Genomic DNA, 528,468 nt, shown 5'->3' on the forward strand with positions numbered 1-528,468 from the left:
ATGCAACAACTATAAAGCTAATATTCATGTCGGACACCACTTTTCGATAAGTGTAATAACTAAAATGAAAATGAAAAAGACAGAAAAGATTTGATTTCACGTTCAAAGCGTCTATGTATCTGTTGATACGTATTTCGACTTAACAAGTCTCATCAGAACAGTTATTCATAGCCGTTTTTAACGTGAAAAATAATCTTCTCTGTCTTATTAGGAAGCAACAATAAAATGGCTTCGTTATGGACGCAATAGCGACATCTGATAGAAAAATCGGTAAAGCAGAAATCTGAATTTGTTTCGAAACTATCTTACCGATTTTTCTATATGATGTCGCTATTGCGTCCATAACGAAGCCATTTTATTGTTGCTTCCTAATAAGACAGAGAAGATTATTTTTCACGTTAAGAACGGCTATGAATAACTGTTCTGATGAGACTTATTAAGTCGAAATACGTATCAACAGATACATAGACGCTTTGAACGTGAAATCAAATCTTTTCTGTCTTTTTCATTTTATTCGGATCTACTCTGTATGAGTACAAGAAACAAATTCGTTAAGGATTTCTGCTTAGTTGAGGAGACATGTCGTGGAATGCAAATTTTAGATTCCCCATGTCTCTATTAACATCTTTATCAACGTCTGGCTATGCCTTGCAATTTTTAGAAGGCTCCAGATTAAAGCAGAAATCTGAATTTGTTTCGAAACTATCTTACCGATTTTTGTAATAACTAACTTTATTTTCGGGATATTTTTGAAGGTAATCAGCATGCATACTTCGAATTGTGATATCGCTAGCTAGATATAAACGGTTAGGAGCATATTCTTTTCGGTAGTGACTTATACATGGATGAAATGATGAAATATGATGTACCAAAATTTGACGATTACATTTGTTAGACGGTAATGCTGATCCTCGTCTATCTTTATTTGGGGGTATTGATTCCGGTGTGGAATTGCGTAAAATCGTTGTGATCAACGATTATAGTTTTTTTCATCATAACCAAGAGTTCTTAAAAATAATTTTTTTACATATGCTCTGTGTATGTGGGTTTTCATCCTGTAACGTGTAGATTAAAGTTCTACTTCCCTTTCTTACTTCCACCTCAGTTGTTCCACGTTCTTTATCTTTTTGGGTAATACAACCATCTTCTTGCATTGTAATCTATTTTATAGAATTCGTTCCAGATGGCTACTCTTCTTTCCTCTTTTTTTTTCTATACATCTCTTCTTGCATACACATAGACTCTTTAACTGATGACTTCTCTTATCTCTTTCTCTCCTTTCTGAATTCTTTCTTACTCTTTTCCTTTTTCGGGAGCGAATAACTTCATCACCTATGTTTTCAGATACATGATCTTCAGTAATATTATTATTCTCTTCTGAACTATCAGTCTCAGGGAGATAATTTGTATCGTCAATTGAATTGTCGGAATATCCACTAGTTTCATCTTTTATTTTTCTACTGTTGAAAGCTCGAAACCGAAGTGGAAGATCAAGTGAATAGAGCAAACAGAGCCACAGGCTGCCTAAATGAAATAATATGGAGAAATAAAAATATCGGGAAAGAAACGAAAGGCAGAATTTACAAAACAATCATCAGACCAATAATGACATACGCGGCAGAAACAAGACCTGACATAGAGAGGACAAAAAGGATGTTAGAAACAGCAGAGATGAAAACACTTAGAAAAATTTATGGTAAGACACTATGGGACAGAGCTAGAAGTACAGATATACGACGTAGATGCAAGGTGGAGAACATCAAGAACTAGGTAAGAAATAGAAGAGTAGAATAGAACGATCATATAAGCCGAATGACAACAAATAGAGTAGTAAAGATGGCAAGAGACGCTTCCCCAATAGAAAGACGATCAGTAGGAAGACCACGAAAACGATGGAACGACTTACTGGAGGGACATTGAAAAGCAGACAGAGTCATGTCTATATAAAAAGAAGAAGAAGAAGATTTTTCTATATTTGCTTATAGAAAATTAGTGAATTAGTAACATAAAATATGTATAAAATAATATCCCCCATTAACAGTGAAAAGTGGAACAAATCATCATTAGCTATATTTTAGATTTTGATCGCCAAAGTCAAATGTGCCGAATGATCCCCACTTTCCCTCACGTGGGGGGAAGCCGGGGGGTAAAAGTGGTAAACTTTTTTGCATCTTTTGTAGAGTCCTAAAATTGACATGTTCGGCAAAATTCAGCTTGTTGGTATGAGTGGCATTTTCGTCTCTGACGACTGGAGTATAATATAAAATATAATATTTCACAAATTTCTCTCGTAAATAACTTCAAATTCTCCTCAACTGGAATGAACTGGAACCGAAATTCAACCAGTACTGGAATGTAGAATAATTAAACCATTTGCCGAAACTGTAGTCTCTATGTTATATCGACAGAGTTTGGACAAAACATCGTAACATTTTCAGGAGACGACTTTTTCTTCTACCAATTTTTTGACTAATACAATGAAACTTTTTAAACTACTTTATGATAAATTAGTACATAAAAGACATTATAAATTTAGGAAAAAAACTATAATTTAACATTTTTTTATTAAGTTATGTAATACCAGAACTTGGCCATTCTAACGTGGCGATTCTAACGCATCGGGATTCTAGAACGTAAGATGTTACACTAAAATGCTTTTGTTTTGTAACAAATGTTTTGGTAGTCGCCTTGTTTGTTTTTTCTATCTTAATCTATTTGTTATATTCTCACCTTTCATTTGCCATGTCGCATGTTAGGATTCGATCAGTTTTTTTTCTGTACTCAGGCAGAGCCTTCTTCAGGTCAATAAAGCAAATTAACCTTATAGTGTGTCTATTATCATCCATACTGTCATGTGGTATCTCGTATGTCACTATACGTTCATTAATAACGAAGATAAGGTGTAGTGCCCTTTTGGTAGTCGCGTTGTTTGTTTTTTGTTGCGCCTATCTTAATAGAATCCTTATCCCTCCCCTTTTATTGAACACATTACATGCTCTAATCGGACCAATAACAACGGATATAGGATGCAATATCGGCGCTAATTTTTTCGTTACGGACAGACAGACATAATAAGCAAATTATATGTAGGTATTAATACTGTCATGTGATATCTCGTTTGTCGCTATACGTTCAGTAATAACGAAGATAAGGTATACGCACTTTTGGTAGTCTCCTTGTTCGTTTTTTCTATCTTAATATAATCTTTATCCCCTCCCCTTTCATTTAAGGTATTACACGCTCCAATCGAACTAATAACAACGGAGATATAATTTTATACCGGCACTGGGGTTTTCATTATGCACAGACAGACAGAATAAGCAAATTACATATCTCGCCGAAGAACCAAAACCGCCAAGTGACATGACGTGACAAAAGAACCATTCAAAGACTCCAGCTTTCTTCAAATGGACCTTATTTCTTCTATCATGTCCATGGCTTGCTTAGTAGTGTCCTTTATGCATGCAACTTCGCTCTTCAAAACATCTACTCGTGCTGAGAGCCCAATCAAATTCTTAATTTTGGGAGTACAATCCTTGCAAACATATGGTATTATTCCACTTGGCATCACTATTGCTCTGATTTCTGTGGCACTTACATTGGAACAATTTCTACACAATACCAACTTGCAATAATCACAAGGAAAACCAAAGACGTCGATGGAAGACTTTGGTTCCTTAAAAATGCATGATTTATTGCATCTATCACATGTGCCTGACATTATAGGTTAGAATTTTAAAACTGCAAAAAAACAAGAAATAATATTGTAATCACATAATTTGACTTCAATTGTATGGATAGGAAACACGACAAGGAACCAATTAAGGCTGTGAATTGCTTTTTCAAAGTCCACAAATATTTCAGTTGGCTCTAATGATAATTGAAATGTTTCAAAAATCTTAGACCTTAATAAAGAAAATAAATTTTTGTATGTCATTGACAATTTGTCCTTTAACAAACAGTATGCTAAAGGAACATAATGTCCATTTTCCAAGCCATGTATAGTAAATAATTGTAGAAAATATTTGGTACTATATGAAAATGTACCATCCATATACAAAGTTTTTAATTTACACAACAAACGAATATTTGTCTCGCATGAAAATACAATTACATTTAATTCAGGATGATTTAAAAACAAAAAACTTTCATTGCGACAGGTTTTAGGAGAATAATTACTAACCGCGTTATGGACTTCTGATATGCTTCTTGGTAACGGACCTGGTAACAGTTTACGACGACAGTTGTAAATATTCTTTCTTATGCTAGCTATGTCAGGAACCGTCAGCAAATTGGCATCACACTCAGCAACAGCAGTTCTTGTAATTTTGGCAGGCTTTTCCGATATGTCCTCTTGGGCTTTTCTTTTACATGCATTGGTTACCATCTTTACTTCAAGCTTTTTTGGATCGGCTTCATGATTATGTACCAAATCACTTCTTGTGATGGTGAGGTCCTCACAGCCTATTGTAAACACTTTTGCGGAACACTTAGTGTTTCTTTGGATGCAGCACCAAAATATCTCGCCGCTTTTTAACACTTTCTGTTTCGAGAACGAATGATGCTCCACCACTAATAAATCTCGACCACGGGAACTTTTTATCAAAATCATTTTTTAAATATCCATATACGTACACAAGTCAACGTCAAACAAGAAATAAATTACAACTGAAATAATTTAGTCACAAGTACACAAGTGCCACGCCCCCCGCCGTGACAATAAATATTGGGAAAACCCGCTTGTCCTGCTTGGGTGCAAATGTCCATCGCCGCTAATTACCTACCTACCTGCTTTACGCCGCGGTGTCGAAATTTCCTATAATAAAATTTGACCCTTCGATTACCCCAGGTACAAAGACAATTTGGTGTCGAAAGTTCGCCCGCCGGTTTCTACTTACTTTCATTTCCCTTTTTGTTTTAGAATTATTCTGGTTTTATCCGACAGTTTACTATGTTCATTTTGTTGTTGAAGTATTCCGATTTCTTTGGCACTATCAAGGATGAATTGTCCTTTGGTAGTGATATGAGTTTTCTTTTAGATTGTTAATATTTATACTCTTGATTTTGTGATTAATTTTATTCTTTTTAGTTTCATTACTCTGATTAGTCTATGGTCGCTGCCTGTTTGAAATTTATTTATTACACTGACATCTTTTATTGTAGCAATCTTGTTAGTTAGAAGTAGAATGACTAAAATTGAGTTTTAATTTTTTTAAATTTCAGTAAAGCTAGAAACTTTTGAATCTATTTTTGTAATAATTAAGCAACAAATTAACAAAAATATCTTTACAAACTTCCGTGTGGAGTTGTCTGTCTCCCATCGGACGCGTCCCCAGGTGGTGGATAGGGGAACGCCCTAACCGGTTCTAGGACCGGCGGGTAGGTGGGAAATAAATTACCACCCGTGAACCAAAACAGACTAAGTTATGGTAACCCCAACAGAAGAGTCCCTGGCCCTCCAGGTTGGAGGTTGGGCGTAGGGCTAACAACTCTATCCCGTAAAAAAAAATATCGTTACGAGATCTACAGCTAAAGAAACCGGACGGAACTTACGACGACGACCAATGCAACGAAACAAGGACAAAGATTTAAAAATTTACACGTGGAATGTGCGGACACTTTATGAACCTGGAAATCTTAAAAAATTAATAGACATACTAACTCAATATAAAGCACACATTACTGCTGTGCAAGAAGTAAGATGGACTGGCCAAGGAATTATCCAAAAGAGACAATGCGATATATATTACAGCTGTCACAAGAATAATCACGAATTCGGGACCGCATTCATTGTTAACAAAAAAGTAAAACATCTTATTATGGACTTCAAACCAATAAGTCCAAGAATATGTTACCTAAGAGTAACCTAAGTATGTTACCTAAGTTTTTTAACATCAGTCTCATAAATGTACATGCCCCAACCGAAGACAAAGAAGAGGATGTCAAAGATCAATTCTATGAGGAAGTAGAGACCATCTACGATAGAAGTCCCAGAAACGACATCAAGATCATAATTGGAGATCTTAATGCAAAAATAGGGAAAGAAAATATATATAGTCCATACATCGGAAAATGCAGTGCTCATGACGTCACCAACGACAATGGAAATAGAATAATAGGATTTGCAGCATCCAAGGGCATGGTCGTTGGAAGTACCTACTTCCCCCATAAGAATATCCATAAAGTAACATGGACGTCGCCTGATGGTACAACCAAAAATCAAATAGATCACATCCTAATAGAAACCAGGCACTTCTCTAATCTAATGGATGTACGTACTTATCGTGGAGCTAATATAGATTCAGACCACTTCTTAGTAGGCGCAAAAATAAGAGCAAGAATCTCAAATGCAAAAAAAGAAAAGGGCAAGAAAAGTACTCGCTACAATTTAAAACTCTTGAAAGAGCCCCGTGCACTAGAAAGGTATCAAAATTACCTTGAACATGAAAGCACAACAGATGAGAATTTAACAGCTAGCGAGCAATGGGATATATGTAGAAGAACAATTAAGGAAGTGGCAAACAACGTCCTAGGACCAGAAGAATCCAATCCACGCAACAGTTGGTTCGACGATGAATGTGAAGATATCACTAAAAGAAAAAATTATGCATATAAACTTATGCAACAAAGAAGAACACGGGATAAGGAGCAAATGTACAAAGATCTTAGGAAGGAGGAAAAACGCATACATCGAAGGAAAAAGCGGACCTGCGAAAACCAGATTATGCAAGAGCTTCAATCATTAAAGGGGGAAAATGAAACTAGAAAGTTCTATAATATCCTAAATAAGACAAGAAAAGAATTTAAACCACGGCTGACGATGTGTAGAGACAAAAATGGACATATAGTCAGTACCGCTGACGCAGTACAAAGCAGATAGGTTGAGCACTTCAAAGAACTACTTGGTACCGAAGTGGAAAATGATGCGTCACCCCAAAAACCAAGAAATAACACTCACGTAGAACCTCCTTCAATATTTGAAGTGAAAGACGCAATCACACGACTCAAAAATAGCAAGTCCCCAGGAGTGGATTGTATCCCCGCAGAGCTCATCAAACATGGAGGTAACAGCATTATGCACCAAATTCACAACATAATAGTCAAAGTCTGGGAAGAAGAACAAATGCCAGAGGAATGGTGCACTGGAATCATATATCCACTGCACAAAAAGGGAGATTTGTTGGAATGTAAAAATTATAGGGGTATAACTCTTCTGAATACAATGTACAAAATATTCTCCAACACCCTGTACAGCCGTTTAAGTACGTACGTGGAAGAAATCCTTGGTGAGTATCAAAGCGGTTTTAGGCCAGGTAGGTCAACAATTGACCAGATTTTTGTGCTACGTCAAATCTTAGAAAAAACCAATGAATTTAATATTGACACGTTCCATCTCTTTGTGGACTTTAAGTCAGCGTATGATAGCGTCCTAAGAGGTAAATTATACGAAGCCATGAATGAACTTAACATTCCCCATAAATTAATAAGGCTCGTAAAAACAACTATGAGTAAAGTGATCTGCAGAGTGCAAATACAAGGCGATATGTCACAAGCGTTTGAAACATATGCAGGGTTAAGGCAGGGAGATGCGCTGGCGTGCCTTCTCTTTAATATAGCGTTAGAAAAGACTATAAGAGATGCCGAGTTACACAATAGGGGAACAATCTTTAATAAATCAACGCAGATTATGGCTTACGCTGACGATCTGGATTTGATCGCACGTACTACACGAGGACTTAAAGAGATGACTTCCACCTTCTTGACAGCCGCACAAAATATGGGCCTTAAAATAAACGAGGAAAAAACCAAAATGTTAACATCTATTCCAAATAACAGAGATAGAGCTAGAAACGCCGAAGAAAACTTCAGTATAGACCAATATAATTTTGAGGTAGTAAATAAGTTTACATATTTGGGTTCTCTCATAACAAACGATAATGACACATCTGAAGAAGTAAAACGGAGGGTACTGCTAGCAAACAAATGTTATTTTGGACTAAGCAAGCAGCTAAAAAACAGAAATTTAAGCCAGAAAACCAAACTAATAATATATAGAACACTCATCCTACCAGTGCTGACATATGGGTCAGAAACATGGACCATCTCCAAGACAGACGCAAATCTTCTGCTCGTCTTCGAAAGGAAGATACTAAGAAGAATAATGGGCGCATTCTGTGAGAATGGTATTTGGAGAAGGCGATATAATTTCGAATTGTACGAGAAGTATAAAAAAATAGTAAATGGTAGAGATGTAATACCCTTCATAAAAATAGGTAGGCTTAGATGGGCTGTGTCAAGAGCAAATGAAAATTACCCACCCAGACGAACTCTATTATCGGTCCCAGTGGGAAATAGGAATAGAGGCAGACCACGACTGAGATGGAGGGACGGTGTGGACGAGGACGCAAGGAAAATCGGCGAGGCAAATTGGCAACGGTTGGCGATGAACAGAAACGACTGGCGAAATAGACTGGGGAAGGTCAAGGCTCAACTAGAGCTGTAGCACCACTGATGATGATGATCTTTACAAACTCTCATTTTAAAGAAGTGTCTACGCTTTTTTAGTAAAATTGTCTTAGTTTTCCATATTTCCATATAATTTACCGGTCTTCACCCTCAGTGTTTAAAATCAAATAGCGATATTACAATGTTTATGTATTGTTTATAAGTAAAAATGACGTTTAGTCTTTTGTATATTTTATTTATTACATATTGTTATCTTCATATTTATCACAAGTAGTTATTAGATACCTGCACCAACAGTGTCATGTAAAAATCGTTAGTTCCCTGGTCTATGTAGTTTTATTATTATTCTTTTCCGCCACTAGCATTATTAAACTTTTACTGTTTCACTCCAAAATACCCTAATCAAACATCGATATATTTATTTCTTATTTTCTTTTTAACGCACTAAATCTCTCGACTGACAATCATCTCCAAAACATTCTCTCTATAATACTCCAGTTAAGTGGAAGGAGATCTCCTAGCATCCAGACCGCATCTTGTGCAACGGAAACACCAGTTTCTCTGAAACTACATCGCTAGAAGACGCTGTGACCGCGGAGTGCGTAATCCATGAATTAATTCATGATCGGCGAGTATTAACTTTGAGTAGGCATGAAGTTCCAAGCGAATATTTTGCAAATATTTTTGCTTGTGCTTGGATTTCAAATTTTTGGTAAGTTTTTATTAAATTGTTTTGTTTTTTTATATCATTTATTTTGTGTTTTTACAGTTTATGCAATTTTAAAATGACAAATTGCTGAAGACATACAGCTGATTTCGCTTTGTTTTTTTTAAACAATCATAGAAAGTGAAGAAATAAATTTTTGTCTATAAAACGTTTCTTATACTTTTTAGAGAAAAATGATTCAAATAAAAATTGTAGATCTTAAAAAGTTCTTTACTTTTGCGAGTTAATAAATTAACATACATACACAATTTACTGAAACTAATGAAAGGACCCTAATTTTGCAGTAATTTATAAATGTTAATAACTTTGTTCCTTGCATAATAACATGTAATATTACTACTTTAAATTATGACAATTAGTGAGTTATTGAAGTGTGCTAAATCTCAGCTAGATCGACTAAATAGTTTGTAAATTATTCAATTTGTTTATGCCGGAGATCGATTATTTAAACAACTGCATTTGTCGAAACAGTAACGAGATATTTAGCAGATCGCAGTCGATTCTTTGAAGTTTTAGTTTTAAGATATATTAAGAAAATTCAACATTTTAGCCCAAATTTTTATTAAAAAAACCGTTTGAGAAAGGGCTGACTTTTTAGCTTATAAACACTTATAATAACTTTAATATTTTTTATGTCACGCACTTCTAAGTAGACTCACTGAAAAGATGGTAAAAACTAACCTTCTAGCTTAAGAGCTAAAAATTAAACAGATTATAAACGAAAATCTAAATTTTTTGATTCGTTTTATATATGGCATATACAGAGAAGGAGTAAAAGGATATAACCCGTTAAAATGATGATACTCGTAAAATACCGCCTGACCGAGCTCCGTTTTTTTAGAATCGAACTTCAAATTTTGGAGCTTCTTCTTCTTTAAGTGCTGTCTCCCGATCGGAGGTTGGATATCATCATCACTATCTTTACTCTATCTACTGCTGCTCTGAAGAGTTCTATAGAACTGCATTTAAACCAGTCCCTTAAATTCATCAACCATGACACTCTCGTTCTTCCTATACTCCTTCCTCCTCTTATCTTTCCCTGTATTATCAGCTTTAGCAGTTCATATCGCTGTCCCCTCATTACGTGTCCCAGATATTGTAACTTTCTTATTTTTATTGTGTTTGTTATTTCGCATTCTTTGCCCATTTCTCGCAATACTTCCGTGTTAATTTTCTTCTGTGACCATGCTATTCTAAGCATCCTCCTGTAATACCACATTTCAAAGGACTGTAACTTATTTATGTGTTCTTGCTTTTTAAATTTTGGAGCACGCAAATGCAAAAGCTTGATTTTTTTTTAAATTTCTGTAGCTGGATAAAATAATAAGAAGTGTGTTATTTTCACCTCATGGAAAAATCCGAAAATTCTGGAAAAATCAATCAGTTCAATTTTTCCATAAAAAAGTTTGATTTTACTATTATTTCGTAAGAAATATTTAACTTTTATTAACTAATGTATATTATTTATATAAATATATAATAATATTTATTAATTCTTCTTGTAAAGTACAAAAATATTTGTTTTAAAATTTATTTTAACACCATTTATTCGGGAGAATATAAAAACTTTTTAAAAAACTAAATCGTTTCATATTTTAATTTAAATAAATACAGTTGGAGTATTAATTTTACAATTATTATTAAACATGTATATACATAACATACACTAATGATTAAAATTAAAATATTTATTACGAAATAATAGTAAAATTCAATAACTGTTTTATGAAAAAAATTAATTTATTTATTGTCCTGGAAATTTCCAATTTTTCCAAAAGGTGAAAGTAGCCCAGTTCTTATCATTTTCTTAAATTATCCGAGTTTTTAAAAAACGGAGGGAGCTCGGGAAGTTCTCCCAGAATTAAATAACTTATTTGGTCGATCTTGCTGAAATCTAGCACTCTTCAACAACAATTGACACAATTGCAAGTATATTACATGTCATTATACAAAAAACCAAAGTTGTTAACATTTATAAATTTCTGCAAAAATAAGGGTTTTTAAAATTATCTTGGTCAATTGTTTATGTAATTTAATTTAGATACTCGCAAATTAAACAACTTTTTAAAGATCTTCATTGTGCCATACAGAGTTATCCGATGTTAGCGATCACACTTGCGAAGGTTCCTCGATATTCTGCCACATGGAATAATTGTCCTAAATTTGATATCTCTTATCTCGTGATTAGTTTGACATTTCGTAAGGAAAATACGTTCTTATGGATTTTTTTCAGTAAGATAATTTTTCGAAAAAACTAACAAAATATATGCATCTTCTAAAAAAAATTATAGGTGTTGTAATGTTCTGAACATCCTAAATTTTTGTAAATGTTACAATTAAATTGTTATACTATCAATTACATTATTCTTAACTTTGTGCACCTTATTCTTTTTTGAAAATCTGGTTTTTATCGACATTCCTCTCATTTTTATTTTGCTTCAAAAACTCTCGAGTACCAAAAAGTAGTTATGAATGAATTTTCATATTATTATTAGGTCCAAAAAATATCTATTCCTTACAATTAGTTTAGTGTTTTTATACACATTTATATTTTTTCTTCTTCTTAAGCTTTCACCTTCTTTTGAAGATTGGTGATAGAAATTGTTGCATTCACAGAGTATTTTATACAGTGATGAGTGTCTTACCACCCGGCTTTTTAACGTAAGAGATAGAAAACACAGTTACCTTGTGAAATAAAAAGAGATGAAACTCGTAGAGGTGAGAAATAATCGGAAAAACCTATAATTTATATTACATTACATTACCACTATCGATAGTCTCACACCTTTAGACTTTAGATACGAGCTAAATCACCTCGGTCATAATTATTATGAGTAACGTAGAATGTGTGACGTATTTCCATTTTTTAATTTGGCATAAAGTAAAAACTGATTAACCACAATAAAGCAAAAATGTGAATAAAATAATTTAATTAATAGTGATTATTTAATCTAAAGTTTTAAATTATTAACCAAGAATAATTTCTACTATGATTTGAGGAGTTTCATACACTCTTGTCACGGAATAATTATAAATCCTTCGTGGATTAGTGGAAAGAATTCGACATTGCGATACAGACATCGCAGACGATTAGAGTTCAAAACCCACATGTGGTTTTTTTTTGTTTTTTTTTTAATAATTTGAAATTATGCAAAGATCGTTTTGCTTTGAATCACTAAACAAAACTAAACAAAAACTGAAGTTAAAACAAAAAATCTTATTGACAAAACAGTATCATCGTACTTTCGAAAATAAAGTAAAAACTTTTAAAGAATGTTTAAATAAGTAAAAATTCTACAAAAATAAAAAAATATCCGTGGCCACTAATCAATCGATTAGGAAAAGTCGCACTAAGATATTCACTGACGATGCGAGAATTATGTACAGGACAACCATCGTGTTGAAACTATATGGAATGGAAAGGTATTGGTAAATTACAAAGGGCTGGGACAATTTCATTTTGCAGAAGTTCCAAGTATTTCCGCCCAGTCAACATACCGTCTATAAAAAATGGACCAATGACATGATTCCCTATTATGCCTCCCCAAACATTTACTTTTCGAAGACGCTGATTACGAGCGACATAAATCTGACGAGGATTTCCTCGAGATCAATACCTAGCATTGATTGAATTGTGACGGCCATGCAATGAAAACGTACATTCATCGGTGAACAAAACGTTCTCTAAAAAATGTTCATCTTGATGTGACATTTCCATTGCAGTTTGACAAAATTCTAAACGTCTATATTAATCCCCAGGGAATTGTTCGTTGGATTTATGAAGTTTATAGGGACGGTATCGATGTCTTTACAACATTTCACCTACTCTAAATCTTGGAATTCCACATTGTTCTCCGAGACGAGGTGTTGATTGGGTACGATTTTGCTCAATACTTGCACAAATCAAAGTGTCCCTTAGTTCCAAATCTGGATTTACCTCCCTTCGTCTGCGAACTCCTCTTGGATCGAACACGGATCCATAAGTAAAAAAAATTACGTATAATAGACTGAATTATTGATCGTGCTGGAGCCGGCCTATTTGTAAACATATTTACAAATTGTTGTCTAATCATGTTGTCTGATAATCCATTCATATGCCAGACAACAATTTGCACTTTTTCCTCAACCGTTAAAATCCTTTTCACGAATTGTTTTTTCAATAAAAAGTTTCTGTTTACCGTAAAAAACACTTCTCATGTGTTATTATTTGATAACTTGAAGGCTTGATGATTTGGTTAGCTATAAAGCAGGTAGCTGTTAGCGCGCATCCATTCCAATGTCGTCAATTGTTTTGAAAATCATTACCTGTACAGAGGAATTGATATTAACACTGAGAATTTAGTGATGGATTTGACATTAAACAGTCTTCAATGGATTATTTTCCATTCACAACTGAAGACTGTAAAACTGGAATTGAATTTTAAATATTTTGTATTTCTATTTTATAACATTGGAATAAGAATAAATTGTAAATAATGAGTTTTTCGAAAACTTGTTACCTAATATGTATCATATTTTCTATTATTTGTGATTGAGTAAAACAAAAATTTTACCCTTGGTGTGAATTGAACTCTAGGCTTCTTACCAATAGACAACGTCTCTAACTATTACGCCAACTCTACATACAATAATTGTTTTCAGATAGAACATACCTACCTTTAGTTTATTCAAATATTTCAGTTGAGTTATTTTTATTATTAAATAAACTTAAAGATTTATAATTTAAAATCGATACTAATTAATGTTTTTTACTATAATATATCTTAATATATTTAATCATTTATTCTAACATCAGAAATTATTAAAATAAAATATTTTCGAGGCCATCCGTATAATTATGACTAAAGTCAAATAGACACGTCTAATAACTAGCCTTTTCTCGTACTATCTTACAACTTAATCTGCCTTCTATCCTTTCCGCTATTTTGCCGGGTGGTAAGACACTCATCACTGTATAAGTTTTTTGATCTCTCATGTGTGTTGTTAGGTTTGGTTTTGGATTAAATAGATCTCAGTGTATTGGTTGTTTTGAATGTTGTTGTCATGTTGTACGGATTCCTTATCCTTTTTAATCTTTCCGATAAGCCCTTTACATATGATATTGTTGTCATGCTGAAATCCCTTCTTGTGAACTTTTCCAGATTGTTTGTGGTGTTTTGTTGTATTCTTTCTTCAATTTTTTAATTGACCAAGGTAAATGAATACTTGTCAAAATTTGATTTAAAAACATTTGGTAAAAACACTACCCTTAGATTTATTGTTATCTAAAAGAAGGCTATTGCCTACAATATCGAGGCCAAGTAAGCCAACCATCAATTTTAAAAAACATAACCTACTAACAACTTGTTAGCTATACAGCTTCCCGTAATTTTTTAACATAATCTTTTTTCCGGAGTGGCAATCGAGACTTGAAACGTTATTTAAAATATAATTTTTATTACAATCAATTGTGGCCATATAAACATAATATTTAACTTAGACATGTCACAAGAAAACAGTTTCAAAATCTTATTACATAAATATAAATGTTTCATAAATGATTTTTGACATTATCAAAGTTATATTAAAAAAAGTATTACAAAAAAAATTATTTTATATTTTTGTTACAAGCGTCAGACTTAAAGAAAATGGTAAATGCATTTCATCAGACAATTAAAACATTAGATTCTATTTATTATTTTAAAACTATGGTAAAAAAATCATCTGGTTATTAATAAATATGCACCAAATATATTCTTATCAACGCAAGGTACCATTTTCGAATACGACCCTATATCTCTATCAGAGAATCATTAAATCATATTCTAGATTTCATTTAAAAACAAAAAAATGTTCGGAAAAATCGGTTATTATAGTTATTTATACGGTTACCATAAACACACTTGTTATATCCTAGGGTATAATAAGCAGGCATTATGATCTAGAACGCTCTGTTGTATAAGAAAATAAAAAGCAAATGTTATAGAACGAAGAACGATAGAACGTTTTTTTTATTTTAAACAATTGAAATGATATTTATTTAACTGTTGCCTTTATTCAATTTATAATGTCTTTATTTAAAGGTTCTTATTTTAATTTATTAAAAAGCACGATAACTTATATTAATTTATTTATCAGTAAAAATACATAATTTATTTAAAGGCGAACGTAACAATTAAATCGCGACCGCGAATCTTCAAAACTAACTAACTGTTCCCTTCCATGAAAGCTCCTGTTTTATATGCCAGTACCGTTAAGCTAGAATCATCGACAGCCCTCTCCACTAGCGGTAAACTGGTATCGGCTCGTCCAGAAGGTAAATCCGGGTCATCGTCTCGACCGCTTCAGGTAGATAGAAGCCTCTCGTAAAATCTAAAACATAAACATGTGAATAAAAACATGTTTACAGGTTTTTTAAATATGACTCATATTTTTACGTAACACAATTTTCAAAGGAATAAATATTATAAAACTAACATTTTTTAACCTTAAAAATGGGAAATATCAGCTTTTTCATCCCTGAAACCTCATTTTTTGAATATACACTGCCCTTTATACATCCTTCAACAACCGACGTACTCTTCCATCCACCATGCCGCTTCAACGTTGTCATACTGGCTTAAGCGTCTGCTAGAAGAGTTCAACGCAGACAGTAACCTGTTTACTTGTCAGTATCGCTCAAACCCAGATATTTTGCGATGATGAAAGAGACTTTTTCAAATGTATTTTTTGTTAACTAGTTATCCAGTACCTTGTCTGCAGGTCAGAAAAAATCTTTTTTCTGAACAACCACATATCGGTTTTTGTCTCTGGTACGTTTACCACAAAAACTGATGTTTAATCTTCTACGTGATAGTAATTAGCATATTCACCAATTCTTGTCGTCGATATCCACCAAATACACCAAGTGTTAATGCAACTTTGTTCATTAAAATCGTCTCATTCGGCGCTTCATGGATAAATTTTAAAACATCTTCTCTAATCAGAACTTTAGACTTTTTCGGCTGGTGTTCTTTTGACCCTTGCTCCAAATATTCGCTTAAGTTATGGTAATTAGCGATGTTAATATCTTATTTCTTCTTTATCATTAAAAGTCTTCTTTATCATTTATAATTTGGACCATAAGGAACTCGGGGAAAGCATTCAACGAGATCGCCGAAGTATCCAAGCAGCACAGTTTCACTAAGTAATATGTTCTACATAGTTTTCTGCCATCCAGTTTGGTAACTTGTCGTATATCTCTCGATTTCAACAGCAGCAAGTTTTGTATTGCTTCTTCCGCTTTTTTGCGATTTCGCCGGGAATTTCAAAACTTTCCTGCATTCACCCTAACGACGGTATTATATACTATACTATGATAAAGTTTCTGAATTTTTAAAAATATTTACATAGATTTTGAATATTACCATGACAATAAAATATGCAACTAGTATGACATAAAGGTTTGTATACACCGTGGGCGTTAATTGATGTGTATACCCTATACTTACAAACACTCCGGCCAGAGGCCCTCTTGTTTGGCCCTCAGGCATAAGCATCTAGGTATTTAATGCCCTCGGTATAAAAATAACTATTTTGATAGTCATAAAATCGGCCACTTTCACCGGTCAGACAGAAAAATCGGAAAACAAGTTCCGTCAGATAATATGAAAAGTTGTTTTTGCTGCTATTAATGAGAGTATCCTGAAAAAATTAGCTGGTTATCTATGAGTTTCGTTACTGTCGTTTTTTCGACATGTTGAATGGCCTATTATCATCAGATAATTTTATTTTTATGTTTTTCTTATAATTTTTATGGTATTTAACTAAAATCTATAAATTTTCGGTGTCGCAGAGAGAAACCGTAGACTCGGCTTAATAAAATTAAAAAAAAATAGTGTAAAAGAGAGCGCGAAAGAAATCCAAGGTTTATAAATGGCAAACAAAGAAAACAAAATGACTCGAGAGCTGAGAGTGCTCCAAACTAATGTGGGAACGGCAAGACTAGCACATGATCTTGCTGAGACTGCCGCAGTAGAAAAGAACATCGATGTGCTGGTGACGGCGGAACCAAATCCAACAGCGGTGAAAAGAAGAGGATGGTTTGTAGATACGACCGGGAGAGCTGCTGTACGAATCTACAATAGGAAACTGCGAGTGTATGAAATTAAGCCGAAAGAAGGATATGTGATTGTTCGGATGGAGGGGGTGCGACTGGTCTGCTGTTATATTTCTCCAAACGTGACGGTGGGCGAGTACGAGATGAAGATAGACGAGATCATGCAGGAAGTGGGAAACACAGGAGGAGAATACGTAGTGCTGGGAGATTTTAACGCAAAAGCAGCGGACTGGGGATCTCCCATCACCGATGCTCGCGGCAGGATACTAACTGACTGGGTGGGTGCTCTAGACCTAGTGGTTCTGAACACAGGTCTGGAACCTACGTTTGTTAGGAGAGGTACAGGTACGTACATCGACGTGACCATGGCGACACAAGAAATAGCGGCGAAAGCAGTAGGATGGAAGGTTTTGCCAGACTACACTGGAACTGAACATCAATACATTGAGTTCTCGATAACTGGAAAGGGGACCACTAACACGGTCCGTGCATCCGGGACGTCGATGGGCAGATGCGGCGATGGGAATGACTGGAAAGTATACGAGGAACTAATTAAATGGAGAGTGAGCATAATGCAGGGTCAATCACCGACAGTGGAAAGCCTGGAGAGAGTCATTAAAGAAGCGATGGAGGGAAGCAAGATTAGTCGCCAAGATGTCAACAGGATGCCATATTGGTGGAATGCGGACATCGAGGCACTAAGAAATGTGTGTATAGCGATGAGAAGAAGGTTAACAAGAGCAAGAGGTAGAGCAGGAATCAACCCTGAGATCATCGAGGAGATCGAGGAAGAGTACCGCGCAAGGAAGAGGGAACTGTACAGGAAAATCCGTACAGAAAAAAGAAGGCACTGGAAAGAGTTGTGTGAACAGCTGGATGAGGACATCTGGGGTCAGGGGTACAAGATCGTCATGAAGAAGTTCCATGCGTATTCTTCTTACAAAATGCCTATGGATAAGAAGCTTGAGGTAACAAGAGAGCTCTTTCCGGACGGCAAATGTCATGGTGTATGGAGGGATGAAGGAGCTGAGCGAGCTGTACCCTTTACCATGGATGAACTTATCGAGGCATTGGGTTCACTGAAGACTCGTAGGTCCCCAGGACTAGATCAGATACCACCTGAGGCGGTGAAGGGTCTAGGACGGGTGGAACCTGCGTGGCTTCTGGAACATATGAATGCACTGCTGGAAGCACAAACTTTTCCTGAGCCTTGGAGGACATCGAGGTTAATACTGCTTCCCAAAGCTAGGGAAAAGTATCGCCCCATCTGTCTGCTTCCATGCATCAGTAAGCTGTATGAAAGGATGCTGCGAGTACGCATAGACGACATGATTGAGAGGTCAGGTGGTTTATCAAGGAGGCAATTTGGTTTTTGTAAAGGGAAAAGCACGATTGATGCAATCATGAGTGTACTCGAAGCATTGCGCAACAGAGGGGATGAACATCGCTGGGCGGCTCTGCTGTTGTTTGATGTTAAGAATGCATTCAATACGTTGCAGTGGAACGAGGTAATGAAGGCAATGGAGGAGAGAGAATGTCCTGGTTACCTGATGAATGTGGTGGCGGAGTATCTGTCGGAGAGAAGGATTATGGTGGAAAAGGGCACGATCGTGGACGTGACGGCCGGGGTACCCCAGGGATCTGTCTTGGGCCCGACGCTATGGAATCTGGCATATGACGGGGTTATGCACTGTGAATACGGAGAGGGTACAACCCCCTTCGCATTCGCGGATGACCTCGCTGTACTGGTAGTGGCTCGGGATGAGCCAGATCTCAAATACCGGGTTAGAACCGCAGGCGGCGTCGTAAAGAAATGGATGACGCAGCACGGATTGAAACTTGCGACAGAGAAAACCGAAGCCATCATTCTGAAGGGGACAAGGAATAGGCAAAATATTGAATTAAAATGTGCGGGAGCATGTCTAACACCTAAGAAACATGTAAAGTATCTAGGAGTGACATTGCACCAGAATGGAAAATGGTGAGAGCACGTGCGGGAGGTGGTCCGGAAGGCTGCGAATAGTACGGCTGCGTTGGGGAGGGTGATGCCGAACATTGGAGGACCCAAATCCGAAAGGAGGAGGGTCTTACACGGTGTTGTACAATCGATCGTCCTCTACGCGGCACCAGTCTGGAGCGAGGCCGTAGAGATAACTGCCTGTAGGAGTCTCATGACACGAGTAGACAGAACAAGTCTGTTGCGAGTGGCATGCGCCTACAGGACTGTGTCTGCGGCAGCCTTATGGACCATCACTGGATGTGTTCCGTTGCATGTTTTGGCGGTGGAAAGAAAAGAGCTTTATGAGAGAAGAGGTCCAAACCTTACTGTGGCCGAGAAAAGACAGGAAAGGGAAAGGTCAGTTGAAAGATGGCAAGAAGAATGGAACAACATGGAAGATGTGGCACAGTGGACGAAAATGCTGATCCCAAACATAAGAGATTGGGTGGACTGTGGCCACAGGCGACTGGATTATTTCCTAACGCAGGTGCTCACAGGACACGGGTGTTTTAGGGCCTACCTCTATAGGATCGGAAAGGCTGATACAGATGAATGCCTATACTGTGGATACTCGGACACTGTGACACATACGATGTTAGATTGCAGCAGATGGATAGTGGAAAGGAACAGAATGGAGAGAGAGACAGGTGTGAATTTTGTTACAGTAAGAGAAATGATTGAGAGAATGATTGAAAATAAATTAGTTTGGACTAATATACACAACTATATCCGTGCAGTAATCAAGAAAAAGGAAGAGGAAGAAAGACTGCTAAACCAACGCTAAAGGTAAGAGTGAATGATGCTGAAAGGTGAAGCTAGAAAAGTGGGTCACACTGTGTGAGTTGGAATGCGTGAGTCAGACTGTGGGGAAGGAGGAAATGCCCATCTGGAAATAATGCCGAACTAGGAGCGATGAGTGTCTTCTACGCGCTACCTGGAACGAGACAGGGAACCTCCTTGCTGATGAATAGAGTGTGGATGTGTATGAATGGAGAATGAATGAATAAAGGTAGTGATTCGGAAGTGATTCCGGCCTTACAGCGGCCATTCCGTTTCCGGATCGCTGGATGACAGAGGAGGGTCTGGTTTAGCAGGTAGGCGTTCGGCGTAGACTCGGCGACGAGAGGGCATTTTAAAGTACCTCGGGAACTATCGCCGGGAGTACGAAGAACGAATCCTGCACTAAAGTTAGTCAGGCGGCGCCCTGGACTGAGATGTCTTTTGAAGATTCCAGACCCCCCCTCTATAAAGATGAAAAAAAAAAAAAAAAAAGACTCGGCTTAATGATGCGATACTTGTTTGGAGAGAGTATCTATCATAAACTTTTTTGCCGAAGGGAACTTTAACTATGGTTCCTTTTGTAATTTTTCGCTAGTTCTTTTATTTTTTAAACCTTCAGTATTTTATCCAACGTGTTTTGAAGGCCTAGAGATCATTTTAGCTTTGAACCTAAAGTTATTAATTCGTGGATTATGGTTAGAGCCAATACCTGCTTCCGGGTAAGCAGCTACTGTTTTAATGCTATTTTATATACTATAAATATGCTTATTACTATATACTATGCTATACATGATCTATTTAGTTAATAATTTCGTGTTTTTCAATGTTTTTGGAGATTTTCATGTATATAGCCATCTGGGGGACATCATACTTTATATGACCATATATTTTTAATCAAGTTCTTTTACCTTACAGAATTGTACTAAAACACCTCCTCGTTTATTCCTTTCTCCCAAGCCAACAAGGCCCATATCTACTGCTCCTTTTCCTACATTGGCGTTAAAGTCACCAATAATTTTTATTAGGTTTTTTGATTTTATGGCATTCCGTAGTTGTTCATAGAACTGTTTAGCTTCTGTGAGCGTATACTTAAAGCATATTTACATTTACGGGTTTGCATTTCAGCGTTATAAATATGATTATTTCGAATATAGGCACCACCTTCTTTGAGGTATTTTGGTAAAGAATTCTTTAAGAGGATACCTTCTCCATCATGTCTATGTTGAGAATCTTTTGTATGTGTCATTTCTGTAGTCTAGTAAACAAAAAAATGGAATTAGTAATCCAAAATCACGCTCCGTAACTGGTCGAAAATAGTCGAAATCACGTGTTAATCATTAATTCTAGGAAATTTTGAATTCACTCATTGGCACCGCGTAAGAAAATTTGTTTTCTTGCTGACCATTGTACATTGTAACAATATGGTATTATATTTCTGCTTCTAATAATAACAATAATATACTAGATCTAGTTTATAAAATAAGTTTTTATGAATCATATTGTTACAAATACAATTTTCCCCGCAATTGATCCTAAGTATTCGGCAGTAAACAGAACGAAAGGCAATTATCAAGACACGAAGTTTATTTCTGAGAAAAATTTAATTATCATGAGTGAGAAAATATCCGAGTTAGCTTATTTAATAGCGGAATTAATCATTGTCCTGACATTATATCGAAATGTGTTTACACAGCAAACTAAAGATGAATCAACAGCTGAATTAGCCGCTAAATAAACGATTGCTGCAACTACAAAGCACAACCTTTGATTCTACAAGCGTCAATAAAAAAACTGAAAATTCTGCCAGAGGAAGAACTGGAATACAAAGTAAACGTTTAGCTTGCATAATATGGAACGGTAATGATAACATATCTAAACAAATTTCAAATATCCCACCAGGAAAGGAAAAAATGCAGATTCTGATTCAAACAAGAACGATAAATTATAGAAGAACTTATAGATACAAACAAAAATAAAGAATATGAACAACATATAAACTAGAAAACAGACTAAAACATGAAAACATAAATGAAGAGTGGAAAAGATGCAGAAACATCATGAAAGAAGCAGCTGAAGAATTACTAGACATGAAAGGCAAACAAAGAAGAACAAGAACGAATGACTGGTTTGAAAAACAGAAAGAAAAAGTAGAGCATATTTACTGATGAAAAAGGGGCACAGAACCCGACAAGCAGAGGAGGAATATAGATAACTACGTAAAGAAGAAAAAAAGAGAGAAAATATGAATAAAGAACTTCAAGAACTACAAGTTATCTAAAACTAGCACAAAGTTAATCATGCCTAATACATCGTTTTGCGCTAATTGTTCAAAACTAACTTCTACCTCCGATAGAAAGCTCCAGTGTGATGGCTGTAAGAAACCAATACGCATTGCTTGTACGGATCTGTCGGTCGATGATCGAGTTTCGAGGCAAAAAGTACGTGGGATATGTATACATACTTTGCAATACATGTAGTTCAAACATTGGGAATATTACTGAAATAAGGAGTCTATTGGTCGAGTTTAAAGCGCACATTAAGAGAAAAATTGAAGACTTTGATATTAAACTATCTGAATTCAGCAGTAAATTAAATCAACTTGATTCTATTACAACAACAGAATTTACCGACAGCATTGTCAATGAAGCCGCTGACCGCATATCTCGATTCAAAAATTTTTTGGTTAGAGACGTCCCTGAACCTAGAGGAGACGCACAAAATAAAAAAGATCATGATAAGAATAAAATAAATTTAGCCCTAGAAGTCATTGGATGTCACGAAAGTCCTGTTAAATTTTATAGAGTCGGTAAACCAAATCAAAATAAACGTTATCTCCGCATGATAAAAGTTATAATGAATTCTGAATACCACACTCAAAAACTTCTTTGTAACAAAAATAAACTTTTGGAAAACAAATCTACTGAAACTTATTCTGTTATTGATGACAAGACACCTATGCAGCAACTTCGTTTAAAGGAACTTCGTACTGAGCTTATAACTCTTAAAAATTATGAAGAAAATGACCTTACGATTAAATATGTAAATGGCTGTCCAAAGATAATGAAATTTCGTTCATAATTCTTCTGCACCAAAATTTACGGATTGGCTTCTTATGGATACGAATCCAAACTATCTTATGTCCAAATTTAATGAATTTATAAGTACTGTTCAACTTTTAAAACCTCACATTATTCTCCTAACAGAAACGTGGCTTAATTCTTCTATTCTCGATGCTATTGTAAACATTGATAATTTTACTATATTTCGTAGAGATAGAGGTACTCGTTGAGGGAGATAAGTATGCATCTATTTAGCAAATGAAATCAGTAATAAAACATATCAATAATAAATATAATAAAGCAATAGACGTACCCGGTATAGAAATTATCCACTTACTTATTACTAATAACTCTTTCATATTTAATATAGTTTGCATATACTTACCTCCGGATACAGTACCTACTAGCTCAGGACAATATGCTTATTAACAAACTTGAGGAATTATCATCCCTTGAAAATCTCATTGTTGTTGGAGATTTCAATTTTCCAGAGATAAGTTGGCCCATTATTTCCAAAACTGATACTATTAATTCCCAAAATTTGTTTAAAAACTTTATCAGGAAGGATTGAAAATCCTTCAATTTTAGACTTATTTTTCACAAATGACGATCAATTGATTTTTACACTTGAAGTGTCCTCTCCTGTGGGTCTTTCTCACCACTCGCTTATTACTGCTTACATTAAATTTAGTTTAACACCGCCTTGCAAAAATAATTTCGTAACGTATGTCACTACTGCTTTATTTAATGTAAATTCAGTTTTATCACAGTTAAACTGGCAATCTATTTTTTTTAATCACTCGGATCTAGTGTTGCCCAAGTGCAAGAACAAGACGAGACTTAGACAGTGTTGGTCTTGGTCTTGCGCCAATACACCTGGTCTTGGTCTTGGTATTGCATTCCCAGTCTTGGTCTTGGTCTTGGTCTTGCAGCAAGAGTCTTGCAAGTCTTGCAGTTACCCATTAGCCTATTGCTATTTATTAAACGTTACTAGGAGAGTTTGAAGCCACGATCTAAGCGATCCTTGCCTATGCTCTAACTAACCCAGCTATCTACCATGCCCCACGAAAGTGAATCAAACATGGTTAAAACACAAAAAAAAAACAAATTAATGACATAAACTTAACTGTATTTTAAAGAACATTTTCTGTCTAGAAAGGTATTGATGGACCTTCACCATATATGAAATGGAAATCTTAAAAAAGATTGGTACGTGGCAAAAATCCACATACAGGTATCAAGGGCACATATTCTTTAGGTGATAAGATAACAAACTATAATCCACTTATTAAAGCAACATAAATGTTATTACAATTTTATCTCTACTTTTATATAAAAAACTAACTTGAAAAAATAAAGAATAGGTAAGAAAGCAATGATAATCAAAAGAAGTTATTTTAAATTAAGGAGATATCTACTTAATAAATACATTAATTTACCAAAATAAAGTAGTAGGAACATTTTTTTAGGAACCAGAATTTTGGTTTTTCAGGAAGAAATATTTGTAATTCTTTTTTGTGAAAAGATATTAGATGCTTCTTTAAACCTGAAGTGTTTCTGTTTTTCATTTTCATTTTAACCTTTCTATGTAGGCACAATTTAAACAAAGCAATTTGGGATGCATGAATTATTTCGAAAAACTCATCAAATTTGCTTTTAGATCTATAATTCCAACGCTCACTATTCCGACTAAAACTATTTTGAATCTTTGTCCCCCATGTCAAATTGTAAACTTGTCAAATGAAGTTTAGTAATGTCGAAAAAGTAACTACTACTATAAATGTCCGTTACTATTCAATACCCTAGGTATCTAATAACAAACCGAGAATTATATATCGTTACTTCGTTATTCTAAATATTTCGGTATTTTGTTTACACGGTAACCGACATTATCTGTTATTCATTTGTCTCGTTACTTTTGAATATTAGTCACGCTCTTTCAGCAAATTTGGTTTAACCGAATGATTTCATCGCACACTCAGCAGAAACAATGTTTAGTCTTAGGCCGATAAGATTTGTTTATTTAGATTCCTTCTAACTAAATTATAATGGTAAAAAAAAATGAATTATTAAGTGGGTGTCCGTAATAATAAGTGTTATATTTTTTATTAGCTAAGGTGAAATATTTTTAAAAAATTTCTATTTAGAGCAGCTATTCTCAAGATCTGGACAATTAATTTCAGAGCGAAGAAGTCGTATGCTGGAAAAGATATCTAGATGTACAAAATATTTTATTTTTACATTGTAATTATGACCTCTGAGCACGTGTCAAATGTGTTGTTTTTAATGAATATTTTGATTGATGATTTTGATGTATGTTTATGGTATTGTTCGTAATGCGCATAAGTCCAGTTTTTCAAATTTTTATTACATATTTTTTTGCGTCTCATAGAGTCTTTAAGCATATACCCGAACTACAATACTCGCTAAAACGACACTCCTAACTGCAAGACGCAAGAGTCTCGCAGGCTTAGTCTTGTTCTTGCGTAAATCTTGCAGGGTCAGTCTTGATCTTGGTCTTGCTAAAATTAGGCGGTCTTGATCTTGGTCTTGGTCTTGCGAAAACGCAAGAACAAGACCAAGACTGCAAGACCAAGACCGATTTTGGGCAACACTACTCGGATCCGTCGTCAATGTGGGACTCTATTTTTCATACTGCTATTACAACAATTTCTAATCATACAACCGAACGGAAGCTATGCAGAAATCGACTAAAACCTTGGATTAACCTCTCAGCTACCCATTTAATTCGACATAAGCGAAAGCTTTGGCGAAGATATAAACTTACTGGTTCTCTTGATGATTTCGTCGCCCACCGTAGTTTTTCTAACCGAGTCAAACAATCTTTGTTAAAGTTAAGAACGAATTTGAAGAATTTATCATTACAAGTATTAATATCTAAAAAGTTTATCGCTACATTTGTACATCTTTATCTTTAAAGTCTCCATACCATTACTTCAAAAAGCTGATGGGTCTTTATATTCTTCGAATAACGAATCTTCGGAATGTTTATCGTTATTCTTTTCTCAGATTTTTACAGATGTACCTATCGATGAACCATTCCTCAAAAATAAAGTGCCCATGTTTGACTAAAACTCTTGACAATATATCTTTCACATCGTATGAAATTAAACATCATTTAAGGAAACTACGAAATAATTCATCACCTGGATTGGACGGACTCACCTCCTTTTTCCTCAAACAATGTGCAGAATCTGTAGCCATCCCTATATCTCTCACAATTAATGCTTCTTTTAATCAAGGTTCTCTCCCTTCGTCCTGGAAATTGGCTTTGGTTACTCCTATATTCAAGAAAGGAAATAAACTTGATTGCAATAATTATTATCCAATCAGCCTGGTTCCTATTGTCGGCAAGGTCATGGAATCGATTATTTCCGAAGCTATGTCTGAGTTTCTTCTTCAAGAAAATGTCATCCCTAACCAACAGCATGGTTTTATCAAAGATTGTTCAACGATCACAAACTTACTTCATTGTGTAAATGATTGGTCATTATCTTTAAACAATAGGAATCCTGTCGATGTAGTCTACTTAGACTTTTCCAAAGCTTTCGACCATGTTCCAAAACGTCGATTACTAGCTAAATTGGATCACTATGGTATCCGCGGAAAGTTAAAACATTCGGATTCAAGATTTTCTATCCGACAGATACTTCAGGGTTCGTGTTGGGGAAGACCACTCAATAGATAAGCCAGTCAAGAGTGGAGTCCCACAAGAATCAGTACTTGGACCGCTACTTTTTTGTGTCTACACTAGTGATCCTCCGCTCATTGTATCCAGTAAGGTTTCCATTTACGATTTACTTCCGCTTAGCATTGAAAAATGCGTTGTTTTACATATTGGCAAAAATAACCCATCACTGCCGTACTTTATTAATGGACATTCCTTAAACTCGGTAACCTCCCACAACGATCTCGGAGTGATAATTAATAGTGAATTAAATTGGTCTGATCACATAGTGTCGGTGTGTAAACGTGCAAACTCGAAACTGTTTTTGATCCGTAAATGTTTTACACGAATATCTCTAATTTCTGTTAGTAACCGTTACTCAATATACGTTAGACCTATTCTTGAGTTTGCCGGACCAGTGTGGAATCCAGATCTCACTGCGTTAGCAAGCTTTCCTACAGCAAATAGCGTTCTTACATTCCATGTCGCTATATTTATTAATTTCACTGTGTCGAGCCGAAAGTTTCTTAGCCCCCTCTGGTGATTTGATACCTGCCCGGAAGCCAAATTATAGTGGACAGCATAATTGTCCTGGGGAACTAAACCTTTACTGGTTACTTTACCTTTAAAACTTTATTGTTATCGTTGTAGGTTCTTGTCACTTTCTACTATTTGTGGAATTCATTTCCGTAATCCCACAATTTTATAGCTGTACCGCTGATGGTCATCAGAGCCTCGTTTGCTATCTAAGAGAGAGTACCAGATAACAAGTTACCACTCGTGAAGGTGAGATTAACATTTGAGTAGGAGAAGTGATTTAAGACGCATCCTACCCCAATGACTCCCCCTTTTTTAAGTCTTTAGAAGTATTATTTTATTTTGATTTGGGTTCAAAATGTAAATTTTGTTTAGCATATGAGTAAAAGACGTTTTATTGGCTCTCACTGTTTCTAATAGAGCTTTTTCGTGTTAAGGATAATGAATTACTATTTTGGGTAATGCCGGAATGGTTTATCGTTATGAAACATTAATTTTAATAAATCCAGTGAACTTATTCTAAGTTCCGCACGCCGCTGACTTAATTAGTGTACAGTAATGTATTCCTCAGAAAAGCAGTTAAACTTGATACAATTAACATAATCCAAGATCAAATAAATGGAACGAATGAGCGTTTCCTCTCCTTTAATAATATTGATCAAAGCTACTTATTAAAATAACAATATTATTCTGAACCACAAGATATTTATAAAACACGTGGGCAACATTTAATACAAATGTTAAAACCAAATGAGCTTACCGCATATGGCAACTTGCTATTATTTTTATTACTTTTACATCTTTACAATTCGCGAATATGCTTTACTCATATCTTTGTCACTTTCAAAATATTTGCCATAGTCGTAAATTTGGAGTATGATGTATACGCCCACTACTCATCCTATCAGAAATCATTCATTCCATTTTTTATGGGATGGATCTAAATTTTATGCAAAAATGTGAGTATAGCTGATGTATTTTGACGTTTGAATCATTCATACCCAGTTGTTTTTTCGTTGGTAAATGTTTATGGGATGAAACAAATAAGGAGTTTCTTAATTTTATTAACAAATGTTTAGAAAACATGCTTCCAGTTTGGAAATAAGATATTATTTTGCAATTTTCTTTAAGGAATACAATCTAATTAATTTCTTTATGTCCTTCACCATGAATGAAAAATAGATATTATTTACTTACGCACATTTCACTCTATTTTTCAAATTACAAATGACCAAAATATTTACTAACTTATGCCGTCGTAGCAAGAGTGGACCTATGAAATTATCCACTCTGCTTAGGGGTTTCGTGAATTCGATGTGCGAAACACCCTAGGCACTTATCCCTTATTCTAGTTGGGACGTTGAATTGTTTCTTTTTGAAAGATGAAATAAAACTCAATCGTAAGAGACGAAGACAAAGCCTCAGAGTCTGAGGTAGGTGGAGCAGAGCCCCGCTAGTAGGCTCCCTAGAGTTTAGGGCTCTAAGAGAGACCGAGGTAGACCGTCCCTTTGGTTTGGAAATTAACATTTTACAATTAATTAATATTTTACAAGATTCCAAACCAAAAGACCAATGAAAAAATGGGAAAAGAAAGGGAGGTGGGGCGATGCGCGCCAAGAGTGCTCATTGGTCACTCTGACCGAGCACTTGGCGACATGTTACTGCATCTCCCTCTGCGGCATGCTCCATCCACGGTCGGTGTACCATTCCTCCCAGCAGGTTCGTCTTCTTCTCTGCTATCAGGATTCCATCCACTTATCCTGGGGTCTCGTAGGCTAGTTTGCCCGGGGCTCCGTGGTGACGCGGACCACATATCTGGAGGGCAGGCAGGGACTGTGGCTACTCCAGGATTTTCGTAACTTCCGGGGCTTCAAACGTCGAAGAAGGCTGGCTCGCTAAGACACCTGGCACACTAAAGGCATCAGGACTGCTGCAAAGATCGATGGCGGAGTGTTAGAGTATAGCTTTCTAACACTCCGTGGCTCTCCCCACTGTTCACTTGACTTCAACCCATGTTGAAGTCAATGGAGTGTTGCCTTCTGTGGATCAGGAACTGGGTCGCAGGTTCGGATTTTAATCCATTTGTTGGGAGCCATGTCGTCGTAGCACGAGTGGACCTATGAAATTATCCACTCTGCTGTACGCTCTGCTTAGGGGTTTCGTGAATTCGATGTGCGAAATACCCTAGGCACTTATTCCTTATTCTAGTTGGGACGTTGAATTGTTTCTTTTTGAAGGATGAAATAAAACTCAATCGTAAGAGACGAAGACAAAGCCTCAGAGTCTGAGGTAGGTGGAGCACCCTAGAGTTTAGGGCTCTAGGAGAGACCGAGGTAGACTGTCCTTTGGTTTGGAAATCAAATAATATTTATACATAATATTTTACAAGATTCCAAACCAAAAAACCAATGAAAAAATGGGAAAAGGAAGGAAGGCGGGGCGATGCGCGTCAAGAGTGCTCATTGGTCACTCTGACCGAGCACTTGGCGACACTTACATAGAACACGTACAAAATTTACTTACTGAACATTTTTTTCTTCATATAACGCATCCACCACGCAGGGATATTAGTGTTTATGGATTATGTTACAAAATTATAACAACTGAGAGCAATAGATAATTAGAAGTAGATATACTTCTATACAAATTAAAATACTAGATTTTTGATAAAAGCTTGCAGTCTCTGAGGAAGATGACTGATTGTGTCACTGCGTTTTCCAAGAGCATTATTTAGTGTTGGTGCTATGTTCTTTTTTAAAACTGGGGTACAACGTTAAAATAATAACATTTATCGTATTTTTATTGCAAAATTATCCAAATCCAAGCAGCTAATAACTAGGGGATGTACAAACGTTTTTTAAGTCGCTTTTTATTGTTATTTTTTTTTATTTATTTATTTAAAATATAGAAGAAATATAGAAGTTCTAGAAAACATGAAACTCAAGTTAAAAAAGTTAAAAACAACTGCCAAAACACCAAGAATCAATCTGAGAAAACTAAAAGAAACTGATATATACCAACAAATCAAAGAACAAGTGCACAAAGAAGTTCAGGAAGTAGAAGGGCAAAAGCAATTGACAACAACAGATAAATGGAGGAAAGTAGAGGAGATTTTGAGAAATATCACAAAACAAAAACTTCAAGAACACCGATGACAGACACATCATCTAAAAATAAACAATGGATCACACGAGAGATAAAAGAACTGATGACGGAAAGAAGGGCATACAAGAATAAAAACGAACAACAGTACAAAAAAATTAATATAATAATCAAACAGAAAATCAAAGAAGCTAAGGAACTGTGGCTATCAGAAAAATGTGAAGAAATAGAAAGGTTAGATAAACAACATGAAAGTTTTAACACACACCGGAAAATCAAAGAGACAGCTGGCATATACAAGGAGAAGGGTATCGAAAATATCATGGATAAAAATAACAAGATAATAACGGAATGTACAGATAAAATAAACAGATGGGAAGAATACATAAAAGAGCTATTCGAAGATGACGAGAAAATTGAGGTCATTGAACTAGAGGAAGAAATGGGCCACCAATCACCAAAGACGAAATTGAAAAAGCGCTAAAACGTATAAAAAATGAGAAGGCCATGGACCAGATGAAATACCTACAGAAATCTTAAGAATACTAACAAAAAATCATATGGACACACTAATAGAATTATTTAATGACATTTATTATACGGTAGAGATTCCGAAAGGATGGTTAATATCAATATTTATTCCATTATCCAAAAAATTAAACGCAATGAAGTGTGAAGAGCACAGGACAATTAGCTTGATGAACCATATTCTAAAAGTGTTCTTACGAGTGATACACGAACGTATCTATAAAAAGCTAGATGATAGAATAGCTGAAAACCAATTGGGATTAAAAAAAGGCTTTGGCACTAGAGAAGCATTATTTACTGTACAAACACTAATCGAACGATGTCGAGATGTCAATTGCGACGTATTCATATATCTAGTCGATTTCGAAAAAGCTTTCGACAAAGTATAACACCGACAAATGGCAAAAAAACTGCAGAACACAGAAGATGACGAAGACGTGAGAATCATTGCCGATCTATACCGATATCAGAAAGCCATAATACGAATAGACCAACAAAAATCGAAAGAAATACCTATAAATCGTGGAGTAAGACCAGGACATCAAGAAGGACTTGATGGACAGATCTTAGTTGGTCGCATTACCCAATACTTCGAAAGATATGGAATGGCGCTGAATACAAATAAAACAAAAATCATGGTGGTAAGCAAGAACAAGATTGAGGAAGACAGTGTTTATGCTAAGGGAAAATTTTTAGGCAGGGTGTACAGATATCAGTACTTAGGTTGTTAACTAAATGAAGAATGGGATAGAAGTACGGAAATAAACCGGCGTATTGAGATAGCTAGAAGTGCTTTTAATAAGATGAAAGCAATATTATGCAATGGAAAACTCAACATCGAAATTAGAACTAGAGTATTGACATGCTACGTGTTCTCTGTCCTGTTGTATGGATTTGAGACCTGGACAATTACAGAGGCGACAGAGAAAAAACTCATTAACTTTGAAATGTGATGTTATTGAAGAATGTGGAAAATATCTTGGACAAAACACATAACAAATGCAGAAACGCTACGAAGAATGAAAAAAGAAGAAGAAATACTTAACATTATAAAGAAAAGAAAAATGGTCAGTCACATACTAACTTTGGTCACATACTAAGAAACGAGAAATACGAATTGATGCGGCTGGTCGTACAAGGAAAGGTGGAAGGCAAAAGAGGACAGGGGGAGAAGACGCACGTCCTGGCTGAAGAATCTGAGACAATGGAGTGGGAAAACGTCAATAGAACTTTTCAGAAGGGCTGCAGATAGAATCAAATGGGCATGATGATCGCCAATGTCCTTAGGGATGGGCCACGTTAAGAAGAAAAGGATAGAAGAAATTATAACTTCTTAAATATCTTATATGTGGTTCCGACACCGTATGTATATATAGCGGTCGCGGAACTCTCATCGTCACCATCAACCTGTATGAATCAACTGCTGGACATAGGTCTCCCTCAACTGATCAGAAAGATCAATAAGCAGTTCTGTTCCGTCCTAAATTATTACTTAAATCAAACTTAGACAAATAAATACGGAATTCTATGTAGACTTAAGAAAATAATTTCCCAATAATAATAATCGTGAACTTTATGCACCAAAGCACTAATATATCATTGGATTAGTTTGCGTACAATAATTATTATATTTCCATTTTTGGCGTGTCCATGACATAACCTGCTCGGCGTTGAGATATAACGTTTATCATTTACTACTTGTATAACCTTAATAATTTAATTGGAATTAAGTTGTCATTTGTCAAAATAATTGGTATACTATAGTGTAAATTGAATATGTTGTCGTAAATTACAAGTAACAAGATTTTAAATGAGACCTCCTCCTGCATAATACAAAAATCATGTAGTATTAAAGCGGATTAGTAAGGTTTGTTCGCATAGAGGTACGTTCGTGTATATGTCATATTTATTTTCTCGCTGCAGAACCCACAACCATGAAATTAAATCGCTTTTACATCCACAATAGAACACATCAAACAAAGATAGTCATTTGATAGAGGAGGATGAATTATACTTCAGTTATTCTACCTGTTCTTTGGTAGAACCAATGTTTTATTGTCATAATCAGAATAGAACACAAGCATTTTTGGCTTTATATTCCTTACAGTGCACATTTGATTTGAATAAAGATGGAAATATAAAGGAAAATATCTACAAAAGTATAAAGACATACAATTCAGAGACAAATCAGTTGATGAAACAATGTAAAGAGATAGAAGAATACATAAAACACAAGAAATGAGTACTACTAATATATTTACCCAACAAATTAAGAAGATGGGAGAAGTAAGTTACAGAATTTTTCCAAGATGAAAGAGGTGAATTTATACTTGACGACGAGATACTCAATATGATGGAACAACGGAGACAATTTAAAAACAAAGACATCAATAAATACAGAGAGATAGACCACGAGATCAGGAAAATGATAAAGCAGGCAAAAGAAAAATACTTTGAATGAAGAGAAATGTAAAGAGATCGAACACCTTCAAAATAAAAATGATCTGTTTAACCTACACAAGAAGGTTAAATAACTGGCAGGACTAAGAAAACAAAATCCCACTGGTGCACTTCTGGATAGACACGAGACTACTATAATACAGACTGACGAGAAAGTACAAAGATGGGCAGAATATATCGACGAACTGTTCGATGATGAAAGAGGAGATCTGGAGCACATAGAATTTACGTCAGAAAAAATAGGTCCATATATTACAAAAAAAAGAAATATTACACGCATTAAAAACAATGAAGAGTGGTAAAAGAATAGACCTGACATGCTTCCTATAGGAATCCTAAAAATTGAGATGGGAATCCTAGATGAGAAGCACATTGATGTTTTAGTGACACTCTTGAACCAAATTTATAGTTCAGGCGTATTACCTAAAGAGTGGTTAACGTCGATTTTTGTTTGTTTGTGCTAAAGATACTACTAAAAGTCATCCATAACCGAGTATATCAAAAACTGCACATAGACGTTAATGATACACAATTTTGTTTTCGCAAAGGCCTAGGAACGCGTGAAGCTCATTTTTCACTTAATTTACTGATACAAAGATGCCAGGACGTCAATCAAGATATATACGCATGTTTTATTGACTATAATAAAGCATTCGATAAAGTACGACATGAACAATTAATGAATGTCCTGAAATCAAAAAAGATTGACTACAACGACCTCAGGATCATATCAAATTTATACTATAAACAGCGAACAAAAGTACGTGTTAACGAACAGCTATCAGAAGAAATTGAAATTAGACGCGAAGTGAGATAGGGATGCGTATTGTCGCCAATTCTTTTTAATGCCTACTCCGAAGAGATCCTGAAGAAAGCTCTTGAAGGTGAAACAGCTGGAATAAAGGTAAATGGAGTTCCCATTAACAACATTAGATATACGGACGACACTGTGATCTTAGCGGAAAATATTGAAGATCTTCAGAGACTGATGACCAGAATAGCGAACTATGGAAAAGAGTACGGTCTAACAATGAACGTCAAGAAGACGAAATTCATGAGAATATCGAAAACTCAAAGAAATGACGAGAATCTTCTGATTAACGAAACAAACGTCGAACAAGTGGACAAATATGCATATCTGGGAACAAAGATTAACTCCATAAATGATTACATTCAGGAGATAAAAATCAGAATAGAAAAAGCTAGAGCAAATTTCAACAAAATGAGAAGAGTGCTATGTACAAGGAATTTAAAATTGGAATTAAGAGTTAGGTTGGCGAGGTGGTATGTTTTTTCGACTTTGTTTTATGAAATGGAATCTTGGACCTTAAATGCGACATCAATGAAAGAACTGAAATTGTGGGTGTATAGAAGAATTCTGAAAATATCGTGGATAGAACACGTCACAAACAAAGAGGTTGTGAGAAGGATGAATAAAGAAATAGAAAAATTAAATACAATTAAAACAAGAAAATTGGAATATCTCGGACATATTACACGTTGAGAGAAATACATCTTGCTCCAACTGATTATGCAGGGAAAGATCCAAGGAAAGACAAGCATAGGGAGACGTAGAATGTCATGGCTGCGCAACCTGAGAGAGTGGTACGGATGTACATCAAATGAACTTTTCAGAGCAGCCGTCTCGAAAGTCCGAATAGCTATGATGATTGCCGACCTCCACCGCGGAGATGGCACTCGAAGAAAAAGATTTATACGTTATTCTACCTTCAGACTCAGCTCTCATACAACTTATGATACTTTTCTGTCATAAGCTAGTCATATACAATGACAATAACATCAGGTATAATCTTAAATACGCAATTTTTCACCCACCGATGTTTAAGCATTATTCTCTCTACAAAAGCAGCTATTATGTAAGTTATCGAATACCTGTAGTCACGTCTGTAGCTCGTCCACTTAAAAATATTAATCCACTTAAAAATAATCATTTTCACAGTAATAAACTGGATTCTGTATTACTTACTGAGGTTGTTAAACGGTTAAGAAAATAAATAATTTACAATTTGTGTATCCTTTTACGACTAGATCCTTAGAGTATAAACTGAATCTTAATAGAACAAGAAAACTGAGTTATTTCAATTGCTTCTGGAATGTAAAGTTATTCCATATAGACACTGTTTATATGGGCTGTTAAACGCCTCCCTTTTGCATGAAGCCGAGTGCGTCCATCATACTGTTTTTAAGATTCTAACAAAAAAATGTTTTCTATGGGTCCATAAATATGCAACGAAAATATATTATTTAAAGTGAATGATAGAGTCAAGTTTAATTGTAATGCATATGAATTTTGCTTCGACCCACGTTGGCATTCGTTTCGAATGAAATATTTAAACGATCATTGAACGAACACAAGCGTTTATGCAGATTGAATATCCTTCACGATTTCATATATTGTAAATGTGGTCGTAGGTTAGGATTGTGCAATATATTATAGTGCTTCTAAAAAGTATATTGTATTTTTATACTTGTTATTTTTTTACTTGAAGTAAAAATGTGTAAATTGAGATTTTAAATCAGAAATGAAGGAGTTCTTTTAGCGAGCTCCTATTATGCCCAAAAAAACAAAGAAAAATATCCTTATAAAACTAATACCAATAATAAAGTTTCAATTAAGTATATCATACAAAAATTGTTAAACAATAAATAAATAATGCGGTCCTAAAATAACACAATATTATAAAAAAAAAAAAATAAGAATCTATCAAGTTTATTTTCAGTAGTAATATCCCCAGGACATTGATAACAGACGAGATAATTTCATGACAATCGAAACCTCGTTCCTTGGTAACAGCACGAAGCCGAAGGCTGAGTGCTGTTACCAAGCAACGAGCTTGAGAAATTTGTCATGAAATTATGAGGCATTCATCAATGTCCGAGGGATATTCGGCGGATAATTTTTCGAAAAAAAAAATCATAACTCAACATAACGAAACATTTATTTATTAAAAGTACAGTTAGTGAAAGTACAATTATTAAAATTTAAGTTAACATTAGATTCGTTGCTGTTCTCAACAATCTTTTAGTATCAACGCCAATTCTTCTAAGCTTCTATGTTCATTCAACTCATATTCTCGTCCGCAGCAAAATTCCATGAATATTTCCCATATATTTGTGACTGTAGGTTGTATTTTTGGGAATTTTTTCTATGATTAGCGCATTTATACTTTGAACATTCTCATTGCCGAAACGTGACATTTTGAAATTTATTTGGATGAAGTTGTCAAACTCGATCGTGTTGTCATAGGGATTGAAAATTGCACTGAATGCAATTATCAGTCTAATGTTGACATGATTGGGTGAAATTGTTCCACATGACACAAAATGACGAAATTTGAATGGTTGTTAGAACAGTCGAAAAATTATCAAAGATATAACACTAGTTGCCGATATCGTGTCTTGATCCTAATTGTTCCAGATATTAAATATTCTATTTGACGAGAAGTTCAACCTGGACCTTGCAGTAGTTTTTTCCCTCTTAATCTTTCGTCTTGATTTAAAATGAATATGGTGTTTGAGTTCCCAAAATTATGTTTTAATATACTGAAGAACATAATTAGGTCACCTTGAAGACGTCGATGATCGAATGTCGGGATGATCCATGGATAGTCTATCTTCATAATTAGGTCTTTTACGGCCGTATGCCAGTCTTGTGGCTTTACGTCAAACATTTTCAAGTAGGATTTTATCGCAACTGAGATCTGGATTCCACACTGGCCCGGCAAACTCAAGAATAGGTCTAACGTATATTGAGTAAAGGTTACTAACAGAGATTAGAGATATTCGTGTAAAACATTTACGTATCAAAAACAGTTTTGAGTTTGCACGTTTACACACCGACACCATGTGATCAGACCAATTTAAGTCACTATTAATTATCACTCCGAGATCGTTGTGGGAGGTTACTGAGTTTAAGGGATGTCCATTAATAAAGTACGGTAGTGATGAGTTATTTTTGACGATATGAACAACGATTTTTTAATGTTTAGCAGAAGTAATTATTCTATGGACCATTTGAATATTTCATCAAGATCGTGTTGAAGAACATGTTGGTTAATAGTTGGATTCACATATAATTTCGTATCATTAGCGTAAATGGAAACCTTACTGGATACAATGAGCGGAAGATCACTAGTGTAGATATAAAAAAGCAGCGGTCCAAGTACTCTTGACTGGCTTATCTAGTGAGTGGTCTTCCCCAACACGAACCATGAATAAAATACACGGATATCATAGTGATCCAATTTAGCTAGTAATCGACGTTTTGGAACACGGTCGAAAGCTTTGGAGAAGTCTAAGTAAACTACATCGACAGGATGCCGATTGTTAAAAAGATGATGACCAATCATTTTCACAATGAAGTAAGTTTGTGATCGTTGAACGACCTTTGATAAAGCCATGCTCTTGGCGAGGGATGAGATTTTCTTGAAGGAGAAACTCAGACATAGCTTTCGAAATAACCGATTCTATGACCTTGCTGACAATAGGAACCAGGCTGATTAGACGATAATTATTGCAATCAAGTTTATTTCCTTTCTTAAATATAGAAGTAACTGAAGCCAATTTCCAGGACGAGGGAAGAGAACCTTGATTAAAAGAAGTATTCGTTATGAGAGAAATAGGAATGGCTACAGATTCTGCACATTGTTTGGGATAATCGCATTGTTGGGAATTTTGATGTAAGGTGCAGCATGATCAGAGAAAAAATCAGAAAATTTTTTGACGTTATCTTTGAGTTTAGATATAAACCTTTTAGAAGGGTCAACTGGTGAAAAAGTAAAGTGGTTATCTTCTAGGAAAGAAGTAACTTTGTCGTTGTAAGAGTCTCTTTTTAAAATGACCAAACAGTTACCTTTATCTGCTTTAGTAAAGATTAAGTTATGATTAGAATTTTTTTTGACAGTAGTTAGAGTTGGAGTACAGAAACTTTGTTTAACCTTATGTCCAATTTTCCTCAGAAATTTGGTTATAAATCTAAACTCATTGACCAGTGTTTTGATAAAGCAGTCTTCAGGCGAAAATAAAAGAAGTTGCGCCTCAAGTAGTTTTTATGCACTGCTTAGCGCATCGCTCGAATTTGGTGCTTCAACAAAGCTGCAACTGCATTTTTAAGTGCCGATTTTTTTTGCAATAGTTAGTGCATTGACAATTCGGCTAAGCGAACTCATGTTTCTGACTTAATTTTTGGGAGGAGAATACCTGCTTTCGCCGGTATTCTATATGTATAGGTTCGGCCAGAAAGGATTTGATTCACCTCTTTCGAGACCTCTGTCGTTTGCGTTATTGTATTTATTCTTTCTCCCATTCTGTATTTGTACTTATTTTGTTTCCTACTTTGGCATTGGCATCGCCTATAGTTTGGCCGCTGAAAAGATGGAATGATAACGTGAATGGCACGCACTCTTAAACGTTCCTCTCGCTATGTTATCACTTTTCCCACGTTTACACCGCTTAACAAAAACGAACTAACTCTCGCTATAATACATTTATACAGTTATTGATTTATATTAAATTTAAACATTTTATTGGCTTTTGCGTATAGATTTAAATTCTAAATTTCAATTTTTATAGAGTGGTAATATGTCAAAAGTAGTAAAAAAATTAAGAGATACATTCGGTTTATAAATTTGATGGAATGCGATTCGTTTGAATAGAATAGAATATCTTTATTCGCAAAAATCGGTTGACAAAGAAATATATGATTTAAATTATTGAAAAACACGTTTTTGTTTTGATATACATTATAGTAAAATTTAAATTTAGTAAACAAATTAATAATTGTAAAAGTAAATGTTAAGAATTTTACCATAATTAGAATTAATACATAATAATATAATATACATATAATATAATAATATATGTATATATATATATATATATAAATATATAATATAAAGGATGTTAAGTAAGTTTTTTTTGCCAATAATTTACTTTATATTCTTTTTCTTGAGTTGAAAGTGTTTACATCTCTTACTGTATTTAATAAACATTCTACAAACCCGGCTGTTATTAAAAATAACCTCAATTCAATCATAAACAAACATGGAGAAAATTGTTGCAGGATATTTACAGATGCATCCAAATGCAACACAGTAGTTGGTGCTGCATATGTAACGTCTAAGAATCAATTTCAATTCAGACTGCCTAAATATTTTAGCATCTTCTCTGCTGAACTTTATGCAATACTCAAAGCTCTTACATATCAACAATAATAAAATACCAAAATGCTAGATTCTAAGTGATTCCCTTGGTGTTTTACAAACCTTAAATCATATGTATCCTAAAAGCCCCCTAGAAAAAATGGTAAAATCTGAACTAAAGCAAGCTGAAGAAAATTCCAGACGCATTACCTTCATATGGATCCCATCTCATATTGGTATTAATGGAAACGAAGCTGCAGACAAGTGCGCAAGTAAAGTGTCGGAAAGTGTCGAAACAGATGTAACGGAGTGTCGAAATCCCGCGGGTGATATAAAAACTTCTATAAAAAATTTAATTACGCGTAAGTGGAATCAAGAATGGAATTACTCACAGACAACACTACGGAAAATTAAAGACAATGTTTATCCATGGCTACCTAGAACTCGAAACCGAAAACTGCAAACCATCATTACTCGTCTACGTTTAGGCCATACAAGATATACGCATTCGTACCTTTTTACCAGAGATACCTAATTATAAAGAGATAATACCAGATTACCTAAATATGACATTTGTGACGAAACAAACAGTGTTAAACATTTTTTAATTGACTGTCCACTTTTTGTAAATGAACGCAACAGGTTCAATATTCCAAACAATATCAATAAACTCTTAGGTACAGACTTAAATTATGATGATTTGGGAAAACATTTAAAATGTATAGGATTATATTATAAAATTTAAACTATTAGAATTGCTACACTGTATTCCCGCTAATCACCTTATGGTGGATGCGGTAAACTTTTTCAATAAAAAAAAGTGTTTACATCCATATTTAATAAACCTAACACACAATTGTTAATAAACCTAACCCACACGATAATTACTACAAATTAATATACGTACTCGTAAAATCTACAAACAATTTTTAGCACTGCCTGACTGCCTAACAAAATTCACCAGCCAGCGGAAGTTAAACACAAATAATGACGACGGTGTAAACAATTTATTAGAAGGTATAGTTTTGTACGACCTGTCGATGCTTGCATTGAGTGATCATGCAACCTTGGATTCCATCTTTTAAACGGTATATATAGTATCAGTATTAATCTTGACTTCTTTTCTTCTAGGATTTCAAATTTTTTTCTATATATCATTATCGTTGTTTTTACAAGGCAATATTGAGGGAAAGAGAGGTTCTGGACGCAGACATATATCCTGGCTGGCCAATTTTAGGAAATGGACTGGTCTAACGTCAACCGATCTATTTCGAGCTGCTGTGAATAGAATCAATGTGGTCGCCAATATTACTAGAAGATAGGCACCTTTCGATGAAGATTTTTATCGATATAGATCGAGAACAACTCAATAAATATAAAAGTAGAAGACGAACTGACCCAATTTAAGGTGGCAATGGAATAAGATCGTGAAGTTTCCTGAGCCCTTTATTGTTCAACCTGATCATGTATGAAATAATAAAAAAAGTGAGAAAGAAAAGGATACCAGATGGGACAAAAACAACTTAAAATAATCTGCTATGCAGACGACGTAATACTAATCTTTTATTGTATAGTCCTTTTCCATCATATTGATAGCACATTATGTATGCAAATCCTCAACAGGTCAAAAAACCATAGGCGTCACCCTATACTTGTTTTGAAATAAATAAAAAAAATAATATTTTAGGATGCCGTCAACAATTCATTATCTTTTAAAAAATCTTCTGTAAAATAAGTGTCCACTAATCTCACTATACCTTTTTTGTGCGTAAAAAACGACGGTATATATGCCCCACGATTATTGTTAATTATACACGGGTGATTAACGAGAGAATTCAATGTTTCACGAAATAAATTAATGTAAACAGTAATTTAAAGGTGATTATTGTTTTATATACAAGTTATCGCCTGACACAAAAAGAATACCTTCTTTGAACGATTACCTGGAATTACTGATAACCCTTCACTAATGATAGTTTAAGTAGTTTTTATGCCAAATTACAGCTTATGCCAATAATATAAATTAGAAATTGTTTGCATCTTCCATTTAGTTTGTAGATGTACATTGTTCATGTCTTACCTACCTACGTTTTTGGTGTCGATATTTTGTTATTTGCATTTAAAAATAACGTCGACAACAGGTTTTATCCCGGTTAAGTGTAGTTTTAAAGGTGCCTTTAGTCTAAGAGAGAAAAATATAATATTAAATGTACACGATGCACTTGTATATCAACGCCCTTTAAGTAATGTTCGTGAAATCGTTAACATGTGTTCAAATATGACAGGGCTTGGAGAAGCAACAATTTATAGATTCCTAAAAGAAAGAAAAGGAGGAACTGTTTCATCTCCCAAGAAGAGTGGAGGGAGTACACCCTTGGAAATTGAAGAAATACATAAAAACATGATAAGACGCAGCGTCCACTCATTTTTTTTTAACAAAGAATTTCTAACATTGGACAAAATCCAAACATTAATTAGAGAAAACGAAGAGTTACCAATCATAAGCAACAAGAAATTATGGGGACTATTGAGAGAGATGGGATTTCGTTGGCAAAAGAATGGAAGAAAATCCGTTTTAATTGAAAAAGATTACATTGTATGTTGGAGACGAGATTATCTAAGAACTATTAAAAAGTACCGAGAAGAAGGGAAAACAATTTTTTATTTGGACGAGACTTGGCCAAATGAAGGTCATACTGTACCATATCTATGGGTTGATACAAATGTGAAAAGTTCCCGTCAGGCATTCATCGAAGGTGTATCTACTGGAATAAACAATATTCCCGTTGGAAAAGGACGCAGACTCATAATAACCCATATTGGAAACGAATACGGTTTTGTCAATGGTGGATTTTTGCCTCAAAATCAACCAAAGATTACCACGAGAAAATGACTGCTGACGTTTTTGAAGAATATTTTGAGCAAATGTTGGATTTAATTCCAAAAAATTCTGTCATAGTCATGGATAATGCTAGTTACCATTCAAGACTAGCAGAAAAATTGCCAACAACGGCATGGAAAAAAGGAGAGATAATCGAATGGTTGGATAAACACGCAATTGAGTACAAGGAGAATTCGACTAAAAAGGAATTATTACCTATTGTAAGGCAACATAAAGCAGCTTATAAAAAATATATAATTGATGAAATGGCATTAAACCGTGATGTAATTATTTTACGTTTACCCCCATACCACTGTGATCTGAATCCGATAGAAAATATATGGTCTCAAGTAAAGGGTGACGTCGGACGCAACAACAAAACTTTTAAATTAGAAGACTTACAACAATTATTAGAACATTCCTTATCAAAAGTAATTCCAGAAAATTGGAAAAATGCTGTTAGTCATGCTCACAAGAAAGAAAATAAAATGTGGAATTTGGATAATATGACTGATGCAATGCTGGAACCGGTAATAATTAACATTGGAGTTAAAGATTCGTTAGATTCTGAAGAAAGCAGTGAATCTGAAATGGAATTTGATTAAAATAATATTCATTTTTTTACAAATCGGCCCCTGTTACGGCCACAAATTATTTTATATATAACCAATAAAATAAACATCTTACATTTCTTGCAAATTCATTAGTACCTGTTAATCTCCATCACTCCGACACTGGCAACTTTATTTAGGGATTAGTAACCCTCAAAACTATTGTATTCTATTATGCTTCAACCTTTATACCTGGTGGTCATACTCAATTTAAAATTGTTTTCCTATATACTTCTGTAAACTTGTTGACAAATATCTATTTTTCATTGAGTCACCCGTATCAACAGTTTAGGGATTTGCATACATAATGTGCTATCAATATGATGGAAATGGACTATAAAGATGATTTACAACGTATGCTGCACCAATTTGGTATAACCGCCAGAAAATTTAACTTCTTCATATCTAGGTACGAAAAGATCGAAACAAGTGTAAGATTAAGTGAATAGGGCAAACAGAACCACAGGTTGCCTGAATAACACAATATGAAGAAATAAAAGTATCGGGAGAGAAATAAAAGACTGAATTTACACAATACCAATAATGGCATACGTTGCAGAACCACGACCTGACACAGGAGAACAAAAATTATGAAGACCCTAAAAAATCGATGGTAAGACCCTATGGAACAGAGCTAGAAGTTTGGATATGTGGAAGATGCAAAGTGAAGAACGTCAAGGGGAGAGTAACAAATAGAAGAGTAGAATGGAACGATCATACAAGCCGTATGCTAACAATGCCTTCTTCTTCTTAAAGTTCCATCTCCTATCGGAGGTTGGATATCATAACGGCTATGGTCACTTTGTTGGCTGCTGCTCTGAAAAGTTCAGCCAGGAGATGCGTCTTCTTCCTATGCTTCTTCTTCCTTGGATCCTTCCTTGCATAATAATTCTCAGCAGCTCATATTTTTCTCCTCTGGTTATGTGACCCAAATATTCTAGTTTTTTTCTTTTTATGCTGTTCATAATTTCTAACTCCTTATTTAGACGTCGTAGTACCTCAGCATTGGTAATCCTTTGAACCCACTGAATTTTTAATATTCTTCTGTAACACCACATTTCGAACGCTTCTATTTTCCTTATGTGTTGTTTCTTCAATGTCCAAGCTTCCATTCCGTATAGTAAGATAGAAAATATGTAACATCTCAGAGCCCTCAATCTGAGATGCAACTGAAGGTCTCTGTTGGTAAGCATTGCCTTCATTTTCACAAATGCTTGCCTTGCAGTTTCAATTCGGACTTTGATTTCTCTGCTTTGGTCATTTTTGTTATCAACCCAGGTTCCCAGATATTTATATGTCTCTACTTTTTCTATTTGGGTTTGCTCTATCATTAATCTTTCATTTCCATGTTGCGTTTTTGAGACAATCAGAAATTTAGTTTTTCTCTTATTTATTTTTAGTCCGTATCTAATGCAATAATCGTTAATTCTATTTACCAATTCTTGTAGCGATTCCAGGGTGTCTGCCATTATAACGGTGTCATCAGCGAATCTTATGTTATTTACTATTCTTCCGTTTACAGAGATTCCATCACCCAGATCCGCTATCGCTTCCTGGAATATGGCTTCACTGTACACGTTAAACAGTAATGGTGACAGAACACAGCCCTGTCTTACTCCTCTCTTTATATCTATATTTTCGGACTTTTGTTCTTCTATCTTTATATTGGCCTTTTGATTCCAATACAGATTGATAATGATTCGTAAGTCTCGTCTGTCTATATCTTTGTTTCTCAGTATTTCTATTAGTTTTTCATGTCGGACCCTGTCGAATGCCTTCTCGAAGTCGATGAAACAGGAATAAATATCTAGGTTCATATCTAAGCATCTTTGAGAGAGGACATTAAAAGCAAACAATGCCGTATGTTGCTAATCTGAGACACATTGAAAAACAGACTCATGTATACACAAGAAGAAAAAGAAGATCGTTATCATTATGCGTTTATACTTGTATGATTTTTAATGATGCTCTTTTCCCCGTTTCGTTTAAGATAGTACTCGATGCGTTCCGGAGTACAACGAAGTGTTTTTATTGGAACTCCGGCGTAGCTGGATCCTATAAATTTTGTAATTGTCAATTTTCTAATCAAAAATTTCTAGATTAAAATTTTACTTTGTTTCTTAAAAAGTTGTAACGGTTACATACATGCTTCATACATTTCTTGTGTTTTTACTCTGATTACTTTTATTAGAAGTATTTTCATTTTGTATATTTTATAATAATTTAAAATAAAAGTTCGACGCAGCGCTTTTCAAATACCTAAAAAAACTCATTTGTGTCTTTTAACCATATCAAACAGGCCACAATCCAAAAAACAACATTATGTTTGCTACGGATATTTTCTGTTCTGAATTCTATTCAACAACAGGTGCAGTTAAGATGTTATATTGCCTGTTAGAAAATCAAAAACTCAATTTATTTCTTCATTTAAACGCTATAAAACAGAATGGGTGCTTAAAATTAGAAAAATACGTTCCTAAATATAAGTGTGGCTAAGAACTTTAAAATATAGAACAGCTGCTTTGCGGATGTTATAAGAATTACAAAAATATTGTCATCCAATAATATGTTATTCGAATTTCTTTTCGTATCTAATAATAATGTGAAAAATATCATTAAACAAGCATTATCTACAAGAGACATTTTCTAATAATGTGACAAGTGATATTTCTGTGTAATTCGAATTTGATGATATTCGGAATAATTTGCGTCCCTGAAGTAACTAAAAAGCTAAAAAGCACTCGATAAATTGGCGGAATATAATAGTGTCACACTGGTGTAGATGCCAGACAATGAGGGAGCTGACGAACTTGCCAGAGCATTAACTACAAAATACTTCGGTCCACAGCCGGCCGTGCGAGTGCAAAAAAAGCACCGTCGTCGGGGATAGGAAAATCAGCACTCAGACTGGGTTAGTCTACTCCTTTGACTTTAACGTACTCAAAAGTTTGGGGGGATTTAGGGCTGCACACCTCCCTTAAAATTTTTCTGTGCGCTTAGATTTTGTTGTTTCTTTTATATGAAAATGGCTTTCAGAACATGAAAGTAACGTGTCCATTTTTATTACAAAATGTCAACTAGTTTAGAAGATAATGCAAAAAAACCATTTTTTATTTTGTCACTTCAAAGGGCTGTAACTTTAAATTAGATTAAAAATAAATTAAATCAATTTATTTTTGTCCCTGGAATGCGGGATTTAATTTATGACATACCTTTTTGAAACACCCTGTATATTAACACGTATATATCAAACATGTAAGAGAAAATTTGCGACAAAGTAGGCCTTTATGATAAGATAACAAACCCACAATGATGATATGGTACTTATTATTTGTAAAATATTGTACTACCCCGTAGTTTTTCTGTGTATTTCTTAAACAAACCTCATATATTGCAAAAATTACCAGTAATCAATGTGCAATCTTTTCGCATACGCCACCCAGGTGGTGACCCGCTGTCCTATATTCGATTTTCTGAGTAATTGGCCTTAATTTATTGACCATCTTGAAGTATAAGTGGTAATAAAATCAAAGGCGATGTCACAAATGCATGATTGTTTTAAATATGAATCTGATAAGAAAATATTAATGTAACGTTCTTATGAAATGTAGGAAGTTGTTTATGATCTTGGTAGTCAATAAAATTTGATGTTTGTAGAATTTTCTGTCTATTGTGTTAGGTGAAAACGGATAAAGACCTACGCGAATTATCCAAATTTTTAGAACTCTGTCGTAATATAAAATTATTGTGAAAATATTCAAAAATCAGCATAATTTACAAATGTTAATTGTTTTATTTGTGAGTTATATATTGTTCTTTGAAAATTATTCATATTTTTGTATGATTTTTTATGTTAGCTAGAGAATTGAGCAGTATGTAATATGTTCGGAAGTAATTCCTGGTTATAGATCAAAATATATAAGATCAAACTTATAATAATGTTATTGTAGAAAAAATTTAAAACTCCCTTTCTGCCCGGGTTGACTTGTTTCCTCGATGAAGTCATCTTCATGATAAGCAGTCAATTAATTTATATTCTTTATAATTTACTATTTTGTCTTTTACAAATGGATTTTTCTTATTAGTTGGACATTTTCCATAGATATGTGCCAGTCGCAAACCTAAGTTAAAAGTCCGCAAAATTAAGTTTTGACGTGACAACGTCTTAAATTAGGTTGTGGCTCGGAGTCATTCATGAAAAAGTGTAACGCCCGCTCACGTCTGTTACAGTGAGTCACCGAACGAGAGAGAGGCCCGCCGGACCGGCGAATGCCTTGCGTCTCTCTCCCACTCAAACATGATCGGTCCGCTGCGCGCGCAGTACTAGAGAATTAGGCGCGTTGAATCGGTGCGTGCTTCCGTGCTTGTGTCTCTGTCTTTCTCGAGCGTTCTTGGCGTTCAAGACACATTACAGCAGAAACACTTCCTTTCATTTCATATTTCTCCTATCATCGTCCTATCCTCAACAAAATCACTCAAATAGAAATTAGTTAAGTTTAAGTTTACATGTACAATGTTTTAGTAAACAAAATATATTTCTATAGTTACAATTTGTGCAATTCTTATTTTCATTCAATTCCTTGTTCCTATTGTGCAATTTAATAATATTCATATCAATAAATATTCTACCGAGAAAAAGACGTTGTCACGTAAAATCTTCGCCCGTAAAACCGACTTTACAGGCAACCGATTTTTTGGAGAGTCTTTGATACATGTCTTCTACACAATTTTTCGATAATTTAAAAATCTTAATTTTCTAATGACATACATATGTCAATTGTCATCTTTGAAGAATCAGTTCACCCTTTCAGACCTGACTTTATCTTTGCAGAAAAAAAAATATTTTTTCTATTGAATCTTCTTGATAGAACATTGTAATAGGCTAATTAATATTTTTGACATTTTTGTTTAACAGATAGTCGTTTGTTGACAGAATGTCCATTGCAATAGATATTGGGACTATAATACGAATTTAGGAAAATAATCATGTATGATATTTTATTAAATTATATAGTATATTTCTATCAAGCAAATGTCGACTTAATTTAAATGAAAATATTTGAAACAATTTTTGATCTTTACAAAACATAAATGTACATTACATTTTTCACAAAAAACATGCGTTTTCCCTTTACACCCAACATTTTTGAATCTGGATGCTTCGTTTTTGTTGTCATACTCAGGTTAATGATCTATTTTATCCCTCCTTATTTCCTTGAATAGTCTAATTTCCGATCTGGGTCTTTTTCCTGGGTGTGGGGAGAAATCTCATTTGGGACGACCAATGCTTCTTTTTATCGGTTTTCCCACTTTAATTAGCGTCTCAGCAATTTGTATTTTAAAATCTAACAAAACTATTTGATCTTTGGTAGGTAAACTAAGCTGCTCCCTTTTATATTCTAGCCAACTATTCAAGGCACAAGCAAAATCAAAGGCATGGAAGATTAAACGCAATGTCCATTTTTTTGACTTGATAAAAATTCTATATGACAATAATTTATCTAGTAAATCCACACCTAGCATCGATTTATTATATAATTTAATCGCTTGCGGTCTCTGAATCGTTATTTTTTACTTTTGCTTCTTATCCCATCTTTCTACTAAGTCTTCTTTTCCTTTTCCAACAAAATTCAAACCTACAAGCACAGACTTATTATCTTGCCACTTGCATAAAACCACAGTTCCTTCATCAATTACCACTTCTTCGCTATATTCCCGTTCTTTTTTTTGTAATTATTTATCTGTTGTGAATGGAGGTTTCTGGAATCTGTTAATTCTTATAGTTCCAACAGAGTATATATTTTTCTTATAGAAATCATGAATGTGTTGCTTGTGCGAGTCCATTTCAAATAGGTAAAAGAAATAAAATAAGACTTACTCACAATCAATTTAATTTTACTACCAAAACGACCGGTTTCGCTTTCTACACTTTGCAAAGCATCTTCAGGTCAAACGGTACAAAGTAAATTAAATGCTGAAATTATAAAAAGCCCATAGAGTGCTGTCTTATTTAAAATTGATTTAGCAGACAAAGTGAAAACCCACAAATTGGTAAGAGATAATCTATTGAATTGTAATAAATTAGTAACAAACGAAATACTACTTACATTCCGGTATAAGAATTTTTAGTTATTGATTCGTGATACATAGTTCAAACTATCCTGTATTGCTGATGTTGGGTGATCTTCGGTTAATGTTGTAATTGTCTGACAATTAACGAGGAAGTTTCTTGAGGGGAGAGATGTTAACAAATGAAATAGGATTCTATTTCATCCTATCCTATTCCAGATAGATATGTGTAACATCTCCTCTACATAGACATTGAATAGTAAAGGATAGAAGATAAAATATAGCTCTGGCGAACGTTATCATCATCATTCTGGCTTTACAACCCTACGTAGGTCCTAGCCTCCCCAAGAACTGCTCTCCAGTCGTCCCTATCCATCGCCTTTCTCCGCCAAGCACGTATTCCCATATTTCTCATGTCTTTATCGATGTTATCAAGGAAATCTTCCTCTTCTTCTCTGACCAATGGAACTATCAGGGAGCGTTTTTCTAGCTGAGTTATTTTGTTCCATCCGCATTACATACCCTATCCACCACAGACGTCCTATCTTTACATGTTTTACAATATCTGATTCCTGGTATATTCTATAAAATTCGAAGTTGTATCGACTTCTCGACACTCCATTGTCATTCACAGCTTCATAGATTTGCTTTAGTACTTTTCTTTCGAAACATCCTAACATGTTTTCATTACTTTTTGTTAGAGTCCAGGTCTCTGACCCATATATTAGGACTGGGCGTATTATTGTTTTGTACAGTTTTTACAGGGAGATTGAGCCCAAAATAGCATCTGTTGGCCGTGCAAATTCTTCGGTTTATCTCTGCGGTAGTATTATTTTCAGTGTTAAGGAGCACTCCCAGGTATACAAATTCGTTCACTGCTTCGATGACGTCGTTTTCTATAACATGTGGTTATATGATTTGTGGTTGCGTGCTTATTTTCATATACTTTGTTTTGTTGGTGTTCATTATTAAACCCATTTTTCCCGTTCTCTCAACAATATTGCATCATCAGCATATGCAAGGATTTGCACTGATTTATTATGAAACAATGGTTATGATTTGTGACATACGTATTACTTTTTCCAGAGCCAGATTAAACAGTATACAGAAGAGAGGGTCTCACTGGCGCAGCCCGTTATTTTTTTTAAAGGTTCAGACAGCTCTGCTTTCCGTACTCTACATTCAATTTTTCAAGAGTTAGTTTTGTTAAATTTACCAACTAATTTGGTATTCCTAGCTCTTTCATTGTTTTAAACATTTCCCTTCTATTCACAGAGTCGTAGGCTGCTTTATGGTCTATAAATATGTGATGAGTATCTATGCCATATTTCAGTGTTTCCGGCGTACGGTTCTTGTTATTTGAATTTCTTGAGATGACAGTGAGTTGTTGATCCAAACCTATGCAGATTGATTCCAATATAGATTTTAAATATGTGGCTGCACGCATATTTTTATAAGATTTACTAATGATAAAATAGAATGTTTTTATGCATTATTAATGATGCGTTGTGGATATTTTTACATAAATATACCTTCTGAAAAAAGAAACATTTATACATAAACACAACGAAACTCAGGAATAACAGTATCTAGTTATTTTGTACCATTACTAAATACTAGAGATAAATCGCAGTCACGATTTTGTGAACAATGCAGAACGACAGCAAAACAAAGAATAGTCTGTTTTGGTTTTTTTTTTAACTCGTGTTTTCGTTAGTCGCCAATATATAAAGAATATATTTAAAATTATTGCAAACTGGTTATAGTAGTTGCAAATATTTTATCTTTTTTATTTATGGAGTCATTAAAAAATAGAGAGGAAGGAACATAATAATACAATATTTATTAATGGATATACTAGGAAATTCATTTTGTTTTAATTGGAGCAGAAATTTTTAACTACGAAACTAAAAAGTATCCTCCTCCGATATTTCTGTATCTCCCTTCATCTCTGGCCTTTATTCTGGAAGTAAATATACTTAGCTGAAAATGTGAAAGTTCCAAGTGATTGGCTATACACCGTAATAGTTAAAAAAACTGTACAATGAAGTAAAAACTTATAATCTAATTGGTATATTTGGTATAAAAAAAATTTTTACTTCAATGTTTACACGAAATTTTTACTTTATTATTAAGATTTTTTTTTATTTACAAAACAACAGTCGCTTTAACTTAACGCTAAATTTATGAGAGCACCGACGAAAGACAAGATCAGCACCTGCCCAAAATCACCAACTAGGGATTAGAATGAATGCCAGATGTTACTCCATACGAAATCAAAACGGCACTATTAGAAATGAAAAATAACAAATTCCCTGGCGATAACGGCGTAGTGATCGAAGCGATCAAACTAGGTGGAAATAAAATTATCCAGGCTTTGGTCAAGCTTTTCACCGAATGCATCTATCAAGGAAAAACTTCTTCTCAATGGAACAATGCAGTCATTACTTTATTACACAAGCAAGGAGACATAACAGATTTAAAAAACTACCATCCTATCAGTTTGCTTTCACACATATATAAACTTTTCACAAAAATTATTAAAAAAAGACTGGACGCTAAATTAGACTACTATCAGCCTAGAGAACAAGCTGGATTTAGATCGGGATACAGCACTAACGACCACTTACTAGTGATAAACAATCTAATAGAGAAGTCTGCAGAATACAACATATCATTGGCACCGATATTTGTCAACTACGAGAAAGCATTCGATACCACAAGCCATCAGGAAATGTTAAAAATATTGACAGAATGTCGAGTAGACCATCGTGACACTAACATAATCAAATATATCTACCAAAATGCCACAGCTAGCAGACTACAGAATATCTGAACAGAAACAAATCATTTCTGTATACACCGAGGAGTACGGCAAGGAGACACCGTCTCTACAAAGCTATTCATGACGTTTTTAGAACATACTTGTAAGAAGGCACATCTGAACGATCATGGTATCAACATAAATGTAGAGAAGCTCAGTCGTTTGAGATTTGCAGATGACATCGCCCTTATAGCCGATCGTATGGATGATGCAATAATAATGTATGAAAAATTATATCTCGTTTCCTTGGAGGTCGGACTAAAGATTAATATGAACAAGACGCAAATAATGAGTAATCTGGTGCTAAATCGAAATATTGCTGTTGATGGAAGGTATATTGTGCAGACTACATCGTACAAGTACTAAGGACATGAAATTCGGTTGGGCAGAGATAACCAGACATGTAAGCTTCCACGTCGCATAGGATTAGCCTGGGCAGTGTTTGGTAAATTAGACCATGTATTTAAATCGGAAGACAAGGAGGAAGTCTCAGCCCAGTGCTATTCATAAATGTTATAGATGAGATAGTGAAAAAATGTAAGAAAACATTCAAGAAATACTGCATCGATTGGAACAGAATGCAAATAATAAACGCTGAGATGTGTATATTTACAGACGACATAGTATTAATTGCGGAAACAGCAGAAAAACTGAAATACAACTGAGAGAAATGGAACCTAGAAGCAAGCAAATACAACTTAAACTTAAACAAAGAGAAGACTCGGATAATGAAAATATCAAGGAAACAAGGGACGGAAGATCAAATAGAAGTAATGATAGACAAATACTTAAGAACAGTAAACAGCTTGGAAAACTATTCCAAGCACTAAATAGAGGATTTCTTAATAACAAAGAAATATCAACAAAGACCAAGATGACAATATACAAAACAATATATAGACCTACAGTGACATATGGAGCAGAAAATTATATATTAAACAAAAGACATTAGAGCAGAATTCAGGCAGCAGAGATGAAATACCTCAGAAGAACGATCGAAGTAAAAAGAACTGATATAATCAGAAATGAAGAAATAAGAGAAAGACTCAAAATCAAACCGATACTCGACTCAATCAAGGAGAAAAAATTGGCATGGTCCGGACATCTAACCCGGATGGACAATAATAGACAAGTAAAAAGAGTGTGGGACGCCAAACCAATAGGGAAGAACAGAAGAGGAAGTCCCATTAAAGAATGGAATAGTGACATCTCGCAGATACTGCAGAGTAAGGGTAAGACTTGGCAGGAACCAACACAGATGACATCCAATAGGAAGGAATGGAGAAAGTTCGTTAAGAGCAAGGACACATCAGAAGATTGTAAAATATTGTAATTTAATGAATTATATTATAAACGGCCCAACACCGAAAGGTACAAATGGGTCTACTGATTAGGTAAAAAATTTAAATCGGATCTACCCATATGCCTCAAAAGGAAAATCTTTGACCAATGTGTGTTATCTGTACTCACTTATGGAGCGGAAACATAATACTCACAAAAAAGGTTCTTCAAAAATCTTTTTGATTCGCGTGACTCGGAGGGCTATGGAGCGCCAGATGTTGGGTGTCTCTCTAAGAGACCGAATCTCAAACGAAGAAATACGTCGAATTGAACAGGACACGTCGCCAGATTATCAGACAACCGATGGACAAAACGTATTTTAGAGTGGAGATCAATACAAGGAGCAAACAAGACAGAGACAGATGGAAAGAGCTGAGGGAGACCTATGTTCAGCAGTGGACGCATACAGGTTGATAATGATGATGAGTCGCTTTAACTACCTGGCTCATTAGCGATATTAGTTATTACACTATACTAAAGTATATAAAGATTTATCGTTTAGAACTTTGATTAAGTTTTCTGTAGAATGGTGACTCGAACCCACTTTTGTTATAAGATTCCAGGTAACGTTCCGTGAATGTATTTCGAAAGACTGGGTGGAATTTGTTATTGGCGACTGAAGATGCGTACGAGAGGCATACATACTTCCTTCGTAGGGTAAGAGGTACTTCTTCTGTAATGCATTGGAGATTCTTAACTGGTATGATTCTAAATGCACCTGTGGCAATGCGAAGTATGTTGTTTCCATGTTAGTTTAAGGTGAAATACCATTACGAGAAAATTAATTTTGTCTATTTATTAATATATAATAACTGAGATTGTGACCGGCTCGACATACAGTTTTAAAAGTGTTTTTTGTTGCTGGTGCCTTCTTGAGAAAAGCATGGATCTTCTTTTTAGTAGGGAGCAGTGAATGTCTACTAACGTAAACCATATCTCTAGTTTTTTAAATGGATTATTGTAAGTGTTTTTAAATTATTCTTATATTCTTGCCCTTTGCAAATAAAACCAGATCGTCAGCATGTACTCTTCCCTTAGCTAGCGGGGAGCAGTGATCTAGTATATCGTTAATATCCAAGAGAAAAAGAGTTGGGAAAAAATAATCACAGAAGGAAACTACAACTGAAATCTTCAAAGTGTTATGTTGTTCACTCAAATACCTACAAACATGTTTGAAATGACCTAGTCAATATGTTACTGATTAGTACAATAGACGAATTAGCTATTTAACAGCGCACAGAGAGTCAACGTAATAACTTTTTAGGTTATGGTTAACTATTTTAAGTTATGGTTAAGTCTCAAGATTGTGGGACTTAACACACTGAGTCTTCCTATTTTTTAAATACTGTTTATTATAAAGAATGATATGTCCAAATTCAGGAATTAACACGCTTTACACAATAAGTATTGATTGTTTTTCAGTCATTGCAAAAATAAATATCTCAGTTTATGAATTGAATTGGACTTGACATATAATACACACATATAGATATCAAATTCCAACATGCAGTTACTGCACTGGCGAATTCGCCTATTTTTGGACTTAACTCGCTTTATGCACAGATATTATACAGTGCTTTGCAGATAAATCTATCCACCTTAAATAACTTTTAAATTTGTAATTTTTAGGAAAAGCGCAAAAACACGACAATTAATATTTGACGGGGGAGACATTATGTCATATTTAAACTTGCTGGGAAGGGCACCCTCTTACCCCTATCATCACTTAATTATTTTTAAATTACTTCTACCTTTTTTATTTGATATTTCGATTCTTCTTTTTATACTGATTTCAGAAATGTATAACACATGATGCTTAAAGTGATTAGTTTATGAGAAAAATAAATACAAATGCAAGAAAACTGGATTGGAAAAAAAAATTAGTTTTTTAACAATTTTATTACAAACATTTAGAGTGAACATTTCACTACCAAAAATTTTTACAATAATTGTTCAAAATGACTGCCATTTACTTCCCTACAATAGTATAATCCATTTTTAAATTCTTCTCTGGCATTGCTTAACACGTCTGAATTCAATTGTCGACATTCATCCTCTATTCTTTGTCGTAAATCATCTAGAGATTCTGGTTCAGTAGTATAAAATTTTGTTTTTAAATACCCCCCTAAGAAGAACTCTAGTGGTGTTAAATCCGGTAACCTAGGTGGCCAGTCCATCATCTATCCTCTTCTATCTATCCAACGAGCGGGAAAAGTTTCGTTTAAAAATTGTCGCACAGCTATATCAAAGTGTGGAGGAGCTCCATCATGTTGAAATACAACCAAATCTTCGGAAAGATTGTCAACATTTTCTACTATTGTTCTAATATGATTAACCACTTGCCTAACTAACTCAAAATACGATGCACCATTTAAGTTTCCAGTGATAAAGAAGGGTCCGATAATGTGATCACTTAGGATATACCACATCATAGGTTTAACCTTTGAGGATGCTGTGTGTAAAATTCACGCACAATATGTGGATAATTCTCAGCCCAGTATCAACAATTATGTCTGTTCACCAAACCTTCTTCTTCTTCTTCTTCTTCTACTTCTTGGAGATCTTTCGATCTGTTTAATTCTGAAGCTGCCTCTGGTTAATTTCCTGAGAGGTAGATTGCCAACTATCCCTCTATCTTTTAGGTCGTCTTCCGGGAGGTCTTGAACCGGGCGGGTTGTTTTCTAGGGCAATTTTTGGGAGTCTATTCTCATCCATTCGTCTTACATGACTGTACCACATCCTTTTACGCTGCCTTCCCCATCTTGCAATATCTTGAATTTTGCACTGCTCTATAACGTTTGTATTTCTCACCCTGTCTCTTCTTGTTTTGCCCACTATTGTTCTTAGGGTTTTCATCTCGGCAACCCTTAGCATCTGTTTCGTTTTGTTGGTATCTTCGCGCACTTCTATGCCATATGTCATGATCGGTCGCATGCAACTCTTGTAGATTCTAATTTTACTATCTGTGCGCATATACGGATTTGACCAGACTATCTCCCGCAGACATCCCGACAATGCGGATGCTTTGTTGATCTGACTCCTTAGGTCCTTTACTGGGTCGTGTCTGCTTGATATATGTATGCCCAGATATCTGAATTACATCACCTGTTCTATGGGGTTGTTCTCAACCACTAACTTACATCTGAGCGGATCTTTTGCTATTGTCATACATTTAGTTTTGTTGGTAGAAATGGTCATATTTAGTTGGCGGCTTATTTGAAAGAACTGAAAGAGCTGTCTCTAAAGATCATCTTCTGATTCGGCAATCATTGCTGCATCATCTGCGTAACACACCATAGCAATTCTTTTGTTGCCCATTCTGTATCCGAGATTGAGAGATGTTACTTTGTTTATAATTTTGCCCATGAGTAGGTTAAACAAGAAGGGGCTTAAACTGTCGCCTTGTCTAATTCCTCCCGGTGTTGGAATATTTTCAGTGAATTGGTCTCCTGCTCTAACTTTGGTTACATTGTTGTTATTTAGGTTATGGACTATCTTTGTTATGTTGGTCGGCGTTTTATTTTCTATTAATATATTTAGAATGTCTCCCAGACGAACCCTATCAAACGCCTTCGACAGATCAATGAAGCAAATATATGCTGGCATGCCGAACTCTATAGCTTTTTCTTTTATTTGATTTATTATGAATACTGCATCTGTTATAGACCGCCCTCTTGTAAAACCTTGTTGTTCTTCAGCATTAGTGATTTGCCTTTCCAATTTGTCCTTAAGAATACTTGTGAAAGTTTCATCGTTGTATTTAAGAGGGTTATTCCTCTGTAGTTTTGTGGGCAAGTTTTTTTCCTTTTTTAAATATGGAGATTGTGATGCTCTTATGCCATTCTTTTGGTGTTTCTGTATCGTTTAAGATTTTGTTAAATAGTTGTGACAGTTTACTTGCAAGTTCAGGGCCTCCATATTTTAAGAGTTCATTGGGTATACCATCTGTTCCAGGTGATTTTTTGTTTTTTAGCTTCCCGATCTTTGCTTCTACCTCTTCGTCATTGATTGTAGCACTTATATCTGCTTCGTATTCGTTTATATTCAGCGTTTCTTCAGCATCATATAGCTCCTTAAAATGATGTTGCCATGTCTCTATAGGTACTCGCTTGGTCTGCACGAACTCGTTAACTGTTTTTTTTTGTTCCGAGGCATTTTCCATACTTTCTTTTGGGCACCATATAGGTCGTAGTACATGTCGCTGGTGAATTTAGCCCAATGTTCTCTTTTGATTGATTTTATTCTTGCGTTTACTTCTTTCCTAATTGGACCTATTCTGCGAGATCTTCTTCCGATTGTGTGCTTTTATATCTCAGGTAGCATTTGCTTTTTAATTCAGAGAGTTCTTTTACCTCTTGACAAAACCACGGTTGGGTGTGGTTTATCGCCGTCGTGTTAATTTTCCGCTTTTCAATTGCTTCTTCTGCTGCTTGGTCGATGCATTTCCTGATTTTTTGCCAAATATCTTCTACTCCCCATTCGGGTTGTAACTCGATCTCTTTTAGTTTGCTGGTAATCCTGTTCTCATAAAGGAGTTTTGTACTCTCTGTTGCTAGCGACTTTATATTGTGTTTTTCGATGAGCATTGGGGGTTTTCTGTTTCGTTGCGGACGTTCTAGTAGCATCTTGCATAAGACAAGGTTGTGATCAGTCCCCAGGTTAGCAGATGTTAGGGCTCTGACATCAAGTACTTGTAACGGTGTTATCACTCGATTGAGTCTATAGTACATATAATGTATATAGCGTGCCATCAATATATATATATATATATATATATATATATATATATATATATATAGGGTATAGTAAAAAAACATGATATCAGGTCAGAAGTCAGCTCTAGATCATACTTTATATATTTTTTTGGATTATATGCAAAAAGTTTATTATTTTAAAAATTTAATGACTGACTGTAGATGCCTCACAGACGACGAGGAGATAAGCCGTCAATGGAGAAAGTATTTTGAGCAACTCTTAAGTACAGAAAAACCCACAACGACAGTACGAGTTAGCCGAACCTGAAATACCAGGGCCCACACTAGCTGAAGTAAAATCCGCAATTTCGTCCCTAAAAAACCATAAAGGCATAAAGCCCCAGGCCCAGACGGCATACAGGCAGAACTACTAAAAAAAGGGGGAGAAAAGCTCCACCTTGAGATATATCATCTTATAAGAGAACTCTGGGAAAGAGAAGAAATACCGAAACACTGGCATGAAAGCCATATAGTACCTATCCACAAGAAGGGAGACAAACACATATGTCGGAACTATAGAGGAATATCGTTAATCAATACAACGTACAAAATTATATCCATAATACTGTCTAGAAGGCTAACTCCATACGCAGAGGAAATAATAGGCGACTACCAAAGTGGATTCAGACCGGGAAGGTCGACCATAGACCAGATATTCGTCCTACGCCAGGTGTTAGAAAAAAACTGGGAATACAACCGCGATGTACACCAAATCTTCGTGGACTTTAAACAAGTTTAAGATTCTGTTAGCAGAGAAGCATTGTGGGAGACCATGGTAGAAATGGGAGTACCTGGAAAGTTGGTACGATTAGCACAGGTGAGCACAGAGAACGCTTCCACACGGATCAGAATTGGCAGCACCACGTTTGAGGAATTCCTCATTGACACCGGGCTTAGACAAGGAGATCCCTCGCCCCCCTGCTATTTAATTTTGCACTGGAACATGCGGTAAGGAAAGCTCAACCACAACTGACAAACGGATTTGCCGCCCAAGGATCAAAAATACTATTGGCGTTTGCGGATGACGTGGACACAATTGCACAATCCACCAGAGATGCAAAAGAAGTTTTCATCCTATTCGAAAACGGAGCCAAGGAAGTTGGTCTGAAAGTCAACGAGGACAAGACCAAGTACATGGTGGTTACGAAGAACCCAAGACCAATGGTTAGACAAAACGTAACAATCAATGAATACAACTTTGAAGACGTCAAAGAATTCAAGTACCTGGGAGCGATCATAACATCTGAAAATAAATATGAAAAGGACGTGGCAGCCAGCTTCACGTCCTCAAAAATACTCTCAAGACCAGCAAAAATAAGACTGTACAAGACAATAATCCGTCCCACAATAACGTATGGAAGCGAGACATGGACTCTGAACCAGCGGGAAACGACAAAATTACTGGTACTGGAAAGAAAGATACTGTGGACTATCTATGGGCCTTGCAGAGAAGAGACAACAGGAGAATGGATAAGAAGGCACAATGATGAACTCCAGACAGTATATGGAGATGAAAACATACTACGCTACATTAAAGCAATCTGAATAAGGCGGGCCACGTACTAAGATCGAGTGACGAAAGACTCCTGAACGCCACATTCTGGGAAAGGCCCGATGGCAGAAGGTCAGTTGGTCGCACAAGAAAGAGATGGAAGGACGCAGTAGCCAGTGATCTACGCAAAATGGGAATACAGCAATGGGAAATAGCTGCTCAGGACCGACAACAATGGAGGGAAATAGTAAACGCGGCCAAGACTCAGATAGAGTTGTAGAGTCAAATGATGATGATGACTGTAGATGACAGTTGATGACAGTTGATTGGATCCCCCCGACCGCATGCGACGGGCAAAGTTACTAATAATATATATTACAAATAATAACAAAATAAATAATATAATAATAGTAAGACATACTAGTAACTAGTTACAAATAATATAATATAATAATAGTAAGACATAAGTGAATTATCCCCTTAGAGGGAGTGTGAGCCGTATGGCTAAATCTGGTAAGAAATAATAATAAAAAACAATATCTACAAAACAACAAAGTGTCATATTCTGCATAAATGATGTCTTTATCATCTATATTATTTAGGTAGTTAGTGTAGATTCTATTAAATCCTGAATATTATTTATTGCATTTCTTTTCGTAATCCTCAAAATTTATACGCGTCTTAGCGCCATCCAAAAATAACACTTCCTGCTGATCAAAAATATAATAAATTCAAATAATACCTGCCTTCGGGTTACGCCATCAAGAGCGTACATAATTTATTTTGTTCATCCCGATGATCTGTCAGCAAGAATTAGAGTGTAAACAAATTCAAAAGTCGTGATGAAACTGTTGGAGAATGTACAAGGTACGAGGGTCCTTTGATAAGAAACAAAATAAATATATAAACATGGACATATGTTTTAGGATTATGGTAAGCCGAAATAAAAAATATTAATAAATTTTTTTAAATATTTTCAAAGTTTTATTCAAAGTAAAATTAATATAAATAAAATGGACTCTTATGGCACTGACAAAAGTTGAACCTTGAAACAAATACTGAGGTCCTAAGTTAAAAAGAAAAAGGAAGTGATGGGAGGAAATAAGTTTGTATTGTTCAAAGACATCATACAGAGTAAAATAGATGGAAAACGCAGTATTGTAAGAAAGAGCATCTACTGATTAGATAAACTGAGAAAATGTTATACCTATAAATTTGTTGACCTGTTCAGAGATGCAGTCTTGAAAATAACCGTGATGATTACCAACCTCCTTAAAGGAGATGGTCGCTAAAGAAAAAAAATGGGGTAAACACTAACATCAAGAAAACAAAAAAGGCGATTAGACTAAGGTGTAGAAAAATAACAGGACAATAGACTTGTTTAAACGTACAAAAAAATAGCAGCTAATGGAAATATATTCGCCAGAATAGTGTCAAATTTCGATGAAAGACGGCACTGCAAGAAGAAGGAGAAGAAAAAAACATTATTATAACAAAAGATCTTTTGCAGATATTCCAAATGTTCAATGCTATTTAAAATATATCTTGAAAACTCATCAAAAGCATAGAAAAAAATGCTAAGGAATTCTAAAGGAACGGGATTTCGAAGATAGGAAGGAAAGATAAAAAGGAATAGGAACGAACGGATAGGTTACATGATGAGAAATCTATAAGAATATACTAAAGCAGGCCTAGCGATTAACTGCACGAAAACACAATAATAGAAGAGAAGATATAAGTATGGTTTACATTAGCGTTTACATAACTCATACAGACGTAGACAACACAGTGGAGATACAAGAAATAAATGAAGAACAAAAAGTAGAACCCATAACAACAGAAGAACTAGGAAAGGCAATTGAAAGAGTTAAATTAGGCAAAGCACCAGGCAAGGATCATATCATCCCGGAAATGATAAAATTCATGGGAATACAGGGAGTGGACAGCATGAAAGAACTAATGAATGATATTATAAAGAGAGCAGAAATACCACAGGACTGGAAGAAAGACATTATACTACCAATACACAAAAAGGGCGACAAGAGAAACTGTAATAATTACCGAGGTATTACTATATCAAGTATTCCTGGGAAGGTATTCGCAAGAATAATAGAAACAAGAATAAAAACCCAAATAGAACCAACTATGGAAGATACACAATGTGGATTCAGGAAGGACAGAAGCACGCAAGACCACATATTCACAATAAGACAAGTAAGTGAGAAAGTAATCAATAAAAATAGAGAAATACATATATGCTTTATTGATCTGGAAAAGGCGTTTGACAGAATACAAAGAAATGACGTATGGAGGACAATAAAGGAAAGAGGAGTTGACAGGATAACAATTGATGTAATAAAGGATATGTACAATAATAATACAAATACGGTGAGAACCAACAACGAGCAATCCGAAGAATTTACTACAAGTCAAGTCGTCAAACAGGGATGCGTGTCGAGCCCACTGCTGTTCTCAGTGGTACTGGATGAAGCAATAAAGAAAGCCAAGAGAAGAATGAGAAAAGTAACATTAGGATACTGGCAAATGAAACAGACTTAACTATCAGAGCTTCTATTTGCAGACGACATGGTTTTGATAGCAGAAAAGAGAGAAGACCTACAGAACAACCTTGAAATCCTCGAAGAAGAACTGTTAAACATAAATATGAAAATAAATACAGAGAAAACAAAAACAATGATAATTTCAAATAAGAGAAAGACACACGCAATACAATTAAACGGAAAACAACAACAAGTGGAACATTTTAAATACCTAGGAGTAATAATTGAATCAAACGGTAAACCAGACATGGAAATAAATGAGAGAATGGGACGAACAAGAAGCTTATTTAACACTATGAAAATAACATTTTTGGGGAAAAAAGAAATACCGGAGAAGGTAAAAACGGTAGTCGTTAAATCAGTAGTTAGACCTACAATCATGTATAATAGCGAGTAATGGACATTGACTGGGAGACAAAAATCTCAAGTCAATGCTATGGAAATGACGTTCCTGAGGAAAATACCAACAATCCGACAAAACCTAAAACTAGAACCAATAAACGAAAAAATAGTAGAGGGGCAACTAAGATTGGTTCGGGCACGTGTGTAGAATGTCGAATGAAAGATTAACAAAACGAGTGTTTGAAACGAGAGTGCAAGGGAAAAACAAACGAGGAAGACCAAGAGTTAGGTGGGTAGATGAAATCAGAAAAGAAGTTGAGAAAAAAGGATTGACGTGGGAAAGTGCACGAAATCTAACACAAGACCGAAAAGAATGGAGACAACAGTGCAAAACTTAACTTCACCAGCCTTACACCTAACGGTAGAAAGGCTTAGGACTAAGTAAGTAAGTAGTAAGTACATTAGCGAAAAAATTGACTTAAGAAAATATGTATATTCAGACTAATAAGAAAAATACAAAAAACATTGGAACATGAAACGTGAGGACGCTGCTGTAAACAGGAAAGAGGAAGAACTAGCGACACAGTTAAAACAACATTGCAGGAATTCAGGTAACCAGATGAGGGGGATATGGAAAAATCAAAAAGGAAAATTATACAGTATGGTATGCAGGCGAAGAAAAACAGGGATATGGAGGAACGGTATTTATGGTGATAGGGAAAATGAGACATAAAGTTATGGAATTTACACCCATACATGAAAGAATATAATACATAAAAGTACCCAGCAAACCAAACAAGTTGTCCATAATATATGTCTATGCACACTCAGAAAACAGTGATGACTTGATAAAACAATAGTTCTATGAAACACCAGAAGAAAACGCCGAGAAAATCCCGGAAGAAGATATACTAATCATTATAGGAGATTTCAACGCTCAAATAGGAAAACAAATTGCTTCAGAGAGGTTGCAGGTGGAAAATCAATGCATAACACAACAAACAATAACGAAGAAAGATTATGTAATTTAGCAGCGGCATTAAACATGAACATAAGTAGCACGAGACATAAACGCAAAACATACACTAAATAACATGAATGAGACCAGGACGTCTGGAAGGAAATCTAATAGACTATGTACTGAGTATAAAGATATACTGACAATCGTTAAATGACGTTAGATCTTACAGAGGGACATCGATTCGGACCATATACTAGTGATTACAAAATGTAAAATATAAACAACGAAGAATGAAAGACGAAAAACACAGAGAAGATGAGACGTAGATAAATTGAAAGAGACAGAAGTAAAAAAGAAGATTTGTAAAAAAAGTAAATGCAGAGATGCAGTTCAAAGATTAAGAAATGGTGAAACAGTTGAGAAAAAGTCAAACAAGGAATAAACAAAGCAGTAGAGAATGTGGTTGGTAAAATGCAAAATGAAGGAGGAAATAATTGATTTAACGATGAATTCAAATTAACAGTTGAAGAAAATAATAAAACAAGAATAAAATGGTTAAGCACAAGCAAAGAAGAGGAACGAGAAAAATATTAAATAGAAAGATTAAAGGCAAAAGTCAAAGAAATTGAATAAATCGAAAAAAAAATCAAAAAGTAGAAGAAATTTTTAATGAGACTAAATTGGAAAATAAAACACACAACTCAAAACCATTCTTCCAATACTTAAAACTAGGTAACCGAAAAAGCGACAGAACAAAATAAAGAAGAAGAAGAATTGACTTATACAGGAAAGATAAAATATGCAAACTAAAAAAGGGGGAAAATAGCGGGAGAAGACGGAATATGTACAGAACTTATAAAATACGCTGCGGAGGCAGTATACAGAAAGTTTTATGAACTGATACAGAATATAAGGAGTAAAGAAATAATGCCCGAAAATGAAAGAAGGGAATTATAGTGACAATCTCAAAACAACAAGACCATAGAATATATGTGAAAACTACCGAACAATTAATTTACTGAATGTAACATATATAAAGAAATGACTGGTTTACTTAGAGACAAAACTAACAATATACAGAGAACAAAGCATTACTAGTACGGTTTCAGAAAAGGAAGATCCACAATAGATGCAATACATACGCTAAAACAAGTGATAGAGAAAACATACGAGTACGACGGAGAAACACATATACTTTTCCTAGACTTTAAACAGGTGTTTGACAAACTAAACAGAAGAACAATGATCCAAGACTTACCAAGAGAGTAGAATACCAAATAAAATTATAAGAATAATAGAAATGACAATGCGAGATTCACAAGCAACAATAGACACCGGAAGAGGAAGAACAGAAATAATAAAAATAAAATATGGAGTAAGACAAGAAGATGCGCTCTCAACGGTACTTCTTATTCTGTCACTAGACAAGATCATCAAAAAGATGTCAAACGCAGGAACTATAAACAAGAATGCAGTACAAATAATAGGATATGCAGACGATATAACCATAGTAGCAACAGACAAAATAGGCAGTAAAGAAAACGTTTCAAAAAAACTGAGAGGACTGAAAATAAAAAAAAAATAAAACAAAATACATGAACTTACGCAAGAAAAAGATATGAGTTTTCATAACATCTAAAAAACCCTACACATTGTTTTTTGAACTGATGATGCTTTTAAAAATAAAAGCGAAACGTATTCGAATAGATCAATAAAGTAGTTGACGACTTTCATTTGCCAATTATTGACCGATTAAACTTCTGCTATTCAACCATTGAATATATTTTAAATATATATATATATATATATATATATATATATATATATATATATATATATATATATAAATATATATATATATATATATATATATGTATATATATATATTTATATATATATATATATTTATATATATATATTTATATATATATATATATATATATATTTATATATATATATATATATTTATATATATATATATATATATATATATATATATATATATATATATATATATATATATATATATATATATATATATGAAAATTACTGAGTTCTCGGGAACAACCGCGTTGAGAATTTAAAACTCGACGTTTCGGCACCCATTTTGGAGCCATTATCAAGAGTGATACGGTTCGGTTCGAGTTCGGGGTCTCAATCTGTCTACTCCCCTCACTCGAGACGTACCAGTATCGTGTTCTATATTGCAAGAACTGTCTCTCGGCACTGAGGTCTCAATCTGCCTACTCCTCAGTGTCGAGTGACAACCGGTCTTACCCTGTGTCTTCTTAACATGCCATACACCAAACTGCGTAGACGACTATCTCATTACTAGAATTCTGTTCTTGGCGGCGTGACACAGCTCGCCTGTATTGTGTATTCCTGTCCATTCTTTAATATTCCTTAACCAGGATAATTGTTTGCGGCCGGCTCCTCTCCTACCTTCGATCTTCCCTTGTAGGATCTTACGTGTGTCTTATGTGTTTTCAAGCTGTTAGGCCGTTTTTCGATTTCGATAGCTTTACGAATGATTCTCGCTTTTAAGGAGCGGATGGGAGCGATGGTTTTTGCTTTTTCGAAATCTATTTTGTGGTCTGTCTGAATATGATGTTGGGCTAGGGCTGAAGTGGTATCGGAATGTTTGACTGATAGAGAATGTTCGTAAATACGGTTATGGATTCGTCGGTTTGTCTGTCCTACGTATGTACGTGGGCAACTGGAACAAGGTATCTCGTAGACACCATGGTCTTCATTGGGGATTTGGTCTTTTACGGATCTGACGAGATTGGACAATTTGGAGTGAGTGGTGAAGATGGTTTTGATATTAAGAGGGATAAGAGTTCTACTTGATCTTTACCATGGGGCCAAATGACAAAGGTGTCATCAATGCCCAGTCACATCATCACTCCGCCCAACTTAATTCAGTCATCAACACTCTTATTTCCCGTTCCATAAGACTTAGCGACAACAATCACAGGTCATCCGAAATCAATTCAATAAGACAAACACTCCTACAAAACGGCTACCACAAAACCCAAATCAATAGAAGCATTCAAAAACTTCTAAACCCCATTCCATCCAAAAAAGAAACCTTGCCGCCGGATCAACCCAAAATCTTTTTACCTTTCATTAAAGGTGTCACTGACAAGATCAGTAGAACTCTTATCCCTCTTAATATCAAAACCATCTTCACCACTCACTCCATATTGTCTAATCTCGTCAGATCCGTAAAAGACCAAATCCCCAATGAAGACCATGGTGTCTACGAGATACCTTGTTCCAGTTGCCCACGCACATACGTAGGACAGACAAACCGACGAATCCATAACCGTATTAACGAACATTCTCTATCAGTCAAATATTCCGATACCACTTCAGCCCTAGCCCAACATAATATTCAGACAGGCCACAAAATAGATTTCGAAAAAGCAAAAACCATCGCTCCCATCCGCTCCTTAAAAGCGAGAATCATTCGTGAAGCTATCGAAATCGAAAAACGGCCTAACAGCTTGAAAACACGCGCGATGACGCGAAACGATTGCCGGCAACATGGCGACCCCTGCTTCAGCGACCTCCCGCCCACACCGCTCAGGCCACGTCAGTTCAGACCACGTCAGCGCATACCGTTCCCGCGCATACAGCGAGTATAAAAGCAGCCACACAGGGTAAGATCCTACAAGGGAAGATCGAATGTAGGGGAGGAGCCGGCCGCAAACAATTATCCTGGTTAAGGAATATTAAAGAATGGACAGGAATACACAATACAGGCGAGCTGTGTCACGCCGCCAAGAACAGAATTCTAGTAATGAGATAGTCGTCTACGCAGTTTGGTGTATGGCATGTTAAGAAGACACAGGGTAAGACCGGTTGTCACTCGACACTGAGGAGTAGGCAGATTGAGACCTCAGTGCCGAGAGACAGTTCTTGCAATATAGAACACGATACTGGTACGTCTCGAGTGAGGGGAGTAGACAGATTGAGACCCCGAACTCGAACCGAACCGTATCACTCTTGATAATGGCTCCAAAATGGGTGCCGAAACGTCGAGTTTTTAATTCTCAACGCGGTTCTTCCCGAGAACTCAGTAATTTTCATTTATCTGACCTCGGAAACTTATCCGAACATATATATATATATATATATATATATATATATATATATATATATATATATATATATATATATATATATATATATATATATAGGAGAGAGTATAAATGAAAAAAGTTAAGTGTGAAAAGGCAATAAAAACTGTAATATCCTTGAACTATACATACCATACAATCCTTGTATATTCCGGCCTAATAATTTTCGTAGAAAAGTATCCACTAATTGTAGTTCACATATACATTTATATAACTGATGTCAGGTAATATCGACTCACGACGTTGATGAACATCTGTTATAATTTTAAATACCTCCGTACATGGTAGTTTGAACTTTTTAAGCGCCATAAAAAATGCCCACCTTACACCTCAAGGCAGTAAAAACATCATAATATGCATTGTAGAAAATGTAAAAATTCTAATCTTATATTACTCCATCTGTCCAGCAATATCTGATCGATATTGATTTTTTTCCTACTAAGAAATAATAATTGTAATGGAAATTGTATTTAAACATAAAAATTTTTATGTATAAGTAATTCTCAAAATTAATCTAGTACAAAAACATAAAATAAAAGTGTTTTTATTAAAAATTAATTACAAATATACTTTCTTCGGACGTATTTAACAATTTTGAATTGAATTAATTATATTTTGGACATATTGAAATATTGCTGCAAAGATCCTACTACCGAATGATTCGGTTACCGAACTGTTTATCTTGACATTCGCCTATACGAATCAACAGCACACTTTGCTTTAATTGTAAGGAATGATCTACACGAATCTTTACGAATAAATACATTGTATAATGAGGTACGACCCAGATCATGAGAATGATTCCATTAAGATATATCAAGAATAAAATGTACGTAATAATGCCAAGTGACATTTACATTGATGGCTTCAGAGATAATATACGTACATTATACAAAATATTCACCTCCAGTTTTCGATAAAGTTATTAGAGGCGAGTTATTTAAGATTATGTTTGTGCCAGTATATTATGGAGAACATTTGCTAGGCTAACTCCAACGACACGGAACACTGGAGAATAGGACTATCCTTTTTTTTAAGTGTTTGTATTTCACTACCAATTTTATCAATACTTACTTTCCATGTTCGGCACACCAACAACTTAAATCCTATATTTTCAATGGTTAGCCACATATATATGACCCTATCAATCTCTGAGCTGCCACAGCTGTATCAACAGCGTAAATAAATTGGTTGGTTTGTTGATTTATGGGTTGATTGTTGGTGTATATGTTGTATAGAATCGGCGGGAGGACACTTCCCTGTGGGAGACCATTTTTTTTTTAAAAAATTTTTTTCAATAAAATCCTTTATAAAAAGGTATATAATATTTTTTTATATACCTTTTTATAAAGGATTTTATTGAAATTTTTTTTTTAATATATGGTATACAGCCAACTACAGGAACTTAGTTTCCTTGTGGATTTTAATTTGACGGTATGGTCAACTTGGCTCCTCAGTACATGCGCTTAGCCACTAAAAGATGCACTTTGAAGCTGGATATTTGGTTCATCTCCCAATGTATAAATAACCAGGTCTTCCCTACTTTTTGTAAGATAAAAACTCCAGGAAATGTTCCAGTCAACCTAAAGAACACCTTCCAACGGAAAATTCTGAAAAAGGAGATTTTTTTTATATCCCTTTTTATAAAGGATTTTATTAAAAAAATTTTTTTTAATATATGGTATACAGCCAACTACAGGAACTTAGTTTCCTTGTGGATTTTTTTTGGTCTTACCAACTGTCCCTACACTGGATTATTAAGTAGAAGCGTCTGATTTTATCATTCTTATGAGTCGGAAAACAGTTTTGTATGTAGAGTTTTGCTAGCAGCCGTTAATGTTTAACTGTGTCGTTGGCTCCAGTTAGGTCTATGAACGCTACATTTGTTATTTCTTTCCGTTCACAATATTCTTCAATGTGTTGGGTAAGGTTAAGTGTTTGGATGCAGCAGGACTTTCCAGGTCTAAACCCTTCATATCGTTCTTTTCGGAATCCGGACACCGGATCCTTCTCTGATTTTAAGAGGGCTATCACTTTGACTTTCCTCCAGATTTTGGAAATTTGTAATGTACAGATGCACCAATTCATCATTTTTACAAGCCACTCCATAATTATTCGTCCATATCTCTTAATTTTTTCTGTTCTTATTTCGTCCAAACCAGTCGTTTTATTATCTTTCATTTGGTGGATTTTTATCTTCTACAGACAAAAAGTCATTTACCTATGACATCCCTTCTTTCGTCGATATTTCGTTGGACTCTCAACTTGTTCTTCCTTGATGTAGACCTACCGTTTGTCAGGAGACGGCAGGCTATCTGATCAGGTGTGACTTTTGTCAGGTTGTGTGGGTGCCATGGCGAAGGAATCGTTGCCAAGATTCCGAATCAATCTTCAAGTGCGTCTACTATTTTGTTTATGTCCAGACTTGTCATCCGTTTGCACCAAATCATGTCCCTTCTGTTAACGTATATCACATGTAGCACGTATTACCTATCCTGTTTTGGTGCTTTCAAAAAACGACCATCCTCATACAGCTTCTCATATCTTTTAAGAAGAGGTTTAGATTCTTCATGTATGTATTCGTTTCGGCAACATCTAGAAATACGCTTTCGTGATATTTGTTTTACGATTTGTACAAAGATTGTATGGCCCAGAACACGGTTTCAGGTGGGAAACTTCTTGATTCATGTCTTCAGAGATATTTCCCATTTGCTTTTTTGAAGTTGAACTGTCTCTTGAAAGGAACAATTTCGTATCTGATTGCAACGTTAGAAAGGCAAGTTATTAGTCTGTATTGTGTTTTTGGCAGGGGACTCCCAACGATCTTTGTCACCTGATATCTATGCCTATTACTAGAGTTGCTAAAACATAATGTCTTGGTTGTAACCTATGCGTCATCTTGCGCTATTGAAAGACGCAGGATGTTTTGGGTCATAAATAAGTTTTAAGTTCATGCTTTTCGCCCATTTTTCTAGTTCTTCGCCATTGGAATCCGTCTTGTTATAATGCCACGCGACACTGTGTAGTTAAGGTCATGAATGCATTGAAGTCATGATTTGAATTTTATAGGCTATAAATGAAAGTTCTTCGAAAGAAAAGTCAGCGTTTTGCGGTTTGTAGATGGAAGTTACCGTGCAGGAGTTTAACTCCACAGTCAGGATCTCAATGTCATCAAGGTTTGTTAAAGATGTGGAGGCTACGTCGATATTTGATCTGAAGAAGACTGCGCTACCACACCGATGATATGGTCTCTTTAATATCAGCTTCATACTCCCAATCTTTGTAGTATCTCGATGGGTTTCTTGAACTAGCACGACATCAACACCGTGGTCTCAGTACAAATTAGATCTAATAGGCTTTCAATATTAATTCAAGTAGTAATTAAGTATGGCCTTAATAAATACCGTTTTAATTTCGTTTGAATCTGTGTTAGTGCACCGGTGTTGAAAGAATGAGCCGACATTATTCGTTTCCAGGGGACGTCCGATTGTTTCCACTAGTGATCATAATCTTCGTGGAGGCACCTTTCATTATTCTATATATATATATATATATATATATATATATATATATATATATATATATATATATATATATATATATGTATATTGATTTATAGTATCAGCAATCGGTCAGGAAATAAAACTCTATTTGTTCAGTCTCAATATTTCAATATATATCATATATATATATATATATATATATATATATATATATATATATGTATATATATATATATACGATATATATCATATATATATATATATGTTTTGTCACTATTTTTCCGGGTTTGACTCCGCGTTGTAAAATGCTGGTTTTCTTGAAAACCATTGTTTTGGCGACGTTTCGGCAAGGTCTCACTTGCCATTCTCAAGCCTGGTGGATCTACTTCTCGTCGTTACTCGGTTAGTACTGGTCGAGTAACGACGAGAAGTAGATCCACCAGGCTTGAGAATGGCAAGTGAGACCTTGCCGAAACGTCGCCAAAACAATGGTTTTCAAGAAAACCAGCATTTTACAACGCGGAGTCAAACCCGGAAAAATAGTGACAACACATATAGCTCCCGCGGAAACCTCAAAACAAACATTTAGTAACTTCATTAATAGTGTTAAAGTTCCGAATAACTATATAAGTACTAATTAGTTTAGATGTTGTGTCACTATTTACCACTAGATGCTATTCATCAACAGCATCAAAAATAACTGGAACAGCATCTCTCTGCATACCAAAATCAGTTTAGATGATTTCTTAAGAATTTTAACATTCATTTTTGACTCTAACATTTTTTTGTTTAATGGTAATTTTTTTAAACAAATTTTTGGCACTCCAACGGGCAGCAAAATATCCCCCATACTATGTAACTTTGTATTGGATGAACTTATAAGAACATGTAAGGAAAAGATACCTTTTCACATACCTTTTATCAAACGATATGTAGATGATTTGATCTTATCGGTCCCTGAAAACAAAGTAACTGATGTTCTAAACACTTTTAACGCCCAGTGTGAACACTTAAAGTTTACGGTTGAGAGAGAAGCTGATAATATGATCCCGTTTTTAGACATGCTTATACATCGTGGCAGTGATGGCATGCTAAGGACGGAGTGGTATCGTAAACCTTGTTTTAGCAACCGTTTCATAAACTTTTATTCTCAACATCCATCTAAGATGAAAACAAATTTGGTTTTGGCCCTTAAAACTAGGGTTATCAACTTATCACACATCGAGTTCAGGGACAAGGGACTAAAAAAGTTGAGATCTATACTACAAGAGAACTCCTATCCTACAGGGCTTTTGAATAAACTCATTTTTGGTTCTCCTTTTCCTTTGCAATTTTCTGACAACCAAAATTTTCATAATAATGAGGTGAATGAGGTCCGACAACTGACACAGACATTGACACAGAACACATCAGAGCTACCACAATCTAAAATAACGTATGGTTGCCTACCCTATATTCCAGTTCTCACACCTAAGCTATTGAACATTTTCAAAAATGTTAGTGGCTTAAAAATTGCAACTAAGAATGTGAAAACGGTATCTAAGTTGTACACAAAGACAAAGGATCCTTTCACAATACAGGAGTCATCGAATGTTGTTTATTCTATACCGTGTGCCAACTGTAAAAACGTGTATATCGGAGAATCATCTCGTAATTTTCACAATAGAGTAATATCACATCGCAGCGACATAAAAACCAAAAAGATAAACGCATGTGCGCTCAGAGAACATGCATTAACTTTAAAACATGAATTTAATTTCGAAGATTCCTGTAATCTGGCAAAAATAAAATAAAGATTTACTTTTACATATACACACCGTAATACACCTGCATACAAAACATGTTGCATACTATCAAGACAGGTTTAATATACTACTTCCATTAATATAATAGCAAGAACTCCTAATTACTTTTTAATCACACTATTTTTGTTTTTTTTTATCTGTTCTCTATGGATTAGTCAAAACACACCATGAAAAGATGTCACTAACAAAATTTTAACTTTTCAACTAAATTTTAAAATGTATATTGTCCATTATTTTAAATGTTATATTTTATATGTGTATTATATTTTATATAAAACTAAACTTCAAACGCTGAATTCAGAAATAAAACTCCGAGACTTAATATCAACGCAGAATGTGAGTATCTACTGCTCCGATAAAAATGGAGTGTCTATTTTAAAAATAAATTCGAAATATTTTTAAGAAATGAAATTGAATTTGACGACAAATTTAGTATGTTACATTAATTGTAACAGTGGTTTTTTGTTGAATTGTTGTTTTATATTGCTAACTTGTAAATTGGGGTTGAGCCCTTTTGTGTCGTAGTCGCTTAGAATATTTACTTCAGACAAGTACGTTTAGTTATTTTTTTAAGTTACGTTGAATTTACCAGTATTGACCTACCAACAAATCATTTACTCCTCAACATTTGATTTCGAATTATATCACATTGATCGAGAAGTCCGGAGATAGGGCATCCCAACTATATAATGGTAGAGTAACGAAGAAGAGTTAATAATACATTAATATTCCACAAAATACCATTTATTATTATTTTTAAAATTGTGTTTAAAACATTATACATTGTTATGTACAATGGCAATATAATTAAATTAAGTTCCTTCAACTTCTTTTTCTGGAAAATCCCAATATTGTCTCTCTGCTTTAGCTGTTAGACAATAAACTGCGGAAAGGACCACTGACGTGGCCAATATAATCCACATACATAATCTCCATTCTTCCAATGTCTCATTTTTTGCTATAGCTCCAACCATAAAAGGTCCAATAATACCGGTGAACGATCCTAGACCGTTAACAATTGCCATTATGGTACCTACGGTAAAAAACAAGATAACTATAAATGATTAATCAATTAATTCCATTATTTAGTAGTCGCATGGGATAAGATTAAAAGAAATTTTAAAACCATTGAAAAATGTTTTTCAACTACCTATTATCTATTCATAATGTGAAAAATTTGATTAAGAATATTGCCTTATCTGCGTCTATCTTCGAATATATCTTAGCTATAGTATGTTGGTTTTTTCCTTATCAACAAAAAGATTGAATTCAGAATTCAGCGTATTGGTAGATTATCATCATTATCATCAATCAGCCATCGCGTCCACTGCTGGACATAGGCCTCCCTCAGTTCTTTCCAGTGTTCTCTACACTGGGCGGTTGTAGCCATTTTCCCGTTACACGTTTTATATAATCGGTTCATCTAGTCGGTGGTCGTCCTCGACTTCTTTTATAGTTTCTGGGCCTCCATTCCATAATACGTCTTGTCCACCGTCCATCTTGTGTTCTGGCTAAGTGCCCTGCCCAGTTCCACTTAAGCGTCGTGGTTCTTTCGATGACGTCTTGAACTCCTGATCTTTGCCTGATTAGTTGGTTTGTTATGTGGTTATGTGATCTTGAAGGCTCACGTTCAGCATTGCACGTTTCATGATTCATTGTGTAACTCTGAGTTTATTCGCAGATTTTTGCGTGAGTGTTAAAGTCTCTGCTCCATAAGTTTGTACAGGCAAAACACATTGGTTATAAACCTTTCGCTTGAGACACATGAGAATTGAACTTTTTAGAATACGGCTTGATTTGCCAAATGCTGCCCATGTCAGGCCTATTCGCCTCTGTATTTCATGTGTTTGATTGTCTCTGCTGACTTTTAAGCGAATGTATCATAGAAACTGTACCCTGTAAGTTATCTGCGATTAATATAACATCATCTGCAAACTTTAGATGATTTAATCTTTCTCCATCTATATTGATGCCCATATCTTGCCATTGAGTGTTCTTAAATATTGACCCTAGAGCTGCCGTGAACAATTTTGGTGAAATATTGTCGCCTTGTCTAACTCTTCGACCTAAGCTGAATTTTTCTGTGTCTTCGTGTAGTCGTATACTTGATGTAGCGTTCTCGTAGATGTTTTTGATTAGTGTCGTATACCTGTAATCTATTCGGCTTTGATTTAGGGCTTCCAGTACTGTTTCAAACTCTAGAGAATCAAAAGCCTTCTCGTAATCGACAAATGCAAGAACCAGTAGTATGTTGTACTCGATGCACTTTTCTATTAAGATCTTTATGGTATGCAAATGGTCAAGCCCAAGAAACTGCCTGTTTCCTTGGCTAATAGAAATCAAGTTTAGGTGTTAGTCTCTTTGTTAAGATTTTGATAAAGAGTTTGTACATATGTATCAAGAGGCTGATGGGTCTATAATTTTCTAATATAGTAATATCGCCTTTTTTGTGTAACTAGACTATCACTGCATTGTTCCAGTCTTTTGGAATCGTATCCGCATGTAAGCATTTATTAAACAGTTCGCTTACTGATTTTAATAGAATTTCTCCTCCTGCTTTTATTGCCTCAATAACGAGTCCATCATCATCAGGCGATCGATGGTTCTTCATTTCCTTTAAAGCTGCTCTTACTTCTGACACAGTAATGGGTAAAAGTATTTCCGATCCCTGATTTATGAGAGTCTTGATTCGTGTCGGGAAATTGTCTTGTGGTCTTTGGCTGGTATAGAGGTCTTTATAAAACTCTCTGGTTATTTTCAGAATGTTTTGTTTATCTGTTGTTGCCTTTCCTTCTTTCACTCTCAGCTTGTATATTTCTTTTTTACTTTGTGTGGGTTTTCTTCTCATTATCTTTAAACCTTTGTTCTCTTCTACTATTTGAGTAATTACATTAGTATTATATCTTCTTACATATTCTATAATTTCCGCTGAAATTCTTTTATTTGGTTTTCTATATTCTTCTTTGTTTCCCTTTTCGTTCTCGCTTAGGTTTCGTCGTATTTCCATGAGAGCTTTTGTATCTTTGCTAATCTTTTCACTTTTGGTGTTATTTTTCTTGCAAAATTTGAGTTGTGCTTTTCTAACCGAGTCTTGTGATTGTGATCGTCGATACTAAGGAGGTTTGGGATTATTACTCTGTAAAGTTTCGGCTATATTTTTTATGTATGTTTCTGGCTGATTTGGTGAATTCCAAACTATGCGTTTGCAACTGTTTAACATCTTTTTGTAGGTTTATCATTACTCTAGCTCTTACTGGTCTGTGGTCGCTTCGTACTTATAGTTTATTGAGTACAGTGGCATCTTGAATAATTTGCTTTTTGTCTGTTATTATATAGTCATATTCGCTCTTAGTTCTTCCGCCTGGACTAGCCCACGTCCATTTTCTATTCTGTTTCTTCTTAAAAAAGGTGTTCAGTGCATACAGTTTGTGTTGGAGTAGAAAGTTGGTAAGCATTTTGCCTCTTTCGTTTCTTACTCCGATTCCAAAATCTCCGATTGCCACTTCTTGTTCTTCCTTTTTTCTTCTGAGTTTCCCGTTAAAATCTCCCATTATCAGATTGTAATTAGCCGGTTCCTGCTTTTTTGCTCTTTCAATTTCCTCATAGAAGGCTTCAGAAATTTCATCTTCGTAATAGCTGGTGGGAGCGTATACCTGGATTATTTTCAGATTGTATCTCTTATTTAGTCTTAGATTTATATACATAACTCTTAGGGAGATGCAGTCAATGCTCTGTATATTTTTCTGTAATTTTTTGTGTACTAATAAACCTATTCCTCCAGTTGTCGATTCTGCTTCCCTTTTATAGTGGAATATATTGCCTGATTTTAGTTTGACCTGATCTTCACCTCTTCTTTTGACTTCGCTAATTCCTATAATCCCATTTCAAATGTTCAAGTTCTTCCTTAAGTTCTTTTCATCCTTAGAAAAGGTTCTTACATGATACGTAATTATGTGCAGCGTTCGTCGTTCTTGGTAGCCTCCTACAACCCGGGGATTCTTCGCACCCTCTGCCCGCTGTCCCTGAGCCCTACCGCTACCTTGATTGGAAACTAGCGAGCTGCCGGGGACTGAGGGCCGTTTTCTTGAATGCCTGTTCATGCTGAGGGGGTTTTGGCATTTTAAACATCACGCTTGCCAGGCGGTTTGGTGAGTTGGTTTGGGAAATTGGTAGGATAGTAGGTATTGGGTAGGAATGGGGTTAGGACATGATTTCTCCACAGGAGTTGAGAGATAATCAAGACTCGCGTAGGGCAGGGTCGCATCCCTGAAGTAAGTCTATTCTCCACTGGGATTGTGGAAGAGTACCTACCCGCTACCGCTAGTATCGCTATCTATCCACCGCTCTCTATCTACCGCTCTCTATCTACCGCTATCTATCTACCTTACTGGTAGATAGATAGATTTAATGAGGTGGCCTTTGGCGTATTCCACTGCAACCTTTTCAGATCTATTGTGGTCCTATAATTCTAGATTACAGATTCTGATTGTAGAAAATTAATTGTGTTTTCTACAATAAATGTTAAATAAATAAACGATAATAATTATTATTTTCACTAATATATCTTACTAAATTATAGACTATACGATCAGCACGACATTCCTTCTTCGTGCCGTTTCGGATCTTCTGCGCCTGTCAGTTTTTTACAATTCCACTGTTAAAACCAACTACCCTTAACGCACTTCGTTTATGTCTTTTCAAATAGAAGTCAAACTTCGCAAGTCAAACTTCCTTTTCAGCTTCTCAACTAGAGGCAAGTAATATTTCATCTCACGCTTCTTAAATAGAAGTAGTTTTTAAGTATAACTTATTTTATTAAATAGTTAACTATATTAAATTCAGTGTCTGTGCATCTAATATGTAAGTACCTGAAATTATTCTTTCATACAGAAGAAAATCGACAGTTTTTGTGTCATCACTTTATTAATGCCGGTCCTACAAATTACAGAGTTGCCGGATATACAACAAACTATAAATTTGTTTGCTCTATAAGTTGCATTTAATTAGTTTTAAGAACAATTAAGCGGAACCGTTGTGAATTTTATGAACATTTATGTTTTTATTGTCATTAAAAAGGGCAATTTTTATTTTCAATTTGACTATTCACTACATTATTACTAATCCGCAATTTTGCGACCTATTGTTCGCTGGCCCTTCAAGGTTAATATTTATTTTTTATCTACCAAATGTAGGAAAGTGAGACTATAATTTTTTAAATATTGACTTTTTAAATCATCGAAACAGCTACCTCATTCTTTCCCCTACACTGATCCTTTTTAAAAGGTCTCAGAATGTATAAAATGTGCTCTGCTATATACTATGGCTTTGACTGTGTTCCTGTCTTTGCTTAGTTTAGTTTTGCTTTACATTTTGGTGAAAGTTCAATAATGAACTGTTTCGCCTGTCTTTGTCCTGGTTAAATCGTCCACCGTTCCAGAGATTTGTGTGCCACCAACTTTCTTGTAGCTGTTCTTGTTACTGCCTTTGCAACGCCGCAAAAGTGTTTCGGTCCAATGAATTATATTAATGAGCTTTGTTTGGCCATTTCATCTGCTTTTTCATTGCCCTTATGACACTCGTGTCCAGGTACCCAGGCTACCGTAACCTTGCTGTGGTCTCTTAGTTAATTTAGGGCACCCACACAATCCCATACTAGCTTAGAATTGACCTTTGCAGAATTTAGTGTCTTTGGCGCTGCCTGGCAATTTGTAAAGATGGCAATTGAACGGTGCGTTTTCTTGTGAACAAAGCAAGCAATTACCGGGTAATTGCTTGCTTTGTTCCTAATATACCGGCTTCTATACTCTCAGACGTTTTTGAGCCACTCAGTGTACCAGGCAGTTTCTGTTTGCATGGATTCACTTTCCTTCCAGTCTTCCCTGCCTGGTATATTAATTTTGAATTTAGCATTCAATTCAATTTAAAGCACAGACATGCTAGCCTTTGTGTGTTACTTAGCAGCCTTATTGCTCCTACTTGCTGCCTCTTTGTCCACCACGTCACAGACTCTTAGGTTATCATTGGTCTAATATCCCTTGTGTATAACCAAAGGCTCATTTTGGGGTTAAGTCCCCAATTTTTTACCACACAATGGAATCGCTGTTCCTCCCAGCACTGGTGGTTTGAGGCCTTGTAATGCTCTCTTTTTTGCGAAGTTGATGATTTACGTTTTTTGAGCATTGACTGCCAGTCTCTCTTGTTTACACCAAATATCAACTATATTTAGCGCTACTTGCATTCCCAGACTTATTCATACTCATACTTATTCAGATACAACCTGGGCAAATCTTCCCCTGAAGACGATTGCAATATTGTCAGCATATCCTAGACAGTAAAAGTCATTTGTGGACCGATTTTTGAGAATATCATCTACCAAGGTAGAAGTAATAGAACTCCTCCTTGTGGTCAGCGTTTACATGCTCTTGCTTTGCTGGTTCCTTGATCCAGAGTGGATATTACTATCCTATTCTCCAGGGTTGCTCTTATTCATCTGCCTAATACGCAGGTGTACCGTATTGGTAACACAACTAATATTTTACATAGAATATATTATGGCCAATTGATATTTTCTTTCTTTCAGCCCTGAAAAAGTGAATAAATATTCACGAAAATGTTATGCCGAACAATTGATACACATTGAGATTTTTATTGCAGATTCATCCAATATTTAAAAGTCTACTTTATAACTAACTGTAAAGATTAACCTTTTCTTCTTAATATATTATGTATATGTATATATGTTCGTAAGGAAAGCTTACCTCCGTAATGAATAGTAATATCATTGACATTGACCTTCATGCCAGAAAAAAAGGGTCCAACCAGGAAGAACGATATTGAAACTAACACCTGGGCTGCCCATCGGTTACATCCAACGTATACCATAAGAACTAGCAATAAAGACGGTACTATACAAGCAAACGCAGTGTATAACTTTCTAGCAGTTAATAAACTCAGCCAATTTCTATTAGTCACAAAATCCGCTACGTAGGCGAAGAATATGTTCGCCACCCACAGGGCTAGGAAAGGTAAAGCGGTGGTGTTGGCGTTGGATTTAACGTTCATCTTCAAAATTTCTTTTAGATATTTCGGTAAATCGGTTAGAAGTGTAAAGAAGATGAAGTTATGACTAAGCTGGCCAGCTAGTAGTCCCCAAACCTACAAAAATATTAAAAAATGAACACTTTTCCAAAAAACTTCTTGTTAAAAACAACGAAAATGTGATAAATTCTTTTATAAAGGTAAAAAGTTTAAAATGTAAATTTACGTAATATTTATTATTTATTTTTAAACGAGCCTTATATATATATATATATATATATATATATATATATATATATATATATATATATATATATATATATATATATATATATCCATATTAGAATTAGAATAAAATGAAGTGAAGTAGAATAAATTAGAGTAAAATAAAATTACAATAAAATAAAATAGATTACAATAAAGTAAAATAATACATAATAAAATTAATTACAATAAAACAGAATAGAGTATTTTATTCTAATGTCTGTCTTTAATTTTATTTTTTTATTTTAGTTTATTATCCATAGTTTTTTATGTAGCTTAATATATCTTTGAAAGAAAATTTATGACGCACCATTAATATTTTACAGGAGGTTTAAGGAACAATTTTTTAGTTGAAGAGACAAGCTTGTTGACATTTTCGTAAGTTCTTTATATTTTCGGCCACGCGCTCATTATGGACAAAGCATGTGAGATGGATGCGGTTGGGATAGAATAACTGATATATCTGATCTAAAGTTTCACACTACAAAGAAGCAACTTTCCATAACTTTGACTGTATCTCTTTATTTACGTCAAAAAACTGAACCATAAAAGAAACGAGTTTTACAGCCTTGTGATTTCTTGCATAAGTTGAAATATCAAATAAATGGGATCTATCCATCTCTTCAATACTAGCTAATAAGCTGAATAGAGCTAATTGACGTTTCAATTTCCACTTCGGAAATCGTTCTCAAGATACAATAGAGCTAAATCAACAGGTTTCAGAGCTGACTGCTTTGTTCTGGCAAAGCTAAACTTATATGCAATTTCAAAGTCACTAAACATAATGCTGTTTAACTAACTAATAAAGTCATTTGACCGGAACCTGTGGTGGTGCTTGATCTTATGGAAGGCCTGAGTTAGCTCAGCAGATCTAACTTTTTTTATTGATTTGATATTTGACATTTTGGCTTACTGGTTCTGGGGGCACTCATTCTGTCCGTATTTTTCACTGATGTGATGTGTTGTCTTATATCTGACCGTCCATCACCATGAGGAATACTTAAAACAGTATTACAAACGGTGCACTTTGCTTCATTGTCATAGTGTCCCTTTTTAATGTTCTTCCATTCTTTGGAGTACTCCTCCTAATGGGTCCTATTCACATGCGGATCTGTCCGGCAGATATGTCCGACGGACAGATTCTCCGGACAGATCCGCATGTGTGTATCCATGTGTACGTCGTATATGTCTCGCAACCTGTCTGTGGTTCAAGACGACGAACACAAAGAGCGAGCCAGACATATATGCTTCTTCTTCTTCTTTTTATGTAGACATGACTCTGTCTGTTTTTCAATGTGCCTCCAGTAAGTTGTCGTTCCATCGTTTTCGGGGTCTTTCTACTGACCGTCTTCCTATTGGGGAACCGTCTCTTGTCGTCTTTACTACTTTATTTGTTGTCATTCGGCTTTATGATCGTTCCATTCTACTCTTCTATTTCTTACCCAGTTCTTGATGTTCTCCACCTTGCATTTACGTCGTATATCTGTACTTCTGTCTCTGTCCCTTAGTGTCTTACCATAAACTTTTCTAAGTGTTTTCATCCCTGCTGTTTCTAACATCCTTTTGGTCCTCTCTGTGTCAGGTAGAGTTTCTGCCGCGTATGTCATTATTGGTCTGATGACTGTTTTTCTAAAGTCTGCCTTTCATTTCTTTCCCGATATTTTTATTTCTCCATATTGTTTCATTCAGGCAGCCTGAGGTTCTGTTTGCTCTATTCACTTGATCTTCCACTTCAGTTTCGAGCTTTCCGTAGCTAGATAATGTGATGCCTAGATATTTAAACTTTGTTCTAATATCTGACTTTCTGCTCCAATTTACATCTTAATAAATTTGCTGTTGTAACCATGCATTTTGTCTTTTTTGGGTAAAGCATGTTAAATTTTCTGGCGGCTATATTAAATTGGTGCAGCATACGTTGTAAATCGTCTTCACTTTGAGAGAGTACTGCGTCGTCTGCATAGCAGATTATTTTTAAGCTGTTTTTTAGAAAAACATATATGCATGTGTGAATATTTTCGAAGATTTGTTTGCCGAACGAAGAGTATGTATAAATTTGTATTCTAACCACGGTAGTAAATGCATGTAGAATATAAAAAGTAAAGAATATTGTAACCATGCCGTAAAACATGTAAAAATGCTAAGAAATTTGCCCAGATGCAGATCTTCTATCATATATAACTATCGTCAAATAAAATGTGAAGAGGGATATGAGATGTGTACCAAACAAACACTTGTAACAAAACAAACACAGGCAGCCACACTGACAGGTCTGAGCCCGGTTGGATAGCCGCCTGCAGAATGAGCGAGTTCAACTGCCGACGAGAGAAGAATGTGGCAATGGGAAAATTTAACTGTCGTGAAGAGGGGTGACAAAAGTGTATCATCAACCCAACGTAAATACGGGACATTTAGGTGGCCCGAGAGACTTTTTCGGGACTCCAGGTACCATCGTAATAAAATGGGAAAATCCAGTTTTTACAGGACGTTTTGGTCACCCTACTTTAATCGCCACTTAAGTCTATGCACGTGCGGAGATGAATATCTATGCCTATCCACATGAGAGACAATTAAGGAACTTTGAATATTGTTTTAAGTACAGCTGGTTCCTAAAAAAACTGATACGACTCTTAGCAAGATTTGATCATTTTGAGCAGTGTATTTGATTGGTCTGACATTATATTATATTTATTATGACATACAAATAATAAAATAAACAAACAAAATTAAACAATTGATTACATATATGTTAATTCATAAATTGTAATAATTATTGAGGTCTAAATTTTGATATTATTTTGAATTCCTGCATTTTATAAATAGTACACTCGCAATCATAAAATCCGGGTCATCTTAAAAATTTCAAGTTTCTTGAATATTTTTGCCTCTGGTGCAGTAATAACCTTTTTTTGGCTAATGTATTGTTTACTTATCATCAATGTTTGTTTTGAAAGAAAAAAAAATGGTTTTTTATTGTTTTTATTGAAAAAAAACAGAAAACAAATCAAATTGTTCAATTACCAATATCGTGTATTGCCTCCCCTTGCTCTAATAACCTCTTGCAGACGACGGGACATACTCTCAATTTTTCTCCGGATTACATGTTGTGGTATGATATTCCACTCTCTCACTAACAGATCCTTAAGCTTCTGTGCGTTGTTAGGAGGAGGTGTATGGGTTTGAATACGTTTTTTCAAATCGTCCCAGAGATGTTCGATGGGATTCAGGTCCGGAGACCTAGCTGGCCAGGGTACCCTCGTAATTCCAACTTCGTCCAAGTATTACATACTTATCCTGGCAACGTGCGGTAGCACGTTGTCCTGCATAAAAACGGCGTTTTCTCCAAGCCCTGCCATGTTGGGCATAACATGTTCTTCCGGAATCTCCGTAATGTACCTTCGTGCAGTTAGGGACCCATTTTCGATGAAGGGTAATTCTGTGTAGAAGTCGGAAGATATACCTCCCCAAGCCATGACCGAGCCTCCACCAAATGGCATTCTTGGAGCAATGCAAGCTTGTGAAAATCGTTCACCGGTTCTCCTCCAAACTCTTACACGTCCATCGGATCCAGTTAGGCAGAAACGAAATTCATCTGTGAATAACACTTTGCTACAATCGTTAATTCCCCAATGCGCGTATTGTCGAGCAAAAGCTAGTCGTGCAACTCGCGGCACCCGGCGAAGTGGCGGTCCTCTAGTCATTACCCGAGAAGATAGTCAAGAAAAAGTTCCTCTAGACGATTTTGATGCATAACCGCAGTTGAGGTCCGGTTTCGTAAAGCCTGAAACACAAGGAAACGGTCATCTAGTGCCTTGGTCGTTCTTCTTCGTCCAGAGCCAGGTCGCCTGGTTAGCAAACTTGCCTCCTGAAAGCGTTGAAGCACTAGTTGAACCGTAGAAAGGCTTACGCCAACATTTCTTGCGACTTGCCGTTGGATGTGACCGTCTTCCACAAGTGCAACAATTTGTACCGTTTCAACAACAGTCAAAGGCATTTTTGTCAAAAAATAAATAATGGCACTAATAAACACTAATGGTGGCAATAATAAACGTTTGTCCGTTGCATTTGAACAGAAAGTCGAAGTACAAACGAGACATTTAAAACAAGCGGAGTTACAGGTAGCGTTCATTTTGGGAAGTGTGCACTTTACCGCGAAATCGGCACTATTGGAATTCTTTGTTACAAAGGAAACCGCAACAATTCTCAGAAACATGCATTAGTTTGTATTTGTGTTATTATTATTTACGAAAAAAGCTCGTTAAAAATGAAATATCGGTGATTTTCAAGGTGACCCGGATTTTATGATCGCGAGTGTATATACCTAAATGATAGTTTTTACATAAAATAGGGTTGTTATTATTATTTTTATTATTAATAAAGAATAAAACAAACGACTTAACTCAACAATATATTAAAGCAAAAATTGTAACCAAATTAAAAGATAACTGGGCAGTATCAGAAGCAGCAAAACATTTTAACATAAGCAGAACCACAGTTTTTCTATTAATAAAAAATGGAGGGAACAAGAAACTCTCGAAAGAAAGCGAGGGTCAGGAAGACCAAAACTATACTAAATTTATGTATGTAAAAATAAAATTAATATTTTGTAATATCTCCATCAGCATTGATAACAGTTTGTAGTCTTGGGTTCATCTACGTGAAAGTAAATTGTCTTCTTCAGAGAGCTCTTTCTAAACCTGTTGTACGCCGTGCCACAGCTTTTCAGCATTTTGAGGTATAAAATTACGCCGATACAACCGTTTTCTAATTACCCCCCACACATTCTCGAGGTATAGCACCTTCTCGACACCATAGCTGGACCATGGCAAGGGTTCGATGTTGTTATTCTGGAGCACTGGTTTATTATATTTGCAGTGTGAACGGGATAATTATCTTGCTGGAGGATACAATTATTTTCTGGATACAACTGTTCTAAATTGGAAAACATGATGTTTTCTAGAATATTCAGATAAATCTGCCCAACAAACCTGCCATAAATACGCCATACCATTCCCATCCCTCTAGATGAAATCCATCCCCATACATTGGCGCTAAAATGACCAGCTGCTCGATATCTATCAACATATAGAGGATTAAATCTACTATTATCTGGTCTATACACGCCAATTTTGCTCTTTTTAGAAGATTGAAAAATTTTCTCATCTGTAAATATTACCCTGTCCCAAAAATCTTAATTTTGTAGCTGATGGTTCGGTACCTTAGACGCGATGTTTTAATTCTGCGTCAAGTTGTTGTCTTTCTTGCCGGAAACTGTGATATAATTCTTGCAGTTTTCGCATCTTCAAAAGGATTCTATTCTAATCTCTCCAAAAGCGTACGAACTTCATGAGCGGTAGATATTTTTATTATTATTAAATATTGTTGTTCTGCTTACGTTAAAATTGTTCGCTACGGCAGATAATAACCAACCATCTTCTAATTGCGTTACAATTATTGCTTTTAGTTCTTTGCTAGCATGTGGAGCAATTTTTTGAGGTTGAACAGAATAAGTTATCTGACAAATTTTAAGATTTGGCAGTGACAATGACAGTATGTAAAGAATAAGTAATTATCCTTCGAAATACACTGCTCAATTTTCTACAAAATTCGCTTTAAGAGTCGTATCAGTTCTTTTAGGCACGAGCTGTACAATTAGGGCAAAGCTTGCTAGCTGTTTTTGCAAATATAATTACTAATATGTGCCAAAAATAAGCATTATATTCGGTTCTGTCGATGACCGTAAAAACATGTAAATGAATATGCACGTATACATTTGTATAATATTCTAAAATCTATTGATCGTCATATTTTGGACATATAGAGTTTAGGAATGTACTATCTTAAGAAAGACCCACATTTATTATTATAATTTCAAAGCAAAGAGTTCTAGATACAGTTTTGAAATTTTGATCACTTGATTTACTATATAAGCCCTTTTTTATCCAAATTATATGAAGATGTATAAAAATTTAGTTCGATAGAATCGTATCATTTATATACGTTAGAAGATGTCCAATAATTCCTATCCTTGTGGCCGTATTGATAAAATGGATGTAAATATTAGGGCTGTAAGATTTCCATAGACTTTATACTTACAGGCAAGGAGGTACAAATAGACTTCCAAGGTACCTTAAACTTCGTTTTTTGCTCCACTTCGGTAACCAGATAATTCTTCTCTTCTTCGGTGATAAAAGGATGTGTAGTAGGCCTTGAAAATACATATACGTAATAAAAGAAGCACCATACTAAGGCACATATTCCCCAAACATAAAATGGAACTACCCAACTTTTGGCTCCTGTTATCATCATCCCTAAAAATAAAATCAAGGTAAGACACACTTTTAAACTAGATTATGAAATTCAAAAGATATATTATCAGTTTATTTTGTTAAATTAGCAATAAATTACTTTTGTAGCTGTTAAATGATTTTTTAATTTGACGATACTTATAAGTACAACTATATAATGTAAGTAATTATACCTGTCAGGATACTGCCAGTGACAGTTCCCATGTTTGAACCTCCAAAGGCAATTCCTCCCAAAAAGCCCCTTTGATGTTTTGGTATCCAACACTGTATAAAAGTAGAAATAGTTGGTAACATTGGACCTTGAGCAAATCCTAATATAATTCTCAATATGATTGCTCCATAGGAGCTGCCATATTGGATGGCCAGAGGAGTCAAGATGGACACTACTGAAGACACTATCATGCAGGTACCCATTACATGTCTGGCTCCAAATTTATCTGCCAACCATCCTCCTGGGATGTGACTTATAAAGTAACTAGAAAAACAAAAATGTTATATAGTATTATTTACAAATTATTCCGTAAAGGAAGGCGATAAGCAACGTGAATCAGTTCTTTTTAGTGTGTTGTAAGTGTATCGTGGTTCAGGCAGGAATTGATTAACACAGTGTTGCCATATATGACAAATAAACAGAAATACGAAATATTGAATAACTTTCCTGAAATAAAATCCATTTTATGTATGTTTGTATGCGAAAGTACTGTTTATATAAACTCGTATAAAACAATATTTAGTTTAGTTTAGTTTACAAAGTTTACAAACTAAATATTGTCCGACAAGCAAAAAAGATGAAAAACTGAGTCAACCCACGAAAACCCTTATAGAACTAAGGCGACAAATGAAAGGTGATAACACTACAATCAAAGAAGCGATAAATCAAATAAATAAGACGATCACAAAGGCAATAAGAAAAGACATAAGAAACTACAATGTAGAAAAAACAAAACAGGCAATAGAGCAAAATAAGAACATGAAAGTTTTGAAGAGGAGCGTACAAAAGGGGAAAATAGAAATTAACCAACTGAGAAACAGCACCGGAGAAGAAACAACGAACAGAGATAAAATATTAAGAATAGTCGAAGAGTTCTACACAGAGTTATATAGATCAAGAAAAAAAGATAACAATACGGAACCTCCAATTACACTAAAAACTGGGGTATTAAACCAAGGATCAGATTTAATGCCCGATATAACAAAATCAGAAATCAAAGAAGCCCTGAAGAAAATGAAAAATAATCGAACCCCGGGTGAAGATGGAATAGTATCAGAAGCACTAAAAATTGGAGGGGATGTATTACTTGAAAAAATTAAACAACTTTTCAATATCTGCCTTCACAGCGCCAATATTCCAACAGACTGGAACAACGCTACTATGATTCTATTACATAAAGCAGGAGATAAAGCAAATTTAGAGAATTACAGACCGATTATCCTCCTCAGCCATATATATATATATATAAGTTGTTTACGCGAATACTAGTTAAGAGAATGGAAAGAAAATTAGAGACTTATCAACCAAGGGAACAGGCAGGATTCCGAAAAAGTTACGGAACAAATGACCATCTACAAAGTATAAAAACCCTAATAGAGAAAGCAGTGGAATACAATAAACCTCTAGTTCTAATATTTATCGATTTTCACAAAGCCTTTGACACAGTTGAGCTAAGCAAAATATTACAGGCGCTTAAAGAATGCAGGCTAGATTATAGATATACTAAATTATTATACAAAATATACCTGCAGGCAACAACCACTGTCAGATTACATACTAACAGTAATCGCATAAAAATAGAACGGGGGGTTAGACAAGGAGACCCAATGTCACCTAAACTTTTTAATACGGTGCTAGAACATGCTTTTAAGAATTTGGATTGGATGACAAAGGGAATAAAAATAGATGGAGAATATCTAAACAACTTACGTTTCGCCGATGATATACTTATAATAGCTGAAGATCTAGGTATGGCAAGAGAGATGGTACAGGAACTCGTTGTGGCTACAGAAAGTGTAGGTTTAAATATAAATATCTCGAAAACAAAAATCATGACCAATTTGGTACCCAACCAGAACATCAGTATTGGTGGAAAAGAAATAGAACTCGTAGATAGATATAAATACCTGGGACATGAAATTATGATTGGCAGGGATAACCAGACTCATGAACTGAAGAGAAGAATCGGCCTTGGGTGGGCAGCATTTGGAAAACTGAGAGAAACTTTTAAAAGTGAGCTGCCCACATGCCTAAAGAGAAAGGTATTTGATCAGTGCGTCCTCCCAGTCTTGACATACGGAGCAGAAACACTTACCTTAACAAAAGCAGCAGCTACCAAACTGAAAGTCACGCAGAGAAGAATGGAGCCGTCCATGTTAGGAATAACTCTGCGAGACAGAATAACCAACGAAGACATCAGGAGAAGAACCGGAGTGACTGACATCATCGATAAGATAGCCAGACTAAAATGGAGATGGGCAGGACACATAGCCAGAATGACAGATGGGCGATGGACAAAGAGGTTATTGGAATGGAGGCCAAGGGAAGACAAGAGAAGCGTCGGTCGACCACCTACAAGATGGACTGACGATTTAAGAAGACTCAATAAAAACTGGATGAGAGCGGCGCAAGATAGACGGGGTTGGAAACACGAAGAAGAGGCCTATGTTCAGCAGTGGACTCTTGAGGCTGGATGATGATGATGATAAAACAATAACTTATTAAAACACAGGTGTGCGTGTAATTATTTAGACGTGGACTGTAATACAATTAATTATAACAATAAATGTATCAATTTTAAACAGAACGAAGAACGCATTGTAGTTATATTCTTTGTAGATGATACAGATGCTGTAAACTGCAAATTTAATATATATATATATATATATATATATATATATATATATATATATATATATATATATATAATATATATATATATATATGTATATATATATATATATATATATATATATATATATATATATATATATATATATATATATGAATACAAAGATGAATTAAACACATTTAAAGAGACTAGTGAGGGTCCAGATAATATCCCAATGGTCTTTCTTAAACATTCACTTGAGAATGCACACAATCATCCACTGAATATATTTAATATTATTTGGACAGAAATTTCCAACGGCGTGGAGAGAATCTACTTTAAAACAAATGGACAATAATCAAATGTGATAATACAAACAGAGAAATTAACATGAACGAAGAATATCTGCCAGTACTGGTACCTTCCTTATTAAATTTAACTTAAATTAATATTTAAATTTTTTTTTATATTCCAATTTACTTATGAAAATCTTTTTGGTAAGTCCAAGGGTTTGTATCTCTTAAGTCTTCTCACTTCCTTGCTGTTGTTCAGTAGGTTTGCCGCACTAGAATTTGGGTGAATTTCTAACTGCTTTAAATGGCTTGTTTATTTCTTAGCGCACAACACTCACTGAGAGATCACGATGTATGACTTTATTAGGGACGCTATGGGACGAAGAATTGGTAATAAACTAATGGGTCTGTATGAAGTTACGGATTCTAAACTCTTGCCTATTTTATAGATTAGAGAGGATGGCATTTTGTGGTAATTGACATAAGACGAATCCAGTAACCAACTAATAACCAGAAGCTTTCTTTTTATTAGTATTAAGTACTGCGTCAATGATTTCGTTTTTTTTCTAAAAGATTTAATAGACAGACTGTCCATACCAGATAGACTTTTGTTATGGACAGTCCAAATATCTATGAATATTTTTCTCTTTCTTTGGTTGTAACTCACTGGGAAATGGAGTAAAGGTAGTTTTTAAGTGTTCGAGAAATATATTTGCTTTTTCGTTATCAGTGCGTTCCCAATGTTCATTACTCGCTTTGATAGGTTATGGTCGTAAAAATTTTCTGGTAGCCTTCCAAAGGGTGTAATCTGTGGCTTCTAATGGCGATAAATCTCTCAGATATTATGCAGTTGATGTATTTTTAGACCATTTAGCATTTTATACCTTGGAAGGTCCTCAGGGACTCCTTGTTAGGCTTATTATTGGTTGGTGAGGTGGATTCCCAGCAAGCTTTCTGAATACATGTGATGAGATGATCCACAGCGGTGTCTAGATCACCTTCTGTCTTTGGATATTAGTTTATGTTTAAGTTATTAGTAATGGTTTCTTTAAACAAAGTCCAATAGGTTTTTGATGAATAAAGCGTAGGAGGTCTAGGTAAATAAATTATTTCAGAAGTCAGGGTGAGAACTATTAGCGAGTGATATGTAGTTCACCTGTAGAATAACTCTTGAGGTTATTAATATTAATTGCCTGAAGTAGTTGTTTGCTACGTGGGTTCATCAATCTAGAGGCCTAAAAGGATGTTTCGCATTGTGATCACCACCGGCTAGAAACCTTGAGCCAAGTGATTAAAAATTCAGAAAATTGATTTGTTTTTATTTTATGATGGGAGGGCAGTATAATGATGATATAGTGATTCACCCACTCCAGCCTTTAATTACTATGTTTGTGGCTGTGTCTAATGTTTGAAATGTTTCTAATTTTATGACTATGTCCTTCGATTTCTGATGTTAGCGTAGGTATATCAATCGAATAGTGCACATTTTTCAGGACTACTTTATAACTATGCTCTTGCTTGGGTTAATAAGTGTGGAATTTAACTTTTGTCTTTGTTAATATTTTTATTAAAGTTAAAACTTTAATTTAATTATTTACAATTAGTTTACAACTATAGCCATCTTTAGCAACAGAGTTTATTACGGTTGCACATTGATTCACATCTAATACATTGGGAACAAATTGGTGGGGGTTTATAGTCTGCGTCATTACTTTTTTGCTGGTCTGTTCGGTTTCCAAGTTCTCTTCGTTAAGTGCTTGGAATCGGTTATGAAGATTTGTTTTCAGAACGAAATCAGATAATGTTTTTTGACGTAAGTTTTTTATTGAATGTTCTGGACTTCGTTTTCTTCCGGGTTTGGGCTGTGTGCCATTGCGTTTCATCATCGGTTGTTTCCCCTCTTTCTTCATTGTTGCAATCACTGTATCTGAGAATTTTGCGATGATCTATGTGATAAGAATAATAAGATGTACTGCATGCAAACTATTAGAAAAAAATGGTCAACCGTCGTCTCCTTTGAACACTTAAAGATCGAAATACTATAATTACAAAACAAAGTGGTTTTCGACAAAATAGATCAACTCTAGACAATATTATAGACCTAGAAAACAATGCACATAAAGGCCCCTTCCTTTATCAAAAATATATTGCAATATTCTAGTGAAAGAGACTAAGATAATGCCTGGCGCCACCGTATCGTCAAATTACTGTATGATTATGAAATTGAAGGACACTGCCTTGCTATTATAAAAAACTTACATAAAGGTATATACAAGGCCGAGTTAATGATAACTTGTCGTCAAAAGTGTAATTAGAAAATGGGATTCCTCAGGTATCTGTTATAAGTCCTATGCTATTTATAATTGCCATAAATGATATTATACGAAATCTAAAACTCCCACTTAAAAGCCAATTATATGCTGACTATCTCGTTATATTCTATCAAAACAAAAACTTAACCAAACTCTCACAACTTGTACAGAATTTCTTGTTAAATATTGAAAAATGGTCACAGGAAACTGGATTCATCTTTTTAATAACTAAAACTAAATATATAGTATTCTCTAAAACAAAGTCAGTACACCAATTTCATTACATCTATACAAACAAACATTACAACAACAAGATTCACTGAAATTGCTGGGAGTCACTTTTGACAAAAAGTTGAATTGGAAAGAAAATATTAATAAGCTAACTTGTAAATGTTATAAAAGATTAAATTTACTAAAAATTTTAGCACACAAAAATTGGGGTTCAGGCAGGAATACATTGTTAATGAGATACAGAACTATTATAAGATCCCAGTTAGACTACGCGGCTATAGCTTATACTTCAGCATAATATGTTTGGGAACCTTTTGTACAACACAAATTGAAAGTTTACTTTAACGAAGCTAATGAATTCTCGTTAAATGATAAAAGAGCTTCTCTTAGTCTAAAGTATGCAACAAAAATTAAGCATAATCCAAGAAATCCTGTCCATAGAAATACTTTTACTGATATTTTCCCATGCCTCACAGCAAATCCCCGTTCTGCTAAATCTTTCTATAAAAGAATAAAAGACCATTTGCATCGATTTGACATTGTCATATCTCAATGTCTTGCTTACGCATGATCATAATCCACCTTGAAATAACCGTATACCATCATATAACTTTAAACTTACGTCATTTGCCAAAAGCGCCACTAATCATGATTTAATTATTTCACATTTAGAAAAATCCTTAGTCGCTATAAAAATCATGCCAGATATACACTGATGGTTCAAAACCAATTGAAAGTGTGGAAGCATCTGTAGTAACTCTAGAGAAGGTCCTTAAATTTAAACTACCTAATGTTCGTACTATCTATACTCTATACAGTCGAACTGTATGCTCTCTATCGTGCGATAGAACTAACCAATCTGACAAAAAACTGCAAATATATTATCTTAACACTCAGTACCATACAAAGCATCTGGCAACTCTTTACACAAAACCCGCTTTAAAAAAAATTACTTTTTAAATTATTTTACTAAAAACTGTCCTTTATCAGGCTCATATGAATCATAATGAGATACATTTCATCTGGATTCCATCCCATATAGAAATAAAAGGCAACGAAATTGCAGACTATAGTGCTAAAGACGAGATAGTGAGTGATGTTTCAGAATTTGTAAACACATCGGTATCAACGGATGTGTAAAATTCAAAGTTAAACCAAGTAAAACTCCACATAGCGGCGTAGAGACATGGAATGTGTTACCTACCTCGAGGAGCAAAGAAATAATAATAACGCATCTTATACTCATACTAGGTTAACGCATGATTACTTAATTAAAAAGTGCAAATCCAAGCGGTGTGACATTTGGAATACCACACTAACAATAAAACACATACTATATGAATGTCACCTATATAATTAAAAATCAACGAAGTAACAAGATACCAGCACCACCTTTAGAAGCTCTAGGTACAGACTGTAATTTCAACAATATTCTAAATTTCTTGAAAGACATTAATCCATCAAATTTAATAAACTTATATGTAATCTATTAATTTGCCACTATTGGCCATTTGGTCGATACGATTATCTAAATAAAAAAAAGTTCTATTTGGTCAGTGTTATTACATAGCACCGCGACATGATCTCTGAAGGTTTATACAATTAATCATCTCGAGGCGTTTGAGATGTGATTGCATTGAAGAATGCTCCGAATACCCTCAACAGCTATGCAGACCAACGCAGCTGTGTTAAATATAGCAAATGCCGTTTTATTATTTGTCTTGTGTGTAGTTTGGGTTTATTTTTTAAGTCTTTTGGTTGGTGTCTCATTGGAAGTTCCCCATCTCCCAAGGCAAATGTCTATCTCCGCCACTGTGTTGAACAAATATTTCGATTAGCTAAAGACCTAGAACAACTAACCAATGTAATTCCCAACGTTAGAAGGATGTAATACGGCTCCGAAAAATATTAAAAAAACAATTTAATTTAAATAGAATTATCTATAAAAAAAAGTAAATAGCACAATTATTAAAAAAAAAAGATAAGTTAAAAGACATCACAAAGAAAGTGACAAATAGGCAAGGCAATGAAGCATTAAGTCTACCAATTTTACGCAGCTAGATTTATTTATTTATCGTATACTTGACACATTTACATTTAAATTTACATATATTTTGTATAAAACATAATACATATGTTTACAGACGAACATCTAACTTATTCAAATCTATCGACCAGAGTCCAGAGTCTATCGACTCTGAAGTCGACATTAGGAAATCCTCTGGCCTGCCAGAATAGGATCTTGTGGGACACTGTTCTATAATGTGACAGGTGGTTTGTGGTTGTCCGCAGTCACAGAGTGGCGATGGTCGTTTGCCCCATTTGTGCATCATGTAACCGCATCTGCCGTGTTGGGTTCTCATTCAGTTCAGCATAGTCCATATGTAAGTCAAAACCTGGTGGTTTTTGTGTGATGCAGGGTAAGCTGCTATTTTGTTGTTCCATCTATTCTCGAGTCCAAGTGGTTGTTAAGTTGAACTCATTTTCCACAGCAGTTTGTGCTGTCGTCTATTGGCGGCGTATAGATGGTTACCGTTAGCAGCATCTATATCTTGATGGATTGGCAGGATCTCGTTACTAAGTATCTTTCTGTACTCACAGTGAGATAGTGTATGCGCCCTAGTTTGGGTGGTGGAGTGTGGCTCAGTACTGGGAGCCATTGCGTAGAGGTGGATTTGATAACGCCAGCAATATTTCTCATTGTATTGTTCAATTGGGTAACTACTTTGTGTATATGTGGGCTGTTAAGCCAGGCTGAAGAGCAGTATTCCGCGGTTAGGAAGACAAGGCCCAGGGCAGATGATCGCAAGGTGGAAACCGATGCTCCTGGATTTAAGTTTTTCCGCTGTTTTTGACAGATGTTCCTTGAAAGATAGGGTTCTGTCAATAGTCACCCCAAGGTACTTTGGTATTTCATTGTAGGCGAGTGTCGTGTTTTCGAATTGGATGTTGAGTGTTCTTCCTGCAAGCTTGTTATTTAGGTGGAAAATGGAAACCTCTGTTTTGGTAGCGTTTGGTTGGACCACCATTTACGGAAATACTTTCCCACTGTGTGTAAGTCCGCAGTGAGGATTTCTTCTGTTTCTTCAAATGACTTACACCTTGTTGCAAGGACCCAGTCATCGACGTAACCAAACTTCCTTGATGTGTTTTCTGGTATATCAGCAATGTACAGGCTAAAGAGGAGAGGAGCTAGGACAGATCCCTGAGACAGTCTATTCTTCAGATTTCTTGGGGTGCTGATGTCGGTTCCCATGACTACTTGAATGGTTCTGTCGACTAGCATGCTGTTGATTATTCGAGTGGATTTACAGGAGATTGTACGGAAGAGCTTGTATAGCATGCCTTCTCTCCAGACTGTATCGTAGGCCGCTGTTAGATCTATGAATGCGGAAAAGTTTTAAGTTTTCTCTTCTCTGGAACCCTGCCTCAATAAATATGGAAAGTGAAAGAACCTGATCTGTGCAGCTTCTTTTCGGTCGGAAACCTGCCTGATCAACCGGTATTGATTCAAGTAGCTTTAGACTAATTCTGTAGCTAGTAGCCAGATGAGTCGCTATGAAACTTTTTGCATTCGATTCGGGAAAGTTTCACGAAAGTTTTTAAACAAAATTCATGGTGGTAAAAAGAAAATTGTATTTTGTGCATAAGAAAAATGCAAATCAAACGAAAGTCATTATTCGGCGGTTTTTTCCAAGGTATCTGGTGCCCAGGGTGGACATCCTCTCGTGAAGTGTTATGGTAATTTGTTATTTAAGATTTTTATGAAAGTTTGGAATCAAATAAGAGATAAAATATGATTTCTTTAAAATAAATACAATTTTTTTTTAAATTAAGTAAATAAAGATGATTACCAAATGTGTCATTTAAATTTAATTCTTCTGTATCTTCTTCTATATCCGATGATTGATTTTTTTACATAGGTATCCATATTTGTGTCATTGGACGAATTGCGTATTATAGACAATCCCATATTCAGGAAGTAGTGAAGCGACATCTTATTCCATACCTAAACACCGATCAAAAATCGATTTTTCAACAGGACAATGCCAGACCGCATGTTACCTGAAAATCGTTAGCCTTCATGGATCAACATCACATCAACCATTTACCTTGGCCACCATGATCGCCTGATCTGTATCCAATTGAATATGTCTGGCGGGAGCTGCTACAAGGAAGATTATAATATGTATCATCTGGCACTTTATCAGTGCTACCAACTGCTTAAAAGCGCCAAATTAAAAAAGTAATTTTTTAGGTAATTTTTGAAGTTATATGTTACATGATGTATTCTGACGTCATTTATCAACGAAATATTCGTGATTATGAACCTCGAAAACACCCGAGTACTCACTGTCGACTGATTTATAATGAAATTAACATAAAACTCCAGAAGACGTGGTCCACCCTGGGCACCAGGTAGCTCGAGAACCATCGACATTATCGTAGTCGTGTTCAGCGACCTCGAAAACCTCTGAAAATAAAATTGAACGCATTCCTGTCGATATTTTCCAAGTTGCAAATCTTTCGTTTTCTATGTACTTTAGAAATGCATTTTCCTTAGGAACAAAATGCAATTTTCATTTTACCGCCATGAATTTTGTTCACAAACTTTAATGACACATTTTCGAATCAAATACAAAATGTTGCATAGCGATTCATCTTGCTGCCGAAAATTGGTAGCTTTAGGGCTTTTTAGTGCTTTATTGCCTCGCCTAAAAACGTCATTAGGCTTGTCATTTTGTAAGAAAAAATATTGCGGTTCGACAGAAACGATTACAGAATGTAGGCCAAGGCTTAAAAGAAAAACCACCAGATGGACTGATGATTTAAACAACATAACAGGAAATTAGATTACATCTGTAATAGACAGAGAAGCTTGGTTACTGGCTGAGGTCACAAATAGCTAGATGATGATATACATCTACATACTCGTAATCTTCTAGAATGGGAGTTTTGTCTAATATATCATCTTACCTTGTAAAAAATGCATAGAGTATTCCAGCCTCCATATCGTGATCCCACTTAAAAGTTCCACCCTCTATATCCTCAATTGGTTCATAGACATAATTCGGGCAAGCCTGACTCGTTACATTATTTCGATCTTGTATCATTTCTGTTATAGCAATGTTTAGAACAACTCTCAAATGATATGCATTTAATAATGCCAACTGCATCATAATTACAAGTACATATCTTTGGCCAAATACAAACTTTCCACAAAGACATTTTAAAGGATGCCATGGCATTTCGTAGTTATTTCATGAATTAAAAATGATTAAACTGTTTTAAAAAAATTTCCCAAACTTATACAAAATATCATTTTAAAACGTCAAAGATGACAACAATCTTAGAAGGTTTAGCTCACAATAAAATATACAGTAAGTCCGCTGGATCTTAGCACATTGTCATCATTCATATTATACGAAATAAACCAAAACATCTGAGTGAAACTAACGTCGGTGATAATAATTAGAAAATGGCTAACATTACGATGAACGTTTTTAAACTTCTTTTTTTTTATTTATTGGATTTTGAAAACTAGGTATATATTTATTGTGATTTTTACGTGATTTTAAACGTGATTTTTCAACTTTCGGAAACTTACAGATTGTTCAATAACATCTACATTAAATAAATATTTAAATCGTAGTAACCAGAAATAAAAGTGTCTTCATTGCATATAAGTAGACTTCGGCAAATATGCATATTGCATATTTTGCATATTGTGCATATTTTATGCAAATATTTCATATTTTGGCATATTTGTATAAAAGTTTGCATAAAGTGCATAAAAGTTCAGATTTTTATACTGTATTTGAAAATTTTTAAACATACCAATTTATTTCAATTCTTGTATAAAATTTTGTAGTCATTTTAATCAAGAAATGATCTAAGTACGTAATCTCTACAGGTACAAAACATTTACAATTTCAAAGAAGATCAATTTAAGTAGCCCTCAACATTCTTAGAAAGTCTCGGTCACTGAGGCATTCAGTTATTGGATAATCGCTAAGGGTTCGCTCATTTGCATTTTATGATCTAATCCCCAAATCTATCTACAATTTATTGTATCTTAACAGCAGGTAAACGGCTAATAGTTTTGTTCCTAATTTAGGGATTTTCCAAAATCTCCCAGTTTATTGAATTAGGTACCTAAACATTTCTAATTTGATGCTCAGATTTGTAAATCATTTTTGTTTTGATATTCAAAGCGTAAACACTCGTTGTGCGTAACAAAAAGGAAGATTGTGATTTTATAATGCCTAAAACAACCAGTGCTTCAACTTGGGTTAAACCTTATAAAGAGCTGTCTATGGATATGGGAAAAATCTACTGTTCAGTCTGTGGCAAAATTGTAAGTATCTAATATTTTCTATTAAATATCTAATATTTCATACATACAGGGTGTTTCCAAATGACACTTACAACGTTTGACTGTAGATACTTCTCGAAAAATTGAACAAAACGATATAGTTAATGAGGGGTCAAACTTATTTACTTTTCGAGATACAGGGTGTTAAAATTAAAAAAAATTAAATTGTTTTAGTTAATAACAACAATAACTTTAAAACCAATAAACGTATTTACTTGAAATTTAGTACTCGTAGGTTGTTTTTAAATGAAAAATAGCTTCCTTTAGTGAGAAAAAATTGTCCATGGTACAATACAATGGTGTGTATTTAGAAAAATTTTTCACCTTTACTTTTTTTTATGAAGTCAGCTATTCTAAAACACAATTATTTTTATTGTAATTGAATTAACAAAAAAAAAAACTTTTGTTGAATTTTAAAATAAGTTATATGATGTACTAATGGTTAGTAACAAAAACTAATTTGTGGATTAATACTGCATTTAAAACACTTAGTGAGTGTTTTTTTTTCCAAACCAGTTATTTGATTAACCAAAAACACCTTGTGTATTTTTATATTTTAAAGGTTGGGTTAAAATAAAGGTTTTTATTTTTATTTATAGATAGCATGTGAGAAGAAATTTCAGATAGACCAACATGTGAGAACTGCTTCACACATTGCAAAAAAAGGAAAAATAGGAGGAAAACATCAAACTTCAATGGCTAAATGTTTCCAATCTACTTCAAAAAAATTAGATGAGCAAGAAACTTTTAATGAAGACTTGTGTCGCGCATTAGTGTCTGCAAACATACCGCTTTCAAAATTAGCAAATGTAAATTTTAGTTCGTTTCTAAAAAAATATTGCAAACTTAATGTTCCAAGTGATCGGTCTCTAAGAAGAAATAATGTGAACGGGCTATACTCGTCGGTGTTAATTAATATTAAGGAAGAAATTGCAGATAATTATTTTTACATATCTGTAGACGAAACCACTGATTCCTCAGGAAAGTATATTGCTCATTTATTGATTGGTGTTCTTAAAGAAGATACCTTACCAAAATCTCATCTTATTTCATGCCAGCAACTTGAGAAAACAAATGCTTTAACAATTTCGCGTTTTATACAAGAAACATTAGCAACTTTTTTTCTTCCGACAACTATTCCTTCTAATAAATTACTGCTTATTTTATCGGATGCTGCTCCTTATATGGTGAAAGCAGGACAAAATTTAAAAATATTTTTCCCAGATTTAATACATGTTACTTGTGTAGCGCATGGATTAAACAGAGTTGCAGAGGAAATACGAAAAAAGTTTCCTCTTGTAAATACCATGATATCCAGTGTCAAAAAAGTATTTCTTAAATCTCCTATAAGAATTCAACTTTATAAAGAAATGCTACCTAACATTCCTCTTCCACCACAACCTATTTTAACGCGATGGGGAACATGGTTAGAAGCAGCTAATTTTTATGCAGATCATTTTGTTAAACTAAAAAACATAATTGATACGTTAACAGATGAAAGTTCCCAATCTCTTTTGGATTCTAAACAAACTTTTCAGAGTAACTTGATTCAACAAGAACTTTCATTTATAAAATCAAATGTTAGTTTTGTTCAAAAAACAATTACTCAGTTAGAATCACCAAAACTGTCATTGTTCGAAAGTACAGCATTAATAAAAGAATTTGCGTCATGTTGTCGGAACGTTAGAGGTAATATTGGAAAAGATATTTTAAAAAAATTTGAAGCTACTATGGAAAAAAATTAAGGTTACCATATTCTTTCTGAAGTAGTCAGTGTTCTAGCTGGAAATATTTCGGAAACAATTAATTTAGAACCAAATGTTTTGGTTAGTTTGAAAAATGCTCCCGTTACATCAGTTGATGTTGAACGAAGTTTTTCCATATATAAATATATGTACTCAGACAGAAGCCACAAGTTTTTGTTAGAAAATTTTGAACACCACTTGGTCATTTATTGTTACCATAATTCTAAATAAGTTTATTCATACTTAAAAATGATGTAGTTACTTAAAATAAATGTAAATCTTAATGAATAGTAGGAAATATTTAGTTATGTACACTTTTTTTTAAATAAAATTGTTACTATTTTACGATTTTTTTATTTATTTGTATGCATATTTTGTAAAATATTTGCATATTTTCGGGTAAACACGTGCATATTTATGCGCATATTTTCTACATTTTTATTTGCATATTTGCCGAAGTCTACATATAAGCAAATAGATGATTTTTGATCTAAAAGCTGAATAAAAATCTACCTCAGGGCTTCATAATCTTGATCATTCTGTTGCATCATCTTGATCATTCTGTTTATTCAGTGTTAATTATAGTTTTCAGAATTAATTAATTACTGAGAATATAAACTGGAAATCGAAATCAAGATTCAACCTAAATCTGTGTTTTATAAACGTTGCATGCCAAGCAAACGACAAATGATTTGGCATGAGGATTTATAATTGTATCCTCTCTCTCTCCGATCTCCTCCACTGGTGGCTGTAGATGTGATACATGGGTTCTTTAGTCACGATCGAGTACTTTTGTCTTCAACAGTCGTCGCATCTCTTCACACATTCTTCAACATGTCTCCGTAGTCCGTTCCAGAAATGAATCGGTTTTTTTTGAAAGGGCGTACGTAACATTTTTTGACATATCGACTTTTTGTGTGATTTCGGTTTTTGGACGATAGTTGCATCAATTTCTTTTAAAAAGGCGTCAGTAACAACATTCTATCTATGATAAAAACCAGGACGAATATTTTGAGTTCATTTAAAAGGGCGTAAGTGACAGCACCAACGCCCTTTTAAAAAAATTCGTGTGAACGCGCTCTCTTCTTTTTCAAGTCATCAGCTGTTTGTGTTACGCAAAATGTATCATATACAAACGTATCATTTGTAAAGATATTTTGAAATTTTTTGTTTGTATTTAGTCTTATTAGGTATTTTAGTTTGTTTGTTTTCTAGTTTGCAGTTGTTAGTTACAGTTTATTACTATATTTATCTTCTTCTTCTTCTTTTTACATAGACATGACTCTGTCTGTTTTTCAATGTGCCTCCAGTAAGTTGTCATTCCATCGTTTGCGTGGTCTTCCTACTGATCGTCTTCCTATTGGGGAACCGTCTCTTGCCATCTTTACTACTCTATTTGTTGTCATTCGGCTTATATGATCGTTCCATTCTACTCTTCTATTTCTTACCCAGTTTTTGATGTTCTCGACCTTGCATCTATGTCGTATATCTCTACTTCTATATTTATGCTATATTTATGTGATATTTATTAAATTTCACAATGGAAGACGGCACGATTCCTAGTCCTCAAAAGAGGAAAGGACCTAACCCCACAACTTACAAAGGTTTTAAAATTAAGCAAGCCAGATAAACAGGTCAAGCTTACGTTAACTACAGTGGAAAGGAAATCGTTCCTAAACATCCTCAGTTTTCATGCAGGTAAGTTTTGTCTTTGTTAAAGCTAAAACTTAAGTTTCGTTTAGAAAGAAAAATTTACATTGACAGACATAGCTTCTGTCAGGACAGAATTCTTCAAAGAAAAGTTTGAAAAAACGAAGATCAACTATATGATGGAATTATACTGGATCAAACGGATACCAGAGAAACAACCCTCCCTTCAGTGGCTGAAATGCAAGAAGCAGTAACCAGACTGAAAAACAACAAGTCACCTGGATTAGACAATATTAGTGCAGAATTAAAACTAAAGTAATCTTATTACACAAGAAAGGTGATAGTCGAAATTTGGAAAACTACAGACCCATCAGCCTACTGTCACACCTGTTTAAAATACTCACCAAAGTCATAACTACTCGACTAACAAGGAAATTAGACGAATACCAACCATATGAACAGGCAGGTTTTAGAAAAGGCTATTCAACTTCCGATCACCTGTTAACCACAAAAATATTAATAGCAAAATGTAACGAATACAAGTTTCCAGTTTTCCTAGCATTTGTAGACTACGAAAAAGCTTTCGATACCATAGAACACACGGCCGTAATAAACGCAATGCAAAATTGTAGAATAGACAGCAGATATATTAACTTAATAAAAGAAACTATGAACCAAGCTACAGCTACATACTACCTAAATGAAAATGAACACACGAACCCTGTACCATTAAACAGGGGAGTCAAACAGGGAGATACTTTATCACCCAAACTGTTCACCTTAGGAGGACGTTTTTAAAAACCTAAATTGGAAATATAAGGGAATAAACATCAATGGCCGCTACCTCAGTAATCTACGATTTGCAGATGACATAATCCTGATAGCTACTGACCTACAAGAAATGCAAACCATGCTTTTAGAACTACATACCGAATCTTCTAAAATAGGACTGAAAATGAATTTAAACAAAACAAAAGTCATGCACTCCGAAGACACCGTGACAATAATAAACGATAAAGTTATAGAAAAAGTTGAAGAATATATATACTTAGGACAAAAAATAATACTAAATAGGGAAATTCAAACTGAAGAAATAAAAAGAAGAAGAAAGTTAGCTTGGGCAGCATTCGGTAAACTGAACTATATACTCAGAAATCAACAAATTCAATTACATCTTAGATTTAAAGTTTTTGATGCATGCATTATTCCGATATTAACTTAAGCGGCACAAACATGGACAATCACAAAAAAGAATATGAATATACTTAGAGTCACTCAACACGCGATGGAAAGAGCAATGCTAGGTATATCACTTAAGGACAAGAAAACAAACACATGGATAAGACAGAAAACCAAAGTCACCGATGTGGTGCAAAAATCATTAAAGTTGAAATGGGAATACGCTGGACATGTAGCTAGGAGCGGTCTAAACAAATGGCACAGATCAATTTTAACCTGGAGACCATACCAACACAAAAGACCCAGAGGCAGACCTCCTATGAGATGGACAGATGATCTGAAAAGGACTGCCGGGAAAAATTGGCTACAAGTAGCGTACAATAAAAAACAATGGAAAGGAAGACTTGAAGAGGCTTATGTTCAGATGTGGATGTGAATGCCTAGATGAAGAAGAAGAAGAAGAAGTGCAGAATTAATAAAGGAAGGTGGAGACTCCCTATGGAATGCGATACACGAACTAATAGTGAACATATGGAATACTGGAACAACTGCCACAAGACTGGAATACCGGAGTAATTATTCCACTACATAAAAAGGGAGATCAGCTTCAATGTAAAAACTACCGGGCAATAACGCTACTGACTGTGGCATATAAAATACTGTCAAATATGCGGAACAAATAGTTGGAGGATATCAATGTGGTTTCCGCAGGCAGAAGTCCACAATAGATCAGATATTCGTCTTGAGACAAATCTTGGAAAAGACTAGTGAATTTAATATAGACACACATCATCTTTTCATTGACTTTGAGAGTGCCTATGATAGCATCCATCGAGAATTTCTGATCCATGCACTGAGAGAGTTTAATATTCCAACTCAACTCATTGATATTATAAAATAAACACTTAAAGTACAAAGCAAAATTCGAATTCAAAACGAACTAACAGATACAATTCATGTGAGAACGGGCCTACGACAGGGAGATGCCCTATCCTGTATTCTATTCAACATCACATTAGAGAAAATAATTAGGGAGTCAAAAGTCAACACCAGAGGAACAATAATAACAAAAAGTGTACAAATATTGGCATTTGCAAATGATGTTGATATCATAGCTAGAAGCGAAAGAGAGATGATAGAAGCATTTAATGCGATAGAAAGAGCGGCACAAAACAGTGGCCTAAACATTAATGAAATAAAAACCAAATACATGAAGGCCAGTAAATCGACAGGCCAAAGAAACCTACAGAATCTGACAATAGGAGACTATATCATCGAAAGCGTGAAAAATTTTACATAAATAGGTTCACTAGTTACCGCAGATAACAATGTCAGTGAAGAAGTTAAGAGAAGAATACATATCGCTAATAAAACATATAATGGACTAATTAAACATCTAAGATCTAACAACATCACAAGAAAAACCAAATGCAAAATATACAAGACCCTGATAAAACCGGTCCTTGTATATGGATCAGACACATGGACACTGGAAAAGCGATGAAAACCTATTAGGCACATTTGAACGAAAAATCCTTAGACACATATATAAGGGGGTAAAGGAAAATGACATATGGCGCAGAAGATATAACTTTGAACTATACACAGCATACAATGAACCCGAGATCATAACATCCATAAAGATCGGACGTCTGCGCTGGATGGGCCATGTTGAACGAATGTTGGAGACTGAAACACCAAAACATATTATGAGGCAAACACCAGTAGGAAGAAGGTCAAAGGGAAGACCCAAACTTAAATACATGGAACAAGTGGAACAAGATCTGAAAACACTTAAGATTACCAACTGGAAAAACAAAGCAAGGAACAGAACAGAATGGCGGAAAATCCTAGAACAAGCCAGGACCCAGAAAGGGTTGTCGAGCTACTGATGATGATGATGAGACATAGCTTCTTCTTTTTGTTTTTGCAATAAAAAACGTGTTCTGTGTAATCTAACTTTTTTAGCCCACTTAACTTAACCTAGTTTAGCTTTTGGGACGTGCTGCTTTTTTATTGTCACATATTATTTAGCTAATTCAAATGCTTTTATTTCAATTGCCAGAGCCGATGTCTAGAGAAACTTGGAGAAGACAACTGTGTAGACATATTTACTAAGTTTTACAATATAAATAGCAAGAATGAACCATACATTTACCTACAAAGCCTCATAGATGAAAACAACATTAAACGAAGACACCCTAATCAAAAAGGTAATAACAGACCAAGAGTTTCACATACTTTCACCTATTATGTTATATCAGGTATAGAAAGAACACAAGTATGTTTAAAAGCACTAATGTCAGTTCCCAAAGTCAGTGAAAAAAGGGTTCGTAGAGTAAAAGCGTTGAAAATAGTAGGACATACGCCAGAAAATAAAAGAGGAAAAAGTATAAGTAGGTCCCTTCCTCAAAACGTCCATGATATTTTGAGTAACCACATAAGGTCCTTTCCACCTAAGGAGTCACACTACTCGAGTAAAAAGATGTACTACCTAAGTGCAGATTTGAACTTAAAAAATGTGGACTTTGTTCTGTGATCAGTACTCTGATGTTAAAGTAAGCCAAACAGTATATTAGAGACACTTTAAACACAATTTCAACTATCGTTTTGGGCGTCCTCAGGTAGACACCTGTTGTAAATGCGAGGAACTAAATTTGAAAATTAAATCACCCCATCTTAATGAGGTTGCAAAAGCCGAGTCGCAGTAGCCGAGTTACTTGTTCATAAGAAACGGAGCCAAAAGTTTTACAAGGCTCTTAAGTACGAGCAATTTGAAGAAGGAAAATAGGAAGAAAACGTGTTATCAATAGCATTTGATGACATGAAAACTATTAGCCTTCCTAAAACACCAGTACAGCAACTGTATTACTTAAGCCAGGTTTCTGTTCATGCCTTTTGTATCTACAATTTGATGACTGGTAAAAGTAACATTTACCTGTATCACGAAGGCTTGGGCCAACAGCTTCTTAACAAACATTCCCACGCTTCGTTTATTTGCAAACAATAATTGTGGAGGGCAAATCAGGCCCTTTCTAGATTTTGCCTGTATTTGACATATAGTGGCAGATTCAAGTTGAACATTTTTTCCCTATAAGGAGCCACAGCTTTCTTCCCTGTGACAGGAACTTTGGCACGATTGCCAAAGTTTTGCGTCAGCATGACCGCATTTTTACATTACAACAAGTTACTGAGCTTATAATCCAAAGTTCAACAACTAATAAATTTACTGTAATGGAAGTCAACCCATCAGATATACTAGATTTTAAAAGTTGGCACTCAGAGTACTACAAAAATCGTGTATTTCCTCTGAAACTAAAGGAAAGCATATCCCAAAAGAGAGAAAAGTACATTTCAGCATAAGTAGTTTGTTCCATTTTGTTTATGACAAAGAGAAAAAAGGCTATATTAAAGCTCACAACACAATACAAGGCTTAGTCAGCCACACTTTTTTTATGGCAAAACACTCAAACTGTTTAACTCTCACCAACCAACTAGCATACCAGACTGATAAGATCCCAATAAAGAAGGTCAAGATCCAAGACCTCAAGAAACTGAGAGAATTTATTCCACATGAATACTTTGAATACTATGAAGCTTTATTTAACTGGCCAACAACCAGGGAAGCCTTTAATGAAAGTGATTTCAGTGAAGAGGAAGACAATGAAGGATAAGTTTTAAGGACATGCTCCTGAAGAGAAAAATTTGTTGAGAAGTTTAAAAAAAAATTTTAGTATTTTTCATTGTTGTAATTATCTTTTATAAAGTGACAATTTGTATAAAACAATAAAACCATATCTTTTAAACTTTTTTTTTTTGTTACTTATTAACATTAAAATTTCAATTTTTTTTTAAAAGGGCGTAAAAGTTTTTTAATTATTAACTAATAAACAAAAATGACTATTGATTGTTTTAAAAGTGTAATCGAATCGTGTAAATTATATATTTGAGAAAATACAGTTAAAATTTCAATAAAAAAATTTATTTCAGTCTAAAAGTAGTTTTTTTTTTAGTTTCCCAAAAGTTTGGATTTTGTCACTTACGCCCTTTAAAAAAAAACCGATTCAAATAGTATTTCCTTATATTTTTATACTACATTCTATTTATTCCTACATTCCTACAGGTAACATGTATAAACTGTGAATTATAACTCCTCTTAATTTCCAATCTGGAATGTTCTGTTTGTCTTGTACTATACAAATTGTTTACCTTCTTTAAATATTTTATGATCCTTTTGAATTTCAGTAAAAATTGGAGCCTTTGTGAAACATGTGTTATAGCGAGAATCTTAAAAAACATACTAAAGCAATATAGGTGAAACCAATACTGGATACACAATATTGGAAAAACAATAAGAAGGCTATATCGATGCCAAAATCGATAAAAGTTTTACGGTATTTTAAAGGTGTCCTACTGTAATTTTTTATGGAATTTTAAATCTTTTAAATGAGATTTATATTCATTAGACTCGAATGAATATAAATCTTATTAGATGATTGTAATGATTATAGCAACAATATGTATAATGTAAAAGATAATTATAAATATTGCAACATCGTTGTAGGTGCATAATATTCTTGTTAAACATATTATGACTGATGTGTGAGCGTTGAGTCATTGAACAATTCCCACATTTCAGTAAATATCGGTAGAGAAGTTAGTGTTTTGCAAAACTAAAACTAAAATCGGATATTTACTTTTTAAATCTTTAAGTTAGATTTTAAATAAAACTCATCATTTTTGAGAAACGACAAAAACTAAGAGAATACTAATTTGAGTTGACGTGCAAGAAAGTTGACTTTAAATTGTTCTATTTTTATTTAACAATATCCTTTTGATGCTCAAACTTTGAAAATTTTTATTTATGGTCTTTGGTAAAATTCATATTACCATTGCATTTTCTTAAGTCTTTTACATCCGAACAAACCAATTGTCGAAGCATGATCGCCAGTTCGAAATAGGTATCTCAAAAATTAAATATTTTTGTATGCTTCGACCGTCTCATCTACGTCTTAAAACGTTTACCGCGAACTTCTTTTTGATTCTAGGAAACGCAAAGAAATCACATGGTGCCAAGTCAGGACTGCATACATAATGGCCCAACAAACCAATGTTTTTCGCCCGCAAATACCCGGAGTTATGTGAGTCCTGGCATTGCTCCCGTTGTTTTTGCGAAGTTTTTCAATCACTTCTGGCAAGTGAATAGTTGTATACTATTAACATTACGGTTCTACCATTATTGAACGAAATATTGGTAATATGTCCCTGTTTTTAAAAAAACTCGCGACCATTTCCTTGTCAACAATGTCACCACGGACTACTTTTGTTGGCATTGGTTAATGTTGAAACAATTATACCGTTAATTGGACTTTCATTTTGAGCTCATACCAATATATCAAAAAGCGTATGACAGTGTCCCATTAGCCAAGCTATGGCAGGTGCTAGAAGACAAGAATATTCCACCGATTTACATTAATACTGTAAGGGAGTTGTACGATGATATGACGAGTGTAATAAAGATTGGACAAAAAGTGACAAAAAAGATAAAAGTGACCAAAGGACTTCGCCAAGGCTGCTGCATTGCACCTACACTCTTTAAGATTTATTTGGAGGGGGTTTTGGATATTTGGAAAAGAAAATGTGAACCAATGGGTGTTAAAATTGGAGACCATACACTGTACAGCTTGCATTTTGCTGATGACCAAGTAATACTTGCAGAAGTGGGAGGTGAAGGAAAGCACTTAGAACTAGGAAGCAAACAAATTCAAAATAATGATAGCTATAAATATCTCGGTGTAAACATTACAAACAATGGTCGGAATACAAAAGAAATAGCTACTAGAATTGGTCAAGGAAATTCAGCAATACGTCAACTGAATAGTATACTTTGGAACAACCACATCACCCGAAACACAAAAATTAGGATATACAAAAGTATCATAGAAAGCATTGCTACATATGGTTCAGAGCTTTGGGTAATAAATAAAAATGACGCATCCAAAATAAAAGCAATGGAAATGAATTATTGGAGAAGATGTTGCCAACTCACTAGAAGAGATAGAGTAAGGAATATTGAAATCAGAGAGCGTATGGGCATAGACATTAACGTCCTGGAAACTATAGAATGCAAAAGGCTGAAATGGTATGGCCATGTAGAAAGGATGAATGATCAACGATGGCCAAAGAGAATGTTACAGTGGATCCCCACCAACCGCAGGAAAAAGGGAAGACCAAGAAGATCGTGGAGACAAGAAGTAAAAGGTGCAATGGAAGATAGGGGTCTACAAGTAGATGACTGGAACGATCGCAAGCGTTGGAAGCTAGGTTACGAGAAACGGCGGCAGCTGTAATAAACTCGTTATATATATACCAATATATCAATGTTTCATCATAAGTCACGATGTTCCATATTAAATCGGAGCTGTCCAATTGCACATCTTTGCCATGATAGGTAACCTCCTCCTCTATCTTTTTTCTTTCGTAAGGATGTAGTGGCGTCATGTAATTTGTTTGACTATTAGGTAACATAGGATAGGTAATATGTGGATCTAATTCAATTATGTACAACATCAATTTTTTCCGGAACAGCGGTGGCGTTTACACGGAATTCGTTACTAAAGCTAGTGGGTCAACGCTTGAATTATCCAAATCATTTGTTGATGGGTCTAGTGATTTATCACGACAACCCAGACGAAGACCATCAACGTATAAAAGTATCGCACAAACATTGTTACAAGAAATTTTCATTTTTTCACGAAATTGACTATCATAGACGTTTTTACTAGACTACAGAAATACTTGTACATAATGTCGTTTGTTTTATTAATAATTAAGCTACATACTCAGTCACACAGATTTAAAATTCTTACAATGAAGTAAACACTTCTGATATAGTTGGTATAACTTATAAAATTAATAAAATTATGAAAATAGCCAGAAGGATAAAAAGTTTCAAAACGTTTTCGATCTGATCATTCCATCATCGGTGAAACCCGAAAGTAATTAAACGCTCTTTAATTTAATAAGCAAAAGGATTTTATGTTTGACTGTTAATATAAAAATACCTGCTTTTTATTTACTTAGTTGAAGCATTTGGAAAAATTTTTGATTTACATTTTAAATGCTATAAAAATTAAAAATAAAACGACGTAATGTCGATTTGGTATGATTTAACTAAAAGGGAATATGGGTACAACAAAAAGATACCAGCCAAATAAGGAAGTAAAATTAATAGCTGTCAAGGTGACAAGAAAGTGATGATTGATACTTTATTTTTAAACATTAATCAAAAATTAAAAAGCGCTCACTGTAGGTTTATGGCTCATACTAGATTATTGAATTTTTATTTTCATTTAAATTAAATATAGGTAATAATATAATATTATTTTAGTTGGGTTTACTTAAAATTTGGTTTAGTCCAAAAACCAATCAATTTTATATTTGACGATTTATGCTTTCAATTTTATGAATCGTAGCGGGATTTATCAATTATCATGCTTCGATTGTGATGCTACTTACATCGGTCAAACAGACAGATCTTTAGAGCATTAAAAGAGCACTTCTACATCATTTAAAATTTTAACAACCACCATCTCAACATCCCAGATGGTGTTAATCGTTAATCTTTTACTTAACATAAAAAACACTAAAAATTCATTTTCAGATTGGAAATCGAAAAACCAAAAACAAAAAAATGTAATTTGTAATACAATTCTTTCTGTTTTGTACCCACATATAAAATATTCAGTTAAAAACATGCCAGAAAAAATATTTTCAGAACCATATCAAATAGTAATTCCTATAGTAGAAATAAACATTATTTTTATTGTTTCTCATTCATGAATGATTCCGTGTCCTGTGAACCATCTTACCAATCAAGACTCACTCTTGTTATTACACTTAATAATTACTGTTTTTATCGTATGAAAATTTCTTTACGCACTCAACTCTTAACTTGAACGACTTCGACAGTATTTATTTCATACAGTAGTGACTTGATAAAAACTTCTTTTCTTCTCGCTTCGTGTACCTGTTTATTAACTTTGTATGCCACTAAATAATTTACGACCGAGTTTTTAAAAACGTGTCGAAATAACACAAAACATGAATTATATATATATATATATATATATATATATATATGATTGATTTTGGAATGAAAAGTATGTATTAGACATGCAGTGTTTTATAAAACATAACGTGTCTTAATGTTTAAAGTCCAAGATGGAAATTGTTTCATCAATAGAAATGTTATTGAATAAAGAAACAATGTCAAAACTAACTAGTATATCTGAGGATGAAATAGAAATATGTTTCAAAAGATCAATGAAAGGGAAAACATTTTTAAAAAAGGTCAAAGCGTTTTCGATATGGCGAGATGTTTTGCCAATTTCTGAGTGGAGCAGTTGTATGCACTGACGATGGGTCTTTGGGGGACATTGGGCTTCTGTATTTTTGACTTAGACTTATTTATAATGGATTCGGTCGTTTTTATAGATAGGTGGTGGGATCGTTTGCGACCCGTTTGTATTCTGTAGAATTGAAAAGTTCGAACATTTTGTCGAAATAATTAAAAGAGTTGAGAATAACGGTGGCATTACCTTTGTCGACAGGAAGGATCACAATGTCGGGGTTGTTATAAAGTTCTTTGAGGGCTCTTCTTTCTGAAAGACTGATATTTGACGGTGGGGATTTGGAAGTACGGAGAATTCTGGCGATATCTTGTTTGGCAGCTTCGGCTTGGTTGGGAGGAAGATTAGAAATAGCTTCTTCAGTTTGACAAATAATTTTCTCAGTTGGAATGGAAAAAGAAGTGATGAAAAAATTTAAGCCTTTTGACAGAACTTTGGTAGCTAAATCGAATATGTGAATGTGTGAGAAATTGCGTACACCAGTAGAAGGTTGCTGATTCGAAATGAGCTGTGGATTTTGCTGACAGATAAGTTGGTCGAGTTTGCGTTTCTGGGTTTGGATTTTGTTTTCAGAAATGTATTTGGGTTTTTGGTGAGAAAAACGATCGAAAGTGTCCCATAATAATGGATGGATATGGAATTAAGGAAAAATTTTGTAAGTAACTAATTCAAAAATGTTTATTTCACTGTCAATTTCATGTTGTGTGCAATAAACTTTTACTTTTTGCATTTGATGCATAAATGACTGACCTGAGAGTCACATGAATGATCAGCAAAATTAAAGTAATCAATTTTTGTTGATGTTTTTACGAACTCGAAACGAGACGAATTTAAAAGCGAAGTAAGAATAAAAAATAAATAAATTCAACACTGCATCTATAAAAATTCAAAACGTCTAACAGCGTTTTTAAGTATGTAGCAGTATATAAATTTTAGTAAGATATTTTATCAAATTGGTCTGCTAAATATATTATATTATAATATAAAAATATAAAAGTATATAAAAATTACAGATGACCTAAAAAATCCGATTTTAAGTCGCTCTGTAAAAACTATAACGTAAAAATACCAGAAATGTCACTTTCATTTAAAACCGTGGGTTCTACATTCAAAACTACAAAGGAAATACATTTGAAACACATTATAAATAGACATAGCCCACGTCTACAATGCGTTTCCGAAATTTATTACCAACTATAAATGGTGTTTTTAAAAGAATAGGAAATAAATATAATTTTTATGGAAATATCAAATTCCTTCCCTAACCTCCCACGATGACTTAATCGTACCACAATAGAAAACATGTTAATTTTTGGTTCAAGGAAAGTATTTTCTTCTTTATTGATATATTTAAATTTCAGAATAAACGACTTCGAATATACGAAATGACGAAATGTACCTTATTCGTCAACGTATACAATTCCCACTCAAATTAATCTACTACATTGTACAATAAGGATAGAATGATTACGAGAATTCAAAGTATGCCGCAATTTATATTAGTAAAAATGAACATTCCATGCAAAAAACATATTCTTTTTGTACGACTGTGCCCTCCACTATTTTCGGAAACAAGAATTGGAACTATTTAAGTTTTCTTCTTACCCTTCTTTTTGAACAATCAATGGATCTGTATTGATACCAATCACGTAGATTCTTCAACCAAGAATTCTGCCTTCGGCTAACAGATCTTCTTCCTTAAATCATTCCCTGTATTGCGAGTCCCAAAATTTTATATTTTGGTCCTCTCCTCACGTAGCCTTGCAATTTCAGTTCTGTTCTGTTTCTTTACCAACCTTCTCCAGTGCTTCTTTATTTGTAATTCTATTAGTCCATAATATTTTTAATAGTCTGCGGTATAACTAGAGTTCGAAAGCCTCGATGCTTTTTAAATTACATTTTTTTAATGTCGATATATTTTCGATTGTCGATTATATATATATATATATATATATATATATATATATATATATATATATATATATATTAATTTATATATATATATATATATATATATATATATATATATATATATTTTATAGTATCAGCAATCGGTCTGTTGGAAATAAAACTCTATTTGGTTTGTCTCAATATTTCGTCACGGTTTTGTGACTTCTTCAGGAGAAAACTGTAAATTTATTAGAATAATTAATTATTATATGTAAACAAAATGAACATTTCAATACTTACAACTATAAGAATAAAAATTTAAATTTTTTTTAACATATCTAAATAAATGACATTTTTGTTTGATTTTTATTTAGGAGTTATGGTAACCGCAATATTTTATCGAGTGAATTCCCATTGTACAATTTTCAGTGAATAACTTAAAATAAACAATTATTATGACTGTATTATCCATATTATAAAGTGGAAAGATGAAATTAATAGTAGAGAATTGAGAAAGAATCAGGAACATGGTAAATTGATCTATAAAATGTAATTGATGGTTTGTAGTCAGTTATTGTAATACTGATATTTAGGAATGGAATAAAATTATAGGTACAGTTACTAGAGAATTACTAAGTTTGTTTTTATAGGTTAAGATCTATCATATCATATATTGTTTAGTATGTTGCAGTAGATATTACTTAAATGATTGGTGTCTGTCTTATAATTATTGATAGATTCAGGAGTTTTATTAATGTGTACCATTTCAAGGAAAAGCCGATTTTTATAATTATCAACTTGTTCCAAGATTTTTACATTATTAAAGTCAAAGTTATGTCCTGTCTTTAAGTGGTGGTCCACTAAGGCACAAGAGTTTTTTCGTATGTTACAGTATTCACTCTATAAAATATTGCGGTTACCATAACTTCTAAATAAAAATCAAACAAAAATGTCATTTATTTAGATATGTTAAAAAAAATTTAATTTTTATTCTTATAGTTGTAAGTATTGAAATATTCATTTTGTTTACATATAATAATTAATTATTCTAATAAATTTACAGTTTTCTCCTGAAGAAGTCACAAAATCGTGACGAAATATTGAGACAGAACAAATAGAGTTTTATTTCCAACAGACCGACTGCTGATACTATAAATTAATATTTAAAACATTACGGTCGAAAAATAATTTGAAATATATATATATATATATATATATATATATATATATATATATATATATATATACATATATATATATATATATATACATATATATATATATATATATATATATATATATATATATATATATATATATATATATATATATATAATATATACATTCGAATGGTCCGTAGTCTGATTTGCAAATCAAGATTTCTGCACGTTAGGAGTGGCTTCATTCGTATAAATGCTGATCTGGCAATTTCTATTCTCCTGTTTATTTCTGCAGTATGATCATTGGTTTTATTGATCAAAGTTCCCAAGTACTGATATGATATTTTCCTACTTGTTCTATCACGTTACCATTTATTGTCAATAAGTGGTATATATATTGTGGTCTTTGTATAATTAGCAAATTTTTTGTGTTTTTAGCGTTTATATTAATTGATATAAGGTATCTATAAACAACCAACAGGTTTAGTAATGGGATCTCCATTATCACCTTTTCTAACTGATATTTTTTTAGACAGCTTAGAACAGAAATTTGTTAATAACAACAGCAAAATGGTTTTTTGGTCAAGATTGTATAGCTCTCATACAGGGAACCCAAGAGGATGCTTTACAGATTCTGGATGATCTTAATAACCTCTATCCTAACATCTCTTTTACACTGGAACCAGAATCTGACAATGAGTTGAACTTCTTGGATATGACTATATCTCGTAATAAAGATTCTCTAGAGTACAATATTTACAGAAAACCTACCCAAACAGATCATATTATACATGAAACATCTAATCATCCAACCCAACATAAAATGGCTGCTTTCAACAGTTACATTCACAGGTTACTCAAATTTCCACTTTCTAATGATAACTTCAATTTAGAACTTAATACTCTCAAGCAAATTGCTTTTAATAATGGTTATGATCCCAACATTATCGATAAGCTTCTAAATAGAGCTAAAGTCAAAATTGCAGAAAAGATTTCATATTCATCACAATGTTTTCTTCAACCTAATGCTTCAAATAACATCAGATATTTCTCCTTTACTTATATTAGCAACATTTCCAATTCAATATCTAAACTTTTACTTCTACAATTGAAAACATCTAAATTTCCTTCAAGTTACACAACACTTTAGGTTCCTTTTTAATCAACACCAAAGGATGAACACACTTGACAAAAGTGGTATTTATAAATTAAAATATGATAATTGTGATGCCTCTTATGTAGGTAGAACCATTAGAAAGTTATCTACTAGAATTTCAGAACATTTGAAAGGACCAAACTCTTCAAGTTTTGGTCAACACTTATTATCCAGTAAACACAATTTTAACATAAATACTGGTTCATCTACTTTACATGACATTAGTAGAAAGAAAAACTACTTGGAGTTGGATTTATTGGAAGATTTGGAGATTACAAAAGAAACAAATGGAAATTCTCACTGTCTAAATACTCAAATTAATTTAAATTTTACTAAATTTAAACCTATTTTTAAAAACTTTATTGCAGCCTCGTGGGGTACCCAGCTCGGCTGTTTAAACTTCCTGCTCTGAGTATACCCATTAAGAATTTATTAATTTCATACTTTGATTAACATTAACATTAACATTACTATTTTATTCTTCAATAATTTACAAAACTAGCTTGCTCAGGTTCAGTTGATCTATAGTTGGCGTTGATCACACTCTCCATACCTCTGCGTAATTTAGATATACCATCTCCACAGTTGTATATTTCAACATATCCCACTGTTGGTCAGTTGGTCTTGAGTAGTGCTTTGACATATTAATTTTATAGTTCTCCCATTGACTGTGGGTTTAACTGAACTACTTGGATTATACCCCATTTATACTCTTTGCTTTCAATTTTGATTTTTAATTTTAGTAGTTTAATTTCATAGTTAGATTTCTTCTTTTCTACTGTATTGATAGTGCTTGGTAGACCCTTTTATTGTAGTCAACCACCCACTGTCTAATAGATTGTTTAGTCTATTTCTTGCATTCATATTTTACGTCCATTTCAGTTGCCCTCAAAATAACACCCTAATTATTGTAAACAGGTTTGAGTGTGCGATCTGGATTATGCAACAAATATTCTATATAATTTAATATTTCATCAGTCGAGTTCCTGTAGTAGTGTCAGTTGGACCTTTGGTCAATGCTTAGTTTCATAGAATTTTGAAATGTGCAGATCACATCTCCGTGATTGTGACTGCCCATCCAAGCTGTCATTTGTCACATGTCACCTTAACATTTCCGTTAAGACCAGAAGCCATTCTCTCTCCTGATGCCAACCATAATGTAGCCTATTTAAAAAAAAAAATTTTTAACTGTTTGTCCTTGTGTAGTGTAGTGTAGTGTACAATTTTATGTTTATAACATTACATGTTTGTTGGATAGGCCAAAATTGACAAAGTAAGTCTAAAACGTTAATCACATAAAAAGTTTATCAACCATCAACTTCGAGTTTTTTATCGAAGTTAATTTTTCTTCGGTTAAAAAAACGTTTCTTGACTTATTTCAGATGCCACTGAAGATGCTCTAGAAAGCGAAAGTACTTAGTCAAGATTTAATTAATAAACTGTGTTCGATATCTGCCTTTTATTTGATCAAAGTTTATATTAATTCCCATCTCAGCACTATTCATACTTAAGCTTTTGATGTTATAGGTCTTCTATACTCGTTGCAAGGCTCACAGTGTAGGTCAACGTTTACATCACGACATCGCTGAATTAATATTTGATTGCAAATAGTCCTTCTCGAGTAATCATTCCATTTGAGAACGCGAACTGCGTCTTTCTAATCTCTTTCTTTAACTTTTCATAAATTCTTTTATATATTGCTTTAATCAGTTCTTTTAAAGTAAATATGACTCATGAAGCTCACTGTTTGATAGTCAGAGCACTTTTTTGCTGCTTGTTTTTTAGGGATGGTTATAAACGCTGATTTCAGCCACATCATAATCATTGCCCTGGCTTTATAACCCTGCATGGGTCCTAGCCTCTTCAAGAATTTCTCTCCTTCTTCTTCTTTCAGTACCCTATCCGATTACCGAACGATGGCGATCATATAATAACTTTATTTCTCTCCAGCCGTCCCTATCCATCGCTTACATCGCCGACATATTTCAGATGCCTTCATCGATGTTATCAAGGAACCTCGTTCTGGATTTTCTTCTTCTTCTCTGGCCAATGGATCTACCAAGGAACGTTTTTCTAGCTGGGTCATTTTGTTCCATCCACATTACATACCTCAGACGTCCTATCTTAATATGTTTTACGATATCTGGTTCCTGGTATATTCTATAAAGTTCTAAGTTGTATCGTCTTCTCCACACTCCATTGTCATTCACCGCTCCATAGATTCGCCTTAGTACTTTTCTTTCGAAACATAACTCAACATGTTTTCATTACTTTTTGTTAAAGTTCAGGTCTATGAACCATATATTAGGACTAGGCCTATTATTGTTTTGTAGTTTTACTTTTGTATTTCTCAATATAATTGAGGATTTACGAAGGAGATGGAGATCAAAATAGCATCTGTTTATCTCTGTCGTAGTATTATTTTCAATGATAAAGAGCGCTCTCAGGTATATAAATTCATACACTGCTTAGATGACGTCTTTTTCTATAACAAGTGGTCGTAGGATTTGTGGTTGCGTGATTATTTTCATATCCTTCGCTTTGTTGATGTTTATGGTTAAACCCATTTTTGTAGCTGATTCTTTTAGGTTTTCCCTGGATTCGTACTCTACATTAAACATTTTTAAGAGTTAGTTTTGTTAAATTTACCAACTAATTTGGTATTCGTAGCTCATTCATTGCTTTAAACATTTTCCTTCTATTTACAGAGTCGTAGGCTGATTTGTAGTCTATAAATATGTGATTAGTATCTATGCCATAAAGATATAATCAAAGACATCGAGGTACTCAACAAATTTTTAATAGGAAGCGACCACAGATTAATCCGAGATAAGATACTATTAAATGTCAAATTGGAAAGAACAAAGATGACCCTTAAAACAAGAAAAAAGAAGTGGATTCGCCCAGAAAACAACGATCTGTATGATTATACACTAACCAGACATATACAAGATTTGCAGGACGAAATAGAAGATGTAGATCAAGCAAATAGCGGCATAATGAAGGCTCTAAAAGAAACGGTAAGGGAGTGCTGCCCGACCGTTCTGACCCATAAAGAAAAACAAAGCCAGAATACCAAAGAGCTAATAGGTAAAAGAAGACAGCTGACAGAAAAATACGGCTCCCACTACACAACAATACAGATATTAAATAAAGATATACACCGGTCAATCCGAACAAAAGCTTAATGCTTGATGTTGTCGAATGCTTTTATCGCGAAATGTATGAGAGCACCGACAAAAGACAAGATCAGCCCCTGCCCAAAATCACAAACCAGGGATCAGAATTATTGCCAGAAATAACTCCACACGAAATCAAAACGGCACTTTTAGAAATAAAAAATAACAAATCCCTGGCGATGATGGAGTAGTCATCGAAGCGATCAAACTAGGTGGAAATAAAATTATCCAGGCTTTGGCCAAGCTTTTCACCGAATGCATCTATCAAGGAAAAACTCCTCAATGGAACAATGCAGTCATTACTTTATTACACAAGCAAGAAGATATAACAGATTTAAAAAACTACCGTCGTATCAGTTTGCTTTTACACATATATAAACTTTTCACAAAAATTATCAAAAAAAAAGACTGGACGCTAAACTAGACTTCCATCAGCCTAGAGAACAAGATGGATTTAGATGGGTATACAGCACTAATTACCCTTTACTAGTGATTAAGAACCTGATAGAAAAGTCTGAAGAATACAACAAACCATTGGCACTGATATTTGTTGACTACGAGAAAGCATTCGATACCATAAGCCATCAGAAAATGTTAAAAGCATTGACAGAATGCAAATATACCATCGCTACACTAACATAATCATGTCTTTCACAGTAATTTGGTATATCTACCAAAATGCCACAGTTAGCATAAGACTATCTGAACAAGAAACAAATAAATTCTGTACTTGTAAGAAGGCACATCTGAACGAGCATGGTATCAACATAAATGGAGAGAAGCTCGGTCATTTGAGATTTGCAGATGACATCGTCCTTATAGCCGATGGTATGGATGATGCAATAATAATGTTTGAAAAATTATATCACGCTTCCTTGAAGGTCGGACTAAAGGTTATGACCAAGATGCAAATAATGACTAATCTGGTGCTAAATCGAAATATTGCTGTTGATGGAAGGAATATTGTGCAGACTACGTCGCATAAGTACCTAGGACATGAAATTCGGTTAGGCAGAGATAACCAGACATGTGAGCTTCCACGTCGCCTAGGATTAGCCTGGGCAGCATTTGGTAAATTAAACTATGTATTTAAATTTGACCTATCAAATCATATGCCTCAAAAGGAAAATCTTTGACCAATGTGTGTTACCTGTACTCACTTATGGAGCGGAAACATTAACACTCAAAAAAAGGGTAGTCGATTTACCACCTCTAAAACCAGCCTGGTAATTCCTCTGTGGTTTCTTCTTCTTGTAGTGCCTATCCGTTTCGGATGTTGGCTACCATCATGGCAATCTGTATTTTGCAAACTGCTGCTCTGAAAAGATTTGTGATTGTTGGATGTATGGATGATGGATGTGGATGTTGTCGATTTGTTTCAGCCAGGAAATCCTTTGCCTTCCTGGTCTTCGTTTTCCTTCTACTTTTTCTTATAGAATTAACTGCAGCAACCCATATATTTCGCTGTTTTTTATAATGTGACCGAGGTAATCAATTTTAGCTATTTTTATTGTGATTAACAACTCTTTCCCTTTTTGCATTCTTAATTAAACGTCTTGTGATAGTCCACGACTCAATTCCGTATAACAATATAGGAAAGATATAACATCGTAGTAACCTGATATTTATGGTTACTGATAAATCATGGCATTTGAATAGGTTAGCCACTTTTTGAAATGCAAATGATGTTTTCTCTATCCCACATTTTATTTCTAGGGAATGGTTCCAATTTTCATTGATGTTCGTACCACAACTACCTTGGTACCTATTTACTGTTTACTCTTTACTCTTGGTACCTATTTACTCTTTCTATGGTTGACCCTTCACACTGATTCTTTCAATTTGCTGTTCCTTTTTAGAGGTCATCATACATATTGTTTTCTTAATATTCAGGGAAAGTCCATATCTCTGACTCACTCTGTGGTTAGAGAATTCAAAGAAATCTCCTTTTTTGTTTATGGTGCAAAGTACTCCAATATTTCAATCACTGGGGAGGGATTTCCGTGTCCATATTTCTTTTATGAGCTGCTGTCCACCTATCGTGGCCACCTTCTTTATATAGTTCAGCTGAAAGATTATCTCTCCGGGTGGTTTGTTTCAGACACGTTTTTAACTGCATCTCTAACTTCAAGAATTGTGGGTGGTTCTTCTTTCCTCTCGTCTATTCCGCTTATCTCATCACCTTTGTCTTCCAGGTTTTCTTCTTCTTCCTCTATATTAAGTGCCTGGTTAACGTATTCTACCTATCTATTCAATACATATTTCTTTGTTGTTAATGGGTCACCAGTGTGACTTCTGCATTGACTTGTGATTGCCTTGAATTCTTTTCTGTTGATGTTAACTTTTTTATAGAATGTTTTGAATTATTTCTCTCTGTTGAGGTTTGTACTGTAGAATACAGTTGTTCTCTACAGAATTCATTTTGTTCTTGTCTTGCATTCATCGTCAAACCAATGGTTTTTACAGGAACAATTTTCTGTTCTGTTCTGTTTTGATTAAAAACTTTCAATCTGTGCTTTATTGATTTAGTGATACAGTTATATTTGATTGATAAACAACAACCAAATATTTTTTTTACTCGTAAGTTACAATTAATATTAACTATGAGCACGTTTGCTTGGTTGCATAGTAACTCCAACCACTTCCAATCGAAGTCAAAATTTGATCACCTTAACACTAAATTAAAATAGTCGGAATATGGGTTCAATGAATAGAGTACCTATATAATTTATGAACTTTAACATTTAATATTAACTAGCGGACCAACTCGACATCGAGTTTTGATGTAAGTTTTGCTGATATTTAAGAGGGGCGGAGTCTAACGATCCATCGTTTCCGTCGCCTGGTGTAAATGTTCCAAAAATCCTAAAAATAAACTGTATCGACGCCAATTTTTTTAAATTGAAAATCGATACAGTAGTTTTTTAGGATTTTCAGCAAGATTTACATTAGGAAACGGAAACAATATGATTGTTAGACTCCGCCCCTCTTAAATAAAAAACGGAAGTAAAACCGGAAGTATCTTTTTTTTTGCTTATTTTAGATTGTAAAATGCCACGTTTAAGAAAAAGAAGTCGGTTTGAGAACTCTAACTAACTAACTAACTAAATTTATATTTAAATATTATTTAAATTTAAAAAATACAGAAAACAGTGTAATGCTCCGCGCTAGTCTACACTACCGCCTACTGTTCCACTTTTTTGAGAATACGCCACAATTTTACTTTATAATAAGTTTATTATTTATTTATTTATTTAAAATAAACCTAATTTAAAGTAAAATTGTGGCTTATTCCCAACAAAATTAATAATATATTTCTAACTAATAAATTAAAAACAAAGTAATGCTTACCTCATTATTTAATTCTTCAAGTATTAAACTCAAAACGTAGTCTTTTTAAATATCAATCACAACACCTCACACACGCTGCACTTGTTGGAAACAGAATACTTTCTAACTAAACATAAAAATAAAAAATACCAACTCATCAGATAGTGTAAAACAGACCCCATAAATTAAAATCGGAGACAGGAGGATCCCGAATTTTGAGTGGTCATTATCGTTATTTCTTAAGTGGAAACACTTGTTGGTGCATTCCAGCATTCGAGAATTGACGCGTTGTTGCATTGTGTATAATATTGAATTCCTATACTTTACTATAGGAAAAATTCATTTTATGGCCGCCATTTTTAAACCGGTTCGAATTTTTTAAACTTTAAACCTTAGGGGGAATCTACTCAACAATCTGTTTAATTATTCGAAAAAATTATTCTCCTATCTATCACCGTTTAGGAGGAGTATTGCGCACAAGAAAAGGGCTTAGCCTTTTAGTATATAAGATTAGATATATAATATTTAAAACATAAATGTAAAATAAATGTTCAATAATAATTTTTTTCTTTTAGACACATCCTCCTCTTCAAAAATAACTCCAAAACATCTGCACAAAATCCTGGACTCTTCCTGCAAAGGCATCTCGCCTCCCCATATCAAAAATGCAGAACTCGTGAAATTAAAGACTGAAAAACTTCACAACGGGCGGCACAAACAAACAGAATATTTGGTAGCTGAGTATAGATGTACAGATGGATACGGATTCAAAGATGGTGTTTCTAACCATTTGTTTTGTAGCAAGAAGCGATGGATTGGGAAGACAAATTTATGTAAGAAGAAAATTAAAGGTAAATATTTAAATTTTACAATTTAGTCCAGTCGGGATAGCATTTGACCCTGCATGACGAGCTGCCCACCAAATTGTATTATATAGGGGGGAGGGGAGCAAAAATAGTGTACCTTTAGAGTCGCGAATGAATTTCTCCATTGCGTTAGCCGCCATATTGATTATAAAGGAGAACCGGTTTTGCTTAACCTTTCAGGGATAACTAATCATGATGGTACACAAATTGTAACGTCGGACTAGCAGTCCGCAAATCTAGAAAAGGACCAAAAAACAAATATTTTCGAAAAAACGATCTGAGAACTTGTGGATTCTTTAAATATATAATTAGCCCTTTGTGGTCGACTAAATATTGTGGCTGACTGTCCCAACGGTCGTAGGCATGTATATCATGCAACGACGTTGCAGTTGTCACGTGTTTCCGGCTCCGAGTGCGCCACAGTCGTCATGATTTTTAGCGCCTTTCAATATGAAAGAAATGATCTCTTTGAAAATTCATATTTCTATATCTATTGATTATGAGTAATTGAAATTTTCACATAGTACTCTTGAAACTAAAGGAAATTCAATAATGACAGTCTGAAATAAATATTTCTTCTATTTTGTTATTAAATTTTTATTCAAAAAGTAGTCAGTTTTTTAACAAAATAATGTTGATTTTTTAAAATCTTTGAAAACAGAAATTAATTTTAAAACAAAAATGTATTCTCGCTAAATGTTTTTAACATTATATATTTATCGCTATGTTGACCTAAAAAAACTCATCATTATTTAAAATTTTGTATAGTGTGAAATTTTTCAAAGCAAGTTCCGGGATGCAGGCCAGGACCACTTGGACACGATTTACAGTAGTATGTTGTTGTTCTACGTCCTCCGGGTTTGGTTCTGTCACTGCAAACTTTGCAATCCGAATTACTTGTCCTTGAATATATTGCATGAAATAAACCATTTAAGCGGATTGCATCTTCCGGGGTTTTCCCAAATCGTTGTCGAGCAGGATTTTTGAAAGTGGCTGTCAATTGTGCAACCAACGCTTTTCTAAAATTTTTTGAACGATAAGTTCGAGGTACGTTATTATGCATCTTGTATAGAAGAAAGGCATTATTAAGTGTTACTTCTAGCATCCAGAAGAATAATTTTCGCCACCATTTGCTTGATTTTCTCATAAAAGCATAAGAAGTAGCATAATGATCTGCTACGTCGACACCACCCATATATTTATTGTATTCACTGACAACTTTTGGTTTACTTCCTGTTACCTCGACCCACCCCCCATCATTAAGTTTTCTGCGTTTCTTAACCTCCTCAGTTGAATTATCATATAACGTAGCAGCATTACAACCACTCGTTTATCTTTCCAGGCTACTGCGGATAATTTATGAGTACGTCGACTAACTACGTCTCCTGGTTTCAATGTTTTGGTGAAAGCAGGTTTTATTTCCATTGGCAGTCCTATTCTATTAGTCATCTCAGTTCCTGTCAGGTGAACTCTCATTTTATATAGCTCCTTAGCTAATAGTGGGCTTGTGTAATATCTGTCTGTAAATACATGATATCCTGCGGTGCCATTTCCTGCGTCTATCAGCTTGGTCATTAAATGTACCACAATACGTGCTATTATAGGAAGATCAGGACGTATTAATGATTGTGTTGTTTGAGTGCCAAAGTAGGGTTCTATGCCACAAACATATCCATTACTCGAATCAGCTAGAGCAAAAACCTTTATTCTCCACTTTGTTGGTTTATCTTTGTTGTACACTTTAAATGACACTCTTCCTTTGAATCCCACGGTACTTTCATCCAGTGATACATATTTGTTTGGTGTATACAACTTTCTAAATTTCGAATCTAGATATTTGAGAACCAATTTCACTTTAGAACTTCGAGATCTTGTACCATTTGCGGGATCATTTTCTTCGGGAGGGGAAACATGTAAATTCCAAAAAATTTGGAAAAATCGTCTTTTTGATATTACATCTTTGAAAAATGGTTGGTAATCTATCCACGCACTGGAAAAATAATCCGACAGTTCAGGCTTAGGGTTTAATGCCATATTAATTATGACACCAAGAAAACATTTAAATTCTTCTAACGTTACAGGCTTCCAAGTACTCCAAATTGATCTTTTTGTAAACGGCGTATTCATCATTTTTTTTTCAGTAGCATATCTAAAATAATAAAAGTAATCAGTATCTCGAATAACAATTAAAAATTCTAAAATATACCTGTTTGTATCAGTTACAATGGCCGTTAACAGATCATCTGTAAAAAACAATTGAAAAAAATCCAACTCTTTAGTGCCTTCAAAGTTTCGCGGACAATGAAATCCAATGTCCTGCGAAAAAGAAAATTCTTTGAATTTTGTATTGACTGATTCCCATGTTTGCCATATTTCTTCATCTTCTTCAGTACTTTCATCACTCTCCTCCGGTTCCTCATTTTCGAACATTAAATTGTCTTCAATTTCCGATATGTCGGATTCTGAAGTACTTTCCCAACCCCGGTTATCGATTTCAACATTATTATCCTCATCACTGTTATGTAAATAGTACTCTAGTTAGTCATTACTTAAAAATCCTCCTCTAGACATATTTTCAAATTCAAAATAACAGAAATATTAAAAAACGTAAACAGAACGACTTCAGCAACAACGTGTAGTACAGCACTGTATTCAACCACAAATAACAACGTACTGAATAAAAGTAAACAACCGTTTTACTTCTAAATGGCGCGATTTTAGCATAAAGAACAAGAATCGATTACTATTTTTATCGATATATCGATATTCCAGTAATTGAACACAGAAAAACTTTTGTGATGCTGGAGATGCCTACGACTGAATCTAAAAATTTAGCGTGGCATGTCTCACATGCCAGACGACCTATAGGACTAGATTATGGCAAAATTAAGCGACCATGGTGAATGATCAGGTCTGGCATTATATACATGCCTACGACCTCAAAAAATAGACAAAAAAAACATTTGCACACAAATTTATTACATATATATATATATATATATATATATATATATATATATATATATATATATATATATATATATATATATATATATATATATATATCGGTTTCAAAACGTCTTGCGTCGTTGTCCAATGCCTAATTTCCACGAATTTCTATCATTCCATTGTTCTTACGATTTGGTGGTATCCATTTCATAGCGATTTTTGGTAATCTTCTTTCTGGCATTCTTTGAACATGGCCATACCATATAAGTTGTTCCCTTTCTATGTCTGTTGCCAGTGATCCATCTACACCCCCTGCGATTTCTTATTTCATCGTTTCTAATTCTGTCTGCCCTAGATGTTCGAAGTGATCGTCTAAATACATCCATTTCTGTTGCTTCGAGTTTTCTTTTATTGCTTTCTGTTAGTCTCCATGTCTCTGTACTATAGGTTAAGCTGGTTTTTATGAGAGATTCATATATATTGTATTTTCGTCTTTTACCAATTTCTGAGCTCCAAAGAACTCCGTTAAGGCATCCAATTGTTCTACGGGCCTGGGTTATTCGTTTTCTAATTTCCCTATTGTCTGTGCCTGTGGTGTCGAAATCAATTCCTAGGTAGGTATATTCAGTGCAGAATGCAATTTCGGTTGTGTCCATCTGAATGTTGGATAGTTCTGCGCCTATTGGGAGATATTTTGTTTTTTGTGTATTGAGTTCTAAACTTGTATTTAAACTCGTGTTTTAAAAATAAAAGTTAACAGATATATCTTTTTTACATTTTGAGTACTATAAAACACAAAAATCCAAATTAAACAAATACAAAACAACTATTTCTAAGAAATTAAACAAAGACTAAATAAAACACAAATGTTTGAGATGCGCAAAGTAGACACATGAATGAACGGAAATAAGTCAATCTTAGCCGCTGTCTTCGGAAATATCATCCTGTAAGCAGTCGGAGCAAATGCATTTTACGTGTTCTAAGCATACAAGTTTTTAGCATTTTTGACAGGTATATCTGGTTGGCTTATTTTTTTTTTTTCAACTAAAGTAAAAACAACGACCTCGACGATTAGGTTGTGGATTTGGGGCTGGAACAATTTCTTCTTCAATACGGCAAATTTCTTTGATTATTGACCTAATTGATCTAGGAATACGTTTATTTAAACATCGACGTTGCAGATAATCATTTACTAGTTCCATACCAAGAGCTTTTAGAAAATGTGAAAAAAATTCTAGGCATTTTATCTACCTCGTTAGATTTATATTTGTTTATTACAAATGAATTGACACCGGCTACATTAATTGCAGAATCAACAATGACGATAGGTGGCACACATTTTATCAACTAGATCTACTCCTCCTTAATTCTAGCCCGTTAATTCGTCTAGCAAATAGTCGTGGTGCATCGTTAAGAGTAAAATAACGTTTTTGTTTTTTTCTGGCTATACACGACACAATCATACATTTTTCTCTAAAAAAAAACATACTTGTTTTTTTCTGGTGGTACTTAGGATCAGTAAATTGAAGTAGAAGCTCTCTTTGTTCAAAAAATTGACAAAAAATTGACCATTGTTACATTTTTGTGAGAACCAGATATAGTACTGCAGATGCGAGGAACGAGGGAAATGTTGCTCGTATCAACTTTATATGGGCCCGGTGGCTGTTGTCCAACGTACACCTCTAGATTTCCGGTATATGTAAACTTAGCGTCTACTAATGCGTAGATTTTTATGCCATATTTATTAGGTTTATTGGGCATATATAACCTAAAGTCACAATTGCCACGAAAAGCTTCCAGTTTTTCATCTACCGTTGTATATACTGATAATGAAAAATATTTAGGTAAATTTGAATTAAACGAATCGAAGAATTCTCTCGCAGCTGCCAATTTGTCATATTTTTCCTCTCTAATCGTGTTCGTTTATCATTAAAACGGATGTGTCTGAGCAAAAACTTAAACCGTGCAAGGGATATTGTCATTCTAAAAATCTCTGGCGATGAGCCGTTTGTCCTAAAGAGATGTTATACATTTCTGTGGGTATTTTTCGTTACCCCACCTATACAGGGATGAGTGCCTTAAGAACCGGCAAAATAACGCAAAAGATAGAAAACCTAATACGTTGTGAAATAAAAAGAGATGAAAGTAGTAGAGGTGAGACATTATCGATATAAACCTATAATTTACTTTACATTACATTAGAATTATCGAAAATTTCCCACCTTTAGACGTTAGCTTATGAGCTGGTTGACTTCAGTCATAGTAATACGTATCACGTAATGTAAGTAAAAACAGTTTAAGTAGGAGTATTGTTTTATCCAAAATTAAACTATTGATCAATAATAAACTATGATTTGAGACGTCGCATACACTCTTCTCAATACAGAATTATCATAGCTTCTTATTCTGTATTCGTCAACACAGAATTAATTATCAAATTACTACTAATTAAACTGTTTATTTACATTTGCTTTATTGCCTTCAATCAGTTTTTACTTTATGCGAAATTTAAAAAATGTTAATGTTCGACGTCATACTTGTAATATTATGACTGAAGTCAACTAGTTCATAAGCTAACGTCTAAAGGTGGGAAACTATCGATAGTCCTAATATAATGTAATGTAAATTAGAGGTTTCTATCGATAATTTCCCAACTCTACTACTTTCATCTCTTTTTATTTCACAACGTATTATGTTTTCTATCTTTTGCGTTATTTTGCCGGTTCTTAAGGCACTCATCACTGTATATAAAAGTTCTAAAATATTTTGCAGATTTATTACTGAGATTGTAAGAACACAGTTCAATAAAGATATTCGTGTTGTCTACAATGAATAGTAAAATCTCTTCATTAAAACAACAACTCCAAATCTTTGATGCGCTTTTCATATGTCGTACTTCTCTAGTTACTCCAGAAATTTTTGCCTTCATTAAATTGTCACTACGAGTTTGTATCCGGCGGGCTGCTACATGTTGCTTCCATTTGGTTGTTCCATCCTTACCAATGCAATGAAGCGCTCTTTGTGGAACATTCAAGACTTCTGAGATTGGCTCCCCAATTTCTTCTTCCATGTCGGTGTCGTGGTCCTGTATTTCTTCAAAATTTGCAAGTTTATATCAATCAAATACACAGAAAACATAATCAGTAGATCACTCCCAATTATAAATTACATAAATATTTTTTATTTACCCCAGAAATAAAATATTTTAAAATTGTATCTTAGCTGAATAGGCTTGTCGGTTAGATAGCCAAGCGGGTCAGGCGGTCGACTCTCATTCGCTTCACTGTCCAATGATTAAGTGGATGTGCGTTCAAGCCCTGGCTTGGTGTACAGAAAAATAAAAAGGCTAACGCAGCAGTTTCAAATTCTAAAACGAATCTGTGGCTTAGACTAGAATATGCTGGTATATAATCGGCCTATGGTGGAACAGTACGACAAGAGATAAGGGCTTACGTCTCGGTGATACTCCTTCATAGATCCCTACCAGAAAGGCGTGGCGCCTAATTTACCGGCGTATAGATATATATATATATATATATATATATATATATATATATATATATATATATATATATATATATATATATATATATATATATATATATATATATATGTATATATATCCAGAAGATTTGTCACAACTTGTATAACGTGCGGACTCACGTTCCGTAGTATAGCAGCAGAACTAAATGCATTAGACAACTCTCACAACTGTACTGTGTAGAGTATTCCCTCGCTTGAAGCCACGACCGAAATCATAATTAATCGTCAGAAATCGACAAATAATTCGACAAGCTCGACTCATAGTCCGCACGTTAATTCTGAAAGGTTAATATATCCGCCATTTTCAACTTTTAGATAAAAAGCGTAAGGACAACATTATTGCAAATGCAATTTCCTACAATTTCGTTTTTACAAATATATTTTCGTGCGGTCGATATTTTCCGTGTTAAGAGAAACATAGAGAAAGGGGGAAGCACAACTATTGAATTATCTCGTTTATTATTAACTTTACGACATGAATGTAGAGGGAGAGAGAGTGAGAGGTAGTGAGAGGGAGAGGGAGAGAGAGAAAGAGAGAGAGAGAAAGAGAGAGATGTGAACCAAGTTACACTAGTTACAGTTGACTGGTCTAACATACCAGATGGGTATGTTAACTGGTCAAAATTGCAGATTATTACAAAAATCATCCCCCTATTCCTATAGATGTTTATTGAACTTCAAAACCCATATTAAATGCTTAGTCAAATACGAAAGAAGCAAATTAATCTCACTTTACTTTAATTGTATTGAGATGTCATAAGAAAATCGCCTCAGAACAATATAGGTAGAATTTGCTATTAACTTTCTCAGTAGAGCGGACTGTTTATGTCAAAGCTTTCATCCCTAATCCGACCGAGCTGACGAACCTTACCGACATACACACAACAATTTTTGTAGAACTCCAGCTCCGAATGACACGTGTGTTCCAATGGAACAGTGGGACCCACATGTCCGAAGATCAAACCGGTCACACTCCGTAATGGAATAGTAGCTATCTGACCCCCAAGCTATAACCAACCACCCTTCCCCATTGTAGGACATAACGAATGAGGAGGCTTTGTACTGAAAGTTACTTTGGATGCTCTGAGTAATGGGACTTCCTTTGTCTTACTTTAAGTGATTAAACCACCCGATTTAGGGGTAGCTAGAAGAGCTTTTCTCCCTATGAATGACTGAAGTTAATTTTTACATGACTTTGAACTTGTATCCCAAAAAGTGTGTTAAGGACAGCGAGTCACCGACTTAAGTCGCTGACTCCCAGCCCGGATTGTGTGTGCTCGGTCACTCAGCCGCCTAATTGGCAAAATAATTTTTGTTCTCCTCGTCGGCTGAGCGCCCTAAGGGTCTGGCCATTAAGCCCACGTTTGTCGGTAAATGACCTCGATGCTCAAGTTCCGCGAATTTAGTCGTTTTGACCTACCATAAGGGCCTTTTAGCTGAACAGTTTTTCTGCATGTGCTGCTGATCAGCATTCACTCTACTTTTTTGTATTGTATTGGCGCTGCATGCTTGTAACAGAAGGTTATAAGTATTGAAAATAAAAATAACTAAATAAAAGAAATAAAATATAAGGATAGGGTATTTGTTTGGGCCTTCTGTTACTGCGTTTATTCGACTATTGCATGGCTATCATTTCTTCACTGTTCTTCTAGGTCTTCTCTATATCCAGCTGGCTGCTGTCTGGGGCATCTATGTACTGCCCTTTGGTTTTTGGTCCTTTGGTCTACTAGGATGGTGCCTGAGATCGTTAAAAATCACCTGTGCTTTTTCATTCATTGTACCTATCTAATACGTACCCTAAACACGAGTCCCTAAATACGTACCGTAATGGAATGTACTTAGGTATATTCAAAGCCTCTCTGATTATATGGTTCTGGACTATTTGTATTTTGTTTCTGTTCGATTTGCAAGTGTGTCTCCATGCGGCCGAGGTGTATGTTAGTGTTGGTAAAATTATATAGTTTGCCATCCTTATCTTTGTTTTAAATCTCAGTTTACTCTTCCGGCCTATTAACCCTTTCGATACTGTTGCCGTAAAAGTACGATTTTCATTTGCAGCTTTGATGAGCGAGCGCCGCACTATTATGCAAGTTAATCTCCATCGTTCAGGTTCTGTCACCGTATATTTTTTAGTATTTACATCTTTGAAGAGCTATAATCGTAATAGTACGTTCTACATTGTCCATTGCTTACTAGTATCGTTCATGTGCGTAACGATCCACAAATACACCATACTGATGCCGTACATACACGGCAGCACATCACCCACCCTAGTGCCGTACTTTCTGAATACCGTTTTTTTTTTTAAGTTTTACGAAAAAAAAAATTCCACTACCCGATAAAACAAATATAAACAAACTGCCGACAAACGAAAAACGATTCAACCACTTCAATATAAAGAATGTACACTACTGAGTGGCCGTCTCGATCGCGAAGTGCAAAATTTTCCCGGCGCCGTATATGAGCAACGCGCAACCGATACTTTGCCCGTAGCGAAAGGGTTAATGATGAGAGATGACTTGTAATTATTTTAGCTTTCTGGACTGTTCGTTTCACGTGTTGTGTGAAGGTCAGCTTTTTGTCCAACATTACGTCTAGATATTTGGCTTGATTTGACCATTCAATTTGCGTCTCGAATTGAAATAGAACCCTATTTGATCCGCCTCTTCTTTTTTGGTACATGATGACCTGTGTTTTGTTAGGATTGACAGCTATCTTCCACTGTATACACTAAACTTGTAATTCGTTAAGTGCCCTTTGTAGGTGTATTGTTGTTAGATCTGGGTTGGTATTGCTAACAGCTATCACTGTATCGTCTGCGTATAGACTTAGCAACGATCTGGGTTCGGTTGCGGTGTCTGCTGTGTATATGGTGTATAGATACGGCCACAACACCACTCCCTGTGGCACACCAGCCTCCATGGCTTTAGCTTTGAATAAGGTTGGCCCTATTCGAACTTTGAACCTTCTGTCGGCTACGTATGACGAGAGAAGATATGTCATCGCCTCACTATAACCATATTGGTTCATTTTAGACAGCAGGCCTTCGTGCCAGACTTTGTCGAATGCTATACTGACATCTAGAAAGGCGCTGCTGGTTATTTCTTTTCATGGAACACTTTTGTGATATATTCTGCTAGACGCAGTGAAGTTCACGTGAGCGTTCGGATCTGAATCCGAACTGTGGTTCACGTATTGTTCCGATTTCTTCTGATTCTTGGTTTAGCCTAGCTAGTATGACCCGATCTGCAATTTTGCTTATTGCTGGTAACAAGCTTATCGGCCGATAATTCAGGCTTCATGGGAGGTATGGGTAATATCTATGTTGTCCGTTCTTCTTTTTATTGCCCTATATCTTCTTTCCACTTCTTCTGTGAAGTCAAGATCTTCATCGGGATGATAGTTTTTCCTACATCCTCTTTCTACCATGTTTTTCATAACTTCTGCTGCGTACACAATTCCATTTTCTCCATGTAAGGGTGGAATTGGTTTTTTATCTTTTCTTGGTATTTTAGATAGCTTCCAGAACGCAGATTTATTTGGGTTTAGTTGCTGGATATAGTTGTCCCAATTTTCGTTTCGATGTTCTTCTAATTGTTTTTTGACTTCTCTATTTAGCTCAATAGCAATTATTTTGTTCTCTTGGTTTCTTGTTCTGTTGGCCCTTCTTCTTTTCCTGTTTTTTTCTTTATTAGTTCTTTCAACTCGTTGCTGATTTCTCTGAATCTTCCCCTGTTGGTGTTTCTTCTTCTGTGGTGCTGGCCTCGATAGCATTTTGTATCGTTTTTTCTAGGTTTAGAATACATTCCTTTAGTTCTTGTTTTGTGTTTATTGTTGTTATTGTACCGATAGATGCGCGTACTATTCTTTTGTAGTTTGGCCAACTTGTCCGTTTTTTTATGTTGGTTTAAAAACAGTTTGTTTCTACTGCTCCCAGGGTCAATATAATTGGGTTGTAATTTGATTCACCTTTGTTCATTGAGTATATTTTGTGTTGTTGACCCACGTTTTGTAAAATAGCTATGTCCAGGAATGTAGAGAGTCTGTCTAGACCATGGAAGTAAGTAGGTTCTGTGGTCCTACCACTATCGTGTTTTGTCTGTCTTCGAGATAGCCACACAATAGTCTCCCGTTACGAACCTTACCGATAATTACATAAAAATATTAATTAAATGATAAAGACAACGAAATAATATATAATATATAATTATAGCAATATTTAAAGTATGAAAAAGAAATTAACTAAAACACAATATTTTATAACACATTTCCTGCAAATAAGTAGGCATCACTTATAGGCACTTTAAATAAAAAACTAAACTAGCGGTATTAGTAATATCCGATTAAAGAAAATTATTAATAGTACCTAATATCTATTTTAGACATTATTAGTAAGCACAAATATAAAAAGAAGGTGTGGTTAGTGGAACGGAAAAAAACAGTAATTGACATGCAATCTGCTATTTCCTCATGGTGATCTATTTACAGATTTTAAGACAGGCCACACGTGGTGGATACATTTCATTAATTTATCAAAAACAAAAAAGTTGTGATTAATTGGTTATTAAAAATAGTATAAAATGCTTTCTTTTTTTATTACCTTAAAAAACAGTTCAAAAAACTTATTTTACAAAAGTATTTAAAAGAAGCTTGAAGTGTCTCAGTATTCCTCTGCTTTATTCGTTAGAATGTTTTATGAGATTTTATGACCGATTTTATTTTAAAACAATGCCCGATTTGACACGCTGTGTCTTTATAAATAATAACATTGCAAACAATTTGTTTCTACAATTTTTCTCAGTATACTCTATTTTAATAAAACAATAACATTTTGTGGGTATAATAATATTCAATAAGGTAAAACCGGGTAACATTGACACATTTTCAAATACCCCGCTCAGGATTTGTACGCCCAAGAAAAATTTAAGTTTGACGGTTTCAAAATTTCACATGTAGTATCGTCCATCGTCGACGGATTATTGGTAAATCAATTTTTTGCGTTTTACCCCCCTTTTTAGGGGGAAGCCCGGGGGTAAAAGTGGTAAACTTTCTTACATCTTTTTTGGCGTCCTAAAATTGACATTCTCGGCAAAATTCAGTTTGTTTGAATGATTTTTAGAGGTTCAGTGGCATTTTCGTCTCTGACGGCTGGATTATAGGTCTTGTGTATATTTTTATTTTGTGTTTGGGCCTATATTAATAAATAAATTGACAAATAATGATATAACTGCACATAGGCGTCCGCAGGAACAAAACTAGGGTGGGGGCAGATTTGAGAAATAAAAAAATTGGTTAGATAAGCAATAATAAATATAGACGTAAATTGAGAGTCTTCAGTGAGATGGGAGAGGGGAAAGGGGTTTCTCTCAGAAAAGTTTTGAAAATAGCTCAACGCCTTAGTACAAAATGAAGCAAACTAAATACAATTTAAATATTTAAAAACTTTTTTTAGACAAATCATATAGGAATAGCGACATGGAATGTGACATCTCTGACCGGCAAGGAAATAGAAGCTACGGAAGAAATGGAAAAAATTAACGTACAAATAATGGGAATAAGCGAGACAAAAAAGATAGGGAAAGGACACATCAACATTAATGAGAAATATAGTCTATATTATTCCGGAGTACCACAGGGTCACAGAGCAAAAGAAGGAGTCGGTATAATAGTTAATAAAAGAATAGAATCAAGAATAACAAACTACGAAGCAGTATCATCTAGAATAATCACAGCCCAAATAGAACTAAAAGACAAGATAGGAATAATACAAATATACGGACCAACAGAAGGTAATGAAGAAGAGATAATGATAGAATTCTACAACGAACTCCAAAACGCATTAGACAAATTAAGAGAGACAAGAGAAAAAATAGTAATCTTAGGCGATTGGAATTCAAGAGTAGGTAAGGATATTAACAGGGGATTAGGATGCATTGGACAATATGGGGAAGAAACATTAAATAGAAATGGAATTAAAATGCTGGAATTCTGCCAAACCAATGACCTGATAATAGGAAACACATTCAGTGAACAAACCATTAACGACAAATATACATTTGTGGCTGAAGAGAGAAATGCGAAAAGCTTAATCGACTATATAGTCTATACGAGAAACCTAGAACAAAATATAAAAAACATCTTAACGGAAAAGGAACCCGAACTGTCTACACAACACAGGATGGTCACTGCAAAACTGGAGGATGAAAAAATGGAGGAAGTGGAAAGAAAAGAGTACAAGAAAGTAAATGTAAACAAACTAAAGATAAAAAGTGTGCGAGAATTTTACACGGAGGAAACTAACAAAAGACTGAGACAAATAGAGCGCCAAAAAGAAACATGGACAATGGAAGAAAGATGGAATACATACAGTGAAGTATTAAAGACAACAGCAACTGAAGTGTGTGGAATCAAAAAATATAATAAACAGTTAAAAAGGACAAGGTGGTGGAATAAAGAAGTGAAGACAGAAATAAAAAAGAAGAAAATAGCATGGAAAAAATACCTCGAAACGGGATTAGAAGAAGATAAAGAAAAATACTATAGGCAGAGACGATTGGCAAAAAAGACAGTCACACAAGCAAAAACAAAAACATGGAAAGAATTTGGAGAAGAACTTCAGGAAGAATATATAACAAATAATAGAAACTTTTGGACGACAATACGACACATAAGGCAGGGAAAACGAAAGGAAATAAACGCAGTAAGAGATACTTCAAACCAAATACAAATAAGCCCAGAACAAATAGCTAGGGTATGGAAAGAATATTATGAGAAAAAATTTGATACCGAAGTGATAAAGGAAGACAATATAATCAATGAAGGCGAAGAAAACACAGAGCCAGAGCAAATAAGTAGAGAAGAAGTAATAGAAGGATTATCAAATATAAAAATAGGCAAGGCAGGTGGAGATGATGAAATTGAACCGAAAATGGTAAAATACATGGGAGAAGAAGGAATAAACTGGCTATGGAAAATATATAAAGAGGCGTGGGAAAAACAAACAATCCCTAAAGACTGGCAGAACAATATCATCGTGCCAATATACAAAAAAGGAGAACAAGTAAACTGCGACAACTATAGGGCAATATGCCTGTCATCGGTGTGCTTTAAAATATATACGAAAATAATAGAGAAGAGACTAAGACAAGAAGTAGAAATGGTATTGGGAGACGAACAAATGGCATTTAGACCGGGAAGACAGACAAATGACAACATATATATCATTAGAAACCTAATAGAAAGAAGCATAGATACGGGGAAAAAACTAGTATTAGCATTCATAGACCTAAGAGCAGCATTTGACACGATAGAAAGACATATTATAGGGAAATGCTTGAGGAAAATTAACGTACCTAATGCATTGATAAAAATTATAGAAAGTACTTACAAAGAGGTAAAAGGAAGGGTACAAATAACAGGGGAAAGATCGGAAACATTTAATTGGAAGAGAGGTATTAAACAAGGAGATAGTCTCAGCCCTTTGCTATTCATAATAGTAATGAACGAATTGATAAGAAACACTAGAGTCAGAACTAATCAACTACAGACAATAATAGGTTACCGCAGATTACAACCGGTAACAATAGAGTCCTTAATGTATGCAGACGACATAGTACTAATAGCAGATTCCGAGAATAAAATGCAGAAACTAATGGATATATGGGTAGAACAAATAGAAGAACATAAAATGGAGATAAACGAGGAAAAAAGTAAGATAATGATAATCAGCCGCAAAGGAGATAAGGAAGATAATCAAATAAAGATAAAATGTAAAAACTCAGAATTGGAAATAGTAACAACTTACGAATACCTGGGAAGTATAATAACTAATGATGGAAAAATAGACTGGGAAATAACAAATAGAGCAAAGAAATTAAACAAGTTATATTATGCGTTAGCCCCAATAATGGGAAAAAGAGAACTTGCACGAGAAACAAGAATAAAAATATATAACACAATAGTGATACCGACTGTGCTCTATGCAAGTGAAAACTGGACAATTCTGGAAAAACATAAGAGCAGGATAAACGCAATGGAGATGAGACATCTAAGAAGGATAGTTGGAAAGACAAAATGGAATAGATTAAGCAACGAGACTATTAGGAGAATGGAAAACCAGGAACCGATAATGAACAAAATAGCAAAGAGACAAATGAACTGGTATGGGCATATGATGAGGATGCAATCCAATAGAATAACAAGAAAAATTTATGAAGCAAAAAACATCGGAAAAAGAAAAAGAGGCAGACCAAGAAAAAAATGGATACAGCAAGTAGTAGAGGCGGGAAAACTTAAACAAAAATCACTCGAGGAACTGAAAATAATGGCAGGAAACAGAAAAGAATGGAAGAGGTGGGTAAATGGAAATTAAAATAGCTAGCCCAAATCCGACACCCTATTAGGGTAAAAGGAAGGGGAGAAAGAAAGAAAGAAAGAAAAACGTTTTTAATGCTTTTTACAAATACGTGATGAAAATTTAACAAGTTTACTTCCTGCTGGAAAAGCCTTCGGTTTGTGAAGCAAGATAAATTGTCTGTTCCTAAACACTATTATTTAAACAACAATTTACGCGGATCAATTGTAAATTCTTGTAAAACTTTCCCTACTGCTCTACAAACTCTTCCTTTTTCGGTAATATTTGTTTCCGATGAATGCTCATTAGAGCTAACCCATTAAGGCGATCATCGACCATTGTACTCCGCAACCATGTTTTTATTCTTCGAAGAATGCTGAACGATCTCTCAACTGTATACGTAGTGCAAGGCAAGGTTACGAGAATTTCCAGCAATTTTTTTGTTAACGGATAAAAAGTAGTGGACGCTCGAACCAGTTCAAAAATTTCAAGGGTGTTAAAGTTGTGTAACTTATTATTAAGGCGTTTTTTATTCCAATGTTCTACCCATACTTCTAGCTCTCCATCTATTTCATCTATTTTATAATGGTTTAAGGATTGTCTCAGTTCTAATTTAAGGCAATTTAAATCAATTTTAAAAAAAATGCTTGGGATGCAGAAGACTCAGTAATAATGTCAATTATTTCATTTTGTATCCTAACTGAGCAAACTTATGAAAATAGAATATTGGAAGAACTTGAGGAATTAAAAAAGGAAAATCAAACAAGAAAATTCTATAAAAATCTAAATAAAGCAAGAAAAGAATTTAAACCAAGGATCGGACTATGTAAGGATAAGGAGGGGCATATACTCAATACAAAAGAAGAAGTATTGAAAAGGTGGGTGGAACACTATAAAGAACTGCTTACTATCGAAGTAGAAGATCCAAATCAACCACCCCCAGGAGCAAACAACAATACACCATTGGAGCCTCCATCAATTCAGGAAGTACGGGATGCAATAAAACACCTAAAAAATAATAAATCTCCAGGAAGTGATGGTATACCCGCGGAACTTATGAAATATGGAGGTGCTACTCTGACTAATCATATATATAAAATCATACTGAGAGCCTGGAATGAGGAACAAATCCCAGAAGAGTGGTGTATTGGGATCGTTTGCCCGCTACACAAAGAGGGCGATGAATTAGAATGTAGAAACTATAGGGGAATAACCCTCCTTAATACAGCATACAAAATATTTTCGAGTATTTTATATGGTCGCCTGAGTGAATATTCAGAGGAGCTTCTTGGCGAATATCAAAGTGGTTTTAGGCCTGGTCGATCAACAACAGACCAGATCTTTGTGCTAAGGCAAATACTGGAAAAAACCAATGAATGTAATATCGACACATACCATCTTTTCGTAGATTTTAAATCGGCCTATGATAGTGTCCTAAGAAATAAATTGTATGAAGCCATGGATGAATTCCACATCCCCGATAAACTGATAAGATTGGTTAAGGCTACAATGCGTAAAGTTGTTTGCAAAGTCGAAATACAGGGCGAACAATCACAGGCATTTGAAACGCATGTTGGGCTGCGACAGGGAGATGCGCTGGCGTGTCTCCTTTTCAACATAGCTTTGGAAAAGGCGGTCAGGGATGCCCAAATAGACAGCAGAGGAAACATTTTTAATAAATCATCCCAAATTTTGGCATATGCAGATGATGTTGATCTAGTTGCCCGCACAACACGCAAGCTAGAAGAAATGTATACCACCTTGTCACACGCCTCAAAAAATATGGGCCTACAAGTAAATGAAAATAAAACTAAGATAATGGCATCAACACCCAACAATAGAGCCAGAAACATCGGCCACCAATTCACGGTTGATAATTATACCTTTGAAGTGGTGGACAAATTCACATACTTAGGCTCCCTGATCACCAAGGAGAACGTCATGACGGAAGAAATCAAGCGAAAAATAATCCTAGCAAACAAATGCTATTTTGGATTGAGTAGACATATGAGAAGCAGAAACTTAAGCCAAAAAACAAAAATAACCATATACAAAACCCTTATACAACCAGTGTTGATATATGGGTCGGAGGCATGGACCATTTCCAAGGCAGATGAAAATCTCCTGCTTATATTTGAACGAAGGATCCTGAGAAGAATATTTGGTGGCATCTGTGAAAATGGTGTTTGGAGAAGGAGGTACAACTACGAGATATATCACAGATATAAACATATATTTGGTGGTAAAGACGTAGTATCCTTAATAAAAATAGGAAGACTAAGATGGGCAGGACATCTGGCAAGATCACAGCAGAACAACCCTCCTAGAAGAATCCTTATGTCACAACCTGTGGGAAGTAGAAAAAGGGGTAGACCAAAACTCAGATGGAGGGATAGTGTAGATGAGGATGGTAGACAAATAGGCGCAGCAAACTGGCAACAGTTGGCAATGGATAGAACTGACTGGCGTAATAGACTTGGGAAGGTAGAGGCTCTTTTATAGGACTTGTATGAGGCATTCTTAGCGCCATGTTCAAAATGCGCCTGCAAAATTTTGTCTTCGGCATCAATTCGAAAATTACACAAGTCTTGGAAAACACCCTCACTCGATTCTTTCCCACGGAGAGGTAAATCATGAGTGCCTGAGACGATACATGAGATAACTGAACATAAGGCTTTTCTGTTAGTTTCTATTGTTTTGCTCGCAAACTCGTTGATCTGAATGTTAACTGGTTTCGCTGTTAAAAAAGCTTCCGCTGTCTCGCTAGCCATCTTATGGTGTTGATTTTTTGCATGATCTTTGCAACATGTGTGGTTACTTTGTATTTATTAAAAGCAAAATTTTTTGCAGCCCTAAATATTAATTTTTTCAACCCAAAATATTACTTTTTTCTAAAACTTGTTCAAAAAACGTAAAAAATTACAATATTTATTTTTTTTTAAATTTTTGTCCATGACTTTTTTGTGAAAATAGGTATAGCCATTCCTTCAAGAGAAAAGTTTTAAGGTTATGTCAAGAAAAAATGTTTATTGTCTTTGATTTTTCTCAATAACCTGTAAGTTTTTCCCACGCGTATTGGACATTCGTTATCATTAGAGATCTAAAAATTAATTGATGCCATACAAAATCCAATATGAGGCTCACAGGAAATAAAAAACTTGATGATAGTTCCATCTAACCGAAACGTGGAAATGAAAAACTAGCTAGAAATTATTAGGTTAAAAAGTTTCTTAAAAAAATTTTTTGTTTAATTTTCTCGCAAACCAAGTAATGTAAATTAATTCTGAGTACACTATCCATCAAATTTTCTAAAAATATCCCTATTTATCCAAATGTGGAAATTTGAAAAAAATCTATCACAACTTTTCAAAAGGTAAAAGATGCCAGATTTTTTTGCATGAAGTAATGTGACTGCAATACAAAAAAGTTATAGGCAAAGATTAAAAATATATATATATTGATTTATTTTTTGCATTATTTTCTGGGCATAGCTTTTAGAAAAAATATTATTTTTATTTAAATTTAATCTAAATTTATTTTGTACATAAACTGAAAAAATGTAATTAAAAAACTAATTATTAATACTTGTCAATTTCGTATCTATTTAACATATGTTTAACCTCAAATTGGGAGGTCCAAAACTGTCAGATGAAGGCGGTAGATGTCGCGTCAGTCACGCACGGAGCGAATACGTATCAAATGTCTTTTTTATGCCAAAATACGCCAACAGCATTATGTTAGTACTATTTTTAAAGAAGTCCTAAACTGCATCGACCAAATTAACAAGGCGATCAAATTCTTGGAGAAAAATCAACTGTTAAACGAACGTGATGTCACGAAACGTTACACAAAATAAAAATGTTAATTGTTTTTTAAACTATATTATTTGTAATTTACTGGTATATAATTATATTATATACAATGTACACTGTAAATTATAAACCTTAATTCATGCTAATGACCATAGATATCACATGCACGTTAATTAAAAAAAATAAAAATACCGTTCGCTTAACTAACGCCCGAAACATTGTAAAGCCATACTACCAGTGGTTTCATTATATTTAAAAAAAAAATATTTATACTACTGTCATAATGAGCTTTTTTATATTCTTTGTGCTTTCTCTTGCTTAATTCAGCCCTTTATTTTATAATTGGTGTATCATTAATTATATCTTATATATGATATAAAAGAAATAAAATAATTCTAAATTTTATTTATTTTTTATAGAAAACATGAAACGAGCAGTTGTTGGCAATATCGATCCTGGTTTTCCAATATATTTTGGTGAGTGTTCCATAGAAGACAAGAAGAAATGTTCACACCTTTGTTATTTGTTAAACGGAGAAGCTACATGTGGTTGTCCTCAAGGATTTAGAAAGAAAGGAAATATTTGTGAAGGTAAATATTTATTTTTGAAGATCGCAGTTATAATATGTGTTTATACACATATGTACAGAAATTTTATGAACATCTTATTTTTACAACATCTGTTCATCAAAATTCTTAATCAATACTAAGTATAAATATTTTTTAGATATCAATGAATGTGACATTCAAAACGGAGGATGCCAACACTTCTGTGTGAACAACATAGGCTCTTTTTCCTGTGATTGTCCAAAGGGTTATCAAATATCCTACGACGGCATTTCTTGCGAAGACATAAATGAATGTCACGTTAGAAACGGCCACGGGCCATGCCAAGATACCTGTCACAATCTTCCGGGTTCGTACAGATGTTCTTGTTCGAACTTGACGGGAACTCGACTAGCTGACGATCTTCACACCTGCGCAGATATCAACCAGTGCACTGGGAATCTTTCGGGATGTTCACATGGATGTATTAATAGTCACGGAAGAGCTTATTGTACTTGTCCCCAGGGTATGGAGCTAGGAGATGATTGGAAAACTTGCAAAGGTAACTAAGTAAATAATTATTATGGTGGGATATGCTTATATCTATCTCGTACGAGGAATAGTGTCCTATATTCACTATATTATCTGGAACAGTATTTTCTTTTCATGCGGCTGAATGGTTAAAACGGTAAAGTCCTACCAGAAATCTAAGAGTCATTAATATTTATTATAGATAAGTGTCTACCGCAAGGTAGCGACTCTGGACAAGATCGTACTTTTATTTTCGATTTGCCGGTTGATTAAAAGCCGGTCTTTATCATTGTCTAGGAAAGCTTCAATAGTTGCAAAACTATTTACATACACTACATTCACATGTTTACAAAACTTTATCATTTTTAAATAGTCAAAAATATTTTAGAAAATTATTTTCAAAGTTGAGGTGTGTCTAAAAGCTGGTTTTATACCGTTATCAGCTGAATTTAAAAATATTTACACAAATTACGTATACATAGAAAGTTTATAAATTTATAAATACAATTCAAAAAGTACTTACATTTAAAAAAAATTACATGGTCAATAGAAACAAATTTCATTTCATGTCATTTCATTATTCATAGAAACAAAAATGGGAGTAAAATCAGAAATAAATAGGGTACAAAAGATAAATGAAACAATGTGTGTTATCGAATGTAAAAAATTCGAAGATAAAATGAAAATACTGAAAGCCAAGGGTAAACTAATAAACTATAAGCAACATAGAGTATATATAGAATGTGACCTAACATTAAAAGAGATAGAGATACAAAGAAATCTTAGGAAGATAGCAGCAGATGAAAAGACTAATGGGAAAAGGACAAAAATTGGATATGGTTTCATAGTTATTGAAGGCATTAAGTGGAAATGGAATCAAAAAACAAGCCAGATAGAAAAGATAACATACAATACAGAACCAACTGGTTCAAAAAACTAGCTGAAGAAAACACAATGACGGACCGAGAAACAAAACAGGCACAGAACAGGGACATGAGCAGATCTAAAGATAATAACACAAACGGAAGTAAAAACAAATTGAAGTACAACTTAAACACAGAAAAGAACAAAACAATTTGGAAAATGGCATCATGGAATGTGAGAGGTATAAATGGGAAGGAAATAGAACTGGGGGAAGACATTAGAGATAAGAACATTGAAATAGTAGCTATAACAGAGACAAAGAAAAAAGGAAAAGGATCAATAATATTAGAAAACGGAATGTTACTAATATACAGTGGAGTGGAAGAAACGAAGAGAGCTCAGGCAGGAGTAGCGTGCATGATAAAGAAGGAGAGTATCAACAAAATAAAAAATTGGATATATTACAACGAACGTATACTAAGAGTAGACATAGATATGGATACAGAGGAAACCAATACAAACCTAATCATATGTTATGGACCAGATGAAGGCGCAACAAAAAACGAAAAGAATGAATTCTGAGACAAATTACAAGAAGTGATAAATGATTGTATAGAGAAAATTGTGATCACAGGAGACATGAACAGCAGAGTAGGGAAAGAAACAGAAAAATGGAACAATGTCATCGGACCTTATGGGGAGGACAAACTAAACAAAAATGGAAAATTACTACTCGAATTCTGTCTAGACAATAACCTGGTGATTATGAACACACACTTTCAACATAAAAGGATACACAAGATCACAAGAGAAGTCAAATCAAGAGACGAACAATCAATTACAGACTATACTATAGTGCAAAAAACAGAGAAGAACTGGATAAGAGACGTAAGGGTAAAAAGGAGTTATGAAATTGGTAGTAACCACTATCTACTAGAAACCACATTCAGAAGCAAAAGAAGAATGGGGAGAATTTAAAAATGCGATGATAAAAACAGCTAAATCAATATGTGGAACCACAAGAAATAACAACAGAGGGAAACGAACATCTTGGTGGAACGATGAAGTGAAAAGAGAAATAAAAGAAAAGAAGAAATTATGGAAAGAATACATCCAAGACAAAGCACAACAAAAATATGAAAATTATAAGAGACAAAGAACAGAAGTTAAAGAGATAGTTAAGAAAGAGAAAAAGAAAAGTTGGGAAAAATTCGGGGAAAAAATGGAAGAAAACAGCACAGAAAACGTAAAATTATTTTACAGAACACTGAAAAACCTAAGAAGCAACAAAGAAACGATATATATATATATATATATATATATATATATATATATATATATATATATATATTTAGGGATTCTACAGTATTCACTGCCTTCCCTCGCTCAACCGTTTCCATCTCTCTCTGTTGTTCCATTCTCCATCGTTCAGTCCTCTCTTACTCATGGCGTCGTCTACTTCGTTCCTCCAGGATTTTCGGGGTCGTCCTCTTTTCCTCCTTCCTATGGGGCTCCATTCGGTTATTTTCTTTATCCATCTGCTGTCGCTAGTTCTTCTTACATGTCCATACCACTTTAGTCTTTTTTGTTCTATATATGTTAGTATTTCTGTTTCTATTGATGTTCTTTGCTTTATTTCGTCATTACTTCTCCTATCCATTCTTGTTACTCTGCAGCATCTTCGCAGGCATTCCATCTCTGTTGCTACTATCTTACTGCTGGTTTTCTTGTTTATGATCCAATTTTCAGCCCCATATGTCATAATACTTCGCACTAATGTTTTATAAATCTGCGTTTTTGTCTTCATATTTAGGTGTCCATCCCACCATACTGAGTTAAGTTGTCGGATTGCTGTTCTTGTTTGTCCTAATCTTTGTGTAATTTCTTCCTCTGTTGTTGCCTTTTTCGTGATTATAAACCCCAGGTATTTGAATTTATCCTTTCCTTTGATTGTTACGTTGTCATCAATCTGTAGATCTTCTATGTCTTCTTCACTTGTAGATAGGTACTCTGTTTTCGCGAGGTTAATATCTAGGCCAGCCTTGGTATATTCTTCTTGTAGTTTTTTCATCATGTAGCTGAGGTCGTCTTGGTCTTGTGCAATCACTACTTGATCGTCTGCAAAACTTAATGTATATAGGTATTCGTTCCGTTCCAAAGAAACGAAACTGAAACAAATAATGAACAAGGAAGGAACAATAATAAACGACGATAAGACAATAATGGAAAGATGGAGGGAACATTTTCAGCTGATACTGAATGGAAATCAAGCGAATACAATGAAGAAGGAAAGCCACAACAGGAGAGTATCCATGAGAAACACGGAAAATCCAGTAACTATAGAAAAAGAAGAACTGGAAGAAGCAATAAGAAAGATAAAGATTGGAAAAGCACCAGGAAGCGATGAAGTAGCACCAGAAATGATGAAATATATAGGAGTAAAAGCAAAAGAAAAATTGTTATACATATATAATCTAATATGGAACAGAAAAGTAATACCCAGAGAATGGACAAATGCAGTAATTATACCGATATACAAGAAAGGAAACACAAGAGACTGTAGGAACTATAGAGGTATATCACTTCTATGTGTAGCAGCAAAAGTATACGAAACCATAATAGAAAGGAAACTTAAAAAAGAAATAGAACATAAATTAGAGGATGTACAAAGTGGATTCAGGAAAGGACACAACACACAAGACCATATATTCACCATGCAACAAGTAATAGAAAAAGCCTTAAAGAAAAATAAAGAAATACATCTGAGCTTTATAGACATGGAAAAAGCATTCGACGCAGTCAAAAGAAAAGATATATGGGAAAGCCTAAAGAAGAAACAAGTAAGTGAAGAACTGATAGAAGCAACAAAGAGTATATACATTAAAACAACAAATACAGTAAGAATGTTAAATATACAGTCAGAACCATTTGAAACAACCCAAGGAGTTAGACAAGGGGGAAGTCTCAGCCCAGTACTATTCATAAATGTAATAGATGAGATAGTGAAAGAATGTAAGAAAACATTCAAGAAATACTGCATCGGTTGGAACAGAATGCAAATGATAAATGCTGAGATGTGTATATTTGCAGACGACATAGTATTAATTGCGGAAACTGCAGAAAACCTGAAATACAAGTTAGAGAAATGGAACCTAGAAGCAAGCAAATACAACTTAAACGTAAACAAAGAGAAGACTCAAATAATGAAAATATCAAGGAAACAAGGGACGGAAGATCAAATAGAAGTAATGATAGACCAACAAAAAATAATACAGACAAATTCATACAAATACTTAGGAACAGTATCAACAACAAAGGAGACATCGAGGATGATCTTAACAACAGAATGGAAAACACAGGAAAACTATTCCAAGCACTGAATAGGGGATTCCTTAATAACAAAGAAATATCAACAAAGACCAAGATGACAATATACAAAACAATATATAGACCTACAGTGACATATGGAGCAGAAAATTGGATATTAAACAAAAGACATCAGAGCAGAATTCAGGCAGCAGAGATGAAATACCTCAGAAGAACGATAGGAGTAAAAAGAACTGATAGAATCAGAAATGAAGAAATAAGAGAAAGACTCAAAATCAAACCGATACTCGAGTCAATCAAAGAGAAAAAATTGGCATGGTTCGGACATCTAACCCGGATGGACAATAATAGACAAGTAAAAAGAGTGTGGGACGCCAAACCAATAGGGAAGAACAGAAGAGGAAGACCCATTAAAGAATGGAACATGATTCTTTTTAGAATCACGACTTTTTCTTGAAATGTAAGGTATAATTGATGCCAGCCACATATCCCCTTTAGTTATCGATTTTAATAAATTAGATTCTGAATCGGATGGTGGATTGTTTGAAATATAATATTCATTTTTATTATTCATAGAAAATAATGTAAACTTACATTTGGTATCTTGTTTTTTAACTAAACTCCATTAACACTTTTTCGTCTGCATCGAAACTGGTAGATTAACTCAAAAATCAACTGCTTCACTATTTAAACTATTTTCACTATTTAATGATAAATCTTCACAAAATTAAACTATTGGCTGACACAGAAACTTGTAGAAAAATTACTTATCCGAATATGACTGATTTCAATTGATGCTATTTTATCACAGGAATGTTTGCCTTGATACCTAAAAATGTTTATCTCGCAGTCAACTTTTAAAAGATTCTAGGAGGAAACGTTATTTTAAATTAACAAACATTCCAATTCCTTAGTGTTTGTAATAAATAATAATAACTCCATAAATAAATCTTAGCTAATTAAGCACTTTCCTTGGAATGTATAGAATAGGAATTATGAGAAACTGCCGTTCCAATATAATGCGCAATAAAAATTTATATACAGGCCGGGACCTCTAATATGTAAATTTAAAAAAAAATTGAATTGTTAAAGTTTTTATTCCATATTTTAAAAAAATAACCTTTTCACATTTAGCCGATTACGATCCTGCAACTGTCAAATTTAACTAAAATGTCATGCAATAATTCTCGACATTCTTAAAATCCTATATGACGTCAAAATTAGTGACGCACTGAAAGAAGGGTTTGGGACAGACTGTATATGCATCACTAAGCATTTTTAAATTTATATTTTAAATAAAAAAAATATGATTAATGGGCTCAAAAATATTTTAAAAAACTTAAAAAAATTGTTTATTAGTATCTTTATATTTTGTGTATTCATTACTTCTATTTAATTGGAAGTAGATGTTTTAATTGCTATTTTCCAAACTTTTCAAAATATTCAATAATGACTGAAAAATTATTAGAGAAACTGATCTACGTTACTTGTAAGTACTATTAATTTATTCTCTAAAGTACGGGCCATTACTTTGTTTACATATTTGTATACCTACTACCCTATGAAACGTTATTCTTAAAGATTTTTTTATTTTAACATTGCTTCTGCTACTGCAACTACGTCGAGAACAAGAAACCATTATTATGCACTATTACAGTGTCTATAAAAGTATTAAAACTAAAAAATATTATAAAAACAACAAACGTAAACAATCGTACACGATCAGACACAACGATCATAACAATATGGCCGAAGTGAGGTCGTTTTCAGTCACGTGATCATTTTAGTTGAGAATAAGCCACAATATAAATTTAAAATAAGTTTATTTTTAACGTTTCGATTTCCACTTCGGAAATCGTTCTCAAAATACTACTACTACTACTTGTTGGTTTATAACGTTCTCCGCCGTTTTCCGACTTCCAATCGCCACTTAGTCCGGTTGTTCCATAAATCTTCTTCTATGGCCCTCTCTCTCAGTTCTTTATTTATTCCTTCGCTCCAAATTTTTCTCGGTCTACCTCGTTTTCTCTTTCCTTCTGGTTGCCATTTTAATATTTCTTTTGGTATTCGTTGTTCATCCATTCTTTGTATGTGTCCGAACCAGATAAGTTGTTTTATTGTTAGGTCATCTGTGATTGTTCGTTTGATTCCCATTATTTCTCTAATGCGTTCGTTGGTAATCCTTTTTCTTCTAGATCTCCCTGCAGCTCTTCTCCAAAAATCCATTTCTGTCACTTTCAGCGTTGCTAGTGTTCTTTCTTTCAGTGGCCATACCTCACAGCTGTACAAAGTGATACTTTTTACTGTAGTCTCATACCTATATCCTCTTTTTATTTTCTTTGCTGATGGATTGGTCCCATTAAATGCTGTTTAACATTGTGATGGCTTTTTTCCCTGGCGTATTTCTTTCTCTTATGGTTTTGTCTAATGTTCCATCTTGTGAAATAGTGATACCTAGATATTTGTAGTCATAGCAGTGCTTTATCGTGGTGTTATCGTCTAATATGAGATCTTTTTGTTCTACTCCAATGCACAGGTATTCGGTTTTCTTTTTATTTACTTCTAGACCCTATATATCATACTCTTCAATTAATTTTCGTGCCATATAGTTTAAATTGTCATAATCTTGAGCCATTATTACTTGATTGTCTGCAAAGTTGAGCGTATATACCATAGTATTGGTGAGCGGTATCCCCATTGTCCTGCATTTTTGTTTTCATCTTTTTAAATCACTTTCGAGGTATATTTTAAATAAAGTGGTTGACAGACAACATCCTTGCTTTAATCCTTTTGATGTTATAAATCCTGTTGTTATTTGTGTCCCTGCTTTTATTTTGTGTTATTGGTTGGTTGTATAGCACTTTGACGGCTTTTATTAATTCTATATTAATATTCGTGCTTTCCATTGATTGCCGCAGCTTCTTCAGTGAAATGCTGTCGTAGGCTTTCCGTAGGTCGACGAACAGCATATGAATCTCTTGATTCGGTGCCATCTTTTTTTTTATTATCTGGGTTAAGGAGAAAATGTGGTCAATAGTGGATCGACCCGTACGAAATCCTGCTTGTTCTTCTGCTTCATTCTAAAAACACAAACATTAATAAATTAATCAAATTTTGTTTTTTGTTACTTGGTGAAAAGTTCTTCTAATAATTAAATTTTGCCTGACTCATTTATATTTACAATTATTCATATAATATAATATATATTTTTAAAGTAAACGACTTTACAATGATATTGCCAATATTGTTAAATTAAGTTAAGTAAGCAGTTCTAATTATGCTAAATTAGACCAATTGCGTCGCAAATTCCTCGGCAGAGTGCAGTAGGATCTGGTTATCCGTATTAAAAGAGGAAATTAATAAAAAGAAAATACCACTATTAGTAAGTCAATAACACATCGAGGATACATCATTTATGTTTTTAAATAACAGACATATAAAATCAATCATATTTTAAATAACAGACATATGAAATTCTTAGAAATCTGGACTCTAATGATAATAATAGGAACGAGATAATACAATAACCAAAATTAGACATTGCTTAAGAAAGCTAATAAAAAATGAAGACGAAGATCATGCCGATAAAGAGAAACGCAGATACAAATTGAGGCAAGCCAAAACAAAGAATATGTAGTATGGTATATGAAAATATGTAGAAAAACATCACTTTTGTGTAAAATTTTCTGTATATTAATTTTATTTATTAGCAACTTTAAAGATTTAGTATGAAATACATATACACTTCTCCAAGAAATTAACGCACCACTTCAATAAATCAATTTTATTTGTAAACAGGCAAAGAATAAAAAATAAAACTTCACCAGATTTATTCTACATTTTATTAGTAATTATAACAATTTGTCTAATCATCAGAAAATGTTGAAGTACAGGAGAAAAAAAAATAAAACGGAAAATTCTAAAAAAATAATGATAAGAAAAGTAAACTAAAATATGAAAAAAGTCTTAATAACGAGTGTTTCCACCTCTACTACGTATAATAGCCTCGCATCATTGGCCCATACTTAAAATTAATTGCCGTATTTCATTTTGGTCTAGTTCTCTCCAAATCTGGATCAGCCTCTCTCTCACTTCCTGTAAGTTGTTTGATTGGATCGGTGTCGCTCTTAATCGCCTACCAAGGATATCCCAGAGATTTTAAATCGGATTTAAATTCGGACTATGTGCTGGTCATTCCATAGTGTTAATTTCTACCTCTTCCAGATAATTTCTGACGATCTGTGCAGCGTGAGGTCTGGCATTATCTTGCATTAGTAAGCAATTTTCACCGATATAAGGAGCAAATGGTACTACATGTCGCTCCAGGATCTCCAATATGTACCTTTCAGCTGTAACAGTTCCATTTTGTATGACCGCTAGGTCCGTACGTGCGGTCAAAGAAATACCACCCCACACCATAACTGATCCACCACCAAAAAATGTGGTGTGTGAGAAGTTACACTGAGCATATCATTCGTTGGTCGTCGCAACACACGAACACGTCTATCGTTATTGTACAAACAAAATCGGGATTGATCAGTAAATAGCACTCATTTCCAGTCAGCCTCTAACCAATTAACGTGTTCTCTGGCAAAATGTTGTCTCCCCCTTCGATGCTCTGCAGTTAATAGAGGACCTCGGGCGGCAATCCTAGGTGTTAAGTTGTATTCCCTAAGTCGCTGGCGAACAGTTTCAGTACTAATTTGTATAGCATGTACATCTCGAAGCTTGAAATTGGTGTGAAGCTAACTTCGATCTGTTACAAAACGTTGTCGAAGAGCAGAAATTCTTAAAAACCGATCTTGAATAGGGGTAGTTACCCGGTTTCGTCCTTGCCCTGGTCTGCGAGTATGATCCCCTGTTTCGAGGAATCTTTCTAACACTCGTGGGACGGATCTGTGGGACACACTAAACCGACGACCAATTCTTCGGTAACTCCAACCTTCTTCCGACTGTATCACTGCTTGGGCACATTCATCTCGGGTTAAATGACGTGATTGACGCTCCATAATAAACACAATTAACAATAATCAACAATTAAACAGTAGCCGAATAAAATTCGTGAACACTTGGAAATTAGTATAGTTATAGAATTAGTACATTTTTTGCTTCTTTTTGTTTTGTTGCAAAAAAAACTATAGCGATTAAACACAGTCAATAAATATAGAGTGTACGAATAGCATATACAAGGGGCTTGCAAAATATAACATTACAATGGAAATTTTTATTAACGTTAATAAAATATTTTAATATTTCAAAGTGGTGCGTTAATTTCTTGGAGAAGTGTATTTAATACGAATGTTTAATGCAACTATACGTATCTGTAACGTCTTTGATTCTTATTTAATATTTTCTTATTTATCCTCTCATTTTGGTAACTTTTGTAGTACTAAATTAGTAATAAAATATAACTTCTTTTATAAAAAAATATTTGTGACTAACTACTAATTTATTAATTTGTAGATATCAATGAATGCGAAGATCCATCAATAAAATCGACATGTCCCCACGGCTGTACGAATTTCATTGGTTCCTACTACTGTCCAAAACATGACGAGATACTTTTATCTGACGCACCCGTATCAGACGACGACGAATATGATAGTGAAGACTATGAAACCGATCAATATGATGACGACGAATACGATGAAGAAGAATACGACGATGATAAAGATGAGCAAGAAAAAGAATCTTCAACGAAAAGTATTAATAACAAAGATAGAGTTCAAGAAAACCCTAAGAAAATAGATAAGAAAATTGATACAATATATGACGATGACTATGATGAGGGAAACGATGATGATTATAAAGAAAACACAACAAACAATACCAAAAAGATTAATGAAAGTGACAAAAATAAAATTGATATAGATAACGCAATAGATAAACAAGATATTTTTGATAAACACAAAGAAACAGAAACTGTAAAAACCTCAACTATGATTAAGGAAAAGGAAAAACCAGTTATCACAAACAAAAATGATATCTACACGGATTATGAAGACGAATATGATGACGAGTACGACGATGACGAAGAAACCACCATAGCTACCGATATTAAAGTGACTAATACCTCTAACAAAGACAAAACTAACGATTTTAAAACTTCTATTATAAGTAGTGAAGTGAATAAAAACGAAAATACAAGTAATAATGTTGAAAAACCAACTACTGAAACATATTCTACATCTACGAGGAAAATTGCTATTGAATATGAAGATGAATATGATGAAGATTACGATGATATAACAACCACTATACGAATTGATAGTACTTCTAAAATACCTGCTATTCAAAGTATAAAAGAAAACGGTATCCAAAACAGAAACGATGTTGGCATTAAAGAAAGTGAAAAGCATAATCTATCCATTATATCTACAAATACCATTAAAGAAATAAATGAGGTAACAGATAAATCAGTTTCTTTTATAACCACTGAGAAGGAAATTGATGAAGAATATGATGACGATTCTAACGATTACGATGAATATAATGAAGAGACAACTATATTAAACATTGACAAAAAAGTAAAAACAAACGATAAAGAATATGATTCTAGTATCAGTAAACCATCTACGGATATGGAAAATGAATATACCACAACCCAAAAACAAGAAATAAGTACAGTCACAAATCGCAGTCCTAAAAGGATTGAACCTGATGATTCCGTAATTAGTACTACCCTAAAAATTATCACAGCTTCAAGCACAAACGCATCAGTTTCTACTGAACATCCTTCGGTCAACATTATTAACAAAGACCACCAACTTCAACACGAGAATGACAATAAAATCAATTTAGATATATCAAATAACTTATCACCTTTGGGCACAAATATTGCAAATAAAAATACTATCCTTACAAGTGATAACTACGAAGATAGTTATGATGAGGAAGACGAAGATTATGATGAGAACACAACTACTGTTCACAATAGACCATATAGTAGTACAGAACCTCAGATCACTACAGTGAGAACCGAAAATACAAGTAAAAATATAAATAAAATAGTCAAATTAGAAGATACGACAAGAAATAATAAATTTAACGAAGTAACCGATATAAGTAATGAAGATATTGACAGGAACGATAAAGGTGATGTAATTTTTATTACTACCACTAGAAAATTATCAGAACTTGACAAAATTGATATAACTACAACTGAAAGGGTTTCTGATAAGACAAATATAGATCGCATAAATAATTCTAACAAAACAAAACAGGATGATGAATACGATGATTATGATGAATTTGATTCTAAAAAAGAAGGTAGTACGATTGTTAATAGCATGGTAAACAAATGCGAGGAAGGTTATTCTTTGAATGAACGAGGAGAATGTACAGGTGAGGTTCTTATTATTTTGTATATCCTTTTTATTAAGGGAAGCTTGGGGAATTCTACGCACTTAAGCAAAATCATCTTTATTGTTGTTTATTAAGTTACTAAAACTATTCAAATTAATATAGTTAACTCACGAAAGTTAATCCTAGACGTACAAAATTCAATTTTTTGGTTGGTGCGCAAAATTACCCATCTAAGTAGGTAATTTTACGCAGTGTATCGGAAAATTTTACGCAAATTATAAAAATTATACAGTTTGTTTTATTACAAAACATTTTATAATTTAGACTGAGTATTTATACAACACGTATGCCACATACAACACGTATGTATAGTCTTTCGAACTTTCTCTCACAGTGCAAGGGGCATGGGTCCAACCCAAACAAGATGCACATTGATACCGCAATTCTCTGACTTTCGCGAATTCTCCACAAATTAGGCAGTTGTTTTCTTGCCTAGTCGGATTCACATCGTCTAGTTCATTATTATCACAGATGTCTTTCTCGTCATATTCCCATTCCTCCGTTTCACTTTCTTGAAATTTAATCTTCTTAATATAAGTTGATTTTTGGCCTCTTTACCAAACATTTTTTTCTTTTTGTAGCAGCTATCTGCTTCTCGTTTCTCTCTTTTTTCTTCAAGTCAGCTTCGTGGAGAATATTCTTAATCGATGTGGATGTCAGGATTTCAGATCGTTTCTTTGTACATGTCCTAGTTTTTTTGAGATTGTGTGGACTTTTGGTCGTGATAATGAATCCGAAAAAGAAACATTGAGTACTGCTGCCATTTTCATTACTCACTTGATCTTCCAGTTGCTCGGTATCAGATGATCTATGTTCTTCTACTGCATTTTCTACGACTGGTAGAAACTGTTGAGCAGGCAAAAAATTTTCATCTTTAAATTTATCTGGGTTGACAGGATAAATACCAGCAAATCTAAAGCTATCACTCTCTTTTTTTATTGTAGCAACTTTCAGATAGGCTTTATTAAAAATCTCAGAAAGTTAGTTATTCTATGACGTGGATGTGCTAAGAGATATAATAAACGTTCTTTATGATAGGCTCCCATAAAAGAATCATTTGGTGAGGTGAACAAATCTTTTCTACTCGAGAGTAAAACAACTACCAAGAATGAGTGGATGACAGAAGAAATATTAGAGATGATGGAACAACGCAGACAGTGTAAGATTAGGCAGGACCAAGTAGGGTACCAAAATATACACAGTCAAATTCGTAAAGAAATTATAGCGACGAAGGAGATCTGGATGACTACACTTTGCACCGAGGCTGAAAACTTATATAAACTCGGCGACAGCTTCAATCTTCACAAGAAAATTAGGGAAATTGCTGGTGTCTTTAAGAAAAAACAAGTCACTGGTATACATAATGACCAAAATGAACTAATAACGGACCCTAGCGATATACTTAATACTTGGAAATTGTACACAGCCAATTTGTTCAATGATGATAGAACACAAAACCACCACAACTGGGAGACCATTTGTATGGCCCAAGTATTTTGAAAGCTGAAATTGTACACGCTATCAAACTATTAAAAAGTAACAAAACCCCAGGACCAGATGATATGTAGGCAGAAACAATCAAGTTACTTAATGAAGAAAACCTAGACATTATTGTCAAGCTCTTTAACGACATTTACGATACGGACCAGATTCCAAAAGATTGGCTTCGCTCTACATTTATCGCCCTACCAAAAACACCACGTGCGAACTTCTACAAGGACCACCGACTAATAAGCCTAATGAGTCACTTTTTAAAACTATTCCTGAGAATACTGCACACTAGATTGTTTAAGAAATGTGAAGAGGTCAGTGGATGGAGTCAGTTTGGTTTCAAAAATGGACTTAGCACGAGAGAAGCGATCTTTAGTATGCAAACATTAATACAAAATTGTTTAGATCAAAGAAACAATGTTTTTTGTTTCATCGATTATGAAAAAGCATTCGATAATGTAAAACACGAATTGATGATAAAATACCTACAAGAGTTGGGATTGGACGACAAGGATGAAAGAATTATCGCTAATCTGTATTGGAACCAGACAGCAACAGTACGTCTTCAACATTTCAACGAAACAGAAGATTTCTCCATTAAAAAAGGAGTAAGGCAAGGTTGTATACTGTCTCCAATGCTGTTTAATTTATACGTAGAAAAAGCCTTCGCAGAAGCAGTGGCAGACTCTAATAAGGGTATTAAAGTTAACGGCATATTTATTAATAACATCAGGTATGCCGATGATACAGCCATAGTGGCAGATAACATCGAAGATCTTCAATGCCTTTTAAATGATCTAACTCTTGCAAGTGAAGCTCAGGGTTTGAAAATAAATATCAAGAAGACAAGAACAATGATTATAAGTAGAAATAATTACCCCAACGCAAAGATATATGTCTTTGGAGAAGAAATCGAACAGGTCAGGCAATTTAAATACTTGGGTTTTTGCTGAACGAGGGTTGGGACCCCGAGAATGAAATAAAGAGCAGAGTTGAACAAGCCAGAAATGCTTTTTTGAGGCTTCGTAAGTTTCTGACTGATCGCAAATTGGACTTCAACCTCCGATACAAGATGCTTAAGTGTTACGTGTGGCCTGTTCTCTTGTACGGAATCGAAGCATGGACGTTAAAGCCCAGTTCCATTAACAAACTTGAAGTGTTTGAAATGTTGTGCTTGCGTCGAATGCTTAGAATATCATGGACGGACAGGGTCAGAAATGAGGAAGTACTCAGAAGAGCGGGCTTACAGGGTAGGGAACTTTTTAGTTATGTAAAAAGTAAGAAGACTGCATACTTATGACACATATTACGAGGAGAAAGATATACTTTTCAGCAACTGATACTCGAAGGGAAGATAGAGGGTAGGAGAGGTCTGGGACGTAAAAAAATGTCATGGCTGCGCAATATTCGACAATGGACAGGAATATATAGCTATGAAATGCTTCGCAATGCTGCTAAAAACAGAATTATTTAATCCTGACTATTTAACATCTCACCTGACATGACGATGTACGGTGGACGCCTACGCAGAAATGCACGGCACCTTAAGAAGAAGAAGAAGGCTCCCTTAAGAGAGCTAAAACATAAAAGGTCGAGGAGCTGTGGCCTATGGGAAGTTTGCGGAGGTATGGATATGCGGTGAATTGAATTAGCTTTACAAAATAAATATATCTCCAGTGAAATATGACTGGTGTAATACTCAAGTACTAATAAAACAGTGTACTGTGGATTAGAATGGACATGATATTTAAAGTGCTTTAACCACTCGTAAAACAGCTCGTTAGTTATCCAGCCATGTCAGAGCAGTAATATACTGCACCTATCGGTCCATTATTTTGATATTGAGCATTGATCCTCTTTCTGGTGAAGATAAACATCGGTGAAATGTATCCTCCAAATGCACTCATCGCACAAAATATTTTAACGATCTTTTCTCTTATCGGGTATCTATTTTGGTTCACAAAAGAGTATTCCTTCCACTGGTAGCTCCACTCTCGAAGCAATGTTGACTTGCAAGAAACAATACTGTCAGTACTCGATAATTCAGCCATATATTCCCAAATTTCCTTGGTACAAGTCTTTACAAGTCTGGTAGGTAAATAGTTATAATAATGACTGTCTTAGTCCTTTTGTGTCTGGCTGTATGACGATAAGTCTAAGCAAAAAAAATCTTTTCTCTTTCCAACGAGGTGGCAGAACATACTTGTTTCTGTTCCTTTGTATCGTCGTTATGCCAGTCCCGTCCGCTTTGTAAATTCGATCTGCAGGAAATTCAAATTTACCTGATATTTGCTGGACTGCTGGAAAAGTTACCCAGTCTTTTCCAGCAGTCTCTATACAAAAATTGCATCTGATTTCATTTGTATCTGCACATTTATACACCAGTTACCTCAGCACTCTAATATACCATAAAACGTTTTAGCTCGCTCCAAGATATGTTTAGTTAATTCTTTCACCTGTTCATCTAGGCGATTTTTAATCAGATTTTCATACAATTTCCACAGGCAAATCATTCTGTAAGAATTGGCATTCTCTAAGTCTCTGCCCGGTTTAAGTATTACCTGCAGTCTTGCCTGTGTAATCTTTTTGTGAAACATTTGCTTCTAAAAGAGATTATTAAAAATCCTCCGGGTCAGCTCAGGTTTTTTTTTCTATGATGATCTTTATCGCCTCAGGAGGCACACCATCAGGACTAGTTGCTTTTCCTAATTTCCAGGAGCCACACCATCAGGACCAGCTGCTTTTCCTAATTGTATACTTTTCGTCGCTATTGCCAAAATCTTATCTTCAGCCGAAAAATAGGTCGAACGTTAACGTTATTTGGGTAAATTGTTGCGGGGGCTTAGCAGGAAATAGGGTATTAGCTATTTCCTTCCATTTTTTTGCACAAAGTTTGTATGAGGTCTCTGTCTTTAATGTTTTTGTGGCAATCCTATAGACTTCGCCACATACATCATTTTTAAGTGCTATACATAGGTTCTGCCAGAAAGAGTGTTTCGCCCGTTTTTTCTATCCAATTTGTTTTACATTGCTTATAATTTTCAGTGTGTTTTGGGGTCCTATACCTGTGCCGTTTGCCTGAGTCTGAAACATTCAGCTCTCTTGCTCTGAATCTCGACATTGAAACGGTATGGCACTGTATATGTGTGGTTCTCGGTGGAGCTACTTGAGATGTATGCATTAATAATTTTCTGTCTAAAATCTTGCAATTCGCTAGTATTGTCTTCTTGTAGGTTACTTATCTCCCTTGTATAAGCTTCTTTATTGAAGGTTACTGTTTTTGGCCGATCTTAGAGACCTTGACACCAGTTTCAAATACTATGTATCTGTGAAAAGTGTAGAGAATATTCTCTAACACATCCCAGCCCACAATCTTCCTAGCATAACTTTCATTTACAAGCATAATATATATGTGACTTCGACTCTCAACTCTCACAAATGTTGGTTTTTCATCGTATAACACTACTAGGTCATCTGCAAATATCCAATCATTCCATATCTCCCGTCTATGGTCGTTTCCGGTACACCCCCATATGGTTGATTTGGCGTTCACGTCGTGTGTTCAGCGTTCATGTGTTTGGGACGTAACTATGATATTCTCGACCTGTACTTTATAGCACATCAGGCTGATATATGGTAAGATATAGCAGGCAATGATAGCCAGGCTACCTATTTTAACTAACACGTGCCCCTCTTTCTTGGTAATAAGAATTTATGCACACTTTCGTATTTGTTATGTATATACATAGCAACATCTGCGTTTGTATCGGCCCCAGGACAATAAATAGGTCTGCTCCAATCTTGAGGGCTTTTGCATATATCAGTTGGTGTGCCATTTTGGCCTCCCAATGTCATCTTGGAGTATCTTTAGTTTTTTATTCCTTGTGCCGTTATTCCGAAGTTATTTTAAGGTCTTCGGAACTAGGGGGTGGAGCTAACTTAGACGAGGGATAATAAAGCGGGCGGTAGCGAAGAAGTTTCGTCGAGCTCATAATAGGAGGCACCCGCCTCCGTTGCTGGGCCGGGGAGTTCTCCACCGCTCGTGGTGCTTGGACTTGATTCTTATCGGAATTCTGAACTATTTTAAGTACAGTTTTGAACAGTGACCGAAGAGCTCTAGATAGCTGTCGGTACTGGGATTGCCTAAGAGGATTCTCTCAATTCCAGTAATTTTGAGTTTTCTGCATTCTTTAACTATTGAAAACGTAAAAACAAATAAACTAGCTCGCTGCCCAACGGTACTTTGGAGTCCACACCACATTCCATTTTACAAGAAAATTAATAAATGTCTAATATTCAGCAGTAACAACCCTCCCCTAATCTATGGTAATACCTTTTCTTTATAAAATAATGTTTATATTAATATTTTTTCTAACAATAAAATTCACTACTACAAATCTCACTTTCAAAACAATAAATCATCACGAACATACAAATGTCATTTGTCAAAGTATCTGCATTACTAGTTTTATCAAAATAAAAATTATAATTAATTAACAGTCTGAATGTTACGCAAGAGTACCAACAAAGAACTGTGCGTTTTTAAATTTGAACAGATTTTATCAACACTATTATAAAGTGGTACTTATACGTACCGTTGGTTAACAAAGGGTTAAATATTATATTTGCTTTCAGATATTGACGAATGCAGCCCTTCTACCAATCCATGCTCTGACATATGTGAAAATACCGCCGGCAGTTATATTTGCAGTTGTGCTGTAGGTTTTAAGCTGAATTCTGCAGATCCTCACACTTGTCAAGATATAGATGAATGCCAGCAATCTCCTTGTTCGCATATTTGCAAAAATACTCCAGGATCTTATTCTTGCGAGTGCCCCAAAACGCTAACTCTTCAAAACAGTACATGTGTAAATTTGACTTGTTCCCATGGAGAAACAAGGATCAATGGAAAAGTGCAATGTACTTGTCCATTAGGATTTGTTTTAGGTAAGAGAATAATATATTTTTATGAATTTTTTGCAGGTATTTAATAACAATATTAATAATAAATTAATTGTTTCTTTGGAGCTTTTAGTATAGGATGTCCCAAAAGGTTGTATTTCAATATATTGTCGTCTCGGGGGAGTAATACTTCTAACATCGTCTACTCGTCCCGTCCCGCTCTGCCAAGGGTCTTCACGTGTAGCTAGCGAAGTGACCCTTGCACTTATCTTTGTTCAGGTAGGATGTTGGTTTGAATTCAAACAAGTGTTGATAAAGATTTGTAGAATTTCTTACATGAGTGAAATAAAAAAACCAATTGCAGTAGAAACAAAACAGCTACAGAGTCTCTATCTGAAGAGTAGGGCAGAGCCTTGACAGGAGCCCCCTAGAGAGGAGAGGCCGAGCATGACTGTACCTTGACTTGAAATCTGGATGGAGTTGAAGCGACAGCCAGAAAAGGGTCTGTCTGTGAGTCTAATGTGCTGTCTTTTGGATGTTTTTTTGAAGAACTTTCGAAATTTTTCTAACTTTAAAAGAAAAATTTTGTATTTTCACCAATGAGATCCCTCTTTAGGAATTATAAATTTGACCATAGCTCTAAGGATGGCTTTATAAGCCGAAAGCGCCCAGCTAGGAATTAAATATATATTTTCCACACTTCAAAAATACTTTTTTCCATTCATTCATATCTCATAAGTGTGTACAAAAACATATCAGTATTTTTCAATTAATACATAAATGTATAAGTTATTATCAGTTATATCTGTTTAAGGTTCCGACAATCGAACCTGTGAAGACGTCGATGAATGCGTTCTTCTTCAAGATTGCTCTCAGATTTGCACCAATGTGATCGGTTCCTATGAATGCAGCTGTGAAAAGGGATATACGCTAGAAAGGGAAAAATATTGCATAGACATAGACGAATGCAAAGGAAATCACGGCTGTCATCAAGTTTGCGAAAATATCCCTGGAAGCTTTAAGTGCAGTTGCGAAGACGGCTTTGAGTTTATGAATGGAACGTTGACCTGTGTAGATGTAGACGAATGTGCAGAAGGAAAAGATCTAGACGAATGTAGTCAGATATGTATTAATTATTTAGGTAATGTATCAGAAACTCTGAGTACTGTTTAATTACACTGCTAATTTTTTTTTTAATAAAGTTGATGTTTACAAACTAATAAAAAACAAGACATACTCTGCCGAAGAAATTTAAGCTGTTCTCGTTTGAAAATTTTGTCACCAAGCTTTATTTGTTGAAACATATGCACTTGAAAAAAAAATATCATATAGATATAATATTTTCGGTGTTCATTATTTTTCTTTAATACTATTGTGATTTTATTGCTAAAATTATCAGTGGAGAATTTTACGTATTATTAAATTTGGAGCAGATTTGAAGTAGGTGTACACGAGAGTGTATTTTCTATTTAGAGTAAACCTAGATAAACGAAAATCATATTAAAAAATATGAGTAGATAACAATTTACAAGTTATCGATCGACAATCCTTTCCAGAACGATATTTAACTTGTTTCAATTCTCCCACAGGGAAAGGTTGAAGATTGAAAAGAGTGTTATAAAGTGTCCAATTTTTTTTTTAATTAGTTTGTGTCCCAACTACAAGGTTATTGACACTGGGTCAATTTTGTTACTATACATTTTACATTACATTAGGTATAATTTGCAATAAAGAGAATACGTAAAAGAGGAAGTAATAAAATAGAAAACACTATATATATATATATATATATATATATATATATATATATATATATATATATATATATTAAACTTCGAGCTAAGATTAATACTATTATCAAAATTAATATTAAACTCACCGGTCTTCCGGGTTGAACCGCGTCGATATACATTTTGCCGAGCTTTCGACATCCTCTCTGATGTCTTCTTCAGGGCTTCCGAGGTCTCAGTCTCCCGAGATCCCAGACACTAAGTAGTGAACTAGTGAGTGAACTAGAAGTGACTAGTGAGTGTAGTAGTGTCTGGGATCTCGGGAGACTGAGACCTCGGAAGCCCTGAAGAAGACATCAGAGAGGATGTCGAAAGCTCGGCAAAATGTATATCGACGCGGTTCAACCCGGAAGACCGGTGAGTTTAATATTAATTTTGATAATAGTATTAATCTTAGCTCTAAGTTTAATTGTACTAACCGCGGAAATCTTTCCGAACATATATATATATATATATATATATATATATATATATATATATATATATATATATATATATATATATATATATATATATATATATATATATATATATATATATTCAGTGATTCTACAGTATTCACTGCCTTCCCTCGCTAAACCGTTTCCATCTCTCTTTGTTGTCTTTAGTCGCTAGTTCTTCTTACATGTCCATACCACTTTAGTCTTTTTTGTTCTATATATGTTAGTATGTCTGTTTCTATTGATGTTCTTTGCTTTATTTCATCAATATACTTCGCACTAATGTTTTATAAATCTGTGTTTTTGTCTTCATATTTAGGTGTCTATCCCACCATACTGAGTTAAGTTGTCGGATTGCTGTTCTTGTTTGTCCTAATCTTTGTGTAATTTCTTCCTCTGTTGTTGCCTTTTTCGTGATTATAAACCCCAAGTATTTGGATTTTCCTTTCCTTTGATTGTAACGTTATCATCAATCTGTAGATCTTCTGTCTTTTTCACTTCTAGATAGGTACTCTATTTTCACGAGGTTAATATCTAGGCCAGCCTTGGTATATTCTCCTTGTAGTTTCTTCATCATGTAGCTATGGTCGTCTTGGTCTTGTGCAATCACTACTTGATCGTCTGCAAAGCTTAGCGTATATAGGTATTCGTTCCGTACCGGTACTTCCATGCCTTCGCATTTTCTTTTCCATGTAGTCAAGGCTTTCTCTAAGTATATTTTGAATAGGGTTGGAGATGTGGAACAACCCTGCAGAAGCCCTTTTGTTGCAGTGAAGTCTCCTATGATTCTTGTTCCCATTTTAATGGACACTTTATTTTCTTTATACAGAGCTTTTGTAGCTTCTATGAGTTCCGTCTGTATTTCTAATTTGTACATTGCCTTTCATAGTTCTGACCTTGGTACAGAGTCATACGCCTTTCTCAGGTCCACAAATGCCAAATGTATATCTCTATTTTTTTGCTTTTTTCTTTTTCAACAGTTGTTCCAGTGTGTAATATGTGGTCTATGCATGATCTTCCTGCCGTGAAGCCTGCCTGATTCTCCCCGATTTTGATTTTTATCGCTTGCTCTATCTTTTCTCGCAGTATCTTCCCATATAATCTTCCTCTTAATATTACGCTTATTCCTCTGTAGTTTTCGCATTGTTTTCTATCTCCTTTCTTAAATATAGATGTCATATATGCCTCCGTCCATTCCTTTGGGAGCTGTTCTCCATTTATGGCTTTCTGAAATATCCATTGTATCATCTGGTGTAATTTTTTTTGATCCGTATTTTATAAGCTCAGGTGAGATGTCTCCAGGTCCCGGTGCTTTCTTATTTTTGATTGCTTTTATGGCCGTTCTCATTTCCCTATCTGTTATTTCTATTTCTTGTTGTGGGGATCTGGTTCGTCTTCGCCTGTTTTCTTTTCCAATGAATTGTGGTCTTTGTTCTGTAAACAGTTCCTTGTAATAGTCCTTCCATTATTTATCCTGTATATTTCCCAATTTAATTTTTTCTTTTGAGTTTTGTTTCAATTCTCTCAGTACTTTTTATGACTCCGAAGTTCTTGTACCTCCTATGTATGTTTCAATATTTAAGCAGATTCTTTCCCATTCTTCATTCTTTTGTTGTGTTATTTGTTTTTTCACTTCTTTATCTTTTTCTCTATAATCTTTATAAACTTCATCGTTGTTTGTAGTCAGCCATTTTCTGTATAGTTGCTTTTTTTCTTCAATTATTCTTTTCGTCGGTTCATTTATTTCATAATAGTGCTGTTTATTTGTTATATGTTCTTTTTCTCCAAGGGCTTCGAATGCTGCTTGTTTTATACTCGCCTTTATATGCTCGTATATTTCTTCGATGTTGCCGTATCTAAATTCTATTAATTTTTGGTCTAGACGTTGTTGGTATAGTTCTCTTATTGATTGTTCTTGGAGTAGTTCTATATTGTATTGTTTTTCTCTTATAGTGTTCAACGGTTCTTCTGTAGAGGGGGTCTTGTTATGTTTCCAATTAATGCCCATTTTTGCTGTCAGTAGTTTATGGTCCGTTCCACATTCTGCTCCTCTTCTGACTCGCACATCTTTGATCTTTATTGTGGTATCTTGTTTAATTATTATGTAGTCTATTACAGATTTCAGCTTTCGTGTTTCTTGCGTCCATGTATATTTATGAATATTTTTATGTCTGAAGAATCCGTTGCTGATTTTTAGGTTGTTTAGTTCGCATAATTCAATCAGACGTTCTCCGTTATCGTTTTGTTCATCCTCTCCAAATCTTCCCACTACTTTATCGTTTTCACACTAAATTTTGTAATATTTAATCATTTCTCGAAGGAAATCTAGTACATTCTGAACAAGTTCTAAAGTTCTAATTGGCTGAGGATCACATTTGTAAGACCTTGTATAGAGTATTTTTTGTTCTTGCTCGTATTTAACACACTCTGTAAGAATATTTTGAATGCTTAATAATTCACTACACTTTTCACAAACAGGTGATTTCTTCGAAGCCATCAGGTGTCCATGTGTCAGACGTGTGTGACCAATTCTTAGCCTGCAAACGATTAATTTGTCTCTTCTACTTAAGTTAGGTAGCTGAAAGGTTTTGATGGTCGGTTGTATTTTGTGTAATTTCGAGGTTGAATTCTTTCATTGGTTTTGTCAGGACTTTTTGATTTGGGACCTGAAAAGTGGTTTCAGATCTGATGCTGGTTGAACAGATTTGATATCTGATTTGGATGTAATTGCTTCTTTTGCAGCAGTATCAGCAGTCTCATTACCTAAAAAGCCAACGTGTGAAGGAATCCAGATTATTGTTATGTTCGTTCCAGAAGAAATGAGACAGTTTGTTGCAAGATGTATAGCATGAACTAATGGCTGTTTGGAATATATATTTTTAATCGAGCCGATGGAGGACATTGAATCTACATATTGCAGTGATCTTGGCTTTAGTTTGGTTACATAAGCCTTTTAATGCTTACAGGATAGCGTACAGCTTTCCTATATGGAAAGAGGTGAATTGTGGAAGACAGAACGTCTGAATGATACTATTGGAAGTTATTACAGAATATCCGAATCTCAGTTTTAAATGCATCTGTGTAGAGAATCTCGTCATATGTTTGTGTTGACCAGCTCTAGGAAAGATTGCCTTAGAATTTGGCTATTGTTTTTATTTTTGTGATAATTATTAAGCAAAAGGGTAATTTTTGGTATAATATTAATCCAAGAAAGAGTTGATGACAGTATATGAGTATCTGTTATTGAAAAATCAACAGGTTGTGAAAGAGAAAGTCAAATTTGAGGTAATGTCTAATATTTATTGTAAAGCTCACAATTATAGGGTTTGTAAATTAGCTTATATATATTGAAATGATTTCAATATGTTAAAAAGGATACAACTTAAATGGATTTTTATATGAGTTTGTTGTTTATGAATTTCATGAAGCCATCACAATGTGGGTTCGACTCTGAAATAAAAGAGAGAAAAAGATTAGTAAATTGTTAAATAAATTAATTTTGACTTACCTGGTATAGTGTTAATAATTTCTGAATAGTATAGTTGCCTAGTGTATAGGTGAATCGTCTAAACCTTAAAAAGAACAAAAAAAGAAGAATTCTTAAAAAATATTTAAACATAGAAATTTTGAAAACGTCAGAAAATAAACTGTCAAGCAAGTCTATGGGAGCTAAATTAATAGGGGTTTTGTTAAATAAGAAATTACAATGATGTGGAGATGAAAAGAATAAATTGTATTAGCATTGTAATAGAATAAGTTTTATATCTGAACATTTTTTTTTTAAATTCCCAAATTAGATGTGATTAAAGTGATTATGAGAAATTAATGTGGATTGACAAATGTGTCAGAACAGGACAGTTTTATGGTTTAAAAAAAAAATAGAAGACGAAAAGAAAAAAGAACGTTGGTTGCTGTTAGCAACGGATAATGGATTTTGGAGAGGCCGACAAGAAATTTTGAAAGGAGAGTCCTGAAATTGTGGAATAGGTCGGGAGTGTTTTTTTAACTCGTCTAAAGAGAATTTTAGTTTTTCCACAGTTTCCACAGCAGAGATATCCAGAATTTGTTCCAGAGAGTAAGAGAAACAATTTAACTTATAAATTATTATTGGAGTACAGAAATGTCATTTAAATTGAGAAAATTAAAATTCATGAATTAACATAATTGCGATAGGCCTAAAAAAAATTGAAAATATTAATGATCATTAAATTAAAAATAGAATAGTACGTACCTTAACTTCCGAAGAGAGGATTGATATTCCAGTTTCACCAATTATTTTGCGAGTAGTTAGTTTTCTTTAAATAAATCAGAACTGTTTTAAAGTAAGGTTGGATAATAATTTTGGGGATCATTTGAAATTTTGATAATATTTGAATGCAAGTTAAAAGTCAGTGGAATAAAGTGTTCATTTTCTTTTCTTTATAGTTCATTTAAACACTTTATAAAGTTGCAATATTTATTTAGTTTTTAGGTACTTGTATAGAGTCTCCACATTTTGTAATAAAATTTTATTGTCACGACTCTAAACCACATTAAGATTTATACGATTCCTATTTTGTAAATTTTTAAAGGCAACCCAAGTTGCAGACGAATTTTATTGTTTATATTAAATTTGTTCAATATTAATAAATAACGTGCTTCATTTGGGTTAATTTATCAAAGGTCTAAAGTAAATTTTGGTTTAATTTCTTTTTGAACTCTACCAGGAGACTACAGAGTCGACGTCACACAGTGACAGATTGCTTAGAACACATAATTGAGCTAGCTGAGGTATATATTAAATTAAACAACGAACCACAGATTTTAAAAATTACAACATTTATTATAAATAAAAATAAAATTAATAAAATACAACTTTTTCAATATATATATATATATATATATATATATATATATATATATATATATATATATATATATATATATATATATATATATATAAGTTGTTGCCTGTGAAGCGAAAGGGGACCTGTTTCATAGCGAAGACGATATGTCAAGAGTCCTTAAATAAGTCTATGATGCTGACATGTATACAAAGCATCCATAATTCAGTCGAAAGCGAATGAGAGATCTGTATACCTTAATTAGGATATCTTCATCAGCTCCCCAGTGATGGTTTGCTAGAGATTTTAATACATTTAATCTAGTAAGCACTTAGCTTTGACGTTTGTAATCTTTGGGTGTCCATTTTAGTCTACTATCAAAAATTAAACCTAGTATCTTGTGTTCGTTAGCCACTGTGAGCGGAGTACTATTTAATGTAATTTGTGGTAATAATATGCTATGTGTTCTTCGACTGAATTTGAGTACTTTTGACTTTTTAGCAGAGAAATTAATACCCAAGCTTATAGGCCAAGAAGTTAGTTCATTTACTGCTTTTTTAATTAGATTTGTAGTTATGAACATATCTTTACCTTGGCAATATAAAATCAGGTCGTCAGCATATAAGTTGTACTGCACTGGGTTGTGAATATTGTTGCAAATATCATTAATAGTTATTATAAATAAAGTGGAACTTGGAATTGATCCTTGGGGTACCCCATTTTCCTGAAGGTAGGTCCCAGTAGAACGTAATAGTGTCGAAGGCGCTCTCGATGTCAAATGATGTTGCTATTAAATTTTGCTTATTTTGAAAGGCAGTTGTGATCTCTGTTTGTAACATTACCAAGTTGTTAACCGTGCTTCGAGATGGAAGGAATCCAGATTGAGCTGAATCTAAAATTTTGTCTTTTTCTAGATACCACATAAGTATTTTGTTTATTGGTTTTCCTAGCAGTTTACACAAAGTGCATGTCAGTGAAATAGGACGGTAAGAATTTGGATTATTCGGGGATTTGTCCTGTTTCTTAATTAGTATAACGATAGATTCCCTCCATAATATTGGAAATTTTTGATTGGTCCATATTATGTTGTACAGTATAAGAAGTTTTTACGGCAGATATGGGAAGATTTTTGAGGAATATGAAGGGGATGTTATCGGGACCTGCAGCTGAATTTTTGCAAGTTGAAAGATTATTTAGGAGTTCCTGTAGTATTAATTCATCCACACTCTTTCTAATGACACTAATTTCGTTAAAATCGGTTGATCCAAACCAAAGTTATAGGTATTTATCCACAAATACTTTCGCACTCTCCCCCACTCTTTATTTGAAAAAATAAGAAAAAAGTACTTAAACAGATTTGTGCAGAATTTAGGCCTCTTTCTAGTTTACTTATTTAACACTTGATATAATTGAGCATATTTCCCAAAAAACTGGTTTCCAAAGTTTTCTTCAGAGGTTACGCCCCCTAGCGGTTAACCCAGAAACTTGAAAGTTATTTCCAGCGATTTCTCCTGGCCACTTTTACTAAGGAATTTTTCTCCTAAAGTTGTAACATGAATAGTTTCTGATATATAGCCGAGAGATCGGCTTATTGGACCACCCGGTACATATATCAATATAAATATTAATGCAAAATTAAAGATAGAAAATAAGTCAGAAAATACATAAGAAATAAATTATCTTGAATAAAAGAAATATAATAATTTTAGTGTAAAATCAAATCGTACTGAAAATTGTACGAGGAATAAGTTCTGAAATTAATCATGTGTAATGTAATTTGTAGAAAAAAGAGCACAAGTCTAATTGTTTTCTCTTTATAGGTGGTTATGAATGTTCCTGTCACACAGGATACAAGTTGTCTTCAGATGATGCTAGCTGTCAAGATATAGACGAGTGTACCAACGATAACGGTAACTGTACACACATTTGCGAGAATATTGAAGGATCCTACTTTTGCAAATGTGAAGAAAACTATATGCTAGAAAGTGACAATCGCACTTGCAAAATTGTAGATCCGTGCTTAGAGGATAATGGAGGATGTTCACATGAATGTGTTAACAAAAACGGCGTTGCTGTTTGCAAATGTCCTAAAGGGCATACTTTGGAGGATCGAGATTGTTATCTTTTGGATCCGTGTTTGACCAATAACGGAGGTTGTAGTCACATCTGCGTTAATGCTAATTCCGTCGTGAGATGTGAATGTCCCAAAGAATATGAATTGGTAAATAGTACAACATGTATGAAAATTAATCTTTGTTCCATAAATAACGGTAACTGTTCGCATTTTTGTGAATTCATCGACGATAAAGTTAATTGTATGTGTCCAGAATTGTATTCGCTGGAAAATGGAACTCAGTGTATTGAGATTAATCCTTGTTTAGAAAATAATGGTGGTTGTTCTCATACTTGCATCTTCAAAAATCACAAACAATCATGTTCCTGTCCCCACACACACGAATTGCATAATACAACACACTGTTTTGAGAAAAATCCTTGTTTAGAAGATAATGGAGGGTGTTCTGATACATGTATATTTGAAAACAGTGTATTGTCATGCAGTTGCCCGAGAAATTACTATTTAGAAGGAAAAACCTGTTATCGAATTGACAGATGTCTTAAAGAAAATGGTGGATGTAGCCATATCTGCTTAACAGATGATGATGGTGATGTCAGTTGTATGTGTCCAGAAGGTTTTTTGCTGGGGGAAGATTTTAGTACTTGTCTACCACAAGATCCTTGCTTGATAAACAATGGTAAGTAAAATATTCGTATTAGTTTATTTTCTGGTTAAAACATTATTTTATTTAAAAGAAATAAATACAAATTATTTGGGAAAATATTTAGTATTTATTTTCATATTTTACATTTAATATTTTAATTACTATACTATAATATGATCTTACTTAATGGTATATTCCAACTACCTATTTACTTTAAAAGATATTATTTTCTTCTATTTAGTAAAATCTCATTGTCTGGCTAGCACATGTAGTCTGTTTTTAAGTTCAAAGATATTGACTTGTCTTTTGTTATTTGGAAATGATGTTGCTAGCACAGAAAACGCTGTAAAGAATCATATTTCTGTGATCATTTAGTTAGATTATCGCCATTCAAAAGCGCATTACAATATCGCTGATTTAGGGGGATGCACTTGTCCCATAGACCACCTAAGAATGGTCAGAGGGTTTTCTGACCATCTCAAGAAATATTTTAAGTCGAGACAGCGTACGAAAAGCATCCAGATGATCAGTTACGTTCTGAAACCAAATCTGAATATCCTAATATCTACTTCTACAGGAACTACATATAATTGAAGCGAAAGATCAAAATGTATCCAGACACGCAGAATCGTCCAAACAATACACTGATAACATGGATGAGAATGATGGAAAAGTATGGTGAGAAACTGATAACGATTGTTAATGGATAGAAAGAATAGTAAAAACCTTGGAGACTCAACACTTTACTTTATAGCTGCAACTCTTGTGATAATGACGAGGATCTTGTATAACTTATTTTCTCTGGCATGCTATATACATTATATGTACTATACGTCTCACGTCGTTTGATTTGATGTGTCGTATGCTAGTATTAGGCTAGTTGTTTATGTTGTACACAGTCAGAGGCCTTCTCCAGATCAATAAAACAAATTTACCTTATATTTGCCTTATGCTTTATATATAAAGAAAATAAGTCTATTATTATCCATAGTGTCATGGCAAATATCGTATTTTGCTATAGATTTATTAATAACGAAGAAGATGTGTTGACCTTTCGGCAGTCTCTTTGTTGGTTTTTTCTATCTGAATATATTCGTTATATTATCCCCTTTCATTTGCTTTATCGCATGTTAGGATACGATAAGTTGTTTGTTTTGTACTCAGACTGAGGCATTCTTTAAGTCAATAGATCAAAATTTGTCTTATAGTATAGTAAACCTATTTGTATTCATAGGGCCCTATGATATTTCGTATGTCACTATACCTTCATTAATATCTAATAAAGATCTGTGTAGTGTTCTTTAGGTAGTCTCCTTACTTGTTTTTTTTTTATCTTAATAGAGTCTTTATATCTTTTCCTTTAATGAAGACACTGTGTAATGCCGTTTTATTCGTCGACTTGTTTGTTTTTTCTATCTTAATATATTCTTTATATTCTTCTCTTTCATTTAACGCATCACACGCTTCAGTCGGACCAATAACAAAGGAGACATGATGTCAGTTAATGCCTATTCCCTATTTGTCTTTGTACTCGATTTGTTATTGTGACTTTTTTTAGCCACTTTTAACTTCATTTCTTATAAAATATGTCCTGAATCTACAGAATAGTGCTCGGCTTTTCAAAAAACCCTCTAAAGCCTTTATTTGTCTATGAATCTTTTTAGATATAGTAATTGTATCTGTTTTAGGTAACTGCTCCCATATTTGCAACTCTACTCAAAAGGAAACCATCTGCTCATGCCCTGAAGGTTACCGATTAAAGAACGAAACCCACTGCGAGAAATATAATCCTTGTTTACTAAACAATGGCGGCTGCTCTGATATTTGCGAAAATATTTTTGGTAAAGCTAGATGCTCGTGTCCTGATAACTATGTTCTCGAAGATGACTATACTTGCATCATAATTGATCCGTGCTTCGAAGAAAATGGAGGCTGTTCTCATTACTGTAAAAATATCGACGGAAAGGTAAGTCTTTTTTAAAATGATTGTGTTGCATATATTCTAAACAAGTTGTATTGTAGCCAATTGGCTTCAGTATTTATTTTCCATAACTATTTTACAAGTTCTCGAGACATCTTCAGGAGATCTGCTACATATAACAGTCCGCCGCTAGCACTTTAAACTCTTTATTTGGGCCTAGTATGCTCAGGGCTCTTCTATCAAGAATAAATCGAAACTTCTTATTAACAATTAACAGTAAGTTCTGTCGAAACTGCCTGATTGTGGTTAAGGTTAGTCTGTAGGGCCCTGATTAATGTCATGAAGACCAATTTGGGACAGACACAGAGTTCACGATTAAACAAGTGTTACCGGAAAAACAAGTACAGCTCAGTAGTCTGCAAACTAATTGTTATGGTGGGAATGCAGTTTTTTACGAATTGTTTGCAGAATTTTTCAGTTTTTTTATCCGATATAAATTTCGCGAAATATTTGACCGCCACGATTCTTTTAGAACATCAAGTATATCAAGCCAACTGTGGGGAAATCAATATGTTCAAATTTTATTCCGTCACAATAGAGGACGTAAATACTTATTAAATTGCATAAGACGAAATAGATGAAAATAAGACTATATTATTTAATGTAGTTTATGATGTGTTGATTGCATTTCACCAAACACTCATAATTTCATGATTTTGGAATTCTAGGAGTTTGTATTAATTCCTACATTGGAAGTATGTTATGTATCTACTATCATAACATGTAACTAATTTTAAAATTAAAATATGACATATTTATTTTAGCCAAAATGTTCCTGTCCTGACAGACACAATCTGGTAAACAAAACAACCTGTGTCCAAGTGAATCCATGTTTTATTAATAATGGTGGCTGTTCCCACGAATGTGCGACTGATGAAAACAATAATGTGATATGTCTTTGCCCCCAAGGGCAGGAGCTTGCTGGAAAAACCTGTATGCTCATTAATCCTTGCAATCACAAAAATGGTGGTTGCTCGCATATTTGTAGTAGTATAGAAGGGGCTGTTATCTGCAAATGTCCACCAGGTAAAGCTAATTACTTTTTATAAATGTTTTAGATCAATTCTAGGTAAGATGTCAGTTATAAAAAACGATGAAAACAGTGTTAATTAATTATCATCATCATCAATGGCGCTACAACTCTTCGTGAGTCTTTGCCGCGTTTACTATTGCCTTCCATGTTTGTCGGTGCTGTGCCAGTAATTCCCATTGTCGCACTCCCATTTTCTCTAGATCTTCATTTGACTGCATCTTTCCACCTTTTTCTAGGCCGCCCTACAGACCTTCTTCCCTCTGGCCTTTCCCAGAACTACAGTTAATTAATTATGCAATTAATTATTATACTCTTCTTTGTCGTGATACACTAACGCTTTAAGTTTGTTAAAATATTTTAATTAACAATAAACAAGTTATTTCTATCTATTCAGCACTTTAAATATTCTCAATAACCTTACCTTAGCCAGTTTATAGAAACATCGACTCTTGTTGAATCATCAAACACCTATTAGATGCGTACAGATTCGGCAGTAACTAATCGAATATTCGGGAATGTATAGACATTTAGTTTGCGTAGCAGATCTGAAGTTGTATTACATTATTCATCATCATTCTGGCTTTACAAACCTGTGTGGGTCCTAGCTTCATCAAGAATTTCTCTGCAGTCGTCCCTATCCATCGGTTTTCTCCGCCAAGCACGTATTCCCGTATTTCTCATGTCTTCATCGATGTTATCAAGGAACCTTGTTCTGGGTCTTCCTCTTCTTCTTTGACCAATAAGTCTATCAAAAAGCGTCTATCTAGCTGGGTCATTTTGTTTCATCCGCATTACATGCCCTATCCATCTCAAACGTTCTATCTTAATATGTTTTACGATATCAGGTTCCTGGTATATTCTATAAAGTTCGAAGTTGTATCGTCTTTTCTGCACTCTATTGTCATTCACTGCTCCATAGATTCGCCTTAGTACCTTTCTTTCGAAACATCCTAACATGGTTTCATTATTTTTTGTTAGAGTCCAGGTCTCTGAACTATATGTTAGGACTGGGCGTATTATTGTTTTGTAGAGTTTTATTTTTGTATTTCTCGATATAATTGTGGATTTAAGGCGGTGATTTAGCCCAAAATAGCATCTGTTGGCCGTACAAATTCTACGGTTTATCTCTGCGGTAGTATTATTTTCAGTGTTAAGGATCGCTCCCAGGTATACAAATTCGTTCACTGCTTCGATGACGTCGTTTTCTATAACCAGTGGTAGTAGGATTTGTGGTTGTGTGCTTATTTTCATATACTTCGTTTTGTTGGTGTTTATTATTACACCCATTTTTGTATCTGATTCTTTTAATGCTGCATAAGTCTCTCGTACAGCGTTTTCCGTTCTCCCAACAATATTGATATCATCAGCATAGGCCAGGATTTGTACTGATTTATTAAATATTAAACCAGTGGTTGTGATTTGTGACATACGTATTAATTTTTCCAGAGGCAGATTGGACAGTATACAGGAGAGAGGGTCTCCCTGGCACAGCCCGTTATTTGTTTTAAAAGGTTTAGACAGTTCCCCTGTATTCGTACTCTACATTCAACTTTTTCAAGAGTTAGTTTTGTTAAATTTAATAACTGATTTGGTATTCCTAGCTCGTTCATTGCTTTGAACATTTCTCTTCTATTCACAGAATCGTAGGCTGCTTTGTAGTCTATAAATATGTGATGAATATCAATGCCGTATTCCATTGTTTTTTCCAAAATTTGTTTCAGCGCTGACTTCTGCATTGTCTTGTGGTTGCCTTGAATTCTTTTCTGTTGATGTTAAGTTTTTTATAGAATGTTTTGAATTCTTTCTATCTGTTGAGGTTTCCTATATATTTTCTTAAGTTCCTTATTTAAGTGATTTCGTCTTTTTCTTTTGTGTTTCCTCTTTTCTTCTCTTCTCTTTGTCTGGTAATTATATTTCATATAATCATATTTCATCTTTTATTGCTGCTTTAATATCTTCCTTTATTCTGGTACAGTAGGAGTGTTTACGTGTCTGGTCTTCTTCATTTACATTTTGATTCCTTAGCGTGTTGGGGAAGTTTTCCGAGTATCGTTCGGACTTCCGCCACTCTTGCGATATTATTCCCGTATCGTGGACCGTGTTGAAGAACAAGACACCCTAACTATGTTTTTATGGTGCTACAGCGACGGAAAACGACGGAATCATTAATAATTGGTATACCAGTACCACTTTGTAAGCCAATTTTAAATATGATCATATGGCAAATAATACTTAGTTGAAAGCTCAATCTATGTCTCTAATAAGTTCCTTATTTAAGTGGTTTCATTTTTTTATATATCCTCTTTTCTTCTCTTCTCTTTTTTTGGCAATTCTCTATAGTTGTTCTAGTTTGTCGGGTAAGCATCTTTCTGTAGGCTTCATTTTTTTCTTTTGTTGCATTCTTGCATTCATCGTCAAACCAAGGTTTTTTACGAGCACAAATTTCTGTTCCTATTTCATCTTTCGCTGCCGCTTCAATGTCTTCCTTTATTTTGTCCCAGTAGGTGTTTATATCTGTCTGGTCTTCTTCATTTACATTTTGATTCCTTAGCCTGTTGGTGATGTTTTCTGAGTACCGTTCTGCAATTATCGCATCTCTCAGCTTTTGCATATTCCATTTTTTTCTATCTATTTTATTTTCTTTACTGATGTTTGAAATTCTAGCTCTCAATATTAAGATCACTAAGCAATGATCTAAGTCTACGTTTGCGCCTATATAACTTCTGAAGTTTATTACGTCTGTCCCATGCCTTGAATATATTAAGATGTGATCAATACTACTCGTTGTTCTTCCATCAGGAGAGGTCCACGTTACCTTGTGTATGTTCTTGGGTTCAAAATAGGTGCTAGCGACTGTCATATTATTTCTGCTGCTAAGTTTATCTGTCGTAATTCATTATCGCTACTGATGTTGTGTAGGCTATGCTTTCCTATCGTGGGCATGAAAACTCGCTTTCGTCCTATTCTTGCATTCATGTGACCTAATATAATCTTAATGTCATTTCTGGGACATTTCCAGTAGGCTTGCTCTAGGTCTTCGAAGAACTGTTCTTTTATGTCCTCTGGTTTGTCATCAGTTAGGGCATGTGTATTGATCAAACTGTAATTAAAGAATTGCCCTTTTAGCGCAAATAGCACATTCTTTAAATTCAATAATAAGGCCTTTTGTTCTTTGGTTTACAATAAATCCCACCCCATACATCTATTGGAGTGCTAGTTCCCGTCCACCGCATTTCCTGCAGTGCTAAAACATCTACTTTGTACGTATTCACTTTGTCTAGTAAATATGTGAGTGCTCCAGTTTGGTACAGGGTCCGGTTATTCCATGTTTCTAATCTCAATTCCATTTTTCTGTGAGTTCTGTCCAGCTGACAGTTCCTGAGGTTCTGTAACATATGTTTTTTTACAGGAAGAGGTTGTCAGCCTCTAACCCAACCCCCAACCTGGAGAGCCAGTGGCTCTTCTGTTAGGGTTGCCATACCTTAGTCTGTTTTGATTCGCGGTTGGTATTTTTATTTTTCAACTAGCCCCCAATAGCCCGCAATAACCAAAGCAGAGACAGAATCGGTCAGAACATCACCATAGATGACTTTAACTTTGAGCGCGTTAGAGAATTCAAGTATCTTGGAACAACAATAACTGAAGACAATAACGGATCACAAGAAATAAACATCAGGATCCAGGCCGGCAACAGATGTCTTTTTGCCCTCCAAAACCTTATAAAATCGAAACAACTAACAAGACGTACGAAGATACAGGTCTATAAAATAATCATACGACCCGTTGTGATGTATGGAAGCGAAACATGGACGATAACAAAGACAAACGAAGAGAGACTATGTGTTTGGGAAAGAAAAATCCTAAGGAAGATCTTTGGCCCTGTGCTGGCTGAAGCATCAGAACAATATAGGATAAGAACTAACAAAGAGCTCGAAGAAGTTTACCCAGACGCCAACATCATAAAAGAAATAAAGTCCAGAAGACTCCAATGGGCAGGACACCTCAGAAGACATTCTAACGAACGAACAGTAAGACTGGTGTGGGAGGAAGTTCCAACTGGAAGGAGACCACGCGGACGTCCTCGTCTCCGGTGGCGAGATAATATAGCAGGAGACCTAAGCACTATGGGCGTGGAGAATTGGATGGAGGTTGCTCAAGACAGAAAACAGTGGAGGCATGTTGTCGAGTCGGCTAAAACCCACGAAGGGTTGTAACGCCACGGAGTAAGTAAGTAACTAGCCCCCGTCCCTATGACCGGTTAGGTCGTTCCGGTTAGACTCCACACGGATGTATTACAATCTTACTATTCTTCAATATTCGTATTCTCTTTTAAACCCTTACTTCTCGGCCACTTGTAAATCAACGAATCCCAATACAAGTAAATATATTTGTGTTAGTTTCTAAGAGAACAAAAAATCATAATTTATTTTGAATTCTAGTCTATGTAAAAATTATCTGCTATATAGAAATTGTCAATATGAATATTCGTCAAAATGGTGTGAATATAAATATTTTATTTTCATTTTAAATAAATTTATAGCTTACTGTAAGTATATTTATAGGCCATGAGCTGATAGACAAAACCTGTTTTAAAGTAAATCCATGTTCAATAAATAATGGAGGTTGTTCCCATGGCTGTAGTAATTCCAGAGGTCAAGCAAAATGTACCTGCCCACCAGGATATAAACTGTTTGGTAAATATTTTTACAAAATGATTTTAAATCTCGAGCACTCACCGAAATAATATTAACAGTTTTAAGGTATTAGAAATGCGATTAAAACACTTAAATTTTATTTATGTTTATGTGTTTTTCACTTTCATAAAAAAATCATTTATTTTCACCTAAACTTTGATTTGGAAACGGTCATAATTTGAAACCAAATAAAAACAATTTGTTTTATTTTGACTAGGCTATAAAATTACCGAGTATTTTCACTGGAAGAATAACAATCGATATATTTTAAAATGATTAAAGCCACAAAATTTAAATCATTGTAAAACTTTATCCTACTATATTTAGAATAATATCAACACCAGATCATTGTAAAAATCTCAAAAAAAGTAGAATTCTTACAACCGATTGGAAACAATTTTTTTTGTAGTAAAATTTATTTAGTGTGCTAGAATAGTTTTCAAAAAATATTGATCATTTTTTTAAGGTAAAACTTGCATGGATCAAAATCCCTGCACCAAAAACAACGGAGGCTGCTCCCACATCTGTCACAATAAGGAAGGAAAACGGGAATGTTCATGTCCACCAGGATATCTTTTAAGACCAAATAAAAGGGTGTGTAAAGAAATCAACGAATGTCGTGTCAACAGAGGCGGCTGCTCCCACGGTTGCAGAAATCTTCCGGGATCATTCCAATGTACGTGTCCTCATGGATTGCAACTGGAAGATGTTAAAAACAGAACTTGTATAGATGTAGATGAGTGTTTGGTTAACAATGGAGATTGTGAAATGATCTGTAGGAACTTTAAAGGGGGATTTAAATGTGACTGTCCCGAGGGATACTCTCTTCAAGTAAGTGTTGAATGTTCTTTCACTTTGGTATTTTGAATACTGTTTTTTGAGATTATCTGCATTCATCGTTTTTTTCAATCATACAACTAAATATTTTAGACTTTACCTTTAATAAACTGATTCTTTCAATAGAACCATCTTCCCCCAAGATACTTATTCTGGTACATTGTTTTTTTGGCAATTTTATTTGTCAGAATTATAATTTGGTTAAATATGTACCGGGTGGCTAACCAATAACAGCTCTCATCCATATCTCTTATAAAAATAAACATTTTTATAACAGAAGTGGTCTCTAGAAAAACCGTTACCGCTAGATGGAGTAATTAAATGACGAAAAATCAAAAAACAAAATTTTATAAAATTTATCAATCTGGAAAGCACTGGAAATATATTCATTGTATTTATAGCAAAATTTTGCGTGCACTTGGATTCATAAGTTTTGGTCTGTCTTTTAGTAAGAGGGATAGGAAGAGAGGGAAGTTTGTTATAGAAAAATGCCTATAACTTCGGTTCTACTCGACCGATCTTTACAAAGTTAATCTTGTTTCAAACAGCTCTTTTCCGGTAATAAAGAAATCGTATTTATTCTTATCCAATTAGGAACAAATTTAATAAGTAAAGTGCACACCAGAAGGCGCTACTTTTTGCTTTTTGTAAATCTAGTTGTCTCTTAAAAATTTTGAAGCAAAGTATGCAACTTTACCTATGGATTATTAAAGGAAAACAAATTACCAACACCGAGATATTTTAATATCCAATTAAATTTTTTATTCCAACCCTAATGCCTAACCAAAATTAAGAAATTTAGTCTTATTGGAAGCACTCAACATTGGCCTATATGTAATGATTTAATCTTTGGTGCTAATAGTTACTGTCGCCGTTAGAGGGCATTGAATAATTTTTACAACATTTTACAAATACACATCGATTTGTTTTATTATTTTCAGATGATTTTTTTTCATGTAAAAACAACCTAACGCCCTCTAGAGGTGGTGATAAAAATAATATGAAAGTAGCTTGAATTACTACAGATAGGTCCAAGATACAGTTTACTTCTTTTACATCTTCTATAGTTCATTTGAATATACAATATTTAAAGCATTCTTTCATATAATATTGTCCAGAGAAAACATAGATTTTCAAAGAACAAAAAATAGGGCTCTGCAGAGCACTTTATTTATTATATTTTTTTAGTTATATTTTTGTCATTATTGGGAAATAGCTGTTTTTAAAAAGACCAAACAGAATCGAAGTTAAAGGATGTAACGCAACTTGTCTGGATGTGGAGGGGGGGGGGATGAAAAGAGAAGAATAAAATCCAGGTGCAAGTTAATTTACCTTGCAAACCGGCGCTAAGGTGTTTTGACGGACACAACGGTGAGCTTTGGTTCGTGGGTCAATGGATTTCTAAATGGAGTATATTTAAAACATTTAGGGGAATTGAGATGTACCATTGAAAATAAGTGAATTTGGTACTAAACGAAAGGTGAAAAATAAAGGGCGATACCTAGTCCTTTTTCGAGGAACGGGGAAAACTCGACACTTGACCTATAAGAAGATCGATTCAAGAAGGATAAAAAATAGACTAAAGCTCTAAAAAACATTTGCTATGCATATATAGTCAAAAAAAAAAACAAACACACTTACCTTATAATCTCTCTCTCTAGAATTTCTATTGGATTTACGGAATGTTAACAAGTTAGCCAAGTAATCATAAAAAAAATAAAACAGATAGCAAAAAGACAAAAATACAAATTTAAATAGTTCTAAAATTAGATGGAATACCTTTAAAACTGGGTAAAACTGCAAAATGAATTCAAATTGTAAAATTTAACAAAAACACTTAAGCTTTACCTCAGTTACAGCATACTATCATGATATTATAGGCATTATATCTGACCATCTATAAAAATTGTTTACATATTAATTAGCTGAACAAAAGGGCACAACAATTTAATTTGATCACCAGAGCACTGACATGCAATCTGTTATCTGTTAGGCTTTATTTACAAACAAAGATTATTAGGGGATACCAGAAAATTTTAAAATGCAAACCACTTCTTCTTCTTCTTTTTCTTCTTTTTTATGTAGACATGACTCTGTCTGTTTTTCAGTGTGCCTCCAGTAAGTTGTCGTTCCATCGTTTTCGTGGTTTTCCTACTGATCGTCTTCCTATTGGGGAATCGTCTCTTGTCGTCTTCTACTCTATTTGTTATCATTCGGCTTATATGAAATTACCGAGGATACCGGACCACCAATATTAAGAGAAGAAGTCATCTATGCCATCAAAAACACAAAAGAGGCTACTGGACCAGATGATGTGCCAATCGAATTATTAAAGCTCATCGATGAAGATGTTATTGATTTATTGGTTGAACTCTTTAATCTAATATATCACACTGCCACAATCCCCAGACAATGGCTGCAATCGACCTTTGTAGCAATTCCCAAAAATCCAAGTGCAACAACTTGCTCAGATCACAGAACAATAGCTTTAATGAGTCACACACTTAAAACATTTTTAAAAATAATTCACAGCAGAATTGTTAAAACTCTTGAATATGAAATTAGTGACACACAATTTGGCTTTAGAAATGGTATGAGTACAAGAGATGCTTTGTTCGGCTTGAATGTGCTGGCTCAGAGATGCATGGATATGAATCAGGGCATGTACTTATGTTTTGTAGACTTTGAAAAGGCATTTAATAAGGTTCAACATAAAAAGCTTGTAGATATATTAAAAAGCAAAAATATTGACAGTCGTGATATGAAAATTTCTAATTTATATTGAAATCAAACTTCCAAGGTAAGAGTTGACAACCAGTGCACCCAAAATATCAAAATACAGAGAGGAGTCCGCCAGGGTTGCGTGCTGTCACTACTACTTTTCAATGTCTACAGTGAAGCGGTATTTCAAAAAGCGCTCTCAGACTCAATAGAAGGTATATCTATCAATGGAGAAGTTTTGAATAACTTACGTTTTGCAGACGATACAGTAATAATGACGGAGAACAACAATGATTTACAGAACGTAATGCAATGCCTTAATGAACGCTGTCATGAGTACGGACTGAAGATAAATTTAAAGAAAACTAAATGCATGATCATGACTAAATCTGCACATGCAAATATCCAACTGATTATTGAAGATACTGCAATTGAGAGTGTTGATAACTATAAATACTTAGGAACATGGATAACATCAGATGTAGACCAAACCAAAGAAATTAGGACACGCATTGAAATAGCACGTGCATCATTCATTAAACTTAAAAAGTTTCTTTGTTGTCGGGATATAAGGTTAGAACTACGCCTGAGAATGCTTCGATGTTACGTGCTCTCTACTCTTCTGTATGGCTTGGAAGGGTGGACACTAAAACAAGTCCATCTGAATAAGTTGGCCGCCATTGAATTTTGGTGTTACAGAAGAATCCTAAGAATATCATGGATTCAAAGAATGTCAAACGTGGAAGTAACTAGAAGGATAGGAAATGAGGCGGAAATAATATTAACTATCAAAAGACGAAAACTTGAGTACTTAGGACATGTGATGAGAGGGCAAAAATACGCATTATTACAAATTATTATGCAAGGCAAAATCCGAGGAAAGCGAAATGTGGGAAGACGAAGAATATCCTGGCTTAAGAACTTAAGGGAATGGTTTGAATGCAGTAGTGTAGAACTTTTTAGAGCGGCAGTCAACAGAGTCCGCATAGCCATGATGATTTCCAACCTTCGATAGAAGATGGAACTTAAAGAAGAAGAAGAAGGCTTATGTGATCGTTCTATTCTGCTCGTCTATTTCTTACCCAGTTCTTGATGTTCTCGACCTTGCACCTATGTCGTATATCTGTACTTCTAGCTCTGTCCCATAGTGTCTTATCATCAATTTTTCTAAGTGTTTTCATTTCTGCTGTTTCTAACATCCTTTTTGTCCTCTCTGTGTCAAGTCGTATTTCTGCCGCGTATGTCATTATTGGTCTGATGACTGTTTTGTAAATTCTGCCTTTCATTTCTTTCACACTCTATATTGTTTCATTTAGGCAGCCTGCAGCTCTGTTTGTTCTATTCACTTGATCTTCCACTTCAGTTTCGAGCTTTCCGTAGCTAGATAATGTGATGCCTAGATATTTAAACTGCATCACTTGTTCTATTATCTGACCTTCCAACTCCAATTTACATCTGAGTAAATTTGCTGTTGTAACCATGCATTTTGTCTTTTTTGGGGAAATTAACATGTGAAATTTTCTGGCGGTTATATTAAATTGGTGCAGCATACGTTGTAAATCGTCTTCACTTTTGAGAAAGTAGTATTGCGTCGGCGTCGTCTGCATAGCAGATTATTTTAAGTTGTTTTTCTACCATTTGGTATCCTTTTTAGTTCTTACTTTTTTTATTTCATTCATAATCAGGTTGAATAGTAGAGGACTTAGGGAATCTCCCTGTCTTATCATATTGCCAGCTTCAATAGGGTCGGTTAGTTCTGCCTCCACTTTTACTTTTATTATGTTGTTATAGTAAATATTTTCGATTGTTTTGATTATTCCTAGAGGTATCTCTCTTGCGTACAATAAGTGAATAACGTCCTTTAATTTGACCCGGTCAAATGCCTTTTTAAGGTCCACGAAACATAGATATGCCGGTTTGTTGTATTCTAATGATTTCTCTTGCACTTGCCTCATTATAAATATAGTGTCGGTGCATGCTCTTCACCTTGTTGTTCTTCTGCTAGTGTAATAATTTCAATCAGTTTATTTGTTATCACTTTGATTGTTAATTTTAGTGCGGTGCTTAATAAATTAATTCCTATGTAATTTTCCGGGTCCGATTTGTCTCCCTTTTTGAAAAGAAGTATTAGGATGCTTGATCTCCATTCTTGAGGAATTCTGTTTTGTTCTGTTATTTTTTGGATTAGTTTTAATAGTTGTTTGGTCAGATCCGGTCCACCGTACTTTAGTTCGTTTGGTATTCTGTCCTCTATAGAGATTACGAAGCAGAGGAGCAAGCTGGTTTTAGAGCTGGGCGATCCACAGTAGACCACTTGTACTCTATTACGGAAGTTATTGAGAAAAAAACAGCCGTCAATAAAGAAGTTCACCTGGTGTACATAGACTTACAAAAATCATATGACAGTGTACCCCTCAGTAAACTATGGTTAACCCTACAGCAAACCAACATTAAGCATGGTCTTATCAAAGCAGTCCAAAGTCTGTATAATGGAACGACTGCAAAAATTAAAACTGGATCAAGGATATCTGAGGGATTTAAGGTCACGAAAGGACTAAAGCAGGGTTGCTGTATTTCGCCTACTTTTTTCAAAATTTATCTGAAACAAGCACTCAAGCTGTGGAAAAGAAAATGTAATGGCACGGGAATCCCCCTCAACGACGAGACTACACTGTACACCTTATGTTTCGCTGATGACCAAATACTGATTGCTCAGGATCATGACGACTTGAGTTACATGACTCGGAAGCTAATAGAAGAATATAACAAATGAGGTCTCGAAGTCAACATTAAGAAAACTAAAACCATGTATATTGGAGGGACAAAGCAGTCCATTATATTAAACGATGGGGTAGCAATTAGACACTGTGATGAATACAAGTACCTGGGTATGAAGATAACTCAAGATAGAATACTCGATGCTGCTATAAAAGACAGAAACATACAGGGTAGAAAAGCCATATCCATGATGAACGGCATTCTGTGGACCAAACAATATCTAAAGCGAACAAACAACTCATATACAACACCATACTTAAAAGTGTAATCACATATGGCAGTGAAGTTTGGCCAATGAAACAAAGAACAGAGAAACTGTTACTAGCAACAGAAATGGACTTCTGGAGAAGAGCAGCAGGCAAATCAAGAAGAGATCTGATACCAAATGAGAGAATACGAGAAATAATGGGAGTCAAGCATACAATAGTTGATGACATAAAAACAAAACAGTTAATATGGTACGGCCATGTACAGAGAATTCCAGATGACAGGATTCCGAAACATATTTTGGCGTGGACACCATAGAGAAGAAGAAAAAGAAGAAGGCCGAGAAGAAGCTGGAGAGAGGAAACTGAAAAAGAACTAGAGGAAAGAGAAATCCCTCCAGGCCTATGGTTAAATAGAGAAGAATGGCGGTTAGGAGTCGGAAGGCGTCGGAGAACGCTGTGAACCGATAGTAGTAGTAGGTATTCTGTCCTCTTCTGATGATTTTCTATTTTTTAATTTCCTTAATGCTTCCTTTACCTCTTCCTCCTCAATATTTTTTTCTTCGCTTGTTGTCACCTCTGATGCTGGTGGTTCATTATCGTCACCTTTAGCAAATAGGGATCGAAAGTAGTCTTTATTTTTTCTTCGTCCTCCGATCATTCTCCATATTTCTTTTTGAGTTTCGTAGAAGTCGTGTTCCATCTGTTTTGAAAAGTTCTGCCATTATTCCCTTTTTATTTGTCTAACTAAAGCATTCGTTTAATTTCTGATTCGTTTATAGTGGCCTGTTGTATTTGTTGTGTTTAAACCATGGTGTTTTCTCTAATAGTTCATTATCGGCGATGTTTTCTGATATTCTTTTTTTGTATAAGTGTTCCGTGGATTCCGTATTTAGACCTTCGACTTTGATTTTTCTTTGTGATGGCGCATTTCTCTTGTTCGTAAAGTATTTCAGGATGATTCTTAGTTTACATAATATTAGGCTATGGTCGCTACCTACATCTGCTGAGTTGAGGCATCTTACGTCGATTATTTTCGATGGATGTATATCTCTGTTGATGTAATGTATATTTTTGTTTGTCTTTGTGGTCAAAAAATGTGTTGTTTATTCTAAGTTCGTTATTCGTGAAGAAGTTTATCATCAGTTCTCCATTTTCGTTTTTAACATCCTCGTTATGTTTTTGCTTAATTCCGGGTATTACTTGCTATTCGATTGTCTATTCGATCGTTAAAATCCCCCAATATTATCATCTTCCCTCTGACTTGATCTACTACTTGTTGTAATTGGTCATAAAACGTTTCCCTTGTTGTTTAAGGTTTGTTATTTTCTAGGCCGTATTCTCCGATGATCTCCACTGACTTTTAATTTGGTAAATTTTTGTAAAATTTTGCTTTTTTATTTTTTGTTACGTAATTACTCCATTTAGTGGGAGACCTATAACTTTGTAAATAATTTCCAGGATTTTTTCGAGGAAATTTTTGGTATATTTTGTTTATTCTGAGCCTGTATTATAATCCATTCTCGGGGTATGGCCAAAAGCCGTTCTTAGTTGGCCAACCGGTACTTACCCTAAGAATCGAACACTAAGATACTTAGTTATAAATAAATATTGTCAAAGCTGTGATTTTTGAATAATATAGTAAAGAGAATTAATATAAAAATTAATTCGTAAATGTTTTCATACTTGTGAAGGAAACCAGCAGACAAACTATATACTGTAACTGTAGGTCCTTACATTATATTAATATTTCATGATGATTGTTCATGGTGACATTTAGATACGAGATTACATTTAATACCAAATTTTATGGAAACTGTCATATTACCTTAGTTTATAAATCGTAATTACCCACTAATTATTTCAGTTGAATGTTTATATATATTAGTATACTTTTAAAGTCTACACTGATGTTTTGTAGAGAGATAAAAGATCTTGCAGAATGGCGAAGGTAGCTCATTGTAGAGTCCCTCCAGCTCCTTCGAACGGAGTTATTCGATGCTGGGACAAGTCCGAGATGGGTTCTTTTGTACCTTCAGGAGCAAAATGTAATGTGTGGTGCAACGAAGGCTATAAACTGATGGGAGATTCGCAGATGATATGCGGTGATTCTGGAAGCTGGGGAGAAAATGAACCACAATGTTTAGGTAATTTCAATAATTATTTTAAGAATGAAAATGGCATTTATATTTATGCAATAACAAATACATATTGTTACACTTCTTTATAATTACTTTTATTCAAAATAACAAACAATATTACAATGCTTATCATATAACTTTAACTGAATGACAACTATTCAAAAACTCAATTACTACTGTTATTAAACTGTCAACTGACTTTTTTTGTATGGAATGATATAACCCGGAAATGATATAAAGAGAGCAGAAATACCACAGGACTGGAAGAAAGACATTATACTGCCAATACACAAAAAGGACGACAAGAGAAACTGTAATAATTACCGAGGTATTACTATATCAAGTATTCCTGGAAAGGTATTCGCAAGAATAATAGAAACAAGAATAAAAACCCAAATAGAACCAACTGTGAGACCGCAAGACCACATATTCACAATAAGACAAATAAGTGAGAAAGTAATCAATAAAAATAGAGAAATACATATATGCTTTATTGATCTGGAAAAGGCGTTTGACAGGATACAAAGAAAGACGTATGGAGGACATTAAAGGAAAGAGGAGTTGACAGGATAACAATTGATGTTATAAAGGATATGTACAATAATAATACAAATACGGTGAGAACCAACAACAAGGAATCCGAAGAATTTACTACAAGTCAAGACGTCAAACAGGGATGCATGTTGAGCCCACTGCTGTTCTCAGTGGTACTGGATGAAACAATAAAGAAAGCCAAGAGAATAATGAAAAACTAACATTAGGATACTGGCAAATGAAACAGACTCAACTATCAAAGCTTCTATTTGCAGACGACATGGTTTTGATAGCAGAAAACAGATAAGACCTACAGAACAACCTTGAAATCCTAGAAGAAGAAGAAGAGAAAACAAAAACAATGATAATTTCAAATAAGAGAAAGACACACGCAATAAAATTAAACGGAAAACAACTAGAACAAGTGGAACATTTTAAATACCTAGGAGTAATAATTGAATCAAATGGTAAAGAAGACATGGAAATAAATGAGAGAATGGGACAAACAGGAAGCTTATTTAACACTATGAAAATACCATTTTTGGGGAAAAAAGAAATACCGTAGAAGGTAAAAACGGCAGTCGTTATATCAGTAGTTAAATCTACAATCATGTATAATAGCGAGTCATGGACATTGACTGAGAGACAAAAATCTCGAGTCAAAGCTATGGAAATGAGGCTCCTGAGGAAAATAGCAAACAGAAAGAGGACAGACAAAATACGAAACGAAACAATCAGATAAAACCTAAAACTAGAACCAATAAACGAAAAAATAGAGGGGCAACTAAGATGGTTCAGGCACGTGTGTAGAATGTCGAATGAAAGATTAACAAAACGAGTGTTTGAAACGAGAGTGCAAGGGAACAACAAACGAGGAAGACCAAGAGTTAGGTGGATAGATGAAATCAGAAAAGAAGTTGAGAAGAAAGGATTGACATGGGAAAATGCACGAAATCTAACACAAGACCGGATAGCATGGAGACAACAGTGCAAAACTTAACCCCACCAGCCTTACACCTAACGGTAGAAAGGCTTAGGACTAAGTAAGTATTTTCCAATCTGTATTTATAGAGAAAACCACTATGGTATGAATATTCTTCGGTTAGACCTTCCATTTAATATTATTTTTAGAGATGTTCTGTGGATATAGCCTTTCTTAGCAACTCTTAACAAGTCTTTGTTAGTCGGTGGTGGCTTCTGAAACTTTTTCCGAAATCAATTACAACCATTAACAACTATTACTGCAAAGAATTTACTGTATTTACTGAATTAGAAGTATTGACTGTATTCCTTCTTTCAACCATTCTATCCTACTAATCTCCATTTTGCAAATTTCTTCTTTTTATTAGCTTATCTACCTTATCTCTAAAAAATCTTTGAGGCTACTCCTTTTCTTCTTCCTACGGGAATTACAAACGTTAAAACACTAGACGTGAATTATTTGAGAACTGAATCTTAAAACGAATCAAATCTATCAGTCATCAAAGAAACTTTATGTCTTCCTATTAATTTGGTTTTATTAATCACAATTTGACCATTGACCAAGTGCATAAATTTACAGGTACAGATGTCATTGAAAAAACATAAGAAAACAAACTTTTATAATAAAAAACCCTATTTATCTTGTATAATACTCTTTCGTATCGTTTGATAACACGAACTGTACTGTAGAATTGAACTGCTTTATTTTTTAGCTTTTAACTGATTACAGTTTAATTAATATTTTAGTTGCGACATGTCCAAAATTGCCATCAATACAAAATGGCTGGTATCTTCCTGGTGTCTGCAATTCCGGACGAACTTACATTGGCGAATCATGTAGTGTATATTGCAGACAAGGTTTTATGTTGAAAGCAGGTATTGAAAAATATGTCTGTGATCCTAACATGAACTGGATGCCAACTGTTAGACCAGATGCTCTGTACAACGCTTGTACAAAAAGTAAGTATAACTTATTTTTGGCATGCAGTAAAGGAAATTTTAAGCGTTTCATCTCAATGATTGTATTGTCGATAATAATAATTGAAGCCTGTTGAATATTCGGCAGTAATGATTAGCGATTTAGTCATTTTCCATATAGTTCTCACATTTTCATAGTATTGAGGTAGTCTGCTTTTGTTTAATAGAAAAGATTAATTCCAATTCAGAATTTTTAGCAAAGCAATTGCTGTAATATGCATGTACCACAATATCGCTAGCTTGGAAGAAAACGCTCACACGGTAAGATGTGACAATTTTTTAAAATGGCTATTTAAAAAATCTATAAATTTTAAAAATGTAATAAAACTTTCCCCATAACGGCAAACAGACTAATATTTTGGCTTTGGAGTGAACTAGCTTGTAAAGAGCTATAGTCAATCCTATACTTCTTTAATACTAGTTTAGACCATAAAATTGTTGACTTGGGACGTTCTATAAGAAAAATGTGTTCAATGCATTTTTTTACAAATGCATAGGGTAGATTTTAAAGTTAATTAGAGTAAATAGAGGTTTAATTAGATTAAATAGAGGTTAATTAAAAAAAATGCTGAATTCCCGAGTTTCATTTATACCTAACATTGACGTTGCTTACGATATTTTCTTGACGCGGTAAACGAAAGTACCACTAAACTGAAACTTCATATTTGTAAAATAAATAGTAATAATAATATTAATAACCGAATACAACAGCCTTGGTTTGACCACTAATGTATCAAATTAAAAAAAATTGTGTAAGATAGACTATAAATCTGCAAAAAAAAATTCTTTTTCATCAGGTTATGTCAACTCCTATATTTCCTCCAAAAGAGAATGCAAAAATTTACTGAGGAGAAAGAAAAAAACTGCATGATTGAAAAATTATAACAAACCCTTCCAACTGTAGGGACGCTAGATCTTGGATCACGATCAAAAGGATACGTAGCAATCAACGTAATATCGAAATATCGGTTGATTTGTAGGAACAATTTTTCAGAAATTCTCCACAAATAATTATTAGATAAAATACATCTTTCTTTGACGCGAATCACCCATATTTTGACATCATAATTGCTTCTGAGGAAGTATACACAGTGCTCAACAGCTGCAAATGCAACAAATCTCCTGATTCTGATAAGGTCCCTTATGAATTATTAAAACTTCTTCCTAACAACTGGATCTTATACCTAACATCGCTATACTTGAAGAAAAGCAAGCTCTTTTAGCCTGGGGTCTCGTTTGTTGTTTTTTTGGGTTTATATGATTGCGGACACTAAATCCATTCGCCAATGCTGGGGTAATGTAGTAAGTAAGTGTAGTAGTGTAAGTTGTTTGTTTATGCACATTTTATATAACCATCTCATGCCATGGTGCGAGCAATTTTCTATACTTCCAGAATGTCAGTGAGGATTTCGGCTGCATAGAGGCTGCACTGACAATGTAAACACACTCTTCTTCGCTATAAAAATACAGCTCCGGCTTCGAAAACGTAATGTTTTTGCCGTAGTCGTTGACTTTAAATGCGCATTTGATAAAGTTAATTATCACCCTTTACTCTGTCATAAATTGTATAGTTATGGAGTCAGTTCACGTGTTGTTGGTTTATTGCAGAATTTTTACGCGAATGACACTAAACGTGTCCGAACTAATGGCTCTTACACATCGCAATTTTTCGTCGAATTAGAAGTTTTCCTTCCAGAGAGAAGTTTTAAGCCCTCTTTTATTCTCAATGTTTCTGTCTGACATAGAGTATTACTTCAAAGATAAAGGCTGCCGCGCCATCCCTATAGATAGAAATACTGAACTATTAATGTTGATGTATGCAGATGACATTGTTACCCTCGCAGACTCAGAAATAGATGTCAGAAATAAACTAAATATTTTGGATAGTTATGCTAACTTAAATAAACTAGAAGTAAATACACAGAAAACTTAAATTATGCGTTTTTCCAAACAAGGACACAAGTATGTAGGTTCAGAATTTTTGTATAAAAATCATACAATCGACGTTATTAATAAGTTCACCAATCTCGGTGTTGTTTTCACCTCTCCTAGTTTATTTCGAAAAATGGCAGTCTCAATAACGTCAAAAGTAAAACTTCCTCGCTCCTGTCTTATCTCCTCCCATAAGAAGTAAAATATCTTCTCCTCCATAGTTCTTTTTTTTTAAACAATAGTATTAAGTATTGCTTGTAATTGTATACCAGTTTGGGGTCTCCATTTGGGTATTATGGCATTGTGGAGGAAATCCAAATAAAGTTTTTTAAAAGAATTTTACTTTTACCTTTGAACACACCAGACTACTTTGTTAGATTAGGAACTGGCCATGTTAAAATTGTATACAATGTACTTAAATGTTGCTTCAGCTGGTCACTGAAAATTTAAAAAAAAATGATTGTTTACTAATCTCCCACAAAAATATAATTGGACTCCACAAATTATAACTTATTTGCCAATGCTAAAGAACCCTGGGATACTTCTTCTCCAAATAAAACACAAACGTCACTTCTAGTAAAAATGAAACAAAAACTTCACGAAGTTGATTGCACTTTAATGCAGAGATCCTTCTTTTCATCTTTTTACAATAATTTTACCGTTTTTCCATATGTTAAATGGAAAAACGTTCCTTCTGTTAAATTTGTAAATCCACCTAACCCGAATATTAGCTCAGTTATGAGTTTGCAATAACCACAAATTGAAATTTACTCTTAGTGGAGCCACTCACGGCATCATATACTAGTAAAGAATTTGTGACAATTGTGAATTATTTTTCTGCTATAATTCTAATATCATCTCTGTTTTTTCATTTGTGTCGGCCTCCACTTTATTAATCTACTAACCCATCTGTTGTCAAATTGTCTTGCCACGTGTCATTTCAGTTATGTCTGTCATGTTTGTCAACGACTATCCTACCGTTTGTCCGTCTCAACCCTATTATTTTTTGTCACTTCTCTTACATATATGATAATAATTGTTTCTTTTCTAATTATATCTCGTAGTGCTCTGCTTTTATCTCATTTATACCAAGTTTTGAAAAAATTTTCGTGACTCATATTTTTATTATTATTTTAATCATAGGTTTATTATTTTTCTTTTTTTTTTTTTGAAGAGTCTTTCGTACAAATGGCATTAGACTTATCGGCCTCAGGGATTAGCTTTTTCCTGTATAGTTTGCCATTTTTTATGTTGTTTATAACCAATTTTATTTTTTGTTTTTAATTATCGACGAACCTTAGACTTCCATTTTTACTATTTTGTCTGTTTAAATAGTTGTTTAAGCCAGTATAAGTTTTTACCATAACGATAACTATGCAGCGTATCTCCCCTCTTGTTTATAGTTTCCAAACAATATTTTCAACCTAATGTAAATCAATTATTTAAAAATAGCATACATATTTATTGAAGATTTTCTTTGGAAAAATATTATTTTCCAAAATCTCATTAATAATTACCCTTAAATAATAAACCTGGAGCAGCTATGATAGGTTAATTAAAAAAAATTGTTAATATTTACACGACAGTCTCTTTAATTTAAAAAATGAATAATTGACTAATATTTTTTAAACACTTTTACTTGTTTTTTTAGCACCTTCGAATACTTACATAAATTGTCCCCAGAAGGGACAGATCGACTTTATTTTACCAGAAGGCCAACGCCAGATGTTTGTTAAAATTCCTAGACCGGAAGCAAATGTAGATTGGAGGTAAATACGAATATATTCATCTTTTACTTATATACAATAATTTGTGTTTGCTACCGAACAGTTATTTGGATCAAAATAAATCTAACAAAAGTCACTATGTTTGTTCGAGGACAAGTGCTACTAAAACTGCAACATATACAGCCAAATTCATGTCGGATTCAATACTCTAAGTTATAAGGAAGAAAACAGAAAGTTTAAGGTCGTATGTAATCATTAATTAGAGTAGAAACAACACATTTTCTTGTAAATTGTCTGTAAATCGTCTTACGTCAAGCTGCGCAGTCCGAGTGGGTAGTTGGAAACTAATTGGAATTTGACAGCACGGGTATGAATCCTGTCTAGAGCGTATTTGTTTTTGTTTTTGTATAAAATTAAAGTTAAAATAAATTATAATAGAGATATAATTAGCTCACACTAATAAATAAATCCAGATAAAAAAAATACGGAAAGAAAGAAATTTTATGGAAAAGATTTGTTTTCACGTTTAGAGCCTCTGTACAAGTCGCTCTGATGATTCCTCTTAGGATGAAATACGTATAAGCGAATATACAGAGGCACTATACGTGAAATCAAATCTAAGCTGTCCTTTCTTTTATTTCGGTTTACTCTTGAGTACAGGAAACCAATTCGCCAAGGATTTTTACTTAGATGAGGAGGTATGTTGTGGAATGCAACTTTCAGGATCTCCATATCTCTCTTATATTCGCATCGTCTGTTTTGCCTTGCAATTTATAGATGGCACAGATTAAAGCAAAAATTTGAATTTTGGTTTCGTCAATACAAATCTTCGGATTTGTACTTTCGAGATTTATTAAATCCAGATAAATTATACCCACTCTTACATTTTTTTACAAACATGTAGGATAAAAAGACACTTTTTTTCAGAAAGAGTGTTTTAAGTTTGTGTGTGCTGATCACGAATCTCTGTTTAGTTTTTTTCTAGCACGTCAGGTTTTCAGGGAAAAGCTGTTTGAAATTTTTCATAGAAACTTCCAAAAATACTAAGAAAATATTTATTAAACCTATATTTAATAGAAAATTACATTGCAAAATTGAGTTGTTTATAAAAATGTAGTATAATCTTCGTTAGACAATCGTTGATTGCTTTTTTAAATAAAATCGTTCTCTTTTTCCGTGAAAACTACGCTCTCTTAGGTCACTCTTTTTTAATTCAGTGATTTTTCGGTCCCTACTATCCCAGAGGCACAAGAAACAAGGATATTTTGTATAACCGCTTTGCTGCCCAATAAGAAAGTTTACCATTTTCAAGTCTACACAAATCACCCAGCTATATTCGTGGTATTTTATCTTCTGTAAAACTAAAGCTATTGTAGCATATTCTTCTTTCATCATTGTTGAATGAGCAATTGGTATTGAGCCACACTTGTTTCCATTGTGAAGCAGAACACATTTCAAACTGCGCTTGGAGCTATCAATAAACAAACGCCATTCATTTGCATCGTAGTGTGGAAATCCCATTTTCTTCAAGAGCCCCTTAACGTCCAATCAAAAAGTAAGGTTTTCTTCTTGGTTAAAGAACGGTAGCAGTTCCTTTTCCTTAGTTCTATAAAAAGTAATTTTTGTGCCTTGTTCCAGTAAATTTTTATTATTTAATCTTGAAGCCAGAAGTTACAACGCTTCCTTCGATAAGGCTAAATCTCTAACGAGATCGCTTAGTTCTTCTTGACTAAATAGTTGTGGGTTTGACATTGTCTTTATTGGAGTCAGAAATATGTTCAAAAATGTCACCTTCATCCTCACAAATGTCAGGTAACTTTTGGAATACTGGGATCGGTAATTCCTCTGAGTGGGGTACTGGGCGTCTGGCTGAAGACAAATCAGGATATGACCACTTTTGGAGATTGTTTCTATTGATCCCTGAAATATTGATCAGGCAAAAATAACAGTCATCAACGTGGTTTGTAGGTTCTCTCCATACCATTGTCACGCCAAACTTAATACTTTTTCTTTATCCTGTGGTCCACTGCCGTAAGTTTTCTGTGCATGTTTTACATACAATATGCGGTGCGCATATTGTTTTATCTTGATCACCAAGCCGAACAGCAAAATATCCAAGATACGCTCGTTTCACAAAGTCAGTAATACTTTTCCTATTTTCTTGTAATGTATACTCCCCACAAACGTAACAAAACACATCAGGATGATTAACACAACTTCTGCGACTTGCACTACTCATATTGGAATGTCACACCAATATAAACTAGGAAAAGATTTGATACAACACTTTGAACAATTCACAAAAATTGGAGGTTATGCACATTTATTTTGAATATCTAAACAGAACTGACTACAACAAAGGCAACAATATCAGCAGTAAACATGAATGAGTATGCAATCTAGCGGATACTTATTGAAATAATTTTACTAACTGAGCTTAGTCATCGAGAGATAGCAGCACTAATGGTGATTTTGAAGCCCCTAGTATTTTATTAGGTGGAGTCCGAATGGGTTAACAAGTGGTAAACGTATCATTTTAAAAGTTTAAAAATACTTTTATAAAATAGTCTTTTTCTCCTTCTTCTTCTTTTTATATAGACATGACTCGTGTCTGTTTTTCAACGTGCCTCCAGTAAGTTGTCATTCCATCGTTTGCCGTGGTCTTCCTACTGATCGTCTTCCTATTGGGGAACCGTCTCTTGCCGTCTTTACAACGCTATTTGTTGTCATTCGGCTTATATGATCGTTCCATTCTACTCTTCTATTTCTTACCCAGTTTTCGATGTTCTCCACCTTGCATCTATGTCGTATATCTATACTTCTAGCTCTGTCCCATAGTGTTTTACCATCAATTTTTCTAAGTGTTTTCATCTCTACTGTTTCTAACATCCTTTTTGTTTTCTCTGTGTCAGGTCTTGTTTCTGCCGCGTATGTCATTATTGGTCTGATGACTGGTTTGTAAATTCTGCCTTTCGTTTCTTTCCCGATATTTTTATTTCTCCATATTGTTTCGTTTAGTCAGCCTGTGGGTCTGTTTGCTCTATTCACTTGATCTTCCACTTCGGTTTCGAGCTTTCCGTAGCTAGATAATGTGATGCCTAGATATTTAAACTCCATCACTTGTTCTATGATCTGACCTTCCAGCTCCAATTTACATCTTAGTAAATTTGCTGTTATAACCATGCATTTCGTCTTTGTTGGGGAAATTATCATGTTAAATTTTCTGGCGGTTATAATAAATTGGTGCAGCATACGTTGTAAATCATCTTCACTTCGAGAGAGTAGTATTGCGTCGTCTGCACAGCAGATTATTTTAAGTTGTTTTTCTCCCATTTGGTATCCTTTTTTAGTTCTTACTTTTTTTATTATTTCATCCATAATCAAGTTGAACAATAGGGGACTCAGGGAATCTCCCTATCTTATCCCATTGCCAGCTTCAATAGGGTCGGTTAGTTCTTCTTCTACTTTTTCTAATTAACAATGTATGTTACTTTGAATAGCTTATTCTTTATTATTTGAAATATTAAAACTAATAATTTCGGAATGTGCCATATTTATAAAACTAGAGCTGATACAAAAAAACGGAATCCATATTTCGATTTATCGTCCTTAATATAGTTAAAATCAGCTCAAAGATTCACGGCACCAAAACAATTTTTTTTTTCTGTAGGCCTATGTATTGATAAGAAGAGTAGACATAGTTTTATCGGTACCGTTAAATCATAACGACTTATCGTAACGTGTATGGTAGTGAAATAAACGATGAACTGTACAGTTTTAACGGTACAGTTAAATTGTTATCGATTTATCGTAGCGTATATGGCAACCTTTAGGCAAACTATTTATTTTGATTCATAAAGTTGTGCAAATATTAATATTGTAACTTCTTTCATTTTAATAAAATAAGTTTACATTAACCTTTCGATTCCCGCTTCGGTAATTACTTTCTGAAATTTCGGAAGTGAAAATCCAAACGTCAAAATAAACTTATTTTAATGTAAAATTGTGCTTATTACCAATAAAATGAGTAAATTCTTACATTTTACTTTATTTAGTCTGTTAAATTTTTGTATTTTATACTACAGTTTTGTAACTTCCCAACCAACATGGGGCATCAGGTTGGAAACAACCCTACCAGCGGGTAGAACTGAAGTTCGATTCATGGCGGCGTCACCTACAGATTTCAACAGCACTGCCTCGTGTCGTTTGGTTATCAATGTATTAGATAAGGAAGCTCCACGTATGACGGGATGCCCAGAAAACATCGAAAGGCGCTTAGCGACTGGGGAGGGGACTCAGATAATCCATTGGAGAGAGCCACACTTCTTTGACAATGTTGGAGTAGCTACTGTGTACAAAACTCGAGTAAGTAGCATATTTAAATAGTTTAAATTTATTTTGTTTTAGGATTATTGCGTCTTTGGATTTCTTTTTGTACTTTATTATAAAATATTATGATCAATACTATACAGTGTGTCCGTAAAGTATAGAATAAATTAGATATTTCCTAAATGAAAAGCCTTTTTAAAAAAATCTAAAACACGCCGATTTTTAGGTTTAATGTTCTACATTTTACAATAAAATTTCATTATATAGCATTTTTCATATAAAAATGCTTGCACGTCATTCAAGATTTACGACGTCAGAACCCCACAGCGTTACCAAAACATCAGAATAGTTAGAAGTGAGGAATTTTTAAAATGTCAACTATTTGTCAAACTATTATATTAACAGTAAATACACTTAGTTTTAAGACTACTGCAACACACTAAAATACATAAAAAAACATTTTAATACAAAATTATATATTCTAAATTTTAAACTTACCTCTTTTAGGGTTTTAATAGTAAAAACGTCTCGCCATTATTTCGTGTTCAAAATAATCTATCTTATATGAAAGCTTATCAGTTTTCTACAGAATATTTATTTGTTTTGGCATAGCACAATCACAATACACAATAATAATTAGTTTTAAAGCGATTAATCTAAATTTAATATGTATTTATAAATACAATTTATTAATACATATTATATTATGATCAAATTGTGTAAGAAATCAAAACAAACAAAATTCTTACTCTAAAAAAGCGGCAACACTTTATACACTTTTGCCACACGCTGAACTGTCAATAAAATTTGAAGTATTCCCGTATCAGTTGCGTACAATTGTCTAATCTATTTAATTCAAATTATTATTTTGTGGAATATTAGACTTACAGAGTTATTTCATAAAATTTATATTATTAATAATAATAAATGTTTTTGGTTATTTAATCAATATAATTCTAAAATTTCAAATATGCTGATGATTACATTTTTCTGATTATTAACCATGTTGACGCCTATGAAATATCGAACAGTTCCGTATGGGTTTCGTATTATTAGTTGTGTTAGGAAAATTTAAACCCTGAGGTTGACGTTCTGGAAATTTTAAATATAAGTGACGTCACTTTATATAAATTGTGACGTGCAAGAATTTTTATATAAAAAATGCTATACAAGGTGATGCACATTAAGGTGATGATGTCATCAGCTTTTTTTTTAATGTAACACCCTGTATTTTAGTACAGTTTTAGATCGATAAAAATAAGCTGATTCCAAAAAAAGTATGATACTGGAAGTCTAACGGATATAATTTGAAAGATATGCGCTTAGAAAATTAATTTTTATTGATTTCTAATATTATTAACTTATCAATAAATTATAATAAATAACTTGAAAGTAATTCAGTAATTAATAAATGACGTTATCTTAAATGTTCGAATTGTAGCCCTTGTTGTATTTGACAGTAACCCAAACGTCGTACAAATTCTTGTAGAACCTTGTTTATGGTTTCTTGAGAAATATTGTTTATTTCCTTACGAATTCTTGTTTTTAAGTCTTCAATATTGGCAGGTTTAGTTTTATAAACAACATTTTTTAAATGACCCCACATAAAATAATCCAAGGGATTGAGGTCTGGAGACATCGCTGGCCATTCAATATGTCCACGTCTTCCAATCCACCTTCCGAAAAATTTCGTTTAGGTACCTTCAAACATCTACAGCATAATGCGGAGGCACACCATCCTGTTGAAAACATAAACATCAAAACTTCCAGGAATAATTCTACTTTGGAATAAATTAACTAAAGTATGTACGAGATACCTACCCCGTTAAAAACTGAAGGTATGCTGGCCCATTTAAATTACCTTCGAAAAAGTAGGGTCCGATGATTCTATTTCTTGCGTTGCATTGCATTTTATCGCAGGAAAATCTGGATGAATGATCTAGGAATCCATGATTGTACGGAAGACGCTGGTCATATGTTTGTCTGGACGGAAAACATTGCAAAAAGAGGAAGTGATGAAATTGCATCAATACTCATAAAATTTCAAGTTTAAGTCAATTACAAGGAAACAAGGAAGGAACAAAAGTTTAAGTCTATTACACACCATTTTTTAGTCAGCGGACACACTCACCTTCCCTCCTACAGGGATTTTGCTCTTATAGAAAAACGACATAGAAAGTATGCTCCGCTTGTGTACTCTCCTGAGGAATGGCAAAAAATTATAAAAGAATCTAATAAAAAGAAGCCCTTCAACTTAACTGTTATGAAGCAGGAAGATTTCCTCAATGTACAACCACTCTTAGAGAACATTAAAAAGAGTACTCGCACTGATGACCAGCAATCTTTGGATTTTTCCAATGTTTTTTCCTTTTTGTTCAGGAGTGATAACAGACAAGCATTTTACGTTAAACCTCGTGAGTGTTATCTAGAAGGGACGTCCTAATGTGCTTACTGTATCTGCTTTAAAACAGAAGTATATTGAGCCCATTCGGATTGCAAAAAAGAAACTCGAAAATGTAAGATCATTATTACCCTACATACCTTCAGTGTATCATCCATTCTACAAGAGTTTACAAGAGGATGTCAGCCCTGATGTTGCTGATGAGGTCGCCGAGTTGGTTGATTAAATAAGATTTTGGGTACTTATCATTAATGTAATAATGTAACAAACTTAAAAATCGACGTATTTTAGATTTTTTTAAAAAGGCTTTTCATTTAGGAAATATCGAATTTATTCCATACTTTACGGACACACTATATAATAAAACTCCTGGTCGACCGACTTGCTTTAAATTTAACAGCAAATTCATAAAACTTTGACTTCAAGGCTTTTCAAAATTTTTTACAATTTGATTTACTATAGTGGCATTTTCTGATAAATTAAAGTTAACACAAGCCAAATTATTCTAATTTTTTTTGTTACTTTTCTATTCCAAAGTAAACGCACAAATATTTGTGCGAATATTGTTTTAGTATTACTAAAACTAACTAACTAAATTTATTAGACAAAGACACCAAAATATATTATAAATAATTCAAAAAGTCATTCACGTCTGTTTGTTATTTCAATAGCGTCGGCTCTGACAGTCTGGTCACAAACTTGTACATACAATTATGGGAAAAGGTCAGACTGGTGAAACGCAAAGGTGGACGTTTTACTCACTGGCTTTTGGCCTACTTTAAAAATGATGAGCGCCAAGAGTTCGAAACCAGTCCTTTAGTGACCTAAAGTTGTTTTTGGAACAAAAATATCGAAGTATTATAACTTTAATGCGCATTACAATAATCTTTATAAATACAATTTAAAAGTGGTAATGTTTTCGTATAATTTTTAATGTATTTTATTACATGATTAGCTTAATAACAATTTTCAACTTTATACATCTTCCATGTTTAATTTATTTTTTATTTTTAGGAGTCTGGCAGTGAATTTGGATCAGGCCTTCATCATATTACCTACGTAGCAAGTGATGAAGCTGGAAACAGAGCTTTTTGTCATTTTAGTATTGATGTTCGAGGTATATACTTTTTTATAGAAATATAAAATTTTTCAGTAAGTTTCGGCCCTTGCCTTATTTGACCTTATTCTTGGAACGTGATCTTATTCTTCAATATTGCCTCCTAGATTGATACACTTCCAAGGGTTATTTGATAATGTAATGCGTTTTTGACTTTGAACTTAAAGTATGCCTTAACTTGAGCAGTAACGTCCTATTTTATTCCAATTAATTTTTCTGAATAATTTTTTTGACATCTGGAAGGAGCCAGTACCCTCCGGAAACCAGGTATAAACAAAAAGATAGATTCCGAAGTGATTAACATATGACATGGTGCGATATCTTCGTAAAAGAACACTTTATGTATCATTTGTAGTCGTTTTTTCACAATTTCTTCGTTAATGTTCCAATTTATCCTATGGCTCTAAAGCCCAATACGAGCAATAGCCTCTCTCAGCAAACCTCTCCATTCATTACAGTATATAGCCATTTTCCTCTACGATCGACTGCCAAGGAGATTTCTTGCGTTCTCATCTACATCACCCTCCCATCGCTTTCTTCGTCTTCCAAAAGGCCTCTTCCTCTGCATTCTTGTAATCAACAGTCTTTTTTTGGAAGCCTGTTTTCTTCCATCCTAAATACATGGCCGGCCCATTCAAGACAAGCAAGATGTAGACAAACATACTGAGATAAAGTTGGTTCTTATATATATATATATATATATATATATATATATATATATATATATATATATATATATATTATATATTTCATAATTATGTCTGATTTGACACGTGTTGTTCTCATTTATAGGGCTAGTATTCCTCTTAATCCAGAAACAGAATAACAAAGGATTAGATATGGATCAACTTAGAAATCCCGAGATAAAGGTCAAGCTTACAAATACAAATGTTGCTTTAACAACCAATACTGATGATATTGAAAGAGACTGGATCAACTTAGGGGACGCTATATGCAACGGTGCGAAAGAAGTCATTGGTGACTACGAGCGGAAGAAGAAGAACGAATGGATGACAGATGAAATATTACATCTTACGGACAGAAGGAGGGAAAATAAGAATAATCCCAAACAATATAAAGAACTGGATAGAACTGTCAGCAGAAATATAAAAGAATCCAAAGAGAAATGGTTATAAGAAAAATGTCAAGAGATAGAAGAAATATAACGAAGACACGATAGTTTTAATATGCATAAAAAAATCAAGGTGTTTACTTATACTTACAAGAAAAAACAGTTTGGTAGGTTAATAGACGAGAACAACAAACTTATTGTAGATAAAGAAGAACAGTTACATACTTGGGCAAATTACATAAAAGATTTGTTTACGGATTATCGTCATATTTCTACAAACACTCTTGATCTGAATGGACCAAAAATATTGAAAAGTGAGGTGATGAAAGCTATATATCAAACGAAAGATGGGAAAGCAACAGGGTGCGATGAAATACCAGTCGAATTTTTAAAAGTTTTTAACGAGAACAACCTGAATGTAGTATTGGAACTGTTTAATAAGATATACGATACTGGTCAAATTCCATCGGACTGGTTGAAATCTACATTTGTGCCCCTGCCCAAGAAATCGAATTCTAAGACGTGTAGTGAATATCGCCTTATAAGTTTAATGAGTCACACCCTTAAAGTATTATTACGTATTATCCATTCCGGAATACGAGCAAAATTAGAACACAGCATAAGTAAAACACAGTTTGGTTTTAGATGCGGTTTTGGAACTCGAGAGCCGCTCTTTGCAATACAAGTCTTGATTCAAAATTGTCTGGATCAACAGAAAGATGTCTACGTCTGTTTTATTGACTATGAGAAAGCATTCGATACTATCAAACATGACAAACTCATAGAACTATTACATCTTACAGGACTTGACACTAAGGACATCCAGATTATAAAAAATCTTTATTGGAATCAAACAGCCCGCATGAAGAATGGACATATGGTGAGTGAAAACGTAACCATTTCGAGAGGGGTTAGACAGGGCTGTATTCTTTCGCCACCGCTTTTCAACCTGTACACGGAACAAATATTTCTAGAGGCACTGGAAGAGTACAACGAGGGCATCAAGATTAATGGCGTACCAATAAATAATTTTCGAAATGCAGATGATACTGTTATATTGCAGATGACGCTAATAGAGTAAATACAACTGGCAACCAATTTGGACTGAAGATCAATAGAAAGAAAATTAAATTTAGGGTGATCAGTAAAAAGAACATTCAACATATCGACCTGAATATTGAAGCCGAACGTATTGAAAGAGTACACCGATTTAAATATCTGGAATATACAGTAAATGATTAGTGGGAACCAGACGTAGAGATTAAGATCCGAACTGAAATAGCAAGATCCACATACAGGCACTATCATAAGTCTTCGAGCATTAAACTCTACATCATGCAGTCTATTTCTAATGGTTTGGCCACTTAGAAACACCTAACAGGTCTCTTGCAATCCCATTTGTAATTGTGATAAATTTACAGTGCAATCTCGCAAAACCTGCAACCTAATAAAACCGTCTTCAATCTGGTTGGTTATGCTTGTGTGATCTGTATGACATGTAGCAACATCACCAGTTTCTTGACGCCTTAACCACAAACGATTAATGGCACTTCTATTCGTGTGGAGGACCTCAGCAATGTCTCTTTGACTTCTGCCAGCTTGAAGTATCCCGATAGTATGCCACTGCGTTTGGCGATTTATATAATGTTACTGGCAATTGCAAAACCAAATAAAAATCCACATAGACATGGAAAATCAAGTACCAATAAAGAAATATTATTTTTTGTCTTATAAAAAGATTAAAACCATAATGTATTTTCGTATTTGCAGCTAACATTTAAACAATTGTGTTGACGAAGTTTCGGCAAGGACACACTTGCCATTATCACATAAGATTAGTTCTGTTTCTTCCTGATGTTCGGGGAAAACTGATGCTGTGTACTGTGCTTAAATATCTTGCTACGCTTCTTGTGATCGATGCTGTATGCATGCGAGTGGACGTGATCTTATTTACTAATGTAATTTCTACGTTTTTCTGTAGAATTGGTTTCTGTGTAGTTGGGTGTCTTTGTGCATCATCTCTTGTATTTAAATTTCGTATATGTTATTCAATATGACCAAACGTTTATATAGTACTTCACATTGTATAGTGATATATAATAATAATTTAGTGCATATAATCTTACACTGGGCTCACAACATTGCTGTGTTTTATTTACAAAGTTAGTACTTTAAGAAGTTGTGTCAGGAAACACCAAGCTCGTAGTTATTTTTTATTTCATAGTATATTTTATGCTTACTGTAACATTTTTTTTTGCAAAAATAATTCATTATTGTCAGTGACATTACAGCTCGTTAGGGGCCAAAGCCTTCTTCAGAATAATGCTCCATTCATCTCTGTCTCTGTCAACTCTCCTCCATGCTCTAACTTTAATCATCTTCTAAGTTGTCTTGATATCTAAATATCGGTCTTCTTTTGGCTTGTTGTCCCATTGATCTTCTTGGGTCAAAAACTTTTCTGACTCTGGCTGCTTCCTCTACCTGATTACATGTCTTATACATTTAAGGCGTGCTACCTTAATGAATTTTACAACGTCAGGTTCCCCAAAACTTCTATACAACTCAAAGTTGGCTGTGCCACAAACCTTGCTCTTTTATTCCTCCGTATATTCTTCTTACGATTTGTCGCTGGAAACATTTAAGCAGTTCTTGATTATTCTGTGTAACTGACCATATTTCTGTTAAATATGTTACCACTGGTCTTATTAAAGTTGTATAGATGGACACAGCAAAGATAATTAGTTATATACACATCGGTTTAGAACGTCTTTCGACGTTGTCCGATACCTAAACACCATCTCTTCCTATCTTCGCAGTCGTTTGTTGTTAAATTCCTTTCGCTCATGGACTTGTTTACACCGTGTTGCTATTCTAATCTGGGTCTTCCTCTTTTCCGTCGACCTATCGGTTTCCATTCTACTACTTTTTTGGGGAATCTTGATGCTGGCATCCGTTGAACATGCCCATACCACCTTAATTGATTCTTCTCTATATCTTGAGTTATATTTCCTTCTATTCCCATACGTTGTTTTATTACATCATTTCTGATTCGGTCTCGTCTGGAAATACCTAAAGATCTTCTCATTGCATCCATCTCTACTGCTTCTATTCGCTTTTTGTTCTTTTCACTAATTCTCCATGTTTCAGCGCCATAAAGAAGAGTAGTTTTAATCATGGTCTCATATATATTAAATTTCCTTCCTTTCGTTATCTCTTTACTCCACAGTATACCATTGAGACATCCTAAGACTTTCTTTGCTTGAGTGATTCGTTTTTCTATTTCCCGTGTATCAGTTCCTGTATTGTCAAAGGCAACACCCAAGTAGTCATAGCTCTGACAGCAGGAAATATTTTGTCCGTTTTCGAGGTCTATGTTATCTGACTCGTTTCCAATACAAAGATATTTGGTTTTTGTTGTATTGACATTCATTCCCCAGTCGTTATATTCTGCTATCAGTTTTCTCATCATGTACTGCATGTCTTCCCTGTCGGTCGCTAGCACTACCTGGTCATCAGCAAACTGGAGTGTATATATACATTCATTGCTAAGCTCTATACCCATCCTATGTACCTTTCTTTTCCATCTTTCCAATGCCGCTGCAACATATATCTTGAATAAGGTTGGTGAGATACAGCATCCCTGTCGCAAGCCTTTTGTAACCAGGAATTCTTCCGTTAGATATTTTCCTGTTTTTATCTGTGCCTTTGAGTCTCTATATAGTTCTTGTACAGCATTTATCAATGTGTGGTTGATGTTAGATCTTTTCAACGTTGTCCACAGTTTTGTTAAGGGGATGTTGTCATATGCTTTTTGCAGGTCTACAAAAGTAATATGAGTTTCTAGATTCTTAGCCGATCTTTTTTCTATTATTTGTTTAAGACAAAATACGTTATCGGTGCACGATCTTCCTGCACGGAACCCGCTTTGTTCTTCCTCTTCATTGTGCTTATATTCTTCCTCGATCATATTTCTCAAAATTCGTCTATACAGTCTGCTCAGGGTGCTGGTTACCGATATGCCTCTATAATTATTGCAATTCCTTTTGTCCCCTTTTTGTGTATTGAGGACATGTATGCCGTTCTCCATTGTTCTGGTACTGGGTGTCCATTTAGACACTGATTGATCACATAAGTTAATATTTCAAATAGTTTATGAGTTCCATTCTTAAGCATTTCAGCATAGATTCCCTCAGGTCCAGCGGATTTACCATTCTTTAGGGTCATTACAGCCTTCCTTACTGTTTCGGTACTCGCTTCCTCTCCTTGTATATGTACTGTAGGTTCGCTGGATAATTAGTTATTTGCTAATAAATTGTGTTAAAATATTATCCTGTTTTTATGATGAAATATGATGAAATAAATGGAAAAACAAGTTGTTTAATTATATTTATAACGTATATATTTTATAATATAAAAATCTACGTAAAATTCGAGTATATATATATTTTTTATATTTTAGATGATTTGGACAACGTACAATCAAACTCCATTGAGCAACTAACCTCAGCAACTTACACAAGTCATAGAACCGCTGGAAAATATAAAGCTGTTCTAATCTGTCCCAGTGGTGTTCAGTTTATGTCCGATAATCCAGATCGTTATAACGTAAGTATATTTTACAATGGCGAATGGCGATGGTATGAAGAATATACCAAAACCAAGGTCTGACATTAAACTATAATTCCAATCCACAAGGAAACTAAGTTCGTGTAGCTGGCTGTATACCATGTATCACAAAATTTTTTTTATTTAAAATTCTTTATAAAAGATATATAATTAAAATACCCGATCGGGCTATATCACAAAACGTTTTCGGAATCTGCATTCCATCATCAGTGTGTCTAGATGTACATGTTTTGAGTCACTAAATATTTGGGTAAAAAATTATTCGATCTTTCTTTGCGATCGCAAAGAATGGAGGAGTTTAAGGGAGGCCTATGTCCAGCAGTGGACCGTGATAAATGAAGGCTGGATGATGATGATGATGATGATATTCGATCTTTAATGTTAAGATGTTAAAGTTAGCAGTGGAATTGATAACATGGCAACGCACGACTCTACTTGAGGTTGCTGATCCTGAGACAAAGTGTCTACGAGGACTTGTTGATAGCAACTCATCTTTATACCTCTTTAGTCGTCCTGAATAAACGGAGAGATTTTGTTTTAATGTATCCAGGCACTGTCGGGATGTATTAGCTCTTTTAATGACTTGTCTACTTATTATTCCCCGTATATATTCTGTCATTTGACCAATGTCCCTACGCAATAATTCAATCTTGTTTAGAAGCCGTTTTTCCCAGGGTGTAACTCTGTTATGTCCTGCGTATCTCATGTCCTAAGTACTTATATGAGGTGGTTTCTTCAATATGCATGCCATTTACTGAAATCTTTTCGCTTAACACAAGATTTGTCATGATTTGTGTTTTTGTGTGGTTGATTTTTAATCCTACTTGTAGGGAGGCTAGGTATAGTTTCTCCAGTTGCGATACTGCATCATCGATTATGTCAGCAAAAAGGACAATATCGTCAGCAAACCTCAAATGACTAAGCATTTCTCCATTGACATTAATTCCTTTTTCACTCAGATTTGCGTTCTTAAACATATGCTCTAATAATGTTGTAAACAATTTTGGCGAAATTGTGTCTCCCTGTCGCACTCCCCGTTTTATTTTAAATACGTTGGTCTTTTTATCTGCCAGTTTCACACTTGCTGTCCCATTTTGATAGATGTATTTTATCATGTTTATATAGCGATGATCTATACGGCACTCTGTTAAGGCTTTTAACATCTTTTGATGACTTATTGTGTCGAAAGCTTTTTCGTAGTCAACAAATATCATGACTAATGGCTTGTTATATTCAACACTCTTTTCTATTAAGTTCTTAATTACTTGTAAATGATCATTCGTGCCATATCCTGCTCTAAAACCTGCTTGCTCTCTTGGCTGATAGAAATCCAACTTACTTCCTAGCCTGTTGGTAATAACTCTTGTAAATAGCTTATATACTTGTGACAACAAGCTAATGGTAAGATGATTTCCGCGTTGTTCCATTGCGTTGGTGTTATCGCTTCGCACAGACATTTATTGAACAGTTTAGCAAGTGTCAGTAAGAGCTTATTTCCTCCTAGTTTTAGGCTTTCGGTCATTACCCTGTCTTTACCTGGGGATTTATTGTTCTTCATCACCCGAAGTGCATTTTTAATTTCGTCAACAGTTATGTTCGGCATTAATTCTGAGCCTTGATTCTCTATCTTTGGTAAGGGGCGTCTTTCATCGGATTCACTTGTTTCATAGAGTTGTCTGTAGAAGTCTTCCACTGTTTTCACTATTTCTTCCTTATCAGTCACAATGTCGTCTTGTTTATTTCTTAACTTATGTATGTTCTTTTTTCCTGTGGACATGTTGTGTCTTAGAACTTTCAGATTTCTATTTTTCTCTATCACCCTTGTCACCTCTCTCATGTTATGTTGCCGTATGTCTTTTCGGATTTCTTTGTTTATTGTTTTACTGAGTTGACTAAATTCTGCGTAGTTTGTGTTATACCTATCCTTTAGCCTCCTTCTTTCTTCGATCAGATTTTTAGTGTTGAGACTTATTTTCTCATGTTTTTTCTTCATTTTAGGACAGCACAACTTCTCCGCTTCTTTAAGGGCTTTTACGATACTTTCGTTTAAAACTTCGACCTGTGTTTCGTCGTTGATTTGTTGAAGGTTATGGTCAATGATGTCACGAAAGTGGTCTATATTTTCGGACAAGGTCCATTTACGATTGTCTGATTTTATCATCTTTGTTCGTTCATTCTTTAAATTGAACAGAATTTTTGCTCGAATCAATCTGTGATCGCTTCCAATTGTAAATCTGTTTAAAACAGATACATCTTGTACAATTTCTTTTTTATTAGCAATGATAAAATCTATTTCGTTCTTTGAGAAACCGTCTGGACTTTTCCACGTCCACTTTCGTTGGGGCTTTTTTTGAAAGAATGAGTTCATAGAAAAAAGATTTTCTTGGTGTAAAAAATCTACAAGCATGGTCCCTCTTTCATTTCTTTCTCCATAGCCGTAATTTCCTAGTGCGGTTTCACTTTGGTCTTCTTTATTTCCCAGCTTAGCATTCAAATCTCCTGTTATCAGAGTATAAAACGTCTTAGTACTTTTCAGGGCTGTTCTAATATCTTCAAAGAACATTTCAATCTCTTCATCTGTGTGGCTTGTCGTTGGTGAATACACTTGTATCAATTTTAATTTATATCTTGAATTCAACTTTAAGATTAGAGTGATAACTCTCGAGCTTACACTTTCTATTTTTAATATGTTTGGTACATGTCGTTTGTGTACGATAAATCCAACCCCACCATTTGATGGATTGTCTTCTCCCTTGAAATGGAATAAGGACATAGGACATGAGATACGCATAGGAAGAGATAATCAAACGTGCGAACTAAGTCGCCGCATAGGACTCACTTGGGTGGCATTCGGCAAGCTAAGCTATGTTCTTAAATCAGAACTGCCTATGTGTCTTAAAAGAAAAGTCTTTAATCAGTGCGTGTTGCCAGTACTTACATATGGTGCAGAGACATTAACACTAACCAAGAAAGTAAGAAATAAAATTTGTGTTACCCAAAGAGCCATGGAACGATCGATGTTAGGCATTTCTCGTAGGGATCAGATCACGAACAAGGAAATAAGACGGAGAACAGGAGTGACAGATGCCATAGAAAGAATTATGACCCTTAAGTGGAACTGGGCGGGGCACATAGCTAAAATGTCGGATAACAGATGGACACAGCGAATAATACAGTGGAGACCGAAACAAGAAGCACATCGAAGTAGAGGTCATCCACCAACAAGATGGTCTGATGACATAAAACGGATCGACAAAAATTGGATGCAAACAGCACAAAACAGAAATACATGGAAAAGACTGAGGGAGACCTATATCCAGCAGTGGATAGATCCGGGTTAAATGATGATGAACTCTGTTATCTGTCCTTCCGACATTGGTAGCCCGTCATGTTCTGATCGTAATTAGTTGTTGCTGTTGCTGCACAGTAAATAAAAATGTGCAAATATTCCAGCGTATGGGCTATAAACTCTTGTAAAGCCATTTCTCTTACCAGGATATCGCATAACTCGTTGTTGTTCTGTTGTGTATTATCAGGTTGAGTTTCTGGTATGGCAGGCTCAGTAATCTGCTCATGTATTTCATTAGGGACTTGATCCACATTTACCTCTTGGTGATTAATCTCCCGTTCGACTTCGCTTCTGATATTAGGTATTGCGTCTAGTCTCTGGGATAAGATTGTTTCTAATAATTACCTGGTATTGATCAGCAACTCGTTGTTCAGTTACTTGAATTTCTGGGCAGTCTCTGCAAAATTCGACGTAGAGATCTTGTCGATACCCGATCGTTTCTTGACCGAGGTGTGTCACCTAGTAATAGAAGCGCAAAATATTTTCATTCATGGACGCAGTCCATGTTATGCGCTGCCTCGGTCGTCCCGCTTGGGTGTGTGCCGGCTGATGTTCCAGCGCAGCACCTTCAGCGAGTGGAGCCCTTGGTATTGTTTGGCTCGCTTGTGGTTGTTCTTGTTGTTGTTGGACTGCAGCTGATTGTATGACTTATTCTTGTTCATTGAAGGATTGATGTCTCTAGGGAAGTTTAGCACTTCATATTTTTCGAAGGTGGTCGATAAATTCAGCTAGTATTTGGTGATTTATCTCTCACTATTTTGATAATTCAGCTTCCCTTCATTCTACTTATGGGATTATTCCATTATTTTTTGTCTTTAGTATCCTATACGTTGTACTCTGTACGTTACATCATCTTCTTAGGTCTTCACTCCCCTTTCGGTATCTCAGCGTACTTCTTGTAATTCTTCTCAGTATTCTAATCTGCAGCGGTGTTTGCCATAGATATCTAATTTATATCTGGTTGGTTCTTCACTGTTTACTAATGTTTTGGTTTTCTGAATTAAAGTCGTCATAGTAAATTATTCACTGACCTCTATTAATTGGATAATTGGATGCACACTTAATAGAGTCGTCTGTCCAACCTTTTTGAGCAGTATCGTGGGTATCTAACCATGTTTCATCCAGATAAAATATCGGTCTTCCTTCATCTCTAAATTTAGATATAGCATCCAAGTATTCGTTTCTTCAGTTAATAAGTCGAGGAGAATCTATTATTGGTGATCGCTTATTAATTTTCTTGTATCGAAAACCAATGTGATTCAAAAACGTTGATAAAGTTGAAGGCGAATACGTAATAGAATAGTCTTTAACAAGTTGATCGTAGATCATACTACGAGTTGGAACTAGGTTCTTTGAATATAAATTATAAACTGCTCTTCTAATTACCTCAGCGTTTTTTTTTATTTACTGCTTTATATGTAGAAAAGTCACTCCGCTTTTTACGAGGTTGAATTGTATCTGTAACAATTTTCCACACTGTTGTATTTGGGATCTTTGTCAATCGAGATGTTGCCTTGGTTTGTGATCGTTAATAATAATTGATTCCAACCAACTTAATTTCATGATGATAAGTAAATCAGATGAGTAAGCAAAGATGACTTATTCGCGTATAGCAAAATTTTTTTTAATACCAAGCATTATGCAGAAATTTTAATTAACAATTTATTTGCACTGATAGGTAACGAGCCAGTTCTGTAAATAATATAAAGTCCGGTACTAGTAAGCTGCTATCCGTCGCAAAGACAATTGAGGGATTCTTCTTCTTCTTCAGATGCAAATCCACTAATGGATGTTAGCGATCACATTTTCCATTAATTCTCTATTTCTTGCAATATGTATCAGAGATTGTATGTCGTTAATCCCTGTCCATTGCCTTATGTTTCGGAGCCATGACATTTTCCTACGTCCCATTCCTCTCTTGCCTTCAATTTTACCCTCGATTATAAGTTGGAGAAACTGGTATTTTTCATTTCGCATGATGTGACCTAGATACGCCGTTTTTCTTTTCTTGATGGTTTCGAAAAGTTGGCGTTCTTGGTTTATTCTTTTAAGGACATCTATATTTGTGATTTTCGCTGTCCATGGTATTCTTAGGATACGGCGATAGAGCCACATTTCGAAAGCTTCTAATCTGTTTTATATCCCTCGTTTTGAGTGTCCAGCCCTCTACGCCATATAGCAGCACTGACCACACGTAGCACTTAGTAAATCTTAGTCTCAGTTGAAGATCGAACTCTGAACAAGTCAGTACCTTCTTAATTTTACGAAAGCTTGTCGAGCTTGCTCAATGCGACATTTTACTTCCCTGTCCGATGCCCGGTCTTCAAAAAGCCACGATCCCAGGTATTTAAATTTACTCACTCTTTCAATGGACTTAGTATTCAGTGTTATGGTGGAGTTTTCAAGTGCATCCAAGTTTCTGGAGATGATATGAGGGATAAGTAACATCAATAGGTGTTGTTCATTATTATAATACTACGGTCGACTGGGTCATCCCACCAGCCTCATGCCAAATTTCTTATATCTTGAACCAAACTATACATACAGTGTGTAAATAATAACTTATGAACGTTGTACGTACTAATAACTAAATGCCGCAACTAAGTTAGATTAATTATGGACGTATGTAAATACATACTGTGCTCACACTTTGAAGAAGTCATATGCTCTCTCCTCGCACCAACCATTTCTTTAATTATTTCTTCATCTGTTAAGTCAGCATTGAGATTGTGATCTAAAATCCACTCTTGCAAAGCTTGATTCTGATGAATTAGTCATATCGTAGCAAATTTGATGGGCAGCATCTGGTGCAACTTGCACAGGTCGGTCATTGGATTCTTTGTTAATTTCTATTGGAAGGAGTTGGTTGTTGGGCCAAATATTCTTCCAGATTCAATCAGTGTAATAGACTTGACTTGCTGCCAGGCAAACGCAGCATTGACAATCGCATCTTTGGTTGACTTACAATATCCTCAAGACAATGACTTACAATATCCACAAGGAGTTGTTTCTTGTAATTTACCTTGAGAGTTTTAATAACGGTTTGATCCATGCGCTGAATCAATGCAGTAGTATTTTTTGGTAAGTACATTGTCTTGATATATCTATCGGCAGTTTCGATTTTTAGTTCGTCCTTATCGGGATGTCCTAAAATATTGTCTAACAAGACGAGGGCTTTCACTGGCAGTTTATTTTTTCTTAGCTCATCTTTAACTTGTGGGACAAAGGTGTTCTTGTACCAATCCAGAAAAACTTCTTATGTCGCCCAGGCACGGCTTTGCCACATTTTTCTTAGCTTTTTTTAGCTTCTCAATTTTAACATTTTTGAGGGCACGAGGTTTGTTTTTTACTAAAAACTTTTTTTTTTTCATCTGAAGTGACAAATGTCTTTATTGGAAGTTGCCGCCAGTTTAGACCTGTTTCTTTGGCGTTTTAAAGTTGTTCAGGAGTTAGGTGTAATTCGGTGATAGTTTTGCTCAAATTCGGAATAAAATCAGATATCTCAGACTTATCTGCACTCAACTTCTCTCCACTCATCTGCAAAAATCGTATTTCGTACCGTTTTTTGAAGTTTTAGAACCAACCTTAACTAGCACGAAAATCAGTTTTCTTTGTTAATAACTGATAAAAAACTGAGCTTTATTTTTTAAAATGTCACCTGAAATAGGAGCTTGTCTGCTTCGTTGTTGCTTAAACCAGATGTGCAGAGTTTCTTTAACATCATAAAATTCACTTATTTTAAAGGGTTTTGTGTCATTAGAATTATTCTCTATAGATTTAATACACTTTTTTTGATTTTATCTTTGTTTTTTATAATGTCGTACACTGTAGCTCGTCCAATATCATAGAATTTAGATTTCACCACACTTGCATCTCTTAATAATATCCCATTTAACTTTTAGAGTCAGCATTTTGTGCTTTTGTTTTGAACTTGTGCTCGCCATTGAACTTGAACTTTCTCAACGAATTAAATAAAAGTTTGGCACTACGTATTACTGTATCTAAAAACCCTATCGAACCGAACTGCTCACGGAAAACACACCAACTGAAGCATCTGGTAAGAATGAGATTCATGTCGCGATAAGTTTCAGTACAAGCAGACACGGAGGCGTCCTTGACGGGAGGTGCGACGGACTACCGAGCGTGTCGGATTGCAAAACGTCGGAGTATCAAGGGTGTACTGTAAAAAGCAGAGGAAACAGCTAAACATGTTGTCTGTCTGCAATATATAATATATTATGATCATAGTTATGTAATATGCTTCCGTGTCGTTTTTTAACAGCGTAGTATCATTTGTTTCGTATGATATCTAATTTAAATTTGTATTTGCAGAACATGATAACGAGTGAGGCGGGTTGCTACTGGCGCCACGTAAAAGTAACAAAACCCTTAGAACCACAAAGCTTTCAAATACCCAAAGTATATTCAGAAAGTCGATTACCACCACACGCAAGAAGTAATAGAAGGGTATTTTTCAAATGGAGCAGATGAAACACCAAATATTAACAAAGATGCCTTTAGTATCTAGGGTGGAAGAGTTAAACATGATAGCAGTCTAGTTTTACTTTTATTAACACCTTGTATATAGTAACATAGATTGTGATACCATTGTGGCTTCTTTATTCAATTGACAAATGTTTTTAGATACATAATTTTTAGGTTGAGTTGTACATGATTAGAACATTTGCCATAACTTTTTAAAAATATATAATAAACATTTTATAAATGTTATCACCAACTGTTATTGGAATATATTTTGTATTGAGAGTTATAATAAAACATAAACAAGTACTTATATGTGTTATTATTATTTTTTGCTAAATTATATAAAGGGTAGATTTGAAACGTACTGCATAATTTGTTCACCATGAATCTACATAGAATATCGAATAATCGATCTACATAGAATATCGAATAATCGATCTACATAGAATAGATCATCAAGAATATCAAAGAGTCCAGCGGAGAAAATCTTTACAAAGAATAGAATCGAATGAGCTATTAATAGTTGTAATCCCTACCAGTTGTTTGGAGAGAATGATATCTTTCCAACTCTGCTATACAGGGAAGAGAATATTCAAGATTATGCTGTTTCTCTTACAACAATATTCATTTTATGTAATTTTTCAATTGATTAGAATCTAATTCATTTCTAGGAGTGGCACACGCGCTCCATAGTTATCAAAGTGATATATCAAACCATCTATTATCCTGATCTCTTTTCTTCTAAAGAGTAGAAAACTCTCAATAGCACTCGAAAATACTTCTACAATATTTTAAGACAAACTATTGAGCAATTTACTTTTTTCACAAGAGTTTCTGAAAATATATCTCAATTTAGTCAAAATATTTATTGCCTTAGATAGTCAAGCTGCACTGAAGGCTCTGAACTAAGCAACTGACAGGGCGCAAAAATGTAACTTTGCTGTGGGTGCCAGGTCCCATAAAGGAATTATGAATGCTATTAGTATGTTGTTACTAATATGCTAAAGAAGGAGCAAATACTTCTATTATAGAACTATAGCGATTATGCAGTGAACCAAAAACCCTTATAGTACAAAATGTTCGAAAATGAGAAAGAAAACGTAATTTAGTCTTCTGGCTACAATAAGTTTCCTCGAAAAATGTTCCATGTCAAAGGCAACGAACGAGGTTATTAAAAATACTCTTTGGAGCTTCAAAAGACTGAAATCAGAGTAATCACGAGTGTTATCACTGGTAATTGCTCACTAAAATATCGTATCTGTCAAATTTTCAAAGTGAACACTACAGCTTACAGCAACACGTAGATTTTGAGAAAAAGGAGAGGAAACAGGTAAATATGTTATCTGCAACTGCAAAACAATTGTTTTCCAACTCCATGAGTACCTGGAGTCTTTTAGAGCCTGAGCAGGTAACAAATATCTTTCTTAAACGAATAATAGGCTTTCTTAGAAGTTTAGATCTGTTGGACGGAATGAATACAGATGCAGAATATACAGAAAACACTCTTAAAATTTGTATTAATGAAATTGAAATTATCCTAGAATGGAAATACAATTGGATAACACCAAACTACAAAAAAAGTTACCAAAGACCAGTACGCGGAACTATTCATTACTGACACACTTTGTAGTATATAATATACAATCATAGATTGATATACAACGATAAGCGATTTGTCCATTAACCTGTTTCGACAACTTGTTAAATTGTAAAATAGGAGAATAATTATTACGACTTCCAACAAAGTACTTTAAATTTAACTTTAACTTTACTTTAACTTTACAAACTTTAATCTATTTTTTAAAAATGACAGTTAAAATTTTGGTGAGAGCGTTTTTGACAGTCTAAATTTTGGCGAATGCGATAGTTTAATTTTAGTTTTGACCAATGCTGTCACTCAAGATTTCTAGGTAAGAGAGGTTGTCTGGTAACTATATGGGCGGAAGATATAATATATATATATATATATATATATATATATATATATATATATATATATATATATATATATATATATATATATATATATATATATATATATATATTTGTTGAATTTTTAAGTGTATAAGAACAATATTAACTATAGATACTTATTTGTATACCATATAAAGATAATAAAGACGTGTGAAGTGTCTTTTCGTAGCCGTGATATAAAGATTAGTCTTACAGTTATTATGCAGTTTTTATGTTATAATAATGAAATATTTTTAGATGAGTGGCGGTAACATTTGCAGCATAGCTACATGTAAAAGCAACACCAAAATTTCTGACCCAGATTGAAACAAAAAAGTTTATTTACGTTTCCCAAAGACCCTATATCTTATAACTAACCTTTATATCACGGCTACGAAAACACACTTCACACGTCTTTATTGTATTTTTATAGCACCCAAATAAGTATCTATGGTTAATATTGTTCTTATACACTTAAAAATTTAACAAAGTTTAACCAAATAAACGATATTACAAGAAAATTCCACAAAAATATATCCACGTGCTACCACAAACAAATGTAAATATCGATTTATTTCTGTCGTATGGATGACATATGCATTCCGTCCCCCTCGCTTCAGCCCATATAGTTACCAGGCAACCTCTCCTATCTAGAAATCTTGAGTGACAGCATTGGCCAAACTAAAATTAACTTGTTAAATTGTTTGTTCGGGTTGTTAGGCCGTTGTCTTCTGAGATTAATAGCCCGAACAAAAAGTTTAACAAGTTAGACGATGGCCGTGAAAGCGTAACGCAGTTTATAAAATTAAACTATCGCATTCGCCAAAATTTAGACTGTCAAAAACGCTCTCACTCAAATTTTAACTGTCATTTTAAAAAAATGAATAAAATTTACTTTGTTGGAAGTCGTACTAATTATTCTTCTATTTTACAATTTTACAAGCTGGCAGAACAGATTAATTGACAAATCACTTATCGTTGTGGTTTGTCATTATATACCGAAAAGACCGAAAAGTTTTTGAACCCTTTATTATTAGCATTGAATCTTATGAACAATTTAAAAGTGTCGGATGGATGACGTATTCCAGCCTTTAAAACGCGAGTTTTGATTGGTCTATAATAATCAAACAACCTCTCCTAATATCTAGAAATCTTGGTCGTCTCCAGAAAATCTAAGTATTACTGGTTGCATACTAAACAGGTGCACTTATTTTGGCAAATATTCTTAAATTTAACCAATTTATAAAAGAATTTAATAAAAAATTACTGTTTTATTTCACAAAGTATAGTTTTGAGAGAATTTTGGCGAGGTAGGTTTTTTCTGGCTAATTATTGCACAAATTTAATATTTTAATTACGCCATCTATGCACATACGTTTGAACTTATTCAGAAATAGTTTTTAAATTATATTAATACATTATATTATATAATAATTTCTTTATTAATTTAGTATAAATTTTGCTAGAAAGTGTTAAATTTAAATATGTTTAATTTTTAATAAAATAATTACTGCGTGTTGTTCTGGCAAATAATTTGGGTTAATAGTTATGCAAACAGTTTCCTACTATCTCTGTGTAGTAGTGTCAAAACTTGAAAATTAATAATTAAGGTAATAATTCTATGCGAGTTTATAGTATAAATATGTAGATGTCACCACTAAATTATTAAATTTATGATATTGCTATAGGTACTGTAAATTAAAATTAGAATATAAAGATTAAAATAAAATGCTTACATAGTATTTTTTTATTAAGAATATTACTGCGTAAAATTTAATATATTTAGAGTGTTCTAAAACTCCAAAAATGTCAGTTGCTCGTATTTCTCAAATCCTTATCTAAGTTGGCAATAGTTTGGCTTTCTTCAAAAGTGAGAGCATTGGTCAAACTAAAATTAAATGATCGCATCCGCCAAAATTTAGACTGTCAAAAGCGCTCTCACCAAAATTTTAACTGTCATTTTTGTAAAATATAAAATTTAATCGAAAAATCCAAAATTATTTGTTAACTAGTAGAGAAATTGCCAAAGTTAAAGGTTATTAATAAAAGCTCTTCCTTAAAAATAATCGTTTTTAATAATACTGTAGATATAAAGTACTAGTGTGAGAGTTGTTATACATTAGTATCTATAATAAATACTTACCACTAAAATGAGTGTGTTGAATTAGGGAAAACATTCCGATCATCCTCCTATTGGCAATAAAAATACAAATATTTAAATGGTTTTGCAAAACGTAAGTAGGTACACCTTTAATTTTTTAATTAATTTCAAAGTGCAAGAAAAATGAAAATTGTACAAAGTGTAGAGACGAGGTATACAAACGTCAATATAATATTAATAATCCATTTAAAAATTCAAATATTTAACTACATATATGTGTATATCTATGTGTTTATTGTTATCTTACATGTTTAACAATTACGGTTTAATTGTCTTCCCCTTTACATTTTTTTCTTATATACATATTTCATTAGAAAAGACTGATCTTTTCTGCGTCGATAATTAAGTGTGTGTATTTCATTTATTTGTCTTCTTTGGTTTTGGTCTTGAACCAATGGAAAAATATCTGTGTCTAAAATGGTTTATATTGCAAAATAAACCAAAACTTTATAGTAATTTTAATGTGTTTTTGTTAAAATATTAGTGTAGTTTTGTGTAAAAACTATAAATAAATCTATAGGTAATAATAGCTTACCTTCAAAGATTAATACAATACTGCAATTTTGACACAAAACTTAAAAAGATCGGAAGACCTCCGCGGTACGTACCGTGTTACGATCAAAATTATTATTATATTACGGCTAGGGTCGCCCGGGTCACGAACTTTATTTCGGTTACTATGAGATTTGCCGCGAAATTCTACACAAGGCGCTCTTTGAACTGTCGACATCGGTTGACTAATAGTGAAAATACGCATTTCGAATATTGGGAAAGTCAAGACAGATTTCTACAAAAATTTTAGATCATTACATGTACAGGACCTCGGGGTCAAAAGCATTGGTCAAACTACAATAATTAAACTATCGCATTCGCCAAAATTTAGACTGTCAAAAACGCTCTCGCCAAAATTTTAACTGTCATTTTTAACAAATGGATAAAATTTACTTTGTTGGAAGCCGTAATAATTATTCTCCTATTCTACAATTGCTGTCAAAACAGATTAATTGACAAATCACTTATCATTGTATATCAATGTATGGTTGTATATTGCCACATTTATAATCCATTCTCTGAACCTGAACATAGTCCTAACTATGTAGTAACTTTAATACTTACTTGTATGCCAAATATTAAGTTTCACTGGAAGTTGCTACCTATACAACCACATAAGCAGAAGTACTTGAACTAAAAAAAGTTGTTTGCAGTTTATCAATAAAATAAAACTGCATCAATTAAAACAATAATGCACATGTTTGAATGTTTGTTTTTGAAATATATCCTAAACTAACCTTAAAAACAAAAATACCCCAAGTACTTAAAACTAAAGCTTGTAACCTACTCATGCACTAAGTACTTTTACTTTTCAAGTGTACCTACTTCTGAATTAAAAATAAGAGATTGCAAATTCCATAGGAGTGTCTTTACAATCTATATTTGTTTTTTTGTGTATCAGTTGTATATTATTGTGAAAACGTCATTTGTAGATAGTTCGTCACTGAAACCTGCCTGTGTAGCTGCTTATTAACAATTTAAAAGTGTCGGATGGATGACGTATTCCAACCTTTAAAATGCGAGCTTTGATTGGTCTTGAATAACCAGACAACTTCTCCTAATATCTAGAAATCTTGGCCTTCACCAGGAAATCTAAGTATTACTGGTTGCATACTAAACAGGTACACTTATTTTAGTGATTTTGGCAAATATTTTTAAATTTATTCAATTTATAAAAGAATTTGATAAAAAATTACTGTTTTATTATTTCACAAAGTATAGTTTTAAGAGAATTTTGGCAAGGTAGGTTTTTTCTGGCTAATTATTTTACTAGTTTAATATTTTAACTTAGCCATCTATGCACATATATGTTTGAACTAATTCAGGAATAGTTTTTAAATTACATTAATACATTATATATTATAATTTTTTATTAATTTAGTATAAATTTTGGTAGAACGTGTTAAATTTAAATATGTTTAATTTTTAATAAAATCATGACTGCATGTTGTTTTGGCAAATAGTTATGCAAACAGTTTCCTACTACCTCTGTGTAGTAGTGTCAAAACTTGAAAATAAATAATTAAGGTAATTCTGTACGAGTTTATTGTATAAATATGTAGATGTCACCACTAAATGATTAAATGTATGATATTTCTCTAGGTACTGTAAATTAAAATAAGAATATAAAGATTAAAATAAAATGCTTACATAGTATTTGTTTATTAAGAATATTACTGTGTAAACTTTAATATATTCAGAGTGTTCTAGGACTCCAAAAATGTCAGTTATGCAGTCGATATTTTGCTAGCGAGATCTAGTCAGTGTTGCTTGTATTTCTCAAAAATAAACTTTGGCAATCTTAGACAAGGAATCCTTATCTAAGTTGGCATAGTTTGGATCTCTTCAAAAGTAAGAGCATTGGTCAAACTAAAATTAAACGATCGCATCCGCCAAAATTTAGACTGTCAAAAGCGCTCTCGCCAAAATTTTAACTGTCATTTTTGTAGAATATAAAATCTAATCGAAAAATCCAAAATTACTTGTTAACTAGTAGAGAAATTGCCAAAGTTAACGGTAATTAATAAAAGCTCTCCCTTAAAAATAATCGTTTTTAATAATTCCGTAGATATAAAGTAGTAGTGTGGGAGTTGTTATACATTAGTATCTATAATAAATACTTACCACTAATTTCTGACTATAAGTGAAAATGAGTGTGTTGAATTAGGGAAAACATTCTGATCATCTTCCTATTGGCAATAAAAATACAACTATTTAAATGATTTTATTAATGAATAATCCATTTAAAAATTCAAATATTCAACTACATATATGTGTATATCTATGTGTTTATTGTTGTCTTACATGTTTAACAATTACGGTTTAATTGTCTTTCCCTTATTGACCTCCATCCAACAACTTATTAGCGACACCAATCCAAATATAATATGCCTACAAGAAACCAATTTTAAACAAAATCATAGTATTAATCTTAGGGCTTATGAAGGATATCATCACGGAAGCACAGAATGCCTCAAAGCAAGTGGAGGAACCTCAATTTTTGTCGAAAAAGACGTCTATTCAACACATTTGTCTCTAATAACTATTTGCAGTATATATATATATATATATATATATATATATATATATATATATATATATATATCCCACCGAGTTACAATCCCACGGAAGCTGACCTGGTAGACTTTATTTGTCAATTACCAGCAATATTTTTTTTTATATTGTTGGGAGACTTTAATGTCCACAATATGGGGTTCACAAACCACGTACGGCAGTGGAAAAGTTGTAGCGAACGTGCTAAACATTATTGACACTTGTTTTCTAAATAATGGCTCCAATACTCATTTTAATATTTCAACAGGAAGTTTCTCAACGATTGACTTAAGTCTATGTGATTCCACTTCTCTAACATGGAATGTTTTAGATCATCTATATGATAGTAACCATTTTCCCATCCTCATAACAAATAATAAAGAAAAATGACCAGGAACAGTAATAAAGTGGAAGATTTCTAATTCTGACAGGGCAAGTTTTAGAACTGAAGTAGACCGGCAACTGGAACAAATTTTTTTCTCTGAAAATATAGATAATGATGTAGATAATTTTAATAAATGCGTTATATCCGCTGCTGACATTTACGTAGGAAAAAGTATTACAATCTCTACAGGAAAATTAACACCTTGGTGGAATGAACGTTGTGCAACTGCTGTAAAAGAATACAAAGCTGCTTTTCATAAGTACCGCCGAAACAAAAGTGACGAAAACTTGATTTGTTTAAAAAAACTTAGCCAAGGCGAGGTATATCTTAAAACAAAGTAAAAAAGACTTATGGAAAAACTACATTTCCACTTTAACTCATAATACTGCCCCTTCTCAAGTTTGGAAGAAAATTAATCAAATGCGGGGAAAAATACGCACACAAGAATTCTAGCTCTTTTACATAAAAGTAATTTAGTAACCAATGATCAACAAATCGTCAATGTAATCGCCGAAAATTTTATAAAAGTTTTAAAAACAAGAATGTACTCAAAGAAACAAAAATCCTCCTGTACAATATTCTTCTACATGACCAGCCCATGGTCATGTAAAAGCTCAAAAAAATTGGTGAAGGAGATATCAAGGTAATTTAATACTGGTTGCATATCTTAATTCAACAGTATCTAAATAATTTGATTGTATATTAACTTCTATCGTTGATTGAATAATCCCTTCTAGCCAAATACATTCGAAGTCAAAATTTGTTTAATATAGCAACAATGGCTTACTTAATCTACTAGGCTCTTGAGACTGGAATCCGTGAATCGAATATATCTACAAAATAAATTTTATCCATTTTACAAAAATAACAGTTACAATGTTGGCGAGAGCGTTTTTGACAGTCTAAATTTTGGCGATTACTTTGGCCACACAAATTTGGCCAACTGTTGCTAAGAAACTTATTACACTACCTATCTATCGATATAACCATGTTTCTATATACTATATTATTTATCTATGGATATAACTGTCTACAGAGTATATACTCTGACTGTCTATAACTAAAACGGAGAAAATCATTATATGGACCCCGAAAAAACATAAAATTTAACTATTAGACATAAAAATAAACAAATACAATTGTATGTAAAAAAGTATGGCGTCATTTTAGTTATATTTGCTTAATAAATTCAATATTTTATTTATGCTATCTATACATATATGACTAGACTAATTTAGAACTACCTTTTAATGATATTAAACTATTTTATATTAAATATTAGGTATTCCTTACGACATTTCTGGGATCTATTAATAGTTACTGAATTTTGTTGCAATTAATATTCATAATTAGGCAACCAGTTATATCTACTAGATTTATTCGACATCTAGGGAATATTGTCTAAAATTAAAGAGAAATTAAATTACTTATGTACTATGTAGTTTAATCATAGATGTATAGATGTCGCTACTATTATTAAATTTGTGACATAAATATTATGTAAATTAAAATTAGACATGAATATTTTAAAAGACAACGGTAATATAGTAAATATTTATAAATAATATTTCTGTTTAAAACTTTTCACGTGTGGAGAATGTCCTAAAATTATATTATACAATTTTTTAAATTAAACGCTCTCGCCAAATTTTAACTGCCAAAAACGCTCTCACCAAAATTTTAACTGTCTTTTTTGTGAATAAATTATTATCTAATATTTATCCTAAAATTCGACATTCCAAAATTCATTATTTTTTAAATAATACAAAATGTGTTGTATATTACATGTTATTACATGTGACCACAATCGTTGTATTGCAAGGTCATCGTTTTAAGGTTTGCTTTCGGCTGAAATGAGAATATGTACATATCGCACCCTCAGTGCAAGACTGCAGTAAGTCAGAATAAGTAAGTTTCGAGATAAAGACGATTTCGTGCTAATATCGGTGAAATAAGACATAAGTTTTAAGAAAAATTAACATTTAATTATGATTTTGCATGCTTTTCAGCCTATATTACATTAACCAAAAATAGAAATTTAAATAAAATAATATTAATGCTAAAAAAATTAGGAATTTCAAAGTTACAACACTTTTGCACGGAGAAAATTGTTAATCACTACACATTTAGTATTAGAATTTTAAAGTTACAACACTTTTGCACAGAGAAAATTGTAAAAAATGTAGACACATTTTCTGTTAGTTGTTGTCCTTTTCTCGTATATAAGATACGTATATATATTTTAAGATAACTGTTTTCCTTTCATAAGAAAAAATACTTTTTGGCTGTAAATAATTAGTCTTAATTTACGTGGTTTTAATCCAATCTAATAAATAAATGGTCAAACGACATCGCACACATTTTATGGAAAATATACTGTCACACAAAGGACATAAAACTTACATGAATAGATTGGTCTCGTAAATCTTTGTTTATTGTCTCGGCCGTTAATGGATTACGTAGACACGCTGTACATTAAAATTAAACACCACAGATATAGATATTAAAATAACAAATATCTTACTTTTTTTGGGCCTTTCATGGCTTGTTATCGAAACCATTGCAATGTTCCGTGCAAAACTGTTGCAATTCTGTTACATTAGAATTACAACAGTTTTGCACGGAACTTATGTACAAAAACGTACGATAGTTAAACTGTTGTTGTTGTAATATTTAGCCGGTTAAGCATTTGAAAGTTACTAAAGTTTTACAGGGTATAGATATGCATGTTTACAATCGAATTCCATGATTACTTCATTTTCATAAAATTTTGAGTTACTGCAGTCTTGCACTGAGGGTATTATCATGATGGCATTGGTACCTACTATGGTCCAATGGAATGGAATTTCTAATCTCAGTGGTCTTATTATTATTTTTCGTAATTATCTACTGGTTCCATCGTTTTTTACGTTTAAGTTTATTAATATTACTCACAAACTAAAACCAAGAATCTTAGACGCAAGTACAAAAAATTTTGACATAAAATATAAAAGTAACCAAGAAACGTAGATTATTGTTTTTTTAAACGTAAATGGTATTTTGACCATAAAATAATTTATATGGAGGAAAAAATGTTGATTCTCAAGCACTTTTCCAGTTACAGGCACAATATTATAGAGTGCTCTGTGTGAATGATGTCTAATTAAAGGTTAAAATGGTTGGCAAAAAAATATCAAAAAACTCAAAGTTTTCTTAATACAAAGATTATATAATTATTGTAATCCTAATCTACATTTATTATAAAGTAACATGATGAAAACAGTCTCGTAGCAGGATCTTTGACAGTAAATCTAATATCATGTTTGCCTTTTGTTAGCGTCCCTTCTAAATTTTTAGCCCAGCTCGGAAAACTTGTTACATATTTCCAGTTGACATCTGTAATTGGCGATGGGAACCGTATATGAACCGTATTCGTGCCGTTTTCGGTCACTAAATTTTGTGAAGTTGGACAAGTTAACACTGGTGGTGGAGCTTCTAAAACAAAAAAAAAATAAAATAAAATTAGTAGCTTAATAGCTTAAATACAAGTTTAGTAATATTTGTTGTGTGTGTGCTGTTGGTTTCTTTTGACTGTGGAAGTAATATTTGTTGATTTGTATTATGCCTACGAAAATATACGCAGATATAAAGTAAATGACTGATTCTCATAACACTCACACTTTCATCCAAAAATTTTAATTTTTGAGACCCAAATAAATATAAAGCACATGTATTTTAAAATTAAAGACATTAAGGAGCGTAAGCGTTTTAACATTAAAGCCAAATATAGCAAATTTTTTTGAATTAAACGAATTAGATACCCCAACACCATGTACATATAAATTAATAATCATAAGTGTCAATAGAACTAAATAGATCATATGATTTATGGAATTGAGTATGCGAAACATGAGAACTGAATTCTGTTAATCGTTTTGAACAACTCAGAAAAGCTACCAGATTATAATTCAGACAATATCCAATTATTTTTTATAATTAAAAATACTTATAGCTAGGTAATTAAAAATACAAAAAAAATTAAAACAAAACCAATAATTGTTGCTAAAAAAGTATTTAATATAAAAAAATCAAATTTGTACATAAGTTTTCAGAATTAAAACAAAAAAAATAAATTTGAAGCCCTATAGTAAAAAATAAATTTGAAGCTATTAACGTTGCATGTGATAGTGTTAAGGAAATTCGGCGGTGATATAATCAAGGCTCCCCACTTTCTACAGGTGATGTTCGAAATCCTTGAAGAGATAGTCTGTGTTGTGTTCTTTTTAGAGTCTAGCTGTTTTATCAATATAGAGGATGCAGAGGCATAAAAAATTGGGCCACAATCAATTTTTGATCTAATTTAAGTCTTGTAAATTGTTAGCAGGGTACAAGATCGGAGCCCCAGTAGCTATTTGACAATGTTATTTGTCATTAGATTAAGTTTCTTATTACATGGCAATGTGTTCTTTCCAAGTATTAAGCTGTTTATCAACCCACATAACTAAGAATTTTACACATGGTTTGAAGGATAGCGATGTGTTCTTTTTTAAGAACACGATACCTACGGATTTTGTAACCGAGAATTGAAAACCTGTATTGCGAGATCACTATTAGAGTTTTTATAAAATTTTGAGGTTTTTGACTATATCATTAATGGCGACTAAGAAGAGTTTAGGGCTAATAAAATTGAGCCTTGGGGGATCCCATTTTCTTCCTTATATTTTTCGGAATAGTCGTTAGTCGTATTTTTAGAGAGGAAAATTCTTTTACAATACAAAACACAACAAACACAACAGACATACAACCGCTATAAATCAATGAGAAATGAAATGAATACTTTATTCAGACAAATAAAAAGGGAACACTGGCAGAGCTTCTTAAAACAGATGGAACACGACTTTTACGGAACACAAAAATAAATATGGAGAATGATCAGATGACAAAGAAAATAGATAAACAAACTAATCAAAACTAAACGCATTCAGATGGAAACATGGTCATATTACTTTCGATCCCTATTTGCTAAGGTTGAAGATAATGAACCACCAACATCAGAAGTGACGACAAACGAAAAAATAAACATTTAGGAGGGAGAGGTCAAGCAAGCGTTAAGGAAATTAAAAAATAAATCACCAGAGGAGGACAGAATACCGAATGAACTCCTAAAGTAAGGAGGATCAATCAACTCTTAGAGCTAATCAAAAAAATTATAGAACAAAAGGGAATACTACAATAATGGAAATCAAGCGTCCTAATAGCTCTCTTTAAAAAGGAAGACAAATCGGATTCGTAGAATTACAGTGACCAATTACCCATCAATCATTGTTTAATTGGGATACCAGATAACTGGTGTATTTGAAAAACGTGCAAGGTGGAAAGTAGAAGTAATTCCACACTGTCTACCTTCGATGGAGGGCCTAGAAGAAGTATTACAAGCCACATTGAGAGATAGGCGGCTCGGCGCAACTTATGTGATGGTCGTATACACGATTAAAAAATGGAGGATAGAATGTGGCGATGATGTGCTAGTGGTAAAAAAAGCATGTAGAACACCGAGCTCGCCAAAACGTTTTAAATCAGAAGATATGATCCAAGGAGAGAAGGCACTGAAAGAGGAAGCTGTGTGACAAGCTGGAAAATGACGTTTTTAAAAATTCTGGGGCGATTGGGGCTTTTGGACAATATGGACGCTCTGCTTTGCTACTCAAAGGGATGGGGAACTAATGGACGATTTGTTCTCTTTCGAGCATCATTAAACTACATAAAAAATGCTGTGTGATAAAATCGAGAAGGTAAGTAAGGGGTATGGGGCTTATCCCACAGACAGTATGATTTCTGTAAGGTAAATTTAAGGTAAATTGTGGTAGTGTTTCTTGGGAGTCCACGAGCGGAAGAAGCGGTTACACGTGGGTCTCTCTAATCCTCTTCCATGTCCAAAACGCTTTTAATACATTGCAGTGGGGCTGCGTGATGGGTCTTCTAAGACGAAGGAAATATCCTAAGGATCTGATGATATGATTCTTAAATAAGCAGTTGTGTTTGTCACTTTTAAGGGAACAGTAAAGTACTTCAGAGCCCTTTATCGTATTGCGTAATCAATTATCCTTTACATGGCCACAGTCTGGTAAAGTGCCGTAGAAATACTGGCTTATTCGAGGCTTATGGTGTGCCAGGATAGAATAACTCTGCTAGGTGTAGCATGTGGACGAGTCGTTGATCCCGGATCTGGGAATCTAATGCAGCTTTAAAATTATGGTTGCACGTTGCTTTTCTTAACCGGTTCAGGAGGACAAAATCCGCGGAATATCTTTACGGCGTCGGTTCGAACATTGTGACACATACCATATTGGAATGTGTTAGATACGGGGGCAAAAGAAATAAGAATAAGAAAGAGAGAGTATGTGATGAAATTTGATTCATGTGAGACAAATAGTGGAGAGAATAGTATGGGATGAAAGGTGACTAAAAGAGATCCATAGATATATGGAAACGGAGCTGTAAATTGTAATCGTTTTGGCAATATCGGATTTAGTAACTCCCATATATAACTAAAATGTTGAAAATTGTATTGCTTTTAAATTGATTTTATAAAGATTAATGTATATATAATCCAGTGGTCAGAGATTTGATCACTACAAATGAGACAAATAAGCCGAAAATTTGGTAAGAATGTCAATTTTTGGTCAAAATAGAGCTTGTTCGTATGATTTTTATAGTTCAGTGACTTTTCGTCTCTGACGACTGAACTATATTACATTTGAGATTACAGAGTTTGAGCAAATAACGTATTTTTTTTTGTTTTATAACAAATTTTTGTGTATTGGTGTTTCCATAATATTTTGTGCCAGATATGATATATTTTATTCGTCAAAAAGTGAATATAATAGCTATTAATTAATTGAATTATCATCATCATTTTTGGCTCGACAATCCTTTGTGGATCCTGGCCTGCTCTAAGTCTAAATGATATTAAATTAAATAAAACTTTCGGGTTGTAACTAGATGTTGTGAAGATTTATGAGTATATTACCTATACACTTTCCATTTTGTTTTCCTTGCCATTCCCCATTGATTCCGCACACAAAATTATAATCTCCTGTTAATTTATATCCGTAAGGACATACAAGTTCACAAGCAGTGCCAGGACTATTAATAATTCTTCTACGACCTTTTTTGGTAAACGATTGGAAAGCTCCTTTTCTTGTACATCTAATGAAACCTCTGGATGGTGGAAAAAGAGGTTTGCATACTACATTGTTCGTAGACTGATCGCTTTGCATATCTGTCATGTCGAGACACATATAGGAGCCTTGAGTGTTGATGCAGGTTTTGCAGGTTTGTAACATTTCTTCTGTTTCACATTCATTTATATCTAGAAAAAAATATATACATTATGTCAACCCGCTACCCATCGTTTTAAATTATTTATTGTTATGAAATATTATTAAAAATATACTTTAATAATGCAATTAAGAATTCCAAAAATACTTTTCGTAGTTTTAAATTATAGAAATTTTTTTACCTTGACATGTTTTCCAATCTGAGGACAATTCCATGCCATCGGGACAACTACAAAATGAGCGACCAAGAGCATTAATGCAGTTATGGGAACAACCACCATTATTAGTTTTGCACTCGTCTACATCTTCGCAAGAGTGGCCATCAGTACCTTGAAATGGAAAGACAAAATACATCAAACAAAATAATGTAACAATTTTTAAAGTAGTCTAAAATAAACTATCAGCTCTATCGCCATCTATTGAGCAAACGGATTATTCCATGAAGCAAAAGGGAAAATTCTATAAAACAGCCACAAGACCAGCTGTAATGTACGGAACTGAAAGTTGGGTAGTTGAAAATAAAGAAAAACAACGAATGCATGCGACGGGAATGCGAATGCTTAGATGGATGAGTGGAGTGACAAAAAAGGATAAAGTTAGGAATAAGTATATTAGGGAAAGTCTAGGGTTGACAACAATTGTTGCCAAGATAAGAGAGCATAGGTTAATATGGTTTGGTCATGTTCAACGTACAGACGCTAATCACCCAATACGAATAATTACTGATCTGCGGGTTCCTGGTAATAGTAAGAAAGGAAGACCAAGAAAGACCTGGGTGGAGACGCTTAGGCAGGACATGTCGGTAAATGATATGACCCAAGATAGACACTTACGAAGAAATGTAATTAGGGAAGCCGACCCTGCATACGGATAAAGGCAAAGAAAATGATAATGATGATGAAGAGTTAGAGCATGGAGAACAGTTACCAGAAATAGAAGTAAATGGAGGATTGTTCTGAAGAATGTTTTGGCTCATAATGAGCTATGACTCCGCTAATGATGATGATGATGATCTAAGATAGAAATTTGTGGATAAACGATTACGGAAGCTAATTCTATATAGAGATTAGGTTAAAAAATAATAATGGTGATTTGCAGCATATCATCTAACTGAACTCAATCAAATACCTTTGGTATATGCAACTGCAAAGGAGTGAACTTTTTTTTAATTCATGAAATATTTTTTTAATCTAAAAAATATGTGTAATCTATGTAACAAACTTACTTAATTTGGTTCCTTTAAGACCTGCACAGCTACAATTGTATGACCCAAAAGTATTGCGGCAAGTATCTTGGCATGGCCCGTGACCATTTCTTAGTAAGCACTCATTGATATCCTGGCAGGATTTTCTGTCATCGGCAGTGGTTAATCCACTCGGACATTTACAAGAATATGATCCTATTTGATTCACGCACTCTTTTTCGCAACCTCCGTTATTCGTTTTACACTCATCTATATCTAAAATAAAATTTAAAAATGTCTTAAGTTGAGAATATCTCAAATTAGAAAAATTAATCAGACAGTTAATTTTTTTCATAGATGCCATTTGTTATATACTATGACTAATTGGTTTATTGTAATCTTCCATTCAAATTTGTCAACTTTAAATTTTTTGTTTTTATTGCAGAGAAATAGACCGAGTATATTTCACAAGACCCTGTGACAGTAATAACCGAGGAAACTGAAATCACAAAGAACGGTATAACTAAAGCGTCAAAGAAATCCAAAAACAACAAAGCACCAGAACCAGGGTACATAAAAATGGAACTTTTGAAATGTGGAGCTATTTTATTGAGTGTTGTTCAACAAAATCGAAGCAGGAGAGAAGATTCCAGCTGAGTCTAATCTGTCATACATGTCCTCCATTTTCAAAAAGGTGACAAAAGGTCAACAAATAACTATAGTGGGATTAGTGCAATGCCTTCAATACTAAGAATCTTTTATACACTTATAAAAGAAAAAATAGAATAACACATTGACCATTTTGGTGAAGAACAACTGGATTCCGAAAAGCTAGACCATGTCTAGATAATATATTCATTATAAGACAAGTAGTAGAAAATAACAAAAAGAAAAATATTGAAACATATATGATATTTATCGACTTAAAGAAAGCATATAGCGTGCCCAGAAAACAACTATGGGATGCAATGAGGAGAATGCACGTTAGAGAGAAATGGGTGAATATAGCGTAAAGACTGTATAAAGAAACAGAGGGGTAAATAAAATTAGGCAATAAAATAATAAAAATAATCACCGCAACAAAAGGCGTCAAACAAGGATGTGGTCTATCACCTACACTTTTTAACAGACATATGGATCAGGCTTTGAAAATATTGTGTAGAAATGCGGAACAATGATCATACCAGTACAAGAGAATATATATATTCATTTAATATTTTTCACAGATCAAGCCATTTTTGTACAAGACAGACATAATAAGCAAATTAAAGGAAAAAATATGAGCTATGGGTACTTAAATAAATATGTGTATTTATGTATTGGATCCGAGGTTGCAGATTTGAACTTAAATTTAGAAGAAGAGACTATTAAGAGAGATAAGACGTTTAAGTATTTAGGATCAATGATAAGCCGAGATGGTACTTGTATAAAATATATAGAAGTGAAAATAGCACGGCAAAAACAAGCTACAATAACACTCCATACAGTGATATGAAACATCATTCTAACCAAAGAAAATAAAAAAAGTCTTTCAGAGTATAGTACTGAATATTACCCTATATCGAGCGGAAGTGTGATCAATGACAACAATAATACGAAATCAAATAAGAACAGTTGAATTCGATTATGTATATGGGACGATGTATACAAATCACCAGAGAGGATGCAATGACAACAGAGAGAATATGAAACACAATGTAAGTAGAATATTCAATTACAAAAAAATTGGAAAACAGAGCCCCGCATTACGGGCATATACAAAAATTACAGGGCACAGGTGGCCAAAAAGAATATTGCACTGGGACTAGCCGAGAAGAAGACGAAGAGATAATCTGATATGAGATGGAAAATGTACATAGAGAATGCTATAATAGATAGAGACCTCAGAGAAGGTGACTGGAAGAATAAAGTGCTGTGGAGTACGAAAACGGCCAGCTCATAATGGCAAAAAGCCAGAAGATAAACTCTGATCTCAACCATTCTCTGGGTATTTTTGCAGTGTTATAGTTATTTTTTTTTGAAAATAGAAAGTTGTGATTATTATAAAAAGAGTTTTGTTGAAAGTAAAGTATTTCCGTGGGGAGAATCGATCGAGCAATCGAAGTGTAAACACGCTATCAGTTATAGCAATTAGTGATAATTGAATTTTTAATTTTACCAAGTTTAAAATAATTATTCATAATTTTTATCTACTTATAGTTAATTTTCCTAATCAAATAAGTATGTAGTGATAAGTAGTAGTGAGTGCAGTCTCTTTGCATCTTTAAAACTAAAGTAAGATGCACAATTATTATTTTATTTTGAAGTAAATAAACAATCTACTTAAAGTAAGAAATAAAAACAAAGACAGGTTTCTTATTAATTAGTTTTCGTGCCTCTTATCAGTCTGATTTGCTTCAAGGCAGGACCGGCCTGAGGGGGTACAAATAGTTATTTGGAAATAATGGAACTTCAAAATAATGCTGCAATTATTACTGTCAACAATACTAACAATCAACAACAAAGTTACTCAAGAGCTCTTACCCAACCGAAATTCCCTTTAAAAAATTAAGCTATAATTTTCAACTCCCTTAATGGAATAAAACTAGAAGAATATCTTATATCCATCGGAACGAAAATTAGTCCGAAAAATATACTTTTCTCGTCTAGGATATCTAACAATAGAATATGTGTTTATCTATCCAGTGTGGCAAAGGTCGATGAATTCATGAACACTGACAATGGAATAATTACAGTAAATTCAGAACAAATTCAAACTCGCAGATTCATTACTCCAAGCCAACGCTTATTATTATCTAATGTGTGTCCATCTATCCCACATGATTGTATAGAACAAGAACTCCGAGAACAAGGCTATAACTTAGTATCTCCTTTAAATTTTCTCAGAATTGGGACAACCAACCCTGAGTATAAACACATTCTTAGTTTTCGTCGTTACATCTATATATCACCTCCCAACAATACGGTCCCAGACTCGATTTTATTATCTCATGATAACATATCATATCGTATTTTTTTGTCTCATGAAAGCCAGCTGTGTTCAAAGTGTAATCAAACAGGTCATTTCTCAAACAATTGCTTAACTGCAGTAAGTCAAGAGCCTACAAACAATACCAACATCCCTACCTCACCAAATGAAATCCCTATCATGACAACTGTACAACTAAATGAAAAATCTTCACCTTCCCAACCTCTAACCCATAACATAGCACCAAATACACAAAATAATAATAACGATATAGATAAACAACCAACCACAGACATATCTACGCCTTCCCCAAAAATAAAGGAATCAGAAAATGTACAACAAACAAGTTCCAAACGCAGTATTACAGACGTAATAACACCTCCTCCGTCCTCACAAACTGAAGTTACATTTTTAGTACCAACTACGCAGAGAAAGAAGAAATCCAAAACTGATACTGAAGAAGAATCATGCTTGCCCAAAACATATGAACCAAAATCTAATGAAATACTGCCGTTACTGGAACCAACTAGGAAAATATTCGAAGAAGAATCGCTTAAACTCAGTTTTGATGAAATCGTCGATTTCTTTGTAAATGTTAAAGGAAACACAGATCAGTTAAGCTTAGTTAAAACATATACCGAGAATGTTCATGATTTTTTGAACCTATTAGCTAAAATTCATCCTTATTACAAAGACCGAAGTATGAAAAACAGAAGCACGAGAATAAGACGTAAGATTATGAAGCAACTAAAAATGGACCCGATAGCAATGAAGATATATCTAGAAGAAGAATCCGACACCTCTGTCGATTCAGCGTAAAGTACATAGTAAATAGAAGCAATGGCGTCCATAATACAATGGAACGTAAACGGTTTCTTCAGCCGTTACGAAATGCTAAAGCATATTATCTCTGAAATCAACCCAATGATACTTTGTTTACAAGAAACCAACTTTAAGGATTCTAGCCATGCATTCAAGTTTCAAAAATACTCAAACTTTTTCAAACACAGACAAAACGCTGATATAGCCAGTGGAGGGGTTGCTATTTACGTCGATAAACAATATGAAGCCCAGCAATTACAAATCAACACACATAGCTTTGAAGCAGTAGCGATTACAGTAAACATGGAACAAACAATCAATATTTGCAACATATATTTACCTCCTGATCAAATTATAGTCCAAGAAGATTTTGATAATCTACTGCAACAAATCCCCAGCCCCCGCATTATTTTAGGCGATTTTAATTCACACAATCCTATGTGGGGTTCAACAAAAACTAACGCTAGAGGAAAGATTGTGGAATTTTGTATGACCTCACAAAATCTTAATTTGTTAAACGATGGTAGACCCACCAGATTTAGCATTCAAACGGGTAGTCAGTCGGCCATCGACATATCTTTATGTGATCCAATGTTATCCCCAACACTAGAATGGGACGTTATCCCGTACCTATACGGAAGTGACCACTATCCCATTAAAATTACGTTTCCACAACAAAAAAATAACAATATTACCACAACCCCATCGAAATGGAATACAAAAAATGCAGACTGGGAGAACTTTACAAAATACATACAAAATGAAATAAACAACATAAAAGATATTACTCTTAATGACATAGATAAAGACCTAGATACCTTCATATCAATAATTAAAAAAGCAGCAGAAAATCATATTGGAAAAACAAAAACACTAAAATATCATAAACCTTTACCATGGTGGACCACAGAATGCAAAGAAGCCGTAAAAACGTATAAAAGAGCCTTCAATAGGTATAATCATCACAAAACGAGTGAAAATATGGTAAAATACAAAAAACGTCGAGCAGACGCTAGATATATTCTCAAAAAATGCAGGAAAACATCATGGCAAAAATTCGTTGCAAGTATAAATAGTTCTACCCCAGCAAGTAAAGTGTGGCAAAATATAAGGAAAATATCTGGAAAAAAATGTTCAAATAAAATACCTTTCCTGGCAAAAGATAACAAAATTATAAGCGACCGAAAAGAAATTGCGGAGCTATTCGCCGGTGAATTTGAGTCAAATTCAAGTAACGATAACTATTCACCGGAATTTAAGCTCAAGAAACAAAGCATAGAAAAAACGAAGTTGGAATACTACTCTCAAGATGATAATATACTAAATGTGCCAATTACAAGGCAAGAACTAAGGGATGCCCTAATGTCAACTAAAAACTCCGCTCCAGGTCCAGACGGCATACCATTAATTTTTTTGTTAAACCTACCAGAAAGTGGAATGTCTTGGCTGCTAAAATTATACAATTTTATATGGACAAATCAGGTCTTTCCATCTGTATGGTCGGACAGCATTATAATTCCTCTGCTCAAGCCCAACAAAGACAAAACAAAGGTAGACTCGTACCGTCCTATATCACTCACTAATGTATCCTGCAAAGTTCTAGAAAAAATTATAAACAAAAGACTATTGTGGTACTTAGAACAAGAAAAACATTTAATTCCACAGCAAAGTGGCTTCCGTCAAAATAGATCATGCGTAGATAATCTATTAGATTTAGAATCAGAGATACACGAGGGTTTTGCAAATAATCAAGAAACCATCGCAGTGTTTTTCGATATTACCAAGGCGTACGATACAGTTTGGAGGTTTAACATTATATCAAAATTACACAAATGGGGAATCAGGGGTAATATGCTAAGATTCATAGAAAACTTTCTTCAGTCAAGAGCTTTCTCTGTGCGCGCCGATAATTCCACTTCAACAAAAAGAATTCAGGAAAACGGAACACCTCAGGGATCAGTTATGAGCCCAACTCTCTTTCTTGTCGCTATCAACGATATACTGGATCATTGCTCCCCGCTAGTTAAGGGAAGACTATATGCCGATGATCTGGTTTTATTTGCAAAGGGCAAGAATATAAAAATGTTTCAAAAACACTTACAAGAATCCATTTACAAACTAGAGATATGGTCTACATCAGTAGGTGTACAATTCTCCACACTAAAAACAAGATGCATGATTTTCTCAAGAAGGCACCGGATGCAAAGAACTACACTAAAGCTGTGTGGCAAGCCGCTGCCATTCTCAGACAAAATTAATTTTCTCGGAATAATATTCGACCAAAAACTAACATGGAAACATCATATTTCAGAAATAAAAAAGTCTTGCCAAAGTGGATTAAACGTAATGAAAACATTATCAAATAAAAAATGGGGAACCGACGAAACCACATTATTAAATATTTATAAGTCACTTGTTAGATCAAAAATAGATTATGGGGCTATTGTATATGACTCGGCTAAAAAACACGTTACCAATCAACTTGAAATCATTCAAAACACAGCACTTCGGATCGCCACAGGTGCATTTAGAACCACACCCGTTAAGAATCTCCAATGTCTTACAGGAGAACCACCTCTTACCCTACGAAGGAAGTATCTAAGCCTTTCGTATGCATCTTCAGTTGCCAGTAACAAATTCCACCCAGTGTTTCGAAATACATTTACGGACCGGTATCTAGAAGCTTATAAAAAAAGTAAGTTCGATCCACCTTTCTATGAAAGAGTCCGAAGAAATTTAAAAGATCTGCAACTGCAAATTCCTGACCTCTATCCTTCAAATCTAAAAACTCCCCCTCCCTGGTTAATCATGATTCCCGAGATCAATACGACACTACTCCAATATCACAAATCAGAGACATCACCAAATGTAATCAGACAGTCATTTTTAAAAGAACTCGAGACTTGCGGGGAAAGTTTTTGCATTTATACAGATGCCTCCAAATCTGCAAACGACGTAGGAGCAGCATTTGTCACTCCACATGCATCCTTCCAATTTAAATTAAGGTCGGCCACCTCTATATACTCAGCAGAGTTATATGCAATATTACAAGCCCTCATTCATATCAAAAGTACAAAACAGTCTTCCTCCGTCATTATCTCAGATTCTCTAAACTCGTTAACAACAATTGTTCAACTATTCACTAAGAACCCTATAGCCTTACTTATCAAGAAAGAACTTGCAGCCTTACAAGAAACTGGTTCCGAAGTCAAATTTATATGGGTTCCATCTCACATGGGAATACAAGGTAATGAAAAAGCAGACCTCCAAGCAAGGGAAGCTTACAAAAACGATCATGCTACAATAGTGTCAAAGACTATTTCCAGTGATATAAAACAGTTCGTCAAAGAAAAAGTGATCAGTGCGTGGCAAAATGAGTGGAATTTATCGGAATCTAAACTAAAAGAAATTAAATCGACAGTGAGTCCGTGGCGCCTAGTGAACTTAAAAAGAGCTGATCAAGTCAAAATCTCTCGACTTCGATTAGGTCATACCAACATTACACATAAGTACCTAATGAATAAGGAAGACATTCCAGTGTGTGAATACTGTCAAATCAACATTACTGTTAAACACCTCCTAACAGAATGTGGAAAATATACAGTCAACAGACAAAATAACAATATTTCCAACAATTTAAAAACAGTATTAGGTGAACATTTAAACATCAAAGACTTAATTAATTTTCTTAAAGATACATCTTTATATAACTTAATCTAATGTAAAAACTAATGTCGCTAATGACCCAAGTGGTTGAAGCGACTATTTTCTTTGTAAATAAAAAAAAAAGTATTTCCGTACATCTGCAGTTTATTACTATGTACTGAATGTGATAAACTGACCGCATCAAAGGTTAATTTCAAGCATAACTGTAATTGTAAAACTTTACTCTAAACAATCAACATTTAAAGTGGAATGCAGAAGGCATTTTCAGTACATTTTACTATGTTGGCAAAGCAAAGGCAGGTTTGAAATTACTTACCGTAACAAGATTTTTGATCTGGACCTAAATAAAAACCTTCCAAACATGAGCATTTCACAATCCCCTTTGGATTACAGATATGTGCACATCCACCTCTATTCTTTCGGCAACGGCTGAACTTCTTTTCAAAATTCTGTTTGGCAGCTGTCGTGAACTTGGATTCTAGAATTATAAAAAATTATTAAGTCATCCGAAAAACACTGGATACGTTAAACATGCTGTCAATTTGTATATTTTATTATTATTGGTGCATATATTACATATATAAATGAGACACATATTCTTCTTCGTCTTGATGTGCCTATCCGTTACGAATATTGGCGATCATCATGGCAATATTTATCTTATCTACAGTAGCGCGGAAAAGCTGCACATATGTTGTATTAAACCAGATTCTGAGGTGCTTTAACCAAGATGTTCTTCTTCTTCCTGGACCTCGTTTTCCAAATATTTTTTTTGCAGGATGGCTTGAAGGAGAGCATATTTGGATTCATTTCGCATAATATGTCCAAAGAATTGTAACTTTCGAGATTTGATGGTGGTCAGTACCTCTCGGTTCTTATTCATTCTTCCGAGGTCCTCATCATTTGTGACTCAGTCAGTTAATGGGATCTTAAGTATTCTTCGATATAGCCACATCTCAAATGCTTCCAGTTTTCTGCACATATTTTCGTTCAAGGTCCACGATTCAACACCATAAAAAAGGACAGAGAATACGTAGCATCGCAGCATTCTTACTTTTGTATCAAAAGAGAGGTTGTGACTCTTAAAGAAGGTCCCCATCCGATTGAAGGTGGATCAAGCTTTTCCGATGCGTGCTGTAATCTCCTGGTTGTTGGTCCATTCTTAATTTATTATGGTGCCGAGGTAGTTGTAGTGCGTCACTCTTTCTACAGGGGTTGGTGGACGTAGAGTTGACCTTCTGTTATCCTTTTCTTGCTAATTATCATAAGTTTTGTCTTCTTAACCTTTATATTGAGTCCATATTGTTGACTGCAATACGTGATTTTGTTCATAAGAACTAGTAGGTCTTCTAAGTTGTCCGCAAATACTATGGTGTTATCTGCATATCTGATGTTGTTTAGCCGGTAACCATTTATGATGAGACACATATGAATGTGTATATCATCTAAAGTATGTATTAGGGGTACGCCCACTCTAAACCAAGGAATTAAGGGGAAAAATAAAAATCATTTAAGAAACTAAATGAATCCAAGAGAAAAATTTTAAAATAAATAATTTTAATAATATTTACTCACTTCTTTACACAAGACATCCACCTAAACATTGCCGTCAAAGATTAAAATATCCACTCCTAAAAAACGTTTAACGAGATATGATTTTTGACCTAGAGCAGCTGACTCATTCTTATCTTATTCAACGAACTATAACTCCCTGGACTACTAATTCTCCCACTATTGACATAAGTCTCACGGCCTATCCAAAGAGTACCACAAATTCTATAATGATTAACAAGCTATATCAAGAACGGATATCAAAATACACTGGCTATAACAAGATTTTTACTGATGCATCAAGAACTGAAAATGAACATACAGCGGCCTTTATACAAGGAAATACTGAATATGCAATTCGTATCCCTCAATTCTGCAGCATTTTACGGGAGAAGCAATCGCCATTTTAATGCTATCCTGCAAGAAATACGATTGGCACTTTACCACCTACAAAACAGACATGCAAAAGTTAAATTTCTTTGCGTACCGTCGCACACAAGTATTGCAGGAAATGAAAAAGTTGATAAATTGGCAAAGAAAGCTGTTACTTAATCCACCTTGGATTCAAAACATACCATCATGTAACTTAGAACTTACGTTATTTGATAAAAACTCCACTAATCCTGATCTAATTATTTCCCATTTTAGAAAAATCATTAGTCGTTATAAAAATCATACCCAGATATACACTGATGGTTCAAAATCATCCGAAGGTGTGGGAGCGTCTGTAGTAACTCCAGAGAAGGTTCTTAAATTCAAACTACCTAATGTTAGTACTATCTATACAGCTGAAATGTATGCTCTCTATCGCGCCATAGAACTAATCAATCTGACAACAAACTCCAAATATATTGAGCAGAGCAGTGGCTATACCGTTCTGAAGAGACTTAAGGAGGTCGAAATACGTATCAACGGTTGTTGCTGCACTGTATCAAAGCAAAAATCTAATACCGTCATTCTGTCCAAATATATTATTTTAACAGACTCACTTAGTGCCATACAAAGCATCCGACAACTGTATCCAAAAAACCCGCTTTTAAAAAAAATTAAAACAGTCCTTCTTCAGGCTTATATCAATCATAATGAGATAAATTTCATCTGGATCCCATCCCATATAGGAATAAAAGGCAACGAAACTGCTGACTATAGTGCGAAAGACGCGATAGTGAGTGACGTTTCCGAGATCGTAAACACATCAGTATCAACGGATATAAAAGCTTATATAAAAAAATCAATCTTAAGTGCGTGGAAAAATAAATGGAATGTGTCGAATTCAAAATTAAAACAAGTGAAACCCAGCATAGAGGCATGGAATGTGTTACCTAAGTCAAGAAGCCAAGAAATAATAGTAACGCGCCTCAGACTCGGACATACTAGGTTAACACATGATTACTTAATTAAAAAGTGCGAACCGCCGCGATGTGAAACGTGTAATACGACACTAACAATAATGCACCTACTATGTGAATGTCCCCTCTACAATCAACAACGAAGCAATAACAAGATACCAGGAACACTTATAGAAGCTCTAGGTGCAGACTGTAACTTTAACAATACTCTGAATTTCTTGAAAGACATTAATAAGTAGCACAATATTTAATAAACCAAATTGTATTGAAGTAATTGTACCTAATGTAATCCACTAATTTTTCGCTAATGGCCATTTGGTCGATGCGATTTTCTAAATAAAAAAAAAAAAGCTGTTACTGACTAGCAAACTAAAATAATGACAACAATTCCATTCAGTAATATCCAGCTCAATATTAAACAGCATTGTGTAAAAAATTGGCAACAAATGAGGAATTCTACTACGGGTAAACTTAAAAAAAACTAGGACTGGCACTAAACTGCAATTTCCAGAAAATATAAGGCAACAGGTGATTGATTATAAACCGATTAAAAATTGGACATACAGCATTAACTGATCAGCATCTCATAACAAAAGAGCTACCTCCTGAATGTTCCTACTGTAAATGTCCAATAACTGTTCAGCATATATTGTTTGAATGCCCTCTTCATTCCTACGAAAGAGCCATGAACAACATACCAGAAGAAGCAAATAAACTTAAAGATATTTTAAACTGTAATGTATCAAATACAATCAAATTACTTATAGTCCAAGATCCCAGAGCGATCAGACATAACTTATTTTCACACAGATGAAACCTTAGAGCCTGAGTAGCGTCTCGTGTGCTTTGAATACCTGCGCATTTATGAAACTTGCTGAGTGACACCTGGGCAGGTACCAGGTGAGAAAGGTAACTAAAAATAAGAGCTATTTAACTTAAATTCACATAACTGATTTTTATACATATTTTGTAGAATATTATTTTGAAAATACTGTAATAAGTGTCAGACACTTGTCATGGACCAGAACTTTTGTCAGACGCTTTAAAGCATCACTAAAATTAAATGAACTTTACTTACTTTTACATGTCTGATTTTTAAATATGTTATTAATGGAACTATAATAAAGTTACGTTTAATTAGTCAGACAAATTAAAATGACCAAACATCCCTCAAACACAAAAATTAGTTAACCAGAAGTATGAGCGCGAGAGTGCTGTGCGCATGAGCCTCAGAGTAAAAAATTCAAATACATTAAGAATACTTACTGTTTTCGATCCGATTAAATATTTTTGCATCTCTATTTAAAAATCAGACATGTAAAAGTAAGTAAAGTTCATTTAATTTTAGTGGAGCTTTAAAGCGTCTGACAAAAGTTCTGGTCCATGACAAGTGTCTGACACTTATTACAGTATTTTTAAAATAATATTCTGCAAAATATGTATAAAAATCAGTTATGTAAATTTAATTTAAATAGCTCTTATTTTTAGTTATCTTTCTCGCCTGGTACCTGCCCAGGTGTCACTCAGCAAGTTTCATAAATACGCAGGTATTCAAAGCACACGAGACTGTACTCAGACTCTAAGGTTTCATCTGTGTGAAAATAAGGTATGTCTGATCGCTCTGGGATCTTACTCTATTAAGGACATACGTTTATTACATAAAATTTGTTACATACTTTATTATTTATAATTTAATTTGTAATTAGTATATTTTGTTACTGTTTTTTTTTTATTTAAACACAAAACCACATCAACCGCGCAGTGTTATTAGTGGATATAACAAATACATGAAATATTACATTAAATAAAATTGAATAACCTGATGTCTTTTAAATAGCTTAACACTGTCGAAATTTTTTTGGTGAGAACTGTCTTGAGATCATCATCTGTGAATCCGTGGGATCTTCTTTTTTCCTTGAATTGAGGACAATCAAGCAGGATGTGTTTCACAATCAGTGGGTTAGAGCAGCTGGAGCAGATAGGTAGTGGTTCTTTTGTTATTAGGTATTTGTGTGTTAAGGCAGTATGGCCAATTCTTAAACGATAAGTAATGACTTGGTTTCTTCCGTTTAAAGGAGTCTTTAGGACATCAGTTATTTTTGGGCAAATTACATTTAATTTAGTACCTAATTTTTCCCAATAATTTTTCCAAGTATTAATACAGTGGATTTTAGCCAGGTTTTTTAGATCGGTGTACGGATATGTCTTCAATTTTGCAGGACGTTTTGAGTTCATTCGACTTTTGTTAGCCAGTTGGTTTGCTTTTTCATTTGCGTAAATACCTGTATGTGAAGGTACCCAAATAAAAGCCGCTTCCTTTCCTAATGATCGAAATTTTTCTAGTTCGTTTTTTATACTCTGTATAATAGGGTTGTTGGTATATATTTGTTTCAGTTCCAGTAATGCATTTAATGAGTCTGTTACGATAATGAACTTTATCGTTCTACTCTTTTCGAAGAAGATTAGGGCTTCCAAAATAGCTGTAGCCACACCTGTTAGTATACTGTAGTTGGTTGGTATCGATATGCTATAAGAATTTTCTTTACAGTAGTAGGCAGTAGCGTGACCATTTGGAGTTGTAGAGGCATCAGTAAAGATTTGCAAATAATTAGGATAGCGGTCTAGAATTTCCATGAATAGAGATTTAATTATTGTGGAATTTGTAGTTGATTTGGGATACTTGGTAAGTGTTACGTCAATAGTTAATGGGTGGCTTGTCCATGGGGGATACTTTGCATTTATATTTAGCGTTACATTGAGATGATTCATATCGAAAGTTGTGAGCTTTATTCTTTCTATGAGGGGTGTAGAGTTTTTGGTCTTATTGTTAGGAGGAAGTCCAGGGTTGCAGATGTGGAAAAATACAGGATGCTGTTTCTGGGATGCTATCTTTGCAATGTAGTTCAAGGATAGTTGCTGTCGTCTTATATGTAAGGGAGGTTCTCCAGTTAGAACTTGCATACTACTAACCGGACTAGTTTTAAAAGCTCCCAGTGCTAAACTCAAAGCTGTAGATTGAATACTGTTTAGTTTTTTTAGAGTGGTTTTACATGCAGCATCGTAACATATGCAACCATAGTCGATTTTAGTTCTAATGAGCGATTTATAAAGCCTAATTAATATTTTATGATCAGCACCCCAAATTTTGTTGGATAATATTTTGAATATATTTAATCTCTTTTGACAGGAAAGCTGTAGTTTATCTATGTGCAAATTCCAATTTAAAGTTCTCTCAAAAGTTAGACCTAGACAGTTTATTTCTTTTGACTGTTTTGTTACTGTAAAATCTGTAAAATGCGCTAATAACCTTTAATAGTTGATGCGGCAATTCTAAATAAAGAAAAATTATAATATGTTCATTCGTAAGTTGTTAAAATCTCAATATTTATAATTTTATATCCAAAATAAAACTACATTTTAAATTCAAATTTAAAAAGAAAATTGTATACCTACTTACCATTATTTGATGTAACTAAATCAGTTATATTAGCTAGGGGGTCAAAAAACGTACTCTGCGAGGCCAAAACCAATTTCTCGGTTTTTTGTTTATGCTTAAATTCGTCAAAATTGTCCTCTGGATTCTTGTTTAGTTTCTCGATAAGTTTATTAAGAGTATCGTTTGAATCAGTCTTTGTGGAGATAATAATCCCTTTAGTCGTAGTTACTTCTGCCAATCGTGATGGTACTTTTTGTTTCCTACGTCGTTTTCTGAATTTTCTTCTTCGTAAGACCGGTCTTCTATTAAGAGTATTCGATTCGGATGCATTACGATTGTTCTGTCGGTTTAAATTGTTTCCTGAAAGTGTAGAAAGTTTATTAGTTTACTATATTGAATCACTTATACACTCACAGGCACCAAAAACAGAGCGTTTTAAGTAATTTTTGATAAAAATTTAACTTTTGAACAAAGAACTGTTTCAGTAGATAACAATTTGAAAATTAAGGAAAAAAACGTAAGTAAAAGTAACAAAATACGTGAAAACTTAAATCATGTGTCCGGAGAAACTGATTTTAATAATGAATGTTTCCTCCACGTGCTCGAATTATCTCCTGAATTCTCCTTGGTATGCCTAAAATCAAATGAGAAATGTCCTATGTCCTGTTGAGGAATAGGTTTCCATTCCTCTAAAAGGGCTTCTTGTAACAAATTTAAGGTTAAGGGAGCAGGAGCACTACTTCGTATCCTTCTCCCAAGCATGTTTCAAACGTGTTCGATTGGGTTTGCGTCTGGACTCGATGCTGGCCAATCCATTACAGGAATGTTTATGTCATTTAAAAACTGTTGAGCGATTCTCGCACTGTGAGGCTTGACATTATTATGCATACCAAAAAAACCAGCATAAGACACAACCAAATCTTGGAGAATTTTATCAATGTACCTGGCAGCTGTTATGGAGCCTCTCGGAACGATATACAATTGTGTACGTGCTTCTAGAGAAATTCCAGCCCACACCATAATTGAGCCCCTTTGATAGCCTACTCTATAACTGAAGGTACAACTGCAAAACGCTCATGTGGTCTTCGCCATACTCTCTCACGGCAATCCGGAGACCGCAAGGTAAACCTGGACTCATCGGTAAATACAACGTGCCTTCAATTATTTACAGTAAAATGAGCATGGTTTCTGGCAAACCGAAGCCGTGCAAATCAATGGCGCCTGAGAAGTTGTAGGACTGTTGCGGGTCTGCGACTGCTTAAATTTGCTTTTCCAAACCTTCGTCTAAGTGTTCGTTCGCTTACGTTAGTGTTCCGGACGTACTGAACTTGATTTCGAATTTGTACAACCGTGGCACGACGATCTCGTAGACTTTGTAAGAGGATGAAGCGATCATCACAGGTACTAGTTTTTCATTGGGGAACGGTGCCAGGTCGTCTAGTGTAAACTTGATGTAAGAGCTACGATGATGTGTAAGAAACGTGTAAAAATATGGTGCACAGTACTATTGGATATTTGATACTTTTGAGCAACATATCGCTCACTTCTGCCGTCTTGAAGCAACGCAACAATAATAGCTGCTGTTTCGGTATTTACAACCATAATTCTTGAGATTAAATTAACGTAATTAAACTTCAAATTGTGTTTGACACTTGATTTGACCTGTCGGTTTACTCACATCAACAAGAACAAAAGAATACCAATAGAATACCAACAGCTACCTTTGCACTTTTAGAAGTGATAAGAATAGAGTATTCTTTATTTCTGATTTTTTATGCATTTTTTTTTCGGATCAGGACTTTGCACTTTTAGAAGTGATAAGAATAGAGTATTCTTTATTTCTGATTTTTTATACATTTTTTTTTCGGATCAGGACTTAAGTTCTATTAGAAATTACTTAAAATAGTTTGTTTCGTTTGTGTTTACGTTATTATAATAATAAAAGTTTAAAGAGAATTAAAATTTTAAGTTTTTATTTTAAAAATGCAAGTGCTCCGTTTTTCGTGCCGGTGAGTGTATAAGCATTATATTCTATATAGAAAAAGATATAGCATGAGGTCCCAGGAGAAGTCAATCTACAGTTTCGAATACTTTAAAAAGGTATCCCGAGACAAGAAATTTTGTACAAAGACCTGGCCAAGGACTCCCAAGGTGCACAACCGCAATTGATGACCGTTTTTTGGTTCTTAATTCTACACGAAATCGCTCATCGACATCGATGCACCTCATAAATGAGCCAATGGATGTTAGACAAGTTAATGTGAGTTTAAAAACAGTTAGACGAAGATTAAAAGAAGCAAACATAAAGCCTACATGCCCTGGCAAAGTTTTACGTCTTCTTCAAAATCATAAAGTTCGTTGTTTAGAATTTGCAATAACACATATTCGGTAGAATATCGACAACTCACAAATTTTCATTTCATTGATGAGACCAGAATCCTATTAATAAGAAAGCTGGATGATCAAAACCACTACAGAAGAGTTGGAGAACGATTCGCCACCTGCATTCTCGCCCACACAGTTAGTTTTGGAGGTGGTGGCATACTGCTTCAGGGAGGTATTAGTTGAGAGGGACGCACCGCACTTGTGGAAGGTTTAGACGAATTACTGTGACTCTTACGTTCAAACCATTCTGCAAGATCATGTTTTGCCATACGTTGGTTACATTAGATATGTCAGATTCATGTTAATGCACGATAATGCTCGACTACATGCCGCTGCCATAGTGAGTAATTATCTTGCGGAGGTCAAAATTCGAACATTGGATTGGCATCATTTAGCCTGGATTTAAATCAAATAGAGCACATATGGAATCAGCTAAAACGCTACATACGACAAAGAAATCCCGTTCCAAATACGATAGAGCAACTTCAGCTTGCTGCACAGGATGAATGGAATGCTATTCCCCAAGGATATATCCAAACTTTTTTTCCAAGCCGGCCGAGAAGAATGCAAGCATTAATAAGAGCTAAAGGGGAACACTCGTTACTAATCAGGTACTTGTTTCAGTTAAAAAGACTTGTTTAAGCAATTTAAATTAGCATTTAAGTTTAGAGTAAAATAACTTTATTCACCTAACATTAAGCATGATTGTTTTCGTAGATTTCTCCACATAAACACTTAAAATTGTTCAATAAACATTGTTAAAATAAACTCTTTTTCACAATAAACGACTTAATTGATCAGAATTTAATTTCAAAAAGAAAATTAAAAAATTCCAAAATATTCAATATTTTTGCCCACGAGTGTATAATTTTTCAATGATCCTGAAGTCACAGCAATTACTTTTGCAGAATGCAGAAGATCTGACTATGTTGTTCTGAGGAGACTTATGAAGGTCGAAATACGTATAAGAGGATGGCAGAGGTCCTGTACTAAAATTAAATCTCAAAAGTCTTTCTGCTTCATCCATACACATTAAAAATTGTGCACCAACTTTTAGATAATGACCCCGACCGAAGACTAAAATTCTGTGAAAATATGTCCAATCAAATTAACCAATAGCCAGATTATATAAAAACAATTTGTTTTGGAGACAAGAGTATACTTTTTCTCTTAATGGAAATGTTAAAACACGCAATGTGAGGTATTGGAGTCACACAAATCCTCACGTTTTTTTTGTTAAAAACATACCTACTCAATTTCCAGAAAAAGAAAATGTTTGGGCAGGTATTTTGGGAAACCACATAGTTGTGCTTGTTTTTCTCAATGCTAACTTAACCAGTGAAGTGTATCTGGAGATGTTACAAAACGCAGTTGAGCCGTTAATTCTTGAAAATATGGTAGATAATCCAGGCGAATTCGGCAACTTGGAAATAACGTTTTAACAAGATGATGCTCCTGTATATTATTATGGTGCGGTAAGACGTTACCTAGGTGAGGAATATAGTGGTAGATGGATTTGACAAGGAGGTTGATAGAATGGCCAACTCGCTCACTGGACCTCACACCATTAGATTTTTTTCTGTGGGGCACTTGAAATCTAAGGTTTACGCTACAGCACCCGACAGTATAGATATTTTGAAACAACAAGTTTTTGAAGAACGTATGGCAATTTTCCCCGATACATTTGAACGAGTACGACAAACTAGTTTCCAAGGATATGATGAAATTATACCGTATTTGCCTCACTACCACCCACTTTTCATGGAAAGACCAGATTTATGAACAGGTAGATGGAGTAGCAATGGGAAGCCCACTAAGCCCGGTCGTAGCCAACCTTTTCATGGAGCATCTAGAGAAGAGGGTAATGGAATCAGCATACAAGCCAAGGGTATGGTTTAGATACGTCGATGACACTTTTGTGATATGGGGTCACGGAGTAGAAAAACTTAACGATTTCCTGTCTTATATAAACACTTATATAAATCCAAATATTCAATATTCGATGGAAACTGAGAAAGATCAACAACTAGCGTTCCTAGATGTATTAGTAAATCGAAAAGAAGATTACTTACGACATAAAGTGTATCGAAAACCTACACACACAGGAAGATACTTAAACATGAACTCAAATCATCATTTAGGCCAAAAACAAGGTATCATCAAAACTTTGGCGGAGAGGGCGAAGAGAATTTGTGAACCACAGCATCTGCAAAATGAACTTCTTCATATTGAAAAAGCGCTCACCTCTAATGGTTATACCAGAAGAGAAATACATAAAGCGATTAACAACGTTTCTAGAAGAAAGGACGAAGTAACAGCATGTATAGGCAAAGCGTTCTTGCCCTATATATCAGGGGTAACAGACAGAATTGGGCGAATACTTAAGTAAAGACCATTTTCAAGCCTACAAAGAAAATTAAGGACTGTTTAAGATCGGTGAAGAAAAAACGCGACCCATTAGCAACCGCCGGTATATACCGAATACCTTGCACATGTGGAATGGTATATGTGGAAACCACGAAAAGACACACGAACACAAGGATAAACGAACATAAAAGCCATTGTCGTTTAGGACATATCGACAAATCTGCCGTTGCCAAACACGCTTTGGGAAGCGGAGAACATTGGATACTCTTTAAAGAAACGCAGATGCTGGATAAAACATCACAGCACTACCCATGGTTATATCGGGAAGCGGTGGAAATATATAAGCATCCAAATAATTTTAATCGGATAGAAGAAGGACTAAAAATTAACAAAACATGGATACCAATATTAAAAATCCACAAACACCCTTCCCGCAAAACACGAAAAAAGAAAAGCTACGAACGACGACACGCCCCCTCATGCCGAAACCAGTGCAGGGGAGCCGAGTAGAAAATATAAATACTGCCTCCGTAGTAAAACGCCGTGTCAGTTTCAGCTTACAAGTGAAGCAGTAACATCTCTAGAAGATGCCAACCCCTAGTGTTGGTTAAATATCAACGTTGCATGCTTTATCAACGATGTATATATTTTTTAATTGTACATAATTATTTTTACCGTTACCTATCCTTCTCCTTCTTGCTCTTCTTTTTAAGGGCCGCGTACTTCCAGCTCGCTTCCTACCAATTCGCCTATTACCTTTTCGAAGTGATTTTGTAATGTTTATATGTTTAAGAGTATTTTGAATTAGTTCATTACTAATTATTTCGTTGTCTGCTGTCCTGGCAATGCGTTCTAAGCTCTTTTTGGGCAAGGATTCTATAGCGGTCGAGTCAAAAGCTAGAGTGAACTCTAAAAAAAAACATTTAATAAATAGTTTTAATTACTTAATATATAGAAATTTTTTAATAAGGTTATCATATTTTTTTTTCTATTTAAATTTATATATCTTTCTATGTACTTTCCATAAATATGTCGATATGTGCCCTCAACGTTAATATTTGTCAAAATTTGTTTTTTACTGGGATGGGTTGAATATTGTGATATGTGGATACAAGGTATGTCTGATTATAAAAGATATCTGCGCAGATGTCTCAGTGTTTACTATAATTTTCCACTTGTGAAACCAATCTTCGAGCCAATTAAGGCGGTTCTTGAGTTTTTCTGACGCATATGTTGGTTACTAAGCGGTAAAGGGTCTATAACGCGCAAAACCTGGGTGGCTTTTAGAGCATATGAATGCATTGCTTGAAGCACAGATAGTTCCTAAGGCTTGGAGGACATCAAGATTGGTACTGCTTTCCAAAACTGGGGAGAAATATGGCTCCATATGCCTCCTCCCATGCATCGGAAAGTTGCACGAGAAGATGCTGCGATGACGGATCGACGACACGATTGAGAGATCTGGAGGCCTATCCTCGAGACAATTCGGATTCTGCAAAGGGAAGAGCACAGTTGATGCAATTTTAAGTGTAATCGAGGCATTGCACAACATTGGAGATGAACATCGCTAGGCAGCTCTGCTGCTCTTCGATGTTAGAAATGCATTCAACACTCTGCAGTGGAAAGAGGTGTTGCAGGCATTGAAAGAGAGGGAGTGTCCTAACTATCTGATGAATGTGATGACGGAATATCTTTCTGACAGAAAGATCATGGTTTAGAAGGGCACGCTCGTTGACGTAAGGACTGGAGTCCCACAGGGATTGATCTTGGGTCCGACGCTTAGAACCTGGCATATGACAGGGTCATGAACTGCGGATATGGAGAAGGTATAACCCCCTTTGCTTTTGCAGATGATCTCGCTGTGCTGATAGTAGCGTGGGACAAGTCGGATTTCTGATTTCGGCTAAACATATGGGCAACGTCGTGAAAGACTGGATGACAGATCATGGACTAGAACTGTCAGCAGAGAAGACCAAAGCCATTATTTTAAAGGGTAAATGGAAACGACAAGGGATGGCACTCCAATGTGCAGGTGTACAACTAACATCAAAGAAAAGCGTCAAATATCTGGGAGTGACACTACACCAATATGATGGATGGGGGGAGCATATGCGGGTAGTAGCCCAGAAGGTAGCGAAAAGTGCGGCTACGATGGGGAGAGTAATGCCTAACATTGGAAGACCCAAATCAGAAAGGAGGAGGGCCTTACACGGTGTTGTGCAATCAGTCATCCTTTACGCGCTACCAGTCTAGAGTGAGGCGACAGAGATACCGACCTACAAATGGCTGATGATACGAGTAGACAGAACAAGTCTGTTGCGAGTAGCGTGCGCCTACAGGAGTGTATCTGCGGTGGCCTTGTGGACTATCACGGGTTGTGTTCCTCTGCATGTGTTAGCAGTAGAAAGAAGACATATCTATGAGAGAAGAGAATATTTGACAGTAGCCATAAAAAAGAAGAAAGAGAAAGATCAATAGAAAGATGACAAGAAGAGTGGAAAAACACGGAAGATGTTGCTTAGTGAACCAATATGTTGATGCGAGCCTAAAGGACTGGGTGGACTGTGGTCACAGGCGACTGGATTACTTCATGACACTAGTGCTCACAGGACAATGGTGTTTTAGGACATATCTTCATAGATTCAGAATAATGCAGATAAATGCCTATACTGTGAATACTTTGACACTGTTACTCACACAATGCTGAAGTGTAATAGGTGAACAGTGGAGAGAAACATAATGTATAGAGAAATAGGTATCAACCCTGTAACTGTGAGAGTGATGATCGTGAAGATGACGGAAAGTAAGTAGGGATGGATATTCTACATAATTATATTTAAACAGTAATTAAAAAGAAAGAAGAAGAAGAGACCAACACCAGCCGGACCAACGACAGATATAAGATATAGATAAAAGAAGGTAGTGCTCCGAAAGTGTCGTCAGCCTTACAGTGGCATCCCACTTTTGAAGTACTTTACATGCGACAGTCAACTGCGCATAAGTAGGAGAGGGTGGTTTTAGTTGGTAGGCAGGATAACAGGAAGACATCTGTTTGCAGGACTATGTAGAGCAAGTCCAATCAAATCTTATGAAAGAATTTACTAATTTAAAACAAAAAGGACAAAAATTTTCGTTGAGCTTCAACGAGTGGACCTCCCAAAAAAATCACAGATGTTCAGATCAGATTTGATTGAATCAGAATTTGATCAGAATGATCAGAATTGAATGAGAGTTTGATCAGAATTCACGGCTCGTGCTCTGCCGAATACTGCATTGAATTAGTGGCAAAACGGTTGAAAATTTTTGGTTTAATGATTGAATCCGACACCATTGGTATCACAACCGGCGGCGCAGTCGTTATGTTGAAAGTTGGCAAGCTCATCAGCAATTGTGCTATGCACATGGAATTCAATTTTCTGCAGTGGACGTACTGTCTAAAAATGAGAACAAGCAGCAATAGACGACACTGATGAAATGAAAATATGAAGACAGAGGTGAATGAAGGATTGGCAAGTAACAATCAAACCAACATCAGCGAGTTCAGTTGAATTGATATCTCGTTACAGCGTCTGCTCATGAAAATACGAAAAGTTGTTAAAACGTTCAACATATAACCTACCAAAGACAACATGTTCTTGCAAAAATATGACAAGAAAGAGAAAGGCAAGGAATTAAGTTTGATTCTTGATTGCCGCACCAGGTAGAACAGTTTGCTCAGATTGCTAAAAGTTTGCATCGATAAAGCATTGATAGACATTGATTCTGTAACAAAATTTTTTGCTGGCGAGTGGTCAATAATCAATGAGTTGATCGCCACTCTTCAACCCGTGAAACTGGCAGTAGAAGGTCTTTGCAGAAGAGAGTCCACTTTGATAACGGCCGACACAACTGTGAAATTTGCCTTAGACAAACTAAATAGCCAGAACTAAACAGACATAATTGCGAAACGGCGCCTCTTAAATTACAGATACACTAGTGTACTTACAAAATTCAAAAACTATGACGAAAGACTAAACAATCCTGGTTTTTTCCCCATGTCGAAAAAAGAAAACAATGCGACAAGAGATAAAAAATTTATTAAGTCGTAAAAATAAACAAGTAATTGTGGAACCAGTGCAAGAGAACATAATAGAAGTAGAAGATGTTCCAGCTACTCTGGAGCCAGTGAATTTTACTGTAGAATAAGAAGTTGAGATTGAACTGAAACGAGAGAGAGAAAACTTTTATAACAAAAAAAAACTCCACAAGGAATCTACGTTCCTGTATTTGGCTGTATACCATATATTAAAAAATTAATTAAAATCCTTTGTAAAAGGTATATATTTAAATATACAGGGTGGCGCACCGAAAACGAAACAGATGCATTTACTGGCAGATGATTCCTTTAAAAAAAAAAACGCTTGGACCCGTCGATTTTGTTATCGAGGGGGAAACAAAATTGGCATAAAATCACATTAACATTTGCAGCCCCCTAAGCGGGGGTGGCACCATCCCTAAAATCTTAAATGGAAAGGGGGGTCGAATGATCCATCATTTAAAAGGTCTTTCCACTCCCTTTACAATGATGTAAAATTCATGTACTTCAATTCAGTAGTTTTGGAGATTTATTGATTTAAAGTTTAAATACATCATCGTAAGAGGAGAACAATACATAGCAGCAAAGTTGTTAAAAAATAAAGAATGAACTGACCTGTCAGCCGAGTAAATATTGAAAATGACCACCATTACTTTCCATGCAATAATAAAGATTTTGCTGAAAACGTTGCCGCACATTTTGCAATATTTGAGGAGTAATTTGATGGCACTCATTCACAATTCTTTGTCGTAAATCTTCTAAGGATGTTGGCTGAGTAGCATAGATTTTGCTTTTTAAGTAACCCCACAAAAAGAAATCCAAAGGTGATAAATCTGGCGATCTTGGGGGCCATTCAACAGCACCTCTTCTACCAATCCATTGACCTGGAAAGGTCTGATCTAAATAATGCCGAACTCTTAATGCGTAATGTGGTGGGGCACCATCCTGTTGGAACATCAACATATTCTCAACGTATCGACCATCATTCTGATTTTCAATTATATCTGTTAGCGCAGGATCTATGGCATTTTGCAGTAATTCCAAATACATTTCCCCAGTCAAATTTCCAGGTAAGAAAAAAGGACCAACCAAATGATCGCCAAAAATGCCAGCCCAAACATTTAAATTTTGTGGCTGCTGTGTGTGTACCTCATGGTAAATTCTGGGATTAGAGTCCGACCAATATCGACAATTATGACGATTTACTTCGCCATTTAAAAAAAAGGAACATTCGTCGGAAAAGCAAATGTTAAATAAAAATTGTTCATCGTTTGTAATTCGTTCACTCATAACTTCACAAAATTCTAATCGCTTATCAAAATCATCTTCATTAAGTTCTTGTACAAGGTGAATTTTATACGGATGAAAATTATGGGCCTTTAGAATCCGTTGGATAGTACGTCGACTAACACCACACGAAGTTTGCAATTTGCGGGTACTTAATGTAGGATCTACAATAACTTGCCCTAAAACCCCCACTTCTGTTGCTTCGTTCCTTATAGGATTTTCAATATTACGTTTTTTATTGGCGACTGATCCAGTTTCTCGAAATTTAGCTACAAGTTCTAGAACATATTTTCGGTGCACATTATTGTTCTCATGTCGCTCATTAAAAATTTGTGCTGTTCTATTAGCGCACTGATTATTTCCGAAAAATATTTCAATAATTTCAACCCTTTCTGCCGTGGAATATACCATGGTTAATTTATGTATAAAGCAATAAACGATATTTTAACAACAAAGATTGGTCAAATCAATCGCAAACTAATGTACTATTTCCTATTTAAAATAAGTACGTGGCATTCTCTACTTATCTTTCTTCAAGAAACAACTTTTTTTGTCACAAAGGACACTTCAATTGCTATTTTTATTATTAATAAACCATGGGCGTAGTAAATAAAAGCATTTACTTATCAAGAAAATGCTTTTACTCAAATTTCTTCTGAAAGAAGTACAAACTAATTTGATGTACCTATTAAAGTCTACTTTAAACTTTAAATCAATAAATCTCCAAAACTACTGAATTGAATACATGAATTTTACATCATTATAAAGGGAGTTGAAAGACCTTTCAAATAATGGATCATTCGACCCCCCTTTTCATTTAAGATTTTAGGGATGATGCCACCCCCGCTTAAGGGGCTGCAAATGTTAAAGTGATTTTATGCCAATTTTGTGTCCCCCTCGAAAACAAAATCGACGGGTCCGAGCGTTTTTTCAAAAAAGGAATCATCTGCCAGTAAATGCCTCTGTTTCGTTTTCGGTGCGCCACATTGTATACCTTTTACAAAGGATTTTAATTAATTTTTTAAAAAAAAACTGGTTTTCAAAAACAATACGAAAAGATTTTGAAAATTGAAATGACGGTTTATGAGACCGAAGGAGTAAAAAGCGATCATTTGTCCATGGTTTATGACCATTTGATGACCTTAAAACCGACCAACGTAGAGACCAGAAGGGCTTTCTCTACAACCGGCTATATATGCAGTTCTGTGCGAAGTAGGTTAGGCGATAAGACGATAGATAAAATATGTTTTTTAAGGTCTCACTTCCAATAAAATAAATAATTCATGTTTCTGTTTAGAATTTTACGATACATCCTGATTTTTATCATAAGATCAAAAAAAAAACTCGTCCCAAGTAAGCCGTGGAAGAAAAACATATTACTTAACTTGTGTCAGCTCAAAATTACCATCAATGAAATTTGCTTCAAATGAACTACTCTTACAACAGATAAGTTTATTTGAATAAAATTTCATTCCTGACAGTCGATACAAGCAAAGCCCTATGTGTCACTTTCATGGCTTACTGAGGACGAGTTTTTTTTAAATCACATGATAAATGTAGCATTTGCTCTAGCCATTTTAAGTTAAAGAGAGGTAAGATTGATTGCGAATTGCGAATTGCGAATTGACTGATTATACGTCCTTATTTGATTATACACACCTAAGATAAATTTTGTTTTGAGTTTTTATTGTATTAGTTTGTACTAATAAGCTTAAATAATAAATGAACAAAAAAGCATTAAAATCGTGTTTTTATTTTGATTCCACATTTTGCTGGATGAAATAGTTCCAGAAGTAAAACAAAGATTGAATGAAGACCATGTCAACGCTAATGGACAACTCATGGCTAATCTCTGCGCTTTTAACGAACTTAGAATCAATAATACATTTTCCGATCATAAGTTCCAGTATAAATAAGTATACATTTGAAAACTCCAGGAGCACAAATCTATGATTGATTTTATAGTCACTAATAGAAAAATCTACCTAAAGCAGATTCTAGATATCCGAACTTTAAACTCAGCAGACGCAAGGAGTTAACACAAACTAGTACTAGCAAAAATAATAATGAAAATAACACCAAAACATTTTCTACAGGAAATCACCGAGGAAAAATTCAATGTAGAATCACTGTGGAACGACTCTACAAGAGAAATGTACCAAAGGAGGCTAGTACAGAAGATACAGCTGAAACAGATAGACGACATCGAAGATATAAACGCGAGCTGGAAGAAAAAGAAGCAGCAACAGAAACTCTAGGAAAACGCAAAGTTATACTGAACAAAAGAAACAAGAGGCCTACACGAAGTACAAAACATCAAATACTCCAGAATCCCGAGCCACCTATAGAAGAATACGAACTGAAACAAAGCAGTTGGTAAAAAAAAACAAAAAATGAACACTAGAAACAGTTTACAAAAAAGGATGAAAAGCGACTTCTACGGTATACAAAAACAAATAGGGAGATTCAAGAAACCGACGGAAAGAAATAGCAGAATTGACGGAATACAATTACATACTGTAAGGAAAATAATAATCAACACAATAACGTACATGAATTAATACACGAAATAGAAATCAGTTTTCAGGAACTAGAAATAGCCATAAACTCACTCAAAAATAGAAAGTCAGCAGGACCAGACAGAATAACCAACGAGCTTCTAACACACGGAGGAGAAAGTATAACCCTAGAGATGAAAAAACTTATACAAAAATTTTGCACTGCAAGATACCAGACGCATTGAGAAACAGCATAATGATACCAATGTTCAAGAAAGGAGATAAACAAGACCCCAACAATTATAGAGGTATAAATCTACTGAAGAATAGAGATGTTATGTAATAACGAAATTATGTAAACACATTTTCCGCAATACTGCAATACTTTATTAAAGGATATTATGTTATTTCAATAATTAAGATACACATGTTCATTATCCATTATCGTTTAAGTTATATACAAAGACTATTTCAGAACTAATTTAATATATACTTGACTCCGTCACGTCGCTAGTCCAAATATGGATAACTCCTTGAAATATTGAAATCTCATCGATCAATTGCATTAAAAAGTAAACTGTTTACTTGTACGTAATAGAAAATAAGTAGCAAATTCATTATATAGATGTAAATGGTAATCGTTTATTATTCGAGTATAATAAGTAAACATTGTATAAAACAATATGATTTTTAGAATTTTATAGAAGTTTATTTTTAAGTATAATTTTGTGAACTTTGTGTAAGAAGTTTATTAATACTACGTAAGTTTTATATTCTGTATTTTGAGATTGTTTTCTCAAAACTAAAATTTCGTGCTATAGGTTTTGAAGAGTAGGTTCTAGTTATTGAAACTATATAGTTGCCGTTAAATGATAGGGATACATTGTACTGATCTCATGAGAATTATAAAAAATGGCAAAAATCACTTCACTTTTATTAATTTAACACCTTTATAAAAATATAAAATATGAAAAATATAAAATATAAAAATATATAATATAAAAATATGCTGTTATAATCTCTATACCGTTTACGTTAGTTGCTCCCATAGATGAGACTTTGGTTTGAGTTCTCATCAATACCGCTCTCCTATGCTTGTTGTATGGTACCTTAGCAATCAGTTTTATACCTGAGATTTTCGGTCTTGTTGTAAGCAGGTCTATGTGGATTTCTTGCAGAATTCCGACACGCTATGTTCTTTTGCTCTAGTAGGGGAGAGGGGAGCACATGTGGATAAATTAAAAAAAAATTATAATGCAAACTGAGATTCATTGTAAAGTATCGGCTTCTTCAATGTAAGATTCACATATTTGGGAGTCTTTGTGTACATTTAAATTTGATAGTAATTAAATTATTTAGGACACGTGCATTAAATTCCAAGTAGATGTAATTAGTCCACATGTGCCCCTATGGGAGGTACATTTTAATATTTATTTAACATAATAAATACTTTGAATTATCCCATATTATACCCATGAAAATTAAACGGAAAACCTAAAAAAGGAGCTGGATCTTGCTGCCCCAATTTTTTTTCAGGAGCTGGCAATTTTCTCATAATATCGTTTGCAGAAATATGACTCTTATTCTTCTGATCTGGAAATACAAAATCTTGTCGCGGAGTCATTTTTAAAAAATTTACGATTAGATCTGACCAACAAAGAATTTGAGTGTTTTTTTGTAGCAAATTTAATAAGAACAAAATCCCCTTTCTGGATATTCATAGGATCCAATCCAAAATCTTTACCATCTTCAGTCCTCAACTTCCATAAGACTTCTGATTATTCGCAATAATTCTCAATTTCGCTTTTTGATGTCTCCTCATCAAAAACTTTGCGAATATGGGATTTGGATTTATTCTTTTATATATTGCTGCCTTTCTCTTTTTCCTCTTTTTCTCTTATTTCATTTTCTAATTTATTTTCTTTTAGTGTAGCGGTCAGAATGGTTAAAATTTTTTTCTTTCTTCCTTTCTTAGACCTTATTCTTACGGCCTTTGGGTATGGACGATATATTGGAGTTTTACGTCGGAAATAATTACAATTTTGGAACTTTGTTTTTCGATAGTTAAAACAGGTTGACAATTATTTATATCGACACATTGCTTCGTATATCCCGTTCTAACCATGACAACTGACCGTTACACCTTTGATAAATACTTTTTTTATACCTATTGACACCTACCAAATGACCGATTGGCCTAGTAGGCTGGGCGTCATGACGGGGCGCGGGCTAGCGTTCATGACGTCATCGCGGGACGTGACCAGTGAGCGGACGGTGCTTGTGACGTCAGGGGTCAAAGGTCAAAGTGGGGTGAAATGGCTACTGTACTGCAATTTAGATAATCATCAGTCGTGGTATCTCGCTGCGATACATCACTGACTTCCGTAACTTCAGCTCCTACAAAATCTTCTGAGAAAAAAATAGTTTTATTAAAGAGATAGCAACCAGTGTTTAAAAACCCAGAAATAATGTTTTTCCTATTAAATGCTTCGTCAATGGCTGGATCTGTTAGATGTGCAATGTCATAAATTGTTATATCTTTTTCCGGATGTGTAGACATTGGTTGAATGCTGCACGACAATGACCCTCAACAGGGCCAAATACACACACACACACATCTAAAGGCTGCAAACGATGTGTTGTGTGCGTTAAGAGTACTTAACCATTTTCCCTGCAATATAATGTAACATCTAACGTCGCATGTATATTATGGTTATCAAAAACCATACCATGTTTTTTTTTTTACTATGTTTTACAACTTCGAGGAATCCCTCGTTGGTCATCCAACCACTTGGAGAAGCAATACCAATGCTACCTTCTAGAGCTCCAGTCAGGAATGATTATTTAAATCGCACTGAAACTGATGTTTCTGGCTAGACTCGTAGACTCCGGTTTTTGCGAAGATAAATTATTGTGACGCTTCATGAAACCTTTCATCCATTCAATTCCAGTAAAAGATTTTCCGACCATGACTTTGGCACATTTTTTTCAAGCTTCAAAGCATACTCATATGCGAATGTTTGAATTTGAAAGTAGATTAATCCATACTGTAACTTCGAAGATTGAAGAATATAATTTACTAGACTGTCCTCTTCTAAATTTAAAAAAAATTGCTGTGGTATATATTTTGATAAAAACTTTATTTAGGATATTTCTGTATCATTTATATTTTTTTGATTCTGTTGTTTTATTCTTTTATGTAACATGGACTTCTTCTTCAATCCATATCTCTCTTCTACGTTTCTGATTAATCCGTTACCATTTTTTATATCGCAAATGGCCTGAACTACTACATTTTCAGGAATATTACTTCTATAAGTTTTTCTGATGTAGGTTTTCACCATTATTTTGAACTGTAAGGTAAAAAAAGATATTTTAGGTTGTTTTGTTTTAAAAGAACCTATGGGGTACAAGTGAATACTGTCCACTTGTCCACTGTATGGTGTCCACATCTGCCCCGTATGCATAGTTTTTTAAAAGTACCGGATATGTGTTTTTAGGTTATGACTAGAACAAAACTGTAGAAACTTACCTGATATCAAATATGATCATAGTCAAAGACTACTCACTTTACAAGGAAACACAGAATGTAACTAAATAATATTACAATCTCTAAAAAACTGTTTATTTACTTTTACGCGGTAAAAGTAACACAACCTCGTGACACAAACAGATTAATGGCAACTGACATTGAATTTATTTCTTTGCATGGAACTATATCACCAGTTCCATCTAGGAGAGTGAGTTAGAACCATTCGAAATTAAATCTAGACGGAAAAAAATCAACTGCCCACTTGTGCCTTTGTCCACATGTGCCTCCCCTTCTCCTGATGTCCTTAATATTGATCCTTGCTACTACTATCAGTTTTGGTTCTGAGAAGAACCCTTGTGGCTTCATATTTGCCATCTGATTTGGTTTGTCCGGTATTGGAACGATTAGCCGTCTACTGGTAGACGTTTCCTGGATACGCCGTCAAAAGTGTTTGCTGTTCTAAGTGCTGTGATGTGGCACTATTGATTTCGTGAAGGCTCCTTTCTTGTCCCCTAGAGTGGCGCAAAACAGAATAGCAAAAATATCTCTAGACAAATCGCTAATAGGTCGAAGAATCATTGGACGACCTAAAAAACGTTTGAATGACTGGCGATACCAAAGATTGAACAGGCATTTTGACTAGTAAGAAAAATTAAGAAGAAGAAGAAAAACAAAAGGAAAGGAAGAATAATTTACAAACATAATTTTTATATAGGTCTTTGAAATACCTCATCCATATCCATTGAGTTACCCCTTCTATTTGTATACAGTATTAAATACTAATATTTATTATGTTATTATTTACTTATCAACAATAATTACTTACATAATATTTTGTTTATTTTAAAGATCTTTGGAATCCGTCATTAATTTTTAATTATATTTAAAATTGTCTATAATATTTCCCAAAGTGATAACATTTTACGCAACATTGAACCGTAATAAGACCAATTCCTCGGCAAATGGTGTCTTTTAAATGCAATAAACATTAATAACAGTTCATTGCCTAGATGTTTTTTCTGTAATTGAAACTATGCAGATGCATGCCATTCTAAATTTGTAACATTGAAGATTGAGCAAATTCCCCATGGGTGGCAAGTGTCTGAAAATAAGTGATCCATTAAAGTATTATTTATTGACTGCAACAATAAGACTGCATCTTTAAACATTCCTACACGATAATGTAATTCTATTTTACGGTAATATCAGCAATTCGGTCAATGGGAAAAAATTATATTTGTTCTATATCTCTCAATATTTTGTCATGATTTTGTAACTTCTTCAGGAAAAAAACTGTAACTTTATTAGAATGATTAGATGCTAACAAAGGCTGAATATTTCATTACTTACAAATTTAACCCTGTATAGGGCAGAATTATTTTTTGGTAATATAAACAAATTCTTTGCAGATGATAATTAACGAATGGTCCATTATTGCACTTTCATTCGTTTTTTCATTTTATTTTCACTTCTTGTTGGTTTTTTAGGTGGTTGAAATTTTAACCACAGCCAGATTAACTATGTTGACATTGGCACATGAAGTTGTGGTTCCATAATCGACTACAGAAAAAAAGGCGATCTAAGCATTTAATACTTGAACGTATTTTCTTCAGTTTATTTCTTTCTATTGTTACCTTAGGTCCTAGCCTCGTGTCTGGTATGGAAATCTCCTATCAGATCGTTGGCCAATACACTTCTAAGATACAGGTGACTCATTGGTTTCGATTTAATAGACCTAATTTTCATTGTAGTCTTATAAGTTATGTATGAATTTACCACTGCTGTATCAATCAAATAGTAAATAATCTATATATACCATTTTCGGGATTTCCATGAAATTGGATAAAGAAGCATGAAGTTGATAGAATAGATCGACTCCACCCATATAGCGATTGTAATTACTTATGGCTTTTGGACACTTAACACTTTTTTATTCAATATTCGCTTTTCTTCGCAAAACTGAAGTAATCTCAAGTGGATTATGCATAGTACTGCCGACTAGAAGGCATTTGCGCCGCCGATCTTTCCATTTAACAACAGCCATATCATTGGACATGAAATAATCGTGTTCCTTTATTTTCATTGTTTTGTCCTTTATTATTTGTGTTGAAAAGCCTTTACGATTTATTCTAAAGGTTCCACAGCAGAATAAAAATTAAAGATTAACATTTTCTTAAGAAGAGAAAAACTCGAGAAAAAATAAATGCAATAGTTTTTGCCTCTAAGAGACTCGGTAATGTCTAATACCGTTTTGGCCCCTAAACCGTATTCAGCATGTTGTGACTGAGATTTGCCTTCATATATGCTAAATTTGTGCACGTATCCAGTTTCGGAGCATGCAACGATCCAGACTTTGAAGCCTCTTTTTATGGGCTTTTTCGGCATAAATTTTTCGGCATTAGATTATGCCTTTAAGATGGTCAATTGGGACCACAGAGGAGTAACAATAGACGGCGAAAAGCTCAACCATCTCCATTTCGCAGATGACATTGTCCTTATCATAGATAATTTAGGAGAAGCCACAGATATGTTAAATGAATTGGACTTTGCATGTTCGAAGGTGGGCCTCAGAATGACCTTGGCCAAAACTAAGTTTATGACAAATATGGTCACTAATAAAAATTTAACTATTCAAGACAAAGTGGTAGAATTGGTTTATTGTACAAAATATTGTATTGTACAAAACGTATTGTTGAATGTGATCGAAAACCTTTGTCAGGTCTACAAAACATAGATATGCTGATTTATTGTACTCGATGGCATTTTCTGTGATTTGTCTTAGTACAAATACGGCGTCACCGCAGGATCTTCCGCATCTGAATTCTTGTTTTTTATCTAATAATAGTTTATTGATTTTGTTGGTTAGGACTTTTGTGGTAAGCTTAAGTGCGGTGTTCAGTAGATTTATTATAAAATTGTTGAGGTCATCTTTATCCCCTTTCTTGAATATTGGTATCACTATGCTGTTTCTCCATGCGTCTGGTATCTTGCAGTGCAATATTAGTTTTTGTATAAGTTTTGTCTTCTCTAGGGTTATACTTTCTCTTCCGTGTTTTAGAAGCTCGTTGGTTATTCCGTCTGGTCCTGGTGACTTTCTATTTTTAAGCGAATTTATGGCCATCTCTACTTCGTCAAAAATTTATTTCTATTTCGTGTCTTAATTCAGGTACGTTATTGTATTGATTATTATTTTCCTTTCCTTTAAACAGTTCCGTCAGGTATCTTTCCCAGTCGTTTGCTGGTATGTAATTGTATGTCTTTAACTCTGCTATTTCTTTCAGTTGGTTTCTTATAAATCTCCATATTTGTTTTTGTATACCGTAGAAGTCGCTTTCCATCCTTTTTGTAAACTGTTGCCAGTGCTCATTTTTTGTTCTTTCTTCTTACCAACTGCTTTGCTTTATTTCGTATTCTTCTATACGTGTCTAGGGATTCTGGAGTAGGTATTTGATGTTTTGTACTTCGTGTAGGCCTCTGATTTCTCTTCACATTTGTCTTTTATTCCTTTTCTGAACCATGGTGTATTGTTGTTGTTTGTTTTGTTCAGTATGACTTTGCGTTTTCCTAGAGTTTCTGTTGCTGCTTCTTAAATGTTGTTTTTAATTTTTTCCCAGCTCGCGTTTACCTATATCTTCGATGTCGTCTATTTGTTTCAGCTGCATCTTCTGTGCTAGCCTCCTTTGGCACATTTCTCTTGTAGAGTCGTTCCACAGTGACTCTACATTGAATTTTTCCTCGGTGATTTCCTGTCGAAAATGTTTTGGTGTTATTTTCATTATTATTTTTGCTAGTACTAGTTTGAGTTCACTTCCTACGTCTGCTGAGTTTCAAGTTTGGATATCTACAATCTGCTTTGGGTGGATTTTTCTATTGGTGACTATAAAATCAATTATAGATTTTTGTGCCTCCTGGAGTTTTCAAATGTACTTTTATACTGGAGCTTATGGTCGAAAAATGTATTATTGATTCCCAGTTCGTTAAAATCACAGAGATTAGCCATGAGTTCTCCATTTGCGTTGACATGGTTTTCATTAAATCTTTGTTTTACTCCTGGAACTATTTTATTTCCGATTCGGAGTCACCCGCATTAAAGTCACCTATAAGAATTAAGGGTTCTTCATGTGTATATGTGTATTTAATTTAGCCAAATACATGCAAAAATATACTTTAAATGTTAATGATTTAAAAAGTATATCATTCTATATAGTTTTATTATTTATGTTATATATCTGTCTTTATTTTATAACTTTTATAAATTATTACTAGACGTTTTACTAAATAATAACAACAATTGATAAAATAAAACATTTATCGCAATTTTAGTGTATATAGACACCTACAGGGAAGTTTTCAAATACATTAATTTTATTCATTAAAGGAATTTTTGTGTACATAATAATGATCAAAAACACCAAAGCGCTCTTATGAACTAAAATACGTTCAACGTTTCACTGTTGGCGGTAATTTTTCGTAAATATAAATCCAGACGACAAGAAATCTCTTCTTGTTGTAAAAACGATTCAAGCTATTTCAGTATTACGTTTTTAGTTTATTTTTGTGTCTGCGACATGCTGCATAAATTGCGGAGATTTACAAGTAGATAATAATAATAACTTATTATTACAAGACCAGCAGACATGTTGATGCGTTGACATCCTTATTTTAAAATACTGGTCTTATATTGTCTGTAAACATTAGAACGTATCTGACATAGCTATTTTGTTGTAGAGGAGTGATAAAATGATACAGTTGTTTTCATTTTATGAGGAAATGTAACTTTATACGTTTGCTACCTGATTTCATTCCGTATTTAATTTGCTGTTAGTAAGAATCCACGTTATAACTTCTATTTAATATATAAATGCACATTTTAAAACTGATCATCATCATCATCATCATCATCATCATCATCATCATCATCCAGCCTTCATTTATCACGTCCAGTGCAGGACATAGGCCTCCCTTCTGCATTCTTTACGATTTTGTTTGTCTGTTCTATGCCTACAATTTGTAATTTTGCTCGTCCATCGTGGGCCGTGCATTCTCGCTACATGGCCTGCCCAGTTCCATTTCAGTTCCGCTATGAGTTACACAACAGCAGCAATACTCGTCCTTCTTCGCAGATCTTCGTTTCTTATTCGGTCCCGCAACGTCACTCGTCGCATAGATTGTTCCATTCGTCTTGAAACCTAAATAAAATTTAGGGGTGGTATATGGAGAAGGAGATGATCAATTAGAGAAGAACTAGCAAAGAAGTTATAATAAAAAGAATGGCTTAGCTTAAAAGAACACAGAGACACAAAACCTCAAGCACGAATTCGGGCTAGCCTCACTACACTAGAATTTGGCTTTGAGATAAGGGGAAAAGAGATCTTTTAACCAAAAGAATACAATATAATAATGCACCGGAAAATCTGGAACTATAAAAGGGGTAAGATAAGAGAATATACGGAGATGCCTAGGAAAATACTAAAATGGGCGCCAGCTAATTTCTGAAGGAAATTAACAAAAAAAATAAATGAAGTTATGAACAACAAGGAATAAAGTACTATTGATTTAATACCCTGTAATAATGTTTAAAAACCGAAAAGACACTATTGACCTTGTTCTGCTATATTATAACTGTAAGCAGGAACTGAAATAAAAGCAAAACTACTTGTAACAAATATATTTATAATATTAACAACTAACAAAACTCACCTATATATATATATAGAAAATATAATTACAGTAGTGGGACTACGGTATGCGAGGACCAAAAAGCCACGACAAAATTAAATATCCCCACTACTGGGCCAAACGAAAAAGTGTATTAGTAAATCTATAATCTAAGTCCATGGGAGAAGCGAAATCTTAACACTAAGGTTAGTTACGAAAGTTAAATCCTAGATAGGTAAGGTAGGGGATATAAATACTAAAAAAAACCGTGACGGTTATACAAAAGAAACTACCTTACCTAACAAATATACGACTAATATGTGTCGAAGCAGCTAAACACCAGATCTATGTGTAAGTGTTAGGCTTACAAATAGATGCTGGGAGATATCTAAAGTGATCAAGTGTGATGAGTATGGCCAACAGACTCAGAAAGATATATATATATATATATATATATATATATAATTTTTAAAAACCCTGATACATAAATTTCTTCCCTTCCCTTTTAAAAACCGCTATACAAAAATCATGAACCCCTTCCCTAACAATGAATCTAATTTAATTAATTAATAACTATTTACCTAACCTTTTATAGATGTTACAAAAACTGTAATAAGTACTAACCTTGGTATATGCATATACAAAGTTGTAAATGACACGAAAAACCTTAACCCTGAGAAACTTGTTATTCCTCCGCCAAGCACGTATTTCCATATTTCTCATGTTTAATATTATCGGTTTTCCTTAAATCTCTTCTGATTGCCTTCGAAAAAGTTTTATTTATTTCTCTTAAAGTGTGGCTCTTTCCATTCTTATCGCTTCTCATTTGTCTTCTTTAATCCAGCAGCGTTTCAGTAAATGGACTTATTTTACTATCTGATTTTTTTTAGGACAGTGCACTCGGTGACTTTCTTGTAAGACGTTTATGATGCAATTATTTAAGTCTTTAAGGTCATTCTAGGAGGTTTCATGCAGTAGTAGCTTATTATTGATATGTGCCTGATATTGGTTGATATCTAATGGGGTTGTCCAGATACCATGAGATTTATTTTTAATTATTATGTTCCTTTCTCTTTTTATGCGGAGTTGGACTTTCGCTCGTATCATTCTGTGGTCACTGCTTGTGGTGAACTTATTGAGTACTGTTACATATTTAATTATTTGTTTTTTGTCACTTATGATATAGTCGATTTTGTTCCTTGTTCTACTGTTTGGACTTCCCCAGGTCCATCTTCTATGCTCCTTTTTGTGAAAGAAGCTGTTCATGTTGAATAAAATATTCTCGAGTAGGAATCCTAGTAGCGTTTCTCCTAGGTCATTTCTTCCTGGGGAGCCGAATTTTCCCAAGGATGTTTCTAGTTCTGCTTCTTTTACACCTATTTTTGCGTTGAAATCGCTACATAAAATTATAACTTAAGTACAAAAGTCATTAAGGGCAGTAGATATATCGTCATAAAACATTTCAACTTCTTCGTCTGTATGGTCTGTTGTTGGAGCATATACTTGTATAATTTTGAGTTGTAATCTACTATTCAGCTTTAGAATAAGATATGCCACTCTAGATGATTTGTCTTGAAACTTTGGATGTTTATTATCCTGTTTGCGTAGTTTTTATGGACAAAGAAACCGATACCAGACCGACAGACTGATAAATTAGTGTGAAATTTTGGATGCATCCTACTCACCTGGGGTAAATCTGTATTTGTTTTAAAATCTGACATTGTGGTTTTAAGGGGTGTATTGGCATTAAAACACCACGCCTGTCAGACGACTTGGTGTGTGTTCGCAGTACACAGCCAGTTAAATAAAATTGCTTGCCGCCTGCGACTTTGTGGATGCGCACCTGTCAGGAACTGTATTTCTTAGCCACAGGCCACTAATGACACAGCCGCTGACCTTTGTGATGTCCTCAGGTGATCCACGGGTACTTATTTGGCTATGCCTTATTCGTACCTGTCTTGCATATCTACAATAACTTTTACATCAGCCATTGGGACGCACCGTGTCGGGTTGAGGACTCAATTAAGCCTTGAATTTAGCCTACACTCTGACGACACATAGCAACAAAAATCATCAAAGCATCTGTATACGTACATAGAAAGAATCGCCGGACGAAAACAAAACAGGCATTATAAAGAACTGCGACATTGTTGAAAAACCCAGCGTCGCGTTGATTTTTAATTAAAAAGGAACACATTTTTTCGGCATTCTTAATTATTTTACTATTTTAAGTCTTTAAATTTTTAGATTTGGTACGAGAGAAGCCTTGTACAGTATACAAGTACTGTACTAAATGTTAAAAAGCGCCAAAAAACCCACCATGTACAACCCTCCAATAGAAGTTTTTTGAAAAAAAAACACATACATAAAAGCTAAACGTTTTGCAGAACATCTAAAAAGCACATTCCAACCAAACGAGAGAGATGACCTTAAAGGAACTGACTGATTTACCAAGATGAAATGGAAATTAAATTTGTTATTCCTAAAGAAGTCTCACTATCATCATCAACTAACCTCTAACGTCCACTACTGAACATAAGCCTCTCGCATGCTTTTCCACTTAGTCCGATTTTGCGCCATCTGAATTCAATTTGTAGTCACTCTTTTTATGTCATTTATCCATCTCGTTGGGGGTCGACCTCTATTTCTGTTAGCTTATATTCGGGGTCTCCATTCCAAAATTCTTTTTGTCCACCCGTCATTAACTGATCTTGCTACATGACCTGCCCAGTTTCACTTTAGTGTTGTTATCCTTTCAATAACGTCTGCTACTCTTGATCTTTTGCATATAGTAGCATTGGGTATTCTATCACGCAGAGAAATCCCTAACATTATTCTCTCCATTGCCCTTTCCGCAACTTGTAGTTTACTCATTGTTGTTCTTGCGAGTGTTAGGGTTTCTGCGCCGTAGGTCATCACTGGCAAAATACACTGATTAAGTACTTTTCTTTTCAGACACATTGGAATCTTAGACCTAAAAATAGCCTTCATCTTTCCAAATGCAGCCTAAAGAAGTCTAAAAGGGGATAAATGAAAATATTAGTCCTAGAAAAGAGTCTGAAAAGAGAAAATTACGTACTTAATAAATGCATCATTCAGACTTAAGCAAGTACCAAGTTAATGGAAGGTTGCGGAGGTTATAATAATAGCAAAGCCAGGTAAACTGTAAAATGAAGTTTCTTCATATATACATATATCTCTGTTTCCCATACTATCGAAAGTATTTGAAAAACTATTGCTAAAAGATTAAAACGAATAATAGATGCAGCCGGTTCCAAGCCCGGATAAAAGAGGAGGAAAAGAGGAGTAACACATCTAAAAAAAAAACAGGGTTCAGCTGAACCGGCTGATAGCACCCTGTGAGGGTCCCTGCCTAGGTACAGGTAAAACCGGTCAACGGTCTCGAGAGCAAAGGATGGCTGGAAAAGTCACAATGGTCGAGAGGGCGGAAGAACCAAGAGCGTCTGATCCAGAATGGGCGGCTGAAGAATAGGTCATCCAAACGGGGGTTGTGGCGTTAGGAATTAGCAACCTAACACACAGAAAAACATAAGGGTAAGAAGAACAAAAATCGCAGGATGAAAAAGCCAAATATGGAAACACATCCCCGGGTGGAAATCCACATCTCTGGAGGGAGCGCCATGGAATACGGCAATTTTGCGAAGAGTTCGGAAGACCCCGTCTTATCAAAGCTCAACCAAAAATCAAAACGAAGACAAGATAAAATATTCATATGTGCAACATGGAATATACAAGGATGGAATAAAAAGGCTACGGAAGTGATCAAGGAGTTTAGAGAAAGCAACATCGACATACTAGTAACAACAGAAACTAAAAAGAAAGGAAATGGATCGGAAACAATAGAAGATCATATCCACTACTAGAGCGGAGTTAATAAAGAATGTAGAGCAAAGTCAGGAGTGGGAATACTAATCAAAAATAAGTGAAAGAACAGGGTTAGAACATGGGAAACAATCATCGAGAGAATAATTAAAATGTATATAGACATATACGGTAAAGATACAGTGATACTCGGAGTGTATGCACCAACAGACGATTCCCCGAGAGAGAGAGAGAGAGAGAGAGAGAGAGAGCAGAAAAAGAACATTTCACGAAACAACTTCAACATCAAATAGAGCTAATAAAGAAAAACGTGGAGATAACTATAACAGGAGACCTTAACGGCAGAACCGAAAGGAAAGAAAACGATAAAGTAGTGAAGAGATTTGGAGAGGATGAACAAAACGATAAAGGAGAACGTCTGACTGAACTATGAGAACTAAACAACCTAAAAATCATCAACGGGTTCTTCAGACATAAAAATATTCATAAATATACATGGACGCAAGAAACACGAAAGCTAAAATCGATAATAGACTACATAATAATTAAACAAGATAGCACAATAAAGATCAAAGATGTGCGAATCAGAAGAAGAGCAGAATGTGGAACGGACCATAGACTACTAACAGCAAAAATGGGCATTAATTGGAAACATTTGTTATGTTTATAAAGAATATAGAGAAAAAGATAGAGAGGAGAAAAAACAAATAACACAACAAAAGAATGAAGAATGGGAAAGAACCTGCTTAAATATTGAAACATACATAGGAGGTACAAGAACTTCGGAGTCATGGAAAATACTGAGAGGATTGAAACAAAACTCAAAAGAAAAAATTAAATTGGAAAATATACAGTACAAAGAATGGAAGGACTATTACAAGGAACTGTTAACAGAACAAAGACCACAATTCATTGGAAAAGAAAACGAGCGAAGACGAAACAGATCCCCACAACAAGAACTAGAAATAACAGATAGGGAAATGAGAACGACCATAAAAGCAATCAAAAATAAGAAAGCACCGGGACCTGGAGGCATCTCACCTGAGCTTATAAAATACGGATCAAAAAAATTACACCGGATGATACAATGGATATTTCAGTAAAGCCATAAATGGAGAACAGCTTCCAAAGGAATGGACGGAGGCATATATGACATATATATTTAGGAAAGGAAATAGAAAACGATGCGAAAACTACAGAGGAATAAGCGTAATATCATCAATAGGAAGATTATATGGGAAGATATTGCGAGAAAAGATAGAGCAAGCGATAAAAGGTAAAATCGGGGAGGATCAGGCAGGCTTCACGGCAGGAAGATCATGCATAGACCACATATACACACTGGAACAACTGTTGAAAAAGAAAAAAGCAAAAAAAAAAAAAATACATTTGGCATTTGTGGACCTGAGAAAGGCGTATGACTCTGTTCCTAGGTCGGAACTATGGGAGGCAATGTACAAATTACAAATACAGACGGAACTCATAGAAGCTACAAAAGCTCTGTATAAAGAAAATAAAGTGTCCATTAAAATGGGAACAAGAATCATAGGAGATTTCACCACAACAAAAAGGCTAATGCAGTGTTGTTCCACATCTCCAACGCTATTCAAAATATACTTAGAGAAAGCCTTGACTACATGGAAAAGAAAATGCGAAGGGATGGGAGTACCGGTACGGAACGAATACCTATATCCGTTAAGCTTTGCAGACGATCAAGTAGTGATTGCACAAGACCAAGACGACCTCAGCTACATGATGAATAAACTACAAGAAGAATATACCAAGGCTGGCCTAGATATTAACCTCGCGAAAACAGAGATATTAACCTCGCGAAAACAGAGTACCTATCTACAAGTGAAGAAGACATAGAAGATCTACAGATTGATGACAACGTAACAATCAAAGGAAAGGATAAATTCAAATACTTGGGGTTTATAATCACGAAAAAGGCAACAACAGAGGAAGAAATTACACAAAGATTAGGATAAACAAGAACAGCAATTCGACAACTTAACTCAGTATGGTGGGATAGACACCTAAATATGAAGATAAAAACACAGATTTATAAAACATTAGTTCGAAGTATTATGACATATAGGGCTGAAAACCAGCAATAAGATAATAGCAACAGCGAAGGAATGCCTGCGAAGATGCTGCAGAGTAACACGAATGAATAGGAGAAGTAATGACGAAATAAAACAAAGAACATCAATAGAAACAGACATACTAATATATATAGAAAAAAAGAGACTAAAGTGGTATGGACATGTAAGAAGAACTAGCGACAGCAGATGGTGAAGAAAGGAAGAAAAGAGGACGACCCCGAAAATCCTGGAGTAACGAAGTAGACGACGCCATGAGTAAGAGAGGCCTAAACGATGAAGAATGGGATAACAGAGAGAGAGGGAAACGGTTGAGCAAGGGAAGGCAGTGAATACTGTAGAATCACTGAATATATATATTATTAAAAATTGAAGAATTTTTAAGCATATAAGAATACTGGACTAAATATAAACGTGGAAAGTGGAAGACGGTTCAACGAAGAATTTAGATCTATTAACCAACAAAAAATGAAGCATATAAGAGAGTCTATCAGCATAAAACAAGATTAACTCATAAAGAAGGAAAAAGAAAGAGCAATAAGAAAACGTTCTAGACTAGATCGTTAACGATAACAGAAAAGACTCACAAAGATTCAACTAGATAAAGAGCTGTAGAAATGAATTTAAAACGCCATAAAAAAGAAGCCATTTTACAACTGAAAAAAAAAAATAAAATAAAGCCCTCGGCTCGGATAACCTCTCCGCCAAACTCTTTAAAAACGTCGGAGACACCCTTTTAAAACATGCAAAACTGAAGTGTGACAGCGATACGTCTAGAAGACGATGTTGTGGACTTATAAATGTCGTTTACTATTTGGATTTATTTTCTTACAGCTTTTAGTAACGCTTTACATTTCTCGTTAAGTCCCAAAAATCTAAGTTTGAAATATCCTAAAACCTTAAAACTTGGTACATAGGTCTCTTCGTCCAAGAAAGAACTGTATTTAATAAAGTCAATAGATCAATTATTACTAAAGTTACACATAATTTGAGATAGAGACAACGTACAGTTTTGAAACTTGCAATATATACTTTAGGACATATATACAAGGTGTTTTAAAAGAAAAATATTTATTTATAGTATATTTTTAACTTCGGTTTATTTGATTATCGTATGTATTTATCTAAAAAATGTGTTTATTTTTTCCAGTGTCCTCAGAAGTTTGTTTAGGTTTTTTTTTAGATTTTAGCATTAGAAAAATTTCAGAAGAAATTAATATAAATATAAATGCAGTCCACTACAACCTACACAGTATGAAAACTAAATAATAAAATAACTAAAAAGCGTATCAGTTAAAACTGTTAAAATTTAGACGGTTAATTTAAATAAAATAGGGCAATAAATCATTAAATAGAAGTTGACGACATTTAGTGAGATTGTAGAGTCTAATAATTAATTTAAATAACAATTTAAATAGGGGACATTAACCTTTCGACACACCATAAAAATTTTGATATCAAAAATGCATAAACACAACTAAGTATGTATTGTTTGTATTTATAAACTCAATATTATTATTTTTTTCAAGAGGTCACAGGCTAAAAATTAAACTAATATTAAGACAGGTAAATGGGAAATAAAAGTAACTACATAAGCAAATTTATACTGGATGGCCGGACGAAAATCAAACGAAAATATTTTTTCAAAAGAAAGGTCGATTTTAAATTAAAGGAAGACACATTTTTCCGGTTTGTTTTGATTATCCCCAAATCAAGGGTAAGAATCACTCCAAAATATTTTAATGGCAATGGGGTTTAAATAATATATCGTTTTAAAGAAACTGCAATGTTCTATACATTCGTCGTTAAATTGTTAAATTTGGTTGAATACTTAATTTTTTTTATTTAAAAAGAAATACATTTTAAACATTAAATTATATAGGGGAAAGTAGCCCAAATTATACTGGCGCTAATATTGTACCACCACTGTATTTATACTTTATGAGAAATCCAGAGCGCCCTTATGTCGTTTAGTCGAACTAGTCACTTCCTAGAGTTGAGTGCTGAAGTTTCACAACGTTCACATTTGTCGATTTTGTTTTATCGAATTTTTTGTATTTCATGGTGTTTCAGTATAGTTTTCTAGTTCCATACGTAAGGTTCCAACATTTGTAAAGGTACATGCAAACCATTTTTATTCATAATTACAAGAAAAGCGTGTATTTAAGTGTATAAAACTAAGTTGTTTCCCTTTGCCGGGCCATTTTTAGGTTAGGAATCGTAGTTTATTTACGTATGCAAGTTTTCCATATTGTACCACGCCGAGTTGCCTATATTGTACCGGTACAATTTTAGATACCACCTATTATTTGGGTATTTATTACCTACTTATTTTCAAAAATAAATAAATAAATAACACACACCGTTCTTGTGTGTTTTAGATGCCCAAAGGAAAATATGGGACTTGGAATGTGGACGACATGAGCCGGGCTCTTCAAACATTTCGTAGTGGAGACATGGGATTAAATGAATGCTGCAGGCAGTATGGAGTCCCTAAACCTACCTTGCTCCGTCATCTTAGGAGGACCAATTTCAAGGCAAATGAAGAAACGAAGGCTTTTGGACGTGGCAGTATGTTACCAACAGCAGTGGAGAACGAGGTAGTTGATCATATTTTAAAATTGGAGACTTTGATGTTTGGCCTCACGATTAATGATGTTCGACGGCTTGCATTTGATATAGTGGAGAGAAATCAAATACAACATAATTTTAATAAAGAATCACAAATGGCAGGAAATAAGTGGTTTTATGTTTTCAAAGCTCGTCATGAGGACATAATCTTACTGAGAGAACCTCAAGCAATATCCATGATGCACTCAAAAGGATTCAATACGAGGAATGTTTACGCCTTTTTCAACCTTCTGGAAAAAATTGTTGATGATAATCATATTGACGCAACTCGCATATTTAACTTTAACGAAACGAGTGTAAGGCACTGTGCAGAACAAATACCAAAAGGTTCTCGCACAAAAAGATAAAAGGCAAGTTGGGTCAGTGTCCAGTGGAGAACGTGGAGTCAACACGACAGTTCTTTGCTGTGCGAGTGGTTCAGGAATTTACGTACCACTTATGCTTATATTTAGGCGTATGCGAATGAACAATGATTTGAGGGTTTGGACCTCCACCAGGGAGTATGGTTGTGATATCAGAATCAGGCTACATGAGCAGTGATCTCTTTGTAAAATGGCTCCAGCATTTTATTGATTATGTAAATCCAACAATAGAAAAAAAAGTTCTTTTGGTACTGGATGGACATACAACGCGCTCCAAAAATCTTGAAGCAATTTTACTTGCTAGAGAGCACGGTATAATAATGCTACAATTGCCTGGGCATACGACCCATCGCATGCAGCCTTTGGATAGATCATTATTTAAACCTTTCAAAGGATACTACACTCAATCAGTTGAAAAGTGGCTTCGTTCTAACCCCGGATTATGTGTTACACAACTTCACGTAGATGGCTTGATTTCTGAAGCTTATGGGAGAGCAGCAAGCATTGAAATTGCAGTCAATGGTTTCCGAACTAGTGGAGTATGGCCTGTTGATCGCATGGCCTTCAAAGATCATGACTTTTGAGCGGCTGAAAATTTAAATGATCATAAAGGCAGTGAAATCCGGGAAGATGATGAAAATGAAGAGCCTAATAAGACAAACAAGGAACCGCTTAGGTCTACAACAGAAGCTAATGTAGAGCACGAAATAATCTAACCTGAACTACCTGGTCCTAAAGAGAGTTTAGCTATGACTACTACACCCACTAGACGTACTAAAAAAACAAACCCTCATCCATAATCCAAGAAGGGAACAGCACAAAAGGTAATGGTTTTGACGGGAAGTCCCTATAAAAATGAATTAGAATTAGGTAAACAGCTACAGTTAGCACAGGAACAGGTAAAACAAATAAAAATGAATGATAAGTGCTCCAAAAATAAAACTAGAAGGTAAAACTAGTCTTAAAAGGAACAAAAAAGCTGTCAAGGAAAACTTGTCCGAAAAAAAGAAATCTGAAAATGAAAATCCTACAGTCTGTTCTTCTAAATGCCGCGTCAAGCTCAAGGCTGTTTTAGTAGTTCGAGCTTACTGCGATTTGAAATGGGCGTATCACTTACTTTTCTACACTGCTTACGCCAGACCATCTTTACTCAGTGCCGCCGGCCGACGGGTAGTTTAATGACAACAAATACATTACTCTCCATTCAAATTAGTTTTAACACGAAGTAACTGACCGTACGTTCATGAGGTTTGACGTCACGAAGGCGATAACGATGAAACTAAGCGCCAATGATGAGTAACATGTTTCACTATTAGATTTTAGTATTTTTTAGCAATTTTCTTTAAAGTTGGAACACGCTTTTCTCGATTATTACTGGACACAGAAAGGTGAAACAAAAATCAACGATTACAGAAAAAAAACTCTTTCAAGTGATGAGCGTAAAAAGTTTGGTTATAATAGAACGTTAAACAGTATAATCCAATTTTTCAACAGAAGTTTCAAAAAAATAAAAAAAGTAAAACCATCATTTTAAAGGCAACATTTTGTCGGTAAATAACAGAGAAAACACTGTCCCTAGGTTTTGGTGCACCGATAAAACAGCCTTAAATCAACGTTATAATGTGTGTTGATAAGTGGTTATGTTTAATTTGCGAGGAAAACATAATTGAAGACATGATCCAATGTACCAAATGCCGTTCATGGAGCCACGAACTTTGTGCAGGAGTCCAACCTGGAACCCAAACTTTTTCTTGCTCTGAATGTAAATAAAAATATTATTTATGTAAATAATTTCTGATATTGGAAAATAAATTTTTATTAAAGAAAACATGATTAATGGTATTCACACTCATACAATATTCACACAAAAATACAATAAAATTTATTATACTATACACTGATCCTTCTATATAGGTTACTACGGGTACAATTGAAGCCCATGGTACAATAAAGGCAACTAGTTTTCTAAATTGTACCTACCACTTGCAATCTACCAGAAAAGCATGTTTTTTAACAGTAAAATCAATGATATTAAGTTACAAAAATTATTATATGTGTGTAAATGTTTTTTATTTATCCTAATATATCGTTCAGTTTAATATGACGTATATTATTCAAATTAAAATTCAAAATATGTTAAGTGGTACAATATTGGCAAACTCTCCCCTAAATGTATACGAGCCCATTCGCATATGAGTTAGACCAAAACCAATATGCAACACAATTTTATTTCTCTGAATTAGAATTTGATGGGAATCAAAGTGAATGGAGTATTGATCAACAACATACGATATGCTGATGATGGTGTCTTAATTTGTGACAACATAGTCGATCTTCAACAACTTGTCACTATAATCGGAGAATACAGTAAGCGAATGGGATTAGAGATTAATACCAAAAAAACCAAATTTATGATCATCTCCAGAAACTTGGATGCACTTGAAAACTCCACCATAACAATAAATACTAAGTCCATTGAAAGAGTGAGTAAATTTAAATACCTGGGATCATGGCTTTTTGAAGACTGGGCATCGGACAGGGAAGTAAAATGTCGCATTGAACAAGCTCGACAAGCTTTCGTAAAATTCAAGAAGGTACTGACTTGTTCAGAGTTCGATCTTCTACTGAGACTAAGGTTTACTAAGTGCTACGTGTGGTCAGTGCTGCTATATGGAGTAGAGGGCTGGACACTCAAAACGAGGGATATAAACAGATTAGAAGCTTTCGAAATGTGGCTCTATCGCCGTATCCTAAAAATACCATGGACAGCGAAAATCACAAATATAGATGTCCTTAAAAGAATAAACCAAGAACGCCAACTTTTCAAAACCATCAAGAAAAGGAAAACGGCGTATCTAGGTCACATCATGGGAAATGAAAAATACCAGTTCCTCCAACTTATAATCGAGGGTAAAATTGAAGGCAAGAGAGGAATGGGACGCAAGAAAATGTTCTGGCTCCGAAACATAAGGCAATGGACAGGGATTAACGACATACAATCTCTGATACATATTGCAAGAAATAGAGAATTAATGGAAAATGTGATCGGTAACATCCATTAGTGGATTTGCATCTGAAGAAGAAGAAGAATTAGAATTTATTTAACTGTTATGATTTAACGGATATGATTAAGCTTATTTGATACTATGTGTACAAAGAAAAAGTAATGTATAGGGCAAATTAATTGGACCATCACCCAATCAGTGATAAATATTTATTTATCCAATCAAATCTATTGTAAAATTTTTGCTGAAAACTACATTTTTAGATATCTACTATGTGCGTGTGTGTTCAAGTGTATATATATATATATATATATATATATATATATATATATATATATATATATATATACATATTTACATATGTATATATATATTGACTCCAACCCATCCAAAACAGTTATATATTATATATATATATATATATATATATATATATATATATATATATATATATATATATATATATATATATATATATATATAGAGAGAGAGAGAGAAAGAAAGGTTAATGCGAGTTAATAGTAAAATAAAGGTAGAAAGTATCGGCATAGTTCGTAACAAAGGAAAATAATATAATAAATATGTGTATAAGATGGAAGGCAACTGTATATACGTATTTCTGACTACGCAGTCGTCATCAGTACGGTGCAGCCAAGTTAGAATAGGAGAACATTAACTTGGAAAAATGATCACTACAGGAGTAATGCAACCAATTAATAATTTTAGAAGACTCTGAGGTTTCCACAGCAACAAATAACACATCCACGAAGAAAGCTAAGCTACCTGAGGAAAGGAATGCCAAACGTTTAGAATGTTTCAAACAACAAGAAAGGTTTATTAAGTTTATAAAGTTGTATTTTGAAAACGATTTCCCAAGTAGAAATTAAAACGTCAATAAACTTATTTTGAACTTTAATTGTGGCTTATTCCCATTAAAACAGTAAGAAACTCTAACTAAATACAAATTACTTAAACTTGTCCAACAAATTTCTTCAACTAGAATAATCATGGAGATTTAACTGGCCATAACATTATATGGAGATCAAATCAAACAACAAAGAGGGGAAATATGTTAGAAAACGTTTTTAACACTATGAAGCTATGTCTACTCAACGAGGGATCTCCAACAGGATATAATATGACTACCGGAACAACTTCTGTCATTGATTTTTTCATATGCGAACCCTCATTGCTCACCCAACTCGATTGGACTGCACTAAAAGATTTATATAGTAGTGACCTCTTCCCAATCTTAATTAAACATACCGCTAATGTAAATACAAATACAATAGCAACTCAAAAATTAAAACAAAAGAGGCAAATTGGATTGAATTTGAAAAAATTATATCAGATAGAATGAATCAGATTAAAATTTCAGACTCCATTGACGACACACTCACGACCTTTAATCAGCTTGTACTAGATGCTATTAGTATAGCCATAGGAAAATATTAAATCAAACTCTTAAAGAAAATAACTCTTAAAGAAACACAAACCAGTTTCCTGGTGGAATACACAATGTGAGGCTGCTATTAAATTAAGTAAAAAAAATTTGGAACCAATACAAAAAGTACAAAAATATTGATCTAATAACAGAGTATAAAAATTTAGAGATGAAGCAAGGAGAATCATAAAAAAAGAAGACAAGAATCCTGACAGAAATACATATCTACATTAACATTAGCACAAATATATCATCGATTTGGAAAAAGGTTAAAAAATAACAGGACAGCATACTTACCAACAAATCGTAAGTCTAGAAAAAGAAGGGACGTTACTAACTGACCCATAGGTTTTAGTGAATGAACTAGCTGATACCTATCAAAAATTATCATCTAGCCAAAATTACACTAACGAGTTCTTAACTTACAAACAACAGGAGGAGGCTGTGTCTATTACAATTTCCAACGAATTCAACCCTATCAATACAACTCTTAGTTATGGGGAGTTCAAGAAGCACTTAATAGCATTAAAGACACTTTACCAGGCTCCGACGACATACCAATATAATTTATGAAAAAACTTCCCATTTAGCAAAAGTTTCTACTTCAAATTTTTAATAATATTTAATCACAAAAATATTTCCAAAAATCTGAAAAAATGTCACTGTTATTCCTATTATTAAGCCAAATAAAGATAAGTTACAGCCAGAATCATATCGTCCTATATCATTTAACATATTCTTCATGTAAAAAATAGTCAACAAAAAATTAACGTGCATCCTAGAACACAATGATCAATTTACCATTGTAAAAGCTGGCTTTAGACCAGGCAGATCTACAAACGACAACATTATAGATCTACAAAGCGCTATTCACGAAGCTTTCAAAAACAATTAAAAATAAATGGCAATTTATTTTGACATAACTAAAGCATTTGATACAGTATGGAAACACCGTATACTGCACATTCTAAAAAAGAAATATCGAGGAAATATTTTGGCCTACATAAACAATTTTTTAACTAAAAGCACATTTTATGTCCTAGCGAATAATGCTGTATCCTATCTTAGAGAACAACAAAACGAAATCCCACAAGGATCGAGTATTAGTCCCACTCTATTTTAATTAGCAATAAACAATATAATAAAAATCATTACGAAACCTGTTCAGGCAAGACAATATTACAAGAAATAAACTAAAGACATATTGAGCATAAACCAAACCTAACGCTTGAAAGCCACAATATTTTTTATACAAACGAAATAAAATTTCTAGGAATGATATTTGACCTAACAGTTAAATTGGAAAAGTCATATCTGGCAGTTAGTTTTTGCATGTCAAAATGGCCTTAACTTGTTAAAGTACCTAGCTCACAAAATTTGGGGTGCCGATGGTAAAACACTGCTTATGTTATTTAGATCCTTAATTTGTTCAAAATTGATTACGGATGTGTTGCATATGCATCTGCCAGCACAACAACGTTAAAACCGTTGGATACGTTACATAACACCACCCTAAGGATTATACTTGGAGCCTACAGGATAACTCCGATAACTAGCATACATGCTGAAATAGGTGAAACGACGCTAAAGCTTTGTAGGCAGCTATTAACCCTTAATTACACTTCTAGAATAACAGAAAGCATCTCAATAAATAACATTTTAGACAAATCCATGGCTAATGATACTATTCCAACTATATTAACAGAAGAACAACATGTAATTTACCACGCTATACTACACGCAAATGCAAATAAGATGAACAAAATATTAATTGTGACAGATTCTATGTTATTACTACAAATAATCAGGAGAATATACACGCAGTATCCATTAGCTTTACTAATAAAAAAAGAACTAAATAAATTGCATACTGAAGATACAAGCATCAAGTTTTTTTGGGTTCCATCACATGTTGGAATAGCAGACAATAAAGCAGCAGATATAAATGCCAAAGAAGCTATAAACGATAACAGTATCTCCATATCACCTCAATCTGTAAATATGGATCTAAAAACCTGCTTCTTAAAGCACCTGTTCGAGAACTGGAACAATAAAGGAAAATCCACACCACCAAAGCTTCAGGAGATAAAAAATAAGATAGGACCATGGCAATCACCCGAGGTAGACAGACGAAAGCAAATAATTATTTCTCGTTTACGACTTGGACATACCCAGTTTTCTCATGAACATTTATTTAACTCTCTATTGCATGAATTTATTTTATTTTATTTTTTGACAAAATAAAATATAAAAGTATATAGGTACTCTTAATAGATGTATGTAGAATTCACCGTTACACATTTTTTTAAATGATCCGGTTTTTGAAAAAAAAATTGTATCCATTTGTGAACATTAGATCGATGTATGGTGAGTATCAAACTATTCCAAATTGTAAAACTTCTTAAAATCGTTACAACTTTTAAAATGAAAGTATAATTGCACCTTACATTTCTTGCACTGGACCCTTGATTTTCGCTTACAGTTTATCATCTTACATCTTTTCCTGTTTACAGTCCAGTTTGGCCATTGTGAAAACCGATCTGTTTGTACATATATATTGGGTCTATGTTCAATTCATCTTCTTTTGGATGGTTGTTCGGGTGTGGAATTTCTAGGCCGACCTACTTTTCTTTTTTGTAAAACACCACTGTTAGTTAGTTGTTCACCTAGAATTGTTTTGAAATTCAGCAGTGGTATAATTTCTTCAGTTTTTCCAATTTGTTTTTTGATTCGCCTGTCTAACAGCCAAGCATTGACTACTGCTACATCCAGCATATGATGAAAAATACGGTGGTACCATTTTGGCTTTTGATTTTAATTGGATATAATCCCAATAAGTAATCTTGCAGGATCCACACCGCCCATGTTCCTGTTATATTGTTGTACAATATCTAAGCAATCAATTTCTTTCCTAGTTCTTGCGGTGAGAAATGATCTTTCCACTTTGGCTGTTGGTTGAGTTCCACAATAAGCTGACAGTAAAGACACAATTTTGTTGTCACACCACTGGACTGTATGTATTGCAGTATTCTCATAAGTACCAGAGTGTTCCTGAATGCTTCCCCTTTGTAATTTTTTAATTTCTTTCTTTTGCCAACTTTTATAATTCAGAATTCGATTTGTACGGATTGTTGCGATAGAATGTATGCCTCGTTTTGACAAATATGACACCAGTGGTATACTTGAAAAATAACTATCGTAAAAGAGTTTGTGGTGTTTATTGGACGATATTTCTCTGCTCAATCGAACTACAACATTACTAGTAGCTCCCAAATTTACTTCATTCGGTAATTCTGTGTAACCATCTTTTCCAGCCAAAATTTCAAAATTATATGAAAATCCTGAGATTCCAGAGAGAAGCCACATCTTGTATCCCCATTGATGAGGCTTTTTGGGATTGTATGTCTTCATACTCGAACGTCCTTTGAACGATATAACTTGTTCGTCACAAGATAAGTGTTCTTTTAAAGGTATCTGCAAACAGGATTTTTTTATTTGTTTAATCAAGGGCAAGATTTTATCAAGACTCCGTGTATTTTCTAAATTATTACTAAAATGAAGTAACCTTTAGATAAAAGAAACGATTGATAGGCATTAATTCTGCAACTTGTGAAATTCTTGTTTTTGGAGCCCAATACCGTCTTGTAGTAGGTTGTCTTATTAGAGACATCCACAGCAATATCACCATAAAATTTTCAATTTCCACAGGACATGTGGTAATTGGCTTTTGTGGGTTTGTTTGAGCGCTGTATATACAAGTTTGTCGAACTACCTCAATTATAACATCTGGTGTCAAAAAAAAACTAAACAATTTGTAACGAGAATTAAGCTGCAATATGTTGGTTGAAAGTACTTCACTATCTTTAAAATGCAGTTCATCTACATTTCGCACAGTTTTTAAAGGACGCCATGTCATATGACTTTTTTTGACAGATTTTTGTTTCGTAGGTAGTTCAGTATCCGATTCATCGGTTGATAAATCTTCTTGACTGTCAATGATTACTCTAGCCCTGGTGGTTTGTGCAGCTATCGGCTCAACGTTATCTTCATAAGATAGTTCCAAATCTTCACTTTCAAAAAATCTGTTGTAACTTATAGGGTTGAATAGTTTTTGCTTTATTGTTGTAAAACGATGTTGTTGAAATACTTCCAAATTCATCCATTTTTTTTTTTTGAAAAGAAAGTTTACTTCAGGTTTATTCAAATTAATTTAGTTAAACCAATAATGCATTAAAGAAGTCTTCCAACTTGCAAAAATCATACTATTAAATATTTCCTCTTTTCAGTATCAAAATTTACCTTTAGCACACACTGTTCCTGTACGGGAACAGTAACAATTTGGATCAAATACTACCAACAACAAAGTAACACTTATAAACGCATATAAATATAATTTTTATTTATCAAACTTACCTTATTTTTAGCTAATATTCGAAAATAAAATAAACGTGCTACACTAACAACCTTCTCCAAGGCCATTTCAAACAAAACTGCCATTTATTTAAACAACCGATGGGTATATCAGCAACACACAATACACATCTAAGAACGAATGTTCCCAAGAGGGAATAAGATGTGTACGCGGTTCAAATTTTCGATAGCAAATACTCGTGGAAATTTTATATTTTGAGTTCCCATTTGGGTCCTTTATGCAATAGAGGATTAAAAAAGAAGAACGCCTAATTTTTGATGAGTACAGTTCATCCCTTACGGTAAACCATGTGCTAGTGGAAAAGTGCGAAAACTTCAATGGTCACAGAATTACCAAACAATCTTAAAGACATTTTAAACTCAAAAACACTATAGATAACCTATTATTGTTTTTAAAAGACTTTAATTTATATTACTAAGCAAAGCGTAATTAACTGTTACCATTCCGCTAATAACCTTATTAGGTTAAAGCAGGTTTTTTGTAATAAAAAAAGACTAATTAAAAATAGTTTTATTTGTCTTCTCTAGTCAAAATTACCTTATTAAGATCTTTTTTCGCTAAAAAGTTAAAAAAAAAAACATAAAAAGTTGTAATAATCTCGCGCCAAATTCTGAAATGATCTTTAAATCGACTTAATGAATGGCGTGGTTTATTTTGCAAACAAATAACCATTCATATATTTATCGTCTTAAAAACGTCCGAAATATTTGGATATTTCAATGCCAATCAATCTAAACATGTATTGTAGTATCAACTTGATGGTCAAAGGTCAGAATAATTTAAATAATTTTGGGGCACACGATTATTTTTTATGACTTTTGCATTGACGCATTGGCTGATGAAAGTCAAATAAATTGTGCCAGGGATTTGAACCGAACAGGTCTTTCACTTTGTTGAAATGAATATGTCAGAAAAGCTTTGTGTAGCTTAGGCCAAGGCTAATAGAGTTGACGTTTCTCTGTTTATGTCGAATTATTTCTCTATAAAATAAAAAAACGTTCAATAGCTTATTTCAAAGTACATCATGCGCTAATACCACAATTAGGAAGAACTAGGCTGTAAATAAACGACAACAAATTAATAATAATGATTATGGATGCGTTTAACTGCCAAAGAATTTATTTATATGAAATATGTGTATATAGACAGTTATAATAATTGACTTATCCTCCAGCTCAAATAGGTCGGGAATATTAGTATAAAAATTAAAATATTTAAGAAGTACTAAAAGCATTGATTTTTTCTACTTTCCTTGCTTATTACTTTTGGAACAAAGTCGTAATGAAATAAAATAGGCACAATTAAATTTTCTATAAGATCTGGCTGATTATTAATGTTTTAATTTATTAGCCTTGCTGCAAAATAGCAATAAATACAAAAAAGAGGGGGAAACAAGCCTTAGATTTCTTAATGAATGTTTTTAAACCATTTAGATTGCACTTAAGACATTCATAATTCGCCTGAAAAAGCTTTATAACATATTAAAACAGCCCACCAAATTTCGTTAAAATCAATTTAATAGATTTTGTATAATAATTTTGCAATTTAAATTTAAAAAAAATTGAATTTTTTAAAAATCCTGCACAAAAAAAACTAGACGATATAGAAGTTTGGTAATTTTTTTACTTATAAAAACGCACATATCCAATCGAATGTACTTATGGAATTAAAATCGGATTATTTGGAAGGCCTCAGGGATATTTTAAAATCATAAACAATTTTTTGGCTTATAAACAAATAGAATATCTCGGTAACTATTAGCTTAAATTAAATTCAGGAAACAACGTAGAAAAAGATTAGGACTAGACTAGAGTAGACTTATATAAGAAACGTCTGTCGCCAGAGCGGCCAATCTGTTATTGGCCTTCCGACGGAAGATCGCTGCGGAGTTGCACCAAGTTCCGTATTGGCACCAAGACTGTACACTTTATAAAACAGCGACTTCCCCAACACACGAAACACAAACACACTCACTTTACTCTACGCAGATGACATTGCTTTCGTAACAACATCTCGAGACGCAGATGCCCTATGTAGGTTTGCTCAAAATCGCCTTGACCAGGTAGATAGATGGTGTGGGAGATGGAAAGTAACACCTTACCCAAATAAAACTCAAATGATTTTTTTCAGACACCCCAATCTCAGCGGATACAGCACGCACAACTTAGTCGAAAGAATCAATCTCAGACTTTGGGGCGACCGACCAGATTCAATACCTCGGTGTGGTGTTCACAAAAACACCAAACTGGAGGGCTGATCTGGCTGCAACCCGTAACAGGGGAGCAGAAGAGTCGGTTTACTCAATGATCTATGTGGTAAATTCGGACTGACACACTCACGTACACTTGAACATACATACAAAACATTAATTAGGCCCGTGATGGAATATAGGGCTAATATATATGCTCAATCACGGCCTCACACAACAACTGCTGGGATTGAAACAAAGAATCCTGGGCAGAGTAAACTATAAACGCCCCGACTACCCCTCCGCCCTCATACATCAACTATCGAACATCCAGCCATTAATGAGAGGGTCTCCACTCTGAGCAGGAGTTATACAATCAAAACCATCCGAAGCCAAAATATCATTAAACCATCTGCTCATCCTTTGGTAATGTATTGATTAGATTTCCCAAAAGAAAACTTCTCTTTCTCCCCACTAAATTGCTGACCTTAGCCAGCAACGAACTTCCTGATGAATACATAAATATCCTGGACAAAACTCCTCTTTTTTACAGCCGCAATAGATAAATAGATCACTTAGAGCTCTGTTACGGACAGGGAGGGATCGGTTTTCTGTGGTTTCCCGATCCCATTGCACAATCGTACCTGTCTATAGTGAGGATACAGCCACAACTGCCCTCTCCGCATCTCACTGTTATTTATATACATTTTTTAATTAAAATTATTATATAATTTACTAATAATTTCTGAAAAGGGCCGTCTTAGCTCAAACCCCTTTCACCTCCGACCACCCTTGGCACCGACCCCCTTCGCAGGACAACATCCACCGACGCAAACCACCAGTGAGACATAATCCAGCAACCCAAAGCCGATACCCAAAAAAAAACAAACCACGTCCTGGAGAGGTGTCACATCTAAAAAAGGACAGCAAAACCAACCAAAAAGAAAAGACAATCCAGTCGAGAGAACAACATGACAACGATGCATGCCGATCGGGATCAAGTCGGTCTACATCTTGACCCCAGCTAGACCTTATTCGCCGAATGCGACTATTTCTGCGTTTATTATTACCTGAGTAAACATTTCTTCCAATTAAGAAGACTTCGCTCGAAGACTATTTCAAACGCCTTTTAGTGTATGAATAAATACAAAGCCTTGTTGACTACGACATTATTCAAATCAACAAGAGATATAGGAACCGGTGTTGTTAAATGTGGTCCATCTTTCGTGGAGGTGTAGAAAAGTCTGGCAACGAACTTATAATCACCTCACAAAAGCCAGCTAACAGCTCGGAGAGAACGCTCCCTGTCCGGGTAGGCATTGATCTTTGAAATAGGGAAAAACAGGTTGTCTTAAAGCTATTTCAGATCGTGTCGAACTGACACAGCGTTCCACTAGACCACCGATGGTTAGGAGTAAATAAAAACCTCAGACGGACTTAGAATGACTCCTCAGCGAGTGAAGGGCCAGAGAACAGTCAACACTCTACCGGTATTACCTATGAACTTCGTGGGGTGTGTACTTGAATACTCGTTGAAGCGTGAAGGGTCGGCATCTCTGTGAGATCCAAGGCATCCACCGTGTTCAGAATACTAGATAAATAATACATGTAAGACAAATATAGTATTCATGTAAGAAAACTCGAACTGTCTTAAGTGTTCTGCATTGCCGGTGACCCCTTGTTGACTACAGAGCCTCTGGTGAGCTTCGTGCGACACTCGTTGAATTACGAGTAGTGGTTCCTGAGATACAACCGGTTAAAGTTGATCGGCATTTGCGATGAAGTTATAAACAATAGGATGATAATCTTTAAACCATTACCTTTTTCTTTTGGACTTCTTTCTAGATAAAAACTTTCATATCTTCAAGATATTTTTAACATATATTATATTATTTAAAACCATCGGTATTGCGCGTGAAAAATAACAAAAAAATTAGATTGAAGAAAATTGAATTTTAAATATCAAAATCAATATACTTAAAAAATTGTATTTTCTTGGCTTACAATAAACAGTTTTTCTTTCATTTCATTTTTAATCCAATGTTAATCGAATAGAACCATCTAAAAAACGCATTACCAAATGACAGAGACGCTTTATTTTGTTATAAATAAATTTATTTATTTATACTCCAATCGTCAGATACGAAAATGCCGCTAAATATTTAAAAATCATATGAACAAGCTGAATTTTTCTGAGAATGTTAACTTTGGGACCCCAAAACATATGCAAAATCGTTTAATATTTCTACCCCCGGCTTCTCCCTAAAACCGCTCTCCTCGTAGGGGAAAAAGCGGAAAAATTTGATTGGCCAAGAATCTGTGCATAGTAGGAAAAAATATTTTAAATAAAAAATGTAGTTGAGACAATTTTAAACAAAAATGTTCATTAGCCACTTTTTATGTAAAATAAACTCTTAAAAATATCGCTTGAAGTGACGTGGCGTCGCGCAAGAAATCAATTTTAAATAAAATTTGTATCACTTCTACGGCAAAAATTCGATATCCTTTGAGTCATTGAGTGACTGAAATATGCCTAAAAAATACCGAACTTAAACTTTCACATTACAAACGATTGCATATCATGGAAAATACTTTCTCGAAGACGGCATTTGGTGAAATTTGTAGCAGAAGTAGTGTGGTTTATAATGTTTTAGATCGTTTAAATATGAAAGTTAAAATTCGGCATTTTTAGTCGTTTTGAAATATCTCACATTTGTTGCCAAAAATCAAAACCGAAATTTCATGCCATCGATTTTGAAGACTTTGCTTTAACAAATTCCATAGTGACTGGTTAATGGAAAAGTGATACATTTTAATGATCTGAGAATCGCAAAAAATGCTAAAAATCGAGAAACGTTTATTTATTTAGGTAACACTTTTATAGTTACTGACTTTAATTGTTCCAAAATATAAAAATTGCGTAAGATAGCTGAACTATTCAACTTCGAAACGCTTTTTGATTTTTGTCAATGGCGATATTTTTGAGAGAACGGTTTATTTTACACAAACGTGCTAATAAATATTTTTGTTCAAAAGTGTCATTCATTGTTGTTCATTCAGTGTTCATTCTTGGTAAATCGGTTTTTTCCGTTTTTCCCCTACGAGAGGGGAGAGATTTTAGATCGAAGCCGGAGGGTAGGAATAGTAAATTGGAGTATAAATAAATTAATTTATTTATAACAAAACTAAAGCTTCTCTGGCATTTGGTAATGTGTTTTTAAGATGGTTTTATTCAATTCACGTCAGATTAAAAAAATGAAGAAAATTGCTTTATTGGAATTGAAAATACATTTTTTATACGTTTACCGATTTTGATATTTGAAATTCAATTTTCTTCAACCTAATTTTTGGTATTTTTCAGGTGCTTCAGGTATTTATTATTATACTATATGTTATAAATATATTAAATATATGAAAATTTTTATCGAGAAAGAACTCTGAAAGATGAAGGTAATGATTTAAAGATTATCATCCTATTGTTTAAAATTTCGTCGCAAATGCCGGTCAACTTTTTTTCTTTTATAAGAAACGTCTTGCCTAATCTTTTTTAATGTCGTATCTTAAATTTAATTTAAGTTCACACATTCACGACCAACCGTCACACATGTGTGACGTTATACATATGTGACGTGTGAACTTATGTGATGAAATGTAAAATAATTTTACCACGGTTTATCACAGTGGGTCTAAATTTGGCCATAGTCCACCTCAACGATAATTCTTTCACACGTTATGGTTAGATTGTGATCTTGACGTTAAAAAAAAAAAAGAAATAACCTATAAATTTATAGCACGTATTCTTCATGTGCCTTGTCCGTTCCGAACGTTGGCAATCAACATGGCTATTCTGACTTTGTTTACGGCAGATCTGAATAGTTCAGCAGATGACAATCCGAACCATTTCCGCAAGTTTTGGAGCCACGAGTGTCTTCTCCTCCCTGGACCCCTTCTGCTGTCTATTTTCCCTTGAACGATCAGCTGTAGTACTCTATATATAGCACGTATGCAAACGTCAAATACGAAAAGTGTTGTTATTGTGTATAATTTAGAAAGATAATATAACTATGTAACTTATTTATACACGGTGTAATCGCTTATTATTTGTTTCAGACATATTAACAATGTCAAAACAACATCTAAGTACAGCAGATCTTCAATTAGAGGCCGAGATGGCTAGTAGGGAAGTTAGTGAGCACATAGATACCGAAAATATTAAATATGAATTCGAGGAGGACCATAATGATCAGATATTTTATTCTACTGGAAGTGAATATTCTCCTTCTCATTCTGGAAGAGAGACTGAGAATACAAGCAATGATGGGGGTAAGTTGAACAATGATGGCGGTAAGTCGAGTAATGATGAGGGCGAAGCGAACGATGCAAATGAAAATGTGGTACAAGATATTGATGAGCCGGACTGGCTTGATGTAGAGGAAAATATTGAGATACATCAGTTTAGTGAACAAATAAATATAAAAGTAGAAATTCCTGTTGAAGCAACACCTATACAATTTTTTTCATTACTATTTGATGAAGAGATTTTGATAAAAATCGTAGAGTGGACAAACCACAGAGCTGCTTCACGTAAAGAAAACCCTAAATTAAAAAAATATTCCTTTTTAAGACGCTGGATAGATATAAATATTGACGACTTAAAAAAATTTTTGGATCTCTGCATATTAATGGAAAACACAAAACTTCTCTCCTTACGTTTATACTGGAGCACAGATCCACTATATCACTTAATCAGTATTTTTAAAAACTATGCCCAGATCAAAGTTTGAAGCTATTCTTCAAAATATTTGTTTTTACAAGCCGGAAGACGTAGAAGTTCAAGATCGACTTCACGAAATTAAAAACGTTATGAGTCATATTATAAATAATATCTCCAAAGTTTACTATCCAGGACAGAACTTAAGTCTTGACGAAGCCCTCTTACTGTGGAAAGGGCGGTTAATATTCCGACAGTATATGCCGAAAAAAAAAACTAGTAAATATGGAATAAAAATTTATGAGATTACTAGTTCTGATGGATTTTTACTAAATTTCCTAATCTACAGCGGCAAGGGGACAGTAGTAAGTGAAAATGGGTATGCGTTTGAAGTAATTAACAGGCTTGTTACTGAAAATTAAAAGAAGGGGAACATTATATACATGGACAATAATTATTACAACAGTTATGAGCTTGCCAAGTTTTTACATGAAAAGAAGACCTACGTTTGCGGAACATTAAGAAAAAATAGAAAAAGTGACCCAAAGAGTGTTATTATAAGAGAAATGTAATATTGATTTCATCCAAACATCGTTCCGAAATGGTTGAAGTTGGAAATCGTAGAGGCAAGAAAAAATTGAAGCCAGTAATGATACGTGACTACAATTCCTTTACGTCACGAATTAACAGAATTGACCAGATGATTTTATATTATGGCATACCACGAAAAACTTTGAGATGGTAAATGAAAGTTTTCTTTCACTTAGTAGATATTTGCATGTGGAATAGCAACTGGTTGTTGAATAAAAATAGAAACACGTTAAAGAAAACTAGAATGTCGTACCTTCAGTTTAGAGAGGAAGTGATCAAACATTATTTGGAAAAAACAGAACGGTCAAGCAGAAAAAAAGTTATTGCGGAACACAACTTGAAAAAAGAAAATAAGCGGAAAAGATGTCGACAGTGCAGTGCAGTGCAAGCAAAAAAGGGCTGCCACCTGGTACACATGTCAGGAATGGCACAGAAAAGACAATTAAACTTATGTTTCATTTTTTATTGGAAGTAATTTTTTTGTTAATTTTTTTATAATCCTTGTTCAATCATAATACTCTTCCCCAAAAATGGTGGATTTAGCATGATTCTTTCATGTATAACCATAATGAGTTTGACTGGACAGACCTAAAAATGGGTTGGTCGCGAATGTGTTAAGGGTTACCGATATATTTTATTTATTTATATGCCAAAAAAATTTTTATTATTCCTGTGGCCGTCCAAATAATCCGATTTAAATTCCATAAAGTATATTAGATATGTTAAGTGCGTTTTTATAAGTGAAAAAATTGGCAATCTTCTATATGGTCTAGTTTTTATCATGCACGATTTTTAAAAACTGCAATTTAAAAAAAATTTAATTGCAAAATTATTTGCGAAATCTATTAAATCGATTTTAATGAAACTTGGTGGCTATTTATTATATTATAAAGATTGTTTGGACGAATTATGAAGGTCTTAAGTGGAATTTAAGTGGTTGAAAAATATTGAATAAACAAAGGCTCGTTTCCCTCACCCCTTTTTTGTATTTATTGCTGTTTTGCAGCAAGGCTAATAAATTAACATCATTAACCAGCCGTATCTTACAGAAAATTTAATTTTCGCCATTTCATTACAACTTTGCTCTAAAATGAATTGTTTTAAAGTTATACGCGAGGAAAGTAGAAAAAAAACCAAAATATTTGGTAATTTTTAAATATTTTAATTTTTTTATTAATGTTCTCAACCTATTTGAGAAGGAAGATAAGTCAATTATTATTACTAAACTTATCATCTATTTCTGCAAAAATGCAAATGCCACCTTTTACGTCCAAACTTAGTCGTTTTTTCACATATCCGCCCTGGTCTAATAATAATGGCAATCAGTTGCTTCTTACAATCTGACAAAAATTATTGCATTTCTTAATAACACACAATAATCTCATTTTTATATACTTCCTAGATTAACGGATTAGATTATTTACATTTGATACAATTTATGCTTTTTATTTACTTCTATAAGGAAAACATATTATGAAAATGAAGGTATGCACTTTAATATGAAGGTGTTATTCTAATTTTAAATTGTGTATATATAATAGCTGCAGCACAGAGATTGTCAGAGCAAACAAGTTACACCAGATAAGCTATAAGAATTTTTTTAAGGTGTAAGGTTGCATTAAAAGGTATAAAAATATAAATAAGTATATAATATAAAGGTTAGCGAACTTCAAAGTGGCAGTAGAAACGACGTAGAAATACATTTCCCAACTTTAAACAACTATAACAATTTATATAAAAATTATTTAATTTTTTTTAACCTTGAAAATTTCCTTAAAAGGAAAACGGCACATCTAAAAATTAATTAGTTAGGTATTAGTGTAACAGACTAAACTATACAGGGTGTCCAGAAACTTTCCTGACAAATGAAAACCGGAGATTCATCGGGACATTTAAAGACGACTTAACCCAATTCACCTAATCAGAAAATGCTTCCTAAAGGAACTATAACTATATCTTTATAGAGCTCTTTGAAGATGGCGCCTTGTAAGTAGTGTTCTTTAATACCTCCACACCGCTTCTTTTTAGAAAAATGAAAACTGGCACGATTATTTATCCTCCAGAGTTGAATCGACTCCATTAATTGCGAATTTCCAGTACCGCTCATAGGCGTCCGTTTTGGGCAGGTCACTGGTTATTTTAAAGCATAATTTTTTTGTTTTTAACATTTAAGAATTTGTGGTACTAGATTAATAAATTTTCAAATATTCTAGTACTAAAAGGTACTCTTACTTTAAGTCGGTAAGATACACCGTTTTCGAGAAAAATCGATTTTAAAATTTTTCCTTTTTTCGTCATAAAAATTAAATTAATAGGTACCTTAATTAATTTTATAAATGTTTCAATTTATTGCAGCACACAATTCATAAAGAAAGTTTGGGAAAGAACCAAAAAATCAATTTGAAACAAAAATGTTTTAAAGGGTTTTTAAAAACAAAGTATTTATTACGATAGCTAAAATCGATAATAGACTACATAATAATCAAACATTCCACATCAAGATACCACAATAAAGATCAAAGATGTGCGAGTCAAAAGAGGAGCAGAATGTGGAACGGACAATAGACTACTGACAGCAAAAATGGACATTAATTGGAAACATAACAAGACCCCCTCCACAGAAGAACCGTTGAACACTATAAGAGAAAAACAATACAATATAGAACTACTCCAAGAACAATCAATAAGAGAACTATACCAACAACGTCTAGACCAAAAATTAATAGAATTTAGATACGGCAACATCGAAGAAATATACGAACATATAAAGGCGAGTATAAAGCAAGCAGCATTCGAAGCCCTTGGGGAAAAAGAACATATAACAAATAAACAGCACTACTATGAAATAAATGAACCAACAAAAAGAATAATTGAAGAAAAAAGCAACTATACAGAAAATGGCTGACTACAAACAACGATGAAGTTTATAAAGAATATAGAGAAAAAGATAGAGAAGTAAAAAAACAAATAACACAGCAAAAGAATGAAGAATGGGAAAGAATCTGCTCAAATATTGAAACATATATAGGAGGTACAAGAACTTCGGAGTCATGGAAAGTACTGAGAGGATTGAAACAAAACTCAAAAGAAAAAATTAAATTGGGAAATATACAGGACAAAGAATGGAAGGACTACTACAAGGAACTATTAACAGAACAAAGACCACAATTCATTGGAAAAGAAAACAGGCGAAGACGAAGCAGATTCCCACAACAAGAAATAGAAATAACAGATAGGGAAATGAGAACGGCCATAAAAGCAATCAAAAATAAGAAAGCACTGGGACCTGGAGGCATCTCACCTGAGCTTATAAAATACAGATCAAAAAAATTACACCGGATGATACAATGGATATTTCAGAAAGCCATAAATGGAGAACAGCTCCCAAAGGAATGGACGGTGGCATATATGACATCTATATTTAAGAAAGGAGATAGAAAACGATGCGAAAACTACAGAGGAATAAGCGTAATATCATCAATAGGAAGATTATATGGGAAGATACTGCAAGAAAAGATAGAGCAAGCGATAAAAGGCAAAATCGGGGAGGATCAGGCAGGCTTTACGGCAGGAAGATCATGCATAGACCACATATACACACTGGAACAACTGTTGGAAAAGAAAAAAGCTAAAAATAGAGATATACACTTGGCATTTGTAGACCTGAGAAAGGCGTATGACTCTGTCCCAAGGTCAGAACTATGGGAGGCAATGTACAAATTAGAAATACAGACGGAACTCATAGAAGCTACAAAAGCTCTGTATAAAGAAAATAAAGTGTCCATTAAAATGGGAACAAGAATCATAGGAGACTTCACCACAACAAAAGGGCTCCTGCAGGGTTGTTCCACATCTCCAAGCCTATTCAAAATATACTTAGAGAAAGCCTTGACTACATGGAAAAGAAAATGCGAAGGCATGGGAGTACCGGTACGGAACGAATACCTATATACGTTAAGTTTTGCAGACGATCAAGTAGTGATTGCACAAGACCAAGACGACCTCAGCTACATGATGAAGAAACTACAAGAAGAATATACCAAGGCTGGCCTAGATATTAACCTCGCGAAAACAGAGTACCTATCTACAAGTGAAGAAGACATGGAAGATCTACAGATTGATGACAACGTAACAATCAAAGGAAAGGATAAATTCAAATACCTGGGGTTTATAATCACGAAAAAGGCAACAACAGAGGCAGAAATTACACAAAGATTAGGACAAACAAGAACAGCAATCCGACAACTTAACTCAGTATGGTGGGATAGACACCTAAATATGAAGACAAAAACGCAGATTTATAAAACATTAGTGCGAAGTATTATGACATATGGGGCTGAAAATTGGATCATAAACAAGAAAAATAGCAGTAAGATAGTAGCAACAGAGATGGAATGCCTGGAGAGACGAAATAAAGCAAAGAACATCAATAGAACCAGACATACTAACATATATAGAACAAAAAAGACTAAAGTGGTATGGACATGTAAGAAGAACTAGCGACAGCAGATGGATAAAGAGAATAACCGAATGGAGCCCCATAGGAAGGAGGAAAAGAGGACGACCCCGAAAATCCTGGAGGAACGAAGTAGACGACGCCATGATTAAGAGAGGACTAAACGATGGAGAATGGAACAACAGAGAGAGATGGAAACGGTTGAGCGAGGGAAGGCAGTGAATACTGTAGACTCCCTAAAAATATATATATTTATTACGATGGAACAAAACTACGAGTAACAAGTATTAAAGGTAAATAGTAATGAAAGATGCTCAATATGATGACCATTAATCTCTATACATAAATTAGAAGTTATTTCTAAATTCGTTGCAAGTATCTTGTATCATTAGCCAGAGTTATGCACGATTTTGTATCGGAACGAAATAAACAAATGCAGAATGTATCCTCAAATACAATAATCGCAAGGATTCAAATCAGGCGACCTTGCTGGCGAAGCAACTGGACAGCTTCTTCCAATCCAGTGGTCTCCATAGTTATTATCAAGTAAGTCTCGTACATTAGTGCTAAAGTTGGCCGGACAGTCCTAATGTAGAACTATTTTGTAATGTAAAGTTTTGGGTCAATTCCACGGGTCCAAGTAGATAATCGTCAACTACTTCTATCCAGACGTTTATGCTAAACAAATGCTGATGATTAAATTCTTCATAAACGTGAGGATTGTACGTACGAATAATAATGTGGATTATGTACATTAAAAATTCCATTTTTTGTGAATGTAGCTTCGTCGAAAAACAAAACGTATTTGAAAAAATCTTCATTGTATTCATATTGATTCAGAAGAATCTCCTTGTAGCAGTACTTGTACCTTTGTAAAATAAATAGGATATTCATGTTTGTTGTGTAAAATATTTTCTACGGAAGATTTTGAAATTATGGGATACATGGCAGATAGTATTCGAACGCTAATTTCTAAATGTTCCCCAACTTCCATTAAAATATCATGTAAACATCCTCATGTGCTGCTGATATATCATTATGTCACCCTGTTTTATTATTTTTTGAAAACACAGAAGAATACGAAATGAAACAAAGCAGTTGGTAAATAGAACAAAAAATAAACACTGGAAACAGTTTACAAAAAGGATGGAAAGCGACTTCTACGGTACACAAAAACAAATAGGAAGATTTATAAGAAACAAACAAAAAGAAATGGCAGAATTGAAAGAATACAATAATATACCAGCAAACGAATGGGAAAAATACCTGACGGAACTGTTTAAAGCAAAGGAAAATAATAATCAACACAATGACGTACCTGTATTAAGACACGAAATAGAAATCAATTTCAGGAAGTAGAGATAGCCATGGATTCACTCAAAAATAGAAAGTCACCAGGATCAGACGGAATAACCAACGAGCTTCTAAAACACGGAGGAGAAAGTATAACCCTAGAGATGACAAAACTTTTATAACAATTATAACAATGTTCAAGAAAGGAGATAAAGAAGACCCCAACAATTATAGAGGTATAAATCTACTGAAGACCGCACTTAAACTTACCTTAAAAGTCCTAACCAACAAAATCAATAAACTATTAACTTTATCAGATGTATAACAAGGATTCAGATTCGGAAGATCCTGCGTAGACGCCGTATTTGTACTAAGACAAATCACAGAAAAGGCCATCAAGTACAATAAACCAGCATATCTATGATTTATAGACCTGACAAAGGCTTTCGATCGCATCCAAGTTGAGGACATCTTATACCTATTGTATAAAAGAAACATACCAATCAATATTATACAAACTATCGAAAACTACTTTCATAATCAAATACAGGCAAAGGTAAATGGAAAACTAACACAGTGTATACCAGTACAAAGCAGAGTCAGGCAGGGTGACTCGTTAACCCCACTTCTCTTTAATATAATAATGGACGAAATAATACACACAGTGCTTAAAGGTCATGGCTAATCCAAATATTATGCTATGCAGACGACGCCGCATTAATCGCCGAGACAGAAGATGAACTCCAAAGATTAACACACATCTTTAATACAACAGCCAAGAAATACAATATGATAATATCAGCAGAAAAAACCAAATGTATGATAACATCTTAATACCCACTACGTTGTAAAATCGAAATTGATGGGAAGATAATAAAGCAGAAGGCAAGGTGTAGATATCTGGGAATAGATATAACTAGTTACGGAGATGTCGAAGAAGAAGTATGACAATAAAGCTTAAAAGCAAGTAAAGCGGCGGGATCTCTTAATGACACAATATGGAAGAACAAACACCTAAGACAAGACACAAAAACAAGAATTTATAATGCATCAATTAGACCTATATTAATATACACGGCGGAGACAAGACCTGACACATCTAAAACGAGACGACTACTAGAAACAATAGAGATGAAAATACGAATATCAAGGAAAAGTCTGTTGGATAGGGAGAGAAGCGAAAACATAAGAAGAGCATGCAATATAGAAGACATAAATGGATGGGTGAAAAAAACGGAAACAGGAGTGGAACGAACATATTAGTAGAATGGCAGAGGATAGAATAGTATGAATAGCACGAGATAAGTCACCAAATGGACGAAGAAGTATTGGCAGATCAAGAAAAAGATGGTGCGACAATTTAAACAATTTAGGATGTTAATATTGAAGAAGAAACAGGCTTTAAAGCCTACATGGAAGAAGAAGAAGAAAAGGACACTGAAATTGTTTCTCTTAATATGGAAAATTTTGAGCGTATCTACGTTACTGCTCAAGCGTTACACCTCATCTCGCAATAAATTAAATGTATATCCATTATATAATCCAAATATCCAAATATATATAATATCCAAATATAAACCATTTTTGTTGAATTGAAATTCTTGTGTTTGTATGCCACAAAGTAAAAACTAAAAAAAAAAACGAACTGACAACAATTTGATAATGAAAAACGTAGGTACTTCTGTCGACAGTTTAAAGCCATCTAGTGCAAAAAAATAAGAATTTAACTTTAATGAAGAAAAAACGAAAAATTTTCAAATCGATGTTTCTCGAAAACGGTGTATCTCACCAACTTAAAATAAGAGTATCTTTTAGTACTAGAATACTTGAAAATCTAATAATCTAGTATCACAAATGCTTAAAAGTTGACCTACCCAAAACGGACACCTATGACCCGTACTAGAAATTGATGCAACTCTGGAGGATAAATAATCGTACAGGTTTTCGTTTTTCTAAATAGAAGCGTTCTTAAGATATTAAAAAAACTAATTACAAGCAGCCATCTTCAAAGAGGTCTATTTCCTTTAGGAAGCATTTTCGGACTAGGTGAATTGTGTTAAATTGTCTTAAAATTATCTGAGGAATCCTCGGTCTTCGTTTGTCAGAAGAAGAGTTTCTGGACAGCCTGTATAAATACACCTAACAGGCAAAAGAGATATATAAATAGAACAATTTTAGTACATAGAAAATAAATAAATTCAATAAAAAAAATTTAGAACTATAACCTAAACACGTGTGTTTATGATCCAGTCGTCAAAGATTTGATCTCTGGAAACGAGACGAACAAGTTAAATTTTGCTGCAAATATAAATTTTGCGACCTAAAAAAAGCTTCAAAAAAGTTTACCCTGGGCTTCTCCTCTAAAAAAACCATCGTAGGGGAGAAAAGGAGAACATCGACTTACTAACAATCTGAAGAAACAACTGTAGTTGAGATCATTTTGTACAAAAATGTTCATTATCACTTTTTGTGTATAATAAACCGTTGTCTCGGAAGCAACAATTGAATAATGGGCGATTTTGAATGTCACTTACACGCGCGAAATCAATTTTAAATAAAATTTGTGTCAACTCGATGGTGAAAATTTATCAAAATGTCCTATCGATAAAAGTCAAAATACATTTTAAGCGCGATTTTGACATTTTTTACAATTCTCAGATCAATAAACTTTATCACTTCCATCGTCCGGTCATTATGGAATTTTTATTAAAGCATAATCTTCAAAATTTATGACATAAAATTTCGATTTTGCGTTTTGGCAACACATAGGAGACCTTTGAAATACTCCTAAAAACGCTGAATTCAAACTTTCACATTACAAACGATCTCACGCCACGCAAAAATGCTTATACGAAGACAGCATTGTCGGGAATTTGTAGTTAAAGTTGTGTAGTTTCTAAAAACGAACTTTTGCTATTGAAAAGAAACAATTTTAAAAGTTTTAGATCGTTTGTAATGTGACAGTTTAAATTCAGGGTTTTCTATGCGTAATTTAAATGCATTCCATTGGTTGCCAAACTCAAAATCGAAATTTTATGTCATAAGTTTTGAAGATTAGGATCTAACAATGAAAATTTTATAGTGACCGGACGATGTGAGTGATAAATTTGATTGCAATAACTATTTTTATTGACAATAACCCACGTGAAATCGATGTTTTTTGGGAGATAGACTATGGTAAAAAAGAAAAACTGGAAGGTAACGTAAAAATAAGTTAATATTGTTCTGAAGCTATTTTCTTGTGGCATTTTAAATTAATTTATATTTAAATGGGAATAAGCCACAATTAAAGGTTAAAATACGTTTATTGACGTTTCAATTTCCACTTCGAAAATCGTTCTCAAAATACAAACATTAGTAAATTAAACAAATTTTGTTTTTTGTTACTTAGTGAAAAATTCTTCTAAAAATTATTAGAAGAATTTTTCACTAAGTAACAAAAAACAAAATTTGTTTAATTTACTAATGTTTGTATTTTGAGAACGATTTCCGAAGTGGAAATTGAAACGTCAATAAACGTATTTTAACCTTTAATTGTGGCTTATTCCCATTTAAATATAAATTAAAAATAAGTTAGTTTATGAAAATTTATATGTACTCAAAATCTAAACATACTAGAAAATATATAACTGTTTTGTAAAGAAGAACAACTGGAAGCGACGTATTAATATAAATATAACAAGTAATAGATGAAGACAATAATAATAATAAAGGAAACAACAGAATTTTACTACAGGCTGTATTACTCATAATTTAAACAAATAGTCGAAAATTAAGATCAAATCGAGTTAAATATATTCATACTAAATTAATTTATGAAAAAACCGAATATATTTGAAGAAATAAAGAAAGTAAGCAAGTATCCAGGAGGAAAAGAGCATAGCGCAAAATTTAGTAAACCTGAATATGCAGGATAAGCAAAATGTTTAAATAAAATTTTAAAAAATGGGCAGTTATAAATGAGCGAAAATCTTGAATTAAAACTAAAAGATAAAAGATAAAAGAAAGAAAATATATACTCGTTATGTCTAGAAAATTATACTGAATAAAAATTAGCGGAATAGGAGCGAAACTATATTATGTACTTCATAAAAATATGTAAGAAAAAAATAAATGGAAGACAAGAAAAACAATTATATTAGGATCAAGAAAATCTTGGTTGGCAAAAATGAATTAAAGACTAAAAGAAAAAGGTGTAAACCAAATATTTAGAAACAAAATACAAATAAAAACTCAGGCACCTTAACGACAATTTAAAGAAAATTTGTGTTTTTATAAATTTAAAAAGAAATAAACAATAGACGCTACACATATACTTTATTCTAGAAAAAAATATAATCCTACCTGCAAGAGACAAAATTCCAAAAACAAACACATCAATGATCACTGGCTTTATCACCAACATGTTTTGGCGAGCGCATTTAGTACTAAGAGCTTTAATTATTTAATTCCACGGAGATGCGTTTCTGGATTCAATTCTCGCACAATCTGCGGTAATGTGATGCGCGTTGACTGTAATCTTGAGATGTCACCCGGGATATGTAAAGGACGAAATCGTGACCAGTAAACGTTATTTGAGAACGGAACCGTTATTTTTGTTACTCCAATTTATTAAAAAAACTGTATATTTAATTGTTATTATTATTATTATTATTACTCTTTTATATCAAGCAAAAGCAAAGTTTATGTATCTTATATTGCAAAATCAATACTTAATGCTAATGTAATAATTAATAAAAGTTTTGATTTTGAAACTATTTAAAAATAGTTTTGATTTTATAGCGGTCATATTGAACACGCACACTGCTGGACATAGCCCTTTCTTAAACTCCTCAATTCTTTACGATTTTGTGCTCTTTGTTGTTAATTTTTGGTGATACGCCTGATGTCGTCAGCCCAACGTGTAGGTGATCTTTCTCTACTACGTTTCTCTGCTCTTGGCCTCCAATTTATAATTTTGTTCGTCCATCGTGAGTCGTGCATTCTCGCTACATCTATTTCAGTTTCGCTATGCGTTCCACAACATCAGCAATATTCGTCCTTCTTCGCAGATCTTCGTTTGTTATTACCATAGACCGTTCCATTCGTCTCTGTGCCACTCTCAATTTCGAAGCCGTAGTCTTGGTTAGAGTCATAGTTTCCGCCCCATAGGTCATGACCGGTAATACGCATTGGTCAAGTACCTTTCTTTTGAGGATAATTGGTATGTTAACGCTTAGAGTATCACGCAGTTTTCCTAAGGCTGCCCACGCTAAAGTAATTCGTCTTTGGATTTCGAATATTTGGTTATCTCGGCGGATTCTTATTTCATGACCCAAATACGTATTTTTCTCCAACAGTTCTACAGTTTGTCTTGAATAGTTAAATGGTTATTGCGGACCAAATAGCTAGGTACACATCCCTCACTATTTTGCTGATCGTGAAAATGCCTAGTCTGAAACTGTAGTGAAGTTCTGTCAACGTGCAACCACTTGCGAGATATCTGGAGAAGACTGTAGAAATTATGATTGGAATATAAGAAAAAAAACATTACATAATATTATTTACCTGCCCTTATAAGTTACAAATAAAAATAAATCAAATTTAATTTTTTTAAAATTGTGTTTTTGTGTTTTAGACAAAGCTGTAATGAAAAAATGAATGAATCTTCGGGACTGTTTCCAAAAAAGCGAGAGGACTAAAACACTAAAACCTACATTTATGAGAAGCAGTTTCAAAAAAAAAAAAAAAAATACAGATTGAAGACCGTCTGAAGACAGTCTTACAATCAATGATGAGAATGACTGCGCTGCCGCAAAAGAAGAAGGGAAGAATGGTTGTGCGGAGATGGAATTCTCCAATCCTGAGTTAATTAAAAGTCCTGGTTTCAAAAAACTGCAACAGCAGTCCAAAAAAAGGAGACTAGATCCTGTTGAACTGGAATTAATAAGTGCCCTTAACGAAACGTCGACCGGCATTTATCTTTTTTTAAAGGGATTATTTCATCTTTAGAAACTTTTAGTGACGTAGAGGTTGCGGAATTCCAACTCACAGTACTGCAAACACTATCAGCAATGAAAGCTCAAAAGAAGTCAGGTGCAAATATTCAAACAGCCCCCTGACCTACCACGTTATTTAAAGGCCAACCTCAACTCAGTACCAACTGTTACAACCACAACACCCTGAAGTAGGCCACTAACTAAAGTTGGCAGCTGTTAGGACACCAGCCGAATCTCCAGTAGCTCTAGATTCCGAAAACTCGTCCATTGACTCATTTCAATTTTAATTTGAATATGCAGTACATTTGTATAAATTACAGTATATATAAATCTTCTTCAAAAAACGGTTTAAAAAATTGAAATAAATAAAAAACACATATAAAAAAATATAATTTTTTCCACCTACCTGATTGCGACTGCCAACATCTGAGTAGGCTCAATACATTCCCTGAAGCTAGTGTTGAGGCGTTGAATGGAATCCCTTAATCGCAGATGTAGCTCATCAAATGACTTCATTTCTAAAGTAATTGAAAAATTTTTCTTCGTGCATTCTTAAATCTTCAAAAAGAAAAGGAATGCACCAACTTCAAGTCGTCTCATGTTGGGCGGATGAACTTACTGCATTCTATTTCTTTCATTTTCCTTTAGTCGGCGATATCATTAAACGCAATAGGTTGGGTACGCTCCATGGTTGACGAATAACTGGTTTGATCAGCCTGTCGTGTATATGTGAAAATGACGGGCTATTGTGTGGTGCACAAGAAAAGCCAAAGAGAAACAAACGACAGAACAATGCCAAGAAATACAAGGAGTATCAGAGTCGATATGATAACTTCAATGTTCATCGAAAAGTGAAGGAAATAACTGAAAAGTTCCGAAAACGCAACAGCTAAAAAATAACAGATGATGAAGGCAATCTTGCCATAACCAAAGAAGATAAAAAGAAAGTATGGGAAGAATATTTGGAGAAGCTTTTCCATGACTTTAGAACAATACAAGAGCCCAACATTGAAGAAAATTCAGGTCACGAAATCCTACCAGAAGAAATAACGGCAGCCGTCAGACAAATGAAGGATGGAAAGGCACCGGGACTTAATGAAATTCCTGCAGAACTGTTGAAGCTATTTGATGCAGAACAAATAAAAATAATAATTGAAATATTTAAATATACAAGGCAGGAAAAATATCAGTAGAGTGGCTTAAATCGGAGTTCGTACCATTGCCCAAAATACCAGGAACAAACGTTTGTGAAGATTATAGGACCAACAGCCTAATGAGCCATCTGCTGAAGCTGTTTTTAAAAGTCATCCACAAAAGAATTTACCGGAAATACGAGGAACAAATTGCGCTCAATCAGTTTGGATTTTTGAACGCCGTTGGTACGAGGGAAGCTTTATTTAGCGTTCAGGTATTATTTCAGAAATGTAGAGATGTCAGCTGTGATGTTTTTACATGCCTAATTGATTGCAAGAAGGCTTTCGATAGAGTCAGGCATGAACACATGATGGAAGTGATGAAGAGGAGAGGAATTGACGGAAAAGACTTAAAAATAATTGCTAACCTGTATTGGAATCAATCAGCGGTACTCCGAATAGATGGAGAATATACAGATCAGGTCAAAATCTTAAGGGGAGTGAGACAGGGGTGCATAATTTCACCACTGATATTCAATCTGTACTTGGAGCACATTTTTGAAGGGGCTCTTAAATATATTGATGAAGGCATCTCAATAGTCAATGGGCAATGAGTCAAGCTCAATAACCTGCGGTATGCAGATGATACAATAGTGTTTTCAAATACCATAGAAGGGCTGCAAAACTTAATGAACAAAATAGCGGAAACAAGTAGAAAATATGGACTGGATATAAACACCAGTAAAACCAAGATAATGCTCATCAGCAAGGAAAACATAACTGGAGCAAATCTGTATGTGAACCAAATGAGAATTGAACGTGTCTCACAATACCAATACTTGGGAACTATAATCAATGAGTCATGAGACAATATCCAAGAGATTAAATGTCGCATTGGAAAGGCAAAAAGTCCATTCTTGACTATGAGTTCTGCATTCAAGAGCCATGACCTCACCCTAGAAACTAAGGCTCCTTAAATGTTATGTGTTCTCAGTGCTTTTGTACGGAGTAGATACGTGGACATTGAAGGCGGAAACTCTATCAAAACTTCAGGCTTTTGAGCTATGGTCATACAGAAGGATCCTGAAGATACCATGGATAGACAAAGTCACCAATGAAGTACTGCGGAGGATGAACACAACTGCGAATTTGGTCAACATCGTGAAGAGCGTAAGCTGCAGTACTTGGGACATATAATGAGAAATCAAGGCAGATACGAGCTACTTCAATGCATTTTGCAAGGTAAAATTGAAGGAAAAAGGGCCCCAGGATGAAGAAGAATATCTTGGCTTGCTAACTTGAGAGCATGGTATAGAAAGACCTCAACACAGCTATTTCGTCTAGCAACCAACAAAGTCATCATAGCTAGAATGATCGCCAACGTTCGAAACGGACAGCACCCTAAGAAGAAGAACGGCAAATAGTCGTCCACGATTCGGTCGTGTCGGGTCGTGTAAGTATGAAACTAGTCTTATTGTTATTATTTTATCAGTAAATACTTACCACTATAATTTAAAAACAATAGAATTTGTAATTTTCTTCTGAATGAATGTAAAATACATTGTCAATATTCTTAGCATTATCTGCCTTCGACAGTGCTTCAAATATTGGGAGAATTTGCTATTAACTTTAAAAGCGCAGCGGACCGTTTAAGTCAAAGCTTGATCCCTAATTCAAAATAGGCTCAAATTTGTGAAATGTACTATACCCCCAATTTTTTTAAATAAGTTTTTCTGGTATCTGTGATAATAAGAGATACAACGGAATTTGTCATAAAAGTTAATCACACTGTATTGTTTTTGGCACTCTCCAACTTCTACTTTTTAATCGAATACAATTTGTGAATTGTTTGGGTAATTATTAGTGTCCTAAGTACCTTATATAATTTCGATATTTTGTAAAATTAACATGAGTTGCATGAAATCACAAGTAGAAAATTTATTTAAATATTTCAAGACCTAAACTTAGTTTAATGAGCAATATTATTAATGACCTCCCATGATAATTACCTTAACAACCCTTGTAATGAATAACCCCACAATCCGGTCCTGATGGTAGAGAGGAAATTGATTGGCCAGATTTTCTATTACAACATGATTGATTATAAACTGATAATAGTGTACCAGCAAGCGCAAGCGCTAATAAATACATCCAATATATCCGATTGCAATTGCACGTTACGTTGCCATATTTCCTTTACATTAAATAAAGTAAGGATTTTCTGTTACGACATTAATAATTAATTATAAATTAATATTTTTATATAAAACCACTAACTATTTATAACGTAATTAATGAAAATCATATAACTATCATTTACGCGTATTAGCAGTTACAGCTGCCTACATTTAAAAATATATAATAAAGGACTTTTTTTATCGAAATGGTTGCCATCCAAGAAGAAGGTGCACCATTTAGTTATAAATTAATATTTAATAAAGAAATGCAGGCCATTTAGTTGGGGTATCTAGTAAGATATCACCATCACATATTTGCTTATAAATACGCTTAGGATGCTCCACATCGTTAATTCTCTCTATGTGGCTTAGATTCAAACTAACCGACCGTTGGTGAGAAAAGAATTGGAGAAAAATGCAGCCAGCACCTGCCACCTGGGATAAGTCACGTATTACAAGCAAACCAGAGGGTTTCGACCAACCAATACAAATCTGGGCCATACTGTGACAGATTCTTCAACTCGCCTTTTTGGAGGAGAAAAATACCGTTTCCAAATTGCGAATGCGGTAGTGCAGGACAAACGGTTAACCATCTAGTGGAGGAATGCCCGACCAGATCCTACAGTGGCAATCCGTCCGATTTTTTAATTGCAATCAATGAGTCAATTCAATCTTTGTCAACTTAATTTTTGTTTGTAAAAATGAATTATATTGTTATTCACTGTTTAATGTATTGTCCCTTTTGTTTATATAAAAAACGCAACTGTGATGTAATCGCTAAATAAATAAAATCCTGGGGGAACCCAGTTTTTTATTATTATTTAAACAGCTCACTTCGAGATTTTTCACAGCCACCCTCAAGACGTTTTACATAAAAGTGTCATAAGCTAATAATTAAAATAACAAATCTGGAAACCACTGTTTACCAACAATATGTCCTATCTTCTCTGATCTTTTTACATCCTCTATGGGACACCAGACCAACCAAACATCAATGGCATGCAAACAAGTGCACACAAGTGCCAACACTAGAGCAAAATATAAATAAAGTTATTTATATCAACAGTAAACCACATAAAATGGCCTAATGGAGTTGATAACATCATAATGTATGTGGAATCCTTAGAAAAAAGTATAAATAGCAAAACACGTTTATGAAAATTAAAAAAAAATATAGATATAAAACTAGAAGTAACAAAAATATTTAAGATGATTATGTGGCGTTGACACAAAAGATTTCCAGATTATTCAAAACCTTTATTGGAACTAAGAAGCAAACTTAAAATAGTCCAGCCACACTACTAAAAGCGTTCGTATACAAAAAGGCGTCCGACAAGGCTGTGTCATGTCCCCATTACTCTTTAACTTGTACTCTAAATGCATATTCAAATAAGCACTAGACGGCGCCGAAATTGGTATAAAAATAAACAATTAATATATTAACAATGTCAGGTATGCAGACGATACCGTTCTAATAGCAGAAAAAATGGAAGACTTAAAATATACTAGACAGAGTTAATAATACAAGTGAAGCAATGGTAGCAGTACTAAATGATAAGTCGGATACAGATATAGAAATAAAAACACGAATATAACAGGCTAGGAATATGTATAATAAATGAAAACAAATGATCTATAACCAAAAATTAACCGTAGACATCCGAATTAGAGTTATTAAATGTCACGTTTGGTCAGTCCTTCTGTTTGGAGTTGAAGCTTGGACATTCAAATTAAATACTATGAGACGGCTAGAAGCCTTTGAAATGTGGTTTTATCGCGGAATGCTTAGAATATGATAGACACAACACATTACGAATCGAACAGTATTAAATACCATAAATAGACAGTTAGAACTTATAACAACGATTAAGAACACAAAGACCTCATACCTAACTCGATTATATAACCTGCTACGATTAATAATTGAAAGGAAGATAGAGGGCCGAAGAGGAGTAGGTAGAAGAGCCATGACATGGCTTCGCAATATTAGAACTTGGACGGGCATGAACGTTCAACAATTACTAACTAAAAGTGGCGCAAAATAAAGAACATTTTGAAGATGTTGTATTGTGAAGAATTAGTAAGTAGGAAGAAGTATTACGAGGTGGATCAAATAACTTAAATCCTTAAATGTTAACTGTTCAGTGGGAGGTTCGGGATTGATGACAGATACTAGTGAACTTGTACAATACCCAAAGGTTCCAACTCAAGTTATCCAAAATAAAATTAATAACTTGGGTAGTTTGATAAACAGCATAAGCATAATATAGGAAGAGATGAATCGAAGAATAACGCTTAAAAGCAGAAGTTATTACGGACTTATCAAACACTTTAGAAGTCATTATATAACAAGAAAAACAAAGAAATTGTATACAGAACTTCTGAACAGAAACATTCAGAAAAATATTGGATCCAATAAATGATAATGAAATTTGCCGTCGTCGATATAAATTCTGGCAATTCAATAAATACAACGAAATAATCGAGGTCAAAGATGTATAGTTCTTTTTTTCTTTGGGCGTCTTCTACCGAAGACTGATGACCATAATACGATATGCTTCTCCGTTTTGTACCATATGTATTATGCTTGAAGCTTCTGGTATTTGAAACCATTCCTGTAAATCTCCCAATTAATTTTTTTTTTCTTTTTACCCAACCCTCTTTTAAAAAAAATGTAGTTACTGCAATACAAATTAGATACCTACATTGACCAGGATGTCTAATCAGAGCAAATGAAAGCTACATTGTACAACGTACTCTATTGGTGAAACCCGTGAGAAGTAGACTACGAGGTAGGCCAAGGTCGAAAAATGGTGTGCATAAAGTTGCGAGAAAAATCGTTGTGGCAAACTGGCACCAGACTGTAAAGAATAGGATCGAACAAAGAAATAGTTTAAAGAAGGTCGAGGTTCAACTAGAGCCATAGCACCAAAGATAATGTTTATTGTGAAAAATTAACTAAATATATTTTTTTTATTTAACACCATTGAGTACAGAAATCTGCCCACACAGACAATAACTATTTATTTTGTGAAATATACTATGTAGAGAGTTACTGCAGTGAGTTACCTCATTTAAAATAAACTTATTTTTCTTCTTCTTGTAGGATATGGTTCTGTTTATTATATCATCCCAGCTTTTGTGATATTGATATCCAGCTATCATACTACCTCTTTGGGGATCTTCCCTGTAATCATTTTGTATTGGATTTATGGGTGCATTCTGTCTATATAATCTCCCCATTTACGAAGTAGTGCTCGTGGCTATCTCATCACATCCTGGATTTCAGTTTCTCTTAATATATCTTTATTCCTTATTCTATCTCAGAAAGAAATTCCTCTTAGGGTTCTTAATACTTTCCTTTCTGTAGGTCTCATTAATCTTTTTGTAAGCGACGTTTCAGCTCTTGTTTCCACTACCTAAGTTAGTACTGGTCTTACACATGATTTATATATCCGGATTTTACCCGATATCCTCATATATTTGTTTCTCCTCATATGATACCTCTCAAGTATCACGATATTCCGGCTACCTTGTAGACTTGTTTTTTCACTTCCTCTGCTGTGCAACTATTAGTTTACATCTGATAGGGTACTTGGCTAGAACCATTGACTGGGTCTTGGTCGTGGGGTATTGGCATGTTTAACTTGTGAGCCGTTATATTGAATCTGTAATGTAGGCGCTGGAGGTCATCTTTATTTTCTGCCATGATTGTGGCGGCATCCGCATAACTTAGTATACGCAAAGGTCGGTTTCCCATTTTGTATTTTTGTATCTCTAAGATTTTATTAGTCTGAATGCTCTTCACCAAGTTTGATTGGGACATGAACTTTGTGCTCATTCAATTGTTGTGCACAGGATGCACAAGCACTTGCTCAGAGGTGTTGTGCTAAATTACCTTATTGAGGACATAATATGGTGCAAAAAAATTGTTCGGAAGTTATTTGCTTGTGAGATTTGGACATTATTTACTTTCTTTAATGGGAATAACTTCAATTTTAGTTGAAAGTACGGTAATGTTGACGTTTCGATTTAGTTCTCGACGAAATTTCGTTGATGAAATGGTACTCAAAAAATACAAATTACACAAATCATTTTGTTTGTTTATTTGCTAATACAAAAAAGTTCTTCTTTTTACTTTTTAGCAGATGACTTTAAAATGATTTTAAGGCAGATGACTTTAAAATTATACTGCCAATATTTTGAGGTGCGTTCTTGGGACGACTTTATTGGATAATAGTTCAGTCGATTACATGAAATCAACTTTAACTTGAGAATACCCAAAGTGGATTTTGAAACGGAAATCAAAACTTGCAAATAAATGTATTTTCAACTAAAATTTTGGTTAGATTTAAGTATTTTCACATAAACTATTTCTCACAACTTACACTTCACAAAATCACAGTTATTTGCTTAAATTTGCACTTGGTAAATAATAAACCGAACGAAATCATACTTATGAGTTTAAATGTAGAAATTATAAGCCATATACGATACATTCTGCTAGTTAGCAGGAGTACGTAGCCCTTAGGAGCACTTCGCTTCTCTTATTTAATTCCGACTCCCACTTCAAAGGCGGTGATTCTTGATAAAGCAACCTTCTGGAAAATGTGATAACCAATCCCAGTAGAAAGCAGGGTCAAGGCTAACGAGAGCGGCAGAAATGGTTCTCCGATAAAGTGGATGGACTGCAAGCTTATCACATATACCCTTAAAAATCTCTCCATTTACCACCTGATAAAAAAAAAAAGAAACCCGGACAGACTTTATGACGACCACTTGGCAAACGAAATAAGAATAGGAAACTGGAAATATGGAACGTAAGAACATTATATCCAACAGGTGCAAGCGCATTGAAAATATTATGGGACATATTTTATACCTTATTTAGATAAGGTAAAGAAGGAATGGTATAATGAAAAGAAAGAGACATTCAATATACTTCAGTTCTCATGAAAATCAAAATACTTTTGGGATCTGATTCATTGTTCGAACTGGACAAAAACAATCCATAATAAACTTTAAAGCCATTAACCAACGAAGATGAAAAATATTAAGAGAAAAACTACATAATAGTGAACGCCTACTTCCCAAATACAGAGGAAATAAAACAATAAAAGGAAGACAACTTGTCTTCTGTCTTGAGACAACTTGTCTGAAAAATGACATAAAAATTATAATTGGTGAAATGGACGCAAAAATCTAGAGGGAGCCTATGTACCCACCAAAGTATCGTGTAGTTTATATAAAAAAAGAACTGATAATAACCATATACCTAGCAGTTTCTTTCAACATAATAGTATTTAGATTTTATTCCAAAGTTAAAGATATTTACTAAAGAACCTTTTAATGTATCTAGACGCACTCATGGTACCATGAGTAGCTAGACACAGTCATGGAAAAATGTATTCCATCCTCGAACTAAACACGGTGCAAAAACTTGCTTGTCTAGGAATCAAAGGGGCACACCAACAACACCTATGGAGACCCTACTGTATCTCCCTCATTTACATATAAATAAAAGGCTGCCATTAGACATATGTAGGATGGAAAGGCACCTGGACTTGATGAAATTCTTGCAGAATTGCTGAAGCTAATAGATGCAGAACAAATAAAAATAATAACTGAAATATTTAATGAAATATACAAGGCAGGAAAAATACCAATAGAGTGGCTCAAATCGGAGTTTGTACCATTGTCCAAAAAAACAGGAGCAACAGTTTGTAAAGACTACAGGACCATAAGACTAAGGAACCATCTGCTAAAGTTGTTTTAAAAGTAATCCACAGAAGAATTTACTGGAAATGCGAGAAACAAATTGCGTCCAATCAGTTTGGATTTGTTAACGCCGTTGGTACGAGGAAAGCTTTATTTAGCGTGCAGGTATTATTTTAGAAATGTAGAGATGTTAGCTGTAATGTTTTTGTATGGCTGATTGACTACAAGAAGGCTTTCGATGGTGTCAGTCATGAATAAATGATGGAAGAGCTGAAGAGGACAGGGATTGACGGAAGAGACCTAAAAATAATAGCTAACCTGTATTAGAATAAATCAGCGGCGCTTTGAATAGATGGAGAATATACAGATCAGTTCATAATCTTAAGGGAAATTAGACAGGGGTGCATAATTTCAGGGGAGCACATTTTTGATAAGGCTCTAAACGATATTGATGAAGGCATATCAATAAATGGAGTCAAGCTCAATAACCTGCGGTATGCAGATGATACAATAGTGTTTTCCAATACCATAGAAGAGCTGCAAAACTTAATCAATAAAATAACGGTAACAAGTAGAACATATGGACTGGATATAAATACCAGCAAAACGAAGCTAATGATCATCAGCAAGGAAAACATAGCAAATCTGTATGTGACCCATACAGATGGAGCAAATCTGTATGTGAACCAAATGTGAATTGAACGTTTCTAACAGTATAACTACTTGGGAACTATAATCAATGAGTCGTGGGACAATAGCCAAGAGATTAAATGTCGCATCAGAAAGGCAAAAAGTGCATTCTTGACTATGAGCTCTGTATTTAATAGCCATGACCTCACCCTAGAAAAAAAATAAGGCTTCCTAAATGTTAAGTATATTCAGTGCTTCTGTATGGAGTAGAAACGTGGACATTGAAGAAGGCAGAAACTCTATCAAAACTTTAGGCTTTTGAGCTATGGTTATACAGAAGTATCCTGAAGATACTATGGACAGACAAAGTCATCAAGGAAGAAGTACTACCGATAATGAACACAACCACGGATTTAGTTAACATCGTAAAGGGCCGTAAGCTGCAGCACTTGTGACATATAATGAGAAGTTAATGCACATATGAGCTCCCAAGGTAAAATTGAAGGAAAAATGGCCCCAGAACGAAGAAGAATATCCTGGCTTGCTAACCTGAGAGCATGGTATAGAAAAATACCTCAACACAGCTATTCTGTATAGCAACCAACAAAGTCATCATAGCCAGAATGATCGCCAATGTTCGGAACGGACGGACTGCGATCAAACCTGAGTAAAGCACCGGTTAGATTAGGACATATTTATATCATAAATGAAATAAGAGATACCGGATGGATGATGATTTATGACAATATAGTACCTAGATAGAGGCCTAAAGTACCTTTCTAAGTGGACATCAGTTCAGTGGGACAAAGCGTTGGTACAGAGGAAACATTCGAACTAGACTGAGATAGACATAGAGATATACATGGTACACAGATCGGTTTAATACTGGTAGTAATAGAAATTTAAACATTCCTTGCAGTGCACAAGAGAACTTAACATGAGGGATTTCCAATCTTTGATAGAATATGGAACTTGAAGAAGACAAAAAACAGCTAGTTCATCAAAAACAGAGTCACAGGGTAAAAAGAATATTGATCGGTTACCTAATTAGAATATGGACCAAGAGAATACAATATGGGATAAAACCACTTTTAGTTTTTCAGAATCGAGCGATGGAAAATATGGTCTTTCTTCTTCTTTAGATCATTTCTCTAACTGGAAGTTCGTCACCGCTATTTTAACTATATTGGCCCAAATATTCACAGAGCTACAACAAACTACTCTCTTAGATTTTTAAGCGAAGATTTCACTCTTTTTACATTTGGTGTTTTTGAAACATTTTTAATTCATTTTTCATTTTTTTTTATTCATTTTTTAAACCTAAAACTATGCGATAGGGAAGACGAGGATAGATGGACCACCGATATAGACGGACCGGTCGAATATTTCGCTGGTCTGTCTTCGAATAAAAGCTTCTTTTGTTTCTTTTGGTAGGTTGAATTTTTTTATGCTATTTTTTTTATGTGGCTACTTTCTTCTTCTTGTGCCCTGCTTGATTATCGTGCATAGGCTATCAAATTGGCTATACTAATTTTGTTGACGGCAGCTCCGAAAAGGGATGCAGAGGATCTGTTAAATCATTCTCTCAGGTTTTTAAGTCATGACGTTCTGGCCCTCTTTTTCCATCTACCTTGCCTTGTATTATTAAATAAAGTATATTATATCTCTCCGGGCTACGCATAACATTGCCAAAATATTCCAGTTTTTGATTTTAAACTCTTCTGTCTACTTCCGTAACTTTTCCCATTTGATGCAAAACAACCTCGTTAAAAACTCTATCTACCCTACTTATTCGCAGAATTCTCCAATACACCCAGATTTCAAAGGCTTCAAGAAATGTATCTGTTAAAGCCCAACCTTTGACACTATACAAAAGAATAGATAACAACATCTTATTAATCTAATTTTGTAATATTGTTTCTTCATAAGATTTTCTTCATCTTAAAAAATGCAGCTCTGACCTTATATACGTATTCTTATTTCTTTGCTAATGACCCAGTTCTTATTCAGATTACAACCAAAATAAGTGATACCATTGGTTTCTTCCAGTTGTTCTCCATAAGCTGACACCACTTCTGCTTGTATTGGCGTTTTACTGACAACAATTACGTTTGCCTTTGCCTTTAGCTTTAGTCCATATTCATCACACATTATGGGTATCCTATTAATCAGATGTTGAAGTTATTTGTAACTATTTGCAATTAACACCGTGTCATGCGCGTACCTCAAACTAACAATATTGATGCTATTAATTTTGATACCAAATTAAACACAATCCAATGCTTTATTGAAAACGAATTCCGAATAGATGTAACATAGGGGACAAAATGCAGCCCTGTCTTATTCTCTTCGTATTTAAAGCTCTTTAGAGGTATCCTGGCCAATCATGATGTTTGAACGTTGATGTACATAAAGATTTGTTTAAAGGCTTTCGCAAAGTCAATAAAATACATATAAACTGGATGGACAGCATCTTTGCATCTCTGTACCATAACCTGAATACTTTTTTTGTTTGAATGAGCAGGTGGTTCATCTATCCCTGACAATTGGAAAAGACGGACTAGTAAAAGACGGGATAGTAGGACCAATTAAAAAACCTGGGATAGTTGCTCCCTATGTTCTATTAGGGGTTAACTATGTTTTTACAATAAATATTACTTATGAAAATCTATTTTAAATTCAAAGTCTGATTTGAAATACGAAAAATCACTTTAAAAACGCCTCCCAAATCACAGAGTTTTATTAAAGGTCCAATGGAAAAACTTCATTGTTAAGAGTTAAAAACGAAAAAAAAAAATGGTTGGGCATATTAAAAAACTACAATCGACAGGATTTAGTTAAACCAGAGATTTAGTACGCCCCAAGGCCTATTATTTAGCAGAAAACCTGCAATTAAAACATAATTTTAACCAAGAAACCACACAAGCTGGCTTGCTGCTTTTCTTGGGCGTAATCCTGAACTTTCCATCCGGCAATCTGATGGAGTATCTATTGCGAGAGCGAAGGCTAAAATAGCTGTCAAAGGGTGCTGTATCTCTTTCAAAATGTTTTGAAAGAAAACGTTCTCATAGATCAACCTGGAAACATTTTCAACATGGAAGAAATGGTTTACAATTGAACAAAAACTTGGAAAAATCGTTACCTCAAAAAGGTGAAATAATTTTAATATTGTTATATGTAAATAACGAGGATACATTCTTACCACCTTTTTTTCGTAATGAAATGGAAAAAGCTAAAACAGGAGTTTTATATCCGGCTATATAAATTCTGATTTATGTGTTGATTAGATGAAAATCTCTTTTACTCCAAGAAAAATAGCAGGAAAAGTACTCTTTTTTCTAGATGAACACACACAGAATACTAGTTGCATTAAAATGCTAAAATGCTGAAGTTTGCGGAAAATATTAAAATAATTTTGATGAGTATTCCTAGCGGATCACGTTTGGTCGATTTTGCGACAGGCTGCAACTTAGCCATCAAAAGCACCCAGTTCGCTAGAAAAAAGATCCACAAGGCAACATGGAAGACAAGGCAACAAGGCAACAAGATCAAACGATGGAAGAACAAATAATCAAATAGATCACGTATTGATTGATGGGAGACATTCTAGCAGCATAAGTTTAAGAACTATGAGGGGGCCGGATAGCGACACAGATCATTTTCTCGTAAAGGCCAAGCTCAGAACAAGAATTTCAACACAAACAATAGATAAACACACAAAGATCGAACGATGGAATGTAGCGAAGCTGAAAGAAGAAAATAATCAAAGACAGTACCAAGTAGAATTAACAAATAGGTTTCAGGTTTTGGAAATAAATGAAAATGAAAGTGAAGATATAGTTCATCGATGGAACTTCATAAAAACAACTATTACAGAAGCAGCAGAGAAAGCTATCGCAAGAACGAAAAAAACAAAAAAGAAAAAATGGTTCGACGACGAATGTGAAAGAACTCTAAAAGAAGCAAACAAAAGAAGAATTGATTATCTGTCGAATCCATCAAAAGAAAACCGTATACGATTCCACAGAGAGAGAGCCGCAGCTAGAAGAACACTTAGACTAAAAAGAGACAATATCTGCAGCAACAAATTGAAAAAGTAGAAGGAGAACACAGACGAAATCAAAATAAAAATTTCTACAGAGAAGTAAGACAACATAAGAGAGGCTCGTACATAAGCACACCCAACTTCGTAAGAGATAAAAAAGGAGAAATGCTGGCTACCAAAAACAAAATAATAGAAAGATGGGCTGAATATTTTGAAGAGCTCCTGAATATCCAAAATTTCACTGATGAAAACAATGAAAATGGTGGAAACAACGGAGAACATGAGTATCAAACGGTCGAATTAGAAATACCCCCACCAAACATGGAAGAAATTACGCATGCCATAAAAACGCTTAAAAACGATAAATCCCCTGGTGTGAACAATATTGATGCCGAACTAATTAAAACAGGCGGTCATGAACTCATAAGTAAAATCCATTCAATTAATAGAAATGGCCTGGCAACAAGAAATAATGCCGAAAGAATGGTGTGGTAGTATTATTGTACCAATACACAAGAAAGGAAAAAAGGAATTATGCATGAATTACAGAGGAATCTAACTAATCAACACTACATATAAAATAGTGGCTTCGATATTATTAAAAAGATTAGTACCATACGCCGAAGAAATAGTTGGTGACTACCAGTGTGGTTTCAGGCCTGGCAGACGTACTATTGATCAAATATTTACAATAAGACAAATGCTTAAAAAGTATTGGGAATATAATTACGACGTGCATTAGATTTTTATAGACTTCAAACAGGCTTATGATTCAATTAATCGTGCAACATTATGGAAGACAATGATCGAGCTCGGCGTACCCAAGAAACTAGCTGCGGTAACATAAATGTGTGTAAGTAACTCTTTTGCACAAGTTAGAATAGGGGGAGAAATATCAAATGCTTTCTGCGTAAATTCTGGACTGAGACAGGGAGATCCGTTGTCCCCATTGTTGTTTAACCTGGCCTTAGAATATGTCATGCGAAAAATATATCCAAAAATCAAACCAGACATAACTGCTCGGGGAGCAAAAATGATACTTGCCTTTGCCGATGAAGTAGACGCAGTGGCACAATCAACAATAGAACTTAAGGATATTTTCTCGAGCTTTGAAGAAGCTGCATTAAACATCGGTCTAAAAATAAATGAAGACAAAACAAAATACATGGTCGTCTCAAAACAAGAACGACAAAACAAGAATAAGGCAAAACATTACTATAAATGATCACAACTTCGAAGTGGTTAAAGAATTTAAATATCTAGGAGCAACAATCACAAATGACAACAAATTAGAGCGAGAAGTTGAAAAGAGAATAATGGCAGGAAACAGATCTTTCTTTGCAATGCAACATCTAATGAAGTCAAAACTTCTTTCACGAGATACAAAAATCCGGATATATAACACCATAATACGATCAGCAGTCGCGTATGGAAGCGAAACATGGACGCTAACAAAAAGAGAAATAAATAAATTGTTGGTGTGGAAACGTAAAATTCTTCGAATAATATATGGCCCTTGCAGAGACAGCGTGACAAACGAATGGAGGGGCAGATACAATAACAAGCTAGAGTCTCTATTCGGAAAATAAAATCTAGTCAGATATATAAAGGCCAATAGACCCTAGATGGGCAGGGCATGTGATACGCAGTAACGAAAATCGCCTTATAAACAATGTGTTCTGGAAAAGGCCAATGGGAAGAAGGTCTGTAGGGCGGCCTAGAAAAAAGTGGAAAGATGCAGTCAAAGAAGATCTAGAGAAAATGGGAGTGCGACAATGGGAATTATTGGCACAGGACCGACAAACATGGAAGGTAATAGTAAACGCGGCAAAGAGTTGTAGCGCCATTGATGATGATGATTCCTCGCCACAACAGCCATTGACTATAACCATTAGATCGTAATTTCTTTAAGTATCTCACAATGAACCGCTATTCTGCTTGTTCCAACTACATAACCAATTCTCTCTCAAGGAAGATCACCCGGCTTCAGTTTGGTACGCTCCTCAACTTAGCTTGGGGAAAAACAGCAAATGTAGAAAATGGAATTATTGGTTTTAGAACCTGTGAAGTCATTTCTTTTGAATCTGAAGAAGTATCAGAATGTTTTTCTGTCAGAATCCAAAGACTCCAGGCCTTAAAACACATCTCTTTTTTTTTCAAAATGATATTATTGGTGTCGCTGTTACTGGTCCCAGTAACTCAATACACGATATCAATTTTGGTAACTGAAGAAGCTATGAAGATATTTCTGAGCCTGGATCGTCTGAATAATATAATGAGCCTGTAGCCCTATCTTAAAATGTAACCTCCTCGAAGTTATTAGACGACAAAATACATCCAATGCCTTGTGTTAATAAAGTTCAGACTCAAGTCTGGGATTTTAAAGGATATCTCAAACTATAGCAAAAGTTTTTAACTTTCCAGAAAACATAATTGCTCATAAAAAGACAAAGATGAAAAAGATTTAAGCATCATGATAAAACAAGAAAAGAAAAAAGAAAGAGGAGAAAAGAATAAAGAAAGATAAGAAAAACATAGAAGACAAAAAAGGGTAAAGGAAAAAAGCAGCAAGAGAGAAAAAATGAACAAGAAAGGTTTAAAATAAAGAAAAGCTCAGCCTACTTAAAAGACCTAGGAAAGCCCTTAAGTGAATCTATTTTGTAAGGACAGTGATGACGATGATTTTCTTTGTTTGAATGAAAATGAATATGTAGTTTGTTATGAAGATTACGACCAAATCACTAAAACACAATATTGGATCAAATGTTCACGTTGGATGCATGAAAACTGTACTAAATTTGGCGAAATATGCAATGGTTGTGGTAAAAGGGAGCGGAAGGATAAAAAACTGCTGAAAATCAACATTAAGAAGAAAAAAAACTAAAAAATATATTCACTCAGATGTAAAATTATTTGTTTCATTTTGTATCATATTCTAGGAAAAATTTATAGTTGAACAATTATGTATTATAGTATTACATTTTTTAAAAAATAATTTTATAACATTGTTTTATTAGAAAATATTTTTATTTTTTTATTACAATGTGCTTGAAATTACTGGTCCAACTATCCCCTATATCGTGGTTAATATAACCCGGTGGGTGTGAGATAGATAGATCACTTATCATTTAAAAACAAGTAACACTCATATACAGGGTGCGGCAGATAAACGGCCAATTAGAAATATCTCGAGAACTAAAGGTAACTTAATCATGAAAATTGTAATAAAGGGGTTTAGAATAGTGACGTAATTAATGAAAATATTTTCATCTATTCGCTACTTCCGGTTATACCGGAAGTAGCGAATTGACTCTTATGACTTCGTTCTTTTTAATGGAATACCCTATATATTTTTTAATTTTAGAAATATTCACGTTATTCTGTACATTTTTTGATAATACTTCTCTATACCTATTGTGTACCGTTTTTGAGTTATAATGGTTTTTATATGAAAATTACACTTTTCTACCACGTATATAAAGTTCAATATCCTCTAATGTAATTTGAATAAAGGTTTAAATTCCTTGGCAACTTATTAACCAGATACAGCATTATCGTTTACAGTGTAAAGTTGCCTTTTTCATTACACAGAGTGCTGTCAAAATTGGCATCCTAAATTTTTGCCTAATTCCTTTTTTTCAAATGGGACACCCTGTATGTTATTCACTATTTTAGAAAAATATGTTTTTTACTATCGATCTGTATTAGAATTCCCTATACCTATCTTCTGCAGTTTTCAAATAAATTAAGTTTATACATTTTTGTCACAAAAAATTGATTTATGAAGTAGCCTATCAAATATTCTGTCAAAAATATTAGTTACTGTTAATGTTTAATAGTAACCTTGTTGTATGTCATTGGGTGACAGTTATATTAATAATCTGCCCAATTTTCTTGACAAAATAATAATGGCTCATTTAGGATGTACAAATGATGATTTTTTAAATTTAATTATAATTTACGATGAGTCTAACAGAATAGTATCCAGAACTTACCGTGTTTTTGCTGAGAGATATCCTGAGAAGCCTCGACGAAACCATAAAACTGTAAAACGTTTGTTGAACAACTGTTTCCAGATTGGTCAGTTTATAAGTAAAAGGACCCACGCCGATAATAAAGACTTACAAATAGATATTCTGGAATATTTTGCAGCTACTCCAAATTCATTCTTACGGTAATGTGAGCAATTGTTACAGATATCGACTCGAACAATTCACAGAATTTTAAAGCATCATTGGACCCTTTATTTGTATACACCAGCTCAACATTTACATCCTGGACATTATGTAAGACGTATAGAATTTTGTGAATAGGTTTTAATGAAATGCCAAGATCAAAATTTTACAAAAAAAATTATTTGGCGTGATGAATCGAAGTTTACAAAAAATCGTATGTTTAACCGCCATAACAGTCACTTCTGGAGTAACAAAAATCCTCAGTTCACGTGAGATAGTAAATTTCAAGTATTCTTTTCGTTTAATGTTTTTTGTGCTGTGTAAAATAATAAGATAGTCGCTCTCATGATTTATGACGAAAATTTAAACGGAGAGCGTTACTCTCCGCTTTACTCTACGCTTTACATAATAATAAGGCTAACGAGGCTTGGTTTCAACAAGATGGAGTACCGGCTCACAATATTCGAGGATTCGGCACATTGCTTGATGAAATATTTAGCGATAGACGGCTAGCTAATAAAGATCCGTTTCAAGATATCAAGAGCTACTAATGAAAATCTGATAAAAAGAGTTCATAAATAATATAATATTGATGAGTAACATTTTGAACATTTATTACATTAATAAGGTAGGTAGTGCCTATTTTCTTTGATAGAATCTTTTAAATTGTTCAATATTTAACTTAAAATATAAAACTTTTAAATTAGCACTAATGTTTGTGCTACCCCTTTTTCAAACGTTTATTTTGTAACTAATTTCGATGAAAACGCAATATGCATTAAACTTCTGAGATAGTTTAAGTCTTAAAGAATCCTATGAAATTTGCTAAATGTGTCAAGCATCATTCATAGGGCAAGTTCAATAGTTTAAATAATCAGCCTCAGGGATAAATAAATTAAATAACTTTTAAACTATTTGACCGATCGGGGGCAAATTTCGCACAAATTTAAAAGACGGTAATTCCTCGATGTTCAAATGTATTATTAACATTTTATTTTGGTAATAAAAAAATTAATAAAAGTTATAAATTAGTGCAAAAAAAACTGCTTTTTTGCAAATATCTCCGTAAATTATTTATCAATTTTAATTGAAAAACAGGAAAATAAAGATATTCTTGATGTAAAAAATGATATAAATATTGTTTATTTAAAATATAAGGAAAAAACATAGACAAAAAATCAAATTGTGACCATAAATTATTGTTTAAAAAAAACGCAAGGTAAAAATTCGAGTACCTTTTCATCTATTCGTCATCTAGTAACCCCACCTATGTCTTAAAAGATTCAGATATCTGCGAAAAATTTTGCCGTGAAATCGATGATTTTTGCATAACCAGACTGAGCTAAATTAACACAACATAGTCTACGAAAATTTTTTTTTTGTGACAAAAATGTATAAAGTTATTTTATTTAAAACTGCAAGAGATAAGTATAGGAAATACTAATACATATCGATAGTGAAAAACATATTTTTTTAAAATAATGAATCACATACAGGGTGTCCCATTTGAAAAAAGGAATTAGGTGAAAATTTAGGATGCCGGTTTTATGCCAATTTTGATGGTCCCTGTATAATGAAAAAGGCAACTTTATACTGTAAACTATAATGCTGTATCTAATTAATAAGTTCAAATTACATTAGAGGATATTGAACTTTATATACATGGTAAAAAATGTAATTTTCATATAAAAACCATTATAACTCAAAAACGGTTCACAATAGGTATAGGAAAGTATTAACAAAAAATGTTCAGAATAACGTGAATATTTCTAAAATGAAAAAAATATACAGGGTGTCTTATTAAAAAATAGTCATAAGCAATTTCCGGTATAATCGGAAGTAGCAAAGAGATGAAAATCTTTTCATTAAATAGGTCACTCTGCAAAACCCCTTCATTCAAAAATGAAAGTTCATAACAAAACATCAGAGTTTTTATTTCATAAGAATTTGGCCAATAACCACAGAATAAAGTCAAAATTAAAAAAAAGTGGCCCATCTAACCCGGAATTACCCCATAACAGTTATTTTCCATACTTACGTATTAAATGTATTAAACAAACATAGCTCATATTTTACATCTATAACACAACATTCTGTATTATATAATAAATATCTATTTTTGTCATAAATCCACCTTTTATTTAAATATTTTTGTTATAGATAGGCTACAACAACCTGTTCTCCAAGAATTTCCCTCCTGACATCGGCAACGCTGGGCACACTTTGGAACGGTGGCAGCTCGAGAACTTGAACTCTAGCTATCGTGGGTTGCCTCCGACCACACATATCGCGAATCCGCACCGTTCGCTCGTTTTCTTGACGAATTTCCTCAAAGAAAAACCGACGCGTCGCTTGTAGGAAGACCGCAAAAATTCGTTACCATGCACCGGAATTGTTAGTATGATGAAGTTTGTGGTGTCCAAATGTGCGACCAAATATACAAAGTGCTTCCCTAAAAACAGCCAATATGGGTCACATTGTTTTGATAGGGTTCATGTGTTGGAAACATAAATTAAAGTTGATACTATGTCTGCTATGAAAAAAGGATCGTCCAAACGATTCGAGTAAGTACAGATTTTTTGGCGCTATAAAAAAAAACAAAGGAAGTTGTCCCATCTAGAACATGGTATTGTTTGAAGTTAATTTTATACAATTTTACAGAAACATTATATAGCGCAAAAATTACATTGCAAACTAAATTACATATCTGAAATTTCTAAGTTTTTATATTTAAATGTTAATCTCTTTTAGCAATAATAAAATGTATCTTATTTGGTTTGTAATTACATAAAAATATTGATAAATTAATAGTTGAACGTGGTAAATGTTTCAAAGTCTACTTCCAAATCATCTACAAATATTGTTTTGCTTATTTTTCAAAAAAGTTTTTGACAGAGTCCATCATTTATTTATATTTTTGTGTGTTCATATAATTTCAAAAGTAAGTCAAAAGTTTCAAAAGTCAAAACATATAAAACTTTCCAAAGCTAGTTTTAATTTTTTAACCTTATATTACGAAAAGATTAATAGGTTTTTTTTATTACACATTAATACAATTTGTTATCTTTACTTCATCATTATTTTTCATCTCACACCTTTTTTCAAAACATGTCTTACACTACAAATGCAATGCATGCCTTTTTTCTATTAAACACTCACAGAAAAATATTGTAAATTTTGTTTTCGACCATTAGAATAGTTAACTTGTGTATTTTTATCAAATCCTTAAAGGGATTATTAAAATCACTTGATTTTAACTCTAATATTTAATTGAAAAAAAAAACAAGGAAGAACAAGGACAGTTACTGAAATGGTAATAGTATCCTAATAAAGATACCTGGATATAAAGTATTAAGTAATTAATCAAATACACCATGTGGTAATAGTCCAGTCATCAGCGATTTCATCTCTAAAAACGCGACGAAAAGGCTGAATTTTGCTAAGAATGTCAATCTTGTGACTCTAAAAATGATGCAAAAATGTTTGCTACTCCTACAACCGGGCTTCCCCCTAAACTCCCCTCGTGAGGGAGAGACAAACGGAGTACATCGATTTAACAAGAATCTACGCCGTAAAAAAAATATTTCAAACAAGAAATGTAGTTGAGAATTTTTGAACAAAAATATATATTGGCACTTTTTCTGTAGAATGATCCAATCTCTCAGAAACAAGGCTTGAAGCGTACTCAACGACTCATCTTTTGATCGAAGGGTCCCATCGACAAAAATTAAAATGCATTTTAAACGGACAAAAGTGCACCTTTTATATGCAATTTTTCAATTTTGCTGCAAATGAAGTCAGTTTCTATAAAGAGATTTTTGCTATTTTTTACGATTCTCATGAGATCAATAAAATTTATCACTTTTATTGACTGGTCGCTGTAAAATTAGCATTATGGCTCCAATTTTGTCATCTGAAATATGCCTAAAAAACGCTAAATTTAAACTTTTACATTACAAACGATCTCAGGTCACGGGAAATGCTTCTACGGAAACCATATTGTGTGGAATAGCTGTGTAGTTGTGTAGTTTCAAAAAAGGTTAACCACCCTTCCACTCGACCTAAGAGGTCTATTGTGACTTATCCTCAGGGTAAAAATATCTCAAAGTATCCAACATCGCTTGCGTAGAACACCGTATGTTAAATAACTGTTGTATCTGTTCGTATTTTTGCGAATCTGAATATTTCCTTAGAGTTTAACATCTTTGTGAGACTTATAGCATTCTAAGTAATGCAAATGTCCAGCAATTTCGAAATTATAATCTTTAATAGGGGTATGAATCTTGAGAACTGTCCTAAATGATTTAGATTTCGCCTCATCACCATATCTTTTGTTTATACCTCATTTTTTTCTAATCCTATAACGCCCAAAAAGAAGAAAATCAGGCCCCCGGGGTGCGTGTCGTCTGTGTAACGATAAAAAAGCTCGAGGTGGACAAAGAAGTGATGTTAGATGGTGAGAAGCTAATCGTACACAAGAACAACACGAAGGCCTCGTTGCTCATTATCGGAAGCATCATTGGCATGGGTGAGGATATGAATACTAGATAGATAATAAATAGTGACCAAAAAATTCAATAAACGCTAAATATAGCGAAACTGCAAGGATGAGTGCCAATAAATTTTAACCAGAGATTTATAAAGGACTCAAATTCGTCATAAAACTTGTCAAATCAGCAAAACTGATAAAATTGACATGCTTACCTATGTTATGCTAAAAATATATCGTCAATAAAAAGAATGTAATCATCAAAAAAATAATAAACTCCAAAAAATGTATTTATTCATTACTATAAAAAAATTCATATAATGACATCAATAATCTAATATATAAATAAATTACGGTCCTGGATCAAATCAAAATCAAATAATTCATCAAAAAGTTAATTACTTATTACTTAAACCTTCAAAATTAAGGGGAACGACCACAATTTCTTAACCGAAAAAAGCTTTTTGGGATCGTAGATTACACATTACAAACTAATCTCAATAAATTTTTATTTCAAATCCTTTATAAACGGTATATAATAAAATACCCAAACGGGCTATATCACAAATACATTACAGAACGTTTTCGGAATGTAAATTCCATCATCAGTGTAACGAAGTATACATGCTATGAGCCACTAAAATCTCAATATTCTTAAACAAAAATTATAATTTATACTCATAATACCCTCAAGATGAAAAACGTAACTTCTTAACAATTAAAATAAACGAGAATTAAGTCATAAAATGAAATACATAAATATATCCCTAATCAATCAGAAAACTGAAACATGAATTATCTAAATAAAATATTTACGCACTCACTTAAAATCCGCGAGTGGGTGAATTGAAGTCATTCAACTCAAGCGGTCATGTGTTCTAACGCAAAAGAGAGAGGTACGACCTCAAAAAGGTCAGGATCCCTTCTTATCAAGCAGAAGGATTGACGAAATGATAACGAGGGGCTATTTAAATGCAGCGCCAGCGGTAAACCTCTAGAAAGTTAAAAAAATCTGTCTACAATTTATGATCAAACGAATAGGGACAGCAGAAAAATGAAATAGTGCTATTATAATAATATTCCATAAAAAAGGAGATGTAACAGAAATTAAAAATTACAGATGTATTGGCTTGTTATCTTATTTATATAATGTCTTTATGAGAATAACTCCTAACAGACTGGGACCTTAACTAAATTTTCACAAACCACTGGAGCAAGCTGGATTTAGGAGGGGCTTTGGAACCAATGACCACCTACAAGTCGTAAAATCCTTGACAGAGAAAATTATAGAATACAACAAGCCATTGATACTAATATTTATAGACTTAAGGAAATATTTGACTCAGTCCAGCATAGCTCCATGTTAAGAGCTCTTACAGTGTGCAGTATTAATCATAGGTACAAAACTCATTTTTCGGATATATATATATAATAGCGCAACAGCTGCGGTGAGAATGAACTATGAAGACACAAACACATTTCTCTTGAAGATCTCACAAGAAGATACCATCTCTCCTAAACTATTCGTCGCTTTATTACAGAGTGCTATGAGAAACAATAATTGGGAAAATATTGGAGTCAACATAGATGGGGAGTTTTTGAACAACTTGAGGTTTGCAGACGACATAGTCCTTATTGCAGACCGGGTAGATCATGCTTGCCAACGTCTTCAAGACCTATAGAGCTCTTGTACACGAGTTGACCTTAAAATTAACTTTTCCAAAACATTACATAACCAATCTTGTATTTACTAGCCATGAATATCTGGTATTACGAACGCAGTTAAAATAATTACAACGTTGATATGAAACTGGGCAGGACACATAATCGATGACGTCTTCCAACAAGGTGGTCGATCGACATCAAGCACATCCAGCACAACTCTGGTCAAGCTGCTCAAGATCGGAAGCAATGGAATTATTTACGGGAGGCGTATGTTTAGTAGTGGATTCAAAACAGTTATTGATAATGATGCTGAATAGGGACAAAAATAATAAGCTTACGAAACTGAAATGTTTATAATGTTTATAATACGCAATTAGTTTCGTGGAAGTAACTAGACTAAACACAGACGATATTAATTACAGGACAAACTGAAATACGGCGTACTTAAACATACTCAGAGGCAATAAAGACAATCTACGAGATATTAGTAGTACAATCAAAATTTTAAGGTCCAATATTACCAGAACAATGAAACGCTAGGATCCATATCCCATAACTTTCCTCTTTAATTTATTAAAAATTTCTTTGTATTTATCGGGTCTTCTTGTGATTAAGATAATAATTATCCGCATATGGTACACATTGATGCCTGTAATATTATATTGAACCTTTAGTGTAGATGTTACTTTTTTCGATAGAATATCGAATTTCGATAGAATAGTTCTTGAGAATCTTCTTAATATAAAATTATTCTGCCTTATATCGAGTGGTTTACGAGATATAACCAATTTTATTTTGGAACAGTATTCGATTTGACACCCTGTATATTTATAAGTAATAAATTGCAAACATTTTTTTAGTAGAATTTTTTTAATACTGTCTTTTTTAATGAATCTTTAACATTTTTTGGATAGGATAATATATAATATACAAGGTGATTCAAAACGTGAACTTGATAATTTCTTAGCTTTCTTAAATGTATCACCCTATATATTATGACTTTATTAGAAAGAACTTTAATTTAATTCATACGATAGTTTTGTTAACTACGTTCTGTACCTACATATAACAATTATTGAGATATTTAGCTTTAAATATCTGTATGTAATTTTGATCACTATTGTATAGCGTGCCATGGAAATTTTAGTTGACAGCTCTCAGTTCTCAAAAATAAAAGTCTGTTTGTCTGTGTATAATTTACGTAATGGAAATCTAAACGTCAAAATAAACTTATTTAATTTTAACTGAAATTATTGTTAATTGCCATAAAGAATAGTAAATAAAAGAGAAAGTTTGTGTCTACAAAAAAATTTGAATACATCTCAAAAATAGAAATAATAATGTAAAATTGGAAAGTAAGCAATTTCTAATCATACATGTTTTCCTTATTGGCGGTCAAAGTCAAGTTTTGAACTTTATTTTAGATGAATTATCGATGACAACAATATAAACAAATAGTGCTAATTATAGAATGCACATTTAATAGCAATAATTAACTCAAGTTGCAATGACATAATTGCAAGAAAGAATAAACTATTTTACTAACAAACTTTTAAAAAAGGTAAGAAAAACAATAGGAATAAAATATGAATTGAACTTTATGCCAAACTTTTCTATGGATTTTATAATATTTATAAATACCCACTTGTTACTTGCCGTTATAGATTAATAAACACCATTTAGAAAACAAAAACTAACAAGTTATGGCTTTAATATGCAATAAACCATTTGAAAATAATGTATGTATAAGAGGTGTACACTAAAAGTTTTAAAAAATATCAGAACTAACACTTTTGGAAAAAACAGTATCCGCCTTTAAGATCAACATACTTTTATTTGCAACAAATCCATCGTCGAAGCATTTATGCCAGTGCGACAAAGCATTGTCCTCCGTCTCATCGGGCGTCTTAAAACGTTTAACGCATAGTTTGTTTTGGATTCTGGGAACACAAAGAAATCACATGGTATCAAGTCAGTATTTTATGCAGAATAGCTCATTACAACTTAGCTAGCTAGCTCATTAAGTCTGTACAAATTGATAAAACTTGTTAGTGCTACTTTTTTTGTTAACCTATAATAATATAAATATAATTTAGATATATATATATATATATATATATATATATATATATATATATATATATATATATATATATATAAATTGTAAATATTGTCTTGAGAGAAAAGACAATATTTACCTCCCAACAAAAACTTTCATCTCTTGTTTGATCAATCAAAGACAACATTCCAAATGAACGACACGGAGTCCTTGTGAAGACTACTCCCGATCTTATATAGGCCAAACAAATCGTAGAATACAAAATAGAATTTATGAACATTCCATTTCTGTTCCCAATTCGGATTCAAGCTCTATGTCAAAACCATCTTCATACAGGTCACAAAATTGATTTTGAATACTCCAGAGCCAGAGCCCCCCTCCACTTCTATAAACCAAGAATTATCCGAAAAGCAATAGAAATTGAAAAAGGGTCAAATTGTCTCAATAAAAGAGATGTCGGCATACGGTTATCTTCGACATGAAGACCTCTTATAAAGAAAATATAGTCCGCTCCACCTGCCAATTAAAATCCTATTGTCAGAAATGTTGACGCCAATCCCCGCGCTAATCCCATACTAACCCCCATGCCAACCTCCACCCAAATTACGTCACCATCGACGGTATAAATAAACCGTCCGCTGTTCTCAGTAGCAGTAATGCATTGGCGTAGTATCGTGTTCATTACTTCTTAACAAAAAGACGTCTAATAGTCGTCATGGTTTCTCCACGGGTAGTAACAACTAAATACTGATTGATTTTTTTTATCTTAATACTTTTGTTATATTCTCCTCTTTCATTTGCTATGCCGCATATTAGAATTCGACCAATTTTTTTATTTTGTACTCAGTCAGAGTCAAATGTGTCCATTATTTTATCAATGCTGTCATGTGATGTCTTGTATGTTACTATATGTTCATTAATAACGATTATAAGGTGTAGTGCCCTTTTGGTAGCCGCCTTGTTTGTTTTTTTTATCTTAATATAATCCTTATCCTCTCTCCTTCCATTTAACGCATCACATGCTCCAATAGGACCAATAACAACGGATATATATGATGTAATACTGGCGCTAAGGTTTTCGTTACAAACAGACAGACAGAATAAGTAAATTATATTTGGCGTGTATTACTTTTTTCTCTATACTAAATTGTTGAGGCGAGCTTCACGGAACTAACGCCACGAAAAGTCGTCTCGGGTATCGTTACGAAATAGCAGTTCTTCATATTGATTCACTATTTTCGATCAATTCGTTTCTAGTCATCATATATTTATTCTAAACAGGTTTAAATAAAATCTGCATAAAAAATAACTAACAAAATACAGGCATTCAAAGAAAAGTAAAAAATTAAAAGAATATCTGTCAATAATAGATTCTCGTTTTAAAATAATTTAATATAAATACAATTATTATTATTTTTAAATATCTATTTAGTTTATATAATTAAATTTACTAGCAACGGATATTTATTTATATTTTATTATTAATTTAATATTTCATCCAAATTTAACAGATCTGTCAGAAGTAAACAACATATGTTTTGTTAATACGTTAGCAAGTGGCGTTACAAGAAAACATAATAATGTATTGAATTAATTTAATATAATACAAATCCGTAATAATAAACGTAAAATAGCGAAAATTAACTTCTATTACAATAACATAATTGCAAAATACGATAAGATCTAGTATTTATGATGTACATGATCTTCCCGGTCTAAAAAAAACGACATTGTTCTTTTATGAGTTTTTCGTCTATTCTGGATGAAATTCTACTAAAGATCGTGTACTTAAGTATTGATCAAGGTTTTAGCAAGGCAACCACTAGCTTATCTCCAGACTTTGGGTATCTGCATAGTTTGATGTCACTGCTTGATTCGAACATCAAAGTGGTAACGGTCAGATAGTTAATGGTGGTCATTTTAAACATTTGATTTAATAAAATACGATTTAATGACGACATAAAATGACGAACCACCCAAAGAAAAGGAAAACAAGAAGGAAAAATAAGCCCACAATCAGATTAGCAACATGGAATATTACTTCTTTCAACAACAAATACCAAGAGATAATAGAAGAACCGATTAATCAAAAAATAGACATTTGTGCAATGCAAGAAACCAAGAAGAAAGGTAATGGCCAAAGAGACTATAACCAAAATTTTCTAGCATACAGTGAAATGAAGAAAGAAGAACAAGCAGGAGCAGGCGTAGATATACTTGTTCATAGAAAAATTAAAGGCAACACAAATAACTGTTGTTATATCTTCGAATGAATAATATATATGAACATCACAATGGGCTACCAAAAATTAAATGTCATATCTATCTATAGCCCCGAGGACTGCAAACCTAAGGAGGAACGAGATGCATTCTACGAACAATTGCAAATCATCCTAGGTGAAATACCTCATGAAGAACCCTTAATTCTTATGTATGACTTTAATGCACAAATCAGAAATGAAATAGTTCCAGAAGGACAACAAAAATTTAATGAAAACCATATCCACGCAAATGGAGAACTCATGGCTAATCTCCGTGCTTTTAACGAACTGGGAATCACAATAATAAATTTTCGGCCATAAGCTCCAGTATAAATATAAATTTGAAAACTCCACGGGACACAAATCTATGATTGATTTTATAGTCACTAATAGAAAAATCCACCCAAAGCCGATTTTAGATATCCAAACTTTAAACTCAGCAGACGCAGAGAGTGAACACAAACTAGTACTAGTTAAAATAAGAATAAAAATAACACCAAAACATTTTCTACAAGAAATCACCGAGGAAAAATTTAATGTAGAATCACTGTGGAACGACTCTACAAGAGAAATGTACCAAAGGAGGCTAGCACAGAAAATACAGCTGAATTAAATAGACGACATCGAAGATATAAACGCGAGCTGAGAGAAAATTAAAAATAATATTGAAGAAGCAGCAACAGAAGCTCTAGGAAAACGCAAAGTCATACCGAACAAAAGAAACAAGAACAATACACGTGGTTCAGAAAAGAAAAAAAAAACGGGTGTGGCAGTCCAGTGGGACTGCCGGTGGAAGTTACACTTCTATACACGCATTCGCCGTTACAAATTTATTTGGGAGTCAATCTGCACAATCATTACATATGTAATTTTATAGGTAAGACATAGCAGAAAGAGAAACAGAATTAATAATAACTTACTAACAATGAAGGATTGAATCAATATTTTGATGAAAATGTATATTTTTATTTTCATATATGTATGAAAGGAGTTGAATGCAAAATTTTTTTACACATAATCTGAAGTAAAATTCATTGTTTATTTTGTTATTAATATAATAATACAATACAAACTAAACTGCAATATTCATAAGTATTTAAAAATGACAATAATATACATAAAAAAATACACTACAATACAGTGCAACATAATTCCATATATAATAATACAATACAAATTAAAATGCAATATCCATAAGTATTTAAAAATGACAATAATGTAATAAAATTAATAAAAAGTCCTCCCCGACTGGGAATCGAACCCCGGTCTCCCGCGTGACGGGCGGGGTAACTGACTACTACACTACCGAGGACATAACACAAATGTATTTCAAAATTGACAGTTCTGGATCATACAGTGATTTATTGAGATTATTATTTTGAAATAGAAAAGAATAATATAATTATGAACATTTATTAAATAATACAAAACATAGCACATAAATAATAATATTAATAAATATTTTATTATATGTATAATATTATATGTATATATATCTTTATATAATATGTATAATATTAAATTATATATACAAAAGGAACATTTTTATATTCGAGAGAGGAAGAGAGAGAAAATATATCTTCTGTCTCTTTCTTACTCATTATCTTACATATGTAATGGTTTCACAGATTTACTCCCATACAAATTTATAGAAGTATAACTTCAATAAAAAAGAAATGTAAAGAGAAACGAGAGGCCTATACGAAGTACAAAACATCAAATACTCCAGAATCCCGGAACACCTATAAAAGAATTCGAAATGAAACAAAGCAGTTGGTAAGAAGAATAGAAAATGAACACTGGGAATAGTTTACAAAAAGGATGGAAAGCGACTTCTACGGTACACAAAAACAAATATGGAGATTCAGAAGAAACCAACGGCAAGAAATGGCAGAATTGAAGGAATACAATAACAGCAGCAAACGAATGGGAAAGATACTTGACGAAACTGTTTAAAGAAGAGGAAAATAATAATTAACACAATAACATACCTAAATTAAGACACGAAATAGAAATCAGTTTTCAGGAAGTGGAGATAGCCATAAATTCCCTTAAAAATAGAATAACCAACGAGCTTCTAAAGCGCGAAGGAGAAAGTATAATGTTCAAGAAAGGATATAAAGAAGACCCCAACAATTATAGAGGTATAAATCTACTGAATACCGCACTTAAGCTTACCACAAAAGTCCTAACCAACAAAATCAATAAACTAACAACTTTATCAGATGAATAACAAGGATTCAGATCTGGAACATCCTGCGTAGACCATCGTAGACCATCGAGTAAAATAAACCAGCATATCTATATTTTATAGACCTGGCAAAGGCTTTTGATCGCATCCAAGTCGAAGACGTCTTACACCTACTGTATAAAAGAAACATACCAATCAATATTATACAAACCATCGAAAACATCTACTTCCATAATCGAATACAGGCAAAGATAAATGGAAAACTAACTCAGTGTATCCCAGTACAAAGCAAAGTCAGACAGGGTGAATCGTTAAGCCCACTTCTCTTTAATATAGTAATGGACAAAATAATACAAGCAGTACGTAAAGGTTATGGTTACAAAATGGTGAACAAAGAAATCCAAATGTTATGTTCTGGAGGCGAGGCCCCATTAATCGCCGAGACAGAAGACGAACTCCAAAGATTAATACATATCTTCAATACAACAGCCAAGAAATGCAATATGATAATCAGCAGAAAAAACAAATGTATGACATTTAAATACCCACTACGATGTAAAATCGTAATTGATGGGAAAATAATAAAGCAGGAAGCAAGGAATAGATATCTGGGAATAGATATAACTAGTTACAGAGATGTTAAAGAAGAAGTACGACAACAAAGCTTAAATGCAAGTAAAGCGGCGGGATCTCTTAATGACACAATCTGGAAGAACAAACACCTAAGACAAGACACACAAACAAGAATTTATAAAGAACAATTAGATCTATATTAATATTCACGGCGGAGACAAGACCTGACACATCTAAAACGAGACGACTAATAGAAACAACAGAGATGAAAATACTCCGACGAATATCAGAGAAAAGTCTGTTGGATAGGGAGAGAAGCGAAAACATAAGAAGAGCATGCAATATAAAAGACATAAATGGATGGGTGACAAAACGGAAATAGGAGTGAAACGAACACATTAGTAGAACGGCAGAGGATAGGATAGTACGAATAGCACGAGATGGACGAAGAAGTATTGGCAGACCAAGAAAAAGATGGTGCGATAATTTAAACAGTTTAGGAGGCTAACATTGAAGAAGAAACTTTTAGGCTTTAAAGCCTAAATACAAGAATGAAGAAGTAGAAGAAGAAGATTTAATAAAATGTTTAATAATTCATTAAGTAATTAAAGAAGGGTAGCTAAACTCTCTACCGTGGAATTTGTCTCTGAAAGGATTACTTATTTCTTTAATTAAATATAGGAGTTTTTAAAAAAAAGTCGATAACGTCATAACTTTGACAAATATCCCAGAAAAAACTTCTTGTCACGTAAACTAATTTATGTAAAAAATTCTTCCACTAGATAGAAAATCGTGAGCTAGTGTACACGATGCCTGTTTTCATTTACAAACAGTGATTTCGTTTTCACACCGATAACATTACTAAAATATGATATAAATGACAAAAAAATCATGATTTAAAAATAGAAATCGGCTTGTTTCCAATTACAAGCCGATTCCGAAACGACCAACGATTCTTGAAGTAAAAGATGCAGTTAAAAAACTAGCCAGAAACAAATCAACTTTGATAAAATAAAGGCCGATATCGAGTACAGTTTTCCAATCCTATCCAACAATAGTATGTCATAAACATAAAATTAAACATAAAGTTGAACATAATATTACACTAAACAAGGACAAAAGTTAACAAGACAGTAAAATTATTTAAAAAAGTGGAAGCTACATTCTGGTCGGCAACAGGCAACAGAAACAAATCACCCGGAATAGATAATCTCCCAGCTGAACTATATAAAGAAGGTAGCCATGATACACAAGATCCTAAATCGCCAGCTACGACAAAGAACAGAAGTGGCTGATGCAGTAGAGAGAGTAGCAACACTGAAATGGAACTGGGCAGGTCACGTGGCTCGAATGACAGATAATAGATGGACAAAACGGATACTGGAATGGAGACCAAGAGATGATGCCTACCGAAGCAGAGGTCGTCCACCAACACGTTGGACTGACGATCTAAAACGTTGTCATAGGAATTGGATGTAAGAGGCACAAGATCGAAATAGATGGAAAATTATGAGGGAGATCTATGTCCAGCAGTGGATAAGCGAAGATTGAATGATGATGATGATGATGATGATGAGCCATGATACCATAATAGCATTACAGCAGCTTCTTAAAGAAATATAGATACAGAAATCCCTCCCCAATGATTGGAATATCGTAATATTTTGCACCATACACAAAAAAGGAGATATCTTTAAATGCTCTAACCATAGAGGAATTACGCTTTTAAATGCAGCGTATAAAATATTTTCCACAGTTCTATGTCATTTTATAGCACTATATGCAGAACGGATAGTCGAAAAATACCAGGCTGGTTTCAGAGGTGGTAAATCTACAATTCATCAGACTGCAAACCTGAAACAAATTTTGAAGAAAACACTGGAATATGGCATTGATACTCATCACATATTTCTAGACTACAAAGCAGCCTAGGACTCTGTAAATAGAAGAGAAATGTTCAAATCAATGAAAGAGCTAGGAATAACAAATCAGTTGGTAAATTTAACAAAACTAACTCTTGAAAAAGTTGAATGTAGAGTACGAATTCAGGGGGAACTGTCTAAACCTTTTAAAATAAATAACGGGCTGCGTCAGGGCTCTCTCCTGTATACTATTTAATCTGGCTCTGTAAAAAGTAATACGTATCTCACAAATCAAAACTACTGGTTCAATATATAATAAATCAGTGCAAATCCTGGTCTATGCTGATGATATCAATATTGTTGGGAGAACGGAAAACTATATATGAGAGGAGTATGTAGCATTAAAAGAATCAGCTACAAAAATAGGTGTAACAATAAACACCAACAAAACGACGTATATGAAAATAAGCACGCAACCATAAATACTACGACCCCCTGTTATAGAAAACGACGTCATCGAAGCAGTGAATGAATTTGTATACCTGAGAGCGCTCCTTAACACTGAAAATAATACTACCGCAGAAATAAACCAAATAATTTACGAAATACAAAAATAAAACTCTACAAAACAATAATACGCCCAGTCCTAACAAATGGTTCAGAAGCCTGGACTCTAAAACAAAAAATTATGAAAACATGTTTGGATGTTTCGAAAGAAAAGTACTAAGGCGAATTTATGGAGCAGTGAATGACAATGGAGTGTGGAGAAGACGATACAACTTCGAACTTTATAGAATATAGCAGGAACCTGATATCGTAAAACATATTAAGATAGGGCGTCTGAGGTGGATAGGGCATGTAATGCGGATGGAACAAAATGACCCAGCTAGAAAACCGCTCCTTGATAGACCCATTGGTGAGAGAAGAGGAAGACCTAGAAGAAGGTTCCTTGATAACATCGATGAAGACATGAGAAATATGGGAATATGTGCTTGGCGGAGGAAGGCAATTTCTCTCCAGACGACTGGAGAGAAATTCTTGAGGAGAGTAGGCTAGGACCCACGTAGGGTTGTAAAGCCAGAATGGTGATGATGAATCGGCTTGTTTTTTAAATTTGTCTCTAAAGTCGTCTACTCTTGAATTAAAAAAAAAATGGGTTATTTAATAATTTTACACTTCACTGTATATGTTCACAATAAAAATACAGTTTCTCATATTTTTTCTATAAATATCCACATCGGTTTTTTCTGTTTTGTAAAACAGTTTAATTAGCCAAATTGTTAACTAACCAACATTCATAAATAATTACTGAAAAACAAGTGAAACGCAAACTCGAAGGGCAATTAACTTTGTAAATCACATTTATAGGCAATTAAGTATTGACGCAGTTCGTTAAAATTTGTACCTTATTTGTTTCTAGATAAAATTATAAACTGTTCGTCCGACTTTGACTTAGGGCTCCAAGTCGTCAAATGGAAATATCCGGTCATTAACGTATCGACTTATTTATCAAAAACAAGAGGGTTAATATTAAATCCGTTCATATTTTTTTCCATAGAGATTCGTACTCATTCTTAATTTGGATATCAAGATTTCCCTTCCGTACTTGCCTATATAGCTTGTTGTTTTTCTTTGTGATTTTACTAAATCTAAATCTTTTTTAGAAAATATATATTAGAAAAACAGCATTTAACATGACTATTATTGTTAGACTTTTGTCTTTTAGGTACTGATTGGTCAATGCATTCAAACATTCTGTTATTAAATATTCGTACAGCATCATTGATTTTTTTTAATCCACCCCAATTTATTGATCTAATTAGATTATACAGTAGCAGAACATTGCCCCTAGAATAATCATATTCAAAGAATGAGTGAATATTATGTTTATTTCTGTTAAAGCCTTTGAGCTGTACTATCAAGTTTAGAGAAGGATGATAGCTATCCTCTTGAGCAAACGGATCATTACTTCTAGCACAAACAACATGAAAATTAGATAGGACTTATCCAACTTTCTACCCATATAATTTACTACTGAATTCATTTGGTATAGATCACAAATACTCAAAAACTGGTTTCTTATCAAGATTTTATCACACATGTTTCTTTTTCTTCTTCTTTTTATGGATATATGTCTCTGTCTGTTTTTCAATGTGCCTCCAGTAAGTTTTCGTTCTATCGTTTTCGTGGTTTTCCTACTGATCGTCTTCCTATTGGGGAACCGTCTCTTGCCGTCTTTACTACTCTATTTGTTGTCATTTGGCTTATAAGATCGTTCCATTCTACTCTTCTATTTCTTACCCAGTTTTTGATTTTCTCCACTTTGCATTTACGTCGTATATCTGTACTTTTAGCTAGTAAGTTAAGTGTTTTCATCTCTGCTGTTTCTAACATCCCTTTTGTCTTCGATGTGTGAGGTCTTGTTTCTGCCGCGTATGTCATTATTGGTCTGATGGCTGTTTTGTAAATTCTGCCTTTTATTTCTTTTCCTATATTTCTACATATTGTATCATTCAGGCAGCCTGCGGGTCTATTTGCTCTATTCACTTGATCTTTCACTTTAGTTTCGAGCTTTCCGTAGCTTGATAATATGATGCCTAGATATTTAAATTCCATCACTTGTTCTATTATTTAACCTTCCAGCTCCAATTTACATCTGAGTAAACTTGATGTTGTAACCATGCATTTTGTCTTTTTTATGGAAATTAACTAATTAAAAAATTAATCTAATTTTTTGGCGGTTATATTAGATTGGTGCAACATACGTTGTAAATCGTCTTCACTTTGAGAGAGTAGTATTGCATCGTCCGCATAAAGTATTTTACACCTAAGAAGACCGCTTTGCAATTAAATGCTGGTAACTTTATTACTAGCAGATCAGATAAGCGGCGATATATTTTACACTACCTTTATGAATAACATTTTACTGCTCTGTTGTTTCAATCAGCACTTCTCAACATCATCATCATTATCATTTGGCTCTACAACTCTATGTGAGTCTTGGCCGCGTTTACTATTTGCCTCCACTGTTGTCGGTCCTGGGCAGCTATTTCCCATTGCTGTATTCCCATTTTGCGTAGATCATTGGCTACTGCGTCCTTCCATTTCTTTCTTGGGCGACCAACTGACCTTCTGCCATCGGGCCTTTCCCAGAATGTGGCGTCCAGGAGTCTTTCGTCACTCGATCTTAGTACGTAGCCCGCCCATTTTATTCGGTTTGCTTTAATGCAGCGTACTATGTTTTCATCTTCATATACTGTCTGGAGTTCATCATTGTGTCTTTTTCTCCATTCTCCTGTTGTCTCTTCTCTGCAAGGCCCATAGATAGTTCGCAGTATCTTTGTTTTCAGTACCAGTAATTTCGTCGTTTCCCGCTGGTTCAGAGTTCATGTCTCGCTTCCATACGTTATTGTGGGACGAATTATTGTCTTGTACACTCTTACTTTTGCTGGCATTGAGAGTATTTTTGATTTAAGTACGGTCATTAATGACTAATATGCCCTGTTTTCTGCAATGATCCTGGCTGCCACGTCTTTTTCATATTTATTTTCAGATTTTATGATCGCTCACAGGTACTTGAATTCTTTGACGACTTCAAGGTTGTATTCATTTATTGCTACGTTCTGTCTAACCCTTGGTCTTGGGTTCTTCGTAACCACCATGTACTTGTTCTTGTCCTCGTTGACCTTCAGACCAACTTCCTTGGCTCTGTTTTCGAATAGTTCTTTTGCATCTCTGGTGGATTGTGCAATTTTGTTTGTATGATTGTTAAAAAGCAATTACGGTTTGATTAAAATGTCAACGGATATAAATAAGAAAAATGTACTAAGAGTTAAAGCAGTTTCTTTATTGGAAAAGCTTGATTTGTTGGAAAACGGAATAATTTTATCATTCTGGCTTGACGTCTTACAAAAGGTTAATGAGGTGAATAAAACAGTATAAAAGGAAAATATGGATTTAAGCACAACCGCTCATCTATTATCATCTTTAACAGATACCTTTGATTTCTTAGGTGATCGTTTTGGTCACTACGAGGCGTTAGGAATGTTGTTAACACGGAACGAAAATTATGCAGAGAATATGAATTTTTGAATTTGAATTTTGTTTAAACAAAAAACTACGAAAGATGAAGATATTTTCAGATCGGCAACCGAATTACAACAAAAATACAAGGAGGATTGGACGAGTATTTTCCTCAAGAACGTGTTCATTTAAAGCATTTGTTAACGTCTCTTCTCCAATTAAAAATAGACACTCCTTTAAAATTGGTACAGGTTTTATATGAAAATGAATTAATATCTTCATTTCCAAACTTTAATATTTGCCCGCGTATTTTTTTCTCCATAATTGTCGCAAATGCAAGTGGCGAACGCTCTCTTTCGACACTATAAAAGGTCTACTTAAGAAATGCAATTTCCCAATAAAATTTGAACCCCTTAGCAGTTATTATCCATTAACGAGGATCTGCTAAATGAATTAAATATAAATGATATTATCGAAAACTTCGCTTCAATAAAAGCAAGAAAACGAGCTTTTCAATAGTAAAGGTATTTGATTACCTACCTCATGTTACCTGTTTAAATGTCATTAGGTACATTTTTATTTTACTTTTTGAAGTTCGTCCTTAATTTTTTTCTTTTATTTTGTTAGTATTCACTTAAGCTTGAAACCAAAAAAAGTTGTAATTGTTTTCCTTATTTTAATCAACTTGTATTCAAAATATGTTTTGTTAAATCGAAATAAAGTTAAGAAATATTTTTGAGCCTTGACGCGGCATCCGTATCAGCACCGTCTTTCTCGTCTGTGAATTAATAGAGACAACATGAGCTTTCTTAGTCGGGTTTCATAGTTTAATATTCCATATTTAAAAGGTAGCTTAGTAGCTCTTCGTTGAAGACGAAGACGACCACTTTATGAAATATTCGAGAAAATCCTTTATAATAGGTATACTAGCAGGAAAACGGCAAAAAATGTTTAAAATGACCACCATTAACTATCTGACAATGGCCAGTTTGATGATGGAATCTATCAGTGACGTCAAACTATACAGATAACCAAAGCCGATTGGTTTCAAAATTTGTCAGAAAGAGGATTTGAGATAAGTGAAGAAGATTTAAATTCTTAGTTTGAACGGACCGAAGAAACCCAGCAAATTATGACAGATGAAAAAATATGTACAACAAGAAGAAGAAAGCCTAGTCGAAATATTGCAGCCACCAACTACTACAACTGTAAAACTAAAACACAGCATTTAATTGTTTCAATATCTGCATAAGAAGAAGAAAATTGCGTATCTGCTAAAGATAATAATTGTTCAAAACATGTAAGAAAATATTTTTAAACAAGGACTGCAATTTGCACAAAAAAACATTAATTAGTGAGAATTTTAAACTACGGTAACTACAAAATTAGTTAAATGTGAGATGTAACAGTTATAAAAAGACGTGTAGAATATGAACACAAATACATAACGTTGTTTCTATTCCCTTTATGAAATAAATGTCTTTATTTTTATTTTCTTATAAAATTTTAGTCGGATTAGTGAGATTCTTCCATATACTATAATATAGAACAGAGAACTTCTGTCGCATTTCCGTTACTATTGCCTAACTTTCTTATTTACTTTAAAGTAATAGTTTATGTAATACAGTGTTAGTAATTTACCGCGGTCTTATAATGTCCAATGCCACCTAGAAGCAACAAGGTACTTCTTAATGCTATTGGGGGAGTGTCAAGTTGTCAGTGTCATGTGTGTTATGTAAAAAATGTAAGTACTGTTATGCACTTTCGCTAATATCTAACAGTATTTATTATTTAATACATTACAAGAAAGTGAGGCTGTAGTAAAAAGAACATTTCAGGGTTAATGGTCAGGATCGGACTGGTTTATATTAATAAACCGTCTAGATAAATTTATTTTAATGAAACATTTTAAATATTAATTTAACAATTAATATATTTATTTAATAACTAATATTTCTTTCTTCCTTTTCTTTTTTAATTGTTTGATAAGTGTGGGATGGAGAGTGGTAAATTATTTTTAGTGTTTATGTAGTCTGGAATTGTGTCTGGTTTATGTTTCTTCCGTAAAAAGATCAAAGGCGATGCGACAAAGGTCGTTACCTTCTCCCAGTGACTTTTATTTGTAACTTCTTAGAAACTTCCTAGAAATTTGTCTCCCAAGTTAGTCTTGATTTTTTAGGCTCATTTTGAAAAGGTTTATCAGTTCTGTGAGACTCATAGTTTTTTTATGGTTTTAAGATATTGTCAATACTTAAGAGAGAAGCTTATAACTTGAGCAGGACTTTTTAAACATGCATTAAAAATATAGTATTGAAGAGTTAACTTTTTATTAAATTTTAAGGTGAGGAAGGTATGAACTACTGTATTATGTAAAATAAAACGAACAACCGATTACATGGGTTGTTTTTTTAATCTTGAGCGTCTACAATTTGACTAAGGTAAAATATTTATTATATCTTGGGTCACTAAGTTTTGTATAACTGTCATATTAAAAGTGCTCTATTATTATTAGAAGAGAGATACGTAGAAGTTGACGACTATTGCTAGAACAGCTATAATGAAACTGGTAACAATTTGGAAAAATTCTAGGACAACAATACATACAAAACAAAGGCTGGTAAGGGCACTCATTTTTCCCATAGCCACATATGCATCCGAAACGTGGACCTTAAAGAAAGCGGATAAAAATAAACTAGACGCTTTTGAAATGTGGGTATACCGCCTCATGTTAAGGATATCCTGGATTGAACATCGCACTAACGTATCGATATAAGAACAACTTAAAATAAAGGATAGATTGCTTAAACAAATACAAAAGAGATATTTTCAGTATTTTGGACACATTGCTAGAAGAACAGGTACGCTGGAAAAACTGATAGTCGAGGGTAGAGTTGAAGGAAAGAGACCTAGAGGAAGATCTTCAAGTCGTTGGGTAGATCAAACAAAAATATTGATTAACCAAGGGTTACATGAAGCCGAACAACTAGCCCAGGACAGGGAAGGATGGAGGGAAATCGTGAAAAAACTGTGAAAGGCCTGATGGTGTCACCACATCCCAAAAGGGATTAGGTCTGAGGAAGAGGATTATTAAAACCTTCATAAAAATGGTTCTCATAATTAGGGAGAGAAAGTATTTATAGTAGAGAATTATTTACGCTTATACGAAAATGGACGGAATGTGGTATAAGTTTGAAACAATTAAAATCTAAAATCTACTCTTGTAAAGCTTCTCTTGATTGTGATGAATGAGTCATATCGTTGCAAATTTAAAGGGCAGCATCTAGTATAGCTAAATAGCACAGGTTGGTCATTGGATTCTTTGTTAACTTCTATTGGAAGGAGTGGGTTGTTGGACCAAATATTCTTCCACGATTTAATCAGTGTAGTAGGCTTGACTTGCTGCCAGGCAAACGAAGCATTGATAATCACATCTTTGATGTTAAAGTTTTACAAGATTTAAGTGATAACAGCATTAGAATGACTTACAATATCCACAAGGAGTTGTTTCTTGTAGTGTGCCTTGAGAGTTTTAACAACATTTTGATCTGTGAGCTGAATCAATGCAGTAGTATTTTTCGGTAAGTGCATTGCCTGAATATATTCCCATCGGCATTTTAGTGAGACAAACACTTCAACTTGCATCTGAAATAAATAAAGCAGATATTAAAACGCCTTAAAATAATACAAATTAACATAATGTAAATAATCCTAGTTGTTGGAATATCTCCAACAGACAATTACTTTGTTCCCTTGTATTTTATAAAACTGTTACAAAATAACTTTACGTTACGTCACGTCTCCCTTTAGATTTCAAACCTTCGTACGTTAAGAAATGACATAAGACATTTTCAAGACATTCTCGCGCTACTCTATAAAAATACACACTCATTCGATAACTCTATAGTTTAAAAACTATCTCTCAACATTTTTCTTAAGCGTTTTAGTTTAAGATTAATAATTATAGTGGTGAATTAACTCATTAAACAGATGTTTCAACTTACTACCAGCGCAATCGAATAGAATGTTGTTACATTCAAAAGTTACTAAATAAAAGCAAAATAAATTGAAGAGTAATACTTGTATGACTAAAAACTACTACTTACCTACATTTTAAGACGGAAAAACGAGCTGGTATCTCCTTTCCTGCTGCATTCACAAAAGAAACGCTGTGTACTCTTGCATATTTATTAGCATTCACAATACACCCTTTTTTCGTACACAAGGTGTATCTGAATCACTATCACTATTAGCATTGCTACGAGCCATTGCAAACAAAGTTAGAGAAACGATACAACGAAACCTCTCCCATAAACAATTCAAGTGCAACTGCTGCAGACACCGCTGTTGTCTACTGGTATTGAAGAGAAAACATCTGCTGTCACGAGTGCAGCGTCAAGCTGCCGGCTATGTTTTAACTGCAAAAAAGGAACTTCTGCTGTAAAAGTCCCCTTTTGCAGGTAGAGCAATTTTAGCCACCATTTTTAATATACTTAGGATAGACGCAGAAGTCTCATTTTTGTTGAAAACGATATGTTTATGTGTTAGCGCAATAATAACAAAAAGTGGATTCATGAAAATGTATTGGAAGTCCTTTCTTTGGAGTTAGCATTCCATGTATTCTACTAGACATTCTCGCAGCAAGTTTTCTGTTGTAATACTCTTGGGCTTTAAGTTTATGTGATTATTTTTGGTAGTGAGTTGCTTAATTTTGGAATTTAATATATTTGTTTTCTCCAAAGACTTCGATGATACACATTGTGTTTTAAGACTTTTTGCTAAGTATTCATGACAGGAATTACGTGTATCAGTTCTTGGAAAACCAAAAAAATTATTATTCTCCATCGAAAAAATACTTCTATACTTCTTTCTATCATCATCATCAGTTAGCGCTACAGCCCTTAGTGAGCCCTGGCCCGTATTAAAGGATTCTTCTATCCTTCCCTGTCGAGTGTCTGTCTTTTCCATCCCCTGACTGCAATCTCCCTTAAACCGCCTATCTACTTCTTTCTACACATTTTTTTAATGTTTAATTCTTCTGTTAAGTATAATTTAGATGAGCCTTTTAGACTATAATGAGTTTTTCTTTCTTGAACAATTTTATATATTACATAATACAGTTTTTGGTTTTTATAAAAACTTTATAACGATGATTCCCATGTTTTCCTTTAATATCTTTTGGAGCGCAACTTGTCAATTTTAGTGACTTCTGTAGAAGTGCAAGCATTTTTGTACCAATTTCATGAATACCAAAAAAACCTTCTGACATAATATTCGAACTTTTTATGTTTCGCCATTATTTTATCTACAAAATATATTATAAACAAGAGTGAAATTCTTAATTGCATAAACGTAAAACCTCATTACGTTCCTGATTACACTTGAGCCGAGTCTAGGTAACTTTAGTAATATAAATACAAGATCTTATTCAGCGTAATAAAATGCAACTATTTCATAATATTCTGCATTAGAAATGAATTTTATTTAAACGCTTCTTTTCTAACGGTTTTTGTTCAGTGGTGTTCTTAATTAATATGGTTAAATCCTATATTTATTGATGCTGCTATCTAGTGTCGATCAAACGTCTAGAACCAGATAATTGCTATAAAATACGGAGGTCTTCCCCAGTTTTTTCGAAAACTAGCGGTGTTTCAGTCTAAATTCACTTCTCGCACGATTAGCCTTTTAAAAGAGTCTTGTTTGTTTCCTTTAATATAGACTAGGCGGGATCTGTGGAAATTAAGACCATAATGGACATTTTCCATAGGAAGCTATTTTTTTGCTGGAATCCCTTCAGGATGTGCCCAATATCGATAATCACGATATGCGCCAGTCGCAAACCCTGTGCTAAATTTTTTTATTTAACAAAATCTAAAAACAATTGAAAATTTCTCATTTTTTGCTCCCATTTTCGTTTATAATTCGGAAAATATTGATCCTAGAGAAAAAATTATAAGAAGTTAAAAGTTTCGTTATTCAATTTTACACAATATTTCGTTAGCTAGAAATTAAAAATTTAATGTTTATTGTTGAAAACATAGCAATAATTGGAAAAAAAGTACAAAAAAATGAAGTTAATCCTTTAAATGTTTTTGACTTTCTAAACTTGACTTACAAGCTCCATATTCCGCCTAGAAAAACCTTTTAATATGTTTAAAACGTGTGCTAAATTTTGTTAAGATCGGTCGGATAGGTTTTGCATAATAATTTTGCAATCCAGTCTACTGGAAAAAAATCGCAAATTTTCAAATTTATAGTAGGCCCTAAATAAGGCTCTCAGATAGTTGCAAATTTTTTTACACATAAAGGAAGGCTCAAACTTTCAAACGCTTTTTGTAAAATTCAAATCGGTTCACTAGGAGAGCCTAGAAATTTTTTTAAAATTTTAAACATTTTTTAGGCTTATAAACAAATTGAATAACTTTACGAGCTTTAAACATATCCTTCCAAAAAAAGAAAAAGACTTTAAAAAAAATTATTGAAGATTGAGTCAAAATAAAGTTTATTTATGAAAAAAAAATTTTTTTTGTTCGCCTTTGTTTTAACAATTTAAATTATTTATTAACAATTTATAAATACATATTTGTTTACTAAAAGTAACAATTTACTTCAATGTATAAATTGCAAGCTCAAAAACAAATGCATGAAGAAATTACTTGTTTAACATACAATTGTTTATTGCAAATTTACCAATTTGCAATTAAAAATGGTATATAAAAATATAATATTTGAAATCCTTGTCGTTCGAGACAGCGATTAAAAAAAAAGGAAAATTGGTTAACAAGAAGCCGAGATAATGCAATTTTTAGCGCGCGCTATGATTTTGACGGCGGGCGTAATTTCGGCCGGTAATCCCTTGGCCTACCTGCATAAATCAAGGGGTACCATTTATGACAGGGGTAATTTCGGCCGAGGGGTTGATGTTTACGATGAGATTAAAATATTGGTAATTACGCTTCATAGTTTCTGTAAAATATTAATTGTGTATTTATTTGGAAATACCTAATCCTGTGTACCTGTCGGAAATACCTTTAATTTACTTATCTCTTTATTCTAATAACTATGTTGTACCTACTTAAGATTATTCCTTTAAATGTATAAAATTCACAAATAACAGGTATAAAATTATTATAGCTAGTCAGTATTATAACTTATCTTGAAGCTACTAGTCGATAGAAAGCATAAAATATATTATTTGTATACGATGGCATCTGTTTCAGAAATTAAGAGTTCACGCGGTTGTGACTTACTAGTTGTAGAAAAGTTTCAGTTTTGTAAACAGGACGTATTAAAAAGTGGTGAAGTACGTTGGAGGTGTATAAAGAAAAATTTAAGATGTTTAGCCAAACTGTACACTGTTGGTGCGGAATACACAGTTACTAGAAGTGAATTAATCCACAACCACGAGTCCGATGAAACTACGTTGGAGAGAAAAATAGTGACGACTTCATGCAAGCGCAAAGCTGAGGAAGACATATCGGAGAAACCTTCAAAAATTATTAAAAGCGTTCTTTCAAATCATTTGCCAGAGAATTTGTCATCGATAGATGTCAGTCTAATAAGAAGAAATTTGTACAACAGCCGCCGTAAGCTCTTACCAGCCCTGCCTAAGGATATTCACGATGTACATTCTGTACTCGATAGTTATGGACCGAAAACCACAACAGGTGAAAATTTTTTGTTTATTAACAGCACAGCTGATAATATCATTGTTTTTTCTTGCCATACAAATATAATAAGTTTATGTAAAATGAAAGATTTTTACATGGATGGCACATTTTCTTATTGTACAAAATATTTTTATCAGTTATTTACCATCCATGGACTGGAAAATGGGCATTATGTTCCTCTTTTGTATTGTCTGTTGCCCAATAAGACCAGTGACACATATATGATACTTTCTCTGTTGGTAAAATCTAAAATTTTTGAACTTTATAATATTGTTTTTGAACCGAAGGAGGTATTTGTGGATTTTGAAATCGCAATTCATAACGCATTAAAAGTTGTCTTTCCCAAAACCAAACTAAATGGTTGTAGATTCCACTTGCACCAGGCGTGGTATAGGAAAATACAATCATTAGGGTTAACCCAAATGTATAAAGATAAAAACTGCGAGGAAAGCAAATGGCTTACTCATACTTTTGGGCTAACTTATTTAGACCCCTCTGAAGTTGAAGATTGTTTCATATTTGATCTCATGTCATACAAACCGGACCATAAACTTATAGATAAATACGCAGACTATTTATTAGAAAACTACATAGCGCCAGAATCTCATTTTCCACCAAATATATGGGCATATGAAAACCCATCAATTAAAAGAACCACAAATGCCTGCGAATCATTCCATTCGCACTTTAATTCTAGTTCTTATTCAAGTCACCCTTCTATATTTATTTTTATAGAAAAATTAAAAGATTGTCAGATCGATGCATATTTAAAAATAAAAAATTTAAATATTCCAGCAAAAATTAAAGACAAACAAGTAAAAAACAAACTAAAATTTATCGAAAACATGGTAAATATGCTTCGATCTGACAATATTTCTAGAATTAATTTCGTTAAATCTGTATCACATCAAAACGTTTTTTAAAAATTTATAGTTTACTTAATTTATAAAAATAAGTTGATGTAATAATTTTATTGAAATAAAGAAATATTTTAATATAAAGCATTCTGTTATTTTATTTGATTTGCGGCCGAAAATACCTATGAGATAAGGAAGCAACTTAAAACCTCCGGCCGAATTTACCTACCGGCTTTTAGTACCTGCTCTTTTTCCGGCCGAAATTACGTCCGCCCGATTTTGAACTAGCCGATTCACATTTCGAGTGAATATCCCCCACCACCACCTCTCATGCATTCCGAGCGACATTTTACGCGAAAACGGTTTTTTATTTGTCTTTTTTATGGATGTTGCCATGAAGCGCATTACGTAAAACTTTTGATATAAAAAGTACTTGACAAGACGAGGGTATTTGTTTAAAAACGAGCCCTATATCACTTATGGTTACACGGCAAATGTATGCCAACTTTGACCTTCAATATCTCGGCAACCAGTAAGCCGAATGTATCTTTTTTTTTAAAGAAGCGTCTTTTAATGTTCTTTAAGTGTATAAATTTTGAAATTGAAATGTTTAAAGCTCGTAAAGTTATTCAATTTGTTTATAAGCCTAATATATATAAAAAATGTTTAAAACTTAAAAAAAAATTCTAGGCTCTCCTAGTGAACCGATTTGAATTTTACAAAAAGCGTTTGAAAGTTTGAGCCTTCCTTTAAGTGTAAAAAAATTTGCAACTGTCTGAGGGCCTTATTTAGGGCCTACTATAAATTTGAAAATTTGCGATTTTTTTCCAGTAGGCTGGATTGCAAAATTATTATGCAAAACCTATCCGACCGATCTTAACAAAATTTACCACACGTTTTAAACATATTAAAAGGTTTTTCTAGGCGGAATATGGAGCTTGTAAGTCAAGTTTAGAAAGTCGAATAAACATTGAATTTTCAATTTCTAGCTAACGAAATATTGTGTAAAATTGAATAACGAAACTTTTAACTTCGTATAATTTTTTCTCTAGGATCAATATTTTCCGAATTATAAACGAAAATAGGAGCAAAAAAATGAGAAATTTTCAATTGTTTTCAGATTTTGTTAAATAAAAAATTTAGCACAGGGTTTGCGACTGGCGCATATCGTGATTATCGATATTGGGCACATCCTGAAGGGATTCCAGCAAAAAAATAGCTTCCTATGGAAAATGTCCAATCCAAAACAGATCCCGCCTAGACTAATATATATATATTAAAGGATATATGTATATATGTATCTTATTGATGTATTAAAGGAAACCAACAAGACTCCTATTAAAAAACGAATTGTGCGAGAAGTAAGAAAAAAGAAGTAGGTACATGTTGACTTGTTTGGAAAAAATATAACTATGTTTGGATGGGTTGGAATTAATAAAAAGGTGCTATTAGATAACTATTCTTTACTACTCCACCTTTTTATTGTGTTAAAATTATTTTCAAGAGCTAAAATAAATATACATGATGTTAGTAGCTTATAAATCTATTACTACATATGGATTTTCTGAACCATCTGGTTTTCAACACATTATCTGCAGTTCTTACAATTCTCATGTTAAAGAATTGTACAGAATCTTCCATCTCTTTCTCAACTGTGAATTGTATATGTTGATTATGATTGTTGAAAATGTTAACTGTTTCATGAATTTTGAGTTTTTTTCTCATGGTGCCGTCTCCTTTCGATCGGTTGGCGATCCAAATGGCTAAAGTGATGATAGTGATTTAGAGCTTTTTATATTTCCTGATCTTGACGAGTATACTGAATACACTAAATTGTAAAAGTACAGATAAAATCATTGGTTAGATTAGGTTTTCAATCTGCATTATGTCTAGCGGGGTTAATAATAATAACACTGTTATTAAACTTTATAAGAAAAAAAATAAGTTTTATTGTTTTACAAGTACAAGTGTGCAAAGGGGTGACAAGCGACAAGTAAGTCATCATTCATCAACAAAAAGAAAACATGTTACCTGCAGACACAAAATAATTATTGTACGGCAATACCCCCTCTCACTTCTACAAAAGTACAAATGAATTAAGTACTACCTGCAAATAAAATTACAATAAACTAATAAACTGTAACATTAAACATTTGTTTTAGAAACATTCAAAATATTTCTCAATAATTCACATTGAGTAACAGGCAATCTCTTGACCATAATACCTAACTGTTTTTTTGTAGAAACACACTTAATAACAAAATTTTCTTTATTTGCCATAGCTTTCACGAAATGATGTTTTACATCAATATCAAAAAAAAAAACTTACCTGGATAATTCTAAGTCCTAAGATAAATCTCAAGAAAAACTTATTTCCCTGAGCAATTAATAATAACTCAGAAGCGACACTGAGTAGTAGGAAGCAACAATGTGTATTCAAGATTTCTTCTTGACCTTTTCAAAATGAATTGCTAATAAAATAGTCGAATGGATAAGGCTAATACGTAATTTCTGTAAATAGTAAACACCTTTAGGTAATTAAAAATCTTTAATTGAGCATTTGAAGCTGACATTTTATTCACTCCGTGTTCATGAATGAGAATAATTGGCAAACTTAAAAATTGTTTATGTTTAAAAATATATGCAGTTAGCTGTAAAATATCAAAACATATGCTGTATTAAAACACACATAACTAAAAAAATATATTTTCGGAAGATAACATACCATGTGGCCAAACTTTTTCGCAACATCGTAGCCAAACCTTTAAAATAGGTTTGAGGGTCAGTTGGGACCTCGCTGACGAGAGTTTTTGATTTTTTATGCATTGCTGTTAAACTTTGGAAATTTGGTCCACTAGTTTAGAAGATCTTAATTTTTTAGAAATTTTCGAAAAGTACTATATTTTCAGAAAAATGCAAATTTTGAACTAGAACTGTAGAAATGCTCAAAACTACAGAAGAAACAGGAATAAAATGTCGTCACTTGATCTGTGACAAAATATGACATCTGCTGTAAAGGCAGCTGCCATAAATGCGACAAATATGGAACCATATGCGTGATCTTATGTGTCAGCAAAATAAAAAGCCAGATTAAGAAATCAGACAATTATATAACCATCTATCTCTCTTGTCTCACATGGCAGCAAAAGAAAGCTACACATTATTACTAGAGTATAATAGACCAGCATTTTTGTCTGATTGACCTAAAGAAAGCGTTTGACAGAGTAAGAGTCAAAGATGTAATCCATCTTCTGTATAATAGAGAAGTTTCCCTTAATATTATAAAAACTATCGAAAACATCTACCAAAACAACAAAAGGAAAGTCAACAATAGATGGATAACTTACAGAACTTATAAAAATGGGCAGCGGGATCATAAGACAAGGGGGCTCATTGAGCCCCATGCTCTTTAATTTAATCATGGATGAAATCATCAAAAGTGTTAACAAAAGAACAGGATACAGAATGGGAAACAAAGAAATAAAAAAACTCTGTTACGCAGAAGACGCAATATTGATAGCCCAAGATGAAGATAGTCTGCAAAAATTGGTCCACAGATTTAACATAAGAGCAAAAGAATTTAATATGACAATTTCATCTCAGAAAACTAAAACAATAGTAGTCAGCAAAGAACCAATCAGATGTAAAATAGAAATTAATGGCATCAGTATTGAACAAGTAATGAAAATAAAATACTTGGGAATTACACTGTCCAGCTATGGAGACCTGGACAAAGAAATGAGAGATCAAGTACAAAAAGCAAATAGACTGGCAGGATGCCTTAATAAAACTATATGGCGAAAGAGACACATTAACACTGAGAAAAAGTCAAGAATTTATAGTGTAAGACCAATAATGACATATGCCTCAGAAACAAGACCCGATACATCCACAATGCAAAGACTACTGGAAACGACACAGATGTGAGTATTGAGAAGAATTAGAGGAAATACGCCAAGAGATCGAAAGATAAGTGAAGACATTAGAAGAAAATGTAACGTACAGTGTACAAATGAATTGATACAAAATAAAAAAAAAGAATATAATAACCACATAAGCATTATGGAGGAGATCCGAGTCGTCAAAATAGCAAGAGATAAGTCACCAATCGACAAAAGAAGTATCGGACAACCTTCCATAGAGGTATTAATCCGCCAATGAACAAGCAAAATTGCTTATAAAGAGGAAGAAGAAGAAGAAGACAATCAATAAGAGACAGAAAACTAAGATAAAGGTACTTGAGAACATCTTCTGAACATAAAGCAAATAATCTAAGAAATTCAATATCCCACTATATATTTATTTTATAGATTAACGCAAAGCGTTCGACAGGGTCAAATGACCAAATACTTATGGCAAATACTAAAAGAAGCAGGCGTACCACAACACGTAATTTTGCTTATAGCTGAATAATACGAACTATACAGTTTTTTTATCGTATGGCACTTGACACATTTACATTTAAATTTACATATATTTTGTATAAAACATTACATATGTTTATAAACGAACATCCAACTTATTTATATACTCTATCGACTCTGGAGTCGCCATTAGGAAATCCTCTGACCTGCCTTGATAGGATCTTGTGGGACACTATTCTGTAATGTGACAGATGGTTTGGGGTTATCCTCAGTCACAGAGTCGGGGGCAGATGGGTTACATGATGCACATTTGTGGCAGGATCTCGTTACTAAGTATCTTTTTGTACTCACTAGTGAGAGAGTGTATGCGCTGTAGTTTGGGTGGTGGAATGTCGCTCAGTAGTGGGAGCCATTGCGTAGGGGTGGATTTCATAACACCAGCAATCATTCGCATTGTACTACTTTGTGTATATGTGGGATGCTAAGCCAGGCTGAAGAGCAGTATTCTGCGGTTGAGAAAGCTCAGAAGGCCCAGGGCAGATGATCGCAATGTGGAAGCCGATGGTCCCCATGTTGTGCCGAACAGCTTCTGGATGATGTTGTTTCTGGATTTAAGTTTTTCCGCTGTTTTTGACAGATGTTCCTTGAAAGATAGGGTTCTGTCAAGAGTCACCCCAAGGTACTTTGGTGTTTTATTGTAAGCGAGTGTGGTGTTTTCGAATTGGATGTTTAGTATTCTTCCTGCAAGCTTGTTATTTAGATGAAAACTGGAAACCTCTGTTTTGGTAGCGTTTGGTTGGAGCCTCCATTTACGGAAATACTTTCCCACTATGTGTAAGTCTTCCGTAAGGATTTCTTCTGTTTGTTCAAATGACTTACACCTTGTTGCAAGGACCCAGTCGTCGGCATAACCAAACTTCCTTCATTTGGTTTCTGGTATATCAGCGATGTACAGGCTAAAGAGAAGAGGAGCTAGGATAGATCCCTTAGGTAGTCCATTCTTCAGTTTTTTTGGAGTGCTCGCATGTCGGTTCCCATGACTACTTGAATCGTTCGGTCGGCTAGCATGCTGTTGATTATTCGAGCGATGGATTTACAGGAGGTTGTACGGAGGAGCTCGTATATCATGCCTTCTCTCCAGACTGTATCGTAGGCGGCTGTTAGATCTATGAATGCGGCTGCAGTTTTAAGTTTTCTCTGGCACCTTGCCTTAATAAATGTGGTAAGTGAAAGGACCTGATCTGCGTAGCTTCTTTTCGGCCGGAAATCTGCCTCATTAACCGGTATTGATTCAAGTAGCTTCGGACTAATTCTGTTATAGATAAGTCGTTCTAGTAGCATGAACGTTGCCGAAAGTAGGGCTATTGGTCTGTAGTTCTTAGGGTTGTTATCATTTGGTTTCCCTGGTTTTAATATGGCAATGATCTTTGAGCGTTTGAATTCCTGTGGTATGGTACCGGTCTTCATAATATCTGTGAAAAATAAGCCATCCATTCTCTCGCATATTTGTCGCTGTTAATTAAGAATTCGAGATGAATATTGTCAAAACCTGGGGCTTTACCTGGCTTTACATCCTTGAGAGCTATAGTGACTTTTTCGCAAGTGAAAGGGCGAGAGTATTCGGTTTCTGCAGATTGGAATTTTAAAGTTTTGAGCTCTCATTTTACCTTGATTGTGTGTGGCTTGTCTTTCGGTGCCCTAGATGTTGATACCAGATGTGAGGCAATAGTGTTTGGTTTAATTGTTGTTTTGTTTCTTGTTATGGGAGTTCCGCTTCCTAATTTTCTTAGTAGTGTCTATACAGTTTGTTAGTTTTTGTTGTCTTTACAGTTATAGTGCTTGACACCCTCTCAAACAAATTCCATCCAGATAGGCGAGGAAACGAAGCACCAATCTATTAATTTTCCGCAGCAAGATAAATCGCTATGAAACTTTTTGCATTCGATTCTGAAAAGTTTCAGAAAAGTTTGTGAACAAAATTCACGGTGGTAAAATGATAAAAGTGCATTTCCAAAATGCATAAAAAATTAAAAATTTACAACTCAGAAAATATCGACAGGAATGAGTCCAATTTGGTTATTCGGGTGTTTTCGAGGTCACTGAACGTGAGTATGATAACGACGATGGTCCTCGAGCTATCTGATACCCAGGGTGGACCTCGTCTTCTGGAGTATTTTAATTTCATTGTAAATCAGTTGACAGTCATAACTCGTGGGCGTTCGAGGTCGCTGAATACAAATATGATAACGACGGTGGTCCACAAGCTACCTGGTGCCCAGGGTAGACCTCGTCTCCAAGAGTTTTATTACTACAAGAGTTACTTTTATCAATAAAAAGATTAAAAATGCATCTAACACTTGTAAGATGTTAATGTGTGATGACTGTACTGCTAAAGTTTGTAATGAATGTGCAAAGTAACTTTTAATCTAAATTCCAATATTGCCGAAGTTTGCATGTTGCAGTTTTTCATATAGGGGGTTAATTTTTTTGGTTTATTTTTTTTTGATATTGTGTCTATTTGATCTTTAATTTTCCATAAATATTTTATAAATATTTTAAACAATAAAAAAATTACGTTGCGTTTAATAAACCGTTTTATTGTTTAGGATATTTTGACATGTAATTTGTAATATGCTTCATAACTAACAATTTAGAAAAATAATAATAAAAAAATTCATTTATTAATGTAAAAATGTATCAAAGAAATTATTATATTTAACATAATTTTCATATTTTTAAAAAATGTTGGCAATACCAAATAGAAATTACAAGGGGTCTACCTGGCACCACATCAGTAGTTATGTTCCAGAAAAAACATGTCAGTGGTAGAAGGTTAGTCTTACTATCGGGCTCCTCCTAGTCCATATTTTAAGGATCTTCTTATATAAGAAGCTATTCATTAAATATAAATTGTTTTTCAACGGGAAATGCAAGAGCATTTCGCCGCTTTGGTTTCTATCCAGTGTGGCAAAATTTCCAAGTGCATTTTCAGCTGGATCGATTTCTACGTCTATTCTGGCATTAAAATCGCCACATATTATCATGAAATGTTCGTGGTATTGCACCTTGTGGAACTCCGAGCAGGAGTTCCGCAAGGTAGCGTGTTGGGTCCGGTCCTTTATGTGCTATACACGTGCGATATACATGTATTAAAATATAATACCATTGCCACCTTTACTGACGATACTGCCATTTTTGCGCTAGATAACACTATCGAAGAGGCAATAAACAAAATACAAACAGCAGTTAACATTCCGGGACAAAAAAAATTAAAATAAATCTTTACACGTAAACTTTACCAAAAAAAAGATACAACATATACCAGCTACAATTAATAATAACCAAGTAGCATATGCAAATACGGCAAACTATTTAGGTATAACATTAGTTGCACAACTACGCTGGAAAGTTCATGTTAAGAAGAAAAGGTAGGAATTTTACATTACAAAAAAATGTAATGGATGCTTGGAAGAAAGTCCTCTCTATTTATATACAACAAGCTTAAACTTTATAAACAAATACTACGACCTATTTGGACTTATGGTAGCCAACTCTGGAGTGTGGCAAGGGAAGTAATATAAAAATAATCCAGAAAATTCAGAATAAAGTATTAAGAAACATTGTGAATGCTCCTTGGTACGTGAGGAACAACGACCTCCATAAGGACCTGGGTATGGAAACTGTGGCTACAATTATCAAGAAGACGGTTAAAAATCATGAAAAACGACTCCGTAGCCATGTCAATGTTAAAGCAATCCAGCTTCTTGACAACAAAGAATGACAACTTCTTTAATTCTAGAAAATCCAACCAAAAATTGTCAACTGCCTTAGTCATTGCATTCACTACAATTTTGTATAAAAACATTTTTAGGACTAATTCATTTGACATACCCACCTAGTTCGCTTACAGCTTTTTAATATCTTTAATTGTTTGGAGAGCACAATTGCTTTAGTTTTGAATATAGCCCCAGCATTGAGCTCGGCATAATAAAGTTTTTACGTACATTAGCATACATGTTTTAACATGACATGACATATTTACAGTCTATTAATTTGCTAAAAACACTCTTTCATAGCGTTCTAAATGTAGATTTTATTGCCATATTCCAGTTTGTTGTTTGTGAACATATTTATTAGTTCCCACAATGTGTACATTGAAATAAAAAACGTGTAAAATCATTTAGTAGGCTAATAAAAATAAAATGTATTATTTGTAAAATGCAAATCTTTAATGAATCTATTAGTACTATACTTATTTAACAAGTATAAATAAACTTGTAGTTTCTTGTGACCTTAGTACCCAGGGTAAGAGTGTTTAAGGTCCTTTGCAAGTTCAAAGAGATCATCTTCATTTTTAAAATGCAATCCACCGTTTCATGTTATTTAGCATCTTGTTTTAAACATCAGGCGGGAGGGGGAGAAAAATTCCTCAGCAAGGTCCAAAATTAAAGTAAAAAATTGTTGAAACATAAAAATAAATCAGCTGACATGAGACTTAAACGACGGACGAACAAATTTAACTCAATAAATCTGATAGGAAAATTAAGGGAACTTAATACATAATGTCTTTTATGTAGTTTGGGTTTATCTTTTTATGTCTTTTGGTTGATGTTTTATTCAGAGTCCCCCCTCCCCCGCCATGGCAAATGTCTAGATTCGATACTGCTGAGCACATTAATAAGTTGATAACACAGTATATTTGAGACTTCAGCCTTCAGAGAGTGATTCTATAATACTTTATTCTACGAAAGCAAGTATCATACTATTACTTCTTTTGTGTTCTGATATACTTTTGTTAAATTTTCTACCAGTTTGACCGATGTAAGTTTTGGGATGTCGCCACGTGTAAGTTTGTACAAACCACTACGTAACTGTTTTTTTTTTCTTTTAGCTCTTGTGGTTCTAAATATATTTGCTTAAGTTATTATTTGTTTTGAAATTCCGTATGATTCCTTTCTTTTTATGTGTCTGACTATTTTTGTTGATATCTTGCCTGTATAATTAATAGATCAATATTGGGTTTTTTCTCTGGTGGTGGAAAGATTAATTTTAGGGCTTTCGTATGCAGTTTTTGGTTTAAAATTTTGTTGATTGTTTGTTCGTTCTACACATTGTTTACTGATATTTGCTTAATTATATTCACTTATATCACGAAGTTATTTTTTGACATAAAACTTTCTGTTAATCTATGTAAAGGCTATTACAGACTGCTAATTTATATTGTGTAGGATGATGAATTATGTATAAAGTATGGTATATATATATATTATATAACGAGTCAATAGTAGTTTTATGAAATACGCAAAAATCGTGTTTACTTTCAAAGTCTCTTAATTTTTAAATCTAGAAAATTTGTTGGTTTCGACGTTTTGTGTCAAACTTCGCAGGTATATCCAAACTTATTTAACTTCTTCTTCTTCTTTAAGAATGTACCATTTGTTTGGTGACCAGCACAAAACCAGGCTTATGAAAGTCTTAAAAGATTACTTGCAAGTTCCAATTTTGCAACAAGCGACTTTTACAAACTCTTTTATAATAAAAACAGACGCAAGTTCATATTAACTTGGCGCATGTCTCCTTTCAGCGGACATGCCATAAGACAGGAAGACGACAGATGGAATAAGATGATTATACACTGGATACCATAATAGTTACAAACGAAAAAGAGGAAGGCCACAAATGAGATGGTCAGATGACCATCTGACAAGTGGATACAAACTGCCTACGATAGAGAGACGTGGAAGAAGGAAGAGGAGGCCTATGTCCAAAATTTGACAGCAAGGGCTGTATAGATAGATATAAATGTCTCCTTCAGGGGAAGGGAGAAAATGAAAAGCCATAGAGTATGCAAGTCGCTTACTCACAGCGGCTGTACGACACAGCGAGAACCTTTAGTTGTAGTATATGCAATTTATGGTTTAAAAAACATACTTTTTAGTAAAAAAAAAAATGTTTCTGTAGGACAGAGAAAAAAGACTTTTTTACTTAAGTGAAATTAATCTTGAGTTGCTGGGTAATTGAAAATGTTGTATATTAAGAACAACAATCACAAAAAACCACTTATACATTTTATACATTTGTGTAAAACATTTGTAATGTTTGGGTGTATATACGTTTTATAAATTTAATATATTCTTAAGTAAGCGCCTGGTCTAAAACATGTTACACATACACCAATCTTCGCTACCGGACTATGAGCAATTGAATGACTTAGGTTCGTCGCATCACTTCTCGTTGACGCACAGTTCGGAGAAAATCGTCTGGCTCAGCCAAAAAGTACGCAGAAGTCTTGTACTCGAAGAAGACTTACTTATATGCTCATCGAAATCGAGAAAAAATCGTTAACACGAATAACATATTTGTTGAGAAAACCAACCCGATTGGAATGATTGCATCGATATTTATACAGATGAAGCAACGGCAATGACAGGTAGAACAGCAGAAGCAGTATAAGGAATAAAAATGAAAACATCAAATTGTAGTTCTAGCCATTTCATCCTGCATAGACAATGACTTAAAAATCCTGCTAAATCTAAGATAAGTTCTTGATGAGACGGTAATAATAATTAATTTTGTCAAGTCACGTCCACTACAATCCCGATTTTTCTTAATAATATGTAAAGATTATGGTAGCAATCATAAAATACTACTGCTCCATACTGTGGAGATGGTTATCCCGAGGTAAAATTTTGACAAGGCTTTTTGAAAAACTATTTCTTACAGATATTTCTTTTGAGTTATATTTGAAAGACGCTGAGTTACCAGCTGAAGTCCGTTTGAAGAGGTTTACTCTCCGGACACTGGAACTCACTTAAGCATGGGTGTATGTTACCTAAAGTAAAATTTAATTAAAATATTAAACATCATATAATATTATCAACATCATGTACAATCTTTGGTAACACAATACATTTTAAAGGGTTTTTACCCAAATATTTTGATGGCTCAGGCATGGTAACCTGTATTTTAACCTGATGATGGAACAGTTGTTCCGAAAACGTTCGTGTTTTTAATGTTGCCCTTTTAAGGGTTTTTATAAAATATACCCACATACAAAGATTAACCTCTTTTTGTGATACGTGGTATACAGCCAGCTGCAGGAATTATTTTCCTTGTGGATTTTTTTAATTAAATTTTAAGCATTTTATTGCCTTTCGATGAGGCCACAAAAGAGATCTCAGGTTCCCAGTAGATTACTGCTATCCTTGTAATCTCCGTTGTGTCCATCAATGAAAGGTTTTTTAAAAAACTCTACCCAAAATATAGTGCAGCCCAAAGGCTATGCCAAAAACTTGTAACCAGCCTCTAAGAGAGAGGCACCAGGCTTTTACAAAACCCACTGCTGTGATATGCTACACACACGGACCCAAGGTTCAAAAAATTATATATGTATACGTTGATAGCGGGCAAAGCTAGATCCAATTTAGGCGCAGAAGTCAGGAAATGCCTTGCCGAAATTGGAAAAGTTTCTCGTTCCTACTCTGTTGAAAATCAAACCCTCTTTGGTCTTCACACGACATGGAGTTGATGAACAATGGTTCCAGTTTAGGTTTCCTGGAAGCACAGATTTGAAGTTCTTCAGCAAATGAACTCACTATTTACCTGCAGCTGTCTTTGCTGCCGAGATTGGTGACCCATTTATATTCTAATAGCAGAGCAGAACCTGTGTGCCAGGTTTGGCTTTAATAGAAAAAAAATACTTGTCGTTGATCGGAAATTCGGTGGCATCAGAGAGACTGGTGTCATTGTTAAACGTTATTTTATCGGATGAGAGAAGCTGTTTAATCGATCAACATAAATATGAACGAGTTTTCCTTAATGGGCTTTAATAAAAATACTAATAATAATATCAAATCTATTTTGTATAATGCATCCTATTTGTAACCATGTAACCTATTTTTTTTTTATTTTTTTTACTTAAATTATTACTTTTACTTTTTTTACTTTCACTTATCACTTTTACCGATCATATTATATTTACGCCTATATTTAATAATCAATAAATGTTATCCATAATATAAAATTGTTTTATTTTTTTTTTACATCCTTTATTTATTGGAATATGTTTCTACAAATAAAAAAAACAATAATCAATAAGTTTATCACGTAATTAACACGGGGGAGATCCGTCCAGTGACAAACATCCTTTGAGATGAATTTCTAATATATATAAATATTTGATATTTACTAACATATTAAAAAAAATAGCAATAGTTAAAATACACACACAATTATAAGTTACAGGTATATATAGTATAAGTTGTAGCTATAAAATGATAGAGTATACGTTTATGTATGTAAAGGTATACAAAGGTCTAAGGGATCACGGCGTTTTAGTCTTCCTCTCTTCGGTCGCTTAAGTAGGTCTTGGGTAAGCGTACTTGGATGGTTCAGTAGTCTATTTTTGTAAGTGCCATTGAGTGAGATAACAGTGTCTTTTATATTTTGGATCTGAAGGTCTCGATGTATAACATAATTGGGCACATACCACGGTGCATTGGTAATATGTCTCAAAACTTTAGATTGGAAACGTTGAAGTTTCGGTAAGTGAGAATTAGATGCTGTACCCCATATCTGTATACCGTAGGTCCAAACTGGCTTTAGAATACATTTATACAGTAATAATTTATTATGTAGACTTAATTTGGATTTTTGGTTCATGAACCAATACATTTTCCTGTACATTAATCGTAGTTGCAGTCGCTTTATCTAGATGAACCTTCCCCAATTTAGTAGGCTGTCAAAATGTACTTCCAAGTATTTAACAACACCTTTTTGGGTATTATGGTAGTATTTATACTCACAGATGGTACACTCTCTTTGCGTAAAGTAAATATTATATACAGTTTTAACCATTTTTCTAGTTAATTTAAATGAATTTGTAAATTTTGACAGGCTGTAACAGGAACCGAGCTTGAAGCCATTATCACAGTATCATCTGCATAGGTAGCAATTGTGCTGTTTACTCTTGTCGGAACATCTGCTGTATAGAGTAAGTATAAAGTTGGTCCCAATATACTACCCTGAGGTACTCCCGATAGAATTGGAGATATGTTTGATACTGCTTCATTGTATCTGACCTGGAAATATCGATTGGTAAGATAGGATCTCAGAAGTGCATACAGAGAATGAGGAAAGTGAGTTTTTATTTTAGATAGTAGCCCTTCATGCCATACTTTATCAAATGTTTGTGAAACATCCAAAAAGGCTGCAGTGCAGTATTCTTTCTTTTTAATTGCATCTCTTGCTACTTTGGCAACTCTATGTACCTGCTCAAATGTTCCATGTTGTTGCCTGAATTCAAACTGATAATCCGGTATTAACTTCTGTCTGTCGATTATAGAATTCATTACTTGAAGGGGTATCCTTTCAAATATCTTAGAGATAATCGGAAGCAAACTGATTGGACGATAGGATGATAGTTCGTGTGGATCTTTATTTGGTTTCGGTATTAGAATAATTTGTGCCATTTTCCATTGAAACGGAAAATAGCCTAACTTTAGTATAGCGTTAAATATGTACATAATCAACCGAAATCCTTCTTCGGGTAAATTTTTGCAGATTTTTCCCGATATTAAATCATGCCCTGGAGCTTTTTTGGTATTGAGATGTTTAACTAAATCTTTAATTTGAATTTCGTTACTTTAAATTTTTTTATAGGAGGTGACATCTGGTAGGGTGCATCTAAGTTCTTGTGAATGAATTATTTTTCTTCCATTGAGATAGTTCTGGAGTGAGGTTGAAAAACTTGGCTGAGATGATTAGCGAATGCTTGTATTTTATTTTAATCGGCCTTGGCCCAATCACCATCTTTATTTCTAATGGGACCATCATGATTAATCTAATGTTTAAGTTTCTTAGAGAGTTTCCAAATAGAGTAATTTGTGTCATCCGTCGCAGTGAGACTTTTAAAAAATTAATTTATGCCTTGATCTTTGTATTTGTGTAGTTCTCTTTTAAGCGAACGAGTAGCCCTATTAAGTTCAGTTTTGTCCTCAGGAGATCTGGAAGTTTGCCACTGTTTTCTTAGTTTTCTCTTTTCGTTGATTAAGATTTTTATATGATGTGGATATGGTTCTCAGTTATTACTCTGATTTAGATCTGGAGTTGCTCTCCAAGCTGCCTGTTGAATGATTGATGTAAGGGGATGAACTGCTTCCTCAATATTTTCGTTTGTTTTAAGAGAAAGATTTAAGTTAATTGCATTTTGAATATTAAATCTGAACAAACTCCAATTTGGTTTATGATTTAAAAACGTCGGTTATTTATTTGTATTACATATATACATGTTCCATCACATCAATCAATATGGGAGAATGGTTCGACGAAAGGTCAAAGAAAGGTTTAATATGTAAAAAGTTGTTACTTATTCCTTTTATGATACCAAAATCGATTAGATTGGGTATTTTATTTCTATCTGTAGGCCAGTAGGTTCGTTGTTCAGTAGAAATTGGAGTCAAAATAAGTTCTCTTCCGCGTGTTGTTATCAATCTTGAACCCCATCGTGTATGTTTTGCATTAAAATCACCTGCTGCAATAAAGCGATGGCAAAGCCCATTGAAATAACTAGAAAAATGTTCCTCTTTAATTATTTTACCAGGGGGGCAATACGCAACTGACATCGTTATGTGTCCTTTGGTGAGTTCTAAAGATATTAAGGTTGCCTGAATGTTGATTTCACACACTTTATTTATTTCGTGATGTTTTAAGTTACTTCTAATGATTAACGAAGTTCCACCATGACCTTTTCCCATTGAGTGTGATGTGACATAGGTGCAAAAATCTGGTAAACTGTTTTATTAAAACTTTTTTTTTTGCATATATTTTTTTATTAAATTAAAATTTTCATTATTGACTTGGATTTTCTGTCCTACATTGTGATTTGGAATTTTTTATGGTTAGTATTGGGTTGTAAAATGGTTAGTACTGGGTAACTGGGTTGTAAAACTTGGTAGTAAAAAGTTGCTGTTTATATATCGACTGATTATCTTGATATCGATATATTCCTTCGATAGTATCGATAATATTGATATCAATTTGAATGGAGTATCGCAAACTAAAGAGCAATGTAAATTTAACGTTGTAACCTATTGAGTATTGGCTATTGATTAAAAAAACCGAACACCGGCTTTTGAAATAACCGGTTATAACCGCCAGGTAAAACCGTAAGTAAAAAACTGATATAACCGAAAACCGGTGTTTTGTTAACAACCGCCATCCCTACTAAAAGAGTTCCGCCACCAAAAACGTTTGAGAACTGCTGATCTAATTTATGAAACTAGAAACTTTTTGTAAATTTTGTCATACAATTTCCAAATCTATCTTCCATAAAAAAGTTGTGATTTTTTAAATATTATCGTTCTTTTTTATTTCAGAGACCCCATGGATGATGATTCTGACGACAAGGACTCAAAACGGTAATATTATTTAAAAATATCGAAAAAATTCATTTTCATCTGTAATTGCTTTTAGAAAATCTAGAAATTTAAGTGAGAAAAAACGAAGAGACCAATTTAATATGCTCGTTAACGAATTGAGCTCAATGGTGTCTACCGGTAGTAGAAAAATGGACAAATCAACTGTACTTAAGTCAACTATTTCGTTTTTAAAAAATCATAATGGTAAGAGGGTTTATACAGGGTGGAGTGTCTTAAAAATCACGCAAGAAGTAATTTTATATAAACTAAGACTAAAAATATTTGATCGATTTATAAAATATACAGTGTATGGCTTCATAATATGCACTAATATATCAGGTACATGGTTTTCTTATATCTAAATAAATTTTGTTGAAAAAGCACTCAGTTAACTTCTTCTCTTCTTCTTCCTTTTTATAAGCAAACCTACTTGTTTATTGGCGAATTCATACCTCTATGGAAGGTTGTCATTCCATTTATTGCTCGGTCGTCCGATTCTTCTTCTGCCGATTGGTAACTTATCTCTTCCTATTTTGATGACACGGCTCTCCCCCATTCTGCTTATGTAGTTATTCCATTCTTTTTTTCTATTTAGTGTACATTTCTCTTTCGATCTCTCAGCGTATTTCATGTAATTCTTCTCAGTACTCTCATCTCTGCCGTTTCCAGTAGCCTTTGTGTTGTGACTGAGTCGGGTCTTGTTTTTGGGGCATATGTCTTTGTTGATCTTTCACTGGCCTTATAAATTCTTGACTTCATCTTAGTGTTATTGTGTCTGTTTAATCATAAGCATGCTGCCTCACTTAACTTTGTATACATAATCAAAATGTGTGAAATATAAATAGTTAAACAACTTGTAAATATTTTACATAGACATTATTATAAATAGTAATGTTTTTCTCCATATGAAAATTAAATAATCTTTTTTATTGTGATCTTTCTAGTATTTTCTAGTTTTAATATTACTATCTATCTATACAGCACTTGCTGTCCAATTTTGGACATAGACCTCCTCTTCCTTATTCCACGTCTCTCTATTGTAGGCAGTTTGTATCCACTTCGGGCCTGCGTGTTTCTTCAAGTCATCTGACCATCTCATTTGTGGCCTTCCTCTTTTTTGTTTGTGACTATATGGTCTCCAGTGTATAATCATCTTATTCCATCTTTCGTCTTTCTGTCTTATGGTATGTCCAGCGAACTTCCACTTAAGTTTTGCTATCTGCGTTAATACATCGGTCACTTTTGTTTTGTTGCGGATCCAAGTATTTATTTTCTTGTCTGATAGCCTGATGTTCAGCATTTGTCTTTTCACGGCTCTTTGGGTCTTTGCTATTTTTTCCGTGTTTTCCTTTGTAAACGTCCAAGTTTGAGAACCGTAGGTAAGAACAGGAAGTATACATTGGTTGAAGACTCTTGTTTTTAGATATTGGGGGTATTTTCTATTTTTTAGTATATAGGAAAGTTTTCCGAAGGATACCCAAGCCAACCGTATCCTTCTCTTTATTTCTCCGGTCTGATTTTCTTTATTTAATTTAACTAGTTGTCCCAAATATACATATTCATTTACTTGTTCTATAGTTGTTTGTGCAATTGCAATTATTAATTCTTGTGGTTGGTTGGTCATAATTTTCGTTTTATTGTAATTCATTTGTAGACCTATTTTTGTTGATTCGCTATTTAATTCATCCATCATATTTTGTAATTCTTCCCTTTTATCTGTTTTACTATTACTATCACAAAATATTTAAAATTGATATATAATCCTATTTAATTACGTACTATAGTAGAAGCCACAGTTAGATTGCAGTGCAGGTAAGATAGACAATGTTATTCTTACGAGAGAACGGCCGACCACGTTGCCGGTTTGCCCAGAGCGGCGCATCAGGACCAGATTTAAGAATCATAGCACTGGAATATACGCGCACAGAACAATTGCTTACGGTTAAATAAAAGACTATCATTATTATTTCAACTAAAGCTTATCTATATTTTTTAATTTTTAATAGCTTCCATTGTAAACACTGTAACGTTAGGCACCAATTTGTAACGTTCCAACGAACATTCATTGGGTGCCAATTTGTAATCCTTCGAGGCTCAATTTGTAACATCCCAACGTTGAGCTGCTGTTGTCAACTTGTAACCGCAAACCTTAGTTTGCTGCTACAATCCGACTAACATCACTAACAACGTTGGAGTGACAAATCGTCTCCCGTTGGGACCAATTTTTAACGTCATAACCCCTAATGTATCAATTGCAAAATTGCTACATTAGACGTTATACACTCCCTGGCTAGCTCACTCAGGACGTGAATATGGCCTACTCTGGAGCAACACACGCAAACAAGTAAAAAGAAGAAACAATACACAGTTAAATTAACACATGTTTATTAAAATGTTAAACAAAAAGGGCAGAAAAATACATGTTTAAATATTATATTGAATTGAAATAAAAATTATTTGACTTCTTGCTACAGTGTTACATTATAGTAAGGAAAAATGCTTGTCACCAAATCCTAGGTTTTATCCTGGTCTTTTTTGCTATGGTTGTTAGCAAGCCATGTTGTTAGTTGTGGACTTTCTTGCCCTGGAGTCAACTCTCCTATTGGAATGATAGTGCCATTCTCAGGCCGGTTGGTCTTCTGGATGTTACTATAAATTGACCCGCACCTGAGAAATGTATCCCGGAGGTTGACTAAAATGAAGAAAAACACACCTTGCTTCAGAAAATGGTGAAACCAAAATGAGAGACCTTGCTTGGGGGATGAATAGGTGACCAATCAAATTTAACAAAATTTTATCATTATTCACCCAAGCAAGTCGAGAAACAATTCTTATTTATGTAGCAAATAAGTAAAAGTAAGGATATATAATCTTTTTAAGCAAATGGTAATTACTTTTTACTACTGAAATATTCTAATATTAATTACAAAGCGGATTCGGTAAAAATGACAAGATATATTTATTGAAAAGTTAGATAATTTAGAATTTAGAAACATTTCTATATAGAAATGGTAGTTTGTCAAAAGTTAATTATTATTAAAATCAAAAGATATTATTAAGGATTTAAATTCAATATTTAAAACTGTAAAATATTCGTAAAACTTTTACATACTATATTAAAGAAACTATATATTTCTTATTGCTAGTTTTTATATAAAATAAAAAAACGTAAGAAATATCCACAAAAATATGTACCTACCTACTTACATATGATAATCATAAATAATGAGATTAGAATTTTCAAAGTTAAAATTATAAAAAGATTTTTATACAACAGGTAGAATCAGGAAACCGATAAAATATATTAAACTCTTACCTCCTAATTCAGGAGACGACACAACAATTGGTTATTTATTATACTTTTACAAAAGTCATGAAGAAAATCGACATTTTTAGAAATAAAAGCCATTATATCGACTTTTGTATCGAACGGGAAGGGGGAAATGTCAACAAAAAGGAGTCTTTGTCACTAGCATTAAACTAAACAGAGAATAAAGATGGCACCTCTCGTTCCAAAGTAACAGAAATAGAGATGAAAATAAAATTCATTCTTTAGAAACTTGAGTAAAAGACAAAAATGATGATTATTAAGAAAATAGGAAAGGTAGATACTGAAATATATATGTGTAAAGAAGATAGATTTGGACGCCAACTGGTTTTTATACCAAATACCAGTAAAAATGAAAAGAGAATAATGAATCAATTAAGTAACGACATAATTCTGATACAATCTATATCTGAGAAAATATATAGAAAAATAAGAGATACAATGGAGGATATAGAAGAATATGAATTATGACAGAAGATATGGAAATTGGAGAATAGAATTAACGAAATATATTAACATAAGAAAGAAAGCAGGCAATGTAGCAGTTATAACGCTACAACACATTCTTTGGGAAATAAAAATCATTATAAAGTCATTAGGAGAAGCGAATCAGTTTTCAGAAGATCTCCTTGTCGATTTGGGTACTGGTCATTAGAGCTTGTTGGCAAAAACTATAAAAGCTCAGTCCTATTTCATTTTCGCAAGCGGATGATAGTACCTACATTATGAAGCCGTTGCCAGTATCTGTCGTGAATTTCAAAGAGGGTGTGACTCTTAGGGTGAAAGCAAAACGTGTGGTGTTAAAATTATTGAACTATCATCTGAACTTAAAAAATAGTGACAGCTTGAATATATATATATATATATATATATATATATATATATATATATATATATATATATATATATATATATATAATAACGGATTTATTACGGCTGTCGCCGCTTCTCCGCCCCCAATTTCCATCTTTTTCTGTCATATGCAGTTGCCTCTTCTAAGTCTCTTGCCGCCATTGCTTCATCAATATCGTTGCGCCAACTTCTCCGTGGTCGTCCTCTCTTTCTTCTTTCAGGAGGGATCCATTCCAGTACTCTCCTAGGCCATCTGTACTCTGGCATTCTTTTAACATGTCCGAACCAGATTAATTGTTTTCTTTCTATGTCATCATTGATATTTCTCTCCATTTTCATTTCGTTTCTTATTTGTTCGTTTCTAACTCTCTCCAGTTTCGATCTACCGCAGCTTCGTCTCAGATAATCCATTTCTGTCGTCAAAAGTTTGTTTCTATTAGCTTTGGTGACGTCCCATACTTCCGAACCGTAAAGTGTAATACTTTGGACTATACTACCGTAAATGTGTTTTTTGGTTTCTCGTCGAATTGTTTTTTGCCAGAGAAGAGAGTTTAAGGCACGGGTCGCTGCTCTGCCCTTGTTTATTCTTTCCCTGATTTCATCTGCGCTATTTCCCTTCTTGTTGAAAATGACCCCCAAATATTTGCAGGATTGCACGCCTTTGATTTTGTCGTCTTCCAAGACTAGGTCACATATTTCATCTGTTCCCACTGAGAGATATTCACATTTTGTCATATTCATGTTTAGACCTGCCACCTCATATTCTTCTTGCAGTTTTCTTACCATATAGCTAAGATCGTAGCTGTCTTCGGCAATTACTACCTGGTCATCCGCAAAGAAAAGTGTATATAGCTTGTTTTCTTCCACCGTTATTCCCATGTTTCTACATTTTTTTACCCATTTCACTAAGGATCTGTCCAAATAGATTTTAAATAAGGTGGGTGACAGACAGCAGCCTTGTCTTAGTCCTTTTGTTGTTTGAAAAGGAGAGGTGATTTCTTGTCCCATTTTAATTCTTGCAAAGTTTTGTTCGTAATATTTATGCATTATATTTAAAAAGCATATGACAGTGTACCGATCTCCCAACTATGGATAGAAATGGGTAACTTGAAAATAAACCCAATTCTTATTAACGCCCATCAAAAATATTACGAACAGCTTGAATATTACTGTGGAAAAAGTTTTGAAAATGTGCGGTGTGAGTGTTCGCAAAATTTATGACATCGGCAAAGAGGCCCAGCAAGGCGAACTGAAATCGGTACAAAAAAGAAAGAAAAATTGTTTCCAGTTCAATTCACGTGAGAATACTTACGATAAAGCAGTGAAATCTCGAATAAGGAAAATTTTCCATAATTTTTTTTTTTTGAAAACATACCACCAACCGTCGACAGCATAATGAACAGAGTAAAGGAGGATGAGGACCTACCAGCTTTTTCAAAAACCACATTTCGTAGGTTACTAAATGAAATGGGTTTTGAATATGGTAAAAGAGGTCTAGATTCGATAATGATGGAAGGAAAATATAATATATCGTAAAGACACAAGTACCTCAGACAAATAAAAACGTTGAGGAAGAAGGATAATGTAAACCTTGTTTATACCGATAAGATAAGTCTTCGACTACCATCGGTGTTTCAATCAGAAAGGAATGGAGGGATATAATGATTATAAATCCACGAAACGCCTTCATAAAAGGGCTCTTTACTGGACTGAATGTTCCAACCCAAAGAGGTCTTTGGTTTGTTCTTCTTCATGCAGGAAGCGAAACTGGTTTTGTGCGATGGGCTGAATTAACTATCTTGACCGAGAAGGGAACCGCTGATAAAAGAACACTTTCCTCGAGGAAGATTACCTGAAAAGTGAATTCCTGGATACTCCAGCCGCATTTAGAGACGAGTAGGACAAGTACAAAATTGAAACAATTGCGAAAAAATATGGCCTTAAGGTTTTTGAGACTGCTGCCTTACCATTGCGAGCGGAATCCGATTGAAATGGTGTGGAGCCAATTGAAAAGGTAAGTGGCTTCAAACAACGTCGATTTTAAAGAAAAATCGGTTTTTTTCGTAGAACGGTTGATAAAAGAAGCTTAGCAACGTGTATCTAAAGAGCAGTGGCATAATTGTGTGAAATACGTGAACAAGAAAGTAGAAGAAAAAATGTTTGCGGTGGATAATTTGCAAGAAGATATTGAACCGGTGATAAATAATATAGGAGATGATTCAGAGGATGAGGACGATTTGGATATGGATTGTGATTAGTATTAGTAAACGAGAAATATCTCAGATTTAACGCTTATTTGTTTCCTTAGTACTGTACGTACAGTACATTTCATATATGGTCTTCTTATGTATTTTATGTATATATATTTATCGTGTCGTATAGGGTAAACTGCATTTTTTTGTCTATATCTGTATAAGTATGTACGAGGTATTAGATATTTTATGTAAGGCATTTTTTTATATCATGAATTTTTTTTTGTTTATTCTCTTATCTAACTCAGTTAAATTAATATCCTGTAATATCCGGTCCTGATTTCTCAGTCTATCATCAAACTACCACACACCTAAACTCTAATTTCACTATTTGGGAGAGTGAGTCATCGTTTGAAGGCGTAGAAGTGGGGAAAGACGTATGAAAATCCAGTGGCGTACACTCACTTTTATTTCAACGTTAATTATATTATATTGTTTAAATATTATTGTTCAAAATAGGCCACAATATATTTATCTGCAGGTTTTTACTGAAGTTTCCATCTCTATATCCAAAGACCGTTTTCAAAGATATAAATTATAGTTATATTTATTTTATTTGTTTATTATTATATATTTATATATTCTTATATAATTTTCTTTTTTTTTTCTTAACTTTAAAAACGGTCTCTGTACTAGAGATCGAAACGTCAGTAAAATAAACATGTAAATAGATGTATTGTGGCTTATTTCCAACATTCTCCCTAAAAATACGGAATGCCACAAGCAAAAAGCTACAGAAAAACAAATATTGCTATCATTTGTATATTTGAAAACGATCTCTTTATACAGTGGAACCTCGATTATCCGTCAGGGCACCGGACCAAGGGTATGACGGATAATCGAAAAGACGGTTAACAGAACATTAAAAAAAATTTAGAGTATAACTCTCAAATTTTATTTGTATGTTTTATTTGACAATATAAGTGATTTAAAATATTCCAAAATCTTTGTTTGTTTTATTGTTACTTCACATTTTACAACGTCTTCTACATCTAGCAAATCTACCTTATTTGCTTCTTCTTGCCGAAAATATCACTTGATGAATTGTTGTATGTGCGATGCAGCTTCTCTAGCTTCTTTACGCAAATCTTTGTGAGTTGCAATAGCATCACCAACGTCGCCACCATCAAAGTCTTTGTCAGCTTCTGAATCAGTTTCGTCCGCCTTTGTTGCAATTTCAACGATTTCATTATCTGTCAGCAATCGATAGCCGTTTGCGCCCTCATCACAAATTAACCATTCGCTTATGTCATCTTTAGGCAACGAAAACAAAACAGTTGATTCAGCCATAACTTCATTTGTTACCGCATCACGCTCGGTTGTCACGGGGGCATTTTCATCTTAAGTTGATTCAGGCCATAATTTATTCCACGCTCTTTTCAGCGTTACTTCCGAAACATCAGCCCAAGCATCCACAGTATTGTCGACTGCGTGTTTTAAATTGTATGCTTTCCATTATTCTGGCAAAGAATATTCCTCTTCCATAACTAGGTTTTGAATAAAAATTTTTCTGTATCTTCTTTTGAATGTTTTAATGACCGACTGATCCATTGGCTGTATCAATGATGTTGTGTTCGCAGGCAGAAAAGAGCACGTGATATTTTCATCGTCACTTCGGAGCATACCGGCTTCAGGATAGGCAGGTGCATTGGCCAACATGAGAATCGCCATTGGTGGCAAATTTGTTACTTGCAAGTATTGTTGAACATCCATTATAAAAACTTTAAAAACAAGACGTTAGAAAAATAGATAAACAAATTTTGGTTTGCAGTACATACCTTTTTGAACCAGTCAGCGAATATTTCCTGGGACATCCATGCATTATGTTGTGCGTAATAGTTAACGGAAAGCGCGTTCATATGAATGCCATTGTAAAAACGTGGTCACCACTTGCATTTGAACATATCACTGCTGTGATTCGTTGCTTTTGCGTTATAAATCCTGGTTTATATTTTTCAGCCAGTGCAGTGAGTGTTTTCGTTGGCAATGCTTTGTAGTTTAACCATATTCATCGATCATATCTTGAAACTTTCTTTTATATTCGTCAACGACTTCAATACTTGCGGCGCCCATGTTTTCAACTTAAATTTTCAGTTCCCGTATACCGTGGCGATTTTTGAACTTTTCCAACCAACCGCTGCTTCCTTTGAATGAAGGATCGCCATTCAATTTCATGTTGAAAAACAACGCTTTTTCGGTAACAATTCGTCCAGACAAAGGAACACCTTCGCTTCTTTTTTGAACGAACCACAAATACAGAGTGTGCCGTGTCGAGTGATTCATTTGTTGCTTTTTTTCATTGTCTATGTTTCATCCGGCCATCCAACGATTCCATTTGCGAAGCATACTTTTCAATTCCTTCAGCATTTTGCTTCAAATCATTGATTGTTGTTCTCGGAACATAATATTTGTTGCTCAATACGACTAAGTGACACAATCAATGTTCGAATTTGAATCAAACTGAATTATGTTGACACACAGATAATAACTGTAATAATTACTGTACTCTGCGTTTTTATTTTCGGCTTGCGATTCTAAAAATGAAACCCAGAGCCCTAAATAAGAACAATAATTATTTACATAAAAAAATGCGGTGGTGGCATAACTTCACGTGTACATTTCAACGAATTTCGTTTGGCTTATCGCAATGCTTAAACAAAATGAATTGATGACTAAATTTTTACTTATGTTGTCAATATAACTTATGTATGGACCCTGACGGTTAACAGAGGTGACGGTTAATAGAGAGACGGATAATCGAGATTCCACTGTATAGAGATCGAAAAATCAGTACATTAAACCTATAAATAAATATTTTGTGGCTTATTCCATACAGTCTCCTAAAAATACAGAATGCCACAAACAAACAGCTATAATAAACAAGTAATTTTGCAAAAAGCTTACTGATGCCACCAGGCTGTCGCGGAAGTTACGCTAAAACGTCTTTTGACGTGACCCGTCCTTAAAGAGTTACACAATGAAATTTTTTTAAAACAAATTTTAAGCCAGTTTCCACACCACCCGAGAGGTATGTCTTGTGGCGCGTCACTTTTTTTAAATGGGTGTTCGCCAAGAGCCATATTGTCCCATTAAATAAAATAAACAAAACACTTAAACAGTATAAAACAAAACAAAATAAAATCCTATAAAATAAAATAAAATTCTATAAAAACAAAATAAAAATAATTTTGGATGTAACAAAACATTGTACACACTATACACACTTACTATGTTCTTCTCGTTTTTTTTTTGTTTTTGGTTTTTTTATGCTGATGCCTACTAAAATATTAGAAAATATTATTCGCTGTCTAAATCTGAAGATGCAGTGCTACTATCGCTGTCATTATCTTCACCTGGTGTAATTATAATTGGCTCTAGTAAAACTTTGACATGAGTGTCAAGTTCCCACATACGATATTCTTCTTTAATTATGTGGCCTATACATTTAGCCCATTTCTCTGGAGTTACATGGAGGATTGCTTGAATCAAAAGTTCCTTAACTTCGTTTAATTTGAGCGTTTTGTTATTGCGTGCTATTTTCCCTTTCACTTGCACCCAGATAAGTTCAATGGCATTAAGTTCGCAATGCTAAGGTGGTAGACGTAGAACTTTGACACCATAATCTTTTGCAGTTTCATCCACAACATATTTAAGATATTCACTTTTCCTTAACCGTGCAATGTCAAGTAGTTGAATTTTGAGCATTGATTCTTCGAATGCAATCCCCTTTTCTGTAAGCCATTCTTGAATTCTCCCTTTCCGCCATGCCGTCGTCAGTAATTGTTCTAGTCTGCGGCTATGATATGGCGCATTGTCCATAACAACCACAGACAAAGATTCCAATTTTGGTAAGATTCTCTTAAGCCAGCGCTCAAATACTTCGGAAGTCATTTCTTTATGATAATCACCTGATTTTTTCAACTCAAATTGAAGCAAACCCTCATCAAAGAACCCTGTATCACTTCCTATATGGGTGATGATTAAACGCCGTCCCTTTCCTGATGGAGCTTTTAATCCTGTAGACCGGCCTTCTATAAATGCTTCGCGTTTACTTTTGACATTTAAATCTTGCCAAACTTTTCCAACTGTATGACCTTCGTTAATCCAGGTTTCATCCAAATAATATATTTTGCATCCAGTGCTGCGAATTTTTCGTATTTCTTCTAAATATTTTCTTATTATTATTCTCCACAGAATAATTTCATTTTTTTCTAATAGCATACTTTTTCTGTTGCGTTTTACATATCGAAAGTTCATTTCGCGCATGGTTCTGATTAAGACCATATGAGATATCTTGGGTAAAGAGTCATCTTTTTTGTGCTCTTGAGAATTTCTTTTCAGTGTTGAAATTTCACTCCGAAAATAAAATGAATGAATTTTTCGACGTATAATATTCCTTGTCTCGTCATCGAAAACAATGCTTTTCCTACCTCTAGTTTTACCTTTTTCTTGCTTTTTATTTTCCGATGTATTTTTAAGTACACGATAAATACAGCTAACGGATACTTTTGTTATTCACAAAATATATAAATAATATAAAATAATAATAAAAAATATTCACAAAATTCAACACATACCCTACCCTTAGAAACACCTATGTACATGAACTATTGTTTCTGGGCACTTGCTCGACAAAAACTAGTTTTACGGATTTCTGTGAGTCGGAATTCCGTCGCTAATTCCAAAGTTGCCAAACGATTGAAAAATATTGTTTTAAAATATCGATTTTTATTTTATAATTTTAAATATGTAACGAAACGAAGCATATAAATAAAATTTATTTAATTACAATTTTGTACTTAATTTTTACTATTGAAAAAATAATATTTTTTGGTATTTTTATGACGGTAATAATCGCTGCGTGGAAGAATACAGGTTTTGTATGACCATAATTACTACTTGTGAACAACAATTGGCTACACTGTACGGCAACTCCTGGTCAGTTTTTCTATAGAGAAGCACAAATAAATATACTACTTTATATATTCTGTAATTTCTTATGAGGAAACGCAAATTGCAATCGAGAAAACAGGCAGTTTTCGAGGGCCGCTGTGTACATTTAAATTTGAGGATATTCCGCGTTTAAACTATGAAATCACTCTTCTGATTTGAGGGTTTCTACTATAGCACTGTGCCGACATGAGCAGCATTGCTGCGCGCCGTAAGACCAACACTGCATTCTAACTGTGACTTCTAGTATAGTTATATATTTATGCAGAATGAATTTGTATGTAAAATTTTGCAGTTCATGCGAGCTGTACTTTACAATACGTGTAGATTCGACACTGTTACGCAACTCAGTATGAAATTAAAATAGACAATGTTTTAGGAATTATTTTTTTGGTCATGTGTTTTTCCAAGTTTCATAAGGTTTTGCACCAACTCGAGATGATGAATATATAATTCGTTTTTAAAAATTCTGAATTATCTGAATGTCTCATTGATATTTTTCATTGCAAATTATTACGATGTAAATGGCGCCTACAACAATTTATTGCGTGAATTTTCAGACACACTTCTCTTTTAAGATTATCGGTAAATAATTATAAATACTTTATAGAAATTACTGTGAGATCTCGAGTAAATGAAATTCAAGAAGACTGGAAGCCTACGTTTTTAACCAATGAAGAATTCATCCATTTAGTGTTAGAAGCCGTCGATGGTTTTATAATCATATTCTCTACTTCAGGACAAATTTATTATACGTCAGAAAGCGTTGCTTCGCTTCTAGGATATTTACCCGTAAGTGATTTATTTGTGTACTGTAATTTAAGCGAAAAATATTTGCCAAAAGCTTCTAAGGGAGAGCGCCCACCAAACTGGCATGGCAAGTAGCGCGCGTCTAGCATGTTACTTAAAATGTAACCAATGCAAACGAATTATTCAGCGCACACCAAAATGACAGTGACAGTGGCGTCATGTAGCTTGCTACGCCACGTCGTTAAAAATAGAGCTTGTTCTACTTTTTGCCACGTGCTAATTGCATTTTGCATGTGTGTTTATTAAAAAATTTAAATATGGAAGATAGTCCAGAGTTTAATATTCGTTTTGTCTCATTAATTGCAAAATTTCCAGGTATCTATGACAACACAAGTCCGGAATTTTTTAATTCTTTAAATACATTAAATCTACTATGCCCTTGCATCTCTTTCCAATAAGGGTGTACCCAAAACTGACGTTACGGACGATTTAAGTTCATATTGTTGACGTTTAAAAGCGTTAGCAGAACTTCATCCTCAGAGGGCGATATTTTAAATTTAACTAGCCTTTTTAATGTCATGCTACTTTAGTGTGCGCTACCTGCCATGCTAGTGCCGTGCCCGTGCTATGTCACTGCCATGTTACATGTCATGCCAGTTTGGTGAGCGCTCTCGCTAATGAAACAGCTGTATTGTGTAAATTTGTCACAAAATTAAGCATGGATTACCTCTTCAGTCCTGTTTGGGCTGAACAGTAGGATTTTTTTAAAGTAACTCATATTTCTTAAAGTGATACTTGCGAATTAATAATTTTGCTTAGTATTATTGGTGACAACTAAACAAGTAAGGCTAAATAAAATTCTATGGTTTGAGCATTAATGTTTGTTTTTTGAGAAGTATTTCCGAAGTGGATATTGAAACGTCAATAAACTTATAAACCTTTAATTGTGGCTTATGCCTATTTAAATAGTATTTACTTTTAAATGTCACAAGAAAATAGCTTCAGAACAACATTAACATAAATCATTGGCGGGGTAATTCCAAGATAACTTGAAATGTTGAACCAGAAAAAATAAAAAGAAATTGTTTTTTTTTTTTTGTTAAATTTGGCGATAGACAAAAGTAATTGACTAGGAGACCACAAATATAGTATTAGTAGTGAGTTTTTATTATAATTTTTGTTTGTTTTTTTATTATTACGATCGTAACATAAATGACAGACATATATGTTACTGATTAAATAAAGAAGCTTAAACGCACACTAAAAATACGTAAAACCACTAAAAATATATCGTTTATTTATCTCTAAAAAACAAATAATACGTTCCCAAATAAAAATGGACTTAAATCTCAATGAAAAATGCTGATTTTGAAAAGTGGTAACATACGTGAGCTTCTTCTTCTTCAGGTTCCTTCTCCTATCGGAGGTTGGAAATCATCATCGCTATTTTAATTTTATTGGCCGCGCTTCTGAATAATTCTAATAAGCTGCAACCGAACCACTCTCTCAAATTTCTTAGCCAGGATATTTTGCGTCGTCCTGGGTTTCTCTTCCCTTGTATCTTCCCTTGTATAATTAATCTAAGTAATACGTACTTCTCGCCCCTCATTAGATGACCCAGATATTGAATCTTTCTAATTTTAACAGTTTTTATGACTTCACATTCTTTCTTCATTCTTTGTAACACCTCTATATTAGTTACTTTTTCAGTCCACGATATTCTATGGATTCTCCTGTAGCACCACATCTCAAATGAGTTTAATTTTTTGATTTCAGACTGTTTTATTGTCCACGCTTCCATGCCGTATAGTAAAGTAGAAAAAACGTAACAACGTAGCATTCTTGTGCGGATCTCTAGATTAAGGTTACGGTTGCAAAGTAAGTTCTTCAATTTTATGAACGTGTTTCTTGCCATTTCTATTCTAGTTCTGATTTCTTTTGTTTGATCTACATCTTCGGTTAGCCACGTTCCTAAATATTTATATGTTGTTACTCTTTCGATCGTTGTATTATTGATGATCAGGTGATCTACATTTTGTGGTTTTTTTGAGAATATCATTGATTTCGTTTTCTTGAGATTCATTTGCAGTCCGTACCTTTCACATGCATTGTATACATGTTGTATTATGTACTGTAGATCTTCCATATAACTTGCAAATATGACCGCATCGTCCGCATATCTAATATTATTAATGCTATTTCCGTTGACCAAAATACCTTCCACAATATCCAATAAAGCTTCTTGAAATATCACTTCACTGTAGACGTTGAATAAGAGTGGTGAAAGTATGCACCCTCGTCGAACTCCTCTAAGTATACTTACTTCCTCTGTCAGTTCTCCTTCGACTCTTATTCTTGCTTTCTGATTTTGATACAGATTCGATATAATTTGTAGATCTCTACTATCTATGTTTTTGGTCTTAAGAATACTTAAAAGCTTTTCATGTTGAATACGTGAGCTAAAGTAACATAAATAACAAATTTTGTGAAAACATTTAAAAAGCTGTATGTTTCCGGAAGTGTTTCCCCAAAACTGTAACGTCCGCGCCTAATATGAGCTTGTGGTAAAACACAAATAACATTTTCAAATGTAACAACATTCTTGTCTTCAATATTAGGAAAAACAAATTCATACCTTTTTTCCTTAAACAGCTTATAAAATATGAAGTGTCATCATTGACCTCGAGAATAACAGCAACGAAATGTTTTTTGGTTTCATGTTTTGTTCCTTCATCATAAGTGAATCTGCAAACAACAAATTTGCCCACTTCCAGCCACTTGGTTAGGTCTCTTATTGATGATAGTGGAATATCATCTTCCCAGTGAAAAAGCTCAGCTGTATTTTTTTCATGTAGCGGAATATGATTTACTTATGGCCATATAGAGATTTTGTTTATATATCTCAATAGAGATTTTGTTTATGGCCAACTGACAAAACTTGATGAACTTTCATTATTCCTGGAATTTTCATTATTTGATTGAGAGATTTTTCGTGTTCTATAGATGTTATGTCATCCTCAGTAATAAAAAACATTTTTATGGCTTTGGTTTGGTCTTGTACCAGTTGAAAGAAAGCCTTAGCATCCCCTACATCGCATCACTTAGCAACAAGAGTATCTGCTATCCTTTATACATCAGCACCGATTCCATCTGGCGCTCCTTTTCCGTGGGCAGCTTCTAAAAAATTTCAAGTACCACACTCAAATCCAAGTTTAAGAAACAGAGTATTAAAAAAAATTGTCTTTGCTTTTATATTGCGAGGTTGGTCCATCACTAAAGAAATGAACAACATCAATATTTTCTGTTCTGAGTTCTAATAAAATTGGCATCAGATGGGCCCACACTGCTGACCGATCATGTCTTCTCGAATCAGATACTGTGCAGTAAGACTGGTGTTCTCCATTTTTCCGATAGACGACTACTGTGTGCAAGGTAGCTTGATTATGAGAGGCACCAAAAAATGCGTAGCTTGAATTTCTTTATCCATTTTACATAAGTAATTGTCTGAAAAATCAATGTGGACGGCAACTTCATCGTAGGATAATTCTGATTTGCATTTTTTGGACTGGTTAAATTCATGCCTGATTCGAAGTACGTGTGGACAGAATTGTTCGTTAAATTCTTTGGTAAAACCTTCAATTAAATCGAACAAGGTTCCCTCTTCTTTAACCTATTGTCTTTAAAAATTGTAATGTTTTTACATTTTTTTCTATGATAGTTCTTTCGGTTTTCCAAGCAAACCATGTAACTTGCTTGGATGAATATACATCCTGGCTAACCACTTTTTTATCCTTACAAATTGGACTTTTATTAATCATACATAATAACGAATTCACATGGCATTTGACAGTTTCACAGAGCCCTTCTAATTCCACTGCACCAACAACTTTTTCTCTAATTAAAGTGTTTAGTTTTATTGTAGATTGTCATGTTTTTTTTCCATAAACAGGAGTCACGTTATGATAATTTTGGTTGCACCACACAAAAAGGACGCCATTTGAGTTGCTTTTTGCACATTTTATGTTATATTACTTGCAAAATGTTTTATGAAGACTATTAATTGACTGCAACAAAAATCTTTTTTGTTTTTTAACTCATTAAAAAATGGTTGTTTGTTTTTTTCTATGCGTTTGTTGCCTATTATCATCTCGATAAAGAACTTCTTTACCTTTAAGCATAATTTACTAAGCCGCTTTCTCTGAGCATTTTTTTGTGGCATCGTATCTGAATTCCATTTTCTTAGAAGTCAAAGTCACACATTTATATTATTTTAAATCTGGTCCTTTAAAAACTTGTGAGAGTGTTTGCTTTAATTTTTCATTGGGACTTCTTTTGTAAGTCGTTTTTAATACTCCAAAAAGAACGTCTTGAAATAGCAATTTTTGTTGCACCGATTTTGAAATTTCTTGATCTTTAAGTTCTCGATTGAGCTTGGATAGAGAAGACTGAGATGTACTAGTTGTTTCCAATTATTTTTTCTTTAAACGCCGAATTTTAGTCTTGTATCGGTTAATTCGTTTCTTTGCATCTTCTAATTTCTTTGTGAGCCTTGCTATTTTTCTATAAGCTGCTGCTCAATCTCTTTGTACTTTCTCTCTGCCTCTTGTAGATGCATTGACTTGTAAAACTGGTAATTCGCAGGATGGGCTACTCGGTGGTGTATTGTTTACAATAGCTTCCAATCTTCCACGAACTTTCTTATTTTCACGATATTTTCGTTGAGTTTCTTTCCAGTATTTTCTTTTGCGTCTCTGTTCTCTCTCCGATAACTTATTTATGAGTTTATAAATCTTAAGCTCTTTCCGTCGTTTTGCATGCTTCCGCAATTTTCTTAGAAATTCACATCGTCGCCCTGGGTCTGCATTCCCTCTTTATCAGAAGCGCCTTTGCTTCTCCACTGCTGTTAAAGCCATCTGTAAAAAAAACCTTAAGAATGCTTCATATTATTTTTTTCTTGGTTAATCTTTAACCCTGTCATTTATGTTACCTTCTTCTTCTCCTTCTTCTCGTAGCAACTTGCTTCCATCTTTAACGGTCGTCCATAATAGTTAAGTCAGTGGGCAGCCCCATTGTTCTTAGATCTGACCATATATTGTCTCTCCATCGCATTCGTGGACGTCCTAAGAGTCTTCTTCCTTAATTAATTTGGCAAGGCGGTTATTAGGGAGTCTATGGACATGGCCAGCCCATCTAAGACGTTGGGATTTAATCTCTTGGACTATATCGCTCGCTCTATACATCTATACTATTTATGTTACCTAGTGTCAAATATGTTACCATGTATGTGGTAACATAATTGACGGTAACATATTTGACATACTACAATATGTATTTTAAAATTGCCGCCAAATTCATTAATATGTTGACGGTTGTTTAACCAAAAGAAGCTTTTATGTAAGGTTATGTTTAAAAATCTGTTCTAAATCTGTCCTTGAAAAATGAACTCCAACTAGAATCAGCTGTAAATAACCTAACAGAAAGCATACAAATTGCTGCATGGTATGCGACTCCCAGCTACGAACCATCTCCAAACAGAAATATTGTGTCTCCCACAATTAAACAAAAAATTTCAGAGAAACGACAATTACGTAAAAATTGGCAACAGTCAAGAACGGCAGAAAATAAGAAAAAACTTAACAAAGCAACAAAGGAATTAAAGGAATTAATCCATGAAGAAGAAAACCATGGAATTTAAGAATATTTAGAAAATTTAACACCGACTGAAGCTACAGATTACTCACTCTGGAAATCCACCAAAAAACTCAAACGGCCACAACAGCATAACCCACCAATCAAAGATGAGGCAAACACCTGGGCTAGGAACGACAACGAAAAAGCTGATCTTTTTGGCAAGCACCTTCAAAAAGTATTCACGCGATACTCTTCTACAGTATCTACAGAGGAAGAAACAGAACTAACCAGATTCCTAACAGCACCGTTTCAAATGGATTAACACCGACTGAAGCTACAGATTACTCACTCTGGAAATCCACCAAAAAACTCAAACGGCCACAACAGCATAACCCACCAATCAAAGATGAGGCAAACACCTGGGCTAGGAACGACAACGAAAAAGCTGATCTTTTTGGCAAGCACCTTCAAAAAGTATTCACGCCATACTCTTCTACAGTATCTACAGAGGAAGAAACAGAACTAACCAGATTCCTAACAGCACCGTTTCAAATGGATCTGCCCCACACGAAATTTACAGTCAAACAAACAAAAGTAAAACAAACAATAAATTAAGTCTACATCAAAAAAGCCCCTGGATTTGACTTAATTTCTGGTAGGATTCTAAAAGAAGTCTCGCATAAAACTAAAAACCTTTATATTTAATGCAATCCTGGCCTAAACTACTTCCGTAGTTCATGGGAAGTGGCATAAATCTTAATGATCCTTAAACCCGGAAAAAGACCGGGAAATGCATCTTCATACCGGTCTATAAGCCTTTTGCCTATGATTAGCAAAGTCTTTGAAAAAATATATGTAAAAAGGTTAAAAACGATAATAGACGAACATAAAATAATTCCAGAACATCAATTCGGTTTCCGAGACAAACACGGAACCGTAGAAAAAGTGCATAGGCTATTCAACCAAATAAACAAGGATTTTAACGCCAAAAGATACTGTTCTCCTGCTTTCCTTGACATATCTCAGACATAGTATGGCACATAGGAGTACAAATAAAATTAAAGAAGCTCCTACCCTAACCTCACTTCCAGCTCTTAAAATCCTACATAGAAAATAGACACTTCCTGGTGAAGCACGGTACCGAGCAAACTAAGATATATCCTATTCACTCAGGCATCCCACAAGGTAGCGTTCTCGGCCCAATTCTATATCTTTTATACACAGCGGACATTCGAACATCTAGTACAACTACTGTTGCGACGTATGCAGATGACACTGCTAACCTGGCATCCCACACAGATCCATCAACAGCATCAAGAAATCTTCAATCAAACCTAAATAGTATTCAGCAATGGATGAAAGTATGGCGCATCAAATCTAATGGAACTAAGTCAAGACATGTTATATTCACGCTACGTAGAGAAACATGCCCCCCCTGTATATATTGATAATTGTCTAATTCCTCAATCCGAGGACGCTAAATATTTTGGCATGCACTTGGATCCCCAACTTGGAAAAAACATATTTTTAACAAACGAAAACAGCTAGGACTTAAATTGAGAAATATGTATTGGATCATTGGACGCAATTCAAAACTATCTTTGAATAACAAAATTTTACTCTACAAGTCCATCCTCAAGCCCATATGGACTTATGGGGTTCAGCTATGAGGCACTGCTAGCGTCTCCAATACAAACATCTTACAGAGATTCCAAAAGAAGGGGCTGCATGCCATAGTCAATGCGCCATACTATGTATCCAACGAGGTGATTCAACACCACATCCCCCTAGAATCCGTGAAAGAAGCCATACAACATTTTAGTGCTAAATACTGTGAACGAGTGCTAGTGCATCCTAATGCGTTTGCTCGACAACTAAATGTGCGGAACGTCTTTGAAGTGCGTAGACTAAAACGGCAATTGCCATCCGACTTGTACAACTCAACATAATAAGTGTATACAAACTAATAAAATTTTAATTTTAGAATTGTAAAGAGGTTACTCACTGGAGTAACTCTCTACATGTCTGCATTTTTTACTACACCAAATGCTTAATGCCCAAGGGGCAGATTGTTGTACTCAATGAAGTGAAAAAAAAAATGTTTTACGACAATGTAATAAATTTGATTTAGAATGATTTAAAGTAATTGTAATAACATATTGTAACCTCGGAAACCTTTTTTGGATGGTGCTAGAAAGGTCACCAATGGAGACACTGCGGACGGCAGCCAGATGGTTGGTGGAGAGCGAGTCGTGGGTTCGAAACTAGCTTTTGAAACCAGGTCCAACGGACGAAATAAGTAAATATACAATAAGAGATATTGGAAAAGATATAGAAATAAACAAAAAGATAGATGGGTAAAATTACCAAAGATAAGATAAGATAGGGAACAGGGCGCCACTTAATTTTTTGGGGTTTAAGGGGAAAATTAAGAAACCTTAGAAAAGAAAAGAGATAAGGAAAGATACTTAGGTTCAGAGATCAAACCCAAGAAAAGATATCACAGTTAATTACTAAATAAATTTGGTCAACACTCTACATAAACAAAAAAATAAATATATCAGGTATTACACTTACTTACCTACGAAACTTAATCAGCCTGATCTTCTTATGGTGCCGTGCACCTATAGTGCGTTGGTGAATTATCTTAAGGTCAGACGTCTGTCTTTTGCGGCATGCAAAAGTTCGCCAGTGTTAGTTACGCCTGTCCAGTTCTTTATATTTCGCAGCCACGACATTTGTTTGCGACCTACTCCTCTCTTGCCCTCAATCTTTCCTTGGATAATTAGTTGAGGGATTGCGTATTTTTCCCCTCTCAGGATGTGGCCCAGGTATCCAATCTTTCGTGCCTTGATCAAGCTGAGCAATTCTCTCAATTCTATATATATATATATATATATATATATATATATATATATATATATATATATATATATATATATATATATAAATAAGCAGAAATAAAATTAGAAAATACCTTTACAAAGATATATAATATAATCATGCACAAATAAAGTTTTGGCGTATCTCGAGATATTACAGCAAAAAAATGAATAAAAATTATAACAAACACCAAAGATAACAAAAATTAATAAAATCTAAGTTTAAAAATACAGGAAGTTTACAGAAATGAAAACATAAAGATTTAACCAAACCGCACTTGGTTAAGTCGATTATTTGGTTCGTAACAAAATATTGACTGTTCTTTAAATTGAAGGTAAAATTCAGTAGTTACTCTCAACTACATTTGAAGACATGTATGAACTTTAGATACGCCCAGATAATGGAAGATGATATGATGCCATACCATATTACTCGCCCAGATAAGTGGAGAACTAAGGTTATGCTAACTTACGGTAATTCCTGACGACTGCTGCATTAAGTCACTGAAGTTAATACTGTACTTGTATTAAACACTGAATTTAATTATATTAACATTAAAGGTGTTTTATGACTATATTTAATCTAATATAGTATAAGATCAAAAAAACTCACAATAACAAGTGTATACACACTTATAAAGAAAATGCACAGAGAACGGTACGATAACAGAGATACAGTAAGATCTAGTCCTTATGCAAGGACTGTCCCATCAAAAGTAACTTGTTTTCTCTACGAGTGCCCACCGAGAAGTAACTTGGTTCCACTCAAATTTTTACCAAACTACCCAAGAAAAGGTGAGGGTATCTCCCCCCCAAAAATGATAGGCCAGCCTGTATCTATTTCTAAGAAGATAAGGTTATAACGGCTATCGGAAAGTTCGAGGTAATTTGGCACGTGATAAAATATGAAATCCTGAGATTGGGTCTTTCCCGAAAAACATTACAACGGGCGTTCGACGACAATTACCGAATTTATGAAAAAGAACCCGGAAAAGGATTAAGTAAGGATTAGCCAAACCGGCGTCTTTAAATAAAAACGTAGGTAGATCTTTCAGTCATATTTCGGTAGTTTCCCAATAAAAATTTCTGATCTTAAACACGACCATCAGCGTATCATCTACATGGGCAAAAGGAATTAAAATTAATTTAATATATTAATTAAAAAAATGTTACAATATTTGACATATAATAAGCATACGTACCTGATATCAATAGCTTGTTGCCAAAAAACTGTAAAATTTTATTAAAAAACACTACTTATTGTTCACAAATAAAAACGGAAAACGATACTCGTGCATTAGGTAAACTGACACTGAATCTCAATGTTGCTAAGTCTTACAAAAATCGTATACACTAAGAATTCTTAAAATAATTTCTTTATTTGTGATATATTAGACAAACTGGTAACTGTTAGAAAAAAAGCAATACAAACAGAACCTATTGATATTATTTGAGTAAAGAAAGCGTTGATCTTTTCGATGACAGCCCTTCAAGTGACAGGTAACATATTTGACATTTAGCTTATAAATAATCATTTTTTTTTTGTAAACTATAAAAACAGGGACAATTTTTGTTTATGTATGTATAAGGCAACTTTAAATAGAAAAATAGTATGGTAAAAAAACATATATTGTAGTTTGGTTTGGATATGTAGCAGTCTCTGAAGAATCAATTGGAATTATTTTATCACTCTGTATATGGGTCCCCGACTTACATCACGATAAATATATACGGTGTAGTTATTAAACCGCCTTGAATATAATCACAAATACTGTGTCTAATATGATGTAGGATAGCCGATAAACAATAATTAAATATTTTTCTTCGATTTGTTGAGAAAGCACACCTTAAATGTGATAACCTACTTGCTTATGTGTTCAAGGGACCGTAAAATCTTCCAACATAAGAGGTTGTACTCATTAGTTACATGTCCCCTGACGTGGACCGATTTCGTAGTCAGCTAGGCACAAATATTTACAAAACATTAGGTACAAATGTTGTTGAATTATTTTATGCTTTTGACATATATTTGTTAATACAGATAGTCATTGGAATAAATAAGAAAATGTTTTATTTAAAGTAAGCTTATAAGTAAGCATACAGGGTGTGCCATTAATGCGAGGACGTCCAATTGTTCATTTGTCGTAAGAGATACGAAAAAAATGTTTGTGGTAAAAGTTGGAAAACAGGTAAGGCCATACTCTAAAAATATTTTTAAATATACAGGGCCATCTGTATTGTCCGTTTTTTCAATATAAGGTTTTTACAGTGTTACACGAGGTAATTTAAAAAATAATTACTTTTTTTTATTAATTTCGTAGCCCTGTAGAATTGTGGAGATTTGATATCAAAAAATATATTTATGTTCAAAAGATTTTAAATATATAGAATTTTTCATATAAAAAATAGTGCAGGTCATTCAAGATTTACGACGTTAGAACCCCACAGCAGTGCCAAAACATCAGAATAGTTAATAAGTGAGGAATTTTCAAAATGTCGAATATTAAAGAATACACTAGTCAATTGGATTTTTAAAATGAAGAAAATAATCACATTATATACAATAATTTATACTACAGCCAACAATCAAATGTGAAAATTGGAAGAGAAATGTCAGAAGAAGTGGAGATAAGGAGAGAGGGTCTTTTGCCGATTGGTAACTTATCTCTTGCTATTTTGACGACACGGGTCTCCCCCATTCTGCTTATGTGGTTATTCCATTCTTTTTTTTTCTATGTAGTGTCCATTTGTTTATACACTGTACGTTACATTTTTTTCTAATGTCTTCACCTCTCTTTCAATGTCTCAGCGTATTTCCCGTGATTCTTCTCAGTACTCACATCTCTGCCGTTTCCAGTAGCCTTCTTGTTGTTGCTGTATCGGGTCTTGTTTCTGAGACATGTCATTATTGGTCTTACACTGACTTTAAATTCTTGACTTATTTTCAGTGCGAATGCGTGTATTTCGCCATAAAGTGTTATTAAGGCATCCTGCCAGTCTATTTGCTTTTTGTACTTGATCTCCCATTTCTTGCTCTAACAATTGGAGCAACTCGGCCTCTGTCAACTTTTTATTTTTATTTGGCATACGTTGCGTTTATTTATAATTGGTAAATTATTCATGATCGGAAAGACAAAATCCAATTAGAAAAAGTAACTTTAGCACCATTTTGCATTAATTAAATGTAAGTAAAATCATTTGAGGTTATGTAAAATAAATACTGTAATATTTTGTTTATCCTAACAAATAATGCAGCAACAAGATTTTATTCATATAATTTCTAATTCACCAAAACAACTGCTAATTCCGTAGAAAAACTTGATAATGTTCATGATTGATGTTCAATGATTAACACTAATTGTTTCTACAACGCCTTATTCTCCACTGTCGTTACAAGCTATTTACGACATTATCGCGCCTAACAAAAGAACATAAGCAAGCTATGGGTTTCTCGTGTGCCACAGTAAAATTATTTGATCGTCCTCACAGTGCCGACCGTTATAATAATTCTGAAAGTTAAATACGTACAAGTAACACCGGTGATCCTAATGGCACAATTGTAATATCTGTTAGTTAGGATCGCCGGTGATCCTTGTGGCAGCCAATGTGTTAAACGACACACCATCGTATCTTTAAAAACATAAACAAAGCCTCGGTTAATAAGTTCCAGGTCTAACTAGTAAAACAAATAATTTTTCGATGCAGCCCTTGTAAAATAATTTATCTCTGCCTTTAAAATAGGCTTTAGTTTTGACGACTACTTCCTCATCGGAGCGGTATCTCGTGCCACGGAACATTTTTTTAGATCGAAAAATCCAGCCAGATCTGAACGATAATCTTCCAGTAGGTGCGAAAGCAATTCAAAGCCCAATTCGTGCATTTTTGCCATCGTTTTCACAGACTTGTGATACGATGGATTGTCTTGGTAAAACAATATTTTCTTCTTCAACAAATGAGCCTTTTCTTTGCAATGTAGGTCTTCAAACGCTCCAATAAACCAATATAGTACTCACTGCTGATTGTTTTTCAATATTTCAAATAGTCAATTGAAATAATTTCTTGTAGGTCCCAAAATACAAAGACCATTAACCTTTTCGTCGACTTTTGATCGCTTTAAACAGCTTTCTCCGGGTGCTATACACTCAGATGACTGCCGACTTGATTCGGGAGTGAAGTGATGGATCCGTGTTTCATAGATTGTGATATACCGGTGCAGAAACTCTTATTCGTTAAACATGTCCATCATTCAGTTGTTATTCATAAATTTGTTGTTATTTTTACTCTGGTGTGAGAAAACGTGGCACCCATTTGGAAAACGGCTTTCTCATAACCAAATTTTTATGTATAATAGTCAAAACGCTACCCTTTGATAACTTTAGATTGCCAGCTATCTCTAGCAATTTAAGTTTACGGTTTTTCATAATAATTTTCCATCGTTTGGCCTTCCAGAGCTCTCAGCATAATTGGTGTCGGTACCACCGTGTTGAATTTAGCAAACCATCGTTTATTGGTTTTACTTGATAGAGCAAAGTTCCGGAGACACTTTTTAAGCCATTGCATAGTTTGGACAGTATTTTTCGCACCAAATAACAGTGCTAAATCAACACACGAAATCGCTGAGAAATCACTTGAGAATATTAGACCTGCATTTCTGTGTCTGATTGACTTAAAGGCAGCGTTTGACAGAGTAAGAATCAAAGATGTAATCCATCTTCTGTATAATAGAAAAGTTCCCCTAAATATTATAAAAACTATTGAAAACATCTACCAAAACAACAAAATGGAAGTCGGAAACAAAGAAATAAAACTACTCTGTTACGCAGACGACGCAACATTGATAGCCCAATATGAAGATAGTCTACAAAGACTGGTCCACAGATTTAACATAACAGCAAAAGAATTTAATATGACAATCTCATCTCAGAAAACTCAAACAATAGTAATTAGCAAAGAACCAACCAGATGTAAAATAGAAATCGATGGCATCAGTATTGAACAAGTAATGGAAATAAAATACCTTGGAATTACACTATCCAGCTATGGAGACCTGGTCAAAGAAGTGAGAGATCAAGTACAAAAAACAAATAGACTGACAGGATGCCTTTATAACACCAACCCTACGGCGAAACAGACACATTAACATTGAGATGAAGTAAAGAATTTATAAAGCCAGCGCAAGACCAATAATGACACATGCCTCAGAAACAAGATCCTACACAGCCACAACACAAAGGCTACTGGAAACGGCAGAGATGAGAGTACTGAGAAGAATTACAGAAAATACGCTGAGAGACTGAAAGAGAAGTGAAGACATTAGAATAAAATGTAACGTACAGTGTATAAATGAATAGACACAAAATAGAAAAAAAGAATGGAATAACCACATAAGCAGAATTGGAGAGACCCGTGTAAAAAGAAGTATCGGACGACCGCGCACAAAAGGAGTAACAACCTTCCATAGAGGTATTAATCCGGAAATTAACAAGCAGAATTGCTTATATAGAAGAAGAAAGAGGCTTTGACTCCATTGTTTACAAATGTAGCGTCACTCGAGCACTCTAATTTCGTAAATAATAATCTGAATGACATGAAATTTTGACAGTATGCTTTTGGAGATTAGGACTGTCGAGATTATAGACATATAATTCAAAATATGTCTATATCTGACATTTCGATATTCCTAACTTTTTGAATTCTTAATTTTGAAAAGCAATATATGTCTATGTGTAAGATGGAAACTTCACTAGAGTCGCCATTTCATGGTTAGGCATAGGATTTATTGACCGATGTATGATACGATTGCAAGTAGTTGTGTTTTATTTCTTACATGATTTATTACAAATGTTATTTTCTTAAAAAAATGTATATAATACAGCTGTTTCTAAAAAAAGTTTTAGGGTTACATATAAAATACTTTGTGTTTTTGCTTCTAGTACACGTTTTCTTTCTAAAATTTCAGAGGGACATACTAAAGATGACAATATATGAACTTACAAGCGAAGAAGAGCACTCTAGTCTATACAATGTACTTAATCCGTCCGAAGAAGAAAAACCAGTGGCCTTTTCCTGTCATTTAAAAAGAGGGGGTCCTGGATCCAAAACTGATGCATTATACGAGTTGGTGCATTTTATGGGATACTTTAGTAAGTAGATTTTTTTAATACCTTATAACATGACATAAAATTTGTTAAATTAATTATGTTTTATATTGATACTCCGGTCAATATAGATGTTTAAAATAACAAAAATTTCCGAACAACTAAATATTAGTGAATGGCCAGGGTTTACCATTACAAATAAGTTTTAAAAATCCCCATCGATCGTATGTGTGCCACAAAAGTTATTCGAGGTCAAAGGACAAAATTTAAGGTTTTTTTTTTTATTTTTCTTGAAAATGGTAAGTTTTATCAAAAAACCTTTAACTAAAGTTTGAGATCTTAGAATTCTCTACAAAAATGGTTTTTACGATTTTTTTACTAGAAGTTACCATTCCTGAGATATCGCGATTCTAAGAGTCACATTATGCATGATATTCACACATTTCCACGCCACCTGTAACGTAGTGTACTCGACGCGTTTTTTTACCGTGGTTTTCCTGTAGGCCTACTCCACTAACTGTCATGACAATTTTAGGATAATTTATGGGAACAATACCCGTCAAGTTCTAGATATTACCTTATTATTAATATTGATTATTGAATTGCTATTGATTATTGGGTAGAAGATACAACTTAGAACTTTATAGAATATACTAGGAACCTGATATCGTAAAACATATTAAGATAGGACGTCTGAGATGGATAGGGCATGTAATGCAGATGGAACAAAATAACCCAGCTAGAAAAACGCCTCTTTATAGACCCATTGGTCAGAGAAGAAGAAGAAGACCCAGAACAAGGTTCCTTGATTACATCGATGAAGACATGAAAAAGGCATACTTGATGAAGAAAGGCGATTGATAGGGACGACTGGAGAGAAATTCTTGAGGAGGCGAGGAGCCACGCAAGGTTTTAAAGCCAGAATGATGATGATAATTGATTATTGGGTTAACTATTGTTTTGATTTCTTTAGATATTTTAATTAGATTCATACTCTTAAAAGTCTACTTCAACAGTCAAGTTTTCTTCGATTTTTTCTTTCTTCTCTTGCTCCATGTTCATAAATTATTCAAATGCAGCTGAGTCATTAGGCTCTTCATTAAAATCACAGGAATCTTCTTCTATTGTACTCAACTGGACATTTGAGCAACACTGACCTTGGCAATTGGTACACGATGAAGAACGCAGTAACCCGACTTTTTTACAACCACATGTGGCGCTACAACATTTTTTGCAATTGCAAAAAATAGTGTTGGGGAGTTTTTCTGGAGCAGGTGGGTGTAAAGTTTTAATCGGTTCCAGAGTATTATCTATCAATTTCCAACCCCAGTCTTCTGGATTCAGTTGATTGCCTAGCCATGTTTGAACTTTGTATACCAGACTTCTCTGTAATAATAATTAGCTTGTTCGTATGATTTTTAGGGGTCAAATCTCTGACGGCTGGACTAACGTGTAGTTCATTATATTTTGCCTCGTCTTTACCTCGTTTCTTGCTTGTATTCTGTCCCATGTCTGGTCTGTTACCCACGTTTTCTTTTTCTCTGTTATTGCAGGTGTTATTTTTTGAACGTGTCGATGAGTTTGTCTACGTCTTTTGTCTACATCAGGTTTGATGTTTTATGTGTCAACAGGTGTGTCAACCTGTTTGAAAAAGGGTTTTTATGGTTTGTTAAGTTCTTAGTTTAAGACGAATTTTTTCGGTGTTGCAGTCTTTGCCTGAATAAGTTTTTGCTTTCTTTATGAAAGTTTTAAAAGGGGTTTTAATCAGGATATACTCTTTCGTACTTTTCGTTGCTTACAACATAATCAAGTGGCCAGCACAGTCACGATTCTCAAACAAGGGAAACCCCAACCAACTCTGAATCATATAGACCCATTTTACTACTGAGCATCCTAGGTAAAGTCTACGAGTGAATCCCTAAGGAGAGACTCGTAGAATTCCTCGACGCTGACTTCGCCATTTTAAATTATCAATTCGGATTCAGGGCTGGACATTCCACAGAAAATGCATTGGCTGAAGAAACAACGTTCATTTAACAATCAATTAACGAAAAAAAAACACGTCATAGGCATATTCCTAGACACCCAGAAGGAATTCGGCCAAGTCTGGCACACAGGCCTGATCGAAAAACTTTACCTTGCTGGACTGCCCACATCTTTCGTTAAACAAATTAATTTCTATCTCTACAATCGGACTATCCGGATCAAAGTTGAAAACACTTTATCCTAACCATTCACTCCACAAGCTGTACTACCCCAGTACCCTACTTCTGTATGCTGACGACACTGAGCTCCTTGCGTCCGGGCCACATAGAGTGCGTGGACAAATGGCTGTATTCGAAAGAGTTCAAAACTACCTAGACCGAGTTATTAGGTGGTGCAATAGATGAAAAGTGACTATTAACGCCTCCAAAATCCAACCAATACTATTTAAATCTCCCCACTTCCGTAATGTCATTGCCAGATAACTCTGCTGGGAGAAGACCTTATTCTCACAAACTCGGTTTCCTATTTAAAGGTTCATTTTAACAGGACTCCCAACTGGAAAACCGACGTACCAAACACCCTAGACAGGGTAAGAAAGAGGTCTAGACTCCTGGCAGCGCTGTCCAGTAAAATGGGCAATACGTCAACTAAAACACTATTGCACACCTATAAAACCTACATAAGACTGATAATCGAATACAAGGCATACGTCTACGCATCACTTAACACCCGCCAAATTAACACTATCATGGCCACTGAAAGGAAAATTTTAAAATTCTGCACGAGGAAGCGCAAAGACTATCCGTTAGCAATCATACATCAAGTAGCCAATGTAACACCAATTAAGGACAGAATCCTATCGTTCAGCGGGAGGTATGTCATTCGCACTATAGCAGGCTCAAACAACCGAGCTAAACAAATACTGAAAACTCCTTGCAATCGCCGAGAGCAAATACTCACCAGGGTTCCTAAAAGAAAAGTTCCATTCCCTCCAGCAAAACTTCTACATAACAACTACAAGCCAAAAACGCTAAGAAAGTGCAGTTTCTATTATGGCTTGTAACACCTTGAATTACCTTCCTTTGGCTTGTTTTTCTTACCAATAATTCTTCCTGTGCACTCCTTATCACAATACGCCACCTTCTGAACCCCAGCTTTTTAGCACTCCACCTCTATAACTCCACACACATTCATCTTTACATTTACCACACACCCCTCACTCCACAAAAAAAAGAAGCACCCTTTCCTTGAAGAAGCAATAGCCTAAACAAGGTTAAAACATGGATTCATCGTACCTTTCGTCTGATGAGCGACATGTGTAAAGACGTCTTCGTTGGTATTTATAGGATGTATTCATATAGTAATACTGTAATATTTTGGTCTCGGATATACGCCACTAAGTCTAATAAATTGACCTTTACCACAAAAATATTATATTCGCACTCTTACATGTCATACACGTATATCCACTATCGTATATTTATTAATAATTAAGATTAAATCTTACGCACCAATTGCAAATGTAATGAGGTAATAATTATACAAGGATTACAGTAAATTTCTACAACGAATAAATTACTATTAGTAAATAATTTTACGTCATATAACGGTACAAGAAAAGCGCGGAATGTGTTAGAATGTCAAATGATTTTAACAATAAAATTTAAAATATTAGCATACGTATAACATTGAGTGTACAATTATATAATCAGCGTACAGAATAATGTCAGTTTAATGTATTTTCTTCATAAATTTTGAGTCACTAAAACTTTGAAGAAGATATTTTTAATTTGACGGTTTCAAGTCATATTTGATCACTCATATGATATTTCATCACTCCAAAGCCGGCCACTCACGATACTGCGACGTCGCGTGTCGTTCAATTTTATCGGATTCGACTAATTGACAAACATTTTGATCGTCTGTGACTGTGCATCCAACAAAATTGTTACCATTTTACCACAGAGAAACTGGTTTCTATGATGCAGTATTATACTGCAGAATTGATATCATCAACGATTTTGTCGAACGACACCGCAGTATCGTGGGGAGCAGGCTTTAGATACTTAACTTCTCGAAAAAGCTTTTGATACTCTCCACCGTTAAGGTGTGTTCTTTTCTACCTCACGTGCAATTCGTTTAAGTACAGAAGCAAGGTAAAGCAATATTTTGTTTAACGCAGATTTTAACTGATAACACATAAATGTTCAATGGCATAAATTTTCTCCTCCTGATGATTAGAGTCTGTTTTATATGGAAACAGACGTGTTATTTTATATTGTGACATACGTATTACTTTTTCCATAGCCAGATTGAACAGTATAATACAGGAGAGAGGGTCTCCCTGGCACAGCCCGTTACTTGTTTTAAAAGGTTCAGACAGTTCCCCCTGAATTCGTACTCTACATTCAACTTTTCTAAGAGTTAGTTTTGTTAAATTTACCAACTGATTTGGTATTCCCAGCTCTTTCATTGCTTTGAACATTTCTCTTCTATTCACAGAGTCGTAGACTTGTTGTAAAATTTGTTTCAGGGTTGCAATCTGATGAATTGTAGATTTACCACCTCTGAAACTAGCCTGGTATATTCCTACTATCCGTTCTGCATATGGTGCCATACGGTGACATAGTACTGTGGAACATATTTTATACGCTGCATTCAGAAGCGTAATTCCTCTGTGGTTATAGCATTCAAAGATATCTCCTTTTTTGTGTATGGTGCAAAGTATTTCAATATTAGAATCATTGGGGAGGGATTTTTGTATCCATATTTCTTTTATAGCTTCTTTATATAATTCAGCTGGGAGATTATCTATAGGGTGATTTGTTTCTGGCTAGTTTTTTAACTTCTTTAACTTTTTAACTTCAAGAATCGTTGGTGGTTCCTCTTCCCTCTCTTTCGTCTTCCAGGTTTTCTTCTTCTTTCTTTATATTAAGTGCCTGGTTAAAGTATTCCACCCATCTATTCAATACATCTTTCCTTGTTGTTAATAGGTCGCCATTCTGACTTCTGCATTGTCTTGTGGTTACCTTCAATTATTTTCTGTTGAAGTATTTTCTGTTCTATTATTCTTATAGAATGCTCTGAATTATTTCTTTCTGTTGTAGAAGTGGAACCTTACTTGCGTGTGATATTACAGCTCCGTTCTGTAGTTGCTGCAGTCTAGCAGAGTTCCTTTTTTGAAGATAGGGTTTAAAGTGGAGGTTGTTCAGTCGTTAGGCCTCCCTAGTTTTCCACGTTCTATAGATCAGATGAATAACATTTACTCCAATCTCTTTTGTCTCTTTTAAAACCTCTGCTGTGATCTGGTCTGCGCCAGAAAATTTTTGATTCTTTGGCGTTTTACTTTCTATTAGAATGTTGGGTTCTCTCTCTGCATTGAACTCGTCTCTTGATTTTTAACCTGACTATGATTTGCATACAGTATTTGACAGTATTTTTTCCACACCTCTGCAATCTCTTTTTCGTCTTCTGTAAGGTGCTGGTGTTCATCTATTATTATTTGATTGATATATTTAAATTATCTAGTTAAACATTATACTTTGTTATGAAGCCCTGGGATTCATAATAGTTTGTCATAATATTGTTAATAAAAAATATGAAATTTTTCATCCGGGCGTATTTCTACCACTTGTTGAAAATTTATTTGGTGGCACCCTCGCACGTTCGTTCGAGATAATATGCCCGTTATATATATTTCTATAAAAAAAATTTGTTATCACGCGTTGTATTATAACAAGACCTTTTACATTTTTTTTTAAATAAAGAAATATTAATGGTTTTGTAAATATCATAATGAGTACCTTAAATTTTTTATAAAAAAGTTGACAAAAGAAAGATTTCTTATGCACGTGTCAATAATGCAATAATTTCCATTAGATCGACGTCCTTCATTCGTTCAAGAGGTCAAGACAAGAATAAAATGCAGATTTAAATTAAAAGTAACACGTGTATTATATCATAGTTTATACAGTGTGGTTAGTTCATCCACGAAAAGAGAATAGTTGAGAAACAGTAAAATATAAAGTATACTCGAAAAACATCGAATTCAATACTTGAATAAAGTGAAATATAAAAAAAAATTATTAAAAATTCTTTATGAAAGGTATATAATTTAAAATACCCAATCGGGTATATCACAAAACGTTTTCGGAATCCATGTTCCATCATCAGTGCACCTAAAAAGCATGTAACCACTTAATTAAATTTCACGTTCTTCAATTCTTCTTTTTCTTCTTCTTCTTCTTTTTGTCATTATGAATTCACTGTATTCGTCCTTCACGGCACTCTATTCTCCTAGTCACCTTCTCTGAGGTTTCTATCTATTATAGGATTTCCTATTTACGTTTTTCATCTTGTAGCAGGTCAGCTCTCCGTCTTCTTTTCGGCAGGTCCCAGTATTCTTTAAATATTTTTTTCGTACAGTTCGTACAGTTTCGTACCATTCTTTGTACATGTCCATACCACTGCAGGGCTCTATTTTCCTGTTGCGCATTTTTATAACTGAGTATTCCACTTCTATTTTGATCCATATTTACTCTGTTCTTATTTTAATCTCTCTGGTGATTTGTAGACATCTTCTCATAAAGTCTAGTTTAACTGTTTTTATTTAATTTTATATTGTTGTCATTGGCCATACTTCCGCTCCATATAGGGTAATATGATTCACTATGCTCTGAAAGATCCTTTTCCTTTGGTTAGGGTTATTCCATATCACTGCATGGAGTGTTTTCATGACTTGTTTTTCCCCTGCTATTTCCGTTCTATATCTGTCATACAAGTACCATCTCGGCTTATCATTGACCCTAAATACTTTAAAGTCTACAACTCTTAAGATGTGGAGAACAGCTTTAAGGAGAACAATTCCATAATGTAAGAAACATCGTAGAAAAAGCTAGAGAATATCAGGTTCTAACATTTACATGTTTTGTCTATTTACTATTACCTTTGACAATTTCAAACGGGCCAAAATGTGAAACATACCAACAACAAAAGGTATACTTGAAAACCTGAAACTTGTCTCAACTTATTAGCGGGCTATATTAAGATAATCTGGCAAACATTTGAATAGACGGATGTCTATCTGATACTGGAGAGGGGAGTACGTCAAAGATGCGTTTTATCTATATTGTTTATCATATATTCAGAATTCATAATGCTTAAGGTTTTTTATGGTTGGAAGGGAGAAGTAAATTTAAGCACTGTCAAGATATCTAACTTGCGTTTCGCAGAAAATATTCTAGAGAAGAAATCACTAACTTACTAAAAAAACTCGAAGTAGAAAGTGCTAAGTTTGTAGTCATGGTTAATTACAACACAGTTAAATTCATGCTTATTGATTGCTAACAACATTTTCCTGAGACCTAAACTATCGCGGGACTCAAGGTAGTCTCTGAAAGAGACTCGTTTTAACTCTGGCCTTTTCCATATTTTACTATGCATTCGAGACTTGACGGTTAATCAATCGAATAGACGACGCATAGACGCTTTCGAAATGTGAGTATAGTGACGATTATTTCGTTTTCCATGGACGGCTCGCCTTACGAATATCTGGGTTCTAGATAAAATAAAAACCCAATTAACATATTTCTAGTACAGTTTACTCTGGAGTTTAAAAGTTTTTTGGTAATTTCCATTGAGGTGATCACAAAATGGAGCGGTTTTTGGTCCAAGGAATTATATAGTCAGCGCCAACGCGGGAAGTCTCCACAGCTATAGGCAGATTTTACAAAAAAGCTTTTGCACTAACAGTGTACTGAGGTAGCACGTATAGCAGTTGATCGAGACCAATTAAGAAAGATCGTTAATCAAACTGTCCTCCTGAAGCTCAATGATGAACATATCTGTCAAGATTTATGTTTAATAAAACTGTATTCGAACGTTATTCAACATCTGAGTTCTAATAAACCCACATTTTTCTATATATTCGTTATTCTTCTTTCTTAATTAGTAAAATTTAGAAGTTTACTTCTAAGTCTTCTTCTAGTCTTCTTTGGAAGAAGAACTCCAATAGTATAAGATTGTGTAATCGTAGCTACCATTATATTGCTTCTCACCTACTTATCCACACAAGTGTTTTTATTATAGTTTTTTTATTCAATTTATTCCTTATCAATATTTTTTATATATGTGTGTGCAGAATAATTGTATAAATAAATTCTAAACGTTGAGACCAAGCTGAAACGTTTTTAAAAATTATAGAAATAGAACAAACTAACGTGTCTGTGTTTAAACAAACACATAAAAAAGAGAATAAAAGAAGCCAAAGAGGCGTGGATTAAAGAACAGTGTGAACAAATGAAAACCTATGAGAAAAAGTACGCTGCGTTCAGTATGCACAAAAAAGTGAAATAGATAACAGGAAGAAAGATCTTCCTGTTCTTCGAAATCTTATTGTAGATCTAGAGAATAAAATAAAAAGATGGACAGAATACCTGAATCAATTATTTAAAGACGATAGAAACAACTTAACTCAGATAATGAATGTAACTGGGCCAGACAAAAAGAGAAAAGAAGAAGTAGAATACCCAATAAGAAACGCTAAAAATGGAAAAGCAAATGAACCTGATGAAATTCCTACAGAACTGTTGAAGCTTTTGATTGATAAATCCGTAACCATAATATTACATTTATTCAATACAATATACAGTACTGGTATAATACCTCAAGAATGGTTGCTGTCTACGTTTGTCACCATACCGAAGAAAACTAAGGCAATGCAATGTTCAGATCATCGAACAATCTACTTGATGAGTCATCTGCTTAAAATATTTCTTAGAGTCATCCACAACCGAATATATCAAAAGTTTGATATCGATATTAACGATACACAGATGGGATTCAGAAAAGGATTAGGTATAAGAGAAGCTCTCTTTGCCTTAAACGTCCTAACACAGAGATGTCTAGATGTTAACCAAGAGGTACACGCCTGCTTTGTAGACTTTGAAAAGGCCTTTGACAAAGTACGCCACAATAAACTCAAAGAAATCATGGAGGGTAAGAACATCGACACCAGAGACATAAAAACAATATTAAATATGTACTGGAATCCTCGAGCTATTATCAAAATAGAAGACCAAACATCGGACGAAATAGAAATACGTAGACGAGTACGACAAGGTTGTATATTGTCACCGCTCTTGTTTAATATCTACAGCGAACACATATGACAAGAAGCTCTCTCACATGCAAACGAAGGGATAATAGTCAATGGAGAAGTTATCAATAACATTCGATATGCTAACGTTATTGTGATAATGGCAAGAACCTTTATAAAAATGAAAAAATTATTTTGTTATCGTGATATTAGTATTCAGCTACGAACTAGAATGTTAAAATGCTATGTATTCAGTACTATGCTTTACGGTGTTAAGGCATGGACTCTTAAACAGAGGAATCTTAAAAATCTTGAAAGATAAAATTACAAATGAAGAGGTAATACACAGAATAAATAACGATCTAGAAGTTATACTGAATATAAAAAAGACAAAACTTGAATACCTAGGCCACCTGATGAGAGGACAAAAGTACACATTCCTACAAAATATAATTCAAGGAAAAATCCAAGGACGCAGAAATCCAGGATGTAGAAGAATCCTGGATGAGAAATTTAAGAGAGTGGTTTGACTGTACCACTAACGAATTATTCAAAACAGCAGTAAATAAAATTAGAATCTCCCTAATGATATCCAATCTCCGATAGGAGAAGCACTCAAAGAAGAAGAACGTGTTTGTAGTGTCATCAGTATAATCACTCTGTATTATATATTATCATATTTGGATTGTTTTATCAAAAATAGTTATATCTTTTCAGCCAATATTATTGTTTAATGATGTGATACTATCAATATTTAAAAATCGCCACAGCACTTAACGTAAGGAGAATGTAATGAATTATTAACACGTTGGAGATAAGGTCAACGACAAATCATTTTAATTATCTACTTCATTATGCTGCAGCGAATTTCAGATCAGTGTTTGTAGGTATTATGCAATATATGCCTGATCACCATGTTCTATTTATTATACAAAGATATTATATATATATATATATATATATATATATATATATATATATATATATATATATATATATTCTTGTTCTTCGGCGTATGTATCGAGTCATGGTAGACATTGTTAAAGTGTTCTGTTCATGTTTTAGGTGTTATAATGTTTGTTTGAATTTCCTCATTTATTTTCTTCTTTCTTACTCTTAGCTTATTTCATACCTTCTTTTGACCTCCATACATGTCATGCTCTATTTCTACTTAGAATATTTACCAATATGTTTGCTTTGGTTTCTTTATTTCACAGTTCTCTCTGTTTGTAATTTCTTTGTAAATGTTGGTATGTCTTCGAGTTTTTGTTGCTCACGGTATGTTATGTAGGCATCTCGTTTTTCCTTAACTACTATCGTGGCGACGTGTGTAAACTACGGTTTATTATTTTTTGGTCTCTTTGTGATGATTGTTCTTTGTTCTATTGCATCTGTGACCCTACTTGTAATATTAGCTTTTAGTTTTGTCCACGATTCTTCAACGCTATATATTTCTGTTACCTTATGCAGTTCCGGGATATCTTTTCTTCCATTCATCTTTGGTAAAGAATTTTAGTGCTCTCGTTTTCCAGGAAATCTACATTAAATTTTGTTATATAGTTTAGTTCCATTCTCGTGAATTTATAATGTGTGATAGCATTTGCTGATGTTGGCGTTCTTTCGTCAAGTTTGTGGCCAGGGTGCAGTTTTCAGTTTGCATAATTCCTGGTATGGTTATGTTCCCAATTCTTGAACTGAAATCGCCTATTACGAATATACTGTCCCTATTATAAATGTCTAGTATGTCCTGTAGCTCATCAAAGAATCGTTCTCTTTTCTTCTTTGTTTTGCTCATATCAGGTGCGTAGATAAAATGAATATTTCTAATATGGGCGACATTTATTGTAACCTGTATTATACTCTGATTTGCATATTTAACTCATTTAATGCTTGTTTAGTACGTTCCTATGCGATGCTAAGATGACTTAAGCTTAAGGTGCAATCTCGATGGCAGGTGTGAGCGCGCATTCAACCTTGAGAAGCTGCCCCGAAGAAAGCGTTCAAGCATAGTTTTGTTTTATATATTTTTTCTATTGTAAATTAAACATTTAAGTTAATAATCTTGAAAGTGCATCTAAGAAATTTAAAACAATAAATAATACAATCAACTCTATAATCACCAACAATGCTGTTTTAAAATTTCTTGTGAAGTAGAGCATCCTTCTTAACTCCAAGAATAGTATATGATTTTGGTATTTTATATTGTCTGTACCTTTCTTACTAGTTTCTGATATCGTGCATATACCTATTTAATGATGTTTCAGTTCTTAAATAATTTCTTGGACTTTGAACCAGGATGTGGCGTTCCATCGTCCGAGTCTTAGTATATTTTCCATAGTCCGTTCTCCGAGGCTTTCCCGAAAGTTCTGTGAGTAAAATCCTTCTTTACCACCGGTGGGTTACTAGCATCATCTGTGTACCCACCTTATTTTTTTCCGGGATAGGGACTTTTCAGTGATAGCAATCCAGCCTCCTGAACTGCTCAATCCACCCAGTCAGCTACACCACTAGCCCCAGCGGAGTTTAAACTTCAGTACTTATTAAGCGTGTCCACAATCAGTAAACTCCAAAAAAACTTACAGCCATTAGTTTATTTCAATAGTTCTCATATTTTTATTTACATATTCCCGTGAAAAATGATTTACTTTTTAAACAAAGATTGAGTTAAATAATTTGTAATAACACAAAGATATGTTGGAAAAGTTAGAGAATGATATTTTTCAAAGTCTAAAAATTTTAAGTTTTCAATTCATGTCCCTGAAAGTATCGCTTCCAGGAACATGTGTAAACAATACAAACAGGGGCAAAATCTTATTTATAACCTTTTTCAGGGTCAGACGAAGATTGCGTTCACGGTGAAAATCGATACAGCGGATATTCCGGCGAAGAGGACACGAGGTAGGATTTAAATTTTTTCTCTAGCATTTATGTAATAAGATTTCAGTAATAAGACTTTAAATTGAACGAATTTAAAAATATAAATTACTCTATACAGGGTGTTTCAAAAAAGGTAACCCCGTCTCTAGGGTAGGTAATAAACTGAAAAATAATTGGGGTTTGCTTAGTAAAACATTTTTGTAACGCCATCTGTTTTCAAGATACAGGGCGTTGAAGAAAAAGCTGATACATCCCATGAATTTGTTTTTATATCTGATTCTCATAGAGGGCGCTAGTTACACGGATCGTACTAAGTATTAGTCAGTGTAACTTTTTTAAGAGTATAATTATTAATCAAAATTTCAAGTAAACTTAAACATCATTCAATTTTACACGAAAAAGGTACTCTTGGTAAAACTCGATACTGTGTACCATTTTCGGAATATTTTGATTTGAAAATTATGAAGTAATAATTGATGCTGGTATAAAATAGTTAGTAATTAAACAAAACTCACAAGAAGAAAATTAAATTAATGACTAAGAACATAAAATAAAATTCAATTACAGTAAGTGTTCAAAACGCCCTCCGTTTTCGCGAATACACAAGTCTATTCTTTTTTCTAAAGATTCCATTAACCTTCTAAACGGTAGATCAGCTATGATGTCATTAAATTGACGTTGAATTCTTTCTTCCAATTCTTGGCGTGAATTTACCTCTGTAGCATAGACTTTTTCCTTAATATACGACCAAACTGCGTAGGCCAATGAATCAGAGCTTCTGCACCTCTACCAATCCATCGATTCGGAAAATGATTAGTCAATCAATTACGACACCTTCTATCACAGTGTGGTGGAGCTCCATCGTGCATAAAAAATAAAGATCTTCGCTCGTTTAGCGTTAAATCTTCTAATATCTCGAATAAGGAATTGTTTAAAAAATCAAGATACATATCACCATTTAAATTTCCAGGTAGAATATGATAACCTATTAATTTGTTACCTAAAGTTGCTGCCCAAACATTAACTTCAAATTACTTTTGTTCATGTGATACCCTTTTGACTCGTGGATTCTCATCACACCAGTAGTGTGCATTATGGGAGTTAAACATACCTTGTCGCGTAATTGTGGCCTCGTCCGTAAAAAGAATGCATTTTAAAAAATTTGGATTGTGGGCTGTCCTTTATTGCAATGTTTCACAAAAATACATTCTAACCAGTAGATCATCTGGCAAGAGCTCTTGGACTTGTCTGTAATGATAAGGATGTAATTGCTGTTCTTTCAGTATCCGCCAAGTACTTGGAGAAGAAGTATTTGTTTGTCTTGCTATATTCCTTACGCTAACTGTTGGATCTTGATCAAGTAAATTTAAAATATTATTTTCTTTATTAATTGTTCTTGGTCTACCAGAATTTATTTTATTTGGTCTCACATTCCCAGTTTCTCGACAACGTCGTTCAACGGCTCTAAATGTTTTTTTACTTGGTAAGTTTCTTCTAGGAAACTTTTCTGCATAACGTGTCACAGCTGCACTAGAACATCCTAAACAGTCGCCTAAGTTTAATAACATGTCAGTGTATTCAACATTTGAGTACATTTTGATTTGATTTTACAAATAACAAGTTTTCAAAACTCTAATTATTGTTGATTTATCGTCATAACAATCAATAAATGTCAGATTTCCATAGCACACTTAGAGAAAATAGAGGTATACCTATTAGAACTTTATCATTACTACCAGTATCAATTATTACTTCATAATTTTCAAATCAAAATATTCCGAAAACGGTACACAGTATCGAGTTTTACCAAGAGTACCTTTTTCTTGTAAAATTGAATGATGTTTAAGTTTACTTGAAATTTTTATTAATAATTATACTTTTAAAAAAGTTATATTGACTAATACTTAGTACGATCCGTGTAACTAGCGCCCTCTATGAGAATCAGATATAAAAACAAATGCATGGGATGTATCAGCTTCCAAAACATATTCGTATAAAATTTCATTACAATGTTGCCAGTAGTTTCGGCAAAATCGTAAAAAATGCGTAATTTTTTTTTCTTTAACGCCCTGTATCTTGAAAACGGATGGCGTTACAAAAATTTTTTACTAAGCAAACACCAATAATTTTTCAGTTTATTACCTACCCTAGAGACGGGGTTACCTTTTTTTGAAACACCCTGTATATTTCTGGGTACGGATGTTATTGTTTCATTTATAAAATAACTACAACATGAAAATTTAGATTCGTCTATATAAAATGGGTAGAAATCATTTGCAATTTATCTTTTTAGTATTTTATTATATTTAAATGTCTAAGAAAAAAATTAATAAGTTACTATGAATATCATGTATAAAGTAAAATTGAATTCTTCATAATGGTTCTTTACACGTATCGGAAAACTTTTATTGAAAATGGGTCTATAAGCGATTTATAATTTGTTTTAAGCACATACAGTATGAAAAGCAAAAAGTGGATTGGTGCGCGTTGAACAAATTTTATATTTTAACATAATTTATTTCTTCTCTGGTCGTCAAGCGGAAGAGATCGAGCTCCCAACGTTCAATTCTCTATTTAGAGCAGAAAGAACGTGTACATTTTATAATTGAAATGAAAAATGGGAGCGATACTAGTTGCAGGGGACTGATAAAGCCAGTTTCCAAAAGACAATGGTTAATTATTATTGCTGCTGCTAATGGGAATGAATTTGTTAGAATTACCAGAAGTGACTTACGAACAAGTCACAAAAATCCAAGATTTAATTTCAAAAAATTTATTAAAATGGTTTAAGATGCAACGAGAAATGCTGTTGTAGCTATTGAAAGTGTTTTACCAACGTCTGTTGCACAAATATACATAAACACACGGACTCTTACATGCAAGCACACAGATGCTTTTTAAATGTGATGTTATTTGTACTTAATATGGTTCTGAAAAAAAAATGTGGCATTTTTATATTAACTGTTATATTTCACGGGAATAAACAACAATTAAAATTAAAATATATTCATTGTTAACATCGTTAACATATATTATCAAATATAAAGTATGTTTAATCATAATTAAAACGTCGGAACTTGGTCCGACTTTTTTGGGGATAGAAATTACAAGAAGACACTGCTTAATTGTTTTTACAACCAACCAATGAAATGATATAAAGCAAATAAGATAAAGAAAATGGGGATGGTTAAACCACACACTCCACCAGATGATATTGCCAGGAAAGGATGAGGATTGGAATCTTCAAGGCAGACGGAAAGTAGGCAGACCTAAGAAAATTTGGAAAAAGGCAGTACTGGATGAAGGGAAAGAAATGGCAATTCCTGGCAATGAAAGCACTGGCCAGAAATAGAGTTCGCTGGAGATACTTCGTGGAACCCCTCGTGATCCTCGAGGTATATCATAAATTAAATCACGCATTCCGGGGACAAAAATAAATTGATTGAATCCAACTTACCTTTGTACAAAGGTATACACAAAAAAAGTTACAGCCTTTTGAAATTGCAAAATAAAAATTGTTTTTTTGCATTATTTCCTAAACTACTTGACATTTTGTAATAAAGATGGGCACGTTACTTTCTTGTCCTAAAAGCATTTTTCATACAAAAAAAAATAACAAAATCTAAGCGCACAGAAAAATTTTAAGGGGATGTGCAGCCCTAAATACTTCCAAACTTTTGAGTACGTTCAAATCAAATGAATTTTGTGGCATCATTAGTTTAACACATTATTTTTAAAAAAATTTTGCCTCCTATCACTTTTTTCAAAAAACAGTTTTTATTACGTGCAACTAAATAAATGGCTTAAAAGAATTAACAAGTACAAAAAATGTCTATAACCTCTATAAATATGATATTACAATAAATGTTCAAAATGGCCCCCATTTTCTTTAATACACATTCGGTATCGTTTTAATAAGGAAAACCGAGTGCGTTGAAAAATCATATTTTTCTGACGATATTGATTTGCAGCTTCAATTATTCTAACTCTCAATTGTTGTTCGTTCTCTATTGTTACAGAATACACTTTTTCTTTCATAAACCCCCAAAAGCAAAAGTCCATGGGGTTAAAACCTGGACTTCTGGGTAGCCAAGAAATAGGTGTGTCACGACCCCTTCCAATCCACCGACCAGGATGCTGCCTGCAAAGGTATTCCCGGAAGTCTTTACTGTAATGCGGTGAAGCGCCATCTTGTAGAAACCACATATTTTGCCTTATTGCAATATTCACTTCTTCCAAATACTCTTGTAAATCGTTTGCCAAGAACTGCAAATAATTATCACCATTTAAATTGTTGGGAAGAAATACTGGGCCTATTAGATTGTTATCCACAATTACTGCCAAAATATTAACTTTGAAAGTCCTTTGGTGATGAGTCGTTTTTTTGGCGTGAGGATTTTCGTCGGCCCAAATGTGCTCGTTATGATGGTTTGTTATTCCATTTCTACTGAAGGTAGCCTCGTCGGTAAACAAAATATTTCTAATAAAATTAATATTTCGAGTATTTTCCATTCCAATCGCAAAATCCAATCCTTTTAGGATAATCTTCAACCAATAACTCTTGAACCGTTGTTAAGTGACAGGGTTTAAGCAGCTGATCCTTCAAACGCCTCCAAATCCTTACGTGAGGAACATTTACTTGAGCAGCTATTACCCTTGTACTTGTTCCAGGGACTTCTTCAATGATTTTTAAAATATCTTCATCAGTTGCATCCATTATTGGACGACCACTATTGCCAGCAACTTGCGGTTGGAATGTACCCGTTTCCCGTAAAGGACGATCAATGGTCAGAAATAATCGGCTATCGGTTGTATTTCAATTGGGGTATTTTACTGCATAACGCCCAGCGGCTTCTGCAATATTTCCTTGACATTCACCTACGATATTCCCAAAAGTTTATTGAAATCATAATTTAATCTGATCCAACTTACCCAAAGTTAAATGCATATTTGCCATTTCATGAAATTTGTAGGCCATTGTAATATCAAATTGTTTAATATTAATCTTATTCACACAATAAATGATAGCTAAACTCATTTTTCGAAAAAGTGATAAAAGGCAAAAAAGTTTTAAAAATAATGTGTTAAACTAATGATACCACAAAATTCATTTGATTTGAACATACTCAAAAGTTTGGGGGGATTTAGGACTGTACATCCCCCTAAAATATTTCTGTGCGCTTAGATTTTTATTGTTTATTTTGTATGAAAAATGCTTTCAGAACAAGAAAGTAACGTGTCCATTTTTATTACAAAATGTCAAGTAGTTTAGGAGATAATGCAAAAAAACAATTTTTATTTTGTAATTTCAAAGGGCTGTAACTTTTTTCGTGTACACTTTTGTACAAATGTAAGTTGGATTCAATCAATTTATTTTTGTTCCCGGAATGCGTGATTTAATTTATGACATACCTTTTTGAAACACCCTCTATATATATAAATATATATATATATATATATATATATATATATATATATATATATATATATATATATATATATATTATTATTATTATTTAATTATTAATTTTGGATAAAGCGATCTTGGAGCAGAAGAATGATAATAACAGGACACTATGGTGGGACGTCGACCAGTCGAAAAACCAAACAAGTTGATAGACGAAGTGAGAACCGATGCTAAAGAGATATTGAGGGTAGATAATTGGAGGAGAGCAGCCAAGGAAAGGGATGGTTCGAGGCGGATGCTGTGGGAGGTAGGCCCGACTTGGCCTGTAGCGCCATAGGAGAGAGAGGCCTTGGACGAATAAGATTATTTACATAAAATTGAATAGTTATCAAGACCAACGTAATATGTACAAGGGAAGAAAAGCCTTGGAGAATATTGACTGTTCGTATGCTCTTTTTTGTTGGTAAAATAAGAAAATTATGAAATGAAACTAGTATTATATGTTGCTGAAAAATTTTCTACCAAGAAAAGTGCGGTAACTTAAACGTGAGAAGAAAACAAATATTCTAGCTAAGGAAATGGCATATTATTTTATTTATAATTTTAAAGTCTTCCAAGCAGCAACAATATCTGCATTTTAATAAAAATATAATGAAGATTTATTTAATATTTTTTCAGCTTTAAAAGTTGTAGAAAATCAAGAGTATCTTTACCTCTTTGCTATTTATTTTTGACAATTAATTTGAAGACGTAGTTTCTAAAACCCATCCATATATCTACGATAATTTTTTATTTCTTAGAAAACTATTTAAAACTTTGGAATAAAACATGTCATTTATATTAGTAATTCAAAGATAATCTATTTTTTTTTTTTGTTTTAATTTATCTATAGGTTAGTTTTCATCGGAACAGGTAGAATGCAAACCCCGCAATTGATTAAAGAAATGCCACTGGTGGATTCAGCGAAAAACGAATTTTCTTCTAGACACAGTCTCGAATGGAAGTTTCTTTTTTTAGATCATCGAGCTCCTCCCATCATAGGCTACCTACCTTTTGAACTCTTGGGTACTTCAGGTAAATTTTATTCTATATGAACATGAAAAATTAGCTAATGATGCTAATTATCATATATTTATCATATATATATTAATAAATCAGTTCTAAAGTCGACTCCAATATTCCAATAAGACCCAATACTCACCCAGTATATTGTCAATTAATAATTGTATCAAATTAATTGCCATCTTTAATTAGACTGGTACAATATGTGCATCTTAGTATGGTTAAAAATATTGAATGATAAAAAAAACTGCAAAAAAAGATTTTACTTCTTTTTTATTTAAAAAAAGAAAAAAATAACATGTCTATTAGCAAAAACTAAATATAAATTATTTTTTACAATTTTTGAACTGAATGGGGCATTTATTTTGAATCGGTCGACTGGCGATATATATTTGGAGTCGTTCATGCAAAGGAAATATAAGAAATTCTATATTTAAGGTATAAATAAACCAAACTCACCAATCATGTAGGTATAGATTTTGTAGCAAGTTATTTATTTTTAAAACTAATGTCCTGATCTAATTATTAAATGACTCAGACTTTCTTATAGTCTAGAATGACCAATATGTGCACAGATAGTCGTATGGCTGTGGAGACTTTCAGGAACCTTCTAGGCTAATCTGTAGGGAATGCCGAGAAGGACTCGATAGACTTGCGGATCATAACAGTACCGGGCAATACACGGCAATTAAAAAGTTGAACTTAAAAGAAGAGGATGAGCCATAAAATACTTCGGTTTTTAGCCAACCTTAAGAATGCCAAAAAGCACAGAAAATAAAAAAGTCTGCATCCACCCACAACATCCCACTGAAAAGAATACTTGGTCAAATACATAGCAAAATGTATCTTGGACGGACATACGATAATAGGGCTGAAATACTGCGGAAAAAGCAGAAATCGTCTTAGAATCATAACAGGCTTTGGTTTTTATACAATAAGGCGGATTCATGTAGACATGGGCTTATAGACCTGTGTGTCTTGGGTAAAGACCTGAAACCGTTAGCTATATTTTGCATGATTGCTAGGCACTAGATGGTAGATGGCGAATACTATTTGGGAATTACCAAGTGATTTAACACCCAAACACTATATCTATACTGAACTAGTTTGTAACAGACGGCTTGCGGAAAAAAAGCTACTTCCAAGTTTTAGTTTCTTCTTTTGTTTTATTGACTTTCGATACGATTCTTTATTTTAGTACAATCTGCACTCTTTGTTTATTGTATTTGTTGCATTTATCGTCTTACATATTCTTCTTCTTGATGTGCCCTATCCGTTACGAATGTTGGCGATCATCATGGCAATCTTTATCTTATCTGCAGCACCGCGGAAAAGCTACACAGATGTTGTATTGAACCAGATTCTGAGGTTCCTTAACCAAGATGTTCTTCTTCTTCCTGGACCTCGTTTTCCAAATATTTTCCCTGCAGGATGGTTTGAAGAAGAGCATATCTGGTTTCATTTCGCATAATATGTCCGAAGAACTGTAACTTTCGGGATTTGATGGTGGTCAGTACCTCTCGGTTCTTATTTATTCTTCTGGGGACCTCCTCATTTGTGACTCGGTCAGTCCACGGGATCTTAAGCATTCTTCGATATAGCCACATCTCAAATGCTTCCAGTCTTCTGCACATATCTTCGTTCAAGGTCCACGATTCAACACCATAAAACAGGACAGAGAAGACGCAGCATCGCAGCATTCTTACTTTTGTATCAAGAGAGAGGTTGTGACTCTTGAAGAAGGCCCCCATCCGATTGAAGGTGGATCTAGCTTTTCCGATGCGTGTTCTAATCTCCTGGTTGTTGGTCAATTTTTCATTTATTATGGTGCCGAGGTAGTTGTAGTGCATCACTCTTTCTACAGGGGATTGGTTGACGTATAGTTGACTTTCTGTATTATCATAAGCTTTATCTTCTTAACTTTTATATTGAGTCCATATTTTTGACTGCAATACGTGATTTTGTTCATAAGAACTTGTAGGTCTTCTAAGGTGTCCGCAAATACTATGGTGTCATCTGCATATCTGATGTTGTTTAGCCGGTAACCATTTAGTAGAATACCTTTTTCAGTTTCATGCAAATCTTACATATACATTCAGAATTTCTGAATATAAATTTATTTTATAGTAAGTTATTTTCTGGTTTAAGGTTATGATTACTACCACGTAGACGACTTGGAAAAGGTGGTATTGTGTCACGAATCTCTCATGCAAAAGGGTGAAGGTACTTCGTGCTACTACAGGTTTTTAACGAAGAGCCAACAATGGATTTGGCTGCAAACAAGGTTCTACATCACCTATCATCAGTGGAACTCCAAACCAGAATTTATTGTTTGTACCCATAGAGTCATAAGGTAACTATTTTTTTTTAAGTATAAGAATCCTGCGTTTGAACTAATGAAGAATTTGGTAAAAATTATATTATTTTTGTGTTTAATTTATATTAACTGTAGCGACAAGATAATTACGAATAATTATAACTTTTCTATTCAAAAATTAAATAACAGATCTCATATTGAAATTTACATTTTCCCAGTTGGTAATACTTATACAAATATATATTTATTTCTTCTTTAACCTTGCAGACGTTGCATTTTTCATGTACGGCAAACGAAATATTAGATTGTAATGACATCACAAGGGACCAGGTGGATAATATTTGAGTTTGTCGTCTGGCTTTTAAAACAAAGAATGTGTGTTTAGTTTTAGTAATCAATCAGTCACAATTTTCATCGGTCCGCGATACATACAAAAATACCTTCCCTTGGAGAATTAATTACGTGTTACTAAAATAAATATATATACAACAGCAGCGTCTGACCCAGAGTGGGCGGCTGCAAACAGCGTCTGTTCCCAGAGTGGGCGGCTGAAACACACTTACCAACCCGTCTATGACAGATACACGTAAGAATTGGCCCTCAGTCCCCAGCAGGTCCGGAGTCACCTTCCAAGGCAATGGTAGGATCGAGGAAAGAGCAGAGGGTGCTAAGAATCCCTGGGTTTTAGAAGTTTACCAGAAACAACGAAAACAAGCAACGAAACTGGATATTGCAATTTATAATGTCAGATCACTGATGAGAGACGAGAAGCTAGCCGAACTGGAACAAGAAGTAAAAAAGATGAAATGGGATATACTAGGATTAAGTGAGATAAAAAGAAAATATGAAGCCTGTATGAAGTTGAAATCTGGGAACGTACTATACTATAAAGGAACTGAAGAAGAATCATTAGCTGGTGTCGGTTTTCTTATTTCTAATCAGCATGTCCATAAGATTAGACAATATATTGGAATTTCAGAAAGGATCGCGGCTCTAATAATGGACATAAATAAAAATATAAGTTTAAAGATCATACAAATTTACGCCCCTACATCATCACATACGGATGAAGAAGTGGAGATATTCTACGAATCATTGACACAAACAGTGAAAAAATACAAAAGCACCTACACAATCATTATAGGCGACTTCAATGCCAAATTAGGGAGAAAACTAGAAGAATCAGAAAATAAAATCGGCAACTTTGGATATGGAACACGAAACGAAAGAGGAGAAACATTGATGAACTATATGGAAACGAACGGTCTATATGCGATGAATACCTTTTTCAATAAAAAACCACAGAGAAAATGGACGTGGATCGCACCCAATGGTTCAACAAAAAATGAGATTGATTACATCCTATCCAAAGAAAAGAACATAGTACAAGACGTTACAGTCATAAACATGATTTCCGTAGGAAGTGATCACAGAATTGTTAGAGCCAAAATCAAAATTAACGCCACAACAGACAAAAATTTAAACCATCTAGAAAAGAAATAGATACAGAACTTCTTAAAGAACGCAAAGAGCAATACATAAACCAGCTAAAAAGAAGTGACATATCACAGCTAAAGGGTTTGCAACTAGACGAATTAAACGATAAAATAACAACAGAACTACTAGAACCAGGACTGAAGATTGCTAATAAACAAAAGCGAAAACAACAAAAAAATAGCACTAAAACACAAGATATGCTAAAAAAACGACGACAACTCCTGAATGATAACAAAATAAATACAGTGGAGTTTACCGAACTGAACAAAACCATAAGAAAACAGATAAAGGAAGATTTAAAGAAATACCAAGAAGATCGCTGTTCCAGAAATGAACATATCATTTTAAAATATAAAATAAAAATATAGTTCTTTACACTTTTCTTAGTGTAGAATAAGTAAAATATTCACTAATATCTAGTTTGCTCGGGATAGCCCGACTTAATGGCGCCACAGCCTCTTAAATAGTTTTCACACCTAAATACAAGAGGGGTAATCTACACTTTTACGCACCAAGTATTATTTTTTAGTTCGGTCTCACACGCCCTTGAGGCAAGTGCAGTTTAAAAACACTCTCAATTCACATATAAAATATTTCTCTACGCCGAAATCGGGCATTTTTTCTCATAAATACGTTTTTCTCCTTTACGTGTGATAAAGAAAGAATTATTTGATACTGTACTGTCAGCTATGGTCGTTTTGAACCTCTTTACTCTAAAAATAGTTAATTATAAGTCGATAAACTAAAGGTGATTTTATTTCTCTGGAGTTATATTTGCTCACATTAACAATCCTTATCCTTCAACGGTCACTGAAGAACCAAACCTATGGAGATACATCCACTCACAAGTCCTTTGAAGTAAGGCTTGGAATCAAAAGATTTCCAACCCTCGAATATAGGGAGCCAGTAACAAGGCTCCCCCAATCGCATTAAGAAAATTATAGAGAAGAACAAAAGTTTAAAAACAATGAAGACAAATATAGGAAAAAGAAAACTAATCATGCTTAAAGCTAAGAACAATGAAGAAAGAGATCTAGGAGAAATAGTAAAAATCACAGAAAGATATTTCACAGACCTATACAGTTCTAAAAATGACCCACGACTATCATCTAAACAGAATCTCTTGAGGAAAATACAAAATGTTGGCTCAGAGATATTACCAAAAATAACTGAAGATGAAATCGAAAAATCCATAAACGACATGAAAAGAAATAAAGCGGCCGGTGAGGACAAAATACTGGCGGAACTGCTAAAAGAGGGAGGAGACACTTAGATATGCGGATGATATACTCTTGATCTCCTCGGAACGACAAGAACTAGAATTAATGCTGAATGAACTTCATGAAAAATCACTGCAAAAAGGCCTAAAAATTAACTTCAACCAAACAAAAGTAATGACAAACACGGAAGACCAAGAGGCAATAAAAATACAAACAGAAAAAATAGAACAGGTAAATGAGTATATCTATCTAGGACAAGCAATCAGAGCTAACAGAGAAAATCAAACAGCCGAAATATCGAGACGAGTAAGAATGGGATGGGCAGCGTTCGGCAAACTTTCTTACGTTCTAAAAAATCAAACAATCTATATTTACGAAGCAAGGTATATAACTCCTGTATAATACCGGTGCTCACCTACGGAGCACAGACATGGACATTTACACAGGCCAATTTGGATAGGATAAAGAAGGCACAAAGAGCGATGGAGAGACAAATGTTGGGTATATCACTTAAAGATAGAAAACGTAAAAAGTGGATCAGAACCAGAACAAAGACAGTAGACGCGATAGAACAAGCAGCAAAACTGAGATGGAAATGGGCTGGACACAATGAACGTCTCCAAGACGGACGATGGAACAATGCCATCGGAAAGTGGCGTCCATACAATGAAAAGAGATCAAGAGGCAGACCACAGATGAGGTGGAAAGATGACATCAGGAAACAAGGAGGTCCCACATGGTAGAGAACAGCTCAAGATAGGGAAAGATGGAGAGAACTGGGGAGACCTACATCCAACAATGGAAGGATAGAGAATAGGTTTAAAAAAATAATAATAAATAAATATTATTAACAGTTTTTTCTACGTTTTATTCGATTGTATTATTATTTTTATTTTGTTTCCGTGGAAAATAAGTTCATCACACACACATACACACAACCACGGAACATAACCATAGTTCTACAAAATGTGTGTGAATATTTTTAAATGTTTTTCTTTTTTTTTTTTTTTCACTAGTTCCCTTTGGTGAAAACCTATATTTTTAATTTATTATACGCTAATTTTTATTAGCGTATAATAAATAGCGTATAAGTTTCTGATTCATTTAACAATCATTTCGATCGAATTTGATTAGCAAGCGAATAAATTCGATAATAAATAAATGAGGGCGTATTCAAAAAATAGTAAGACATTATTACACTTGGTAAGTATTTTTAATTGCGCATTGTCTGCAATAAAAACTTTTCATACAGAATGGGTCATGTCACGTAACAATGTCCAATACCAACATTCTTATTTTAAATAAAACACTTTATATGTTATTTAATTTTTTGATTTCTGAGAACATTCTCAACCTCTCATGTACAATATCCTATATTTATCTTTGACTGTTTTGAAAATATTAAGCATTTCAGATTCATCGAAAAAAGTAACATTAAAAAAGCCAAAATTATCTGAGCACAGAAATTTGTTATAACACGCTGAAAAACTAATAAAGGGTATTGTTTATTTCTTTATAAAATAAAATGTAACTGTAGAAGATGTTGAAAATGCTCGTCGTGGATGTCCTTAAAATACCTATCGTAATCTTAAACAAAAATTTCTTTGAACGTTATTCAATATCTTAGGCGTGACCGATCAAATCTCTAATCGCAAGGTTGTTCCTCTTCTTAAGTTAGCTAAGTCGACGGATTTAATTTTGTATACAATATTTTGACATATCCTCATAAGAAGAAGTCTAATGGCATCGGATCAGGATATCGTGCTGGCCATTCCATCGATGGTCCCCTTTCTATCCTACGGACTTGGAAAAATTCGGTTGAATCACTGCTTAACATTGATTTGGTAATAAGATGGTTCTCCATTTTGCTGAAAGTATATTGTGTTCGCCTGGATCGGGATATGTTTGTCAAAGTTGGTATGACAATATTTTAGAGAAATGCTAAATAACTATCGCCATCAACGAGAAAGGCATTTATGATATGATCTTCAACAATTGCTGTCCCCAAATTAATCTTTTCAGAATATTGTTTATAGTCTTTTCTCATCCAGTGAGGATTTTCCCTACATCAATAGCGAAAATTTTGACGATAAGCATGCCCGTGAAGTGTAAAAGTACACTTTTTAGAAAACAAAACATGTTCTAATTGGATCACATTGTTATCTAGCATTGCCATCATTTGTTCACAAAAATACGTTCTTTTATCATAGTCGTCTTTCATGAGTTCCTGAGTTCATATCATTTTATTTCCTGATATATGTATTTTATTTTGTTTTAACGTTCGAATAGTCGATGAATGGCTAACATCAAATATTAGGACTGTTTTTCGACTAAAAATACTATACGTGGGTTTTCCTCAAACTCAAGCATAATATCCAATTTGGTATCGTCACTTACTGCACTGGCAGCTGGCTTTTTTTATCGGCTTCACATATCCCAGTTCACCAAAACTTATTTTTCATTTTACTTATTGTCGCTTAGGACATATGAATCGCCTATTATCAAGTCGCCAATCTCCACCTTCACCAATTTTACAGGAACCGCGAAATTCTTTGGTAGCTTTATTTCGGTTACGATTATCCTAATTATTATAATTTGTTATAAATATGTAATGAGGATCTTGTTTCACATACTGTTTTATAGCTTGTCAAGTATCTACTGAGAAAATTCAAAAATAAAAATCAACATTGGCGATTGTGATACTAATACTGTAACTTTGGTTACAGGACCCATTTGAAATGAGTCTAATCAAATCAAAAGTTATTTTTGTCAAAATTAATTATATTTTAATGAAATTACACAGATACTGCTATATTTTCTTCACTTTGTGGACCATAGAATGAGTATTCGTGGTTAGGTACGCTTGGTAGATCCATGTTCTGTAAAGGTGCTTTGTAGTATTCCAACCTTGGATTTTGGATCACCAAAATAAATTTCAAGCAAATTCTTGACCTCTTTTAACTTCTCCCGACTGACATTTTGTATATTGTTGGCTTCAAGTATGGTAGGATTGATACGAGATAACCTTTCTTTAATCTTTGTTAAGCTTCGAAACACTCCAGTTGAAACGTTGAAATTTGGGTCACCCTTCACCAAAATCTTGGTCAAAACAGTGATCTAATCTTTTATTTTATTGCAAGATTTGCTACAACTTCAAGTTTTTTTGTTTTTTTTTTTTTTCTAATCTGCCCAAATATGCTATCGGAAGGGATAACCCTCCCTCCTATGAGTGCCCTCTAACAGGAAATAATAGCTCCATTGTCTTTATATTCACTGGAGCTTGCTTACATAACCATGTCAAGCATATAGTAAGCACAATCCTGTTCTTATTTTGAACACATTCGTCATACATAAGTCTCACAGTAGTTATCTTTGACATATATCTGTTTGGCATAAACGGTGCCAGATGACAGAGGCTACATGATTGGAAGATTTCCCGTATTGATTCTCGGTCCAGCAATAGCTGAATGAGTTCTGAGGCCCAAGTGCAGCCTTTGAGTATTCATGAACGACAGTGAGATTATGTAAATAAAGCTGCCTGCTGTAATATGCCTGCTGGTCTGGCACTTTTGGTAAGGACAGGTTTTTCTAAAGGTCAAAAGAGAAAGTAATTATGTTGGTATTTTCTTCCTTCAGTAAATTATAGAATGTCCTGGCTTGTAGCTTGTGGATTCTTTTTTGACATATTAAATTAGCCTTCTCACCTTCTTCAGAGCGTTTAGTTTTTTTCTCTAGTGATAAACATGTGGAACACATATCTGTACATGGTGTACGAAAGCCTAAATTGAAATTTTTGTTAAACACCTCCCGGAAAAAGCCTCTTTTGACAGGTTCATTTGACGGAGTCAAATAAACGGTAGAGCTTAGTAATGTTTAAGTTTTCAGATAGATATCTCCGTTTGAATTTGCCACGCCAATAATGTGACTTAATACATTTTAGCTTCATTATAAAAGCAATAACACTTTGCTTTTTAGTTAAAAAATGTGTTGCCTTTCTGCAGAAATGCCTTTAGGCAAAAATTTACAACCGTATTATCACTTAAATTAATAAGATATTTGCACGTCGTTGTTTTTGCTCATCTCCTGGACCTCCCTTCTTGCAATTTTTGCTGCTTACGTCGTCTTTTTACATCCTATATTTCAATACTATTTATATAAATGCATCTTGTGCAATCTTTGTTGAATTGTAGTAGAATCTGCAAGTTCACTTAGTTTCAATTTTCTGCACTCAAGAGCTGTTGAATTGTGCTACTACTGCGGTTGTTTTGGTACTTTTCCGATGTATCTGATAAAAAGAAAACTGTTTTCAGATCTCCTGAAAAATTAGAACAAAATCAAGATTTTAAATTCGAATAGAGGTTTCAGCCATACTGTTACAAATAGTACACTTACTTAAGATGTTTCTTTACATTACATTTCCATTTTTCAGGTTGTCTAATTCTTTTTCTACATTTAGTTAGTGTTACTGGCACGGGTGAAATATCCATTTTTTTGTATTAACTTAAAAGTTCCTTAATTTCGATTAATGTACTATTAAATGCTAAAAATTTGTAAATAACCAAGCATTGATTAAAAGTGAATCGGCCATGTTTCTTGTTTACGATATTCAGATCTCGTGAATGAAAGAAAGTCTCCTGATTGGCTCTTTTAACCATTGGTTGTTTTGATACGGAAATCTCCCAAAACATAGGTTACTTTGAAACGGAATAATTACTATTTAAATGGTAATAAGCCACAATTAAAGGTTAAAGTACGTTAATTGACGTTTCAATTTCCACTTTGGAAATCGTTCTATATATTTATGGATGTACAAAGACAACGTAAGCAGCTAAAATTACAAGAAGGGAAGTCCAGGAGATGAGCGAAAACAACGACGTGCAGTTTATCTCCATTATTAGCCGATATATTTATGGAAGATTTTGAAACAAATATTATTTCTAAACAAAATTTAAAACCCACAGTATGGTGGAGATATTTAGACGATGTATTCTCAATATGGCCTCATAGATTAGAGTTGTTGGACACATTCCTGAATGATATAAACGATAAAGAGACAATAACATTTAACATGGAATATAATAACACACTACCTTTCCTAGATGTTTTAATCTCTAAGAACGATACTGGGTATGAGATTCAGGTGTATAGAAAACCAACACATACCAACAGATATTTAAATTTCAAATCAAATCACAATATTAATATTAAAAAGGGAATCATTAAATCCTTATACGATAAAGCCAAAGTTACTTGTTCTAACGAAAATTCGTTCTTGGAGGAAAAACATTTGTTAACATCTGTTTTATTAAAAAATGATTATCCTTTATCGTTTATAAATAAGGAATTTTCAACAATTGACCGAATAGAACAGAACAACTTAGAACGAGATCCTACAGCATACACAAGAAATAATACGAGGAAAATAACAATACCATACATAAAAGGATTATCAGAAAAACTTAAAAGGATAGGAAATAAATTCAACATTTCAACAATATTCAAAACAACAAACACATTGAGATCTATTTTGTCTAAAACCAAACCTAACAATGAACAAGAAAGGACAAAGAATTGCATTTATATGCAAATACCTTGTGAATGCGATCAGTTTTATTTAGGTGAAACATCAACGCCATTAAATGTTAGAATAAGTGAACATCAATCTTATATTAAAAATAGAGAATTTGATAGATCTCAAATATGTAAACACGCATGGGATAATGAACATAGGGTTCAATGGAATGATTCAAATATAGTCCTAGGATCTGATTACCCATATTAAAAGAGGAAGTTATTAAAAGGAAAATACTAGTATTAGTAAGTTGGTAACATATAGAGGATACATCATTTGTGTTTTTTAAATAACAAACATATAAAATCAGAATTTGGTGTTTATTGAAAGTAAACTAAATGCACGACCAAATACTTACCATGTCGGAATTGTATTATGAGGTTTTTTTCCTGGTTTTTCCCTCATAATTTACTACGAAATCACTAACAGGAGATTTTTACTCTCATCACGGCATGTGTTTGTCTTTTCAAAGACGAATTAAATCTCAAGTTAAAGTTGATTTCATGTAATCGAATGAACTGTCTTACAAGTAAAGTCGTCCCAGGAACGCAACTCAACAATATTAGCAATATCATTTTAAAGTCGTCTACTTTAAAATGTATAATGTATGTCTGAATTGTCAATATAAATGAGTCAGATAAAATTAAACTATTAGAATTTTTTCACCAAGTAAGAAAAAAACAAAATTTGTTTAATTTACTAACGTTTGTATTTTGAGAACGATTTCCGAAGTGGAAATTGAAACGTCAATAAACGTACTTAAACCTTTAATTGTGGCTTATTCCCATTTAAATAGTAATTACTTTAACATGCCACAAGAAAATAGCTTCAGAACAATATTTGAAACGGAAGGCAAACTTTATAATGTTTTTTAGGCAAAATTTTGGCTGTTTTCATATTAAACGTTACTAGCAGTCGATAGATACGAGACATGAGAATGAGACAAATCCAGGGGAGTACATATCTCAAAACTGGAAAAATGGCTCATATGTGGGTGACAAATTTTTAAATCTTTCATAAAATAAGCGAGCAACATCCATTTGAGTTCGTGCATTGTCTACGTAATCTGTCACTTGTAGACTTGTTATTTTGTGCATTTATTTTAAATGAACTATTGTTCTGATTTGTTAACGAAATTCAAACGACTATAAAGCTCACAACTACTGTCATGTTGGGCCATATGGGCCAACATATTTTTTTTTTCTTCGCTACTGGTCCATTGAGATCAGCAAGTATTATTATTTCTCCAGATGTTCGAATTTTTCTCAGTTCATTGTCTATTTGTTCATATAAATCGTCTTTTTCTCAACTGTTGCATCATCATTTACATCGTAGATCCCCAGGATTATCAATCTGTAACCCAACATGTCTAGGTTCATTTTTATTATTCTACTGTTGATTGCTTCCCTCGTTTTATTATATTTTTTTTTAGTTTTTTCATTGGTATAAAAACTAAAAAAAAACAATATTTTGTTAACTTTGCTAATAATATTTACCAATAATATAAAATTTGTTAAAAAAGAGCTTATATAAACATATTATTTGAATTCCAAAGTCACTTCAGTTGGAAACAATTGTCAACATACAAAATCTGCATTTGTATTGTTTGCATAATTAGACACGAGTGTATTAATGCTACACGATAAAGGTTTAATTTATGTAACGATTTTCTATCAGGTAGTTGAAATGCATTAAACGTTTTGTACATAACTATTTAATTATCCAAAATGTAAGTGTTGTGATGGTAAAATAAAATAATGTTTCCTGCATTATAAAAAAGTACGAACTTAATTTTCAATATTTTTTTTTCTTCGAGTTCGGCCCTGACAAAAGTTGTAAACAAGACGTTTGTCTCGATGTCTCGGCTCTTGATATTTTTGTGTTAAACTGTGAATATTAAACGTTATAAATTACAGTTAAAGTTTACCAACATTATTTAAAACTGTAAGTTTAAATATCAGCTAGAATATGCTGGTATCTGATCGGCCTATGGTGGAGCAGTACGGCAAGAGATAAGTGCTTGCGGCTAGGTGATACTCCTCCATAGATCCCTACCGGAAGGGCGTGTGAACGCCTAAATACCGGGTATATATATATATATATATATATATATATATATATATATATATATATATATATATATATATATATATATATAAGTTTAAATATTTCTTATTAGTTAAACTTAAAAACGCATTCTAAACTGGATTTATTAGTTTTTTGGATGGTATCGATCGCAAATAATTATAATTTTATAAATAATAGACAACAACTAGTGTTGTTTTTTGCTGGGGCAGAGAGGTACTATATTTTTGTTACTGTGAAGAATAACAAATTGGTATGTCGTCGGATGTAACTATACAGAACGTCTCTTCAAAGAGCAAATCTTATTCCTTGGCAGCATCACAGCAGAAATTTCCTACTAAAGGTCAAGCAATTATTTTTAGTGCTATAAATAACGCCGGCCTGCAGGATTATTTAATCCCGCTAGGCACTTTAATTAATCCAAAAAATATCTTATTCTCTTCTCGGTTATCTAATAATAGAATGTATGTATCTAAATAGTAAATCCAGCGTAGATGAATTTATGGAGAAATATGGTTCTATTAAAGTGCAAGAAGAAATCGTACGAGCTAAAAGACTTATAACGCCTGCTGAAAGGCTGGTGTTATCTAACGTCAGTCCAATAATTCCCCATGGTGTACTTATCCGAGAATTAAAAGAAATGGGCTTAACCCGTAACTACCATGGCCAAAAATAGTAACATTTGTACCATGGCAGGGTCAAATTTGACCCCCCATTGTTTGTTGTATCAAAAAATATTCTTTTTTTATCTTGTTTTATTTTAAATTATTTTGTTTACAGCTACTTTTACATTTATATAAAAATAAACGAATTTGGTTAATTAGATATAACTTTATTTAAAAAAACTTTTGTATTCAGTCAAATTAACATAGCTATGCACTTTCTCGAATTATAAGAAAAATAGTAACAATGTGCAGTTTTTTTATATCCAATGGTGAAATCTAGGTATCATAGCTCCTACCTAAAATAAAAAAAAATCGATTTAGATTTCGTATCTCAAAAATGACAAGCATGATTTTACCTTAATTTTCAACACAGCTTATGCATAACGTCTGTATGCGGGAATGATTTTTGCAAATAATTTTTTAATTATTTATATATAATTTATCGCACGATGAGCTAGCTTTCTTTCTTTTGGTTTTTGGAATATGGACATATTTTACACCTTCCCCTCTTTTTTCGTCGTTGTGGGTCTGAATTTGCGGCAGGCATTGGTTCCTGAAGTCCGGAAACTTTAAAAATGGCACTACGAATTTCTCTCGGTAAACAAGTTTGCTGAGCTCTACGAGTTAAATGGGCCTTAATAAGTTCTTGACCTAAAGTGGTTAAAAACAATCTTCTTTCCATTATTTGATTTTGCTGAACCCCATTAAAAATTACGTTGGCATTTAATCCTGCAATGTCCAAAATGCGAAACCATATTACTTAAGACCATCTACGAGTTCTTCTGCCAGTTTTATAGCATGCACATTTCTTATCCAATGAATCCACCCCACCTTTTGTCTCGTTGTAAAAATTTATAATCTCTGGCTTTCCATGTTTTTTTGGGGTTGAAATTCAGCAGGAACCTCTCTTTTATTTCTTTTTAGAGTTCCAACATATGAAATTTTATGGCTTCTCAGTTCTTTTATGAGCTCAACGGACGAAAACCAATTATCTGCTGTTATGTTTCTATTTGTACCAGAAATTGGTGGAATAAGTGTCAAAACATCTAGAGTGGGGATGGATAACTTTTTTGGATTTGCTCTGCGTGTATCTTTTCCAGATACACGCAATACATCAATTCCAAACATATTAAAAATATTGGATATAGCTGCCAGTTTATCTCCGTGCGCAATACGTTCTTGTCTAGTAGCTGGGTCGTCAAAACAAAGGCTTCCAAGCAAAAAATAAAATCGGTTTAGTGACATGGTTGCTCGAAATATATCACGGCCAGTACCACTCGTAGCAAATAAAGACCTTAAATCTTCATTATTGGATTTAAATACCCCAGCTAAATATAATAAGCCTAAGAAGGCCTTTAATTCAATTATGTCAAGATGATTGGTATATTGACACGATAAATTGTGTAAATTATATTGTAATTATATTCGTTCATTGGTTTTCTCAAGAATTTCTTGCAATATATCGTGGCTAATAATACATTCCCAAGCATCAACTGGTTTCTCTGGCATACTAGCTCGAGCTTTTCCAATAACACTAGGTAAATGACTAATTAAATTATGCTTACGTGTACCAGAAAAGGTGGGAGAAGTTTTAGACCAGTTGTACCTATTTTTGCCATAAAACACATCCCTTGCGTCAGCTATATCACTTTCTTCACCCGAATATTCACTACCAGTTTCGGAATTATTAATTTGCCAATTTTTTTCGTCATCATCGTCCCATTCCTCTTCACTGTCTGTTTCGTGATCACCGTGTTCACTAGCCTGGTCTAAAAACTCACTGTCACTATCTAGTCCATTGTCCATAATTTTTTGTCCCTCCTCTTCAAGTTCTTTCTGTGTCAGAGGACGTTTATTGCAACTACACTCCGCCATTTCAAATTACTCGTTAATTGCACTAGAAACACTTGTACCATAAGCTGGTCAAAATTGACCCTATGCGTGCCTAACTCTGCAGTAGTAACAGATAAACTAACGGAATTTTCGTAGATCGATAAATCACCTACCGGTCGAAGATTAGCAGAAAGCGCGCAATGCTCAATCTATGTTTCGGTAGCAAAACTTGGCATTAAAAACGCGGGGGGTCAATTTTGACCCCGCCATGGTACTTAAGGGTTAAACCTCGTTTCCCCTATAACGTTTTTTAAAATAGGTGCTATACTATCAGAGTATACCCACATATTAAGCTTTAGAAGACAGGTATTTGTCAGTCCACATAATATCACTATCCCAGATTCGATTGAAATAAATTATGAAAACACCTCTTACAGAATTTTCATATCTCAAGGCAATCTGACTTGTTATACTTGTAAGCAATTAGTCCATATTTCAAACAATTGTCCAAACATCAACAGTATACCATCAACCACTCAATATGGACTAATTCCTTCGTCCTACCTCTTTTAAAAGACAAAAAATCACGATATAGTGTGGAATCATACAGGCAAATCTCAATTACTTGTTCCATGTCTAAACTTTTAGAAAAAATCGTTAACAGTAGATTAATGTGGACATTGGAACAAAATCGATTACTCATTAGTGAACAAAATGGATTTAGGCAGAATCGATCAACGGCTGATAACATTCTGGAACTCGAAAGCGATATTATGGAATCGTTTGCAACTAATAGAAAATGTACCGCGATATTTTTTGACTTAAAAAATGCCTTTAATACTGCCAAGAAACACAGGATTTTAAAAACGTTGTATGAGTGGAATATTCGGGGACACTGTTTATCGTTCATCAACAATTTTTTAACCAATCGGACTTTTCGGATAAGAGTTTCTAATTCGTGCTCGAAAACTCACTGCTTAACAAATAGAGTACCACAAGGGTCTGTTCTTAGCCCAACACTCTTCCTAATAGCGATTAATGATATTTTGAAAAACATAGAAAAACCTTTAAAAGCACGGATTTATGCTATTTATTTAGATTTAGACTATTTAGTGGTATTTACAAAAGGAAAAAATATAGACAGTATGACAAAATGTTTACAAAGCTTTATCTCTAAATTGGAAACATGGTCTCTGAATACTGGCTTTGAATTTTCTACTACAAAAACAAGAGTCATGGTTTTTGCAAAAACAGCAAATGTAAGTACTGCGTCAAATCTTACGTTATACGGAAAACCAATAACAGTAAATCCTCATATTAAATTTTTAGGAATGCATTTAGACAGCAAACTGACATGGCGAGAACATATAAAGCAATTACAATTAACTTGCCATAAGAGAATAAATATTTTAAAACATTATCAAACAGAAAATGGGGTTCCGACCAAAATACAATATTATCAGTATACAAATGGTTAATCAGGTCTAAACTCGATTATGGATGCATCGCTTATTGTTCTGCTAGAAAGTCTATTTTAAAATCTCTAGATACAATTCATAATAATGGGCTAAAGATCGCACTACGAGCATTTAGAAGTACACTTATTGAGAGCATATACGCTAAACTTGGTGAGCCATCCCTTTACCACAGGCGAATGCAACTGACATTAACACATTTATCCTCGGTATTCTGTAATCCAAAAAAACCTATTTATAGTAACACCTTCACAGATAAATATAACGAACTTTTTAATTATAATGATAAACTAAGAAAACCATATTATGAAAGAATTAGAACATATTGCAAGAAATTAAACTTTGATTTTCCTGACATATTCGATTCAAACGTCACCGATCCTCATATCCCTTGGTCAATTGACCAAGAGATATGAGGTCAATTGACCAAGGGATATGAGGATCGGTGATGTTTGAATGACCACTCTCTTCCACAATGTAATGTATATTTGAGCAAATATAATAAGTCGGAAATACGTCCCTCAGAAATTAAAACTATTTTGTCAAATATACTCCAAACTTATGAAAATTTCTCCAAAATATTTACAGATGCTTCAAAATCTAGCAATGGAGTTGGTGCCGCTTTTGTGACCAATTCAAGTAAATATCTATTTCAACTATCTCCCCACTGTAGCATATACACAGCCGAATTATACGTTCTTTACAGAGCAATTAAGTTTATTAATGATACCAATATCAATAGCGGTGATTCTTTCTGATTACTTTGAGTTCGATTACTTCAATTCAACGAGTATATCCTAAACACCCAATTGAAAAAATGATCAAATCAGAACTTCACACATGTCAAGAAAAAGGAAGAACAGTTGACTTCATATGGATTCCTTCTCATGTGGGTATCTCCGGAAATTCAGAAGCAAACTTAAGTGCGCGTAGTGCAGTGTCTAGTGCGGACTTAAAGTGCGGTCCAGAAGACTTAAAGCTTTCTATTAAGGCAAAAATTTTAGAAGTCTGGCATAACGAATGGCAAATATCAACGTCTAAACTACGACAAATTAAAGACACAGTTAAAGGAACTTTGTACAAAAATTGCCATGAACAGAGTGTAGTTAACCGATTACGATTAGGCCATACTAGACTCACACACTCTTATCTTTTTTCAAAATGTAACCCACCCATATGCGAGCGCTGCAATTCAACCTTAACAGTAAAACATATCTTTGAATGTGACAAATTCAAATATCAACAATCTCTTTATAATATAGATTCAAATTGATCAGTTGTGTTAGGTCAAAATAGTTATTCAAAGAAGTTAATAGATCATTTAAAAGCTATCGATGTGTTCCATAAGATTTAACTATAAAAAAAATATATGTTTTCTTCTTCTTTCTATTCCATGTTCTTAAAGTTGCTAATTACAATGTTGGTAATATACTCCAGTCGTCAGAAACGAAAATTCTACTGAACCCCTAAAAATCGTAGGAACAAGTTAAATTTTCCTGAGAATGTTAATTTTTGGGGCCCCAAAAAAATTGCAAAAATGTTTTCCACTCCTACGGTTATCACCAAGGAAGACATTTTACCAAGAAAATGTATACACCGCACCATAGAAAAATTATTTAAAACAAGATTATGAGCCCCTCAAAGCACAAGTGGTGTAACTCACATTAACCTTGTTTTAAGTTAGGTAATGTTTTACTGGAATTGTTATAAAACATATTAGCAATACAATATTGTAAGTTTTTTCGAAAATGTATTAACAAAGTTTTGTTTTAGTTATTATTATTAGGTAGGGGAGAGTGTTGTACCTTTCGGCAAATTTCATGTCGTTTGGCTCAAAATGTTTAAAAATTGCTTTATAGCGACCGTTGAAGCATACAGAAGTAGATACAACCTTTATCTATAAATGACAAAGTATAGGTCTATGGATTCGTTTCGGTTACCTTTTAAAAAAAAATTTGAAATTTTTTTTTGACAGGTCATCCAAAGGTACGACACTGTGTTGTACCTTTGTCCACATTATGTTGTACCTGTGGTCAGAAAACAAATTACCTTCGATTAAGAAGAAACACCAACGAACGGAATCTTATTTATTACATGAATTATAAGATGACAAACATGATTACTTTACATTGTATGTATCAAATTTAACATCAAAGGACATCATATTTTGTTGGCGTTGTGATGTTCCAACCAAATCTGGTGAAGGCAGTTTTTTTATTATGTCGCCTTCGGAGACACAAGAGACTTCCTCATCTGAATAGACAAATTTATTGTTTCCAATAACTGTTTTTAAATATTTGACTATGTAATCGTCCTCTAAAACCTAAACTATCTTGGCAACATAGTGTGCAATATTCTTTTTACTGGCCAATTTTACGAGAATAAAATCACCTTCTTTTAACTTAGAAGAGCTGAGTATTTCTTCACTTCCTGTTGCTCTAATGAATAATTTTCATTTTCGTTTGCCAGAAAAGTTTCTAAATCCTCGTCACTTGAATCCTTTGTTATATTTTTCATCTCTTCATCAGATTTATCTGAATTATCACAGAGAATCTTCCTTTTGACCTTTGGTTTTTTCACCTTACTTTGCAATAGTTCCTCTTTCTTCGGGGTGTCTGTCAAAATTCTTGTTTTACCACGCTTTCGTCCCTTTTGAGAAGTCTTTCGAGCTATGGCTTTGGGGAATGGGTGCTCTGCAAACGGCCTTTTGAAGTCAGCGTTATTTGCCTTGTTGTCATTAGACTGCAGTGGAAGTGCCGGTGTCAAGTTTGATGTTGATTGATTTTCGGATAGTTGAAGGCTTGATGAGCAAGATGCCGTATTAAGATTCTCTTCTGATTCTGAATTTGGGCGATCTGTTACATAGGACGACAGATATTCGTAGTCGCCAAATATATTTTCATTAACAGGCCATATCCCTGTTTTTTCAAATCCTTTGACAATGTTTGCAAGGGTAAATGCTTTTGCAAATGCCTTGCTTACGAGTTCAGCTACGTCATACAAACTTATAAGATGTCCAGGATGGGTCATCATCCACTCATTAGCTATGGTGTTGTAGTAGGTTTTGAATGGTCCAAAAATAGTCCTGTCAAGAGGTTGAGTTTTGTACGAGGTGTGTGGCGGCAACGTTAATAGCACAATATTATTTTTCTTCGCCAAATCAATCACGGAAACTGCAATATGGGACTCGTGATTATCGAGTATTAGTAGCACTTTTTCTTGCTCTTTCGGCTTAACGTGGGCTATACATGGTGGTCTTGTGGTCCTTGAAAAACACGCGAGGAAATATCAACATGGACGGCATATGGTTACCGATGGCATTAACCGCAGCAATCAAAGTTACATCGATTCCTCTTTCTCCGGATGTCATACTACCTAGTTGCTTTACACTTTTTAAGGCTATTATCTTAGGTGACGCATGGACTAAAGAATTCCCAGTTTCATCTAAATTATAGATATTGGCAGGGGAAAACTTATAGCGTGACATTACATTTTAAGATTGTTGAAAAAGGCTTGGATATTTTCTTTGTTAAAACTGGTTGACCTTGCCAGGCTTGAAGCCTCGGGTTTCCTTAACGACAATGATGGATGCCGATTCATGAAGTGTCTTAGCCATTCTTTGCCTGCAGTTTGAAGTCCAATTGTCTGGTGTTTTTATATTGTTTTCACGTGCATATTGAAATTCTAAGAGTCTTGCATCTTTTTTTGTGAGTCTCTAATAAAGCGACGCTGCCTGTATCAAGTACTGCTCCAACTGTGACTCTTGTTCAAGTGAAAACACTTTTTTAAAGTGAAAACACTTTTTTAAAGTGAAAACACTTTTTTAAAGTGAAAACACTTTTTTGTTTCAAGGCATTTTTTCTGTAAAGAAGTTTCTTCTTCAGGTGCCATCTCCGCTACGGAGGTTGGCAATCATCATAGCTACTTTAATTTTTGGGGCAGTAGCTCTAAATAGTTGTTTTGAGCTGCATCCAAACCATTCTCTCAGATTCTTAAGCTATGAAATTCGTCTTCTTCCAATGCTTCTTCTGCCATCAGCGGAAACTATTGTACCGACCTCAAGTGGTCAATAGCAGAACGTTTAAGCAAAAATTATTTCCAACACGGAGAAAACACCAATTTTACCGACAGTGTCCAGAGGTACAAGCGCCTAAAGGTACAACACTTTCCCCTACATTTAATATTGTTTAAAAAAATTCAGCAATATAATATTTAATTTTTTTTTCGTAAACGTATTAGGAAAGGTTTGCCAAAAATGTAACCATTTTATCTAAAAATTCATTTAATATTGTAGTTAACAACGCTTTATTTACATAATTTTTTACTCATCTTCAATATTGAAATCTAATTGTAGTAGCCCTATGTTTTGAGCATCTTCTAAAGTAAACAGATTCTCAAAAGAGGGATGCTAGATAGGTAGAATAAAAGGGAAAAGTCTTTCATGTCAGTTTGTTTCTCTTTGGTCACAGGTTTGTTTCTCTTTGGTCGTCTTTTTTTAGATCTCGGTTTTAGGTCTAGCTAAAGAATGTTATTTCATCCGAAAGAGTCTCCTTAAAGATTATTGTGAATGGAATTCTCTATCAAATCCACCGCATTTATCCATCCATGATACTGCGTGACTAAACAAGCGGCAATTTATTGCGCATCTCTAGATCCAGTCACTTCATCCCAAGTCACTCCATGCCAAGGATTATGGCAACCTAAATTGTAAACTTGGCTTGGCTCTGAGAGATCTTCATTAAAAAAATTAATTTTCAACTACACTAAATACAATTAAATATGCAAATGAAACTTAATGTATCAAAAACTAACATCCACAGGTACGTGTGAAAATAAAAACAGTTGCAGGAACAGTGGTGTATATCCCTTGTACTTCACTTTGGCTGTCAACAGATAAGTGACTCCACTGACAACACAAAATGTATTACCTATCTTCATGGTTACTATATGACTTATAACTCACACCATTTATGCTAATATAAAATACTTAATGCGTAACATGATTTAGACCTTAACTAAAATTAATGGAAAATGGAGTTACACCACTTGTGCTTTAAGGGGCTCATATGTAACTGAGATAATGTTGAAGAAAAATGTTTATTAGCTCTTTTTCTGTCCAACGCTTAACCTGGCATTACACGCGGCAAAAAACTTACGTTGTAACACGCGCACGGTCAAATCGACCGTATACATAGTTTTGGTTGTTATATAATAAAAAAACAAGTGGAACTTAAATATGAACCAAAAATCTTTTATTTTAAACTTATGCTGGCTTTTATAACATTCAGTACAAAGCTGGGAAGGATGTTCTCGGCATATATACTTTTGACGCTGTACGCATAGGGACTTCGTTTGTCTGTTATTTTTCGACGAGCAAAAATGACATTTGCCTGAAACGTCATACTGGCTATGTTGCATAAATACCTCCGGGATATCTAATATTTCTGTTAGATGACTACTCATAGTTACTGGTAACATAACCATTTCTCGGCGACGTTCAAGTTCCAGTGTAATTAGACTTATTGCTAATGATTTCAAAAAGTTTCGGCAAGTACTATGAGTATAATTATTTAGGTCAGCAACGATCTTGCTATTTATTCCAGATATATTCAAGGAAATAAAAAATAAGGTTAGAAGCCATCGGCAACTTTTTCGTGACACAGAGTAAGTTCATTTTAGCTTATCAACGGTATCAACACCTTCCTTTGTTGCATTGTAAAATTTAATCATTGTTGGCTTGTATGTATCGCCACTTTCTGGATCAGTCTCGTCTTTGTTATGCATTGTTGACAATATTGTAACTATTTTGTTTTGCTTGGGCTTGTAGGATACCAAAGTCTTGTCTTCGGTGAAACCAAAAATGCTCGAAGTAACTTTACGCTCCTTTAACTTTGCGATAAAAATCTCAGGAATTTCTTTTTATTTTTGTGAATTGTGCTCTTAACAGTTAGGTTGTGTTTTTTCAGCAAATCTAAGGCTAAAGGTATTGAAATAAACCTATTTTCGAAAGTTATATTTCTTCCAGTTCCAGAAATTGGTGTAATTTATCTTTGTACGACTGAAGAGGCGCTATTGTTAACTTTATAAGGCCCATCTGGTTAAGTTCCAACAAACACCTCTAGTATATATATACAAGGATTTCCACAGTTTTCACTGTATTCCTTCACTCAACCGTTTTCTCCAATTTTTCCTGTTTAGCCAGTCCCCTTCCTGTAGGTTTCTTCTACTCATTGCTTCGTCCACTTCATCTCTGAAAGATCTTCGGGGTCTGCCTCTCTTTCTTCTTCCTATCGGGCTCCACTCTGTTATTCTATTTATCCACCGATTTTGGTCTGCTCTTCTGACATGTCCGTACCAGGTTAACCTCTTCTGTTCGATGTAGTCTATTATGTCGGAGTTCATTCCCATTCTCCTCTTAATCTCCATGTTATTTATTCTATCTCTTCTTTTTACTCTGCAGCTTCTCCTTAGGAATTCCATCTCTGTTGCTCTTATTTTGTTTTTGGTTTTCTTATTTATTGTCCAATTTTCACACCAATAAGTGAGGATACTTCTTGTCATGGTATTATATATTTTTTTCTTTGTTTTCATGCTGATATTCTTATCCCATAGTACCGGGTTCAATTTTCGTATGTAGTCTCTTGTTTGTCCTAGTCTATTTTTTATATCTTCCTCCGTTGTTCCTTTGTTTGATATTATGAAACCTAAATACTTATACTTGTCTGTTCCTTTGATTTGTTTACCTTCGTCTATTTCCAGCTGTTTTATTTCTGTATTCTCCGTTGTTAGGTATTCAGTTTTCTTTAGGTTTATTTCTATCCCATTCTTTGTATATTCCTGCTCCAGTTTTCTCATCATAAAACTGAGGTCATCCTCGTCTTGTGCGATCACTATTTGGTCGTCGGCAAAACTTAGCGTATATAGATATTCGTTCCTTACTGGTATACCCATTCCTTCGCACTTTCTTTTCCATGGTTTCAGGGTTTTTTCCAGGAATATTTTGAACAGGGTGGGGGATGTGGAGCAACCCTGTAGTAGTCCCTTTGTCGTCTGAAATGGAGTTCATATTCAGGAGAGGGAGATCCAGGGAGCTTTCCCCGCTGTGAAACCTGCCTGGTCTTCTCCGATTTTATCTTGTATATATATTTCTAATTTTTCCTGACTCGCGCCATGACTCTGAATTTCTCGTTCCTCCTATGTGCTGTTCTATCTCTGTGCATGTTTTTTCCCATCTTTTATTTTTTTCATTTGCCACTTTTCTTTTCACTTCTTTATTTTTTTTTTCCTGTATAGTTCCAAGTCTTCATAGTTTTTGTGTTCAGGTATTTTATATGGAGTTCTTTTTTCTCTTTTATGCATGTTAGTGTGTCTTCGGTTAATTTCGTAGTTTGGTGGGTGTATTTTTGGTCCACTTCTCCAAGAGCTTCTAGGGCTGCTGTCTTCATGCAGGTTTTTATGTGTTCGTATGTTTGTTCTAATGATTCATACCGAAACTCTTCTAGCTTTTGGTTCAATCTTCGCTTATATAGGTCTTTTATTGAGTCATCTTCTAATAAATTGATTTTGAATTTCTTTTCTTGTGTTGAGCACGTATTAACAAGTGTAGCCGGAGCCGTAATTTGGTCAGACTCTCCCTGGGTCGGTTTCTGTTGGGTCTATATGAAGTTGAATTCCATCCAAGCGATTACTAGTTTGTGATCTGTGCCGCATTCTGCGCCTCGCGTTACTCTCACGTCTTTTATTTTTATCGAGCTTTCGTGGTTTACTATAACATAATCAATAATAGACCTCAATTTTCTTGTTTCTTAGTTTATAGGTAAAATCAACAAGCGCTAATATTTTGATTCCATACTTTGCAGGTTTATTCGGTATAAATTGCCGAAATCCACATTTGCGCTAAATGACTCAAGCATTTCATCAATTGTCACAAATTTACTTAGAGCATAATTGGCTTTGCATCGCTCAACAAATTAACCAAAAAATTCTCTTATAGGAGATAGCTTATCGTACTGTTTCCGTTCTTCTCTATTATCAGGATCGTCAAAGCTAAGCACTCGCAACAAAAATTGAAATCGATTAATTCCCATTGTAAGACGAAAAATATCTACGCCAGTTCCGTCATGTGCCCACAGATCTCTCAAATATAGGTGTGATGACCGCAAGACTTCAGTAAAATATAGAAGACCAATAAGTGCTTTAATTTCTTCCATATTTGTACTGGTGGCATCTCTTTCTCTACTTTATTTCGCTGATGACGGAGTCTGGAAAAATCAATTGCCAAACATCAATAATGGTTTTTGCTTCTCTGGCTTTTACAATTACTCAAGAAGATTGAGTCACTATCTTTCTGCTCCGAGTCTTTTTTTTAAACAGCTACGGGAAATTTATTTCACAACGTCTTTATGTCCCTTCTCGCCAACGTCTTTTTGTACCTTTCGGTACCAATTTTATGTTAAATGAAATTTTCAACAAAAAATAACATTGTCGGGCCACACTAACTTGACTGCATTTTGAATTGCTATTTCAAAATCAGAAATTATTCGCTTCGGTTTGAAATTTAAATTCAAATCTGTACATATTGTTATTAATGTATCAAAAGTACTTTTGTACGATTGCTGTGATTTATTTGTTAACAAGCAAATACTAGAAGAACATAAAAACCATTTTTTAGTCATGTATAGTAAACATCTGACAAAAATATTTAAGTTTCACCTACATACAAAGAATCTACATTACACAAAAAGTAAAGATTTGTGAAACAATTAAAAATTACGGAATTATTTTTCGTAGATAATAAAAAGTTTTCACCTGTATTTGTTTTTAAATTTAAGTTCACTAACACTTGTAGCACTTCTTCCTGTGACTTAGGCAATGATGGTGTGGATTTTCGTCTTGCAGCATAGATATTTCTTCGAACACAAGAAATGTCTTTAGTCGGCAGCGGTAAATTGCTGAAATTTTCCTTCCTCAATTCCTTGTGGACAATATTTACAGGTCTTTTACATATATCTTTCCTCTTTGTAGAATTACTAAAAATTTGCCGGTCAACGTGGATATCTGGAGCATGTTTATGCTCCACCGATACTTTTTCAAGAATAACGTAATTTTCATCACCTTCCTTTGTGTACACTTTTTGTTGACACCCTTTTTTGATGCATCGCCATCTAACTTTTCCATCTTTCGAGACATGGGCCTTTGAATATTCATATTCATTAATTATTAATAAAAGTTCTCCATTTTGACTAAACATAGTCGTTGGATTCGCCATTTAAAAGTTAAACACTAACGGACAAAACTATACCGTAACACTTGAAACTGAAGTGAATAACTGAAAATATTTATATTCTTACTTTCAACTATAATCAAATTTGGAATTTCCGGTCATTAAGACTTAATCCCCAACTTTCTCGACGATGGGGCAGCAGGTACTTAAGATTAAGGGGCCCAGGTAGTTCGTGTGCCATTTAGATAACGACGAAAATTAGATATCCTTTGAACAGAGTATCCTATCAATAAAAATCAAAATGGGTTTAAAAGGTCAAAAAATATTAAAAAAATTGATTTTACGCGCCTGACATTTAAAATCGCCGGTCGCTTCAAGTGTTGTTTCTGAAAGAACAGTTCATTCTACAAAAAAGTGCTAATAAACATTTTTTTCAAAATTATCTCGGGTACATTTTTTATTTAAAACATTTTTTTCTACAGTGGAGATTTAGATTCTACAAGTAGATATTTTAAGGGGAACCCCTGGGGTAGGAATGTTTAGAGGTTCAGTAGCATTTTCGACTCCGAAGACTGGAGTATTGTACAGTTTTAACATTCCAATTACACAATAAAGAACTAAATAAAAATTATGTAACATTTTTTGGCAAGCTGTCTAAATCTCTAAGGGCTCTATATTTTCGAATCTCTATACAATAGGTTTAACCGTTACTCTTATTTTCTAGTTACATTGACGTTATGAAGCAAAGCCGTAAAGGTGAAGCTGACTCTAGCGAAAATTTCGATCAACCTGAAGAACCGTCGCCTTCGGCGATTATGTCGTGGACAGCAACTAGTCCGAACGCCAGCGTCGCTGGTACGGGTACGGCCAAAAGCGTGGTTCACCATGGTCCTGCTTCAGATTGTACGTCGATGTCTGCAGATTCACCGGGTTCGAGACAATCCATGAGCACTCATCAATCCACTACAGTAAGTAGATAGATAACTCTTTCAGAGTTAAACAAAAATTTTTCGGCTTTTACTCATGTTGGTCCACAAAATTGTTTGAATTCAATATACATACAATTAACAGTTAGGTTTCTCTATTTGAAGCAGTTTTCATTAGAATTAATACTCATGCATTCTATAGGCATTATAATTTTCAAATTTTATGTATATTGATATAAATCAGACAATATATATATATATATATATATATATATATATATATATATATATATATATATATATATATATATATATATATATAATGTAATTTCTCTAATCTAATCTTATTAACCCTTTCTCACATTAAAAAGAAAAAAAGTAGCAGTCGCCTCCAATCTCCGAAGTTGCGCACAAGAGTTTTAATAAAAACAATTTCATTTTTCTAACCAAGCACGTACATAGTATATAGTATATATTATGTTAAAGTTATTGGTTTTATGCATGGAGTTAGAATCTGTTTTATGTATTCAGTTTCAATAGTTTTATAAAGTTTTATAAAGTAGCACACTAATAAAGTACTAAAAAAAAGTACTTGAGCACTAATTAAAGAATGTGGCAGTTATTTAGTGAGCTAGTTAAATGGAAATTTACCAAAGTCTAAAATCATCATTATTAGCATTTGCTTCCTCTGTTGAACATAGGCCTCCCTATATAAGTCTCCCGTAAATAATTCCATTCCATTCGATCTTGAGCACCTTGAATCCAATTGTGCTGAATGCGCTTGATTTCATCTGACCACTTTGTTGAAGGACGTCCTCGATTACTATATAAGTCTAGAATATGTAGAGCTAGTGTCATATATACTACTATTATTCTTACACGGTCTAGAAAGACATATAGGAGGGTTCCACACCTGTAAATATATCTTAGTTTGATCTCTGCTAAAATAGGAACTGTACTTCGCCTAATGTAATTAAAGCATTTAATTTAAAGATCTAATTAAATATATACACTGGAATAGTATCTTAACCAACCTATTAAGGAGAAACATGTCCTAGTGGGTTTTGGAGCTCCGCAGATTCTCCAAATCTTCAGTTATCAATAGGACCAAACAAGCGCAATGTAAGTTAAAATATAAAGGCCTTGCATTCACGGATGTGGCTAAATTAGTATTTGGAATAAAGTTTGCTGAGATCGAGACCATAACGGGCAAAAAAATCAATCATCATCATCTTTGGCTGGATAATCCTCTGTGGATCCTGGCCAGCTCTAAGATTAGTCGCCATTCTGTTCGATTTCTGGTAACGTGTTGCCGTCTTCTGGTCTCTAGTATTCCTAAGTCAGTCTCAACTTCATTTAACCACGTAATTCGCGATCGGCCTCTGCTTCCTTTTCCTGTAGGTATTCCTGTCATTAGCTTTTTAGCAGTCATGTTGTCAGGCATTCGTGTTATGTGCCCGGCCCATCAGAAGTCTCTATGTTTTAATGAACGTTACGACATCTGGTTCATTAAAGAGTTATTATAATTCAAAATTAAATCTTTTGAGCCACTGTCCTTGATCTTTTATAGCTCCGAATATTTTGCGGAGTATCTTACGCTCGAAAATTCCCAGAAGTCTTTCATCCTTCTGCGTTAGAGTCCATGTTTCCGCCCTGTATGTAAGGACCAGCCTCAGCAGTGTTTTGTATATAATTATTTTAGTTTTTCTTTGGATATTTCTTGAGTCGAATTGTTTTTGGAGTCCATAGTATGCCCTATTTGTTAGGTTTGTTCGTCTTTTAATTTCTTCGCTTATTTTATTGGTAGTAGTCACTAGCGAGCCAAGGTATGTGAAGCTGTCAACAGGTTTTATTAGTAACCAACATGTACTTGGTTTTGTCTTCGTTGATGACTAGACCGACCCCTTTTGCTGCCGTTTCCAATTCTAGGAAATATCGCTTAACATCTCGCTTGCTACGTCCTATTATGTCAATGTCATCAGCGTGTGCTAACATTCGTTTCGATCTATTGTAGATAGTACCGCATTCACTAATTCGTGTGTCTCGGACTGCCATTTTCAAGGCAGTGTTAAATAGGAGGCAAGTTAGGGCATCCCTTGTCTGAGTCCGTCCTTTATCTTAAAGGATCGAGAATTTTCCCCCTGTGTCCTAACGCTGGCTTTTAAGTTAAACCAAACTCACGCATTGATTGGTATAGTATTGTTCTCTTGACACTGTCGTCTGCGGCCTTGAAGTCGACGAATAGGTGATGGGTTTCAATGTTAAATTCTAATATTTTCTCGATCTCGGATCTGTCTTATTGAATGAATCTGGTCAATTGTTGATTTTTCTGGAGTAAATCTGACCAGGTATTTTTCAACTATGGTAACTGTGTAAACTTGAAGCCTTTCATAGAGAATATTTGCTAGTATTTTGTAAGCATTTGTTAACAGGGTTATACCTCTGTAGTTGTCACACTAGAGCTAATCGCCTTTTTTATTTAACAGGCATATCTTACCTTGACACCATTCACAGAGCATGCTCTTATTTTGCCAGACAAGAAGTAAAAGTTTATACAGTGCTTGTAGCAGGGCGTTGCCACCATTTTTTGAAGAGCTCACTACAAATTTGATCAGTTCCTGGTGCTTTATTATTTTTAAGCTTTTTAATGGCTTGGACAACCTCTTCAGTGGTAGGTAGTCTTTCGTTTGGGTTGAATAGATTCTAATAATTGCGCTACGGTACTTAATCTGCCACGGTGTTATCTACTTCTTTTATATAATGGCCATTAAATTTTGCGTCGAAAAATTCAACCCATCGGTTTAAGATTGAGGCCGTATATTTCCTTCATCCTCCATCCTTACAGCTTTCTATTGTCTGCTTAAACACTTCACTCGTTTTGTTTACATTTCTGTAGAACTTTCGAGTTTCGTTTTGATTTCTTAGCCATTCCATGTTTTCTACCAGATTTTCTTCAAATTGTCTTTTTTTCTACTATGTATTTTTTTTCTTCTCTTCATAGGAACCGGTATTCCTCCATTGCTGTTCTTGGGCATCTAGCTTGATTTGTCTTTAGGTATGCTCTATTTTTGTTATTTGTTGCTTCTTGGTTCTGCTTGTCGAACCATTCGTTTTGTTTAACTGGTTTGGTTTTACCCAATATTTCCGATGCCTTTTCAGTTATTATGTTTCTACAATTTGTCCACAATTCTCCCATATTTTCCCCTGCTTCCATGCTCTCTATTTCCTCGTCCATTTGTCTGCTCTTTATCTCTCGCAAGGGTTTCAATGCGCAGATCATCAACATTAATTATGTCTTATTTCATATGTTTATCCTTCTTTAGGTTTGATATTCTTCCTCTGATTTTTGCTATTACAAGAAAGTGGTCACTATCTATGTTTGGACCTCGACAAAAAAAACAAACGTACTTTAAAATCAAATAAATGGTAATTAAACAGATACTAGTGTATCACTACTGTTGAATAGAACATAATGAGAATATAATACTCTTACGAGCATTAAGATTATCTCTAGGCTAGTGTGATATACAGTTTTCTTTTTCTGTAGGTGCCTTATGAATGGAAGTTTGCGATGACCATTGAAAAATCTCCCTTCTTTTTACATAAGACGTTATCTGACAGGTTCTACTTTCTCCCCATCTATTCAAATTTGCTATTAAGCTAGATTTATTTTGCTAACTGCCATCCACTTTGTTTTCTTAATGTTAATTTTGACTCCTTTCCGATGGCTTACTTCACTTATCAAGTTTAACGATGTTGTAAGGTCTTCTACACTTTCTGTAAGAATGGCTGTAATGTGATATTATTAATTGTTTCTCCACCAAACTTTATTCTTCTGGTCTACCATTTCAGGCTTTCTTGAATATTTCATCTAAATGTAAATGAAAAGGATTTGGTGATAGTATACCTAAAATCACAGTTATCCAATCCTGCCGTTACCATTTATTTAAAAAGTAGGTCATTTTGAACTCGGTAAAATGAATTTTCGTAGTCAATAAAACATAGACATAGACGTTCTTGCGAAATTCACAACTTTTTAAGAGGAAAATACGCATGCGGAGGTTCTCTTTGGTTTCTAAGCCGTTTCTAAAGCCAAACTGTTCATCACCAATTTGACTTTTGAATACTTATACGGAATATACGATTTTTAATTATTAGTAAAACGATCTTAAATGCGTTACTCATCAGCGTATAGTTGTCGCATACCATTATATCTCCATTCTTGTGAAGTGGGCATAGTATACCTAATTTCCAGTCCGCGGATATTTTCATCTTATGCCAGATTTAATTTATTAACTTATAGATGTATTTTAACAGTGTGTCGTCGTTGTTTTTAAAGAGTTCGAAAAGGGCATTATCCTTCTCAGGATCTCTGTCACTTTTTAATTTTGAAATTGTATCTATTATTTCTTGCTCTGTAGGAAACTCGGTCTTGTAGATATTATTGAAGATTTTTGCAGAAAATATGTTGTTGAATGTTGTGCAGATAAAATACCTACAGAAATCTTAAGAATATTAACAAAAAATCATATGCGCATACTAATAGAATTATTTAATGACATTTATTATACGGGAGAGATTCCGAAAGAATGGTTAACATCAATATTTATTCCAATACCCAAAAAATCAAACGCAATGAAATGTGAAGAACACAGGACAATTAGCTTGATAAACTATATTCTAAAAGTGTTCTTACGAGTGATACATGAACGTATCTATAAAAATCTAGATGATAGAATAGCTGAAAACCAATTGGGATTCAGAAAAGGCTTTGGCACCAGAGAAGCATTATTTACTGTATAAACACTAATCGAACGATGTCGAGATGTTAATTGCGATGTATTCATATATCTAGTCGACTTCGAAAAAGCTTTCTACAAAGTACAACACCGAAGAATGGCAAATATACTGCAGAACACAGAATTAGATGACGAAGACGTGAGAATCATTGCCAATCTATACCAATATCAGAAAGCCATAATACGAATAGACCAACAAAAAACGAAAGAAATACCTATAAATCGTGGAGTAAGACAAGGATGTGTGCTTTCCCCTTTACTTTTTAATATGTATTCAGAAAAATTGTTTAAAGAGGCATTAGAAGACATAAATGAAGGCATATTTATTAACGCAGCACTTCTGAATAATCTTAGATACGCAGATGACACAATACTCCTTGCAGAGAGCAGAGAAGAACTACAGATCTTGGTTAATCGCATTACTCAATACTGAGAAAGGTATGGAATGGCACTGAATACAAATAAAACAAAAATCATGGTGGTAAGCAAGAACAAGATTGAAGAAGACAGTGTTTATGCTAAAGGAAAACTTTTAGGCAGGGTGCACAGATATCAGTACTTAGGTTGTGAACTGAATGAAGAATAGGATAGAAGTACGGAAATAAAACGGCGTATTGAGATAGCTAGAAGTGCTTTTAGTAAGAAGAAAGCAATATAATGCAATGGAAAACTCAACATCTAAATTAGAACTAGAGTATTGAGATGCTGCGTGTTCTCTGTCCTGTTGTATGGAGTTGAGGCCTGGAAAATTACAGAGGCGAAAGAGAAAAACTCATTATCTTTGAAATGTGGTGCTATCGAAGAATGTGGAAAATATCTTGGACACAACACATAACAAATGCGGAAACGCTATGAAGAATGAAAAAAGATAAAGAAATACTGAACATTATAAAGAAAAGAAACATGAGCTACTTTGGTCACATACTAAGAAACGAGAAATACGAATTTATGCGGCTGGTCATACAAGGGAAGGTGGAAGGCAAAAGAGGACCGGGGAGAAGACGCGCGTCCTGGCTGAAGAATCTGAGACAATGGAGTGGGAAAACGTCAATAGAACTTTTCAGAACCGCTGCAGATAGAGTCAAATGGGCCATGATAATCGCCAATGTCCTTAGGGATGGGGCACGTTAAGAAGAAGAAGTTGGATGTTGGAAAGGAAATGGCTGTCTCTGAGCTTACTAACTATGATGTCATCTGTATTAGTTGCAAGTCCAAAACATCAGGAAAAATATGTGTAGAAAATAGGATTCTCGTGTCTCATCTCATATGTTCTGGAAAACCAAGAGATGATGCTGGGTGCATGTCTCGATATATGGGAAATATATTCGATAACGCCTCCTAGGAAACAATCACAATCACCTGCAAGCAGATATGCTGTATGCTGAAGAGCCATGTGATACACGGAACGTTACTGGGGGTACAGCTTCAGCACAGATAGCCAGAGGCTATCCGCATGGGGAGTCTTATCTCCTCTTTTGTGGTGTCTGGTCATGGATGGATTGATAGCTAGATTTACTAACGACAGACATTATAGTACCTTCTGGTAGTAATATATCCGACGCTCTTAGATTAAGCAAATACAACAAATAACCCAGAAAGCTTTAGTACTTTCATGGAAAATGTGAGTTGTAAAGCCAGACATATTACATATGGTATTTATCAAAAGTGATTAAAATAACAATAATATATGCATCAGTGGTTAAGTGGCCAAAGGTGTAAAAAAAATGTTTATCCTCTAACTGAGCAAGGTGCGAATACTTGAGTGCCTTGGAATTACATAGATTCTGAAGAAAATACCAACACTCTCTCAAACAAGCATAAGCAGGTTAAAGTCATAACAGGAACATTCCTTACTTGACATGCGCCGCTCAAGGGACTACCAGCTAACTTCAAAAAAATATAATACTCATCCACTAAAATGGATAATATCCATTTATATATTCATAATAAATGCAAGGAAGTAGAAAAGTTGAATAAAAAACATGATATGTTTAATATGTTTAAAAAAGTTAGAGAAGTAGATGGTCTTTATCATAAGAAAACTCCACATACTATAACCGATTCGTCGGGAAAAATGATAATAGACGAACATGAAATTCGAACAACCTGGTGTAATTATATAAGTGAACTGTATAATGATGAGAGACCCGAAGAACTGGAGACTTTAGTTGAAGGTGAAGGACCAGAAATACTAAAATCAGAAATACTGCATGCTATAAAGTTAGCAAAGTACAATAAAGCCGTTGGCCCTGATAGTATACCGACAGAGATGTTAAAGCTTATAAATGAGGAAAACATTGGAATACTGGTCAAGCTTTTCAATGATGTTTATTCGACTGGTGATATCCCTGAAGATTGGTTAAAGTCCGAATTCATAACACTACCAAAAAAACAACGTCCAAAAAACTGTAGCGATTATAGATTATGCAGAAATGTCGAGATCAAAGGAAAGACGTCTTTGATGTATTTATTGACTATGAAAAGGCCTTTGATCGAGTACAGCATCACAAATTAATTACAATATTAAAAGATAAAGGAGTTGATAGTCAAGACATACGATTCATAGAAAAGTTATACTGGCGTCAAACAGCGACAGCTCGCATAAATGGAAAATCAACAGAAATATGTAAAATACAAAGAGGTGTCAGACAGGGTTGTATACTATCCCCACTTTTATTTAATTTATATTCAGATAGAATATTTAAAGAAGCGCTGCATAATTTGGAATGGGGCGTGAAAGTTAATGGAATTCTGATAAATACAATCAAATATGCAGACGATACAGTTATTTTAAGTGATGACATGAATGGATTACAATGCCCTTTAAATGCCATTGATACAGTGGGAAGAGAGTTTGGCCTAAACATAAACTGTTCAAAAACAAAACACATGGTGTTTAGCCGTTTAGCACATCAAGATGCAGGATTATATGTTGATGGTCATATAATTCAAAGAGTGTCCAGTTTTAATTATCTTGGTTGCCATATTACTGAACAACTAGATCCAGTTCAAGAGATAAAACGTAGAATCGAGATAGCCCGCACGACATTTTTAAAAGTGAAGTCATTCTTCTGTAATGATAACTTGCAACTTCAACTTCGAAATCGCATGGTTAAATGCTACATTTGGTCAGTCCTCTTATACGGTGTCGAAGCATGGACATTAAAAATATCCACCATTAATCGTCTGGAGGCCTTTGAAATGTGGCTGCACAGACGTATACTAAAAATTCCATGGACGGCTATGCTGACAAATGTGGCAGTCCTTGAGAGAGCAAATGCTGCTCGCGAGCTGCTTGATAACATCAAATGTAGAAAGATGGCCTATTTTGGACACGTAGTAAGGGGAAACCAATATAATATTCTTCAACTTATTATGATGAGTAAAATCGAAGGACGCAGAGGAATTGGTAGAAAGCAGGCCTCTTGGTTGAAGAATGTCAGGGAGTGGACAGGAATGAGGAAAGCTGAGCAACTCTTTAGAATAGCTCAAGACAGAGACAGCTTCGCCATGTTAATCGCCAACGTCAAGGGGACTTGATAGGGCACGTTAAGAAGAAGACTCATCCACTAGTCCTGTATACGCTGGTACTTCTTCTTAAAGTGCCTATCCGTTCCGGATGTTGGCGATCATCAAGGCTATCTTTACTTTGTTTATTGCAGCGCGGACTAGTTCAGTGTTAGTCGTGTTATACCACTTTCGTAAATTTTGAAGCCAGGAAATGAGTCTTCTTCCCGGTCCTCTCTTACCATTTACCTTCCCTTGGAGAATCAGCTGGAGAAGGCCGTAACGTTCTTGATTTCTCATTACATGTCCTAGATATTCCAACTTTTTAGTTTTGACGGTCATGAGAATTTCACATTCTTTCCCCATTCTACGCAGGACCTCCACATTAGTAACTCTGTCAACCCAGGATATACGTAAGATGCGCCTATAACACCACATTTTGAAAGCTTCGAGCCGATTCATAGATGCAACAGTCAGTGTCCACGCTTCCATTCCGTAGAGCAGAACTGTGAATATGTAGCAGTTCAATAGACGGCATTTTGTTTTTAATGATATGTCTCGACTGTTGAAAATGGTTCTCATTCTAGCGAATGCTGCTTTTGCTTTTATTATTCGCTGTTTAATTTCTGTTGAGTGGTCCCATTGGCTATTTAAATTGGTGCCTAGATATGTATATTGCTCGACTTTTTCGATATTCTGTTGGTTGATTGTAAGTTGAGCATTTAGTATTGGTTTTTTATACGCTGGTACAGGGTTCCAGAATTCTGGAATGGGTATCATGAATAAATGAAAGGTGTATAATAAGCCAATTAGCTGCTGTACGACCGATTTGTAACACAGGCTTCAAAAACGAACGTGTAAGACTTGATATGAATTTATCCAAATAAGTTGATATTTAATTTAGATGAATCTGTTTTGGGTAATCAATATAATTAACAATGTTTAAATTGTGATATTATTATTTTTAATTATATTAAAATCGCATTCTTGTATTATTCGTTTCAGAATCGAGAAAACGTTCTATGTTCAAGCTACTTCTGATGCAAATGCAAATAATCATTTCCCTTTTGTCTTCATGTTCCAACGTTAATTCTACTTTAATCTGTACTTTCCCCAACCGCCTACACTGTCGCATTGGAAGTTTTATTTCCAGTGAACTTCTGTTTTTAAGTGACAGGTAGCGGAATTAGCTGAGATTCGTTTCTTGAAGCGCTAAATCGAAAATCCATACTTCCAGTTTCTATTGTTTCAAAGTTATGTTTACACAACTGAACAGAAATCTGTTGCGTAACTTCCAAGAACTGGCATTTTATTCTGAATATTTTCGCAATTACGAAAACGCTATTTATGACGAATTATGATTTTATTTAATTTATTTAATGATTTTGATGGACATTTTTTATTTAAGATCTGGTAATAAATACAGCTGCAATGGAAGTACACCTGGTTCGTTTATTTCTTGGATAAAATTATTCGTTATATGTAACTGTCTTGTTTTATTTAACGGTAATGGGCTTAGAATAATTCGCTTTGAGTCAGAGGGCGTTTAAATACAATATTTTTGTTTATTACTTAGCAATTTTTCTAGATATCTTCATGATCTTCAGGATCTACCTTTCCTATTGGGTTCCATTGCGAAATCCGTTCTCCTTTTTATCTCCTCATTTCTATTACTATCCAGTCTTGTTACTCTACAGCTTCTTCTCATGAATTTCATTTCTTCTTCTTTTTTATGAGGGATAAGCTCCAAAATAATCGAAATTTTGTCATTTCCATCAATAATGGGAGCTGGAATATCTCTCTACTATGTTAAAAGAAAATTGTTGTTGCTTAATCTGCAATTCATCAGTAGCAATACCGAAAAAAGGAAATTTAGAGCGTCACTTCAACACAATACACGGTAATTGCCAATCAGAGTTCACCTAACAGTGAAGTGAGAAAGAATAAACTTCAAGCATTAAAATCTATTTCGACTGCCCAGGAAAATATGTTCTGTAAGCCGAATGAACAGTCTAAGGCTGTAACTGAAGCTTCATTCTTAGTTTGTTATGAAATTGCGCAAAAGTGTACACCGTTTTCTGATAGAGAATATGTCAAAGAAATATTCGAAGATTTATCAGATTTACTGTTAATTTCAAAAATAAAAATGAAATAAAAAAACTATACATGATCTGCAGCTGTTACGGAATTCTGTGATGTGTCGTATAGAATTTTTGAGTAAAAATCTTAATGAACAACTGCAAAGAGATCTACTCCGGTGCGTTGCATTGTCACTACAGCTTGATGAGTCGACGGATATCATGAATACTGCACAGTTACTTATTTTCATTTGGATGGTCTTTGATGGTTTCTCAACAAGAGAAGAGTTGCTAACAATGATATCCTTAAAAGGCAGAACACGATTTATTCACGGAATTCAAACATTTTGTTGGTAAGATTAATCTGCTTTTGTTTAATAGCGACAAATGGGGCTCCGCCAGTGATTGGTGTTAATAGTGGATTTATATCAATATGTCACAAGGATGAAGATTTCCCGGACTTCATTAATTACCACTGCCTTATTCATCAACAGGTCCTGACAGTAAAAGGTTTAACACAAAAGACGTGATGGATATTGCGTTTAAAATTGTTAATTCAATAAGAGGCAAATCTCTGCAAAGACGGCTGTTTAAGCAACACCTGGATGACGAAGAACCAGATTTAAACATTCACACCGACGTAAGGTGACTGAGTCGCAGCAAGTTTTTGCCAAGAGTTTCGAGATTTGTTAAATGACATTATTAAGTTTCTTGGAGAAAGGGTGATGATCATCAGCAATTGATTTGGCAATGTGATTTGGCATTTCTAGCAGATTTCACTGGTAAACTGAGCATAAGCGCATTGAATCTGGAACTGCAGGGCAAGAACAAAACATTATCAGAAATGATAAGTTGTATTGCATCATTCAAATCTCCAGCAGTATCTGGAAATCTCTTGATAGTTGATATTAAAAAGAAAAGGTTTTCAAGATTTATGGCATTAAAGATCACATGGAGAAACACTCTTCCTATGTTTTCAAGCCACAGAAGTATACAGCAGAAATTCGGTCAGTGGTATCGGACTTTGAAATCCGTTTTAGAGATTTCAATAAAATTGAAAAGTTGGTCGAATTTGTAAATTATCCATTCAATGATACTATTCATGACACCTTTGAAATATCCAAATAATTTGCGGAGATATTCCAAATGGACCAACTTTTACATAAAATTGAAATAGATTTCTGGCCATTGGTGTGCAATGACAAATATCCAAATTTAAAGAAATGTAGTCAACAACTGCACGCATGTTTTGGTTTAACCTATTTATGTGAATTAGCGTCTTCATATTTAAAACAAACGAAGAGTAAACACCGTTCCAGCTTAAGCTCATACGTTGGATTCTTTAAGGTTGGCCATTTCCAACTACAGACCAGACATTAAGAACCTAGCAAAAACTGTTCAAACGCAAGTCTCACATTAATTTTTTTTTCTAATTTATTATAGTTGGAAAAATAAATAAATAAGAATTACTACTTTTGTTTTATTTAGGTATTACTAATACACACTGGAGAGCAATAAAACTAATTCATCCAGAATTTTAGCTTTCAAAGTCAAATTAGCTTACCATTTTTGTCTTTGGATAATTTTGTTCTTGGTTGGAAAACTTTTTTCTCAAAATAGAATTGCTTTATCATCATACTTTTTCTGTTCATGTTCTGTTAGCCTTTTAATCTTTTTTTTATTTTTTTTTCCTCTTTCTAAATCTTAGATGTTTTTTGATTGTCGTCTACTTGCAATATATTCCTCTTTGGCTTCTCCTGTACTGTTGATTAGCGTTTTAAGCCTAGCTTGACTTTTTTTGTTCGATTAGTCTCCGCCAGTCTTTGCCATCCATCTTTTCGGCTAGGTTCTTTGGTTTTCTATCAACGTTAGTTAAAATTTAAGACTAGGTTTCTCTACTAATAGCAGAATTACCCCTCACCCTATCCGTAAACATCGACGTCTCTATCCGTTTGTTTTTTCTTGTGAATTTTTTTTATCTCTGTTTTTGGATCTCCTGGAACTCCATAATTGATATTTTTAGATGTCGTGTGTAAAAATAAAAAAAAATGCCTGATGCAGTCCAGACATGACCTTTAATTTAAGAGTGACGATTAATGTGTTTACTAACAAGCAATATTTGTATGGAAGATTGTTATAAAAATCTCAAAATTGTTTTTGGTCTAAAAAAATTTATTACTTGCAAGTTGCTATGATTATATAAAGTATTTTTTAATAAGAGTAACAATTGTATTAGAAATAAACTTTGTTGTCTAAGTATATCTATTTTTGCGTGTATTATAATTTATGAACACTCTTCTTTTAATTATTGTTTAGAAAGTAAGAAATACCTACGGAAATACCCAACCCGTCATCAGTCAGTCCAGTCCAGCTCAGGCCACTACGCAACAAGTTCTACCTCAACAGTCCCAACCTCAACAGCAACTCCAGTCTCCCGCTCAGCTTCAGCCACAACCGCATCTGCATCAGCATCCCATGCAGATACCCCCACAGTCCCAACCCATACCTTCAACGCAATTCTTGGATCCTCAACACTACGTAACGGCAATTCCTGTGCAGCAGTTGATTACGAATTTCCCTTCGCCTGGAGTCCTTTCGCCCACGCCAGTAAGTACTTGTAATCATTCTCATATAGTTACATATCGTTAAAAATATCGTACAATGTAAAAAAGTATTGTGTTTGTTATGATATCTTCAATAGAAACCTAAACAATAAAAATCGGCCAAATCAGATGATATAGGGTGCGGCATTAGTGAGGCGAAGTCCACTTACTTATTAGGTAAAAGTTTGAGCATAGGTAAGACCATATTTTGAAAATATTTTCAAATATACAGGGCTATCCATATTGGCAAGGTGGAACAAACACTTCCTTTTTAATGGAACACCCAGTATATTTGTAAATTTTTGGAGCCTTCTCGATGTTCTCGTTTTTACATGTAAGGTTCTGCAATGGTATACAAGATAGTTTAAGAGATATTTACGTATTTTACTAATTTCGTAGCAATATAAAACACCCTGTAGAATTATAGACAATGAACTATGCCAATGCTGACAAACTTATATAATTGAACTTTTCTCTGACGATCGTAATTTATATGCTAAGAATGAAAATACAGACTTAACTGGTCCACCAATTTTAGAATCAGAAGTGAAATAGCCGATCTCAGGTTTAAAAAATTAGTTAGACAAATATGTCAGTTGGACAAATAAAAAGGGAACACTGACAGAGCTTCTTAAAACAAATGAATCAAGACTTCTACGGAACACAAAAAGAAATATGGAGAATGATCAGAGGACAAAGAAAAGAGATGAACGAACTATTTAAAACGAAACACATTCAGAAGGAAACATGGGTAGACTACTTTCGATTTCTATTTGCTAAAGGTGACGATAATGAACCACCAACACCAGAGGTGACGACAAATGAAGAAATAAATATTGAGGATAAAGAGGTAAAGGAAGCATTAAGGAAATTAAAAAATACAAAGTCGCCAGGAGAGGACAGAATACCAAAAGAACTCCTAAAGTACGGAGGACCAGTTCTGACCAAACAACTATTAAAACTAATCCAAAAAATAATAGAGCAAAACAGAATTCCTTAAGAATGGAGATTAAGCATCCTAATACCTCTCTTCAAAAAGGAAGAAAAATCCCTCTGGAAAATTACAGAGGAATTAATTTATTGAACACAACACTAAAATTAACAACCAAAGTGACGACAAATAAACTAATTGAAATTATACCACTAGCAAAAAAAAACAACAAGGTTTTATGTCGGGAAGATTATACCGACACTATATTTATAATGAGACAAGTACAAGAGAAATCGTTAGAATACATCAAACCGGCATATCTATGTTTCGTGGACCTTAAGAAGGCATTTGAACGGGTCAAATTAAAGGACGTTATCCACTTATTGTACGCAAGAGAGATACCTCTATTAATAATCAAAACGACCGAAAATATCTACCAAAACAACACAATAAAACTAAAAGTAGAAGAAGAACTAACCGACCCTATTGAAGCTGGAAATGGGATACAACAGGGAGATTCCCTGAGTCTTCTATTGTTCAACCCGATTGTGGATGAAATAATAACGTATGCTGCACCAATATAATATAACCGCCAGAAAATTTAACATGTTAATTTCCCCAAAAAAGAAAAGTTTAAATATCTAGGCATACTATTATCTAGCTACGGAAAGCTCGAAACTGAAGTAGAAGATCAAGTGAATGAAGCAAACATAGCTGCAGGCTGCCTTAATGAAAAAATATGGAGAAATAAAAAAATTTCGGGAAATAAATGAAAGGCAGAATTTCCAAAACAGTCATCAGATCAATAATGACATACTCGGCAGAAACACGACCTGACACAGAAGGGACACAAAAGGTGTTAGAAACAGCAAAGATGAAAAATTGATGGTAAGACACTATGGGACAGAGGTAGAAGTACAGATATACGACGTGGATACAAGGTGGAGAACATCAAGAACTGGGTAAGAAATAGAATGAGAGTAGAATGGAACGATCATATAAGCCGAATGACAACAAATAGAGTAGTAAAGACGGCAAGGGACGGTTCACCAATAGGAAGATGATCGGTAGACAGACCACGAAAACGATGGAACCACAACATACTGGAGGTACATTGAAATATAGACATGGCAAGAGTTATGTCTACATAAAAAGAAGAAGGAGGAGGTTTAAAAAATAATAAGGCTGTAAGACCTTGACATCGTAAATGCGGAAATAGTTCAACTCTTCTATATCAAGCAAACTCTTTAATACAATAGTGAAAATAATATACAATAGTGAAAAATACCATCACTGGCTTGATGTCCACTTTCATAGTAATTACAAAAAACCTCAACGTCGGGGGCTACGAAGATCATGGCCTAATCAGCTTAATGAGCCACTTACATTCTTAAAAGTAATTCTGTAATGATAAACAGCTCAAGGGGGTCAGAGAGAAATAGATCAGGTGATAATAAGCTGATCGTACATAGGAACATTTCAAATGCCTGTTTGCTCAGAATCGGAAGCTTCATTGGGGTGGGTAACGATACGACTAATAGAAGAATAACTTCTTACTAATAATTAACTAATAATTAACTTCTTACTAAATGGATTTCGGTCTTTAATAAAATCGAAACGAAACATCATTTAAAACGTATATTAATTACTACTTAAACATCAGAAAAAATGATAAATAAAGTACAGTAGACTCCCTGTTAACCGGCCACCTCTTGGCCAGAGCCTGGCTGGTTGACCAAATGACCGGTTAATCCGATGAGCAGACATTTTCATGAGAAAAATCAAGTATGTAAATACATACATATATCAAACACATATATGTACAGGATGTATGCACGTATGAAACACATGCAAGCACATGTATGTACAGGAAGGTGTATATTAATAAAGATCACGGAGTATCTTTTTTAGTCAAGTAAATCCAAGAGAAACGTTACTTTTATCATCACCAGACAGTTGTTTAAAAATATTGCAACTAAATGCTCAATCTTTGACAAATAAGTTACTCAAACTTGAAGTCTTAACATTGCAGGAAACACCCGATATAATTTGTCTATCAGAACATTGGTGTACTGAAGAAAACATCCAATTTATGACCCTGAATGGATACAACATCGCCGCTTATTTTTGTCGAAAGTTCCATATCCATGGAGGATCCATCATCTACATCAAAACTGATATTAAATTCAAAACATTAGATGTCTCTAACTTAAGTGAAGAAATGGTGTGTGAGTGCTGTGCGATTTCTCTGTTTATAGCCAATAGGAAAATTTGTGTTATTAGTGTTTATCGTTCGCCATCAGGAGAAGTTCAGAGTTTTCTGTGTAAATTACATAATATATTGGAGCTATGCAGTAAGTCATATCATGATATTTATATTTGTGGGGATCTAAACATTGATTATCTTGTCATGTCTAATAATAAGCAATCTTTTAATGAGTTTTTAGTTAGTTATAATAGGCCAGGGAAATAAGCAAAAAAAGTTCCTTGTTTTTGACACTCGTCCGGCCAGGCAAACAACAGTTGTTATGAGTAGTATGGACCTCTGTAACAAAAACCTATACGTTTCCTGCAGTAGATTTTTTGGACTTAATTAGTTATTAACAAATTAAGGTCAAAAAACGGAAAAATTTTGCTTTTTTCGTCTATCGGCAAAAAGTGAAGGATTTTAAACAAATTTTACAAGAAAAGAAACTTTTAAGTCATATAAAAACCTTCAAAATGGAGTTTACTAAATGTTTCTATCCTTATTTGTTGCTTAGGAAATTGCAAAATAGGTCAAAAATTTCGGTTTTTTATAAATGTTAATAATTTTTTTGAAAATAAACTTATAACATTTATATTTCATAGAATGCTGTGTCTATGAGTGCTTAAAATAATGTTAAAATTTCAAAGTGATCGGTCAAATAGTTTAAGAGTTATTTTATTTGTTTATCCCAAATTAATTTTTTTTGCAACAATATAAGTCAGAAAATTATTTAGTTTTAATAATTGTAATGATAGTTTCTTGAAGAAGAAGACTTGTTCTATTATTAACATTAAAAAAAAATTAAGAAAATTAATTTTAAATATTGCAAAATAATCTTGCAAAAACATGTCGATTTTTTGCTTATAAACAATTAGAATAACTTTTTAGCCATTGCCTGTAAGAACATTATTTTTTTATATTTAAAACGCCTAAATTTTTTTACAAATTTAAAAGAAAAAAATTTTGTCCTAAAATGATTTGGGACAAAGTTAGCCTCTTTTTTTATTTAATTCATAACAGCTTTGTTTATAACAATTAAGAATTCTCAGTAGATCTGTTATAGTAAGAATTACAAAAAAAAGTTGTTGACAAAAATTGTAGGCAGCTTTAAACTCCACATTTTAAAATTAGTTACAATCTTACAGGGTGTTCCATACGATGGTGGCAGACCAAACTTATGTTTTTTTAAATGGAACACCCTGTATTTTATTTTAAATTTGAAATCTGCTTTACTTCCACATCACAACAATGTAAAGTTTTATTATGTTATACCAGGTATTTAAAAAGTTATAACCAATATTATCTGAAAATCGTATCAAGTTTAACTCCCTGTATAATTACAAAGAAGTATAGGAACATTGATCTATTGCAACCATAGTTTTTTAATAATTATTAAAACTTATAAAACATATTCGTTTTTATAATATTCGTTAAATCAAATACAGGGTAAGTCAAAATGCAAGTACATTATTTTCTTGGTAATTTTAAATAGAACACCCTGTATTTTATATCGCTATCAAAAAGTACTAATATCGTACTTCAAATTTTATAAAGTACTTCCTATACCTAAAGTTATCAGTTTTCTAGATATTTTTATTTTTCTATCAAAGTAATAATTTGGTAGATATTTTAACGTTTACCAATAATAATTATTATTAATTCAGTAACTAAATAGCGACACATAAAAGAAAACAATTTATTTGAAATAAAATTGATAAAAAATAATAGTAATTTTAACTTATCTTACTTAAGTAAGGTGTTCAAAATGACCTTGATAAGTTCTAGCTGATAGTAATGAATTTTTATTGCATTCCCCCAATATCCAGATCATATCTACCATTTCATCAGTAGTAAAATTCATTATTGCTAATTTAAATTGAATTAATTACTGAATTACTAAATAATAATTGTTGATAATTTACGGTGTATCCCAATACTGAATTAATAAACAATAATGTCAAACTGTCAGTTTCTGACAAATCAATCATGGCCGACTCAAAATAATTATTGGTAAACGTTAAAATATCTACCAAAATAATATTTTGATAGAAAAATAAAAATATCTAGAAAACTGATAACTTTAGGTATAGGGAGTACTTTATAAAATTTGAAGTACGATATTAGTACTTTTTGATAGTGATATAAAATACAGGGTGTTCTATTACCAAGAAAATAATGTACTTGCATTTTGACTTACCCTGTATTTGATTTAACGAATATTATAAAAACGAATATGTTTTATAATTTTTAACAATTATTAAAAAACTATGGTTGCAATATATCAATGTTCCTATACTCCTTTTTAATTATACAGGGAGTTAAACTTGATACGATTTTCAGGTAATATTGTTTAGAACTTTTTAAATTCCCGGTATCATATAATAAAAATATATATATATATATATAAACATATATTTTAAAGTAGATTACTTTAAAATTATATTGCCAATATTACTGATTTGCATTATTGGGACGACTTTATTGTAGGATAGTTCATTCGATAACATGAAATTAATTCTAACTTAAAAAGAATAATAATAAAATAATAAAGAATAGACATTAGAAAAATTATTTTAATTAATATTTCCAAAGCAATACTATTTTTAGAAACAATTGAATAGGACAATTTGTTGTTTTCATAAAATCTATTATAAATAAATTATTTACAATTTTATTAAAGAGGTATAAATTAATTATAAATATTTATGTTTTTAAATAAAAATTATCTCAAATATTATAATAAAAATTGAAAAAAAAATTGAAGCAAATTAGATAGTTTATTTAACAATTTATTGAAATCATGCATATTCGTAATGTACGCAAACAGTACATACAAATTAAAAAAGGAACGTTGAAACCCATAAATAAGAACCAGCGATACAGCTAACAGCTCCTTCCCCCTCCCTTCGGCTTCCGTGAGTTTCGAAGCCAGCCGATTTTAAGGACCACATTTTGAAGCTTTGTGGACGATTTCGTTGAAGGGCAATTTTTTTAGAATGTGGTACGTTAAAACTATAAAGTGTTTTCTTTTAAATAACGCTAATTAGATTTATTAATTATTATAAACAAGGCTGCTATGAATAAAATAAAAAAAAGAGGCTAACTTTGTCCCAAATTATTTTAGGACACATATTTTTTCTTTTAAATTTGTGAAAAAATTCAGGCTTCTTAAATATAAAAAAATAATATTCTTGCAGGCAATGGTTAAAAAGTTATTCTAATTGTTTATAAGCAAAAAAGCGACATGTTTTTGCAAAATTATTTTGCAATATTTAAAATTAATTTTCTTAATTTTTTTTTAATGTTTATAATAGAACAAGTCTTCTTCTTCCAGAAACTACCCTTACAATTACTAAAACTATATAATTTTCTGACTTATATTGTTGCAAAAAAAATTAATTTGGGATAAACAAATAAAATAACTTTTAAACTATTTGACTGATCACTTTGAAATTTTAACCATATTTTAAGCACTAGAAGGCACAGCATTCCATGAAATATAAATGTTATAAGTTTATTTTCAAAAAAGTTATTAACATTTATAAAAAACAGAAAATTTTGACTTATTTTGCAACTTTCCAAGCAACAAATAAGGATAGAAACATTTAGAAAACGCCATTTTAAAGGTTTTTATATGACTTATAAGTTTCTTCTCTTCTAAAATTTGTCTAAAATGCTTCACTTTTTGCTGATTGACGAAAAAAGCAAAAATTTTCCGTTTTTTGACTTTAATTTGTTAATAACTAATTAAGTCCAAAAAATCGACTGCAGGAAACATATAGGTTTTTGTTACAGAGGTCCATACTACTCAAAACAACTGTCGTTTGCCTGGCCGGACGAGTGTCATGAAAAAATGCTTATTTCCCTGGGCAATAATCTGAGAGTCACATCTGAGGCTCCTACAAGAGTTTTCGTAGATAAAGTAGGTAAAACATCATCTACAAAATTGGATTACATATTGACAAATATCGAACCACATCTTTATAAATCAAATGTGTTCGAGGGTCACTTCAGTGACCATAAAGTATTTTCACTTAGTTTAAATTTGCAAGCCAATAAAGTATCGAAAAAAGATAAAAAACCCATCAGTTACAGGGATATGTCAGATGAAAATATGCGGATGTTTAAAGCAGGGATTTCTTCTACAGTTTTTGATGAAGTTTATTCACAATTGAATGCTGAATATGCCACAAATTCATTTGTTAGCATTTTAGATTACAATCTAAATTTATATTGTCCAATAAAAACACGGTATAAAGCACTCAAAACAAATAAGGCTACATGGGTAACAAATGAGGTAAGACACGCTAGTGAAAAACTAAAAAATCTACACTGGATAGCAAAAAATATAGGGAGTCTCGAGTCTCAAGATACCTATAAACAGGCAAAAAAAGAATATAATTCTCTATTAATAAATACTAAAAAAAACTTTCATAGTGACTTAATTAATCAATCTTACAATATACCAAAAACAATTTGGAATTTAGTAAACAGTGAAACTGGTAGGCAAAAGAACAGGTCTGATATTATTCTACATTATGATAATAAAATTATTACCAAGTCTTGTGATATTGCTAATTCGTTTGCCTCATATTTTGCTACAATTACAGAATACAATCTTCAAACTCATTTTGGCACATCGTTACCTTCTTCTTGTACTACCTCAAAAATGTGTAACAAAACATTTTTCTTTTTACCCGTAACTCCAATTGAAATAAAAAATACAATCGATCAACTAAAAAATAAGCCTAGTACTGGTATTGATAACATATCTGTAAAAATAATAAAACTGATAAGTGATCATATATCGATTCCTTTAACCCATTTAGTTAATCTCTCAATAACAACCAGCCAATTTCCATCCATATTTAAAATGGCAAAAGTTATTCCAATCTTCAAAAAGAATGACCCTCATGATATTTCAAATTATAGACCAGTATCTGTCCTTAGCATAATTTCAAAAGTAATAGAGAAGGTTGTATACAACAGAATGTTAAATTTTATAGAAGAATACAATTTATTAACTCCAACCCAACACGGCTTTAGATCAAAAAAGTCAACACTCACGGCTGCATGCAGCTTGTTTGAGCGTATTTATGATGAATTAGATAGTAGAAACCACGTGGCAGGATTATTTTTTGATCTATCACGTGCTTTTGACTGCTTAGACATAACATTTATTCGCAATAAATTATATAACGTTGGTTTTAGAGGGATATTTCTAGAATGGATAATAAATTTCTTAAGTGACAGGAAGAGTGTTGTTAAGATGAAAGAATCAAGCTCAGAACCATACACGACAAATAAAGGAGTACCACAGGGATCCGTGCTGGGACCATTATTATTCCTAATTTTTATTAATGACCTACCAGATCACATAAGGGCACTTATAATATCAATGTTTGCTGATGATACCTCGTTAATAGTCTCTGCACGTACACTAGAGGAATTAAAAATGACAATGAAGACTGTTGTTGACTGCTTTATACGCTGGTGTAATACCAACAGACTAATATTAAACATTGACAAGACGCAAATTATTTATTTTCATTCATACAACTCATCTAAATATGACTATATCTTAACCATCCACGATAGAAACAATATGTTATCTTCCACTCACTCTACAAAGTTTTTGGGTGTATTCATTGATTGTAATCTCAAATGGTCAGAGCAAGTGAATTCAGTGAACATGAAATTGAATAAAGCTTTTTATGCTATATCTAGAATTAAAAACGCACTACCCATCTCGGCATTAATGAACGTTTATTATAGCCTTGCTTACAGCCACATGTGCTACAATGTAATTTTGTGGGGGAACTCAGTAGATAGTAACAAAGTGTTCATTAACCAAAAAAAAATTATCCGTAAAATTTTTAATTTGGATTATCAACAGTCTTGTAAACCAGTTTTTATTAAACATCAAATTTTAACTTTCTACTGCCTATATATCTATAAATGTTTACTTTATGTCAAAGAGGAAATCAATTCATTTCCAGTAAATTCAGACAATCACTACTACAATACAAGAAGTGCTGAATCTTTACGAGTTCCTAAACACAGAACATCCAAATTTCAAAATTGCTTCAGATATATGGGACTGACCTTATACAATCATTTGCCAAAAACTGTGAAAGAAATACCACTTATCTCTAAATTTAAAAAAAATGTTAAAGATTTACTCTTAAGAAAAGCATATTATTCTATAAATGAATATCTTGAGGACAAACTGCAATAGCTTCATATTTTACTTGTAAAAATGTTATTTTATATATTTTATGTTTTGTCAATTTTTTTTTACACTGTGAATATTGTATTATACACATTAATGTTTTTTATACCAAATTCTGTAGTGACGTATCCTATACATTTATTTTGAATGTCTTAAAGGATCAATAAAGATGACTATGACTATGACTATGACTATACAGTTGAAAAATACTATTTATTTCTATGTACATACATATATGCATATATATTTAAATATTTTACAAACTTGTTTTAAAAAAATCGGCAACTTCCTTCTGTTTCTTGACATTAAGTGAATTTTTAAAAGCTATATCTTCCCATTTTTTAAAAACCAAGACGTCTGTTGAAGATGATCCAGGTTGTTGTTCAATATACTTCAATGCCACCTTCATTGTAGCCATCTCTTCGGTGTGACCGATCTTTTCCTCCCCGTCATCATCATCATCAGTTTCCTCATAGGGCTCTTCATGTGTTGCTAGTGTAATTATTTCATGGTCTGTCAGAAATTCGTTTTCAAGTTCCTCGTCACAATTCATCCATTCTTTAATATCTTCAGCCTGCAATTGGACATTTTCGGATAACGTTTGGAGATCTTGAAGAATGGTGGTATAATTATCTTCTTCGTGTGATTGTTGACACTCAACAAGTTCCTCAATTTTCAAAGTGGAAGCTAACATGTAAATTACGTCCTTTAAGTTAATTTTTTGATGATATCAATAAGATTGAGATCTTCATTTTCTGCGCATTGTAAAATTTCAGACAGTAATTTACGTCTGTATCGTCTTTCAATCACCCCTTGATTCATCGGTTGCACCAAGCTTGTCACATTACGAGACAATTTTTATGTCATCTGTCTCACATGTTAGGTTTCCAGGATGAGTTCGAGCATTATCCAGAAGTAGGACTGCTTTACTGGTAAGCTGTGTAGTACTGCGTTACTCTCGGAACAAATTCACGCTCAAACCATTCTTTGAATAGAGCTGATTTCTGAACGTCAGCATGAATGAGCTGAATCAGCTCATTCATGCTGATTTTTGTGATCTGTAGAATACGAGGAGGGACGATGGATGTAAATTTTTAAATGCACGCGGTGTAGCTGACTTACCAACAACGAAAAGGGTAATTTTGTGTGTTCCTGCTGCATTTGAACAAACAGCAACTGAAATGCGCTCTTTATTCTTTTTAAATCCAGACGCCGATTTTTCATGAATTCCCAAAAATGTTTTTTCTGGAAGCATTTTAAAATTGAGACCCGTCTCATCCATGTTATATACTTGTTCGAGTTTTAATTTTTCCATTTTTATAATTTCTACAAACTTGGAGGTATATATATATATATATATATATATATATATATATATATATATATATATATATATATATATATATATATATATATATATATATATATATATATATATATATATATATATATATATATATATATATATATATATATATATATATATATATATAATCGAACATTTCTCTACCCTAAGGTGTGAGGTAAATACAAACACAGGTTACAGATAAACATTACATCTCAAATCCAATGAAAATACAGAATTTTTTTTTTATTCTATTCTGTGCACGAATTTTGTCCATTCTTTCTTGTTTTTTGCATTATTTTGAGCTTCTGACCATTCCATTCCCCTACTTTTCAAAATCTGCCCTACTTCGTCATTCCAGGTTTTCCGTGGTCTGCCTCTGGTTTTAAACTTTTTCACTTTAGCCTTCCAGACTTGCTTAACGGGTCGGTTGTCGCTCATTCGGCACAGATGACCAAACCATTTTATTTGTTGTGTTTCAATAGCGTGTAGTACAGATTCTATGCCCAGTTTTTCTCTAACATCTTCATTTCTTATTTTGTCTCGTCGTGTTATTCCTTTGACTCGTCTTAGATATTTCATATCAATGGCTTGTATCTTGCTTTTTAATTGCTTTGTTAAAACCCAGCTCTCGCTTCCATATATCAAGATTGATCAGAATACCTAAATTTCAGGTTTACCTATGAATGCTCTACTAAGATTATGGTACACTTTTGAAGCACTATTTATTCTTTCTGTTACTTCATTCTGCATGGTACCTACTCTGTCTATTGTAACCCCTAGGTATTTGAATGCATCTACTTGTTCTATGAGTTGTTGGTTAATTTCTATGTTAACATTTCGGTTAGTTTTCGCTATTAGCATCACCTTGGTTTTCTTAACATTAATCTTCATGTTTCTAATTGCCAGCTCATTATTCCATCTATCTATATTTTTCTGGAGGTCCCTCTCGTTGAAAGCGCATAACATGAGATCATCTGCGAATGCACACTCAGCTATACCAACCGGTCGTAGTTTACTATATCCGATATGTACTTTGTGTATACTTGCTTTTGTTTCCTTAATTATGTCGTCAATAATCAATATGAACAGTGTGGGGCTCATAACACCTCCTTGTCTTAGACCCTCGTTTATTGCAAACATCTCTAATTCCAAGTTATCCTTACGTACATAACTCTTGTTATTTTGATACAGACTTTTGATAGCACCTGTTAGTTGATGGTCAATATTTCTATTTTGCAGACTTTTCCAAACTGCTTCCTGGGATACTCTGTCAAATGCTTTCTCAATATCTAGAAATTCCTTATATATTTCTGTGTTCTTTATTCTAGCTTTATCAATTATTTGTTTCAACGTAAATATATGGTCTTGCGTACTGTGTCCCTTCCTAAACCCACTTTGTACTTCATCCAGATGTGGTTCAACGATGTGTCTTAATTTCTTTTCTAGGATGCTTTCATATATTTTGGAGACGATACTGAGTAGATTAATTCCTCTATAATTTTCACAAGAACTTTGGTCTCCTTTCTTAAAGATTGGTAGTATTATGCCAATTCTCCAATCTTCGGGGACTGTACATCGGTTCCAAGCCATGTTCATAATTTTGGTTAAAAATTCAACTTCTTTCGGTCCCATTGTCTTTAAAATTTCAGCAGTGATTTTGTCATGACCAGCTGATTTACCTCTCCTTGTATTATTAATTGCTCCTTTGACTTCTTCTATTTGAATATAATTTTCTTGTCCATGTTCTCCTTCTACTTCTATCATTACAGTTTCCTCTTTCGGTTGTCTTGGTGTTAGGAGTTCGCTGAAGTATTGCCTCCATCTTTCCATAATCTCATTTGGTCTGATAATCAGTGTGCCGTCTTTACGTTTCACCTGTTTCATCGTTGTTTCTTTACCTTTTCTTAGCGTCTTTAGTGCCTTGTAAAACAATTTTTGGTTACCCCGACTATCTGCCTATAAGGGATTTTTTTTATGGTATTTGCAATTACTGTTTTTATAATTAGATATTTTATGATTTTAATTTCTTAATATTATTAGATTATTAGTCTGCATATAAACAGCACATGTAGTATATTGTGTATTTCATAAATGAATAAATAAAATAAATAAAAACATAAAAGTTAACTATGTATTTCCCTTTTTAGGTGGATAATCTGGTCATGTCTGCGTCGCCTTCCCAATTGCAGGCAGACCTTCAGAGGAAACACGCAGAACTGCAAGTAATGATTGGACAACAGCAACAGGAATTGAGGAGGGTATCAGAACAGCTCCTTATGGCCCGGTTAGGGTTATTGCCTGGTTCTCAGCAACAAGTGGTTAGTAATTGTAGTTTAAAATAGATTGTAGGCTGTGTGGAATTAAGGGGGGTGCAATTGTTATAGATTCAAGAAATCTTCTTGAGATCTTCAGACTAATATTCTGGATGTTTCCAAAATCTTTTTTTGTTGACTTTTTAACCCTAGGTCTCAAAAACACGTATTGAATAAATGGCGTGGAATCATTTTAATGATTATTTTAATTATAATAGCTAATTATTTATTATGATTAAAGATAATCAAATAAACAAAAAAGATTAGTAAGTAGATTGCAAATTATTATAAAAATTTTAATTGAAAAGCCAAAGTGTAATAAAATGTACAGGAAAATACAAATATAAACGGACCTACACAAAAAAAATACCTTTGAACTCATATTTATAAAATTACAGTGTATTCGGTGAACTTACATGGACTTCGGATTAAATAAATTAGCAACGATTCAACTAACCAACTAAAAACAAAATTTACGTTTATACTTCGTGTAGATAAAGGCAGTTGACAACTGAAAAATCCTAGGAAATAGACATGTGTAAATTTCATAACTACGAAATTGCTGACAACACGAAAAAATGTTAATTATCATCAAATTTATTTAGAAAAAAAAATAAAAGAGTATAAAAATAACTCAAAAAACGATTAAAATCACATTTAGCCCATAAAAACGCTCGTATCAGTACATTTCTAAAGGTGAGCAGTCATTTTATCAGTGAAATGAAATTTGCTTATCTTCCAGTTACTTAAATGCATTGTTTCAAATTCTTATGTTTTTTTTTGAGGCATAGGCATTTGCCATTCAGCCAGTCACAACTTTTTAAGTTCTTCCCAAAGGAAAAAAAAGAAAATAATTATCACAATATATTTATTATTGGTTATTTGGTTATCAATGGAACAAACATGGTTACTCGCTTCTCGTCTAGGGACCCATCAAGACATTAAATTAAAACACAAACTAGAAAGGGTCACGGATAGTAGGTTTAAAACAAATGGGATAAACCTCATATAATATTATTAAAAATCATATAATATTATTAACATCATGTACAATCTTTGGTAACACATTACATTTTAAAGGGTTTTTACCCAAATATTTTGGTGGCTACGGCATGGTAACCTGTATTTTAACCTGATGATGGAACAGTTGTTCCGAAAACGTTCGTGCTTTTAATGTTGCCCTTTTAAGGGTTTTTATAAAATAAAATATACCCACATACAAAGACTAACCTCTTTTTGTTATACGTGGTATACAGCCAGCTGCAGGAATTATTTTCCTTGTGGATTTTTTTAAATGGGATAAAACAAAGGTTCCTATTTTTTTGACTGAACTTACAAATTGAGGTTACTTTTCAAAATAAATTCTGTTACGTAGTTATATACATTTTTGTTATTTAATGACAAAAGGTAACAAATGTTATAAGGTGGAAGGATTTTATGTTTGATTAAATTTTTTATTAAGTCGTCAGTTTGTTGTATATGTTTTGTACATTCAAAGAAAATGTGGTTTAAATCTGCTTCTTTTTGACAAACTTCGCATAAATTGGAATTTACAATTTTAAGTTTTGCTAGATGAGCCGGATAACATGCGTGTCCTGATTTCATTCTGATAATAGATGTAATGTATCTACGTGGAACAGATTAATTTTTAAACCAAAATTCACTCGGGATTGAGGGTTGTATAGTGCATATTGTGATTTAGAGTGTTGAATGTATTCATGATATTCTTGTTTCCACGGATTGTTTACAATATTATTGATTGTTGCAAATAAATCTGGGATGCAGAACTTATAATCTGTTTTCGCACCAGAATCAATGGCTTTCTTAGCTAATATATCTACATACTCATTATGCTCAAGCCCTATGTGAGCTTTAATCCACAAAAATTTAACTGTTCTTTGTTCCTGATGTAATTCAAAAATAATTTTTTTGATTAGAAGGATATAAATATTTGTGCTTTTGTTAGGAAAACATATAGTCTCAATGGCTATAAGAATTGACAAAGAATCAGATGCAATTATTGCGGAGTTGTCATTGGAATTCTTAAAATACTTTAATGCTTCATAAATTGCTATAGCTTCAGCAGTAAAAATTGAAAAATTATGATCCGGAGTAAACATGTTTTCTATACTTTTTGAAGAAATATAAAAAGCGCATCCAGCGACAAGCGAAGACTTTGATGCGTCTGTATAAATAAACGTTGATGCTGGCCAGTTTTCTAATAAATTCCTTAAAATATTGTAGCTGATTGCAGGATTTACATGGTACCTTATTTTAATTACCGTAATAGTTTGCAAAAAAGCATAAAATTCTTCAAAGTTTGAATTATCATATGTGTATGAGTTGGTGTTATTGCAATTTGATTCTTATAATGTTAATTTTATTAAAATCGGTTGGTGCTGTGTTACTGAAAATGCCAAGACGTGTTTAAGTTTACACTTAAATATTTTATTGTAAAAGAAAACAATCCTCTAAAATTAGTAACGTCTGTACACTAACGCATTAGTAATTAGCATGCATGTTTTCTTTTTCCCAATAATCGCCATCCCACGAATTAAAAAGGTAATAGTTGCTTTATCGGTAAATATAATATTCATCATCATCAGGGGTATCACAGCTCGATATCTTCTTCTCCTTTACGTGCCATCTCCGCGATGGAGGTTGGCAATCATCATGGCTATTCTGATCTTATATGCTGCTGATCTGTATAGCTCGATTGATATGCATCCGTACCATTCCCTCAAGTTACGCAACCATGAGATGGATCTTCTCCTTCCTACACTTCTCTTGCACTGGATTTTCCCTTGTATAATTAATTGAAGTATGTTTTATATTTCAATACGCATAACATGCCCCAGGTATTGCAGCTTTCGTGTCTTGATATTTTCCAATATTTTCATTCTTTTGTAGACTCTACTCCAAGATAGCTTCAGGATACTTCTATATACTCACAGTTCAAATGCTTCCAACTTTTTAGTAGTCGACGCGTTAATTGTCCATGCTTCTATCTTGTAAAGCAGAGTCGAGAAAATATAACACCTGGCCAGCCTAACTCTCAAGTCTAATTTCAGTTCTCTTGCACAAAGTACCTTTCTCATTTTATTGAAGTTTGTGCTTTCTCTATTCGAACTTTGATTTCTTTGGAGTAATCGTTCGTGTGATTAATTATTGTGCCAAGATAATAATTGTAGTTTTCAACTTGTTCTAAAGTTTTACCGTTAATTGTCAGGCTTTCATCATTACTTTGGGTTTTTGATATCCTCATAAATTTAGTTTTCTTGATGTTTATTGATAATCCATATTCTTCTCCATACTCAACTATGTTGTTCATTAGCTTTTGGAGGTCTTGAAGGTTGTGTTCTATTATGATAGTATCGTCTGCATATCTAATGTTGTTAATTGGTGTTCCATTGACCTTTATTCCTGCTGTTTCTCCCTCAAGAGCTGTTTTCATAATTTCTTCAGAGTATGCATTGAAGAGTAGTGTTGACAATACACACCCCTGTCGCACTCCTCTTTTAATTTCGAACTCTTCTGATATGTGCTCATTAATGCATATGTGTGCCTGCTGTTTATAATAGAGATTTGATATAATTCGAAGGTCATTATATTGTAATTGTTTTGCTTTGAGGACGTCTATTAGCTTTTTGTGGCGGACTTTATTGAAAGCTTTGTTGTAATCTATGAAACAGACGTACATATCTTGGTTCACATCCAAACATCTCTGGATTAGTACGTTGAATGCAAAGAGAGCTTCACCGGTACCTACGCCTCTACGCCATCCAAATTGGGTTTCTTCAATATCCATATCAAGTATTTGGTAAATGCGTTTATGGATGATCTTTAAAAACATTTTAAGTGTGTGAGACATCAGGCTTATGGTGCGGTGGTCGGTGCATTCTCTAGCATTTTTCTTCTTTGGGAGACAAATAAATGTTGAGGTCAACCATTCATTAGGTATGTCATCCGACTGATAAATTTCATTAGAGCTTTAAGAGGACACCCATGTACCCGTTTTCTATTATTTTAAGGATATCAATAGGCAGTTGATCTGGCCCCGGGCGTTTTCCGTTTCTGGTGTTCTTTAGGGAATACAATATTTCTTCCTTTGTAATTTCTATACTTGTTTCTCTGTCCTCGAAAGATATGTCTTGTAGGTTTCCTCTTTCGTCGTCGAAGAGCTCTTCCATATATTCTTTCCATCGTTTTAGCTTTTCATCAGTCGTTATCATAGTATTTCCATTTTTGTCTAAATGAGTTGTGTTGTGATTTCTTTTTTGCAGCCCTGCCATTTCTTTAACCTTTTTATGTAGGTTGAATAGGTTGTATTTGTTCTGAAGATCTTCTATCTCTATTAATTTTTTCTCATAGTAAGTTTGTTTTGCCGCTCTTATCATTTTTCTGATTTCATTGTTAATGATTTTATAATTGTGACTGTCTTTGTTCTTGGCCTGTCTTCTTTGGTCTACCCTGCCGAGTATTTCGTCGGTCATCCAGTGGTCTCTCTTTCTTATCGGTTCTTTTAATATCTCTTTACATGGAACGAGGAGGCAGGAGGAACTCGATATCAGCCAAAGCTGTTCTTGGAACAATTTTCCATTCACCCCTGTCTCTGGCAACTGTTTTCCATGCTGTAACTCCAATAAATTTTAAATTATGCCCTATATTGTCTTGAGGTCTCAGTCCTGGTCTTGGTCTGGCGTGTTGTCCTATCGGACCTCTTTGGTAAAAAACATTTCTGACTGTCACACCTTCTGACTTTTGTCGTATCATTTTAACTGTCCCCATGAGTTTTACCAAGAAACATGTCAGTAGCGGAAAATTTATTTTTTATTTAGCATATGTCATACTAAGAACATATAACTAAAATCAATATAATCTAAAACATTTTCGGTCGCATTTAGGAATTCCATCTTCTTAGTTTTTCTTACTTTTCTTTTAATATATTACTCAATATTCTGGTGGCTTACTTAGTTTTTGTAGTTTTTGAAGTTCTTTGTTTATATTTTCTCTACTTTCTGCGGTGGGTTTTCTTTCTTCTGTACGTAGTTATTTACATTCCATCTCTGATTGTCGGGTTCTGTGTCCCTGTTGCATCAGTAAATAAGATCTGTTTTTTCTTTATGTTATAGTATTTTATTCTTCATTAAACCAGTTATTCGTTCTTGTTCTTCTTTGTTTACCTTCTATGCCTAGTAATTCTTAAGCTGCTTCTTTCATTATGTTTTTGCGCCCTTCTCACTCTTCCTTTACGTTTTCACGTTTAAGTCTGTTTTCTGATGTTTATATTTGGTTTATATTATTTTTTTTTGTTCGGATCTTTGAGACCTTCTACATTGTGTCGTTCATGTTTAGAACCTGTTTCCTTTTTTTTATTAAAATTTTGAATTTTACCCTACTTTCGATCCAGTAGTGGTCAGCATCCGCATTTTTTTCGCTTCTGGTGCGAACGTTTCTTATATTCGATTGGTGTTTTGAGTCTACACTAACATGATTTGTGATATTTACTGTAAGTCCGTCTGGTGATTTCCAGGTGCCTTGTTCCAATTTATTTTGATTTTTCTTTAAGCCTAGCTAGTATGACCCGCTCTGCAATTTTGCTTATTGCTTATTGCAATTTTATTGGCCGATAATTCTGTGTTTTCCTGGTTTTCGATCTTTATTACGTGAGCTTCCTTCCATCTGCCAGGAAAATGTCTTAATCTTAGGATGTTGTTGAATAAATTTCTTGTGTACACTGCTGCTTTTGCTGGCAGATTCTTCAAAGCTCTATTCATAATATGGTCTGGTCCTGGAGCTTTTTCGGCGTTAGTACTTTTAATCAACTATCTAACCTCTTCAGAAGAGATGTGGGTAATATCTACGTTGCCCCTTCTTCTTTTTATTGCCCTGTATCTTCTTTTCACTTCTTCTGTAAAGTCTAGATCTCCATCGGGATGATAGTTTTTCCTACATCTTCTTTCTAGCGTGTTTTTCATTACTTCTGCTTTGTCTTTTTCTGCGTACACATTTGCATTTTCTCCACGTAAGAGTAGAATTTTTTTTTATTTTTTCTTAGTGTTTTAGGTAGCTTCCAGAATGCTGATTTATTTGGGTTTAGTTGCTGGATATAGTTGTCCCAATTTTCGATTCGATATTCTTCTAATTGTTTTTTGACTTCCCTATTTAGCTCCTTAGCAATTCTTTTGTTCTCTTGGTTTCTTGTTTTGTTGGCTCTTCTGCTTTTAATGTTTTTTTTCCTCTTTCAGCTCGTCGCTAATTTCTCTAAATCTTCCTTTTACTGTTGGTGTTTCTTCTACTGTGTTGCTGACCTCCATAGCATTTTGTATCGTGTTTCCTAGGTTTAGAACACATGCCTCTAGTTCTTGTTTTGTGTTTATTGTTAATATTGCACCGATAGTTTCGCTTTTATTCTTTTGTAGTTTGGCCAACTTGTAGTTTTGCAAGCAGTTTGTTTATACTGCTCCCAGGGTCAATACAATTTGGCTTTGATTTGATTTACCCTAGTTCACTGAATGTATTTCGTGTTATTGACCCACATTTTGTAGAACTGCTATGTCTAGAAATGTAGGGAGTCTGTCTCCACCATGGAAGTATGTAGGTTCTGTGGGTCCTACCTATGGTGTTTTGTCAGTCTTCGAGATAGCCACACAATAGTCTCTGGTTAGAGTTTGTGGTTCTCTCTAGCCAGTTGGGCAATCTTGCATTCAGGTCTCCAATGATATTGGTGGGCTCCTCTGTGTCCAAAATGACGTTCAGGTCTTCATTGAAGATCGGATGATTCGGTCTAACATATTCTGAAACAATCTTCAGCATATTATTTCCCGTTTTTATCCTTACTATGGTGACTTCCATAGTGACCAGACCAACTGGTGTAGGAATTACTTGGTGTTTGATTCTTTTTTTCACCAGAATGGCCGTGTCTCCTGATGTAACCCTGTAGTCATTTCTGTAGACACCATAGACCGGAAACTTTGTTGTTGTTTTTTCCGTTATTTTAGTTTCTTGTAAAGCTATGATGCCTAGTTCGAGTCTGTTGGCAAACTCGTCCAGAGAATTGATTTTTTGTTTTAGCCCATTTGTATTCCATGTGCCCTAGACAGTTCTGCTTACACCAATACTGCCCATTGCGCTTACTACTAGTCACCTTGTCGAACATAAACATAAAGTTCTTCAACTGTTCGTTGAGGCTAACTATAAGAATTGCTGTTTCAGAATTGACCACGGAGTTTGGTTCTTTCGGCTGTTGTTTCTTTCTGGTTCCTTGTGCATAGCTAACAGATTCTGTTACTGTTGCACTGTGTATGCTTCTGTTTCTTGATGGTTGTGTAGCATAATTTTTCTTTTTGGGTGCCTTGGAACAACCCCTGTAATTTTCTGTATGGACTTCGCCACAGTTTGTACATTTTGAGTCAGTGTTTCTATCTTTTTGGCATTCTTTGTTTAAGTGATTTTCTCCGCACTTGACATATCTTGATCCTCAGTGATCCACAGATCTGTGGAAGAATCTCTGACAGTTGTAGCACTACATTACTTTCTTATTATTTTCTATTTCATCTTCTACATATATCCGCATGTAGGAGAGATTGGTGACTTTTTTCATTTTTTGGTCGTCTTTTTTGTTAATAGTAACTAGGAGAAGTGGTAGTCACTTTTTGCCTTCTATTTTTAATATCATGTTTGATACCTTGATGGTGTCAATGCCTTTTTCGTTCAGTTCTTTTTGAACGAATTTCATGTCTGTCGTTTCCGACAGTCCTCTTATCACCACTAGTTTGGTTTTGTCAACATCAATTGGATAAGCAATCCCCTCTATTTTATAGTTTTCGATATCTTCCATTACAACTTAAATTATGTATAGGTAACCATCTCTGTCATTTGTTTAGATGACGATTGACCTGCCAAATTTAGCAATTTTTTTTGTCGAGCCTTCCTTTCTCTGTTGCTTTTAAATATCTTGGCTTTTTCCTGCCGTCTTAAGGATGATCGCCCGTGGTTTGGGCACAGCATTCTTTGGTTGTTTTTTTTTCCTGCTGTTTTTTCAGCGTTTTGTTCTTGTGCCGTTGGTTTGGGCGCAGTTTTCTTTATTTTTTCTTTTACTGTCTCAATTTTCATTTTCAATTCAGTGTTATAATTGTTTCCTTTTTCTTATAACTGTCTGCTTTTTAGCATCACCCACTTTTTTTGTTTTTCTATCGCTTTTTTTGTATGTTTTTTCTTTCGTTGGACTGTCCACCCCGTTTCGTTTTCTTCGGATATTTTTTCTTGACCATTACTAGTACTGTCTTTCTTGTTCTTGTATTTTTGTCTGCTTCTCAACTGTTTTTTGTACCGACTTTGGTTTTTGTGCGGGTTTTTCAAATGGAGTCGATATATCTATCTGCTTTTCTTTTTTTATCATTTTTTTCTCAAGTTTGGCTTGAGTTGTTTTTATCGGTTATTTTTTTCTCAAGTTTGGTCAGTTGTTTTCTATTTTGCTCCTGCATATTTTTGTTTTCCTCCTGCATCTGACGTTTGTCTTCTTCCATCCACTTTATGTGCGCAACCAATGTCTGCATTGAGTTGGCTAGGTTGGATGCCATCTCCATTCTTCTATGTTCTTCAGTTCTTTTAACAAGATTAGTGTCTTCAAAACCACTATCCAAATCTCCTCCCAAGGAGAATTGTGTTTTTCGGTTCTTCGATATTTCGTATGTATCGCGATTTCTATCACTAATACTATCTTAATGGGCAATAGCCACTTCTAAGACTACGTCATGCACATGCACACTATCATTATTGTTTAACTCTAAATTTGTATCTGATGGGTCTAAATTTATGTTTTTGTCAATATTTATGTCAACATTTAGTTCATTAATGGCAAAGTTGTACAGGGTATCCCAAATTGGTATATTCTGCACAGTATACCGAAAATTAGAGGGTATAAAAAAAAGTAGTTGATATGTCATGACTTCTTTTTTCATTTAAGTAACGATTGCCCCATCAAATCATCAATACATTAGCGAGGTACAGGGCGATTATTGAAAAATGTCGAAAACGAGAAGGTTAAATATCTTCTTTATTAAGATAAATTTTAAAAAACTTTATTAAAACTTTTGAAAGATATATTATGGAAGAGTTCAATGGCTTACAAGAATTTTTTAAAGGGAATCTCACTAACGAAATATAATATCAACTTACGTTCTTTTATATGGGAAAACTTATATATTTTGACATTTTTCGTTTACATTTTTAAAACTCTTTCAGCTGATATGACATATTATTATTACTTATATATCTATTTTCAGTCGTTGGAGCTACTCTGCAAATACATTGTTTATTTAACATCACGTTATAGATACTTAGAAACAAAACGCTCAGTAACACATTCTAACATTTTATTATGCGGATAATAATTCTTCACAGTTTTATTTACCAGAAATAAGATCAATCAACTTAAAAAAAGGAAATAACAAATTTACCCAGAACAAAAACTACTTAACCAGAATTAATTTTACAAAAATATCACCATTATAATAAACATAAAACAATTAAAAATTATAATAAATGTTGAAAATGTCCCCCATTTTGTTATAATAATAATTGACACCTTTTTATTATATATCTTACACAATTGAGTATATGTATTAGATTTATTTTTCTAAATGCTTGATGAATGCTTTGTAATATGTAATTCTATCTTATTATTAAAGTCAATTTTATAAATATTGTTTTTAGAAATCGCCAAATAAAAAAATCAGGAGGATTTAGTTCTGGTGAACAAGGACCGTAAGTTACAATCCACCGATTATAAATTTTTTCATTTAAATAATTTCCGATTCCATCTTGTTGAAATAAAAATGTATTTTTCTCGGCCAAATATTTCCCATCAAAAATGTTCAAATCATTTATTATGCTTGACAAAACACTAACGTTAAAACCGAATCTGCCTTACCTCCAGATCCCCAGAACTAAGTCAGTCATTCCAGTATAGTTCATTATGTCAGTTAAATATTCCTGCACTGGATATGCGAGCTTCGTCGCTAAATATTATCTTTAATACTACCTATTACCTTTTAATATAACTTACTCTACGAAATGCTTTTACAAGATGTAACAATATGTTATTTTAGATAAAAAAATAATCCAATTTACGGAAATCTAAACGTCAAAATAAATTTATTTTAAAGTAAAATTGTGGCTTATTCCCAATAACAAATAGTAAATTGTATTGTCACAAAAACTAGCTTCAGAACAATAATACAAAAAAGAAGACAATAATATTATATCGAATAAAAAAATATAAATAAAAACGTCAAAGGTAATAAAATACAGTGTGTTCTATTTCATGACAGTTTTATTTATAATATGGAATCAGTACTTTAAAAAAATAATAATTCACTTTGAACCAACAATAAGCAGTTAAGTATTTAAGTAAGTACTTTACTTTAAAGTTAGATAGGCACTGATTTTATTTTTGCTAAATAAAACTGTCAAGATATTAATATCCTCATAATAAAAATGTGTTACCATTCTTGCAAGTGTTTTATTTTTAAGTGCCTATAACCTGGCGTCAAACATAAACATTTTATTTGTATAGTAGCTTCAAAAACTGAAAATAGGTAAGTAGGTATATAACATGTCATATCCAGTAAAAGAGAATTAAAAATGTAAACAAAAAATATCAAAATATATAGGGTGTCCCATATAAAAAAACATAACTTGCTATTATATTTCTTTAGTGAGACCCCCTAAAAAAAATTTTCGTACGCCACTGAATGGTTCCACAATATTTCTATCAAAAGTTTTAATAAAATTTTAAAAACTTTTTCTCTATAAAGAAGATATTTTTTAACCCTGTCGTTTTCGACATTTTTCAATAATCGCCCTGTATCTGGGTACTGTAAGGAGCTATTGATGATTTGATTAGGCAATTGTTACTTTCGAAAAAAGAAGTCATGACATCTTAACTACTTTTTTCTATCCTCTCTAGTTTTCGGTGCACCTTGCAAAACATACCAATTTGGGACGCCCTGTACAGTATTTTTGTCTGATGGACGTGAATTTATGTTTATGTCAGCATTTAATTTATCAGTATTCAAATGTAAATTGAAATTTGCGTCTGATAGACCTGGATTATCTGTGTCAGAGCCTATCCAATCCGAATTTGTATTTAAATTATCATTATCATTAATCTCTGGCAAGTGCTTGTAAATATTATAGTCTACTATATCGTCAAATTCACTTACATTTTTGGTCATCTGGAGTTTCTGCGCTTCTTCTCTGGGCCCACAGACTGTCATCCATACACAAAATTAAAATTTTATTTTAATTCGAATTTACTATTTTAAGTTTATTGCACTAACATTCGTTAAAAAACCGTTTATTGATTCTTTAACAAATTGGCGACAACTTTCAGTCAATAAGGTTCTGTTTTTATTTATTCACTATTTACACGTTTAAACCCGTAGAAATAATCGCTTAGATATTTAAAATTTCAAGACGAAGCTTGTAGATGTGTCTAAACACTTTGACAGTTTTTTGACAATTTGTTACGTGGCCTTTCCATGTAAAAAGTAATGACAGCTTTAAAAAAATGCAACAATACACTAGATTGTCAAAGCAAAAATAAATTATTTACAAGAAATTACATTTAGGAATAACAATTATCTGATATTTCAAAGCACACTTTAAATAAATGAAATAATCACGGACTTCTAGTAAATAACCTGGAGGTCGAACTCCCTATGATCTTATTATGACAAAATTGAAGCGGGCTAGAGGGCGCTATTTATCGGAGGTAACAAATAAGGGGGCAAGAATTTGAAAATTAAACTTGACAATATAAGGAAATTTTGAAAGATCTCGCTTATGTGATCTTTATTTATGATTTTTATCATGGAACAATGAAGTTTGGGGCTTAATTTATCAACTTAAACTTGTAAGCAAGCAAAACGATTATTTTATGCCAAAACAATTTAAAAGATATATATCTCGCGGGTTTAATATTGTACTTAGGTCTAGAAGGATTGGATGCCTTTTAGGAACTTTTCTTCCCTATTTTCTCTCACGACTGAAAGTTTTTATTTAATTAAATACTGCTTATAGACTTATGTGTTTAATTACATTAATAAAAAATGACTACACTCCTTGATTAGGGAAAAAGCCGGGGTGACACAGTCTCAAAACAGATGCAAGAACAAAGAATGCCATGGTTTGGTCATGTCAGACGTAGAAATAAAAACTATGTGGGATGAAGGATAAAGCTGTTAGAAGTTGATGGAAAAAGAGGCAGAGGAAAACCGATGAGAAGAATTAGACAATGGACAGGTCGAACGGTCGAGGAACTGTTTCATCTAGCTGCCGACCGAGAATAATTTCATCAGCTTGTCGATATGACGATAGCCAACGCTTGAATACAAGCACGGCACACAAAGAAGAAGATACCAAGTTGAATAATGACTATAAGATATATTTAGTTAGTTTATTATTTTTTAGCATTTACTTTTTCAGTCGTCTGTTTTTCCAGTGCGTAAAATCTAATCCGAAGGTATTCATGTCTAACGATCTTAATGAGCTCAGTACGGTGACAACTGAAGGCTACTAATTCAGTACATTAAGCGTAAACGTTAAGGGGAAAAGGTTATTTACTACAGACAGGATAATGTCATTGACTATCTTTTATATCATTCTCATATGATATGATATATTCTTATATCATTTTTTGGCTCAAATATCCTAACCCTAGGTTATGTTCAAATAGTTATTACTTACCCTATATAATTATAATTTTAAAATATATTAAAAATCTGATACTAACCACGCTCTTAAAAAGTTTAATATGAAATAATACAATTATAAATTATATTTCCAGCAACCGCCTATATCCTACCAAACAAACAATCCAGGGATCGTCAGTAGCACCACAACGACAATTCAACGATTACCTCCGATGCAAGGACCTGCTTCCGTGATAGTACCCGTTTCGGTGCCGATATCGTTGCCTCTTCAGCATCAACAGACTTTAATGTACAGTACGCCCGATTCGAACACTCAATCGAAGTGACGTCTTTAGATGAAGTGATTAAATAGTGTACAATCGTGATTATGGTGGCTTGGCAAAAAGCATTTTTGAATATTTGACCTCTAGCGATCTCAAATAATTTATTAAACTGTCAGATTTTCAGTTATTGATTTGTTATTCATAAAAGGATTTTAGAATTTTCAAAAGTGCTTCCACTACAAAACCAACTTGTTTTCAAGCCAACTGTCAGATTTTCAGTTATTAATTTCATTTGTTATTCCTAAAAGGATTTTAGAATTTTCAAAAGTGTTTCCACTACAAAACCAACTGGTTTTCAGGCTAACAATCCTGAAGATTACTTATGCTTTAGATGACGGACTAGAAAACAATACTGAGGGAAGTCAAAAATGCTATTTGATCAAATATAGCTCACGAACATTCTTCTTGTTTAATTGTACAAATTTAAATAATTAATTATAGAAACTAGTTGAATATTTTGTACATACTAGCCAATAACTATGAAATGATGTTTCATTTTTTGTAGATTTTTTATTTATTTGGGATTTTGTAATATAAAAAGTCCGACGTAGAGCTGAAGCACTCATATAGTGATTTTTAGTTATTTTTATAAAGAAATGCGTAAACAGAAAAGGTTTTTGTTTCTAGAATATTATGCATATTTAGATTCTTAACAAATTTTAACTTTCGCCATCAAGAACAAAAATATTTGTCCGGTTGTTTGATTTTTCTATAACTGTTGACAATAATTTTTTACGAAGACTTGTTAATCATAAAACAAAGTCCTATGAGCTTAGTTCGTTTGATAGGGGTAATAAAATGAATTCGCCTTAAGAGATCTAAGTGTCTAATGGCCCGTTTTCACGCTACGTCTTATGGTACGTTTTGTGGGTCATATAAAACGTACGACAAATTGTACGTTTTGTCCAGTGTATACACACTACGATTTCCCTTCCGTTTTCATTATCATTTCTAATTCAGAGTCTTGAGTTGTGTGAAGTTTGTTTAGTGTTTTTTTTATTATGGAGGAAACACGGCTGCTTTCTTTTATTTTTTCAACTATAAAGATACTACGACTGAGGAAAAAGGGGATGACGAGGGAAAAGACAAGATGGTCAAGAGAGTAGGCTTCTAAAAAGAAGCCAGTATTCCCACGTCTCGTTACTAAAAAAAGCGAACCAGATGATTGGCGCAATTATTTGCGAATGGACACCTCAGCCTATTGTCAATTGCTAGAGTTGGTAACACCATACATATTGAAATAAGACACCTCATGAGAAAAGCCATTACACCCCATGAAAGACTCACAGCAACTCTCAGATATCTTACAACAGGACGCAGCGTCAAGGACTTGGAGTTCACAATCATAATATCCAAACCAGCGTTAAGCCAAATAATTCCTGAAACCTGTAATGCAATCTACTTGGTTTTAAAACATAACTACTTTAAAACTTTTATACAATTCAATAAATTCCCCGAGAAAATCGTGGGTGCATTGCCGCAAATCTGACATTATTAGGCTTTTTTGGGGAAAAATGAAACGAACTGCAGTGGAACTAGTCATCAAATAAGTCAAGATCGGACGACTTGTCTGAATATGTATTTTCACGTAACGTTTTATCCTATCAGTTCTCGCAAAACTATGCTTCTCCCATCATTTCTACGATCTGACCTTGGATTTCATTTCGATTCGACAAGACGTACGTTTTTCTGTTTACATGCCACGTTTTATTGTATAGGATTTGTCCTATCCAACAAAACGTACAATAAGACGTAGCATAAAAACGGGCCTTAAGGGCTCACAAATGGGCCCTGTCCCGATCTACCATAACCATAACTATAACCATCATAAAACAAAAAGGTTACTATACAGAAATACTTAGAATGTTTCATAAATCCTCTTCATTTAGTACCTGTCATCTATAAATGTATCATATTGCTCCAGATAATCCAATTGACCACTGATCTGAACAGGATGTTAAATGTTATACGGGTTTACTGCCTAAAATTATTAATCAATGAGCTTCTTCTACCGCGATTTTTCCTGGTATTATCAGTTAGAGAAGATTCTATTTGGTGTTTCTCATAACTTGATCAAAATATTCAAATTTCTTGGTTTTGATATTGTTCAAAATTTTCCTGTTCTCGTCGCATACGCTGTAGCATTTGCCATTTATTACAGACATATACAGAGACCATATGTAACATAGGAAATTAGTTCTATTTGTAACAGGATCACATTATTTATGTAATATTTATTTATACTGGTGTTCTTAACAGAAGAAATATGTGTAAATATTAAACAGTGGTGGCGAAGAAAACTTACCCGGACGTACTCTTCTTTTTATGGAGAACTTGAGATATCTGCATGAAACCTATAAATTTATTATTAAACGAATATCCTTCTATAAACTATATGACTATATTGTGTTCGCTTCCAATATGCGCAATCGAATTTACATACTTATTCTTTTGTATAACAGGAAATTAATATCAGAAGCTTCAGATAAGGTTTTCACAAGGGTTTAAGGTCGGACTTTATTTTCCGGTAAAAGCCGAAGCTTATTATTTACACATCAAGTATTGTTACTGATTTTTGGGTGGTTGTGTATTAGTATCATATCGTATAATATATATACATATATATATATATATATATATATATATATATATATATATATATATATATATATATATATATATATATTTATATAATCGATAAAAGGAGTACGACCGTCAATCCCATATAAATTAAGGATCACTCCAAGAGTGGTGGGTTCTTCGGTCAAAAGGTGGAGCAAAAAGACAAAGAAAGTGGCTACTTCATCTATTTATTGAAGACTTTCTAATCAGAAAGCATCATCAGTTCATCTAAAAAGAACAATATGAAAAACCAAACATCCATAGAAAAGTTATTATAAGTGTTACCTCAAAAAGATATGTAGCAGTCAATGATATTAAATATATAAAGAAGCTTACGACAATGGAGATTATAAGATTATGTTGTATAAACAATTAATTGAAACTAAATACAGTTTACAAATTAACTCAAACTTAGCACAGCAAAAGACCTGCCTCAGTATACTACTTGTTAAGAGACTTTTTTGTGATGTCTGCCCATCGCTGTGGAGATCTGTCGCATTGGCGTTGAGTCTGAGGCCTTCCTTGGACCACCAACCGCTTCTTTGTGAATACTTCGATGGATATGACCAAAGAACTTTAAAATTCTAAAGTAGTCAGTACTAGTTAGGCGCTGATTGGGTTTAATTTGATCTAGAACCGAGATATTCGTGAGGCGAGCCGTCCATGGAATTTAAAGCGGTCGTCTCCATGTCTACATTTCAAAAGCATCTATGCGTCGTCTATCTGCCTCTTTTACTGTCCATGCCTCGCATACATTGTAAAATATGGAAAATACCAGAGTTGAAATGAGTCTTTTCTTGTTTTTCATAGTAATATGACGATTACGCCAGACCCCATTTAGTTCAGTCATTGCTGCTCTAACTAGTTAAATGCGTCTTCGAATTTTGGGTTCACAACTACTTGTGTTGTTAACTGGAGCTTTAAGATATATCATAGAGCAAACTACCTCGCATCTCGAAACAGTTTGAAACTGTTATTGGCGATCAATAACCATGATTTTGGTTTTATTGTAGTTAAGTCCAAATTTAGCACTTTCTACCTCGAGTTTTTTTAATAAGTTAGTCATTTCTTCTGAAGTGGAGGCTAGAAGTGTAGTGTCGTCTGCGAAACGCAAGTTAGATAACTTGACACCTCCTAGGTTTACTCCTCCCTCCCAATTATCCAAGACTATGCGCATTATGAACTCTGAATAGATGTAAATAATAACGGAGACAAAACGCATCCTTGAACTAATCTCAGATGATCTGAATTTCGTTGCAGAACGTGAGAAATTGTTGGATACCCTACTAATTGTATTGCATTTGTTCCGAGGAGATAACTGGTGTTGAGTAGTGTAGAATATGGAGTAGACCCATTCATTCTATTTGTGCAATTCTGGAGAAAGATATGGCAAAAGGCTATTGCAAGAAGTTATTTGGGAAAACCACTTTAGCTCGCCAACTCTATTTCTTTTCTCAGGTGGAATCAATCCATTTAAATATCCTTCAGGATGATGTGGCATTATCTTTATGTGTCTGAACTATGACAACTGTCTTGTCAAATGTCAAAAAATTGACATTTAACCTTTTTGTAGAATAATTTATAGATAATAAAAATCTACTGCAAAAAAAACGTTCTTTTTTCATAAATATTGTTTTTAATGAGTATCTTAATTGATACATTTAATAAAGTTCATTTCAAGGAAATAAAACTTGATAAATAAATAAGTATGTTCTAATACAAATTTTATAATAAATATAAATTTAAAAATATTTTTACTACGAAAACGATACAAGGTATATTAGAAGGGAACAAAAATCTTAATAGTTTTTAAAAATGTATTCAGAGGACTTAATGGCTGTACATATCTTAAGTGAAATATTTATATATTTTCTTAAAATTTGTTTTAATTATTGTGATATATATGGTTGTCAAATGAATGTTATTTACCAATTTTTTTTTATTTCAACAAAACAATTGTTTCATATTTATAATGTGGTAGAAAAAATTAAATAAACGTTATATAATCATATCGAAATGATTATTTATCCCTTGATTATAAAGTATGTAGCATATAACGTAAAAATTATGGATTTAAGAAATTGCTATGTGGGATTTTGTAAAGCAATAAGCAACATATCCAGAAGCAAATACACTTGGATTATATATATTATTAGAAACTTTAAACTTAGATAAAGAGTATACATTTTATAGTAAACATAGTAAAACTTAAAGACGTAAGTATACAGAAAACAACAAAACTTGCCTTGCTAAGCATGGAAACAAGCCAAAGTCGTTTTCTTTCTTGTACCTAGATCTCAACAATTCCAAAAGCTATCAGCCGATATATTTGCTCGGTTACCTGTTTAAACTATTTGAACGCATGGTCTTCATTAGATTGTCATTGAGAATACACGAAAGACTTAGTAGAGGATAAAGTGGTTTTAGACCAGGACTATTTTATATTTCACCTAATATATCGAAGACAAATATAAAGGACATTGGTTATTGACCTAATCACAGAAAGGAAACAGAGGAAACTCTTTTAAAAACCGGAGAACACAGTAAACTCGCTTGTACTGTCTGCGCTCTGCTGCAGAACACAGAAGATTTTTCGACTCGCTGAATAAAGAGAAAAATAGATGGATAATACAGAAAAATGGTTTCGCTAAAGGCTATATAAACACTAGGCACTAGGACTGTACAAAATTTATAGTAACGATCAGCAAATACCAGTAAATACTAGGACTTTAATATTTGCAGACGATGCAGCTATTATTCCACAAGCAGAAACTGTTAACTAACGGTAGGCAACACTAACTAAAGCCTTGAAAATAATGGCAACCTGCTAGCAATATAACTATATCAATTTAAAGATCCCTCGGTGCGACCAAATCATTGAACACTGTGCTTAAACGTGTTGTGCAACTTGATAAATACATCACGTCTGGTATGAGTATCTTCGTCCATTGTGTCTTCTGTATATGTGCCTCCCATTCGTTTTGCCATTTGTTGAGCATTCGATTTCGTGTCTCAGCTCTAACCTCTTTTTGGTCGCCATTTCCATTATCATATCAATTCTTTCTTTCGTTCTTTCTTTTGCTAGGAGGTCAATGGGGAGCATATCCGCAATCACATATAGGGCTAACGTGGATGCAGTTAGGTACGAACTAACTGTTTTTAAAAGGGGCTTTCTCTGAGTGATATTTATCCACACAGGGGCTCTCTATAAAAAGATCTAATGTACTATGCCTACGTACATTCTCCTTTTATGGCATCTTGGCCCGCCTATATTAGGCATGATCTTCATTAGGGCTGTTGTTCTTGTATCTGCTTTCTGAACTACATCAATCAGATGTTTTGTATAGTCTAAACCAAAATCAAGGTATATGCCTAAATATTTTGCATAGTATGTAGGATATATCCTTTTCATTGGCAATAAAAAGTCATATAAGGTCTACTTTTCGGCCTTTTAGATTTATCTAGAATATCTCGGTTTTATTAGCTGCTAGCTCTAGATCGTTAATGGTCATTCACCTGTTGACTTTCTGGCAGCATTCGTTAACCACTATAAGTTTATATTGTCTTTGATCGATAATTCCAAATCATCAGCGTATGCCATCGCCTTAGTGTTTGTGCGGTACTGTATTTAAAGTACTCCATTGTATAGTATATTCCACATCGTCGGTCGATCCAAATATGGAACTTTGTGGCACTTCTGCGGATAATTTCATATCCTCGCTTTAGCCATTATTATATGTCTGTCAGTAAGACATTTTTAAATGATATTTATTAGATAGATAGATGGTAGAAGAAGCATCGGAAGAAAACGAATTTCATGGCTTAAGAACCTGAGAGAATGGTTTGGATACAGCTCAAAACAACTATTTAGAGCTACTGCCTAAAAAATTAAAATAGCTATGATGATTGCCAACCTCCGTAGCGGAGATGGCACCTAAAGAAGAAGAAGATAATCTGACACTCCATCTGTCTCGAGTTTGGTAATGATGTAACGTCAATTCAGTATTAAATGCGTTTTTCACATCGAACATTACGAGGATAGCCCATCCCTTCCTCATCCTACAAATGTTATTATTTTTACTTCCAGTCTTACATTCGCAGATACGGCTATAATCTGTTTTAATGATTGGGTTTGTACTAGAAGACCTAAACCCTAGATACCCTAACTGAAATGATAGAGCTATAAACAGAAACGGAAGGCTACGAAAAACTTTTAGCAAACAATGAAGACACCATGACAATAGGCCCCATCAAACTCATTCCCCAGGAAATGCTCAACCCACCCATCTAAACATCCCCCACCCACAACCCCATATTACTAGAATTGGGAACATGCGAAGAAAAGATCACAACAACAGGGGAAGGAAAGAAAACAAAGTGGTCCAACTACAAAAGACTTAAGAGTATTGGAATCAACAACATCCCAGTGATCATCCGATCATCTTACATCGTTCAAGAAGCACTAAGAAACAGCGCTACTGAAGAGCTAGAAATACACATAAGAAGGTTTAGAGATATAAAACAGAAAATAAAAGATATGATAAGGGAAAAGAAAAAAGCCAAAAAGAGAGCCGGAAAAACAAGGAACAAGGAAGACAAAAACAGGGCAAACCGGCTAAACAGAAAATTAACAACGGCGCTAGCAGAACACAGAAGCCGAATGTGGGACGACCACGTGCAAGAAATGGAGGAACAGGATCAAAATATTCCAAATATTTGGCAACTTCAAACAATATTAAGGAACGACAGAAAATTCATACCCCCACTACACGGTGAAAATGGAATTGTCTACTTCATTAAAAAAGAAAAGCCGAGGTGATAAGAATGACTATCGAGAGAGAGAGAGAGAGAGAGCACAATAAATGACCAAGACGAAGGTGTAGACTTCATCGAAGAAGTCGAAGAACACCAAGAAATGCCCGAAGAATCAGATGAGATAAATATACCCACATCTCCACAGGAAATAAGTGAACTAATTAAAAATAGCTCACCGAGGAAAGCACCTGCTCTAGATGAAATTTCAAACAGAGCTCTGAATTATATAGCAGCGAAAGCGATCGTATTTGTAACCAACATAACAAATGCGATACTCGGATACAGGCTCTTACCAAACCGATGGAAAGAAGTCCACGATATTATAATTTCAAAGTCAGGAGAGGACACCATGTTTCCGTAAAACTACAGGCCGATAAACTTACTTCCAGCAGTCAGCAAGATTGTAGAAAAAGTCATACTGAGTATAGCTCAGTTCGGATTTAGAGCAAAACAACTCAGCGAACTACAAGTACTCATACTAACACAGTAAATAACAACTGGAATTTAACGACAATTAGTACACAGAAGCAGCCTTCCTTGGTGTAACCAAAGCCTTCGCTAGAGTCTGGCATACAGGAGTAACATACAAAAGGAGAGGCTATGGATACAGCGGGGCTATGACCAGATTGATCTCTTCATACTTGGACAACCAAAGCTTTAGGGTCCGGATAGGACAAGTCCTGTCCGAACACGGAGCTCTGGAGGCTGAAGTACCACAGGGGGCAGTCCTATAACCTCTACTGTATACAATATACAACGCCGATGTTCCAAAAACACCAGGAACGCTACTCAGCCTGTATGTAGACGACACAGCGATTGCGGCAAAATACAGGAACCTATATGTAGCCCTTAATAATCTACAGACAGCATTGAATAACCTATAAGAATGGAGTATTCAATGAAAAATAGCCATCAACTCAGAAAAGACACAAGCGGTCATCTTCAAATAAAGAAGAAGCAACCCAGAGGAATATCTGACAGTGACAAACATCCCCTTCGAGTCACAATGGACCAAGGATTTATATTCATGCAGCACGAAGACGCAACCATTCAAACAAAACCAACAGCCAAAGCTGTAATAAGAGGACTCACAGGTAGAAAAAGCAAATGGAGAATAAAGACCAAAATAAGATTGATAAGCAGTATTATACTTACAATAATTACATATGTATCTCTCTCGCATGTTGACACATAAATAATACAAATAAAAAGACAATACAAGCAGCTCATAACAGCATCAGAGAAGCAATAAATGTTATGTATTTATGTATGTTGCTGAACGTTTCCTATTCAGAGAACTGCAGCAAGTACCTAATGATGATAGACATAATGGAATAAAAAACCAGAACCAAGTTTGCTGAGCTATAAGCCCGTTTCTGCGACAGATAATAAGGTATGATGCGTTCTATCGATGGAAGCACAAAAGTCCAAAACAGCAAATGCTGGCCAACATATAAAATCTAGATAATTCGTAGCTCTATCAATAGAAGAAAACTCGACACAAAGCACTGGCAGTTTCACTAATGATGACTTTTATTTTTCAGACAACTTTCAAGAAAAAATTCAAAAACCCAAAAAACGGCTTCGACCACCAAAAAAATTATAAAATTACTAACAAAAAAAGGCGAAAGCCACCAAAAAAAAACTAACAAAACTCAAAAGCCAAGCAAGAAGGACCCATATGCTCGAGCGCCGAGTCACCGAACTGAGCGTATCCCAAAGCGGAGACTCGAAGCCCGAGCAAGCAATTTCAGTTCGAAGATAGGTTCCTAGAGAAAATAGGAAAAGAGCGCCTCTCGCTAGCCTGCATTGATCGGGACAGGATATTGTGTTAGAGTTCTTGTACCCAGGACTTCCACACGACAAGCACTTTGCTGATAGAGAGCCCCATCGTGCATCAGAGTTCTATAGGGAGGAAAGTGATGGTCTAGAGTCTATTGGGAGTGGTTCCTGTTTACACGAATTAATTCTCCTGGCCCCAATGAATGGTAACACCTGAATATCATTGTAAGTTGTTCAAGTCTCTCAGATTGGGTTCAATTAAGTTGCTTACTGGTTCGGTCTGTACTCTCGGAGAAGGCAGAGTTTTTTTTCGAATGAGTCACAATATACATTCAGGAAGTACTGGAGAAGAGTTGTTATATTTTGAATTAGACATAGACAATGGAATTACTATTTTCTTCCACTTATTCCGTGGAATATCTGTCACCTAACTTTGGAAGATTTTGAGATATAAATTCTTACAAAAGGTCCCAGTTGGCTCTATGATAATCTCGTATATATGTGGCTGACATGGGGGCAAGTGGAAATGTCAGAATTTACCAGAAAAGGTAAATATATCTTTAAGTGTTGAGAAACTGTCACCAAACCATTTAAGTTATAATTATTATATATTATACTTCTGCGCGAATTAACAACGCCAGAAGTATACCTTTGTTGGGAGTTAAAATATACTCAAAAAACTTTTCAATATTTGGTCTACCGTGGAATGAGAACGTTGAGACGGATTTTATGTACTATGACTAGATTTATGTGGGCAAACGGGTTATTCTTATAGGTTTATTAAAATCGGTTATGTAAAATTAAAAAATTAAGAAAAATTGAAATTTTTATTTCTTATTATATTCTAAATATCACATTTTTTTGAGTACAAAACTACAGACAACATAAGTAGAAAACCTAATACTAAAGCTTAACAATAAATTAATTAGACTGGACGAATTCGATAAATAAATAATACTATAACTAAGTAGTCAACATAAGTAATTTTGATAAATTACAATTTTCTTAGAGAATCTGTCAAGATACATATTTCGGAGGCGATATTGTTAACCAGTCTTTGAACTTGAAGTTTGGAATCCAATACTTCTATACTTTGGGTGTAAGCGTTGTAACGAACTCCGAAATCTCTTGGAATGGTAGCTGCATAACGTCTGAAATAAAGAAAATATCAATTAATATTATAAAAGAGGACAAGCATAGTCATATTATGTTTGACTTAAAAATTCGAGAGCCAAATTTACAACGATATGAGGTAAATATTGAATACAGTTAAGGCGTAGCTTAAATATGCAGAAAAAAATGAAGTTGTTTGAGATGTCCCTCAAATCTGCTAGTTCTAAGAACAAAATACTTACATCATCTTTTCTTTGGCATCTTCAAAGCTTTCTGCTACGTAGTACACAGGCTGATACTCGGTGATTGGATACTTTTGTTCCGCCGTCTTAACCGGTTCGAAGGGTCTGATTTCTGATTTAAGTTCTAAAGCGTATTGAAGTTCGCCAAAACTGGACAGAAGACCTGCTCCATAGGCTTTGAGTTCTCCATTTTCTCTACAGAGGCCGAATTCGACCGTGAACCAGAAACACTGAAAAAAAATTAAATTATTTATAAGGAGGTCACGAAAAAAATGTATTATCCAAAAAAATCCAATATAAACTCGACTGTAGACACAGTTAAAAGTTCTAGACAACTAATGTGGTTACGAAGAATAAATTAGTGAGGATAGATAATGGTAGATTACAACCGCATCAAAGAAAAAGAAGAGCGACCAATTTGTGGCATTAGAGTTAAACGACACTGATGCTTTTCAGAGCAACAACTAACAATAAGGTATACAAGAGAAGAAGGTATCCAAGAAAGTATCCCTGAGAATGATGATGATGATAATACATCACCATTAGATTATTTTAAGGATAAAAAATATTCTTTGTTTTCGATGAAATAATCTAATTGCTCAATACAAAAGTTGATAATGTATGTTATTTATCAATTATTTTTATACATTTTTGTGACATAATAGAAACAATTGAATTGGCTAATGGTGTTATTTCCTCAAAAAGAAAGATAACGATTTCAAAAACAAAAACCACATTATACGTCAGCGGTTCATGAACTAGTTGATAAAATGTGTTAAGAGATTATTTTTTAATAATATCAATAAAATGATATGCTTGAAGTTAAGTGCCATTTTAACATATATTGTAGCTATAACCTTGTGTCTCATAGTTCGTATTTACAAATATCTTATCACTTATTTAGTTTTCAAAATAACAACAACAGTATACATATTATAAACATTTATGATACTAATCATCATCAGTTATTATACTATACTGACTGATAAGTACATTAGTTCCTTTATTCTCATTTTCAGAAACTTCTTCAACTAGTATTTTAGTAATCAAGACGAACGTTTCGATGAAAAAAAAAACGTTTTTTGCCCTAGTTGGTTCTGGTTCAAAATTTGCAACTAAAGGGTAAATTCTTTTTCTTTTTCCTTCTTTATTCTAGGTGAATCGTCCGTTTAAACTTCATCCACCTACATCAATGTTTAAATGGTTGCTACATAGTTTTCGGTGTTGCCCCATTCTTCTCTACCCCTTTAACGATTCTCATTATTCTTCTTTGTTCCATTGCACCAATATGTTTATTTCAGTATTTTTTCCTGTTTAGCGCCCAACCGTTAACATCTCCTACCCTATGTATTCCTTATGTTTCCACTTGTTTCACTATCTAGAAGGGTATTTTCAGCTATGCCACGAAGTACCTTCATTTGTGTTATTTCAAGCAGATTTTTAAACTACTAATTCATATAATAGAATAAATTCGATGCTAAAAAAACCTCAACTTGCTTTTAAAACAACCCAAAACTTTTTGGACGTCTCCGCATAAATCGTTATATTTGAGTTATGGTAGACATACCAATAAGTTATTGGTATACCATGAACACTATTACTTTTTATTAAAACACCTCATTGTATTAATAAATTACTTACGGTTGCGAGCTTTTCAATGTAGTCATCGGGGGCTCCTAGGGAAGCTAGTCCGATTTCTTGTGAAAACTGTGCAAATTCTGGATCAGCAAAAAGTGGTACGTGTCCTAACAACTCATGACAAACATCTGGTTCTGGTGTGTAGTAAGGTTTACTGGGATGTCTAATGTATTGGGTTGAGTGAAAGACTCTAAATGCTAGTCCAGCTAAGAAATCTCTGGAAGAAAGCAGACCTGCTACAGGTCTAAGCGTGAAACCAGTGCAATCTGAAAAAAACATCATCTTTAGTAAAATTATTCGATTTTAATACAAAATTAGTTTTGAAAAAAAACTTGATAACAACTCACCTTTAAGGAAATTCGAGATGTCTTCTAATTGTGGAATGTTGTCTGCTCTGTATCCGCAATTTTCGACTAGTAGGGGGAAAACATGATTATGTTCTTTGCAAGCATGTGTGGGATATAAAGTTGTCAGTTGTCTAAATACTTTGCCCCATGTTTCAGTTTCTTCTTTGGTGTAATCTACGTGAGGGAGTTTTTGACCATGTCTGCAAAAATTACAGTAGTTAGTTAGAATACTTAAATATTTACGGTTTTGGATTTAGGTTTGCAGACCACATAGTCCTTATTGCAGACCTGGTAGAGCATGCCCGCCAAGTTCTTTAAGACCTTCAGAGCTCTTGTACATGAATTGACCTTAAAATTAACTTTTTCAAAACACAGTACATGACCAACCTTGTACTGACCAAAAACATTTCAATTAATGGCACGCAAATTTAACAAGTTTATACCTATAAGTATCTGGGCCACGAGATTAAATTAGAAAGAGACATTTAAACAACAGAGTTAAACAGAAGAATAGGAATAACATGGGCAACTTACAGAAAATGAAGGAAGTCTTTAGATCAGATATTCCTATCTGCTTGAAAACGAATGTCTTTGATTAGTATGTGATCACAGTTCTAACATATGGAGCAGAAACATTGATCTTTACTAATGGAGAGGTCAATGTTGAACATATCTCACAAAGACAGAGTTTCAAATTAAATAGTTAGTGTTGTTACGGACACAGTGAAAAGAATTGCTGGAATGCAACTGGGCAGGCCAGGTTGCCAAAGTTATGGATGGAATCTGAACTATGAAAATTTTAGAATGAAGACCTAGACACAATGCTTATCGTAATCGAGGTCGCCCTTCAATAAGATGGTCGGAAGACACCAAACGCATCCAGCGCAACTGGATTCAAGGTACTCAAGATCGGATATAATGGAATTATTTACGGAAGTTCTATTATGATGATTACGAAGTATTTAAATAGTTAAAATAAAATTTACATAAAATACTTACTTGTAATTGAAGGCAATATCAGCAAAGTACTTCCTGCGTGCTCTGTAGACGGGATCAGTGAAACCAGGATGATCAGCATCTAGCTCAGCGCCATAGGATAAAATCTGGTTAGCAAAACGGTCAAGATCTCTTATACGTCTTGGAAACCATGGAACGGTATCTGAATATTACAAATAACGAAGTTAACTATTGTTTAAAAATAAATTTCTTATTGTACAATATTAGAAAGTGATGTAAAAATTGTAAGTTACTTTAAGATAAAATATTTTTTTCTGTTCCTCTTACCTTTGTTATCTCTGTAGTCTCTAGAAATAATCTGTAAGTATTCGCTGATGTCTTTCATGTCGGAAATTGCAGCTCCAAGGTTTCCAGTTGGAGCACATTCTACCATAAATTCGTAATTGTCCGGAGTTTTCGAAGATGGTCTAGATTCAATATGTAATAGATTGACTTCATGTTTCTTGAAGATCGACAAGTATTTGGCAAGAACTCCTACTTCTTCAGCTGGGGGTGCGAAGACGATGCAAGTGCTGTGCGCTGAATCCTTACCGATTCTGATGTAGTTGCCGCCGGGCATTAGTTTGGGCTAAAATAAAATAAAAATTTATTTGTAGAGGGTATACTTAGATGTCTCGCTCTGTCTAAAAATATTTATTTAACTTTGTTATTATTCAAAAATTCTAAAGTTACATTGAAGGAAATTGAAATTAAAAGCTTATTATCTAGCTTGAAGCATCACGTCTACCAAGTAGTGCCCTAATCTTTGTAGATCTAAAGTAGTAAGCTCAGTGGAAAATAATTGATGTTCTTCTTAGATCAACGTCTAAAGCTTGACTCAATCCAGTTGTTTTTTCCCGTTTAGACCAAAGAGATCCACATTAGGATGTTTTTCTTTATTTTAAACACATTTAAAATCTTCTGTACTCAATTAGTAATGCTGGCTTCCTATCGGTTATCGTCATTTTATATAGTGTGCATTGGTATATGATGGACATATTACGTTTCTAAAGATTTTGTTGAATTTAATTTCACTTAGTGAGGCAAGGTCAGTTTAAAGGAAGTAAAAGAAAAATATCCTTGAATAAATCATTAATATTATCCAAATTAATACATTTAAGATATGTTTTATTTATATAATTAAAAAGTTTCGATAAATTATAAGCGTACTTTAAATATTTGGATATTATATTTTATTGAAAAATCCTTGGATGTGACCGTTCGGTTTGAATAATTGATATGTATGTTGATAATAATATCATCATGGAAATTTATCAATGATGAGTTAAGATGAAGAAATATACGCAATAATAGAGAAGCGTGGACTATAAGTAAGGCCACTATAAGTGATAGCCGACTAATAAAGATAAGCTAGGTCGATAGAGTCATTATCATCAATGATATCATTATCATTATGTAGATCGGATGTCAATGAAGACATAATAGTGAGTATGGTAGCTTACATGTTATTCAATAATCGATAATGGCCATTACATTAGAAGAAGGTGAAGTCAGAAATGAGGATCTGCATAAAGTTGAAATAATTTTAAACACTGCATCAAAAATATTACAAAAATATTGATAATGCAACTAAGGGTCTTCGGAAACTTATATAAAAAGGCACTCATTGCCCAAAATACTAAGACAGTGTTAAGAATCAACCACTTTTTTAATATACCATGTGAATGAGAAAAAATGGATTTGAATGAAAACCAAAGAAACCGGCCTTATTTTACCCTTAAATTAGATATTATAATTGCCAAAAGGCAACTCTACAGTTGTTTGAAATCAAAATATTCACTTACATCTACTACAGCATCCACTAAAATCCCATCAATACTCGTAGTATATTTCATATTAAATAATTTATCCGTTAACACTATCACAGCTATATCTTTTATGTTTGAATAGAATAAATAATTTAATATCCTTTTATACCTCAATCTGCAATTATTCGTGAAATTGCCTACTTACGTTATTTTTAATTGGTTTTACAAATTACCAACTGGAATAAAAATCTAAAGTAACATTCTTTGAAAATTGCATCAGTCCAAAGATGGAAACCGTTCTGTTGCGGGTGTTTGGAAAACCCTTTGCTTTACTGAATATAGATAATCACGGTAATCACTGAAGATAACGCGTATATATATCAGAATTTCTCAGTTTACTACGAAACTAGATTATTAGTGGTCAACGGATACCTATAGTGTGAATCAACCAAGCATTATAAAAATTGACGTTCATAATAGAAAAGTATAAAATAATTACATAAACGTAAAATGTTAATACGTTTTTAATGGCGGTAGCAATTTTTTTGCAGGTATCTATAAATAAATGGGGGGCAAAAAAGGCAATGGATTTAAGTAATAAAGAGATCGTGAAAGAAAAACTTCTTAAAAATCGTCGCAGAAGATAACGGACGGTTGTTAAGTACTATTTCAGACGAAGCGACTGGTTTCCGACACTGGCAGCAAAGCATGCATTGATTTAAATGAACGATTGTAGAAGAGCAACTTTGAGTGTCTGTCTCACCTTCACCACCGGGCCGACCACTGGATACCGTTTTGTTTTGAGCAGAGTATTGTTTTGAATCGAAGCGTTCACACAAGTCACTTCTTGTGTCTTTTTTTTTATAATTTGTTAAATGTTAAGTGTGTAAGTTAATGTGGATTTCAATACGGAAGATTTTATCTTGAACTGATATTGAAGAGGAACCAGTTCTTTGAAACCATAAATTAGACAAATATAATGATAAAATTACTAAAAAAAATGCATGAGAAAAGGTTCATCTTTTTTTCAATCATTTCAATCATTTGAAAAGGAGTTTTCAAATTTTGACATTACCTTTTCATTATTTGTTTCCTCCTAGTATCCTCATTAGTATCCTACGTCGTCGTCGAAGGGTACTAATATGGATTTGACTGTGTAAAGGTACGATTCCGATAACGACTGCAGTTGCAGTTGTGGCAGACGTCATTACTTTGCAATATTAATTTATATGAGGCTGAATCCGACATCTGGCTGCAAGTTCTGCCCAGCAGAACGTCAGATGCTGTGCCGTCCGATGGCAGACGACACACTTAAACAAACACAGTACTGCCGTTAGTGCCGTCATGAAGTTGGACGACATGGAAGTATTGACAAACGAAAAAAGTGACTATTTTATTGATCTAGTGTCTAAATATCCCTGTTTATTCGACTGCAAAAATACGAATTATAAAAATTCACACCTCAACGAAAATTTTTGGAAGTATATCGCCCAAAAAGTGAATATGTAAAATCTTTTGATCAATGTTTCATAAGAGCCTTCTTCTAGTCTAGTTAAGTACAATGGTTGTGTGGGATTTGTCCTAAAGCAATAATACAATAACAAATCGTCGTCATCTTCTTCCGTAATCCATATTTTTTTATGTAATGCACAACCTTATTTGTTTTTTGGATTGACTTCGGACTCGATACATCTGCCGTCTGCAGTCGTTATCGGAATCCTACCTTTAGGCACACATCAAGGAAATAATGCTATGCGCGGTACCAGTATGATTTCAACGGCATAAATAGAGAGTGAGGTTTTATGAAATAGAAATGCTACGCATTGATTGTTAGGAACAACAACATGACAATACAACATGGATTTTCACAAACTTTTTCTGGACCCAGGGCTGTGAGCAGAATTGTCAGATTTTACAGCTAGTCCACCCAGAAATAACTTATAATATTAGGGAAATCCTGCAACACAACCGACGACAGAGAACATACCAGAGGGTTTATACTCAAAGTAGCTCACAGACAACCTAAATACCAAGATCTAGAGAATAAAGCTCAGGAATACTGCGTAAACATAAAAATAAATTGAAGATGGTAATTATCCTTAAAACACGGATGTCTATATACCTAGTGTGGGATGATCTTAGGAAATATCTTTAGTGAAGTTCTGAAACTATTTTCTTGTGACATATTTACATTAAATATTATATTCATATGTGATTAAGCCACAATGGATGGTAATAAAAATTACATTTTACATTTGCACAATTACAATTTGGAAAGCTGGTTTAAAAGATTATTAAAAATAGAAACTATTTTTAATAGTAGGTGGCGCTTGTAGCATTCGATTTGACAGTTGAATTACTTGGCCTCGATATTTGGCAAATAGCCATATTTTTGACCTAGACCTTCTTAAGTTTCCTGCGTCACAGTGTTTTGTTGTGTACTTGGATTTTTCACTTAGAACCATCGATATTCTTGGCATGTTGCGCCACTCCGTCTATCCACCTGATCATTTGTCTGCAGTTTTATTGTACTTACAGTTGCTTAGTTATAATTATTTTTATCATATTTGTGCGCATAGGTATCATATCTGCGCGTCCATGTTCCGTTTTCATAAAAAATTAATATAGTATCTTTATTTCGAAGATAAGTAGAGGACTCGTCGAATTTGTTTAGAGTTAATGTTTCTAATTTATATGTGAGAGCTAGTAATTTCAGTGTCCTGTAAAGTCTTCCTGTTTTTTTTTGAGAAGTAAATAGTTTTTCTCTCTTCAAAAAAGAAAGCATTTTCTGATAAATTACCAGGAGATAAAAAAAAATTATCTCTTTAAACCGCTCACCTATTATAAGAATTGAAATATAAATAATAGCTAAGCATTGAAGGTACAAATCATGATTTTTTTAATAATCGTTTGTATAATTAAAACATTTTTTTTTATATTCACGAAGCAATCAATCGAAAAGTGGATATCCTTGAACGACAACTGTCCTAACCCAAGAAGCTATCGTTTAACTGAACCATAAAAGCAGAAATGTTGCATTACAAAAAGAGAAAGAAACATTTCCTGTTTTTAATATCGAGATTACTAACTGAAAACAAGCAAGCTGTAATTGGTAATGGATTTTAAACTACTTATCCGATATTTTTATGAACTAAATTGTTGAAACTTGGGAAATTGATTGATACTGCTATCACTATAAACATAAACAATAGCTAGCAAAGAGTCACGTAGTCACTATATGAGAACTAGTCCGTGTTTAAAAATAAAATTTGATTGTAGAAAGTCATTAATGGCAAAATTAGAAAACATTAAAATAAACAAAAAATAATTCATATTCATGCAGTAATATTAGATTGAGATCTGCAAACTGCTGACTAAATAATACGCCAAGTTTATGAAAATCTTGCATTGCAAATTGTATTTTTGTGATTTAAGAGTTCGAAAGGTTGTTTCAAATAAAAAAAGTGACTGAGACTGAGAAATACTTGATGCGTTTTTTTATCACGTGTTGGGTATTTACTAATTGCATGCTATTCATATTGCAATAATGGAATGGTCACCTATCAGACTTGTTCTCTAAACCCCTAGTCGTATTATCCAAATGTTAACTATGAGCAAGTCGGAAATGCAGTGATTCCATAATGGGAGGAGAAACTTTAAAATATTTCCGATAATTGAAGAGGTAATTTGAACTCACACAAGTTAATAACGTCACATTGGATTTTTAAATTCTGTTAATACTCATCCAAGAACCGCGAAGTCTTCTCATGATGAAGGGGCTTTTATGTTCGGTTTTGGTTGCTAGTCCTGTGAGATGAGTACGACCAGCAAATGCTAAAGCCTATCCGAAAACCAAAAACATAGATGCAGAGTATTCATAAAAGATACTTCTGGTTGAAATTTGAAACGGCCGACAAGGTCCCTTTATATATAATGTAAAATTTTGTTACTTTTTTAAATTACCTTACCTACCAGACCCTAACTGAAGAAAGTGCTAGACGAAAACGAGCCACCTACACCAGAAATGACCTACTGACAAACAAAAAGAAGTAGCAGAAGTATTGAAAAACTTGTAGAATAACGAAAGGAAATGGCATATCAAATAAGCTCTTCAAGTAAATGCGACCAGTACGAACTACCATTACAAAACCAAGCATTACAATACATTTCTTTATAAAAGAAGAAAGAGGAGGCCCAAAAACTATAGTAGATTAATTTACTAATCTGGAAGATTATGTACCGAAAACTAGGCAATAAAAAGCTCTGAGATACAATAAACTGGTATACTTATGTTTTGTGGAACTGAAAAAGGCTTTCGACAAAGGTGGGTAAAGTAAACAGAGCAACATGTATTTCATTCGTATTCCCTAGGAAATACAGAGGAAATGGACATACATAATATCTACAAATGTTGGTCAATTATTCGTTAAATGCCACAAGTAATTGAAAAAGCTCTTTTTAGAACCTGACCAGGAATACATATCTCTCCTAAACAAATTCCCCTTTCTTACAAGCCTGACAAGACCTGTTGAACTAAACAAAGATGTAGGATATATACAAAAAATCTATCAGGTCGCAGTATAGAAAGTATCGAAATTAGGTCTACGTGACCAAAAAGAGGTCCCATAAAGCACAACTATTTAAATGAAAAAGTAAATGCAAAGGAAGAAAAATGACACAAAGCAAAGACAATATATAAAAAATGCATCACGAATTTAACTTACTGCTAGAAAAGTTGAAATGATGAAGAGAAATGCAAGTTATAGGTAAAGGGAAAAATTGTACAACAGCTGATGTAGTTTAAATGCTATAATGATAATTATACTGTATGTATATTAAAACAGGTAAAATATCTTTACACGAAGAAAGAAGGAGAACAAACTTAAGAATGTTTCTAGTTTACGAATTAAAAATGTAGATATTTTAACAAAATTGTACAAAATAAATAGCAAATATCAATTAAGGCTTCAATACAAAAAAAAATCCACATTAAATAAATAAAAACATAGATGCCCAACATTTTTTTGTGTAATATTTAACTCAAAAATATAAAATAATTATTTATAATTATTACAAATTAATAAACTTACTATATCAGGTGGACTTCCCATCGGCATCTCCACGTTTTTCTTTTCATTAGGATTTATAATGTTAGTGGGTTGAGACATTGGCCCCATCATCTTGGAAAATGTTTTAAATAAACTTGAAATATTCTAATAACTTCTCTTCAGTGAGCACTGTTGTGAACTAACTGTAACGATAACGCCGCTCTTTCTTTATATCTTCCTTCATTCACAACTTCCCCAGATACAGAGATAAATCAAAACAACATTTAATTTTCTTACGAAATTTTGATATTATTCTCATCATAAATTTTTGATAATATTGTTATTGTCCTTATTCCAATTCAGAAAAAAAGTTCGATAACGAGCGCTACGTCAAGTCAGTTTTGCAAAAGCTAACTTGTTTTGTTTTTTGAATAGGTACGGTCCTTTTTTGCAATGTATACTACAAAAATATAAAGATATAAAGACATTACAAGACATTCTGAATTTTCACCCTTTTTACAACATTAAATAAATGGTGAAAACCTTAAAATATCCATGTGTGTCTGTCTGTCCGTCTGTCTGTCCATGAACATAACTCCTCCGTTGTTAGAACAGATAGAATGACAAATGATGAGTCGAATGAGAGCTCATAGCCCAAAGATGGTGTTAAATGTGAAAAATTTGACCTTGGACTTCCGGTTAGAAAGTTTTAACCTCAAGTACTATTTTAAAGTCGCCGAAATAGCACAAGCGATATATTATTTGACGCGTCTTAGCAAGATGAGAACAAATACATACTTCCGGTTTTTATATTAGTTCCGGTTAAAAAGGTATGCCGCTAAGTTTGGTAAAAATGACTCAAAATTAGTGAAATTGTATATCAACCGACGCAAAGTTACACGAAGAGTTTAAATATCGACTTCTGGATCTACTTTCGTTCACGTTGGGTGACGACCGAGGACTTACGAAGACCAATTGCTTGTTAATCATTTAAATTAAAAAAAAAAATCGATTTTCGAGATATAGCACCTTATTCAAAATATATCCATAGTTCTATATATGGTTCTATATATACAGATTATAAAAATAAAATATACAGGGTATTCAACAAAAAATAACAAAGTTGATATCTACTTCTGTTTCACCTTTTTTTTACATCTTTAAAGAGAAGAACGAAAATCTGTATACAGTCACCTGTGACTCACACAGATAGTGTTGGGTTCCTAATACCCTAACGAAATTGTGCCAGGACGAGATGCCTGAGGGACTTAGACCTTTGACACTTCGTCCCGTCACAACTCCGAGACGGTCGGCGTCCAACTAAAAACCTCTCCTCTGTCACTCCAGACATCAGGATGAATGGGCTGGTTAAGGCAAAACATCTCTCCTGATGCCCCGCTATCACCCGATTCCCATTCTTTTTCCCACACATTCATCGGGGAAACCACACTCACACGAACTACCAAAGACTTTCAACCCCCTGCTTTAGCGAGGCTGCCATGTCTCTCGCGTCGTTTGTCTCTTATTTGCTCCTATTTCGGCTTGCGACAGTCCGAACCCTACCGAGATACTACGCGCTTGTTTTAAAATTCTATTGTGAGTTCCCTCTCTTTTCGTTCTAATGAAGAGAGCAGCTCACTGATTAATTTGTGGATCTGTGTCCACCACCACTCATCCCTCATCATTTTCTCCACTATTTCTCTCATGGAATCAAACATTCTGTAGTTACACTATATTTTAAAATTTTCTCTTTCATTCGTCCAACGCTCACACTCCAATATCGTGTATGTCACAGTATCCGAGAGACCACAGTAAAGGCACTCATCGGACTATGTCCTCCTAAACCTGAAAAGGTAGCTAAGGAAGCAGCCATAGACTTGGAGCATTTGCGTCAGATAATAATCCTACTGCCTGTCTTCACCCAGCTTCCAAGGTTCAGGATTAGTGACTTCGTCTACTCCGCCACATCACGTGTTGCATTCCAGTCTTGCTGCCACTGGCCGATTGAAACTAATCTCTCAGCCAGCCTTATCTCAGTCATCTCTCGCTCTCCAGTGTTCCATCGCCTATGACTATGAATACTGGCCCTTTTACCTGCCAGCACATGTAAAGAAAAACAGCCAGTGATCACCTACAGAGCGGCAACTGACACAGTCCTGTGGTCGCTGATTATCTTTCTGAGAGGAAGATTTTGGTGAAAAATGGTGTGATGGTGGATGAAACGGCTGGAGTCCCGCAGGGCTCCCTCCTGGGTCCAGCTCTGTGGAACCTGACATATGACGGGGTCTTTAACTGCGAATATGGGGAGGGTGTGACCCCCTTCGCAACACTTGCTGTGCCAGTCACAGGTTTCTGTATGCAGATTTTCCTTCTTCTCTTTAAAGATGTAAAAAAAGCGCTAACACAGTCCTGTAGGCTCATACTATCCGCAGCAGACTAGTTCTGTCGACGCGTACTATGAGCCTGTTATAAGTTGTTTCACTTCTGTTTCACCTGGAGTCATACTAATATGTAAATATAGAAATAAACATATGGCACCATAATTTTTGTAAAAATTAAGTAAAAGTGGTATTTGATATAGCAATTATTAATGAATAGTAGTTTAAATTTAAAATCGCGACTGAATCCAACTGTTACGTTAGCCGCCATCTTGAATTTAAAAATGAAAAAGGATAACCATTTTTGCTCAATATCCTCGCCATTTATCAAACAAAAACGCACTTTTCGACAAAAATGGTATGGACTGAAATTGTTGCAAATACGATTTCTTACAATATCATTTTACAAATTTTTTCATGTGGTTGATATTTTCAATAGGCTCTAGAGTCCCATGGCTTGGAAATTTTTCCAATGTTTTCTTCCATTTTCATTTATCCACGGCCGCAGCTTTCCTTTCCGTCTCAGCATCGAGTACTTTAACCATCTTCCATCTGCCATTCTCGCATAACCATCTAAGTCTCTTTGTGTTGACGATCTATTTTCTGGTTTCCCGTACAGGTTTCCGATCTCTTTATTTCTTTGTCTACTCCAAAAGTCTTCATAATTTTTTACTTCCTCGAATATCTTTCTTAAAACACTTCGTTCCCATATGTTCAGCATATTTTCTCGATTTTTGTTAATAACCCATGAGGACCGTGGGTTGGATCACTGTTCGGTATAGACTCAATTTTGTCCCTCCAGAGATATTTTTTTGCGCTAAGTAGTTTGTTTAGAGCTCCGACCGTCTTCCTTCCTCTCAAAATCCGCTTCTCAATTTCTTGGCTTTCTTCCCTCTTTTACTTGTACTCATAGATACTTAAACTCCGTCACAATTTTTGTTGTTTGTGGTAGTCTTTAGTTATTTGCCTTCATATATGGCCTGTCCCATTTCCATAAACTTTTTTTCCTCATTAATAATCAGCCCATACTATTTAGCCTTCGTTTCAAAGAGTTTAAAAATCCTCAGCAGTTTCCTTTTGGTAACACCACATAGTCTGCAGAGGCCAGGCCTGGCTTCCGTTATCATAAATCATACCTTTCGGTGTATTCCACTCTCTCTCATTATTGCCTCTAGCAAGAAATTGAAGAGTATTATAGACAGCGGATCTCCCTGCTTTAGTTTCCTTATGACTTCAAATTTTCCTGATAGGCTTCCTTTTATCCTTACTCTGTTGTCGATCTTCATTAAGATCATTTTTACTAGTGTGATTATCTTTTCCGGAATTGTAAGTACTCTTAGAGTATGGTACAGGCGCCTTCTTATCATAGAATCGTAAGCTTGTTTGAAATCTATAAAGAGGAAGGTTTAGCTTTAACTGCTGCTCGTACGTACTGCTCCAAATTATTTTTAACACGAATATTTGATTTACGGTGGATCTGCTCTTTTTGAATCTTCCCTGGTATTCATCAACCTGCTCGTTTAAGTGTCTTTCCAGTTTTTTTACTGGCGAGTACGTTCTATGTTACACCCAGTAGAGTAATACCCCTGTAGTTTGCGCACACTACTTTATCTCCCTTTTTATGAATGGGAGGGACATACAGTTGCCTCTATCTCTAAATGTCTATCATTGTTACATTACCTTTTGTTTCGTTTCTTGCGTTACCAGAATATCCACTTTGTATTGTTTCATCACTGACACTATATGTTTTAGAGCGTCTGCTTCATAAGTACTTCTCAGGTTCCAGGAACCTCTCCTGATTGTACTTGGATGACATTCATTTTTCCTTGTTTTCTCTATTAATAATCGCTCCATGTCTTCGTTCATTGCCATAGTTCCATTATCCTTTGATCCATCCCTGCTGATCGACTCTAGTTTGCTGGTGGGTCTAGCTCCCCTTCTGTTTGGTTCTATCTTCATACTCTGCCCTCTATTGTAACCTTCCAAACCCCCCTTTTTACTGTTTTACGTTCTCTTCGGACCTCTTGTGCTTTTCTTTATTTCCTCTTGCATTATTTTCTGTTGTTGTCAAGTCATCATTTATGTAAATCTTTTCGTCTTCAAAGTCGTTTAATTTTCTGTTATTTCTCGTTAGCTTCTACTTTCCTTCTTGGTTTTATAGCTGCAGCAGACGTGTTCTCTCTCCTATCAAAAGAGCTGATTTAATCCCTATACATGTAAGGTTTCCTCTATCATTTTTCCCATGGTCAATTTCAGCACGTCCGGCTCATTAGCGTCCATATCCAAAATTGTTGCGGTTACGTATAATCGTAATAAATAAAAATAACAGAGCGTAAGGAAAACTAAAGATAAAATTGTTAAGATTTGTGGCAAATTTTCTAAGTAAAATCCACCTGTTTCTATAATACGAGTACAACGTCTTTGTCTGACTATGTCGGGGTTAAGGTCTCTCTCTTCAGTCCTAACTAACTCACAAAGGGAGTGTAAGTGGTCATTATGATGTAGTGTATTGTCCGACTCCAAAGAACTCTGCCTCTGGTCATTTCTTTTAACTTATGCATAGGTCTTTTGCATTACCCTGTAATTTGGTCGATCCATCGTATTTTGGATCTTCCTCGTGATCTTTGGCCTTCTACTTCTTCTCAATCTCCGTCTTCTTTTTTTCCTTGGATAAATCTTTCCATATTTTCTGTGTCTGCTGTTAACATCAGATAATCATCATTTCTAATAATGTTACAAGAATTTTGTCAATTAGTTCTTCTTGTGTATTTATATCTTCTCGATAAACGATTTCTTTCTTGATAAATCCAACTGAAATAGTCGACAGGGTTATTATCGGGTGATCTAGGTGGCCATTTACGTGGCTGTGGATAAAAATACTTAGGAAATACTGTAAGGAATCTAAGTACATAGCACCTGCCAACTGTGCATTAAAGAAATGGGGCGTATTAAATTTATGTCTATTACTCCCATCCAAACATTTACTGAAAATCAGAGAAGCAAAAGAACAAAACTCAAAAACAAGTCCAATTAACATGGGAAAATTACATAAAAGAATTTTTTCCACGTCTAAGACCAGAACAAGAAATAACGAACAACATAACAGTTAACAGTGGAGGCAGCAATAATGTTCCTTAAAGATGGAAAAGCTTCCGGTCCAGATGAAGTTCAGTTAGAGATTACTAAATTCTTCGATGATAACTTCAGGAAAGAATTAACTAGTCATTTTCAATGAGCTATTATAACACCCAAAACACCTGGAAATAGACCCAGAGAGTGGTTAAGATCAAAATTTGTAGAATTGCCATAAAAGCAAGGGGTCGAATAGTGTAGTGATTACAGCACAATATATCTCATGAGTTGTTCAAACTTGTTTTGAAAATCATACATCGAAGTATCACCAACACAATTTGGATTTATGAAAGGTCTAGGAACAAGGGTCTATTTAGCAAACAATTGCAATTCCAAAGATGTAGAGATATGAACTGTAATGTATATACCGGCTACATCGATTATTACAAGGCATTTAACAAAGTTCAACGCCAAAATATTTTGGAAGTCCTGAAGGATGGAATTGACGGCAAGGACCTGCCTATAATCATAAATATATATTAAAATAAATCAGCTTTTATTAAAGTTAACAACGAGAAAACAGGGTAAGTGAAAATTCTACGAGGTGTTCGACAAGGATTTATATTGTCACCCCTGATATGAGACAATTTTCCAATAAGCCCTAGAATATACGGAAAGAGCAATATTATTAAACGGTGAACGAGTAAACAATTTCAGATATGCCGATAATACGGTCATTTTTGCCGACACTGCTCAAGAATTGCAGTTTTTAATAGACAAAGTAGCTGAAATTAGTAAGAAATATGACCTCGAAGGTAACACCAAAAAACAAAAGTCAAGATAATTAGGCGCAGCTATATATCCTGAGCCTGATTTGCAACATCCACCACGAGACTATTCCGAGCAGCAACAAATAAAAAATTATCATTGCCAAAATGATTACCAACATTCGATAACGGATAGGCACTATAAGAAGAAGACTGTATTTTCCTTCCTTTTTAACAGCTATATCGGTTCTTTCATTTAGTCTTTCTTTTGATATCATCAGCACCCCTTTTCTGTTTTTTTTTAATATAAATATTTAAAAACAGTGGTGTGTCCAGTTCTTGTGAAAACTTTTTCTTTTTTGTGTATATCTTTTGCGTATTCCCTACTTTCCTAAACAACCCTGCCCATCTACAATGTCATCTACAATGACTGAGCACGGTGCCATCGATTTACAAAGTGAATCAGTGTCTTAAGACTACTTCCTAGTAGTTTGGTTTACTGTGAATAGTACATTCACATTACATTATTAGAAATAAAAAAACATGGATTGGACAAATTGTATCTATAGATTTCTAATTAATAATATAAAGGTTCTAGAAGAATCTATCAACTTTATTATGGAAAGAGAGAACAACGAATCGTTACTTTTTCTATACTATTTTCCAATCTGATATATTATAGACTCATTAAAATGTAAACACTATGTAGTTTTAATTGTTTATCTCTGTTTTTACCAAAAAAAAATTAAATAATTTTACTGCTCATCTGTAAAAACAAAGATACCATTATTCTTTCTAAAAAACAATTAAAAAGTATTAAAAAACATTATTTAAACAATTGTTTAGATGTCAATAATAATAAAATATAACCATTGTACTTTATGTCACCTCTGAACTTTTCTTAGAATCCAATTTAAACTTTTAAAAAATATTAATTACCTCATACGGCATTGCTTACGTAAAAATCATCAGTTTTGCTATTTTAAGAATAAATTGGTATTGTGTAAACTAAGTCAAAATTTCTTCATTGAAATATGAAATATTTGGAAACTTCTGCTCTTTGACCTAATAAAATCTTTTGTAATATTAATCTAGTCTACTAAAATAATTATATGTCAACATTTTGGGATAAGCACGTTGCATTAACAAATTTTACTTGTTTATATTATCGTGTATGGCTTTCTCCATTATCAATATTACTAGAAGTATTAGAAAACAAAATAACAGCTGCATAAGTAGGTTGTATGTTACATAAAAACCTGGAAAATGGATATACCTTTGGAAGGATGACCAGAGAGAATATTACTAACAGAGATAAATGATAAAGAGAGTAGCTGTGATGAAACTATTGTAGTAGTATATGGACCCAACGAAGATAATAAAACACAAAGCAAAGGTGAGTTTTGGGAAAAGTTATCGTTTGCAATCTAATCAGCAGGAGAAGAAATAAATATTAAATAAATAAGAAATAAGGGATTTCAACAGTCAAGCCGAATAAGAGACGAAATCTCTTTCTTCTTCTTAATGTGTCGTCTTCTTTCGAAAGTTGGCGATCATCAAGATTATTTGAACTCTGTTCACTGCTGATTTATAAATCTAGTTAAACGAGCAATTAAACTACTCTCTGAGATTGCGGAACCATCACATTCGTCGCCTTCCACCACTACGCCTTTCTAAAATATTTCTCTGCATAATATTCTGCAGAAGCTGGTATTTTGCTCGTCTTATCATGTAACCAAGGAACTCCCATCATGTGGTCAAATATCTTTATTTCATTATTCAGTTTTATTTATTGTAAAAGTCTTCGCAAGACTTCTTCATTCGTGACTCTGTCTATGTAAAGAACTTGAAAATTTGCACTTTTCTCACCATCGCTTTAGTCAGAGTGGCTGTCTCTATACCGTATCGTTGGAAATTAAATATGTTTAAACATCTAAGCTTGCGTATTTTTATGTTGAAAATCACTCGTGAATCTCTTGTAGTCTAGCTCTGTCGAACCCCGACCAAGACACATCCATCAGACTGAAATCAGGACCGTAATATCCTTATTTGTGTAGCCGTGTTGCCAATGATCAGAGCATTTTCCATCTTTCATTAGGCACACTTCTCCCTAGCCCAACCGTGGTAGCTATTTCCATTGTTACCCAATTGAGGGCATTTATTTCGCTACAATGTACAGGACGATTTAATGGAAATTGGAGTAAGGGGATGGAGAAGACAGACACTCGGCAGCAAAGGATGGAAGAATGTTTTGAGACAGGCCAGGACTCACGAAGGGCTGTAACCAGAGGCGGACTAAGGCCTACGGCCCGTAATTTTTGGTGCCCAAAAATTAGGTTTTTAATTTTTTAATTTTTATAATTAATTTTTTATTTTATTAACAAGAAAAACGTAATATTCATATTTATTGCTGAAACGTGTCTAAATTATACCGAATCTTTGATTGATAAAGTCGATAAGGTTAGACGAACATTTCCCGTGCTTATCATGAATGAAAAGATGTACATAAAAAAATTGTCAGAGAATGAAAACTCCAGTGACCACATTTACTCCCTCACTAACTGTCGGGAACAGAGTTATGATAATGCGGTAGATATGTCGGGTAAATATAAGGGACTCCAATCCAGAATAAATTTAATTGGAAACGCTGCTGAAATTTTCATGGAAAATGAAAATTTACACTTTTTTCAATATCGTTCAAGAATTGTACATATTTTTTTAATTTCTACACATAGGTTTAATGCATTACAAACATTTTGTAATGACAAACACTTAAGAATTAAACCTATTTGTGACACCAGGTGGTCTGCTCGTTCCGGTGCTATGAAATATTTAAAGGAAAATTATGAAGAAATTAAACATTGTTTACGTCATTTTTCCTTAAACAAAGATGAAAAACCATTAAAAAGTTCCCAAGCAGCCAAATCACATAAAAAAAACTTGATACATTTGAGTATGTACTGTTACTATATGGGAAATATATTCCCTATATGGGAAAAGATTTTAGAGAAAATAAATGCTTCAAACAAGACTTCAACAAAAATATCAATACCTAAATAGAGCAGGATTCAAAAAAAGCAGAAAAAGTTAAAGATGCAGTGAAGATGCGGTGATGAAGTGACAAACAAAATTTCAAAGCTAATATTTTTGTTGTGTGCGAGTCTTTACTGATCGCATAAATATCTGAGGAATATAAAAATATTAACAATAAATTTAAAACAATTTTTCATGATAGTGATGTTAGAGACTCTTCAATAGAGGAATTAAAATTATATGAACACGATTTAAACCTACCAGAACTGAAAAATGAAGTATTACAATTTAAGACTTTTATAAGTAAAGAAAATATTATTTAGCCTGTATCGTTGTAGTCATTTATTCAGGAAAATAATATTACTGTAACATTCAAAATTTTAAACACAATTCTGATTATTTGATTAACCCTTCCAATAAGCAATGCAAGCAGTGAAAGATCATTCTCAGTAATGGCCAGAATAAAAAAAATTTAAGATGACTTAGAAGATTAGGTCAACACACATTAAATAGTTTATCATTACTTTATATAAAAAGAGTTATTAAATAACTCTAATAATTATGACAAACTAATTGAAGGGTTTGCAGAATGCAGTGAGAAAAAAGGCAATATAACTAACCAATCTGGGTATATTTGTTTCAAGTATTAGTGTTTGTTTTAATAAACATGTTTATTTAATTTTCGTACGTGTATATTATTATTTTTTTCTTGGAATCCGATAAATAAATGGAACTATATACTATATGCTTTAAAACTAAACTACCAAACGCAAAGTATGTGTCATGACTGAAAAATAGGTCCGCAATTACAATGTTGCCTAGGGCCCGCTTTAGTCTTAGTCCGCCACTGGCTGTAACGCCAACTGATGATGATGATTATGTCTTTGTAGAAAGTGTCAATATAGCTCTCTAGTTTGTCCGCAGTTGGAGCATAAACTTTTATATGTTTATTTTGGGTTTGTTCTGGTTTAATCGTATGAGTATAATTCTGTTTGAGCATGGGATTAAATTTACTACTGCTTCGTCAACGTTTTTGTTTAGTGTTATACCAGCACTATGTCCGTGTGAATTGTCTTGATTTCCTGAAAAATATATTGTTTTATTGTTAATTTTTATCTTTCCTAAATAAAGCCATTGGACGTCGCTGGTTCAGTCTTAAGGCTTTTCACTTCTTTTACTGCATTATGCGACCTGATTTTTCCCCTTTGTCGGATCTTGTTTTTCGAGTTTCATGATCATTAGAGTGTTTGGTTATATTTTTGTTAGTCATGAAGATTACCTAGATATGGTCTTTGAGCCTTTATTGCGTTTGTTTCCGGTTACCCTATGCATCTCCATTCCGTTAACCATTTCTGGTTCGTCCGCCTTTAGAAGTAATTTTCCATTTCTAGGACAAGAAGGTGTCCTCCCACTTACCGACTCTTCCATCTGAAATTGTTTAGTAAAGCCGTGTTTACACGATGACAATTGGCGAGACAATTGTCATCAAGTGGTTGCGGATTGTCGGAGGCCAGTCCAGTTGAACGAGAAGATGTTTAAACGGAGCCAACTATTGCCATGGCAGTAGACAGCTAAAACGTGGCCGACTGCTCGTCATCTGTGGTGTCCGGTGAGGGAACTGGCAAAAAACAAGACAGCACTACTGGCCTACACCGTTCACACGGCGCCAATTGTCGTGACAATTGAGATTTCGAATGGTGGGGGGGCTCACTGGGCGCAGCTCATTGTTCTCAGTCTACTCCCGGAGACAACTGAATTTTGGGCCAATTGTGAGGGCAGTTGGCAAGGTAATTGGCCTGAAGTGTTTAGACGAAGACAATAATTTCATGCCAGTCAGTTGTCTTCTGACAATTGTCTCGCCAATTGTCATCGTGTAAACGCGGCTTAAGTGGGAAATTTATTATACCGGAAATCACACGGACGTCAGAGCCTCGTTTGTTATCTAGCAGGAAGTACCGGATGATCAGCATCAAGTTCATCAAACGATCAAATATACTAAGGATGAAACCTATGAATAAATACTTGCGTCCAAAGTAGCTAGTAACAATGGCCGACTCTTGTTTCCGGAATGTCAGTGGTGTACGAAAATATTCACTGATATTGATACAACTCGTACTTAATACTTCCAACAACAATGGTCTGCAAAATATTAAAAATTTATTGAATTTATTGAATTACCAAAAAGAACACATTAAATTATTAACTATAGCACATAATGTTACCCGTTTAGCATTAAAATATCGGAGATAACTATTTTCACGTTAATCAACTGTCAAATTCACGTCGGACATTGTAGCTAGTAATGTGACGTCGTTTATTAGCTACATGTAAAAATATGAACATGTTCCATATTATTATTATATCGTTGAGTTCACCTCACGGGCAGGTAAGAATGCGCATCACTATCCCGTATCAATATATGGGGGATCGATAGCGGTCTCTAATTTATTTATTTCTAAATTTTTCAAATATTTTTCCCTATATTTCAACTTTCAATGTTTCCACTATATTATCATTAATTTAGCAGCATGTCTATTTTTGTTAATATAAAAAAAATTACTTGTTGATATGATGTAATAGTACTAAATATTACCTACATTTTTTATGCACGCCGATACTATTTCTAAATATCTTGCTTGATCACGGGTTAATCATTACCAAATTTTCCAGTACGAAATATTGGCTTACGCAAAAACTCAAATTCTTACTAATATTGGGTTTATGTAAAATCCCAGTTGATTGCCTCATGCAATCCGACTATAATCAAAATAATGACTGGAAATCCAATAGAGTGTCTGTGTTTACAAAGAGTACAATCAGTTTTATTATTTTGGAGCATAGTAAATGAAAAGGCGACATTGTGCATAAAGAAAACTCGAGGGTTTTATTAAAGTGACTTAAAGACATTCGAAAACTAGAAGTGTTTTATTGTTTTATTATTTTCCATAATCAAACTTTTAGAAAATCTTATGAAGAGGTAAATATGTATGTAAATATTTATTTTAATATTTTAGCCTTGTCAACCATTGCTATTAATGTAATTATCTATAAACCTTCTATCTCTGTATTTATGTACAGACATGATTTTCCTGAATATAGCTGTATAGTATATCTCATTGCATTCCTTTTCTAGTGCACATTCTTCTTGTCTTTTGTTTTAATTCATCTTTATCCTTCTTAAGCTATCTATCTAGCTATAACCCTATTTATTTTTACCTGCATTATTTGATTTTCTTCGATCGATCGAAATCTTCATATCTGCACTTCGATCTAATTTTTAGTGTACACTCTAATATTGTGTTCTTCTGCAATATGTAATTCTTCTGGAGATTTTTTTATCTAATGTTCTAATTTTGTCTTCACCTCTTAATATTGGATTTGTATCTGAAGCGTGGGTGCCGACAATTGTGATTGCTCATATGTTTTATTTGGTATGCTTGTGGATGTTCCCAGTATTTGTTCTTTTTAGATAAATACATTTTTCACATAAACTTAATCGTTTCTTGACGTACCTATCCTTTTGGCTACAATTCAATTTTATTGTTTTAATTTTTATTGTACAAAAAGTCGTCACTAACGCAATATGATAAAATTTGAAAGTCTTTTTGTTACAAATTGTGTGATGCGAGTAATCAGCAGCCAAAAGGTATAAACTGTTATACAAGACTCTGTGGCTGTGCGCAGTAGCAAATAATTCGGAGTAGTGTAGGTCAGGATTTTATATCAGCTACGGTGAGTCAGCAGATGCATTATCAGTGATACAGTGTTGTTGTTTATTTATTTTAATAAGAGTGTAATGTTTTTTTCTTCTTTTTCTTCTCTGAACTGTTTTTACTCCCGTTTGTCAATTTTTTTATTTTGTTTGTGTCTATTCTCTACTTCCATTCTTTTTTATTTCCCGACATTATTTTTATTTCCGTGCAACGCATCTCCAACTTTTTCTTGGTCGTTCTCTTCCGTTTCTTCATTATTTTAGTATCTAATATTCTCTTTCTCTTAATATTCTAACATTCCAATAAATAAACTTGCTGAATTTGCAGTTCTATTCCAGAATGTTCGGTGCTGATATGCGGTACTTACTTACTTAATCAGTAGACCCATTTGTACCTTTTGGTGTTGGGCCGTTTAAAATACAATTCATTAAATAACAATATTTGACAGTCTTCTGAGGTGTCCTAGCTCTTAACGAACTTTCTCCATTCCTTCCTATTGGATGCCATCTGTGTTGCTTCCTGCCAAGTCTTACCTTTACTCTGCAGTATATGCAAGATGTCACTGTTCAATTCCTTAATGGGTCTTCCTCTTCTTTTTTCCCTATTGGTTTGGCGTCCCACACTCTTTTTACTTGTCTATTATTGTTAATATGCGGTAACCTCTTATTAAATTTTCGTGATCAAATATTACTGGATTCTAGCGGTCATTGTTTTATAACTAGCGTTACAAGTATCTGTGTATTTTGGCCTGATCAACAATTGATTCAATTCCCTTCTGTAACTTGCGATTCTTCTCCAATTCTGAACTTCCATAATCCTCAGATCATTGTCGACATTCTCTAGCCAACACTTTCTAGGGCTGCTTCTGGGTCTATTTTTGGCAGTGCTCCATTTGGCGGTATATTTTGTGTTTCTTTCATTGCTTCTTCGAAGCAAGTGGCCAAGCCAACGAATGCTATGAGATTTAACAAAATTTACTATATCGGCGTATGTAATTACCTCACCGAGCTCAAATTTCATGCAGATTCTGTAGCTCCCATACCGCTCCCGGGCAGGCCCAAATTCTGAGTAGATTTATTTTAAAACTTTTCAGGGCATTTTCGTCTTTCTTCAGCAAGATTCCTATTTTCACAACTATGGATCTTTTGGATATGGGTTTTCATATTTCACAGGAGTAGTATGAACCCTCAGAGTCTTCCAACATTATTGCCACAAATTGGTCACATTGCTCCTGTAGTGATCCTTTCCCAGGTTAACACGCTTCATTTTCTAACTTGGCTGCACCGTACTGAAGACGTACTCTCATCTCTGCCGTTTTTAGTAGCCTTTTGTTGTGGCTGTGTCGGGTCTTGTTTCTGAGGCATATGTCATTATTGGTCTTAGACTGGCTTTACCAATTCTTGACTTCATCTCAGTGTTAATGTGTCTGTTTCTCCATATAGTGTTATTAAGACATCCTCTCAGTCTATTTGCTTTTTGTACTTGATCTCTTACTTCTTTGTTCAGGTCTCCATAGCTGGATAGGTTAATTCCCGGGATTTTTATTTCCATTACCTGTTCAATGATTAAATTGAAGAGCATGGGGCTCAATGAGTCTCTTTCTATTTCTATACATTATGTAATTTGTCCATCTATTCTGACTTCCATTTTGTTGTTTTGGTAAATGTTTTCGATATTTTTTATAATATATATATATATATATATATATATATATATATATATATATATATATATATATATATATATATATATATATATATATATATATATATATATATATATATATATATATTATATATACAGATTGAACGAATTTAAAACGGAACATACAATTGAATATATGTCTGTTTGAACTGCATTTGAAATAGTTGACCAATATAAAACTTGGACAAAAATAAATCCATACCCGGTGATAGACATTGTATAAAATATCGTTCAACTATCTGTCTCCTTTAAAGGAAAGAGGAGCTTGCCTAATAGTCGGAGAGATAGAGCCGAAATTTTGAACTGATCAGTAATATGACATCTTTCTATTGGCATATATTCATGGTAACTGGGTTAAGACTTTGCCTTACAGGCGGACGCCCCTCGTGGTACAGGGGGTGGCTATACAGGGATGAAGTTGTCATTTTTTTCGGAAAAATTAACGATCGATAATATGGCTGAAAATTTGCCCAGAGTAAGATCTTGGTATAACTAGACGAAATCCCAAAGGGCGGACGCGAGAGTGGATACATAACGGGTGGCGTACAGGGGTGAAGTTGGAATTTTTTGGGGAAAAATTAACGATAAGTAATATGTCCGCCATTTTAATGGCTCATTATTTAGCCCCTAAAAACTCTAAATCCAAAAGAGCGGACAGCTGGGTTGGTACAGAGAGCCATAAAACGGGGTCAAATGTACAACTTGCCAGCGCATTTTAGGTCTCTGTAACAATTTTCAAACTGATTTTATTATGATATTTTTATACCGATTGATTTGAAAATTTGTATGCTCACTTCTGTTATTATTCTGAGGGGCGTCAAGTAGAGTTTTCCTCAAAATTTAAAAAAAAAAATTCCGTAAATGAGAATTTTCGTAATTTTTTGAGGTAAAATCTAATTTGTAGAATCCTTTCGATTTTCTGTCAGTTATACCATGATTTTTTTCCAAAAATTTTCAAACGATTTTTCCGATAAGAAAAAAAAATTTAGAAAAACTTTAAAAATTTCGTCATTTTTCTCACTCTCATTGATGTCATCACATTCATGATCCTCGTCACTTTCACTTTCAATAATATCACATTCATTATCTGCTTCATTTTCAATCACTATTTCTCGAACTGATTCTGGCATCTGAGGTCCACTAATAAACCATTTGAATTTATATGTTTCATCTTCAAACTCCCAACCATGTTCTTCAACAATCAATTCTGTTGGTACTTTTTTATGAGCATTTGTCCAAATATTTGAAATATAATGAGCTCGCAGTAGATGTTGGTGTAATTCATCTTGACATGGTGGTAAGGTTGAAGCATCGAAATTTTTTGTTTTTTTTTAAAAGGCTCGTTCATATCATGCAACTTATACTGCCGGTTAAATAGTGAAAATCTGACATCGTTTACTTTTCTTTTTGGAATTGTTCTCGTCAGTCCTGTTCCATATAAGTGACATATGAAAGTTTCTAAGGTTTCAAAAACTTCATTACAATCGAAGTCAGTTTCACCCAGTTGGATAAAAGCATCTTGATACTTATTACATTTAGCGCATGCGTCTAGAATTACTGATCTAAATGGAACGCGCATCATTATTATTTTAATATTTTAAAATAATAATGATGCAAAATTAATGTCCAATCAGAATTTGTAAAATTATAATTAACTAATGAAAAAAAAAATTCAATCAATTTGAAAGTAAAAAAAAATATTGAAAATATTTACAAAGTAAATTTCAAAACTTAAAAAATTGATAATTCCACTATTAAATTGATTTTTATTAATAATTATTTGTAAAATGTTAAATGAATTCTACAAATTTAATTTTACCTATTGATAAATAGAAATAATATATTTTGTATTTGATTATTAATGTAATAATAAATCAAATTTTTCTTATATCTGAACAACCATTATTTATGCAATATAAATTTAAATACCTTTTTATTATAATAAAAAATAAGTAAAATTACTATTTGTTATACCAAAAATATTAAATAGTTAACATTATAAAATTACTTTAATTTAATAAAATATCAAATATCAAACATTTATTCAATTAAAAATTAATTCGTAAAATATTTATATTTAAGAAAAAAATATGATTTGTAAAGTAAATATGACTTTAGTTTGAAAAAAAAAACATTATCATAATATCATTTTAAAACTACAAAATATTCTATAAAAGATTCAGACGATGACGTAGTTTTATCAAATGTTTTAGAAAAGTTTTTCTAATTTTTTTTTCTTATCGGAAAAATCGTTTGAAAATTTTTGGAAAAAAATCATGGTATAACTTACAGAAAATCGAAAGGATTCTACAAATTAGATTTTACCCCAAAAAATTACGAAAATTTTCATTTACGGAAATTTTTTTGGAAAATTTTGTGGAAAACTCTACCTGAGGCTTCTCACAATAGTAACAGAAGTGAGCATACACATTTTCAAATCAATCGGTATAAAAATATAATAATAAAATCAGTTTGAAAATTGTTACCGAGACCTAAAATGCGCAGGCAAGTGGTACATTTGACCCCGTTTTATGGCTCTCTGTACCAACCCAGCCGTCCGCCCTTTTGAATTTAGAGTTTTTAGGGGCTAAATAATGAGCCATGAAAATGGCGGACATATTACTTATCGTTAATTTTTCCCCAAAAAATTGCAATTTCACCCCTGTCCGCCACCCCTTATGTATCCACTCTCGCGTCCGCCCTTTGGGATTTCGTCTAGTTATACCAAGATCCTACTCTGGGCAAATTTTCAGCCATATTATCGATCGTTAATTTTTCCGAAAAAAAATGACAACTTCATCCCTGTATAAGCCACCCCCTGTACCACGAGGGGCGTCCGCCTGTAAGGCAAAGTCTTAACCCAGTTACAATGAATATATTCCAATAGAGAAATGTCATATTACTGATCAGTTCAAAATTTCGGCTCTATCTCTTGGACTATAACTAAGCAATAGGTGGTTTGACAGCATAATAACTGCTTGTGGAGTCTAGTTTTCACAGTGATTCTAGGCAACCTATTTGGGTGGAGTTTTGACTTGTTCTTGAATGAGTTCAGAATCCAGCAGCCCGCTGAAGTATTGGATTTTTATAATATAATTATTTGACAACCTTTTGTTGGCCAACCACCTAGAGCGGAGTTGAGCCGAAATACATTGATTTCGTATGTTCCGTTTTAAATTCGTTTAATGTATATATATATATATATATATATATATATATATATATATATATATATATATATATATATACAGTGTATTTATTTTCATCAGCGAATTAAACCATCTTCACATCTTGTTCTTAAGGTATATCGCGTGTGTATAGCAGAGTATTGGTCCCAGAATGCTGCCTTGTGGTACACTTGATTACTAGTCTTTTGTTCCTAAACGTGTTTCTTCTAATTCGACTCTGAATGTTCTGCCAGTTTGATATGATTTAAGTCTGAAACTGTTCTGTTCTTGTGGTATTTTAATTTGTTTTGAGACAACTCTTTTTAAAATTTACTTGGGACAAGTTCTCAAAAAACAACAATAGCATCGTATATGCACTATGTTTTGCAGGCAACCAGTTAATATGAGCTCAGAACCACGATGCCCTGGAATATATGGCAAGAAAATTAATAGAAGTTTATCGAAGATGGGGTCTAGAAGTCAACATAGGAAAGACAAAAATGTATGTGTATAAGAGGAGACGACGGAAACTTGAAAATGGAGGAGAAATTGAATGTTGTCTCGATAAGGCCATAAAAGAAATGAGTACGCATGGCAGAATAAGCAGTCTCTATGCTTAATAGTCTCCTTTGTGATCAAAACATTTTAAAAAATAATAAAAAAAGATCTATATGGCAGATCAAAGATAAAACAGAAAAGATTATTACAGCTACAGAGATGCAGCAGGAATATCGAGAATAGAAAAGGTGACAAATGAAAGAATTAGAAAGATAATGGATGTAAAGCACAGGATGTAAAGTTATTAGACGATATCAAAACCAGACACTTAATTTGGTTTGGTCACAACGCTTGAACGAGAGGGGAAGACTACCGAAGCAGCTTTTGGAATGCTCACTAAGAGGAAAGAGGAGGAGATGAAGAAGGATTGGAAAGAAAGCATAGATTAACAAACGGAAAGAATATAGTTAACTGATAATATTTGGGCTGACAGAGACCAGTGGCGATTAGGGTCAGATAGCGGCGGAGAACGCTAAAAGCAGATGTATATGTATGTATTATATAAAAATCCATTATATATAAAAACCAATAATTTAGCAACGTATGTATTGATTTACTACGGATTATTAACAAAAAGCATATTCGTTGATCTGATGTAACTGTACTAAGTATTACAATTTTTTAAGTACACTATTACAATTTAGCAACGTACCTATTTATTGCTTTCCTATGGATTAATAACAAAAACATATTTGTTGATCTGATGTAACTGTCCCAAATATTACAATTTTTTAAGTACGCCATTACTATTTTTAGATATCTCGATCACTGATCAACCACCACCGAAAATTTCCAGTACGAAATATTGGCTTACGCAAAAATTCAAATTCTTACTAATATTGGGCTTATGTAAAATCCCAGTTGATTGCCTCATGCAGTTTGACGATAATGAAAATAATGATTGAAAGTTTAATAGAGTGTCTGTGTTTTGTTTTAGTTTGTTTGTTGGAGTTGAATTAGTTATATTATTTTTCATTCGTCCATTTCTTTCATTCTTTTGTATATTTAACCCCATTTTCATTTTTTTGAGTATTTTCTACTTATTTTCGCCCACCTCTACAATTTACTATACCCATTTCCTTCTTGGTCTGCTTCTACCGGATATTTTAAAAGCTATTAAGCTGCATTTTACTTTTCTACACGACCAACATGGTACCTATGTTACTATGGATTACCAGCACAAGCGTTAAACTCTTTTTGGCTTCCGATGAAAGCCAAAAAGTCTTCTCCCACTAAAAATCTACGAAAAATCCTTCTAGAATTTAACGTTGCCTATGGAAATGGTCCAACTGAAGTAAAAGCTGATCTTAATGCTTTTAGGTCCTTTCTCACTTCGGATAGAATTATTTACCTGCAAAAATCAAGAGAATGTCACCGAAATTACTATTCCACTGTCTTTCCAAAGTGAAATTCTTAAACAATCAACGTGTTTTGTGGCACTAGAAACCTCAAATTATTTTAGTTATGACAACTTTATGACAAAATAATAACTCAAATTATTTTAGGTATGACATGGTTCTGATTAATATTCGTTCTATAAGATATAAAACAGTTGCGGTTACAGAGCACTGGCTTGAAGTCAACGAGTCTTTGTTTGTAGAAAAATGTACTACAATTGCTAGGTATGATCATCCAAGTTCAGCTCATGGTAGCACCCGAATTCTTTCTACAAATAATGATTTCTCTTCGGTAAAGGATATGACTTTCTGCTGAGTGAAGTTTTCCTTAGTTTATAATAAGAATTTTAATCTTTACATTCTTTGTATTTATAGATCACCTGACTCTTCCACGGAACTATTTTTTCAGAATCTTCTAAATTTGTTAGATGACCTGCCCAATAAAAGCAGAAAAATTCTATGCAGTGACTTCAATATTAATTACGGTGGTGCTTACGCTAACGTTAATTCTCCTACAAGAATTAGTAAAACAACATCTACCATATTTGATTATATTGTCTCAAATTTCTCACCCCTTGATCTCCACTCTACAATTATTAATGCGGGGTTATCTAATCATGAAGCAGTATATATCTACCAAGATAAAATCATTCTCAGCAAATCCGCTCAGAATTTTCGTAAATTTATGCTTGACTTCTGGTTGGCAATTTCATTCTATGGACGTGGACTATAATTTCAGTGATTTTTTACATAAGCGTGTCTGTATTTTCAGTAAAGCATTTCCTTTAATTACAATTAAGACAAAACATCACAAACCCTGGACTACCAAAGATATCCACATATCAGCCAAAAATATGTGTTCACTAGTGTACATCAATAAATTAACTACCAACGTCTCTGTCACTAAATACAGGGTGAGTCATGAGGAACTTTACATACTTCTACCATATGTAGAGTCCCTCAGGGAGCATATCATGTGGCCACTAAAAAATGTCAACTCCTCTTCTTTATTAATTAACAGGGTGATTTGTGTAATTGACCATTTATTTCATTTTACTGTAGTGTTTATACGGCTCATTTGATTTTTTTAATTTTTGCATGATACAGTACACTACTATCAAGCATTCGACTGGTATTAGCTAAACTAAAAAATTCCAGGACTGGCTTTAGAAAAATTAATTTAGGGATTCGTATTAAATATTACACCCTGTATAATTTTTTTTTTAAATGCAATAAGTGATTTTCAAACTACATAAATAGCCAATGAAAACGACATATGCGTATAAAAATGCGTACTATCAATATCATGTGTGAAGCTCTAAAAATGTTGCAAAACCCTGAAACACTGCAACCCTGAAAATCTAAATGAGAACTTCGTTAATGTCACTAACCATATAACGTCAACTATTTTGCTATTTTGTCTCGAATTCATTCTTTATAGGTATATGAAACTATTTACTACTTCAAAGCCCCCCAATCTCTTTAATGTGTTGAAGATTATTCCGAGCTCTGTCTACTATCACGATCTTTGTCTTACTCATATTTAGCTTTAGTCCATATGTTTTGCTTTTCTCCTCCAGACATCTCATTTCTTCTTGATTTGCCGCGATTATTAAAGTGTCATCAGCATATCTCAAGTCACTGATTTTTTGACCTCGTACTGATATTCCACCCTTCCATCCGTCTAGTACCTTCTAGTACCAATATTGTATACCTAATATTATACATTTTTATAATAATAATAATAATATATGATTAATTTATTATTATACCTTTTATAAATGAATTTTTAAATAAATTTTTTCTCCCAAAAAATGTTTTGGAAGACCTGGTCCCACTAATTGATGATTCCTGAAAATAGTAAATGAAAATAGTACATTTCCAAGCGCCTAAAGACAGTCATTATTATTTCTCTACATAAGGGTGGTGAAAAATCTAATGCCTACCACTATAGACCTATTGCCTTACTATCGGTCCTATCCAAAATTATTGAGATACTTATAAAACGCCCGAATTATATCCTTTCTCGTTAAAAACAACATGACATAACGTGACGCTATGTTTTCTGAGCTACATGAAGTTTACCACTAAACAATAATCTTTATACTGCCACTGTTTTTTTGTCACTATGCCCAAGGTTTTGATTGTGTAAATCACGACATTTTGATAAAAAAACTAAGTTTCTACGGAATTCGAGGTATTTCTTTAAATTGATTCCAATCTTACTTGGGAAATTGGAAACAACTGGTTAGAGCAAATGATATTGACTCTAGTCACAAAAGTATTGCATGAAGAGTACCACAAGCTTCATTATTGGATCCTCTACTTTTTCTTTTCTTTACAAATGACATCACTAATTTCAAAATCGATGGAAATTTTTTTCTTTTTGCTGATGATACCAGTATCACCTGGAGAAACTCTTCATGCAACTATAACTTCTGATCTGCTTAAAATAAAAACCTGGTCCGACAGTAATTTAGACTCTTTAAACATGGATAAGACAGTAGCATTATCCTGTAAAGGAGCTCTTCAACTCTTGCTTCTTAATAACAGCCAGATCATTATCTTTGATTCTGTAAAATTTCTTGGTATTTTGATAGAGAGCAACCTTAAATGACCTTTTTTTGAAGTTCTAGTACAGCTGCCCAATCTGATGTTATTTTTAAACTACAAAAAAGAGCAATAAGGTATCTGTTTGGCATCAGAATAACACCACATTGCAGAAGCTGCTTCAAAAATAACGGGATTTTAACGCTTGTCTCTTTATAAATTTTAGACCTAAAACTCTATTTTATACTCTCATGACTACTCTACCAGAAATTCAACCTTGATGTTTATTTACCGATCCCGTCCTCTGAGTTAGTAAAGAAATATATAGTATAATCTGCAAAAAGACTGTACAAACAAAAAAAATTTATTTCAAATTTTTAGTAAAAGGTATAAATAATAATAAATAATTTATTTATACCTTTTACTAAAAATTCGAAATAAAATTTTTTTGTGATACATGGTATACAGCCAGCTACAGGAACTTAGTTTCCTAGTGGACTGTACAAACATCTCCCTTTACAACTTAAATCTGAAACATCTTTCCCCAAGTTCCGTAAAATGACAAAATCCTAGTTATTTCAAGGACCATATTATTCAGCGCAAGAGTTTCTTAATGAATAACTAAGAAATTACAGTAGGTACCTTTATATACAAGTAACTAAAGTATTTTTATCTATAATTGGCTATCACATTTCTGAGGCAAATGTCATTATTGGCCTGACTCTTGACAATTCTTGACTTCATCTCAGTGTTAGGTAATGTGTCTGTTTCGCCATATAGTGTCATTAAGGCATCCTGCCAGTCTATTTGATTTTTGTACTTGATCTCTCACTATTTTGTTCAGATCTCCACAGCTAGATAGTGTAATTCCCAGGTATTTTATTTCCATTACTTGTTTAATACTGATGCCATCAATTTCTATTTTACATCTGGTTGGTTTTTTGCTGACTACTATTGTTTTAGTTTCCTGAGATGAGATTGTCATATTAAATTATTTTTCTTTTGCGTTAAATCTGTGGACCAGTCTTTATAGACTATCGTTCTCTTGGGCTATCAATATTAAGTCGTCTGCGTAACAGAGTATTTTTATTTCTTTGTTTCCTATTCTGTATCCTCTTCCTTTGTTAACGCTTTTAATGATTTCATCCACGATCAAATTGAAGAGCATGGGGCTCAGTGAATTCCCTTGTCTTATTCCGCTGCCTATTTCTATAGGTTCTGTAAGTTGTCCATCTATTCTCACTTCAATTTTGTTGTTTTGGTAGATGCTTTCGATATTTTTTATAATATTTAGGGGAACTTATCTATTATTCAGAATATGGATTACATCTTTGAGTCTTACTCGGTCAAACGCTTTCTTTAGGTCAGACACAGAAATGCTGGTCTATGATACTCTAGTGATTTCTCAGTAATTTGCTTTATAACGAATATTGCATCTGTACACGATCTTCCACTACGAAAACCCTATTGTTCATCTGCTAAACTTATTCTCTGATTTATTAGCACTTGTAAAATTTTAGTTGTAAGTTTTAGCGTAGTATTTAACAAGTTTATACCTCTGTAGTTTTCTGGCTGTTTTTATCCCCTTTTTTTAATAGTAAAATTAGTTCGCTCGTTCTCCATTCTTCCGGTATTTTATTGTGTTTTATAATTTTATTAATTAATGTTAATTGTTCTGTCATTGCTGATCCACAGTATTTTAGTAATTCGTTTGGTATCCCGTCTTTACCTGCTGCTTTTATGTTCTTCAGGTTTTCAAGTATTTTCCGAACTTCCTGTACATTTATATTAAGTTCTTCATTTGTGGTAATTTCTGGTGTTTCCGGTTCTAGCTTCGTTTGTTCTTTCCCTGCATAGTGTTTTTTTAGGTAGTCAATCCACGTATCCTTTTCTATATATTTTGGTTCTATTAGTTCCTTTACCTCCGTTCTTTGACCTCTTATGAAGCGCCATATTTCCTTTTGCCGACCGTAAAAATCATGTTCCATTTCTTTCCAAAAGCGTTCCAGTGATCATTTTTTTCAGCTTAACTGAAGCAAAAAAATCCATTGAAGTGAGATGATACAGTATTAAGTATGATATTAGATGTAGTAGGATAGAAAAGTGAGATTTACTCTTGTATGTTTAAAATTTTGATTTATTAGTTTATCATTGAATATTTCAAAAAAATTATACTTGTTATTTGTATAAGATTTCTATAACGTAATAAATTGGCACGGCATTGTTAATGTTAATAACAACAATTGAAAAGTTTCATTATTGTGAGTCGAATTGAGCAAGAGAACCAGTAGAGATTAGCATTGCAGAATATTTCGTAAGTTGCTGTTTTGCTAAATTGATAAATGTATGTAAAATTAAATAAACAACAGTTTTTTATGTGAAATTGCTAAATATATAATTGTATAAAGATATGTGTTGGTATTTAATGACGCAGTTTGTTTATATGTTCAATATTTCTAACACATGGTCAAAAATATAAGTTCAAAGTTCTTTTGTCTTTTAATAACCCTGTGATATTGTATAGGAAACAGTTAATATGGAAATCTCCAGATGAGGCCACAGTAAACATAAAATCGTATTTTATTGACTGTAGACATCAGTAAATTGTAATAAATGTTTACCACATACGATGGGCTAACGAAGGCTCGAAGAAACACCTTGTGTAAAGTAAAATAAGCGCCAGAATTTCGAACTGAAAAAAGAAAAGAGGCCAAAAATGAAACAATAATAAACAAACTTAGTTTCTTACTTCGTTTTTACTACTGCATAAGAACAATAATCCAAAATTTAAAGGAAATATAAGAAAAGACTGGAAAACCGGTAAAAAAATTGAACTAAACTTACCCAGCAAACAGAACGAAATTCAGTTTCATGAATAAAGCAATAATTTAACAAAGTAAAAGAATAATGCCTATTGACAATTACAGTAAACCAAAAGCAGAAGCAGCACATAAGATGGTTAGGGGGAAAGAGAAGAAAATACACTGAAGAGAAAAATGCGAAAACAGAAAAAGAACTCCGAGAGAAAGGACAATTAAATCACCCATTCAAGCAGAAAACCACCTATCTGTCGGTGACATGTTTATCTTTAAATGTTATGTTTGTAACATAACTTGGACTAAAAGGTATAACAGGATGGGGACGTGTATAACAGGATGGGGACGTTTAGTCTTAAACTAAAAAGGAAATGAAGAATTTTCATTTTGTAAATCGACACTAAGTATTTTGAAAGACACAACGGCGAGTTTTGGGAGGTGGGTCAATAGATCTAGTATGGACGATACTGAGATCAAAAAGAATTGAGGCATGAAACGTTCTAAATGAGATAGAAGTAGACAGAATTTTGTACTAAATGAAAAAGAAAAATAAAAGGAAACCACCTTACCTTTTTCAAAGGATAAGGAAAACTCGATATTTTATATCCATATATATATATATATATATATATATATATATATATATATATATCATACCTATGAGAAGATTGGTTTAAGAAAGATATTAAAAATGACAAATATGGTAAACCTCTCTTTAAAACCAAAATGTATACATAGTCAAAAAATGAGAAACAAACTCAGCTTATATAGTCGCACTACGTGCATAAAGTTACTCTTAACTGTATTCTCAAGTGGTTCATTTCATTTATAAGTTTCAACAGCTTATGGTGGCCCAAACCATTCTTTTCGTCGGTAAATAGATAAACGTTTTATACTAGCGAGTGTCAAGGTTCAAAACGGCAGTGAATTACATGTCTACAGTGCCAAAGTTGTTAGGCCGCGAAAATTACGTAGATTGGGCTTTAGCAGTGCAAAATTATCTTGTTCTAGAAGGTTTGTCCATTTCATGTGACCTCTTCTGAATCCGACATTCTGTGGCTCTAAAAACTTGCATACTTAGCAGATATTTTTTCAAATTAAATGAACTAAATATGTCTTTAAAACTGTTATAATCAGTGTCTACAGATGAATGAGTACGATTGTTTTAGTTCTATCAGCAGATTTTATCAGAAAATAAAATTCAATTTAACGAAAACATTAAAGAGATATTAATAACCATCTCAAACAGTTTCAATTAAGGTTCAAAGAGTATTTTCCTAATAAACCTGGATCGAACAATTGGATACACAATCCTTTTCAAGGGATATCATTTCTAACACTTCTTTATCTTTATTGGAAAAATAAACGCTCATTGACTTGCTGGCGTACTGGTTCAGTGCAAAAAAGCCATCAAAATTTGATTACCGTTCTACACAACGTATCTGTGTGAGAAACGATTTTCAACGTACACCTCAAAGATAAGTACATAAATAGACTAAATGCAGAACTCGATCTTAGGGTAAGGACATAAGATACATGGATGTGTGCGATGGAGGTCGCGGTCGATACATCGATGTTAAAACAATCCTTCATTTTCTTATGAGATCGCACATACAAAGGATATTTCACCCGTTCACCCTCGCGACTCATCAGCGCGGTTTACAGCGATGTCGATGCCAGAACAAAATTACAAGTTTATTGATGGTTTTCAACCCACGTGACATTCGCCGGTGATACGGATGGTATGATGTACATGTACATAATTGTACATAAATTTATAATGTTAAAAAGCTAACTTTCCCGAAACACATGTCCGGTCACTTCAGAAAACGCAAAGAAATCACTGAAAGGAAGGTATCGTCGGTATGTTCTGTTCGTCATCGATGTAAACCTCGACCGCGACCTCCACCGCGCACATCTATGTATCTTCGGTATGTCCGTACCCTAAGACTTAAACTTTCAGACATTGAACGAAATTTTAAAGTTCTTTGTTCCACTCAATTCATTCTAATATCCCATTGAAGAATTTTTTTAAGCATAACATCTCATTTTTTTGTAAGGCTTAGTTTTAATAACGTCTCTCTAAATGTTTTGCGTTACAGTTATGTTTTAGTTTACTTTGCTCATTATAACTATTATTTACATGATTAATAAATTGTATTAACAGCCAAATCTTTTTTTATTTACCCTGACTAACGACTGCTCAGTGGGTTTACCGATATATTTCAATTTTTATAAGGGGTACGCAGTAAGAAAAGGTTTGGGAACCACTGCTCAAGGGTATGAAGACGCCACTAAAATTAAATATATATTGGAATATGAGGTATTTCCGTTCAGTAGATCTAGAAAACAAATGAGAAAAACATTGGAATACTGGTCAAGCCTTTCAATGATGTTTATTCAACTGGTGATATCCCCGAAGATTGGTTAAAGTCCGAATTCATAACACTACCAAAAAAACAACGTCCGAAAAACTGTAGCGATTATAGAATGATAAGCCTTATGAGCCACACTTTGAAAATATTTCTACGCATCATCCACAGTAGAATCAGAGATAAATGTGAAGAAGACCAGGATGAAACACAATTTGGCTTCAGAAATGGACGGGGAACTCGGGACGCCCTCTTTGCACTAAATGTATTACTGCAGAAATGTCGAGATCAAAGGAAAGACGTCTTTGCTGTATTTATTGACTATGAAAGGGCCTTTGATCGAGTACAGCATCACAAATTAATTACAATATTAAAAGATAAAGGAGTTGATAGTCAAGACATACGATTCATAGAAAAGTTATACTGGCGTCAAACAGCGACAGCTCGCATAAACGGAAAATCAACAGAAATATGTATAATACAAAGAGGTGTCAGACAGGGTTGTATACTATCCCCACTGTTATTTAATTTATATTCAGATAGAATATTTAAAGAAGCGCTGCATAATTTGGAATGGGGCGTGAAAGTTAATGGAATTCTGATAAATACAATCAGATATGAAGACGATACAGTTATTTTAAGTGATGACATGAATGGATTACAATGCCTTTTAAATGCCATTGATACCGTGGGAAGAGAGTTTGGCCTAAACATAAACTGTTCAAAAACAAAACACATGGTGTTTAGCCGTTTAGCACATCAAGATGCACGATTATATGTTGATGGTCATATAATTCAAAGAGTGTCCAGTTTTAATTATCTTGGTTGCCATATTACTGAACAACTAGATCCAGATCAAGAGATAAAACGTAGAATCGAGATAGACCGCACGACATTTTTAAAAATGAAGTCATTCTTCTGCAATGATAACTTGCAACTGCAACTTCGAAAGCGCATGGTTAAATGCTACATTTGGTCAGTCCTCTTATACGGTGTCGAAGCATGGACATCAAAAATATCCACCATTAATCGTCTGGAGGCCTTTAAAATGTGGCTGCACAGACGTATACTAAAAATTCCATGGACGGCTATGCTGACAAATGTGGCAGTCCTTGAGAGAGCAAATGCTGCCCGCAAGCTGCTTGATAACATCAAATGTAGAAAGATGGCCTATTTTGGACACGTAGTAAGGGGAGACCGATATAATATTCTTCAACTTATTATGATGGGTAAAATCGAAGGACGCAGAGGAATTGGTAGAAAGCAGGCCTCTTGGTTGAAGAATATCAGGGAGTGGACAGGAATGAGGAAAGCTGAGCAACTCTTTAGAATAGCTCAAGACAGAGACAGTTTCGCCATGTTAATCGCCAACGTCAAGGGGACTTGATAGGGCACGTTAAGAAGAAGATCTAGAAAATAGCCCCGTTGGTATAAAAAGTCATATTTCGTAAAATTGGTAGATACAAGGTGTTTGCAGTAAATGGTTGATTTGTGTAATGTAGAGAATTCCACATTGCGAACTGAAAAATTGTTTGTGGATACTCTACCACTACTTCCTGTAAAGCCTGTTTTGAGTCGAAAATTTACTTTGTCAGGTACTTAAAAGTTGTCCCGGCTGAGGCACTCGTGCTCTCCCGCTAGACTTTCTTCTCTCTTTGCTGAGTTTCATCGGAAGGTTTTCTTGACTACTTTTCAATAGTTTCTCTTCATATAAGGAGGTATCAAATGTATCTGGATATAGTTCCATAGTTTCTAAATGAGAACTGCGTTGTTTGTTTCTTGCTTTTGCTTTTTTTCTGATCCATTCTTGTATTACGAGAATCTAGGCAACAGATGATCAGTAACGGCTCATGATGATCATAAATCCCCATATCGGGAAAAGGTTAATAAAACATTGATGTCGCCTGATACCCGGAGTTGACCCGTCCTTAACTTTTATTCGGTTGTGATAACACTCTACCATAACAAGGTTCCATGGGTCTCGGTAAGTATGTTTCGGTAAGTTATATTCGATACTTACTGCAGTGGCGGCTTTTGGGGGTAGGTAGGATAGGCCGGGCCTACCCAATAAATATAAGAGCTTTAAAATTGAAAAACATATATTCAAAAATTATGTTAATGCATGTAAATAACTTTTAAATGTACTAAATCACTCAATACATTAGTGTCCGTTAGAACAACTATGTTAGTATATTACCACAGAAAGCATCGAATCGTATTCAGGCATTTTAAATATCATTAATAGGCCCGATCGGAACTGGCCGACCTAGTTCACATAAGATCCCCGTACAAAAAGCGTTTGAAGTTAAGCAGCTCGCCGGACAACGATTTATATTGTCGTGTTTATGCTTGATGTTTAGGCACCAGACGATCGGGCCTACGCCGATCATCGTTGTCACTTGTAACGTTTATACAATTATCGAATTGTAATATAAATTTTCTTTTAAATTATGATAAAAAAATATGTAACATATTCTATAATTGTAACATATTTTTAAACAAACAACACAATTGCAAACAAGTGCACGGTTGCCCAAATAAATTTAAAAAAAAATCGTAAAATTCGAAAAAAAAAGATTCCCACTCTCACAAAAAAAATATGTATTACACACACTGGCGGCTACAGAATTTTTTTTGGGGAGATCATGGATCTTGAGGGTGATTACTTTTCTCTGATGCAAGGTCACTTTTAGTCTTACCACCAATAGGATAAGTGGGTTTTCAAATATTTTTAGGGGGGGGTCATGACCCCGTGACCCCTCCCTCTGGATCCGACACTGTTTAGATATAGCCACATGTATAGTATAGCCATTGTATGTAATTTGCTGGCTTGGCCTACCCAAAATTTTACCACACCAGCCGCCACTGGAGAGTTGACACCTAAAAATCATACGAACAAGCTGAATTTTGCCAAGAATAATTTTGGGGCCCCAAAAAAGATGCAAAAAAGTTTAAAACTTTGCAGGGGGGTAAAAGGGCAAAAAAATTGATTTACCAAGAATCTGTAGGCCGCAGCAAAAAATGTTTCAAATAATAATGTAGCTTAGATAATTTTAAACAAAAATGTTTATTAGTACTTTTTGTGTAGAATGAATAGTTCTCTCAGAAACAACGCTTGAAGAGACCGTCAATTTTAAATGTCAGTTACGCGCGCGAAATCAATGTTAAATAAAATTTGTATCAGCTGGACTGTAAAAATTCGATATCTTTTGATTCAAGTGTCCTATCGACAAAAATCAAGATGCATTTTAAAGGTAAAAAGTGCAGCTTTCGTATGCAGTTTCAGTGTTTTGCCGAGAATAAAGGTGTTTTTATAAAGGTGTTAAATTAATAAACGTGGCGCGACTTTTGCCATTTTTTACGATTCTCGTGAGATTATTAAAATTGATTACATTAATTGATCAGTCGTAGTAAAATTTCCATTTTTAGAGATCAATCTTTAAAACCTATGAGATGAAATTTCAATTTTGAGTTATGGCAACAAATATGAGGCATTTGAAATATGAATAAAAAACGCAGAATTTAATGTTTTACATTACAAACGATCGCACGTCAAAGGAAATGCCACCAAGAAGATGGTTTTGGATGTAGGTTATAACAGAAGTCTGGTTCTTTTGAAAAACGTACTAGTGTAATTGAAAAAAAAAATTTTAAACGTTTTAGATCGTTTGTTATGGGAAAATTTAAATCCAGCGTTTTTTAAGCATATTTTAAATGCCTTACATTTGTTTCCAAAACTCAAACCTAAAATTTCATACTATAAGTTTTGAATGATAGGCTCTAGTAATCGAAATTTCATAATGGATAGTCAATGATAGAGATAAATTATATTGATGGCAAAAAATGGCAAAAATCGCTTCAGGTTTATTTATTCAATAACTTTATAAAATCTGAGTTTATTTGCGGCAAAATACAAAAATTGCATACGAAAGCTGAACTCTGTACCTTTAAAACGCATCTTGATTTTTGTCGATAGGACACTTGAATCAACAGATATCGAATTTTTACCGTCGAGCTGATACACATTTTATTGAACATTGATTTCGCTTGCGTAACTGATATTCAAAATCGACAGTCGCTTCAAGCGTTGTTGGTGAGAGAACGGTTCATTCTACACAAAAAGTGGTAATAAACATGTTTTTTAAAAATATATCAGCTACATTTTTTATTTAAAACATCTCTACGACGAACAGATTCTTGGTAAATCGATTTTTTGCGTTTTTACCCCCCTACGAGGGGGGTTTAGGGAGAAGCCCGGAGATAAAAGTGGTAAACTTTTATGCATCTTTTTTGGGGTTCCAAAATTAATATGCTCAACAAAATTCAACTTGTTGAGCAACTTATGTTGCAACATAACTTTATCAAAGAAATTTGATAATTACAAGCTGATATAATTGCACACCTACACAATTTGTACATCTATTCTTATTCATTGTCTCACAACTGTCACCTTCCAAAACAAAAATAAAAATCTCAATAAATAACACACATTTCATAAATATATCTCCAGAATAAATATAAAAAACTTTAAAGAACTTAATGGTATAGAACATTACTTTCATCAAACAAACAATTACATTTACCTATCTCTACTTCATTGGATAAAATCTGTCTCCTCAAGAACTTCCCCGTTTACTGTTAAACAATTACAATAGTTGAGTTGAGTTCTCCAATCAACAATACAAGATAGTTTGAACCATGTTCTTTCAACCATCAATTAATAGAGTACCGGCATGTAAGTAATGTTTTATTTATTTGTTTATTTATTAATTCATTACAGTTTAATAGACTATTTTACCAATTTGTGGGTCTTACCTTGTCTGCTTAAACATTTTATTCATTTTGAAAAACCACAGACATGTAATATTGGCATAATTACTGTAATTTATATAATTTATATCACCTATCTTTGTTTTATCTTTATTAGACAACACCCTAATATGGGTTTATTATTTTCAGCATTTATTTAACTTTGTATCGTGACCT

At 33.9% G+C, this 528,468-nt stretch overlaps 5 protein-coding genes across 8 annotated transcripts; 2 read left to right on the forward strand and 3 right to left on the reverse strand.

Annotated features, from left to right (window-relative positions):
• The first annotated feature begins 9,019 nt into the window (after positions 1-9,019).
• Positions 9,020-214,759, forward strand: LOC140450324 (uncharacterized). The gene is made up of 19 exons (XM_072543901.1): positions 9,020-9,178; positions 122,790-123,065; positions 142,157-142,327; positions 142,464-142,844; positions 152,468-154,348; positions 160,496-160,807; positions 161,577-161,903; positions 169,636-170,568; positions 172,224-172,501; positions 173,281-173,542; positions 178,112-178,243; positions 178,710-179,074; positions 186,707-186,932; positions 189,189-189,401; positions 193,003-193,120; positions 197,164-197,443; positions 200,823-200,925; positions 206,457-206,602; positions 214,305-214,759. The coding sequence occupies exons 1-19, from the start codon at positions 9,118-9,120 to the stop codon at positions 214,461-214,463; spliced, it is 6,624 nt and encodes a 2,207-aa protein (XP_072400002.1). The 5' UTR covers positions 9,020-9,117; the 3' UTR covers positions 214,464-214,759.
• On the reverse strand, positions 73,610-97,493 carry LOC140449815 (putative inorganic phosphate cotransporter). Its single transcript, XM_072543174.1, has 5 exons — positions 97,116-97,493; positions 86,654-86,955; positions 86,269-86,483; positions 79,632-80,028; positions 73,610-73,906 (listed from the first exon to the last, which is right to left on the reverse strand). Exons 1-5 carry the CDS (start codon positions 97,385-97,387, stop codon positions 73,686-73,688), a joined length of 1,407 nt encoding a protein of 468 aa, XP_072399275.1. The 5' UTR covers positions 97,388-97,493; the 3' UTR covers positions 73,610-73,685.
• A 10,479-nt stretch (positions 214,760-225,238) lies between the features above and the next one.
• LOC140450325 (uncharacterized) lies at positions 225,239-301,737 on the reverse strand. Of its 2 annotated transcripts, none has more exons than XM_072543902.1 (8): positions 301,560-301,737; positions 249,783-250,016; positions 244,377-244,715; positions 238,336-238,497; positions 230,606-230,839; positions 229,563-229,709; positions 229,071-229,412; positions 225,239-225,535 (listed from the first exon to the last, which is right to left on the reverse strand). In XM_072543902.1, the coding sequence occupies exons 1-8, from the start codon at positions 301,618-301,620 to the stop codon at positions 225,285-225,287; spliced, it is 1,770 nt and encodes a 589-aa protein (XP_072400003.1). In that variant the 5' UTR covers positions 301,621-301,737; the 3' UTR covers positions 225,239-225,284. The 2 variants fall into 2 exon arrangements, with proteins under 2 accessions (XP_072400003.1, XP_072400004.1); XM_072543903.1 differs by having other exon boundaries at positions 249,789-250,016; positions 301,560-301,736.
• Positions 301,738-323,122: 21,385 nt separating this feature from the next.
• On the forward strand, positions 323,123-480,207 carry Clk (circadian locomoter output cycles kaput protein Clock). Of its 2 annotated transcripts, none has more exons than XM_072543905.1 (12): positions 323,123-323,635; positions 364,458-364,499; positions 364,564-364,703; positions 376,492-376,673; positions 391,104-391,287; positions 403,156-403,222; positions 409,501-409,682; positions 411,819-412,023; positions 436,282-436,525; positions 449,184-449,474; positions 462,377-462,547; positions 475,395-480,207. In XM_072543905.1, exons 1-12 carry the CDS (start codon positions 323,598-323,600, stop codon positions 475,584-475,586), a joined length of 1,938 nt encoding a protein of 645 aa, XP_072400006.1. In that variant the 5' UTR covers positions 323,123-323,597; the 3' UTR covers positions 475,587-480,207. The 2 variants fall into 2 exon arrangements, with proteins under 2 accessions (XP_072400006.1, XP_072400005.1); XM_072543904.1 differs by having other exon boundaries at positions 323,125-323,635; positions 364,555-364,703.
• A 5,408-nt stretch (positions 480,208-485,615) lies between these two features.
• Hn (phenylalanine hydroxylase) lies at positions 485,616-496,168 on the reverse strand. Of its 2 annotated transcripts, none has more exons than XM_072543909.1 (7): positions 495,998-496,168; positions 489,427-489,727; positions 489,142-489,301; positions 488,143-488,342; positions 487,799-488,061; positions 486,158-486,387; positions 485,616-485,953 (listed from the first exon to the last, which is right to left on the reverse strand). In XM_072543909.1, the coding sequence occupies exons 1-7, from the start codon at positions 496,085-496,087 to the stop codon at positions 485,797-485,799; spliced, it is 1,401 nt and encodes a 466-aa protein (XP_072400010.1). In that variant the 5' UTR covers positions 496,088-496,168; the 3' UTR covers positions 485,616-485,796. The 2 variants fall into 2 exon arrangements, with proteins under 2 accessions (XP_072400010.1, XP_072400011.1); XM_072543910.1 differs by lacking the exon at positions 495,998-496,168 and adding an exon at positions 490,944-491,043.
• Positions 496,169-528,468: the final 32,300 nt, after the last annotated feature.

The sequence above is a fragment of the Diabrotica undecimpunctata genome, chromosome 9 (genome assembly GCF_040954645.1).
Source record: "Diabrotica undecimpunctata isolate CICGRU chromosome 9, icDiaUnde3, whole genome shotgun sequence".
NCBI lineage: Eukaryota > Metazoa > Arthropoda > Insecta > Coleoptera > Chrysomelidae > Diabrotica > Diabrotica undecimpunctata.

Excerpts from the sequence above, each read along its gene's own strand:
- LOC140449815 (XM_072543174.1), bottom strand. The coding sequence starts at position 97,387 with ATGCCATGGCATCCTTTAAAATGTCTTTGTGGAAAGTTTGTATTTGGC. Across the intron at positions 86,956-97,115 it reads CTCTATGCATTTTTTACAAG|TTACTTTATAAGTCACATCC; the intron begins GTAAGATGATAT and ends TTGTTTTTCTAG. Across the intron at positions 80,029-86,268 it reads CTATTTGTACCTCCTTGCCT|GTTTGGGGACTACTAGCTGG; the intron begins GTAAGTATAAAG and ends ATATTTTTGTAG.
- Hn (XM_072543909.1), bottom strand. The coding sequence starts at position 496,087 with ATGATGGGGCCAATGTCTCAACCCACTAACATTATAAATCCTAATGAA. Across the intron at positions 488,062-488,142 it reads CATCTCGAATTTCCTTAAAG|ATTGCACTGGTTTCACGCTT; the intron begins GTGAGTTGTTAT and ends TGTTTTTTTCAG. Across the intron at positions 485,954-486,157 it reads GATGCCAAAGAAAAGATGAT|ACGTTATGCAGCTACCATTC; the intron begins GTAAGTATTTTG and ends TCTTTATTTCAG.
- Clk (XM_072543904.1), top strand. The coding sequence starts at position 323,598 with ATGTCTGCTATGAAAAAAGGATCGTCCAAACGATTCGA. Across the intron at positions 323,636-364,457 it reads GGATCGTCCAAACGATTCGA|AGACCCCATGGATGATGATT; the intron begins GTAAGTACAGAT and ends TTTTTATTTCAG. Across the intron at positions 436,526-449,183 it reads GCACTCATCAATCCACTACA|AAAGTAAGAAATACCTACGG; the intron begins GTAAGTAGATAG and ends ATTATTGTTTAG.
- LOC140450324 (XM_072543901.1), top strand. The coding sequence starts at position 9,118 with ATGAAGTTCCAAGCGAATATTTTGCAAATATTTTTGCTTGTGCTTGGA. Across the intron at positions 161,904-169,635 it reads GATATGTATTAATTATTTAG|GTGGTTATGAATGTTCCTGT; the intron begins GTAATGTATCAG and ends TTCTCTTTATAG. Across the intron at positions 206,603-214,304 it reads ATAATCCAGATCGTTATAAC|AACATGATAACGAGTGAGGC; the intron begins GTAAGTATATTT and ends TTGTATTTGCAG.
- LOC140450325 (XM_072543902.1), bottom strand. The coding sequence starts at position 301,620 with ATGTTGGTGATAAAGCCAGTGATCATTGATGTGTTTGTTTTTGGAATT. Across the intron at positions 238,498-244,376 it reads TTTAGTTACATCAAATAATG|AATCCAAGTTCACGACAGCT; the intron begins GTAAGTAGGTAT and ends TTATAATTCTAG. Across the intron at positions 225,536-229,070 it reads ACAAAATGGAAAGTGTATAG|AAGCTCCACCACCAGTGTTA; the intron begins GTAATATACTCA and ends TTTTTGTTTTAG.